This window comes from Neurospora crassa, linkage group I (assembly GCF_000182925.2).
Source record: "Neurospora crassa OR74A linkage group I, whole genome shotgun sequence".
NCBI lineage: Eukaryota > Fungi > Ascomycota > Sordariomycetes > Sordariales > Sordariaceae > Neurospora > Neurospora crassa.
The window spans coordinates 5,060,448-5,491,737 of NC_026501.1; the positions used below are offsets into that span (position 1 = coordinate 5,060,448).

At 49.5% G+C, this 431,290-nt stretch overlaps 116 protein-coding genes and 4 non-coding genes across 145 annotated transcripts; 68 read left to right on the forward strand and 52 right to left on the reverse strand.

Moving 5' to 3' along the window:
• Positions 1–5,983: 5,983 nt before the first annotated feature.
• NCU03250 (hypothetical protein) lies at positions 5,984–7,895 on the forward strand (the record flags this gene model as incomplete). Its single annotated transcript, XM_958672.3, has 1 exon — positions 5,984–7,895. One exon carries the CDS (start codon positions 5,984–5,986, stop codon positions 7,886–7,888), a length of 1,905 nt encoding a protein of 634 aa, XP_963765.3. The 3' UTR covers positions 7,889–7,895.
• A 6,567-nt stretch (positions 7,896–14,462) lies between these two features.
• Positions 14,463–17,608, forward strand: NCU03253 (hypothetical protein). The gene is made up of 4 exons (XM_959313.3): positions 14,463–15,129; positions 15,192–15,433; positions 15,499–16,269; positions 16,343–17,608. The coding sequence occupies exons 1-4, from the start codon at positions 15,063–15,065 to the stop codon at positions 16,946–16,948; spliced, it is 1,686 nt and encodes a 561-aa protein (XP_964406.3). The 5' UTR covers positions 14,463–15,062; the 3' UTR covers positions 16,949–17,608.
• A 5,040-nt stretch (positions 17,609–22,648) lies between these two features.
• NCU03254 (hypothetical protein) lies at positions 22,649–24,475 on the forward strand. Its single transcript, XM_959314.3, has one exon. The coding sequence runs from the start codon at positions 22,797–22,799 to the stop codon at positions 24,231–24,233; it is 1,437 nt and encodes a 478-aa protein (XP_964407.3). The 5' UTR covers positions 22,649–22,796; the 3' UTR covers positions 24,234–24,475.
• Positions 24,476–25,010: 535 nt separating this feature from the next.
• Positions 25,011–28,198, forward strand: NCU16391 (hypothetical protein). The gene is made up of 4 exons (XM_011395079.1): positions 25,011–25,482; positions 25,586–26,023; positions 26,081–26,847; positions 26,930–28,198. The coding sequence occupies exons 1-4, from the start codon at positions 25,330–25,332 to the stop codon at positions 28,026–28,028; spliced, it is 2,457 nt and encodes an 818-aa protein (XP_011393381.1). The 5' UTR covers positions 25,011–25,329; the 3' UTR covers positions 28,029–28,198.
• Positions 28,199–28,985: 787 nt separating this feature from the next.
• NCU03255 (3-phytase A) lies at positions 28,986–31,728 on the forward strand. The gene is made up of 6 exons (XM_959315.3): positions 28,986–29,911; positions 29,992–30,246; positions 30,309–30,370; positions 30,447–30,592; positions 30,663–30,751; positions 30,813–31,728. Exons 1-6 carry the CDS (start codon positions 29,315–29,317, stop codon positions 31,461–31,463), a joined length of 1,800 nt encoding a protein of 599 aa, XP_964408.2. The 5' UTR covers positions 28,986–29,314; the 3' UTR covers positions 31,464–31,728.
• A 5,143-nt stretch (positions 31,729–36,871) lies between these two features.
• On the forward strand, positions 36,872–39,889 carry NCU03257 (ammonium transporter MEP1). Its single transcript, XM_959317.2, has 4 exons — positions 36,872–37,586; positions 37,660–37,991; positions 38,083–39,021; positions 39,082–39,889. Exons 1-4 carry the CDS (start codon positions 37,520–37,522, stop codon positions 39,274–39,276), a joined length of 1,533 nt encoding a protein of 510 aa, XP_964410.1. The 5' UTR covers positions 36,872–37,519; the 3' UTR covers positions 39,277–39,889.
• Positions 39,890–42,100: 2,211 nt separating this feature from the next.
• NCU03258 (oxysterol-binding protein) lies at positions 42,101–45,400 on the reverse strand. The gene is made up of 8 exons (XM_959318.3): positions 44,558–45,400; positions 44,389–44,466; positions 44,217–44,322; positions 44,038–44,148; positions 43,685–43,963; positions 43,378–43,627; positions 43,012–43,325; positions 42,101–42,959 (listed from the first exon to the last, which is right to left on the reverse strand). The coding sequence occupies exons 1-8, from the start codon at positions 44,601–44,603 to the stop codon at positions 42,554–42,556; spliced, it is 1,590 nt and encodes a 529-aa protein (XP_964411.2). The 5' UTR covers positions 44,604–45,400; the 3' UTR covers positions 42,101–42,553.
• Positions 45,401–46,609: 1,209 nt separating this feature from the next.
• NCU03260 (hypothetical protein) lies at positions 46,610–52,091 on the forward strand. Its single transcript, XM_959320.3, has 2 exons — positions 46,610–51,383; positions 51,467–52,091. The coding sequence occupies exons 1-2, from the start codon at positions 47,948–47,950 to the stop codon at positions 51,529–51,531; spliced, it is 3,501 nt and encodes a 1,166-aa protein (XP_964413.3). The 5' UTR covers positions 46,610–47,947; the 3' UTR covers positions 51,532–52,091.
• On the reverse strand, positions 47,083–47,749 carry NCU16392 (hypothetical protein; the record flags this gene model as incomplete). Its single annotated transcript, XM_011395080.1, has 2 exons — positions 47,083–47,526; positions 47,699–47,749. The coding sequence occupies 2 exons, from the start codon at positions 47,747–47,749 to the stop codon at positions 47,083–47,085; spliced, it is 495 nt and encodes a 164-aa protein (XP_011393382.1).
• NCU03261 lies at positions 51,863–55,190 on the reverse strand. Of its 2 annotated transcripts, XM_011394821.1 has the most exons (2): positions 54,840–55,190; positions 51,863–54,724 (listed from the first exon to the last, which is right to left on the reverse strand). In XM_011394821.1, exon 2 carries the CDS (start codon positions 52,929–52,931, stop codon positions 52,305–52,307), a length of 627 nt encoding a protein of 208 aa, XP_011393123.1. In that variant the 5' UTR covers positions 52,932–54,724; positions 54,840–55,190; the 3' UTR covers positions 51,863–52,304. The 2 variants fall into 2 exon arrangements, with proteins under 2 accessions (XP_011393123.1, XP_011393124.1); XM_011394822.1 differs by having other exon boundaries at positions 51,863–55,190.
• A 1,037-nt stretch (positions 55,191–56,227) lies between these two features.
• On the forward strand, positions 56,228–61,932 carry NCU03263 (transmembrane protein). Its single transcript, XM_959323.3, has 4 exons — positions 56,228–57,000; positions 57,057–57,357; positions 57,422–60,087; positions 60,152–61,932. The coding sequence occupies exons 1-4, from the start codon at positions 56,809–56,811 to the stop codon at positions 61,472–61,474; spliced, it is 4,482 nt and encodes a 1,493-aa protein (XP_964416.2). The 5' UTR covers positions 56,228–56,808; the 3' UTR covers positions 61,475–61,932.
• Positions 61,933–62,642: 710 nt separating this feature from the next.
• NCU03264 lies at positions 62,643–65,682 on the forward strand. Of its 2 annotated transcripts, XM_011394823.1 has the most exons (2): positions 62,643–62,741; positions 62,796–65,682. In XM_011394823.1, exon 2 carries the CDS (start codon positions 63,012–63,014, stop codon positions 65,325–65,327), a length of 2,316 nt encoding a protein of 771 aa, XP_011393125.1. In that variant the 5' UTR covers positions 62,643–62,741; positions 62,796–63,011; the 3' UTR covers positions 65,328–65,682. The 2 variants fall into 2 exon arrangements, with proteins under 2 accessions (XP_011393125.1, XP_011393126.1); XM_011394824.1 differs by having other exon boundaries at positions 62,643–65,682.
• A 317-nt stretch (positions 65,683–65,999) lies between these two features.
• NCU03265 lies at positions 66,000–67,940 on the forward strand. Of its 2 annotated transcripts, none has more exons than XM_011394826.1 (2): positions 66,000–66,403; positions 66,488–67,940. In XM_011394826.1, exons 1-2 carry the CDS (start codon positions 66,331–66,333, stop codon positions 67,747–67,749), a joined length of 1,335 nt encoding a protein of 444 aa, XP_011393128.1. In that variant the 5' UTR covers positions 66,000–66,330; the 3' UTR covers positions 67,750–67,940. The 2 variants fall into 2 exon arrangements, with proteins under 2 accessions (XP_011393128.1, XP_011393127.1); XM_011394825.1 differs by having other exon boundaries at positions 66,000–66,398.
• Positions 67,941–68,562: 622 nt separating this feature from the next.
• NCU03266 (hypothetical protein) lies at positions 68,563–71,515 on the forward strand. The gene is made up of 3 exons (XM_959326.2): positions 68,563–69,175; positions 69,272–69,383; positions 69,451–71,515. Exons 1-3 carry the CDS (start codon positions 68,949–68,951, stop codon positions 71,125–71,127), a joined length of 2,016 nt encoding a protein of 671 aa, XP_964419.1. The 5' UTR covers positions 68,563–68,948; the 3' UTR covers positions 71,128–71,515.
• A 233-nt stretch (positions 71,516–71,748) lies between these two features.
• On the reverse strand, positions 71,749–74,699 carry NCU03267 (NAD+ kinase Utr1). Its single transcript, XM_959327.2, has 2 exons — positions 72,766–74,699; positions 71,749–72,697 (listed from the first exon to the last, which is right to left on the reverse strand). Exons 1-2 carry the CDS (start codon positions 74,357–74,359, stop codon positions 72,207–72,209), a joined length of 2,085 nt encoding a protein of 694 aa, XP_964420.2. The 5' UTR covers positions 74,360–74,699; the 3' UTR covers positions 71,749–72,206.
• A 308-nt stretch (positions 74,700–75,007) lies between these two features.
• NCU03268 (hypothetical protein) lies at positions 75,008–78,261 on the reverse strand. The gene is made up of 5 exons (XM_959328.2): positions 77,928–78,261; positions 77,699–77,856; positions 76,367–77,637; positions 75,215–76,294; positions 75,008–75,054 (listed from the first exon to the last, which is right to left on the reverse strand). Exons 1-3 carry the CDS (start codon positions 78,112–78,114, stop codon positions 77,227–77,229), a joined length of 756 nt encoding a protein of 251 aa, XP_964421.1. The 5' UTR covers positions 78,115–78,261; the 3' UTR covers positions 75,008–75,054; positions 75,215–76,294; positions 76,367–77,226.
• NCU03269 (serine/threonine-protein phosphatase 2A activator 2) lies at positions 78,218–80,149 on the forward strand. Its single transcript, XM_959329.3, has one exon. It carries the CDS (start codon positions 78,679–78,681, stop codon positions 80,026–80,028), a length of 1,350 nt encoding a protein of 449 aa, XP_964422.1. The 5' UTR covers positions 78,218–78,678; the 3' UTR covers positions 80,029–80,149.
• Positions 80,150–80,559: 410 nt separating this feature from the next.
• On the reverse strand, positions 80,560–82,100 carry NCU03270 (hypothetical protein). The gene has a single exon (XM_959330.2). It carries the CDS (start codon positions 82,084–82,086, stop codon positions 81,169–81,171), a length of 918 nt encoding a protein of 305 aa, XP_964423.2. The 5' UTR covers positions 82,087–82,100; the 3' UTR covers positions 80,560–81,168.
• Positions 82,101–82,239: 139 nt separating this feature from the next.
• NCU03271 (hypothetical protein) lies at positions 82,240–83,811 on the reverse strand (the record flags this gene model as incomplete). The annotated part of the gene is made up of 3 exons (XM_959331.2): positions 82,240–82,640; positions 82,755–83,171; positions 83,402–83,811. The coding sequence occupies 2 exons, from the start codon at positions 83,809–83,811 to the stop codon at positions 82,904–82,906; spliced, it is 678 nt and encodes a 225-aa protein (XP_964424.1). The 3' UTR covers positions 82,240–82,640; positions 82,755–82,903.
• A 2,115-nt stretch (positions 83,812–85,926) lies between these two features.
• NCU03273 (NF-X1 finger transcription factor) lies at positions 85,927–90,220 on the forward strand. The gene has a single exon (XM_959333.3). The coding sequence runs from the start codon at positions 86,328–86,330 to the stop codon at positions 90,051–90,053; it is 3,726 nt and encodes a 1,241-aa protein (XP_964426.3). The 5' UTR covers positions 85,927–86,327; the 3' UTR covers positions 90,054–90,220.
• A 908-nt stretch (positions 90,221–91,128) lies between these two features.
• On the reverse strand, positions 91,129–93,974 carry NCU03274. 2 transcript variants are annotated; one of them, XM_011394827.1, is made up of 4 exons: positions 93,820–93,974; positions 93,271–93,690; positions 92,544–92,666; positions 91,173–92,463 (listed from the first exon to the last, which is right to left on the reverse strand). In XM_011394827.1, exons 2-4 carry the CDS (start codon positions 93,289–93,291, stop codon positions 91,339–91,341), a joined length of 1,269 nt encoding a protein of 422 aa, XP_011393129.1. In that variant the 5' UTR covers positions 93,292–93,690; positions 93,820–93,974; the 3' UTR covers positions 91,173–91,338. The 2 variants fall into 2 exon arrangements, with proteins under 2 accessions (XP_011393130.1, XP_011393129.1); XM_011394828.1 differs by having other exon boundaries at positions 91,129–92,463; positions 93,271–93,974.
• A 763-nt stretch (positions 93,975–94,737) lies between these two features.
• On the forward strand, positions 94,738–95,678 carry NCU03275 (hypothetical protein; the record flags this gene model as incomplete). The annotated part of the gene is made up of 2 exons (XM_959335.2): positions 94,738–95,062; positions 95,166–95,678. The coding sequence occupies exon 2, from the start codon at positions 95,349–95,351 to the stop codon at positions 95,676–95,678; it is 330 nt and encodes a 109-aa protein (XP_964428.2). The 5' UTR covers positions 94,738–95,062; positions 95,166–95,348.
• Positions 95,679–96,947: 1,269 nt separating this feature from the next.
• Positions 96,948–99,242, forward strand: bem46 (bud emergence 46-like). 2 transcript variants are annotated; one of them, XM_011394830.1, is made up of 4 exons: positions 96,948–97,599; positions 97,785–97,828; positions 97,899–98,534; positions 98,659–99,242. In XM_011394830.1, exons 1-4 carry the CDS (start codon positions 97,483–97,485, stop codon positions 98,822–98,824), a joined length of 963 nt encoding a protein of 320 aa, XP_011393132.1. In that variant the 5' UTR covers positions 96,948–97,482; the 3' UTR covers positions 98,825–99,242. The 2 variants fall into 2 exon arrangements, with proteins under 2 accessions (XP_011393132.1, XP_011393131.1); XM_011394829.1 differs by having other exon boundaries at positions 97,350–97,676; positions 98,659–99,234.
• On the reverse strand, positions 99,179–101,075 carry pex10 (peroxin 10). The gene has a single exon (XM_959110.2). It carries the CDS (start codon positions 100,800–100,802, stop codon positions 99,513–99,515), a length of 1,290 nt encoding a protein of 429 aa, XP_964203.1. The 5' UTR covers positions 100,803–101,075; the 3' UTR covers positions 99,179–99,512.
• A 257-nt stretch (positions 101,076–101,332) lies between these two features.
• On the forward strand, positions 101,333–103,520 carry NCU03278 (protein-ER retention protein). Its single transcript, XM_959111.2, has 2 exons — positions 101,333–101,580; positions 101,659–103,520. The coding sequence occupies exons 1-2, from the start codon at positions 101,490–101,492 to the stop codon at positions 102,801–102,803; spliced, it is 1,236 nt and encodes a 411-aa protein (XP_964204.1). The 5' UTR covers positions 101,333–101,489; the 3' UTR covers positions 102,804–103,520.
• A 280-nt stretch (positions 103,521–103,800) lies between these two features.
• NCU03279 (hypothetical protein) lies at positions 103,801–106,685 on the forward strand. Its single transcript, XM_959112.2, has one exon. It carries the CDS (start codon positions 103,901–103,903, stop codon positions 106,172–106,174), a length of 2,274 nt encoding a protein of 757 aa, XP_964205.1. The 5' UTR covers positions 103,801–103,900; the 3' UTR covers positions 106,175–106,685.
• Positions 106,686–106,937: 252 nt separating this feature from the next.
• NCU03280 (NUDIX domain-containing protein) lies at positions 106,938–108,818 on the forward strand. The gene is made up of 3 exons (XM_959113.3): positions 106,938–107,370; positions 107,600–107,816; positions 107,901–108,818. Exons 1-3 carry the CDS (start codon positions 107,089–107,091, stop codon positions 108,683–108,685), a joined length of 1,284 nt encoding a protein of 427 aa, XP_964206.2. The 5' UTR covers positions 106,938–107,088; the 3' UTR covers positions 108,686–108,818.
• Positions 108,736–110,504, reverse strand: tcu-2 (transport of copper-2). Of its 2 annotated transcripts, none has more exons than XM_011394831.1 (3): positions 109,848–110,504; positions 109,423–109,510; positions 108,736–109,324 (listed from the first exon to the last, which is right to left on the reverse strand). In XM_011394831.1, the coding sequence occupies exons 1-3, from the start codon at positions 110,140–110,142 to the stop codon at positions 109,207–109,209; spliced, it is 501 nt and encodes a 166-aa protein (XP_011393133.1). In that variant the 5' UTR covers positions 110,143–110,504; the 3' UTR covers positions 108,736–109,206. The 2 variants fall into 2 exon arrangements, with proteins under 2 accessions (XP_011393133.1, XP_011393134.1); XM_011394832.1 differs by having other exon boundaries at positions 109,423–109,612.
• NCU15031 lies at positions 108,800–108,870 on the forward strand. Its single transcript has one exon. It is a non-coding gene; the product is annotated as a tRNA-Gly (tRNA).
• Positions 110,505–110,636: 132 nt separating the features above from the next.
• Positions 110,637–111,907, forward strand: NCU03282 (3-hydroxyanthranilate 3,4-dioxygenase). Its single transcript, XM_959115.3, has 4 exons — positions 110,637–110,792; positions 110,859–111,027; positions 111,093–111,168; positions 111,230–111,907. Exons 2-4 carry the CDS (start codon positions 110,996–110,998, stop codon positions 111,662–111,664), a joined length of 543 nt encoding a protein of 180 aa, XP_964208.1. The 5' UTR covers positions 110,637–110,792; positions 110,859–110,995; the 3' UTR covers positions 111,665–111,907.
• On the reverse strand, positions 111,436–113,065 carry NCU03283. 2 transcript variants are annotated; one of them, XM_011394834.1, is made up of 4 exons: positions 112,869–113,065; positions 112,575–112,711; positions 112,304–112,515; positions 111,436–112,248 (listed from the first exon to the last, which is right to left on the reverse strand). In XM_011394834.1, the coding sequence occupies exons 2-4, from the start codon at positions 112,658–112,660 to the stop codon at positions 111,821–111,823; spliced, it is 726 nt and encodes a 241-aa protein (XP_011393136.1). In that variant the 5' UTR covers positions 112,661–112,711; positions 112,869–113,065; the 3' UTR covers positions 111,436–111,820. The 2 variants fall into 2 exon arrangements, with proteins under 2 accessions (XP_011393136.1, XP_011393135.1); XM_011394833.1 differs by having other exon boundaries at positions 111,618–112,248; positions 112,575–112,892.
• Positions 113,066–113,330: 265 nt separating this feature from the next.
• On the forward strand, positions 113,331–115,266 carry NCU03284 (hypothetical protein). Its single transcript, XM_959117.3, has 3 exons — positions 113,331–114,028; positions 114,155–114,439; positions 114,501–115,266. The coding sequence occupies exons 1-3, from the start codon at positions 113,972–113,974 to the stop codon at positions 114,708–114,710; spliced, it is 552 nt and encodes a 183-aa protein (XP_964210.1). The 5' UTR covers positions 113,331–113,971; the 3' UTR covers positions 114,711–115,266.
• A 415-nt stretch (positions 115,267–115,681) lies between these two features.
• NCU03285 lies at positions 115,682–118,025 on the forward strand. Of its 3 annotated transcripts, none has more exons than XM_011394836.1 (5): positions 115,682–115,924; positions 116,044–116,134; positions 116,208–116,372; positions 116,442–117,588; positions 117,652–118,025. In XM_011394836.1, the coding sequence occupies exons 1-4, from the start codon at positions 115,821–115,823 to the stop codon at positions 117,582–117,584; spliced, it is 1,503 nt and encodes a 500-aa protein (XP_011393138.1). In that variant the 5' UTR covers positions 115,682–115,820; the 3' UTR covers positions 117,585–117,588; positions 117,652–118,025. The 3 variants fall into 3 exon arrangements, with proteins under 3 accessions (XP_011393138.1, XP_011393137.1, XP_011393139.1); XM_011394835.1 differs by having other exon boundaries at positions 115,749–115,924; positions 117,769–118,006; XM_011394837.1 differs by having other exon boundaries at positions 115,749–115,924; positions 116,442–116,879; positions 116,934–118,006.
• Positions 118,026–119,320: 1,295 nt separating this feature from the next.
• NCU03286 (hypothetical protein) lies at positions 119,321–119,969 on the forward strand (the record flags this gene model as incomplete). Its single annotated transcript, XM_959119.1, has 2 exons — positions 119,321–119,605; positions 119,856–119,969. 2 exons carry the CDS (start codon positions 119,321–119,323, stop codon positions 119,967–119,969), a joined length of 399 nt encoding a protein of 132 aa, XP_964212.1.
• A 1,077-nt stretch (positions 119,970–121,046) lies between these two features.
• Positions 121,047–122,451, reverse strand: NCU03287 (hypothetical protein; the record flags this gene model as incomplete). The annotated part of the gene is made up of 2 exons (XM_959120.3): positions 121,047–121,524; positions 121,611–122,451. 2 exons carry the CDS (start codon positions 122,449–122,451, stop codon positions 121,091–121,093), a joined length of 1,275 nt encoding a protein of 424 aa, XP_964213.1. The 3' UTR covers positions 121,047–121,090.
• A 347-nt stretch (positions 122,452–122,798) lies between these two features.
• Positions 122,799–124,879, forward strand: NCU03288 (hypothetical protein; the record flags this gene model as incomplete). The annotated part of the gene is made up of 2 exons (XM_959121.3): positions 122,799–124,185; positions 124,252–124,879. The coding sequence occupies exons 1-2, from the start codon at positions 123,086–123,088 to the stop codon at positions 124,877–124,879; spliced, it is 1,728 nt and encodes a 575-aa protein (XP_964214.3). The 5' UTR covers positions 122,799–123,085.
• Positions 124,880–125,458: 579 nt separating this feature from the next.
• Positions 125,459–128,916, forward strand: NCU16394 (hypothetical protein). Its single transcript, XM_011395081.1, has 2 exons — positions 125,459–126,983; positions 127,044–128,916. Exons 1-2 carry the CDS (start codon positions 125,498–125,500, stop codon positions 128,459–128,461), a joined length of 2,904 nt encoding a protein of 967 aa, XP_011393383.1. The 5' UTR covers positions 125,459–125,497; the 3' UTR covers positions 128,462–128,916.
• An 849-nt stretch (positions 128,917–129,765) lies between these two features.
• On the forward strand, positions 129,766–130,935 carry NCU03289 (hypothetical protein). The gene is made up of 3 exons (XM_959122.2): positions 129,766–130,008; positions 130,075–130,266; positions 130,465–130,935. Exons 1-3 carry the CDS (start codon positions 129,883–129,885, stop codon positions 130,708–130,710), a joined length of 564 nt encoding a protein of 187 aa, XP_964215.2. The 5' UTR covers positions 129,766–129,882; the 3' UTR covers positions 130,711–130,935.
• Positions 130,936–132,293: 1,358 nt separating this feature from the next.
• Positions 132,294–135,729, forward strand: NCU03290. Of its 2 annotated transcripts, none has more exons than XM_011394838.1 (6): positions 132,294–132,756; positions 132,825–133,001; positions 133,058–134,430; positions 134,502–134,704; positions 134,787–134,903; positions 135,260–135,729. In XM_011394838.1, the coding sequence occupies exons 1-6, from the start codon at positions 132,737–132,739 to the stop codon at positions 135,398–135,400; spliced, it is 2,031 nt and encodes a 676-aa protein (XP_011393140.1). In that variant the 5' UTR covers positions 132,294–132,736; the 3' UTR covers positions 135,401–135,729. The 2 variants fall into 2 exon arrangements, with proteins under 2 accessions (XP_011393140.1, XP_011393141.1); XM_011394839.1 differs by having other exon boundaries at positions 132,294–132,659; positions 132,796–133,001.
• Positions 135,730–136,305: 576 nt separating this feature from the next.
• NCU03291 (double-strand-break repair protein rad21) lies at positions 136,306–139,475 on the reverse strand. The gene is made up of 2 exons (XM_959124.2): positions 138,717–139,475; positions 136,306–138,664 (listed from the first exon to the last, which is right to left on the reverse strand). The coding sequence occupies exons 1-2, from the start codon at positions 138,978–138,980 to the stop codon at positions 136,952–136,954; spliced, it is 1,977 nt and encodes a 658-aa protein (XP_964217.1). The 5' UTR covers positions 138,981–139,475; the 3' UTR covers positions 136,306–136,951.
• A 1,333-nt stretch (positions 139,476–140,808) lies between these two features.
• On the forward strand, positions 140,809–144,652 carry pmr-1 (calcium-transporting ATPase type 2C member 1). The gene is made up of 4 exons (XM_959125.2): positions 140,809–141,389; positions 141,449–142,547; positions 142,600–143,880; positions 143,938–144,652. The coding sequence occupies exons 1-4, from the start codon at positions 141,234–141,236 to the stop codon at positions 144,477–144,479; spliced, it is 3,078 nt and encodes a 1,025-aa protein (XP_964218.1). The 5' UTR covers positions 140,809–141,233; the 3' UTR covers positions 144,480–144,652.
• Positions 144,653–145,277: 625 nt separating this feature from the next.
• On the forward strand, positions 145,278–148,310 carry NCU11246 (golgi transport complex subunit Cog4). Its single transcript, XM_001728316.2, has 2 exons — positions 145,278–146,887; positions 146,946–148,310. Exons 1-2 carry the CDS (start codon positions 145,421–145,423, stop codon positions 148,182–148,184), a joined length of 2,706 nt encoding a protein of 901 aa, XP_001728368.2. The 5' UTR covers positions 145,278–145,420; the 3' UTR covers positions 148,185–148,310.
• Positions 148,311–149,045: 735 nt separating this feature from the next.
• On the forward strand, positions 149,046–149,143 carry NCU15032. The gene has a single exon. It is a non-coding gene; the product is annotated as a tRNA-Ser (tRNA).
• A 1,577-nt stretch (positions 149,144–150,720) lies between these two features.
• NCU03293 (hypothetical protein) lies at positions 150,721–152,589 on the forward strand. The gene has a single exon (XM_959126.2). It carries the CDS (start codon positions 151,279–151,281, stop codon positions 151,798–151,800), a length of 522 nt encoding a protein of 173 aa, XP_964219.1. The 5' UTR covers positions 150,721–151,278; the 3' UTR covers positions 151,801–152,589.
• Positions 152,590–154,826: 2,237 nt separating this feature from the next.
• Positions 154,827–156,442, reverse strand: NCU03294 (hypothetical protein). The gene is made up of 2 exons (XM_959127.2): positions 155,417–156,442; positions 154,827–155,348 (listed from the first exon to the last, which is right to left on the reverse strand). The coding sequence occupies exons 1-2, from the start codon at positions 155,591–155,593 to the stop codon at positions 154,989–154,991; spliced, it is 537 nt and encodes a 178-aa protein (XP_964220.2). The 5' UTR covers positions 155,594–156,442; the 3' UTR covers positions 154,827–154,988.
• A 364-nt stretch (positions 156,443–156,806) lies between these two features.
• Positions 156,807–159,571, forward strand: NCU03295 (4-coumarate-CoA ligase 1). Its single transcript, XM_959128.2, has 5 exons — positions 156,807–157,709; positions 157,819–158,307; positions 158,397–158,816; positions 158,898–159,072; positions 159,149–159,571. The coding sequence occupies exons 1-5, from the start codon at positions 157,458–157,460 to the stop codon at positions 159,478–159,480; spliced, it is 1,668 nt and encodes a 555-aa protein (XP_964221.2). The 5' UTR covers positions 156,807–157,457; the 3' UTR covers positions 159,481–159,571.
• Positions 158,990–160,857, reverse strand: NCU03296 (F1 ATPase assembly protein 11). The gene is made up of 2 exons (XM_959129.2): positions 159,737–160,857; positions 158,990–159,584 (listed from the first exon to the last, which is right to left on the reverse strand). The coding sequence occupies exon 1, from the start codon at positions 160,809–160,811 to the stop codon at positions 159,786–159,788; it is 1,026 nt and encodes a 341-aa protein (XP_964222.1). The 5' UTR covers positions 160,812–160,857; the 3' UTR covers positions 158,990–159,584; positions 159,737–159,785.
• Positions 160,858–161,238: 381 nt separating this feature from the next.
• NCU03297 (cytochrome c peroxidase) lies at positions 161,239–163,885 on the reverse strand. Of its 3 annotated transcripts, none has more exons than XM_011394841.1 (3): positions 163,588–163,885; positions 162,888–163,377; positions 161,239–162,831 (listed from the first exon to the last, which is right to left on the reverse strand). In XM_011394841.1, exons 2-3 carry the CDS (start codon positions 163,375–163,377, stop codon positions 162,245–162,247), a joined length of 1,077 nt encoding a protein of 358 aa, XP_011393143.1. In that variant the 5' UTR covers positions 163,588–163,885; the 3' UTR covers positions 161,239–162,244. The 3 variants fall into 3 exon arrangements, with proteins under 3 accessions (XP_011393143.1, XP_011393142.1, XP_011393144.1); XM_011394840.1 differs by having other exon boundaries at positions 161,400–162,831; positions 162,888–163,507; XM_011394842.1 differs by having other exon boundaries at positions 161,455–162,831; positions 162,888–163,640.
• Positions 163,886–165,877: 1,992 nt separating this feature from the next.
• NCU10810 (mRNA splicing protein) lies at positions 165,878–169,143 on the reverse strand. Its single transcript, XM_001728315.2, has 5 exons — positions 168,730–169,143; positions 168,438–168,653; positions 168,274–168,377; positions 166,681–167,883; positions 165,878–166,578 (listed from the first exon to the last, which is right to left on the reverse strand). Exons 1-5 carry the CDS (start codon positions 168,799–168,801, stop codon positions 166,407–166,409), a joined length of 1,767 nt encoding a protein of 588 aa, XP_001728367.2. The 5' UTR covers positions 168,802–169,143; the 3' UTR covers positions 165,878–166,406.
• Positions 169,144–170,352: 1,209 nt separating this feature from the next.
• On the forward strand, positions 170,353–175,547 carry NCU03298 (hypothetical protein). Its single transcript, XM_959382.2, has 5 exons — positions 170,353–172,887; positions 172,938–173,473; positions 173,522–173,631; positions 173,683–173,792; positions 173,848–175,547. The coding sequence occupies exons 1-5, from the start codon at positions 170,945–170,947 to the stop codon at positions 175,247–175,249; spliced, it is 4,101 nt and encodes a 1,366-aa protein (XP_964475.2). The 5' UTR covers positions 170,353–170,944; the 3' UTR covers positions 175,250–175,547.
• A 2,612-nt stretch (positions 175,548–178,159) lies between these two features.
• On the forward strand, positions 178,160–179,341 carry NCU03299 (hypothetical protein; the record flags this gene model as incomplete). The annotated part of the gene is made up of 2 exons (XM_959383.3): positions 178,160–178,799; positions 178,848–179,341. The coding sequence occupies 2 exons, from the start codon at positions 178,160–178,162 to the stop codon at positions 179,339–179,341; spliced, it is 1,134 nt and encodes a 377-aa protein (XP_964476.3).
• Positions 179,342–184,860: 5,519 nt separating this feature from the next.
• nfh-1 (Neurospora fourteen-three-three homolog-1) lies at positions 184,861–187,212 on the forward strand. Of its 2 annotated transcripts, none has more exons than XM_011394844.1 (5): positions 184,861–185,486; positions 185,594–185,663; positions 185,728–185,948; positions 186,008–186,095; positions 186,170–187,212. In XM_011394844.1, exons 2-5 carry the CDS (start codon positions 185,643–185,645, stop codon positions 186,512–186,514), a joined length of 675 nt encoding a protein of 224 aa, XP_011393146.1. In that variant the 5' UTR covers positions 184,861–185,486; positions 185,594–185,642; the 3' UTR covers positions 186,515–187,212. The 2 variants fall into 2 exon arrangements, with proteins under 2 accessions (XP_011393146.1, XP_011393145.1); XM_011394843.1 differs by having other exon boundaries at positions 184,861–185,308; positions 185,479–185,663.
• A 567-nt stretch (positions 187,213–187,779) lies between these two features.
• On the reverse strand, positions 187,780–190,135 carry NCU10506 (triacylglycerol lipase FGL2). Its single transcript, XM_001728314.2, has one exon. The coding sequence runs from the start codon at positions 189,632–189,634 to the stop codon at positions 188,105–188,107; it is 1,530 nt and encodes a 509-aa protein (XP_001728366.2). The 5' UTR covers positions 189,635–190,135; the 3' UTR covers positions 187,780–188,104.
• Positions 190,136–190,246: 111 nt separating this feature from the next.
• On the reverse strand, positions 190,247–191,370 carry NCU10507 (hypothetical protein). Its single transcript, XM_001728313.2, has 2 exons — positions 190,791–191,370; positions 190,247–190,720 (listed from the first exon to the last, which is right to left on the reverse strand). The coding sequence occupies exons 1-2, from the start codon at positions 191,183–191,185 to the stop codon at positions 190,561–190,563; spliced, it is 555 nt and encodes a 184-aa protein (XP_001728365.2). The 5' UTR covers positions 191,186–191,370; the 3' UTR covers positions 190,247–190,560.
• Positions 191,371–193,083: 1,713 nt separating this feature from the next.
• NCU03302 (60S ribosomal protein L36) lies at positions 193,084–194,643 on the forward strand. The gene is made up of 3 exons (XM_959386.3): positions 193,084–193,266; positions 193,473–193,573; positions 193,865–194,643. The coding sequence occupies exons 1-3, from the start codon at positions 193,216–193,218 to the stop codon at positions 194,025–194,027; spliced, it is 315 nt and encodes a 104-aa protein (XP_964479.1). The 5' UTR covers positions 193,084–193,215; the 3' UTR covers positions 194,028–194,643.
• On the reverse strand, positions 194,232–196,777 carry NCU03303 (hypothetical protein). Its single transcript, XM_959387.3, has 2 exons — positions 196,069–196,777; positions 194,232–196,005 (listed from the first exon to the last, which is right to left on the reverse strand). The coding sequence occupies exons 1-2, from the start codon at positions 196,203–196,205 to the stop codon at positions 194,550–194,552; spliced, it is 1,593 nt and encodes a 530-aa protein (XP_964480.1). The 5' UTR covers positions 196,206–196,777; the 3' UTR covers positions 194,232–194,549.
• Positions 196,778–196,933: 156 nt separating this feature from the next.
• pcb-3 (proteosome catalytic beta-3) lies at positions 196,934–198,541 on the forward strand. Its single transcript, XM_959388.3, has 4 exons — positions 196,934–197,299; positions 197,392–197,410; positions 197,518–197,969; positions 198,089–198,541. The coding sequence occupies exons 1-4, from the start codon at positions 197,297–197,299 to the stop codon at positions 198,230–198,232; spliced, it is 618 nt and encodes a 205-aa protein (XP_964481.3). The 5' UTR covers positions 196,934–197,296; the 3' UTR covers positions 198,233–198,541.
• nca-1 (calcium P-type ATPase-1) lies at positions 198,400–202,027 on the reverse strand. The gene is made up of 3 exons (XM_959389.3): positions 201,566–202,027; positions 198,701–201,482; positions 198,400–198,637 (listed from the first exon to the last, which is right to left on the reverse strand). The coding sequence occupies exons 1-3, from the start codon at positions 201,681–201,683 to the stop codon at positions 198,544–198,546; spliced, it is 2,994 nt and encodes a 997-aa protein (XP_964482.3). The 5' UTR covers positions 201,684–202,027; the 3' UTR covers positions 198,400–198,543.
• Positions 202,028–204,666: 2,639 nt separating this feature from the next.
• Positions 204,667–206,986, forward strand: NCU03306 (hypothetical protein). The gene is made up of 2 exons (XM_959390.2): positions 204,667–205,089; positions 205,185–206,986. Exons 1-2 carry the CDS (start codon positions 204,910–204,912, stop codon positions 205,365–205,367), a joined length of 363 nt encoding a protein of 120 aa, XP_964483.1. The 5' UTR covers positions 204,667–204,909; the 3' UTR covers positions 205,368–206,986.
• NCU03307 (hypothetical protein) lies at positions 205,405–207,041 on the reverse strand. Its single transcript, XM_959391.2, has one exon. It carries the CDS (start codon positions 206,810–206,812, stop codon positions 205,628–205,630), a length of 1,185 nt encoding a protein of 394 aa, XP_964484.1. The 5' UTR covers positions 206,813–207,041; the 3' UTR covers positions 205,405–205,627.
• A 333-nt stretch (positions 207,042–207,374) lies between these two features.
• NCU03308 (hypothetical protein) lies at positions 207,375–209,451 on the forward strand. Its single transcript, XM_959392.2, has 2 exons — positions 207,375–207,622; positions 207,678–209,451. Exon 2 carries the CDS (start codon positions 207,742–207,744, stop codon positions 208,915–208,917), a length of 1,176 nt encoding a protein of 391 aa, XP_964485.1. The 5' UTR covers positions 207,375–207,622; positions 207,678–207,741; the 3' UTR covers positions 208,918–209,451.
• On the reverse strand, positions 209,371–210,639 carry NCU03309 (Nedd8-like protein). Its single transcript, XM_959393.3, has 4 exons — positions 210,411–210,639; positions 210,200–210,254; positions 209,893–209,975; positions 209,371–209,819 (listed from the first exon to the last, which is right to left on the reverse strand). The coding sequence occupies exons 1-4, from the start codon at positions 210,419–210,421 to the stop codon at positions 209,732–209,734; spliced, it is 237 nt and encodes a 78-aa protein (XP_964486.1). The 5' UTR covers positions 210,422–210,639; the 3' UTR covers positions 209,371–209,731.
• Positions 210,640–210,989: 350 nt separating this feature from the next.
• Positions 210,990–212,569, reverse strand: NCU03310 (prohibitin-2). Its single transcript, XM_959394.3, has 3 exons — positions 212,149–212,569; positions 211,725–212,080; positions 210,990–211,665 (listed from the first exon to the last, which is right to left on the reverse strand). Exons 1-3 carry the CDS (start codon positions 212,396–212,398, stop codon positions 211,339–211,341), a joined length of 933 nt encoding a protein of 310 aa, XP_964487.1. The 5' UTR covers positions 212,399–212,569; the 3' UTR covers positions 210,990–211,338.
• Positions 212,570–212,753: 184 nt separating this feature from the next.
• Positions 212,754–215,034, forward strand: NCU03311 (polyadenylation factor subunit CstF64). Its single transcript, XM_959395.3, has 4 exons — positions 212,754–213,339; positions 213,418–213,543; positions 213,614–213,735; positions 213,805–215,034. Exons 1-4 carry the CDS (start codon positions 213,288–213,290, stop codon positions 214,471–214,473), a joined length of 969 nt encoding a protein of 322 aa, XP_964488.2. The 5' UTR covers positions 212,754–213,287; the 3' UTR covers positions 214,474–215,034.
• On the reverse strand, positions 214,780–218,540 carry NCU03312 (CorA family metal ion transporter). The gene is made up of 3 exons (XM_959396.3): positions 217,439–218,540; positions 215,470–217,377; positions 214,780–215,374 (listed from the first exon to the last, which is right to left on the reverse strand). Exons 1-3 carry the CDS (start codon positions 217,720–217,722, stop codon positions 215,098–215,100), a joined length of 2,469 nt encoding a protein of 822 aa, XP_964489.1. The 5' UTR covers positions 217,723–218,540; the 3' UTR covers positions 214,780–215,097.
• Positions 218,541–219,991: 1,451 nt separating this feature from the next.
• NCU03313 (hypothetical protein) lies at positions 219,992–221,308 on the forward strand. The gene is made up of 3 exons (XM_959397.2): positions 219,992–220,254; positions 220,461–220,788; positions 220,981–221,308. Exons 1-3 carry the CDS (start codon positions 220,216–220,218, stop codon positions 221,121–221,123), a joined length of 510 nt encoding a protein of 169 aa, XP_964490.1. The 5' UTR covers positions 219,992–220,215; the 3' UTR covers positions 221,124–221,308.
• On the reverse strand, positions 221,021–223,635 carry mob-2a (mob2-like-a). 3 transcript variants are annotated; one of them, XM_011394846.1, is made up of 4 exons: positions 223,266–223,635; positions 222,255–222,607; positions 222,083–222,194; positions 221,021–222,010 (listed from the first exon to the last, which is right to left on the reverse strand). In XM_011394846.1, the coding sequence occupies exons 1-4, from the start codon at positions 223,286–223,288 to the stop codon at positions 221,476–221,478; spliced, it is 1,023 nt and encodes a 340-aa protein (XP_011393148.1). In that variant the 5' UTR covers positions 223,289–223,635; the 3' UTR covers positions 221,021–221,475. The 3 variants fall into 3 exon arrangements, with proteins under 3 accessions (XP_011393148.1, XP_011393149.1, XP_011393147.1); XM_011394847.1 differs by having other exon boundaries at positions 223,165–223,635; XM_011394845.1 differs by having other exon boundaries at positions 223,146–223,635.
• A 405-nt stretch (positions 223,636–224,040) lies between these two features.
• On the forward strand, positions 224,041–225,900 carry NCU03315 (hypothetical protein). The gene is made up of 2 exons (XM_959399.2): positions 224,041–224,577; positions 224,637–225,900. The coding sequence occupies exons 1-2, from the start codon at positions 224,302–224,304 to the stop codon at positions 225,582–225,584; spliced, it is 1,224 nt and encodes a 407-aa protein (XP_964492.1). The 5' UTR covers positions 224,041–224,301; the 3' UTR covers positions 225,585–225,900.
• Positions 225,762–227,737, reverse strand: NCU03316 (pH-response regulator protein palC). Its single transcript, XM_959400.2, has 2 exons — positions 226,377–227,737; positions 225,762–226,294 (listed from the first exon to the last, which is right to left on the reverse strand). Exons 1-2 carry the CDS (start codon positions 227,586–227,588, stop codon positions 226,034–226,036), a joined length of 1,473 nt encoding a protein of 490 aa, XP_964493.1. The 5' UTR covers positions 227,589–227,737; the 3' UTR covers positions 225,762–226,033.
• Positions 227,738–227,869: 132 nt separating this feature from the next.
• On the forward strand, positions 227,870–230,248 carry NCU03317 (glucosyltransferase). The gene is made up of 2 exons (XM_959401.2): positions 227,870–228,342; positions 228,423–230,248. The coding sequence occupies exons 1-2, from the start codon at positions 228,108–228,110 to the stop codon at positions 229,982–229,984; spliced, it is 1,797 nt and encodes a 598-aa protein (XP_964494.2). The 5' UTR covers positions 227,870–228,107; the 3' UTR covers positions 229,985–230,248.
• A 788-nt stretch (positions 230,249–231,036) lies between these two features.
• NCU03318 (hypothetical protein) lies at positions 231,037–233,949 on the forward strand. The gene is made up of 6 exons (XM_959402.2): positions 231,037–231,525; positions 231,598–232,335; positions 232,395–232,452; positions 232,527–232,669; positions 232,737–233,458; positions 233,525–233,949. The coding sequence occupies exons 2-6, from the start codon at positions 232,147–232,149 to the stop codon at positions 233,706–233,708; spliced, it is 1,296 nt and encodes a 431-aa protein (XP_964495.2). The 5' UTR covers positions 231,037–231,525; positions 231,598–232,146; the 3' UTR covers positions 233,709–233,949.
• A 2,375-nt stretch (positions 233,950–236,324) lies between these two features.
• On the forward strand, positions 236,325–238,254 carry NCU03319 (COPII-coated vesicle protein SurF4/Erv29). The gene is made up of 4 exons (XM_959403.2): positions 236,325–236,903; positions 236,981–237,093; positions 237,174–237,667; positions 237,740–238,254. The coding sequence occupies exons 1-4, from the start codon at positions 236,740–236,742 to the stop codon at positions 237,875–237,877; spliced, it is 909 nt and encodes a 302-aa protein (XP_964496.1). The 5' UTR covers positions 236,325–236,739; the 3' UTR covers positions 237,878–238,254.
• Positions 238,255–238,817: 563 nt separating this feature from the next.
• Positions 238,818–241,202, reverse strand: ada-4 (all development altered-4). Its single transcript, XM_959404.2, has 2 exons — positions 241,091–241,202; positions 238,818–240,979 (listed from the first exon to the last, which is right to left on the reverse strand). Exons 1-2 carry the CDS (start codon positions 241,155–241,157, stop codon positions 239,235–239,237), a joined length of 1,812 nt encoding a protein of 603 aa, XP_964497.1. The 5' UTR covers positions 241,158–241,202; the 3' UTR covers positions 238,818–239,234.
• Positions 241,203–242,343: 1,141 nt separating this feature from the next.
• Positions 242,344–245,231, forward strand: NCU03321 (eukaryotic ribosome biogenesis protein 1). Its single transcript, XM_959405.2, has 5 exons — positions 242,344–242,802; positions 242,873–243,112; positions 243,186–243,298; positions 243,359–244,571; positions 244,639–245,231. The coding sequence occupies exons 1-5, from the start codon at positions 242,408–242,410 to the stop codon at positions 245,015–245,017; spliced, it is 2,340 nt and encodes a 779-aa protein (XP_964498.1). The 5' UTR covers positions 242,344–242,407; the 3' UTR covers positions 245,018–245,231.
• Positions 245,232–246,068: 837 nt separating this feature from the next.
• Positions 246,069–247,397, reverse strand: NCU03322 (GDSL family lipase; the record flags this gene model as incomplete). The annotated part of the gene is made up of 2 exons (XM_959406.2): positions 246,069–247,275; positions 247,353–247,397. 2 exons carry the CDS (start codon positions 247,395–247,397, stop codon positions 246,109–246,111), a joined length of 1,212 nt encoding a protein of 403 aa, XP_964499.2. The 3' UTR covers positions 246,069–246,108.
• A 645-nt stretch (positions 247,398–248,042) lies between these two features.
• Positions 248,043–250,067, reverse strand: NCU03323. Of its 2 annotated transcripts, none has more exons than XM_011394849.1 (2): positions 249,684–250,067; positions 248,043–249,553 (listed from the first exon to the last, which is right to left on the reverse strand). In XM_011394849.1, exon 2 carries the CDS (start codon positions 249,293–249,295, stop codon positions 248,609–248,611), a length of 687 nt encoding a protein of 228 aa, XP_011393151.1. In that variant the 5' UTR covers positions 249,296–249,553; positions 249,684–250,067; the 3' UTR covers positions 248,043–248,608. The 2 variants fall into 2 exon arrangements, with proteins under 2 accessions (XP_011393151.1, XP_011393150.1); XM_011394848.1 differs by lacking the exon at positions 249,684–250,067 and adding an exon at positions 249,619–249,642.
• Positions 250,068–254,006: 3,939 nt separating this feature from the next.
• On the reverse strand, positions 254,007–257,042 carry NCU03325 (triacylglycerol lipase). The gene is made up of 3 exons (XM_959409.3): positions 256,358–257,042; positions 255,129–256,208; positions 254,007–255,061 (listed from the first exon to the last, which is right to left on the reverse strand). The coding sequence occupies exons 1-3, from the start codon at positions 256,430–256,432 to the stop codon at positions 254,285–254,287; spliced, it is 1,932 nt and encodes a 643-aa protein (XP_964502.3). The 5' UTR covers positions 256,433–257,042; the 3' UTR covers positions 254,007–254,284.
• A 19,916-nt stretch (positions 257,043–276,958) lies between these two features.
• Positions 276,959–279,018, forward strand: NCU09105 (hypothetical protein; the record flags this gene model as incomplete). The annotated part of the gene is made up of 5 exons (XM_011394934.1): positions 276,959–276,978; positions 277,551–277,600; positions 278,166–278,697; positions 278,764–278,782; positions 279,010–279,018. 5 exons carry the CDS (start codon positions 276,959–276,961, stop codon positions 279,016–279,018), a joined length of 630 nt encoding a protein of 209 aa, XP_011393236.1.
• Positions 279,019–280,017: 999 nt separating this feature from the next.
• crf10-1 (chromatin remodelling factor 10-1) lies at positions 280,018–283,897 on the reverse strand. Its single transcript, XM_953222.3, has 3 exons — positions 282,998–283,897; positions 282,016–282,927; positions 280,018–281,950 (listed from the first exon to the last, which is right to left on the reverse strand). Exons 1-3 carry the CDS (start codon positions 283,532–283,534, stop codon positions 280,364–280,366), a joined length of 3,036 nt encoding a protein of 1,011 aa, XP_958315.3. The 5' UTR covers positions 283,535–283,897; the 3' UTR covers positions 280,018–280,363.
• A 270-nt stretch (positions 283,898–284,167) lies between these two features.
• NCU09107 (hypothetical protein) lies at positions 284,168–285,307 on the forward strand. The gene is made up of 4 exons (XM_953223.2): positions 284,168–284,291; positions 284,372–284,589; positions 284,778–284,869; positions 285,013–285,307. Exons 2-4 carry the CDS (start codon positions 284,477–284,479, stop codon positions 285,162–285,164), a joined length of 357 nt encoding a protein of 118 aa, XP_958316.1. The 5' UTR covers positions 284,168–284,291; positions 284,372–284,476; the 3' UTR covers positions 285,165–285,307.
• A 677-nt stretch (positions 285,308–285,984) lies between these two features.
• On the reverse strand, positions 285,985–290,015 carry NCU09108. 2 transcript variants are annotated; one of them, XM_011394935.1, is made up of 6 exons: positions 289,622–290,015; positions 287,960–289,427; positions 287,787–287,867; positions 287,597–287,716; positions 287,484–287,537; positions 285,985–287,422 (listed from the first exon to the last, which is right to left on the reverse strand). In XM_011394935.1, the coding sequence occupies exons 2-6, from the start codon at positions 288,249–288,251 to the stop codon at positions 286,713–286,715; spliced, it is 1,257 nt and encodes a 418-aa protein (XP_011393237.1). In that variant the 5' UTR covers positions 288,252–289,427; positions 289,622–290,015; the 3' UTR covers positions 285,985–286,712. The 2 variants fall into 2 exon arrangements, with proteins under 2 accessions (XP_011393237.1, XP_011393238.1); XM_011394936.1 differs by having other exon boundaries at positions 287,960–290,015.
• A 1,415-nt stretch (positions 290,016–291,430) lies between these two features.
• On the forward strand, positions 291,431–292,801 carry NCU14023. The gene is made up of 2 exons (XR_897772.1): positions 291,431–291,726; positions 291,812–292,801. It is a non-coding gene; the product is annotated as a ncrg114 (non-coding RNA).
• Positions 292,802–293,521: 720 nt separating this feature from the next.
• NCU09109 (60S ribosomal protein L33) lies at positions 293,522–294,864 on the reverse strand. The gene is made up of 5 exons (XM_953225.3): positions 294,650–294,864; positions 294,499–294,508; positions 294,233–294,328; positions 294,076–294,176; positions 293,522–294,012 (listed from the first exon to the last, which is right to left on the reverse strand). Exons 1-5 carry the CDS (start codon positions 294,672–294,674, stop codon positions 293,915–293,917), a joined length of 330 nt encoding a protein of 109 aa, XP_958318.2. The 5' UTR covers positions 294,675–294,864; the 3' UTR covers positions 293,522–293,914.
• Positions 294,865–296,584: 1,720 nt separating this feature from the next.
• NCU09111 (glucose-6-phosphate 1-dehydrogenase) lies at positions 296,585–299,846 on the forward strand. The gene is made up of 7 exons (XM_953227.3): positions 296,585–296,934; positions 297,056–297,382; positions 297,608–297,680; positions 297,739–297,759; positions 297,817–298,161; positions 298,219–299,158; positions 299,214–299,846. Exons 2-7 carry the CDS (start codon positions 297,360–297,362, stop codon positions 299,330–299,332), a joined length of 1,521 nt encoding a protein of 506 aa, XP_958320.3. The 5' UTR covers positions 296,585–296,934; positions 297,056–297,359; the 3' UTR covers positions 299,333–299,846.
• A 602-nt stretch (positions 299,847–300,448) lies between these two features.
• NCU09112 (hypothetical protein) lies at positions 300,449–305,951 on the forward strand. Its single transcript, XM_953228.3, has 3 exons — positions 300,449–301,917; positions 301,971–303,193; positions 303,252–305,951. The coding sequence occupies exons 1-3, from the start codon at positions 301,234–301,236 to the stop codon at positions 305,167–305,169; spliced, it is 3,825 nt and encodes a 1,274-aa protein (XP_958321.3). The 5' UTR covers positions 300,449–301,233; the 3' UTR covers positions 305,170–305,951.
• On the reverse strand, positions 305,940–308,928 carry NCU16396. 2 transcript variants are annotated; one of them, XM_011395082.1, is made up of 3 exons: positions 308,042–308,867; positions 307,307–307,972; positions 305,940–307,175 (listed from the first exon to the last, which is right to left on the reverse strand). In XM_011395082.1, exons 1-3 carry the CDS (start codon positions 308,063–308,065, stop codon positions 306,366–306,368), a joined length of 1,500 nt encoding a protein of 499 aa, XP_011393384.1. In that variant the 5' UTR covers positions 308,066–308,867; the 3' UTR covers positions 305,940–306,365. The 2 variants fall into 2 exon arrangements, with proteins under 2 accessions (XP_011393384.1, XP_011393385.1); XM_011395083.1 differs by having other exon boundaries at positions 306,029–307,175; positions 308,068–308,928.
• Positions 308,929–309,198: 270 nt separating this feature from the next.
• Positions 309,199–311,645, reverse strand: NCU16397 (nuclear polyadenylated RNA-binding protein Nab2). Its single transcript, XM_011395084.1, has 2 exons — positions 310,839–311,645; positions 309,199–310,781 (listed from the first exon to the last, which is right to left on the reverse strand). Exons 1-2 carry the CDS (start codon positions 311,228–311,230, stop codon positions 309,605–309,607), a joined length of 1,569 nt encoding a protein of 522 aa, XP_011393386.1. The 5' UTR covers positions 311,231–311,645; the 3' UTR covers positions 309,199–309,604.
• A 2,710-nt stretch (positions 311,646–314,355) lies between these two features.
• NCU10852 lies at positions 314,356–317,641 on the forward strand. Of its 2 annotated transcripts, XM_011395011.1 has the most exons (4): positions 314,356–314,379; positions 314,506–315,521; positions 315,645–316,820; positions 316,976–317,641. In XM_011395011.1, the coding sequence occupies exons 2-4, from the start codon at positions 315,366–315,368 to the stop codon at positions 317,405–317,407; spliced, it is 1,764 nt and encodes a 587-aa protein (XP_011393313.1). In that variant the 5' UTR covers positions 314,356–314,379; positions 314,506–315,365; the 3' UTR covers positions 317,408–317,641. The 2 variants fall into 2 exon arrangements, with proteins under 2 accessions (XP_011393313.1, XP_011393314.1); XM_011395012.1 differs by lacking the exon at positions 314,356–314,379 and having other exon boundaries at positions 315,182–316,820; positions 316,976–317,602.
• A 1,446-nt stretch (positions 317,642–319,087) lies between these two features.
• On the forward strand, positions 319,088–322,306 carry NCU09115 (cytochrome P450 52A11). Its single transcript, XM_952937.3, has 5 exons — positions 319,088–319,460; positions 319,591–320,576; positions 320,635–321,145; positions 321,201–321,695; positions 321,760–322,306. Exons 2-5 carry the CDS (start codon positions 320,402–320,404, stop codon positions 322,187–322,189), a joined length of 1,611 nt encoding a protein of 536 aa, XP_958030.2. The 5' UTR covers positions 319,088–319,460; positions 319,591–320,401; the 3' UTR covers positions 322,190–322,306.
• Positions 322,193–326,553, reverse strand: NCU09116. 2 transcript variants are annotated; one of them, XM_011394938.1, is made up of 6 exons: positions 326,304–326,553; positions 325,578–326,216; positions 324,118–325,512; positions 324,014–324,047; positions 322,787–323,943; positions 322,193–322,699 (listed from the first exon to the last, which is right to left on the reverse strand). In XM_011394938.1, the coding sequence occupies exons 3-6, from the start codon at positions 324,349–324,351 to the stop codon at positions 322,442–322,444; spliced, it is 1,683 nt and encodes a 560-aa protein (XP_011393240.1). In that variant the 5' UTR covers positions 324,352–325,512; positions 325,578–326,216; positions 326,304–326,553; the 3' UTR covers positions 322,193–322,441. The 2 variants fall into 2 exon arrangements, with proteins under 2 accessions (XP_011393240.1, XP_011393239.1); XM_011394937.1 differs by having other exon boundaries at positions 325,578–326,209; positions 326,304–326,394.
• Positions 324,983–325,700, forward strand: NCU14024. The gene is made up of 2 exons (XR_897773.1): positions 324,983–325,110; positions 325,206–325,700. It is a non-coding gene; the product is annotated as a ncrg97 (non-coding RNA).
• An 880-nt stretch (positions 326,554–327,433) lies between the features above and the next one.
• Positions 327,434–329,596, forward strand: NCU09117 (extracellular cell wall glucanase Crf1). The gene is made up of 2 exons (XM_952939.3): positions 327,434–328,067; positions 328,154–329,596. The coding sequence occupies exons 1-2, from the start codon at positions 327,965–327,967 to the stop codon at positions 329,176–329,178; spliced, it is 1,128 nt and encodes a 375-aa protein (XP_958032.1). The 5' UTR covers positions 327,434–327,964; the 3' UTR covers positions 329,179–329,596.
• NCU09118 lies at positions 329,497–333,941 on the reverse strand. Of its 2 annotated transcripts, none has more exons than XM_011394939.1 (5): positions 333,253–333,941; positions 332,741–332,964; positions 331,019–332,680; positions 330,269–330,961; positions 329,497–330,210 (listed from the first exon to the last, which is right to left on the reverse strand). In XM_011394939.1, exons 2-5 carry the CDS (start codon positions 332,924–332,926, stop codon positions 330,070–330,072), a joined length of 2,682 nt encoding a protein of 893 aa, XP_011393241.1. In that variant the 5' UTR covers positions 332,927–332,964; positions 333,253–333,941; the 3' UTR covers positions 329,497–330,069. The 2 variants fall into 2 exon arrangements, with proteins under 2 accessions (XP_011393241.1, XP_011393242.1); XM_011394940.1 differs by having other exon boundaries at positions 333,157–333,941.
• Positions 333,942–341,736: 7,795 nt separating this feature from the next.
• On the forward strand, positions 341,737–344,074 carry NCU09119 (ATP synthase subunit gamma). The gene is made up of 5 exons (XM_953798.3): positions 341,737–341,961; positions 342,041–342,377; positions 342,781–343,361; positions 343,425–343,558; positions 343,644–344,074. The coding sequence occupies exons 2-5, from the start codon at positions 342,322–342,324 to the stop codon at positions 343,770–343,772; spliced, it is 900 nt and encodes a 299-aa protein (XP_958891.1). The 5' UTR covers positions 341,737–341,961; positions 342,041–342,321; the 3' UTR covers positions 343,773–344,074.
• Positions 344,075–344,678: 604 nt separating this feature from the next.
• Positions 344,679–349,947, reverse strand: NCU09120 (lysine-specific histone demethylase Aof2). Its single transcript, XM_953799.2, has 3 exons — positions 349,536–349,947; positions 348,828–349,372; positions 344,679–348,721 (listed from the first exon to the last, which is right to left on the reverse strand). Exons 2-3 carry the CDS (start codon positions 349,124–349,126, stop codon positions 344,896–344,898), a joined length of 4,125 nt encoding a protein of 1,374 aa, XP_958892.1. The 5' UTR covers positions 349,127–349,372; positions 349,536–349,947; the 3' UTR covers positions 344,679–344,895.
• Positions 349,928–352,815, reverse strand: NCU09121 (vacuolar sorting protein). The gene is made up of 4 exons (XM_953800.2): positions 352,527–352,815; positions 352,209–352,404; positions 350,526–352,133; positions 349,928–350,429 (listed from the first exon to the last, which is right to left on the reverse strand). Exons 1-4 carry the CDS (start codon positions 352,602–352,604, stop codon positions 350,311–350,313), a joined length of 2,001 nt encoding a protein of 666 aa, XP_958893.2. The 5' UTR covers positions 352,605–352,815; the 3' UTR covers positions 349,928–350,310.
• Positions 352,816–353,175: 360 nt separating this feature from the next.
• NCU09122 (ubiquitin conjugating enzyme) lies at positions 353,176–354,689 on the reverse strand. Its single transcript, XM_953801.3, has 3 exons — positions 354,150–354,689; positions 353,901–354,051; positions 353,176–353,842 (listed from the first exon to the last, which is right to left on the reverse strand). The coding sequence occupies exons 1-3, from the start codon at positions 354,195–354,197 to the stop codon at positions 353,574–353,576; spliced, it is 468 nt and encodes a 155-aa protein (XP_958894.2). The 5' UTR covers positions 354,198–354,689; the 3' UTR covers positions 353,176–353,573.
• Positions 354,690–356,055: 1,366 nt separating this feature from the next.
• On the forward strand, positions 356,056–358,908 carry camk-1 (calcium/calmodulin-dependent kinase-1). 3 transcript variants are annotated; one of them, XM_011394941.1, is made up of 7 exons: positions 356,056–356,396; positions 356,548–356,830; positions 357,025–357,076; positions 357,147–357,354; positions 357,415–357,571; positions 357,631–358,016; positions 358,096–358,908. In XM_011394941.1, the coding sequence occupies exons 2-7, from the start codon at positions 356,824–356,826 to the stop codon at positions 358,525–358,527; spliced, it is 1,242 nt and encodes a 413-aa protein (XP_011393243.1). In that variant the 5' UTR covers positions 356,056–356,396; positions 356,548–356,823; the 3' UTR covers positions 358,528–358,908. The 3 variants fall into 3 exon arrangements, with proteins under 3 accessions (XP_011393243.1, XP_011393245.1, XP_011393244.1); XM_011394943.1 differs by having other exon boundaries at positions 356,056–356,341; XM_011394942.1 differs by having other exon boundaries at positions 356,056–356,830.
• Positions 358,909–360,537: 1,629 nt separating this feature from the next.
• NCU09124 (hypothetical protein) lies at positions 360,538–361,815 on the reverse strand (the record flags this gene model as incomplete). The annotated part of the gene is made up of 2 exons (XM_953803.2): positions 360,538–360,926; positions 360,972–361,815. 2 exons carry the CDS (start codon positions 361,813–361,815, stop codon positions 360,538–360,540), a joined length of 1,233 nt encoding a protein of 410 aa, XP_958896.2.
• A 1,212-nt stretch (positions 361,816–363,027) lies between these two features.
• On the forward strand, positions 363,028–364,674 carry NCU09125 (hypothetical protein; the record flags this gene model as incomplete). The annotated part of the gene is made up of 4 exons (XM_953804.1): positions 363,028–363,032; positions 363,094–363,459; positions 363,829–364,451; positions 364,517–364,674. The coding sequence occupies 4 exons, from the start codon at positions 363,028–363,030 to the stop codon at positions 364,672–364,674; spliced, it is 1,152 nt and encodes a 383-aa protein (XP_958897.1).
• A 2,537-nt stretch (positions 364,675–367,211) lies between these two features.
• On the forward strand, positions 367,212–367,689 carry NCU16398 (hypothetical protein; the record flags this gene model as incomplete). Its single annotated transcript, XM_011395085.1, has 2 exons — positions 367,212–367,430; positions 367,492–367,689. The coding sequence occupies 2 exons, from the start codon at positions 367,212–367,214 to the stop codon at positions 367,687–367,689; spliced, it is 417 nt and encodes a 138-aa protein (XP_011393387.1).
• A 262-nt stretch (positions 367,690–367,951) lies between these two features.
• Positions 367,952–370,778, reverse strand: NCU09126 (hypothetical protein; the record flags this gene model as incomplete). The annotated part of the gene is made up of 7 exons (XM_953805.2): positions 370,570–370,778; positions 370,326–370,496; positions 369,911–370,261; positions 368,835–369,848; positions 368,581–368,672; positions 368,291–368,525; positions 367,952–368,119 (listed from the first exon to the last, which is right to left on the reverse strand). Exons 1-7 carry the CDS (start codon positions 370,717–370,719, stop codon positions 367,952–367,954), a joined length of 2,181 nt encoding a protein of 726 aa, XP_958898.2. The 5' UTR covers positions 370,720–370,778.
• Positions 370,779–371,033: 255 nt separating this feature from the next.
• Positions 371,034–373,959, reverse strand: NCU09127 (hypothetical protein). Its single transcript, XM_953806.2, has 2 exons — positions 373,679–373,959; positions 371,034–373,378 (listed from the first exon to the last, which is right to left on the reverse strand). Exon 2 carries the CDS (start codon positions 373,205–373,207, stop codon positions 371,936–371,938), a length of 1,272 nt encoding a protein of 423 aa, XP_958899.1. The 5' UTR covers positions 373,208–373,378; positions 373,679–373,959; the 3' UTR covers positions 371,034–371,935.
• Positions 373,960–374,944: 985 nt separating this feature from the next.
• NCU09128 (hypothetical protein) lies at positions 374,945–378,862 on the reverse strand. Its single transcript, XM_011394944.1, has 7 exons — positions 377,912–378,862; positions 377,521–377,686; positions 377,340–377,467; positions 377,072–377,275; positions 376,670–377,021; positions 375,678–376,617; positions 374,945–375,611 (listed from the first exon to the last, which is right to left on the reverse strand). Exons 1-7 carry the CDS (start codon positions 378,253–378,255, stop codon positions 375,490–375,492), a joined length of 2,256 nt encoding a protein of 751 aa, XP_011393246.1. The 5' UTR covers positions 378,256–378,862; the 3' UTR covers positions 374,945–375,489.
• A 199-nt stretch (positions 378,863–379,061) lies between these two features.
• Positions 379,062–380,324, forward strand: NCU09129 (hypothetical protein). The gene is made up of 3 exons (XM_953808.3): positions 379,062–379,274; positions 379,339–379,466; positions 379,588–380,324. The coding sequence occupies exons 1-3, from the start codon at positions 379,108–379,110 to the stop codon at positions 379,653–379,655; spliced, it is 363 nt and encodes a 120-aa protein (XP_958901.2). The 5' UTR covers positions 379,062–379,107; the 3' UTR covers positions 379,656–380,324.
• On the reverse strand, positions 379,779–382,883 carry NCU09130 (hypothetical protein). The gene is made up of 4 exons (XM_953809.2): positions 381,392–382,883; positions 381,262–381,331; positions 380,721–381,207; positions 379,779–380,663 (listed from the first exon to the last, which is right to left on the reverse strand). The coding sequence occupies exons 1-4, from the start codon at positions 382,512–382,514 to the stop codon at positions 380,262–380,264; spliced, it is 2,082 nt and encodes a 693-aa protein (XP_958902.2). The 5' UTR covers positions 382,515–382,883; the 3' UTR covers positions 379,779–380,261.
• Positions 382,884–383,116: 233 nt separating this feature from the next.
• NCU09131 (nucleolar protein 12) lies at positions 383,117–385,852 on the forward strand. Its single transcript, XM_953810.2, has 4 exons — positions 383,117–383,429; positions 383,493–383,556; positions 383,618–384,727; positions 384,797–385,852. The coding sequence occupies exons 1-4, from the start codon at positions 383,419–383,421 to the stop codon at positions 385,394–385,396; spliced, it is 1,785 nt and encodes a 594-aa protein (XP_958903.1). The 5' UTR covers positions 383,117–383,418; the 3' UTR covers positions 385,397–385,852.
• On the reverse strand, positions 385,677–388,971 carry tba-1 (tubulin alpha-1). Its single transcript, XM_953811.3, has 6 exons — positions 388,573–388,971; positions 388,132–388,190; positions 387,738–388,048; positions 387,556–387,679; positions 386,921–387,300; positions 385,677–386,849 (listed from the first exon to the last, which is right to left on the reverse strand). Exons 1-6 carry the CDS (start codon positions 388,582–388,584, stop codon positions 386,371–386,373), a joined length of 1,365 nt encoding a protein of 454 aa, XP_958904.2. The 5' UTR covers positions 388,585–388,971; the 3' UTR covers positions 385,677–386,370.
• A 250-nt stretch (positions 388,972–389,221) lies between these two features.
• On the reverse strand, positions 389,222–391,301 carry acw-7 (anchored cell wall protein-7). The gene is made up of 2 exons (XM_953812.3): positions 390,480–391,301; positions 389,222–390,419 (listed from the first exon to the last, which is right to left on the reverse strand). Exons 1-2 carry the CDS (start codon positions 390,706–390,708, stop codon positions 389,875–389,877), a joined length of 774 nt encoding a protein of 257 aa, XP_958905.1. The 5' UTR covers positions 390,709–391,301; the 3' UTR covers positions 389,222–389,874.
• Positions 391,302–393,029: 1,728 nt separating this feature from the next.
• NCU09134 (hypothetical protein) lies at positions 393,030–393,923 on the reverse strand. The gene has a single exon (XM_953813.2). The coding sequence runs from the start codon at positions 393,512–393,514 to the stop codon at positions 393,032–393,034; it is 483 nt and encodes a 160-aa protein (XP_958906.2). The 5' UTR covers positions 393,515–393,923; the 3' UTR covers positions 393,030–393,031.
• An 886-nt stretch (positions 393,924–394,809) lies between these two features.
• NCU09135 lies at positions 394,810–397,232 on the forward strand. Of its 2 annotated transcripts, none has more exons than XM_011394946.1 (2): positions 394,810–395,033; positions 395,147–397,232. In XM_011394946.1, exon 2 carries the CDS (start codon positions 395,277–395,279, stop codon positions 397,056–397,058), a length of 1,782 nt encoding a protein of 593 aa, XP_011393248.1. In that variant the 5' UTR covers positions 394,810–395,033; positions 395,147–395,276; the 3' UTR covers positions 397,059–397,232. The 2 variants fall into 2 exon arrangements, with proteins under 2 accessions (XP_011393248.1, XP_011393247.1); XM_011394945.1 differs by having other exon boundaries at positions 394,810–395,029.
• Positions 397,233–398,279: 1,047 nt separating this feature from the next.
• NCU09136 (hypothetical protein) lies at positions 398,280–400,619 on the forward strand. The gene has a single exon (XM_953815.3). The coding sequence runs from the start codon at positions 398,752–398,754 to the stop codon at positions 400,132–400,134; it is 1,383 nt and encodes a 460-aa protein (XP_958908.1). The 5' UTR covers positions 398,280–398,751; the 3' UTR covers positions 400,135–400,619.
• NCU09137 (hypothetical protein) lies at positions 400,539–403,198 on the reverse strand. The gene has a single exon (XM_953816.2). The coding sequence runs from the start codon at positions 403,022–403,024 to the stop codon at positions 401,183–401,185; it is 1,842 nt and encodes a 613-aa protein (XP_958909.2). The 5' UTR covers positions 403,025–403,198; the 3' UTR covers positions 400,539–401,182.
• Positions 403,199–403,565: 367 nt separating this feature from the next.
• NCU09138 (peroxisomal dehydratase) lies at positions 403,566–405,104 on the forward strand. The gene is made up of 2 exons (XM_953817.3): positions 403,566–404,108; positions 404,164–405,104. Exons 1-2 carry the CDS (start codon positions 403,940–403,942, stop codon positions 404,925–404,927), a joined length of 933 nt encoding a protein of 310 aa, XP_958910.1. The 5' UTR covers positions 403,566–403,939; the 3' UTR covers positions 404,928–405,104.
• Positions 405,105–405,332: 228 nt separating this feature from the next.
• NCU09139 (tubulin-specific chaperone) lies at positions 405,333–407,621 on the forward strand. Its single transcript, XM_953818.2, has 3 exons — positions 405,333–405,687; positions 405,749–406,163; positions 406,255–407,621. The coding sequence occupies exons 1-3, from the start codon at positions 405,513–405,515 to the stop codon at positions 407,489–407,491; spliced, it is 1,827 nt and encodes a 608-aa protein (XP_958911.2). The 5' UTR covers positions 405,333–405,512; the 3' UTR covers positions 407,492–407,621.
• A 342-nt stretch (positions 407,622–407,963) lies between these two features.
• On the forward strand, positions 407,964–409,892 carry NCU09140 (hypothetical protein; the record flags this gene model as incomplete). The annotated part of the gene is made up of 1 exon (XM_953819.2): positions 407,964–409,892. The coding sequence occupies one exon, from the start codon at positions 407,964–407,966 to the stop codon at positions 409,857–409,859; it is 1,896 nt and encodes a 631-aa protein (XP_958912.1). The 3' UTR covers positions 409,860–409,892.
• A 633-nt stretch (positions 409,893–410,525) lies between these two features.
• On the forward strand, positions 410,526–412,285 carry mig-9 (menadione-induced gene-9). Its single transcript, XM_953820.2, has 3 exons — positions 410,526–411,034; positions 411,104–411,672; positions 411,754–412,285. Exons 1-3 carry the CDS (start codon positions 410,983–410,985, stop codon positions 412,117–412,119), a joined length of 987 nt encoding a protein of 328 aa, XP_958913.1. The 5' UTR covers positions 410,526–410,982; the 3' UTR covers positions 412,120–412,285.
• A 599-nt stretch (positions 412,286–412,884) lies between these two features.
• On the reverse strand, positions 412,885–415,795 carry ro-6 (ropy-6). The gene is made up of 2 exons (XM_953821.2): positions 415,097–415,795; positions 412,885–415,031 (listed from the first exon to the last, which is right to left on the reverse strand). The coding sequence occupies exons 1-2, from the start codon at positions 415,214–415,216 to the stop codon at positions 413,058–413,060; spliced, it is 2,094 nt and encodes a 697-aa protein (XP_958914.1). The 5' UTR covers positions 415,217–415,795; the 3' UTR covers positions 412,885–413,057.
• Positions 415,796–416,374: 579 nt separating this feature from the next.
• On the forward strand, positions 416,375–417,766 carry NCU09143 (hypothetical protein). Its single transcript, XM_953822.3, has 3 exons — positions 416,375–416,593; positions 416,835–417,024; positions 417,176–417,766. The coding sequence occupies exons 1-3, from the start codon at positions 416,561–416,563 to the stop codon at positions 417,250–417,252; spliced, it is 300 nt and encodes a 99-aa protein (XP_958915.1). The 5' UTR covers positions 416,375–416,560; the 3' UTR covers positions 417,253–417,766.
• A 428-nt stretch (positions 417,767–418,194) lies between these two features.
• On the reverse strand, positions 418,195–420,778 carry NCU09144. Of its 2 annotated transcripts, none has more exons than XM_011394947.1 (2): positions 420,028–420,778; positions 418,195–419,775 (listed from the first exon to the last, which is right to left on the reverse strand). In XM_011394947.1, the coding sequence occupies exon 2, from the start codon at positions 419,679–419,681 to the stop codon at positions 418,758–418,760; it is 924 nt and encodes a 307-aa protein (XP_011393249.1). In that variant the 5' UTR covers positions 419,682–419,775; positions 420,028–420,778; the 3' UTR covers positions 418,195–418,757. The 2 variants fall into 2 exon arrangements, with proteins under 2 accessions (XP_011393249.1, XP_011393250.1); XM_011394948.1 differs by having other exon boundaries at positions 418,195–419,811.
• Positions 420,779–431,290: the final 10,512 nt, after the last annotated feature.

The window sequence follows — 431,290 nt, forward strand, 5'->3', positions numbered from 1 at the left end:
ACCACCATAAGGCCAGGTGCCGTCGCAAAGAAGCCAATGTCTGCAGAGCTCACACAGATAGATGGCGGTCGAGTGGCCAAGCCTGTGAGCCGACGATACCCAGACAAGGGACTCGTCCAACAGACAAAAACAGATTTCGGCAGCAAAATATGCAGCTAAAATCAAGCCGAACTGCTCCGCTGTCCAGTTCCAGAAGTGATTTGAGTGACGATGAAGGCGGAATCAAAATCCCGGAGTGAGCAGACAGGGTAAAGCAGTCACCCCGCAGGCAGGTTGATCGATCTAACGACAGTATGGAGACAATGTGTGCGGTGGCCGTGAGGTAAATTGGCCGGTGAAGGCGCTATGCTGTGGTATTCAACCTAGAAACGGCTTGGCCGCAGCACGGTGAAGAACAAACGGGGACCTCAGAGGGGAGGAGTCGCCGACTGAGTTTCGGGTGTTATCTCTACTGTGTCGGGCAGTAGGTAGCAAACAGTAGTAGATGGGAGGAAAGGTACTTGGGAGGAACTTTTTTGGCGCCTAGGTCGGCTTGTCTCACGGGCGTCGGCCAAGCTGAATGCCCAAACTTGTTGCAATGTCGTCCGGTGGAGAACCAAGAGTCGACGGCGGGGGTTTTCCAGGTTGAATGGACGCCTTTGCCTCGTAGTGGCAGTGAGGGATGAAATCGGTGAAGGTTTGTAGGAGATGAGGGGGGAGGAGAGATATTCACCGGTCGCGGGGAAGACACGAGTTGACCACGTTTTCTGGCGCTCGGCAGAACCAACCAGCTTCCCGGCACGACCTACGTATGGCACGGGATAGGCAAGATCGGTGGACAGCTTAGATGACGCTGGAGGCTGGGCTGGGGCCTATCTACAGTAAAATGAGAGAAAGTCGGTAATTGGGACGTGAAGGAAAGGGAAACCGGAGTCGAGCGGAAAAACGCCCTCCGTAGAAGGCAAGCCGGCGCCCATGATCCAGGTTGCGCAAGGCCGTTGGGTGTTGCAAAGAGTAAGGTTTATATGGGGTAAGGCACCATGGGCACCGACAGTCCAACGCTACCTCGAGGTAGCAACAAACCCAGGTAGACCAGCGTAGACCAGGGTCCTGGACTTGACGATGTGGCTCAGACACTTTGTTCCCCCATCCAGTCTAATCTCACCACTCACTCCAACAGAAGCCGGCCCATCCTCTAGCCTCCTGCACGTCTGTCGCACAAATCAGGATCGCCTCCCGGTTCCAGGACGACCATTTTCCCGAAGGCCGTCCCCGATGGCTGTAGCCGTTTGAGTCTCAGTCTTGCACACTTCTCCGAACACCAGATGCCCACAAGGGCTGGAGGCTGAGACGCTATATGAGATCCGCCATATGCCTCATCTTTGCAACGTCCATCTGACAGATGCAAAAGAAGCATGTGGTTTTGGTACCCAGTCGCGAAAGAGCCCCGAGATAACTTTTTTCGTAGACGATCAACGGGTGTGACATGGCACCCTGAGAAGCCAAGGGTGGTTGCTGGACACCTCAACACTAGCTTGATGCGGGAAGCAGGGCGTATTGCACAAGAATCTTTGGCACAGGAATGTTCCCTTCCAGGCTTTTCTAGCCAGGAGCCAGGGCATAGCGGACCCTGATTGAGGATTCAGTAACGTGTAGTCTTCAGAATGTTTTTGTGCATCCGAGCACGATGCAGGGCTATCGGCCATATATCCCAGGCGTTGTCAACGACGAGGATAAGATAATAGCGGATGAGATTGGAGGTGACATGGTAAACAATGCGTACCGGAACAGCTGACTGACCACTTGGAAATCGGTTTGCAATAGCATCCTCGATCTGTTATTCGTCACCACACAACGCGAGTCGCATCGCATCCCCTGCATAACCAGTCGTCGTCACCCAAATATCTGAGCACCGGCAGGCAATTCCGTATCGCCGTGATACAGAATGTCGTGCTTACTAGTATATAGGACAAGGTTGTCCAACGGGAGGCCGTGGGCATGGATAACCTGGGGAGCCACAAACCCGTCAATGCCGAGTCCTTTAATACACTCGCTCACATTACCATTTGTGGAAATTGTTGCCTTTGGAGTCATAGATGAGTTGCTGCTATCGTCGCCACTTCGTCGGTGGTGGGATACGGGCATACGGCGGCATACTGGCTCGTGAGTCGGCAATGGGATGAAAGTCGAAGCAGGCCAACATGCCACAGTCCCGTGCTGTTGCCACTTTGTCATCGAAGGAGACAGGTAAAAGTTATCGGATCACTGAATTCAGGGGTGTAGCCAGGTGGTATCATCGAGCCTCAGGCTGGCTTGACATATACGTCTGGCAGGAGATGAATCTGGTATCGATTATATACAGATGGCAGATGGTGTTTTTATGATGTTAATGAAATGCTTGGTACCTCTAGGAACCTTGATGGCTGAGCCCAGTAAGGCGGCCGTCCGGCCTTTGCTGAATTCCTATCCACGCGTTTGGTGGAGTCGAGATAGTCGACATCGATCCACTTTTTGCCGGCTCCCCAAACCCCTCCCTGAGCCTACGGGGCAACCGTGGACGGAGTGCATACTGTACAGTACCTCACTACATAGAGGTAGTTGCCTGCCCAGAGCACTGTCGGCTGCGGGGTGCATTGCGGGGAGAGAACAGGGGCCACCTCAGAGAATAGGGCAGGCAGTATCCGATGCCTTTTACTTACGTGGTAGGCCGGACGCCGGACCCCGACCCCCGACCCGACTACTCTGCTGTCCCAAAGACTGGGAGGGATTATTTCCTGTTCACTTCCTTCAAGCCGCCAGAACCGCCTCCAACAACAGGAGGAGTCCATCGAGCCCTTCGCACTGATTGATCAACACAAAAGTGGCGTGAATTGCGGTTGCAAGGTGAAAGTGTCTCTCCTCGTTGAACCAGCATATCGGGTTTCCTACCGAGTTCCTGCAGTCTTCTTGATTCGACATCAGACCCCCAACAACCTATGTATTTCCGATAACCGCAGCTTGCGGTCTCGCCAGGACGACATTCCCCTCGTACTTTCTCTGTTTATCTTGGCCCTTCTTTTAACAAGTATTCGCAATGATCTCTTTCATACGACCACATCGCAGTGTCCACGGTCAACATATCGTTCGTTGTCACGCTGTCAGGACAGTTGGAAGTCTGAACTATTTTTGGATCAAGCAACGAAGTCATCACACATACAACACACCGTTGGCAAATGAGTGCACGTGCAGTCCTATTCGCCAACGCATCTCATCCTGTTTTCGTCTCTTTCAAGGTCCGCTTGCTCGGCGCATTGGCTCGTTGTTCTCACCCCGATGCTTAGACTCGTTTCACCAGCCTCCGGCCTGTCTTGGTCGATCCTACCGTCAGACTGGTTTGGCCTTGAAGAAGAGTGAAAACTCGTATGTGGATATGTTCCAGTGGTGTTCGTTCTGTGGGGTCCATTGACTGTGTCTCGATAAGCTGTTGGCAGCTACACATCGGGCACCTCGATATGTGACAGGTCGGTTCTTACCATCAAGAGCATATGAAACGATATCACGGATCGAGTCTCGTGATACGCTCATAAGAGAGCATGCTGGACAATATCGGCCAGTTGCGATCGTAGTTTTCGTCGATGCCAGACACATCCAATGGGACGTAGCTTGAACGGTGCGGCGTAGATCATCGCAGCATTGACGCGGCGATAACCGTCTTTCAGAACCCATGGTAAAGATATTTCACACTACATGAAAACGAGGTTACACATCTCATACTCACAAAGCGACTGAGCCAAGTGTGGCCAGAGCAGCAATTTGAGACCGCTGCAATACCACCAAGCTCCCAAGCCCACGTGTTTGTCAGGGCGGACTAGAGCCTCCAGCTGAAAAGGCTTACATGTATGCGGAAAACCTACTGTTTGATCAAGTTGACTGTACGTAGATATCGGATTCAGCTACATTAGGACATTGTTCGTGAAAGTCTGGCCATAAATCTTTATCAAGACAACGCTCGACAGTAATTCGATCTTTTCCTGCAGCGTGGTCTGGTTACGAGTTTCAGAGATGTCGCTAACAGCTGGGAACATAAGCCTTTGTCCTTAGACAACACTCCCGTCGTTCATTCTTCCCCAGACCGGGGGCCTGGATTTCCCATGACGACACTGAACTACTCTTGTTCTTGGAGTGTTGTGTAGGGGATCTTGAAAGGTCATTCAACTGCTTTCAAGAATCAAACAGTGGCTACGACTGAGGGAATGTCCAATAGATAGCTCAGGAAGAAAACTTCTAACGCCTTTCACGCAGTATGGGGCATGTGCCGATTCCCAAGTCTGGTCTACTTTGATATGCTTTCGAATCAACCGGATCTCAGCGAGCCGTACGGCCTCTACGGCCTCAAGAACGAAACGGAGATATCATCAACTGATGTTATACTCATGAACCGCACTCGATCAGGATACCCCCCTCTTTCCTCGACTCAAGCAAAACTACTACTGGTCTCTAGAAGGATCCATCAGTCGCGAAGAGTTGAAGATGATGAAGACGCGACGTGGGGAGTGCCAATTACTGTATGTACGCTGAAATATGAGAGATATCATGATCTAAGCCTTGGGACATGAGCATCATCCCGCATCTAGGAAGAACCACAGCACGCGTACTAACACAGTCTGTTGCTCTCATTGAATGAGCTATGACACTGGCTCTTTGGATGGCTTCATGAAACGAACCTCAGATGAGGATAGAGGTCGAGTGTAGCAATCCCTGTGTGCCAAGCACCCATTTTGGTGTTTGTTGCTCGATTCGCCAAGTGCAATATTGCTTTGTTAGTTCAGTACGATTGCCCATTGCGCATCATCACTAGGTGAGTTGAAAGTATGTCCATGTCAACCGCCCATGGAAACGAATGGCCGCAAGGACATTGGTATCCGAAGGCCAGCTTGATCCGCGAGCAAGCTGTCAACATGAGGGCCAACAACACAATCAGCGACAACTGTTCTGCCATTTATCGCCATTCTGGGATACTCCTGCATGGTTTCCACTGTAGCAAACACTCGGTGAGAGTTCGGGCGGGTCGAGACCTTGCCACGATAGTCCACATCACGTACCGGCCATGCAGCAAGTGGGCTATTGACGGATATGAGCCTCGCCTCGATGCTGAGACTGACAGCAACCAAGGAGACTGGCCCTTTGGATAGACCGTGCTGAATTATTAACAAAGGAGGCATACTCTAATGTTGAAGTATTTACACCTTACGACTCCAGCGTCGTTGACAGTTCTCGGTCAATCGGGCCAGCTCAATACAACTCCGTCTCGACCTGCAGTGCCAAATCCCGGCCGCACCTTCCTCTGACGGCTAGATCCTAATCTGATGCCCACAACTGCAAGAGAAACAGGCAAGAGCTTTCTTTTCTTTTTCCAACCCAACGTCCTTTCTCTCACCTTTTCCCAATCCCGGGTGACGACGACGACGGGTGTTTGGCTTTTTCTTTTTTTTTTCTTCCGGGGGGGGGGAAAGGGCGAGACCTTGAGACGTCGAAATGGCTCTTTCCTGCTCGGGTGTCATCATCTCTTGATCTTGACATTCTGTTGGCCTGTGCTGTCATGTCAACTGAATTCCGAAGACATTGAAATATGGCTAACTAGTAGCTGAAATAAGTTCCCTTTTCCACCATCTTCGTGTCATCCTTGTATTCTTGCAGATTGGCGTTGGGTCACTTCTGCATCGATAACTGTTGCTGTCCATTGCGGTCACCTTAGCCACTTTTTCGCATCTCTTGCGTTGTCAGAGCCCAAAGTGGTCGCAATCAACTACCTGTATCTGGACATTCAACCCCAATTGTTGATGAGAAGGACATCGTGAGACAACTTCTCGTTGTCAGCAAAACCCTTACTGTTAGTATCTCCATCGGGTGCTTCATCCGCGTTTTGCTAACGCAAGTCTCTCGTGATAGTGTTCACGGCCACTATACCTCAAGCAGTTTATATTTCACCCTTCGGTACAACTTCTTCGAAAGTCAGCAAGACACGATGAAGCTCACTTCAGCCTCCATCCGTAACGTTATCCACCCGACAGCTGCTTTTATACCGAGCGTTCCAAAGTCCTCAAGCCCTCCTTCCACCGAACCAGAATCTCAGTCGTGGCTCCACTCCCAACTGAACCCCAAGAACCGAATCGACAGTCTCGAGTTACTGGAAAACCCCCTTTGGAGAATCGATGGGTGTACCGGCCAAGGAACTCAGTTTTGTGCACTGCCTCTGTTCTTAGGAAACCATATCCCGCCCCTTCGATTTGATGTGTTCCTCCCTCAGGAAGCGGGCAGCTGCCAACGGCTACGGGAGCTCCTCGACCTGGATGCTGCTTTCCACACCAAGGATACCGTCCGAGTACAGAGGCTCGGCATTTCGCGTCATATCCTGCGAACACTGCAAGCGTGGACTCAGTCAAGTCAACAGGGCGACAACAAGCATAGCTTTGCTGAGATGTATAGCAGAAACATGCCCTTTGGATCCAGAATCATCTTCGAGAATCTCGAATATGATATCCGTAACATCAAAATTACTATTGCTCAAACGTTCCACCTCGAGGGACAGCTCCTTGGACTTTCGAAGCTCGGGGCCCAGCTTGGTCTGCCTCAGGATGATCTTCCGGAGCCGATAGACATCTTCAAGCTCCACATCGTGCGCCAACTTACCGAGAGTGTGTGCCTTGTTTGCATAGAAGACGATGATAGTGATAATGGGATGGCCACGGCCACATACGACGCCGCCAACGGAACAAGGGCGAAGAAGAAGCAGCAGCTCTGGATCTTGAAGGCCTTGACCAGCGGCACCAAATACCTCTACACCGAACTGCGTAATCTGCTGCAGATGCCACCCCACCCCCATGTCATCTCACGTCCGGTACGTCTTGTGACCAAGCAGTGTCAATTTGGAGGCAAGAACGCAGTCGTCGGGTTCATTATACCCTATCATCCAGGTGGAGGCCTCAGAGACACCCTACCGCTCCTACGCATCCATGGGCAGCCTGCGCTCAAAGACCAACTTAGATGGGCGATTCAGCTGGCTCAGGGTCTGTTACACATCCTTAACAAAGGCCAGATGTACTATCCCGATCTCCGTCTTGACAACATCCTCCTTTCCGAGGCCGGAGACATAGTCATGGTAGACTTCGAGCAGCGCGGGCTGTGGTGCGAGTTTGGCGCGCCCGAGGTGAACGCCCTGGATTACGTACGCATCCTAGCCAGTGACAGCTTGCTCGAAGACAATGATCTGGGTCTCTGCATACCCGAGGACATCATTGCGAGATACGCCGCTCTGCTCATGCGGGAGTTGCCAGACTGGGAAGCCCTAGAAACCTGTGAGAACTACAGTCAACGGCCGGAAGGCCACACCAGCTTCAACATCGCATGGCTGTGCCTCTCAAAGGTGGAACAGGAGGCAGCGGTGGTATATATGTTGGGAAAACTACTCTGGTGCATCTTCGAAGGCCAGAGTGGCCCGGACAAGGCCGCTTTTTGGCAGTCCTATGCTCGCGAGCCTGATTTGCAGTTCCCAGCGATGAGACAAACCCCTGCTGGGCTGCGTGACTTGGTGGATCAGTGTACCAGGGGACGAAGGGGGATTCTGTCGAGCCTGATCACGCGGCGGGGCAGTAAATTGGTCTTGGTGCGCGAGAAAGACACTACTCAAGGGTCTTGTTTACTTGATGGTACTGTCACTGATGAGGAGGAAGAAGAAGAAGAAAAGATTCTTCAAGTCGCGAAGAACTGGTGGATCACAGAGGTCAAAGCTGCGGAAGACTTTTTGCAGATGCGACATGAGATGAAGGAGCGTGGTGAGTGGAACGAGAACTACTTTGACCGACCGAGTCTTGAGGAGGTTATCAACCGTCTTGAAGATTTTCAGAAACGGAATTTGCAATTTGTTGAGTAGTACGATACACTCGATCAAGGGGAAATCTGGTTTCTGATTTGCTTTCGCATTTGCACGACTTCACCAATTCCATTCGTGAGTATTTCATCCTTTCTGTGCTCTCATATACCTCTAGTTAGTTTCATTCTTTACTTCGGGACTCTATATCGAAAATCAAATATAAACGTTCACACTCTGTCATCCCTACGAAAATAAGTCGTTGTTTATGGTAAGCACTTCCTGTCAAGAGTCAAGGTTTAGTTATCAAAGTGTTCTCTCTGTCCGACTGGCTTGTGGCAGACAAACAGCTGTACGGCACTTCCTCCCTTTTATTAGTCAACCCCCCCCCCCCCCCCCCTCTCTCTTCTTTTTTTTTTTTTTTTTTTTTTTTTTTTCTTCTTCTTCCATCATCTGCTTTTGCTAGTACCCAAAAACCAAGTATCAGAAGTTTCCAACATTTGATAACATGATACATCCTTTCTCCATTCGATAGTAGGTCTCTTTGGCTTTGCTCTTTTTCTGCTTTACATTGATCGTGTTTTTTTTTCCTACACAACAGTGTCTTCCCCCAACTTTCCCCGTCGGCTTGCGTTTTGGGGTTTCCACTTCAGCCCAAGACCTTTATACCATAGGTATGCATTTGCATTCATTGTTGGTGGCGTTCAATGCGCCACTGACTCAACTTGGCTCGTTTAGTTGGGATTGTTTGGAAGAGCATTCAAATAATTGACACATTCACCAGAAGAAAAAAAAAAAAAAAAAAGAGAGAGAGAAAGAAGAAAAACTTGTAATTGTCAGATGCCAGCTGGAGTTGCGAGACAGAAGCTGTCTATATATGTGGAGAAACCAAAACGACAATTTCCAAACCATGGGAATGTTGTGGAAGAATTCTGAATTCCGGGCTCTTTTCGTGGTGTGTGGATGGGCGAAAGCGGGTTCGCTTGTGGAAAGATGTTCTTATTATAATTCTTTGCCACTGCTGAGTGAGTTAGGATTCATGTTGCTAGTGTCCCGGATATATCTTAATGCTAGGAGATTTTCACATTGAATCAGTGTAGTGTGATCGAAATCTTTGAGGAGTCCGTAACACTGCTGTTGCTACTCGTAGTAGAACTGAGAGGTTAAAAAACGGCAGGTGGAGAAAAGGGCCCAGAAACATGCCTGCATCAAGACAAAATGGTCTTTCACCAAATAAACGAGAAAGACCGACTAGACCAATCCAGTATGACTTCGTGGTAGTGTGCCTAGCTCTTCTTGGAGGTTTGGGAACTCTTAAAAGACTTCACGGGGTTTTTTAAGGCCCGTTCCCTTAGCCGGGCTTCTGGCCAGCGATTTTGGTCCGGTTCTCATGATGTCTTGCGATTTCCGATGCAGCACTTGCCTCCTGTGTCGAATAGCAAAGAAACCGAATCGGAGGGGCCTTCGTAGGTACTAGGTAGCTTTCCGAAAACATACAGAAAAAACTCCTGCTTTTGCAAGCCCCCTTATACTAAAACCCCCCGTTTTTCTTTTGGTTTTGACTGTCCGCCAATCCTCCAAATAGCTGAGGATACAGTCCGGTGCTACTCTCTTTTGCAGAAGCCCACCCTTTTGCAAGAATCTTGGCTGTCGGCTTCGTTTGCAAAAGCAAGAGGTTCTTACTGTATCAGCCTAGAGGTAATCTTCTGCCTGTTCTTTGAACTATTATCTCAACGGCACGCCACTACGCGGTACCTTGAAACTTTTTCTGGTTATAGAGGTAACCACTCGTGTGCCTACGCTAGCCGGTGCGCCCGCCCCACCTCCCTCTTTCCCCCGTTGAGCCCGTGCCCGCTTTCCATAGAAACTGCTGCAGTCGGACCCAGTCGGAGAGTACTAAGTCCGGACCATGACGGGTTCGGTGATAGCGTCATTGTATCATGCAGGAACACAGTTCGCTTACTAGGATCATGCATGCGTGCAGCACGAACACCTGCCATGTGCACTGTGTAGTGTGAGGTGTGCCCCTGAAGAGACGTGGTCAGAGCACTTGGTCGTGTGCTCAGGCATAGAGCGCACGAATAGCCAGATTGTGTTGATTAACTTGATACAAATTCAGCCAGAAACAGAGATGGTGTTTTCGGTGAATAATGAGGTGTGACCTGGAAGAGATCGATCATCAGGTGAACAACCTTCCATAGTCTGATTTCTTGAATAACTTGGAGTATGATAGGTGAATAAGCTGTTCCAGTGTTGTACACTACCGAGTAACGCTCAAGAATTGGTTCTCATTGACTTGCCATTCCCCGAATCATGGTCTTCGAAGTTGATTAATTGAGTAGCCATGTGGTAGCTTTTGGCATGTCAGTGGCGCACCGAGATTTTGCTGGCCTTTTTATTTCTTCTCAACATGCTCCTCGTGTTCTAGCCGTCCGCTCGGGCCTTTCTGTTACATCGAGTCCGCTGAAACGATACTAGTCTTAGCTTGCGGGTTGCAATCTCGTCAGTCAACGATTATCTTAGCCTAGCATTTATCCATGGCTACAAGCCTCGTGAGATGTGCGAAGGAGGGATCGAATACTATCTGGTATGTTTTAGTTAGTAAGTGTGTTTGAGCTATTTTTTTCTCACACCACGCCTCGCACTGCGGGCTGGATCAGTGATAAACCACCAAAACAGCTTTCCGTTGAAGGACGACAGCTGTAGATCTGGCCCAGACAAAGGGTTTCCACCATTCCGGCACCAGAAACTTCAAATCCGTCCATCATCCGCTACTAGTATCAGTTGTCCCATCGTTATGCTGTGTACCATCATCCGCTTTGGTCCAACAAAGCCACTTCACCGCTCTCTGAGGTCCTCCCTCCAATCCGTCCAAGCGAAACCTATACGAAGCTCTTTTCACAAGGGAAGAACCTCGAGGCGAGATGATGGATTTGAGCTGAGTTGGAAAAAAACCAACCACCAACAGTGTCCCGAAAACGGCTCCCAATTGTCCTTTTCGACATCATCAGGGTACATTTATGTTGTTGTTAGGGCTGCCCTGTCTTCAAAAATCCGGAATAGATGTTCTTCAAGGTAACGGCCTCGTCAGGCCCACCGGAAGGTCGCAATGGGAAGTGTTTGCCCTCTCGTATCCAGATTATTGGAGGGCCAAGCTGATTCGGGGACAACCCTCCAACAAGAATACACTCCCAGAGGGACCACCGTAGCCCAAGATATTCGAACTGTCAGAGGATAGGAAAGAGAGCTGCAAACGTCAAGGTCTTCCGAAACAGAGGAGAGGGTTCGGGGAGATAGGGGGAGAACGACAACTGAATCACATATACGTAATCAAACCCTAAGCCCATCAAGGAAAGTCGGACATGGTGCCGAAAGCCGTTGAAGAGCATCACCCCACCCAAGGTCCAATCCATGTGGCACGGCGCCCTGTTCTAGGCCAAAAACGGCTTCGTGATGGTTTGGAGATTTGTTGGGTTGGCGCCGGGACACCGGAACCAGAATTGCGCACTAACGTGTGCTGAGCGAGCATTGGCTCTTCCAAGACGCCGTTACCAACATGACAATATGAAGCCACGCTGCCACAGCGAGTGCACACTTGAGTACGAGATCTTAGGGAGGAGGGTGCAGTAGCGAAATTGGATGGTTGTGGCTTGGGACTTGAAGCTTGGCATTGGATGGAACTTGTGGTTCCAGAAGCTCGAATGGGGCAGTGGCGTTCTCGAGCCGCTTCAAATTTCGGAATCGTGACCATTCTTCTGGGGGAGTGCCACCCAAGGGAATACTGACCAACAAAGCCAGCAGAGCGAGGGAACAGATAAGATGCCAGCGGGAAGTGACCGCGCGATGGGCCACATGGTCGGGGTGTCCCAGCTAACCTAGAGGGAAGACTCTTTAAAAACTACAAAGCCGGGCAGTTGAAACCGAAAAGAGCAGAACAGAGCGGTTCCAAATCCCGGTGTTCGAGGTCTGTGGGTGTTCAGAGTGAAAGAACGAATATGCGGTACCGAAGAAAAGGGGGTACCTATGTAGAAGGGCAAGGAAAATTTAGTAGGGTTACATTACCTACCGCACTGGAAGCAGCAAAACTGTGTGATAGCCATGTTGGTAGGGTATCTCTCCCACTCAACATGTCATGATGGTGATGACAGTGCGCGGTGGATGAGACAGACGGCCAAACTCCAAACATTTAGGAATGTCGAGTCGTCGCAGATGGAGAGACCGGGAGCGGCAGTTGTCGAGATCCGTGTCGCTTAAGGACATCTAACATCAACACCGTGACTCCCGTCCGTGACTGGAGGTGATGGCGCAGTACGGACACCCACGGATATCGTACAATTGGGATTCATGTACGGGGAGTTTCAAATTCCGTGACGGGTTGCATGAGAACGTCGCGTCCGTGAAATGCAACATCTAAAGCTCGAGTGGCGGGCCGATTACGGTATCTTGCTGTTGTACTGATAAGGTTGATATGTCAGTATTTAGCAAAACTTTGTGGAAGCTGGGCGTTGTCGTTGCACTGCGTACACCGTCACAGCTGTGTGATGACCGAGCGGATCGGGCAATGCGTTTATTTGACAACCGATGAATGAGATCCTATGTGTTCATGTGTGACTGACAGAGGCTGCTTGGTCCAAGGAATGTGCCGCTGCCTTTCAAAGGCCGATACAAATCCCTTCCCAGGTAGTGTCGCTCTTGGATGGAAAATGTGAGACAGAAAGCCAGTGCGGGAAACTAAAGGCAATGCTCAGGAAATGTGGTGTTGTTGCTGGCGGATGGAAAAATGGACATGGCAGGAAAAGAAAAGTGCCCCTGTTGGCTGCTGTTTGGCCGAATCAAAACTAACCCCGCACCGTTTTGGGGATGAGGTCGTCGATCGACTGCACAGGCCACCTGCCGTCTACATGCTATGTAGTGTACTATGGTACTGCGTACCTTCCACCTTTATTAGCACACCACTAAACTAGGTAGTAGGGATAGACGATACTGTGTAGTCCCTAGCGTCAGTAGGGCATGCACCTCCGCGCACGATGGAAACCTCTAGAGGTAGCGTAAAGAAGCATGGGCTTCCAGTCCTGGTCAACAACAGTGGACTGAAATCCAATGCCATTGTTCCTCCAACAGCCAGCTTCCGATGCGAAAAGCACCGAACAAATGGAAGCCCAGCTATCTGGTAATTTCGGATCGCCACCTGAGCATAGGATGATTGAAGAGCCATGGGATGATGTTGGCTTGTCAGCCAGTCACTACTAGCGTACGTATATACTGCGTTCCCGGACGTTTTCGTCGAGTGTCAACACTTCCTTCCACCTCGGAAGTCCTCGATTGCAACTTCTCCCTCCCTAGCGTCCATGCCATGTTGTGGTGATAATGTTGTACAGTCCTGCTTCATTCTATATACCTACAGTCATGCCCCTGGCGTAGGGCAGTCGCAACCGGTATGGAGCACGGCGGGTAGGTATCTTTAGTGCAGAAAGGCAGCCGAGCAACGGAAGGATGTGCTGACTGTCAATTTCGCTTGCAGACCTCTTGACACCATCATGGTCATCCACGATCCCTTTTTAAAGCAGCTTGGGGTAGCCGTTACCTACGTTTGTTGCGCGACCCATCGCTTTTTCATGTCAACAAAACGCCTGTCCGGTCCCTCGTCCAAGGCTGCCAGGCGACAGCGGGTCTAGACTTACCCCATATACATGTGGGCCTCACGGAGCACGAACCGAGCTGTCTGCCAGCTGAGACACTGTCGGCCATCATCGTCATGAGCATCATCTGATGGCGTTTTTGGGAAAAGAGGAAAGAAGAGATTACCGGCGCTTCGGGAGACTAGAGGAAGCCATTCAGTGAGTCTTCTTCGCCTTTGAGATGATCTTCTTGTATACTTCCTGACTGGCTCGAATGAGATGTGACGGCACTGGCTTAGTGGTTTCATGACCAATGGATGGGCAATCTTCACAGTGTGAAAAATTGTCGTCCCAACTCGTCAATTCCCGTGGCTGCTCTGGTCACGCCCCTGAACCGTCCCTCCAACAAACCACACAGTCAGGAACATGGATGCGATATCGTCAACACTTGGCGTTCCTCAGGGCGCCCGTCGTTGCACCCCCGGCTGGTCCCCACTGTGACTAGACCCGGCCTCCTGGGGGCCTGGGCCTGGTCCCATCCATAGGAAACATTGCCTTCTTACGGGATCACAAACGAACCAAGGGACCCCGAATCAGATGGTCCCGAATGCGCTTGGACTGCCATCAGCCCTCGCTTTCCATGCTGATACTACCTCAGGCGGCGTGCAATCTGGGACATGTCCCCGCAGCACTTAGCACTCTTGGTAACAGTGGTCCTCAATGCTTCGCCATGGTTGGTTAAGATCGCCAAAGAAAAAGACTGGATGCAACCGCATGGTACAACACTGCACGCTGAATGGGCATGGCCGTACCAATTGGCTTAGTTCCCAAAGATGAAGGCCCCCCGTTTCCATGTTTTCCGCTCCACTCCGATTCTGGTCACAGAGCCCAGAAAGCTCTCTGTCTTGCCTTACTGAGCAGGGTGTGCGGGCTTGGTGGTGTTCTACAGAAGAGAGGACCACATACAACACTACCTCAGAAACCCCAATGAGGGCCGAAAGGCAAAACAGAAAAGAAAGGGCACACCATCTCGGCCCAGTTGCCTGTACATATGGGTGCCACCACCCGCTGCCATCCACATGGTGCTCGTTTTCCGGAAGTTCTTTTTTTGGTCCCTTTCTCCCCGTTCCCTCTTTGGCACATCATGAGTGCTTGATCGCTCATGCTGATACACTCCCTATCTTGCAGTCGAGTGATATCATCCTCTTTTCAGTGTATTGTATTTCCTTCTATACCCACCATACCCTGTGTCAAGTATTCGATTTAGCTTTGCGGGTAGACCACGTCCCCGAACACTCCTTTCTATCAACCTATCATTTGCCATTGTCTCCACCCTATTCCATCTGGGCCTAGGGTCTTGATTTGACGACTAATACTTCTTTCCTACGCCACGACGACGACGACGACTTTAACTTCGTGCGCCTTTTGTTAGCGATTGTCTGGGTCACGCGTCGACTATTGAGACCTCAAAGCCGACGCATCTGGTCAGTACCAGAGCGCGGCCTTTTCTTGGAGGGAGCTGAAGCACATCAGCGGGTAGCGGCCGATCCCCAGAGCCAGGAGGGTTCACAAGTCGTTCTACAGTAAAGTTCAAAGACGCAGCTTCGAAAGACTACACGATGGCCAACGCGACGAACCCTTGTCCTGCGCCCTTTCTGAGCGAGGCGCTTTTTAACGATGGGGGGTGTAAGTTACCGGAACCGAAACCTCGTCATCACGAGTGTTGCTGCTAACTAACATATGACCAGTTGTGGATGGAAGGCTATGTCAGGAGGTAGGCCAAGGGCTTAGGTGCTGCCTGCCTTGCCCCATGACCGATTGGGCCTATCCCGACGAATTCAATACCCTGGGAGAGGTGGCACAATGGGTTGCAGTTGCTGGCACCGCCTGTTGTGTCTTTCTTCTACTGTCCTGGATCATTCTACCCGTCGAAAAGACTCACAGACATTATCTTAGTCTGTGCTTGACCACGGCAGTTTTGTTTATGAATGTAAGTACTCGGCCGCTTATTCCCTGCTGCCAAGTGGGATTTCGAAGCGTTGACATACTTTACAGCTCGGTTTCGTGATACCTCTTGCCGCTCAGCCAGATGAATGCTACGATGCGATCACGCCCAATTCGATGCAAACCAACTCACCTTGCGCAGTATCTGGCGCATTCTTGATCTTTGGAGGTTGGGGAGGAGTGATGTGGGTGTTTTTGCGCTCCCTATCATTGCATCTGCAAATCTGTTGGCAGGTTGTTGTCGGACGCAACTTTATGTGGTTCTCCCAAGCTACCGGCTGGGGAATCCCCATTATCGGCATCATCATGGCCCTTGTTTTCAGTGGCGTTTCTTTCCGCTTTGGGTCGACGTGTCATATCAACCACGAGAATAGCTTGGCTGACCTTTGGGTCCCCTTGCTGATCTTTGCCGGACTCACCATCTTCATTCAGTTTGCGACGTTTGGTTATTGCATCAAGGTCTACCTTGCATCGCTTGCCGACAACAGCGCCTCCACTGAAAACTCGAACTTGCCTTCCTACACCAACAGCATCCGAACCATGACGCCCAAACAGGCATACAGACGTGTACGCCGAGTCATCCAGCTTCAATGGAGGGGGATTGCGATTGTTCTGATTATCGTTACCGACGTCGTCCTTTTCTCAGTCGTCTTTGTTTTCCAGGACAACACGGTGGAGGCCGTTAGGAGAGACCCGAGCACTGCCCTGGAATGGGTTGCCTGCCTTGCGATGATGGCTGGTGACAAGCACAAGTGCTTGGACAAGGCCGGTCCATTGGTGGTCGACATGCCCACTGTTGGCGCAGTTCTACTGCTTCTCTCGGTAAAGCTTCCAACCACCATGTTTTATTACCAAACAATTACATAACGTTCTAACCTGATAAACTATGTACCAGATAAACGGCTTGTGGCTTTTGCTCCTCCTCGGCCGATGGTCGATGGTGACGGGATGGCGCGACCTCCTAATGACGGTTCCTCAGCGGAACAAGCGAGAATTTGTCTCCGTCGACGCACGGATGGACGATCTCAAGAAAGACACACGTTCGTACGAGATGCTGTCCCGGGAAAACTCCGGGAAAAAAATGGACGACTCAGTAACACCCTCCGTAGTGACTCCGATTTCGCCCACGTACAGCGCGTACAACACGTACAGCATGAGGTCGCCCATCAATGGCAGCGGCGGCGACGGCGGCTACCGAAGCCCTTCGCTGTCCAGGAATAATGCTCCTGGTGAGGGCACAACTTCGCCGGGACCTCGCAACTACCACGACACCGCCAACCGCTCAGGTCGCCGAACCCCCGATTACTTCGGCAGCACAGCACGCTACCACGTGCCAACAAGGTCTTTTTCGAGCCCTCGCCCACCACGGTCACCGCCACCAACGGTAACATGGGACGCAAGAGATACATACGCTAGAGCTTCTCCGCTGCCGGATGAAAGCCCGTATGGGCAGGTACAAGGAGCGTATGGTCAACAACCTATGGGAATGAACAGGATATGAGATGAATGATGACAGGTGTATAATACGCAAAGTTGAGGGGAGGAAAAAAATTAATATTTCCATGAAATGAATTTTGACAACAGTAAAATAACTCCACCAATCCATACCCACACGCATGTTTACGTACCTTCTATCCCCAACCACGTGAGCCTTTCATCTCATCCCTATGGACATGCAAAATACATTGGTCCTCATATCAGCTCTCGATGGCCCACGAACCCTCGGATTTTGCCACGACGCCAAGGTCGTGCAAAGACGGCGAGGTAATCTTTCAGAGCTTACGTCCTGCATGCTTGCATGCAACAAAGTCCGGTAATGGACCAATGGCAAGCTCAGCTGTGTGGATGGAACTCCCGGTACGGGTGATATAACTTCGTCACCGTCTTGATGACAGCAGACGCAGCGCATTGATCTAGTTCGAGCTTTTTTCTCCTGTCGTACCAACGTCCTGTATTCCGAAGCTTACCAAATGCTGGTTGAGAAGCCAAGCGTGAATGTGACGATATATCGATGAAAGCATTGAAAGCTGGTCCCGGTAGTCAATGCTCACATTGAAACTCTCCATGGGCCAAGATAGATTTTCCCGGTAGAGCAAAATAAACTTCGGCGGAAGATGGGGAAGAACGAAGACGGAACGGGACGTGCGGAGTCCCCGGAAGTGGTTGGGTTAGCGGGTCATCGGCGGGCCGGACATCGGAAGGGATTCCGATAGAGGTATGGTTGGGATGTGTAAGGCGAGTTGACTTACACTACCTTTTAGTGTTCCCACACTCAATCGCCTATGCAGTCTTGGCAAGAGGTGTATGTACGTGCACACACACACACACCGCATTTGACAAATCTAGCCATTTAACATCGCTTTACACAACTCAACTCAATCGTTTAATATCGAAATCTGGCTAAAACTAGTATAAAAAATCGATATTTTAATGTTCTACGTCGTACAGTTGTCTATTTTAATATTTACATTGTCTTTTAAACTGTTATTAATATAGTACGCTACCCCAATACCCGCTAAAAGGTATTAATAATAATAATATTAGTAAATAACGAATATTCTAATAACGTTACTAAAATTACTAATATAAATATAAAGAGTATATAGAAATATAAATATATTCTATTAAATACTAGCAAAGCATTTTTACCGTCGCAAACTTCCTAAAATATTAGAAAGCTTCTTATATAAGTATTTAAGGTACAATATATACTATATTACTCCTTATACTTTATTAATTATAACTAATATTATAAAGGAAATTATAAACCTCCTTGTATTAAAACCCGATTTATACCTCGACGAAATCTATACCTTTTTAACCAATAAGTATAACGTATACGTTTCGACCGAGACCGTACGGCGGTACCTTCGATAAGAGAAGTAGAAGAAGAAGCGACTCTATATAAAAGCATTACAATAATCCCCTATACTAGTAATTGAATAGATATTAAAAATCTCTTTATTTATTATAAAGATATTTATATTTTATAACGAATTTAATATAGACCGAAGGGACGGTGCTTGTTGTACTAGCTAGGTACCCTACGGCGCTATTGTAATAATATTAAGCAAGTTCGTACGTAGTACGCGGTATTACCTCCTTTTAATTATTATAATAAATAGGCTACTTAATATATTAGTATTTAGAAGTATAATAGATTTAGCCGAGGTTTAGGACTAAATAGTAAAATACCTACTCCCTAAAATAAATCTATTTCCTAATTGCAATAGTATTTTAATAATAAATAATACTAATTAATACCCCTATACCGAATTCTAATACGCATATAACTAAAAGGGGGTTTTATTATAGTATTTACCGCCGTACTCTCCCGAATTCAACCCTATTAAGGTATATTTTAATAATTTTAAACGGTAGTTTAAGAGGGTATATTGTAACGAGGGCGGTAATAAAATATTAGACGACGATTTTGCTATATTTCTTAAGCAATTAGCGTAGGATATAGGGTATAGAGTACAATAAATCTATAGCTATTTTAAGAATGTAAAACTAATAATAAATCGATTTAATAATATTAATAAAGAGTATAGCGAACTATATACTAACGAGTTGGTCGAGTATAGAGAGATAGGTACTATATTTAGGTAGTAATAAAGAGTATGGACGGAAGAGATAGATTTATGTATGTTAAATTGAATTATATATTAAAAATGCTAGAAATGCTAGAAATACTAGAAGTACCAGAAGTACCAAAAATCGTATTTATCTATATAATAATACCAAAATACTAAAAACCTTCCTCTTTCGCTATAAATCAATTTGTAATATCGTTATCGCTCGCTAGGACCGCTAGTAATAGTACCCGCTATAGAAGCGAGAGCTCTAGTAACGCTATATTCGAATACAATATTAAATCGCAAGTTTAAAATATATATTAATTAATTAAATTACAATAATAGAGGTTAGAAAGTATACTTACTATAGTTTAATTATATTACTAATACCGTATACTCAATTTTAAGGAAGTTTTTAATACCGTCCTTAAATACCGTATAGAGGTCGTAATTAAACCCTAACTTTATAAATTACTTTACTAGCTACTTTTTAAGTATAAATATATTGGGTAGTACTTCCTTATTCTAGAATTCATTCTTCAAAGCAATTAAAACTCTATATACTAGTACTACTTTAATTAACGATTTAATATAGTAACGTTTATAGAATATTTTAAAGAACTTAGTAATAATCTCTTTAGCCAACCGACTAAGCGGGGCGGAGGGTAGTAATAACGAACGAAGACCGAAAATCGAAGGTACGGGCGGACGTAGTATAAATAATTCTCCGGCCTCTACTAGGGAATTTCTAATCTCCTCGCCCTTATCCTCCTTACTTACTATTAATAATAGTATAATTAATAATAGTACTAGTAGTTAAATAAATATTATAGTCGCTATAGAGATAGGAAGAGGATTAATATTAGTACGCTTAGTAATAAGAGTCTTATAGTCGGTCGGATACCTATAGAACACAGTAGTAAAATATTCTAACGGCGTATATAAATCGATAATTACCGTTTTACCTAATAGGAGGAGAGTACCTACTATATTATAATTATAGCTGCTAGCGATTGTTAAATTAGTGATAGAGCCGCCGGTAGTATAAAGTAGCTAGATTTAGGGATATTGAAAATAGGGAGGGAAGTGTTAGTATAGTAGCGGGTATAGTAGGTATAGGGGAGGAGGGTATAGCTAGTATAGACCTTTAAAATTGTCCTTCTTTAGTATAGCTTATAATAGACTATTTATAGTCTCTATATTAGTACTACTATTATTGCTATTAATATTATTAACGATATTAATATTAATTAGTAGACTATTACCTCCTCCCCTATATTTACTATTACTATCGCTAATATTAAAGGTAATTACTACCTTATTGCCTAATATATTTTATATTAGTTTAAATAGCGGGTTAGCTATTGTAGCCTTCCTTAATAATATAGTACGTACCTATTTACCTATATCTTTAACGTTAAAGTTATAATAAGTTATACTCCTATCTATAATGTAGTATATTTAATATTTAATAGCCTTATTATAATTCTTATACTTATAGCTAAAACCGTACGCCTATACCTATACTAGCTCCTAATATATAGTACTATATAACTTTACCCCTGTATATTCCTCTTGCTACCGGTCCTCTTCTAAATTCTTTTTAATTTTTACTAGTATAATATTTATTATAATGCGTTTAAACTTCTCAGTACCGGTTAAAGTCCGTAACCCTCGTAACGATAGCGTATCGACCGCTTGTAGAGTTAGAATAACAAAAGGATTAACTAAACTATAAGAGGGGGTAAGAATAAAGGGTATACTATTATAAAAAGATAGGGTAATAAGGATTTTATTAGTGGGCGGGTTGGTTAACCGAAATTTAAATAATATAGTAAAATAGTAATACTAATTAATATAGTAGAGGTATAACTTTATAACGGTCTTATACTTAATATTATTATACCTATTATAAAAATCCTTCTTAGGAATAATTTTATTATATATAATAACTTAGGCGTAGCGGTTATTATAGGTAGCGGTAATATATATAATATTATACAAAGAGACTAATTACTTTATCCTTATAACTATATTATTACTAATAATATTTTTTATATAACCTCGCTATATATATAGGATCTTACTAAGTAGTATCGTCCTAAACTGCCACTTATAGAACTTGCTATTGTTTTACTTAATTTCAACCTCTTTAAATAAACTATATTCTTCAATAGCGGGTAATTTAGTATAGCTAATAGTAATATATAAACCGACTATATTAAATTAGACCTATATCAAATTAAAATATTTAGGACGTAGTAATAGCAGTACTATAGCAACCGGCTTATAAATAATATAGGGCTAAGCTAGTAACGCCGAAGTAATTAGTTTGGTCGGGGAGGTTACTTCGCTATTATTATTGCCCGATAAATAAAATAAAGTATTAAAAGCCTACTTCTTAGGAGTAAAGCGGACGGGGAGCTATTATTTAACTTTATTATCGTTACTAGAATCTTCTTCGCTACTAGAAATCTCAATAGGTATTATAAGCTTAGGGGGGAACAACAGCAGTTCTAGGACTAGGATTAGGACTAGCTCTAACTCTAGTATAGTAACTTTCCCCTTCTTAATAGTAGTCTTTTTAATAGCGGTCTTCTTAACAGTAGTCTTAATAGGAGTAACCTTCTTCTTAGGTAGAGTAGTCTTAGGGATAACTTTAATAGATTATTCGATTTTACAATTCTTCTTTCTAGGGCGGGAGGAGGCGCGTTATAAAATTATTAAATTAGGATCTTCCTAATCTTAATCTTTATTGAAGTAGATTATTGGCGCGCCGCTTCGAATATAGGATTGCTTTATGCTGGCGGGTTTTGAATTAAGGATTGTTTTGGGAGGTATTGTTGCGATGGATTTGATTGGTTACTAGTGTTGTAATTATTTTGCACGATGAAATAGCTTTAGATTAATATAGAAATTGTTATCAAATAATGAATTTTGACGAAGTTGTACAATACAGAAGTGCGGTGTGTGTGTGTGTGTGTGCACGCACACACACCTCTTGCCAAGACTGCACAGGCGATTGAGTGTGGGAATGTATGTAGTGTACTTGATAATCGGAAAGCCCAAAAGTCCGAAGATGCCGTTGAGTGATGGATTCGGAAGACAGCAGTCAGATATACAACTACCAAGTCGGTCTTTCCCATCGTATGCATAGTTCCCAACGTGGAAGTTGGTCACGAGAGCCACCCGCCCCTTCAGTTGCGTCCGGATGAAGAGGAGTTCCATGATGCTTTCTACTATGCAGTACATGCCGCGAACTTGACGATCTCCCTTGGCAACTTCGACAAGGGGGGAAGGAGGGCATGAGTAGAGGAAGGAATGTCCGGTCACAGACGCCCTAAGCCGGGATTGGCTTGCTTCGTCTCCGGTTCATCCGGAATCCGGAGGTTTGGATGACTGCGACGCAGAGTGAATCTGAATCTGTTCAGCTCTTCGCGCGGGCTTTCAGTGGTGTCCGAATTTAGTGGATTAATGCCGGTTTGGTGCCGTTCGTTTGTTTGGGCCAATCAAGCGTGTTGATATTCACTTGGCAGTATTCATGAACAAGTTTTCCATACCTTGTCTTGTCAGCATCGCCCATAGTCGGACACTTTTGTCAGAAAAAGAAACCGGATGAAACTGTCCTTCGCAATATCAGTTGGATATACGATTTCTTTAACTATCGGCTTAGCCCTTCGTTTGGTTTACAGATAGGAAGCAAACATGGCCAGGGACCCAACGTTTGTCGGCTCAAATCCAAATCTGCAGCAGAGATAGCAAACTGGCCAGATGATGCCGAAACAACCCGAACCCGAACCCGGAAATGATGGCACCGGTATTGGGACCGATGGCTGGCACCGCGGTCGCCGCCTTATGCTTCCACTCTCCAACCACACCTCATCCACTTACACCGCTCTCACCAGTCCCATCTCTTGCGCCCGCCGGCGCCGACTTATATCACTTCCACCAAACACAAAAGCTGGTCGCATGATTCTCCTGATTTTAGCTCTGCTGCTGGGCTTCTTCCTCCACTACATGTGGAAAGCCGAAGCGGCCTTAAGCAAGCCGTGGAAACCTGACGACAGCTCCCTCGCCTTCAGCCAAAGACCACTCCCCCCACCATCCAACGAGGCCCTCCTGTCCTCGGCCGGATATAAGCTTCCATTACGAACCAAGGGGCGGGACATCGTGGACCAAAATGGCAAGCGCTTCAAGCTCTCGTCAGTCAACTGGTACGGCGCCAGCGACGAGCTTTTTATTCCGGGTGGGCTTGACGTGCAACACCGCGACGTCATCGCCAGCACGATCCGTTCGCTTGGCTTCAACAGCGTGCGCATGCCGTACAGCGACGAAATGGTCATTTCGAACCCGGAAGTCCCGCTGCGCCTGTTGGCGGCGAATCAGGACCTCGTGGGCAAGCGCGCCCTGGATGTGTTTGAAGCGACGGTAACCGCCTTGACGGACGCCGGGTTAGCCGTTATCGTCAACAACCACATCACCACGGCGACATGGTGCTGCGGCGCTGACCCGTGCGATGCTGGCTGGGCAAACGATTTCCTTCCTGGCTCGCTGTGCCGGGTACGACAGACGGAGGCGCAGTGGATTGACCACTGGGTGACGGTGATGAACCGCTTCGTCGACAATCCGCTGGTAATTGGGGCCGATTTGCGCAATGAGGTGCGCGGGCTTTGGGGCACCATGCCGTGGGAGAGATGGGCTGCGGCGGCAGAACGAGCAGGCAATGCCTTGTTGGGGATAAACTCGGACTGGCTGATCATTGTGGGTGGGACCGAGTCCGGTAACGACTTGACGGGCGTGAAACGTCGGCCGGTCGAGCTTGACGTAGCAAACAGACTGGTGTATTCGGCACATGTCTATTCATGGAGCGGTTGGGGAAGCATGGGAGGGCGGTATTCGAAGCGCACATATGCATCCTTCGTGAAGGCTATGCGTCAGAATTGGGGATACCTGGTGGAAGAAAATCTGGCGCCTGTTTGGATTGGAGAGTTTGGGGCACCCGACCGTCCTGGCATCGGTGATGCGAACTACTGGCAGAATCTCCTGAGATATCTCAAGGCGATTGACGCCGACTTTGGATACTGGGCCATCAACCCGCGCAAGCCAAAGGACAACGAGAAAGAGTCATACTCACTCGTCGAGGATGATTGGGTTACGCCGGTGCTGGATTATCGTATGAAGGACATGACGGAGCTTATGAGACAGTGAGTGGTGCTGATGTCTTTTGGCGTGACAGCATTTCTAGGATATAGCTTCTGCTCGGCCAGAACTAGTTGACGGGATTGTTGATATGCTTTGGGAGTATCTATCATGGCGTTAGGGGGGGAGCGTAAAAGATGCAATATAGCCGACCGGGAAAAGCGAATATATTTGCAGTTTCTCTTGGGCCATCTGACTTGTAACATTTCTGCCTCGTTCCGAAGGAGACTAGAGGTACTATTATATTTTCCTGGCTGTCACGAGAGCGCCGGAGGACAGGTCCCGGGTTGTCGGTGTCTGGGCCGTGAGATGCGGCGTAAGGCGGGAGCCTGGAGGATCGCAGGATTACCTACAGGCCAACCCCGCTTTGCCCACCTACACAGGTACCTATACAGCAAACCATACAGGGAGTGCCCGCTAGCATACGGCTCACTAAAACAGGCATGCAGGTTGCACCAGAGGTACGTCTTTGTGCCTTGTGTAGGAGCCTCCCGCTGTTAGCGCGCTTCGTACCCGAGTGTCCACTGATCGATCCCTGGGCTTTGCCAAATCACGTTTTCATTTTCCGTCCCGTCCCTCATTGCACCCGACATCTTCACCCACACCGGTGACGACAATCCGCACTCATTTAGCTCAGGCTCTTGCTTTTGGGAAGGTGCGCTGTGCGCTTAGCCAGGAAGGTATAAAGATTTGGAGTCTGCACAATCTAGCTGCGATTCCAGCTTCGGACATCCAGATTGCAGCAACGAAGCTCTTGGTAGATTTTCACCCCCCCCCCCCCCCCTTCTCCTGCATCGAACCTCAACGGCTTGATTACCCTTTTGAGTGGGCCTCCACTATCTATTGCCCGAGTGCTTTTTATTTTCCCTTGCAGGCCACGCGATGTCCACCTCAGTCCGTGCCGGCCTCTACAACTGAAGCCCTTACAACGTGGCTGCCATGTGCTTTCCTGCCAAATATCATCGCCCTCTCTCAAATTCTATTTTCATTCTCAAAGACGGCCATTTACCACGTCTCCCATCAATTTCTTCCTCATCTTCAACACGAACTGCTGATGCTTAATGGATCTGCCACACATCAGAAGCATCAGCTTTGATATTGGTTCATGATGGAGCCGTATACGCATATTGACACTCCACGGCCATATTTTAGCTCGGACATGAGCGAAGACGATAGCGAGGCCGACGACGCCTTTCGTTCTGGGATAGACTTCCTCAGCGTCAGTCGCTTTTGTCATGTCCAGACCGCAGAAAGCAGAGTAAGCTGTGAACAACCCTCCTGAGACTCTTGGGTAACGGCACAGGCGCCGGGACTTTCTTCGAGGTTTTGCCATCTCTGTGCTAATCTCAGACCTTGGACAGTTCGGTGCAGACGTCGGCCCAGAGATCAAAAGCTTTGTTTACGAACCATGGCATAGTTTCGATATAGATGACGAAGTCTCTGACGACAACACGGATGATGAATTATCTGATGAGATTGATAGTATCGAACTCAATGAACACGACTGGGCTATAGGGGTGACTCCTGATATGTTCGCTACCTGGGGGCCATTTGCAGCGGCACCACTTTCCCAGTCTGCGGCTACCATGCCTCCAACACTATTACCACAAGTACCGATAGGGCTGCAGGCGCCGGGAGTAGCTGATGATCTTATGCCCCAGTTACAATTGCTGCAACAGCAAACCCAGCTCCAGCAGCTTCAGCAACAGGAGGAAATGGGGTGGGAGCAGGGGCGGCAGAGGTTTCCACGAGCTCAGAGGTTGCGGTTGAATTTGACTGCTCTGTCACAAAAATACAACGTGCGTATATTGGCTGCTTGGTGATAGTTTGAATCTGCTCGCTGACAGGAGACGCAGCTTTATTTTGCATCTTATCAAAATAAGATACACGTGTTCATCCCCCGGAAGGGCCCGAACATTCTTCCCCGGCCCTGCTTGGTACTGAAACCTAAAAAACTGAAGACTGACTGGCCCGTCAGACCAGCTATCGATCAGTCGTTCGGCCACCAGATCAACCACCTTATGATCGGTGATTTGGGCCACCTGGAAGTTCTCTTTTTTGCCTTTGATGACGGCGATGTCGGAGCCTACTACACGCACACAATTGCCCACTACATTGTATCAGCGAGTCGACAAAGGGAAGCGAATGGCAGACCTCCTCCCCGCTCATTGATACCCAGAGAATTTTTTCATGAAAATGTGGGCGAGTCTGCTTGGGGAATTGCGATCCATCAAGAATCACGTCTACTGGCTGTCAGCTCCAACAGGGCTGAAGTCACGGTGTTTGCTTTTGCGCTCCACCAGCATCGACCTCATAAACCGAAAGATGATCTTACATCTTGTTTAGATCCATCTCCCCAGATCTGGCCCGGTCAGACAGCTCTTGGCCTGGAGAGAGACGTCCGGACTCGAACTAGGACGTGGAAGATTATCCTACCTCTCGATTCCCGTGGAAGCAACATTCCGAACATATCTTTCTGTGATGACGAGCAAGGTTGTGCGGAGTACGTGGTCGCTCAAGATATAAAGCAGCGGACATGGTTCCTTGACATATGGCGACTGGGATATCCTCCAGTTGAGATCATGCATGAAACGTCCAAGATGAACTACGTTACGCCGTCACAGTGAGTGTGCATTTACGTTCCCATGGTTCCTTGTTCTTGTCCTCGTCAGCTGAATTGTTTTGACTGACTTCAAGGATCTCAGTATCGGTTGGGGCGTCATGGTTTTGCCTGATAGATCTTTCAAGCAAACCGCATCCTTACACGAGTGCTTAGGTCTTCCGCCTTCGGAGTTTTCAGGTGGAACATTGCGTAGTGCGCAATTATGGCTGGACACAACCAATAGCCTTTCCCATGTGAGGGATCTGGCAAATCCTCTCTCATATCTCATTCCCGCGCCCCATAATTCTTCATTCATCGACCCGAAGAGAATCGCCGGGTTCCCTATTGAGGAAGACTTGGACGAAGAAAGCGGGGCGGAGGAAGAGACGGAGATTTTGGATGCGGCTAGGCCATGGACCAACGTTGATTTTGGGGTTACCGACCGGCGGTCCATAATCTTGAGCGGTGAACGTCCCAGGCCTCGTCAGGCTCCTCGGGCGTACCTGGATGATACCCACGAGGGCATCCATATGGCTCAGTTCATCGTACCGAGATTTGCGCATGTTCCAGACTCATCAAGCCTAAGACGCGAACGATATTCGCGCTGGCGCACCCCTGCGGTCCCGTTCAGTAAATGCGATTTCTTTTCGCGCTATGCGACGAAGAATATGTCCATACTCTTGACCTCTTCGACAGATGTCTGCTTGGTACACATGGATCCCCAGGGCACGCCTGTGCTTTGCAGGCAAGTTCTTCCGTATCACAACCACCTTAACCGGCATCAGTCACCATATGACCTCCACCGAGACTACTCGCAGCGAATCGGTATGCTCCTCCACGTACCAGAGCTCAGCCTCGTAGTCCTCGGATCACTCTGTGGCCGTGTTGCCTTGGTGCGTCTGACAAAGACGGCAAAGCTTTTTTACGGTGCACCAGTACGTCGTGGATTCCGCGTGGAAATGGTTTTGCCGCGTCGGTCAGAAGAGGACAAACGGATGCGCCCGTGGTGTACTCTCCATGGCATTGCCATTTCCCCTATGCCTGACCCAAAAGCGGACGGTATCTCGTTGCGCAAAGAGGGCGATGAAGGCCAAGAACCGGCGTTGAAGAAATGGAGGCTGGTACTACATTATCTGGACCATACGATTCTAACATATATCATTATGAAAACAAAGGACGACGAAGACCTACTCGTTGTCTGAAGAGAAGCGGGTGTAGAAACCTCCAAAACTGATAATAAGAGCGGTTGCGTATTGAAAGCGTCCATGAAGTTCAAGCCGGGGTGCAGGGGGTGGATATGCTTACACAAAATTATTGCATGTCACAAAGAGACAATATACTCTATGTATAGTCTAAAAGATATAGATGTTGTGAGCCTCTACAATCCAGCCCTAGCTTTGTTTGTTGGTCTAGTACAAAAAGCACTCGTTTTGACTGAAAGCGGGGAGGCTTTCGCGCTCTCAACGGATGGGTGCTATAGACTGGTATCTTGCATTTTCAGAGATCTTGAAGGAGACGGAGAGGGGGGATATAAAGAGGCTTCTTTAGCGTATCACGCCGTGGTCACTGTCCGTTGCTTCAAACGAAGAGTGTAATTGAAGCCAGTAGGACCTCACTGCTCTACCCTGTTCAACCCATCGCCAAAGAACTAGACTAACAAATAACTAACCGGTGTTGTATTCGAAGTTGCTCGCTGCAACTTCGCTTATTCCTAAAAACAACGTAGCGTACAGTTTCGACTGTTAATCTATTGGATTTCTTTCCACATCATGTATGAGATCATATCCGGGGAAAGCACCGTCAACTGGTTGTCCCAGCCTTTTTTTGAGGCTCATGCGAGGCTCTTGGTACAACCACCTTACAAACGTGGAAGCCAGTGTCCAACGGTAGGTACTATGAAGATGGCTGGCAATCCGGCGATTCGGCACTTTGCAGGACCGTGATCGACCAGGCCCGGTGCGGGGTTGGCGAATGTGTGATACGATTGGCTCGCGATCGTAGGGTATGTGACACTACTTCCCGTTTATAGTTAGCGCTTGGCAACCACCTGCCGGCAAGCTCAACCTTAATTCCACCTCTGCAGCTCTATCGGCTCGAATTTGTCCCCGATCGTCCCATTTCACTTCGACAGACCATCCTCCTCCACCGTCATCCCAATTGCCGTCGTATCGCCTATCATCGGGCCTCACCACCTTCCTTTTGTTTACTGCGATCCTCTAGTGTACCGCTAAGCGACTAGCTGAGGTAACATGGTCACGGTGCGACTATATGCCGTCCCCTCGTGGTCGGGTACTACGTAGCCGGTCAACTTCCTGTACACGTCACCACCGTTCATTCTCCGGGCATAGTTTCCGTCGAACAAGCCAGGATCTTGTTTCTAGCCGTGCCATTCAAAATGGCGACCCTCCTTCGCCGCGTAAGCCATGAAACAACAACCCTCGGTCGTCAGCAGTTCGAACCACCAAGGGGCGCATAGACAACCGTCAAGATGCGTTCGCCGATCAATCCTCAAGCGCCAGGCCACAATCCCGTTGGTCTAGCTGAGAAGGAAGAGCTGGTGTTACGCCCGCTTCTTGCTCATGACACGCAACCCAGTCCTGGGCAGCGTTTGAAGCGCAAACTGTCTATCCTCCTGGCTTCCTGCGCCGTCTCGCTCGCCGTCCTCTTCGCGTTCAACATACTGGCGTGCAACGGCACCCTGTTCGGTATCAAGCCGCGTCCATCTGAGCTCGCCAGCCCAACACCGCTCCAAGCCCGAGATGATCAGAGATCTTCGGGCGAGAAGGACTGCCCATGCAAGCCCACATCCACGGTACCCGATTACTTTAACACCAGCCCGGGCCCATGGATTGGAAAGACGGCCACGGGCAAAGCGCCTTTCATGGCCCAGACCAGAACCTTTGACCATGCTGCTACCTACGTACCTAATGCGCCGCTGCAGACACAGGTGCCGATTCAGGGCTGGCACCCGGGCAATCTGAGCATTTTCGGCATGATGGGATTTCTGACGCCTTACACGCCCTCGACAGGGTTCGGCGTGGACGAGTGGCCGCTACCTGATGGTGCCGAGATTATTTGGCTTCAGGTAGGCTCACTGAGAATCTAGACAGCAACGCGGCACTAGGGGTACCGCGATCAATGCTGACCATTTTTGTCGTGCTCTAGATGGTCTCTCGTCATGGCTCTCGCTATCCCACTGGAGGCTCAAACGTGGAGTCTTTCGGTGCCCGTCTTGCCAATGCGACTGGCAAGTTCAACGCTACGGGCGAACTCGAGTTCCTGAACAATTGGAAGTATCAGATGGGCACTGAGATTCTCGTCCCCAGAGGTCGCCAGGAACTGTTCGACTCTGGTGTCCTGCACGCTTACATGTATTCGTCGCTCTATGACCCGAACACCAAGATTATCGCTCGTACGACGGTATGCATCTGGTTGTCCGTAAAGACAAGTTATTTAGTTGGGTGCTAACTAGAGAAACATAGACCCAAGACCGCATGCTGAGATCTGCTGAGAACTTCTTGGCTGGTATGTTCGGCCTGGAATGGTAAGTTCTTTCCCCTCCAAGCCCCACCGCCATGTGATGTTGCGAACGGTTGGAGTTAGATATTGATTTTGTACAGGCCCAACAATGTCACCCTCGAAGTCATCATCGAAGGCTCCAATCTCAACAACTCCTTGGCAGGCTATATGAACTGTCCCAACGAAAGGGAAGACGGCCTTGGCTCTGCGGCCCGCGATATCTGGGTCGGCCACTACTTGCAGAATGGTACGCGGATTCTGGATGATAAATGGCCTGAGTAATATCAGTTGCACATGGCTAACTTCATCAACTTCAGCAACTGAGCGTTTCTCCAAGCTCGTTACGGGTTATAACTGGACGCTCGATGACACTTATGCCGCCCAGACCTTATGCGCCTACGACACAGTAAGTCAAGCGCCACCTCGCTCCTACCACTTGTTTCATATCAAACTCACATTTTCTGTAGGTCGCAAGCGGCTACAGCCGCTTCTGCTCCCTCTTCACCTATGAAGAATGGATCGGCTTCGGCTATTCCCACGACCTCCAATTCTACGGCAACAACGCCTTCGGCTCCGAGACCGGCCGCGCCATCGGCATCGGTTTTCAGCAGGAAGTCCTCGCCCGCCTCCAAAACCACACCATCCCCTACTCCGAGACCCAAGTCAACGTGACCCTCGACAACAATACCGTCACCTTCCCGCTCAACCAGTCTCTGTATCTCGATTTCTCGCATGACACCAACATTGTCTCCATCCTTGCGGCTTTTGGATTAACCCAGTTCGAAGAGGACCTTCCCGCCGATAAATACCCGGGCGAACACAACTTTACGGTATCGCACATGACGCCCTTTGGCGCGAGACTCGATATCGAGATTATCAAGACGCCAAAGCCGTTGAAGGCTGATCGGTCGGGCTATGAGGATGAGGGAGAGGAGACGAAGTATGTCCATTTTGTGCTGAATCAACGGACGGTCCCGTTGGGGTGGAGCCATCCGGAGTGTGATGCGGAAAGGGTGGACGGGTGGTGTGAGTTTGAGGCGTTTTTGAAGGTGCAGGAGAAGATGCCCGGGCTGGCGAGGTACGAGGAGGTGTGCTTTGCTGATGGTGGGAGTCCTTAGGGGAGTTTGTAAGGGGGGGTCTATGAGCAATTCGTAAAGGTATGCTTTTTTTTTTGGGAAGCACGCCTGTTTGGGATAGGTGGTGAACTTTCACGAGTATTGATTATGAACGGACAGGCTGGAGGAGAAATGCGTGACGTGAAACGAAGAAAAATCGAGATGAGGACATTTGTATCTGGCGAAAGAGCCAAAAGCTTACTAGATCTATCTGCTGCCGATTCGAAACTTTTGTTCGCCACAATATTCCGATGCCCAAGTTTGATGGCTTTATGTTCAAATCTTGACGAGCTTAGTTCTGATGGTCTCCGACAGCCATTTACCTCGATGCATTTGCGGAGCCATCTACATCATACGTTCTGTCTGCACCCAGAACGCGCCTCCCGGTAATATGGCCGTCCTTAAAAGTGAACATAGTTTCCGATGGTTGTTTTGTTATCTTCTTATCTTTTTTTGGTTGAAAATAAGAAGAGAAAACCATTGCTTCAATCATCATTTATCTTTGCTGACAATAACTTGTAAATAGCTTCTACATCGATAGGTGTAACACGTGCTGGTCTTTTTATTCTCCATCCGAATAGGGGTAAGACTGGAGCGTCAATTATTGGCATCGTAACTGATATGTTGGGAAGAGAGCCTAGACTCCGGTACATTACCGACCGTCTCTAACCAACATAGTCGTCATCAAATTGCGGTGGCATCTCGCTCCTTGTCTTTTCTTTGGAACTAAGGAGTAGCGTCACGGTCCATGGTCGTGCTAGACTAGGAGCTCACTAGGTGTAACTGTGGAGGCTTACGACACCTCGCTGTCTTGTGATGTTTTCGGTGTGTGTTCTCAGGATTCCGGTGGTATGTGCAACACACAACAAGGCATCACCGCCATTGTTCAACTACACTACTGATAACAAGTGGGCGCTTTCCCCGACTTCAGTTGGACCTTGCATGATGCCCTTTTGCACTTGGTGAGGCTCGTCAGTTTACATTATTTTGTGATTGAAGCTGGGCGGTCCCCATTTCGATGGTTTTGAACATGTCTGGTCCCTGTTCTGGTCCAGTTCTCGGAGGTAGTACTTCCACGAGGTACCTTTTTCCGCCCTTCCTTATGGGAGGTTTGGAGTCTACCTACACCACTACATGGTAGAATCGCATCTTCCATTGCCGGCATATGTGTACGTACCTTACCTTCTGGATTTCTCAGCTGCCCTTGCAGACAAGGCTGACGTCGACTTTCATCAATGAGGGTCCTTACATCAGAGAGGCATCGAAGTGGACTTTTCACTCCATGCTTCTTGGCAATTTGCTTTTTAGGCTGCCAAGATGACTGATGCAACTTTGACTCCCCAGTCCCGGCCGCGGACGCGGGTGCGGTACTGTACACTACTCCAAGTAGCTCGGCGGGCAAGATTGGCAGCCGATGGGGTCTCGGCAGTGGTTTTGACAGTCGTTAGTCAACGTCATCGGCGGCGTTGACAATAATTGGCATCATGTGCCGTGTTTCCTCTCTTGTGCATCACCGATGTATCTGTTTGACCGATGAAATTGGGTGTCCATTTCGACGTCTCTCCACCAAGATAAAAAATCAAAAAAAATCGGAGCGACTAGAGGTAGTCACTGCAGTCATTTCCCCTGGAAGTGCATCATGCACCTGAAAATCCATAACACCCCTAAAATGCCTACAGCTAGCCATCCGTAATAAGGAATTTACAGTATAGGCATTTGTATGATTACTTCCTATTTGCATACCAACTCGCCGGCCAAATTGGCACATATGCATCAATTGGCGCACTTTGATAGGGACCTGCAAGCTCGACCTTAACGTATACCACAGGGTAGCTGATAAGGGAATTGCTAGGTAGGTAGCAATGTTCCGATTCGACAATTGGCTGGACCTCCATTTGTTGACGCTAAAATGGGGATTTCGATCGGTCAAAAAGATGTCGAATACTCTCCCGGACACACAATGGCAATATGAAGACCGCCCCCCACCCTGGTGAAAAAAAAAAGAAATAGGTTTCGATGCCCCTGGACCTGTACCCCAGTTTCCTTTCAGTCACCACCAATCCAGGCGGCTTACAGCGGCCCGAATGCCGTGAGTCGAGACTCGGCCACACCTTTTTGTTGATGACTGGCCTCGGCTTTCCGCTCGTAAGTGCGTCCCAGACTTAAGCCTATCGCCGACGCAGTTTTCTTTCTCTTTTGGTTTTTTTTTTCCTTCTTTAACCCATAAAGAGTCTGTGGGGTTTTGCCTTCTCGAAGTGGGCTAAAGATGTGGACGACGAGTGGATAGGAGGGATCGCCGCCATGCCCGCCGTGGAGGAGGTCTCGTGCCGTGGGGACTGCAAACTGCAAAGAGGTGTAGCGGCTGCGGCTGCGGCTGGAGATGAGGGTATGTATCAGTGTCGCGGAAGATGGAGGTATCGAAAAAAGTGTCGAGGTTCGAGATCCAAGTCAAACTGAAACCATGCAACCGAAGCTGGTGAAATGAGCAGGCATCCGGCCATCGTGTAAAACCGGAAGAGGGAGGCGGGGCCTGCCGCGATGGCGGAGCCCGAAGGAGGCTGACCGTCGCCGAATCTGTCCGAACCTGGAAGCGTTGACAGAAACCTTTGTCCAACACTCGGGCTTCTCATTGGTCCCCAAGTCCTGATAACCTATCTCTTGGCGTACTTGGCTGCGGCCTGCAACCCCTGCGGTCTAGGAGCGCAGGGGCTGCCCGGTAATGGAGCTGTCGAGTTCTGGACCTAAGTACAGGGATGCAGAATGGGCGTGGCCACCCACGAGGGGGGTGGCCTGTGAAAACCTCCCAACGTCGTGCCTTCTTTTGTTCGCAAGTTCCGTCATCTGGGGTGCAGCACGCCGCTCGTTTCCACGGAAGAAAACCAAAATCGACGCCACAGAAACCCCAGGAACACACGACGGAAGCTGGGGGAAGTCGTATTATATCCCATTGTATCCAATTGGCGTTCAAGTGAACCCAAAGCTACCCCTGTTGTCTATATCGATGGATGTTCGGTTTGGCGGGGTGTCAACTTGTGCGCGTGGGGGAATGCGCCTGGTCGGAGTTTGCGTTCGGTACCAAGGCCACCCAATATTCTCTCTCCATCATGCCCACCGTGTCAGACGAGTAGACGTTGGGGTGTCGGTCGATACTAAACTCGGCTTCAGGTGCTACTTGGGATCATTTACGTGAGTTGGCTTTGTCTCGATTCGGCCGCGTGTGCTTTAACCCAGAGGCACCAGCATAGAGGGCTATGAGGAGGAGAATTGTCTCCAGATACGAACCTCTTGGAGGACATCGACGCCCTTTTCTATATAACTTTACCTATCTGGGTCCGCTAGAACTCAGGGGGATCTTGGTGATATCACCAATTATAGGAGACGCCAATAGTGCATGCACGGAATGTAACTGGAAGCAAGCGGAGCAAGCACACGTGTACGCGCAAGGTCCTACTGAAAGATCGTGAAGTCGGTTGACGAGTTCGGTGCAGCCGTGTCTAATGTCTTGTTTCTTGGCAGCCCGGAATTGGGAGGCCCTGGAATCGACAAGATAACGCCACATTGGAACTGGAGATGTGTGAAGATCACAGGAAAGCATATGGGCCACTGCTCTGCCTGATCTTCACTCCGTTGTCGGGCGAGAGCGTCCCATCACATCGACGGGCATTGGCTGTCTACTGTAGTTGACAGTGTCCCTGCATTCATCGGGCACTTTTGAATATACTGTGTATACATCAAGTATGTGGCTTGGGGGGGTTTCTAAGGTTGGGTGAATTGCAAAATAAGTACGTACAGTACCTCTCGAAACCCAATCCCCATACGACGGACCGCACGTAAATGGTGAGACAACGCAAGTCGGTCCACAAGTCAAAGAGTCACAAAAAAGGAGACGTTGAATTCACAGGCTCATTTTCCCCAATGTGCCGCCCCAGAATGGGTTCGGGACAGCGGACCTAGGTAACGGCAAAGCGTGGAGGGCGGAGGCGTGCTGGTAGCACAGCACCGCACATTCCCGGAGTCGGGCCCTTGTCCCCTCGTACTACATCTGCATTATCATTGGCTGAGTTGGGATGACAATCCCGTAAGCTTTTTGGAAGCAGGCTCTACCTGGCCAGGAACAAAGTTCTTTTATGATTTCAAACGAACTCCCGAGTTCCCTATCAGTGGATTGTGTATCAGATTGTCTGCAAATCACGGCCGAAAGATAAGGTAAAATCACAGGGCCACTCAATATTTTCAACCCTCGGAGCACATGTAGCGAGCTTGAAATGAATTTGTTGATCAGCTAAAACAAATTTGGGCGTTGACGGATATGCAAATGTACAGATCAAGCCATTGCAAGTGAATGCAAGGCAACGCGGTTCGGCTCTGACATGAAGAGATAAGGTAGTGTACAATGCAAGTCCGTTAAAGCACGCCACGGCTGTACACTATGCAATGTCCCAAAACTTACAGGCTGTACCCTCTCTGCCCGCCCACGCGTGCACGGAATACAAAACGACCCTGATGGTAATTGACATATTTGTTCAGGTAAGTGAATGTGGAACGCCTTGTGAATCAGCCAATCTTCTTTTCGCTCCATGCCTGAAGAGAGTTTAGCCACCTGGGAAGCTGGGCTGAAGCCCTCCACATGTTCAAAACCTTGTGTGCGCATTTGCCTGTATCCGTTCTTTGCCTCAAAATACCTTCCCGCCCGAAGTTAAAGTCGTTGGTACCTGTGTCATCTGATGGTTGCTTTTGAGTCTCTCCGGGCAGCTGGCCATGATTGTATAATTGAAGCCGGCATCCCCCATTTTTGTTCTCAATCCCCTTTCTGGCGTCCATAGGCATTGGCAACCTCAAGCAAAGACATCCTAGGTTCGCGAACGGCATCTCGCCACATTTTTTTGTCCCATCCATGCAAATGGAGTGGGAGTGGGAAGAGAAGAGCAGGGGATAACCCACACCAGAAATTGAGGGACAGCCGCGGATTGGTGAAGCCAGCCATGGCAGCCATTACGGCTTCCACTAGCTGTTTGGGGCGGCGTGGGCATTCCCATTTGTCTGGCATGGAACCCCCATCCCACGTACTGCGTATTACCGACAGGTCGATGGGAATCGGACCAGCGTATAAGTACGGCGCGAATTGGGACGAACTGGATGTTGAAGGCGCTCTCACGGACGGGTTAGTAGACGAGAGTATATAGATGGGCTGAGAGAGATGGACTTCATACATAGATGCGTATCAAGCTCACGCGACTCGGAGGAACCTCCTAGGTATTGATTCCAGGCACCGTCTGTCTGTAATGGTTTTCACGGGCCCAATTGAGGGAATCCTCCAAAAAAACATCGATCCTTGCTCCGTTCCTGATCGCGGTAGCAGAATAAGGTAACAGAGCTAAACAGACAAGAGGAGTGCTGAGTGTGCGCTAGGCGAGTCCGCCTTCGGCGTGCAGAGGCAGACTTCCTTGTGGGTGCCTGCCGTCGTTCCAAGGGCGCACTAACTTGGACAAGTTCCTGCGATCCGTACCCTGCGCGGGCTGCGTCAGATGGGACTCGATGGACCTTCGGGTCGCTCCTCCCCACTCTGCTGGTACATAGTATCGACATGCTGCGATGCTGCACCCGGATGGATCCCACTTCTTTGCCCACACGCCCATCGCTTTTTATCAACCTTCCACCTCTCGACTCTTATATAGACCATGCCTCGTCCCGCCCTCCTTCTTCGGCCATGACTCTCTGGCCCACCTAAATACCGGCTTTGCTCCTCAAGTCCTGTTCTCTCAGTAAAGGAGTCTGAGACTAAAGAAAAACAAAAATCTACTCTTCAACTTGCGACGGACTTCTTTCCACACACGGCCCGTCCCTTAATACCAATATCTACTACCGAAGCGCCGTGGTCCGAGTCTCCTATTACGCACAGTTTCCTATAGTAATACATCCCGGATTCACCGCCTACCGCCGTCATTTACCGTCCCGACTCCCGACTCCCGACTCCGACCCCGACTACGCGATCGTCGTCGTCTCCTCATCCCTTCCGCCCCCGTAGCCTCCGGCAGGCACTCCACCAGCCTGCCGCAGCCATGTCGTATTCATGGTTCGGGGCCCCTACCCCTTTCAATGGCACGACGCCCAACGGCGGTGATTCCGGTGAGTCCTTTCGGAAGCTCGACGACATCCACCCAATGCCTCCGACACTCACTGACAAGATCATCGCCAACAGCCTCCGAAAACCTCAACCAATGGTACCAGTCAGGCGACCAGGCTTTTATTCTAGTTGCATCATGCATGGTCCTCATCATGATTCCCGGCATCGCCTTCCTCTACTCCGGCCTTGCCCGTAGAAAGTCAGCTCTATCACTCATTTGGGTGTGCATGATGTCTTCCAGTGTTGTCATGTTTCAATGGTACTTCTGGGGCTACTCATTGGCGCTCAGCAGCACAGCGACCAACGGCTTTATTGGCAACCTGCGACACTTTGGTCTCATGAACACACTCGGTGCACCTTCTCCCGGCTCTAATCTCATTCCTGAGCTACTCTATGCTTTCTACCAGGTAAGATGACTATCGATTTTTGTCAGACACTTCAGCCAAGGGCCTGGTCTTCCCGACTCAGGGGTATGTTTATCTAACCCCGACGTGACAGATGCAATTCGTCGGCGTCACCGCAGCCCTTGTTGTTGGGGCCACCGCCGAACGCGGTCGCGTTGTCCCAGCAATGGTCTTCATCTTTATCTGGGCAACACTGGTCTACTGCCCTCTCTGTTGCTGGGCTTGGAACGTCAACGGTTGGGCCTTCAAGTACGGAGTGATGGATTATGCTGGTGGTGGTCCCGTCGAAATTGGATCCGGTGTCTCGGCTCTGGCTTATTCTTGGGTTCTCGGCCGACGTAACGAGAAGATGATGCTCAACTTTCGCCCACACAACATCTCCCTGATCACCATTGGTACGGTCTTCCTTTGGTTCGGCTGGCTCGGCTTCAACGGCGGATCTGCTTTTGGCGCCAACCTTCGCGCCGCCATGGCGTGCTGGAATTCGTGTCTCACAGCCATGTTCGCGGCCATGACCTGGACCCTTCTCGATTACCGTCTGGCCAAGAAGTGGTCGCTCGTCGGCTGGTGTTCCGGTACCATTTCGGGTCTCGTCGCCGCTACTCCTGCTTCCGGTTATATCCCTCCTTGGGCCAGCATCATTCTCGGAGTTGTTACTGGAATTGTTTGTAACTTCGGCACTAAGATCAAGTTCATGATTGGCATCGACGACGCTCTCGATATATTCGCTGAACACGCTCTTGGAGGCGTTGTGGGTCTGATCTTCAACGGTTTCTTTGCTGCCGATTACATCATTGGCTTGGATGGCGTCAACCAGGAAATCCCCGGCGGCTTCCTCAACCACAACTATAAGCAGTTGTACATTCAGATCGCCTATGTTTGCGCCACAATGGGATATTCTTTCGTCATGTCTGCTATCCTCGCCAAGGGCGTCGACATGATCCCAGGTCTACACCTCCGCGCTTCCGAAGAAGCCGAGCTCCTCGGCATGGATGATGACCAGCATGGCGAGTTTGCTTACGACTACGTTGAGGTACGTTTTTTTTCGGATCGTTCTTTATTCACCTCCATGGACTAACAATGTTTTCAACAGGTTCGCCGCGATTACCTGGCATGGACACCAGCAGAGAAAGAGCAGAGGCAAGACGGCGACATCATCGTCCCTCAGCACGGCATCGAAGGGCATCAGGAGCTGTTGAGCAGCTCTCGCCACGGACCCACCATGTCCGAACTCCCACACCATGAAGAGGAGGATCCGCGAGAGAAGAGGGGCTCGACCTCAGAATAATCTACAAAAGATGTCGACGTCGAATTATGCGACTACGCAACGAAATTATTTTCACAAGCGACTTTTGGGTTTCTGTTTTTGTTTTTGGGAATGCATAGAACTATGAGTTTACGGGGCCTTGGATGAGAGAATGTGGAAAACTGAGGAAGTCAAGCGCGGGATGGAAGGTTTCCCTGCCTGCGCGCGCGCCTGGGTAGATTTGGGCTTCCAACAATACCTCCTTTTTAGGCTTTTTCACCCCTATGTTTGTTTATTTCAACGGATGTTACCGTCACACGGTGTTTGATGGATACCGAGTTTATCCCCCGGATGATGAAACCCGGGCTGGCATATTGTTATTTTTTGTATAATACCCCATCTAACTGGCGATGTGAAAGCAGGCATGTTTCTGCCATATTCAGCGTTCAAAGTCCTTGGTCTTCAGATCTGCTCCGTTGTGCTTGTTTCCATGTCCCGTTGGTTGCCAGCCTAGATTGGGTGATGGCTTTGTACCACCTTTGTACATACCATGTTCGTTATCTGGTTTTCGATTTCCATATTTTATTTTTAATGGCCTCACTTGTTGATGCCCGCAATTTCCGAGCCACCGGTAACGGACCTATGAGCCCGACTCTCTTTTCCTGGTACTTGCAGTTTTGCGGCCCAACGAGTCATGCGCTGATCCAAATCAGAGAGAGAGAGAGAAAACAAAAAAAAAAAAAAAGAGGCGGTCAACAATCCGAGCCTGGTCAGATGGTGAACTGCCAGGTTTTGTCCTTTCCCAACTCCCAGGTCTAGGGATTCAATAATTTCAGTATGTGGGAGTGTTGTACTGGTCACTCACTAGAGTATTCGCATTTTCGCGCACTTGAGCTTACAAGTCAGGCATTGGAAGAAAACCGAAGCAAACCATATATCATGTGGTCCAAGGCTGTAACATGGACACATTAAGCAAAAATGGGCGTATTGACAATGTTAGCCAAATGGATCGTAGGTACACTACTTATGTATGCATGTTTTTTTGTGATACGTTACTAAATAGTTTATTGGAATAAGCAGCTCCCAAAAGTTTCTTTGCGAGCTTACATCCTCTCTGCGAACTGCATCAGGCTTTCGGTCAGACTTTTGTCCCCTTACTGTATGTATAAATCATCAAATCATCGACGAGATTGGAAGTGAGACTTCAACACCTATGTATTACTCTCCTCTTCAAGTTAAATCAAGCTCCAACTTGACCTCTACGGCCAAATCCGAACAAAGCAAAACATAACCTTGATAGTAAACGACTTATCAATTATTCACGCAACATGCAGTCTCGTCCATCACAGACCAGAGAGAGGCCCGGAACAAAGTGATGTTGTATCACGCTCACAAGCTTTATCTGGTGCTTGGTGAAACTCTGCTCAGTTCATGGATCCCTTTTTTTTTTTTTTTTTCCCCCATCTCCATCTTCGAAATCATAGTAAGTTTCAAGTTCGACACTAGCATATCAACCAATTTAGTACTGTCATGCCAGTGTGCTGATGATGTGTGCGCCCAAAGCTTACCGGTGTGATTTGAAGGTCCTTCTCGTCAAGGCTGGGTGTCTGGACCACCGACCGGCTGGGGGGCATATCCCAATTTGATAAGATACCCCAGATAGGATAGCTAGCCTCTTTGTCACATCCCCAGTTTCGCTTTCCAAATCCATCCACGTAATATGTATATACATAGGTACCTACCTACACTACTTTAACTCGCTCGGTTAACTCGGCTGATGGGTGAACCATGCTCCCGCGATCGATCTTCCAATAGAAACAGAAAAGGTCACGCTTAGTCACCACCACCTCGGCGACTTACACTACCTATGTACACTACACGCCTCCCCCCCGGCCACGACATCCCACGCCAGTTTGTGACTTGGGGTTTCCGATTACATTACACTACATACATACATACATACATAGGAAAGCTCAGTGCCAGGTTCACAGCGAGCCAGGGTGTTTGAAGGTTAGCCGATTAGGCAACGCTGCGCACAACGTGGTTTGATAAAGTAGGAATAAGTTGGAATAAGTTAGACTTTCCGCAGGTTGTCGTCTGTCTTGGTACACCTGCTGGGATGTAAACTTGTTAGCTCGGTTACGGTGAGCTCGACAAGAAACATGGGTAGGATTGACAACGAACTGACTATTTCTTGAGCCAGATTTAAGGTTCCTTGCCATCCCGAAAAAAAAACGACGCTAACAAGTGATATCCCAGCAGAGCCATGAGTTTTTGGAGTTTTTTTTTCTTTTTTTTTTCTTGGCGGGTATTGGCAAACTGAACAAAGTTGAGGTCTCGGACACTCCCAGGTCTGTTTCAAGGTTACAGCGTGGGAGAGGAGGGTGTGCTTGGTTGCGGCTGCGGTTACGATGTGGGGGACAAGGCTTTAGGAACAGCGAGCTGGGAAATGCTTGGCGGCTTGGTTGGAAAAAGGAAGAATGGCGTGCCAGGTTATGTCTAAGTATCCGACAATGGAAAATCAAGGTGGGGTGCTGCTCCGGGTGCTTTTCCCACACGATTCGGGGAGCCCGGCCGTCCGGCCTGCCGGGAGGTTAATGGCTAATAATAGTACTTCGAGTATACACTAACAAAACGATGTTGCAGTGTCGGTGTTTCCTCAGTCGGAGGTTTGTGCAGAGGAAAGAAGAGGATGACCGCCGGTTCGGGATCGGACAGACGGACGGTATGGCCGGGACGGGATCTGGACGGCGCCGGTAAAGTTAATCCCGCCGGACCGGGATTGGTGAGCCCTGGCATATCCAGTTGTAACGTTGTTCTCTCAAAGAATTGTCATTTTCACATTCATTTTAAGCCGGACGTAAGGATTCTGGTAGTGAAAAAGTCAAAGCCTGGTGGCTTCCGCGTTTCCCATCAATCATAAAACAAAAATTTAGGTGCCGATAGGTCTCCAGACTCGTTGGGCGGAACGTAGATTCAATCACCTCATAGTCACTTTTACAGCTGTTGTAAAATTTGTACACGATACTGAAGAGCAAGTGGCATTGATCTCTTCTTCCGCATCATGATTGGAAACGGGTAATTTCGGAACTGGGTAACCAAGTCGGTGTAATCCGTCGGTGTAATCCTCAGTGTCAGGGCAGAGGTAGGATTATACGGACCTACATATGACCTCATGGGTGACCCAGACACTTGCCATTTCGAAAAGGGGAAAAAGCAGATATGCAAATGATCAGAGGTATCTTAGATAGAATTACACGTTTGTCCCACAGCATGACCAGTTATATGTCGATTGGTATTCATGCGAACTGACAGACCTTTAGTTCTGTGCATCCACAAACTCGTCATGCGAATCGTCCGTGTCGACCTTCTTGATAGGAGGCAAATCTTTAGCCATGTCTTCGTGGAAATTGATCAGAGGTCCCTCTTTAGCGACGGCACCCGTAGCGACAAGTAGCTTTTGAATCTCCGTGGTGCTTTCATGGGAAGGTTCCAACGGCGGATGCACCTTTGGCGCCGTGTCTACCGGCTCTGACCCCGCAGCAGCTTCCTCGTGATCCAGCTTTTCGTGGTCTATCGTTGGGACGGGAGGATGGGCTTCTTTACTGGGACTCGCTACGGGAGTTCGAGGGGGGATGGTGTTCTTCTCAACGAACCGCTGACCTTTCAAAATGGGATAAATCGCCATGATCTGCTCAGCCTGCTTCTCTGGAGTATCCCCATCTCTGTGTTTTGTTAGCCTTCGCCAAAAGCAAGTTCGTGATATCGCTCACTGACATTGTTGCATTGATGATCCACTCGAGGTCCTCTTCGCCCTCTTCAGAGCCGCCAGGGCCTCCCCTGACCATCCGGAAAAGGCGCGGATGCCATTCTACGCCGTCATTGATTCGCTTGGCGGCCTCCTCGCGCTGTTGGTCTTCGATTTTGGTTTTCTCGATAGTGGCCAGTTCGTGATTTCGTTCCTTGACCGCCTTGGCTGTCGCAGCCCAAATCTTTTGTGATTCCCGTTCTTCTTGCTCTTCAATAGGGCGTGCAATCGGAGGGCTAGATTTTGCGTGCAAAGCGTTGAAGAACATCTCTTTGTGCCCAGTCTGTTTCTTCTGTTAGCTCGCTGCTGGCATGGGCTTTGTATGTATAACCTACCTTTACATCTCGCAAGTACATCTCTTCGCTCCATAGACCCGACAGCTCGTAGAGAATTTCGCCAGTACTTTCCCTCCGAATAGTTCCACCAATGGCGTTGTAGGTACCGCTGACCCAGCCCTTTGTCTTGAACTCGACATCGGCCACAAGGTCGAGTTCGGGGCATCGCACATAACTGTGGTCTCCCAGTTCATATTTCATCTTGCCGAACAATATTCCTCTTGCGTACATGTTGGGCTGAGTGAGAATGCTGAAGCGCACGCGATGAGTAAGTGAATCGGAACACGCCTGGGGTGGGTGTACTCACTATCGCTCTCCCCTCTGAGGATCCTTGCCTCGATTCAAAAGACTCAAGATTGCGATGCCCTCCATCATACTCGCGGCAGAGTTGCCCAAGAATTTGCTTCGAGGCTTGAGTGTGCCATCAACTCTGATGTTATGGCCAGGAACCATGTAGAAGTAGCTCGACTTGGGAGGATGGTGTGATGTTTGCTCAGAGATGTAATAGCCTCGCGTCTTGTCGGGGAAGTCCCAGTAGCAGGTGAAAATCTCGCCAAGGACGGGGTTCAGCGGCTTCTTGACACCCCTAGAGGGAAATATCAGCAAACATGGCCACAAGCTACGGCGCAGCTGCCGCTATGCTGGAAGTAGGTCTCTTACGGAGGGCGGATATGCCAGCCACTTAGGTAGAACTTAACTACCGCCACGAACCTCTGTACCGGGTCATCGATTTCGGGGATGGGTAGGAGCATCTCGGGATGGCACATGAAACTGTAGCAGTCGGTCAATAGGTATATTCCGTCCGCTGCCCATGGGAGCCAAGATTGACCAAACCCTACTTTGTTATCCGTTCCAACATGCTGCGAGGTTCGAGGATGAAGGTTGGCAAGACGACTCTGCTAAGATCGGCGCCGGGTCTGAGCTGCGAGATGATATGCGACAGGACTGGGGACAAGGTCAGCAACAGTTGACGGGGTGGGCGTCGCTTGCCAGGTTAGAGGTTCGACGGACCGTTTCCCTGGTCGGGCTCAACAACGAGTGTATCGTCCTCGGCGACATCCTGGTTGGCATCGCCAGAAGATTTGCTGCCTAGACGGGAAGACAAGCACATGTTAGCAACAGACAAAGGACGATTCGCGTCCGGGGGCGATGCGTTCAGCGCAGCATCTCAGCAACTCACTAGCAGTAGATGTAGCCCTGCGGCGACCAGTTACAAGGCCCATCATCTTGTTGAAGCTCTACTACGGGTTCGGTGCCGTGGCAGAGTGGAGGCGACAGAGAAGAGGCGCTTTTTGCGGCGGCAGAGGTATCACAGGCGGGTAGACCAAGGTATGTTGAGATCGTAGAGGTCGACGCTGGGTCCGTAGGTCGGAAGGGAGATGCGACTGACGTGCAAGTGCAAATGCAAATGCGGGTGCTCTTGTCCAGGAACTTTTTAGGCAGGGTGGTATCGGGTATGTATCAAAACCTTAGGGGTCGGGAATTCCCACTCACGTCCCCTTCTTCCCACGAGTTGCGGCGGGACTGTTGGGACCTAGGGAAATGAGATGCCTGCGTGGATCGATGACGGCCCGGGGCTGACGGATGTTGGGATTTGGGAAGCTCCAGGCGACGATGGGGGACACCGGCAGATGGCGGGATTCGTAGGGTTCCCCAAGCGCGAAGCCGGCTTGCTGAACGGGGCGGGGCAGCCTGACATGGAGGGCGGAGGACGATGGAGGGGACCTGAATAAATGACGTGGGTGACCCAACCCCAGCCCAGCCCAGCCCAGATCCTCTCTTCTCCAGGGACTGGCCATTCAGCGAATAGTACAGGGACTCTAGAGATATGCTTCACGACCACCAAACTTGATGGCAGCCCATCTTTCATGATAATGAGGACCACAATACTTCAGCCTGGCATCATTAACGACCCTCGGAGATCCAAGTCTGATAATACCATGCATGAGCAACAATCGCCTTACCTTCCACCGGTGTCGCTCTCCGGCAAAGGTATGGTGTAGCTTGTGTGCCTGTCACTAATTGGTCGTACGTGTGTCATATAGGCCACAACGCGATACTATTACTGACGATTTCATGTCCCTACTTCATCTTTACATAGTCACTGTCATGCATACGCGACCCATATTTGGCTGCAAATTGGAGTTCCAGTGATCAAAAAAAAATCCAATGACCACGATCGCAATGGCTTCACGATGCCCCCCAGCCTCGTGAGTTTCCTAATTGGTAAATAGGTGATATTGTGGCTTAGACATTCTTGGCGATCCCGTTCCTCATCGTCTTCCATTCATCACCTTGGCAACTGACAGCAGCCAGTATCATTCACCGTTGTTGGGGCTCTCTGAAAGCCGCTGGCAGCGACCTTTGCTGTGGAGTCGCTTTTCCTCAACCACACAAGGAAAGGCCGCCCGGTTTTGAAGACCCGGTGCATGGGGTCATGCTCAGGCTGAGTCGCGTTGCAGAATCGAGGTAAGTATTTCGGGCATTTGGACGCGTGCGTCAATGTGGCTCTGGCTCCTTGAATGCGGATATAGAAGGGCTTGAGCAAAGAGTATCAACGACGGGACAGGAGATAACATCCATCCACTTGCCTTGGGTACCTGTACAGAGACGCCGGCGGCCTTCAGTTTTTGTGATATGAATAGACTTTCCAGGTTCATTCGACCCAGGCTAGAAGACCATATGATGGCCGACACGTGCTAACATACCTCTGAGCGGGTATGGTACCACGCAATGGAAGCACCAGCACAAGAGGCCATATAAGTTGACTACCACACTTTTGGTCCGGCCCTCAGAAACTCTAGACGGACTGTCATTTTGACTTGAAGGGGGGATCACTTGTGAGCCATGGACGACGTTGCACGGATCATGTTGCTGGTTCTAGGTACGGCCGAAGAGGCTGGCGATTGGAAAAGATTGCTCCAGCCTTCAAAATCCCTTCCATACCTTATCCAAGAACAACTCCAAGTGGAAGAGGGCACTCGACGGAAATCTGCAACCTCGGCCGGCGCAGATGTGAAGGCCGGCTGCTTGGAAACACGAACCTGGGTCTGCCCCTGGAATAGCGAAACTGGCAGTGGCCCTCTAGGGCGGGTTGCTGCTGCCAGCGTGCCAAGCTCAGAATTCGTGACCCTTGAAGCGCAGAGTGGAGACCCATTGCTCCTCACGGGCACTGGAGACCTAAGGGAGTCTCGGAGTATCGATCCGCGACCATTCGCGACCCTTCGCGAACCCTGAAACACGAAAGAAAATCGACTATCGAGAATGCTGCACCTCGAGGCCCATTGCCTGTTGAGGAAGGTGATGCGTGACGCCATCAGGGGAGATGGGACGGATCCGTGCCTGAAAATACGAGTTTAGCTAAGGAGCAGCCCGGTCCTGCTAGCACGGCACTATGATAACCAACACCGGTGCAGATGCGAGGTTGCCCGGGCGATATCCATTTCAGGTTCAATTCCTCCATGAACGGCCATTTGTCTGCCCGAAACACCTATCCGCATGTTCGCTCGGTCCAATTCTGTTCGATCCCGTCTCCCGTCCCTTGCGTTGACTTGAGCTTTCTCTCAACTGTTCAATCCCCACAACAAACGGTTTCCGCGGCCATATCGGACTGGCTGTCTTGTGACACGTTGGCCTACAGAGACAGTGTTAACAGTCCCGTCGTTGGAACCTCTTTACAAGACGAGCTATCGTTACATTACGAGCTTACTTCGTACTTTGCAGCTGTTGGAGGTCAGTCATCCCGGGCCGGGCCCGCCGTCTCCCTCCATTATAATCCAGGCGCAGACCTGTCCACCGAACATCTGCAACCGGCAGCGCTCCAGCCAAGGCACTGCCGCAATCCAGGACTCCAGTTTGTCCTTGCTTGATCCACGAATGTGAGACGATCACAGCTCTCTTGTCGGTCCTCCAGTCTGCTGGCAAGCAGATTGCCCTGCTTGACTCCCGATTCCCCTGACTGATCTGCCCCCGCCTCTCCTGCCTGCTGCGGGCAGCAGCGCCAGGTTGCAGGGAGGTTGCAGCACTTAGCCTGTCCGGCGCCCGGCTCGCACCTGCTCCTGCTGTCATCTCAACGACCGCACCGGGCGTTACGACAACATCCTCGGGGCCACCGCAGTGGCTGTCTGCGTACCTACCTACCGTACCTACCTACATAGCTGGAATTCAGTTTTGAACACCACCTTTACGGCCACCAACAACAATACCCATCCACCCTCCCAGCATTTACCGTCCTGCCGGCATCTTGCTTACCTTCTACTTCCATTCAGTTACCCGGGTCTCCCCCGAACATCACCACTGCCTAGTACCTACCTCTACCTACCTTGCCGCACCCCGTCTCGGCAACCCGAACCCTCAGTTGTTCCTTCGCCATATCACGTTGTCGAGGTCCATGCCCGCCGGTTCCTTGGTCGTACTACGGCGTTGGGTGTGCATGACCACAAAGTTCCCATACTCGACCCTGAACGGGCTCGGTCCGCGCCTACTGTCGCTATAACGTCTATACTAAGGAAGCTCGGGGCCCCATGACGCGCATCGAACACACAGCTATACACGACAATCGATTCACAGAATGGAGAACGAACCGCCAATTATCTCGGTACAGGAGGATGGCCGGGGTACCAAAAGGGGCCGGATAATGGGGAAGCTCTTCGGCCGGGTGAAGGAAGACCGCGAACGCGACCGGAAGCCTTCTCACGATAACACGGGAGCGTCTGGAGATCTGAATGATTTCTTCCACGGCTCATCAGACAAGTTGCAAGTGGCCCATCCAGGGCCCCCCACGCTTGCAAAGCTCGACACAAAAACTGCCGGCAGTACACGATATCCCAACTCTCTGAATGTGCAGAGTCCCACCGACCCTCGACATGATTTGGCTATCCGGGCACGCTCATACAGCCCACGGATCCGCAAAAACAAAGGCCTGAGCGTAAAGTTTACCGACGCGTACCCCGAAGTTATTGGGCATGGCGGCGACGAGTGCGATGTGCCCACGGTCGAGATCTCGAAAAGGAAGCAAGTCAGGTCACCCATGCCTCCGACCACAACTGCGTCTGCTTGGTCCCTGGATGGGGGTGGGAGACCTACTGGGTCACCGGGTGCAGCACAAAAGAACGATCCATCCTTTACACCAGGACCATTGCGACGTGCACAAACTGGGTTTGCGAATATACCCGGTACTGGGGAACACGAGCTAGCAGAAAAAAACAGTCCCCAGCCGAGGCCAAGAGGCAGCCCAGCAACCAATCCAGACGAGAAGCGCCGTTCGTTCATCGAGCTGCATCAAGCTGAGATGCGGGAAGCAGAAGGACAGGCCTTTGCCAATGCAGTCCGCTCGGCAAGCATATCCTCGCAAGCTACTCGAACTTCCGAGCGGCCACCCCTTTCGGCCACCAATTCAACGAGTCGAGGACAGTATACCGAGTCTCCAAGAGATGTTGACCTTCCTCAACTGTACCAGCCATCACAATCGGACTCTCTTAGTCAGCCCACAATTCCAACTTCACCCCGGTCCAGGCTCGGGCCTTCTCCCATACCCGCCCAGGCTCCTCGCTCTCCTCAGACATACGCTGTTGACTCATCTCGGTCTTTGCAACTGCCACGGAATGGGGCTCTAGCGTCAGAGACACAACACTCGCCGCTGCATATGCAACCGCAGCTGAGCCCGCTACCGACATCCGGTCTGACACCTGGTTTGGAACAAAGTCCACCCACCAGCTTCATCAACCAGTTTGGATCGTTTAGATCGTCGGGACGATCCCTGGAGGGGGAGAATTTTTCACCAAATGCAGCGCAGCAACCACCTACCCCGGCATGGAACCATGACCAGAGTGCATTAGACGATGCCCTGAGTACTTTTGCTGCACGGAGTACCCATCTCTTCGAGCTATTTCGTCTACACTCCGAGAGTGTGCGACCCTTGCTATCATCAACACCCGAACAACTCGTAAGGGCAGCGTTGTGGTGGTTCCTCACCGGCCGAATGGCCCTGGAAAATGCTGTTCGCGAACGGCCGGCGGGTCTCGAAGCTGAGCAGAGAAATAGCTTGGCTAAGCAACAAGCTCATGCAGACCTTGCCAAAGCGTATTGGTTATCAGAAAAGATGGTTCCGGAGATATCTAACAGCACATCCGCCCTGGTAGATGCGGAGGTAGAAGAGGTGCGAAAGGTTCTTGCGTCCAACCTGCGAAAATTGGCCGGATCGATGCAGAGGAACGGTTTCATGCCACCCGAGGAAGCACTCCTGCCTCAAGCGATAGACAGGTCGATATGGATAGAATATCCTTCCTTGACTCAGGATATCATCTCCCTTCTTTGGGGGTCTTCGAGTTCAGCGCTCGCTTCAACGCAGCAGCACCAGCCTGGGATTGGGATGCTAGACGCACTTCCATTGGGTGACTCCGACAACTTCTTCTCCTTTGGGCGTTTCCGCATCGAGGCATTCTTAATGGAACAAGGGAGAGAATCGCAGAGACTTCACTTTCCATGTTTCTTATCCATATTGAGGCCACAGAAACAAGCGGATATCATGTTCGTCATCGCAAGCCAAAATGATTCTGTTCAGCTTAGAATATCGGGTGATAAAAGCCTGGGTCCCGTGTGGGAGGACGTACGATGGCGCCCAGAAACACTCACCCTCGATGTAAGATTACCCAGAGGGTTTGCTCTGGTCCTCCAATGCTCGCAAGGTAGCTTCAAAACGCTGCGAAGTATGTACGAGTTCAGCGCAAAGGTCCATGCGAGCCTTTACGCGAAGCCAGACGAGAAGTGCCTATTCAGATCAGCTCTTCGAGCTTTTCAGTACGTCGACAATGACCCACAGGCCAGACAGTTTCCGAGGGAAGCAACGCCTGGATGCGAGCTTGCCCTGTTTGAGCGCCTTAAGAAAGAAGGCGCGGCAACTGGGCCTCGAACGTATCATCGCGGATTTCGAATCGCGGTTGTCACAGGACCAAAGGTCAAGACACTAAGCGGCGTCAATCAAGTGTACACTCCGCAAACACTCATCCAGCTCGGCTCCTGTCGCAATGAGGCAAATGACCCTGCCCTTTCCCTAAAATTCGAGAATGGCCGTCTTAAGGGAAGCATGGTGTTGTCCTTCAAGGATGAACAAGAAAGGTCGCAAATGCACAGCCTCCTCATTGGGTCAGCACTACAAAAGGATGAAGAGGTCTTTTGTGAGGTGCCGCTGAAGGTCGTCTGGTTCTCGGAAAGATACGGCGATTCGGCACACAACGGTCTCAAGCAGATGGCTGGGTTGAGTTGGCAAAGAGTCAAGGTGATCAATGACGACAATGATGGTGACCGGCCACCATGCGTTCTTGCTGATAAGCTTCGTGCGGTGTACGACTTCCAGGACGGCACATTTACTGACAGGATCAACGTCGCGCCCGGCGAACTGCGTCTAAGACTGGACGTACGTAACCCAAGTTGCATTATGGTGTTCCGCCAGCCCCAGGCAGACGCAACTCTGGCAATTACGGATCCAAAGATTCCGCGTGAACTATCCGAAGGAATGGCCGAATGCCTGGAAGTCCTGCAACAATCTCCCACCATCAGAACCTACATGTTCCCTAGTGTCGGGGAACTCCATGCCTTTGAATCAGCTATCACCGGCTTCAAAATTCTCTTTGATGGGATTGCTAGCGCATTTGCGATTTCTCGTCGCCGTATGGTGGTTCCCATTCACAAGAAATGGGAGGCAGGGTCAACCCGGATCCAGATCGTGCAGCAAGACGGGGTTACGCAGATGTTAACTTTCTTCGAGAACTTCACCCATGGCCAGTGCATGGGATTCACTCTCAAAGGAACTGACATCTTTGAGGCGTTCAACAGAGGCGGCAAGGCCGGGCTCAAGATTGCTGATGCCAAGTTTCCCTTACCCAAAGTCTTGCCCCAGAATGTCACCGACGCACAGGCGGCTGCGGACACGGCATTCCTGTGTCTAGATCTACCTGAGCTCCCGGGAGAACATGATGACATTACCATATTGTTTGATAGTGAAGCGGGTAAGTTCAGACGCTGTCTTTCCCTACCCCCCTCTCAGAAGCACTTTCTTCTACTTATCACAGCGTGCTAACGTGATACACAGAACGTGACAAGCTCGGCTTGTGTCTCCCGGCACCTGTGAAGGGCTCTAGATTACCAAAGAAATAGGAGACGACGGGAGAGCTGGATAACGTTGGGAGACTGCGCGAAAGATCTGGATGATAAGCTTCAAGCTGTTCTCGATCGGAGTTTGAAGCATGAGATACCCTCTATCATATCTATTTACAGTAACAGCAGTCGTTAGCGTTGAGCATTATGACGGATCCGTAGAACAAAGCACTCGGAGCATGGATTTGGATGATCGGGTTGGGACGTTGATAATCGGTGCCAAAGTTCACTAAATTATGCGGTCATTGTTTTCAAAGCCCATAATAAGGGCTTGGTTGACAAAGTAAGGGATCAGAGCAGAGCACATAAACCCATTCACTCTGCAGACATGCCCGTGATGAGAAGGAGGGGGAAGGTTTGGAGAACCTTTATTAAACTGTTAATATACATATAACACAACCAGAAATGAGACTCGTGATGTATAGCCGAAGCCATAACTTGAACATTCCAGTAGTAATCGAGAACGCCCCGACTCCAAGACTAACTTGATGACCTTGGCCCGGCTCTGCAAATTGGGACAGACCGAGCCTTTCTTGTAATCGATATCCCCATATTCTCATTCATAAACCATGTCTTCATTCCACCTGTCCCCGCGCGAAATGTGCAGCCTGCCTCTTGACATTGACTTCCAGTCACTGAGCCAGGACCGACCTCTGTCTTCTCTTCTCGTTTCTCTGGTTCGTGGAAAAAAAAACTACAACACCCCCATGTCTGTTTCGCATCGCCGTCCGTCCTCCACCGTCAACTCTGTCCAGCATGAAACACCGCAACTCCTAATACCGTCTCCTAGTCGGTTCCGGGCTGGGCGAGCGCGTCGGGCTGCGGCTCCGCGGTCTCATCTTGAGCCACTTCTTGGTGCTGAGCTCGAGCTCCCTCTCCAGCTCCGGGCTGGGGTTCTTGCGGTGTATAAAGTTACAAAACCCTCCACGGACACAACCCTCGCCAGAGTTCAAACGGCAGCAGGCCTCGCGGAAATCCGTCACGGGGCTGAGTTCGCAATAAATCGGCCGAGCAGCGTACCAGCGAGAGTTCAGATCGTCGCACGCTTTTTGGGCTGAGTCCTCGTACTTGAACCGCGCGTACACGTTGCCGATCAGGTGGTCGTTGTTGTTGTCGCACACCACCAGCTCCTCCAGCTCGCCGTACTTGCACATCTCGCACCAGATGTCCTCGTAGAAGGCGTCGAAGTGGTTCTGCAGCTGCGACGCGTTCATCCGGTTCTTGGGGTCGAAGGCGGGGTTGTGGTACAGGTTCGGCATCAGGATCGTTTGCGAGTAGCTGGGTTTGACGTGTTTGCGGGAGCACCGGTCGCCGTGGCGGCAGGCGCCGATCTTGTAATAGAACGAGCAGTTGACTTTGTCTTGCTCAGTGCCGAAGATGGAGGCGAGAAAGTTGGCCATTTTGTTGACTTGTTTTTTTTCTTTCTTATCTCGCTGTGATGGCGAGGCTGCGTATGGGGGATTTGATGGGTTGTGTGATGGGTAGGCTAGGAGAACTCTCAATGCAATAGTCCGTTGTCAGAAGGAGGGAGATGGCGAAAAGTCGAGTCGGTTTGTTAAGTCTGCTCGGTTTGATGAATGTCGAGGGTATTCGTTCGTCGTTCGTGAGCAAGACCGTTGGGTTGCGTTTGCGAAAAAAAAGTTTTCGAAGAATATCGTTGATCGAATCGCAGTTTTCGAGAAATGCTGGATGGTCCCGGTCGCCTGGTTGCTACGACGTTGGTGAATTTGAGAATCGGCGTTGTCGCACATGAAATCAATCTGTCGTGGAAAACTGAACCCAGCCGCGTCGCCTCAGTCGCGTCTAGCTTTCGCCACATGGGTGTGGCTGACTAAAGCTTTTGACCAATAGTGTTGTTGCCTTTGGCTGCGAGGCTGACAAGTAAATGGGGGCTGGTTGTCGAACATACAACACATGGCATCGTCCAGAAGTTGCTACGGGTAATGTGGCCGTAAAAGTCGCATACTGCATATGTCATCCGCGAATTTCACTGTTTACGCTCTACAGTATTCATGGACAACTATATCGCAAAACATTTACTTTGACGTCGTTAGATTGCTGCGCAATCCCGTCATGCAGTAATGCCTAGGTAAAATCACCATGCATACTCGGATGTCATCCAACGTTTCTGCCCAATCAGCGGTTGCCCTCGAGAAACTCATCGGCGCCGGAATCATATAACAGACCCGGCGACCGGCAAGCTCGAGACACGACATCAGCTGTTGAAATCGGCGATACTTCCGCGGGACGGCCGGGCCGGTCGTCAGTCAAGTCACAGCGAACCGAAAGCCAGTAAACCCCGACGAAAATATATGGAGCCCAGCACTCAATCCGTTATCGTCGGGTGCGGGTAGGAGATTGTGGGTATGACACAAGATCCGGACACGAAACATTGTAACAACGACACACCTGTGCATTCGGTCAAGAACATACGTAGGTGTTAAGTCTCAAGTCTCAGTGGGAAATGAATTGCTTTCCCGTTTTTCGACCAGACGAGTAGCTCAATGACAGTCAGTCAAAAGGAGTTGCCATCTCCGGTTATCCTCGAGGCCTGATTGTTGATCCAGGGAGCGCAAATTGTACTGTTGAAATCTGAAAACTAAAGAGACGTGGCTCGGTTGCGGGCAACCACTGGTGAGCGTTTGTCCAACCTCACACGTGGAGTGATTGCGTTTCTGTGCATCACGGCTGAATCTTCTTGCGTGTTTTAACTTGGTAGATAGGTGAACGTGGCCTACCAGAGATGAGGGTGTCGTCCAATCCTCTTTTTTTTTTTGTGACGGTGTCCCGGTTTTGTCGTGTTGTAGTTGTTTGGACTTTGGCTACCGGACAGCCAACACCGATCTTGACGGTCCCAACGATGGCTGAATGGTCTTTGTGTGGCCAGACCCTTGGTTGCAGGCCAGTCTCAAAGTTTTCATATCAAGTCGGGTGATAGGCCCGGAGATAATTTGTCAATTGTCGCGTGAGGTTCGTTGTAGTGGTGGCCTTCGTTGGGTGAGATGATGTCGCTTTATCCTTGTTCACATGTTGGCAACCCAGAAAGGGGAATTCTTCGTCTATCTCGGGCACTTTCGAGACCCCTGCGTTGGGAGATTTGCGACAGGGATCTGTTTATTAGTGAACAGCCGATTTGTCGATGCGGTGGCCTCCTGAGGCGTAAAGGTCGTAGATGGCCGTGGATTATCGCACGCTGGAATTAAGAAATCAGAATCCAAACTGTGATGGAGTGCGGAGCGTGATCTGCTTGAAGAAGCAAATCGAGAGACTGGATAGCCTTGATTGTCGGCGGGTTCATGGTTGTATACTTGAAATTAACTTTGATGTAGATGCGATGACCGAATCAAGTCGGCGTCAGATTCGGGGCGTCAGGATTCGATAGAGGTGAGGTGTAATACCTAGAGATGATACTCTGTGGCCGGTAAGGGGTCTCGGAAACAGACATACGCATCTTGAGGACGATTTTACAGCAGCACACACTTTTGGTGGAAATAGACAAAGAATACTTGTCCGCATTATATCTCTGTCCTCTTCCTTTTGCCCGCCGAACTTTTATCTCTGACCTGTCAGCGCTTCGCTGTTCCCTGTGATCGCTTTGGCGATCCTGTTGACTCGGAGCAAGTCACGGCCTAAAGCATGCACATTTCAGCCGGCAAGTGCAAGCGCAGCGATAAGTGGACTGGGATCTGCGGGGCACGTAGGTAGGTAGGTCCCTTCATTACATACCTCTACTGACTGGAAGCTCTTGCCTGGGTTAGCACCGCTGTTAAGCTCCCATATTTTGGCCATTAATGCCGAGACCTCAATGTTATAACACTTTACCTAGCTGGCACAACTGCCGGTAAAATACCTCGTGGATATTGGTGATTCTAGAGGAGAAATGAGAGTATATAATATGGGCTAATTGCCACTTGGGCTGCCTCTAGGTTCTAGCTAGGTGCACGACAATGAAGCCACGCAAGCGAGACAAGCTGGGAGTCTTGGAGCGCATCTCCAAATTTTGAGTGTTGCACTCTTCCCCCCAGCCCCAACCCGCCGTCCAGGCCGCTTCCAAGGATCACACCTTAAGCTCAGACTTCGGTACCATTGCTTGTGGACCGCCATTCATTCGATGGGAGCGGAGCTCGACCTTCTGACGTACTGTGTCCCTACTAGCGTTCGATCCGTCGTTTCCCAATTGGCTGGGTGGCTGGCTACCACATCTCCATATCGATTCGAAGCAGTGTGAATTGCGAGGCAAAGCGTGAATGGAAGCTCTCCTTAGAAGGTCGTACTGTGGTTGCGAGCGAAAGTAAATGGAACCCCTTCGTCAACTACCGCGCACACACCACCATAGGGTACCTCTAAGTAGCTCGGCAAACGAAGCCCCTTCGTGGTTTTGTATAGGGCACTGCGGTATGGTCAACGATCGTCAGCGACCTGGCCCACGGGTTTTACTTGGCCATCTCACCACACGTAGGTAGCTGGGTAGGTACCTCTACTATGTAGTGTAGACAGAGCGCCCGGGATGTCCACGGGTGTCCCTGGAGGTTCTGGCTGGCAGGCATCTCCAGTTCCAGAACGCCAGGACGCGGCCAATAGGAGTGTTGGGAGGCTGCGTGGAGAGGCCGTGGAGAGCAACAATAGCAGCTTGCACCAGCACGAGCAGCAAGCTGAAAGAGGCTTGGACACCTCCACACTTGAGCTGCGTGGGACCCTTTTTAGCCATTTCCCAGCTGGGGGTTGCGCGGCTTCCATCCTCAAAAGCATTCAGTCTCGTCACTCCGTCCGCTAGTGTTTTTTTTTGTTGTTGTTGTTTTTATTCCCTCTCTTCATCTCCGGTCTCTCGTCTCCGTTCTGTTTTTCCCCCAAACATCCAGTTACTCACGGAAGCACAGGTCCAACTTCTGTGTACCTTTGCTGTAACACCTTCCAAGGAGACCGGTTCGGTTTCCTTGTTTCCTCCCCCCCACCCTCTCTTCTAACCTACACCTTTCTGCGATTTCTCCCGCTCTCTACACCCTATTATAGGTTCCATTATTTGAATATTACTTTGGCTGCCCTGCCACTGCACCTGCAGCCACTCGATTACTCTAGCGCCAATCGCCCTCGACCAGTGACGCCATCTGTTCTGAACGGCACGGTTCGTTGCGCCTTCCTGACCGGACCTCCAGCTTTATATCGACAACACTTCTTCGATAGCTCAGATATATCCTCGAGACAAACCGAATTTCGAGCGAATACGTTGACAGCGACGCTACAAGTCGGGCTGCTGACGTGGCTTCCTCGTCAGACACAATGGCAACGCAGCAATCAGCACAGGAGCTGAAGCAGCAGGGCGCAATTGAAGCTGCACAGGATCCCAACAGCAGTGTCACGGCCGAAAACGCCGAGAAGAAGATCGTTGACGAGAGCCAGCAGCTCGGCATCACTGCCTTCACCTTCGACCCTAACGCTAGCGCGGCGGAGAAGGCAGCACAAGCCAGAGAGGTACGTTCCCAGCCCTCAAGCAACATCACTGCTGCTCCGACCTGACACCGTTGTAGGCAATTCCAGATGGCCTTCGGCGACCGAAAGGATTAGCTATTGCTTCCGATCTCGATGATGGAACCAAGGCCGATATCGATCTCCCCCCACCCTCAAAGGCCGGCGCCCTAGATCTCCCAACCACTGCCGATGGAAATGTCATTGAGGATGGCCGCACCCCTGAACAAATCGAGGCCGATTTGATCAAGAAGGTCGGCTGGGCCCCAAGATTCGGCTGGCCCAAAGACCCCGAAGAAGAACAGGATCTGCTGGACCACGCAACATGGGTAGAATCTAACCTCTCCGAAAACTATTTTGGCGGTACGTACGAGCTTCAAGTGGTATCCTTTCAAAAATTCTAGCTTTCTAATGTATAATCTCACAGAATGGTACCATAACGTGGCCGTCATTGTTTTTGCCTGTCTCTCATCTTGGCTAGTAGCAGTGTTGGGAGGCGGCCTTGCCTGGGTCTTCATAATCATGGCTTGCTGCTCGACCTATTACAGAACCTCGATTCGCCGGGTGCGCCGAAACGTCCGAGACGATATCACGCGGGAGCTAGGCCTCAAGAAACTGGAAACTGATAATGAATCCGTCGAATGGATTAACTCATTCCTTGTCAAGTTCTGGCCCATCTACCAGCCCGTCCTCGCTCAGACCGTCATCAACTCTGTCGACCAGGTTCTCAGCATGTCTACCCCCGCTTTCCTCGACAGCTTGAAGTTGAAGACCTTCACTTTGGGCTCCAAACCACCTCGTATGGAGCACGTCAAGACCTATCCCAAAGCCGAAGATGAGGTTGTCATTATGGATTGGATGTTCAGCTTCACCCCCAATGATACCGCCGACATGACTGCACGCCAACTTCAGAACAAGGTTAACCCCAAGGTTGTCCTGGAGATCCGAGTTGGAAAAGCCATGATTAGCAAGGGTCTCGATGTTATCGTTGAGGACATGTCCTTTTCTGGTTTGATGCGCCTCAAAATCAAGTTCCAGATGGCGTTCCCTCACATTGAAAAGGTGGAGATGTGCTTCCTGGAGAGACCCAAAATCGATTACGTTTGCAAGCCTCTCGGAGGCGAGACCTTCGGTTTTGACATCAACTTCATCCCCGGCCTTGAGAGTTTCATTCAGGAGATGATTCACGCTACGTTGGCGCCAATGATGTATGCGCCCAATGTCTTCCCTATCGAGGTTGCGAAGATGCTCGCTGGCACACCCGTCGACAGAGCCATTGGTGTGGTTGCTATCACTTTGCATGGTGCGCAAGGCCTCAAGAACCCCGACAAGTTTTCCGGAACCCCCGATCCCTATGCTAGCCTTTCTCTCAGCAAGAGGCAGCCTCTTGCGCAAACCAAGGTCATCAAGGAGAACGACAATCCTCGCTGGAACGAAACGCATTATATCATTATCTCCTCTTTCAATGACTCCCTCGACATTGATGTTTTCGACTTCAATGAGATCAGAAAAGACAAGAAACTTGGTACCGCCTCCTTCCCTCTTGAGAATCTGGAAGAGATCAACGAATTTGAGAACGAGAGACTCGAGCTCAAGTACGATGGCAAGGCTCGTGGCGTTGTGTCCTGTGATATCCGTTTCTTCCCCGTGCTTGAGGAGACTAAGCTTTCGGATGGCACTGTGGAACCTCCCCCAGAGTCAAACACTGGTATTCTGAGCTTCACTGTTGAACAAGCCAAGGAACTGGACGCATCAAAGAGCATGGTTGGCCAGCTCAACCCCTACGGAATCCTTCTACTCAACGGCAAGGAGGTGCACAAGACGAAGACGATGAAGCGCACAAACCAACCTATCTGGCCTAACGGCTCCAAGGAGATTTTGATTACGGACCGCAAGAACGCCAAGCTTGGTGTTGCCCTGAAGGATGATCGCGATATTGCCGGAGATCAACTTCTGGGCACATACCAGATCAAGCTAGATGATATGCTCGAGCTCATGGCCAAGGGCCAGGACTGGTACAACCTCGCTGGTGCCAAGACTGGTCGGGTGAAGATGATGGCCCAGTGGAGGCCGGTTGCCATTTCTGGTGCTGCTGCAAGCACTGGAGGCTACTCCACGCCGGCCGGTGTCTTGCGCTTGCACTTCATCAATGCCAGATCCCTACGCAACGTGGAAGCGCTTGGCAAGTCTGATCCATATGTTCGAGTTCTGCTTTCTGGTATTGAACGTGGTCGCACTGTCACTCACAAGAATAATCTCAACCCCGACTTTGACGAAGTTCTCTACATTCCTGTTCATTCTGCGAAGGAGCGCCTCCAGCTTGACGTTATGGATGCCGAGAACATGGGCAGAGACAGGAGTCTAGGCCTTACCGAGATCTTCGCCGGTGAATACATGCACAAGGACCCCGAGACTGGTGAATGGCTGGTTCACGAGAAGAAGGAACTTCACCAAGATGGTCTACGCATGCACGGAAAGGGCGTTGCCAAGGGTGTTCTCTCCTACACGGTTGCCTTCTACCCTTGCCTCAACGTCGCTGACCCAGAGGATGATGAAAAGGACGAACAAAGCGACCAGTCCTCTGAGCCTAAGCAGTCCTTGGATGTTCCGAGATCCTCCGATGCTGGCCAGTTCTCCTCCACTCTGGAGAGAACCAACAGCATCAAGCCAGAGAACGGCGGAACTTCGAGGCCTATTACACCCAAGACGCCGGTCACTCCCACTTCTATCGCGCCCTCGAGGAAATCCAGGGATGAGAAGGAGCCGCCCAAGCTTCACCTCAACCCACAGGAACTGCTGCAGTATGAATCCGGTCTAGTTATTTTCAAGCTCATGGAGGCAGAACTCCCGAAGAGCCAGTGCCGCGTTGAGGTTTGCGTTGATGATTATGCTTTCCCGTCCTATGTCTCCTCGACTTCAAGGACGAAGACTCACACTTTTGATGAGATTGGCGATTGCTTTATTCGTGAGCTAGAATTCTCGAAGCTCACAATCAAGATCAACGAGCGTTCCGAAAAGCAGGAGGAAGGTGGCAAGGAGAACACGCTTGCTCGTCTGTCAGGAAACACCCTCGATACACTCAAACAATGTCTCGTAAGTCTCATTGCAAGTGGGTAAATGCAAATATTTCAGACCATGGCTAACAGTCACATCACAGAACAACCCAACCACCCTGAAACTCAAGAACGAGGATGGTAAGGTCTACTCGATCAAGGTTAGCCTGAAGTACGTTCCAGTCCGGATGCAGCTCGACCCCAGTGAGAGCATCAACAACATGGGCCATCTTCGTGTCGATGTCCTGGATGCCCAGAACCTTCCGTCCGCCGACTCCAACGGCAAGAGCGACCCTTATGTCAAGTTCGATTTCAACGGCCAGGAGGTGTTCAAGTCCAAGACCGTGAAGAAGACATTGAATCCCACCTGGAACGAATTCTTCGAAGTGCCGGTTCCAAGCCGTACCGCAGCTTCCTTCAAGGCTACTGTGTGGGATTGGGACTTTGCCGATAAGCCCGACTTCCTCGGTGCTGCGGACATCAACCTCGGTCAGCTCGAGCCCTTTAGAGCACAAGAAGTACGGCTTACTCTCGATGGCAAGTCGGGCGTGCTCCGCCTTCGCCTCCTTTTCCGCCCCGACTATGTCACCAGAACCAGACAAGGAACGTCAACACTGGTTGGTACATTTTCTGTTCCCGGGAAAATCGTTACAGGTGTCGCAGGCGTCCCTCTAAAGGGTGGCGCTGCGGTTGCTGGTGCCGTTGGGCACGGTGTTGGCAAGGGCGCGTCCTTTATCAAGCGTGGCTTCCGCAGTCACACCAAGAGGGATGATGATTCGGATAGCATGACCAGTAGTTCGGTCGAGCTTCCTACTATCGTCACTAATGCGCCAGAGGCTGCTTCGGGCCTGAAGCGATCGGCAGTTATTACCGAAGGTGATGGCTCATCGCCGAACGAGCTCCGTCATGCGCGGACAAGGAGTGTGGGTGCATCCTCTGTTCGTAGCGCCATGTTACCTGGAGCATCATCAGGAACGGCTTCTTTTACGGTTGTGTCTGCTTCTGGATATCCTCCTTCAACAGATGTGTACGTCACGATTACACAAATGAAGGATGGAAAGTCAAAGGCGGTTGGCAAGACCAAGCATCGCAAGTCTTCGAGCGGCACTGTCAAATTCGACGAAACCTTCAATATTCAATGCACGCCTGACTCGCAGTTCAAGATTGAGGCGAAGGAGCATCACACCTTTGGAAGCGATGATCACTTGGGGGAGAGCGTCTACTTTGTTGACGAATCAAACTCCGGACAGGAGAAGGCGCTGAAGGTTGGAAGCGGAACAGTGTACATCAAGAGCGGGTTCGCTCCGTCTGAGAGTGCCCAGGACGCATCTAGCGCACTTAGCCCCGACCAGAGCCCCAAGTCTTCTAGTATGAGGAGGAGCTTCCTGAGTAAGGGTGCTCGATCCCCTAGCCGCGATGGTCCTTGATCTGGTTTTGTACGTCTCTTGTGTCGTTTGGAAGGAGTTCACGTTAATTATACGGTGGCTTAGTTTGGCTAGGTCTGAAGGGATGATGGGGGATAATTAGGGCGTATCGAGTAACGTAGGATACTTTGGCCAGCAATGATACCTTTTTTGCAGCACAATCTGCCTTGACGATGTACAAGTGCTATCACCTCAGGATCAAGGACTTCTGACGGTCTCTGATAACCTACAATACAAAACACTACTGGTTTGTTAGCTTGGTTCTTGTTTTGGGGAAGAACAGGGGCAGGATAAAAGGCAACCTATTTGATAGTCCTTGTTGGCCTTGGAAAGAGAGTCACTCGCCTCCATTTGTAAAGTTTCAACAATGACCAGGGCTTTCAACATCGCAGAAGCATCTCTCGCTCCATCCTCTTCAAAAAGTAAAGTCAAAATACCAATTCACAACATCTATTCTCGAAAACTTTGGCCGCTTTACCCAAGTCTATTCATTTAAGCTCTAGCTTTTCTGTACCGAAGTACATAACAAAGGACCAGGTCGGGATTGTAATCAGCTTCGTTGAGGAAATCTGATTGCAGTCCGGCGGTACTTACAACGCTTCGTCTGAAGAGAGACCTTAGCGGCCAGCCGGGTCTGGGAGGAAGTACCGTTTGCCGCCAAATCACACGTGGGTTTTGTGACGCTAGTTCTTGCGGAAATTGCGTCTGGAGCATATAATGCAAACGGTAGGCGTATGGACAGGATGGAGGCAGGCAGGAATTGGGAAGTAAAACACAAAAAGCCAAAAGTGTCTTCCATCCCACATTTCTATTCTGTTTTTGGTTGTCTCGGTCCGGTTTATTGTCCTCGTCGACGTTTAATCAACGCTAAACAGACGAAATGTATAAGAAACCTAATGGAAATGCCAAGCGATGCCATGTCGCTGTTAGTGTTTAGTCCCGTCTTCTTCAGGGGGTGACAGGGTAGGTGACATGGTAGGTTACTTCCAACACAAGGGAAGTTGCCGTGGTTGGTGGTCGATCCACATGCTCCCGTCCCGCAGGAGGGGTCTCCCCTAAAAGGGTGCAGTTCCTTAGCGCCCCTTGCAGAAGTGGCTCCCAGGCATTACCGATCACCCACCCGACCCACAGGGGCACTCCGCTGTAACGTCCTGGACAGTTCCGAGTAGTAGCAAACGCCATTCCCAGCCAACATCGCAACCAGCAACCTCAAGACTCCCGTTCCAGCTGGATTGTGAAAGTGTTCAAGAAGAACTGGAGCTTCATCACAGTCCGGTAAACATGACCTCTTCATGACCTTGCCCTCTTCTAACGTTTGGATCAGAGCCTGGCACGTCGCGCCCTGTCTATCACCTCTGTTTTCGTCCGGATCGAGAAACGGCACCACCACTCACAGCATCGGCATCGAAGCCCTCGAGTATTCCCAGCGTCCCAGTGTTCCACGACATCGTGAAGCCGATCGGAATCGATATAAACGCCAATTGCCTGCACTGAACCACTCGCGGTTACCGCCGATATCAGACAACTTGTATTGCCTAGGATGGATCAGGCCGATATACCGGCGCTGCTCTCGCGCCTCGCTAGTGATGAGGATGCGGCGCGCAAGATGGCAGTGTTCAAACTCCAGTCGTCCATCAACGACCCGGCTTTCGCTGATGTCTTCATCGCCTCGGGCGGCCTCGTCGTTCTACGCCGCCTCATAATGACCACTGGCGGAAACACACTGGCATATTCGTTGCAAAGCTTGAGTCGACTGCTCGAAGTGGACATGGGCTGGGATATCTTTGAGGGCCCCAATGCGGGAGAGCTTGTCGAGCGTGTGGTCGAGCTTATTGTTACCAACCCGCTCGTCAATATCTTACGGGGCGCCATGTCCATCTTGGTTGGCCTTGTCAGCCATTCGCAATCGACAGCCCGCGGGGGCACGCCACGTACGCCAGGCACCTTCGGTTTCAGGGCGCTCAAGCCTGCGGTCGCGGTGTATCCGCAATTCTTCGAACTGGTCATCATGCAGTTGCAATCGGCAGACCACGCCCTCTGCGCCAATGCCTTGATGCTGATCAACGCGCTGATACGGGACGCGGTATCCAACGACAGTGGGCCTACCTTGCTCGTGTCAAGCGCAAAGGGGACAGTGCCTCCTGGTGAGGAGTGGTCCAAATTTATCAAGAAGCTTCAGGATCTGGGACTGATCAAGGCGGTGTACAATCTCATGCAAAGTTCGTCGTTGCAGGACCTCGCGCACTCGTTACTCGAATTTCAGACACTCACAAAGATCCTGCTTCAAAAATGGAGGGCGGTTCGGGTGGACTTGGAGCGGCCAGAGCACAGGAGAGCGCTGAAGGGTTTACATCTTGCGAGCGCACCGGACAGACGGCAGACTAACGGAGGCTTGACGACCTTGTCCCCCACAGGAAGACCATCAACGGCCGCGACAGTTGTGGCCAGTGAAGAGGGAGGAAAGGAAACCGGCGGTGAGCCTGCAGCAGGGAGGAAATCAAGCCGACGACATAACCCCGAGAAGTGGAGGAGATTAGGTTTCGAAACAGAATCACCCGCATCTGAGTTCGAAGTGGCCGGCTTCCTAGGCATGATGGACCTAACAGACTACGTGCGTAAAAACGAGGATGGCTTCCAGAAGCTGCTGCTCGAGCAGTCCAGCAGGCCACTCAACGAACGATGCCCCGTGGCGCGGGCTAGTTTGGCCGTGACGATGATATTGTATGAGCACTTCGAGATTGAGAAATGCGATCTGGACGATATCAGAAACGGCGGCTACTACCAGCTTATCGACGGAGGCGGCAAGGCCCATGACAAACTCTTCCGCCCACTGTTGCTTCAGTGGTCACGACTACACACCGCGGGACTACATGCCTTCTTCCGGATGTGGAAGGCGACTGGGGCGACTCGATATGATTTCGACAAGGTAGCAGAGCTCGTCCGGATCTTGATCGATCAAGTGGTTGGGCAAGCCAGCAGGAACAAGGACGTGCTGGAGGTTGAGGACGAACTGCATGAGTATGATTCCGGAAGGCTACGAGAGCTACAGATGGATCTGCTAGAGCTCTCATTCGAGGATCAATGGGGTTCCCATCTCTTCCAGGTTCGTGAAGAGCTTAAGCACGAAGCACTGCAGTTCGTCAAAGAGCAGCGTATTCGTTGTCTTTTGCAAGGTTCGTGGTTCTCCAAGCCTCAGCCTCATCGATCAGACCACTCTAGATCAGAAAGCCTCAAACCCGGACAAGAAAAGGGTAGCCGACTGTACCAGCCTTGGCGTTTCGCAAAGCTTTCGCACAACAGGCGATATCTTCATTACGCCGACTTTGCCGAACAGACAGCACACGATCCTGGTCTAGAAGCTTTGACGGAGAAGATCGATTTGCTCTCCACCAGCTCGGTGGTATCGAACGTCTCCAACGCGGATGATGCCGCAGCAGCAGGAGAGAACGGAAACCAGGCGTCGTCAAGCTTAACAAGTCTCACCAAGGACGCCAATTCCGCGTCGGCAACGGCTAAATCCACAACGAAGATCACCATCTACAGCCTTTCCGAGAATGTCTCACCAGAGCTGGCTAGCCTTGCCACCGCAGGCAAGACCAAGGAGCAGCCGATCCTGACGCTCCATCCCCTCAACCACAGTTTGGCATCGGAGTGGCTCGATGGTCTGCTTATGCTCCTCAACCAGGCGCCCATTACGGCCGAGACTAACAAGCTCGTCACGCTGGTGAGCGAGTATGGCCTCAAAATACGTCTGCTCAATGTTAGGGCTGAGGCGGTCGATAATGGACCGGTCCCGGGCGCTGGTCAGGTGCCCAGTCGGGAGGGGCTGGATGAGGATTATTACTATGAGATCTGAGCTGATGGCTGGACTTTGTCGACGGTCTCCGTTCCTCCACAGCCCCCCTTCATGTCTTTTCCAGATCTCGTCTTATCTGATGCTGGACTGGAGGGACGTCATTTCCATTCTCGTCCACAGGCATCTCCGTTGGAACTCAAACGCGCTCCGTTTTATTTCACCTTCTTTCTTCATGCTTATATTATCTTTGTTACTATACCCAAGATCCCGTTATCACATTATCTTGTGCTATCTACATTGTTCTATCTTGCTTCTCACTCCACGTGGAGCTTTCGGTTTGTTTGAAGGTTGATCGTATTGTACTATATCATAGAAATATTTGCTAAAAGTTAATTTTCTGGATCATAATGACTCCCTACGCCAGTACATTCCTGCAGATGGTGACCGTGGAAGATTTGTATGAGGCATGTACAGTTCGCTGTCAAAAGTCTAACCTAGATCGAAGGAGAAACATCAGCTGGAAGACGGGAACGGTGGGGCTTGCCCCTGATTTCCGTCAGCTCTAACAGGCATACGTGCCCCTGCACTGTACACAGAGGTACTGAATCCTGCGGCGGGAGCTTATGAGCGCGGATAGACCTGTTAGTGCAAAGCAACTGCTAACACCACCCACGCTGCGTGAGCTACGCCCGTACCTACCTGACAGCTAACTGGCCAGAAAAGCGAAGAGGTTGCTCTTTGATGCGGCTCATATGCACATGCCAGTCAATCCTTCAGTAGCGTCACCGTGACCTCAGCTCATCTCAACAACCTTGGATTGATCGTTTCAGGCTACCGGGACTGAAAGATGGGCCATCTTAGCTACATTCAAACATCGCTATATTCTGCTCTCTGAATCATTGCGACTTAGCCTCTGAATATCACTCACACCCCAGCGAGGTAATTTCGCCAGGAAGACGCCCTTAAGGGGCTTCATCGAGAGACCTGAGCACACTGAGAACAAATATCTGGGGGCACCCAGCCCCCCACCTAGGAGATATTACCTGTGTAGCGTCCCTTAACCATGGGCAGAGGTAACGGATTTTTCAAGAATCCTTATCCCGGATTCTATAATCGAGAGCAAGGAAGATGGTACTGTGAGTTTCTGAATCCCAGCCAAGTACGGCCGGTAGGTCAGGTTGACAGACATGTTTGCTCACAACTCGCGTTGCACATCATAGGCAGTTGTATGAATGGGCCGCAGTTGGCAGTTCGACTTCAAGTCAAGAAGGAAGGACCTAATCAGGGCAGGTTCTTCTACACATGTCGAGAGCCCCGGGACCTTGGAGCGGTTCCGGGCCAGTGTGGGTTTTTTCTTTGGGAGGAGGCAGCGCAGGAGCGGGAGAAGAAGGCGGAATCGAGGCCGGTACAGCATTCGGAGTACGTGCCGGACTTTGCAAATAGAGAGCTGATGCCGAGACTTCCTTGGTTTCCCCCTTACGGCGAAGGTTTGCATTTTGTCGACGAACCTTATTTCGGCTGCTACGAAGTGGAAGACTACGGCTGGGCTCCGGATTCTACGGTTGATGACGATTTGGACAGTGTGAAGGTGAAGAAAGAAGACATGGACGACAGTGCAAGCGGGTTATCGGCGATCAAGCCTTCTAAGAGGAAGCGTCCGGCGACGGCGGCGGCGGCGACGATGCGTGAAGAGAAGGAGTACGGCGACCTTGAGTCGGACGAGGAAAGGCAGCTGGTTCGAATTTTGGAATCAAATCCTCCCCATCCGAGTCAAGAACAGCAACGCAGGAGGACCAACGTCCCAGCGCCGGCCTTATCCCAAGCCCGAACAACGAGCAACACGACGACGGGGACGGCGATGCCACACCCCGCCACTCGCACCCCGAACCCACAGCGGACATACGATACCTCTGCCTCTATGCTGACCCCAACTTCACGAGGGAACACCACAACCTCAGCATCTGAAGCCGGTGCAACAAAACGCGTCAAGCTCTTCTCCGATACCAGAGGGCCATCACCACCACCATCATCAACAACAACAACAACAAAACTAACAACATCTACAAACCTGAGCCAAACCCAAGGCCGCTCTTACCAAACCACCCCCACAGGCGGCGGTATCGGTAGACCCACGACGACGACGACGACGGGGCCAGGGTCATGCGACGACTATGAAATCACCACCTCAATCCTCAGCCTCCTTTCGAGCGAAAAAGGAGTTTCAGACGCAACCCGCCAAGCCATCCGCGACAAGCTTAACACGTACGCACTGCGCATGCGCGGCGTCGAGCGGGGGCGCGACATGACGAGGGCAGCGCTCAAGGCTAAGGAAGCCAAGGAGGTGGAGCTGAAGGCGAGGATCGAGGAGCTTGAGAGGGAACGGAAAGTCGCTGCTGATAAAGTCAGGGCGCTGAGGGATGGGTTGGGGGAGTTGTTTGGTGATGTTGATGGTTGTGTTGATAGTGGTGAGGGTAGAGCCTAGGAGGGGGGTCAGATGGGAAATTGGGAGTAGGCGGCAGGTTGCAAATCCACAAAGGATGTGGATTGGTCCAGCTTGCCATGGCGGAGGTTTCTACTGGTGTTGGGACTTAGTTAGGGTTTGATCTTGGGGGAGATATGAACACGTATTGTAGGAGTCCGGGAAGTTATATATATAATTGTTCATTGTTTTCCTCTTTTGTTTGTTCTTTTTTTTTTTTTTTTTTTTTTTTTTTTTTTTTTTTTTTTTCTTTTTTTTTTTTGTACCTGGTTGAGATACCATCTACCAGGTACCGATTAGTTGAGGTTCTAGTTGGGACAAGTGACGGATGCTGAATGGGTTTGACAAAGAGCATCACTGCTCACTGGCTGCATTGGAGTACATGTATTGAGAGTCATGCCGGGTTTTGGGTTCGCGTTACTGCCAAGCAGCTACAAGGTGTTCAATGCACAATGAAAGTTCGAGTTTTGCACTTTAGGAACAACTTTGTCGTAAGGTCTGATGTAAAAGGGCAAGGACATGCTGAACGTGACAACGGACATTAGGAAAAGGCGCGTCGAATCAAAAAGGCCGCGTTAAAATGGTCCAGGATGGGGCAAATTTGATCTGACATGCACTTTACACTATAGCTAGCGCCAAAGTCCCCTTGCGTGAAGCGCGAAATCGGGGGGAAAAAATAAACGGCTTAGCGACTAAAGTGCGCTTCTGGTCGGGGGATAACCCTAACCCCTAGCTCACTTAATTTCCTCTTTCGGATGACTACACGACATGCCGCGTTGAAGACGCGGTGCGGTTCGTTAAAGATTCCCCATAACCGTTTCCCTCTACGTCAAGTACCTACTATTGCATGTCTTTAATCACCATCCTCCAACCCCCCTACGCACTGCCCTTACTCGCCTTCTTGCGCCTTTAGCTGCATTCTGCTTATCTTTGCAGTTTTACAACTTTCTCAAACTTTACTTTTCTGATTTATACCCTTTCTTGGGTACACGTCTTCTTGTCTTATACCCAGTAGGGGACTATTGTGTTACTTTTGACGTTGGTTCGTTGTTTTTGAGGAACATACCTATACCGACGCCATTGATCCCAACAGACACCATACGAAGTCACCGACGTGACGCAGACCGACGAACAGTTTCCCAGCAGGAGTATGCATTGATCGGTTCACCATATCCTGTTTTGGCCTGCACTCGCCAACCGAAATGGACACTCTCGCCCCAACACCCTCCACGCCCTCTCCTCAGCTTTCCTCCGCTGTACCTGGCCTCGCCCACGAGGTGGAACATGAAGAGCTCTCCCAGAGTACCAGTCAAAACCAAGTCTTCGAATCCCCATTGCTGAGAGAATCGCAAACTCCAGCACCACAGCTCTCGTCACAGCTGTCCGGAGAGGTGGAGAGACATCCAAAGGGGAAGAGAAAACGAACTACGTAAGTTTGGGTCCAACCGGCTTCGGGGCCGGCTGCCGAGCTCTTCCATCCCATCTTTGCGACAACACGCGGGACTAACCGGACTGCGATTCGCAGAGCAAAAGACAAAGCCATACTCGAGGCAGCCTACAATGCGAACCCCAAACCCGACAAGGCAGCGCGTCAAGACATCGTGAACCGCGTCTCCTTAAATGAAAAAGAAGTTCAGGTTAGCCATAACGTCACCACCAATAGGTTCACCGCGCGTAACAGAGCTAAGCTAACGCGCATGCCAGATTTGGTTCCAAAACCGCCGACAAAACGATCGCAGGAAATCACGTCCCTTGTCCCCTCAGGAGATAGCCGCGCTTCGATACGGCGGTATGCAAATACTGTCCTCAGACAACACCCTTCCTGTGTACACCTCCGAGCCGGAGAATACCTCGCCCATCCAGGTTGTTTCAAGTTTAGATCAGGAATACTCCTCGCCTCGGGAGGTTGCCTCGCCTAGCAAACTCGACGACCACGAGACCGAGCAGAACCACGAAGACACGCTCCACGAGGACACGCTCCCCCTACCAGAACCGCAAAGCCAACCTCAAGAGGAGCAACAAAGCTTGCCTCACCCTGTATACGCGACTCCTGCCCAAAAGCAAAGACACGCCGGTGACGACGACTCCCTCCTAATGTCTCAGCATTTGCCGAGCTCGGTTGGCTATCTGTCCAACCGATGGAACTACCCAGCCCACTCCCACGTTCTATCAACGCCTATCAGCTTTGACCGAGGAGACGATTCCTTCAACAACTTCCCTCCTTCATCATGTTCGTCTTCGACCTCTGCGCTCCGTCCGCGCCTGTCGACGGGTCTGGACGGCAAGGCAGAAGTCATCACCTCCCCGCCACAGAATCCTGCCAGCCTCCCGCCATCAGAGCTGCAATCATTTGACTCGGCATGCCGACCCAGCTACCAACGTGGCCCCAGTGAATCTCCAGTTACTTTACCACCCATCTCCACCATTACTAGTAGTCTTCCTTCATCTCAAAATGCTGCCCCATTGCTGCCTCGCCTTGCACGCGGAAGGTCTCGCGACGTTCATGCCTGGGAGTTCGCTTGTGACGCGGAAAACTGCGAAGACGCGCTGACGGTGCAAGCCAAGCACGAGAGTCGTGGCTCAGCAATCGCAGCCATCAGTCTGCTGCGGTCGACGACTTCCAGTACCGCTGGCGGCAGCCCATTGCAACTGAGCAGGAGCAACAAGCGTAACGCCAGCATTAGCCGGATGACTCCCCGAGCGGACAGTTCGACCAAGAAGCCCCGACTGACAAAAGGGCTGGATGCCACCGGAAGGCTAGAGACGCCCAACAATAACAACACTTGGGCGGGAAAGAGACAGTCTTTTACAGCAGACACGCCGGCGGATTTCAGTCACAACACCAAACCCAAGTCCTCATCCCTATTCATCTCCCCACAAGGCAACGAGTCCGACAAGGAGAACTGGAGCCCAGACGAGAACGGAAACCCTCGCTTTTCCTACCACCCACCTTCATCCGCCATTCGACCAACAAACCGGCGACTCCTCCCTTCCGGCCCCTTGTCATCGTCAATTCACGATAAGGCGACAAATCCCCGCCGAACACCGGCCCGCCATGCTCTAATAGAGTCCAGCCCATCGTTTTCATTATCCGGCAACCGTACCAACACCGGCCCTCTTGACGGCGGTGGCAGGGGGCAGCACTACCGCGGAGGAGATAAGCGTGGCGGAGGAGGTTCTGAGCTAAGGATTTACGAAGACTTTGTTGTTGCGACAACGGAACATAACACTCCCACCGCTTCCCGTCGTGCTCCTCCTTTCGAGGATGATGGCTCGGACGAGGTCGAGCGGTTTATGCGTGGCGAAATTAGTCCGAGTAAGAAGGGGGATGCGGATGCTGTTGCCGGACTGCTTTCATTGAGTCAGGGGAACTGGCGATGATTCTGGCCTATCTGGAGATCTGCCGAACTTCATTATATCTTCCAGTCGACGCTTCAATGCGGATTTGCTTCGGGCGGCCAAGCGAAGTTGCTATAGGCGGTCTTCTCTGGCTCCTTTGTTGCTATCTTACATGTCAAATTTGTGTTAACAACACCTTTTACATGTTCCCGGTTGCCCGGCGTTCAGATGCCATAACACAATAACAGGAATGGGAGTGGAGGACGCCGCTCTTTCGTTGTATTCATACGCACACCATATTTGTGCCGGCGCGTGTCTGTATATACTCCGTCCTGTATAAGAGTAAGCGGACGAGGAAGGGAAACCCCATGTGAATAATATTCTGTAAACCAATCAGATATACCAGATAAATGTTTGATAATGTGACCCCTGACGATGTACACTAGTGTAACGATGAGGATCGACAGAATGAACCAGATATTGAATATGCGCGCGCGCACATCATGCCTGACCGATCGCTTCCTGACGTATTGGCTTGCATGAGTAAAACGTAGAGGATTTTCGACGATACCAGGCGTGGCGCGCCGGAATGCGTACTTAGATTACATGATCTGGCTATTCAAGCACCAGAAATTCAGAGATCACTGGATCCATTCGTGGAGGTTCATTGGTCAGGGAATCTTGTTGTTCTGTCCACTCCTTTTATACAGTTGAAAAAGAAATGATCTAGAAAACTCCGTAGACGCCAATTGTATATCCAGTGCCTTCCAAAGATATCTAATCAAAGCACATGTACAGCTACCTGTTGGGCGCTGTGTACTGTGATTCAGCTCTAGAACTTCAACCCAATCCCTTAGTACGTGCGTTGATGAGCCTCTATTCTCTCCATGCCTTGTCTCTCCATGCCTTGTCTCTTTTCCTGCTTCATTATTCTTGTTGTCTTTCCTCAGTCAAAATATCTCGGTCCCCCAATGATGAGATATGGAAAAGGGGGGGGGGGAATAAAAAGATGAAGAAAAAATTCCGTCGCTTATGCCTTCTCGAAACACATTGCTTCTTTCCAAAGAAATCCAACGGTCCCTTCACTCTCTTTGGTATACAACAAAGAAAAATCATGTACTTCACATCCCCAAAAGACTCATCTGCCTCCTCAACGGACTCGCACTCACGCTCCCTTCCTCGCTCGCATAACATGCCGAATCAGTATCAATATCCCACCCTTCCTCCTCCTGTTCCCCACCCGCATCGCTTCCAGTCCCTCCCGAGGAAGCGTCAAAGGCCTTTTGCATCGCGCCGCGCGTGTTCCACCGCAATGTTCTAGAGACGCTGTCGAACCACTCGGCGTCGGTGCGGACGACGGTAGGGAAAGGGTATTGGGAGGCCGTAATGGTGACGCTGTCACCCTGGCGGAGCTCGACGCGGCCCTTGCCATCGAAGGCACAGTAGGCGGTTGCGCGGCTGTTGCGCGGGATGGTGACGCGGAGGAGCATGGTGTCCGAGAGGACCATGGGTCGGAAGGAGAGCGTGTGTGGGCAGATAGGCGTGAGAAGGATGGCGGGGATGTCGGGGTGGACGAGGGAGCCGCCGGCGGAGAGGGAGTATGCTGTTGAGCCTAGGTTAAGAAGAATCATGTTAGCGCCAGATCTGCTTTGCTTGTGCTCGTCATGTGGTTGGACTTACCAGTTGGAGTGGAAAAGATGCAACCGTCCGCCTGGACGACGGTCAACAGCTCGTTGTCACCGTACAGTTCGAGGTTGGACACATAAGGCGACGGTCCTCGGTCAATGACCAACTCGTTGAGAACTTCGAACTGCTCCCCCTCCTCCATTTCTTGTCCGAGGGGTCCATCCCGGTATACCGTGCATGTGAAGCGCATGCGCAGGTTGACGCGCATACCTTCGTCACCCATGATGCGATTTAGGTGATCCTTGTATCTCTCGAATTCGAAATTAGTGAGGAAGCCCAAGCTCCCCAAGCTGAATGATAATACTGGCGGAACAATACGCTGGAATAACCAAGATGTGAAGAGCACGGTGCCATCACCGCCCAAAGTGAGCACCAGATCGAACTTTTCGGGCTGGCTCCAGCAAAGGTCTGGTGACCAATATTTGAGCATGGTTTGGAAGCGTGGATTCTCGTCGGTAATGCTCGAAGCGTTGAAGCGTTTCGAGTTTCGAAGCTTGGCGTCAACGTAGACGTTTACTCCCAGATCAGAGCCATAACGGGGGGTTCGGAGAAGCCAGAGGGCTAGTTCACGGGTGAGGACAACCAGCTGGTTGTCGCGGGCCTTGGTGACAATCATAACATTCTTGACGGCTCGTCGAATGGGCCGTCGCTGAAGCTGCTTGGACACTTCTCGTACACCAGTGGCCGTCTGAACAAGACGGGAATGCGACATCCACTCATCGTTCTTGATCTCCTCCAGCACCTTGTCGATGTCGACCGCGTCGTCGAAGCGGTTGTGGTAGAAGCATGGTGACTGTAGCGAAGTGCTGCCGGAGAGAGCGATGCCGTTGAGAGCGTCGCACAGCTTCTGCGACGACGAAGTGGAGGGACGGTTGTCCCCGTCCTGAGGCATGTTGTGTGCGGACAGCATGCCGGAAAGAGAGAGAGGCTCAGGTCTGTTGTTGCGGGCCACCGATGCCAATGCTTTCATAATAGTCTGCCGGGGCACAGACTCAATCGACAGGGCGTTCTTCTTATGTCCGGGAACGTGGGGTGGTGGTTGCGAGTGAGCGAAGGTGGAGGCTGACGCTGAAGCGGGAGAGAGCGCGGTTCGCACCGGGTTGTAGTCCGTCTGCACGGGGGTATCTAGCGAGATAAAGGGAGAAGCGAATGCAGGTTTGGGAGTCTGTCTGGGTGTCACAGAGTCCAGGCCTTCATGTCGGAGATTGGGGGTTCCAGCTGCGGTATCTGCGTCGGAGATGGCGCAATCCAAAGTTGATGCGCGTCCTAGAGTTGCATATGAACTCTTTGGGCGGTCAGCATCATCGGAGAAGCGTGCCTGGGTAATAACCCCATCGGAGGCACACTGATCCAAGGATGCGAACGACGGGCGGGTGCGTGGGAGCGGAAGGAGGAGCGGGTGTGGGTAAGATGGTGGGTGAGGAGAGTCCGAGGAATGGTTCTGGGCGTTGGGATGAGAGGTCCCAGCACTCCCACTCCCAGGCGCAGGCGAGGTGGCCGAATCGCTCAGCGCGGGGTGGATCGCTGTGGGTGACAGGACTGGGGCCGGCAGCGGCATGTTGACAGGTTCTCTGCTAGAGAACAGCATTGTCTTGGGTGGATCGATCGATATCGGTGGGAGCTGTCTCTGGTACAGGTGCTACCGTAGTGGAAGATGCCGTTGTCTATTTTCGGCAGATCGTCCGCTTTGGTTTGCCGCAGCCCAAGTTTAGCCAGTTCTTTGTCCGGTAGCCAGGTACGAAATGCGCCGGCTCAGCTCACTGCTGGAAAAAAAGTCCGGTCGAGTTGGTGAGTGATTCGAGATCGCAAGTAGCCGGTGGAAGGCCGCACTGGGAAAACGCCCCCCTTCGATTGTAGGGTTGAGTATGGGGTAAAGTCACCGTTGGAGTGAGTAGTCCGTACAGTGTGTGATTAGTGCAAGGGCCGTTCCGATTGACTTATCGGATCGCACGGAACCAGGATAAAGGCAAAGGTCTGTGTGAGATGCGACCTGCTGCAACGCAATCTTATCGGTGCAACGGTGAATGTAACGCGGCGAAATCGGACGCTGGAACGAATTGCGACGTTCCCAAGATAGTTTAGCTGCAAATGTTCCAAGCGAGATGTCTGTGCCTGGACGCAAACACGAGCAAGTACAAAGTGTCTGGGAAACAGATCAGACAGCGGCGGCGGTTGTCTTGCGTTTCGAGATTCGCTGCAAGCTTGGCTTTGTAATCAATTCCAACGTGATGGCGCTGTCAATTTACACAATGGGCCAAACAAGGGTCATAGACAGAGGCAAATCTGGTAAGTTGTGAACGAGCAGTTAGCGGGTCCGTTGGTTTTCGGGGTATCCTGGTCGAGACTCGTCCAGACTCTCTTAACATCCCCAAGTTGTAGCCAACATGGCGCTTGATGTGAGAGAAAGGCCGGGACTGCAGAGAAGGTGAAAGGGCAAAAGTACCTGGGTTTGATATGCAGCTATGAATAGTGTTAGTTGGGTGCGAGTATGAGAACAGAAGTTCCAAGATTAATCGATAGTCTTGTGTCGTGGTAGTTCTTCGACGTGATTAGGACAGCAAGTGGACCGTCAAATGACTCGAACGTCTGGGAATCCAACGGAGAACTGTAAATAGAAGGAATATTAAAAGAAATGATAGAGATAGGACAGTGAGAACTACCAGAGTTCTGACAATGTAGAGAGAATGGAAGTCCTCGAATCAAGGGTATAGACAGCGAAAGTAGCAAATATGCACACGAATGAAGAGCAGACGGTGAAGGCAGTATAACTAACATCAGTCGTGCTTGTGATTTAATACCACGAGACATATCCCGGGAGAGAAGTGGGGTGCCGGTGATATAGGTAAGTACACTAGTAGTAGACGTTTCGGCGGGGGTCGCAATCTGTAAGATCAGGACGGAGCTGTTCGATGTATTCCGGATGCGGCACAGGGGTAAGTTGGATCTCCTAGGCTACCCCGGAATGTGTACACCAAACACTTATGTGTACACTATTACATATGTATAGCTGTTCCATTTCGGGACTCAAGTTTGGGGACGTTCTTGTGCGGTTTCCTTTGGGTTACAGCATTATACAAAGAGCTGCAATGGCGGGTATCGAAACGCGGAAGCAGGTGTGTCAAGATGGGCGTATCTGCAGGAGAATATGGATACAGCACGGTGTATGTACTAGCGCCTTCAGCTTCTCCAATCTCTTGGATGGTCCTAGTGCTTGTGATAGAGGCGTCCTCGGGGATTTCGCGCGTAACTCGAAGCTTCTCATCAGTCCTCCCACCCCTTTCCCCAATGTGATGCGAGGAGGGGTCCAGAGCATGGTAGACTGAAATTCGAGGTGTTAAGTTACGTCTCATGTATCCTGGTACTGCTGGGGTTTTGGAGGCGAACGTCCGGGGTACAGGCGCTAGCTCAGCCGCTCAGACAGCATCTCCCGGCACAGGTTGCCGAAGGACGCCGACAGTCCGTCTCCGGCCAGAGCGCAGGCAGGGCAGGGCACCAAAGCTCGATTCTGCATCAATCAATATACCTTTGCGGTATTCAGCATCTGCATCACAACACAAGCGCTTTCGTTTCGCTATTGTCACTGCACAAAACTTACACTGTACATCTTCAGGACAGCCCCATGTGGTGTTCCGTGAAGCTCTGTTTGACCCGCTCGAATCAGACAAAGGCCGTTGTGCATTGATGCCGTCCAAGCCGCGTAAAAAGATGGCGAACACAACCAATAGTCAAGGAGTCGGAATGGGACTAAGAATTGCGTGTTGCATAAGATCAAGCCTGACACATGGGGAGGCGAAGAATAGACGCTTTCGAAAAGCCCAACGCAGGGGCACCAAACCATCAGCTCGAGGCTCACAGCTACGTGGCTCCATCATCCGGATTAGATAACTCCCACAACCCCAGTGCCTTATTGAAAGCACTCATAATATCCGTTCTAATCTTGTCGATTGGTTCTTCAATCACACCTGGGACACCAAGACCGTAATGCCCCGTGACATCAGTGCCTGGGAAAGGCGACATGAAACAGGGGTCTGGCCCTGGCCTGGAATATTCAAACATACCCCCTATGTCGGACCCACCTCTTGTGCGTTTGAAGTGGCGATGTTTTGTCAAAGGAACCCGTGCATAATCCACGTAAAATCTCGCTCGAGATAGTTATCCACTCCGTTGCGCTGATTGATATCCAACGCGATCACAATCTCCACTTTGCCGAGTGATGTGTGATTGTGCCGAGAGGGTAGCGGTTATCTTTGCAATGTGTCTGGTTCGTATCCGTCCAGAACTGGCTTTTTGCCACGGATACAGGATTATCGAGTCGCATTGCAAGTTGCACTTGTCCCGTCAACCGGCGAAAAGGCCTATGAGTTCTCATTTCGGAAACATCATGAGCCGACTGTTCAACCCTTCGGCTTTTGAAACGCACGAGATACGGGCAGACAGTCCGGTCCGAATGCATCTTCACTTCCAGTGGAGGTCGGATGCTACTTTGGTCTCCAGCGTCGACCGAAGGAAATGGCGCATATCTGGGCTGGACGCGTCATCGTCAAGCACCATATCGATGCCATCCTGCTTTGAGGCAGTCTGACAGCATATCTTCTGGGCATTTTCGTAAACGCCATCCCATTCCTTGACGGTGAAGTCACCTTCGCTTTCTGAAAGAAGCAGTTCATCGTGCGAGGTAAAAGCAAGGACATGTAGCGAGGTTGCCTCTCTGATATCCTGGGGGGAGGGATCAGCCACGATCTTCTTCGAACCGTCGTCGGATACCACCGCCACCACTGTGGATGTAGCGGTTGCCTTCATTGGCACAGCAGCCGATAGAAGAGCGAGAACGGCAGTCTGGAACAAGGCCGGTATGATGGGGAGGTTCTGTTGCCAGGATTAGTTATAGCCTACCAACAGAGGGAGGAGAGGGTTCGAATTCTCTTACCAAACTGGCCTGGACCAGTTTTGTGTTGACGTAAGCATTTTCAGGCGTGCTCTCAACTTGAAGAACGATTTGGATGACAGAACGGGGAAAGTTCTTGACAAGGATGATTTGAGAAAGAGAAGACTGCAAAATAAATTCCAGATGGCGCTCTCGTGTTCCTATATAGAAAAGTAAAGTAAGTGAGATGCAGTCCTTTGCCTGGGTGGTGGTGCCATTATGATGTTCTCACCTCCTACCCCGGCAGAGGGTCGTACGATTACATCAACGTGAGCCTCATAAGCATGTTCGTCCCGACGCTGAGCCTCAATGGGTCCATTGACAGAGGCCGTGACCGTGTACCCAGCATATGAGTATCTGGCCGATCCATCCGCCCGGGGAAGGGCGTTGAGAGACGCTTCAGGTGTCACGGTGGCCATGATGTGAGTAGTGTTTGGGTCGGTGTGAGGGTAGGTGGGGCTTAGGATTTGGTTGACGGACGGTGGTTGAAATCAAGTGGTGAGCGAGCTTGTTTCTGAGGCCGCGCGAGTGAAGATTTGAAGGCGGGATGTTGAAGGCGGGTCGTTCCTCCACGACGGGATCTGCAGCCCGGGCGCTAGCTTTTGAGGTGGCCCCACTCCGTTCTTTCCCAGCGGCGGGCCCTGCCAAGCTTTCAGAAATGGAAGCTGCAGCCCAGCCAAAGAACGCCATTACGCTTTCTGCCGTCAGCACTTTGCCTGCCCCACGATGGCTCTACGGCGGGGTAGACTAGAATGCTCACAGCATCCAGGGGATTGCCCGTCACTACCTTGGGGTGGGTAGGTAGGTAGGTAAACTTCCCTTCCAACATCCACACTCGGACCCTTCCACCTACATCACGGAACCACTCTCTCCAGCTTCTTCCATCAGTCATCTTATCTAAAGTAACGAGTACGGTCAACTGCAACACCGACCACGGAGAAGCCTACCTTCACACTGTTCAGAACATCCAGCTTTCATCCATCATGGACTCATCAGTGACAACAGGAAGGTCAGGCATAGGCACCGGCCAAGGATCGCCAGCAGCCTCAGGACAACCCATCTCCAAAGCCGGCCAGGCCATCCCGAATCTACGAGACCGTATCCCCAAGCTAGAGCCCAGGCGACGGAAGCAGGAACCATCGAACCCGACTCCGGTTCCAGAAACCCCCGCCCTACCTCCGCGCCCCGACCCATCCACTCTGGTGTTCCAGACGCCCGTCCGGCGGATCCTTCTCCTGAAAGACCACGAGCTCTTCTTGGCCTCTCCCTCTTTCAATCTCATCCTCTCTTTCGTCTTCTCCCTCTCCGAATCCGTAGCCGACACGCCCATCTCGGCTATCAAGGACTCTGACCTAAGCGAGCCCGTGAAGGCCATCCTTCGCATCCTTGACGAGACCGAAGCGTTGTGCAAAGAGTCGCCACCAGACGACCAAGGCGGCTCCCGCTTCGGCAACAAGACCTTCCGTCTCTTTCTCGACAAGGTCAAGCAGCGCGGACATCAATGGCACGCCGCCTTTTTGGGAGGCAAACTTCCCGACGCTGCCGTCACTGAGGCCTCAGCCTACCTCAACCAGTCCTTCGGCAACCGCACGCGCATCGACTACGGCTCGGGTCACGAGCTCAACTTCATCATGTGGCTTCTGTGCCTGTACCAGCTCTCGGTCCTCGAACAATCAGACTTCAAAGCCGTCGTGCTCCGCGTCTTCGCCCGCTACCTAGAAGTTATGCGCCTGATTCAGATGACGTACTATCTCGAGCCGGCAGGCTCGCACGGCGTGTGGGGGCTGGACGACTACCAGTTCTTGCCCTTTCTGTTTGGCGCCAGCCAGCTGTTGCATCACCACTTTATTACGCCACGGGCGATTCATCAGGAGCTGACGCTGGAGGAGTTCGGGCATGACTTTTTGTACCTGGGCCAGGTGGCGTTTGTCAATAGCACTAAGACGGTGAAAGGTTTAAGGTGGCATAGTCCGATGCTGGACGATATCAGTAGCGCCAAGAATTGGGAGAAAATTGAGGGCGGGATGAGGAGGATGTTTGTGTCGGAGGTGCTGAAGAAGTTACCGGTTATGCAGCATTTCTTGTTCGGATCGCTAATTCCTGCGGCGGAGGGTATGAGCGAACAAGATCCCAATGCCTTGGGTAGCGAGGAGAATGAAGAGGAGGGCGGCGAGGTGGAAGTGTACGATGATAGTGATGGCAAGAGGCATGTTCATCAGCCGACTGGCTGGGGCGATTGTTGCGGTATCAAGGTGCCGAGTAGTCTGGCGGCGGCGGAGGAAATGCGGAAGAGGGGACAGGTGGAGAGTTTGAGAAGAATACCTTTTGACTGAGATCGATGTCATATCTTAGTGTAATGTTTATCATATTCGTGTTATATTTGCTCGACGTCACTCCATACATCAAGAGTAATAATCAAGCCGCAAAAACTACAATGGTCATACTAACATGCTCACGAACGATCCTATATCGCTAAAGGTCTGACGCCGGTATGATAGGTTATCAAAGCCAGACAAAGTTCACTTTAGGGTCTGACACTTCCGCGTAACTGCGCCGTCACAGGTTGTCATTAGGTTGGACCGGGTATTCGATTTCCTCGACGATGAATCAGGTAGCAGAATTGTGGAGAAATGAGTATGTTATCTTGAGTAAACAGAGGCTGAGGGGATAGCAAGAGTGAATGGGCGAAGTACTGTACGACATCATATTCCTTTCAAATGCGCTGTGCCTACGATGTAAGCTCGTCCGTATCTTTGGCATGTTCACCACCGTACCCGTATAAGATTGCTATTTGTCAACCTGTCGAGCGTGGATGAGCAAGGAGGGTACGCTAGGGAAGCCACAAGGAAGCAAAAAGCACATTCCACAACAAATCACAATCCATTTTGATAATGATATGAAGAAGGCTAGGCGAATCCTTTAGAGCGCTTATGACTAACTTATTCAAGCCGTAGGGAAATCCGATGGTAACATACAGTCCAACTCCATTCCAAGGCCCCAACCAGTAGTCGCTAAACGAAACGAGCGAAAGAAAAAGAAGGCCGCAAAAAAAAACAACGACAGATTGACCTCAGTCATGATGATGGCTGAAAACGAAACCCACACCACATTCATCGCAAAGTGCTTTGCTTTACCCAACGCACAAGAACGGCTGCTGCCATAGGCGTCCGTCCTTCGACTGTCGGACACCCATGCAGAGAGGGTATCGAAGGAAATAATTCCATCCCCACCAAACGCCGCCAATATTTCCCAATGGTTGAAAGAGTTCGATGCCGATATGCTTGGTAAAAAAAAAGGATAAAAGACTGGAAAAAAGCCGCCGCCCAGTATGCAAACAAGAAAAACCTCGTCCTCGTACCCAGATCGGGAACACCGGGCGCATCTGCCTGTCTGGGTGTCGCTACTGTGACGGACGTCGTTTCTTGGTACTGTACCGGACCAAGAGAAACACACCACTAACAGGTCCGAAAGGTTTAATCCTCCCAAATAGTCTCCAAATCGAGATCCTGTCTCCTCTCCGCACCGCAGACACTCCACCGCTTCCGCTTGTCTCTGGACACAAACCCTAAAGTCCTGCCTCGCGACAAAGCATCCGCATTCGCTTTGCTTTTGATATCACCGCCACCTTCCGCCGCCTCCGCTTCGGCCTTCAGCTGCGCGATTCTCTCGGCTTCTAGAGCGGCCTCCTCGGCATCTGGGGTGTCTGGGATGGTTTCAAGACTGGAAATACTGGGGCTCCTGGATCTCATGGAAGTAGGTGTTGAAGGCATGGAGGTTGTGTAATAGTTGCTGGAAAATGAGTCGTAAGCTCGGTAGGATGGCGACGATGCGATTGAAGTAGGAGTTGATGGTACGGATGACAACGATGCGGTGCTGGCATGATGAACAAGCCGTAAAGGTGAAGAAGGTCGTCGTAGTCGGGCCGTTGAAGTTACTGTAGATGTTGACCCAAGGGTTAGGTTTGGCGAGCTGTTTCTCTCGGAAAGCTGCCTTTCAAGGTCATGGACCGAGACACGAGTTGGCGAGGAAGGGAAAACTTCGTCGACTGGTTTGCGCAAAGGACGGACCCGGCTCGGCGACTGAGCAGGGCTTTGTGGCCGGATATGTGGTGAAAAGAGAAGATGACCGGACCCGTTTACGCCGGGCATAGACTGAGTGCGCGCCATGGGTGGTGCTAGGTTTACTGCAGACCTCGACCTCACATGAAGCGTAGACAGCGGGGAGGAGGCGCGAGGGCGATATGGAAGCGTGGGAGTCGACCAAGATGGCGAGGTGGGGGATGCTGGAGAGGGGTCGGTTGATCGGCGAAGGGTGGGCGGCTTGCGCAAGTAGTCAAACTCGGGTGCGTTGACCCTCATACTGGGAAGAGGAGAGGGGCGGAACTCCTCCATTCGCTCGGTCTCTGGGACAGGTTCCATGGTGATGGGCGTGGCAGTCGATGCTTTCTTTAAACCCGACCTGTTGTTACCTTGACACAGAAACCATGGACTGGCGCAGAAAGGGATGGAATACGGAAGACGCGAGCGAAATACAACAGGTATTTCTGTGATTCCTAAACCCGGGAGGCTGTCGCAACACACTGCACTGGGCGCAGCAAACAAGATATCCTTGTCCTTTCCTCCGAGACAACAATGCTTGGGAATCGGGTCAGGGTCAGGTCGGATTCGAGGGTGTGGTTTTCTTTCTTGGCCTGGACTGAGGTACCAGGCGGACTAGGTGACCTGGATCTGGTCTCGGTCTGTCACTGGGATGGGGATGGGACATCCAGTCTCCAGTCTCCAGTATCCGGCGATGTATCCGGTACCCGTCGATGGAAAGCCCTGGCGGTAGGTGCCGTGCCCGCGACAATGCCTGCGAGCGAGCTTTTGAGACGGTGAATCCACGCCTGCGTCGCACACAGGACGGGGGGATGATTCTGTTGACGTGATGGTAAGAAACCGAGTTCCTGTGCTCAGTGAGAAAAAGAAAATGGAAACCTTTTAGAAAAAAAAAAAAAAGGCGGTGGGCGGAGGTGGTTTATTTGCTGCGGCACGGTAACCCGCAACGACCTGGAACCTACCTCTTCTACCTAAGTATTCAAGGGACAGGCACCTGCAGCTGCGACTGGCAGAGCGGATGGCAAATGGAGACGGCAGGATGAGAACCTGAAAAAGGACAGGGCCGATTCCTGCAGCTGAGAGACCGGGAGAGCTGGGACGGTTCTGGAAGCTAGCCCGCAAAGTGGGCAAATCCAATGGCCAGGGCAATGCACTGCAAGTGACAAGACTGGACTTTAATGCTGGTCGATGCGTCGAGCGCAGTGCGCTCAGTGGGCAAGGAAACGATGGCCACTGGGGTAAACCCGTGAATGTGAATGGCCGGGCAGCTTCCACTTCCTTGGTTAAGATGAACCTGAAAGTTTGAATCGTGAAGAATGGCGCAGCGATGCCCGTGCTTGTACGGAAGCAAATCGATGGCATGAACGAGCCACAAAAGCCTAGAGGCAGCCTGGTATTGTAGCTGAGTGAGTGATGGAACTAGGTACACCATTTGTCTGATCTGACAGTCTGACAATGCCGGTACGTACACTAGCAGGAGGAGAAGTCCCCAGGCCGGCGAACCAGAGTGGAGGGGTGGAGGAGGCGGGGTCTTTTACCCGGTAGCGACACGTCAAATACACCAATCAAATGGCCTGGCACTGGCCCATGATGGCTCAGTGGAGCGCACCATCCTCCCATCAAAGCAAAACCCATGAACATCCGGGACAGTCGCACACCACCTTCCAATTCCTCCTCTGCCGCCGCCGTCGCTCTTGCGCGCCCTCGTAGTCCAAAAGCCGGAAGCCGCAACTGGACCAACTGAAAGCCGTCAATGTGAAAACCCTGGAGGACGGAGATCCCGATTGACGCTCCCTTGGGCCTAGCGCCGGTACCGGTACGGCGTAAGCGAACCAAGCCTGCCACGCACCGGCCTAAGTGTCCCGAGGTGTTAGCGCGCTGTCGATAGAATGACTGGCAGCATGATTTCTCCGTAGGGGTCTGTTGACCCCTAGCAGGACCCAGTTGAAAACGCTCGACCTTGTTCGCACATTCCATTCGGCCTCCCGAAACCGCAGCTCTCGGGGTTTGGCTTTTCATTTGGGGGTGACGGATCTTCAACTCTCACGGTCGTCGGTTGGAGCCGTTTTCCGGTTCAAAGGACCATCGCCTCTCAATCAGGCTTGATCATCACTTTGAGAGACGGGTCTAACGGGTCAGGCGGCTTTCACGTTGAACGCAGCACTTGACCCCAGAAGGATGCCAATAACAGCCTGAAATGCAGACCCATATCGGCTACCCCAATCAACCTTGAGTCCGCAGTACGTACTTACTTTAATAGTAGAGAGAGGAGACACGGCTGAAAAGGCTCATATGCACATTACCTTTGAAATCCTTTACTGACTTTTGTTGATAGGAGGACACGCCGGTATCCCGAAAGTTGTGGGGCGACATGATATGTATCAGACAGCACTTTTTGTACACCTTTCACCAACACCCCTTTTGGATGGCAAGTTCGATATCACATTCCAGGTGCAATCAATCAGGTCCGACGGTGCGTAGGGTGGTCCGCACGGCATTGTTCAATGTCTTCGAGCTGGGGCATTTTATCAATTTACAATTACGCAGCCACCGCTGGTGTGTTTGCTTATAGTCGTCGGTCTAACCAGTTGATGTGGAAACCACTCAACCGTCGAGGCAAGGGGAGAAAACGTGCGTCTACTTGTCCCATCAACCAATCCATCACCATTATGGATTATCGGCTTGTGACGAGTCCCTACAATATGCACGTGCAAAACCCGTACATCCACTCAATACCTGTCTTCCCCATCACGCTTTACAGGCAAGCACATTGTCCCCTGAAGATCCAGCGGTGAAAGCATAGTAACACATGCTGGGAATATGGAGGGACAGATGACCATGGCACCTGGCACCAGTCAAATGGACTGAATCATGCGCGCCACTACTTGTGTTGACAAACCAGTAACTTGGAGCCATTCAGCTGAGGCCTTTGCCTCCCCAAACCTCCAAATCCGATAGCCTCGATGCATAATTGGTCCCCACTGTGTCGCTGTGCTTACTTTTTACACTGCTGGGAAGGAGGAGAAAAAAAAGGGGGGGAGGGGGGAATACCTAGCGTGTTACTTGCAGCCTACACGAAACTAGGATTTCTTGCTGTATGACTGCTATTCTTCTGTAAAGACCTGCTTTTTGCCACCGCTCTACACCAACGGTAAATTTCACAAGATCTAAACACCCCCCCGGCCCGGGCGCCGGGCAGAGGTGTACTATGTAGTGTACTGCAGTACGCAGTACATCGTCTGAATCGCCGTCCAATTATATGACTGGCAAGAACCGGAAAGCCATGCACGACGGATGATGATGAACCTGCCATTATGCCAGGGCAGCGATGACCGCGCATGGAGTGCGGCACTTGTCAGTGGTTCAGATTAGTTTACTTTGTGCCTAGAGGTATGCCTCCGTGATGAAAGTATCTCGTTGGCCGGTGATCACACATGTTAAAAACAGAGAACGGGGATTCTCCTGATTGGTGCATATAGGCCCACACGCCCTCCGATTCCCCGCCCGAGTGGATGTCCGTTCCGAGGGGGACAATGCTACGGGGCCGGGCCGAGATGCGGGTGTCGAACCCGGGGCCCACTCCGGATGCTGAACTTGAATGCCCGCGAGTACGGAGCTCAGTACATATTCAATGCTGCAATCCCCGTCCAGAGGCAAGGGTGGGGAGCGAGAAGAAAGGTAAGACTGCGCATTCCCAGATGCTTCATGATAAATGATTGCGCTATGTCAATGGCAGAAATTTTGTTGACAGGCGGTTGCATGTCGATTTCGGCCATTTACATCTACTCCGTAGAAATCCAATACCGTGTACAGTCGACCCGCCTGACTGTATCCTAGCGTTGAGCAAGTTGCAAGGCGAAAATTGATGAGGCAGTTCTGCCTGGTTTAGACTGTACACGAACATAAAAGTGGAAGGCGGATGATTCTGGTATGATTAATCGTGACTCACAGTGGCGACAGGAGCTCCTCCCTGCTTGGCCTGCTTGGGTCGTGGAAGAACTGAATTTGACATCTCCCGCAGCCCTCTTTTAGTGGGACCGGGCAGCAACGACAGGCGGAGAATGCCCGGAAACGCCACCAACTTACCCTCCTGGAGCCATTTCAGTCCCCGTTTAGTAATCTTACCGTACCCGTCCACGCCTTCTCTTCAAAACTTCACAGGCTTCACTCCAGTCCAGGCTCACCAAGTGGAGGTTCTTACCCCGGCTGCGGCTTGCTTAAAAAGCGCGACATTGCTCTCCCAAAATCGTGCCTACTGAAGTATTTTTCTCACTTCGGAACCCGTTCGCTGTTTGCACTTTTGCAAGTTCATCTTGAGCTTGTACTTTGGGTGCACTTGGGCCCAGGGTTCTTTTTTTCTTTCTCTTTTTTTTCTTTTTTCCACTATCTGAAGACGCTGTATTTCAAAAAGCGCATTCAACGATACGATACGGATATCTGAGCCAGCTCATCGCCACCTAGCAAACAGTCGCAACGAGTCTTCCAACATCGAAGTGGCGTCAAATATTCATGGACTGACGAATCCAAACATCACCATGGCGGACGTTCAACCTGCTACCCATGAAGGCGGTTCTGACAGGGGAGGCAGAGGAGGCAGAGGAGGCAGAGGCAGAGGCAGAGGACGTGGAGGCAGGCCACGGAGAGGTCATCATGGTTCCGAGCGACCAAACCCCGGTGGCGATGCCAGTCAACCAGTGCAATCCGCCGAATCCTCAAGGAACCTCTTAGAAACGGCGAACGCAAACGTTCCCCCACCATTGGTGCTTACGCCGGATGCGCCCTCAGGACATTCAAGGGAAGAAGGAGAAGGACGAAGGAGGCGAGGAGGTGGAGGAGGTGGACCTCGGCGCGGGAGAGGAGTCTCATCTGCTCAACGCTCGATCGTGGTATCCCATCGAGGACGGGCACCCCCTCCAGGGACAGCGGCGGCTCCGTCCACTGCTGAAGAGCACGACACTGCATCAGGCGCCGGATTAAGCGCGGATGCTCCCGCTTTTGTCCCCGGCCAACCACTTGCAGTCCCAACCCAACAACCTAGAGCTGCCGCCGCGAAACGTCAAAAGGAGCATCGTCCTGCGCCATCCAATACCTCCAAGTCTTCGGCGCCTGACTTGACCACCCGAATCCACGAGGATATTGCTTCCGGACTTTACGAATGCGTAATTTGCACCAATGAGCTAACGCGCAACACTCGAATTTGGTCATGCTCCGTCTGCTGGACTGTTACTCACCTTTCGTGCGTCAAGAAATGGCATGCCAACCAAGAGAAAAATGCGGAGCAGCAGGAGCAAAGTGCTGACCAGCCATTGTCTTGGAGGTGTCCAGGCTGCAACTCGCAACTTGTCGAGAAGCCCGGACCGGATCGCTGTTGGTGCAAAAAGGAGATCGATCCGAAACCTATTCCCGGACTGCCTCCTCATACCTGTGGACAAACATGCTCTAAGCCTCGGGCTACTTGCCCCCATCCGTGTTCATCGATGTGTCATGCGGGACCCTGTCCGCCATGTACATTGATGGGGCCGTCTCAGACTTGCTATTGCGGCAAGCATACCTCGACGAGACGGTGCACTGAAACCGAGTATGGCAAAGGTTATAGCTGCGATGCGGTTTGCGGCGATCTACTTCCATGTGGCGAGCACTTCTGCTCCCAGACCTGTCACCCTGGGCTGTGCGGAGCTTGCGAGATTCCTCTCTTGTCGACATGCTACTGCGGAAAAGAGCAGAAGGAAATAGCATGCGATCAACGCGATGAGATCATGGATTCCTTCAATCACGGACAGCTACAGGATGTCTCAGCGACAGCTGATTCGGACTCCTGGTTTGAAGGATCATTCCGGTGCAGCAACATCTGTGGCAGAACTTATGACTGTGGACATCACACGTGCCAGAAGCCTTGCCATCCACAAGATGAAGATTCGACACACTGCCCGTTCTCTCCCGATGTGGTCACTCACTGCCCATGCGGAAAAACTCCATTAACGTCGTTGCCAGTACCTCCGCGTCAATCATGTGAGGACGCGATACCTCACTGCGATAAACCTTGCCAGAAGGTTCTTCCTTGCGGCCATTTGTGTGAGAAGAAATGCCACACTGGCCCCTGTGGGATGTGTTCGAAGGTCGTCGAGATCTCGTGCCGTTGCGGCAGGACAGAAACCCAGTCAGCCTGTCACCAGGGCACGATCGAACATCCAATGTGCTTCAGGGTTTGCAGGGTTCAACTCAACTGCGGCAGGCATGAGTGCGGCGAGCGTTGTTGTCCGGGCGAGAAGAAGGCCGCAGAACGACGCAAGAAGAAGAATCGGGGTCCGAATGAGAATTATGAAGCGGAACACATCTGTCTTCAGGTTTGTGGCCGCACACTAAAATGTGGTCAACACACATGTCAGCAACTCTGCCACAAGGGTCAATGCCCGTCATGTGTGGAAGCTGTTTTCGACGAGATCAGCTGCAGTTGCGGGCGCACTGTCCTCTACCCTCCTCAGCCCTGCGGAACGAGGCCGCCCGAGTGTCGATTCCCGTGTAGACGGCGCCAGCCATGTGGCCACCCTACTGTTCCTCATTCCTGTCATCCAGATGACACTCCTTGTCCGAAGTGTCCATCATTGATGGACAAGCTTTGCATCTGTGGAAAGGAGATCATGAAGAATCGGCCGTGCTGGAACAACGAAGTTCACTGTGGACTGCCTTGTGGAAAGAAGCTTAAGTGCGGATCACATGTGTGCAAGAAGACATGCCACAAGCCAGGCGATTGCGAAGATGCCGGCATTCCTGGCTCCCACTGCACCCAGGCTTGCGGCAAAGTACGCAAGTCTTGCGATCACACTTGCGCAGAGCAGTGTCACGCTCCGTATCCTTGCAAGGAGGACAAGCCTTGCCAGTCCAAGACCTTCATCACCTGTCCATGCCAGAATCGCAAGCAGGAAGTCCGTTGCATGGCCACGATGCTGAGCCCGTCGTCGGCGCGGGAGTCTTCGCTAAAATGTGACGACGAATGTCTCCGACTGCAGCGGAACCGCAAGCTAGCCAATGCCCTCAAGATCGACGACACCCACACGGACGACCACATCCCTTACTCCGACAAGACCCTCAAGATGTTCAAGGAGAACGTCAACTGGTCCCAGACTCAGGAGCGGGAGTTCCGCGTCTTCGCCTCCTCGCCCGACGAGAAGCGTCTCAGATTTAAGCCCATGCCCTCCTCCCAACGCGCCTTCCTGCACAGTCTAGCCGAGGACTTCGGCCTCGACTCCGAGAGTCAAGACCCCGAGCCTCATCGGCACGTCTGCATATTCAAGACCCCGCGGTTCGTTGCTGCGCCCTCTAAGACACTTGCGCAGTGCGCCCGTATTGCCAAGCCCACCGCCAGTCTCCTCAGGCCCGCGGCAGCTGCCCCGGTCGTCGCTCCCCCCAAGCAGGAATCCTTCAACGCACTGCTCCTCAAGGAGCCCCGGTTCGGCCTCACCATCGAGGAATTAGACCAGGCCCTCGCCGCAGATATCAGGAGCGTGGCCAAATCCGGCTTGACAGCCGTCGGTTTCACCACCAACTTCCTCCCCACGGAGGAAATCCTGATCAAAGCCGTGCCTGCTTCTACAGCAGCGGCCATCGCCAACTCCCCTATCGCGCCAACGCCGCAAGCCATCGAGTCCGCTCTCATGACGCTCAAGTCCGCCGTGACCAAAACAGTGTCTCTTTCCAAGTTGGCCACCGGCGGTGTGGTGCTCTGCCACGCTGATGACTCGTTGAATGTGGTCCGGAGAGAAGCCGAAAGTGCAAAAGGAGGCGCGGGTGGCTGGAATGCGGTTGCTAGTCGCGGGTCTTGGAGACGGCTTGGAGGCGGTTCCAAGACATCGACAGCCGAGCCCGAGAAGGCGGCAGCTCCGCTGACGAGGTCATTTGTTACGCTCAGAAAGATTATGGAGAAGAAGCCTGTGGTGGAGGCGAAGAAGAGGCCGGAGGTTGTAGAGGAGGATTGGGAGGCTGCTGCAGAGAAGGAGGAGGAACAGGAACAGGAGAAGGAGAAGAGCGGTACATCAGGATCTGATTCTGAAGGAGAAGCGGAAGGACAGTCCAAGATTGCCAGTGTAGATGGCGATGTCCAGGAAGGGAATGGGGTGACATCGGATACAGAACGGAGTGTTGACACTGCTGTGCATGAAGAAAAGGAACCCGAGCAGTCTTTGGTGGATGGAGGAAGTTCGTCTGCCTCCGGAGAACAGGCTGAGACCGAAACTGGAACGGCGACGGCTACGATGATTGCTTAGAATTTATACAGTAGAGCCGCGCTTGTACCGTGTAGGATTATATGAATTATGTAGTGAAGGGTTGTTTAATGAAGGATCATTTAGCGAAGGACACGCTTAAATAAAATCTTGACCAATGTTGATAACAGGCTTGATCTTGCTTTCGAACTTCTCTGTCAGATGTTACTTGTATATGGCTCTTTTTTCTTCTGCCCTAGTAAGCTATCCTTGCCCGAACCCGTCACAAAATAATCCAATATCGAAAAGCCATGTGCAAAAGCGAAAGGAAGGGACATCTTCTATCAGCGAATACCAGTACAAGAAACATTCACTTTGTCCTCAAGCAAAGCGCCAAAATGATATGCTACAGGTAAATGGGCAGGAAGAAGATATGAAACATAAATCTGTATCCGACCAAGCCAAAATTCTCGCGCAAGGATGGTCGTTGGCACACTGATGATGATGAATGAACCTAGACATAGGTAATCCACCGTTCGACAAGGGGACAGACACAGTAGAGGTATATTTAACACGCTGAGTAACGCCAAGATCTGGTGATGGCTTCATCATCGTCATCCGTTTCTTGCTTTCTTTTTTTTTTTTTTTTTTTTTTTTTTTCTCTCTTAGCATACATACATGTATACCAAACCAAAAACTTCGCAATCAACTGAGCTATCTCACACCACCATCAAAAAACCAAGTGCCAAAAAAAAAATTGGAGACAAGGGTATCTAGGAATCGGACGGCTGACGTCTTGCCTAGAGGTAGGTGGAAGGGAGTAGAAGAGCCCTAGGTATTTTGCGTAGCCCGAAGACGCCACCTTACAGTTGACTAGGAGGTACTCCTGTCCTGGCGTGTGGTAGCGCAACCCTCTGCCCGGGGAGCTGGGCTGAAAGTGTAATGAGACGGGAGCTCAGCGCACCACACCGCTTGACCACAATGCCCAATTGTCCAGTTTGATGGAATACTTGGTGAGTTGGGGTCATTTATGAACCACCTCCACGCATCGAGGGGGATCGTTTGGTGTTGAATATTGTACCTACCGCCGGCCGAGGGGGGTAATGAGGAACATGAGCTCCAAGCGAGATGCATCTGTTGGTTGTTCCAGTATTTGCCACTTTTCGAAATGTAAATAGAATACGAAAGTAGTAACACATGATTTGGGTATGGTACATAATTCCAATACAAGAATGGACAGGTGTGCCCCCTCAAACGCCGTGACACACCATCTTCGTTCCTTCCTTTTCGTTACATTGTTGTCCGTATTTGTATTTCTCGCGCTTTTTTTCCCACCCCGAGCATCTACTTAAACACAGAACAATACAATTTCCCCCCTATCGTTCCTCCTCATCCTCAACGACCGCCACAGCTCCTTCTCTTCCGCCAGCTTGCTCACACTAGTTCCCGACGCGCTGCGCTCGCGGTGATAGCGCTTCAGTGCCTTGTTGAGGCTTACACCCTTATCGCTCTCGGGGCCCTTGTTGACGAAGCTCAGAAAACGCTCGGCGCGAGGCTGGAAGATGACGACCTGGTTATCCTTGTCCTTGTCGACGGCGCCGTCCTTGGAACCGGGCGTGTACTCAATCATCTTTTGCTCCTTGGGTACTTCGAGCGACTTGCTGTGGCTATGCTTGTGCTTCTTGGATGACGGCGACGCAGACGATGACTTCTTCTCCTTCCCTTCCTTGGTGTCCTTCGATTCCTTCGTCTTCGAGGACTTGCTCTTCTTGAGCTTCGAACCAGCAATCATGGCCATCAGACTGTTTCCAAGACTCTCTGATTTGTGGTGCTTCGAGTGCTTGGACTTCTTGAGTGGGCTAGCCGGTGTCTCCGCGGACTCTGGCGAGGGAGGGAAGACATCGGGTCTGCTCATCATGCGGCTGATTCCCCCAGTCAATCCGGAATGCAAAACAGGGGGCGCGTCGGTCATCGGATGGTCTGTCTCGATGTGGAGTTCCCTCTTCCTCTTCTTATCCTTCTTAACCTCCTTCTCTCCATCTTTGGACTTCTTCTTTGGCGCCGGGGTTTCGTGGTGAACAACAGCGTTCTCTGTGCTCTCTTTGGTCTTGGACTCGTAGCGTACCATTTCGTTGCTCTCCGTCTGCCCAGGCTGCTCTTCCGCAACGGAAACGCGCGAGGTGGTTGGTGTAGGGTTGACCATGTAGTCAAAAACGTTGACAGGAGCCTCAGTTGCTGAAGGAGGAGTGGGTGCCTGAGCAGCCGCATTGCCGTTGTTGTCGTGCTGGCGCCATGTATCAAAGTCCTCCGCAACCTCCTCGACATACGCGGGTTGCGCCATGGCTTGGACGTTATTCTGATTCCTGTTCTGGTTCGGATTCTGGTTCTGATTCTGGTTCTGATTTTGTGGGCCTTTTCCTTTCTTGGGTCGATACAAAGCACCCTGATATTTTTGCTCTTCCGTCATACAACTCTTCAAGAACAGTCAGCGGGGATCAAGTCCAAAACGTCAACCGTTAGGCATCGCGCGGCTTGAGCTAAATGGGATCCTACCGTATGGGAGCGATATTCAGTACCCGGGAAGTGGGTCATACAATCAATGCAGGTGAAGTTTGCACCCCAGCAGCGTTGGCGATGCGGGTCGAGCTTCTTTTTGGTCACGACGTCGCCGCAAACCTGTGATAACCCAAGAAGTGAGTGGTTAGATAACAATACGTGTAACCGGGAAATGAAGTTCGAGAGAGAAAGCAAGAAGATATGAGCTAAGTTTGAGTCAAGGCAGGCCAAACAGGTAGCCGACAGAAAATGTGAGGGGGTGAGAGAGAGCCAAGGACGGGTAGGGAAACCAGCCGGATCAGCTCTAGATAGCGAGGGGCGTGCGGAAAGGTGAAGAGGGGTGGTTGTTAGTGGTGCACAGGGACCCCCTTTCGTTGGTGGTTACCCGGGGAGATGGTGGGCGGGAATGTGTGTGATGTCAGTTTAGATTGCCCTTCTCGGCCAGCAAGGGGATGAGAAGGGGCGAGATGTCTGACAGGGAGAAGAGAGTTGGGGCATTGGGGGTGTACTATGTACTTTGTGTGAAACCTGGAGGCAGGTCAAGGATTCATGGAGGGGTGATAGACCGAGAACCATAAGTAGGTGGTATAACCACCATTATATGGGATGTTCCGAATGATGAAGGGGGGAAGCGTGCCATGGACAGATGTCATACAAATGCATCTGCGCTCATCGACAAGGACACATGATTACCACGCTAGGATTGTGATGGTTTGCGACTTACTTCACAAGAAAAGGACACCATGATTGCAGTCTGGTGTGTTGTCTCTAACGGTGAAACAGAGTCTAATTCCAATTGGCGAAGAGTAAGCAGAGGTTAGGACGACTTGCTCAGGTCAACGAGTCACAGTGTGGTCCGGCGTCGAATTGCTCTATTGCGGGCGGCTGAGTAGGATGATCCACCAGGAGTTGGTCTGACGGCTGATTGAGTGCTCAAGCGAACCTAGCGATGCGTCTTTGGTGTTGATTGTCGACGAAAAGATGTTGGGACGCAGAGTCTCAACAGGCCGATTGCGACTTCACGCAACTTTGACTATGCTTTCTGGTGCAGATCTTGCCAGAAACGAGCAGCATTCAGATGGGGGCGCAAGTGAGCTGTAAGACTGCAGGAGGCTGAGTGCGTCTTTAGCAGAAGGCAAACGGGCTGAGAAGGCAACAGTTAATGTGAGTGGACTGGAGGGTGGCTCGGTGCGCCGAATCAGACGAACAGGCCCAAAGCTGAGATGAAGCACTGAATCTGACAGACGGAACGGACCTCTAGGGCAGGACTAACACTTTTGAGAATCCCGCCAATGCCGACAGGTGTACGAGTGGTGGCCTTTGCGTCTGACAATTTTTAGTTGGGATTCTGCGCTTGCGTGGCTGGTGTTGCGACTTGTCGGAATTTTTGTGAGCCGATAAGAACTGGATGAAAAAAAAAAAAAGTTTCCCGAATGCCCCAGATGGTGGTGAGGATTGGCTGCAGTTTAGTCCAGGCGTTGATGCGTTTTAGCGCGAGCGGGTCCGTTGCTGCAGGAATTTAGGCCCCACCCGCGAATCCACAGTGTACCTAGCCCACCTGTCCCGCCCGGGCCCGTCTTTAGCTCGTGGCTCCCCTTCCACTTTCACCTTGTTGGCGTTACTAATCCCCTGCCGATTCGCGTTCCAAACTGAGACCCAAATGCCAACTCAACCTGAATACTTCAAGGCCATTCACCTCACCGTCAAGCCTTGCGCGTTCCTTTACAGACCGGACATTATATTGACCTGTCAGTGCTTCTGTAAAACGAAAGCCTGACGGAAGGCCTGACCTGGGGGCCCATATCACTTAGCCACAACATACCTCTAGTCGAAAGACTTTCCGAATCATGCCGGCCGCATTGGGCTACCAAGGGAGCCAGCTCACAAGGGCCAGACAGCCGCTGAGCGGAGGCGTAGAGGCTGTGGCGCCTACCAGCATCTCGACACACAATACACGGATGAGGCGTGCTACTGGTTGAAGCACCCCAAGCGCGTTTCAATTCATACAAAAAAAGAAAGTCAAAGCGGCCTTCTTGACTACAGCAACGCCTGGGGTAGGGGGAAAACCAAATGTAACCTAACCCCATCGGCCAAGACGAGTGATCAGACTGATATTGTGAAACAGGTTTCTTCATCTTGAACTGATGGAACTACCCAAGACGAAAGACCGAAAACACCTATGTCAAGGCTTACAATGACCCTCTTGGACCAGAAGCATGCGACGTGATCGTAGGCATGATCTCTTCTGTGTGGTCAGGCTCAGAGCCGGAGGGGTCCCGAGACTTGAAGAGAGCCGCTCACCTGACACGCCAAGAAACTGCGCAGTGTAAGTACATGGTACTAACTACCTACATAATTACGGGATATATCATCTGCCACAGTAACGGAGAGTTCGAAAGTGCGAACACGGTCGCTGACCGCACACGCCTCCCCTCTGAAATCAACTGAAACGCAGATGGGTATAGTCACGCCGAACCACAACATGATTGACGTCGGCCTTGTTCCGAAGGAATGTGGTAAGTATTTCTGGTGTGATAGAGAACCCGCCCTGCATACAGTTGGTCCTTCAGGTAGAAGTATGTTACCATCTTCCCGTCTAAGCTGACTCCGCCGATTCAGGGGCATGAACCTGGTTGATCAGGGGTGCATCTATGTTCTGCATACCAACATCCAAGTATTGACGAGTTCAACAGCCGTTCGTCTCATGCGTATATCATGGGTGGCTCCTTTCTAGAGTTGTACCTACGCCATTAGGTTTTCATCTGGACAGAGAGGTCTGCGGATTGAAGTTGCAGTCCATGCATGGTGTGTCATTTAGTGGATATGAGTGAAGAAGGAGAGAAAAAATCGACATCACCAACTTATGGGGTATTTACAGTGTTGAAAGACGCTGCCGCTTTAGGCCCAGCTCAAGAAATGTCGGACGGCACTTATCCTGCTCATGCATCATGGTGTCAATTTGGCGTCTGTTGGTCCACGATGCGTTCTGTCCAAGGGCTTCCATGTGTCCCATCTGTGTTGCGCATGGCAACCCGCCGCTTGGACTGTGTCATCTTTCAACTGTTTCAAGGCCACTATTTGGGACATTCCATCCGGCTGGTTCTTGCCGCAGCCGATACTTGGTTGTTATAGTCAGAGAGTCCCAAACTCAGGTAGTGGGTTAAGGGGTAAGCCTCTGCTTAGACGAACAGGGAATCAAACGTGGCCGTACGGGGACGAGATGGCTTATTTCTTTTCTCTCTATTTGCGCAATGTGTTTTCCCTGACATTGGTCAGAATGAGCATTGAGGGACATACATATATGTTAGTGCTAGTAGTCCAAAGGGGAAGCTGGTCATCGAGAATGACATTCCAACAGCTATCTTGGGTCGACGTGGTGGAGCTTGGCAATACAGATCCGCATAAGCGCCAGGTAGTCTACATAGTGTAGTATGTCCGAGTGGTACCTGGGAGCCTGCTTTAGCACGTCGCCATCTGACGAGGTCCTTGTCGGCGATCCTTGTCGGCGATCCTTCTCTTGCTGAATTTCTGTGGTGAAATAAGGTGAATAGGATTTAGACTCCAACAACATTGGATATACACTACAAGGGAAGGATGGTCTGAAAATATCGTCAGTCTCTATGAACTGCCGGGGCATACAGAAGTACGGCACAGGTTGTCTCATTGGCCTTCGTGAAAAGTTGTGATGATACTCCCGGAAGCTTATCCCAACTCGACCGTCGGTTACGCTGCGAGAAAGGAACTAGCCTGATCTAGTATGGCTCGAGGTTTTTCACCACGGGACTCGCGCACCTTCTTCGCCGACATTGACAGCGGGGCGCCACTGATGGAGTACACTATGTGGGCTGTAGGCACTCACTCATAAGCAGCACGTCAACATAAAGCTTGAACCCTGCAGCGTAATTACAGTAAAGCCCGCCTTGAAGTCCCTAGCCTGTGGACAGGAATTGTGAAGTCTCGACTCAATGGCGATGAGTAGAGGAAGTTGGTGGTGATAGAAGTTAGTCAACAAAGCAGACACCATGGACAAGGAGTCTTTATCCGAGTTCAGATTGACATTTTGAGTCTTTTTGTAGTGTATACTTCGATACGGTCTTTGGCGCCCTGCCGCCGCAGGTCCCGTCTCCCTGGGACACTAGTTCTAGGAGCTTGGACTCCCCTTTGTTGACTCCATCACTCTCATCCACATCTCCATTCCGTACGGGGAGAGGGGGGGGGGGGGGGGGGGGGGGGGGGGGGGGGTGCAGCTTCTGGTCAATGAACAGATCAACACACCCGGGCGTTCAAGGCAGCTCTTACAATATAAGTCCAGTCAAATAACTGTATAAGGTAGCTATAGGAAACCTTACAGAATGTAACCAAAACGTTCGAAAGACTTCTACTGTCAACTACGAGGTTCGGAAACGTCGAAAAGCTACAACGTTGGAAAAAATGACTATCTATTGATCATGAACAATCCAAATCCCGTTCGCAAAATAATGAACGGTTCAATTGACCGGAAGTTGCACCCCCCTCCTTTCCGAACTGTCATTTTCCCTGTCGGCGTCGTGGCGTCCATAATATCCCCTGTAGGCAAGCATCGAGGGTTGGCGACCATCCTGGAGCTTCCCACTTCCACGAGTTCTTTTGGCTTGGGTCTCTTTTAGCCGTCCGTACCTTGCAGACCGCGTCAAGCCAAAGAGGCCCCCGAGCTGAGCTTCCCTGCAGACTTGTTTCCCTACCGCCATTTGCTCCAGGTTGCCCTGTCTCGCCTGTTTGGAGCCCCGTCACGCCGTCACTCCGTCACTCCGTTGGACGTGGTACCTCACGTCAATCAATCAATCTGCGCAGACTTGCAGCCCGGAAGCCAACAGAGCCAAAGAAGTCCACTCAGAGCCGGCACCCGATCGGTCAGGCGTCCACCCACGGCCCTCAACCCTCGCTCGCCTCGGCAAGCATGTCATCTCCATCTGTCACGCCTCCGGCTCCCGATGGCAATTCTTTCCTGGTGCAGATAGTGTCTCTGCTGAGCAGCGCCGCAAGCCACTTGCGCCTGCCGGTGATAGCCTCTACTGTATGAGCCGGCATTCCTGTTTCTCCCGCCCTGTGCCTGAATGGCTGTTGAGCCGTCCGCGTCGACTGGCCAAGGGGGCAAGTCCAATGCTTTCTCCCTCCCCGTCTCTATCAAGTGACCTCTACCGGGGAGACGTCGTGCTAATCTTCGTGTTCATGCGCTGACCTTGGCTTTTGCCCATCTAGGGAGTCGCCGCCATCCTCACTGGGCTGCTCTACTTCAAGCAAAAGTATGTGGTCCCCAATCTGACATCTCCATCCCAATTGCGTCACCTGTATTAATGCGCTACCTTATTACAGAGCCCTAATCTATCCCTCTCACATGCCCCCCGGCTCTCGAACGGACATACCTCGACCCAGCTTCTACCGCATCAAAGATTACGAAGAACTTATCATCCCGACCAAAGATGGCGAGAAGCTGTCTGCCTTTTACATTCGGGGCCCCAAGGGCGGGTCCAACTCTAAAGTGACCGTGATCATGTTCCACGGAAACGCTGGTAATATTGGCCACCGTCTACCCATCGCACGCATGTTGCTCCAAGCTGCGGGCTGCAACATCTTTATGCTCGAATACCGTGGCTACGGAATCTCCACCGGCCACCCTGACGAATCTGGGCTCAACATTGACGCCCAAACCGCCCTCGACTATCTCCGCGATCGTGCCGAGACGCGGGACCACAAGTATATCGTCTACGGCCAGAGTCTTGGTGGGGCAGTTAGTGTTAAGCTCGTGTCCAAGAACCAAGGCAGGGGCGACATTGCCGGTTTGATTCTGGAAAATACCTTTCTCAGCATGCGCAAGCTGATACCCAGCATCATTCCTCCTGCTCGGTACCTTGCATCCCTATGCCATCAGGTCTGGGCTACCGACACCTTGATCGGCAATGTCAAGGTACCTACTTTGTTTTTGAGTGGACTCCAGGACGAGATTGTGCCGTAAGTTTTTGTCCTGGCCTTTCTCATTGTGCCTCCACAATATGGTACTCTGAGCCACGGTCTGTGGTTGTGGCCGGTTGGGTTGCATGAGAGCTGTCCGCTAATTCCATCACCCGCATCTTAGACCCACTCATATGAAGCAGCTTTATCATCTCTCCAACGCTCCGATAAAGATCTGGAAGCCTCTTCCCAACGGCGACCATAACTCGAGTGTCCTCGAAGAAGGCTACTTTGAAGCCATCGCAGAATTCATCCAAAGGGTTTCCTCAGGAGACCCCGAAAAGAAATAGCTCGATTCGACAACGAAATCCGCGCCGTCGCTCTCTCCTCATTCCATACGGTAAATGGGTCTTTCTGTTGAAGGGGAGGCATATGATGTGCCCACGATCTTGATGACGCGAAAGCGTCCACGATTACGAGCTGTTGGGGGACAGCGAAGCACAAGTACGACAACCACGACCTTGGTGGCTTGATGCTTGAAGATGGGTCGGAACTTGAGGCTTTCATTGAGGTGTCATATTTTCTCTTTCGCACCTCGTGTATGTATTTCATGACCCTTTGGACCTATGTCGAGGTTGCTCGGGTCTTGATTAAGACCCAAACGGGACGAGACTCGATATTAATCAAGCAAGAGAAGTTTTTGTAGAGTAAATACCAAATATTAATATCGGACAAGGAATAATTCAATTTCATACTTGAACATATGTGCATTAGCTTGTCAAAAGTTCCTGACCTTTTGAGAATATGTCGGATCATTCAATCATTAGGCTATGTACGAAAACAGGCTCTCTCTCCTGGCAATATGCTTGCTGCATATACAATTATCCCTAAACCGCAGTTGTTGACTGTTCGCTCCTTGTCATGTGCAAATACTACCCAAAATCTGTTCTCGAGAGGACGTTGTAAGACTCCTGCTTTTTGTCATATCTCCCGTATATTAAGTATTTTGTCCCCCCCGACCGCCAGAAAAGGACTGCTCTAAGCAACCCTCAATGGCAGAATATGCTGTACCATCGTCTCACGTCTGCACAACGGACACTCAGGCTTCTCGCGCACCCAGTCTCCAATACACGACCAGCAGAAGACATGTCCGCACTGGGTCGCCGCCGGGTCCTTCAGCTCTTCCAAGCAAAGCGTGCACATCCTCTGCTGTCTCCCCTTGATCCAGCCCATGACCTCCTCATTCGCCGCCAAGTCGTAGTTCGCCCTCCCGCCCTTGGGCACAGGGGTGTGCGTCGTCCGTCCAATCTCCGCCAAACTACGCTGGTTACCCGACTTGCCCGTCTCCACCAGCAACTCGTTATTGCTGCTATAGGCATTCTCATCTAACGACACATCCAGTGTGCCCGCAGCGCCCGGCCCAAAGGCGCGCTCCCGAATGCTCGCCTCGGTACTGGCCTCCTCGGCACTAAGCGGCGAAGTTGACGACAGCTGCGCCGTCACATGCAGGTATCCCCGGACGAGCATCTGCACCACCAGCAGCACGCCGAGCACTTCATAGCCCGCGCGACCGCCTTGACCCTCCTCGATGCGCCGCGTGAACACATAACGCAGCCCGAAGAGGCGCTTGGAGAAAGAGTAGTAAGCACCCGAAAAGTAGAATACGGCCAGCGTCAAGGCGTGCAGGTGCGCGCCGCTGGTGATGGAAGTCAGGTGTGTGAGCAGGTAGCGCTTCACGCGGTACTCAAGCGTTGACACTGTGGAGAAACCACCGCCCTTGTTGTTGGAGGTAGATGGGGTGGCGCCCTTGGTGTCGCCGCGGCCCTGGCGGGCAAGCACGGTGAGACGGTCCTGGAGGCGCTTGCGGAGCGCGGCGCGGATGGAGGGCAGCAGGCGGCTGAAAAGGTAGGGGACAAGAACGCTACTAACGATGTAGCCGGCTCGTCGCTGGAGCGAGGGCAGACGGGGGCCACCGGCTTCGCTGCTGGGCTCGACGGGGCTTTGGGTGTCTGGTATCCTGCCGTTGCCGCCCGTACTCGGCTCTTCGACTTGGACTAGGTCGCAGTACTCCTCGCCTAAGGTGCGGTTGCCGAGGAGGGTGGTGAGGCATAGGTAGAGCAGGTCGGCAGCCGTACGGGTTTCGGTGGCCCAGGAGTGGGCGGAGCGGGCACCGCGAACGCGCCGGTGAAGGTCGGTCAGCTGGTTAGTGAGGACGCCCTGGAAATAGGCATCTTTTTGATGCGCGCGGATAATGTCGGGGGCTGCAGCGAATGGATATGGCGAGCTCGTGAGCGGCGGAGGAGGCTTCTTGGTGGCCGTCAATGACATGGTAATTGATGTCGTCGTTTGGGTCGGGTCGGGTGGGCTCGAAGTCGGGGGGGTCAAAAGCTGTGTTTACACGGTCGACGTATTCAGGGGGAACTCTCGAACCCTAGGAGAGCTCGTATGCCTACAGTCGAATCGTCGAAGCTGTGGCAGTGGATGATTAAGTCTTTTCGATCTGAAATTATCCGAGTTGTTGTTTGATGTTTCGAGATCGACAGGCGGCAGTTGAAGCTGAGATGAAAGTGGTAGTCGGGAACGGATGGACCTCGGTCCTTGGGGTTAATGGGGGCAGCACGCCCGGCGCCGCCCCAGGCGTGGTTCCTCCTCACAAGGAGCGAGCTGAGGAATTGGCAGGGGGGTGCCCAGAACGTCGTAGCCCAGGCTTTAGCGGCAGGGATGATGCAGCGGGTTGTCACAGGACGGGGCCGCGACCAGGGGTTGCACTGACGTCGGGTCTTCTCCCTAAGCCAAAAAGAGTGCACGCGACAGGGGCTTGGCAACTCCGGTGTCTTTGCGACAGCTACCACAATACAGATGAAATTAAAATTTCCATCTTGACACTTGACAAACTCCAAACGCGTTACTGCTGGGAATTTGATCCCAAGCCTATCAACTCTTCTTTGCGTCCAACTGTTACTTCTCCCTCTCCGCATTCCATGACGGACAGCAAATTGACCGCTGCCTGGCGCAATGGACGGTGATCCCGTGGTTGAGCCGGAGCTCGACTCCTTCAGCTTGACCTTTCCCCTTCCCTACCGGGTTGCCTTCATCGTGATCATAGGTATGTATATACAAGTTTCCTACCGTATGTTTGCTCTCTGGATACACGGTTGTAAACTGACTATCTCTGGTTGATTAGCTGTTTGGGGCTGGGGCCTCAACCTTCACTTCCTCCATAATCGCAAGATCGACGTCCCCTCCTTAATCCGGTACCCAGGAAGATCGAGCCCAACCCAGCTCCCTCACCACCACTCGACATACCGTCTTGCGACTCTTCTTTCGCTAAGCTCCGCTGTTTCGATTCTCACATTTTGGTCGTTTACCAGGCGCGATCCAAAACGCGTTATCGACTATGACTGGATTCCCATGACCAACTTGGCAGTGACCGCAGCCCTCTTCGTGCTACCCCTGCGAAGACTGTCTGTTTCGCACTCCGGTCGACGTCGACTACTCGCAACTCTGCGCCGCGTCAGTGTGGGAGGTTTGGCTGAGGCCAAGGATGGAAAGTTTGGGGATATCTTGCTGGCTGATGTTCTCACCAGCTACGCCAAGGTCCTTGGGGACCTGTTCATATGTCTCTGCATGTTCTTCACGCGGAATGGGTCTGCTACTGACCGACCCGATCGCAGCTGCGGCGGCACCTATCTCGTACCACTTCTCCTGACGATACCAAGCGCTATTCGGCTGCGCCAGTGTCTTATCGAATATCTGCGCGTGCGAAATTCCCCTTTCAAGGAGTCCACGGGCTGGGGTGGACAACATCTCGCCAACGCGGCCAAGTACTCGACCGCGTTTCCTGTTATCATTCTAAACGCCATGTTGCGTAACGCAAACACCAGCGGTACCCCAACTACGAGCCTGTACCGTGCATGGATTGTTGCGTGTCTGCTCAACTCACTCTACAGCTTTTACTGGGACGTTGCCAAGGATTGGGATCTCACCCTCTTTGCTGGGGCACAGGAACGCAATTCTCCCGATCATCCGTTTGGTCTGCGGCGCCGCTTGCTGATCCATAAGCCCGTGGTGTACTACTTCGTCATCGCGCTGGATCTGGCACTACGGTGCACATGGATGATCAAGCTGCACCCCCATCTCAATACCATTAGCGACTTCGAGAGTTCGATCTTTTTGATCGAGTTTTGTGAAGTGTTCCGGCGGTGGGTGTGGATCTTCTTCCGGGTTGAGACCGAATGGATCCGGAACACTTCAACCGGGCTCGGCGTTGACGACATTTTGATGAGCAACTTCAATACTAGGAACGAGGACGAGGAGTACGTGGACTAAGTCTCACTTGCCATACCTCTGCGGCACTAACCATCAGAACCTGGATGTCCGCGTGTTGCCGCCACGGACATTTGCTTTGTTTTGGATGGAAAACGGAATGCTGGAAAATCCGAGTATCATACGCCGTCACACGGTTGGTTTACAACATCGGCGTTCGGGTCGTTTTTTGGTTCACCCACCCCAGTGATATAGATGTACTCTCCAAAGAAAGCTCACACAAATCTACGACTAATAGTGATTCGGATCCTCGAACACGTTGCTTTTTTCTTCGGTGTTCCAATCCTACCCTTGTCCCCATCGGGGTTGCTTCCGAGGCTACACAACTCTTCAAACACCCGTTGGTACCGGACCTATCACGGCAATCCCGCCCCTCAAGAGGCTGCCCGAAATGCTTACATAGTGTGTCTGTACGACAGCCCAGCATCTGGAGGAGACGTTTCCCAATAGGATGGACGGCGCGTAATTCCAGCGTATCACTTGTAATCCATTCCAATTGTCACAAGACACAGGATAACGAATACCGCAAAAAGTCCTCGTGTGGTCGTGACACCATATGATTCAGTCCTCCTTCTATCCGACATCTGGAAACCTTGAAGTGGTATTGCGGAGCAAAGGCCCCGTTGTCCTCTAGACAAAAGCTGCCGTCTTCCTCAAGCCATTAGATTTTGTTGAGGAGTGGCTTTTGATTCATTTCTGACGTTTCCCTTTAAATCCCTAACATGTGCTCTCTCGCCTTTGTCCCTGTCCGTTATACCTTTTCAACAAAGGAAAAGCCAACCTCATGATGGTGACACGGTAAGTATAAAGTTGAAAGAAAGCTCGCTTACTTCCCATGAAAATCTTCACTCAAAAGGGACGAAATCCTTTGTCTGCTGGGACCAAACCCTCTTATCCCGGAAGAACGCGGGAGAGATATCAAAGTCGTGGAGTTGTGGAAATGCTTATAATTCAACACTCGAGGTCTCGCACGTCGATTTGCTCGTGCATGATAACCACAGGCTGGGAAGGCCCTACTTTTGAGGAAAAGGTTGCTGTTTCAGGTTGGCGGAGTCGTATGTATTCCAGAAGAAAAGAAGCGGTCAGTAGATACCAAAAAGATGGACGAGACGACGACAACCCCCCAACGACCCTCCTGTCGGGCCGATACTCCACGTCCATCTTCTGCTGATGAGGCCAACATCACGTCGTCATCACCCACAGGGTCTCGTTTCAAACCCCCGAAGCCGAAAGATGTAGCAGTCTACGAGAAAAAACCCCTGCCGCCCATTCCGCCAAAGCGGAGGCCAGCAGCCTCTATATCAAGCCAGCAGGACCCGAACAGCGTAAAGATCGTTTACACGTTGGCGAATATCCCAGGAGCTGGTCCTCCTGAAAAGATCAACAATCGTCAAAACTTGGGGGACATTGACTGGGAAAAGGAGGAGGCCGAGATAAACTTCATCATCGCTAAGCAGTTGACCCCCAGGGGCGGAACACCAATATCAACGTCAGCGTATCCGGCACCGCGAACACCCAAGCCTTTACATATCCCTCCAGCAGACTCAGAACGCACTCTGAAGTCGAGTTTGTCGCAAGAAATCATTTCACCGCAACCGCGATCACCGGTATCGAATATCCTCCAGCTCGGCAGTTTCGGACCCAACAAGTCGCATCCAGACTCTCCACCGCTATCACCTATTGGGCAGATTTATAATCTAAAGGTTAAACAGCTCTCGGGGCCGGCTTCTCTTCCCGGACGAGAAGATTGTTTCAGCAACAGCGAGAACAACGCCACGGAAAAACATACGACAGGTTACATATCTCCCGTCAGTAGCCGCAGTAGTTTCTACAGCCAATATCGAGACAGCACTGTATCCGAGGCGGGTTCAGCAAGCCTAGCCGGAAGCAGCCCCCCTCGCAGGTACGACAGCCCCGTATTGACAGAATACTTCCCCAGGGGGAAACCACATGCAACTATCAAGAATCGACTGATGGTAAGAAAAGCACCATCGCCTATCCCACGACCTTTACAGCCACGTAAGATCAGAGGCAGTCTCAAAGGAAGAAGGAACAAGACAGCAAGAACCATGTCGCCAGATCCCCCAACAGACAGTGATCACAGCGGTGTCAGCATTACTGAAGCCCGTGAGCTCTACCATGAGACAACCGCTCCAATTGCTCGTGACACAGCAGCTGGAGGAGGAGAATCTTGGGCATATCCGAATGCCTTGAGTCATCCCCCCCACCCAGGAAGCAGCGTCGGGATCCCATCATCTCAAACTGCCGGAGGCCCGGGTCATGCCCGCTTTCTCGGCGAGGACGGCACGCCACAGACAACTGGTGATAGTCAAAGGGAAAGTCGGCAGCCACCACCACCCGTGCGACCGCCGAGGCAGGACGAGCTTCCACTGGCCCTGCCTCGGTGGGACTCGGCGGCTGATACATTGGTGACTTCAGATCTGGGTCGTACGGAGGAAGGAGAACCAGAACCCCGATCCAGTTCGCAATTCTCGCGGGTATCTCATCAATCTCCCGCAGGCTCTTCTTCACCATCACCCTTCTTGGCAACATCTCAAAACGCCGCCCTCAAGACGCGGCCCCGAAACAGGGCGCAAACCATCAGCGTGAGCAGCTTTGACCACCACAACGAACTGCGCAGGCAATGGGATTCGGGCTCGCCGCAGCTGGAGATAGGCACTCCGCTTCCGCTTGCATTGGAAGACAACTTGGCTTCGATTACCAAATTCGCGAAGCACGGCAGTCATCACATCCGTAACCACAGCGACGGCAATTACAGCCCCGGTGGCGGCGATGGTGAGAATCACACATCTCTATTTCGACGCTCTTTGGTTTCCAAGGTGTTTAGACGCGTCTCGGGATCAACACCAGGAGGAGGAGGGGGAGGAGCATCACCCTCACTTCCGACACCTACGTCCACACCCGCCACCATATCGACAGCCATGGCCACCGAACGGAGCCCCATAAAATATCAAACAGCCGCAGAGAGATACCACGATCAGAGTTGCAAGACTATTGCCGCCGTCGGCGCAACATCATCAGTCCATCGGCCACGCACAGCGGATAGCCGCGACGCTGCGGGGCCATCGTCCTTCTCTTTTCCGACCGCCTCCTCCACCTCATCTGCCGTCGGGTTTTTGCTTCCTCAGACTCTGAAGAAGAGCGCGTTGGCGCAGAAGACGAATGAGCTGTTTGTCGGCGGGCGGTTGGCGCGGAAAACCAAGCCGGGAAGAAAGAGGGAGGATTTGAAGAATAGCATTAGGGTGCTGGGCGATGGGGCCAGGGTGGAAGCGCCGGTTGAGTTCGTTACGGGGATGGATTTGTTGTCGCTGTCGGAGAAGCCGGCGCGGCAAGAGGGACAGGGTTGGTTATGAAGTGATCTTGTGTGTGAAGGGTGCAGTAAGGCTGACTTTGGAATATGCAAAAGTCAAAGGGTGGTTGGATCCCAAGTGATAGGTGACGCGTGGAAATCGAACATTTAGGGGCCCTCTCCTGTTGAGTAATATATGGCGTTGTTTTGCACACATGAGCTAACTTGAGCGTCGCGGAATCTGTGATGATGCTTAACCCTAAGATAACGGAATCCCTCTGCTTGGTGGTGCAATACGATCGGTCTCTCGTGTTTCTGTCCACAGGGTGTTTGCATTGTGATGTTGTTGTCAAGGAAGTTCGGCTGCGAGTTTGATATACTAGGGCACCGGGAAGCCCTGGCATAGGTACCTAGGCTGGCGCTTCAAGCATGACACAGGGCGAGGCCGTCGGGACAAGGAATGATAAATCGCTGTTGCAATGTGAAACTGTCATTTCAGCACACTGGAGTATGTAGTGGAACTGACTGACGCGCGTGATGGGAGCTATACTCTACAAATAGAAGTGAAGAATACCAGTTCGCAGTCAATTTGAGAATCGTCCGAGTATTGGAGATGGAGAGACAGAATTGGCAAGTGCCCCTGCACTGAGGAAATAGGTAACCTCAACCTCATTGACGTCAGTAGATCTCCCCAAAGAGACCCCCACTAAATTACTCCGGCTTCCATCGGTACCGCTCCTCCTTCCCCGCTATTTCTCCGCACAACATCCCCAAAGGTAGGTACCTCTAGTGTACTTATACGTAGACTGTGTCATAGAGGTACCGTACAGTAACTTGAGGTTGTTCTGCTAGTTCCAGTCACAGTTCCGCCTACCCTCTTCTTTTGCGCCCAACCTCCGTCCAAACAGCCGCGGTTCTTGAGTCCCGTCCTATCTCTCGTATCTACCTATTTCTTTACGGCACATCCTGGTTGATACCATGAGCGCTTCGAACGAAGTGGGCGCACACACCACCGGCGACTTCCCTCAAGACCGCGAAGAGTTCCAGACCATTGCTCAGAGTATTCAGGGTGTACAGGATCCCGAGATCGTATTTCCGACGTCAACAAGAACGGGTGAACTGCCAACGGAGGGACGGGAGGAGAGTAATAAAGAAGACGGGGAAAGCGCAAAGGATCAGGAGGAAGAGAAGGCTATCGACAGCGAGGCGTCCCATTATTGGGATGCTTCGACCATGAAACCGCTTAGTCCAGCCTCGGCGGTTAGTACTTATACCTCACTTTTCTTGACTCCGTGCCGGTTGCTTGCTCCCGTGGAAGACCGCTTGGCTCCGGCGCCGTGTGTCCGGTTTCGCACTCCGGCTCCGGCCCGGGCTTGCGTGGTGCCCTGATGTCGAAATTGGGTTAGCCCTTTGCATGACTTCCGAGTTTAAATAGATCATCATTTTCTATGAAAACGTTCAAGTCACTTATCACAATTCTACCTTGCAGGCTGCCATTGCCCGATTAAGAGCCTTCAAGCCCCCTCCCTTTCCGCTATGGGACCGCCTACCAATCAGTCGCCGCGCCGCGGTGTTGTTGCTCCTTTTCGCAGACAAGCGCGGTGATCTCCGTGTCGTCATCACCATGCGCGCCGCGAGCATGCGCAGCTTCTCTGGGCATGCCGCGCTACCCGGCGGGAAGGCAGATAGTGTAGAGGAAACACCATGTATGAAGTCCCGCTATCACGTTCACATAAACTACCAGTAACGAGACCACGGAAAGACCACTAATTTTGGACTGTTTCATACAGATCAAATCGCCCGCCGCGAAGCCTGGGAAGAAATCGGTCTTCCCATGGACGACAGCAAGCTCCCCTCGCCCTTCCGCATCGAACACCTCTGCTATCTGCCCATGAACCTCGCGCGCACCGAGCTAGTCGTCCGTCCCTGTGTTGCCTTTTTGCACGCCGATGACAAGGTCGCGCCAGCGGCAGACGAATCCCTGATTCCGCGCCTCAATGCCAAGGAAGTCGCCGCCGTCTTCTCCGCGCCCTTCCACAACTTTTTGCGAGCCCATGATGAAGTTCCGAAAAGCGACGAGGACGGCTCGCAAGAAAAGCCGCCGCCAGGCAAGTGGTACGAGGGCAGCTGGACGAACTGGCACGAGGAGCGGTGGCGGTTGCACTTCTTCTACGTGCCCGTCAACAACCAGCAGGTAGCCAAGCCGGGGTCACGGAAGCAGCTAAAGGCCGCCGAAGAAAAGTCGTCAAACCAAAGCGCAATCATCAACCCGGAAGACGACGAGGACTTGCCGCCACCGACAGCAGCGCTCGCCCGTGGGGACGAGGAGGAAAGCGAGCGATACAAGGTTTGGGGGATGACGGCAAGGATATTGGTGGACGCGGCGACGGTGGCATATGGGGAGGAGCCCGAGTTCGAGCATAACAGCCATTTTGGAGACGAGAGGATGATCATGGGGTTGGATAAGTTGGGCATGTTGGGGGAGAAGACGAAGAAGGAGAGTGTGTTTACGCAGGAGGATCTAAAGAAGGCGAGTGAGGCGGCGAAGAAGGCTAGCGAGGCGTCAAAGATGTAGATAGAGGAGGACCTGGAGGTAATGTAGTTCAATGTGGGTGAACAGGGTGTTGGAGGTCTTGTTGTTGATCTATAGGCACAAGTTATGCATAAAATTTAATATCAACACCACAAAGCGCCAGTGGTTTAGTGGTAAAATCCATCGTTGCCATCGATGGGCCCCGCGTTCGATTCGCGGCTGGCGCAACCCTTATTTTTTTGGTTTTTTTTTTCTTCTCCTTTTTTTCCCCCTTCATCGGTGTAAAGCCATGCACATCCATTCGTCAGTTATTATAATATATAATACGGTAAAGAAAACTGTCAACTAGACCCTATTTTATGGGGATATACATACATACCCCATACGTCCCATCGTATCAACCGCCGATTACATGTCGAAACACTCTGATGGCACTTTTCGGACCCTTCTGGCCGCTCTTCTCACCAGCCGTTATGCAAAGTGGCCATAACACCTCGCCCTCAAGCTATATGCTTTCCTCCTGACGTTTGAGAATTGCGCACTCATGAGCACGTCAATGACACCTAATGGCAAGCAGTTTCCTTGGTAGCAGTAGTACGGGACCCAAAAACGAAGTATCCCAACGCAGCTCCCAAAGAGCAAGCCAGCATGACCCAGCCATTGTACGTCATGAAGATGAGCCTTTTGTGTGTGTGTGTGTGTATGGTCAGAAATAGAAAACATTCAAGCTTGGAAACAGAATTGGAAAGCAAACGGTGGAAGGGGGGGAAATCTCTTACATGATCATGAACGCATAAAAGTTCTGGATCCCATACAAGACCGACTTGATGGCGTGGGCCCGCTTGGTGACTGCAGCCACATTTTGCCCTAGTAACCACGGCATGGTAGTCTCAGCAAGACGTTCTTCATCTTCAAGTTGTTGTTCAACGTCATCATCATCATCATCATCGCGATACTGTTCTCGAGGGTCTCCAAGACAGATAAGTGGTCATCTTAGCAAAACGATACGACACCAAACGCATGGTAGATGTAGTAGGCATTCGGTGTTTGTGTGTCTAATGCCACGTAACGTTGTGACATTTTGAGATGCAATGAGATGATATGGCAAGCCAAGGCAAAAATAGCAATATCGGATTAAAGAGAAGCAAAATGGTTTTCAAAGGGCCCGAGACACAAAAAGGGGAAGTGAGGATGAACAACTTACGAGGCGTAGTCTCCACCCTCTTATTAGTCCATGCCTCATACTGTCTAATGCCCTCGCGAAGTGCCTCGTATCCGGCCGCCAACGCGACGATGGCGAGAAGGGAGACTACGAGACTGAAGGTCGAGTGGATGTGCCATTGGCGGAAGACGATGCAGAGGTTCTCCGTATTCCAGGTGAAGAGCATGTTCATGCTACACCTCGGCGCTCCTTCGCCCATCCCAGGATGACCCGAGTGCATGTCGCCGTGGCCGGAGTGGTCCATGTGGGTGCTGTGGTCGTGGCCGGAGTGATCCATGGTTCGTTTTGCTGCTCCTTAAGGATGTTTGTTGCTTCGACTATAGGAGAGAAAAGAAGGGAGTTGAGTGAGATGGCGGAGTTGTTGATCGGGGATCTCGACTTATAAGGTAGAGGTGGCTGTGAGTGAGCGCCTCGTGTCCCATCAGATGAAAGAGGAACTGAAGTGTCCCGTTGGTGGAACCTCGAGGTCGGAGCTGGAGTTTCGCACGTTGTGTTCAATTCACGGCCAGAGAAGACATGAAGCACCTGAGAATACGCCTACAACGCCCTGCAGCTGGTACGAATCTCGCGAGATCGCTATCAAGCTAGTTTGAGCAAGATAAACAGGGGTCTGGCATCCGAACAACAACACTCCCTGAGGGGGAAACAGACTTGTCTAGGGTTCGTTTGGCAGGCCGTGGTATCCCCTCCGTCTGACAGCAGGCATCATCTGGCGGGGCATCAAACAGACAAGTGGGGTAGTACTACTACTGTTGGGATACTGTACCTGCCGGAATTTAGTTCGTGGTTTCCAGCGCTCCATGTTGTTCGAAACTTCCATTACCTAGTGCGTAGTAGACATTTCTGGATTTGTACTTCTATGTATGGTCTTGTACAAGCCCATTTTACAGTCAACACTGAAAGTTCGAGTACAGTTAACTGCAGTGGGTATGCGTTTTTCCCGGCCCCTGCCTATATCGTTAGAGTGCCGGGATGAGCTGACAAAGCAATCAGCTGTTCGCAGTTTGAATCATCCCATCGTCAGCGTCATAACTTGAGGATCTTGGAGGTTGATTTTGGGAGCAAAGAACGGTAAAAGAAAGAAGAAGACCGAGTCATAGTTCCCACAAACACAAATCAGGTCTTAAACAATGCTTTCCTCACCAGTAAACCTGCCGAAATGGTATGCATCACCATCAGCCACATGTAACCCCTCAGCGTATCAGCTTGCGCTCACAGCTTACACAGGCTCGAAGAAAACTCTCACCTTCTGAAGCCGCCCATCAACAACTACTGCGTTTACAATGATGATTTCACCGTCATGGTAAGTAGCAACTCGACTGCAGGTAATGCGGATTCCAGTCGTGACTAAAACCCCCCCACAGATCGTTGGTGGCCCCAACGCCCGCACGGATTACCACATCAACCAAACCCCCGAGTGGTTCTACCAGTACAAGGGCGCCATGATGCTCAAGGTGGTCGACGACGGAAACTTCAGAGATATAATCATCCGCGAGGGCGAGATGTTCCTCCTGCCAGGCAACACCCCGCACAACCCGGTGCGGTTCGCCGACACGGTCGGTATCGTGCTGGAACAGAAGCGTCCCGCCGACACCATCGACCGCATGAGGTGGTACTGCCAGAACTGCAAGGAGATTGTGCACGAGGCGAGCTTCCACTGCACCGATTTGGGAACGCAGATCAAGGCGGCCGTGGAAGCCTTTAAGGGTAATGAGCAGCTGAGGACTTGTAAGAAGTGTGGTGTGCTGGCAGATTGGAGCCCCAAGCCTGGATCGATCCAGGATCCGAACGTGCAGTGAATGGAAGGGTCTGCATCATGGCTTGGGGATTCTGCGCGATGGAAATGATGGCCTTATCAAATGTCCACCCTGCGAGCGTATGTAAAATAGAATCTATGTACATCGAACCACACTAGGTTATATGAGGGTGGGCTATCATCCATGTTCGTTTGGTGTTTACGTCTCAGCATACTCGTACGCGCGGGTAGACTCCTCGACCGCGATCTCGATCTTGGCCTCCTCAATTTCCTTGCCATCCACACGGATACCGGCGCGCATGACATCGCCGGGGACAACTGGGCCAACACCCTTGGGAGTGCCAGTCAGGACGATGTCACCGGCCTCGAGCGTCATAACCTTGGAGATATCGCTAAGGATGCGGGGAATCTGGAAGAGCATCAAGTTGGTGGAGTCGTTCTGACGGACCTCATCGTTGACCTTGAGATAGAGCTCGATATTGTGAGGGTCCTGAATACGGGACTTCTCAATGAGCTTGCTCATGGGCAGGAATGTGTCGAATCCCTTGGCAATGTCCCAGGGGAGGCCCTTCTTCTTGGCCTCATTCTGGACATTGCGTGCCGTCATGTCGATGCTGAGAGCATAGCCTAAAAAAGAGAGATGAGTATTTTGACTATGGATACTGGAGTATGGGAAACTCACTATCAATGGCATCCAGAGCTCCCTGCAAGTCCGAAGCGTCATGGTCTCTGACACGCTTGCCGAGGATCAGAGCAAGCTCAACCTCGTAGTGCATATCAACACCACGGGGCCGGATGACGGGTCCTTCTCCGGGAAGGATAATGGACGAAGGAGGCTTGAGGAAGAAGAAAGGCTGCTTGGGCTTTGCGCTGTTCAGCTCCGTGATGTGGTCCCTATTGAAAATGAGTCAACTATGTTCAGATGCGTTTATGGCGTACTTATGCACACATACGCATAGTTGCGGCCAATGCAGACAACCTTGGAGGCCTTCTTGAGCGAGGCCATGGTGGTCAATCCTCTCCTGAATGTGAGACTCATGTTGCGACCGGTTTTTGGCTGGTTAGAGGTGTATAGAGCTTATGAGACTTTCTAGACTTTGCTTATCAGCTTCAGGCTTTGGGGGGGTTCCATTGCGTGCTGAACTCCACGCAGGCAGTTTGCGGCCATCTTGACTGTGACGCTGGAAAAGATGTCCCGTACAAAACCGATCAACCTCCTTCTTGCCCTGCTATTGGCTGGGACTCACCTCCTTGCTCTAAATGCTGACAGCTAAGGGCCTCTCTAGATTAAAGCTCTGCGTAACGCCGAGAGGGTTTAGGACACGTACGACGGGTTTATCGAGACAAGCACGACGACCGCTGATACGAAAGCTTAGTGCGCTGAATACTAGCTCTTGCTACTTACAATACCAGCCAAGGAATCGTCTTGGCAGCAATAGCCTGAGGATACCTAGTGGAGGCCGGGGATCGGCCGGCTCACACAAGGGTCTCGGCCCCGAGCACGGAGGACATGCATCGTTCAAATGTATCTCCCTAGTTGTTTATCATACGCTTTCCTAAACCATTATCCTTCGTGAAACTGTAAGGGCGGGAAGTGGGGAGCGCTACTGAAAGTGTGGGGAAGCCCGCTCGAATCGGTGGTTTACCGGCCATACCAGGGATGTCTAGAACGCCCACGCGACTACCCCAAGCCGCATCCTGCCTCTACCTGGCTGGCTAGCACCGCGTTGGGATGTCTCCAGCAAAGGAAGAGACGTCCTTCCCCGTCGGGCATCCCTTTATGAAAAGACCTCCCAGTTGCAAACCGACAGTCCGTTCCTCCACTGCTTCTTTCTCCTCACCGGACACTCATTTCAAGGTCGTACCCTATAACATACGCGCGCTCGCACCCCGCCACCACACACCATCTGCGCTCGCTGGATTCTTTCCATCCATTCGGTCAGACGGTCTGCAAACAGGCTGGTGACAAAGCGGAATCGAACAATCTGGGCGTGGGTTACCAGTATGACGTGAACTTGAAAGCGGCTTTCGTATTGCAACACTCCCGCTCATCTGCGACCATCTTGGGTCACCCGGCCGCTTCCTCTTCGTCTCCTTCCTGGATCTCCCGATTTCTGCCGCCTTTACCTGCAACAAAAGAAAAGACACCTTCTGCACACCGTCCACTTGTTCCAGATTCATACATACCTACATTCTCGACCCTGATCCATTCGTCTCGAGGGCGACTAAAACTCCCAGGTGTCCTTATTTCGGAGTCACATCCTGTTCTACAACTCTAAACACGTATTCATTGGATGGTCGCACATCGACCCGCATTCGTTAATTGAGTTCAAGAAGTGCACACGAGACAATGGAGAGCATCCAACTTGCCCAGATGTTGGCCGATCTTAGCGATCTAAATGCGGCTGTATGTCTTCTTTCCCGTCCCCACAGAACTTGACGAACAACTTCCCCCCTATCGGCGTCGCGCGCATGGCACTGCTGTTGGGATCCGCTCATGTTGGATTATTACTCTCTGACACTCTCGCCACAGCAAGAATCACAGGCCGCACTTGCGGTCGTCAACGCAAACAAGAGCGCCAGCCAGCCCGCTCCGGAGCTGTCCCATCATCTGAAGCCATCAACCGAACAGCCTCCCATCCACCCTAATCAACATCAACTCCATCACCAACGTGTCGCTTCCGCAACCTCCCTACTCTCTAGGACGGCCTCGCCCGCCAGGTATGACAAATACGGACGTCCTCTTACGACTCCCCCCATGACCCGTACGCACTCGAACCATGGGTCCATTCCCGGCACTCCGCGAAAAGAATCTGAGGTCAGGTTTCATGTCCGATGTATAGTTCCATCGGAGGACTGGGTTACTAACAGCTTCACAGCCCGAAGATGACGTTGACCGAGCGCATTCCCTGATGGCATTATACGAGATTCGTACAAAGTTGAAGCAGCAAGACACCACAAGCATCGATAAACTCAGAGACAAGATAACCGCATTGCAATCCCGCTACCAAACGGAGAAGAAGGATGGCGCAGATGCCAAAATAAGTCGTTTCATCTATCCCAAGGCCCAATCGCCGCCACCCTCGTGAACACACCGTGTAGCAAAGTTCCATTCCGCAAACTTACCTTTTTTCTTCTTCATTTCTTTTATTTCTTTTTTCTCCAAAAGTTCAAGATCGTTGCATTTCTCATGACCCATATACAGTCACGATGGCAATCCAGGAGAACAAGCTCAGATGGTTTTGCTTGGGTATGGCTTTGGTTTTTCTCGTCTTTTCAGCCTGCTGATAGATTCACTCATTGTGGTATGTGAACGTGCCTCTCCCCATGAATCCGTCTTTGGCGTTTGGGCAGGATGAATTATTACGACGGCTCGGATGGCAAACGACAATGTCTATTCCGCAAAATCTAATCGGCGTTCTGAAAAGCACAGGGGAATGTCGGTCCTTTGTGGAGGGTATATGAACATACACTGAGCACTGAATTATGATTTGCTTACGCCTTGACATCCACTCATTCTTGCAAAAACCTGCCACACCCTGCCGTCACTACTGCAATGTCTCTGTGAGTATCTCCTATGTTATGCAGGGAAAGTTCAACATGGCCTGGACGAATTGCTTAAATTCTACCCACATAAATCTGTGATCTCGTTGTCCCTCTGGTCTTGTGCCATCGATATCCAACAGCTGTTGATATCATAGTGAAATGTGAACATGGACAGTCTTTTTGGAACGAATGATTGTCCACGGTTACCGAGTGTAATATCGCCCTTCTTGACTACCAATTTCTAGGACAATTCCAGTCGTATGTTATCATACTAGTCGCAACCTGTTTCCATCCAGATCGTATAATTTAGTTTCCAGAAGGACGATATGCGTGATTGGCTTGCGGTTTCTAGAATATGTAATGCAGCCCCAACCGTCCGTCCATCCACTTCAACCCCCGACCCCCGGCCCTGGAGCGGGCCCTTGCAAGTGGACTTCCGACACCGCGCGTGTATTCGGCTCCACAGTAAGTTAGTGGGGGATCCACCACAAAACGTCGCGCCCGACGATATCATCTTCTGTTAAACTGTCGCTCGCAGTCTGGCGCAACCAATTCAACGTCCACATCCTTTTTCTCCTCCGCCGTTTCGACGTTGATCGACTCCCCATCTCACCCACATATTGCAGCAGTAATCTCGAAACATACTGCTCATAATGGCGACCGGAGTGGACGCCAAGCTCTTGAAGAGCACCAAATTTCCTCCCGAATTCAATCAGAAAGTGGACATGCAAAAGGTCAACATTCAGGTCATGAAGAAGTAAGTGCACCCAGTCACTGTTAAGTTGACAAGCTCGCATCGCTGTGATACACTGGGGACTTGATTGCCAGGGGAGGATGACTACAAGGCAATTGCTAACACGTCGCGTCTTTGATTAGATGGATTGCCAGCAAGGTCACCGAGATTCTAGCCAACGAGGATGATGTTGTTATCGAGCTGGTTTTCAACCTTCTTGAGAGTGGCCGCTATGTAAGTCGCCGACCATCCTTGAAACTACCCCGTTCCTTGTCGCAACACGATACTGACGACACGGTGATGGCAGCCCGACATCAAGTCCATGCAGATCCAACTCACAGGCTTTCTCGACAAAGATACCCCGACATTCTGCAGGGACCTGTGGAAGCTTCTACTTAGTGCGCAGACTAGTCCTCAAGGTGTGCCAAAGGAGCTTCTGGAGGCCAAGAAGATGGAATTAATTCAGGAGAAGGTACGCACCTCCAGTCCCTTTTCGATCTGGCGACCTGTAGTGAGCGTTGGTTGACAGTGCTTCCGACAGCTCGAAGCGGACAAAGCCGCAGAAGAGGCACGACAGAAACGTCGAGAATTCGAAGGTCGACCTGAAAGGGGCCGCGGCGGCCGAGGAGGCGGTATGGGTGGTGGCCGCGGCGACTCCTGGCGTGGAGGACGGCGTGACGACCGCGACCCCCGAGGGAACATAGGCCGAGGTGGCGGTGGGCGATCTCGCTCACCACCGCGTTTCCGTGATCAAAGGGACCGTGGCCCACCAAGAGGAGGACTCAGAGATTCATATGTTCCCCGAGGAAGTCCGACATTCAGACGTGGCGGAGGACGACGGGACGACAGGAGACGGCGATCTCGAACTAGGTCGCCGTCTGTGCGGTCGAGGTCCCGCTCTCGTTCGCGGACACCCAGCGTTGACGGAAGCCGGCGATCTGTTACTCGATCCCCTAGCCCTCCTCCAAGACGGGGACGGGTAAGATCACGTACTCGTTCTCGCTCTCCGATCCCCCACAGGGGACCGCATAAGCGCGTCAGGTCACCATCGCCACGGCGCGGACCCAGATACCGGGGGCGCTCCCGATCTCGGACTGGCTCGGTTTCATCCGATCGTGGCTCTCGCTCCCCCAAGCGCCGCCGTTACTCCACTTCCCCTAGTCGGAGCCGTAGCCACACCCGGAGCCGCAGCCCAAGTCGGAGCCGGAGCATCACCCGAAGCCTCAGTAGAAGCCTGACTCGGAGTCTTAGTCGCAGTCGAACCCAGAGCCGGAGTCGGAGCCGAAGCCTGTCGAGGGCTCGAAGCAAGCGCTACAGTCGGTCCGTATCGTCTACTGGGTCTTCTCGTCTTTCCCGATCGCGAAGCCGCACCCCGGTTAGGCGAACGCGTCGTAGTAGCCGCAGCATTTCTCCCGATCACCGTTCTTCTAGACGTCGATCACGCAGCAGAAGTGGAAGCCGCAGTATTAGCCCTCGCCGCTCACGGAGCCCTCACAGACGCTCTCGTAGAAGGGATGACCGAGACAGCAGCGTAGATGCTACGCCCAGACCCGGCAGCAGAAGCCGCAGGGCCTCTTCTGTGGCTGCAAAATCTTCTGCGCATGACAGATTGGCTGATGATTCAGGCGCTCAAGACAGAATCCGCTCTCCCCGAGACACTAGAGCAGCTGCCGAAGCTACCTAACGAGGTACGTCAGACCACCTAAATGAGGCTCTAAGCTTGGGGTGGCTGGCACTGACCGGCGCTCCAGAATCTCAAAGCCTCTTGCGAACAGCGCCAGAAAGAGCCAAAAGGAAAAAATATCAAGCAGATGAGGTCCTCTAGAAGCGCAGAAGGGAATCATGAAGGCTAACCAGTCGTTTTGAAGATATGAACACAGCTGCTGAGCACCGCTGTTTTGTCGGCGCAAGCACAAGCGCACTATCATTAGAGCCTTCCGCGTCCTTTTTAACCTTGGTGGATTGGTCAGCCGAGGTGTTGTGAGGTCCTTCCTTTAGAATCCCCTCGTTGATGTCTCCAAGTGTCTGAAATCATATACTCCAGTCTTCAGGTCCGCATGTAGACTAAATACCTTGTATGGCATGAGCACCGATATCACACACACATACAGATGCAAAGTATTTTCATGATGTTCATCAGCAGTGAGTTTGGTCTAGTCAAATTGTTTTGGTGTTCGAAGTCATCCGAGTGAATGCTACGAAGCATCTCTACAATACACAGATCCTACAGGTGAACTGCGTCAACTCCAGAGTCTCTGCCCTCAACGTGCCGACGATAATTTGAGAGCGATTGCCCATCTAAGTTAGGCCCTACATACACGATATAGTTTCAAGCGAACTTGTTATAACTAGGCCTAGTACCACAAATGAGCCTTTACTTCAAGGCAATTCCACAGGATCTGGAGCAAACGCCACACTTGATAGTTCCTGCGGTTCCCCCTCATTGATAGCAGTTACCACTCGGACATTGCTATTGCTCTTTTCCCAGGCACAGTTACAAATCATATGGCCGCCGCCGTGGTGATGTTGTGGTAGTTGTGATTGTTGTCGCTGTTGTGCCATGATTCCCATCTGGTAATCATTATGGCGATGATGATAGCACTGGTAATTATGGTGGTGTGTATGTTGATTATAGATGAGCGTGTTGCTAGTGGCAGCAGCCAAAGGCCCAGGTAGCTCCGACCGTGGTGTTGACGTTGATGTCAGGGACGACGATTTTGTGTGACCATGGCCATCGCCGTAGAGCAATCCCACTCCGACTGTGTCAAATACCATCATCGTTGATGACAACGACTTGTGTAGGGCATTTGGCCTGGTGTGTGCATTGGCAGAGACAGTTTGACTTGCCGAGGCTGGAAGCTCTGGGAACCCCACCCCCATATCCCATAGAGTCGTGCTCGAGGCATTGGTAGGCGGTCGAGGAACATTTGACAACGACATAGGAGAGGGACCCAGTGTGGGCGGGAGCGAAGTTGCTTTGGATCCTGGCGTGCCCGAATATGGCGGTGGTAGTACTAAGTAGTTCCCGCCGGATCCGGACCTGGGGTTGTTAGGATATGTTTGTTGCTGTGGCTGCCGTTGTTCTGTTATTCGATTGCACTTTTCGCTTCCGCCTCCGCCTATAATCTCCGCCAGAAGACCCATATTATCCCATGCGGTCGTTTCGGAACGCCGGCCGCTACTGCCGTGATAATTTGAGTTTGACTGTCCATCTTGTTGTGCTAGTCCTGGCCCTGGCCCTTTGGCAATAGTAGGAGCGATGAGCAACAACTGCCTTATAAAATTCAACTCGGCAACCACAGCACCATGCTCTTTCGCCACAAGCGGTTGTTCATGGTTGACCAAGTTGCGAGCGTCGGCGATTAGCCATCCCCAGCGGTTTCTAAAAGAGATTTGTATCTGGCCGCCGTCATGGTCATGATGCCCCCGCACTTCAGCAAGAGACCCAGAAGACTCAGGCCGCCCGGAAGTCGTCAATCTCTCCAGCAATTGACATACTCGGGCTATTTTCCCTCTCGCGCTCTCGATGATGTTGATGGTACGCTGAAAGATGGCCGGTTTTGTCTTCAGAAGAGGCAGGTTTTCGTTACACAGCTTGATCAAGTCCTCGAGGTCGACAACACAGGTTCGCGCCAGCTCGAGACAGGGACGGACTGCGGTTACGGTGGAGGTGTGGTCGAGGGGGATATTGAAGAGGAGAGCTTTGTGAGAGGATGTGATGCCGGGGGGTATTTCCATTGCTTCCATGCTGGTGTGGAGAGAAAATCACCTAACCTTTAGGCTGGCGGAAAGTGGTGAGAGTGACGCCGAGGGCTGATTTGAGATTGCCTAGGTACCTCTGGCAAGCAACAAGGAAAGAGGTTCGGCGCAGCAAGTTGATTAGGATTGGACACTGGAAATAAAGCGAGAGTCAAATTAAACAGGCTCGGACCTTGGACTAACTGTGTTGTATGAGGAAATGAGAACGATACAGCGGGGAAACCTGGAAGAACGGTCGCCCAGGTTGGCCCAAGACAACTTCAGCTGCGAGTCCAAGCTCAAAGCTGGGTGGTTCAGAACCCGTCTTTGACTATCGACCTGAGATGGTGGTAGCCAGACTGGTGACAATGAAAGCCAATGAGCTCCTTTAACGTACTGATTGGCCCATTCTGAGGGTGTTGACCTGAGAACCTGATCTAACCTGGCTAGGAATTCCTAGTCGAGAGCAGCTGAGAAGGATAGTAACACAGGGGGTGACACATAGGTAATAAAGGCATTCGTGGAAGCGTCTACGTAGACAGCTACCAAACTCTTTGATAAGCCTCAGTTTGAGGAGGCGAATAGTTATAAGAATAGACCGAACATGTTGCGATCAGTACATTCCACCTTGGGTATACATTTAGGACGCTTTCAAGTGTCTCTATTCTACCTTCAAGCCTATTTTCGAGGCAGTTCTTGAATGGCTGAATCTCTGGATGATTTTAGCCGGTATGTATTGTGATCCTTATCACAGGTTCATAAGGTCTTTCCTAGTCAAAGCGAGCCGTGCTGGACTGTCCATGTTCGGTTTATTTTTACGACGACTTCAAAAGGGGGTGGACGGGCATCCTCAAGGTGTTCTTGGTATTAAATGAGAAAGTTGTGTGACGATGTGACAAAGTCTGGAACCTATTATAAACGCCACAACCGGCGTCTAATGGCTGCCTTCCTCCAACTTGGGGGTCTCACACTCAAACCAATGCAAGGCCCCTGCAAGTCTGCGGCCACGCAGTGTTTACTACCTATGTACATGGGAAAGGGGTACAGTGTCGATGACAGCTAGTTCACACATGTGAGAGCCTCGCCCGTTACATGCGATGAGGAGGATCGCAGTAATTTAGCCGAAATAAGATAGAGGAGTATAGGTATGATCGTCCCTTATTGACTTGGAGAATGCCCGACCCTCCAATCTGATGGTAAAAGTCAATGGAAAAAGGGACTCTGGAAGCGGTCGGCAAGTTGACGAGCAGATGTTGCTGTACAGGTTGGCTAACGATAGAACCCCATTTGCCTGCTTGAAAACTGCCAGTTTCTCGCTATCCGAGCAGATGTATTACGCACCCAGTGAAATGTCCCTTATCCTCGTATGTGTACTCGGTGCCTTTCCAAGTTCCCACAACCTAAGCCGAACTGCCTCCCGTCCTTGAACGCGTAACAAGCTCACTCAGTCCGCTACCCAACCACAGGCGGAACAACCAACGTCCCACTTGTCTGCGCACTTCCACCCAGCCGCCTTCCATCCTTATCCGTACGCTTCACCAGACCAGCGGCGCACACTATCCCTTCCCGATAGCTGCGAACTGTGCCGGCCACTTGCTCGTGCCCAGCAACGTGCAACATACACCAGTCACTCGGCTGTGAAAACAGCAGGTACCCAAACTTGGCGCAGTCGACAATGACCTCCCGCAAATGGCTTTCCTGCTGAAACCGGGCTGTGTCCGAGTCCTCGACAAAGTACCTCAGGAAGCTATTCAGCGCTTGCGCCATGGCAGCAGCTTGGGGCGCGAGCGCCGCATCTGTAGGAGTCAAGGCTGTCCGCTGGCTGCGTTGAGGGTGCAACAAGAAGGCGGAGAGCACACGCCACCAGTGAAGGGCTAGGGTCGAAGCTATTCGGATTTCTGTTACCAAGATGGTTTCGAAAAAGCGGATTGTGGGCGGTGATAATGCTGGAAGCACATGGGGGAACACGAACCTTGAGAATGCACCTGTCTTCTGACTCCGTGCTCTTCATCCATGGGAATAGACTGCAGAAACGCCGCAACGGGCGGGGGAAGCATGGACAGCGGGCTCCGGGCGCTGGGATCAATGCTCGTGAAGATGACCGTGGATAAGACGTGCTGGAGAGCTATCTGCCTTGTGTTCGGATCCAAGGCAAATGAGACGATTGATTCGGCTGAGGGGCCTTCAGTACTAGCCTGGCCCAAGCCTAGTTGGGAGAGGGCTGCAGCAAGGCTTTGGCGATTTATACGTGTAGCGTCCAAGGGGTGGAAGTGATAGTGGTTCTCGACGTGTTGCTGAATGAGGTGGTGTCGGTCGCGAAGCTCGGCGGCGAGCTCCTGATCGGAGAGGGAATCGAGGAGAAAGTTCTTCAGTTGGGGCATGACGTTGTCGTCCTGCTTTTGCATCCCTGACCCAGCCTGTGCATAGGAAGCATCTTTGGATGGTGTCATAGCAACTTCGGTAACATCACCATGACCCCTGTGTCTTTGCCTTCTCCTTGAGAAGAAGCAAAAGGCGGCGGCGATACCGAGAATAATACCGATGATGAGGCAGCCGATAGCTATGCCGGCCGCTGCACCAGAGGCCACTCCATCTCGTCCTTCAGCCGGTGCTGGAGTAGTTTGGCATTGAGAATCACCATCGGGGCTGTTTCCACTGACAGCGGGACTGCAGGTTGGCGAAAAGCTAGTGTTGGATTCGGCCTCTAATACTACTACCGGTGCCGGTGTCAATGTCGATAGGAATGTGAGCGCCTGGCTTCTGTCCGTGAGAGTTGTTGTAACAATCACCGCAGTAACTAAAGGCTGTGCCATAGTGAAAGATGAAGAGGACAATGCCTAGAAGAACTCCGAGGAGTGACTGATTCTTTGCAACTGGTATGACCGGTCGGAGGATGGATTCCTTCAATAAGATAGGAAATCATCAGAAAGAAACACCTGCCCAGGACCTCGTCGACGCAGGAGAGAATCCACACACTGTGTGATATACGTGCATAGTATTGTCCACTGCATTTCAGCTGGACAGCCACAAAGCTGACTGATAATATTCGTGCCACATCTTCCCCATGTTCAAGAATGGAACCATGGCAATAGGTAGAGCAGACCCATCGTGAACGGTCAGTCGCATCTATTCATCCAGCGATTGGCGGCTTTGTCTCTGTCGGATACGTGCATGACAATCCCTGGGCAACCACTCTCAACAGCCGGTCATGATGTCGGGACGAATCTAGACCACTTTTTGGCTCCCAACCTTTCATTTTCCGTTGTCTTCAAGGAGACATACAGGGTTAAGCTCCTGCTGGTTCCGTTGCGTCTGGAGCTTTGCCTCCGTGATGCATATACCCTCGGACTTTTGTGTCTCCTCGCATATCAGGTCGTGAACTACGTGCTAGCTCAGGTCGTCTTCCACTCACTTTGAGTTCAAGAGCCTAACGTTAACCCAAGTTCAATGCAAAAGGCACATTTACCTCAAAAATCAGTCTTCAGTACAGCTTGTCTTGACATATACCAAGCAGTCCACCATACCGATCTCAACATGTACCCAAATAGCCCGAATATTGTTGTCTCCGTCGACCTGGGCACAACATATACGGGCGTGGCATGGATGACCCCCAAGACCCCCATCCAAGTGATCAGTGACTGGCCCGGCAGCGGTGACCGAGGCGAACGCAAGGTGCCGACGACGCTGGTCTACAACGCCAACGGCACTCTCTCGTCATGGGGTTTCATGTGTGCCGACGACGAGCTTGAAGCTGGAGTTCCTGGTGGCGCGAAACTACGCCGGGAATTCTTCAAGATCTTCATGGACGCGGATACGCTAGCAGACGCGCAGCAGCAAGGCCTCACCAGCGCACCGCAAAGTGTCTACGAAGCGCAACAGTTCGTGACCGACTTTCTCCAGCAGGTCTATGTCCACGTCAGGGAGTCCATCGAGACGCAGATTGGACGACGTGGGGTAGGGAACGGCTGGACAGACCTGGCAGTCGAGTTCCTGTTTAGCGTTCCCACCACCTGGACGAGTCAAAGTATCGTCAACTCATTTAAGAAGGTGATCAGAGAGGCAGGGTTTGGGGTTGAAGGCCCGAAGCACTCTGCCCAGGTCGACCTGACCGAAGCCGAGGCGGCGGCTGTGGCCACGCTCAAAACGAGTGCCGTTAGCTTCAGCATGGGGAGTGTTTTTCTCACTGTCGATGCTGGTGGCGGAACAACGGATTTGGCTTTGATGCAGGTTACCTCCTTGAATATGGCAGTCCCGCAGATGGCTTCCTTGCATGCCGTCAACGGTGTAGGGATAGGAGCTACACTGATCGACCGGTTGTTTATGCGCTTGGTACAACGGAGGCTGGAAGCCTGTTCGGATGCTGCGGCTCATATACCTCCTGATTTGCCCTTGCGCCTGGCGAGAAGCCACCAGTTTCGGACAGTGAAGCACAAGTTTGGCGAAAGGGCATACATGCAAGAGCTGTTCAGGATTCCAATCGAAGGGTTGGCTTATAACTTTAGCCACGCCGGGCTGGGGATTGAGAACGGGAGGATGGTTTTCACGCTGTGAGTATCGCTTGTCGGGCAAAGCCGTCTAGTGATTCCAAGGATGACCGGCTAACCTCAGCACAGTCAAGAAATGCAATCATTGTTTGACCCGCAAATTGAGGGCATCGTGAATCGAATCATGGGCGAGCTAGAATGGCTCAGAACCATGGGACACTTGCACCGGGTGCAATACATGGTCCTTTCGGGCGGACTGGGCAGCTCAGCTTACGTCCGTGACCAGCTCCAGCAGCGGTTCCTCGTCCACCAACATCCCAATGCGAGCGACCAAGTGGCAGTCATCCCATGCAATGACCCTCAGTTGGTGGTGGTGAGAGGCCTTCTCCTTGACCGGCAACAGAGATGGGAATCGGGAGGAGCCACCTCGGTGTTGTCAACCCGCATTGCTCGAGCAAGTTACGGCGTAATTGTCCAACAGATTTATGTGCCCGCCATGCATTACAACGAAGACGTCCGCCCCGACCCATTTGAGCCGGGCAAGAGATGGGCTTTGAACCAAATCCAGTGGCTCATCAAAAAGGGTGACCAAGTAAACCCCAACGCGTTCTTGGTGAAATCCTTTCAGATCCGGCTTGCCGAGACGGAGACGACCAGGGCATGGAATTCTCAAATCGTCGTCTCCCACAATGCTCCGTCACAGTTACCCAGTAGCATGAAGCAAGGTTGGTATCCGGCACCCACCACGGTCATGTAGTTAATCCCTGGCTGACAGTCGTTGCAGATGGGGCGCATAAGCTCTGCGAGGTGAAAAGCAATCTGAATGGAGTCCAGCAAGACCAGCTTGTCAGAGTCAACAAGAGAGGAACTTGCTGGTCCCGCGGGGTCACTTTCTACATCTGTCAATTTGATGTCAGAGTGATTGTAGCGCCGGCTGATTTGAGGTTCGAACTGTGGTTTGGTGGCCAGAAGTTCTCGGGTAACCACGAACCTATATCTGTCGATTGGGATCAAGAAGGGTCCAAGGTGAAAGGGATGTGATTGAGATGACAAATTTTGTGGTGAATCACGGGGGTGGACGTGGTTGTTTTGTTTGCACAAGAGTGGTTGCTGTGCCAAGATGGAGAGTTGGATACAAAAAAAAACACTGCAGCTTCGTCGCGACTCGTGCAGGTGGTGCCGGTAGTGGTGGTGGTATGCACGACCTCTAGAGAGTCCATAACTTGTCGCCGCGTATCCTGTATGCGAGTCTGTTAGTGGCTGTTAGCGTATACCTCAGTATTTACTCTTCATCTGCCTTTTCGAGATGGATCTCGCCTGCCACCAATGCCACCACCAAACATGAACCTGACCACCTCAACTTCTTCGATAGATCATGATGTTGCCAAGTAATCTTTACAGCACATATCGCCAATACAAGCACGACACTGATGTCGTGGCCTCATGGCTAGCCCAGACCGGAAAGACACTGGGCTGCACCGCCGAACTCATCGCTTCCAACTCGGCCTCTCCCGCAAATCCCAACCTCAAAAGCGGTCGCCTCAAGGGCAAAGCCCGAAAATCGGCAAAGCTTCATGCTGCTGCAGAAGCACACTGGCAGGCCAAAGGCCTCTCGGAGAGGCAGAAATATGTGCTTGCGCTCAAGAACTTTGTGCCGCTCGCCGAATTCATCGGTACCAAGTTGAGTGAGGCAAGGGTCGTTGAGATTCCGGCCGTTGTTCCGGCTGCTATTGAGCGCGCCATCACGGTACGCAAAGGTTTTGCCCGGCTCCTCCAGGAGCATGGCCGCGCCCTGGAGCTTGATTCCAACGAAAACCACTCCTACTTCGTCTCAGTCTTAGAGAAGGTTCGACATATCCTCGAGCCTTTGTTCAAAGACTCTTGGGTCAGGAGGGCTCTCCCCAAGCTACCCAAGACAACAACTAGCACCAACCCATTTGATCTTCTCGAATTTTATGATGCTCCCGATTTTGACCTCGCAGGAGACTCTATAGGAAACTCGAGGGAAGCGGCCAAGGGCAAGGAAACCGTCGATGAGGGCGTCATTGTTGATTATGAAGCTGAAGACTCTGCGTCCTCTCTCGTCGCCTTTGCTACCCTCTTCCGCGATGTCCGCGCTCTCCGGATGCAGGTCAGAAGTCTATGGGCTGCCTATGCCGAGGGCGAGCTGTCTTTGCCTTCCGTGGCCGTTGCTACAAACACAGCCATCAATATTGCCCGATTTATGGAGGAAGATGCTGCTGATAGCGTCCGTTTAAACAGAGACAAAAAGACCCCTAAGGACTGGGCAGTGTTTTACTGTCAAATGGCTACCAGTAGTCAGGGTATTGATATTACCGAGCGCACTCCAGGCTGTGACATAAATCTCAGAGCCTTTCCCATGCTGGACGAGTCCATGACCATTGCCTTCATTCTTCTCGAAGCATGGATTAACCAGGCAAGGACGTCAAGCGAGGTGGTGACTTATAACGGCAAGTTTGGCTGGTATGATCAGACGATCGACTATGATTCGGCACCGACGGACGTCAAATGGCAGCAAGATAAAGCTGCTTTTTTGGAGGTCGCGCCCCAATTCGATCTCATGGGAAGGTTTAATACCACTCCGCCAGATGCCCTCCCGGAAGGATTGTATGCCGATATGCCCGTTGAGGACGAACTCTTGCGCGGGCTTCGCCTTCTCCTTACCAGAAAAGAGAAGGTTCTACCCTTCTGGCTCGCGTTTGCTACTACCATTCATCTTGATGTACGTCGCATCCTGGGACGGCAGTCTGAGAAGCCGTTTTGGGCCATGATGCGGTACAATATGGCTATCGATGACAGTATAACCCAAAATTTGGAGTATTACGAGAACTTGACCATCAGTACGAACTGCCTTTTCAGTCCCCAGAACTTACAGAGCCCTTGCTAACTGTGTACGGCAGAGGGCTGGGAGCAAATACACGGTGACAGACAACTTATCAAACTCCAAAACGAGGCGCGCTGGTTCACTGAAAACCCGCTCTACAAAGTTATCGAGTCCACAGGACTCCTAACCTCCCGTGACAACAAAGAACACACCTTTCTCAAGATGCATCCGCTTTTCTGCGGTCTCTGGATTCACTACATCCGCACAACCTACCACCTCCTTGCAACCCAATTCGAGCGTTGTTGGGGCGGGATCCTCTACACTGGCCATCTCTACAATGCCTTATGTAACGAGGACCTGATCGACGACGCTGCGAAATGGGACGACATGGATCTCTTCTATCGTTTGCAAGGTGGTAAAGACAAGTTTTTCGTTGGCGCGGCACCCACAGAGCGGGACAGCTACCACAAACAGCTTTGCATGATGATGGGCTTCTCAGCAACAAGCTTTATCGCAAGCACCAGAAACAAGACACGGAAGCTCGTGCCCACTAAAGCAGGCCCGCGCTCTCTTGTGGCTCAAGGTAAGGTATCCTCCATGTTCCATAATCAATACAGGCCAAGCATGGAAGGAATTAAGCTTTCGGTGGATGATATGCAAGCGATCCTCAACAAGAAAAGCCAGAATCCACAGAAAACACCTCAGGCCACGCCATCGCAACTCATCCACCAACTGGCCCTTGACATTGAAGCCGAAATCCCTGAGACTTCAGTCGATTATCTTGCAATGCACAGACAGTGCTGGGACTTTTTGCGCAGTCTCGAAAGCGCCGTGGACCCGTACTTTCGCCGGGTCGCCGGGCCGGGTTGGATAGAGAGGGAGCATCAGCTTCCCTTCGTGGTGGGCTACATATTCTCTACGGTGCTCGACCCCGTGGGAGGAGAAAGCAAGATGACAGAGTTTCTGGTCCTTGCCTCCAAAGTGTACAAAGAGGTGGTTGCACCCTATCGTAAGGACGTGACTTTTCACCTCGAAACTATTCAGGACTACGACAAAATGCTTTCTCACCCCGAAGACAGATTTCTGGGACCTATGCTGAATGAGTTATCTCTTGAAGAACCAGAAGATGAGGAATGGGTCGATTCGGAATTTGAAGAGTGGATGGAAGAGGATAGAGAAATAGACGCCATGTGCCGAAAGTTCGACCCGTTATGGGACGAACCGGAAGATCGAAGCGGGGCTGACTTCCGACCCAACGATCCCCCTCTTGACCCCCGTCTCCGAGAGGGATTCGGCCCGGGGGAATCGTTCAGAGATTCATACGCCGAGCCTGGCGAGCCTGTTACGATGAGCCTGGAAGCCATGCAGCGGTGGATGAGAGTTTCGAGGGCATTGGAACGGAAGCCCAGTGCGGTCTCGCAAAAAGATGCAGAGTGGTTGCGACTTGTCCTGAGGAGCCCTGAATTCCAGAACACGAGGCAAAGAGCTGATTGAGAACGTCACGCATGAGTCCAGCAAGATGCCGGCAGGCTTTAAATTAGACCACGGCGAGCCAGCTTGTTTCATAATGAGAACATGGCAATATCTGAACTGCTCTCACAGTTGATCATGAATTGGGCTACAGCACCCGAACCAGCACCTGTTGAGTGGTTCGTATCAGGACAGCATCAGGAGGTCAAACATGCCTATATTCTACATACTCTAAATTGGGAGACTACTCGGGTCGTCGGAGCGTCTTTGGATACGTCAACTCATCGTTCATACTTAACATGAATCTTTCCGCAAGGGAAAGCCCAGGCAAGGTCGGGGATAGTGGGAAATACACGCATTACATGGGAGAACGTAGCAAATGTAAGTATGTGAAGAAAACAAGGGTCGGAACCATGTACATTGAGGTTATATATGCACTTGCTTCATGGTCTGTAGTAGTCAATCCAACAATCCGGTTCTTTTTTTTTTTTTCTTCCTTTTTTTTTTTTTTTTTCTCCTGGTATGTGTCCAACATCTGATACTAAGGTAATGATCAAGTTTGCGCGCGAACGCGACGAAGGCTTTTACCATTTGGAGTCCACGGAGCTGCAAAGCTTTACCAATGTCCGAGAGGCCCACGTGGTCTGTCTGGATGGTTTAGAATACTTGAATGGAGCGGAGGAGACCGGTTTACCTTGTAGCATGGAAAAGGTTTCGCTGGTTGATGAGCAAACTGGCAAGATGGAGACATCCTTTTAGATTAATGCCAGATGGGACTAGATACAGGCTGTGAACTTTAGAAGGGAGGGAGCGCGCACCAATCCTGACACTGATGCGCCGTTGGTAGCGTGGCTTCCACCAGGGTGGTTTTGAGGGACGGGAGGAGTGGGATGATTACTGCGGAAATTGGTGAGGGTTTGAGAATCCGCACCACACTCTCGGGCAACGCTGTCCTGCCTGCGAACCGCAAGAACTTCAACTACATCGTTGCTTTTGTCCAACAGCGCGGGCTCGATGGAGTCGATTTCGATGAGAACCAAGACCTTTTTGCCTCAACTCTCAACCACATTGAAATCCTTTATATTAGGTTCCAATCATAATGTTAAGACAGGAGGAACAGCTGGAGATGCGGGGACTGAGTTCTTGGATTGAAGCAGTCGTTGTTCAGGGGCTGATGGTCAATGTAAACAAAAAGAGTACAATAGTACTTCCTTAAGGCTTCCAGGTTGTGTTCCGCTTGCGCCAGTGCGCCTGCTGCCAAGCCTGCATTTCATCACCTACCTGCATGAGCTAAAGAGCTATCCACCTTATCCATTATCGCAGCGTCTCGAACGCGCTGCAACACCTTCCGAACCGCGCAACACCAACGGCATTGCCCCAAAAACATCATCAGACTTCACACATAACAAGCGACCCGTAACCGGATTGGAGTTGGTGTACTTGCAATGATGGATAACTCGGGTCCCAAAATGGGCGCGGCAGACGGCGCAGCTGGTATCCCATACTACGAAAAGCAGCGACAGCATCTAAAAGAGCTGCTGAACAAGAAGAAGCTTTTGGAAAAACGTCTGGTAGGACTGCCGTCGGTCACAGCCACGAGCGTCGGACTCGCCCGCTGATCAAGAACAAAACAACAGCTTGCGCAAGAAGAATCCATCTACCAAAAAGAAACCGAGTATCTCGAAAACACGCCAGCGGGCAACATCATTACGGGCTTCGACAACTACACCAAAGGCACCGCCAACGTCGCAGCACAGCGCAGGAAGACGGGATTGACAGACGCGAACCGTGTCTTCTCCAGGAGTTCGATATCGTATAATCCGGCGGCTGTGCGTCGTTCTGTATTCTCTTCCCTCCTCCTATACCCTTCCACCCAGACAGACGGTTTCCCGTCCACTATCACCGTCCTCTTCCTCTCGTTCGCATCCTGCCGTATTGCAATCCACTCTTCACACTTTGAACACTTCTGATGAGGGTGGTCATCACGAGAGAACTCTGCCTTGCTAACTAGTTTGGAAAATCCACAGCAACAAGATTCACAAACACCAGCCTCTTCGGCCCCGGCTTCCCACGCGCCGACGCCGGTGTCTACATCGTTCAATAACAAGGACGGCGCATCGAGTGCGCCCACGCCCACTTCGGCCACGGCCGGTAAGGCGAACTCCAAGAAGAAAAAAGCGGCGACGTCAGGTGGTGCGGGCGTTGAAGATAGCGAGACGGATTCGAGAGAGACAAAGAAGGCGAGGACGAACTTTGGGGCTGTTCGCAAGTAAATCTGTTGTGATTGGGTTTCTGAGCGTGAGGGTTTCTCGATCCTGCATAGGAGGCAGTATTGGATGGTACATGGCGTTTTTTGGTTGCTTGGATGGATTGAATGGATTAAGCAGAGCGCGGCGTTTGGGGACGGGCATTGATATCAATTTTATTCGGTATTCGAGATAAGCCATCAAGACAGCGAGTTCATGATCTGTTGGTAGCTGATGATCTGTCAAATCTACTTTTTTTTTTTTTTAAAGGAAGCGAGCTTAAAAACGGGAGCTGGAGTTTGGACAGCATCGCATATGGTACTGTAGCATCCCTCAATCTGCAGATTCTGTCTCCCAAGCCTAGAGTAGATGCGTTGTCCACGAACCCTCGCAATCTCACTATTACGTCCCGGTAGAGTAGGTTTCCAGGGAAAGCTAGTGAGATCTTCTGACCAAGTTGAGATGATGACATTTGATATGGCAACATTGCACACTTGATGTCGAGATCGTGAGGTCTTCCATGCGAGCTGAGTGCAAGTGCCAGAAGTTGAGTCGCCTGCCAACTGCCAGTATGTGAGTTGTTAGTCCTGACGGGACGGCGGGCTGCGGCGGGCTTGGGTGGGGTGGCGCCCACTCTGCTCTCTTATTGGTTAGACTGAGACGGCCCACAGAAAATTGCAGTCCATGAAAATTTGCAGGTGCGCACAGACCGGGTGCGGCACCTCCCAGGAGGGTATAAAGGATGGTCCTCCCTCCCTCCTTTCCATTTTTCTTTTTCTTTTTTTTTCTTCATGTCGACAATACTTCAGTAAGCCCCCCCCTACCTTGAGATTTGGGGAGATGCACTCTTTAACGCATGACACTAACCACACCGCACTTTACAGGAGAATCATTTCTATAGTATTTGTCCTCTTTTGTGTTCCCTAAAGGAGCCACAGATCCCACCGCGGTTGATGATCAATATCCTCGGCGCCCAACAGTGAGGTCCTTATTTACTCTCGCTCTGCCTGCAAAGGTGGCGGTCGCTTCACGGCGATTGTATAGAGAGTGGCGATGATCTGTACCCCGATTTCCAGAGGTCTGCCTTCGGGCGCTTTGGCGGGGTGGGTGTCGATGGAAGTCTGACGCGCTTCCATCAAACTTTTTTTCATTGCGACTTTTGGGCTTCGGCTCTGGGCGTGAAGAAGAATTTACCTATGCATTTGAACATGGCGTCAAGACGCGCTTGTTGTTCCTTCGTTGCTTCGCGTCTATCTGCAATTGAGTTTCTTCCTGCATCCTTGGTTGCTAGAACCCACTGGCTGCCCCTGCTGCTCAATTTGGGAAGTGGTCTGCGCTGCGTCGCGTTGATCTCAATGGTCTCGTTCACTTGTGTACTTGGGGGCTTCCTGGACGTCAAGCGGTCGTGTTTCGTCGAGCGCGCCGGAACTCTACTTCCTTCTGCCAACCACGGCCCACGAAAGGGCCTTGGAAACACATTGACAAGCTTCCGGTCGGTGAAGTTCCCGATGAGAATCAGTGCAGTATGAATAAATGCACAACATGTGTATTACGTACATGACGAGCGAGGTAAACTAAGCGCTGTCAATTACACCATGGTGGGGTGGGGTCACAACTTCCCCTCGATGCCTTGGCAGCGACGGAGGCTACCCCTCACGGCGGAAACAACCCGCTTGCAACCCTCACGGCGCCTTGTCTCTGTAGAAGCTACATCGGTGTATGCCTTATAAAGTAGCAGATGCCTAGACTTGAACGAGGGGATGTGGTCGTTATTACTTCTTCACCCTTTTTGGAACTTGGTGCTTTCTTGCATCCTTCTCATATCAGCCTTTCCTGGCGCGGATGCCTCTGATATATCAATAGCAGTATCAAACATGACTCTTACAGCAACCAAGTTCACGCCCGAGGTACTGCTGACAGCGCCACGCCGTTCACCAGCTATTCCCAACGCCAAGGGCACCAAGGCGCTCTTTACAGTAAGTTGGGTTGAGTACAAGATGGATTCGCGTAACGCATAACAAAAATGTGGATGGACTACATGTGAATCTGAGAAATGGTGGGTGGGGGTTGTGTGTAAGTCCTGTCGCTGACCAGAGCCTTGACGACACAAAGGTGACCACGTACTCGTTCGAAACACACAGGAAGACTTCCCAGATCAGACTTCTGGATGTTGAGTCTGGCCAGTCAACACTCCTTGTCGATGACTTGAGCGCTAGCGAACCGACATGGATTGGCGACGACGAGTTCCTCTATCTCAAGAGTGGTGAGAAGGGCAACACCACCGTCTTGGTGGACAAGATCGCGCGCCCAGGATCTCAGTAGGAGAACCCTTCGATAATGAATAAGCTCACAATTTGCTAAACATAGCATCTAGAGCATACGAGGTCACCACGATCAAGGCCCGGATCTCGAACATCAAGATCAAAGAGCTCACAAACGGCACCGTCGCTTTTGTGTGCTCCGCTTCCGCTACCCCTGATGGACAGCTCTCCAATCCCGCCACGGCGAAGAAGCCGTATTCAAGCGCCAAGGTCTATACCAGTCTCTTTGTCCGCCATTGGGACGAGTGGCTAGGAGAGGACAAGAACTCACTGTGGTATACTGCGTTGGAGAAGAAGAACGGTCGCTTTACGCTGACGGGCCACGGTCTTGTCAACGCCCTGGCAGGGTCGAAGCTTGAATCGCCAGTACCGCCCTTTGGAGGCACTGGTGACTTTGATATCAGCCCCACGGGATTGGTATTTGTTGCAAAGGACCCCGAGCTCAACCCTGCCCTCTACACCAAGACCGACCTGTACTATGTTCCCCTCAAGACCTTCACCGAGGAGCAGCCACCTTCGCCCCAGATTGTCGAGACACCTGGCCTGGAAGGCTACACCAACAGTCCGGTCTTTTCACACTGTGGACGCAAGGTGGCGTTCACCCGGATGCGCAGCAAGCAATATGAATCCGACAAGCCTCGTCTGATGCTTTTACCTGATATTGGCGACCTGAGCAAGACTGAAGAATTCTTCGCAACGGATGACGGCGAAGGAGCGTGGGACTATCGCCCCGAAACTATTCTCTGGAGCGCCGATGACAAGTCGCTCTATGTGACAGCCGAGAAGAACGCCCGTGTCCACCTATGGGAGGTCCCTTCCAACCCAGCTGATGCCAGGGACACTCCCTCGGTAATCATGACCGCAGACGGCAGCGTCAACGATATTAGACTCCTCGCTGAGGCCGATTCCTCGTCAAAGCTCCTGGTGACTAGTACCTCTCTCGTTGATAATAGCTGCTACAGCATCGTCGATCCATCCGCCAACACCACCGATATCCTCTCGTCGAACTCTAAGCAAGGGAAGACGTTCGGTCTGTCCAGGTCGAGCATTGGCGACATCACATTCAAGGGGGCTGGTGATTACGACGTTCATGCGCTCGTGGTCCGCCCCTCGAATTTCGATGAAAAGAAAAAGTACCCCCTTTGTTTCTTGATCCACGGCGGCCCCCAGGGTGCCTGGCAAGACGGATGGAGCAACCGCTGGAACCCGGCCGTCTTTGCGGAGCAAGGCTACGTCGTGGTGAGCCCGAACCCGACAGGCAGTACGGGTTATGGCATGGCTCTCCAAAACGGAATCAAGGGCCAGTGGGGTGGCAGGCCGTATGAGGATCTGGTCAAAGCGTTTGAGCATATTGAGGAGAACATGCCGTACGTAGATACGGACAGGGCGGTCGCATTGGGTGCTAGTTATGGTGGTTATATGATCAGTGAGCTACTCCGGGGATGTCCAAATGCGATGAAGGACCGTGGATAGGTACTAATGTCTCGATGCAAACAGATTGGATCCAAGGCCATCCTCTCGGACGCAAGTTCAAGGCACTCGTCTGTCACGACGGTGTCTTCAGCACCCTGAATCAGTGGAGTACCGAGGAGCTTTTCTTCCCCATCCACGACTTCGAGGGAACCATTTACGATAACCGCGCCGGATACGAGAAGTGGGATCCCGCTCAGCATGTGAACGAGTGGGCCACGCCGCAATTGGTGAGTTCAACTCTTCAACAGACATCATCATTTTTTTGGTTTGCCTGGCAGTCACGCTAACCACACATGCCTTCCAAAATAGATCATCCACAGTGAACTCGATTATCGTCTCCCCATAACCGAAGGCCTCGCGCCCTTCAACGTTCTCCAGTCCAAGGGAATTCCCAGCAAATTAGTCATGTTTCCCGATGAGAACCACGTAAGCAACATCTTCTATAAACAGATCTTCAATCGGAACTTCCGTGTAGTGGCAGTCTAGTGGCAGCCACTGCCATGATTTAATGGCAAGATCTAGATCCTTCAAAATCCCAGCAGCGGCCACCAGTCCTCCTCCTCCTCCTCCTCCTCCTCCTCCTCCTCCTCCTCCTCCTCCTCCTCCTTACGCGCTCAAGAAGTCTGGAGTTATGAAGCAAGTGAAGCAAGCGCTTTGCCTTCGCTTACCCCCAAGTACTTTCCCTCACCTCCCACAGCCCATTTCTCAATCTCAACGGGACAACAGACTCAGCGAACGAAATCGTGAATGCTAACCAACGGCGACCGAAAACCATCAAAAAGTGGGTTCTGAAGCCAGAGAATAGTCTTGTCTGGCATGAGCAAGTCCTAGCATGGATTAACAAGTACTCGGGCGTGGAGAAGGAGACGCAGGAAGTGAGAGAGATGGCCGTTGTGGAGGATAAGAGGCAGAAGCCAATGTAGGAAACGGCTTTGTTGTTTTGGAGAGCATGATCATGTCCATAGGTATACGAACTTATGAGGTTGGCTGGGTGGTGGTGGGTGGTAATTGTGATTTTGATTCCTTGGTTGACTGGCGAGACGTTTGGCAACAATAATGGAAGAGTACCTCGGATGTTGGAAAATAACTCTACCTGTTAACGATGGATAAGTGGATATGCACTCTCAGAAGCTCGGAAATGTTTGGCTTTGCGGCTTTTTTCGAGATTGGATGCCGTTGTTAGCTCGAAGAAGGTGTTGCATATTCTTTTTTCTATCCTCTCTTCTCTAGCTTGAGCGTAGTGTGCTTCGTGCTTCGGCGACTCATTGCGAATGTCGCCGTTCTTGTTCTTTCCTTGCTATTTACCTTGATCAACGAAGCACCATAGTCAGTTCTCTTTTTTAGGTATCCTTTCTTAGTTTTCTTCTTTTCTTTTTTAGCACCTGAGTGTACCGGTTGGTGGAAAAAAAAAAAAAGGTAGTTCTACACCTCAGGAAACACCGAGGGTGCCGCTTGTCGGTAAGACGAAGTGGTCTCGTATTAACTATATCTTTGGGCAGGGAACGACATGAGAAGAGGGAAGAAAGCAATGCTGTAGTCTGATGCCCTTGACGGAAGCAAATGGACGGCCCGGATCACAAGGACGATGCGATATTCACCAGAGGCTTCTCGTTATTTCAAATTTCACATATTAGGGCTTTTGTCCTCGTTTCCTAGCTACGTCTCAGGTGTCCGTTTCGGTCAATCCTGAAACCTTTTAATTTGACTGTGGCAATTCATAGCCTACGACTGGGTAGTAGTCGTCTGCTTCGATAATATGGAAACTTTCCATGATGCCAGTGGGTGCAGTCACAACACAAACACAGCGTAAGACGGGCCTTCAATCCCAAAGCGTTTTTGGCCTTAAATGATTTCATTCAATGTTCCCTTCTGCTTTTCATACAACGCAATGAAACTACCTGTATCGTACCATCCATCATTCGTTCCTGCTTTATCCATCTGAACTGTACGCTCTCGCTCCCTCCAACTTTTCCGGACACATAACCAAAACAGCAAGGGAACCCAGCAAAACACAACTAAAAGAGTATCATTTCAGACCGATGAAGATAAAGCAATCACGATGGAATGTTTCCAGTGTGAAAAAAAAAAAAAAAAAAAAAAAAAAAAAAAAAAATCCAGAAGCGCCACAAACGCCACTTAGTCGCTGTTGAAGACAGCGACCACACAAGAGAGATATAGAATGCCGGACGAAGAGAGACAATCAACACGATGAACCAAAAAGTATAAAGGAAAGACATCATCAAGAGACAAAAAGTGAAATACAGAATAGCCGCCCCGCTTCTTCCTCTCTGTTCTCGTACTCTCATCCTCCTCTTCCTCTCCCCCCTCCATGACTGACCAACTAGACTTGACAAAGTGATATCGTAACCACCACATCAAGAGAAATGATGATTTCTTTTTGTACAGGGTATGTGCCTCAAAAATTGGTCATAATCCTTTGACAAAACCGACACCAACTCTACAAAGTTCGGGATTTAAGCCGAGGCCTCAATTGGCTGGGCAGCGGTCTCGATCGAAGGCTGGGGCTCGTCGGGGTTGATAGGCTGTTGTTGCTGGGACTGTTGAGCCATCTCACCACCAGCCTCGCGCTCAGCCCAGTCACCCCAAAGACCGCGCTTGCCGCGGATACGGATGTGACCGCCAAGCGCGCCCTCTTTCTGCTCGACCTTGATGGCGTCCTTGGTCGCAAGCACCAGGCACTCAAAAAACATCTTGGTGGCATCAGCCTTGGTCGTCCTGCCCTCGGGCAAAAGATCCTGGAACACAACAGCGGTCTTCTTGCGCTTATCGGCGTTGTTAGCGGCCTCAGCGCCGAAGAGATCGCGGAGAATGTGGACCGCGTGCTTGGTTCCGATCGAAACCGGACCGCTGTCGGCGGGATGCACAATGGGGGCAATGGTCTCGTCAAAATTGGGGACCGGGCTGTTGGCATTCCTTGAGCCAGGTCGCTCCTGGTCCTCATCATGGAAGACAGCGCCATCGTCGTTTGCAGCTAGTTCAATCTCCGTGCCTTCAGCCGTCTCACTCTGGTTGCCGTTGATACTCTCCGCACGGCCGACAACCGTAGATTCGTCATCGGGAAGCTCGAGGCGGGGCGACTTGCGCGTGCCGTCCTCGTCATCCACCTCCATGTCAGCAATCGCACTATCACGCTTCCTCTTCAGATCAAAGGGGCGGAAAGTGCTAAGAGACAACATGTCCGAGAGTTCATCAGCCCAGCTATCACTCCGGTTCTCAAGCAGGACACTGCTGACAAACGCTCCGTTCTTTTGCAAGTCGAGCAAAGCCATCAGGTAGGGATCTTGGGTACCAAAAGACTGCGGCTTGAGGATGTTGTCGCGCTTCGACTGCTGCTCCTTGATCTGGGCATTCGAGAGCATGGTCTGCTCATCAGGCTGAAGAAGCTTTCTCTTCTTCGATCTCTGGGGTGCAATTATCGTGCTTGCAGTTGGGTCCTCGCCGGGTTCGTACATATCTGAGTTGTTGTGGCGGCTGTATTCCATCTCAACCTCCTTGGCGAACTCGTCATCGATGTCCGACAAGGGAGACTCGGAGATGCGAGTACGAGCCATATCCGGAGCGCCTGGGGTCGAAAGGCCTTCGGGAATTTCGGAGTGGTCCGCGACGTTGAACTGGAGGTCGTCATCGCCCATTTGAATATCTCCCTCATCATCGGCGATCCGGACGCCATCGCCGTAGTCCAAATCAAGTCCTAGTGACGGCTCGCGGGTCCCGCGCTGCTTCCCGGGCCCAGCACTCAACTCGCTAAAAATGTCGTCCTCAACAGCTCTAGCATTAGGTGCGTCTCTGCCCATTTCGATCGTCGTGTCCATAAACTTGCTTGGCCTCTCGTCAATATCCATACCGAAGTCCAGTTCCAAGCCGAGGTCGTCGTTGTTGGCGAGAGCAAGCTCTTCCTCGTCGATCATGGTGTTGTTCAGAAACTGGCTGTTGTTGAAGTCTTCCTGGAGGTTAATATCCCGCTGACTAGCACGGACTTGCACCTTGCGAGCCATGATAGGAGCGCCAGTAACCTCTTCGATCTGTGACGCCAAATAGTCGGCGCTCGGGGGTGGCAGTAGATCAAGGTTATCGTATGGCGTGATCTGATCGGGAAGCATGAGAGATTCACTATTTTGAACATGTAGGTTAGTGGGAATATCGTGGTTTCCGGTGGATCGGAAAGCCTGTGACGAGTTAGCAGGCGAGCGGAACCCAAGCAAGATAAACTAGGCATACCATCTTGATCTTCATCAAGGCTTCATTACAGTCATCGAGGAGGTACCTCGCCTTGCGACTATAAATGCGAACGACACCGAGAAGCAGCTGACCGCTCAGCCGAAGAGCCAGCGGTGCATCGTTAGGGGCAATGATGGCATCGACACTGTCTTGGAGGTTGTGCTGCAAAATCTGCACTTTGGAGACTTTGCGCTCTTGGTTGGCCGAGAGCCAGGCTTTCGCCAATGGCCCGGTGGCACTGAGGAGGGTGCCCGACCAAAACATGGTGACGAAAGTTTGCTGTTAGGTGTAGCAATGGAACAGCAAGTATACGAGACAAATTGGCAACGAGGTCGGTATTGATAAGCGACCGAGCTATGGCGCAGCAGTGCGTCGTCGGTTGCTGCTCGTGGTTTTTCGCGATACCCAGATAGGCGGTGGTGTGGTGGTGTTGATGATAGGTGTGGCGGTGGTGAAGTGGGTAGTGTGGACACGGCAAGCGAGAGCGCGTCGTTCCGTCAGGAACCAAAGCTCAGCGAAGCAGCAGGGAATGGCGCGTTAAAACTACAAACTGCAAGCGGAGGGCCGTGGGTGCTACTCGTACACATGTGCAGCGGCAGCAAAGAGAAAGCGCATTCGGGTCAATTGTCGAAGAATCGCACAGCAACGGTCTTAGGCACCGAACGCGAAGGACGCGATTGTGATGCGACGACCAGCAGGGTTGGATGGCGATGATGAAGCTAGTGTTGTTGTCGGGCTGAATAATGTAAGAGAAGAAGAGGGGATCTGTCACAAGAGCGGCAGCGACCTAAGCTCAAGGTTCTGACGGACGGGCCATGTTTGGACGACCTGACCTGGTTGAGACCGGGGTTCTGGGCAGTGCACTTGCGGGCGAGCGACGGAGTGGATGCACAACAAAATTCCGACGCCGCTATCAAATTTGAGAGGCTGGGCTGGCTGAGTGGTGTCCAAGGAAACCGTTTCACCAGCCACGTTTGGAAACGGTCGGTTTTGAAGTGGCTTGATAAGACCTGAATCTCACTCACTGTTCGACTTCCGGAACAGGGCAACTTACTAGTACTGCAGTGTAATACTAATGTTAGGAACCACCAAGGAGCCAAGGTATGCACGCCATCGACGTCAAAACATCTCTCCAACCGCCCACTTAAGTCGACCCATTTTATTGGTCAGGCTTTGACTTTTAATCTTTCTAACCTACTGAAGGTATTCAGTTCTGGAAGATGATTGTAGTTCGTGGTGAAACGGTGTGCCTGAATGGGGTCCACGTACCTCTAAGTAGTCCCCTAGAGGCAGTTGTGGCTAAAACTGGGGAAAGGCATACTGCATAATACACTGCAGGGGATCCAGCTTCGGTATGGTACACCCCGGCCAGGTATTCGTCACCTCAACTACACTACTGCGCACCAGCTCACCATGCCTGACTTAGGTGAAAGGGGGATTCGTTGTCTGCCGATCGTTCGGCTTTCGAAAATGCCCAAATTTGAGGATCAACCGTGGAGCAGCGAGGGACGGTGGGAGTACCAGCTGCGACAAGCGGCTTACATCATGAAAATATCGCCAGCTGTCATATATTGGAAGTATAGGCAAATGTAGTGTACTTGATGTAAAAGCATACCCGGGTACTAGTATGCAGCAAGGAAAGGGACGAGGTTCGATGAGAGTGCATGCTGCCTCTATGGCAAGCATGCATGTCTGCCCGGTGCACCGGCGGGCTCGATATCCATCCAGCAGATAGTATCTCATCCAAAAAGGTACCTATCTTGAGGAGGAACCCCCTCTTGCACGCAAGTGGAACAAAGAGGCGCAAGCTGCTAGTACCGCTACTACAGACGGGAACTCCTTTATAAAGGCTTCCAGATCCCAATCTTGTTGTTTAATGTTGCCCCTTTCCAGCCGCGCGGGCTTCTCCGCAAACAGTTTAGCAAGCAGGAGGAAAGGTCAAAGCGCCGCTGTCGTGGGGTACCGAGACATTTGGATGACCACTTCGAACCGGCAGTGTTCGCCCACTCTTCCACGTCTCCCTAGTGCAGTGCGTCCAGGGCGGTGCCAGAGAGTACGTACCCGCCACCTCATCGGCTTTGGTCTAGATAATTGGAAAGTCTGGATCCTCGATCGAGCTCCATCCAGCAAAAGGGAACCCCATACGTGCCGATTAGTGTACAAGCCCGGAGGCATACTTGCAATCAATATAATACCAGCTAGTCCATCCCGTACCTCGTTTCCAAAATCTTTCGGTCTCCAACTCTCCAGGGCCCCGCCATGATCGTCTTTTCTGTTCGCCTGTATTAGTTGTAAACCGCCCTTTCCCCTTCGCCCACCCCTTCGGACGCTCCTTATTCCTCGACCTTGACCACCGTTTGCGAGTGGGTGCTGCCGCTGCAGCCGTGCATGACGTTCGGCTTGGATTTCGTATCCCTTTCGGGCCCCTTTGCGCCCGGGCCTTGTTGACTTCCGCATTTCACGTCTTCTCTTCCGCCTTTCTCATAGCTCTCACGGGCGACAACCGTCTCCGCCATCATGGACCGACTCAGCGCGTGGAAGGACAATGACGATGTTCTTCCCTTCTACCAAAAATCCCCCGGCCAGGGCACCTTTGCGACCCCCGAGGAAATCGAGCAGTCGCGGTCCGGCTGTAACACACCGCGACACCGCATTACCTCTGCTGAATCAAGAGTAGGCTGCAAGCCCCACGCCATCGTGAAAGCCCGGGACGCTGACAGACGAGCAAACAGGGCGTGGCTGACGACTTCTCCTACATGACCCCCGCCGAAGCCGCCACCCACCTCGACACCTCTCTGACCCATGGCTTGACTCCCGCCGAAGCTCTCTCGAGACTACACGATTACGGGCCGAACGAGATCCCACACGATCCTCCTGAGCCCCTTTGGCTGCGATTCGTCAAGCAGTTCCAAGAGCCGCTGATCCTCCTTCTCCTCGCCTCTGCCGGTGCGTCTATACTTGTTGGAAACGTCGACGATGCCGTCAGCATTTCGGTTGCGGTTACCATCGTTGTGAGCGTGGGCTTTATTCAGGAATATCGTTCCGAAAAGTCCATCGAGGCACTCAACCATTTGGTTCCTAACCATGCGCACCTGGTACGAAAACATACGGGGGCCAAACCGGTTGATGGTGATGATTCGTCCGATATTGGCGATGTTGCTGGCTCGGTTACACCACCCGAGGATGTTCTGGATGCGAAATCGTCCAAGGTCATGGCTGCGCAACTGGTGCCTGGAGATCTGGTTTTGTTTACTACCGGTGATCGCATACCTGCCGATGTCCGAGTTACCAAGGCAACAGATTTGACAGTCGATGCTTCCAACCTTACTGGAGAAAATGAGCCTGTCAGAATTGTTGCCGAAGCCCGAACTCGTCATGGAGCCACCGGTCCTGCCGCCGACAAAGATAACTCGACCAACGTTGTATACATGGGCACACTGGTGAAGTCTGGATATGGGCAAGGGGTTGTCTTTGCTACTGGAGGAAACACACACTTTGGTACCATTGCGACTAGCGTATCTGGAACTGAAAGCCCTCGCTCGCCTCTGCAACTGTCTATGGACGATCTCGGCTCTCAGCTCAGCAAGATGTCTTTTGTCATTATCGGGCTAATTTCCCTCGTTGGCTGGCTGCAAGGGAAGAAGCTACTCGAAATATTCACCATCTCCATTTCTTTAGCGGTCGCGGCCATTCCCGAGGGCCTACCCATCATTGTCACTGTTACTTTGGCTTTGGGAGTGCACCGCATGGCAAAGCATAACGCCATTGTGCGCAAGATGCCCAAGGTTGAGACTCTAGGATCTGTCAATGTTGTGTGCTCAGACAAGACCGGTATGCCTCAAAAAGACTTCACAAAAGACGACTCGAAACTAACTGTGACTAGGAACCTTGACCACAAACCACATGACTACTGTCAAGATGTGGTTTTTCGGTACCGACGACGCTTTGGACGTGGATTCCGATGATGAAGCTACCGAGACCAAACCCGACCCCGCCATGCTTAGAATCCTCCGTATTGGTAATATCGCCAACAATGCCCGTCTTGCCATGCAGTATACCGAAAATGGTGCTGGGGCCCGCGCCGTTCTCTCCTCTACTCAAGGAAAGAATGCCCCTTCCACGTATACTCGCTGGGTCGGCCAGCCTACAGACATTGCCATGCTCGACTTGCTTGATCGCTTTAAGGAACACGATGTTCGCGATTCCATTGGACCGCGCGTGAGCGAGACCCCCTTTAGCTCCGAACGCAAGTGGATGGGTGTTACTATCGGCTCGGAAGGTGGTAAATCGGACAAGGAATTTGCCTATATAAAGGGTTCTATCGACAAGGTTCTTGATGCCTGCGATACCTATCTTTCCAAGGATGGCCGGGAGTTTGTTATGGATACCAACAGACGTCAGGAAGCGATCGACGCCGCCGAGAAGATGGCCTCGCGAGGTCTACGTGTTTTGGCCTTTGCCAGCGGTCCTGTCACCAAACCCGCCAAGAACAAGTCGCCTGCCACGAACACTGTCGAAGAACAGTACAGAGGCCTCACCTTTGCTGGTTTGGTTGGCATGAGCGACCCGCCCCGTCCCGGCGTTTCGAGGTCTATTAGGAAGTTGATGCGTGGCTCTGTTAAGGTGATCATGATCACGGGTGATGCTGAGACTACGGCCGTTGCGATTGGAAAACAGCTTGGTATGAGTGTTACTACACCGGCTGTAGGCACATCAGGCGTCAGATCTGTTCTGCGTGGAGACGAGATCGATGCCATGACAGATGAAGAGCTGGCTGCGGCCATGGATCATACCACCATCTTCGCTCGCACGAACCCCGATCACAAGCTCAAGATTGTCAAGGCTCTTCAGTCCCGTGGCGATATTGTTGCCATGACGGGTGACGGAGTCAACGATGCTCCTGCTCTCAAGAAGGCTGATATCGGCATTGCCATGGGCAAGCATGGAACCGATGTTGCCAAGGAGGCAGCCGACATGATCCTGACCGACGACGACTTTTCCACAATTCTTCACGCCATCGAAGAGGGCAAGGCCATCTTCAACAACATCCAGAACTTCTTGACGTTCCAGCTAAGTACAAGTGCTGCCGGGTTATCTCTCGTGCTTCTCTGCACTTGCTTGGGCTACAAGTCACCTCTCAATGCCATGCAAATTCTTTGGATTAGTAAGACTCCCCCTCCATCTTGCATTCTATCGATCTCTGCTAACTGCCTCTTTCCAGACATCATCATGGACGGCCCTCCTGCACAGTCTCTTGGTGTCGAGTCTGTCGATAAGGACGTCATGAACCGTCCTCCTCGTCGTAGAGGCGATGCAGTTCTCACAAACCCTCTCATTGCCCGTGTTCTTACCCAGGCTTTCATCATTATGGTCGGTACAATGCTCGTTTACAAGCACGAAATGCTCGGGGACGGACAGGTTACCCGTCGCGACACTACCATGACCTTCACCTGCTTCGTCCTCTTCGATATGTTTAACGCCCTGGCCTGCCGCTCGGAGTCTAAGTCCATCCTCCGCGGCGAAATTGGTCTGTTCTCGAATACGCTTTTCAACTGGGCCGTCTCGCTCAGCTTGGCAGGGCAGTTGCTTGTTATTTACTTTCCCTGGCTGCAGGAGGTGTTCCAGACCGAGGCGCTCGGACTCCTTGATTTGGTGTACCTGGTGTTGCTATGTAGCACGGTTTTCTTTGCTGATGAGCTGAGAAAATGGTGGAAGTACGGGGCAAGGAGGCATATGGGTGTTAACTATAGCCAGGCTGTATAGTAAGGCCGGTCGGTGTAAGAAGGAAGGGCAGGATATCCTAGACTAGATGGAGGTGGCATGATAGAGGTGGCCACGAACCAACACTGTTATGATGAACTCATACATACACTACAATATGGAGTTATAACCAGTAATATACCGTCGGCCTCAAAATGGTCAGATTTGGATACGTATGGTGCTTGTTCATAAAATTCCTGCTTATATATGAAGTGTCTTGTAGGCTCTCCCACTTCAAGGGCATCATCAAGTCCGGGTGGCCGGTGTTTGGGTTACGGCAGTATGTAGCTGGGGACCACAAGCAAACGCACAACTTGAGGTCTCCCTCATGCTTTGTGAGTCTATATGATTGTTTATGAGTAGTGGTGGGAAAAAGGTGTGTACAATGAGGAGTATAGTTAGTAAATCGGTTTATAGTGGCCTGGTAGGGGCTGATGCTAGGTAGGTGGGAAATCGAGCTCTTTTCCTAAGACCTACTTACCGCCTGCTTCATCGTACATTTTATATATATCTCCACCAGGATACAAATGGGCACATTAGCTTTGAAGACATAATTGAAAACCTGATACTCTCCATAGAAGTTTCATACGTACCTAGTTCAAGCGATGCCCGTGAACAACTTGTTTCGAGCTGTAAGGTACCTAGGTAGGTACGTGTTAGTGTAGGTAGAGGTATGTAGAGGTAGAGTGGAGGTAGTGTCCATACCCCAGTAGGTACCCCTGCGGTGGGGCTTAATCACCGCCTGTCGTTTCTAGTGGCCCCGGACCCCCAGACTGCAGTGACATCTGTCCCTCCCGCTCTACCTACCTACCTAGAGGTACCTAGTCTTAAACGTCCTTCACCACATCTATAGCTTCGAAACATCGAAGCCCAAACGTACACGACCACGCAGGGCATCTAGTGCAAAGCAGCGATGCGTTGCCAGCGTCAATACGGCAATACCGATGTCTGCCCTCTCCAATGGCGTCGATACCACTGCTTCGTCGTCGAAGATGCCCTCCACAGCTCCAACAAGTACAGCAGCTAAAGGCGCCCTCAGCAATAATATCACCACCACCAACCCCTCGTCGTCGAATCCCTCTTTAAACAGCGCGAATGCTGCGACCAAATCCCACGATAGGACAACAGCACCGCTCTCCCTTCGATTGCCACTAAGGAGCATCACCAACCCCCAAAATGGCAGCAACAACAATCCGACCACAGCAGCAGCAGCAGCAGCAGACCCGGTCCTCGCGGCCTTGCGCACCGCCTCGTCCTCGTCCGACATCCGCGCCGCGCTCGCCGCCCTGCACGTCCGTGAATCGTCCCTGACGAGCCGCTTATCCTCCGTCCTCGCCTCGCACCAGGACCTCGCCCGCTCGCTCTCTCGCCTTGACAATTTGCGCGCCGGCCTCGGCTCCCAGGTCATCGCCGCCCGCAGCGTCAGCAACAACATGCTGGCCGGCGCCGCCGACACGGCCAGCCACCTGTCCAGCCGCGTGCGCCAGCTCGACCTCGAGAAGCAGCGCGTCGAGGATACCCTGCGCGTGGTCGAGCTGGTGGCTGAGTTGAAAGCATGCGTAGCCGGAGTGGTCGGCAGCATGGGCGCACCGCAGGACTGGGAGGCTGCTGCGGGGTATATTGCAAGGGCCGCGAGGGTCCCGGAGGAGATTGTGAGATCAGGATTCGCGGCTGCGGTGGTGCCGACTGTTGAGGTGCCTGACGCCCCTTGGGTGACGTTGGAGAACGCAAGGGAGAGCTTGTGCGTGTTGTTCTTGAGGGAGTTTTGGAAGGCGGCGAAAGAGGATGATCCGGCCAAGATTACGCGGTTCTTCAAGTTGTTTCCGTTGATTGGGCGGGGTGATGTCGGGTTGGATGCGTATGGGCAGTATGTCTGCCAGGGCGTGGCGAATAGGGCGAGGGCGATTTTGAAGGATGGTGTTGGGGCGGTGGGAGGAGCGGCTAATGCCAATGCCCCGCCGACGCTTCGGCCGAAGAAGGACGGTATCTTCTATGCCAATGCATTGAACCTGCTGTTTGGACATATTACACAGATCGTCGATGGCCATGGCGGGCTGGTGGAGAGGCACTATGGCGGGGGCAAGATGATCAAGGTTATTGAGCGGTTGCAGGGCGAGGCAGATGTGCAGGGCGGCATCATCGTGGACTCTTGGAGTGATGAACGCGGTGTTGACCGAGCATTGACGGATGTGAAGAGTTATCCATTCTCGTTCCTTGTGCAAAGCTTCCTACCCCAGAACCGTGGGTTTGGAGCTCCACCACGCCTGAACTCGCCTGCTCCCGGCACCGATGGTCGCAACAGCGAAGATGAGGGTGTCAACATGAGGGAGGTAGATGCTCTACTCAGCGAGATTGCCATCATGTTGAGCAGGTGGTCTGCCTACTCCCATCTCCTTGCTCAGAAGTGCACGGTAAGTCTTTCCACATGCTCTTCGCTGAGAACCCGAGCTAATTTCGATGCCTTTCCAGGAGCCTGGAGTTTCAGAAGATGCACCACTAACCATGCCCGAGGTGCTCACCAAATCCAATCTGAACCGAAAGGTTTCAGGCAAGCTTGTCATGCCCTATAATGTTCTAACCACTTTCTTCTTCCGGCGATCTGTCGAGAAAGCGTTCCAGTTGGACGAGTGGCCAACTGGATTGTCCTTGAGGATGAGCAAACCTATCGACAGCAGTCCACCATTCATCATCTCGGCAGTTGAAGATGTCATGTACATCGCGAACACCGTGATCATCAGATCTATCTCTACGTCTCAAAGAGGCGTTATCGATTCTGTCCTCCCTACAATATCGAGCTTATTGGGCTCGGACTTTGTTGGTATGATTCAGCGCAAGATGCGCGACGAGTGCTACCCCAAGCCTGTGATTCAAGGCGGGTTTCCACCAGAAGACAAAATCATCCAGTTCATCGTACTCATCAACAGTCTCGACATGGCCGAGGAATATCTCTCCCGCATCATCACCGGTATCCTGACTCCGGGAGAACAATCAGTCAACGGCGGCAACGGAGCTTCCTCGCAGCCCAACTCCCTCAAGAACTCGTTCCCATTCAAGAACGACCTCAAAGAAGTGACAACCCGCCTGAACAACCTCCACCACTCATTCACAGCAAAGGCCACAGAGCTGCTCAGTGAAGGAATCAAAGTTCTTTTTAGCCAAGTCGTTCGACCACGTCTGCGGCCTATTCTCTCCGACACCTTCCGCGACGCCGACTACACCATGACGGAGGAAGAGCTCCTCGACCTGTGCGCTGCGAACGACGAAAACGAGGACGACGTGCTCGAGCAGGTGACGCGCCGCTTCGAGGAGGGCTGGGACGCCCTCATGAAGCCCATTGCGCGCCTCATGACGTCCAAGACTTTCAGTACCGTCCTGGACCACACGGCGCAGCACCTGGCGCGCTGGCTGGAGAAGCGCGTGTGGAGCTACGCGGGTTCTCAGACTAGGGGAGCGAGCCCGTATGGCGCCATTAGGATGGAGAGAGATTTCAGTGGGATTATTGGCACCATCAGCAAGGGCAACTATGCGGTGCGCGAGGTGTTTGGGAGGACGTTGCAGATATTAATGGTGGCGAATATGGAGGATGAAGAGTGGGAGGAGCTGATTGTTACAGATGGGGCCGGGGGGGAGGATGGGGAGGATGGTATGTTGTGGGTCCTTAGTGAAGATGAAAGGAGGAAGGCGAGGACGATTGTTAGGGTGGCATAGGTTCTTGTGATGTTCCAAAAGCATTCCCTCCACAGCACAGCGCCTGTTTTCGTTTTTTTCATTTTTCTTGCTGTTATCAACCATATATAATATATTTTGGGCGTTTCTTGTTCCGTTCGACTGCCAATGGAGAAAACAGCACGCTTGCGGTAAAGGTTGCTCGGGTCTTTCGTCGTCGATTGCACAGCTCCGACTTGGAAACAGCCGGACCAAAGGGCCACGCAACTACCCCCTCGTCTACATACCCTGGCTTCAACGAGTCCCCGCTGCCTCTTTACCGCGTCTTGGGTACCGAGGGCCGTTGATGTCTTTTCTCAGTTGTATGGACATCATGTACAGTCCAAGACCGGCTGGTTTGTTAGCTCAAGACACCTCAACCCGCTTCCCCAGGACTTTTACATATCTGACTAAATTCTCTTCGTTCTATGAGGGGGAAAACAACGGGGGAGACAGCCACTTTGATCAAATCTCTCGAGGTTGTATTTTTGAAAGTTTGCATTTTCGATAATCGGTGACTATGTAATAGGTTTGAGGGAAGAAGAAGGAATCGTGAGACACACGGAAGACTCGGAAGGGGCCGAGAGGATGATGAGTTGTGGTGGTTCTTTTTGGTCTTTGAAAGTGACCGGCTTTCACGTCATTCCATCCCTGAATATGGAAGTCAGCTTACCCGCTAGAGCTTTTCTATTATTCATTTGAGATTTTGTTTTGTTCTTGGACGATTGAAGGCGCATAGAATATGGTAAGGTATATTCTGAATGCCTTGCGCTTGAAGGTGTGAAAGTTTTAAGAAACCACTGCGCAAGACACTGGACTATATACATATGGCAGAACGCACATTATGGTATCTAACTTTCCATTGGCGCGATGACCGAGTGGCCTAAGGTGTTTGACTCGAACTACTCATTCGAACCTATCAAATCTCTTCGGAGGCGCAGGTTCAAATCCTGCTCGCGTCGTTCGTTTTTTCTTTTTTTTGCATCTTCTGTATCCCTCCTGCAACTTCTCCTTTTAACGCCAGGGAAACTGTCCGTTTTTATCTCTCTTTGATATTGATTTTCTTTTTTGCGTTGCTTTGCTTTGCTTTGCTTTTCCATCCACTGACTCCATGAGCATAACCCTTTTGCGGAGCTGGGTCTTCGGAGATTTCAAGGTAGGTACCACAAGCGCTCTTGCACAATGTTCATCTAATCGTCCGACGCAGTGATACAGCAACGTTAGAAACAGGAAGGTACAGGTCAGGGATCGGAACACCGAATCCTCCTTCCAATTTTCTGGAATGTCTTGAAAATCGCGTCTCGCCGCTCCTAACAGAGAGGGCCATTCTCCCTTGCCGTCTATGCTATGCCATCGATGGTGTCCCCAGATCTATGCCAGACGCACGTCATTTCCTGTGACACCCAGACGAACTGCAAGTCAGTCTATCGCCAGCTTCAAGAAAGGTGGAACACCACTAAGCAGCCTGTCTGGATTACCGGTAGCCCTCGGCGATATCAGTCTATGAGAACGGCTGCTGAGGGCCTGAGATAGACCGCCCACGACCAAACGCATATAAAGGAAATCCTTGTCCCCTTGTCCGCGGCTTGTCATGTAGTCTAGGGTGTCATTTAACAAAATCTGGGCGTCGCCCTCCGCATTGAGTTTGATCCTGCTGCGAATGCGTGGAAGACAGGAGAAGTCAGGAGGACAACAGCACGGCAGCAAGCATGCGGGGTGGCATCCGACGTGGCACGTATTCAATGGTGAAGGATGCCTTCTCTCATTCCATGTCTTTTGCTTGACGGTGACACTCTCGCAGGGCTGGCGTCCGCAACGGTAACCAACATGCTTCCAATTTTCTGTTGAGTCCTCTGAGCCGGATGCAACCTCACCGCATCCGGGGACCCAGAATAAAAACCTTTTTTTAAAAGGTAAGCAAAGGACTGTAGGCTCGCTTGGGAGTCTGGGCTGCTGAATGCAATGCAAGAGAGCCTGGCGAGAGCCTGGCTGGTGCATGCCAAGTAGATGGTACGGCCACCATAGTCAGCAAGAAATATCCGGCATTCATTTTGCTAAATTGCGATGGTCAGGGAAGAGGCCGGATCGCCAGCAGTGGAAGGAACTGGATCGAAGGTGTCACTGTATTGGATGGTGGACACGGGCCACTTCAAGATGGTGGGTGGATGGTGTGCTGGATGCGGTGGGCTGTGGTGCGGGTGTCTGAGTTGCCGGTCCATGTCTGTTCCTTGCATATTTTCAGGTACCAACCAATCAGACCGCACCGGCTTCGCATGTTGCAGGGTACCTACCTGATAGGGGTTCCTGTTCCCGCCTTTTTGCGATTCTCGCTGGTCAAGCGGCTTGCGCGTTCGCTCGGCCTTTCTTCCAACATCGTCCCGCCTTCTTCATCGTCCAGCTTCGACGCCCAACAAGGGACAAGGGTGATGGCAATTCCCGGGGCAACAGGACAGGATCCCTGCCATCTCTTTCTGATGGTTTGCCTTTGAACCAAATTTTATCGCGGTCCCCCAGTCCCGCGGCGGGTCCAGGCTTGTCACTCAGCCCAGGCTTCTTCGACAATCGACTGACAGGCTTCTGAGTGCCAGGCATAGCGTGACAGCGGAGCGAGCACACATCCAGCTGAGTGCCGCATGGCAAGTTGGCACTGGGGTCGGCGCCGAAAAAGTCTTTTTTAAACCAGCCGCAGGGGCTGGCCAATCGAATCACCTGAAGAAGTGGTGGAAGGAAGCCAATTTAGCTCATCGATTTTGCGTCCAAGCCACCCGTTGGAAAAGCTGCCCTCCAAGGGACCATCGGTTAGGTTGATTTAAAAGGGCCTGTTTCCACATCCTTCCCCAGTTAATGCCGCTCTCTCGATCTTCCTGCTTTCTTTCCCCTTCAACCACCGCTATCCCAGCACCCATCACACTCCTTTGCTTGTCGCTCCGGCTTCAGCCCCACGCTCCTTCAAAGCACATCACACTTACCAGCGAGTGAAAATCCCGAGGATTTACCCTCTCCACGTCCTTCGACACCTCCAACGCCGGCTTCGTCAAAACAGCTCAGCCCTACAACACGCACAGCGACAGCACCTTCACAAACAAACATTTTCACAATGCAGTTCAAGAGCATCCTCACCGTCTTGGCTACTGGCCTCTCTCTGGTTGCCGCTCAGGCCGACGCCGCCGACAGCACCATGACCTCCACGGCCACTATGACTTTGACTGTCACCATCACCTCCTGCAACCCCACCGTCTCCAACTGCCCCGGCAACGCTCCGGCTACCAGCACTAGCACCAGCACCAGCACCATGGAGACTTCCAGCGTCGTCCTCACCACCTCATCGGTGGCTCCGGTCGAGACTACCTCTTCTAGCTCGATTGTCGTCATTCCTAGCACCAGCTCTTCGTCTACACTATCCTGGTCCTTCCCTCAGGTCAACTCGACCACTCTCGCTGGTCCTACCGCCAGCCAGCCTCTCACCTCGGCTTTCATCACCCAGACCCAGAGCGCCGTTGTCACTGCCAGCCAGCCCGCTGGTCCTTCTTCCCCCGTTACCGCTGGTGCTGCCGGCCTTGCCGCCCAGTCTGTACTTTTGATGTCCGTCATCGCCTTGGGCGCCGCTCTCTTGGCTTAAGTGTCGTGATTTCGCTCTGTGGCTGGGTCATGTACATACGAGCCATCTGTTGCATACTTGATCATCATCACCACAACCACCATCATCTGCGTACCATTTATTGGAGCGTATTAACGACCGCATCCGAGTTTCTTTCTTTTCTGGTCCTACTTTTGATTTTCGATTCTGAATACTCACGGATGATACCCGTATCTTTCAATTCTCAAACAATGGGGGATGTTATGTGGCTTGGGGCTCTTTGATGGGGAATTAACCTCTTTGTTTGATACCACGAACCGGGCAAACTGATACAAGAAAAAGAAAAGAAATACCTTTCTGTAGTTTCCTTTATCCTCAGACACGTATTTGTTCATTGGGGCTACTGGTTGGCATATTCTTAGAAAGGTTTTAGAAAAAGGGAACTCGGCACCAAGGGCTTGTTGGTTTCGAGGAATCTATTAAGCCAACGGCATCGTGGGTGGGCAAAACATGGTATCTATAGAAAAGAGATTTTATGTCGCATACGATATGTGCCGCCGAAAATGGAATAGGATATTCAAGTCACGAACTGAATGATTCTTACGTGTGGCCATGTTCCTCTCAACTGACGTAACTAGTCTCAGCCTCTTGTTTCATGTTTAGTTCAGCCTTATTATCGTGGAGCAAATACCGATGGACGATTGAATAGGCTTTTGAGACCTTGTCTCAATACAGTCCGCCTATGCCATCATAAAGTCAGTTCGCTCGGGTACACTACTAGTGATAATCTCACTGACGTGGTGTAGAAAGAAGGCTGATCTCCGCCCACAAGATGGACACTAACGTCGTCGATCGTTGTTTCGTGTACCATAGTGTACACCACAGTCTTTACCCCTGCAGTTGCAAACCCCTCCCTCTTTCCATGCTAAAACCCTACCTACGTATTGCACAACCAGTTGAGCGCCAGATATACAGGCCTGTACTGCGACAGCTAACTGCGTGTAGTTGCAACAGTGACGGCCAGATATTTGCATTACCAGGGGTCAAGTTCTAGTGGGAGTGAACACTTATACCCCTGTATCGGGGTTCATTGAATAACCTAGTCTACTTTCCACTCTGGTCCGTCGACGATCCTCTACATAGTGGCCTAAACGCCTACTTCGAGTCAATGCGCTGGATGTTTCTGCAAACACTCTCCTTAGTGCAATATATTTTCGCTGCCAGAATTTCAAGTTCCATTAACACAAGAGTAAAGACTGTATGTTCGATCAGCCTCAGTGCGAAAATTACCTAGGTACCTACATACACGAACGCAGATTCCAATCCACAGTGGCAACTGAAGCCATCGCAAACCCAACAGCAACACCCCCAACAGTTATCGCCGGTATAGTGTTGTTTTGTCTAGGGTAAGGACATGTAATGAGGAAACATGATGGACTCTTTGGCGGCTCTCAAACTTCCTGATAGTGCACTCTATCTATCTCCTCCTCTGGATCCCTCCCGTCTTAGCAGTTTCCCTTGGCACAGTTCGCGCATAGGCTCTGAGTTCCTGGAACTACCGCCCTGCACCCGTGTGTCGCGTGGTGATCACAGGGCTTATCGGCCATAATGGAATCGATGATCCTTTGTAATCTATCTCCACCGTTAGCATCAGTCATTGCTACCTATCTCTCCTGCCATGACCTGCGTACCTCTTCTCAGTATTTTTTCCTGTGTTTTCCTTGGTGATTGGCTGACTTCGGGCAAAGCATGCATTTACTGTTTTCGAACTGTCGAACAGTGGAGAAGGAAAAGCTGTGAGAAACGGGAGCGAGTGACTGAAGAGAGCGAGTGTGTGGTAGAGACAAGTCAATATCGATGAGAAAGGTTACCAGGACCTTCCTTATACCGACCTAATTACATCCCTACGAACAAGAAGGGAAGGGGGGTTTTTGAAACTTCTTATATTTTCTCCTTACCATCGATATCATCTACATTACTTACTCCCCGTCTTTGACTCGGGTACGAGTAGGTACACCTATGACCTTGTCCAACATGGGTGGTATGTAGCAACAAAGGGTACCGGCGATGTGGTTCGCTGACATACGCTACCTGTTGTACCACGTTTCTTTGACTCTTGTTTCCTGTTCCTGTTGTTGCATGCTCGCTCGCAGGAACCGCATGTCTTATGATCAGTGGGAATGGAAGGTGTGACGGGTAAACAAATCTAGACTTCCGATTCGGTGACCCAGGATGAACCAAGGTGACGCAGGGTAGTGTTAGAATAAATGGCTTTGACGTGCAGTCAAGGGGAATACTACGACTGCAATAGTTGAAATAGGCGGTAGATAGGCTCGGTAGTCTATAACACCGCCGACATTCAGGTGAGTGTTACTCCAAAATTATAAATTTGAATGCCTCCGTTTCTCTTCTGGATTGGACCCAGAGCACATACATAGTTAAGTGTGCTCTGCTGAATGATGGGATGTTACACTAATCCATTCAACAAGGTTTAAAAGCGGTGTAGAAACTGTAGATATGGCCATTGACCAATAATTTTATCCTTACCTTGTCTTCCCGACCCCCCATGGCCATATGCCTTCCCGGGGTTTTGGCGCTATACACCATCTTTTCACCGAACTTCAATCAATGAGTTATTATAGATGTCACTTTGATTTGGTCATATTCTGAGTATCTACTCACCGACACGAGCGACATGTCGACACGGGGCTGCTGCGAGGTCGTATTCCGATTTCACACCTCCCGTCTATTTGAATGACTGATTCAAGTTTCGGCACAACAGGTCGTTCCTTCCAAACATAGTCAACTTTAGTCGTCTTCCTAAGTACCTACCTTATCTGTCACCTATTCCACCCACTACTCGAAACTTTACTTGACTTCATCTCTCGCCATGAACTTTTGCTTCCCCAAGTACTGTTGTCAACTAGGTCTTATAGTATCCGCTAAGCTCATGAAGCACACCACCATATAAGCTATCAGAAAACGAAGTCACAACGATCGGTTAAATGGTCTTTTAGGGTTATCCTCAGCACACGGTCGTCGGTTACCGGTGAGATTGGAGAATGGTATGAGCCCAACATCGTATTATTTATTGGTTCTATCCCCGGAACGTCACCCGCTGGGTAGTCGGTATCTCTCTTTTCGGAGACCATGCATGGTTCTTTCTCCATTTCATCCATCCACGTAATCTCTACGCCCTAAATTGTCATCTTAATCGTTAACCACCCAATTTAAGGCTGGCTAGTCCCCTGAAAGTTAACGCTGGTACTCTTCTGGCCGGCAGCCGCCTTGTCAAGCTCAATGTTCTTGTTAAGCTTTTTGGTTTCCTCAGCGATCTTGGCCGAGTTGTCCTTGCCTCCCTTGGCCTGCTCGATCTGCATGGCGAGAGTGAAGAGCTTAAGCTTGAGGACCTTGTTCTTGATCTTGCCGACCTGGAGCGCCGCGCCGGCCGTGGTCTTGGTGCCGCCGGCGGCCTTGATAGCCTCATTGAAGCCGCCAGCCTTGGTCTCGGCGTCTTCGGCTGTCTGGCGCGCGGCTTTGATAATGGCGAGGTCGGCGGCGGAAACTGAGGCCAGGTTGTTTTCGTCGACCTGTTTGTGAAAACTGTTAGCTGCGTGTTGTGGGAGGGAAAAAAAACAAGACATGAGGAATGACTTGCGGGAAACTTGGCTTGGACTTCGGCCAGGGCGTTACCGCCAACGCCGCTGGAGACTTGGAACTGGGAGTAGCTTTGAGCAGAAAGAGCTCGCTTGCTTAAGCCCCGAGTGTCAACATCGCAGGGCGCAGCGAGGGCGGAGGTAAGGAGACTGAAGACAAAGGCGAACTTGAATTGCATCTTGACTGGTGAAAAAAAAAGTGTGGAGCGTAAAGGTGGTATAGATACGAAAAGGGAATGGAACGTAGAGAATGAAAATATAACTAAAAGACAGCCCAGCTGTAAGTCGAAAAGAATGTTATCTTGAGTGAAGAGCTTTGATATAGAATGGAATGGGAATGAAGGAAACAAATCGGTCTCTCTCTTGCAGGATGGTCTGGCATCTTAAAGAACGTGTTGATGACCGCCTTGGTTGAAACACGTTCATCCGCTTAAAGCACTACCCGGCCATTATCATCTAGGTACCTTTGAATCCCAGTTTCAACTGAAAGCCTCCTCGATTTTGGCATATGCCTGCCTCTCAAACCATTTTCCGCGGAATGGCACTCATGGTTCGTAGTCGTCACATATGTCATGGTAAACCTCGCAAAGAGCCTCTCCAAGGGAGGATGTCAGGGGAGGGTTAAGGTGAAGGATCTTAAGATCCGGTGCGTTTTGCTGGGTGCTTGTTTCATTCGCAGTCAGCGGTCTTCCTATGATCCCAACTACACTTTACTGGCCTGTTGATATTGGTACTGAGCGGGCGGTTAGAGTTGCTGTCTGGGTGACTTTGGACATGGTTGCCCAGTTGTGAAAGCCGACGATTTCCCCTTGACGATGCCAAGCAATGTCTCGACAATGTCGCACCTTTTTTAGACTCCCTCTGATGCACCTGCGCGAACGACTGCCTCATACCCCTGCGTCATAGGGGTGTTGTTGACCCCTTCGGTTGCGTTCCAGATTGCCTTAACTTGTAGGGTAGGATTGAACTGCGCCAGCTTGAACATACATCTAAACAGTGAAGGGTAGAACCAAAGCCGATTGAAATCCGTGATGGCGCTTCCTGGTCATTGGATTTTCTCATGGGATTGTTTGTAAGTAATCCCTTGGTCCCTCGTAGTTGACGGCGGTTGCCCAAACGTTGATCGATCTGACCGAGAAACACGAACAAAGCAGGTTCCAGTCCATGACACCTGTTTTACTCGCGATCATCCCAGAAAGAGCATGATGAATTTCAGACAGACAGCTTTTCTATCGCATGGTTTATGATCATAGCGAAGCACATAGATGAAGTGTAAGAGGGTAGTGATGGTGTAAGCGAGGAAAATGACAAAGTAATTAGGAGGAAGGATTGAGCCATGGGCCAAAATCGTTACGGAACGCGCTCTGATAAAAGAGAAACCCTGATCAGTTGCCGGGCTGGTTCAGTAATTGCATTTCGAACTACATATCGAACATATAAACCATGTAAACGGAGGAGCGTTGTGATGTAGAGAAAGAAAGAAATTAGGAAAGAAAGAAGCTTTGGGTGGAAATGCATTTCCGCCCATGCTGTCCGACGAGCCTCGGCACGCCCTCCATATCCAACCCCAACTTTACCCCAACTTCTCGGGATCGCTAAATCCATCCAATGACCTCTTTCTGCCAGAAGTCCGCTGATATCCGATTCGGTACCATGGCATCTTGTTTGGAGCAACCAAATGCTCTACGAAAGAGGAGAAACATTTCAAAAATGTCAGATAGCCAGTCCGTCGATATCCTACATACCTCTTTGGTCAGTCGACTGCAGCTTGGTTTCGCTATTGGTTCCCAAGCCCGGCCCGGTCACCCATCTATCTGAGTGAACCCAGTGGCAAGATCCGAATTCATTGTGCCTTTAAGATAGATCCATCTCTTCCTTTCTTGGGGAAATATCGATTGAGGTCCTTCCGTCTTATCTGAACCTTTGGACACCAAGCAAACAGCCACTTACACTCTTCTCCCTTTATTTGTAATAATTAAAGTGAGAACCTCATCTCGTCGTGTCGCCCCTCACTACCCACCAAGTCCTAGCTAGCCGATCACGATGCCTTTCAATTCACCCTTCAAGGATTTGGATATTCCCACCAACATTGATGTTTGGTCTCTCGTTTTTGACCAGCAGAATGTTCCGTTCCCGACCTCCAAGAGGGTGATGACATGCGCCGAAAACACCACGCTTTCGCACACATGGGACCATATAAAAGCGGCGTCTGTCGACTTTGGCAAAGGCATGAAGGATATTTGGCGTTGGAGGAAGGGTGAAGTTCTCGCCTTGTATACGCCAAATAGCATTGATGTAAGCCGTTGCCAATACACTCTTTTTTCTCTCTCACCTCTAAGAAGAAGAAGAAGAAAAAAAAAGAGAAGAAAAAAAGGCTTGCTAACATCAGCTCGCAACCGCCAAGACCCCAATCGTCACTCTCGGCGCCATCTGGGCCGGCGCTGTCGTCTCGCCGGCCAACCCGCTCTACACCGTCGAAGAGCTCACCTTCCAGCTCAAAGACTCGGGCGCCAAAGCTATCGTCACGCAAGCTCCCTTCCTCAAGACGGCCGTCGAAGCGGCGAAGAAGGCCGGCATCCCCAACGACCGCATCGTTCTGGTCGGCCAGCACAGCGACCCTTCGGGAACGTTCAAGCATTTCCGCAGTATCAGATGCGTTGACTTCCCCACCCGCTTCAGGAAGACCAAAATCAACCCGGAGAAGGACCTCGTGTTTTTGGTCTACAGCTCCGGCACGACGGGCTTGCCTAAGGGCGTGTGCTTGACGCATCTGAACGTTGTGTCCAACATCTTGCAGATGGCCGATGTTGATGGGCGGTATTGGTCTGCGACTGGCGGGCTGAATGGTGAAGGTGATAAGTTCTTGGGCGTGCTGCCGTTTTTCCACATCTATGTGAGTTCTCTCTCTCTCTCTCTCTCCGTCGAGTCTTGATCCCAAAAACCAAAATTGGATCTAATCCGATGCAACAACCACTATTACAGGGTCTCACCTGCGCCCTGTTCATGTGTCTTTACCTTGGCTGGGAGATGTTCGTCGTCGAGCGCTTTGACCTGGAAAAGGCCCTACAAACGATCCAAGACCAGCGCATCACCGCCTTCTACGTGTCTCCTCCGATCGTGCTGGCCTTCGGCAAGAGCCCGCTGGTGGACAAGTACGATCTCAGCACCCTCAAAGTCATGCACTCGGGCGCCGCGCCGCTGACGAGCGAGCTCACCGAGGCCGTGTGGCAGCGTCTCAAGATCCCGGTCAAGCAAGGCTACGGGTTGAGCGAGTCCAGTCCCGTGGTGACGTGCCAGACTGTGGATGAGTGGGCCAAGTTTATGGGTTCTTGCGGCAAGATGATGCCGAATATGGAGGCGAAGCTGGTGGACGAGGAGGGCAGGGAGGTTGCCGATGGTGAGGTATGTACTTTTTGTCCTGATGTACATTTGACTGATAAGATGACGTGAGATTAACCTGGTATAACTGACAATGTTGGATAGGTTGGCGAGCTGTGGATCAAGGGACCTAATGTGTTCAAGGGTTACTATAAGAGTCCAGAGCGCACAAAGGAGGCCTTTTCAGAAGATGGCTACTTCAAGACCGGAGACATGTTCCACATCGATAAGTACGGCAACATGTACTGCGTGGATCGTCTCAAAGAGTTGATCAAGTTCAGTAAGTTGTTCCTTTTTCTCACCCGGTACGTGACCGAACAGACGTGGACTGATCACTGATTTTATCTTTCTTCCAGAGGGCTTCCCCGTCCCACCAGCCGAACTCGAAGGTCTCATCCTAGGCCACAGTGATGTAACGGATGTCTGCGTTATTGGTGTCGATGACCGCAGCCAGGCTACCGAAGTGCCTCGGGCGTACGTCGTCCTTAGACCAGGCATCGAAGCCAGCGATAGCAAGGCGCAGGAGATCATGGAATATGTCGCTAAGCAAGTCGCTCCCCATAAGAAGCTCCGCGGAGGTGTTCGGTTTGTTGCAGAGGTACCCAAGTCGCCTAGTGGAAAGATTCTTCGGAGGATGCTGAGAGACAAGGTGAAGCAAGAGGAGCGTGCTGCGGGATCAAAGCTCTGAAAAAGGTGTAATTGGGAGATGTTTGTTGAGAAGAACGATTTTTGAGTACTGTACGTTTGTAGAATCTGCCCTGTTCTGGCTTCCGGTTGATGTAATGTCGATGCCTACGTGAAAGATATGTCAGTAGGTAGGTTTTTGTATACTATATTGCTAACCCAGAGGCGGGTATCTGAAGCCTTCTATTCATACCAGGACGGGGACGCCCTTAGTATGCGCTCACCAACAATATCATACACAATGTTACCTGAACACTTACAACGAACGGCCTGTTGCCCATTTACCGCATCATCCCATCCAACCATCATCTAACCCATCCTCTCCGCCTCCTCCATAAGCTTCTCCACGCTAAACCTCTGGTCACCACTTGCGAACCAATCCAACAGATTCCTGCGCTCGTTCGCCCTCTGCTGGCCCTGCTCGCCACCAGTACCATCCCAACCGCCGTAGAACCTCTGGAGGCACATGAGCAACCACTGCGCATCCTCGGGCTTGACGCCTCTATCCTCCATGACCTGGCCCTGCATCAGCACGACGCCCTTGTCGACGCTAAAGTCCATGTAGTGCGTGACCGTCGTGTGCGGCTGCGCAAACTCGCCGCGGTTCTTGTACTCGGCCAGCTGCGTGAACAGCACCGTCGACGTCGCCGTCGCCGCGTCCCAGGTCCATTGCAGGAAGTGGATCTCCGCGCCCTGTTCCGGGTGCGGCACAGGAAGCACGAACTGAGGGCGCGAGCGCGCCAACGTGTCCATGGCTGAATAGGTCTCTGACGGGATGACGGCGCACAGAGAGTGAGGGTTGGTGGCGTAGCGCAGACGCCAGATGGCGGAGAGTTCCTTGATGGGTAAGTCGCGGGCCTTGGTCATATCGAGGATCTCGGATAGCGGTTTGATGCCGGAGCCGGAGCCGGAGCCGGAGCCTGAAGATACTGGTTTCTTCGGCGTTTCTGGCGTGGCATTGGAAGAAGGTTTGGCGGCTTCGGTTGTGGTTGTTGTGGTAGCATCCAACTCAGCGGCATCAGCAGCAGTGGGGGTAGCTGGAGCGGGAGCACCCGGTAGTTTAGTTGCAGCGTCGGTTTCCTTGCGCAGGCGCTCAATCTTGTCCTTGTATGCCTGTTTAAGAGCGTCGATATCAGGCAGGCCCTCCTCTTTGGCCTTGTTCTCCAACTTTTGGCGGTACTTCTCGATGACACTGCGCGGTTGCTGCGTCGTGGCGAGGAAGCGCACATCGTGAACTTGAGCCCATCGTCGTTGGTTGGAGGCGCGCAGCGTACGGACGTGAGAGCAAGGGTGTGCGAGATGCCGAAGCATGCCCGCAGTGCGAAGGGAGGCCATGGCAGTGGTTGATTCGCAGCAACTGACAAGCTCTAGAGGAGTCTTGGTTCCAAGGTTCAGTTATTATAAGAAGAAAAGTTCACTTGAGGTGATAAGCATGAAAAGTTGACGTCAAGTTAAAGCCGAAGATTCTAGTATGTTACCCTAACCCTTGGATTTAGCTGCACTTTTCAGTGAAGCTGAGAGAATCACCACATAGGGCCATCACTCGCGATCAACTCAATCACGGCGCCATGCTCGGGCAATTTGCTGCTGCTGAGATGTTTAATTGACTGGGGCCATGAGAGAAGTCAAATGGATACGACAGCTTTCCCAAACCTAACCTCCTTAGATAACTCGCCCCCTTCATTCCCTCACTTGAATGTACATATGTAGGCCGTATGCAGTTTCTCCCAGGGCTCCAATTGTGCAGTGCACCTTCATTAGGGATAGTTGAGTTGACGCGCCTCGTGGAATCAGAAATCCAGATGGGCCGTGATGTAGAGCGGTGCATAATGCTGTGCTTCACTAACTATCAAACCCCACAAGATTTTTAAAACCTCTCCCCACGCGTAGATCAAGGTATGCATACATACACTACATCATGGGGTTCCGGTAGGGCTGCGAGTCAGGATTGCCAGGGTCTAAGTGGAAGATGGAGAATGCGGGGGAAGCTAATATGATTGCTGGGAATTGGACGGACCTCGTGTACGGGTTGTCGCTCGCCCAGGTCACCCATTCGTCACCATGGCCCACGATTTGCCTCCCCCCGCTTCCTGTAGAGCCCAGGACCACAACGGGATGGTTTCGCTACCGATGAACCATCGACGGGACGATGGCGACTGGATCTGACTTATCCGTCCCCAGGGATCCAACCGATCGAGTCAACCTTGACTTTCAGCCCCTCCTCCCCCTCTCCTCTCCGACCGTATCGAAGGACACGTTGACCTCTGAACTCAAGGTTGACTTCAAAAAAAACACCCCAGTCGCTATTTGCGGCGCACCTCGACATGATTCTACTCCTCATCTCATTGAACAATTCACTCACAAATGCCGGATGAACGAAACGAGATCGCAAAAGAAAAAGGTATCGATACTAAGACACAAAATCTTGTCCTCGCTAACATCTAAAACACAAAACGCGCCTGTAAGTAACTCTAAAACCCCTGAGGAAAAGGAGGCGAGTATGCCGAGATATGATATACACGAGGAGGTAGCTCGAAAGTCTATGCCCTTCCTCATCTAAACCTTCAATACCTTTTTCCAGAATCCTCTTTCTGCTGCAGGCTTATCATAATTGTTTCCCTTCCATCAAACATCATGGCACGATCGTGATTGTATCGCTGACCCAATAATTCTTTCCAAGAGCCCCCCAAGACCAAGTCATGGTATGACTCGATTGCGCGTCTTCCTCTAGTCCGTCATGCTTGTGGCTAGGTCGTGGAAGAATTGACCTAAGCATTGACGGTCTTGAAGACCCAGCGCTCGGAGTTCTCGGCGAAAGGAACACCGAGCTCAAAGAGCTTGACAATGACATTGGAGAAGTCCTTGAAGAAGAGCTCGTTGTCGGCGGCGTACTTCTCCACCCACTGCTTGAACTTCTTGTCCTGGATGAGGGCCATATCGGCGGGGAGCATCATGAGGGACTTGGTCTTCTTGTCCTCATACTGCTTAGGGCCGTTCCACTTCTTCCACTGCCACTTCTCGTCGAGGAGCAGCTTGTAGTAATCGTTGGTCAAAACGGTAGGGGAGAAAGTCCAGGGACCGTCAAAGCCGGAGCGGTCAGCGTGGCAGCGGCCGAGAGCGTGAGCACCGGAAAGAGCAACGATCTCCTGATCGTTGAAGCCCATGCGGTAGAAGATGTTGCGGAGATGGTCCTGGGCCTGGGAGGCATCAGGAAGACGGCCATCGGGAGTGCAACCAGCAGCATCACGGTCCTGGCGACCGGGGCGGTAGGGGATCTGGGGGCCAAGCATCTCCTGGATGGCGCAAACACCGCCGAGGATCCAGAGATCGGAGTAGGTGATCCAAGGGAACTTGGCTGTTTGGGACGTCAGTATGTTGAAATACCACGATTTAAGGATGGTAGCAGCTTACCCTTGACAGGCTCGAGGAAGTCACGAGCAGCCTTCAGGCCGGCGTTGGCACCATGGTCAGACTCAGGAGCGAAGCGCATGGTGGCACCGTTGGAGCCACCAGTGCCGGTCTCCTTGTCATAGGTGCCGCTGGCGTGCCATGCGAGACGGACGAGGACTGGGCCGTAGCTGCCGTCGTCGTAGTCATCCTTCTCCTCGAGGCGAGAGGCAATCTCGTTGTACACGGCCTGGTAGTCGTCGAACTTGGGAGCGAAAACCTTGGGGGTAGCGGAAGCGCCGTCCTGGTTGAGATACCACAGACCGCCGGCACCGAGAGCACCGGCACCGATAGCCCAAGCCCAAATGTTGGAGCCACCGGACTTGGCGGGCTCAGAAGAGTAAAGACGACGACCACCCTGGCGGAAAGCAGCGCGGGGCGCGGCAGTGAGCGCAGGACGAGTCGAGGTGCGCAGAGCGCGGAGAGTGCGGGTGGCAGTGCGGGAGGCGGCCATCTATGCGGAGGGAGACCTAGTTAGCATCATCATTGCTCTCGATATTTATCATGGCGAGTCGCATCATGTTGTTGAAGGCGAGAAGAGATCGCGCATCACTTGGCGTCACCGAAGCTCGACAGAGTCCGAACTAGAATTGACGAGCAGACGGCTGAGAACGGGAACCAGGAGACAAACGTCTTGTGGAGGATAAATCACTTTGATGCGTACCTTCAAGTTGTTGATTCTCAAGAGTAGCAAGGACGATGAAGAGGAGGAAATAGGGAGAAGGATGAGAGCAGAGCAGCAGCGACTGACAACAACGAGGGGAAGAAAAAGAGGGAAAGGAAGGAAGCAAGGACGATATACACAGAGCACTAGTCTACATCTATCAAATCGGAGGATCAGGCAGGCGGGATCATGGTGCAATTGTATCCTTCGTCCTCTAGCTCGGCTGTTGCCCCGGAAAGACGAGGCCCGGGGCCACCCCGGTGGGGTTGTGGTCTCGACATGCCGCACGAGTTCCAGCGCAGCAAAACGACTGTGGAATCATATCGAAAAAAAATCAATCGCGTGCGCGTTGAGTGGCCAGTTCGCCCATGTCTCTTCCGGGGACCCCGTTCAGGCCGTTCCATCCCGTCTAGGCGCGGCTGTAGGCCATTTCTAAGCTACACCACTGTGGTTGCCATAGAATCCTAGGGGGGATTTGAGTCCCGTAGTGCCCCATTGGACCCCGGGAGGGAAACCCGCCGCAGACCCAACAATGCCGGCTATATCCCGGGGTTTGTCACCAGGTCTGAGCACACTCGAGACAACCAGAGGCGCAACTGCTGACTAACTGAAGACACCTAGTGACATCGCAACGAAACAATTGTCAATGGCGTTTTAGAAGAACGTGCTCAAAAGCCAAGAGACATTACGGAGCTATATCGGCGTCCGACACCGGTCTCTACAGTCACAGCTTACGTATGACTCTAGTCAACACAGATGGCAACCCTGTGACAGAATTTTGCCTTCGGACGAACGACGGTACCGTAGTGTAGTTGCGATGACTCTGACAGCAATGATTTATCAACTGGATACTGTGGTACAGATACCGTTAGTACCATGGCCAAAAATGGCGGACATTTTGCACCTGGCACATGTCGAAATCCAGCCGCGACCCCGGGCTGCCTCATAATCGGCTCCTCTTCCGGTTCGGTTGTCCTACACTAAAACAAAACCCGGGCCCTCCACAACCTCGCAGTCTCATTGTCCGCTGTAAAATGGGGTATCGGGGGCGCGATCAGTGCTTCTAGAAAAGCAAATCAGTACACTACAGTACGGTGATTACCTCTGCTTGTACAAGCACCATATATGCAACCTCATTACCTATGAATGCAATGAATTCTCGTGCCCAGGTTGTTTTGGAAGCTGTCCAGCCGGTCCGCAATACAAACATACAGCTAACAGTGGCCTGACAGAGAGTGTTCTGACCCCCATGTCACTCCTTATCAAAGCTGTCACTGGCTGTCAGACTCCCTTATCGACTGCGTGGTAAAGAGCGGAGTCTCTTCCCCCTCCCCCCACCTCAAATTGCAAAACTACCACGTACAAAATAGTGCAGGTCAAATGGCCTGGCGGGATTGCATAAACAGGGATATCACGATAGCGCGGAGATGTTTGGGTAACGATTCTCGAGTCCCGCCATGTTTTGACAACGGCTCGCACGGATACACGTGGCAAACCAATTTGGTGTTGTCAAGTCTCCAATTCTCCAGATCGTCTGAATCACCGCACATTGTCCGAGCATTCCCGAACCCAGATGCTTACCTAGTGCAGAAAGAAGTGAACCTGAAGCAGGGGCATGCGGCGAGGGTCCTCATGTCTGAGAATGCCGAACACGCGGTGGAGCGTGGAGGTTACTAGTGTAGTGTATATCGTCCAGTCACCAGTGGCTTGCGCAGGTTCGCAAGATCTTTTGTTTGTGAGCCTGCAAAAGCGATTTTACCTAACCCCTTGTGAAGCAGGCAGGTCCTTTTGTAGTGTAGTCATATCCGATGCCGTCTAAATTCAACGTCAAGCGATGATAACTTGTACAAGATGGTTGGTCTTTGAATGAGACTCCATATATGTCTTATACGCTACAGATACTTTACCCATCGCTGATCCTCCGCGATTTGTTCTTACTTTTGCTGCTGTTCTTGCGTCGATACCCGTTTGCCCATGGAATTGCAGTGTCACTGGAGGCTCGAACCGTGAACTCACAGGCACGGAGTGGCGGGTGGCGGCGAGTTCCTGTGGACTCCCCTGCCGATTACGGAACCTTCTCAGCCCCTCGTCCACAGCTTCGGACAGCGCTTCCCTTGTCCGTTGTGCAATAATTGTAGTGTGGTAGCCTTGTGATCCTCAACCTACCTCTTGACCACACTACACTACTTTCGGATCATCAGACGTTTGCCACTAGCCTGTATTATGCCTGTTTGACACATGGCCGAGCAGACATAGCCTTTGTTCTGTGCACGAAATGGCCGCCGATTGTCATGTACAACGATGATCAGATTACTACGGTCCTCTATCTAACGCAAGATCCATTTTGTTCGCTATTATTATAGAAATACAAACAACCTCCCCCGTTGTTTTATGTTCTTTTCCTGGGGTCCTGATCTCCCATTGTTTGTTCACGTTTTGTTACCGGCCGCAAATTTCTTGAAATCCCATACGATTATTGCTTTCACGATGCCAGATTGCCAACCTGGAACGGGTCAATATACGATGCCGGTTTGCTAGACTGGAAGAGGTCGACAAAAGATGCCAGCTTGCCTTCACTGGAACGTGTCGATAGGCTGAACGTTCGGAAATTAGTCAACCTTGCTGGGACCTAGATCGGCCTCTTCTGCTTCGCATTGGTTTTTGGGCAAGTCTAAAAAGTCAAAGGCTACATGACGCATACGGGGAAGGAAGGGGGGATGCCGATTACTCTTTTCGTTCAGTTTATCGATATCCGTAGTTCAGCGGAGATGCCGTGGGCGGCAGACCTAGCCATAATATCAAGGAGTAGCGCCGTGTGCTTAATTAAAGCTAGCCGGTCCTTGAGCGTTCGGATCGGGGTCCATATGGAGCTGGTAAAAGCTGTAAAATCTGGCCTCGGCCTTCTGGCGAGTGGGTTCGTCGAGTTCGCCCATAACACCGTTCTCCTTACCACCGAGCTTGGCTTTAGTAATGACCGAGATCGACTGAGGTCTAAGATTCAAAGTTAGCATAATTCCACTGGTGTCAAGCAGAGTTTTGGGGGGGGATGGGGGGGGGGGGGGGGGGGGGGGGGGGGGGGAAATCAGGACGTACCCATACAGTTCCCGGTCGAGGGCCAGAAATTCTTTCATGGCCTTCTTACCGCCACGGTCCTGCAAATAGTTCAGGTACACCTGACACAACTCTTGCTTGACAGCTGGGGACAGGCGACTTTTGCTGCGTATCATTTGAATGATGTCCTTGATCCTCGCACCATGCTGTTCCTCAAGCTCAGCATTGGTGGGCTGGCCCAGCTCAAACTCCAGCCACTTTTGCCAGAAGTGGCGGCTGTCCGAATACCACTGGACGTTCTTGGAGAAACAAGCGCGAGCTTCCTCGCTCGATCCCTTGACCTTCCACAAAAGATAAGCCCACTCGGTAACTAAAGCGGCCTTGGTAAAGATGTCCACTGTCGGGGAGTCAATCTGCGCCTTGTATATATCAATGGCGGCGTCCAGACCACTCTGGCGGCGCTGCAGGTTGGCCCACGAGACAATGGCCTCGACGCAATCGGGTAGCTTGTTAAGGATGGCCGCGTGGATGTCGCGGGCAACATCGATACGTCCGGACATCTCCTCGAAGTAGGCATACTGGAGCCGAATTCCCGGCCGACTAACCGGGACATACAGAGTCGTTGCGCGGAGGTAGATGTTGCGTACTTCCTCCTCCTTGCCTTCTTGTGCCGACATCCACCGAGCGTAGCGGAACCAAAACTCGTCGTAAAGAGCACAGGTGACCAAGCACCTCTCGTATAAGAAAACAATTCTGCCGAAATTGCCCTCAGATTCCTCGAAATCGAGATACTTGCGCCAGTTGGCCAGCTGCGCATGCTCAAGCTCCGTAATGTGGAAATAAGGTCGTTTGATCTCTGATTCAAAGGTCCAGCGCTTTGTGGTCTCGGCCTGTGTCTGCTGGAAAACCGTGTATAGCTGCGCATCGATCTTGGCCCGGATGTCACGCTCGATCTCGGGCTCACTCTTTTGGATCCCGTAGGGGGCATTCTCGGCTTCGACTTCCGCCCGGTAGCGGGCCAACGCATCGGCAGAAACTAACTCCAAAAGTGGACGTGTCTGAGCGAGGGTCCTGAGCCGCTCGAAGTAGCGCGCATATTGGTGCATCGGAATCCGAATGACCCGGTTCAGTATCGCGACGATCTTATCTTGTGCCTCTTGTCTCTCTTCGTACTCGAGGTACTTGTCCCAGAAGGGGTGGGCGAGGAAGTCTAGGCCGACATGGGTAGCGCCGCGCTCGAAAAGCCTAAAGAAATGTCAATAAGTGCTACATGACTGAGGATGGGAGTGAGGGGCGGGAAGGGAAGGGAAGTACAAGAGGGGAAACTCGGTGTAAACGAAGCATCCATCCAAGGTGACCAAACTGTATCTCAGTGGCATACGCGAGCGGGGAACGGGTAATGAGGCAAGACGCGAACGAAGAATATCTGCCATGAAGAGCAGAGCCTGGTATGAATTGTGAGAGAACTGTTCCAGCATAGAATGGCTGCCTTGTGGTTGCTCTCACCGTGTTCGTACGGTCACGAATTCGTACTTGTCCCTCTCGAGTCGGCAAAGAGCCGCGCACGGCTTTGCAGTTTGCTGCGGGTAAGGTGGTCTTGAGGGGGGTGGGGACGGAAAGGATTTGAAAACTTACTCTCTCACGAGATGGGGTGTATGAGTAGTTTCCATCTTAAAGGAGCAATACTCTGTCCACAGGTCGACCGAATTGGTGATGCTAGCGCATCCTCGCTCATACACCTAGACATACCCATTAGAACCAGACCCATCAGCGAGAAGAGGGGCGGCTTGGGTTCGTACCATTTCGGCCGACTCGGGACCCGAGATGTTAAATTCGAGATCCGCATACTTTTTCCAGTAGCCAAACAGCAAGGGAAACTTGAGGAGGAATCGATCGTATGTGGCGCGGAGGGTAGCCAGAGCCTGCGGGCTCGAGTTCCTGTTGAGACCGCCTTCAAGCCCTTCGCAGGCGCGTACCAGTTTCTCCCAGTTCTCGAAGTTGTCGGTATCGGCATCCTGGATACGATTGAGATGGGCTCTGGTTAGCGAGTGAATATGATGCCCACAGCAGCGCCTATCTGCACCGACTTACCACCTCGGCGTTAAGCCTCTTGATTTCGGCGTTCTCTTCATCAGAGCCACCATAGTTGCTGAAGTCGCCCATTGTGGTCGATGATGCACGGCTGACGAGCGAGGCTGCTTCGTATGTTCCCGGATGTAAAACTTGCTGTTGGCTGAGGGTTTACGACTATACTGGATATCGGTTGCGTTGCAGGTGGTGCAATTGCAATGGCGTATGAGTTTGTGACGATGGAGATGACGAGTGTTCGGGTTCCCTTCTGTGATAGAATACTAGTACAGTCCTGTGCATCCAAAAACTGGTTGCGAAATAGTGATGTTGACCGACGGTGAGCAAAAAAACGTGGAGACAACTGAAGAGACAGGGAAGTGGACATGGAAGGCAGGAGCGGCGCGCGGGTCGACCTCCAAAGGAAGGCAAACCTCAAGCGGCGGCAGGGCCATGCGACTGACGGAAAGCTGAGTGAGCTTGGCTGGGCGAGCTGGCAGGCTGGCAGGCCAGTAAAGCTGTCTACACCGCCCGCAACCCTGTCGGCCCGCAAGGCACTGACCCACTCGAAATGCAGCGAGCCTCCACCGTGGCCTCTGTTCAGCCAATCATACCTACCTGTGACCTATGCGGAACGATGGGGAGCTGGGCGCGATAAGATAAGATTGTGAGACAGCCGACCGAAGAATAAAATCGACAAAGTTTTGCAAACGTCTAAATTTCTTCTTCTTTTCCTTTTTTCTATATGGCTAGTGATGATGACAAAACATAAAATTATGATAGGAAGAGGATGAATTCTCCCACAGAGGAGAGCATGATCTCACCATACGTTAATCTGAAGCCATCAACTGCACAAGCTTTCTTTGGGCCTTGCATGCTACTGTTTTTTGTTATCTTCTCGTACTCCTCGTTTTAAGGTTGCTTATTCACCTCCAGCATCTTGCTAGCTGGCAACCACATCTTCTTTCCGTGTATCAGAGTGGTTTGTGGCCGCATTTTGTGAATCTACAACTCTCCGAGACCTTCAGAGAATTCCCAACTGTCTTCAAGAACCACATGAAGTCGTCACTTGCTGCAAACTCAAAACTTGCTATGTACAGGACATCTGTCAGCAAGCGTACTCATTGGGAAGAGTTGAACACGTTGATGGTATCCGAGTATACCTGATGTCGTTGAGACGCATTGTATTTGACCTCGACCTTCAGGTTCGCAATAGTATAAGTTCTGTTGTCTTTCCATGCTCCCCTCCGTCAGTATGCATTGCCAAAACTAAAGTCGGGGGCAAGGGTGCTTCTCCGCTCCTCGTAACATTGGGCCTTTACGCCTGTGGGTGTATGCGTCTGATTGTTCGAAAGCATTCAACGATGAAGGCGCGCACCACAAACTCCCGTGCCTTGAGGTTCTTAGAGGTAGCTTCCTTGGTTGGGCCCCGCTCCAGGTATGTAGCAGGTACCTCTATGTAGTGAGGTGATTGCGGCTCCTTGCCTGCGGCAGGGCTGACAGCCTGACGGGCCAGGGCATCGAGGTAACGTAGTGGGAAGTGGAAGCTTTTTCGGCCCAGCAGTAGCGGAAAGTGGAGGCAGCTGAAAAGCAATGCTCGGGGGGGCAAGGGGTGCCCCCAAGACCGACACCTTGCCGCCGTCATCTGGCTGCTCTCCATCGTGTAGTTCATCCCGGAAGTCCCATCTGAGCGGCGGCGGTACCTTTCCACATCCGTTCTTGAAGACCAATCTTGCTGTCGTGCATACTTACGTCGATATCTAAGTTTCAAACCTCATCCAATACCTCTATCGCCTCTGTTTGTACGCCTCGGCATTCAGTAACACTGGCGGTTTCAAGTCGATAGCCACTCGCCTATACTATATCCTACCCACGAAAGCTATCGTCCTGCGACAACCTATCGCCAAAGCTGCTTGAGCTTTTCAGGCCGCACGTCTTGCCGGTATCTCATGCTGCTCCATTACTTGCTCTCAACATAGCAAGGTCGCTTGGGCCTACCGTTTTGCTTTCCGCTTACTCGCTCGAGCCTGATTAGAGTCGTCGACGTTGACCTCTACTATTCGAGAACAGGCCCCAGGAGCGCCGTACCAACTCAAACCTTTGCTGCCAGGTAGCCTCCACCCCGGAAGCGTCCACGAACCCACGAAACCCATTTTGTGAAGGGTCTCGACATGGGAGCTCTAGCATACGCCAAACCTCCGCCATAATCAATTTGTATTCGAAGCAACTGCTACCGAAAATGGACTACAACAGTTCTACATCGTCTGCTCTTTGGGCGGGCCAATCACCGTCTCTCGACAAGTCGAGCCAAATCCTCATCCGCGAATACCCTCACCGCGCGATCGCAATTGCCTCGGAATCCCACGCTCTCATTCTTCGACATAGTCAGAGCACAAGCCAAGCCATTGCCAATGGCTCTCTCGCCTCCGTTGCCTCCGCTCGCCCACGATCCGGCAGTTTCGACAACATGCCTTCCAAGTGTATGGTGGAATTCACACCGCGGACGGACAAGCTATTACTCGACTACCGTCCCTTGACATCACGGCCTATCTATGGGACACTGGGAATGATCTCAATCGGGCCGGACGTGTTCATCTGTGTCATCACCCAAGCCTCAAGGGTCGCTACTCTTCGTCCAGGAGAGACGGTGGAAAAGATAGAGAGTGTGCAGTTCTTCTGTCTGAACTCAGCAGCTTACGATGATGTTTTCATGCTAGACGTTCACGACGAATTGGATGCTGCCTCAGTATACGGCCAACCGCTGGGCCGGAGGGACCCAATGGAGCATCCATGTGTCGAGTTGCAGAAGCTTCTCAGTAACGGGACATTCTACTACAGCACAGACTTCGACATTACCAACCGTATGCAGGACAGACCAGCCGATGCCGTAACGTTTGATATCGACAATTTCGACGAGTCGTTTCTGTGGAACTCATACATGATCCGTCCGCTTGTGGAATTCCGCTCCAAGCTGCAGGAACAGGAACGAGATGCGTTGGATGCCTCGCGGATCCTGACGTCCGCGATTCGAGGCTTTTGTAGAACATGGGCCATCCCTCAGGCCTCAGCTCCTTTGAGGGCTGCCAAGACCGGTCTTCCTTCATACTTGACCATCATCTCGCGTCTGTCCTGTAAAAGGGCAGGCACAAGATTTAACTCACGGGGCATTGATGACGATGGAAATGTTGCAAATTTTGTGGAAACTGAGACGACGTACTGGAGCCCTTCAGGCGTTGTGTTCTCATATGCTCAAGTACGCGGCTCGGTTCCAGTCTTTTGGGAACAGCAAGCCGGGCTGCTCCCAAACCAGCAGAAGATTACCATCACACGATCACCGGACGGAACGCAACCGGCATTCAACAAACACTTCTCTGATCTGGAACAGGCATATGGTGCTGTCCATGTGATAAACCTACTCAGCGTGTCGAAGCCAGGAGAGTACGAACTGACGTCGTTGTACCGTACCGGTATTCGGAACTGCCCCCTCAGCCGGCCAGAGGAGGGACAGTCACGCGATCATGCTCTCCTTAGAGCGACCGAGTACGACTTCCATGCTGAGACAAAGGGACCCCAAGGCTATGAGGCAGCAAATGAGATCAGGCGTTATCTGGAGGGCTCAGCCGACGGCTTCGCATATTACCTGGCCCACGAGGCGGATGACGGCGAAGAGAGGGCGGGCTCCGATGAACGTACATCTTCGCCTGGCCAATGCCGCTATGTGGTTGTGCTACAACAAGAAGGTGTTTTCAGAACAAACTGTCTGGATTGTCTCGACAGAACGAACCTTATTCAGACGATAGTATCACAAATGGCGGTAGAGACTTTCTTAGGCCATCAAGGCGAGGGTGCTGCGTCGGACTTTTGGTCACGCCATGCCAATCTGTGGGCTGATAACGGTGATGCTCTGTCCCGTATATATGCCGGCACCGGTGCTTTGAAGAGTTCCTTCACTCGGTCAGGCAAAATGTCTCTTGCCGGAGCTATCGCCGACGTCCGCAAGTCGGCTACCCGACTATATGTGAATAACTTCACGGACAAACAACGACAGATGACCATTGATACACTTCTTGGCAGAATGATTGGTCAGGGGCCAGTTCATCTATATGACCCTATCAGTGATTATGTGTCTATGGAACTACAGCGGCGAAGCAACGAGTTCTCTACAAATGAAAAGATTCGGATGTAAGTTGGACCTATGTCGATTTGGTGTCGCACGATGCTGATGTAGACAGTTTAATCGGAACTTTCAACCTGAACGGCAAGACCGACGGTATCGACGAAGACTTGTCGTCTTGGCTTTGTCCCTCCGAACTGGGCAATGCTCAACCCGAAATTGTTGCGATCGGGTTCCAAGAAATCGTCGAACTTAATCCGCAGCAGATTATGAACAGTGATCCAACCAGAAAGCAGTTGTGGGAACGTGCGATAAAGGCTACTCTGGATCGACACTACAACAGAGCTGATGATGAGAAATACGTGTTGTTGAGAAGTGGCCAGCTCGTGGGTGCCGCATTGTGCATCTTCGTTAAGGCCTCTGCTCTCCAAAACATCAAAAATGTCGAAGGCAGTGTCAAAAAGACAGGGCTCTCGGGCATGGCCGGAAACAAAGGAGCTGTTGCGATCAGGCTTGATTATGCAAACACACCGATATGCTTCGTGACAGCCCATCTTGCTGCTGGTTTTACCAACTACGAGGAGCGCAATAGAGATTATACCACCATCAATCACGGCCTCCGATTCCAAAGAAATAGAGGGATTGACGATCATGGTAAGCTGACCACCCACGCAAACTGGCGGGCATGACTGATACCTGTAGAATCTGTCATATGGTTTGGGGACTTCAACTATCGCATTGGACTGAACCTCGAAACCGCCAAGGACCTGGTCAGGAAAGGAGCTCTTGAGGAACTATATGCGAACGACCAGGTGGGTCACCCAATCGCTGCGCCTTTGAGAAGTTAAGCTGACCTCTTGCAGTTAAACCTACAAATGGTGGCCGGGCTTGCGTTCCACTACTATTCTGAGGCACGTATTACGTTTAACCCCACGTATAAATATGACATTGGTACCGACACCTTTGATACATCGTAAGTCCAACTGTTTGAGATTCGCAACGACCATGGCTTCTAAGAATCTACACAGGGAGAAAGCTCGTATACCGGCGTGGACGGACCGCATATTAAGGAAAGGTCACAACCTCCGCCAGTTGTGTTACAACTCAGCGCCATTACGATTTTCAGACCACCGGCCAGTATATGCCGTCTTCGAATGCACCGTCAACATTGTGAACGAGAGAATTCGCAACAAGATCAGTCGTGAGATATATGAACGCAGGAAAGCAGATATTGGCGGCGACATGGCCAACTTGGCTGGGGATCAGTCCGACGACGAGGATTTAATTGGATACGATGCTATCGAGCCTGGCCTCCCTCCAGCGAGCTCCGATCGACAGAAATGGTGGTTAGACAATGGCAAGATGCCCCGATCAGCCATCCAACCACCAAAACCCGAGAGCCCCGCCTTCCAGACTATTCTCAATCCCAAAAGGCCAGCCAACCCTTACATGCCCACTGATGAACCTGACTGGGTCAATATTCCGAGATCTGAGTCAAGACTTTCCTCCTTCTCGAGTCTGTCAACATCACCGTTTGAACATGTCAACCATTCGATGCTGCTCTCTACTTCGGCGTCAAATTCGGCACCGAGAAGACCTCTCCCTCCTCCATTTGATCCATCGAACCTTCCCGCAAAGGTTGGGCGGTTGCAACTCAACGAAGATGGGAAGAACGGCAAGTCCGATACTCCTCCACCACCCCCTCCTCCACGAAGGCAGACCGGTATGGGTGCTCTAGGATCCACATCGGGACCTGGCATGACCACTTCACCAGTGACTAGGAAGCTTGCCAATACGGCAGGGACAGCAGGAGCAGGACCAACACAAGCAACAGCCACACCACCACTCCCGGTGCGCTCGATGTCTGTATCGTCTGAACACACCATTAAGCAGAAAGCTGCGCCACCGGTAGCCAAGAAACCTGCCCACTTGGCAGCACTATCATCCCCTGAGTCCAACACTTCGGCACCTGTGCCTATCGAGGACATGATGACACTCAGTAAATGGAAGCCTCTCCAGCCAGAGTGTTCTCCGAACCCGCCTCTCTCGGGATTACGAGGATCCTTAGCCAACGGAAGTTCCACGTCTCTATCTTCACACAAAGATAGAACTGGGGATAGCAGCGTGCCGCTGCAGCCGTCTCGGGGCGTCAATACAAGCACGGGAGTTGCGCCTCAGGCACGGTACACGCCGCCTGGAGGTGTAGGTCTCGTCGGGATGGCCGATCTTCGGCAAAAGACCCAGGTTCCAGGACGGAAGCCTGTGCCTATGTCTACGCTTGCGCCAGGGCCAGCACTTGTTCAGAAGGCGACGAAGCCTGAGGCGCCGCAGCCGCCTCCGCCTAGGAAATCACATACTGTTAATCTTCTGGACGATGATGACAGTAATGGCATTCAGATGGGAGGGTGGCAGGCACTGAAACCTTCATGAAGGAAGGGCTGCACGGGTCCACAGGACTTGAACCGAGGTTACAGGTTTTTGAATTAGGATTATGTTAGTAGTTTTGAACAGCTTTTGGCTATAGACAAGGAAGCATGAGGCGCGCATACATTATATACGTCAAACACTTCCTATTGCTAGGCTTTGTCTCTTCGGATGAGGCTGGAAAAACAATCGGACATGAAGTGTATGCTGAGATGGAATCATAACAGCCTCCTGAGTGCGCTTAGAGGGACATGGGGGCAAGGTAAGCCAACTTTTGCAGCGGGATCGGGTCGATCAGGACATGTAATCCGATGTCCTCTCAAGGGCTTAGATGGACATATCCTCACTTCCGCTGGCGTCCTTCAATGCACATACGATGATGCTGTTATCAATTGTCGTTAGATGAGTTGGCGAGGGCAATCAAGATAATCGATGGAGCCGATGGGGTGGCTGTACACTGCAGCATGTGTAAAACGCTTCGGAGGATACCTACGCGGGTGGTCAGGTGAGTGGGCGTGGTGATGGCTGATGACCGACCGGGGTCGAAGACTTCAATGCTCTGCTTCAACAAGGGGGTGCCAAGACAAAGCCACACAGTACCGGCAAATATGCCGCGATGATCACGACGAAAACACCGTGAGATCCAGGCAGAGTCGCCAGATTGACAGTGTGATGATGTTTGTGTGAACACTGTATTTGTGCCAGCACTGCAAGGACGCACGAGTGAACGTTAGCGAAGGGTACACTGACATGTACGTCATAGCACATGCCATGTTCCTGTGTCTTGCATCGCTCTTCCAGGGCTTCTGCCATTCGATGGGCGGAGTGGACGAGTGACCGACCAGAGTGAGTGAGTGACCACCGAGCGCCTGCCTTTTTTTTTTTTTTTTTTTTTTTTTTTTTTCTTCCTGTTTTAGTGTACATAATGTCTTGGTTGTCAACAGCACTCGCCCGCCCAAGCACACACACCGTCTTTACACGATGACCCTCTTAGTGCCTTGCCCCTATCCCGGATGATCCCACCCTTTGTGTGGAAAAATAGGAAGAGACGGCGGCTGCTATGAAAAAGGATACAAATAAGCGACAGTCCATCATCCAACCTTGGTACCCGCCCAAGCCCGAAACCAACCTGGAAAAGCGTCTGAAAGCCGAAGTGGCAGAGCCTGTCGAGGAATGCCAAACCGAGACTAAAAACTAACGACCCAACCACTTAGACAGTAGATTAAACTCCTCTTTCAAATCCCGGACATTTTAGGTCCAAAGGCAGGGGGCCTGGGAGGGTTCATCCGAGTCAGGTTATCCGGTCGTGTCAAGTCACAAATCGCGGTTCCTTTCTCCGTCCAATCGGAATTCCCTTTTGGTGCCTTCCCAGTCAACGTACCTCTACTTTCCTTTCCAACCTTGTCGGCCTCCCGCCTTCTGGCACTTTTCAAACTTCAACGAGGCTCGATCTTTTGCAACTCCTACCGGGTCGCACCGAGACGCGGTTCCGCTTTTCACTCAGACCCTCACTCATCCCGCCATTCTATACACTACTTGCTTGCGTCGAATGACGGGAATATCGAGTCGATTCCACCCATCATTCCAATTTCCGTAGGTGCAGGGCAGTGCATCGCAGCATAACCTAACGCAGCGCCAGCGGTTGCAGGGTCGTGTGCGATCTCAACCCCATCTTTGCATCTTCCCAGTTCCAGTCATATCAGTTCTCCCCCCAGCGGGCGGGCTCCAGCTTGCTAGTAGAGGTCCGGCAGCCAGGCACCCTCTCAGCTGCTCCCCATCCATTAGATCGTGACCCAACAGACCCCATCTCTCATCAAACCGGAAGGGGGCATTCCACACCGCCGTCACGGGCCACGGTCGACCAAGGACGACCAAGAACGAGAAAGCGGGCTCCTCTAGCTCCGCAAAACCAATCCCAACTTGAAGACTGACTGGCGACTCCCTCGAGCGATTTACCATGATGATAGCGACTTTCAGCTGATCACCTTGTTCGCCCTGTCCGCTTTCGCTCTCGTTCAAGTCACCAATGCCCTAGAGCCCCATTCTTCATACCTTCTTTTTGCCGACTCCGACGTCCCAAAAAGTCGGGGATACACCCACGTTTGAATCTTGAAGACCTCAAATTCTCTTATTGCGCACAAGATGGCAGCTACCAGGAAGTAAACGTCGTCTGCCTCTCTATCTTTCGTCCGGCCAACCTGGAACCCGAGCATTTGGGTCATGCCGAGGGAGGGAAACAACCGATTCTTCACTCTCTATTCGCTTTGGCCTGTTTGATCAACGTCGCAGCACCTTAGCCACGATTGCCCACTTGAGCCGTTGTCGAATTGACGATACAATCTGTGAGCTTTGTACTGGCGATTCAGATTGCTGCTTGCGTCACAAGCAGTCGCAACTCCCTCACCATCATCGTCCGGTTTTGACGACATAAACGCAAGCACCGCGGAGTGGCCGTACAGGTTTATACATTGCATATCACGGCACGAGTGCAGATCAACGACATCGAGGGGCAGAGAGATTGGGTGGGTTTGTTTGTTTGCTCTCATCACAAGCATAATCTTCCATCATCATCATATCGACCTGGACGACTTTCCCTGCCGACAGTCACATCAAACTGTGCATCTACTGTTATTGCGCCATATCCATCAATCTCTGAATCCCGCCTATACCGAATCTGCCACGTACTTATTCGTCGATCCAGTCGAGCCCTCTTGCGACCTCATCTATCATACGATCAAGCACCATACGACTGCCCCAAAGAACTGCATCACAGTTCATTTGCGAGATCTGGTGTTTATTCGGACCAACCCTAACCCACTCTCTTCCCGGTTGGCAGATCATACATCCCTGATCTTGAATGCCCATCTCCCTATCGGTAACCGACCATCGCAGATCGACCAACGACGAAAAGCGACAATGAACCACTCTTACAGAGCCGTGTCCTCACCGGGAAGGCTTTCGATGCCCAGCCCCGCTGCTCCCCTCGCCCTTTCAGATTTCATTCTCCAAAGACCACTCTCGCCATATTCCTTTGCTTACGATGGACAAGCGGCTGCAAGCCCAGACGCTACCTTGGCCGAAGGCGACCACCAATCGTCGCAACCCCAGCTACTAGGCGAAACAAGCAGAACGAGGTCAGCAGCAACAGTACCGATGGCCAAGCTAGGAGGTGATAGTCCGGCCAAGCATCCGGGACTTTCAACCGTCTCGATCGGTGCCCCAAGTCCAAGTCAGGAAGCTGTACGGAAGGAAGAAGGAACATCGGAATCTCTGTCAACAACGACACCCTTGGAGTCTCCACCGCCCGTAACGGCTCAGAACTGGTTGGCGACACGTCAACAAATTATACCCGGGCGAAATGTCAAAAAGGCTGACTGGATCCGGGGATGGAGCGAGTCTGTCGTTAACCTTGGGAATACGACATATTGTTGCTGCTCAGAAAGCTTCACGGCCAGGGGCCGCGGATGGAAGGGCAAAGGGGGTGATCTCACGAGCGGGGTGCGAGCCATTCTGCCGGTTACTAGATCCTCCTCTGGCGGCCTTGACACCGCAGTGAGTATGTGTCGCAATTGTCATCGCCCAGCTTCGCCGACCCCCGCAACAGGGGATTTCGGCCCGCTCAATGTCGACGAGCCAGAAGAGAAGGTCGGACGGAGCACGCGAACAGAGTTTACTCGGAGACTTGGTGGACTTCTTCGCCGGGTCATGCCCAGTCGAAGTGACAGCGACCGCCAAGTATCACAGAAGCATTTGGACCGAAATCTCACCGCCAGGTCGACGCCCGTGAGCGGCGCCTACGGTAACAGACAGCAGAAGGCCACGGCATCCCCAGTCAAACCGTCGCGTCTGTCCGGTTTCAGTGCTATAATATCGAAGGAAGCCCCTGATAATCAGCCGAAGGTGACAAAGAATTCGTGGTCAACAACTCCAAGACAGCCAGCCGTGTTGAATGGCACTCGCGGAGGCCATAACCAGCTGCAGTCAGAATCAGACGACGAGTCGAGCGATTCTGATGACCCCCGGGCAAAGATCGGATTGAAAGTCAGCTATGCACGTCTGCAGCGGGCAGCGAAACTGTTGGAGCGCAACAAGTCATGACGGATATATCATGACGGATTGGAGGGATAAACATCGGCCGGGTCTGATGTCAGATGCAGCGGGCCCGGTGGCGGTGTTTATTTGAATCAGGAAGGAGTTTCGGCCCGAGGAACAATGCAGCATAGCTTCATCCACACATCTACCGGGCGAGAGCGAACTAGAAGCGGTGAAATATAGACATCACACAGCATACATGGGGTTAATACGGCGCAAATTGGGGTAATGCTCTTTTCTGGGGTGTTTGTTGGTCCATCAAGCTAAGGTGGATGTGTTTTGTGTGCTAAAGAAGTGGAAGGTAGCATCAGGAGGTCGGCATTTTGGAGAGGGGTGGAATGCGTGAATGAATTCATAGGTGGCCGATAAAGGAGCTTGGGATATATAACGGCGTATGCACACTTGGGATGAACATTCCACAAGTGTCGTCGCTTAATTTGTCTTTTGAGTATTGGTAAGGAAGAAGGGAAATAGTTTAGTTGTTCGGCTGGCTGGTTCGGGCTGGTTTTGATACCCCTGTTCATTCAAATGCATACATATGGCATATATGGGAAAGGGAATGTTGCATTGTGTTAGCATGTCAGATGGAAGAAGGACAATGTACTGTACTGACTAACTGCACTACACAGACCTTGTATTAACATCACGGTTGCATGGATATAATTATGTTTACGCTTTTAGCTTGCCCCCGAAAACGCTTGGCTCATGGTTTGGGACGCTTATATCTGTGTACAGAGCGTGCTGGTCTGTGATGATGTCTAACATGGATTATCTCAAGTGAAGTATGTACGGATTGCTGAGCAGCTATGATGATAATCAAAGAAGTAGCAAGAAAACACCGCTCTAGGAACGTGAAAGAGCAAGACAATTTGACACTTCTGGAAATGCTCCTTCTCTTCTGCGATTCTCCGTGTTTGCTGTCAAAGTAGAGGACTCGTAACAGGTTACAGCGAGATGACTGAGCAGAGATTGAAGGACTATGACTGGTGTGTGTATAATATGAGTACGAGAGTGTAAGTAGACAGTGGACGTTGAATTAACTGGAATGCAGACTCGTTCCTTTTTTTTTTCCTTTTTTTCCCTTTTTTTTAATTTTTTTTTATTTTTTTTTAATTTTTTTTTATTTTTTTTTATTTTTTTTTTATTTTTTTTTTATTTTTTTTTTATTAGAGAACCTTATCAAGAAGCCTAAGTCAAGGTGAGAGTATTGGCAAAGAGGTTATAGCTAGGTGCTAATCCACTCAGATATGTTCTTTCTCCCTCTCTTAAATGTCCACTTGTCAGGTCTGAAAATGCCTTCTTCCCTTGATCGACTAAAGGAAAGAAGTGCAACTGTCAAGGATGTGAAAGGATTTATATCATCAGAAATACTACCTTTGTTGACAATGCGTGTCAGAGATTGCGAATCCAGTCAGTATTGATGCAATGACTACCTAGGTACCTTGAAACCCAATCGTGAACACACTCGCGAAGTTTAAATAAAAGAGGACTGACTTGTTATATGTTATAGGGGATTAAAGTCTGATAAACCTACCTTTAACTCCCTTTGGGGATATTCAACTATACTGTATAGATCAAGCTGACTGACCGTATAGCAAGTCATAAGAAAGAATGTGATTTTATACCTGACGAGTAGTTTACCTAGCTATCTCCTGCCTTTTTCCTCTTCTGTCCTGTCCTGTCCTGTCCTTCCACCAACGATCGATCATCTCACAATTGCACAAACAGAAGTTAGGAGTCAAGTGAGTGAAACTATGCACTGACAGCGTCGTCAGTCGCTGATTCAAGTCCAAAATCAGTTGAAGAGCTTTCGACAAGGTGAAACGAATTACCACATGACCAAAGAAAACTTGACTATTAACTACCACGAGCCTCCAAGCTGGTACATATGAACCAGAACAAGATTAGTTGACTACCGCCGTTCAACTTATCTAGCCCAGGCGACATGTAGACCAAGACCAGAAGGAAGAGACAATGAGCGACGAGTGAGCTGTGCTGAGTCTCCATGTAAATACCTGGTAGAAGATTCCTGATCTATGTATGATAGACACGAAAACCCAAGTGAGCTTCTTTATCCGTCGCGCAATACCGATGTTTGACCATCCCGCTAAAAGTGCGAGAACTCACATCGTTCATGCGTTACCTTCTCATGGATGTGAAAAGGCTATGTACAACGTCGACATTGACCATAGAGATCCTATCACTATATTCCATATCTGCCTCATCTGTATGTAAGTGCGGGTTGGGACAGATATCAGCGTATCGTTCTTTCCATGACCGGACCGTCTTAGGGACAGGAAAGATGTGCAGCAACCAGCTCACATCTCACATCTTGAACTTCGGCCCGTGAGCTTGGGATTGACTGAACTGCGGAAGAGCCTTGGGTAGTGTCACGAGGACGGCTGCAATCGATGGGCGGGCTCTATCTCAAAGTGAGTGACTGCAGATAAACGCCCTGCGTTCAAGAAAACCTCAGTAGACGAATCGAAGGGCGGAACCCGATTGAAAACTACCGACTTCGTCTTTTTAATTCTGACGACGTTCTCCGTTGTATCCGTTCGTCGACGTCCCTGAGCCATGATAGCACATGGCGATAAAGTCGAATGTATAATCCGCAGTCACAGAATCATGATATTGTACTACAACTGAAACAACGACACGACGCATACCTAGACTCATTAAAAGAACAGGATGGGGCCATCCGAGGTTCGCTTTTCGTCATGAATTGTATTACACCTCACGTTGGATAGAAGTAGTTTTCCTTTGGACTGACTTGAGCGTATCGTGACATGGCTGCCTGTGCCTTATGTCACCATCACCACAACCTCGCGCTAGATTCAGCTCCCTAAGAGCTTTGGTTGTCGCTCGCAATCTCATAGTTGGAGTCGCGTGACGACCTAAAACAGGGGCGGGGGTTAAACATGGTTCCCAGTCTGTCCAACGAATTAACAGCCAAGCCGTGGCAGTTGGCGTAGTGTATGTAGAGCCATGGAGGGGTTTATAGGCCATCAGCAAGAAGATGGTCTCTTAAGGGGGGCAGGTGGGTGGGTGTACAATACAGGACTGTTGTGTTGTTAGTTTGGTTCTTCTGACGGGGCCAGAACAAGGGTAGAATAAGGCTAATCTAGAGACCTCATTGGCCTTAGGAAGATACCTAATAACTCGTCCCCATTTGTAGAGGTTCGACAACAATCAGGATTCTCAACGCTACAGAAGTATCTTTCAGCCCCCTCCAAAGCTTCCGGATTTAACTTACAGCATCTACATAGTATTCGCGAGACTCTCGGCAGCCTTCGCAAGTTTAGTAGGCTTTGGCTCTTCTGTACCAAACTAACAAAACAAACCAGGGCTGGATTACTTGCTGCCAAGTAGTATGGTAGGGATCATTAGGGGTTGTTTAGGGGTCCCTGATGATCTTGTAAGGGACAAGGCCAGGGTGATGAGCGAGGGAGATCCGAACTGGGTACCAACTACTCGACCACAGAGGATGTAGATCCGGTCTAATAGATTGGTCCCTGACCAACATAAAAGATAACGACGAAGTTACCATCAGACGTTCGGTCTCGCCAAACACAACATCCAAGGATGTCTGCTGCGAAGGGGGGTTGTAACCCAGGGCTGTGTTGTGTACACTGGCTGTGACTAGATAACTGGGTGTATTGCATGATCTCGAGATTTGTCCATGCCAGAGCTTGTGAAGTATATACACCAACAGGACTGCCTCATATATCTCCATAGCCGTGGGGGGAAGGAGGAGGGGGAAGCAGCAAATGGAGCGGGCAGGAAGCAGAGCTTTGAGATCGAGATGTCCAGTAGCGAAGAGTAGGTGCACTATGTACCAACCTCAAGGTATACGTAGCGGGGCGCAACGGGAGCGGGAGGTTAGCGTTTGGTGAGCAACCCGCCCGGAGAAGGCTCGCAGTCTTCTAGCCGTTTCCATGTTCCCTCCTTTTGCACCCAGTTTCTGCCCAGGAAATGATCGCTGGCCAAACAAAGTTGGAAACGGCCAGAGGACACTGGCTAGGTGCCGCGAAGACCCCACTCTGTCGCTCGCTTCCGAACAATGATACGTACATGCCCGATGGAAACGACTGGGACTTGTAGATAGCCTCACAGCCAGAATTGTTGGCCTATTGTTGCGACAGGTCCACTAGAAGAAGCGTATTCTGGCAACGACTTTGGACTCATATCATCATTCCTTTTCCTGCCAGGTGAGACGAAGACGATAACATGAAAGCTTGAGAAGGAAGAGGATGAGCAGCCGGAGCGAGAAGATCGATTGCCGCCGATGAGACAGGCGCATGAGAGCAAGCGCACAGGCCAAAGGGTACTTGATAGGGGGTTACTTATTGGTTGAGGTAAATTGGAAAATTGGCTTGCATTCTAGCATTGGCACGAGACAACGTGTGCCATGCGGTGACAAAGAGGCAGCGAATTGGGAACTCCCTGGTGGTGCTAGTTCCGGGAAGATGAGGGAGGGGCTGCCGATGGCGGGGCTCTGAGTCAAGGTTGCAAAAACTCCAAACAGAGCACGCCGTCCTTATCCCGATATCCTGCTGGGCCGCTATCCGGATGTGTGCAAGACATATGTAGCAAGATGCAACTGCTGCACATGGAAACGCCGGGCTTGACTAGCGAAGACGTCGACGATGCCGTCGACCGCAATTCTCTGGTCGTGTCAGCCTGGCCAACATGGGGAATAGGGATAAATGGCCAAGACAACCAACCCATGGTGACAGGAATCCGCCGCGGTGGATGGCAAGTGGACTCTCAAGACATTCCTGCCAATGTAGTGTATACAGTAGGTAATATTGGAAATGTGACCTTTTGAGCCGCCGCCTGGCTCCCGGTGGACAACACACCAATGGTCAAGAAGGATAAATGAGGCTTCAGAGAACTTCACCTCGGGGTGGGGGCGACATTCCAGAGCGTGATATCATGGACTCCTAGTATGCAAAGAGGTTGCACACACAAACAGCTCGCGAGCCCACCGAGGTACCTACAAGCTGAGGCCCATCTGTAAACGTGAGAAAGGGTGAAAGGGTAGCACATAACTCCAGCTTGTGGGTTGTTGTGTAGTCGAAAACGAAGCATGCCACGCCATGGATCGGGGTCATGGATGGTGTGCCGTGCGGACGGGACTGAGAGAAAGTGGCAGCGGAGGGCAGTTGAACAATCACCTCTCACGACGGATCCAATCCCCTCAACGTCGGCCACGGCCACCATCATGATCACTCGCAACACCACTGCGCTGCAAAGAGGGCAAGTGTGAGCCTGATGAGACGATGCGGCCTGGTTCCCTGGTTTGGTTGCCAAATTTGGGAGCCACGGGAGCCTTTTGGTTTGGGCCCAACCCCAACTCACCTCCCCCCTCCGACCTCCGAGAACGTGGCTGGACTCGGGGAAGACGAGAGAACAAGGCGGACCTGTGGATGTCGGAGTGCGTGAGTGAGTGATCCCAAGATGCCCCGTGCGGTACTTAGGGTGGGCACACGCAAATGTCAAGCAATCGCGTGGAGGCCACTCTGATTCTCGTCCCAATTGCCCATCCACCTGTTAGCGAGAGACTCCAGGCCCCTTGCCCGTTTGGCCTGGTCACCGCCAGAGCTGCTCGGGCGGCTAGGTCTCTTGCTAGCAGCCAATCGTCGTTTGATTCCACCTTGGCCGAAAAAAAAAGCAGGCCCCCCCCAGCACGGCTGGCTCGCACTAGACTGAGCGGGGATCGGGGGAATCTCAGGCCTTCTCCCTAAAGCCAAAGTCCCTTTGCCTTCAACCCAGCGACACTCCTTCGAACCTGCCTGCCTCCCAATCTTATCACGTCACAGCCAGCAAAGCAAAACCACCGTAGTCTTCCGGTTAACCTATTTTTTTTCTCCCTCTCTTTCCGCTTTCTCCTCTTCCATTCCCAATTTGCAACAGTAGCGATCTTTTCCGCGCCCTATACCCAACCCAATCAACACCATGGCCAACGAAGTAAGTCAGCTCCAGCCGCACGCCGTCAACGCCGGCCTTCGGGCGCAGACGGCCTATTCCCCCATTTCTCGACACCGCCTTCCCCTTGGCGCCGGCCATGGCCAGCAGGATCGCTATGCTTCCGGCAAGGTGCAACACATATGCTAACGTTTGCCTTGTTCTTGGTGTAGCGCGAGAGGTGTGTGTGATTCCGCTGCCTGCTGCCCGCTGTTCGCGCGGGCTTCGGCATCGGTGTATCTGACCCCACTGGCGGCCTGCGTACTGACGACACGGTGAAATCAACAGCAAGACTTTCCTCGCCCGCCTCTGCGAGCAGGCTGAGCGTTACGATGAGATGGTCACCTTCATGAAGGAGGTTGCCAAGCTCGGTGGTGAGCTCACCGTTGACGAGCGCAACCTCCTCTTCCGTTGCCTACAAGAACGTCGTCGGCACCCGCCGCGCCAGCTGGCGCATCATCTCCTCCATTGAGCAGAAGGAGGAGTCCAAGGGCTCCGACAAGCACGTCGCCATCATCAAGGAGTACAGGCAAAAGATTGAGACTGAGCTTGAGACCGTCTGCAAGGATGTCCTCGAGGTCCTCGACGAGGCCCTCATTCCCCACGCCGCCACTGGCGAGTCCAAGGTCTTCTACCACAAGATGTATGTATTTCAGGCCAAACCCCTGGCCTTGGCGATAGCTGACCGGTATCCAAAAACAGGAAGGGTGACTACCACCGTTATCTTGCCGAGTTTGCTTCCGGCGAGAAGCGCAAGAACGCTGCGACTGCGGCTCACGAGGCTTACAAGGTACGAGCTTCTGAAAATTCGCGCGATTTGCTACCAATGCGCTTTTGCTAACTGGGGGTTTCACTGCCATGCAGAACGCCACCGATGTTGCTCAGACTGAGCTCACTCCCACCCACCCTATCCGCCTGGGTCTCGCCCTCAACTTCTCCGTTTTCTACTACGAGATTCTTAACTCCCCTGACCGCGCCTGCCACCTCGCTAAGCAGGCTTTCGATGATGCCATTGCCGAGCTCGACTCGCTGTCCGAGGAGTCTTACCGCGACAGCACCCTTATCATGCAGCTCCTCAGGGATAACCTCACTCTCTGGACCTCGTCCGACAATGGCGAGCCTGAGGCCGCCGCTGAGGCCCCCAAGGCCGAGGAGAAGGCTGAAGAGAAGGCTGAGGCTGCTGAGGAGAAGGCTCCCGAGGAGCAGTAAGCGCATCTTTCCAGACCGTGGTTTCTTTCGCCATGACGGGTGCATGCCCTCGCTGGTCGCCTGAGGTGTACCGGAGTGGCACCGGAAACGCCCGTCCTTTGCGCAACTGGTCTCGTGTTGCTTCTTGACTATGATAGCTAGGATTTTTGTAAACTTGAGCTGGGCTTTGTTCTCTCTGGACTTGACCGGCTGGCGGATGGAGCGTGAAATATGCGGCACATTGGCCATTGGCAGGACGGGGGCTTCGATAAAGGAAGTTGGTTGATGTCGGGGGCCACTGAAATGCAGGGCATGATAGTCGTTTCCTATTCTCTTATTATTATCCTTTCCCTGTTGTCTTTGTCGCCACGCACCTCTCCCTTCCACCTGTTTTTTCTCGGATGGGAAGAGGGTAAGAGAAGGAAGCAAGAAGGTCTCTGTTTAACAACTTCCCCCCCCCCCCCCCCCTTCCCAACAAAAAGCCAAAGGAACTATACCATTCCACTTGGCGAGGAAAACAAATGACACTCCAATCAGAGATATATCCCTGTCCCTTATGAGGACGTTCACGTACCATGATTATTTTGCGGTGCTTCTAAATGCCCTTACACTACCTGCCCTTACTGGAAAAGTTTGTTTTCTAAACTTAATGTAGACTCAGGAGGATCAGGCCTTGATATCTTTATACCATCGGTGCGGAAAAGAACATAATCATCCTTACACTCTCCGGGACATGAAGAAGATGGTGTGCCCTGTAGAGTGTCACGTCTAATAGCGTAATGGATCAAGACAGACACAGTATATCTAATAACCGGATATTTTGCATAGCGCGTCAAGGGAGTAATAAGGGAAAACGGACCCCCAGATTCTTCCAGTAACCGCACAAGGATCCAGTCAAATTTCCAATTCATGGACCACAAGGATCTTGCTGGATGATGGCCGTCCCACGATAACCGTCCTCGATAAGAATTCCAGGTGACGGCCTCCTTCCCGAACCCAGCTCCCGGGAAGATATGCAATTCAAGCGGTTCTTTCCATGATCATCTATTGGCGCAAACGATGTCTTTTTTTTTTTTTTTCTTTTTCTTTTTTTTTTTCCCAGTATATCTTGACCAAGGCAGCGATGATGAGCATGCTCTTGCTTTTTCAATTAGTTTTGTGATCCTCATCAATATTCTGTCCAAAAAGCGACAGTCCTGCGGATCATTTTACAGGACCCCCTGGCGTCCATACTATGGGTGCCTAGATAAGTTCACACATAGGCCATCATCCAACTGGGATCTTAGATCATATTATCCCGTTCACTCGTTGAGATATTGTGTTCAGACCAAAAAAAAACTTCTGCTACCTAACGCTTAATGTATGCCATCAACTCATTCAAGTGCCTTTGTCATGATAATGCAATACCCTACAGGAGTCCTAACACGTTTGTGTTTCTTTCGAGGAGTTTCCCAAAGCCCAGTTAACGCCCAAACACTAGCTCACAACGTTCCGTAGCCCTAGAAACAAATATGTGTGTCATTCATATTTTGTGATGCGCGCCTTCCGAAACAAAAAATAGAAACAAGAAAGGAAAAAAAGGCAGGCGATGATATGTACCTACTGCAATTTTCACAGCTCGCCGTCACCAAACACAAAAGAGTCTTTCGTCTGCGTCAAGTTATACTTCTCCCTTCCCCAATCCGCCGGGTCACCGCCGGGGACGCACAAACCCAGTCTCCAAAAGTAATCTCGGTGTGCGAAGAAGAGCTCCCAGAGCTTGAGTCTGGTGGGGAACAGCCTCGTTGTCTTGGACGTGGGGGCTGTTGCAGTTGACTCGCCGCCCATACCAACACCGTCATTCCCAGCACCAGCATCGCTACCGTCGTCGCCGTCATCATCATCATCAACAGCAACAGAATCCCGATGTTTAAAATAGGGATCAGTCCCCTTGGCCGCCGCCAGCGCTAGCAAGTCAGTCACCTCCAGCAAACTACCATCAAACCATCCGCCGCCATCCGAGTTCTCAGCCCCAGCCATACACTCCGGATCGTTATCGCCCCGACACAACCGCAGGTCCTCGGGAGCAGGCGGCAGGTTCAGCTTGGAAATATACACTTCGCCTGCGTGCGAGCGGTATCCCCATTCTGTCAAGGGCAAGAGCGGGACAGGATCGTTGACGTGGGTTACGCGGCGGTAGGCTCTGGTTTCGTGCGCGTCATTGTCCTCTTCAATATCAAGACCAAAGGCCTTATCCAGATAATCCACTAAGGCTTGGTTACCGATGCGCGGTTCGCCAAAGGTCGTCACCTGGACGTCTTGCCAGCCTAGCGAAAGCCGAAACTCCAACGCGGCGAGAGCGGCGACGGCCCCGCCGAGGCTGTGTCCGACCAGGTGGACGGGGTAGTCGGGGTGTTTGGCGCGGGCGGCTTTGAGGGCGGGAAGGACGTAGTCGCGCGCGTTACGCCAGGAGGCAAGGAAGCCCATGTGGACTGTGCAGTTGGTGCATTTTCCATCGTTGTTATAGCTTCTTCCTTTTCCCACATTCCTATTCCTACCCGCAATGTTATCCTCCTCTTCCTCCCTCTCCTCCTCATCATCATCATCCGGGGCAGGATAAGGCACGTACTCCTGCGGCACCGTGCTCAGATCAACAATCGTGTTAGTGATGCTATACGTCCCGCGAAACGCCACAATAATGGCCGGCTCGCTGATGACCACGGTCCCGCCCCCGTTCCGCCCGCCCCTCTTCCTCTCGCCGTGGTCGACCGCAATGTATCCGCAGCTATCGCTGAGCAGCAGGCCCGTGTTCCAGGTCCGCTCGAGCTGCATCGAAGGGAAATCTTTGCAACGGGATACGCACGAGAAGGGCTTGGAAACGCCGGTCGTGCCGACGCAATAGGTGATGTCCACTAGGCGAGCCATGCGCTCGAGGGAGGCGAATAATGGAACAGAGACGCCGCCGCCTTGTTGATGGAGCGGACGTGGGATGTCGTGAGCGTAAGGTCCTCCATCAGTCTCTCGGGCATAGTCGTGGAGTGTAGTTAAGGGGTGTTGTTGAATTGGGTCTCTTGGGACGGCTAACGGGGTTGCGAAGACTCTCTCAACGAAGTGAGATGTGAACGGAAGGAGGAAGAGACCGAGCTGGTGTATTAGATGCATTCTTGTAGATGAGCAGTTGCATGTTCTGAATGATTGTAAAGCTGTCGGCCCTTTCCAATTAAGACTCACTGATATCGGAAGGCTGGCATAGGATAAGCACCAAGAAAGGAAGATCGAGAGGCCGGCTTTTCATTAGAAGAACTTCTCTTGCACAAGATGTCGGCCAAACATGGTCTCCGGGCGGCGAGAACGTACCGCGTGACCAACACTGGACCAGTGACTGATGAGCGAATCGAGGAAAATGACCAGGACGTACGTAGATGATCGATAGGGCGGGGGTTCAACTGTTGTTTTCCTTGGATCAAGTTTCTAGGATATAAAAGTTCAATGGTCAGGGCTCCAACAAGAAAGCGGACTCGCGATGTAGAATTGTGAGAGATTCTCAAATACGTTGCAGCACGACGGGAAGTTCTATAAACGAAGTGGAGGTGATGATTGATTTGGGTAGAGCAAGCAGAACGGAAGAGGAATACAAAGCGGAAGTGGTGACGTCGAACTGACTTGTTCCAGGCTCCCAAGCTTCAGGGACGCCCCTACACTGCGGTTTCAGAGGTCAGATGAACGGGACGGGAGTTGCATGCCTGCCCGTTGTGGAGGGGGAGCATAGGTAAACAGGGGGTCGAGAGGGGGGTAAGCGAGTGCCACCGCTGCAACACCCCGCAAGACCTCGGAACTTTTAACAACTTTAACTCGACTTTACACCTCTTCCTGTCATGTCATGCAAGGGGAACCTGGAACCACTCCCTCCCTTACTGACGACCACCACCACCTTGGACCCGGTTTGATATTCATGTGCTTTCATTCCTCATTGACTATCGTTACCCGTATCCCATTCATTGCTCACCGATTACCGCCTGTACTTTATCCCATTCTTCATAGGCACCTGTGATTGCCCTTGTCTCCGAATCCGTTTCTCTCCCCGGGATCTAATTTCCTCCTGGGGGTGCGATGGGGTCGAGAGCAGTGAAATTTCTGAGGATGGCAAAATCTAGAGAAAAGCATTGCGACCCTTCTCCGAACGCGGTAGTGTTACTTGTATCGACGCAGCTGAGCCTGGGGGTGAACTGGTCCACGGCCATGAAGCCCCTACTTTCTTTGTCAGAGTCGGATCTGATAGTGATGATAAGTACCACAAGTGTTCCGATGGAAAACTTACGACTCTGCTGTATTGGGGCATGCCAGCTCGATGATAGAGAGCATGCTCGTCTTTTGGACCCACTGGAATTGCACGGTTGGGTTTTCGCAAGCATATCTGGGGGCCAAGCCCTCTGGTCCTGCGTTTGGCTGGGTTCCATTGTAGTAACAAGACGTTTCGATCTTTGTCTCGTTGTCTGCGTACTGAAAATCGACGACAATTGGATGGGTATTGTTATTCTTTGGTGTCCAGACCTGGAGCGACGTGATCTTGTAGGATTCTGGGAACGGGCATTGGTCATCGTGTGAGGAGAGAGACTTGAGTTTATTCCTAAATGAGGGCATCGAGGGCATCGAGGGCAGAGAAGCCACAAGAGGAATAAGAGCCACGAGGGCATGCAGGTTCATCATAAGCATGTTGGCGGTGTGAAGTTGAATATTCGAGTAATCCTGCTGTGTAATGGGATGTTTACGTCGTGTGGATGGATGCAGAGGTGGTTTATATCTGCTTGCAGTCGTGTAGATGGGCAGACACGGAAGGAGCAATGTCAGAAACTAAAATAGTTCGGGAATGAATGAATGAGCTCATGCCTCTACAAAGGCAGGAAGAGCAAATCCATCGCTGTTTTGCCCTGCCCCGTTACTCAGGCATACGCAGTATGGAACGGTATGGAACGGTGCAGGGAACGGAATGCTGTGAGGTAGATCGTCTTCACACCGGTACACCTACCTGAAGATCCAATCCACACAGCATTCGGCAATGAGGATACCTGTAAGGTCACACACACCGGTGACAGTCAAAGAGCACTTACGGCGTACTCAGAAGTGGCTATCCGATCTGCAAATCTGGCAGGACATAAAGTACTGAGGTGGGCAATGATTGGAAGTATCCGGCGCAGATCTGGCTGCCGTGATCCGGACAAGACGGATCAAGTCTCAATACGTGTACATGCCCGCACATCAGCTTCAGTCAAGCTAGTTGATACACAGCATGCCGAGATATTCGGTATTATGCTCGGTTGAGATCGGTCTTCCGTTTCTCTCCTTTGCACGGCCTCGGAAAATCTTGGCAGATTCTTAGTCTGGCGTGTTTGAAGTATGCGTATGCCACGATATCCCCGGGACATCAAGGGAGTTCGAGCTCGTCAAGCATGTTGCCTACTGACCCTGCCAACGGGAGTTCATCGGCTAAAACGCTTCTCGACAGCACTGAAAGTACCATGCTTGGCGCAAGACCTCAGTATTCGAAATTCGTCATGGTGGAAGTCCAAGAAATACCGAGAACGAAGGAATGCCGCGAGAAGAACATAGTTTCGGCTATTGGTGCTCCCAAACCGTTGGCGGCGCCATAGCCTACCCGTCCTACGAGTCTACGACTGCTCCATCTATCACAACTGGCGGGCTTGCGTGCGTTATCCAGCATCTACTCCACAACCCGAGAGTTGGTCCGGGGTGACAGAGCATCTGCGTTACCGCTTCAATACGACCCGTCCTTGCGATCTATGTATGGTGCGCACTGCGCACACCATGCAGTGAACACAAGGTCAGAACCGCCCATGGGAAACTGAGCTCGGGTAGCTAACCCGAACCGTTTTCGGACTTCATAAACATGCTCTTTGAAAGAGCCTTTTCCAGTTGGCCGTGGACCCAAACAACCTCCGGGCGTGAATGATAGAAGAATACGGACCGCACAAACACTGTCCCAACGAGGCTGGGCGGCTCCGGATAATATTTCTGGCACGAAGCTCTCCATATTTTGAGTTCGGAACACTGTCCGACGATATCTCGTATACATCCGTCGTGCCGACATCGTGACACCGAAAGTGAAACTTGCGAAGGGGTTTTGAGTCCGGGCAGGTGTTTGCCTTTGCCGAGTGTAATGGTCTTGGGGTGGTACCTCGGAAATGACAAAAAGAACTAGTATTCCTAGTTCTGTCTGTCTCGAAATAACAAGATGGCGAGGCAACGGTCTTCGTCTTCTTTGTATGAACAAGCTGGCTGTCGAAGAGTCCTCTCGACATGGGACAGGGCAGTGCAGAGGGATAGGGCGAGTGTCACGCTGGAGGTTACAAAGATTACCCTTGCGGTTGAGGAGTAGTTATTGATGCATTGTGGTGTTGATACTGAGTCGTAACCAGGAAGAGATCGATGGTGTCACTGAGAGAAGGGTAAGAGTTGAAAGTTGAGTAGCGCTGTGTTGGCACGGAAGAATGGTGTTTTCGCTTCGACTTACATAAGCCACATGCGACAATTGCACCAGCCACAAAACGCGACCATTTCCCCCCGCATACCAGCCACACCCACAGAACATTTCCCACTTTTCGGGCGGGTACTTCAAAAATCAGTCGCGAACTTTTATTCTCCCAAGTCCCTTCGACGTTCAGCCGACGATTTCGAGCATCCGACAACCACCCTTTTCGGAATCACCTCTCCAACCAACCATCAAAATGGCTGCTGAATCCAAGACCGGCCTCGCCGTTGGCCTCAAGAAGGGTCACGTACGTCTCACCTCGTGGAGGATCTCTGCGTTGCCTTCCTGAAAACAAAAAGGGAAATCAGGGCTATCGCAGACGATGGACACTGCATTTACCCTCTTGTTTTCAACAACCCCAAACACCACCTCATTACGCCGAACGATTGTTCGAGAAACGAAGAAAGGAACCGTGATTGCTAACCGGGACTCTACTCCTTTACCCAAATACAGAAGACCACTGCTCGTGTCTCCAAGCCCCGTGTTTCCCGCACCAAGGGTCACCTGAGCAAGCGCACTGCTTTCGTTCGCAGCATCGTCCAGGAGGTTGCTGGGTACGTTTTACCAATTTCAACTTTGTCAATTCGAATCATTCGCGCCAAGCAGCAGTTATCTCGACAACCTCGATCAAGCATACCTACAACAGTTCGACTGATGGAAGATGATGGTTCGTTGGGTGGATTCTGGACATACAAATGTGTACCTGTTTCTGCAAGACATCGCAACCATCATTGGAAGTATTGGACCGTACGCTTGATCGGGTTTGAGGAGGGACCTGCTGGGGCGCAAATGTGCAGATATCCGCTTGAACGAACTCACACTAACCTTGGGCTTCTACACTACAGCCTTGCTCCCTACGAGCGCCGCGTCATTGAGTTGCTCCGCAACTCCAAGGACAAGCGTGCCCGTAAGCTCGCCAAGAAGAGGCTCGGTACCTTCGGCCGTGCTAAGGCGAAGGTTGAGGACCTCCAGCGTGTCATCGCTGAGGCTCGCCGTGCCGGTCACTAAATTGGTTAATCCCAATCGATGGACTGCTTGGAGAGTGTGATTAAAAATACCAAAAAGGATTTCTGCCTCTTGTCTTTTCTCTGGCATTGTTCGGCGTGACGTTGGTTCGTTATGTTATGGATCCTATCTAAGCGCGCTTTCCCCCTATGGAATGGCTACGAAATAGCTGGTCTCGGGGAATAGAAACGAAATGACAACAGCTTGAATGGCAAGATGCTTGATCACGAACAAACTACTTCCCATTTTCGGACTGTGTGACTTCACATTTGTCAACGTTAACCCTGCTGGGTGCCATGATTGTAGGATATTGGATGCCCACTGCACTTTGTCAGGGTTTTGCTGCCAAATTCGACGGTGCATAGAGAAGCTCTGGCATATTATCTAGTGTACCATCCAATCATTTTCTTGTACATTTACCTCTCAGCCAACGCCCAACGATACCGATGATGGCCACCAAAAAGTTTCTATGAATTGGAAGCATACAATGAAGGTGTCATCCAACTCAAGGTTGTCGGGAGCTGCTCATTTCCTACCAGGCAGCTTGAACAATTTTCCCAACTTCTTCTTGACAGCATCGGAATCCAGACCATGATCACCCTTTCGCTTCACCTCTTGGCCGCTCGATGACGACTGTCCAGCTTGGACATCCTTCTCCTCTTCACCCTCCTCCTGTGAGACATCTGGTACCACTACCTCCTGCGCTCGGCTAGCCACACTGCCCTTCAAAAAAGGCGCCTCGCGCGCCTCCTGCGACGCCGCATCATCCCATACAAGATTCAACAGTGCCCTACCCCGAAGCTTATAGTCCGCCACTAGCCTCTTGTTACCATCTTGAACCGCAACGACTGGATGCGTGCCGGGGAGGATGAGGCGGAAAGGCTGGTCAGGATGGGTCATGACTCCCTTGACGGCCTGGTATAGGAAAGCGCCTGTGTGCTCCGGGGCAACTGTCCACTGCGCCGATGTCTGGTCCGGGAAACGGATCTTGATATCAACCCGCGTGACCTTGGCGAGCCGAGCTGCTTCCTCGGCCGCATCAGCCGCAAGTTCGGCATCGGACTTGAGCCGTTGGTTTTGCGCCCGTTGCAGTAGCTGTTGTTGCCGTAGCTGAGCATGGGCGATGGTGGGCTCGTACACAGATTCGTCTACTTGAATTTGGGCAGCGATGGGAGTGGTAGAGGACGGGGCATTGAAGACGCCCGTAGGCACGAGGGGGTCGCTGGGTTCGCTGATAGTGGTCGTGGTCTCTGTAGGAGGAATGGCAGAAGGAGCGACTACCTCATCGACGATGTCCATCGGATCGGTCCTCGGGACTGGCTCCGGGGCAGGGGCGACCGGGGCCGCGGCGTTGGTTCCCTCTACGGAGCCCGTCTGTAGTTCTGGCTCTGCTAACGTACTCTCCTTGATGGGCTTCGGCCCAGCAGCTAGAGTAAGATCTTCTGTAGGTTCCTGTATCGCCGGCGCTGACCCAGTCACTGGAGCTGAAGGCTCGTCTGCCTGTGTCTTCGGTTGATCTGATTCCACTTCTTTGAGATATTGGCCGATATCCTGCATCGCCTCATACAGGGTCTTCTCGGTTTCGCGGAAGGAAACCCGCAGAACGATGCTGCCAGAATTAATGCCACAATGGGACAGCGTCTTCTGTAGATCCTCCATCGAAGTGTACTCCCTGCCCATGATGCTCACCACTGGCGCCTCGAAGTATAACTGACCGCTGGTTCCCTGAGGGCCAGTACTGCTCTTAGGCGTGCCTCTGCCGGTCAGGTTTAACCCTTTCTCCGCAACCTCGAACTGCCGCATGACCTGCCACAGCGTCATGTCACTGGATAGCTTCTTCGTGTACCGCTGACCGTTGACATCGAGGGCTATCGACACAACTGCTGCGCTCTTAGACTTTTGCACAAGTTCGAGCTTGGCGCCAGACACGAGACCTGACGTCCGGAAGGGACCAGACAGGTCGATCAGCTTCTGTTTGTGCCTATATGCAAGTGTCAGTTCAACACGTTTTGGCAACCAGGGATCATGGGGCGTTCGTTCTCACTTAAGTTGGTACTTGTCACTGTTGAGGTTGAACTTTTGACAAGCTTCCCCCAGAACATCGACCATGTAGGTTCCGGGCGTGACTTTGATTTTCGTCCTTCTCAAGTCCGTAGAGAGCACTTCAACGTGCGCCGACATACTGGCGGTTTGACTATGATTGTGGGGGATAGTGAGAGAAGACGTGAACGTTGTTGCTTCTAGCGTTGAGCTGGCGCAACAAATTTGGTATGAAGGTCGGTCTCGCTGTGAAGTTTTATCGTTCAAGTGGTACGAGAAGGCTGAGACTTTGTTTTGTATTGACGCTGTCCTTGTGAAGCTGAGACGATGGAGTCCTTACAAGGAGTGGTTACGTAGTATAGTTGCTTGTGGATGTTATGTTTGGCGGCTGTTCTTCAGGCAACCCCGCGTAGCGTAATTGACAAATATCAGTCCACAGCAAGGAGGGGTTATAGAAGTAAGAGTTCGGGTTGAGACGAAATTGGATGAAGGAAAGCCTGATATGTGCTTTATCAGATGGTAATAAGAGCACTGAAAGTATCGATGGAAGTGATATGAGGCGGCGAGTGAGTGTCGTGTCTTCGGGTCACCGTCGTTTCGTGGAGTACACAAGATGTATAGTGAGCTTTCCGAGAGCTTCCACGGCCGACGGGCATCTTGTAAGATCAGGAGGGGCAATTACGCAGTACGTTTGATGGCAACACCGGGCATCCACCCAGCAACGGGGAAGGGGAGAAACAGCCGAATGGGTAGCTCCTGCCACCTAAGGTACAGACTGCTACAAACCAAATCCTAGCATCGCATGCCCCGTGCAGTGGCAGCCACATACCGTGGTAGAGTACCTTGGAGGTTACCTGTACTTGGCCATACAGAGGCACCTAGCACCCAGCAGAACCTGCCCTGCCAGGCACCCTTGTTAGTGGACACCACCTCCATCTAGTCCTCCGCCCAGCCAGCCGCGCCAGCTGCGTGTTGCCTTGCCCGGGCCTGTCCGTCTCGTCAACTGGAGCTTCCCTTGCCCGTTCGAAGGTGAGCTTGACAACGGAAACGGCAAGCTTTCTAACTACTCTCACCAAACATCACCATCACATCGCGAATACCCCTCACGGCGAAGACGAACAGTCCATCCTACTTGGACCACACTGCAGCAAACGTACCAGCCCCATCGCCGAACATCACTTCGTCATCCGAGCAAGCAACTATCACCACTTGCATCACATCCCAGGCACAAGATGGTAAGCCTGCCTGACCACTACGACACTTCAACTAAACCTATCTGCGAGGCAGACCAACAAGATTTGAAGCTAACAATGATGCCATCAAACAGTCGTCCCCCTTCTCGATAAGTACGATATTCCGATACCCGATCCTGTCTATCTTGACCCCTCCACCTTGAAAGGCATATCATCATCGCGCACCTTAACTAACCGCCGCTCTTCCTCACTCTCCACAGACGGCGGCGCTGCTGTCGCCATGGTCGGAAAAGACTGTGTAGCTATCGCGTGCGACCTGCGCCTCGGCCTTCAGGCGTTGACAGTCTCCAACAACTTTCCCAAGATCTTCCAGTACGGCGACGTCTTCCTTGGACTTACCGGTCTGGCGACGGACGTGTCGACCGTATCGGACCTGTTTCGGTACAAGGTGAACATGTACCGACTTCGGGAGGAGCGCAACATTGCACCCCGGACGTTCGCCAACCTCGTGTCCAGCAGCCTGTACGAGCGCCGCTTTGGGCCCTATTTTGTCAGTCCCGTTGTTGCTGGCCTGGATCCCAAGACGGGCGAGCCGTTCATCTGCGGCTTTGACAGCATTGGATGCATCGATTTCGCGAAGGACTTCATTGTGAGCGGAACGGCGACGGAGCAGTTGTTTGGCATGTGCGAGAACTTGTGGGAGCCGAATTTGGTATGTAATCTTTGCGAACCCCAACCCGACCTTCCATTAAAACCACTCGTTTTGGCTGTTTTTGTGTGTTGGGTTGTCATAGTGAGAGCGTGGTACTGACGATGACAATTACCTACCAGGGACCCGAGGACCTCTTCGAGACCATATCACAGGCTCTTCTTAACGCCGTCGACAGAGATGCCTTGTCAGGCTGGGGCGCCCATGTTTACATTATCGAGAAGGACAAGGTCACCAAAAGGCTATTGAAGGGACGACAGGATTAAACAGGACGTTTGGGCATAATGATGATGATGAATCTGGGCCAAGAGTATTCAAGTCGCATACGCGCTAGTGGATTATCGGTACCCTTGGGCTCTATAGAACAAATACATTTGCAACATGACAAACTGGCAAGCGGATAGGCCAGCTGTGCTTGTCAAAACGGGTAGAACTGATGTCAAGACGACAATGCCGTCACAGATTATGCATGGTGTAATCCGCTATGTATATGTTCTATCTATATAGACAAGAGGAGTTGTTTACGTCTAGATCTAAAACTATCAGACCAGGTCAAGTCTAACTACCACCAAAAAACCTAGAGATCCTTCTTCTTATCTGAGGACGTCGAGCTGGGGGTGCTCTGTACAAAGTACTTGCGTTCCACGGCCTTGAGAAGTTCGTCAAGAAGCCTAGACAAAGTATTAGCGTACTGTTCAAAAAGTATCACATGGAAGACGGATCTAGGGACTTACACAACTGGTGCACTGATGACGATCACGGCTTTCCACTCTGCCCAGTTCATGGGGAGAATCGAAAAGAGGGTCTGAAGGATGGGAGTGTAGAGAAGGGCGAAGTGCAAGGCCATGGACAGACCGATAGCATAGACGAGCATCATGTTCTTCCAAACAGGGAGCGTCAAGAGAGACTCGCTGGAAGAGAGGGCGTTCATGGCATTGAACATCTCAATGACGACCAAGATGGAGAGCGAGACGGTCGAACCGGCCTTGGCCATGTCGTTCGAGAACATGGCGCAGCCAATCTCAGGGAACTCGGTAGAGCAGCGATGGAAGTGAGATAGCTGGTAGAAGCTGATCTGAGGACCCTCCGAGTAGAACATGAACCACCAAGCGTAACCGGCGACCGTGGCGAGACCGACATAGGTACCAATGACCAGATAACGGAAGAAGAGCCATCCGCCGATGAGAGCCTCGTCACGCTTTCTGGGGTTGCGACGCATGATATCGTGGTCAGGGGGGTTGAAGGACAAGGCGGTAGCGGGGAGACCGTCGGTGACCAAGTTCACCCATAGAAGCTGAACCGGGATGAGAGCCTCAGGCATACCGAGAGCGGCCGTCAAAAAGATAGAGACGACCTCACCGATGTTCGAAGAGATGAGGTAGCGGATGAACTGCTGGGTGTTGTTGTAGATGGCGCGGCCTTCCTCGATGGCGACTTCGATAGTGGCAAAGTTATCATCAGCAAGCACCATGTCAGCAGCGAGCTTCGACACGTCGGTACCGGAACCCATAGCAACACCAATATCAGCCTTCTTCAGAGCAGGAGCATCGTTGACACCGTCGCCAGTCATAGCAACGACCTCACCGAGAGACTGGAGGAGATCAACCAGCTTAGACTTGTGAGTAGGCTCCACGCGAGAGAACAGAGAAGCAGTCTTGGCGGCCTCGAGCTGTTCACTAGGGGTAAGGTTATCGAATTCGCGACCAGTGTAGCTCTTGCCAGTTAAATCCTCGTTAGATCCAAAGACACCGATCTGACGGCAGATGCTCTCAGCGGTGTTGCGGTTATCACCGGTAATCACGACAACGCGAATACCTGCATCCTTGCACTTCTTGATAGAAGCAGCAACTTCAGGACGCGGAGGGTCAAGCATGCCGACGAGACCGATGAGAGTAAGGTTCTGTTCGAGAGAGGCATATTCGGCGGTAGACTTGGCGGTGTGAAGAAGAGGGTTACCAGCAACGTTGTCCAGACTAGCCAGTGCGATCACACGCAGACCGCGGTTGCCATACTCAACAACCTCCTTCATGAGGAGTTCGGACATGTTACTGTCCAAAGGTACCTTCTTGCCATCGGGACCGAGGAGAGCGTGAGTACAGCGTTCGATGAGCGATTCAGGGGCTCCCTTAACGAGAAGCTTCTGCTGTCCATCACGCTCAACCAAGACAGACATGCTCTTGCGGTCACGCGAAAACTCGTAGGTGGCAAGACGCTGATACTGCTTCTCGTACCAGGAGCTAGCGTAGTGAACGCGATCCTTGGGAGGACAATCAGAGGGGGCGCAGGGGCCGATCTTCTCGGTCAAAACGCGGAGGGCGCCTTCGGTAGCTTCGCCCACGTTCGAGAAAGTGCCGGTAGAGGGATGGTAGTCAAGGCGGGCATCGTTGCAGAGAGCGGCAACTTCGGTCAACTGAAGAATGGTAGCGGAGTTTTGAGCAAGGTCGGTAACCTTCTTGCCCTGCGACATGATAGCACCCTTGGGTTCAAAGGTAGTTCCCTCAACATCCAGCTCCTCCAGATCAGTACCATCTTGGTTGAAATGGACGATTTTGTTAACGCTCATTTGGTTGGTGGTCAAAGTGCCGGTCTTGTCAGAGCAAATGACGCTGCAACTGCCCAGGGTCTCAACAGACGGAAGACTTCTCACCACGGCGTTCTTAGCTGCCATCTTGCGAGTTCCAAGGGCAAGGCAGGTGGTGATGACGACCGCAAGACCCTCGGGGATGGCCGCAACGCCAAGGGAAACGGCGATCTTGAGGTAGTAAATGGCACCCTTGGTCCAGTTTCCATGGCTAGGGTCGGCGAAATTAGGGATGTTGATGAGCCAGACGAGAACGCAGATGACAGTGATAACCTTGGCGAGCTGGTCTCCGAAGTCATTGAGCTTTTGCTTCAAGGGGGTAGGCTCGGAGATCTGGGCGGTGATGCTCTCGTGAATGTCGCCGATAGCTGTATTGGAGCCAGTCAAGACAACGACGGCTTTGGCGTGACCAGTGACAACAGTTGTGCCCGAAAACAGCATATTGACCTGGTCCTGCAAGACAGCCTTGTCGTCGCTAACAACGGCCTGGAAGTCTTTCCCGACGCTCTCGCTTTCTCCGGTCAAGATGGCCTGGTCCACAGCAAAGCTGTTACTCTCAATCGAGATCAATCTGCAGTCAGCAGGGACGCGAGCACCAACAGCAATGTCAACGACATCGCCTGGCACAAGATCCTCGGCCTTGATACGAGTAATCTGCCCATTGCGCACCACGTTGGCCTCGTTGGCCGAATACTCTTGCAAAGCAGCAATCGCCTTCTCGGCACTGCTTTCCTGGGACACTCCGACAACAGCGTTGAGAACTAGGATCGTTATGATGACGGCGGGGTCGACGAAGGCGCTCCAGCCGCCCTCGTCTTCGAAGAGCGCGAGTACGAACGAGATGGCGGCAGAGCCCAGAAGGATGAGGACCAGCTGGTCTTTGAATTGTTCCAAGATAAGCTCCCAGATGGGTGTCGGAGGTTCCTCTGGAATGGCTGAGGCAGGCAGAACGGTTAGCAAAGGCCATTGATAGAATAACGAAGCTGAATTCAAAGAATCCTGTAGAGAAAGCGCATACCATTTCTACCGTACTTAGCCCTGGACTGAGCTACTTGCTCGTCACTTAGACCGGTGGTAGGGTCGACACCAAAGGTGCTGAGGACCTCATCGACGGGCTTTGCAAACGCCGCCTCCATATTCACAAATGTTGTTGGAAGTTGCGAAAAGCAAAGCGTAACGGCGCTTTATGGCGGAAAGCGAAAAGTGAAGGCTCCAGAGAGCTTCAACGCAAGATTGGAAAGTCCCTAGTAGCAGTCTTGGAGCTAAAGTTCACGGTCTTCAAGAACAAGGCCTTCAATAGGAAACGGTAAAAAAACACGCTTCCAAAAGTATCATGGAATCAGAGCAAGAGAAGAAGATTCTAGCTAGCCTCGACGAAGAGGTTGCCTTTTGGTGATCGGGATCTAAAATGATGGTCTGGAATTATTCAGCCTTGATATGGGGTACCATTGACCGGGGTACATGTTTGTGCTGCGACGTGTCCAGTTCTACAAAAGTCGCCTCTCTTCTGCACGACACGTTTCTCACTCGACTGTGGTTCAACCGCCCGGAATGCCCCTGCGGCGGCTCAGATGCTGTACAACGGCGTAGGTAGCTGGGAGGGGTAGGTCACTCCCAGGTCCAGTCCCCCACTGGCCACTGGTGCTGTTCGCTGTCCACACCAGAGACGAAACAGGGGCACTGACAGGGCAAGTCCGATCCTCCCCCAGCGAAATGGATCCAGCACCTTCCTCCTCCGGGCCCGGGCCCCGCTCTCAGGTGGATCCTGGTGGACCAACCTCCAGCCGGAGCCTCCCTAATCGAAATCGCCAAGCGATGCGGAACTGCCCCACATTCCTTCTCCCGTTGCTCCCAGCCTCAACCAGCCCAGCCCAGCAAGTGGCACCGACCGCCCTGCATCTCAATGCCGTCACAGGATCTCAAGATCATAATTACCGGGGAACAAGACGAGAGTTTCGACAATCGACCGGTAATTGCTTAAAGACGGGCCAACGTCAGAGATATTGGCGGTGGGCAGTGTTGACAGTTGACGGTGTCCAAGGTGAACTTGGCTCCGCGCTAGCCGAGACATTGACTCTGAAGACAAGACAAGAGTTACAGCTCTTTGTTCACCATGCTCTCTTTGTCATCGTTTGGACTTTGGAGATGCAGCTGAGAGCAGGGCGCCCATACCTCCAGCAACGAAGGTATGGGGTGAAGAGGAGCGAGAGGTTCGGGGTGGGTACTTTGGGTTTTGTTTAACCCTCTACCTCTAGTTCAAACTGTCATTATCATGCCTCTTTCCTTCCATATCTGGAAATACAATTGGTGCCACAAATAAACGCCCCGCACCCTCAAAACCCCGCATTTGAGCCCGATTTCCCAACTTCCCTTTTTCAACACCAATAATTCAAATGGCCGTCATTCCATCGTCCCCCATCAAAAAAGCAAAATTTAAGCATTCAACTCCTCGTCGGAGGAACCGGATTGTAGCGAGGTATTCCAATGGGCTCTCGCTTCGAGCCATCGCTGTGCATGAAGGAGTGACGCCCGAGCACGTGAAAGGCGTAGTGAAGCGCTTCCGACTCCAAGATTGGGGGGTCTCAAGACCAGGCCGTGGACGACCACCGAAGATAAATGAGAGAGATAGGAGAGCGATTCTGCGAGAAGTTGCCAAAGATCCTTTTATTCAGTTCGAAAGTTTGAGGAAAATCGCAGCCCCCCATGTCGGGAAGACCTGTCTTTCCAACTACCTGAAGAAAGAGGGTATCAAACACCACCTCGCTGTCACTCGCCTATATCTTTCCGCTGATATAGCTAGTATTCGATATGCTTGGGCCCTTGAGCACGAGGATAAAGATATATCCTTTTAGAGGACTATAGTCTTCTCAAATAAGTTTACTATAGAGAAAGGAAGAGGTAGAAAAAGGCTTTGGGTTTTCCGCCCTAAGAGTAAACAATACACCTCTTTTATCTCTCCTTTTCTCTTCCAAATATTAATACTTTTCGTTCTTTTTAGACTCTTTAACTATAGATACCCCTTATATCCAAGCCAAGCACAAGAACAGCCGTCTATCCCAAATGTTTTGGGGTGCAATTCGGTATAGGGTAAAGAGTAAGTTGGTAGTTTGCCCCGGAGACCCCGACGCTAAAAGGAATAGAGTAACTGCCCGAGTTTATAAGGAAATTCTTGAGGAAGAGCTTCCTAAGCTAATGGAACCGGGGCTTATCTTTATGCAAGACAATACTCCTATTCACAAGTCAAAGTTGGTAATAGAATAGTTCGAGGAGATGAGGTTTGAGCTTCTAACATAGCCACCTTATTCACCTAACCTCAACCCTATCGAAAATCTATAGAGTTTACTAAAGGAAGGGATAGTAAAGGGGTTCCCAGATTTATCAACCATATCTCGGAATGATAAGACATTGGATTTGCTCATTGATACAGCAACGAAGGTTTGGTTAGACTTGGAAATAGAGGTAGTAGATAAGCTGATAGATTCGGTACCAAACCGGGTGCAGGCGGTTATAGCTGCCAAAGGGTGGTACACTAAATATTGAATTAGACCCTTTTATTCCTTATCATCTTAAGTACCTGATAACCAAGTTTTGGCCATTTTTACTAAGATTTGTGGTTGTGGTGTACTTAGGAAGAAAGGTGGTAGTGGCCAGGGAAATGCATGGATTTTGAACGGGGCGTTTTTTTATGGCGGCCACTGTACGTTTCGATGGTCAAGTTTGACTACAGGGGCGAGAACGACATCAGTTTAATCGCGAAGAACAACTGCCTAACAAGAAACAGTGCGGTACTTGAGCACATGAAGATCATCACCAATATCGGATGATATGTGTACATTATATGTATGTAGACGACGCCTGCGGCTTTTCATTAGGGCCCTTCCGATCTGGTTGTGTTTGACAGCCCACTGAGCCGTTGGAAGAAGAGGCTTAAGTTTGGCGAATGTGATACGATACCCAGATCGACTGGCGAGTGCCTCGTAACAAAATTACTGGAGAATTTTGCAAACGGACATTATGAAGGCTGTGTAAACGATTATGGTTGACAAACAGGTTGCGGTCTAAATGTTGAATGAGCATAATCTCCGAAAAGAGAGTGAAATAGTCGGTTTCGTCCCCGATGAGATTCGTGAAATTTACCCCGCCAACCCCACCTCCCATACGAAGCTCGCCAAAGTCAACAAACCGCCAAAGCGAACGACAAGGCAATAACAAGCAAAGCATGGAACCTGAACCAAGCAGGTAGTGGAACGGCAAGATCGCAACCATTTTATGTACAGACTTTACGGAAATAATTTCCGAACGATAACCCTGCAAATCTCCTGCTAAGACACTACAACCACGCCTCCATCAAACAAAAACACCATGGCCCCCCCTTCAGCTCTCAACATCGCGACCCAATCGGTCAACCGCCTCGTCAGGGAGGAATCCTACTACCACAAAGAGCAGACCTCCCAAGAGGCCCGCATCAAGAAGCTCCAAGACGAAATCGCCGCCAACAGCCCTGACCTGGACAGCAACGCTCCCTACGTTCTCAAGCAGGAGGTGCGTCCCCCCCAAAAGACCATGCATGAAACATGCAACAAAACCTAGGAGCTGGACACAGTGAACCCTAACCCTTCGTTGCTCATGGTCATTAGCAAACGGCACTTGAAGAGACCAAGGCAGTGTTTGGTCCCCTCATCGATAGGATTGCTGGGGCGGTTCAGAAGCTTGAGGAGCAGATTGCCATTTCCGAGAGTGAGGGCTCGGCTTCTGAGGAGGATCTGAAGAAGGCTAAAGAGGCGTTGGAGAATGGCAAGAAGGTGACGGAGACCGTTTAAGAGGTGAGGGGTCCAGATGAAGAAATGATAGAGGAATGGTGCAAATTTACCAAGTATCGAGATACGGTGAAAACTGCGGAGTGATTGGGCTTTGGACGTCTTTGAAGAGGTAACCACAGGGATTTCGACATAAACCACAGGTACACTCAAGCTGGATTTTGGGCCCATGATATTAACAAGAGAGCTTAGCCGGATTTAACGTACATAGCTACACCATTCATTCCACTGCTCGATAACACCATTCCCTATACTTCATATCCTTACGTGGTGTCCATGGTGTCCTCATCTGCATTAGGACCGTCAACCGTGATCCGCGGTCGCGGCGGGGTCTGGTCCGGCAGAGGCGAAAGAGGACTATCCGGCTCCTCGACTTCCTCCTCATCTTCCTTGACCTCAGTCATCTCCACATCGGTTCCCTGTGTCGCTTCGTTGCCATCACCTCTGGTAATAGAACCTTCGCGGCTCGCTTCCTGGCTTGTCGTTTGCGAGTAACCTCCCGAGACGTCATGAGGCGGCTTGAGGAATGACTGGTTCTCATCACCCGGGGCAGGAGTATCGCGCGCCGGTGTTCTGGCGCCATGTGTCGAGACGGGATGGGGTGTGCCAGCGGCGTCACCGCTCTCCACTCCGCTCTTCGTTGGTAGTCCGCTGTCCGGCCTCGGGGTTGCATTGCCGCTAGAAATCCCGGGCCGAGGGGTCTGTCCGGCGTCCGCCTCGGTGTCGCCGGCACCGCCTTCGTCATCGCCCATGCCTTCGCGGCGCTCCACCTCCTCCTTCTCATCACGGATCAACCGCCTCAACCGCATGCTCTCATCCATAATTTTGGCAAACTGGTCGCGCCGCTCATGCCACGTAATGCCGTAGGTCTCGCTCTCCGTCTTTAACTCGGCAATTTCCTCCTCCAGTTTCCTCAGGTTCGCCGCCTGCTCTGCCCTGGTACGCAAAGCAGGGTTGTTGGTGATCTTATCAGCCAGCTCATCGAACTTCTTGCGCTCCTCAAGCGTGGCACGGGCCTGCTCTAGTTGAACACGTAGCTGGACAGTGTTGTTGCGCACCGCCTGTGCCGTGTTAAGAATGCGCTCACGCTCGGCAACATATCGTTCGCGCTCACGCTCGTTGGCAGTCAGAAGGAACTGAAGCCGCGCGATGCTGCTATCAAAGGCGGCAAAATCCAGAATGATGTCCTCCTTGAGCTGAGCGAGGTCTGATGTGGCCGAATCGCCGGTCACGGTGGGCGTTTGGACTTCCTGCTCGGTAGTTCCAGCAGTCGCGCCATTGCCCTCCGGAGGCGGGGTGGGTGCTTGACGAGCTCTCGAGAGAGTTAAGGAGTGAAGAGTACTAAGACGCTTAGTCACGCGCTTGAAGGGCTTCTCTTCCACGTTGAGAAGTCGTGACTTGTGGAGCTCATTCTCCTCCTTGTCGTCAAGTAGACCCCAGGAAGCCATCCTGTGGTTGTGATGTTGGTATCGAGATGCTCAGCGTCAATGTTTGATTGTTTTGACGGACGTAAATATGATTGAAAAGGAGTCCAATGATACGAGAGAAGTGAAAATAAAAAGAAGACAACAGAGTGTAGAAGGTGAAGTCTTCGATTGCGCCGGATAACTTCGTGCAGTCTTGTTAATTTCGTTCTTTATCGATTGTATGAAGGTGAAAGGAATCAAGAGGCTGATGATGTATGGGTGGAAGACTGATGGTTACACCAATCGTACGGACTGCTGGAAACTGAAGCATGGACCTCTTGGCGGAGAAGGGAGTATTTTCGTTGGTGGATGCACTGCAAGCAGGTGGGGCCCACATAATAACCGTCAAGGTTCCGCTTACCTGTTCAGGAGGATCGAACAGACTACTCTCAGCTGAACGCCAGGTGTATCTCGCATGTACCCCGCGGACGTTACAGGTTGCAGCTCTGCTTCGCGCCACTGATACGTGTACTTCGGAGTACTTCGGCCAACAGCTGAGACCTACAAATACATTGCCATGGACACCTCTCTAACAGCCAGTCGGTCAACCTCGAACCTCAACCTTCACTCCAGATTCGTCTCGCTTGCTTGTACACCGATAACCTGACGGTTGGCTTTGAATACCATAATCACTTAGCCGCTGCGAAGACATCCTGAAGGACCTTCTTGATTCAATCACAATCAGAATTCTACGACCGAACACATCATCGTTCTACATCTGTCGTCATCCAGCCACACCTCGTCAACCATCAAAGAGAAGAAGGCTGCGGCACGCTGGGTTAACACGCCCTTGTACTTCGCCCAACAACCATTGTCCTCGATATATTTCGATACTAACTACCTCTAGACAAATCCCAAAGTTGTACTAGTTACTCGAGCAAAACAGCCAGGAGCCCCATAATACTGTCACCATGCCTGGGCCACGCTCACTTCTCGACATGGCTCTCAAGCTCGCCATCGACAATGCTCAGGATATCACCTGCCTGGACGACGTGCCACCAAGAATCGCCAGCCAAATCCTCAAAGCCGTCAGAACGCCAGAGCACCTCCGCACAATTGAAATTCATAGCGGCGACGAAATCTACGAGCTGACCGCCGAATCCTGGCGTCGTTTCATCGAACGCAAGTACGGACTTCTCCATAACAAGCACCGCTGGGAACCAAGCAACCCCAAATCATGGCATAAGGTGTATGAGAAGTACGGCAAACTCCAGAAGGAGTCAGACGAACTCGCCACAGAGGCTCTCAGAGCAAAAATGGCCGCCGTCAACGATCAGAAATCATCGCGCACAACCACCATCGTATCCGCCCAGGTTGCTCGCAAGCTGCCAGCCCCCAAGGCCCGTACTTTCGGACCCGGCTTCCGTGGGTTCAGCACCTCCTCAGATCCGCCCATGAAAAGAGCGACGTTCCTGCAAAAGGCCACTAGGGAAGCGAAACTGGATGCTCACCGCCGCAAGCTCGCCAAGCCCTCCGTCATGCTCATGGCTAGGAAGACGGAACTCACCCGGGCTCCTGACAGGTTGATCGAAGAGAAGCGTATTCAGAACCAGTTCGACATCGATTCCGCCCCGATCATCGAGGGCCCTCGCATCAGACCCGCAACAAGCTCGCGACAACAGAAAGACCGAGAAGCTCGCCTTCTGCAGATCAAGAACGGAGGAAAAAGCGGCAGCTCCGGCCATGCTCCTAACGTGTTGAGCTTCGACGATGATGATAACGACCACCATTACGACAACAGCCGCCACAACGACAAAGGTGCCTCAGGCGACGACATGGATGATCTATTCGGCGACTTGGATGACGAAGACGCTCGCAGCCCCCCTCCGAAGTCGAAACGTGGTCTTCTTTCCGCCAGTCCTGGTGCCAACTCCCAACCACGAGCCGCTGCTGCCAGTGCCAGGCCCACCACTACCAGTCGGCCGCCTCCAACTTCGACAACAAATGCTGGCCGTTCTTCAAATACCGGACGTTCCCAACCTGCGACATCATCATCTTCCGGTAGGCGCCCCGAAAGCTTGCCTGGGGCTAAGCGCAAGCAAGTCGACATTTTCATGAAGCCTGCCAAGAAAGTTCGTCGTGTTTGAGGGGAGGATCTCAAAGGATAGGGTTGTAGTCGGGACCTGGGGATCCTCGTGTGGTCCTGCAGGAAGACTTGAGAAGGACTGTGATGACTGGGAGTTGAGGAGCTTCGTGTGGTCCTAGAGGTGGAGTTGAACGAACAGGGTTATGATTGGGAATAAAGGATCTATGGGAGTTATGGAGTTGAATTTGCTTATTGGAACTGAGATGGGAAATTACCTGCTTACACCGAAAGATAAGGGACGGGCATATAATGTGAAGGAAGTTTCTGATGTCATATCTAGGGATCTACATATATGGCGTTTTCAGCGGTTTGAGATCTTTATAGGAACAGGGGCGTTGTTTTCGGGCGTTATGACGATGGAGCGCAATGACTTAGGACAAGTTCAGGGTAGGAAATGGACCAAAAGCGAGGTACTTGCTCTTCCGCCCGACAATAAACACGTTTCGGTGGACTCATATCCTCTGACCCAATCTGAACAAATGCTGTATTGCCTGATTACCTGCCTTGAAATTCCGCTGATGAGAAGAAATCTTTTCCTTTCTTGGGTCGTCCAACCTTTCCAACGACAAGTGTTAACCTTTGATCCATGGAGTGTACAAATCCCATCCTTTTCATCCGCCAAGGGCGCCCTATCCTCAACCTTCCGGAATTTGGTCGTCTAAGTAGTCCCTCAAACACCAGAACGTCCACTTGTGTTTGTCGAAGCACCAACATATAGCACCCAGTCTATAGGTTTTTCCTTGGGAAACGTCGTTATCTCATTAATTTATGCGTGTTTTGTTTCTCTTCCAGCAAGCCGGAGCTTTCTCAAAAGCCTACCACCTTCCACCTCTAAGAGCCAAAACGAGATGGAGAGTCGCACCGCCTTCGAGTTGGTAATCGGTTGCCGTCTTGTCGTCGACCCTGTTTTGTTGCGCTATCATGTTAGACACCAACGCCTAGAGTATGGATCTAATGTAGCTAGGTCAGAACTTACATTTGCTTTCCGCCAAAGATCAAACGTTGCTGTACGGGAGGGATACCCTCCTTTTCCTCGACCTTCTCCTTGATGTGGGCAACCTGTGTGTATTGCCTGAATCAGTCGGACGTTCGAATGAGCTCGTAACCATCATAATCATCGAGAGCGCAAATCGTAGAGGCATCGTGGAGGTGACAATCGATCGATCGATCCGGTTTTTTTTTGTTGTTTTCTTTTTTCTTCCTGTTTCCACGGCTAAGCCGGTCGCGGATTCTACCCGCGCGGGCGCGAATCCCGACCTCTTTGACAGAAGGGAGGGCCGTACCTTGGTATCGGGCTCAATGTCGAGCTCAATTTCCTTGCCTGTAAGAGTCCGGACCCTGTGCGAACAAAGTAAAAGGCATGGTTAGCTGTGGTACTGGCTTGGCCTGGGGATAGCGTCCAAAATGCATAGGGAGCATAGATAGCAAGCTGTGCAGCCGCAATATGCATACTGCGACTATCGGACGAGGAAGGGCGAAAGTTCGAAAGCTCACTTGATCTGCATCTTGGATAGTTTGCGACTGGTTTGATGGGAAAGAGTTCGCTTCGCTGGGGCGATGGATGAGTGAGGTTGAATGATCGAGTTGGGACGGGGTCTTGTTGTCTCTGTATGCGCGTGGATGCGAAGCTTCTGTTGACTCAAGAAGCTGACTGCATCGGGATGGTTGATTTTGGTAATGGAGCGGTTCAAGGAGTTGAGTTGGTCATCGGGGAAAACGGTCACTGTTGACGGGCTGGGGAGGGGTGGTGGGGCAGGCACTACCGGCGCGGTTAGCGTCGTGGCGGTAGGACGAGACTGCCTGAGGTCGCACTACTATGTAGGTGGCACCGCTGTGGACGGGGCTGCCCTGGCTTTTGTTGTTTGGATACCCCTTCGGGTTGCCGGGGCAGCTTCGGTAGCTTTGACACTACAGGTGCTCCGAGGTAAAGCGGCCTTGTTAACCGGCTCACATCAGGGAGAGGAATCCATGGCCGTAGCTGACTGAGATATTGGAGTCTTTTTGTGAGCTGAAGCTACCTACGGTAGAAATGGTCATACCTAGAGGTATTCACTTTTTGTCCGAGGGGAACGCCGTTGAACCAAATATGTTTCGAGCTGCAACTCAGGTGATTTTGTATCAACATCTTTCATTGATCCACCACGAGGCGTCCTTCGCGCTAGGTTGAATAACCGCTTTGGATCACTAATAGAGAGGATGCCTCGCACCTAAACAGGGCCATTTGCAGACGAGCTTTTCGATGGATATCTTTTTTGCGAAAGCTTCCTTTTCTGAAGATCATCGCTAAATCCGGCCTTTCCGATAAGTTCATTAAAGTCTGTTGTACACTTGGGGTTTCCGTCACATCCATAAGATACATATACAGCGGAGATTTTTATCCGTCATCTCATGCTCCTCCTCTCTAACTTCCAAAGGCCTCGGCTTAGTTGTCTTTGGACCTCCGATCTTCGAAAACGTTGAGGCCCAAGCCCTCAGAATCAAGGAGCAGCCTGTTCTTGCCGCCGGCCTCCTGGATGATGTTCGCAATTGCACGCGCATTCTCCAGCTTCTTCAATTCCACATACGACTTGCTCTTCTTGATGGCCTCACCGATGAGCTCCGCAGAACGGGCCTCACCCTGAGCCTTGACCACCATAGCCTGCTTCTCTTGACGCGCCTTGTCAACAATAAAAGCTGCGCGCTGCGCTTCTTGCTGTGCGACCTGCTTGGCCTCTACTGCCGCAGTGAATTCGGGGGAGAATGCGAGGTGCTGGGGTATGGTTAGCCAGAGATATCTACGACGCAAAAGAACGGGTGGAGGAATCGTACTGTAAGCGACACATCGTCCAGGAGGATGTTGAACCGGGCCGCACGCTTTGCCAGGTTCTCACGCACAAGCTTGGCAACCATCTCTCTTTGGGTGATCAATTGACTGGCGTTGAATTGCGCGACAACGCTCTTGAGAACCTCGTTGACGATTGAAGGAAGGACCCGCTCGTCGTAATCGGTACCGAGGGTACGGTAAATCTGAGGCAAGGCCGTGACTTCGGGTCTTGAAAGGACACGGCAGGTGATGTTGACCATTTGCAAATCCTTGGTACCGGTCAAGGAGGACACGTTTCTGGGCTTCGCGCGGACATCGTAGGTAATAGGGGTCTCGAACCAGGGGATCATGAGATGGGTTCCTATTCAACTTGTCAGAAAAACGATTAAGGCTAGCGAGATAGAGACCAAGCGGCGAAAGCAGACGAACCTTCGCCATAGATCTCCTTGCTAACACCATTAACTCTCCTGTACTTGATCGCTCTGTGACCACCATCAACGTTGAACAGGGAGTTTGAAAGGACCCAAGCACCACCACCAAGAAGGGCGAAACCGGTCAAGGCAGGGCCCAAACCGCGGGGAGGGATGGGGGGCCTGCCACCTGGGAAACCGCCGCCGCCGCGAGACCGGGCAGTCTGCTGAATCTTGTTCAGGAGATCCTGATATGGGTTGTTCGACATGCTGGGCTGCTGTGAAGTAATGGGCGGCCCAAAGATGATTTGGAGTAGGAGCCCTGGGTTGGTTGACGGATGTGGTGGGGAAATGGGGATTGAAGTCGTCACGATAGCTTGCCCGAGCTTTTCCAGCGTCGGAGCTAAGACCACCCACAGGCAGAACCACAAGCGAGGCGCATCACTAAAGTCCACTTGCCATCTGCCTACCACCCTACTGGCGCAACTGGGCTTCTAGGTACCGCCTGTCTCACTTTGGTCAAGCACAGACCATACGCTCACGTGGGTCGCTATAGCTTGTCGCGACGGGAGCAGGACCTTGATGGATCGTAGCTCGGAGACAAGTAGAGGTATCCACCCCCGCGACGTACATAGCCCCTGCATTCCATCGTCGAAGCGACACAGCGACAGAGAGTCCAATTTTTGACGTGTGCAAATCCAGAACTACAAACTTCCATTTGCAGCCACCAAAAGGTTGACTCCATTCCCAGAACTTCTCCCCGTTGTCAGAGTATTCCCACCTCGACCAAACCCCCATCTTACAAATCGACGGTATCTGGCAGCAGGCTTGGGCTTTGAAATTGAAGAGAAAAGGCTAAAGAGGACCCAATTGCCACCAGGTAGTCTAACTACGACTGTGTTAACTTCCATCTCATCCATTTGCCAAAGTTCGCTGTTCCTGCGCGGTCCCTATTGTTCCCATCGATTCATACCAATTCCTGGTTGCCCATCCCACCTGTCCAACATTTGGTTCGCTTGGTGATTCCCATTCGATCAGCCCACACAGCTCGCAGTCAAACTCACGCAGGATTGTGCCTCTCCACCCTCAGCAGCGCTACTGCTAGACACTTTGCGCTTCGTACAACATATTTGCTCGACAGTGAACGCGCGCATCGCCATGTCGACACGCCAACCTTCACGTGTGGTCTTCGTGGGAAACATCCCTTATGGTACGCAGACAACCCGCTTCTGTCCAGGTCAGACGACGACCATCTATAAAAGCCCACCCACTGACAGGGACAATGCAGGCCTTACCGAAGAGCAGATAACCGAAATCTTTAGCGGCGCTGGACGGGTCCTCAACTTCCGCCTTGTCTATGACCGTGAAACTGGAAGGCCAAAGGGTTTTGGGTTCGCAGAATTTCCCGACTACGGTGCGTATCCATCTCTGAATCAAGTATCCCTCTCCCGCGCACACGCTAATCAGCTTTCGCCGATCTCCAGATTCCGCTGCATCGGCTGTACGAAACCTGAACGACCACGAGATTATGGGTCGCAAGCTGCGTGTCGATTTCAGCAACGAGACTGTCAGCGACGAAGACGGTGGCAGAGATCGTGATGGCGGGGTATGGCACAAACCAACTCAACTCACCTCACTTTCACACCCAATCCACTGACCATGACGGCCTACCTAGTCGAATCAGAACGCCTCCGGTAGCTACAACGCTCAACCTCCCAATGGGGGAGGCTACAACACCGCTCCCCCCGTCAGCGCCGCCCCTCCTGCTCTCGGACCCTTGCCCCAGGGCAAAGACCTTCCCCCCGATGTTACCTGCACCGACGCGATCTCCCGCACCCTCAACACCCTTCCCCCGGCTCAACTTCTCGACATCCTCCAGCAGATGAAGACGCTGGCGACGAACGATCCTGCTAGGGCCACGGAACTTCTCAACCAAGCGCCCCAGCTGAGCTACGCGATATTTCAAGCGCTCCTTATCATGGGCCTGGTCTCGCCGGACGCTATCAACTCAGTTCTCGACAACCCGGCCGCTGCTGCTGCTCCTCCTATGGGTACTCCCGTTGTCCCCAACCCTATGGGCGGTGCTCCGTACGGAGCTTATCCCGGCGCCATAGCCACCCCCCCTGTTGCCCCTGGTCCTGTTGGAGGCTACGCAGCACCACCTGTCGCCGCGGCTCCTATTCCAGCTCCGACTGCTGCTGCTGCTGCCCCAGGGCAGGATGCAGAGGCGCTGATGCGTGCCGTTATGGAGTTGCCGCAGGAGACGATTGACAAGCTGCAGGAAGCGGAGAGGCAGCAGATTTTGGCGCTTCGCGCTCAGTTTTCTGCTCAGGGCCTACGCTAATATGACAGACGGATGATTCAACCAGTCAACTTTCCGTGAACATGGGCAAAAAATATGTATTGGGGCCTCATGTTCCTGTTTTTCTGTCGTTATGCATTCTTTTCTAGGCTGGTCAGGCGTTATGGTGGTGGCGGTCGGTTTCACACTCTAAATGGGAGCATTGCAAAGGTTCAATAGAAAAGGGTAAATATCGGTGAATTTAACAGCCACAGTCTGGAAGCTTAAACCGCTGAACAAAGTCAAAGTTTCGTAACGATGTATACTGACATAGCTTTGATCAGGTAGACGACACACATCATCAAAGGGATGAAGACAGAGTTGTGGACTACATGACTTTGCTTTCCGCTTTATTCTTTTAGAAGCATCTGTCTATCCAATCGCGAAAATGACAGATATTCAATCTCACTCCACAAAACGCCATCACCACCCCACAACGCCTGTATTTCGTTCTGTTTCTTTTGCCCATCCTTATTAACCAAAACGCTGTCATGTAGACATGTGCTCTCTCAGTACATGAGAGGATCTTGACCTTTTCGTCCAAAACATAGTCGTTGAACCCGTATGGTACATCATAAGCCCTCCTCACTTGCCTCCACTCACTCGCTTGCGTGCCTGTCTGTATCTTTACACAATCTTATACACACGCTTCGCAATCAGATAACAGCCAAACCCAAAAAGTAGCAGTCCCGCTGTGATGGCCGTGAACCACTTGAGGTCGCCCTCGTTCCCCTGCCCAGGGACCCAGACGTTCATGCCCCAAAGACCGGTAACGATGTTCATGGGGAGTACAATGGTACCCAAGACGGTGAGTCTCCCGAGCACGTCAGCCGTCTGCTCCTGTCGCTCGTTCATGCGTATGTTGATTTGCGCTAGGTAGTTGGCATGAGATCGTGCTAGGATTCTAAGTTGAATGATATGTTAGGATTCTGGGTTTGAAATTTGCTAGAAAGTAGTAACTAGTGGAGAAGCAATTGGATTGCTAGAGAGACAACTTACTTCTCATAGTGACTCAAGTTCGAAGTCATGGTCACAATATGATCCTGAATGTCACCCAAGTACAGACCGATCTCCGACCGAGGCGCCACCTCCCAATGCTCGTTGCAACGCTTTGCGAAGCTCTTGATGACGTCGGCCTTGTTACCGAGCAGTCTGTAAAGCGACATCACCTTTTTGCGGCAGTCGCCCACGCGTCTGAGCATGTCGCGTCCAGATTCGGCCGATGTTGCGTCGCCGGCCTCAGACTTTTCTTTGAGATTATCCGTTGGGAAATTCGGATCGTCTTCTGAGTGCAGTAGCAAAATGGCTTCGTCGATATCGTCGACTTCATCCTCGATGTTGTGAATCAGCGGACCAAAAACATCGGTAATGTCGTCGATAATGGCGTACGATATCCAATCCGATGAGAGAATGAGATAGTCACGCAGCTGACGAATTCGTCGACGCACGTTGGCCGGGTGCGGTGTTTGCGAAAAGTGGAAGCTTAGAACGCCCTCGCGGAACACGACCACGTACATGTTGACGGGCTCCAGAAAATTCTCGCTTGCTGAATCTTGGTCGAATGAACGATAATTGACGAAGTAATAGTGCCGGAAAAGTTCAACTTTTTCGCGAGCTTCCTGCATCATGATATCTTCAGCTGTGAGTGGGTGGATACCAAATGCCTTGGAGATAACCTTCATCTCTTGCTCGGTCGGGCTATAGATATCCAGCCACCACACTGGTCGGTCTCCATATTTTGGTGGCTTGCTTGTCTTTTCCGTCGGTGGCGACTTGGAACGTTCCGGAGATTTGGTATCTGTTGGCGTATGCTCTCCTGAGGTACGTTTCGAGTCCGTGACTGTCGTTCCAGCGTTCGAGCCACGATCTCTCCGAGCGTCGAAGTAACCTTGGGTAGTGGTAGTAAGCGATGGCTGCCGGCTTGGAATCCTTGGGTCACCGTTCTGGCCGCCTAGAACTTCATCTAGACCGACATGACGCTGATCCTCTTCGTCATCTTCGTCATCAGAGGAATCTGAAAGGAGTGGTGGATCGGGGATGAAGAGCTGTCTAAAGGAGCCTCCTGGCGGGACCAGTTCTGAAATGGTCTGGCTGTGAATAGTACTCTGGAATTCTTCATTGAAGTATGTGAAGCGATAAGGAGCATCTTCCTGAGCCCGGTACCAGCCACGGTGGACTGGTCTTAGTCGTCCGTTGATCAACTGAGGTTCTGTGATCTTTTTTGCATGGCGCTCCTCACTTCTGCCTTCCTTCTCATACCTGCTCCATTCCTCCAAGATAGCAAGATCCGGCCATTTGCCGCGCCGTCTTCTCTTCATGCGATACGCAGTGGGATCACGAGTGCGAAGATCCTCGTCAGCGATTTCAGAGAGGCCATCCTGGGGAAAGCACACGTCCTCCTCAGCCTGTAATGCGATTGTGTGTCGTCGTTCCAGAGATCCTACCAAGTCGCTCTCTTCATTTAGAGTTCGCCTGCCAGGGGAATTCGGCATGGAGTTGACATCATCCCGCATCATGATATCGCCGAAGCTCATGCTTAGATCGCGATCGGTTGCGCCCATGGGAGGAGTTCCAGGCACTGATGGAGGATAGTTGACATTATAGCCTTCTGTGCCGGTTGCGCCAAGTGATGTGGCCCGTCTCCTTTTGCTGCTGTCCCTGCTTGATTCAAGACGACTGGCGACTGAATCCCTTCGCGCGGTGTCGTTTGAACCATAACCTGCAAAGCCTTCGCTTCTCTGGAATACGGAACTAGAGAGAAGGGGTGCTCCTTCGTGCTCGTCTTCGCTGTTGTTGCTGCTGGCCACCACTGTTTTAAGCCTGCTCGCGACCTGTGGTGTTGTCAAATGCGAACTTTGCGATACTAACATCGATGGCCGTCTAGGTCGTAGGAATGGTTGTTGTTCTCTGTAATCATGATATGTGTAAGCTCCTGCTAAACCCCCGCTTGAAGATGCCATAAACTCACCTATGATCCAAAAGCGCCTCGCTATCAATGCTTGTATTGCTGAAGTTGTTTCCGGGCTGCGAATAAAAACCGTTTCTGGCTTCCGCAAGCGCCTTATCATTCATTCTCTCCTGGGCCATATCCTCGGAGGTGACGCCGAAAGAAGTTCTTCTATTCTTCTTCTTCTTCTTGCCCGCTCTATGGTTCTTTCTTCTTCGAGATGGTTGGTTTTGAGGAGGTTGGCCTGCGGATGGCCCCGAGTTCGACGCCGAGGCATCGTGCCGTGGGGGGGTATTTAGATCCATGACATTGGTCAGCGATTCGCAACTTGGTAGGTGGAGTTGTACGTCCTGGATCTCGTCTTCGATGAACCTGTAGATGACTAGGTGGGTGGCTGGTGGATGATTGTTGGTTGGACTGGATGATTGGGTCCCCTCTGTCCAGTGAAGCTAACAAGACGGACAACCACGTTCCTAATCAATGAGTGGGACAGGCGATTTTAGCTCCGCGCAGGCTGAAATAACATTCAGGTAAAAACTGTGGTATGGGTTTGAAAGAATGCCAGTTTGTGCCCGGCGGAAAAAGTGTGGTGACCTTGAGACGAAAGAGATGACGTGAGAGAGCCAGAGCCAGCAGGCAGGCGAGCGCGGGCGCTATGGCAACTCGGTTGGGATGCAGCAGGCAGACGGCCTAGCTTGGAAATGTATGGCAGCCGGAGCAACAGATGTTTACTGGTAGATCCACGTCAAACAAGAAGAAGAGAAAAATTTAAAAAAGGCTGTGGCACCTCTTGAATCTTGAATCAGGGTAACCAGTGTCTTATCGAAGGCAGTGCGACTTGGTGTGATGATCAAAGAAGCCTTACAATCGCACGTTGATGTCGACGTCGAGACCTCTCGCACGACGTACCAGTGCTGCTTTGAATGTTGTATGAATGAAATTATGTAATAGAGTACCTCTAGGAAGTACCCACCTTGCCTGTATCAGCAACAGCAGATGTGTGGACGCGGCTCTGCGTGAGAAACAGATACGACAGCAGACGAGGACGAAAGTTCTTGAAACATCGGGTTTCGACGGAATTGAAACAGTCAATTGTCGGGAGGTAAGTATGGCCGGGCTTCTGTCCTGGTGTCTTCCTTTCCACTTTCTACTGACCGTGACAGGAAAAAAAAAACTACAACTTCCAATCCGGCCCGGTGATGTCAACCCAAGCAGGGATCCACTGTATCACTGCTGGTCAGGGCAGCGCTGTGTAGCCACAACGCCCAATTCCCAAGATAGTAGCCCAGGTAACGATGGTCAAGTATATGTGGAACGAGGCACGCAGTAAACTGCACCTGTAAGCTTTTCACAGGGTAATTCGCTGTTAGTCATGTGTCGGGTAGGTCAACCGCTAGCGTACGGCTGTACACTACTAGGTGGTGACCCACAGACACACAACTTCCACTTCTCCGTTGTGGAGGGTGAAGAACCCTCAAAAAAAGCTTGATCATGGCATCGGGTTCTTTGCGATCCATGGTTTTTCAACTGTGTCCTCACGGACGGGGCGCCTGCCGCCCAACGGTCTGTCAATAATCAGGAAGAATCTATCCTAACTGACTTAGAGCCCATCTCTTCACGCTGAGTTACCGGCTTGTTCGATGTACACTAACAAGTAAGTACTCTACCAGTGGATAAGGCTACCTACTGCGTATAGGTGGGTGTGAGTGCGGATGCGCCTCCAGGTCACCACAACCTTGTGGATTCACGACCCTTGAGAATCCATTGCCGAGGTATCTACCACAGTATGTATACAGGCCGGTACCGTTGAGAAGCTGTTACACCGACAATCCGTGGAGTTCAAACAACGAACATAACATTTCGCCAAGAATCCATGGATCGCAGTTATAACTATATTATCTACTATCCGTGTGTCTGGATTTATGGTCATAAGCAACACATTTCGCGCCATTTCCGTTGCCGCCATCGTCTTGACTTCATGGAGTCGAAAAGCCTTTGCTTGACCGCCGAAAGTACGACATCGGAATCGGAGTGAAATACAAATTCAATGACATCATATGCTGTAGTTCACGCACCGATACCTACGCCCGCGAATAGAATGTCTTCCCTACAAACTCGACTTGTTTCTGGTTGCGCGGTCGGATGAAGACACCGCAAGGCTTGGGGTCTATCAAGTGTTACTGTGTACACCGCGGAATTATCGATTTAGTGTATATCGTATTGCTCGGATGCGAGGTTGGATGAAAATCACCTCAATTGCGGTACGTAACCTATCAAGGCTCCAGCACCGACTAACATCCAGCTTTACCAGCTATGACATTGATTTGCAGCTTTCGCCCTGCTTGGTCACCCCAGCTAGAGAATCCTACAAGAAACAAATATATCGGTAATATGAAGGACCATCCCGACTATTCACGCTCAGCAGGACCTACATGTAGATGGAAATGGGGTGATGTTCTTTAAGTCATACCAAAGTCTAACGCGAATACGTCCATCACCGGTAGGGTCGATATAGGTATGCTCATCTTACCTCTTTTAATATGACAGACTGGTGCCATATCCCCGCTCCCCTGACAAAGTGGATGCGAGGCACGGGTAACCCCTCCTTCAGCTACCTGCGGAGAAGAGGAGGAATCGGCGTGGGGTAGAGGTTGAATAAGGTCAAGACTAGGTATTGTATAGCTCTGGGTGGTCTTATAGTAACTTCGGCTTCCCTTTCTCGAACTAATAGAAGGAACATTTGATATTCAATACTCGAATCAGTTTGTCCTCGTTACCAAGTATTCAGACCTGTCACAATGTCCTTCCCAAAGCTTATCCCGGCCTTCACGGCTCAGGTATGTATACACTCCTCTTCTAGTTGCTTCGTTGTAGATGATTCAATGGGTGTTCTTCGGGTTGTACTATTCAGGATACCTGTCGACATCGCTCAACCTCGGAACAAAAATAGCATCATGCTCCCTAGAGGATGTCTCCCACTCCTTGGCCGATTACACTATTCCAGTTCCGATACATATCTAACCACTCCATCTCTTACTTCCAGATCGTGATTGAACCCCCCGCCAACATCGGCACCACTGCTCGCGGCGGCACTATGCTCTTCGTTCCCTTTGTGCCCAACAGCGGGTCTGTCAAGTCGGAAGCCTCGTACCCGATCCAACTGGACGCCGAGTTCGTGCACGGCGCCGACTACGTGCGGATGGACCCGAACGGCGAGAACGTGCGGCTGGAAATCCACAGCGTCGGCAAGGACAAGACGACGGGTGCGTTGTTCCGGTTCAATTACACAGGCACTGTCTCGCTGGCGGGTGCCGCGGGCAAGGTGTTCCGTGGCGAGCCGGACATGGCGACGACGGGGTTTGGTGATGCTTGTGAGTGTGACCTTTTTTTTTTTTTTTTTTTTTTTTTTCTTTCCCTTGCGATGTATTTGTTTCGGGTCTGAATTACGATGTGGATGTTGGATGGTTTGGGTGAAGGACGGGAAAAACGGTTTGATTTGTCACTCTTCGAGAGAGAATGCTGGAGCTTCTTGGTTTGCTGACGAGAGATGAAATGGCTTATAGTTACCCACCACGTCTTCGAGACCGGCAATGAGAAGCTCTATCCGCTGCAAAACAAGGTCTTCGTTGGATCTGGCAGGTTCATTATTGAGCCCGGTAAGCCGATTGTTGTCGAGTACAAGATTAGCGAGGTGACTGCCTCCTAAGGAGTGTGGTACAATGTAATGAAACATGAGTGATGGCTATCATGCTAGCCTCCTCAAACAAAGTGCTATGATGATGTTTTATGCGCGATCTTATGGAAGTGTAAAGTGAAGGATAGAAACTCATATGTTATGCATGGTTGAAGTATGATACCAGGCATCAAAATCCACCCTCCTTTCTTCATGACTCAGATTCAGTGGTCTGAAGGTATCTTTGCTGTTCGCTATTTATAATTACGAGCCATATGACATCTCATTCACACCTATGTATACCAAATTTTTGGACATGTATAATAGCCGAGTAGCAGTTCATCTCGAAGCAGACAACCGAGCCGGCAAAACCAGCTAGTCACAACTAGCTCGAGGGTGGGCCGCCCGCCTTCTGGATAAGAAGATGCCCAACCGAGATATTGGCGATTTCATATGCCTTGCAGCCCTGGGGGAAAGTGCCCAAAGCAGCCCAAAGATCGATAAGCGGCTGCATCGGCTCCAAATCTGTCTTCTTCAACAGGCCGAGCGTGGTGGCCGTCAAGATGAAATGGCTGAAGCAGCTGTTCATGGACTTTTCCAGGTTGAGGCAGAACATGTCGTCAAAGTGTGACCAGTACAGGTGCGCGTAGACGCGGAACATTTGCCGGAAGATGGTCTGACACGTCTCCATGAAATTCTGCGGGAAGCCGCTTCGCTTGCCGATCCAGTCCGGGCCCGACTCGGGCAAGGGGGTGCAGAAGGCCGGGTTGTCAGCGAAGGAGACGCCCGCAGGATCGGTGGGGAACAGGTTGCTGTCGTCAATCTTGCCGCTGATGTAGCGCTGAACGAGGCTGAGGTATTCGTATGCTGGGATTTCCACGGGCTGAAGCCGCGAGTTCAACCAGGTGAAGGAGTGGGAGCTGTGTTGGATGGTTAGTTTACAAAGGAGTCATTGGATGACTAGGACGCAGCTGAGTTGCTAGAAAACTTACGCTCCCGCAGACATCTTGGGACATTTTCGAGAGTTGCAGATCGAGCTGCCATCCTCTTCCCGGTCATGGACGAGTTTAATGAAGGTAATGAGCATCCGCCAGTGGTCCACGACTATAACACGAAGTTAGCAGAGCTACGAATTTCCTGATGACGTTCGACAACCGTACGTACCTTGATGTGCTATCCACTCTCCCATTTCCACCGTCTTAGGCTTAGCACTAAGGGTAAGGAAATTGCCCTTGACGATATGTTTGCCATAGTTGCAGTTTAGCCATTGCGGCTTCACTTGGGGGAGATGATATGAAGCAAGGACCTCCTCCGCTGAGGGGATCGAACCATTATTGGGATCCATGCCGATACTTTCAGCGAGAGAAAGCGAGTTCTGGATGGGTGGCAGTTTCACTGAAAGAGTTGGAGATGTATAACCAGGAGATGTCTCGAGTGAGTGTATGGAAGGCAAAGAGTTCTGAGGGTTTTGCTGAGTCGGACTGGTTGGGCTTTTGTGTCCTCTAAACCGAGCGTTTCTAGAATGATACTGTTAGTTCCCAATTCCGTTGCTTGGTAGAAGAGTGCATTTGTAAATAGTGAGTCAACAATCCGCCGTCACTGATACAAGGCGGATTATTCTCATAGCCGCAGACATATCTGTCAGCTAAGCTGAGTATCCAACCTCCAATTTGCGGGATAGCATGATATCTGGTTAATATGGTAAAGATTCGTATCGTGGAAGGGAGAGTGAAGGCTCAACCGTTGTATGACCTCCTCTTCAAATTCACCATATAGTGAACATCAAAGTCACCCGCTCAATGGTTGTTGGTTATTTGTTCAGAGAACTTGAAAGTCGTGTTGGGCCGTGACGGGCTTGGCATAAAAGGGGTAACGTTGCCCATATACATTGTAAGTGATGTGATAGTCTCATATAGAGAAGCTCACTTCGACCTTCGGCACAAAGCACTTGCGGGTGTTGATGAGCAAGGAGGGAGACGATCCTAAGGTAACCAGGAGGACCTGACATGGGAAATGGATGGGGGGAACAAGGTAGAGAAGCAAAGGGGTTCGTACCTTTAGGCAGTATACGTACAGAGATGCTTGAAGATGTAGAGACGGCGTGGTAGGCAGCTCCGGAGATGCAGGGCTCCAGGTAGATTTGGGAACAAAGATGAAGATATCGAAACCACTCACATTCCAGAAAAGAGGTTGGACATGGTCTCAAATAGCGGACGAGGAGATGTACGGCATCAGCAATTAAGGGACGGGAAGAGGCGAGCAGGAGACAGGCGTGACAGGGCACCTAGACTAGAGTCTTACTAGGGGACGGGACTAGGGAGAGCTAGGGCGGCCAGGAGACTGCTTCTAAGGAGGACCGCACCCCACCGCCATCCACGATGATAGGTGCTAAGGGACCGTCTGACTGGGCAGCCGCTCCGAGAGGGGACCTTTAAGGTGAACAGCTTGGGTTGGGAACGTCCTCCTGAGTGGTAGTAACGTCCATTGGAGTTTTCGGAGAGACTCGCTGCTCCCAACTTGTTTCTGAATGCCTGCTAGACTTGCCCCTTCTCACACGTCAACCATCAACTCCATCTCGCAAATGCAACAGGACGGAGCAAGCCGCCACAAATAGGAGGCTCCATGGTGTGAGGGTCTAGAGGGGTCGAAGGGGCATCCTGTCAGGTTGCTAGGGGCATCCGCTGGATTCATGAAGGGGGATTGGATCAATGCTACGGTATATGATTGGGAGAGAGCAACCTCCAAGGGATTGATCCCCGCTATTTCTGGCGCCACAGGAGACCTTCAAGGTTCGCGCCCTCACCCCGCCTTATCGTTATCGCAGCCTCAGCCCGGCCCACTCATCAGTGACGCTTAACCTCAAGCCACACTTGGGGTATTGACTGGACGCTACTTACGGTCCGAGTCAGGTCCTGCTCGCTGCATTCACTGAAGGCCATTGGACCACTCACTGCGACCCGCTAGTAGGAAGGAGGTGTGCGACTGTGGACTCCCGTCGACGCGACCTTCAAGCTTCCCCAAACTTGTAAGCCGCATCGCGTAAAACTATCAACTATCATCCAACTTCAACCAAAACCGATCATCATTTGAACATCAACCTTTCTTGCGCATCACCGCCGGCACATAAGAATATTCCTCGAGCTCGAAGCGCACCCATAACACAACCAAATCGGCCAATTCTCACGCAGCATCAACCCAGCCGTCACTCAGAATGTCCGATTCAGAGGATCATATCGACAACGTCCCAGACGATGCTGGTGACGATTTGTTTGGAGACGAAGACGTTAACGACGACCAGCCGCTATCGGAGATTGGCGAGGACAAGCTCAGTGACCGTGACTTGAACTCGGACAGAGAAGACGACGTCGCCGACAGACATCATGACGAAGCTGACGGTATGGAGGATGAGGAACCGGAATTCCGCAGCAAGACCGTTGCAGACACACCGCTTTACCGCCATCGCATCCCCAAGTCCGAAGACGGCAGTGTATGTGCAGTCACTTCGAGATCACATGTGTGACAACAGAGTTGCTAACGGGATCGCAGCTTTACTCCTTCAAAGTCCCCGACTTCATCAAACTGAACCCGCTCGAGTACAACTCCGACACTTGGGAGCCGAGCAAATGGGATCTCCGAAACGCGCGGGCCGAAACACCAATTCCTAGTGTCATGCGCCGCCGTGACCCGAAGACCGGCAAGATGCAGAGCAATACCAACATTTACCGCTGGAGTGATGGATCCGTTACGATGGCGGTTGGCGACGAGCATTACGAGATTCAATCCAAGCCCCTGGCGCCTCCGCCTAACAAGCCGTACCAGGAAGTCCAAGACGCGCACTATTATGCCGCTGCGGCCCACTTGACAACGAACTCGCTTGTAATCATCGGACATTTTACGGAACAGTACATGCTGAGGCCGAACAAGAACATCCAGGATCACGCTCTTGAACGTCTCAAGGCGGAGTTAGCAACCGCCAAGAAGGAACGCGGCCCCGACATGATTATTCTCGCCAAGGAGGACCCAGAGCTGCAGAAGAAGCAGGCAGAGATGGCTGAGAGGGAACGTGCTAAGGCGCAGCGTCGTCGCGAGACCGCTGCCGCCCGCGTGGATGGCGCTGGAGGACGATTCAAGGGCGGTGCACTCTCAATCGGTGATCTGGAAGGCGGAAGACGCGGCCGCAAGCGTGGTGTGCCTGGTGGCGGTAAGAAGAAGAACCGTCGGCCCGAATATGACTCAGATGACGAGCTTCCCGGCGGCGTGCGCAACACCGACAAATACGACCTGGATGACGGCTTCCTTGTCGACAGTGACGAGGAAAGCGAGGAAGTGGTTGATGATGAGGAGGAAGAGGAGCTTCTTGATGACGATGACGAGGAGGAGGAGGAGGCTCCCCGCCGCAAGCGTCAGAGGACGGCGGAGGCAGATGATGAGGACGGTGCTGGCACCACCTCGCATCGCCGTAGACGGGCCATCGTTGACGATGACGACGAGTAGTTAATGAGAACTTCTTGCTTTTAGAGTTTGGGTTCTGAGCATGTTTTATTAGGCGTATTTGGTCATCAGGAAAGTAAAACATTGGGCGTTTTGGTTGGCATATTAGCTGGGGACAATAAGTAGGTCCCTGAGTGTGCAGGCGGGCGAGAACATGGGTATACAGTATGCTTGCATGTCCACATCTCAGCATTAGCTACCGATGTACATATTCTCCATGCCTCGACAGCGCTGGATGAATTTACAAGTATGATCGGAAAAAACTACATGTAGTAATTAAGTAGCTGAGATTATATTGTTCTCGCATGGTGTCTCCAGATTGCGTCTTCGAATGCCACGCTCAGCTTGCGCATCAAGTAGGTATCATTGTATTTGCATTCCTGTGAACCAAAACAAGTGTCCGCCGGACTTATTCCTCCTCATGAAAGCCATCGCTAGATGAACATGCTGCATTAAAAGTAGTTGGGAGTGCCTGTCCTAAAATGTCCCTGCGTACCTGGGAATGCCCCTATTGTGGCGCCTATCATCGTATCGTCCTCGTCCGAGCTAGGATAAAGAGCAGCATCGTCTGACCTCTCTGGCGGTGCGCGCATAGCCTCCAGTGTTGGGGGATCTAGTTGTGGCGGCTGAAAGGGCTTGAGAGTGTGAATCTCTCTACCCATAGGCATCTGTTGGAGTAATGGCCCCGATGGAGGGACGACCTGGGTCATTATCTGCGACAAGAGACCACATTGTTAGTCCATACGACAAGTCAAACGTGGGACATTTGAGGAACAGCCTGAAATGTAATCTCACCGTGTCATTTTGCTTTGACCATTTCTCCCACAGCATTTCATATACTCTTGACTCCTCAAGTCGTCCAGCATCTGCTCCCCAGTCTAGCCCTCTTTCCACCTTTTTGTCCTCCCTCTTTTCTGTCCACTTCTCTTTCAACCTGCCCAAACCTCCGCTCCTCTTACTGCCCCCTTCCGAGGGGTTCCTCTCAACTCCTAGCTCCTGAAGTCCCGCATTCAACCAAGCAATCGCCGTCCCAGTTTGCCCACCCAGCTCCGAGTCAATGCCAAAGAACCGACACGCCTTCGCTCTACTTGTGCGCCGCAAGTTATCTAGATACTTTAGAAAGCTCTCGGTTACCTTGGCTCCGCCCTCCGCTCGCGCCAGCCCCGCACACAGCGAGTACGCCTGCGCAGCGTGTTCGCTAGCCGCCAGACACAGCCTTGCAAACAGATGAGCCCTGACCTTGGGGATATCTGGCGCCTTGTACATCCACTCGGTATCGTTCTTGTTCCGATCTTGCGCCACCACAGCCGGGTACGGATCGTCCTTGAGCACAGCCAGGAGGGTGGCCTCAGCCATGGCGAGCGAGCACTGCGCTCGCAACGCCGCGGGCGAGATGTCGGCACAGGGCGGAGCCATCCCGTAGCCGCTACTTAGCCCTTCGGCCCGGAGCGCGAGGTAGTCGTAGATGGAAGCCGCATCGAGCAGGTTCTTGGTCGCGGCGCTGACGGCCACTTGACGCTGCTGGGTGCCGACGGGCGCCGTGGAAAGCACGTAGAGCGGATGCAGCGCGGTGCGGGCCTGCAGTGTGTGCGCGTTGGCGAGGCAGGAGAGCACAAAGAAGACTTCGTATTCGAGCGAGTGCACTTTGACGCGGGCGGGGTCTTTGCCGGGGACGGCGACGGCGGCGTTGTCAGATAAGGTGGGCCGCCATTCGATTATGGGTGCGGTCTTGAGGATCACGGCGATCTCCTCGCCGTTGATCGCTTGTTGGCTGAGGCCGGCATCGACGGCAAAGAGATAAGGTAGGTAGGCTATGAGGCTGGAGACGACGGTCGGGAGCTTTGCGACTTGGTGTTCGCGGGGAGTGCGCTTGAAGGCCTTGAGGTCTTCGCGAACAACGCCGCGGCGGGTGCTAGCATTGAGGGGCAGCGAGGGATGGGACTCGCAGCTGAAACAAGACGTAAAGGAAAATGACGAGGTTGTGGGCAACACGAATGGGTAAGGCATGGCGACTCTAGTCACAGTTGGATTGTTATATCAGCAAATGGTCAGTCTTCTCAATTCATTGCCGTGTTCCAAACTTCCATGGTGTACGTGTGGTTGTGACGAAGCCCCCCAGTTGTTGGCTGGCCAGGAAGGTTCTCAATAGGTATCGGATGGGACCCGTTGGAGAAAGCCAGCTGCGTCACTTGTCGGCCCGCTGATTGACGAGGGGTTAGTCTAGGTTCTAACCGACATCCCCCGCCGCTTGACTATACTTAGGTACCTATCCTAGAAGCCAGCTGCTGACAGCCCGAGAAAGGTAGCTCCCAGTTGTGAGCTTGGACTACACAGCCCGTGTACCTAGGTTTCCCCATATCGGTCCCACCCAAGAACCTTGTCGGCCGCCGCGACGCCAGATTGCTTGAAACGTTGAATGACATTTGCGAATCCAGCGCCCACAATTTCCCCAAGCATCTCCTTACGGACACCTTCAATGCCGCCCTCCTTTCGACACAGTTCTGTTCGGTCTCGATTCCGGTAACCATGCCCGGGCCCTCTCCTCATAAGCCCAGACGGAAAGCGAAGCGGGCTGGCGGCAATGGCCCAAGCAACCTTCCTGTCATTATGGAGCGCGAAGCTCTCGTCCGCATCCCTTCCTTTCCCCTGGCCGCCTTCCTCTGGCCTGCCAGGAGTTCTGTATCGCAATGGGAGTTATTACCGTTGATACTCATGGCAGTTGGTCTGTTCCGCTGGGCTGCAGGTCTTTGGGGCTATTCTGGTACGTGAACAGCCAGCCCCGTCTGGCGAGGCCGTGATTAGGTGTATACACTGAAAGGCTAACAAATTCCGAAAACACAGGCTTTGAAAAACCACCTCTGTTTGGCGACTACGAGGCCCAGCGCCATTGGATGGAAGTCACAACACATCTTCCCATTTCGCAATGGTACTTTCACGATCTTGAGTGGTGGGGTCTCGACTATCCTCCTCTTACTGCATATCACAGCTGGATTTGTGGCAAGATTGGGTCCTTAATCGACCCGGCGTGGTTTGCGCTCTACGACTCGAGGGGCTCCCATGATCCGACGCTCAAGATATTCATGAGGGCCACTGTGCTGGTATCCGAATATTTAATCTATATCCCCGCCGCTGTCATCTTCGTGCGGCGCTTCAGTAGGCTCAGCGGCGTTCCTGCCTGGACCTCCTCCGTTGCTCTTGTGGCGATCCTGATGCAGCCGGCCACCATCCTTATCGATCACGTCCATTTCCAGTATAATACAGTCATGTTGGGCTTTGTGCTTGCTAGCATGTCAAGCATGCTTGCCGGACGCAACTTTTGGGCCTGTTTTTTCTTTGTTATGGCGCTGGGTTTTAAGCAGATGGCTCTCTACTATGCCTTTTCGGTTTTCGCATATCTCTTGGGAGTCTGCGTGTTCGACCATACCAACATCCCCAGATTCAATATCCCGAAATTCATTGGGATTGCTCTGGCCACCGTGGTGTCTTTCGCAATCCTGCTCCTCCCGATCGTTGCTGGCACTTTGTCCGAGGCCAGCCGCGGGATCACTGCCCATCCTGGCGGTGCTCATCCCCCTCTCCCGTTGTTTGCGGATCTGGCAAAGCACTTGAACACCGAGGCCTTCTACTACCCGGTCATCGAGCAGCTCGTCCAAATGATCCATCGCGTATTTCCCTTTGCCCGAGGTCTCTTCGAGGACAAGGTCGCGAACTTTTGGTGCGCCATGAACGTGGTGATCAAGCTCAAACAGTATCCGGCTGAGCTGCTGCAGAAGGGTGCGTTAGTTGCGACACTGGCAGCAATCGTTCCGCCAAACCTCATCTTGTTCCTGCGACCCAACAAGCATCCAGGTCTCTTGCCCCTTGCCTTTGCTACAACCGCCTGGGGTTTCTTCTTGTTTAGTTACCAAGTCCATGAGAAGAGTGTCCTTCTTCCCCTGATGCCTATGACCTTATTGCTTGCAGGGAGACAAGGATTGGGCAAGGATACTCGTGCCTGGGTAGGATTTGCCAATATCTTGGGCTGTTGGACCATGTACCCGTTGCTGCAACGAGTCGACCTCCGAGTCCCGTATACCGTCTTGACTCTTCTTTGGGCTTACCTTCTCGGTCTGCCCCCGACGTCGCTGAATGCGTACTTCCAGGACGGCTCAAGCATCTGGAGTCAATGGGCCACCGCATTCATCCATGGCTTCTTTTACCTGACGATGGCGTTCTGGCATGTGCTGGACATGTTCGTTGTGGCCCCGAAGGACAAGCCAGATCTTTGGGTGGTTGCCAACGTTGGCGTTGGTGCTGCTGGGTTTTCGCTGTGCTATCTTTGGTGTCTCGGGAGCCTTGTCATCGAGAGTGAGATTCTACCCCCGTCTTGGACCGGCAAGGAAGCAAAAACAAAAAGTGAATAGAATAGGCAGGGGGGTAAATCCGTCACGGAAATTCGGCCGCCTCACACTCTACGCCATGGACTGTATAAGCCGTTCCTATGGGTCAGCCTATCTGCTATGACATATACACCGTGATATATTGTTCGAATTGAATCTTCTCATCATTCGGTCATTGATCGACATTTAAATTTACCTTGAGAAGTCTGGAACCAAAGGCCATGAGTTCGTTCTCTTCATGCAACCAGTAGGATTTGCACGGCGCGCACGAATACACTCCATGCTGTGTTATATGAATTGTGTACAAGGCGTGCATGTCTGGGGGAGGAGGCCCATTCTACCACCCCAGCCCGATTCTTGAACTCAAGCAGGCCGACAGACACTGCCATGTGTACGTGCCTCCAGGCGCACACTTGTGGCGAGTTTGAGGATCAGTGCTGCAGCGGGAAGGACGAAGTAGTATACACGGCAGCAGCGGGGAGTGTCACAAGCATGCCAGAAGACTGACACGACTGGTCACTGATCATGGTGCGCCAGCCGCCATGTTAGCTTCGTCCATTTCACACTGGTGTCGTGGGGGCCACGTTGGGCCGGATGCGGGAACGTCAGCAGCGTTTCTCCGGGTGGCTTCTGTGGAGGCTTGTCGAGCCGGGATTGGATTCTTTTTCGGGATGTTGGAACTTGCAATCGATATTCTCAGCCAGACTCCCTGACGCAATAACCAAGAAGGCCATCGGGAGAAGGACCGTTTTTTCATCAGGAGCAGACAGGCCGGCCTGGCATGTTCGCGATTCATTGAAGAAGTCGGGCTGACAGAGTGTCGCTTGCCGCGGAACAGATCAGAGAGAAACTTCCGGCATCGTGTCGGTGCAGGGTATTCCCCGATGAGAGATGTAAGGCTGAAGCTCGTTTACATAGTAGACACCCCCCGCCCCCAGGAATAGCCATGCTAGACAAATCTGACAGATGCCCAGGTTGAGGAAGTCCAGGGTTTCCGCTTCACTTTCAGCCCTCTAGGGAGTGGTCAATTTCCCCCACATCCTTTGAATATTCAGCCCAGACACGGTGTCGACACCCAATCAGGAACAGGATGCGCGAAGGTTAGACTTACCCCATGGGTGAGATGCAAGATAAGCCAACCCTCCACATTGGACGACACTTGTCTGTCGTTGGTGTTGTTATGCAGAGCTAGGTCGAGTTTGTTGTCACAACATCTCTCTCATTCGCCCTCTTGTAACCTTTCGTGCAGTCATGTCCGTACGGAAGCTTCGTGGCGTAAATTCCCACCTTCTGTCGTCGCTCTACAATTCTACCCTCAAAGCCTTTCAACCTTCCGTCGTGTATACTGTGAATGGATGTTAACGACCCAAAAGACAGGCTGGACGCTGTGGGCGGCATGGACGGTCTGGAGGACAGACTCGGTGGCAACAGTGAAGTATCGTGTTGAACGTCCCCATGACCAGGAAAGATCCGACGAGGCCTCGTGGGACGGGTTGTTCCTGTCTGGCCTTCCCTCGGAGGCGTTCCCAGATTTTGACTCAATCCTTTGACCTTGGTCGATAATGGTGCGTCTAGCTTGGCCACTCGTCCATGTCCTTTGTCTCTACATTCTCGGATACCGGTCTCACGAACGGCAGACAGTTTCCTTTGTAGGACCACCCTCCACAAGCACGCAATACTGGTTTTACGTTCTTTGTAACGAAGGTTGTGCTTCATAAGACTTGGGACATGCCCGTTCTAAGATCTATCATGTTGATGATTGAGCTGCTGCCAGACAGTGGTCAGTAAAGTAAATACTCGGTATCAGCTATCAATCACTCGTTTAGTCACCCCTCCCCGGACATCACAGTTCGCTCGACTGACCATCTCGCCCTCGGTATATTGATACCGGAATCCTGTGCGCTGCATCTCCCCGCTCGATTCCCACGGCCCAGCCCACCCAAGTCAATAGCAGAAGTTGCACTGTATCCGTTGCAAGCTTGTTCCTACCGGTTTGTGGCTGTGGACACACCCCATTCAAGAGGCTGCCCTATCTCGCTTTCTTTATCTGAGGGTCTGTACCATCCCCCCATACTTTAGAACTTCTTCTTCTTTCCCCTTCCGCCCTCCTTCATACGAAATACTCTCATCGGGAAACCCTATCGCCAGGAAGGACTTGCCTGGCGGAGATCAACAACAACAACGACATGTACGGATCACGTCTCTTCGTCGGGGTGGCCACTGCCGCCCTCTCGATAACTGCAGCGGCACAGACTTTAAGTACCCCGAGTACGTTTGTGAGCAACCGAGCGTCGTCTACTAGCTCCTCGACATCCATTTCCGCAACACCCACGAGGGCAGCGGGTCCAAACGTCATTGTTATTGAGGTGGGAAAAGTAAGTCATGATTGACGAGCGTCAAAGATCCAAGCAGCAGTGACTTACCATATTTATAGCATGGGCATATCTTCGAGCCACACGAAGTGACTGATGCCAAGAAAGGCGATGTCATTCGTACGTTACCCTTCGTGAAATCCGACTTAAGAAGTGTGCGATTTGATCAACCGACTAACGCGAAAGCTGGGTAGGCTTCAATTTTTATCCCACGGGTCACTCTGTTGCACGAGCTGAATTCGAATTTCCATGTTTCCCTTGGGAACTCTACCACCCTAATGAGGCCGGGATGTGGTCCAGCGGCGAGAATTATACTGACCCGGAGAGCTTCGATAAAGTAAGTGATAGATTTCCAAGCAGTATGACAATTACTTGATCATGACATTGACAAAGTCACAAAATAGCCCCTTGAATGGCAGTTCACACTTGACACTGAAGAGCCCATGTTTTTCTACTGCTCCGCTCGTACTTCCTGTTCAACCCATAAAATGATCGGTGTCATCAACCCTAACGCTACGCACTCATGGGATGCTCAACGGAAGTACGCAGAACAAGTGACATACGATCTAAAGCCGGGAGAGACATGGAAGGCTGAAGATCCAAACTATGGAAAAGAAGATGGAAGCAAAAAGTCGGGCCTTAGTGCCGGGGCCATCGCGGGAATCGCTATCGGCGCGGCCGCCGTGGTAGCCATTGCCGCTGCCTTAGTCTTTTTCTGCGGTCGAAGGGGAGGGTTTCAAAAGGCCTATCGCAAGAGCGCCATTCATCCGCCGGCACCCGGTACCGATGCCGCTGGTGCTCCGACCATGGTAGAGGCACAGTACCACAACCAACACAATCCAGCCAGCCCTGTCCAGACACCGGCAGGCCTGAAGAGTCCCGGCCAAGCCAGCTTCACGACCTTTTCGACTTATCCACACATGGACCCCAGTGACCCGTATCGAAGCATGACGGCGAGCCCTCAGCAGCCTCCATACCCATATGGAACTCCCCCACCACAGCAAAACCCTGGCTCCCCGGGATCTGTTTATGGTTACAATACTTATAACGGACACGCAATGTCCGCGCCTGGGAGCGCGCCTGTACCCGGGCCCAACTCGCCTCTCATGATTGGAGAACTGAGCTCGTAAGTTTTATGTTTCCACAGATGAGAATTGAAAGGTAATTAACCAAGATTCATTCATGCTTCAAGGGTTCCTCACTCGCGTGATGTTAATTATCAAGCTCCGGTTGAGCTTCCAAGCGGAGACGGCACCTCAGTCAGGCCTCCGTCGACGATGCCGGGATCGCCTCCTCCGCAATATGAGAGCGGGAGCAACGAAGGTGCCAAACAGGGTTGGACAGTTGGTGAGGAGAATCAGTTTCAGAAGCGATGAGTGGTAATCTGAATTTGCGGCTGTCAACCGGCAGTTGCTTAACGAATGAAGGACTATAAATGGCACAGAGAGAATTAATGGGAGCGACAATAGGCAAACCTATGCCATGTGTCACTCAAACTCAAATTACGTGATGGTAGCGTTCTGAAAACAAATCCGGCTGCTATTGAGTGGAAATCTGTCAATGTTTTAGATTGCCTAGTTTCTGGTATCCCAAGCTGAATCAAGGACACTTGCTCGATATTGTCGTTTTAATTACTATCAGAGCCTTCGCGACCATACATCACGGCAATTGAGTTTCCTCCTCGAGACTTACATCCTCACATACCTACGTACAGATGACTTACCCAACTTCCAAACCCAAGTCAACGCCTCACTTAATTCAAGTCAAAACCGTACGGTACCCCTCCGACCCTGCGCACACCACCATCTAGACCAACAAAGGTTTAGCCACACCAAACTCAGAAACGGTTCACCAAATTCAGGGAATCGGTCCGTCAGGGAATCTACCACACAAAGAAATGGGCCCTGTCCCGTCCTCATGCTTGTCCCGTTTGTTCCCCATCCCTTTGTTTCCTCACGTTCCATGGGGCCTAGTAACGGAGAACCGGTCAGTAGGAGGCAAACTTCTGAACAGGTTTTCTTCTGCAGGCCCCAGGGCTATAGGGAGAGAGAGAGAGTCTAGGGGGCGTGAGTATGTCTTTGTTCGATTTCCATGCTTCCCGCTTCTTCTTTTGACCCGCTCCCTTGTGGTTAGCCAGCTGATAGGCCTTTTGGCCGAGGAGTTTGAGGAGAGTTTAAGCTTAATTGAGACAATTCAAAAAACAACATTTCTTGCCCTTCTTGACACGCTTAAGGGTGAATGTGGTAAGGTAGGTATCGTTGATGAGAGATGCTACGCGCACTCCAAGGTTTGCTTACGCGCACCCCAAGTTGGAGAAGTATACTCGATGACTTTCAGCCACAACGGTCGGATTGATATGAAATGTGGCGATAAGCACGCACGTGGTCTTAGTATCTAGCATTACCTTTCTCCTATTTTCTTCTTCTTCTTCTCCTTCTTTCTTTCTTTCTTTCTTTCTTTTTTTTTCTTTTTTTTTTTCCTTCCGCGCCTATTTTCCCTTGAACTGACCGTTGAATCTCGTAATCACATTCATGGCGCTGGTCCTTGCAACCAAAATCACACACAGCCACGTTACGACCTTCAAAAACGCTAGACAACTTTAATTGACAGGACTCAACCTACTAGACTAGTTTATTTGATACCAGTTCTAAAACACATGATGAAGGTGTGACTGAAACAAGTCCGTACAGATCTGGTGCTTGGGGTGCGTGCAGGTTTTTCCTGGAGTATGAGTGGGTGTCTTTTCCTGATAAGTGTGGTTGTCTGAGTAGTGATAGACTCTGGTTCGGCAGGGGATAGGGATTCGAGAATACGCGACTGGCGATGCTAGAGGGTTTACCTTTTGAATGTTGATGGGTTGTAAGTCTGTCAGAACTTCGCTGCAAGTGATTTAGCTTGAGCGCTTCAGAACACCGAAGGCCATCGAAGTGAAGGTCTGGCTTAAAGTCTTTCAAATCTTCAAGATGTCTTCGTCTATAAGTACCATGAACTGAGCCCGATAAAGGGAGTAGATATTCCAATGAAATGGTAAATCAACGTGAGAAGGAATCCAGCGGGACCTCTCGCCATCGCCGTAATTAGTCCTCAAGTCCTGGACCCCCAACTCGATGCCGACGTCGCCGTCATGCCGGATTGCGGCAATGGGACAAATTAAGGTTGTGCCTTTGGAGTCGAGCATGCTTCCCATGCGGTGGACACGACAAGACAAACTACCGAGTCCCGTTCCTCACCGAACCGGGCCTAGCGGACGCATGTGTGGATCGGAGAACTACCTTGCCGGCCCGTAATGGAAGCTGAGAAGGCATTGACCCCTGCACTTGTCTGTTATACTCGACCTTGTCAGCATCGTCGCTCGGCTGTGAAAAAAGAGCCTGAAGAGCTTCCTGATTCGTAGTGTAGTCTGATCGGGCTGTTGCATTGAGGAGGACCCTTGCGCAGTTTTGACTTTTTTGCAGCGGGGTTGCGGTAGCATGTTTACTGAATGTCGAGATCGAGGTGAATAGGAGTTAGGAGAAGTGTCAGACACGACGATGAGGCTCCCTTTTTTTCGATCTTGAAGCTATTCCTCGTCTCCAAAAGGGGGAAATTCGGATCAGATCGCACTATCCAAACAGTCGAGATTCGAGAAAGCTAAACCCAGTCGCAGCGTGGGGTCTTTGGCGATCCATCGCTTCCGAGGCTCCATTCTTCCCGTGCCAAAAACAACGGTTGGTTCGTGCGCTCGCTCGCAACAGGCCAGTCCAGCTGGGTGACCTTGGATGCTCGGGCACTCCAGCAGGCAGGGCAATTCGAAACACCGGAAGGTTGACCCGTCGGCCAAGAGTATGGGACCCACAGTTGCCCGCTGTGTGTATTTCCGTTTGAGGATACTTTATTTGAAGGCGTGGCTTCTACTGCAGTGTATGTACTTTGTAACATAGGCTCCCATCACCTTGGCAGCTTCTCGATGAGGCACTTGCAGGAAATCACGGAAAGACATTTGGTTAAGGACACAGTTGTATGTTAATAACCTAGGTACCTGACTGACCTCACCACCGGAGCACTTCCATCTTCAAATCCACCTTGCCTTCAATTGCATCTTCCACCTCTTCAGCTGTCAGTCGGACCTTGACCCTTCACCACCAGGTCTCAATCCGAAAGCTGCTGCGCCTGAATCGAAACGAGGGCCCATCTTCCACTCTCAACCTGAACTTGTACAAGCTCGGTCCCGCATTTATTATTGCTCTCTGGAGTCACCCTGAGCTGGAACCCTCCGTCATCACTCCCATTTCTCGGCGCTCATCCCTCCACAAAACAACATCAACCTGGTTTCGCGATCCAGGAGCAACACCTGTGCTTGACAACGTCTCGATTTCCGACGCCATACTCAGTTGATCAACCAGACCAGACGCGATCGCACCTCACGCAATGGCGCAAATGCGGGGACCCGGCAGCTATGGCATTGGTGCCTCGAGCCCTTTCGGAGGACCCGTCAACGAAGACTCGACCGAGTCCAGCCCTCTCGACGCAATTCGGAAGCAGACGAGCAAGATTGAGGACGTCCTGGATTCTTTTAGCGAGCCCATCAAGCCGTATGTCAGCCCTGGTCGAGGGATGTCTTCTACTGCACGTTAGGGTGTTGCTGCTGACCGAACGGTGGTGTATACAGATACCTCCCCGCCATTGGCCGCTTCTTGATTGTCGTAACCTTCATCGAGGATGCGCTCAGAATCATGACCCAGTGGAACGACCAGCTGCTGTATCTTCACGACTACCGCCATAGTACGTGCCCTTCGAGGGTCCATTAGTCTGCACCTTGCGCACAGCTAGCCAAGCATTTACTAACCATGGATATCCTACAGTTCCCAATGGCGTCACGCACCTCTTCCTTCTCGTCAACGTTATTGCTATGGCCTCCTGCTCCACCCTCGTCATCATCCGCAAGTACTCTGAGTATGCCGTCGGCGGTCTCATCGGCGTTGTCATCACCCAGGCGCTCGGTTACGGACTCATCTTCGACCTCAACTTCTTCCTCCGCAATCTCTCTGTTATGGGCGGTCTGCTTATGGTGCTCTCGGATTCATGGGTGCGCAAGACCAAGGCCTTTGCCGGTCTCCCCACGCTTGAGGAGAAGGACCGCAAGATGTACTTCCAGCTTGCTGGCCGTGTCCTCCTCATCTTCCTCTTCATTGGCTTCGTCTTCAGCGGAGAGTGGACCATCTGGCGTATCATTGTCTCACTCGTAGGCCTTGTTGCTTGCGTTATGGTTGTTGTCGGCTTCAAGACCAAGTTCAGCTCTACTCTTTTGGTTGTCATTCTGAGCATTTTCAACCTTCTGGTGAACAACTTCTGGACTGTAAGTGATTTCTCTTCTAACGGAGACAGCTCTGTTTTAAATCGAACCGCTGCTAACTGTGTGCCATTCTAGCTTCACGAGCATCATCCTCACAAGGACTTCGCCAAGTATGACTTCTTCCAGATTCTCTCCATCGTCGGAGGTCTCTTGCTCCTCACCAACACTGGCCCGGGCCAGTTCAGCATTGACGAGAAGAAGAAGGTTTACTAAGGGGTCCGAAAGACGAGGTGAAGGGGAGAAGGATTTGCGTAGGGGTACATGAGAATCCCTTGCTGATTCGAGCTCGGCAATCAGAGCCAAGCAAGGGTGTTGTCTACATGGGTTTGGAAGCGAAACGAGCAAATGGAGACATGATGGGTATGGCCCGCCACGCCGGTCAATGCTATGTGGAGGGTGATTTGAATCTCATTTGGGAGTTGAAAATACGTCACGGGTACCTAGGAGAAAGTCAGGAATGGGTTATGTGATGTGGTATAATTTTGATCATTAGCGGCGTATAATCCTTTTGGCTGTCTCTATCTGTATGACGGTGCTCATAGTGGAAATCTTGAAAACAAGGCGTTTGTTGCAATGCTCGAAATAGTCCTAAGATGAAAAGAAATGTTCTTCGTAGTTGTTGAGATTTTCCATCGAATCGATAGTGGACCGAGATTTCGCTTCAGATCTCACTCAAATCAGGACTACGTTTCTTCGATACGATCATATACGATACTTTCGAGGATAGTACAATTCGCCTAGGTTAGTTCCATTCGTGTTACTCGCGTGGCCATACAGACCGAACACGTCGGATTCGCTACACTTCTGAATTGGCCTTCACGTAACACGCAATTCGACTTCCAGTAGTCTTTCCAAAATTGCGAGGCACTTCATGGATTCATGGATCAATGCATCCCTGAAAGAATCGAGTTCAAATAGTTCAAGCTTGCCCCAAGACATCTTGCTGTTATGTCATAGCCTTTCATCGCAAGTGACAGGTACTGTACGCAACAATTTGATTCATACAAACCCGCCTGTCCGGCCAATCTCAGTGGAAAACGTGCAAAAAGTGTGTCTAAGTATTATCATGATATATATTATACATATATTTAAAATTTCTCGTTATTTGGGAAAAAAAAAAAAAAAAAGAAAAAAAAAAAAAAAGAAAAAAAAAGCTAAGCTCATGGCGATAGTTGCTAATAGCTAGGTAATAATGGCCACTAGATACTACATTGTATCATACCAAAACCGTTCGAACCAACAGATTCACGTTAGTGAACAATCAGAAATTTTCATTGTTAGAAGCCAGGCTCACCTTTCTTCCCAATCGCAACCCAACGTGACGACAAAAAAAAGGGGGGGTCATTTATACCATCCCCATGTCCATACACCCAAATAATACCTAGTAGTAAACCAGGAAACCTCAGAACTCCACGCTTGGAACGTAACATAACTGTCATGCCATACCAAAGCAACAGAGAACAATGAAGCTTCCGCTTATGTGGGCGTTCAACTCCGTACCCTCCCTCCTAAGCCCTTAACAACGCCCAGAAGGTGAAAAACAAAATATTGCAGAAAAACGGAAAAAAGATCAGGAAATCAACAACCTGTCCATCGCACTCTTCGCAGATGCAATGATCCTCATACCTGGTGACCTCGTCTTCTCTCCGTCCACCTTTCCTTCCATCTTCTCATCCGCCTCGCCCGCCGCCGCCAGCGTCGTAGTTATCCCCGTCGACGCAATCGGCGACGTCGACCTCTCTCTAGCATTCCCGACATCCAGACCCCCGGAAATCGGTGGAATCACCCCCTCCAACTCCCCACTCGCCACCAATGCCTCCAACCTCTCCTGTCGTCTCCTCGACCTCTCCTCCAACCTCGCAAAGATATCTTTGAGTCCGATATGCTCTACCTTCTCGCACGGCTCTTCTTGAAGGCCATTGCCCTTACTCTTGTCCCGGCTACCAATCATACAACCACCATCATCATCACCCAAGCTAATCACCGGCCTCTGACTCGCTGTCCCTGCCGCCCCGCCCTGTCCGTACACATCCAGCTTGAGCATGGCGCGGGCTATCAGGCGCCAGGTTGCGGGGGGCAGCGGCTGGGCGAGAAGGGCGACCATGTCCTCGCATCGCTTCCAGGAAGTTGCAATGGGACCCCAGAGTCCGCCGTAGCCTTCCAAATCGAAGAAGATGTGGCGGCCTGAAGAGGTGGCAGACTGAGTCTCCTTTTCGACGAGGTCGAGGAGGAGGGTATAGGACGAGGAGAGGGAGGGGAGTATGGCGGCGAGGAGGACCATGTTTTGGATGGCCGAGTCAGGGGGTTCGTTCTCATCGGAGTTGTTGTTGTTGCTTTTGTTGTCGGTCTTGGTGTCAGTGTCGGTGTCGGTGTCGGTGTCGGTGTTGGAGGCAGAGGAGGAACTGCCACCGAGAGGGGGGTCGCCGCAGATGCTGCAGAGGATGGTCTCGTGCGCTGTCTTGGTGACGGTACGGACGGTGTAGAGCGCTTGGGTGATGTTGTCAGTAGGCACGATGCGGAGAGACTCCATGGCCTCGCGGAGATTGTCTGAGCAGGCACATTGGGCGGGGGGTTGGCCACCGACGGCGCGGTCGTTGGTGTTGGTGCTGTCGCTGGGACTGGTGGTGGAGGAGCCGCCGGGGGTCAGATGGGGGACGGTTGATTCGGATACCTCTGATCGTGAGGGCGGGCGGGAGCCGTGGTGATTCTGAGATGTGTTTGGGTATATCCCCTCTAGTTGTTCTCGCTTCGGGAAGGGCGAGGAGTATTGCTGTATTGAAGAGGAGCAAGCTGATGTGGACGTTTGTACATCAATGCCGTCAAAGTTGACATCGAGGTATCCCCCAAGTACCGGCTGCCATTGTGCGTTGACGGCAGCCGTGGAATCCATCCAGGCTTGGTTAGCATGTCCTGTCTCTTCCTTGGGCATGGCCTCTATTTGCCCGGGTGCCGGTCCCGGTTGGGGGATGTCATAATCCAAGGACAAGGGGAAGCCATACGATCCGAACTGGAAATTTGGGTCGAATATGTCACTGAAATTTATGTCTGTATTGGTGACGTCGAGAAAGCACATATCCAGGTCCAGGTTGAGGGTCCCATCAAAGGGCATGGAAACAGGATAGGTCAAGGCCGCCGTCTCGCTGGGGGGAACATCATCAGTCTTTGCCTCCTTTCGCGATGCCTCGGCCACGTCGACGTAAGGACGTTTCCTTGGCCGACCCATGGGTTTCTGGGCCGAGTAGTTACAGTGAACGCCTTCGCGCTTACACCGCGCACAGCCATCTTGTTCCTTTGTGCAAGCAAGTTTCCGTGTCCCTGCATTTGTTAATTTAGATACATTAGTGCGGTTGGGCAGTCATGGTTGCTGACTAGAGGGTAGAGGTAGATGAATATATGGATCGAAACGGGGAGCGGGACGAAACATACGGCACTCGTCACAGGCACGGCGTTTCACCGGCTCTTTCTCCTTAGTGACTTCGCTGTTTGAGATCATGGCTGTTTTCCGCAACCGGCCTTTCCTTTATTTTGCTTTTTTTTTCTCCCCTTCTTTTCCGCGGGCGTAGATGTGTGGTGGATAAAAAGGGTTGAGTGGTAAGGTAAACGTCTAAGGCTCTCCGCAAGCCCCGCTTAGAAGACACAGAAATCGCCCCGGTGGTACTCCAAGACACTATCTATGTAGACGCTAGTGTGGTGTACACAGTAGATGGGCAAACAGCATGGATATGTACGTTGTAACAAGGGACCTAGGATGATAGGATCGACTCGTTTTCAGAGGAGGGCAAAGAAAGCAGATTTCAGACAAGATGCTCCAGGCCCGCAATGTTAACGAGCCAACGCAAGCAATCAAAGATCACCTGGTCGCGCCAGACCTGATGCCATATTAATAAGCCGCAATTGACACAGATAATGCAGAGACTGACTTTTGTTGCCGCGTTGCCTCAAATGGCACTGGTAGTGTATCAGTCAAACACCCAGGCCTTTGGACATATATGTGGCTCACTGGCCAAAGGCATGAATGATGTCCTTTTGCTAGTTATGGGATGACTATAGCGTGGGTTTTATGGCAGTAGTGTAGTGTGAAGGTGTCGAGTAACCCTAGCCCATCAAGGTTCCCTAGCAGGCGTCGTGCTACACTACATATTGTCAACTGCCATGCTTGGAAAGCGCAAAAAGACGGCGATGGTGACAAAAACCGTAGTGTAAGAGGCAATGGGGTAAAATTCGAACAAAAGTCTGTAATTACAAGCGATCCATGGAGACTCAATCTGATCACGCCGGGTATTTGATTGATGCTGGTTTGCCAGTTTTGACTGCCAATACCCACAGAACGGGCAGGACGAACTACAGAAGTGGAATCGTGCGTGGTTGAAGCCAGGTGTAGGGGTGCAGAGGGATGCTGCATCGAGGTTGGAGTTCGGTATTCATCTCATCCATGATATACAAGTAACAAATAAGGCTAAAAATTTGAAGTCGGTATCAGAGGGACGGAGACACGGAGTGCATGCTCCTGGCTTCATTTGTCTTTTGACACGCTAAACCGATAGGGTAATATGTTATGGTTCTTTAGCTGCCAGAAATGCCAAGGGCGGTGAGACCAACTCGTCCCCGCCATGAGCTGTAGAACCGGCAGAAAAAAAAGTCCCAGGCCAATTCGTATGCTAGGAATTTTCGACGCCTATCGCTGCGACGCTATCTGGGTGTTTTACCAGCAGAAAACACGCCAAAAATCAACACACATTCACAATGGGGCCAAAAGCCACCGAGAAGAAGCGAAAGGTCCAGGACGCCGAGCCTGAGTCCGACGACGAGATTGCACCCGATTTTGACGGCGCCCTGTCGCAGAGCGAAGACGAGTTCGATTCTGACTTCGACGACAATGAGCACGAACAGGACGGCGAGCAGGAAAGCGGAAGTGAGGCCAGCGACGACGAAGATGAGGAGGGCTCCCTACTAAGCGACGACATTCCCTCCGATGCTGAGGGCGACAAGGCAATGGGCAAACTTGTTCTCGAGGACGAAGAAGAGGAACTCGAGATTGAGATACCCGGAGTCGACCCCAAGCGGCCGGAGAAGGATGATGGAGACAAGAACTATCGGATCGAAAAGGACGCGAACGGCAACGAGCGCTACGTCTACGAGTATGTTGTTGTTCTGCAAATGGATCAAATATCGTTCCATGCCAGCATAGTTAACTCGAGAATGCAACAGTGAGATCGACCCCGTCTACGATTCGGACGATTCCGATGCCCAAGAAGCGCCAAACACCATCGGCAACATCCCCATGAGCTTCTACGACAGCTATCCCCATATCGGCTATGATATCAACGGCAAGAAGATTATGCGCCCGGCCACTGGCGACGCTCTTGATGCTCTCCTCGACAGCATCGAAGTGCCCAAGGGCTGGACTGGCCTTACGGATATTCACACCGGCAACCCTCTCAACCTCAAGTATGCACCCAACCCATCCTCCTTTGTCTTGCTCGGTTTCTTCGGGTCACGCTTACTGACTGCCATACCGTAGTGATGATGAATTGGAGCTTGTTCGCCGTGTCCAGATGGGTATGATTCCCAACGAGCTGGAAAACCCCTACCCTGAAACCGTGGAATACTTTACTGGTATTGAGGAGAAAATGCGTAAGTCAAAATCTATCTACACTTATCGTTGTTGAAATGGTGCAACTAACAAGTCAATAGCCCTGAGCGCTGCCCCTGAGCCCAAGCGTCGCTTCCTCCCCTCCAAGAACGAGGCCAAGAAGATTATGAAGCTTGTTCGCGCCATTAGGGAAGGCAGGATCCTGCCCTACAAGCCCCCTGAGGAGCGCGAGAAGGAGGAGGAAGAGGAGGAGCAGTACTTTGATATCTGGCAGGATGAGGTGCCACAAGAAGTCAACCCCTTGCACATCCCGGCACCCAAGCTGCCTCCTCCTGGTTTCGACATGAGTTACAACCCGCCCGCAGAATACCTACCGACCAAGGAGGAGAGAGAGGAGTGGGAGAAGCTCGACCCCGAGGAGCGCGAGAAGGAGTATCTCCCTCAGAAATACGACTCTTTGCGGAAAGTTCCCGGTTATGGCGAGATCGTCAAGGAGAGATTCGAGAGGTGCATGGACCTTTACCTTGCTCCTCGTGTGCGGAAGAACAGGCTCAACATCGATCCCAACTCGCTCCTGCCCAAGCTTCCTTCGCCTTCTGAGCTCAAGCCTTTCCCTACAGTTGCCCAAACAGTTTTCCGCGGCCATGACGGCCGTGTAAGAAGCGTTGCCATCGACCCTACTGGTGTTGCTGTCGCTAGCGGTGGCGACGACGGTACGGTACGTGTGTGGGAGCTGTTGACGGGTCGCCAAGTCTGGTCCGTCAAGCTCAGCAGTGAGGAGGCTGTCAACACCGTTAGGTGGAGGCCCGCGAAGGACTCTTTCATTCTCTCCGCTGCTGTGGGTGAGGATGTCTACCTCATGGTTCCTACACACGCCAGCGTTACTCCTGCTTTGGACCAGGCTAGCAGAGATATCCTGTCGGCTGGCTTCGGTTATGCTACAAACGGTCAGCAACACGGCGCTGCTCCCGGCAAGGAGCCTCCTGCCAAGTGGGCCCGCCCCGGTGCTAAGCTCGAGGATGAGGGTGTCTTGATCAGGATCACAGTCAGGTCGACCGTGAAGGTCATCAACTGGCACAGGAAAGGAGACCATTTTGCGACAGTATCGCCTTCCGGACAGAGGAGCTCCGTAGCCATCCATACGCTCTCCAAGCACCTCACCCAGATTCCCTTCCGCAAGCTTTCTGGCTTGGCTCAGACAGCGTCTTTCCATCCCCTCCGTCCTCTCTTCTTCGTCGCCACTCAACGAACAATTCGCTGCTACGACTTGCAGAAGCTCGAGCTGGTCAAGGTTGTCCAGCCTGGCGCGAAGTGGTACGTATCCCCATGGCTAGCCGGATAATGTGACTGGAATTGATTTGCTAACTCTGTTGACTTGTAGGATTTCTTCGTTCGATATCCACCCCGGCGGTGACAACTTGATTGTTGGCAGTTACGACAAGCGTCTCTTGTGGCACGATCTGGATCTTTCCATTCGTCCGTACAAGACGATGAGGTTCCACAGCGAGGCGGTTCGTCAGGTCAAGTACCACAGGGGCGGCCTGCCGCTCTTCGCTGATGCCAGTGACGACGGCACTCTCCAAATCTTCCACGGCAAGGTCCCGAACGATCAGCTGGAGAACCCCACCATTGTGCCTGTCAAGGTGCTCAAGGGACACAAGGTCGTCAACAAGCTTGGTGTCCTGGATATGGACTGGCACCCGCGTGAGCCGTGGTGTGTGTCTGCCGGTGCTGACGGCACCATCCGTCTCTGGATGTAAAAGAACAGCGTTTAATGGGACGAGACAAAAGATGAACAAAACACAAGGAAGGAAAACGGAAGCGAGAGGACAGGTTAATCAGTCTGCTTGTCTTGATTGGCGTGCTCGGATGTGCTATTATTATGATTAGAAAGATACACAGGCCAGTTGGAGTATATACAAGTCGACTGCATGTATGTTCGGCGGAGTTCTCGGAATGCTAAGGAAATATACCACATTTTCGTCTTTACGCTACTTTGCTATTGGGCAGCAGGGGGTTGATCTAGGCCGATGAGGTCTCGCCATGGCTGTTAGGCAACGGGATTATTTGTCTGCCCTACGACCCCTGTCTATTCAATCTTGGTCTCATGTCCGAGATGATGCCTTTCTAAAACCGCAGAGAGTCGAGCAGGTGTGCTACACAAATGCCGAATCCTGCTTGCGTAGTAGTTCGCCGGAAAGGCCCGGGAAATGGATTAAACTCCACGCCCGAGCTGCCTTGATGTTTGTCTCTGCCGTTGTTATGTAACCACACGTTCGTTCCCAACCGTGTTTTGTTTGTTCTGACTTCATTAATTGTTTCCTTATCGGCTTGAACTCGCGCCACGAAAACCTGCTATTCTCATTCATCGTGCATCAGAGTGTCGCAGAGATAGGGGTACTGTAGTGCCCGAGAGCCCAGATCTCCCCATACGTCGATCAGCCCTATAAAGACAAATCTTTCCACTTGTTTCCTCTTCCTTACCCCTTTCTTTCCCCCTTTCGATTCGAGGCTTTTTTTTTTTTTTTTTTTTTTTTTTTTTTTCTGAACTCTGGTCACTTCTCGAGGTGCTTTGGACCATCCAAAAGGCACACAACATCGGCACCGTTCACACTCAACTTTGACGACGACACTCCAACAAAAAGAAAGGAAAATTGACACCACGGCGGGAAGAAGCCTGATATACATCAAGGACACCCATTGCACACAAATGAACTCTATACGCTGGTCTAGACCAGATGCTCCAGTCCAAGCGACCGGTGCAATGATGACGAAAGCATGAACATGTTCTGATCACCAATGAACCTTTCTCTCCAACTACTGCCTACCGACCCACCACTCGCCAACAAGTCTACAAATACCTATCCACCCCATCAGCAAACCTCTCAAAAATCTCCAAATCCACCGCCTCTGCCATTACCCGATACCCCTCCGGATTCAAATGCAAATGATCCCCACTGTCCCACCTCTCATCCAGCATCGTCTTATTCCCCCGATCCCTCACAGCCCTATCAAAGTCCACCACCGCATCAAACCTTCCACTCCTCCGAATCCACTCATTGACCCTTTGTCTCGTCTTCTCCCTCTCCGGTTCACCATACGCCTGTCCCGGCCCGCTCATAGGCGTAATGGTTGCCCCGAACGCCGCGATCCCGTGGGAGTGTAGGCGAGTGATCATCTGCTCGTAGGCAGAGATCAGTCGGTCGCCGACGGATTGTTGGGAGACCTGATCGAGGGGTGCGGTACCGATGTCATTTACCCCCTCCAAGATGAGCGCGTAGCGAACCCCGGAACCAGGGCGGGCGAGAACGTCGCGCTCGATGCGGCCGAGGGCATTGGGGCCGAGACCGTCGGCTAGGACGCGGTTCCCGCCGGCGGCTTGATTGATGACGGAGATCGATGACAGCGAACGACGACCGGCTTTTTGAAGGCGAGCGAGAAGCTGGTCCGGCCAGCGGTTGTTGGCGTTGGTGGTGGATCCGCGGCCGTCGGTGATGGAGTCGCCCACAAGGTAGAGGGCGGAGGCACGCTCGGGCTGGTAGGCCTCGATGGAGGAGAGGAAATACCAGTGGTCGGTGCTTGCTACTCCAGCGGTGGAGGACAAGTTGGCAGCAGAAACGAGGTTGCCCGGCGCAAGCCAGCTGGTCGTGCGGCTGCCGGGGTGTCCAGTGATGGACTGGCCGGCCTGGCCGGAGGCGAGGTAGAGCGTGACGGTCAGGACGGATTGGGCCTTGACTTGAAACTTGATGGGGTCCGAGACGACCACGGCGCCGTTGGGAACGAGAAAGTCTGGTTGGCCTCCTGAGAAGGTGACGGTCTTGATGGTCCCAGGCTTGATAGCGCCGGAGCCGGCCCCCGCCCCTGCTCTAGATGCGGGCAGGGCGACGGTGACTGCGGTGATCGGCAGCTCAGAGCCGCCGAAGGCGTTGCTGAAGCTCAGCCGGATGGTCGAGGCATCTTGAGTGATGTAGACTGTCTGGCGCAGGGTGGCGTTTTTGAAGACCGTGTCCCCGCCGTTCTGAGAGTTTATGTTAGTGTACGGGTTGTCGGCTTCCTTATTGGTAAGTCAAAATACTGAATCCGGACACTACTTACATATGGAGCTGGAGGAAGGTTCTCAGACTCAACAAGCTGCGGCATGGAGCCCCAGATATCGATCCATTGATTTGAGCTCTTCGCAGAAACCGACAAAGATGGGCACAAGAGCAACAATCCAGTGATTAGGATATTCTTCAGGCCGAAGCCTGTGAACGATGAACTGAACATGGCGGCGAGGACGGATCTTGAACGGTGCTATTGTTCCAGAAATCACAAAGCACAACTTCGTCAGGGGATCGGCCTACGCTTTCCATATTGACTGTCATCCACTCAGGGCGACGGATAGGTTATATACCGATATGAATCCATGCAGGAACATGTCGATGTGTAACTATCTATGGTAAGTAACAGAGTCCATTCTGGGGGTCTGGGATGGGATATCCAAAGGTGGCACGGTGAGAAATTAGGCTAAATGGTACATCCCCAGTTCAACCATCGCTAGGCGATGGTTAGCCAGCCATATTGTCTCGTTGACTGGAAGGAAAACACAGAAAGATTTCGGAGCATGGACTTGGTTTTCTCCAAACGCTCTAGTGGAACGTGGAGAACGGCATTCGAAATTCTCCGTTCGGCAATCTCTATCCCCGCATCGGCTGCTATATTTCCTGTTCTCTTGTTCCTTCAACCTTGCTGTACTTGGACCCCGCACGAACATGTTCCAAGATAGCGAAGTCGCTTTGCATCTATATCGACGTCACGTTCGGTCAAGTGGTATCTATTTCTCCGTCGTCCCGGTAATCGACCTCGGTCCAGGTTGGTTCACAGGAACATCATGATCATATTACTATCGTGGCCGTCCTAGACTCTATGCAATGAAAGCAACCATTTTTCCAAATTTCCAATCATCTCCGTTCGTCAACCAACATACAGTCATTGATATTTCCATCTCTATTCTGCCATGAGGTGTAAGCCGTTGTCCAATTTTGAGCCCAACGTCCCATCCTTCTGCTTGCGATAACAAAATGCTACTCGACTACGCTTTCCCGCGATGTTACCTGAGCATGAACGCGAACAAAGTCCAAACAAAGGGGAAAATCATTGATAGGGAACAGATCGGTGGAGGTAACACAAAGCTGGGTAATTGAGAGGGTAGTGAAAAAAAAAAACATGGGCAAGACTGTCCCCCATTCGGAAAGCAACAGGACAATGGAAGGATGAAGATTGTCCAGGGAAAGTGCAGACGAAGGACAGAACTTTACCAACATCACATACATGACGCCGATGTGAGCCAGAGCACAGAAGCAATGCGCTTTTCAAGCAGAAAGAGGCATAGGGTCCTCAAATAAGTCGAGGGTCGAGACTCGAGGGAGATGTCTGCCATCTGGCTCCCCGCACCATCCGCCCGAGCCCGCAATCAGGCTCGCCTGCTCCGGGGACGAGGGAACATACGCCCAGTCAGATCCGACGCTGCTTGAAATGCTTTGCTTGGACTTGGGAGGCTTTGTGGTCGGAGAGTTTTCCGAGACCACAGGTCTGGCAAGCCGACCAACGAAGCCGGCGCCCTCAATCCAGCTGGGTATGTTGCCAACGTAGGGCTGGGCCGTTACCTCACTGTATTTTCCTAGGACCGATGCAGTGAGAGAAGGGCCTTTGGGAAGGGACTGGCTAGTTGTCAGAGGTGGAGCCGTAGCTACGGTTTCCTGGCGATCCATGACCTCGTCGGCAAAGAAGGTCTGGTCCGAGCTTGCCGTCTCTGTTGAGCATCCGTGAGATCTAGCGCGATAGGGCATCTCACGAGCGCCAATGACGAGGTCACATTGTGCAATCTCGGACGCCGAGTCGCCGCTGTAACTGGAGGAGGATATGCTGGCAACTTGGGCTGATGATTCGTTGTCGTCGTTGTATTCAGGTGATCTGTCCTTGGTGTGGCGGCTTGTATACAGTTTGATCGACGTCCAGTCATCGCTTGCAGCGGACTGGGAGCCCAACGAAGAGCGCATTGTGCTGGTGTTGCGTCGAGAAGGTGTTGACGAGGTGATGCTCGATGGGAGCAGTGGTTGGAACGGGGCGTTATTTCCGTTCGGTAAACGGTGTTGTATGTGAGGCTGGTGTACAGTTGTATGGCCATGAAGGACGTATGGAGCTGGATGATGGGGTAGTGATCCTGGATAGACGACGATGCGTGCAACAATGTGGGAGTGCTCAAGCGTTTGGAGGGTTTATAAGAACAGTGATCTGTCTTGGTTGGAAACCCGGGTCTACAACAGTCAGCAACGAAACTCTGCCGGGCAACTGCCATCCGTAGTAAATTGGGGGGGCTAACTGAACGAGAAAGTAAAGTGTCCAGGCTGCGAGAGTTTGAAGGGAACGGGGAAAGTTTAACCATGCCTTGTCAACAAGCGGGGCAGTCCAAGAGCATCGATAACAGGTAACAGGTACGGTTTCGAAGGTTGGGAGCGTAGATGTCGTCGGCAACGAAGTGAGCCTATCGCTGAAGTAAAGAAAAGATCAAGACGGAACGACTATATGATGTCAAAAAGTAATGGCGGGGGATGAAGAGGAGGTATGGGGTCTTTATGGACTTTGATAAGGGGAGTAGAGAGGCGCACCTATATAGGTACCTCGAGGCAGGGGAGGCAGTGGAGGCAGGGGTACCTTCCATTCTGTGTGACTAACCTTGTGTTTATTGCTACGTCCAGGTCCAGCACCCCGACCCGAGCAGCTTGCGTAAACAGGAACAAGACTCGAGATGAGCGTTCGGCGCGCTCGCAAACGTACTCTAGTCAGCGGGAAGTGAAGAAGGGGAAGAGGGAAGAAAAAAGAGAGAAGGGGGGATGATCGAATAAGGAGATCGGGAAGGACGGGCAATATCTGCAGTGCATCAAGCGTGTTATTTGCAATAGAAGGTGTTTGCCGGAAAGTGTGGTCGCCAGGGTCTTTGGAGCGAAACCATTTCCTGTGAGTTTCCCGGGGATGTCTGGACAATGTCATCAGAAGAGTGCCCAAGTACCGGTTTGTGAGGTATGGACGCACTCGCCGTACCTCTCAAGCTGTTATTGCTGCCACCACATGAGTACCACACCTACCGCACTGTTGATTCAGCTGTTGAAGATAAACTGCGCTGCTATGGTGACTTAGCTCAGCTTGGCTTTGCAAACTTGCATCTTCGTGGCTTTGTCAAATGTTCAGTTGATAGTCCTTGACATGCTTCGACATACGTTGGTCGATCGAATGTGACGCTTTGTAGATCAATAGGACTTTGCGTGGTCAAGTCATAGCGAATTGACTTTCAACGAGGAGACTGCCGAAGATCTGGACGTCATTATCTGAAAAAATTGAAGATAGCTATTATATGCGTATCGGCCCTTGTGAAAGAAAGCGTTGGACATTGAAAATTGCATTTTGAGTGGGTGAGAATGTAATTGTCAAGCATAACGTTGCCCGGGGCGGAAACGGCGTTGCGGGGAGAGGTAGGTGATAGAAGTGTGTGTGTGGGACTGGGAGTTTAGGAGGGGGACGATCAAGAGAATGGCCTCCCAGTTAGCTCATTCATCGTAACATCTTTTCACCAATGGATTTGGTTCCAGTCTCCTAAACAGTCAAGCTAATGTAATCATCGCGAAAAGAAAAAGAAACCATTGGCCTCGGCGAACATTCGCTGAACTGAACCCAGATTTCGGATAGTTGAGATGAATATGAGTATAGCAGCCGTTTACAATCAACTAATCACCCTTCCTTGTCAGGTAGGCTACTACACCACGGTATTGCCATCTTGGACCTGATGAACCGGGGACGATCTTCGGGCACAGGTACAATGTCGCAACGACAACAGTTGCTTTTGGCAAACCCAACCCCCCTTCCCCCGCGGGCGCCCCAGACAGTCTCGACAGTTATGAAGCTTCAACTGAAAGCAGGCCGGAAGTGGTAAGCCAAGAACTTTCCACGCCATCCTGGATCGCCTGCAGAGACCTTAGCTGCCAGGACTTACCAGGGACCCTCGCGCAGCATCCACATGCCATCACTTGTGGTAATGGTGGTGTAGTATCCTGTCGGCTGTGTTGACAACAAAGCTTTTGTGATTTGATACAGTCCGTCATAACCTAACACCCTTGCCGTTAAATTCCCTGAGGAGTAGGGGTACCATTCAGCAGGCATGAGGGAGACTAACGCTACAGAATGTTCAACCGGCAGGAGAAACCCAGAAAGTGTACCTAGCTGATGTTTCACTCTCGGGCACAATCGAAATACAAATCCACATGGGAATCAGAAGAATTTTCACAAAAGGCTTCCATGATTCGTTCGCTCCTGATCCTGATGTTTATCAGGCTGAATTGGGGACAGCCGGTTGGCTCAATGTTGTCAGGATGTGTCGATATCTCGAGGAGCGTGAAAACCACAAAACCAAAATATGCAAGTATACATATAAAATAAACAAAAGACACTTGCGCACTGCAAGCTACCGCTGACTCTTCCCACTTGAGCAGTTGGTATTATCCGCAGCCTGGTGAAAAGAGGTTCTCACGACCAAATTTGAACCCTTTCATAGTTGATTCATACCTCTATGTTTTTGGAGATCAGGTCAAGGACAGAAGAAAGGTTCAGACATTGAAATGTCGGCTTCATCCGAACGTCGTTGGTGCTTGAACCCGGAGGGTGTTAACTCCAGCTGCTTGACTCCACCAACTCCACAAGTTTGAGCTTAGGGTGCATCGCTCTGCAGGCTACTGGTGTTGTACCCCCCTGCTAGACGCTGTGCCCTTGCTATAGCGTACATCAAACAGCATCTGGCGCCCGCAATGGGTCATTTCACTTCCAGGTGCCGGCCCGGCAGGTTCCTTGTATGTACAAGAAATAAAAGTTTGCAGGTTGTTCAATGTCTGGAGAATACCGGCAACTTCATCGCGAGAAGACCGACTAAATCAGCCTTGGCTATGGTTGTTCAAAGTCTTCCATATCGATTTTTGTCGAAAAACTTGCCGATCCTGGAGGTGGCAGCTGAAAAGTGGATGCATCCAGGTACGGTTCTTTTGGTACAAGGATATCCTTGCGGAGGATCTGCCACGGTTTGTCATGAGTTTACTTTACTAAACACGACGGAGCTTAGGAAGTGAAAAATAAAAATGATATGAATATAGGTACTTTTGTGTGATATCTCTCGGCTAACTGGTATGGGGGTCCAGTACACAGCGACTTTGTCTTCGTATCGACTGAGATTCAAGAAGTGAGGTGGAACCTTTCCCAAGTTCTTAACGTTGAGGTTAACAACAAACACCGTTCGTTCCCCAGTCCAACCACGGCAGGCTCGTCGATCTCGGGCAAGCTCGCTTTGGCTCCTGCCATCGCTAGCTGGATAAATATGAACATTGTGGCAAGTTGGGCTAGTAGAAACGAACTTACCGAACCAGTACCCCAGTGAGGTATTCAACGTCCCGCGAGGCTCCGCACCCAATCAACCCCGTCTTCCATTTCCACTCAGTACATACGGAGAAGAGAAAGCGCAAACTTCGACCATGCATATGCAGGCACCGTGATTCCGTGATCACATGAGTGAAGAAATTTATCTCTTCACTCGATTCAAGTCACGTGTATTCGTCTTTCTCTTCGTCTCGATAGGACATCCCCGCGCTACCTTGTCCAGTCGAGGAGGTAGTGTATGTCCGGCAATGGACCTGGCGTAAGTGGTAGGTTGCCATCTGGCTCGGGAGCTGGGGAAGGATAGAACTAACCTGAACGAATATGCCGAGGTGGTGTTAAGTTACCTTTCTCACGAAGATAGTCCTTCGTATATACAGGGGTCATACCGTAACCCGTTCGACAATCAGAAATCAGTCTTTGTAATGGGATCCATCACGATCACTGCATCTATCAACGGATACTTGCGTTGACAAAGTCGATATCCCCGCTGTCTCCGCTGTCTTCTCTTTTCGGACTGGCTCCCGTGCCTGGGATCAAGTCAAGTGAATCCTGATCCTTGTCAGAATTCATCCGATAAAAAGAGAACGACATTAAATAGTTAAGACGAGCCTTCTGATGCTTTGCAATGGGCATGGCCGATCATTTCTGTGTAAGGAATTTCTTTTTCTCCCCCTTCCTTCGGTTTAGTGCAGGTACATACGTACAGCTCAATGGAGAATCATGAACCCCGCTCCTCTTCCCCCTTGACAATGCAACAACAGCCTGGCTCCCCTTTCAGACTCTCTGGGTCAAGCCTTTCAAGCACTCACTCATCCATTCTTTTTGGATTCGCCCATTGACAGAAAAGGCAGGTATCAATCAGAAAGTCCCACACTAGACGATGTATTAGCAGAGGAGTTACTTAGTGCCCATTCAAAATGCCAGCCTGCCACATTCAGCTATCCCATCACCCAACAAAATGGTGGTGCGCGCCCTTCAGCGCTTCAACTTCTTTACAAGCTTCCACCCGCTGAAAGCAAGGTGAACAAATGGCCAGGAGGCACAAGCACTCAACAAGGCTTTCTTGCTCGGGAGCTCGCCGGTCATGTCGCCAAGTCCGCCAAGACCTTTTCGGCCTCAGGTGTCGGGTTTTGAAACAGCATATCTGTGAGAGTTAGCAAAAGGGCCGAGCTTGTTTGTAGGAAATAACGGCTTGGACTGCGTGCCGGTCAATTTGAGGAAGAGCGGAAGAGCGGTGGGAGTGACAGTGTTCAAGGTCGGCCGAGGCTGATGTACTTCACGATTTTTATTTTTGTTATTATTTTTTTACTTTTTATTGGGAACAGTTGCCGGCTGCTGGGCACATGGCACTATAGTTGAGGCTATGCCATACTGGTATAGATCGGACACGGAATTTCCTGGCACTTGCTGGGTTTTTGCATTTATTGAGTCTGGTATTTACAGGGCACATTACTTTATGTAGTAAACTTGAAGTATCAGACCCGGAAGGGCCACACACACAAGTCCTGACTCAGCTTTCAAGTTGTCTTCCCACCAACACAAACGAAAACAGCGACACATATTGCACTGCACTACTAGTTAACACCAGTAGTCTTTGCTCTGCCCGTACCCGACCTCCTCTCCCTCTCCCTCTCCCACCGCTCCCGATCGCTTCCATTCGGCGACGGTGCCGACTGCGCCGACATCATCGGGCCCCTGCTACTAGCCTTGCGCCTCAGCCCGCCAGCCTTGAGCCTACGCGCCTGCTGATACGCGCGATCAAGTTCCGTCTCCACGGCGCAGCGGATCTTAAGCGCCGCCACGGCCGGCCACACGCTGCGCTCGCCACGAAGGATCCAGTACTTGAGCGTTTCTTTCGTGGGTGTCTCAAGCAGCCGGATAAAGTCGCCGGCCGTCACCTCGGGCACGAGTGTCACGCTCGCTCCTGGGACGCGCTCATCCACAAGGAAACGACGAATGCCGGCAGGGAGCAGGCGGAGGGCGTCGAGCTGGCTGAGCCGGTGGCGGATTTCGAGGCCCATCATGCGGACAAGGAAGGCGGTTGCCGACATCGTCTTGTTGCGGGTCTCGAAGAGGGAAGGACCGTGCATGTCGCTTTGCAGGAAGGGGATCAAATAGGGCCGCGCCTGGCTGACGATGAAATGGTTGACGTTGAAGAGTTCGGCGATGCGCTGGAGGGGCGATTCGCGCTCCGAGTATGAGGCGTGTGTCCAGTGGCGGAAGTCAACTGTGTTGGCGGGCTTCCAGGGGACGATGTTGCCCTGAGAGTCCTTGCAGAGAATCTTGGTTTCTCGGTCACCGTAAAGCGAGGAGGATGAGGCGTTGGATGCTAGCGCCGCTGTCCAGATTAGCTGTAAGGATTTGTGTCAGTAACTGGACCGCCGATAATTTCTTCCTTGAAGGGCAATGCCGACATACCACATTGGGAGCTGTGAGATAGTTCAGGAGGGTTGGAACACCCCCCTGTCCAGCCGTGGCGACCGTGATGTTCAGTACTCTCTTGCTACGGTTATACGCTTCCTCAAACGTGAGGTCGCCCAAGTTAGACCTGATGCAGTGCTCCAACACCTTGACATCCAGGAAGTAGCCTTTTTTCCAGAACCTAGTCAGTCTACGTACTAGAGTCGACCAGGGATTAGTCCACCATGAATTCCTCTTATCCTTCCCTTCACCGTTGGCGGGAGTGCCAAGCTTGCTCGAAAAGGCAGAGAGGTCAATGGCTTCACCACTCAAGACATGCAGCAGTTCCTCCTCCGTATGAACAGCTACAAGGGCAGCGATCAAAGCTCCAGTTGCCGTCCCGGTGATAATTCGCGGGAGCAAGCCACGCAGGAACAGTGCCTTGGCGACACCGAGATGACAGAGACCAAAGATAGCGCCGCCTTGAAAAACGAGGGTGCTCCGTCCAAATGCTTGTCTGGTATCGTGGATAAAATCGAGCTTCATTTGTGTCGACATGTAACCCATCGTGTTGCTGCCACTTCCACCACCTGCCGTACTGTTTCCGCTGTCTTTGCCGTCATCAGAACTCGCCAGTCCGGGACTCACAGGCCTTGCTCCTTTGAAACCGGGTGTGAGACTGTTGTTGGGATAGTTCGTTCCGGTCCTCCTAACTGTCGGTAACATGCCAATCTCCTCGATCACTTCTGCAACCGCAGTGATATATTCCTCGATCAGAATCTTGGTTCCCGCAAAGCTCTTGTTGTATAGCTTAGGTGCCGTGATATTACCAAGGTTTCGAACGAGACCGCTGCGCAAAAGGTTGACAAGCGCATTGACATCGCCGTTATCGCGCGCAACCTCAATGCTCTCCAACCGCTCGTTGATCAATTTGTAGTCATAATGCCGGCTGATTGGGCTATTACGCCACAAATCGAGGCCGAGGAGTGTGTCGAGCCGGATGGCAGCTTCCTCCCACTCGTCGAACTCGGAAGCATTGCGGAGGACGTCGAGCCAGACCTCAACCGGGTTGCGGCGCCGGTACCATTCACGGAATTTCTAGGCGGACGGGATTAGCCTGGGTCATGTCTACATGCGTTGACATCATCAGCCCTTTGGGTGAACAAGTCTTGGGACATAATGTCGAGTCAAGACAAGGGAACTGAGGTCGAAGGTCTGTAGGACGTAACGAGATACAAAGCACTCACACCTGCCCAGAAGAGTACAATGTCTAGAAATATCCTCCAGAATGATATGAATATTGTGGGTATTAGTGACCCCATTGTAGAGAGATCAATAACAAAAAAAGAAAGAAAAAAATAAGAACAACGAAAAAAAGAAAAAAACACTGCCGTAGTGTTCAGGACAAGCAGTGATGCGTGACGAGTGGCATGAACGGCTGTGTCAAGAACATATCCTGATCTCGCTCATTTATAGTTGTCGGTGGCAGATGAAGCGATAGGAGAAAACGACAACATGCGCAACTTGAGTCAGTTGCGGCGAAAGAGGTTGAACGAGCGTGGAAGAAGAATGATGTGGCGGCAGCGGGTATGCCTACGTAGGTAGGTACGGTTAGGTACGTCGTTGTTGTTCGGTAGATAAAAACGAGCGAGTGTCGTGTCTCGGTGTGTGTGTGTGTGTGTCTTAGAGGTCAATCAGCTGACAACGGGACGTTGGATGTTTTCCTCGCCTGTCGCCTGCGGTCAAAAATTGAATGGCACGAAACGAAGTAAACGAAAGGCTCGGATGAAGATGTCCGGGATGTGTTGCGGGAAAAAAAAAAAGGAAAAAGAAGCTTAAAACCAGACTGGGTCAGGTCCGTGTCATTCCATGTTTTGGGTCGGGTTTGGTGTTCTTCACAGGCGCGTCGAACGGTGGGAGAAGATGCAAACGGAAGTCTGGCCGGAAGTTAAGGGGGTGGGTGCCGTGTGGACTGGGTGGACACTGGACTGTGTGCCCGACGTCAGCTGCTGGATCCCCCTCAGGCAGGGGGACGGTGAATGGGGGCATTAGAAAATATGGGTCCGATCACGTGCCAAGTCGCTTTTGGTACCTTCTTTGCACAGATAGATCGATAAGCCCGCAAACTGCCGTAAATAGCCGCTATTTTAATAAATTACACTTACGCATTAGCCAAGTTCTTCCAATGCATTTTATACAACGCAATAACATATAATTTTCATATATTACAATAAAAGAACTAACTATAATACAATACTATATTAAGGAATATTATATAAATAAGAAGAACAAGCACATATATACTAGTAAGTAGGTAAGCAATTAATTATTTAATTAACGGTAGAGGGAATAAACCCCCTTATACTATTATTAATAAACCTAATATCTTCTATAATATAAAGTAATAAAGCTAAACTAAATTAATTCTAATAAAGTAACCTAAACTATTATAATCTATAAAAAACTATAGTACTTATCGAATACAAAAACTCTATTTACAAATATAAACTTATATATATCCGAAAAGAGAATATCGCCTATCGGTATAATAAGTATTAGTATATATAATATATATAAGAGGAAACTAGACAGAAACCTACTAGACGGTAGAAATTCATTAATATTAATATCTATATCTATAAACTTAATTATATTTACACTTTCTATTCTTCCTAAACTAAAAGGAATAATTAACTACCTATATTATAATTCACTTTAATTTTATAGGGCGAATAATAGAAGGGGTAGTATTTTATACTAATTAGTATAAGTTTAGTATATATACCTAAGTAAGTCGAAAATAAGAAATCCAATTTACCTTTTGGAGGGAAGGGGGTTCCGGTTCTTTTCCGCCAAAATCTCGGTTTAACGACTCTACTATATCCTTAGCGATATTCAACAATTTATTACTATAGTCCTATTAAAAAGTTAAATATAAATTCTATATATATATAGTAGAATGTACTACACTTAACTTACTAATTGTTTATTAATATCTATAAGGTCTAAAATTATAGATTAGTCCGGAAGAGGAATTATAATAATTAATATTCTAATACGATCTATTAAACCGTTAAGTAAAATAGGCGAGCCTAAAGGCGAGATTATAGGAAGTCTATTAGGCTCTAGGCTCTAATTTACTATATTATTCCAATTAATAGTGGCGTCCGGTACGGTAGGTATAAGGTTATTATCCTATATTAAATTAATATATATTTAGGATATATTAAAGAGAAGATATTTAATTTACCCTTTTATTTAGAAGAGAAGTAGGAGTACGTAATAGTAAAGGGGGTATAACGGGTAGTAAATTGTTTAATACAATAGGGGCGAGGTTATTATCTTATACTAAATTAGTATATATTCAAAATATATCGAAGAGAAGATATTTAACTTACTCCTTTATTCGAAAGAGAAATAGGAGTACGTAATAGCAAAGGGGGTATAATAGGTAGTAAATTATTTAGTATATATTTTTACTATAGCGGAATACTTTTAAAAGGATTTACTTTAACCCGTTTAATTTAAATAATAGTACTATCTTCGGCTTTCTTAAAATATACCTCCTATTCCTTCCCATCCTCATCTATCTCTTTCTTAAATATTTTAAATAATCTATCCCCTACGCAAATAATTAATACAAAATTACAAAGGGCGGCCATTATTTCTCTTTCAATTAAATAGAAGTTGGGCTAAATATATAATTAATATATATTAGTATATAGTCTATCTATATTTTTTAACGGGTATATCTACTAATTAAGAAGGTTATTTATATTTAATCGTTATAAAGTAGGGGTAGGGCCGACGAATATTTATAAGTTCCAATTAAATTCTAAGTATATAAGTAAGGGGACTCCTTCTACAATATACCCTAATTTACTATTACCGCGAGGGTATCGTCTATTAGACTATATATTATTAATATATATAGCGTATATAAATAGAACTTATATAACAATATACTAGATAGTAGAAATAGTCGCTATATTTATCTATAAACGTATTATTAGTAACTTTAAATAATTGTATTAAATAATTTATTAAATTAAAACCTATTTAGGTATACTTACAATATTCGTCTATAAGCTTCAGTAATAGCGTTAAATAATTTTGCTTTATCTTTCGGGATATTTAAAAAGTAGGAGAACTGCTACCGTCGAAATAGGATATATTAGATAAGCGCACTAAATATAGAATAAAGTAAATTTTATATATATATATTAAATATAAGGTTAATTAATTACCTTCTCGCAACCTTTATCTTTATACACAATAGGTTACCTACAATAGAATCAATATTAACATTGGAAGAATATTTTAAATTAAGATATTTAATATATAATTATAAAATTATAAAGATATAACTATATTATAAACTATTTATAATATCTACCTTACAATTAACAATTTAAATTAATATACCTAAGTAGGGTTATAGAAAGAAAAGAATTATAATTTACATTCCAATATTATACTTTAATAAAATAATTATACGATTAAACAACATCCAGCTATAGAAATACCTATATTCTAAATTAGGGTTGTTTATATCGAAGGTTATTTTGGCTAGGATCTTAGCTTTATCCAGCCCACTTACCTATACTAATTCTAAATCTATAGCAACTACTTTAATATATTTAAATCAATATATACACAATATATTCAATTATTTTCAATAACTATTAGAATTGCACTTACTACAATACTATAATTCTATATTATTAAACTACGAAGTGTAAAATAGTAAAAGTAAGTATTAATAATATAAAGCAAAGGTAATAACGTAAGGCGAAGGAAAAATATATTTAAAGGTTATATTAAACCTCGCTCAAGCCACTTTTATATTAAATATAATATAAAAATAAAATAGTAATACTTTATATATAGTTATTAACAAATATAAAACGTAATAGTAAAAGGACTAATATATAAATTTTATATATTAAATTAACCGGAATTTAGTACCTTAGTAGAATAGAGGGGAAGGGGAAGGAGAAAAATAAATTTATTTTTATACGAAAGGGAGTATAATATTCTAAGCCATTTACTATCCAACTTCGTCTAAACTTTCAAATCACCTACTTATCGTCCTATCCAATCGGTTCAATTTCACCTTATTAACATCAAACTACATACATCATTTTAACTAATAATAATCCGTCTATTTAGAGCCTCGGAGTATTATTATTTATATATACGCTTCGTTATAATATTAAATTCGATTTATACTTTAATACTCTCTTATCTTAGGAATATAATATTTATATATAAATACACATATCTAGGGCATATCTTAATTTAACTACTATTCTTTATAATTAATATTATTTAATAATAATATTAAATAACCGCACGCTATAAATTACCCTTAATTAAATTTGAATTAATATAACTTTAAAGTATTCCTTAGACTAAGTGTAATAGTCCTTACCGAGGAGAATCCGGGCGAATAGGGATATTTTTATAGTACATATATTCAATATAAAGTTTAGTATTACATTCTAATATATACTTATACCTATATAAGCCCGATCCCCTACAATAATACTAAATAGGTACCTCCTAATAAGTCTTATATTAAATTATTTAAATTTTCTAACTTATAATTAACATTTAAATTTCAAGGGCAGCGAGCAGAGAGGGAGGCTAGTATCCCTACTCGAAACCGTTAATATCCGATATATATTACATATAAAATACATATTAATTTAATTTAAAATATTAATTAAGTTAATTAATAACCCTAGTTTCAATAATTACTATATTAAACAACGCGCACCCCCCCAACCCAGCCGTTCAAATCTCTACAGTAAACAACCTCGTATAAATATACTTATAAAGTGAATAAATATATATAATTACTAACTTTATAATTTAATTACTTTATTAATAAGGATATAACTTATATATGTAGTTATATAACTTCTAGCTAGTGGAATATATATTTAATACCTATATTACTAATTATATATAGGATATATATTAATAAATATTATATAGCTTCGCAAATATTTTCGTAATAGTTACGCTAGGGTAAGTAAGCTTACTTATTCTTAATTTACTAAATAATTAGTTTATACTCACTTAAATATAATAATTCTCAACCGTCTCCGTATATAAGTTGAATTGTACGCCTTCGAACGTAGCGTTAGGGAAATATAAATTTATATATCTAATTTAGGAGTAAGGTTTAAATATTAAAAGTACTATAATATATTAAAATACTAGGTATTATTTCGTAGTTAGAGGTACGCCCAATTCTTAATCGAACCTAAGTAAGTACTAGAATAACTATATATACAATTTATATATAATAAAAAAACTATTAATACTCTATAATCGTATTAATAATAACTCTAAGCTCTAATTCTATATAGAGTGGCTGGAGGAGATCGTATAAATATATACCTACTACGTAATAATTATTTTTAATATATAATTAACTAAATTTAATACTATATAGCTATAAATCCCTAGAATTTATAATCGCTTAAGGAATTAAATTCTACTATATATATAATACTCTATTTACTATATCCCAAACATATATTAACAATATTAAACCTTACCTAAAGAATTATTAACCGATAGTACTATTCTACTATTCCCTATTATTAAGAAGGAGATAATAGTATTAGATAGACCTAGAACGGCGCCCCCTACGGTAAAAAACGCCTATTTTACAAGTATATTAATAATTAGGTTAATTAAAATATTAGGAGGCGGATTTAACTAAGTTCCAAGAGTTAACTCTAATTCGAATAAATCCTATTTACTCTTCCTTCCCCTATTATCTATAGAAGTAATATTAATAATTATAATATAGGCCCTTTATTTATCTACCTCTAAGAAAAAGCGTACTAACGCTTAAGGCTCATTATATATAAGTAATATATAAGAGTATATTAGTATATATTAGGCAGCTTTCTCTATAACGGACAATATAAGAATTATTAGGTATTCTAAAATAAATTCGTAGATTAGCTTTAATTTATAAAATATATATAATAATTTACTAATTATAATTATTAAATATATATATATAGGATATATAGAATTATTAACCCCAACTCTATTATTTTAGTTTATTTTATAGCGCTTCAAACTCCTCTATCCCTAAGAAATTCAACCTACTCTCTAGATTATAAAATTTCCCAAACAATAATAGGAACGAATCTATATTAAAACGCCGGGAAAAACTACTTACTAGATTAGAGCCTAATACCTCTAAATTATCACACACTATTACTACTTCCGCTTGCCGAATTTACGAACTTAAACCTAATATAGTACCTTCTTTATATATATAAACTATATATAAAGGTATCTATTCTCTTAGTATATTTAGGTCTGCTATAATATACCCCCATTTCCGATACTTCCAATCCTAATACTTATCCTATATATTTGCCTAGCACTCTTAGTACTACTCTAATACAAGTTTTTAATTCTTATAATATAAATTATACTAATTCTCGCTAGACTTATTAGAACGAAAATTATTCTTAAGTAGGTACTTATCGCTAGCAATTACAAAATTAAATAATATCCGATTAACTACAATCCTAAGCCTTATTTCGCAAAAGTCCCTAAATAAATTATAATTAAATATAATATTAGGGTATTCTATAGAATAATTATAATTAGCCCGGATAATAATATTAAGAGAACCTTTAGCCTCTTTATTTAAATCTTCGTAATTTAAAATAATAATTAGGTAATTATATATTCCTAATATATTAATCTCAAATATAGGTATAGAACTACAATTTAGATTATAATTTAAATTCGGAAAAAGAGTAGCTTTCTTTTTACTTAGCGCTAATTTATAACTGGAAGGTACGGATTCTATATCTTTAATCTTTATTACGCGGGAGTTAGGCTATATATTTAGAGGAGTTCTATTATTTTTAATAGTATTATCTTACCCGCTATCTTCGTTATTAGTAATTATAATAAGGTTAATTATAATACTCTCTACTTTTATAGATAGCTATAAAATACCGGATATATATCGTATATATAGTAAAGCGGCAGCCCTATCTTTATTGCTTAGTTTAATTTGTAGAAAAGGATAAATACCGGTATAGCCGGTCCTTTTAATTTTAAAAATCTGCTTCGGTTTAGTAAGCGGGCTAGGGTTTTCCGTATTTACTTAACTTCGGGAAGTCCGGACCTCGTTATTAATAGTATTCCAATAATTTACAATAATATTAGTATCTTCTATATTTATTATCGGCCGTAGGGTACTAAATATATATCCTTTATATATTGTAGTAATATTTAATTATATATTAGGGATATTCTTTATATTAATTAGGGATACTTCGTATATTAGTCGCTATTTATTATTAATTTATCTGCTAATCTACTTCCCTAATACGAACCTAATCCTTTAATTAATTAAATATCGGCTTTAATAAGATTAACCTTTATCGCCGGTATTAATTTTTAAAACCTCCTTTTCCTTTCCCTTCCTAAATAATTAATTTAAGGTTAATTAACCCTTATTACCCAAATCGGAGAATTTAATTACCTCCCTCTCCTTACCCTTCCTAAATAGTCGGCTCGGGGTTAACTAACCCTCATCGCCCGAATCGGAAAGCTCAACTATCTCCTTCTTCTTTCTTTTATTAAATAATAATTAAGTATTTAATATATATCGACTATATATTAGTATTATAATTGAAGACCTATTAATATTAGTATAAACCTTATAAATATTAAGAATTAGAGAAGACGGATATAATAAACCGAAGACGCTATCCTCCTTAGTATTCTGAAGGTTTAATAAAATACTAAAGTATTTAAACCTAGCTAGTATACTATTAGATATATATAGAGTATATATAACTATCGGATTTATATCGAGAATAGGCACTCTATTTATATTAATAACTAGTATATTATTACTAAATATATTATAGATATTAATAGTCCTCGAGGAAAATAAATTTTTAGGGTTGTACTAAGGCCTTTTTTATTAAGTATAATTCTAATATTACTTCTAATTCTTAAACTCCTTAAACTTAAAATTCTCCTTTAATCTTTATTTCCAAAAAGAGGGCGACGTATATATATTACCTATATAAATTTACCCAACTCCAAACCCTCGGAATTTTAGGAATATATATTGATAAAGCCTAAGTATATAAAAAAGTAATTTAATATATTTTAGCGAAAGTTAGAAAAGAGTATCCTTACCCTAATACAATATAAAATAGAATTAAATTTCTACTAATAGTATTATTCTCCTTAAAATAGGAAAACTCTACTATATTAATATTTAATAAAATCCAATTCCAATACAACTTTTTAACCTTCGATTCTACTTTATAGAAACCCGAGATTATTTAAGGGCAATCCCGCTTATTCTTAAACTAGGATACTAACTCCGAATATACTATATATATATAATTAATCCGAATTTAGTACTCTAATTTATTTAATATATCCTATATAATATAGATTTCGTATATTATATTATTCAACTTAAAGTACTTCTTACAAAAGTTCCTATTAATATACACTTTATAAAAGATAAGAATATATTGTAAGTGCTCCTGCCAATCGAAATTACAAATATTAGTAAATTCTTCTTAAAGGTATTAACCGAGGCCTACTTATATTAGTATTAATACTATTAAGAGAAAAATATAAATAATTTGAATATACCTATAATTTATTTAAAATCTATATTAGTAAAAATATATTAGATTATACGTAGGGTTATATAAATATAATACTACTCTATTACTCGGCCGGTAACTTCTATAAATATATTAAATACTATCTTAAATAGTAATTTATACCCTTAAGTAGAATTTATCGTAGTAAATACGTATATATAAAATTCAATACCTAAGTATAAATATATTAATACCTTTATATATATTAAATATATATAGGTAAATTAATTTACTTATATTCCTTATCCTCTATCTACCTAATAATAAAAAAGAGGTTAATTAATCCCTTTACTATTTTAAAAAATAAATTAATCTTTAAAAAGCTTTAATCGTAGAAGCGATCAACCTATTCCTATAAGCAGCAAACGATTATAAAATCATTTAGGTCATTAGCTATTATTATAGGCACCCGGACGACTTTATAAATAAACTATTCCTCCTTCTTCCTAGAATAGAAGTCCATCCTATACTCCCACTCTATACCTAAAATCTAATTAATACTTTATCGAACTAAGGGGGTTGACTAGTATAAGTAGGATATATATATAATTAGGTACTTACTAACGAAATAATAACTAAATAGATATTATAATATTCGTTCGTATTAAATAAATATCTTAATTTTATCTTATATTTAGAACCAAGATCGTAATCCTACTTACTAATTAATTAACCTCTACTTGGCAACGAGCTTCTAGAAGTTTAGGTACATAATAAAGCGCTTTAGGAAGGGATTATAATTAGCATATAATTAATATATAAAAATACAATACAAGGCATCTTACTAAGAGTTAGCGTATTTACATTCTGAAATTCCTAAATAATACCTTAGATATTATCCGCTATATCTTCTATAATTCTAAATAAAAGAAGAAGGTAGTATAAATACTACCCTTACTTAATAATAAGGAAGAAAGGGTACCGACTAATATTTTACAGGATATATATATTATATTTTACCTTATAAATAAAGTATTAATATTTAGGCGATATCGAAGTATTATATAGGCCCCCTAATAATAGAAGTATAAATATATATTTTACTTATAAATATATATATAAATAAATCCGAATTTACTATATAGTTTATAATTCTATTTAATATAATCGACCCACCGATATATTGCCGGTGTAGGTATCGTACCTCTTTCGTAAATTAATTATAAATAATAAATATTTAATCCTTAAAAATCAAGGTTAATATTAGCTGTATAATACTATTCTATATCTATAGACTATTTCAGGTAGCCTATATATTAAAGATACTACTAAGGTTAATATATAGTATATATATATACGGATTATTAATATACTTATTGGGTGCTTATAATGGGAAAAGACTTACAACTATTTTTTATAGTAAGTCTCTTATTGTTCCAAATTAAAATATCTACTACAGCTAAGATTAGGGCGGCTATTCTATCTTTCTATAAATGTAACGTAGTATATTTCTATTGTAGTATATAAATACTTTTATAAATTATTTATATAAACCTACAACGAGACAGGCTATAAATATAAGAGAAACCGTCCGATATTAGCTATCCTTAGGCGGTTAAAAGACCGGTTTTAGGTCGTTAGTGCCGGATTAGGGTTTACGTATATATTTACACTATTATAATTATTACTTGCTTTCCAAGCCTTATTATACTACCCGTTGTTATTATAGTTGAAGTTAGTATATAGATAATATATATTAGATTAGGATAGTTCGATAATATAGATATAACTTACAATAGAAATTTTAATATAGTTTACGTAATTTAATAGTACGCTTTACTATTAGTTTTCCCGAAACTAAAGGCAATTACGCTTTGGATCTTCTTTATTACTATTTCGGCGTTTACTTTACTTATAGTGCCGTTGCGAAATCTATTCTAGTTTTATAGGATATATTAACTAATATAATATACGAAATTTAGAATACCCTACTTAAACGTTTATAGATATACCGGGAGTATTTAATAGTCCCTAACCTTGGTAATTATAATATAGTAGGCACTATTATTACTAATAATAAATTTACTATTAATAATTTATAACTAGAATACTATTAATATATACTATATATATATATAATACTTATTAGATATATATATTATATACCGACTAAAAACCTATATCTACTAACTATTCCCCTATATAAAATAGTAGGTTATTAGCATCGTCGTCCGAATTATCTATAAAAGTAATATCAGTAGGCGTATTACCAATATTAGAATTAGCAATTATATATTTAGAAGAGGAAGGGGAGGAATAAAATAATAAAGGAGTAGCTTATATAGGGAGTAAATCAAGCGTATATAAAGTCCTACGACCGTAAGATCGCTTCGGATTTATAATTAGGGAATTAGTAATTTTATAGGATAGAATAAACAATATAAGGGCATATAGAAGGGAGGAAAGTTAAAAGTAAAAAATATTATATAGAATAAATTTAAAAGTAGAAAGAAAAGGTATTGGATTTCTATTATATAGTAAGAGAAGTACCCTTCAGTAGAGTAGGCCGTTATTAGGTAGAAAAGAAGGAAAAAAGCAAATATATATACTATAAATTTACCTATTTATAGGATACGCTAGCTAATTTCAAATTAGTATTTAAATAATATAAATATATTTATATACTAAACATATATTACCATATATCTTCAATATAGTCGGCCGTTATTAGGTAGAAAGGAAGAAAAAAAACAAACGCATGTACTATAAATTCACCCGTTTATAGGATACGCTAGCTAATCTCGAATCGGTATTTGAATAGTACAAATATATTTATATATTAAATATATATTACTATATATCCGATTGGAAGTTAACCGAAGTACGTAAATATTTTAGGGAATAACCCTAATTGGGGCTAAGAACTTTCAAACAGGGTTGGACAAGGCGTATATAACGCCTATATATAAATAAGCTTCGAAAAGAATATATTAATTTATTATTCTAATAATTTATTTAATAATATAATTAAGAGAAATAAAATATAAGAGGAGTATTAAATATTAGGAATTCTTATATCCTTTCTTTATATTATCGCTTCGTTATTTAATTCAAATTATTTACCGCAATCGTACTTTTCTTAAACCTCATACTCTAAAGAATCCCACCATTGTATTATATAACAAACATATACAAACGCTACTAATTGCAAATACTACTATAGTAATAACTTATCCTTACAATAATACCCTTCGGCACTTCCACTCCGCTAATTAACGTCGAAATAAATATAACCGAGGTTGTAACCGCTATAACTAAGGAAGGGGTGCCTACGCAATTTACAATACCTAATATTAATACCCTATCCCCCCCGGGAATAAATAGTATTAATTCCTTTATAAATTTTAAAACCAATATATTCCCTACCCCCTCATCCAACCTTAAATTAACTAATATTACCTATAATACTAAGCGCGCTATTAAATTCCTTAAAATCCGGATATAAGAGAACGTTAAAGTAAGGCTTAAGGACGAAAAGGAGAAAGCTATCGAAGCTATTAAAATTAAAACAAAGAAAGCTATCGAAAATATTAAAACTGAAATAAAGAAAGCTCTTAAAAATATTAAGGTCGAAATAAAGAAAGCCCTTAAAAACGAAATTAAGGGTATTATTTAGAGAGTTTTAAATACCTTTATAATAAGAGGGGGGGGTAGGACGAGCAACTAAGGAATAGCTTTAAAAAAGTAAAAGTTCGCCGGTAACGAAGTTTGGAATTTAATTTAAATTATAAATAAAATACTGGAGCGTACGAAGGAAAGAGAAATATATTAATTAATATATATTACTTCCGGATAGCATTAGATAATTACTATACTTTTAAATAAATTAACGGAAGTTGGATTATAGTAGTTTAAACTATAATCCCCGACGATATTTATAATAGTATTTAAGAGAAGGTATTGAGGTTAGATACTTAATATATATTTATATAGTATATATATATATAAGTAGGATAGGTCGATATATATATAATTAAAGTAGATATAAAGTAGGAATATTAGATACTTATATATAAAATATATATAAAATTCGAAAGAAGAATATAAAAAACCGAATATAAATAATAAAGGGTATATTTATATTACTATTATTCTTTATATATAGCCTATACTACTTAATCGACATAATTTACCTAAATATAGGTATATAACCCCTCATCCCTACTTACGTATTCGGGTCTTTCTATTCCGGAGTTTTATATCCTTAATTCCCCTAATTCCTTATAGGTTGGATTTGATAATTTTAGACATAGAAGTAGTAACAAAGGTTTACATCTGGTGGCGTTTTTAAACGAGATAATAGAGGCAAAGAAGAGCCTATCTATTGTAATTTCTACATTTAAACAAACAAAGTATCTCCAAATATAAATACAGCTATATTTAAATTCGTTATTGTAATATAACCAGGTAAATTATTCACTTAAATTCTATAAATTAACTAACGCGCTAGCCATTTATTACTATAGCTATATATCTAATTTATATATATTACTTTAAAATAGTACAAATACTATTAGAACAGCAAGCCGGAATTAAAAATATTTTAAAAAATAGTATAAAACTATTCCCGTAGTTTTACTACCTAGTACTACAAATCCTACGAATAAATATAATACAAGCGCCGTAACCCGACAATTTTTAATATATATAATAAATAAATTAATAAGTAGAATATATATTAGGCCGGTATTATAAATCGAAATGGAAGAAGTGAGCGTTTAATGTATATTTATAATTATTATTCTAATTTAGGCAATGCTTAAATATCGCGAAAATATAGTCCGAAGAAAAGAATATATGTAATAGAACTAACTTATTAATTATAATTATAAGGAAATTTCCCTAATAAATACTATAAATTAATAGTCTCAAACGAATTACACTACTTACCGTACGGTTCATTATCCTACAAATTATAATACTCGTATCTTTAATAGATATATTTATAGGGATGCTTCTACTAAGACTACCCTTACACTACATCCTATACGTATATAATTAATTAATTATTCTATAACAATTCTACTAGCCAATTAGCTATAAAGCCGTATACAAACTAAGTTAGGGCTAGGCCTAAATTAATAGTAACTCTTTTTAAAAATAATCTATTAAATAAATAATTAACTAAAGTTAAAAGAATATTGGGGAAGGGAGTAAATAATATAAATAGAACATATATAGAATATATACCAATTCCCTTATTATATATTACATTTCGCATATATCCAAACAGCCAATTAATTTATAATAATTCTACTAGCCGGTTAATTATACTACCGCGTCCAAACTAAGCGAAACCTAAACTAATAACAACTCTTATTAAAAGTAATTTATTAAAGGGTATTTATTAAACTATATATATAATGGGTCTACTAGAGTATTATACAATAAGCAATTGTATATAGTTAAAATACTATATTTAATAAAGAGAGTAAAAGAGAAGACTATATTAGAAGAGTATAATTGAAAGAAGGTTTTATAGTTAAGCGTACGGGTTACGCAAATATATAAATCCGACTAATTAAAAGGTTCGTATCCTTATTAATACAGCCTATCCCATTTTAATAGACTTAGTAAAGCCGAATTTTAATCCAAGGCGCTAGCCCCATAGACTTAATAATACAAATAATCGACTAAGGTCGAATAAGCCCGGTAAAATACATTTTATAAGAAGGGAATTAATAGTATAAACCCAATATATATAGAATATATATAATTACCCCTATTATTCCGTATTTAAACTAAATTAAATTTAAACTAATAATATTTATTTTCCAATACAATCTATCAAAGGGCATCCATTAAACTATATAAATAATCGACTAAGGTTAAATAAGCGTAGTTAAATATATTTTATAAGAAGGGAGCTAATAATATAAATATAGTATATATAGAGTATATATAAGTTCCCCCCTTACTTATTATATCTCGCGCGTATCTAAATAGTCCATAGCTAATTAATATATAAGAATTCCGCTAGCCAGTCAATTACAAAGCTACGTCCAAATATATTAACGAACCGCTTAATAATTAAATAGTAATAGTAATAAGAACCTAGCAGCGGTCTTATACTAAAACATTACATCCTTATACGTACGGTCCGGAGTGAAAGTAATAGGTACGATATAGTAAAGCTATTACCTAAAGAGGTTAATATATAAACTTAATTAATTAATTTAAATATAAGAAACAAACACTTAAATATTCTATATATTACCCTACATCGACTACGTTACTATATATACTACCCGTAAGTAGGGATTAATATATTAAACCTATTATCTAATACGGTTATTAACTTTTTACTTCCATATAATACCCTACTACTACTAGCTATTTATAAACTATTATATTAATAAAATATATATATAGTATAATCCTCCTTATATATTACTATATAATTCCTATATATTATCTTCCTACCCCCCTCCGCTACCCCCCTCTACTTTAACTCCTTAATTTCCTACCCTACTCTCCTTTATTATTACTATATATTTACAACTTATATATAAGACTTATATATTTACTTTTACCTTATTCTCTTAAAACTTCTTTATTCTATTGTACTATTATAGTATAATAGTTATTACCTATATTATACAATACTACAACTTAGGAAGCCTTTCCAAAAAGGTATTTAGTATATTATAATAATTCTTTTAAAGTATATTACTTTATTAACTAATTTAAATAAAAAAATACACTAACCGTATTCCTAATCTATCGGAGTATAATTGGCACTTTAGTATATACTTCTATATAGGATCGTATATCTATATTTAAAAAACGACCTAAAGGTAATTATTATAATTGTTATACTTATATACCCTTAACTTTAGGACCGATTCTAGCTCCGAGTACGTATGAACCCGAGTAAAATAAATTTATACGGATTTCGATGGGACTATAGGTAATATACTTCTTTATATATATTAAACTTATTATTGAGGTGTATACTAATAAGTAATATACAGGTACGAAATTGAAGTTACTTATAGCGTTGTGTATAATATATATTATAAAACGTTATTTAATATATATATTTCATACTTATATTGTACTACAACTACGACGAACTACTACTAATTATAATATTATTTTAATTATACCGCTATATACGAGAAGCCTACAAATCGATTGGTTAGTCTATACTTTATACCTTTCTTATATAAATTCTCTTTAATACTAATTACTTAGTAACCTTATACAAAAATATAATAACGATTTCAAAACTAAGTATTTTACTACCTAATAAAACTACAATTATAAATTACGAATAGGAATATAGATTTAAAGTATTTAAATACTTTATAATTAACTAAAAGTAGCGTAACGCAAAGTATCGCCATAATATTAGGTATTTTACTATTATATATATATATAGTATATATAAAACTAATGTTAATATTCTCTAAGGGTTATACTACTAATTATTATAGCTTATATATAAGCTTATAATAACTATATATAAATTATATTATACTAATTAATACAATTTACCTTAATGTTAACTTTATATAGTTCGTCTAATCCTAAATTTATTAGAAAATATAGTAATAAATTTAGGCGTTTCGAAAATAAAGAAATAAACAACGAGGAAATAGAAAGTAAGAGGCGTTTTAAAGAGATAATTATATTAGTAAATTTTCTTCGTAGAGGTATTAATCTACGTTAAAGCCTAATATATTTATACCTAAATATTAAAGAATACTAATAGTTTCCAAAATTTAAATAAAGACTCGGATTAAGAGAGTAATATAGATGCAGATGAAGGAGACTTAGTACGTTTTTTTTCAACCCAATATATAAGTTGTATATAATATTTATTAATAGTATATAGGAGCTAGGTTTAAAGCCGGACTAAAAGAGTAATACAAAGGTAGATAAAGGAGATTTAGTACGTTTTTTTTAACCTAATATATAAATCGTATATAATACCTATTAATAATATATAGGAATTAAGTTTAGAGCTGGACTAAGAGAGTAATATAGAGGTAAATGAAGGAGACTTAGTACGTTCCTTTCAATCTAATATATAAAACATATATAACACTTACTAATAATAAGTATATAGGAGCTAAATCGAGAGCCGAACCAAAATACTCTTTTAAATAATAAGGATAATAATAGTAGGATCGAAGAAAATAGGGATAATAATACACTCTATATATTTATAATATAATTTCTAAACTAACTATAGGTAGTAAGTCCTCTACAATATTATATTATAATACAACTAATACTTTACTATAACCGCCTCAATTAACCAACCAAATAAATAGAAATACTACTAATATAGAATATAAGAATAAGGTAAAAAAGAAAGAAAATAGTAGAAGGTCTTTAAATTTAAAGAGTAGAAGAGTATTTATTAAATTAATTATAATATTAGTAATACTTGTAATAATAAGACCAAAGCGTATATACCGACGGACGGCTACTAAAAGGGATTATATAAAAGATATATATATAGATAAAGAATAATAATATTTAGAATTAATCTAAGAAAAAGATGTACGTTCAATCGTTGAATTATTGAAATATATAATAAATATATATAGAATTATTAAGATATATAACAAATATATATATAAATTGAATATACTAACTATTTCTCTTACTAAGAAACTTTACTAGAAAGAGAGAAAGCAGATTAATAGTACAGTTTACCTATAACCCCCCCCCGTCCACCTTCGTTAAACCAGCCTTTATCTTTAAATATACGAATAAGACCGACTCCTCCTCGTATAAATATACGTAAATTATCTACTCTACTCATTTTATTATCTTATACTAATCTTTATAGGTTTCTACGGAATTTCCTAATCTAACTAGTATAAGAGAGGCTCTCCTACAATTAACTTACTAGAAAGAATCTAATTGCTAATAAACTAAATAGCAAATAATAATTAATATTAATACGAAGTGTTATAAATTATATTAATAATCTAAATCGATCTACAAATTCAAAATAAATCCTTAGGGTAAACTATATAATTCTTATACTATATACAATAAGAATTCAAGGAATCGTCGTATATTAGAACGAAATAAATAGTAAATTAGAGGATATATAGTATAATTAGACGTATAGCTAAACGAGACTAATAAGTAAGTAAGTCCTATTACTCTATATTCTATATATCTAATATATATACTAACGTCAATTCTTATAGAAGGACAATAATACTATAGATCCCTATTTATAAAAGATATTAGTTTCCTTATACTAAAATACTTTATTATCTAATTCTAGTAATTAACCTACCTAACTACTAAATTCAACCGGCGCTAGGAAGCGTTTAAATCAATTCGCGAACCTAATTAAATAAAGACCTAAGAGACTAAAAAGCATATAAAAATACTAGAGAAATTGGGAGTCCGGACTAATATTTATATATTTATCCTTATATATCTCCTTAAACTAATATATATTTATATATATATATATTTTACTAAATTATCCTAATGTACGTATATCTATAGATATATATTTTCTTAAACCAATCTATATATATCGATATATATACTCCTACCCCCATCTATATATATACTCCTACCCCCATCTATATATATACTCCTACCCCCATCTATATATATATTCTTACCCCTATCTATATATATGCTCCTACCCCCATCTATATATATATACTATAGACTAGGTATTTATTTAATAGACCGTACTAAACCGTTTAAAAATTAGCGTATACATCCGAACTCTCAAATTTACCTACTATACTAATACCCTACACACGCGCCTCCTTTATCTTACTACTATTATTATATTAATTTCAATATTTCTCCTTCTTCTTTTTCTTTTTCTTCCCCCCTTACTACTACTATATTATATCGCCGTATTACTTTACTATCAACTACCTATCTACGCTTACAATATTTATTAACCTTTATTAATAATTGTAAGCAAACTATTTTAATATTATTTATACCCTAAAACAAATTAGAATTATCCTTACCTTATATATAATATATATATAATACTTTATTTTACTAATAATACTATTAGAAGGAGCAACGTAGCTATGCCTACGGTCGAAAAGGCGCTATATAGTATAACTACACCTACCCTAGCGAAGCGTTATAAGCCCGCGACCCCTTATAACCGGAGCCGCCCCCCCTCGCAAGCAATACTCTTACATTACGAATATAAGGAGGAACGTCGCCGCCGTAAAGCCGTCCGTAAATACGAATTCCGAACTAGTAAAGCGGCTTTAATTAAAGTTAAGAATAATTTATTTACCGTAGCCGTAAGTTTCTTATTAGTAATACTATAATAACTATTTTCAATTTACTAACTATATATTTAATATAAGAATAAGGCTAATACCCTTACGCCTCCTACCGCGGACGGCGACTACTAGTACTATATCGAATTCGGTTTAAATTATACCTATATCGCCCCTAATATTATATACTAATTATATAAGGTTATAAACTATTATTAATATATTCGGGTACTATTATACTTAACTAAAACGTATAACGCCTAAGATTTATTACCGTACACGAACTATATCAAACGCTATAGAAAATAACGTACTACGAAAGTAGTTACTAAAGGCTTACTTATTTTAGTAAAGGAAAGCTATATTACTCCTTCAATATAAATTCTCTTATTTCTATCGGTAACAATAGTAAATAAGATCTTAATTATATATAAACTATATATAAGACTAATATTACCGCCTTTCTTAAAACCGGTGTAGTGCCCGCTTCCGCCCCTATCTTCTACCGCTTCGAAGCCGAAAATAAGAAGTTTAAGGAGCGTATCTCTCAATTTAATAATATAACGGCCAAGGTCGCTACTATTATTAATAAACTTAGGGATATTATTAAGTCGGATTCCAATAAAAAGTAAGTTTATATATATTAACTATATATCTAAATATATACTATAGAATATAAATAAAGGCTTTAGTAACATATAGTTATATATATTATTAAATTAGGTTATATAAAAAATAATTCTAGGATAAAATTTAAAATAGATTTAGGTATAGCAAATACATCAATAGTAGACTTTAATATAATAAACCTACCTTTACTTTTAATAAACGCAAAATATATAATCTACTTTTCTAAATTATATATATACCTATATATATATATATTTATATTCTTACAATTACTATTCGCAATAGTTCTTATCTTCAATTTACTTTAATAAGACTATCGTTAATCGTTATATACTATTACTCTATCTATCAACTAATTACTAACTTTATTATTCTCTATTATCATTACTTATAAAGCACATCTTTATATAATAGTAAAGGGTAATAAATATATAATAATTAGGTATATATCCGAATTCTCAATAGAAAATTTAATTATAAGTAAATAGTATATCCGTATATATATTATATATACGAAGATTTATAAAACAATATAATTATATATAAATTAGTAATTTTTATTCAAATTCAATTTTATCTTATTAGAAAATATAGGATTAAGGATTATTCGTAGTATAAATACTATAAATCCTATTTATAATATGAAAGTAAGGTAGATAATAAAAGTATTATAATTTATAATTCGAAAATAAAAATAAATAACTATTCTACTTAATTCTATAAATTTCCATATTATAAAATATATAAAATTAGGATATAATATAGCTATAAATTTATTACTCCTACTTAGGATAAAGGTAAAGTAAATTGTTAATTTATTTACTAAACTCTATTTACGAATTACCCCTCCTTTTTCTACCTATCTTCTTTTACGTTTAAATTAATTTTTTCCTTATTAACTTTTCCTATTTTATATATATAAATTTCTATTATACTTAAATATCGTAACCTTATATTATAAAGTAAAGAGTAAGTAATTAATAATTAGTATTAAAATAATTATACTATTTATATCAACATCCTTCCTCTTATAAATACTCTATACGCCCGCATTCTTTTACCTTACTTATAACCTAACCTCAATTTGCGTATAGAATGAAATATACGAATTGCCTTATAAGTATAACCAACTATAAATAAAACAACGAATTAGCTATAGGGTTTATTATTAAAGGACGTTTATAAATAATTACGTTTTACCCTTATAAGTAAAATATATATTAATAGAATATTATAATAATATATACGGACGTATTTTATACTAATAATTTATACCCTATATATGAATATTTCTATAGTCCGGTAGAGAACCTTAATCTAAGCTATATTCCGCCTACGAGGGCTGAAGGTAAAGTTTATTCTTTTATACCTTTATTTATATTAAATATATATTAATACGTATTAAGCTATAAGGGTAACTTAAAGGAGGAAGATACCCTTAATACCCTGAATCTAATATACTATATTATTTCTAAAATTAATAGTACTATTTATCCTATTATCATCGGCTCCAACTAGTAATATAAATTTACTATTACAAATAATACAATCTTCTAACCTACAATATACTTTATACTAATTAGTAATAATATATATTCAATTATCTTTTCTACTAATATTTCTAAAGATACGCTAATACTTTCGTAATATATATCCCGTAATTGTAGCTAAAGTTACTAGAACCTACATTACTAATATAAAGATATTCGCTAGCCGTAAGTATATACCTTCCCTTATATATTTTAATATATATTTCTTATATATTACTTTTACTAATTATAATTCTTCAATACGTTAATTCAATATATTCTAATTTAATAATAGTATTATAATAATTTTTACTACCCTCCTACTAATATTTAAATTTTAAATAGAATTATTCTAAAGTTAAAAGAGTTTACTAAGCTCGACGGGCAATTCAAAAGTATTTATAATCAATTTTTCATTTACAAAGTAAATTCCTTACTATAGCTACCTATCCCTACTATAGCCCCTTTATATTTATATACTATTACTAATAATTTATACCTCTACCTATAAATATACGAAGGAAAGGGATTAATTTAATATAAGCCTCCTCCTATTCGACGTAGCAACCTACTACTTATAACCTATATTAATTATAAATAGCCTAATAATTAGGGGGTAAAGTATTACTAATTTAAAGATATATAAAAGGTATATACTAATTTTCTTATTTAGCTACCTACTATTAGATAGTACTATCCTAAAATAATTATAAATTACCCTAATTTATATATATAATAAATATATATACTAATTTATTATAGAATTACCCTTAGGTTATCGATAGTAATAAGGATAAGAATAATAGCGAAGAGAATAAGAATAAAAGTAATAAGAATAATAATAAGGAGGATAATAATAAGAATAAGGACTCCAAAGAGTCCTCCTCTATAAATTGCCCTAGTTTATATATATAATAAATATATATATTAATTTATTATAGAATTACTCTTAAATTATAGATATTATTAAAGATAAGAACGATAGTAAGGAGGATAATAAGGAGGAGGATAATAAGGAAGAGGAGGATAAGGAGGAGGAGGATAAGGAAGAGGAGGATAAAGAGGAGGAAGATAAGGAGGAGGAGAATAAGGAGGAGGAGGATAAGGAGGAGGAGGATAAAGAGGAGGAGGATAAAGAGGAGGAGGATAAGGAGGAAGAAAATAAGGAGGAGGATAAGGAGGAAGAAGAAAATAAGGAGGAGGATAAGGAGGAGGAGGAAAATAAGGAGGATACCGCCGCTACCCCTAAATTGTTCGCTACTACCGCCCCTAAACCATCCGCCGCCGCCGCCCTTAAGCCATCCGCCGCCGCCACCCCTAAACCGTCTACTACTATTACCCTTAAACTATCCGCCGCTACCCTTAAACCGCCTACCGCCATACCTAAACTATCCGCTACTACTACCCTTAAATTGCCTACCACCGCCCTTAAACCGCTTATTGCTACCCCTAAACCGCCCGCTACTACCCTCAAACCCCCTAATACCCTAGGGTTTATTACTCCAACCCTAATATACTATATTACTAATACTATACGCAATATAACCCTCCCGCTTAGGACTCCGACTAATACTTCCGTAAGTATAGGTCCGGAGATTATTACTATTCTATAGCGCCTAAGAAACCGAATAAATATTTCCTTTCTATTAATAGTAAATAATATATAGAATATATATTAATAATATCTATATCTAAATTAACCTAAACACTTATACCCTATAGACTACTAAATCTAATATTAAACGCCCTACTCCCTTTAATAATATTAACCCATTGCCTATTAAAAAATAAAACCTATATATAGGATATATAATATTTATATAATAATTATACAATAATTATTAAAATATTAATATTAAATTTAATTGTAGAATAATCTTAATAAAAGTTTATACTATGGAAGAAGGAATAAAATTGTAATGAATTATACTCTTAGACGCACCGAATTTCCTAATTTTAGCTTAGTAGTACCGTAGTTGGTGGTATGAATTTAAATCATTATATATTGTGCATATCATGCACAGCTGGTATTATATCACATAACTATTATATACAAATGTGACAGATGCATATTTGTAATTTACGTTTATACACATGATAATTACGAAGATACAGTCGGTACTTTCGGCTTAAGGAAAGTGGAGTATGCACGGACCAGTCTAATGCCCCTAATCACCATGCCCCTCAGGCAGGGCCTCCCCACTCAGGTCAGTTAATGCAGGCTTTCCGTGTGGCATGTGAAAGCGAAAGGGATCAAATTTTCGAGCAAGCCCTACCGTCGCATCGCTGAGATCCCATTCGCTCCCCCACATTTGGGACCAACAGGGCCCGACGGCCCTTGCTGTCGTTGGGAATATCGTTCACGACGGGGATTTTGGAGCATGGGAAATGAGATCCATGGATATTAAAATATTGATGAAGATGAGATGTCCAGTTGTTGCTGTTCACGGAAATTATTGGCACGATGAGGTGCGGAATGACTGAGAAAAGCACAACTAGGCTTGATTCGCGATGGGGGTGTTGAGATTTAGTGTACACTACACTAGGCACCTCACTGACCCTTGGCGCTATAGTGCACAATGGCCTCGGCAGTGACACGTGTGACGGGGGTGACGGATATCGTCATCGCATGACATCCACGGATTTAGACTAAACCTCGAACGACAAGGGGGCCATCAGAGTCTTGCGTTCGACATTACTTCTCCACGAGACATGTGAAAGCGAGCCAAAGACTAAGCATTGTATGACGAGGTATTACCACCCTTAGTCACCACAGAAAAGTTGTACCCACTTCCGCAAGATTTAAATAGGCCCAATATAACTCCCATTCATCATCTTGACGCTACTACGATATGGGATCACCAAAAGTTGTGGTCTGGCCCGTTGAACCTGTTCTCCTTAACTGTGAAGCAAAGAGAAAAGGCTAAAGCAAGAACAGGTTGCCTCTATACAAACCATGAAGGCGATGCTAAATCATCTAAAACATGCTAGACCAAGTACACAGCAGCGCACGACTTCTATAGCGCCTGATGCTATGCATATGAACACTGGGTATCATCTATGCCCGATATCCTCCATATCGTCAACACTTTGTATCTTGAACAAAGCACGTTCCCCAATACTCAAAACTTCGTGATCTTGCTCAAACTCCCCGAGATCTAGTCGGATGGAGGAGTTGCGATCGAGCCGCCATTCATGATAGCAGCGCGGACTTGGGCCTCCATCTCAGATTGGGACATCTCCACCGTGGACCAGCCGACCACCTTGTTGGCGAGCTCCAGCTTCTTCTGGCAGGCCTTGTAAACCAGCTCTTCGACGGTATCCTTGCTGATGAGCCGGACAATCTCCACAGGGCGCGTCTGGCCGAGACGATGAGCGCGGTTCTCGGCCTGTATATCGTCCTGCGGGTTATCGGACTGGTCGAAGATGATGACTTTGTTGGCTGCAGTCAGATTGATTCCTGTGCCGCCCGAACCTGTCGTGAGCAAAAAGACGGGGATGGTCGCGTCGGCGTTAAAATCGTTGATGAGTTCCTGACGTTCACTGACATCCGTGTTTCCTTGCAAGGAGAGATATTCGATCTTCTCCGACGCAAGGCATTCTCCCAAGATCTCAATGACTTTGGCGAATCGTGTGAACACCAAAGCGCGGTCACCGTTCTTCTGATACTGCTTAATCAGCTTTAAAAGGGCCTGGACCTTGGCACTCTCCATCCATGACCCATCCGGAAGATCGAATTGTCTGATGCACTTGTAGTCTCTGCACCAAAGATGCAGTTCGAAGTCCGAAAGGGCCTTGAGCTCATTGATCAGATGTTCGATCTTCGGCTGCCGGAGCTCCGATTGGTCGACCTTTTTCATCAAAATATTGGCCATCTTTTCCACCGTCGAATCATTGAAATAACGCCGGAACAACTGCGGGTGGATTGCGGACTTCCGGAGCTGGATCCAGACATTGTTGTTGTCGTTGTCACGACCGACACTGCTGGCGCCTGTGGCGTCGGTCTTCCGAAATCGGCGTTCGTAGTCTTTATATATTGCTGCCTGTACGTCGTCCATTTCACAGTAGACGACTTTGGCTGTTTTGGGAGGCATGTCCTTGAGGACCTGCTCCTTGCGACGTTGTAAGATGAAGGGCTCCAGGATTGTGCGCGCCCGCGCCACTCGTTCACTGTGAAGCAATGCGCCTTGCGAGACTGCCGTCAAAGAAAACTTCTGATTGAAGAGTGCTTCGAGATCATCGAAATGGTCCCGAAAGAGCTCCGGCTCGACGAACTGAAGCAATGAAATCATTTCCATGAGATTGTTCTGGACGGGCGTGCCAGACAGAATGAGCCGCCACGTTGCTGTGATCTTGAGCAGATCCTTATAGAGCTTTGTCTTTGGATTTTTCATTTTGTGACCCTCGTCGAAAACCGCTACCATCGGCTTCAGCCGTCTCAGATTCGAGATGTCGTCCTGGCGCGACACCTGGGAGTAAGATGTCAAGACGACGTGGTGGCTGGCGGGATCATCCAAGATGTTGTCCGCAATCTCATCGCGGACAGATTGCGATCCCTGGTACAAGGTGACATTCAAGCCCGGGGCAAACCTCTTGAACTCGGCGGCCCAATTCGCGAGCGTGGACGGAGGGACGAAAATGATGTTTGGCCATGGTTGGTTGCTATCGTCATCCTGGCTATGTTTGTCATGTTCCTCGACAATTGCTGAGATCAAGCTGATGACCTGGCAAGTCTTGCCCAGACCCTAGAATAGTGGACAGTCAGCAACCTCATGGGGAGGCAAATGTCAGAGACGAGTAAGCTACATACCATATCGTCAGCTAGAATGCTGGCATATTGGTTTTCATATAAGAGATACAACCAGTTAAGCCCATACAGCTGGAAAGGCTTCATCGTGCAGCCGCTCATAAGCTTCGGCTGGCTTAAAGGAAGGTCGACCAGCGTAGTCGTACCGTCAATGCTGAGAGGCGTAATGGTTCCATCCTTGTTCTTCACTGTTCGAGGCTGACCGGTTTGGTCGACCTTCCACCTCGAGGTGGCGTCCTTGATCGCAGCTGCTTGCGACTCGCAGACAGCAATGACATGGTCAATGCCATCCAACGCCTTGGTGTACTCCTTAATAGAGCCCACGATATCTTCGCCAACCGGTGCCCTAGTCGACTTCTTGCGCTTGACCTTCGTAGCCTTTGCCGCCATCGTCACTCTCTCAGCATCAGCCACACTGTCGAAAGGCTGATAAGAGAGCATATGCTTTGCAACATCTTCTTTGACGTTGGCAATGGCCATCAATTGTATCGGATCGCAGGTATTGAGGTACTTGAGGACACGCTCTTCGAAGGCATCTTCTTCCGGATCCCGTTGCGAAAGTTCGGGCTGCGGTTCAGGCGAGCGAACCGACTTCTTCTGGACGTAGTCATCGTCATCTTCGTCGTCGCTAACGAGCGTGATGATTTTTGTCTGTTTCAGTTTGGGAACGGGCTTCTCGATCGGTTTCGCTGGCGAGCTGGCTGGCGACGGGCTGCGTCGCCGACGGCCCTGAATTAGGCGACGGCGAGCCGGCGCGGGCGGTGCTGGGGCAGGCTTTAATGGAGAGTCTTTCGGACGTATAGATTGCAAGGATTCTGGCGAAGAAGATCGGAGCGTGACCCAGTCCTCTTGAAGGACGTAGGGCTTCGACGGGCTCGTAATCGGACTCCCGACATCATTGAACAACTTTGGTTTCTGTCAAATATGCCAAGTGTTAGTATGACGCTGGATGTGATGTCTATCATGAATTGTGCAGGTCAAGTACCTTTGATGGTTTGAGGTACACTGCAGGCGCAGCCTTTGCAGACGTGGGGTTGGGCTTTTTGAAAGCAGATGGCTGAATGTCGCCGCGCGCGGGCCCTTCATCGTCTGAAGAATCACCCGCATAGAGAGGCTTGTCAAATTCATCGTCATCGATCATTATATAGTCTCTCTTTGCCCCTGCTTTTGCGGGGAGTGGTTGTGCGGCAGGAGCCTTGAAAGAGGTACCTCTTGGGGCCATCGCGCTCGCGAATCGACCTCCGATATTCGACGATTGTTGACGGAAAGGTGACGATGCAGGTACTTCGACGACCGTGGGGGAAGACGGGATGGCGGCTTCTCGTGGCTTCACTGTCGGTTGCGAGGCGATCTGGGTAGGCTGAGTAAAGTAGGGCGATTGGGAAACAATACTGAGCTCATCCTCGTCGTCTTCGTCTATAAAATCAAGATCGGGCTTGGTCCGCCGTTGAGGGACTGGGCTATCCACAACAACGCTTGATGAGCGCAAAGAGTCGTCCTCTGGCAAGGACGAGAAGGCCATTGTTGATTGTCCAGAGCAGAATCAGCCAAATCAAAGAATACAAAGTAGTCTTCCAAGGAGGTGGTGGTGAAGGTGAAATGGTTGCTGTGGAGGTAAATATCGAAAAAGTAGGTGGAAGGTACCGGTCGTTTGTCGGACGCGGTCAAAGGCGCAAAGCTGAAATTTTAGCGGCGCATAGAGCCAAAGCAAAACCCGATAAAGACGAACAAGAGAAACGTTCGCTGAAAGAAAGAATTTCAGTTGACCCAAAAATCCAGGTCCAAAGTACCCTGTTTCCTTGACGCTTTGCCCTTGGGAAACCTGTGATGTAAAAAGACGGGATGACAACCGAGAGGAGTTGTGCTGGAGTTTGTTGTCGGTCCGTCCTAGAACAGAAAACTGGCTGGGTACACGGCATCCAGTCGTGCAACCGGCTCCAGATTGCCGTCCAGCAATCAGCGATGGGATCAGCCCTACATCTTTCTCATCTGGAGCCCCACACCGCCGCCATTCAGCCGCGACGCGCATTTGCTCGTTGCGAGAAATAATGTGGGACAACGCGACCGGCCGCCTTCACGTCTCCACGTGCTAGCTCTCAACTGGTCAGGCACAGCAACGAACCACTCAAATACCGATGAGGACAGGGGAGGCCCACCCAGCCAACCAGCGACCTACGCAATTGCCCAAAGTCGAGCTTGTCCTCATCTTGCCATCGAGGACTTCACCTAGAGAACTACCTTTGATTTTACTCAACATCTCACTGCTACCATTTACTTGAGTAAGCTACTATATCTTGATGTGTTCCTTTTGCTTGCCAGTCTAGGTTCATCTTAAGAGACTTACCAACACAGCAAACAGCTTCAGCTCATTCATTCAATTCATCCCGTGAAACCGATATAAGACTACAAACATCACGACCAACCTACACCAAACAGAAAAACTGGACCCAAAACCATCAACAAGATGGCCACCCGCAGAATTATATCCCAAGAGAAGACTCTCCTCGAGAAGGATGACCGTATCGGTTCCAGCCCAGCGGCAAGCGAGAAGTCCAACATCACGCCAGCCGTCCCTGCGTACGCTTCACCCCAACCCCCGTGCTCATTCTCATCCATCACACATCACCGGTTACTCTTCCTTCCATTCTCATCACTATCATACACCTGCTTATCCCGCCCATATCCTGCCTGATGATCCCACTTTCACACAATACATATATGTATCCAAGATATGATCACCAAGCTAACCCCCAACCCCTCCACAGTTCCGTAATTATCAAACTTCTAGCCTTTACCTTCGCAATGATCGTCATCCCCATTTCTTCTTACTTCCTCACAGTAGACCGTTTGTTTAAAGGTACGCCCAGTTCCCCCCTTGTGCTCCTGTCCCTGCTCCCCAATTCCCTGTCCCCCAGATGCCACATGGTTCTTCGTTCCTTCGTGCGCATCGCACGAACCGGACTCAATCAGCAAACTAACATTCACTGATCGAACCACCAGGAAACTCAACATACGCCGGCGCCACAGCAGCTATTATGGCCAACGTGGTATTAATTGGGTATATCATTGTTGCCATGGCGGAGGATCAGTCGGACCAGGAGAATGAGAAGAAAGGAGGTGGTGGGAAAGGAGAAGGGAAGAAGGATCTGTGATTTTCACCGAGATGTGACATGAGTGTTGTGACATTGCCTGCCCTCATGAACGGAAAGGGTTGTGGGGAAAAAAAAAAAGTATTCATCTGTGTATCCAAACATCTTCTTTCGTTCGAAACAACGAGTGAAATGTTCTTCGCGTGATCAAGTGCATCGGAGCATGTCGGATTCGTATAACAAGCCTAACTTCCTATCTGAGAGCGGAAAGATGGGTGCGTAGGAAAACCACAATCACAATATATAGTAGAACGATCCTTAAAGATGCAACAATCCAGCTGACAAAAATCCCTTGCACTTTCTGGGTGTTTGCACTTAGGGAAGCTAGTACACTACACAGATCAAAAAGCGCCCTCCAGCGCAGTCATTGAAGGGTGACTAAAAGTGGGTCATATGAGCCCTAGTAACTGGGCATAAGTGTTCTCTTCACCAAAACAAGACTCTTGTAGGTGCAAATCCAGAGTCTGCACTTTGTACACTACTGCTTCTACCAACACACTGATTGAGAGCCCGAAGGAGGTTTGTACACTCGATTCTTCCAATGTCCTACCTTTTCCTACTTACCTACCTATCTCTTCGAGGGCGCTGGACAGTGGAGACATAGAAAATCACTATCTTGCATACGATTTCTAGGAGGCATGAATGTGTTGCAGTATGCTTCCAGATTATGCCTGATATCCAGGGAACCTAAAACCCAGTGCTCCAAGTCAAAACGGTACATGCGGTAGTTTGCAGGGTTTGTATTAGGAATCAAGTTTAGTTGGCACATAGTTCGCACTCTGAAGGGGTTCTTGCACTTGGGGGTGGTTGCACTTCTAGGGATCTTTACTGTATTTAACAACTTCACAGTGATGGGCAATGATCAAGCCATTTGTCCAATCAAACAAGGGTTAATCTATTCGCTTATACCTGGCCCACGTATATACTCCATCTCCCGAGGATATCGTCGCAGAGACAGTAAAGAGCAGGTGCAGATCTCCTGCAAGGGTGTGCCTGAATGACGAGTCTTCCATCCGCTCTCCAGATCAATGCGTTTTCCCTTCACCCTCATTCGGGTGATTTCTAGCCGCTGTAATCCTGTTTCACGTCGAACACAAAAGAGATCCTTTGACTCATCCCTCATCACACACATTGCGCCCATCATCCCTAACAATACCTTGTTCCTTGCGTAGTTATAGCTTTCCATCTCGATTGCAATCCATTCCCACATTATCATTACAACATTATCTGAATCCTTCATGGAACACCGGCGTTTCATGACCACTTCATGTCCGAAGATAACTTCCCGCAAACCTCAGTCTTAAAACAAGAAATTCTGTCATAATGATACCTCCATTACACCTATCAATGATTGGGAATGTTCGGCCGACTGCCTCCGAACGCTCATCAGACGTTCCCTGGATGGCATGTAGGCGAAGGCGTGGGTATCCATCGTAAAAGAAAGCGAGCCAAAAAGTGGCAAGGCCCGACAAGCAAGTCTTCATCAATATCATATCATAGTCGAATAAACGACAAAATCGTTATCCGAACATCCAGTCTCAGTAGACCAGCCTACCTCTTCAGCTTGCGCGAAAACCAACTCTTGCGCTTCTCCGGGACGCCCGGCCTTTCTGGTTGAATGGTATCGTTCGTCGACTTTTTCTGTAGTGTCCGGGTGTCTTTCTGGGGCGGAGCAGGCGCTGTGACTGGTGCAACGCTGGGGCTTCCCTGACCGAAGTTGTTGAGGTTGTTGTTGGCGAAGCCAGACGTACCGTTCGCTTGGTAGTTGTTTACTCCACCGCTGTTCATGCCCGTGGCAGGTTTCCCGTTGTAGCCAACTGTGAAAGCTGATGGTGAATATTCGGTGTTCTGGCTGAATCCTATTCCATAATCATTTGCTGGTTCCGACGGTCGCTTGGAAACTGGCCCCGCTTGAGCTCGTTCAATCGAACTGTTGTCACTACTTGTCGGATCAGTCTGATACCCCAATGGATCACTTCCAGATGCCGAGGCAACGGTCTCGTACGAGCGATGGTTACTCGGGATCGGGTAGTCGTTCGCGCTCGGCGATTGATACGGCGAAGAGAATTGCGGGTTAGGCATGATCCTGGGATCCCGACGTCTGCCTTGACTCTGAGGCGGGGAGGAATACCCGCTGTTGTATCCTGACTGGTAATCGTAGTAAGTGTCTCGTGGTGCTTGCCTCAGGTCATGTTGGCTGCCGTCCTGACGGTTCGGATACATTGCCGAAGCTGGTCGGCTGTTGTAGTAACCGGGGCCATCTAATTCGGTTAGCATTCCCGTCTTCCATGTCTTAATGAGGGTGTGTAAAGTTGGTCGTACTTGTGCCATAATAACTGTTTCGTCTGCCGTTATTGCCCCAGGTTGACTCCGAGTCTATAAACGAAGTTAGTTTCAGGTTGAATCGCAACAACCCGTGAAAAGCTGGTACATACCTGAGCGGTAAATGGACCTACGATTGCTGTAAGCTCCATCAATGGCGGCCTCGAAGCTCCGAATGGTATCTAGAGGGCGCTCCCAACGACTGCGGGTGGGATTTGAGCGATCGGGGTCGGCTACACGAGAAGTCAGCATCGAGCCTAAGTGATGAAACTTGTCTCTCAGCGCGTCCACAAGAGAACTTACCGATTGGATTTCCAAAGACATCCTTGTGCTGCACATTCCGCAAAGAAGCGAGCGATGACTTAACGTGCGCGGCCACCTCGGCTGGTAAAGGTCAATATGAAGTTCACCGCACGCAGGACACAATAAAGGTGGCGAATCATGCATATTGATGCATGACACATGGTTGGACTTACATGGCTCTGCCTCGTTCATGGCCAAGGTAGGGTCGGCTTTAGTATGTAACCGTTTGGCGTCCTTCTCGGCACTGGTTTCGTGCAAGTCAAGCTTTTGCTCCTTGGCGTCGTGAGACTTGTCCGATCGGAAGCTGAAGGCTCTCGACTTGCGTTGGGAACTCGGTGGGCGGCCCTTTGTCTGAGTGGTAGGAGCGACGGGCGCTTGTGACTGCTGGTACTGTTGTCCCTGCAGTTGTGCCTGCTGGACTTGGTGCGAATTTGAGTTCGGGGGGTATCTGTTGGAAGTCGCCATCTTGGCTGACCGGGAAACGCGAGGGTTTTGATCTGTATTCTAGGCAAAGCCCGGGGGTGCAACGAGAGCGGTGGGGGGAGGGTCCGTGATGAGCCTGGGGTATCGAGACCCTGTCGATGGTGCAGATGGAGACAAGACCGTGATGGTTTCTGATCGCGCGCAGGTTCGGACGGATCAGATGCCTGCTTATCGCAAGGGTCTTTTTTTAAGAAACAGATGCTTTTCGGCAACAATAGCCGGGCCAAGAGCTGTAGGTATCCAAAGTGGTATTCGCGCGGGCAAATATGGGAGAAGCAACGACAAAATGTTCAGATAGCGTCCAAAGAGCGGTTGATGTGGACTAGAGAGTGGGCCGGCGTGGGTATTTACCCCTAGTGGTTGCCCTGAGTGTTTTGTCTTGGGTTGGCGGGCTGCGTTCCGCGATCTTATTGTCGCAGACTCTAGAAAATCAGGGAAAGTGTGTCCTTGCACCCCGGGTGGCTGGGGTGAAAGCGGATGTCGTTCGTGGTTCGCTGGAAAATCGGACAAATCGTCGGCCACGACGCAGAAGGTACCAGCAAAGCAAGCCCGCTAACCAAGACTCAGCGCTTGCGTTTCTTTTATGGGTTTTCTGCGACGGTCGGCTCCGCTGTAAGTGCGTCGGTGGCGCGCGGCGTGTCAGATGCCAAACCTTTTAACTGTCAAAATGCTAAAGCGACGGCAATCGCCAATGCCCAAATGTCCAGATAATATCGTAAGTGTTCTGGCTTCAGCTCCCTGGTTTGATTAGCCGATTTAGTGTCTGAAGGCGCGGCGATCCAAGACGATCCGTAGGGACTTCTCTCCACTCCGAGACGCAGAGAAACAACCGACAGGCTCAGTTGTGGGGGAGCGACGGACAAGCCTGGGACTGGGGGTTCAGGTTTTTGGTGAGGTGGTGTTCGGAACAGCAGGGCTGCGACGTTCGATGGTGGAGTTTCTCGCTGACGTCAAGACCAAATGATCCACAGCTGAACAGGCTATTGACGTTGATTGGCAGCAATGATTAACAAGAAATCTACCCCAGCTACTAACTCTGCGGCTGTAGTCTCAAAAATTTGTTTCGTCTGATACTGTTTTAAAATCCGATCTGATGCCTGGGGCGTGCCGATATCATTTGTTGGTGCGAGAATTCTTCTTATAGGGGTTGATGAAGAACTGACGTCGACCAGATGTGAAGTTGGTGTTAGCGGAAGGGATTCCCCCAGAGCTTGATAGTTATCGAAGGAGCGGGAGCGGCAGATAATAAGGCGAATTGACCTCGCTCGACGCATGAGGAAGTAAAGAAATCGGGTCTCGCACAAGGGAGGGGGGAGGGGCGCTGCTTAATACGACAACAAGGGGTGACTAACCCTCTTTCAGCGATCCCGGTCGGCGCGGGTCCCATGCAGCAGAAAAGTTGCGTGGACCGGACCAGGGAAAAGTTCGATACTTGCCAATGGGAATGTGAAAACGCCGGAGAACCCGCAGCATCGACAAAGATGAATGCCAGTTAAAGGAAACCGAACAAGCCAGAAACGAAAGACAATATGGGAATGCTTGATCGGGGTTTATTGTTCAGAAAACGCAGATACAAACCGCTGCATCCAAAAGTTTCTGAAGTTAGGGAAGAAGTGGGTCGAAGATCGCGAGGGTTTCACGGCTGGATGAATGATACGACCCCGGATGTGATGAGGAGATGGACAGGGAGCGACAAGGGCCGACAAGGAGGCCGCGTGGTGTGCGAGGTGCTTCGTGGAGCCACCATTGATTCGCAAGTGGAACTCGAACTTATACCAACTCGTCGGATTCCCGTCGCGCCGCTCGACGCCAATGGAATGAAGCACAACGGGATACAGTCTTTTTTTTTTTTAATGCATTCGGTGTTTCCTACCTGGAGGTCGGGTACATGCTGGCAACTAAGTCTTTGACACTCGACAAGCGATAACGGCAAGCACAGAGCCGGCAAAAGGCACCAATCTCAACTCGGATGTTCATCGCAGCCCACGATAATATCTGGAACTGACACACGCGACAGTTGCACAGGCCTGGCTGCTACCCATTACAGCGCGATGATTTGTCTGGATCTCGATAGTATTGTATTTAGTGACTTCGCGTTGCGCGAGTAATACTTGAAACCTCGAGACCCGAATCGGCAGTTTGCCCGCAACTGGTCCCCGCTACTTGCTGCGCCCACTGATGAACACGAGATGGCGAAAGATGCCGCGTCACCTCTAGATGATCCATCGGAGCTTGTTGGCTCACATCCTTAACCATCAAGTTTTTTTTCTACTAAGCACACAGCCCACGACCACACGCTTCTCCACACATGTTATACATACGTCTTTGAATTTTGAGTGTATGGCAGGATAACAACCGATCCCGAACCGTGTCCCATTAGACATCTGCTGTTTCGTTGATGACCACCATCCCAACATCTACCCTTTGGATTGCCCAGTTACAGCTGTACATAGTATGCTCACCATGTTGCCCGCAATTTGTGCATCTCGATTTGGTGAGAGTTCTATTACATGCGTCTCAGCTGTACCTGATTTAGGAACCAGACGTACCCACAGAATGTCGCTACCCACGCCTTGGTGAATACGAGCTTATTGACCTGCAGCGTAGTAGATCAGAATGCCGGTATCAAAAGGCACCACTACTCCCGGAGAACTCCTCCTGGTCAGACACAGAAAGATAGGCGTTGTGGTCATTGAGGTAATTGATAAAATCACCGTGACGATTGTGTCCATCAAGTCTGGTTCCTATCATACTTCCCATCGCGCAATTTTGCATACTGGAGAATGTCCTTGTTTTGCACTGCCCCAATCTTCGAAACAACGCCTCAAGTTTCGAACTGGTTTGTCCCTTGTCCCACGCAAGCCATGATCACCACTCGCCTTTACGTTGTACGATGAGCCCGTTGTGGATGATTTATTAGCTTATCAACTGAAGCCGCGACGCGTCACGCCAACAACCTACCCTGAGTTTAGTTGCAAATCCATGGTCTCGGTAGTCTCATTTTACTCAGCCACCTACGATGGCCCTTGCGTTTCTGTTTCTACGGGTTCAGATCAGTGCGACATCGATCATGATCAATCCCACCATATTTACCCCACGCACCCACCATTCGTGATGTCAAAACCATTCAAGCCCACCGTGACAGCTGAGCGTCTGTTGTCATGACGGACTACTAGATTTCGGTCTTGTCCTGTCGCCGGTTTTTGTACATCTCAAGCATCCTGCGAGTCTGTACTGTATTACAACCACTCGTCACAATCTCGAGAGAACCATGGAACTTGGTTAAGCATATACTTTGTTTTATCTCCAATCCCCATACATTTAGCAGGACAAGCATCGAACTAGCATCGTTCAAAAAGACAGACCACAGTTGGGTCCCAACCGGCCGGCTCCTGCCCCCGGCCGTTCGAAGCTCTCACCCCACTTTCTCTGAATTGGATTGGTCAGCTCTCATTGGGCCAGTCGGCAACAGCGACTTTGGACGAGGAGACTTTAGCGCGTTCACGATAATCGATAAGGCTGACTAAGTAGTTTATTTTTAGGTTGCGGGAGGCACAGGTAGGTATTCGCTGGATAAGGGGTGATTGTTTACTTTCTTATCTGGCGAATATCTATCGTCTTTAAGGTGACGTTCAAATAGTCCCTTTTCTCTGTTTGATTGTTGCGATACCCGATACTATACTTAGCTGAGATTGGGGTTCTTACATCTCTTTCTTACAAACCGAAAACATAAAAAGAACATATCCTCCAAGCTTCCTTGGGTCATTTATCTGACGCCGACAACGGGCATGGTAGCTTAGTGTATAATTCGGGGTTATCATCTCCACCTGGGCTATGGCATTTGGTATTGGTACGGCACATGTGTTGACCCTAATAAACCTGTTCTGAACATATCCCTTCGTGGTTTCGTTCTCGCCAAAAGCTATAATCCATTCCTACAGTTAAATTGCGATCCCAAGCGCCCGAACGGAAACGAGAGTGAGTGGTAATGGAAGTAAGCGCAGCGGGTATTGAAACATGGCGCGGCTCAAAGATCCACTGTCTTGACGGATGATCCCTAAAAGGAACCCTACCCAGGCCCAAGTATCCAATCTCCGTTCCCCGCTGTCCGATTTGACAGTTTAACGCTTTAACCAAGTCGAAGCAACGTGAATATCACAAGTGCTGCTTCCGAAGACAACACATCTCAGACTGAAACACGCATCCGGTCTTTCCGAATCGCATCGGCCAATCATGGACTACACCTCGCCGGCCGAACCGAATGCACGTCACAAATAGGTCATCGCCAACACGGATATATTGGTCGGGACAGGTATCGATGCAGCCGCTCCGTAGGTCTATGGAAGTAAATTGGCTGTTGTTCGTTGGGCTGGCCCAGCATCGTTCCTACACCCTCCCCCGCGTGACTGAAAGGGTCGTTGCCTTCAACGGCCGAGCTGGTACCATCGTATGTCATTCCCCGGGCCATTTCCATGCTCGCCAGGCGCGCGCCCCCCTCCCCATGCGGCTTGTTTACAATTTATCTTAGGGTATCTTTTGAAGAGTCATGACGTTCGTGTGGACATGTGCCATGCCAAATGTTGAATCTCGTGGTCCCGTCTCGAGAACAGGGCGCTTGTAAGCCGGCGTGACCTGTGTATCTTGTCAACTCCTTTGTTCAAATCGTTCGATGATTTGATAATGTGGTCCCGAGTGCTGGATCCGACTTCGATGAATTAGATCGGGGAATACGGCGAGTTGCCTGTGGCCATACAATATCATACCCAAAATCTCTCCCGGGATAATAGAGATCAACCAGGCCAATAGTCAATGCATCTGACATCTGCTGCACCCTTCCCTGAAATCTTAACCGTCTGTCTTCACTCAGGCTTGTCAAGCTCGGCTCTTGTCTGAGAAGGCGGATAGTAATGTTGCCTGATCCATGTTCACGAAGCCATGTCCAACACATTCCTGACCTGTGGGACATCTCGAATTCGAAAGGCCTGGCCGAACAAGGGACCGAGTCGATGTCCAAAGACAAACGGTAAAGCCACCGTCTAGAGTCTTTGAGGTCAAGACCTAAAAGATCACCGTTAGTATGACATATCTCCTCTGGACTGGGAGTGTTGGCCTTGCTGATGTATGGGCATGCGGTTGCCGATCTGAAATGAGATACTTCATTTCGAAACCGACTGGCACGGACACACAAACATGGAGTTGAACCAAGAGCCATCAAGGTTCTCACGAAACGGGGTATGATGTCGTGGGCCGCACACTTGTCATAAATCCTAGGAAGAGCGTTAACCAAAGCTACAGCATTCAAGGATCGGTCAATGGTCTTGGGTAGCAAAGCGTGGCTATTGTGATTGAGAGGACCTGTTGAATTTTAGCCCAGGCTGGCTTTGATTGATTTGTGACATAGGAAGACTCTCGTCTCCTCCCCATTGCGCCGTTTCATGAACCACTCCCGTTGATGAAGCATTCGTCTCCCACCCAGCACTTAACTGCGGGATTCTCAATCGCAATTGTTTGGCATGTCTTTTTTTTGGTAATGCCTTTGATTTTGAATGCTAGAAGCAAGGCCCGTTTGCCGACCCCTGCTAATCCCTGATGCACCGAAATCATAAACCACCTTTACCACTCAACTCCGGCCTGACTCATCCCCTTTAGATAGACGAGGGGTAGAGCATGATGCGGACGGAGGCACCGAAGGACCTGGAGGGGAGGGGAGCGGCGAACTTGGCGCGGACAACGCCGGAGTTGCCTGTAAAGTCCAAGGTCAATATTCAACATTCTACCCACAATCTCGGGGAATGGGGATATTTACCGTGAGGCCTGGTGACCTTGCCCCAGATCACGCGGATCTTGGTGCCACGAACCTCCTTCTGGCCGCGGTAGACATAGGCGACGCGCTTGCCGAGGTAGAAGCTGTATCCCCAGTCAATATCCATCACCGTGTGGTTCGAAATAAGTTTACCACATACTTGGCAGCAGCAGTGTCATCAACACCCTCGATCTTGATCAAGCTGGTCTTAGGGTGGGTGGTGTGACGGCCACGCTGATAGCTCAGGTGGCGACCCCTAATGCGATTCCTCTCGTCAGTCCTTGCTCGGCACGTCGTATTCTCTGGTCTCGTTTCCGAAATGACCTGGTTCCTAGCAACTGTCGTCTTCGGGGGTATCGTTTCGTGGCGGCGCAACAATCGCAGACTCGTTCGCATCGTCGATTCATTCCGAGGGTGACTACTCACTTGACATATACTGCAAAAAACGGGGTCAGCAATGTACAAACTTGCAAGAGGCACATAAAACCATATACACGGGTTTCGCGACGCCGATAATCTCAAGGCGACGACGACAACACCGGCAATGTTCTTTGCGCAAGTGGTTTGGGAGTCTCACATCTGTGGCCGGCTTCGGTAGGCATCTTGACTGGCGATATGTTCCGCTTGATCAAAATTTCCCTGCCACGATAAAAGGGAACTCAGCAAGGAGTCTTGTATGAAGACAATTGCTGATCCGGAGTCCTGCGTTGGGCGACGTGGTTGTGGCTCTGCACTTCGACGGCTCCTGGTAATTCGAAAATTGCCTGGTGGGAATTTGGTAGGGTTTGTGGTACTTTGGACGGTTCGGAGTTTCTCACCTTCCGAAAAATGTGCGCCGCGCGAATGAGAGCCCAGGAGCGCGTCATCCCAGCAGGGTAAGATGTGGCTGAGGTCCGTGCCAAGCCACATTATCGGACCCCTGAGGTAGACCTTCACTTGTGCATGTTTCGATAACGCATGGACACCCATCGGTCCTTATCTGTAATGTTATCTTAGTAGCTCCTCCGCAATCCATGATGCAATCGATGGTTTTTTGGTCTTTTGGTTTGCCCCTCTTTGTCATCGTGGGCTCCCAAGACCTGACCTCGCAAGCTCCCGAACCTCAATTGACTGTGTCCCCCACAACCATACTCGACTTCAGCCCCCAAGACCTCGAGATCAGATCAGGAATGCTGCCGGAATCAGTCTGCAATACAAAAACAGTAGTACAGTGATCATCAATTATCCGATGGCCTCCGTCTTTGTTACCAATACAGGTAGAGTTTTCGCTTTCTCTTGATGCCGGTGAGAGCAGGCTTCGCCTGCCTGCAAGATATATGTATATAGTAAGCTCAAACAAATGGTGTTTTCGCAGCTTAGTAAACCGGAGCGTGTACACTCCACTCGGCGTGTGCCATTGTTTAAACCCGAAGCTGCAGATGACTTTCTGCTCTGACACGGCGCCTTTCAAGAGCGCGCGTGGCGTAAGACCGGTGGTTGGCCTCTTGGAAGTCAAAGCAAATTATCCTGTAATTTGGCAATTTTCGTCTCGGCGAACCGCAACCTACCTAAGTGCTGGCAGATCTCTCTTCTTCACACCGGTAAAGAGAACCTATCATTGAAGTTGCCTCGCCCATGCTTCTCGGGCAGACTTTGGATGGTTTGTTGGACGTACCTGTTCTAGTTGACCCGGCGGCATTTCTGTCTCTAGGACGGAAAAATCAAGTTGGCTTCTCCAACGATGCCATCTAACTGTGAACGGATATCGGAACAATAATCTGCAGGAGCAAAGCGAAAAATCTAGCCCATGCAACATAATAATCCGGTGGATGCGGTATATTTACCCCCGACCGACCCTGAAGAACTGGAACGGCATGGGTTGTCCAAAGTCGGTATACAGGATCACGGTTGACAAATACACTTGGTTGAGCTAGTATGGAGCCATCCGTACCTCTACGGTCCCAAACACGGATTCAATTCACCTTTCCGCATCCCCCCACTATTCCCAACAGAAGCACAACTTGAAGGGATCCATACATGCACTTTGAACTGCTTGGAGCTCCAAACACAACAGGCACTCGTCTAGTTAACATGAACTGCACTTTAAGACTCGAAACCGTTCACTCGCTGTATCCAGACTTTGAGGTCTGAATCCATCACCTACCGAGGACCATATTAGCTCAGGTAGCTTATTATGACCGTACCCACTCGTTCTACAGCGCATACTGTCAAAAATTGTCCAGGGGCAACCCTGTTACGGCGCAAGATCGGAGTGTAGTGTAAGCTGTCACTGTCTGGACTTCTTTCTACACTACCGGCGGGAGTCATCTGGTCGAAGTCGAGGAACCATTTGACGGCACGCGCTTCGGATCCATACCCTGGCTTTCGGTTCCATTGCTCGAGGCTACGGAGACGACGGCTTCCATCACCAGGGTTCCAATGATGTTAAGACATCTATCAGCCGGAGATCGGTGGAACCATGACATCTATAAGGCAAGTACGGGACGGGACCGATGTCCAGCTTCGCGAGACCAACACCCAACATCTCATGTCTCGAACCCAGCCAAACCGACAATCAGCCAACCTCCACAGCTCCCGTCCTGGAACACGGAGTGGATGTAAGCATGCAGGGTATCACTGAATCTGACAGGGGGGAAGCCAATCTGGCAGCCCTTTTGTTTGATGCGATCAATTCGGAGGAGGAATATGGCGTCTATCATGCATTAGGTAACATGAACGGGAGACAAGTTCCGTCCGGAAAGGCCGGCGGGGTTGGGGGTTGTTCAAAAGAAGCAAAAGCTCTCTTGTTAGAGCAGTTATCAGATGGGGTCTAAGCTTTGGAGGCGGCATGGCACCGTTCACTCGGTCGTTCCCTTTCATGAGGTAGGTACCTCTAAGTGGTGCCAGGGTATGCACTCACCTCTAGCGCGCGGTGCGGGGCCGTGAGTAAGCTTGCCCCTCGTGGGCCATGGCCCATCAACTGGACTGACTGCGGCAACATCAGCTTCAGTTTGAGGGTTGCAGGCAGTCTGCGCATCATTCGCTCCCAGGTGCCCTGGACCGGCCAGGTTCTAGGTTGAGGGAGGTTCACCCAAATGCCCGCACGCCGTAGAATTCCCATTCACTTTTAACCCCGAAACCTTGACCAAGCCTGCCCACTCTGTGCCAATACTTTCTTCAACCCCCATCAGCCAAAAACGCAATCCTCTTCTTCCACTTTTCTCGTCGTCCTCACAGTCTCCTTCTCCCTCGCTCAACCACCAACGCGACGAACTTGGAATATCGATTCACACTAGACGACCGCTACAATGGCATCTGATCACCATGGAGCGTGAGTGCCCCTCACCCCGCCAGTATCAGACATTGCGTGGTGGAGCTCAACAGCTTTTGGGGTTCGTTCGCATGACTCTGTGCGGATCAACCTTTTGGGCATGTTCGCCCGCCTGCGATTTCTATCTAAATGAGCCCCGCGAAGAGCTCTTATCAGGAGGACCTTTTGCTCTATGTTTGGTGGTTGGTGATTTGGAAGTGCTTGCTAACAAAAATGGCGTTGCAGTGCGGTAGAGCTCAAGGACAACACCGTCATCGTTGTCCTTGGCGCCTCTGGCGATCTCGCTAAGAAGAAGACCGTGAGTTCCTGCTTACCATTGGGCTACTTCATATGGCAATCGGCTGACGTGCAACTAGTATCCCGCGCTCTTCGGACTGGTGTGTATGCCCTCTTCTCGGTCGCCTCCGATTGAGGAGCTAATGTTATTGCTGTAGTACCGCAACCAATTTTTGCCCAAGGACATCCGGATTGTGGGCTATGCCAGAACTAAAATGGACCACGACGAGTACATCCGCCGCATCAAGTCGTACATCAAGACTCCCACGAAGGAGAGCGAGCAGCAGCTTGAGGAGTTCTGCTCCATCTGCACATACGTTTCCGGCCAGTACGATCGCGACGACTCCTTCCTGCAGCTCAACAAGCATTTGGAGGAACTGGAGCAAGGAAGGAAAGAGAACAACCGACTCTTCTACATGGCTCTGCCTCCCAGCGTTTTCACCATTGTTTCACAGCATCTCAAGAAGTGTTGCTACCCCTCCAGGGGCGTTGCCCGTGTTATTGTAAGTCACTAATCGTATCCGTTGTTACTCAGCCCTTGTCTAACACTGCAACAATAGGTCGAGAAACCCTTTGGCAAGGACTTGGCAAGCTCTCGAGAACTGCAGAAGTCTCTTGAGCCCGACTGGAAGGAAGAGGAGATCTTCCGTATCGACCATTATCTAGGCAAGGAGATGGTGAAGAACATTCTCATTCTGCGTTTCGGCAACTCCTTCCTTGGCGCTACCTGGAACAGGCATCACATCGACAACGTCCAAATTACATTCAAGGAACCCTTCGGCACCGAGGGCCGTGGTGGCTACTTCGACGAGTTCGGCATCATCCGCGATGTGATGCAGAACCATCTGTTGCAGGTCCTTACGTTGCTTGCCATGGAACGCCCCATCTCTTTCTCCGCTGAAGATATCCGTGATGAGAAGGTGCGGGTCCTCCGCGCCATTCCGGCAATCGAGCCCAAGAATGTCATCATTGGACAGTACGGCAAGTCGCTTGACGGAAGCAAGCCTGCTTACAAGGAAGACGATACGGTCCCCAAGGATTCCCGCTGCCCCACTTTCTGTGCGCTAGTTGCGTACATCAAGAACGAGCGTTGGGATGGTGTACCTTTCATCATGAAGGCAGGCAAGGCCTTGAACGAGCAGAAGACCGAGATCCGCGTGCAGTTCAAGGACGTCACATCGGGCATTTTCAAGGACATTCCTCGCAACGAACTCGTTATGCGCATTCAGCCCAACGAAAGTGTCTACATCAAGATGAACTCTAAGCTTCCCGGCCTGAGCATGCAGACTGTTGTCACCGAGCTTGACCTCACCTACAGGAGACGCTTCTCCGACCTCAAGATCCCCGAAGCTTACGAGTCCCTTATTCTCGACTGCTTGAAGGGTGACCATTCCAACTTTGTCCGTGACGATGAGCTCGATGCCAGCTGGAGAATCTTTACCCCTTTGCTCCACTATCTCGATGATAATAAGGAAATCATCCCGATGGAGTATCCTTATGGTATGTGATCACCAAGATGTTCTATGGAATGATACTCAGTACTAACATCGTCTAGGTTCTCGCGGCCCGGCTGTTTTGGATGACTTTACGGCTTCGTACGGGTACAAATTCAGCGATGCTGCGGGCTACCAGTGGCCCACAACCTCCGCCATGGGGTCGGGCATGAAGTTGTAGATTCGCAACGTTCTCACTATCCTCCCGTCGCTCCGGATGATGGATATGCTTTAGTACACGCGGTGTAATCTGCGTCATGGGTTGACAAAGGAAGGAGCTGTATCACGTCATGAGCAGACACGTTGGGACTAAATCTTGCTTCCATCTCCCCTGGGGTTTTTGTGCGTTTTCTTGTTATGTGATGCTAGGAAAAGCATCAAAGGTAGATTCATGAGATTCAAAAGAGGCATGTATGGGTTTATAGGTAACAGCGGGCATGGCTGTTGTTATGTCCTTCACGATCCGGAAAGAATAATTTCATGATGAGGTTTCTTTCGTATGGGTGTTGGGGATACAGGTGGTGACTTGGCACTCTGGTGCCTGGGGAAGGTCAAAGACGTCGTAGTATATCTTGATCATACTGGGCCAAATCTGAGCAGCCAACTGGTTAGAGAAAGCTTTATACCTTAACAGCAAGTTCTTTCAGACTGAGCGTTGCGCACAGTGCACTTTACGGTAATCATTGCTCTCCACCCTAAGTACGAGTGCAGTGTCAGTCCTACCTACATGTACGATGCCATAAGCTGATGTATTGAATTGCCAGCCAGGTAAAGCCTGGGCTCTTGTACCGTGTAACGCCACAGGCGGATACGACATGTACCAGTCTGAAGCGTAATTACATGCCGCCATATTCACTGTACAATACAGAGAGTACATCGCAGCATACATCGTAAGGTAACTATGTTTCTTGGCAGAGGCACAACAAGTCTTTTCCAGTTATACCTCGAAGTATGAGCTAAAATATCGAGTATATGTAATTTAACATAGAAACTACATAAAAAATAGTAAACTACGAGTATCCAAACAACTGAGCGTCTGCATGCGAAGTTGGTTACAACAAATTTTCGAAACTTTGATGGGCGCGGTCAGCCTGTGGGCTGTCTTCTCTTTTGTTGGTTGAAAGATCCACAGCGGTACGTACCTACCTTGGCACTTGGTAGGTACCTAATTGCTGGCTGGCTGCGCATTGGGTACTCCACCGGGCGAGAAGTGACGCCAGCCTCACTGGAGAAGGGCATTTCACCTACCACCATGAGGTGGATGGCCTGGGTCTTCCTCCTGGGGGCGCCCACCCGTCGCGGACTGCCCGACAGGGAGGACATTTGTCACTGGTAACCTGCCTCGCCTGCCAAACAGCCCGAGGCGGCACATCCACGACGAACCTTTCAAAGGCACCAGAGAAGTGATCCACGCGCACGCGCATTTCGACTTCCACTTGATCACCTGTCGCTTTTTCCTTGACCTCCGTTTCTAGCGTAAAATTCGACTTCTTTGACCGACTGGGGCAGGCGTCCCGTTTCAGACTCTCACCTACCGCCTTCTTCACTCTACGAACCAGCGCGTGTTGTGTTTTCGATCGACTTCCACTTTTGCGCACCTCCACTGCCGGGCAAATCTGAAACCCGCTGGCGACTCTTACTTTGACATCAACCACGATCCGAACACAGCGCCCTACTTTCGCCCACCAATGCAACTTTTTCAATCCGCTCGCCACACGAAGTGATGGGAAACTGTGCTGTCTGCGCCAATCTCAACGTTTGAGCTGCCGTTTGATGCGCGCTCCCCGGGGTCTCCTTGACGAAGAAATTCCCCAGTTGATATTCTTACCATTCGCCTTCTTTCGCCTTCGCTACAACTTCGAAATCATCAACACTTACATGGGAACGACTGTCACACGATCGACGATTACCCTGACATTCCACGAAAAGCTTCCGAGTTCCTGTTGTATTTGCCGAAGCTGTTTCGTTATCGACCGATTTCCGTCTTTACGTCCACAGTTCTAGGGATTATTTCACCAACGCACGACATTGGGGACGCTCCTTGGGCGAGGGTTGTTCGCGCGGCAGTAGGGCACGCGCAGGATGGAAAACGGACATATGAACGGAGTGCGCACCCATCACGACAGAAACTCGTGGACGAACGGCGTCAATGGAGGCGTGGCCAAGCGGGAGGGCTCGCCAGATAAGGGCAAAGCTCACGCAAACATGTCGGGCTCCTCAGTCATGATGAACGGCGGAGGTGCCTCCTTCATGGATGTGGACAGCCAACCGCCAGGCGGCACTAAATTCAATGATCTGCCTGACGAGATCCAACACATCACGGCGGATATCATGCCTCTAAGCCTACTCCTTACCAGATTGTCGCAGTGGACTCACACGAAGTTGCAAGACGAGATCGCATATCTTGCGTCCAAACCACTGCCACAAGGCGTCCTGAATGGCACAACCAATCACCAATCCGCGGACAATCACGACACATCGCAGGAAAGCCTCGAAAAGAAGGTTCACTTACTCAACTTCCTTCAGGATATGCATTCAAAATGGGTCAAGACCCTTGTTATCACCGAATGGAGCAGAAAGGCAGCTCAGGTTGGAGCCCTGATTGACATCAGGGTACATTTGTTGACCAAACAGGCCCACTACCAGGAACTCTTCTGGGAGTTGATCAGGATGAAGCAGGATCTCCACTGGGCGAAAGTGCCGGGCCCAGATTTGAAGACGGCCCTGGAAGTCCTGACAACTGGTCAAGCGTCCTGGATGCCCGAGGTAAGTTGATGGCCCAGATCATGCTCTGTAGTTTGATGTTCTGACAACGTTAGTTGGGATACATCGAGCCCCCTCCTATAACGTGGGAGGAGAAAGAGGCGTTTATCGACAACATCAATACCATGCTCAGCGTACGACTCACCTTCGACGAACACGAAAAGCTACCGGCCGCTTTTCGGGACTACAACATCGCGAACGGAAGGGTCACGTTCAAAGTGAAGGGAGAGTTTGAAGTCGACCTGACGATCGGAGATGAGGACTTTGAGCAGCAATTTTGGTTCATCGACTTCCGTTTTCTTTTCACCCCTGCTCCGGCAGAGCTGTCGCATGGTGTGCGCACATTCCTCGAGAACAAAGTCAATACAATCCTAGGCGATCAGGGCTTGGCTGGGTGCTATAATTATCTTCATGAATTTGTGTTAACTCAGAAGATTATTGAGTTCCGTCGCCAGGCAACGGAACTCGCCATGGGCAGGTGGGTTGATACCCTGAAGGTCGAGAAACTCAACCGTGCCATGTCTATACAGTACTGGCTCAAGCCTCCGCATGGTCTGGAGGGTCCTTCTTCGCAAACTGCCAAGAGCTGGATTTTGCTAGGGGTATGGAGCGGAAAGGGCGTTGAAGGAGACCTTGATTCGAAGCCTTCAAGTTACATCAGCCTACGTTGGTTTCGCGACAACAAGGAAGTCAAAGATTTCGACATACCGCTAAATGTTGAGACTATTTCTGCGGAAAAGCTTCTGACGGCGGTTATTGCAAGTCACGTCGAATACATACTCAGATCCATATCTAGCAAGCTCCTCAGCAAACCTCGGTTTGCACAGAAGCATGCAAGACTTGACTTGGAGATTTCAAAGGAGGAGCCGCAGAATTCTTCTTTGGCCGTACAATTATTCGACAATGACAAGGCTGTCATCAAGATCGAACCATTGACGGGCTTCTTTACAATGTTCCCGCGGTCCCCGGTCTTCTTGAAGGGACAAATGAAGCTGAATACCAGTTCCAATGTGGCGGAAGAAGGCGCAAACCTTATGGAACAACTAAGATTTGACCATGCAGTCAAAGATCTCAACAGCCGTGTAAGGAGTATAGGCTGGTTTGTTTGCCGTCCGCCAATTACTCAGGAAGAGACGAAGACTATCGTCTACTCGGATGCTTCAGGATCTCGGGAAGCTTTCAAGGCAGTTTGGCTCCGGAAGGCAAACTGGATGACACGACAATGGTTTGTCATGATAAGCATGAGTCTCGGTGGTGACCAGTGGTGGCTAGTCGACCTGTGAGTCTAACCCTCGTCAGATAAGCTCAATGATTGATGATGGACTAACCCTGAATAGTTCACCACCAAAACCTAACTTCCCTGCCGGCCGCCTGAGGCTGTTCACCAAAATGCCCATGACCTCCAACCAACTAACGTTGTCCGACACCTTCTTCCGAAATCTGTCCGTCTACGCTGCTGGCATGATTTCACACATCACCGATCTTCGCAAGCTACACACTCTCAAAAAATCACACACCGCACTCGAGCTGCCGAACCACAGCCTACCGCCCCAGGTAAGGCTGCCTACGATTTATGTGCGGCTGTCGGAAATGCTTCAACAACGTCCTGGATCCAGTAGCCGTACCTTGACATGGGCAAAGGACTTCGTACCTATCATCTTCAAGGGAGTCCGGAGTCACACAGGTGACCAAGAGGGCCCAGCAGATGCCACGGCGGTCCGGCGTGATACGCCAGCTAGCATCCGAGCAGAAGCTAGATTAACCGTGATTGACAGGAACAAGTTTAAGTCTCTCCGCGGAAATGTAGACCACGATGTGGTGTACAACCATCGTACAGGCCAGTTCTCGCTTAAGTTGCGGGCGGATATGGGTACCCCCGTAGTCGATTTACTCGCCGATCGCGTACAGGCCCTGGAACGCTTGATGGAGTTCGTTGAAGCCATAAGGCTGGCTGGTAGCAACGCCATTCCTCAGAGTGTTGCGCTCCGCGAGGTTGTTTTTACCTACAGCAATGACCCAGCAGAACCTGTTGTTGGTCCCCCACAAGGTCCTCGTGCATGGAACGTACACCTAGACCTTCCTAAAGATGCCAAGGTTGTCCTTACTCTCGAGAAAGGAAACCCTCATATCCGCGCGTTAGATATGTTGCAAGATATGGCACAGTCCACCAAGACCGAGCTCCTCCCGTCTTACCTACCGTTTTCTCTGCCGCTGTACAGAGTGTTGGACAGAATTGAGGACGAGTGGGAAAGCATTGCGGCGAAGAACGCAGGCAATGTGGCGATCGTGGTCAAAGCCGCGGAGTGGGTAACGGTTAGGTTCACACTCCCTGCTCCGACTACTCGGCGACTGCTGTGTCTTGATATCAAGACTATGGGTCGCAAAGGTAGATTGTTGTGGCACGTCAAGCGCACTGATGAAAAGGGGCACGAACGACCTCTTAACGCTCCGCAGGACGAATTTGACACACTCTTACAGCGGTCGGTATGGCACGCCCATGGCGACGGAAGGAAGACCTTCGGTACCAGCGCCGCTGCTGACCCAAAGGTTGGCATTGAAACACTGTTATGGTCTATCAGCGAATCGGTGAAATCGCTGGTCGGTACACTTCCCCCACCGCCCGGCACCAGCCCGCATCCAGGAGGTGGAACTCAGGATCTTCAACAAGGACCTCAGAAAACACCCCAGGAGATGGTAGCTGCACAGGCTGCACAGGCTGCACAGGCTGCACAGGCTGCACAGGGAATGCCCCCGCAACGACCGAAGCAGCAACCACCTACGCCATCCCAACCACAACAGCAGCATCGGAACGTAAATCAACCGCAAGCTCAAGCTCAGCCTCAGCTCCATACCCAGGTCCAACTCCAGCAAGCTCAGGTTGCCCAGCTCCAAGCTCAGCGCCAGGCACAAGCCCGCGCCAACAACAGCAGTAATAACAACAACACATTCGTCAACCGCGCACATCCCGGCCAGCCACCACAACAGCGGCAGTCAGGCCCTCAAACCCAGGCACAGCAGCAGCAACAGCGATATCAGATCCAACAACAGGCACAAGCGATGCAGCGAATGCAACAACAGCAACAGCAGCAGGCCGCTCAACAACACGCCCAACAGCAAGGTCAGGGCCCACAAGGCCAGAGATCCGTTCACGGCCAAGCAGGTCCTCAGGGTGTGCCGCAGGGACAGCCGGGTCACGGTGGTGGTGCTAATGGCGGGATGGGCGGGAAGAATGCCCCTGTAGTAGTCATTGACTAGATGTAGGGAAACCTTATAAAAGCCATTCAGCGGTCAAGCGAACAACAAAAAGGAAATCCGGATGGTGACAGTGGATGTACATAAGTCGTAGTTGTATCAGTTGTTATGGAGCATTCATGGAGCGAAGACACGTTGAATCCAAAAATAATAAAAATAAAACAACGAAAAAAATACACAAGGAAGGAAAACAGAAAAGGAAAACGAAGTTTAAGTGAACCCGTATCGACTGATCCTTTCGTTTAAATACGCATCTGGGGTGAAGGGGGGCGAGGGGGGAAAAGGAAAAACGGAGGGAATTGAGACCTTATAGGAAAAATGTCCCTTCTATATACATACTTGCTCTGAGCGATGGGAGGTGACAATGGTTGGAGAAGGGGAGAGAGAGAGAGAGACTGAGAAGGAGGTCTAGAGAAAGAAAGCAAGTATGACGCGTTTGGTGGAAGAGCGTTAGCCAGCCAGCATGAAACCCATACACATCATCCAGTTTTTGGTGGTGATTTCACTCATAAAAAAACACAATGGAGCTGATCGTACATACATAAATACTACGATCAGAGTTACGTCGAGGTGGGCTAGTTTTAAACTGAACTAAAGGTCAATTACGGAACAAGCGATTGTTGGAGGTGTAGCATCGCCTGGGTAATCAACTTCAACAGAAAAGTCCGAAATAAACACGGCTCGTAGAGGAAATCGAAAGAGAACAGAAAAGTTTACAAGTGGTTATCGGTAACTTTCGCGAGTCTGCACATTTCTTGCTGGGATTGATCCTCGGGAAATGTTCACCAATGTTCTTTCTATATATAAGCTTTGTGAGCGACCACCAAGTTTCAAGTAGAATGAGGTGACCACCGAAAACCAACGGGCAAATAGGATATATAACCTTCACAGGTTCTTTGGGTAACTAATACAGAATGTTTGACCGTTTACTGAAAAAAATTCAATGAACAGCATGAGAGCTAAGAACGGGTATGGAACCAAGAAACTGGTCCTTTTTCATTGCACACAAACCTTTTCTAGCCCCAGTCTCAGGTCTATCCCCATTCCTCACAGGTAAGTAGAGTAGGTAGGCGACCTAGCTTAACCCCATTACACTATCTGGACCATACACTGAATATTCCGATTCTTTTCACAAATTTTTTCATGTACTTCTATTGCGTTGCCGGTGCGGTCATGTCCTCACTACTACAGCAGTAGACCTAATCGTCCCTTCCCTCTTCATGCCATTCTGGAAGGGGCGGGTGCCCAAACTTCAACGGGAACGCTCGCTTGTCCCCCTTCTCCGCCTGTCTCCAAGAATCTGACATCGGCCTAACAAACCGCTGCAGACCCGTCTTCCCGACCGTCTCCCCGGCATAATTGCCCCAGAACCCACCCGATATCTGGAAAGCAATGTCCGCAGCACCGCGCAGCGCGCTGTTGATCCCGGGCGTCTGATACGACCCGCCGACTACGGCGAGGTTGCCTTTGAAGGCCCGCAGAAGCTCGTGGTGCGCGTTCACCATGCGCTCGCGGTGGCCGACCGTGTGTTGGGGGATGCAGTTGTGGCAGAGCTTGGTGATGGCCACGGCGCCGGCGGCGTCCGACTCGGAGATCATCAGGTGCCGCTCCACCGCGGCCTTGGCCATAGCGATGCACTTGTTCTCATCGTACATGTAGGAGGGCTCGGTGTCCCAGTAGTGGCCGCCCATCATGACGGTGAACTTGGTGCCGGGAACGGTGTCGCCGCCGTAGTTGCGGCCGCGGTGCTCGCGATCCGAGTCGAAGAGCACGCCGAGGACACCCTCCTCGTTGTGGGGCGTGGTTGAGGGGATAAGATAGCCGATACCATTGAATGGTGCGTTGAGGTTTGGGGTTGGATACCAGATGTTGACAACTCGAATAGTGACGGCGGTCGAGCGGGCTAGGGAGGGAAGCTTGTTGACGGTGAGCCCGGCTAGTGTCTTTGCGTAGATCGTTGACACAACCTTGTCGTATAGGGCGTTTTGAACAGTTTTGGTGGATTTTATCTGGCGTCAAGAGTTAGTAGATTGTATGGCATAATACTGGCTTATGATCAGCCTGATCGAAGCAGCAGAAACTTTTCCCCCCTCCCCCAAGACAGAGAAGGGAAAGAAAAATAAAAAAAGAGAAGACGTACCGCTATCCTTTCGGATGGATGAAGAGAGATAGATTGCACAGGATCGTTGAGTTTGAAAGTGACCCCCAACTGCTTCAAGACCCGTATGAGCGCGTCCGTCAGGGTGCTAAAGCCCTTCTTGAACCAGATATATTCCGAGTTCTCTCCCTTGGCCATCAAATTGCGTAACATTTCGTTGGCGTGGGAGTGGAGCCTGAACATCCTTTCCCTCAATTCTTCGTCCTCCCTTGGATACCAGATTTTACCCTTTTCGGGGCTCGGTAAAGTCGTCTTGGAGAACAGGCCGCTCTGCATACTGAGATTCCATAGATCGCCGCCCCATACGCCGTGCATCAAAGCGCCGAGGGTGTTGTCAATCAGCTCACGATTTCCCGTAGCGCGCCCGAAGAACTCGCCGACAGATAGATCTTCTCCGTCTTTGAGCGTCAATTTGCGCCCGCCCCTGAAAAAGTACTTCATAGCGGCCGGAACTGCACCCTTGAAAATGGGCTCGTCTAAGAGTGTTTTCACCGTTTTGAGGATCGAATCAGCCGAATCGAGGGGTCGATTCTGGTCAAAGATGGGCTGCGGCATGGCAACTAGATGATCGGGGTAATAGATATAGTTGCCCAAAGGCTCGTCTTTGCTCCTAACTTGGAGTTCGTTTTCCAGCTCGAGTGCGCTCACCTATTGACAGACAAAAATCAAAGCAGATTAGCCAGGACAATCCAGCCCAGGGAGCTACCGAGTACATACCGGCGTCCAGCAGAGGCTGTACATACTAACTTCCAGAAGACCAGATCATCGTACTTGGGCTTGTCGTTCATCGTCTTGAGCATGCGGCCACCGCGCTGGAATAGGACCTTGCCCTTTTCGCCTGACGGGGTTATGACCTCGACTTCCTCCGTATCAATCCATCCGCCGAGCCTATTGGACGCCTCATAGACGGTGATGCGTGCATGGGGGTTGTAGATGCGAGTGAAGAAGGCGGTGGCCAAGCCGGTCAGACCACCTCCCAGAATCGCGATATCCCTCGGGGTCTCTGGTTTTGGTGGCGTTACCGACGTCAAGTAGGATCGAGTCTTGCCGGTGGAGGAGAGAGCGTAGGAGGTTGCATTGCGCCTCTTTTTGGTGATTACGGGGGAGCCCAAAGCACAAGTGCTTGCGAGCCGTGAAGTCGATAGGCTTGCTGGTTGCGCCCACTTGCTGCTGACGCACCGTCGCGTGTTGCGCGCCAGACTGCGCTGACTGGTGTTGTACATCATGAGAAATTTAAGGACTTCGTGATCCGCATGCCGCGCCCTTCGATGGCGCGCCGTGTTGGCTTCGGGTTAGATATGTAGGAGGCTGTTGTCGCCGACAAGCGTTGATGATGTCGCCGGGCCGAAGAGTTGAAATTAGGTTTTTGTTAACGGGAAGAACAAGGGGCCACCATGCATGTGAAGCACAGCATGCAAGGGACCTTGTACTGCTATCCGATCTTGGTGGACTAATCTGCGTATGTGTTTGTCCGCCCAAGTTCGTGGAACGCACAACTGAATACCCAGCCGTGAAGAGATTTTGACAAGCAGTTTGGAGAAGGAAAAAAAAAAAAAAGAAAAAAAAGAAAAAAAAAGGTAGAAAAAGATATTGTTGGAGAATGAACCGATGGTGCGGGGTGGACAGGTCCAGTTTCAAAAATCTACAAGAATTGGCTTTCGGCAAGGCTACCCCTCTTCGGCACGCTAATGTGCTTCGAGTGGCCTGACAGGTCGAGCCACGGCAGACCAAGCCGGGGTTGAGCCGTTCCCGCCGGTCATGGTGATGCCACAAACCACCGTTCCAACTGCCGGGCAAGCCGGTCGTGGCCGGGTCATCACAGGATATCGCACGTAAAATCGACAGACTCACCCCAGCAGGAAGTGCTGTAGTAAATCAAAGTATAATGTTTGTAGCTATTGGCTCAAAATTTTGCAAATGCCGCTACGCTACGGGGACCAATTCCTTTGCTCCCTTCCAGTGCCATAGGTATACCCTCCTCCAATATAGAACACCCTACTCAGTATAGAAAACATGTAGACGAAGTTGACGCCTTCCTTGGATTCCAATTGTATGCTAACCCCTTCCTGCCGGAACGCCGCATGGACAGCAATCATGAATAAATCTAAGCATCCAGTCTTTGACCCACACATCCCAGTGATATAATACAGGACCAAAACACCTTCCTGAATCCCAGCCAAGTCCTTCTGGTCCATTTCCCTGCCTGCACAAGTGCCACATATCTCCTAAAAGGCACATGCCTTGAACAATCCCACCTTTTCCCTTGCTTTACCCCCTCACTCACACGACAACCTCGGGCATGTTGGCGTCCGCTTGTTGATCCTCAGACCCAGGCAAGACCACGTCTTCGGGGGCGTTCTCATCCACAAATTTCCTTTCACTGACGTGCTGTTGCTCGCCTCCTTCGCCGGCTACCCAGACCTTATCTTGGAATGTACCGCGTTGACCCTCTTCATGAGAGAATGGGCAGAATCGATTGGTGCACGGGTGGAATTTGCAAGGCGTCTTGACGTGGGTGAACTTGCATCCGGGCACCTTGCATTCGCCGCCGTTTCGGCAGGGAGGCATGCTGGGGTGCTTGAATGGGCAGTGAGGATTGGTACAGTTGGGGAAGAACTTGCAGTCCATTTCCCTCTGATGCGCCGCCTTGATCGCCGGCGATGGGTGGCGGCCGACACACTTATGATTCTTGCAAGCCGCTCCGAAGCTGCAGACATCCTTCACGTCGATTGTGATATTAGGCGGCGCCGCGGGAGACTGGTGGGCAAACTTGCAATCGCGGTTAGAACAGCGAAGGTTGAACTTGCAGACCGTCTCTTCGGGATTCGGGGGCTCGCGCTTTGCTTGCACCATGTCGACATCTTCACCGGCCTGCTGACCTTGTTGAGCAGCGTCGCCTTGACTAGCATCCGAGCTCTGTGGGTGTTGGTGGCCGCCAGCTTGAAAGCCTCCACCACGGCGGAAGTTTGGCCGGCTCGTGCGTTCATATAGCGGGCGTCCGTGACCGCGACCATGTCCATGGGGACCGTGACCATTGGGAGCAACACCACTTTGTTGCATCATCATCTGCATCTGTTGCAACATGTGCCTTTGTTGTTCCATGATCGCCATAATGTCCGGCTGGCCAAATCCGCCCATACCATTCATGCCGTTCATCGGGTTCATCGGGCCCATACCACCAGGGCCGGCAGGGCCGCCCATGTTCGCCAATCCTTGCGCGATGCTGGCAACACGTGTGTTCGTCGTACGTGGCTGTCTTCCGACGCCCATTCTCGGGCCTGTAGGAGGGCCTCGCGCTATCCTCTCGTTTCCTGACTGGCCGCGAACGCGATGCAGAGCGGCGTTGGGGTCGTGGGTCCTGTCCATGGCACGGTTGATCTGGCCCATGATACGCTTTTCCCGTCCACCGCGCATGCCGTTGCCGCTTCCGTTTCGCATAGCCTTGGGTCCAGTGGGACTTTGAAATGTTAGCAGGGTACCGGGTCTAGAGAGGGTTGATGAAGAAGTGACATACGCGTTGAGCTCATTGCCAGAACCGTCTGTTGTGACGTCCATGTTAAAGTCGCCCATTGAATTGTCTTGTGCCGTATCCATCACGCCCTGCTCGTCGGCTACGGGCTCAGGTGCGGAGCTGAACTGTGGAATGAGTGCATTTTGTTGCTCAAACAGCCACTGAGCGAAGTGCAATGCGGTCGGGTCGTCAGGTCCCAGACTGAGAAGGTCGCCAGAAATCTCGGCGGCGACTTCGTCCTGTGTTTTGCCGTTGGCCAGCATAAGGACGAGGTATTCGGCCATGGGGGCCGCTTCGGTGGTGTTGCCAGCCCATCCCACTTCCACGATTTTCTCCTGGATGGCGTTATTAAGGGCATCCGCTAGAGGGGTGCCAGTGGTGAGTTCGGTGGCCATGGTTCACGATCGGCGGGGTGGCGTTATTGGGACGATGGTGAACGAAGGCGCGAGGTCGGGAGTGAAAGGGTCGTCTTGGGTTTGAACGTTCACGACGGAGAGCCGATGACTATGAAAGCTGACGAATTCGTGTCGAGATGGCGGCGGCGAAATCGATCAGCGCAAGGCCGCAGGCGGTGCAGACCTTACTTAGTCTTGCTCGGTCAAGAACGCGAACGTTGAAAGCGACCGTCGGTCCGGGCTCGTGTAGCGGTTCTGTGCAAAGGAAACCAACGCTGTCAAAATTATCGTGGATTGCGCGCGGATGATAATGATACGAACGCTGTCGGGTCGTAAGATGTAGGTTGAGAGATCGTGTAGGTTGATTTGAAGATAAAGCTTTCAAAATTGGAGCTTGAAGCCTGGTTCCAAGCCGAGCAGAACTGAACGTGTGTTCGAGACTTGCTCTGACAGCTGTGGCTGGTGTATGCTCAGTAAGGTAGCGCTTGTGGCTTGTCAGTGGCTAGAATGACCATAGTGCGGGTGATATCCGCTGATTGGTTCAGTCCTCTTCACTTCCATTCAAGGGACGGAACACCTTTGTCAAAGAAGGAACTGGGTAAATCCAGTCCGGTCCACTTGGTTCCGTCACTGTTGACTCGCTTTTGTCAGCAACAGTCTTTTCAATTCCGGAAAACGGCTGAACCGGCCATTGCTATTAAACTACACATAACACATATGATACCTGCTGTGTTCGGATTTAATACAGCGGCTACCAGTGTACTAGTTCCAGCGAAGGACCTCAACATTGACAGCTATCGGCCTATACTGCTTAATAATACCGATACGCTTAGCTGTATCAGTGTACAAGAAAAGTTTGATTCTCAGCATTTGTCTAGTTTCTTACCATTATCACTCGATTTCAAGGGCTTCTTGCTGGTATGGGTGTAAATTTCGCATACAGACTGCATAACAAAGCCGTTGTTTATGAAGTCATTGACCGGTTTCGGACAATTTGATTGATTTCTATTTCGCCTTGCATGTCCGAACCCCGAACGCGCACCATCAACGTTATTCTAGAGCACTGCACAATCCACATACGACCTAGCTTACAAAGCCTTGGCAGGGCAGCGGGGAAGAACGTTTTCCGTGGGTGTACATAGCACAACGGTGCTGGATTAGACTATCCCACCTTCCACTTCCGCACCATGTTTGCCCGAGGACGACATCTGTAGATCTACAGCGTGTGCCGTGTATACCGCTTCTGCCATGCCGACATCATGAAGGAACAAATTCCACGTTTGACTGGGCACCAAAGATTGACGATACGAACTCGAGCCTCGAGCTACCTTTGCTCCGACCCCTCATGGATTCAACTTTTGACGCCGTCTACCGCCAGATCAGTTGAAGCCTAGGCAGTCACCCAGTTCACAGCACTGATAGCCGTTCGTCCGTGGTCTGCTCTCTCTCGGTGGACCATTGACGGGATATCGATGTTGTGGTGTTATGTTAGGTCAAGACGCATAGGCCTTGTTGCGCTGAAGCGTGGTAAACTACAAAAAGCACACCGGAACCGACGTGTTACGAACGGATCGGGATGCCCTTTGAGTTCCACTCGGTCCGTGGTCGAAACCGCTTGGAAGGATTCGGGCAGCTGAGCAGCAACCGGTGTCTTCTCTGTTACCTCTTCTTCGAATACAGCAAGCGCGTTTACCCTTTCAGGTCCCAGATCAGCAGGAGGAAAAGAAAAGGATCGCATCGTGGCTTATCACAGACGAGCAGTGCTACAGATCAAGTATGGCAGCTGAGTGGCGCCCGACAACAAGATCCTCCTAACTGCGGTGCAACCACTAAGAATTATTTATAAACCACCCCTCCCTCCTCGTTGGACAAGACATCGTCGTTCCAGACGCATGCCCCTTGCGGCTTTGCTAACATGTAAACATTACTAGAGAAGGACAGTAGCGAACCAACGACCCGGGCTGACCTCAAGATCTGTCACTACGAGGCAGAGTATGCCGGACTGCCAGAACACCGCCTTCGCCCTACATTGAGGCTCGAGTTGCCAGAAGCAGGACACGCAGGGGAGGTGTGAACATTCAGACATCAACTACAATCGTGTCACTCTTTTCGGAAGCACGGCCGCCCAAAGCCTTTTCCATGTACGATCTAAGAAACAAATAAAAATCTTTCGCCCCTCTTTAACTCCGTTCCGGGGCGCAGTTCATCGTGGCATGGCATCACAAGATTTCCATTCAGCTCACAGCCAAGCGAAGAGCACAGGGAGAGAGCATATGCATGAGTAGTGTTGTAACGCATGGCTTACCGACCAGAAAAAAGCTGTAGTGTAACTTACCGTACTTGGGGCCCACCGTCCGCGAACCTCAACCCATAGAGTGTAGGTAGTCCTCCGCACAGGAGTGACTTTATCGGTATACACTACATACATTACCGGCTACGTACCTCAGAGACCTGTGATGTAGGTACTGCCACCACTCCACCACCACCACTGGCGCCGAACACATTTGCACTAAAACATACCAAAATATTGTTCGATCTTTTTCTTCTTCGCACACTTCGCCATCGACCAAAAAGACGTTTCCATGTCTCCCATAAAGCTGTTATTCCAAAACTTAGGTCCACTAAGCTTAAATCCCTCTGACGTAACGTTTCGCACTTGTACACCTCTGCCGACATTGGCCCTGTTAGCGTGGTGATTTGCAAGTGTGTAAGGAACTCTGGTTTTCGTACAAAAGATGGCTGGTTTGACCACGTTTGAACCCCTGAAATACTGTAGGGTGGCGATTTTGCGCTAACAAAGTAGATGCTGGCAGAGTTGTACACAGTACACCTCCACTGTATTGCAACGAACAGCACTGCAGCTGCTATTTGAAAGAGGCGAACCAAGCACATTACATCATTACCTACGTCCCCCAAAGCGATTGCACCTACAACCAACAAGATAATGTTGGGACATCATCACCTTTACCCATACTTCCGACGCATGACGCGGCAAAAAATCAGAAACACCAAGAAGTCGAACATCCAAAGCGACAAACAAAGAACCTTCTATGGGTCAATGGTCTAATTGAACAACAGAGTTTCATGAACGGCGCAAATACGCTGAGTGCCATGGGCTGGATGCCCGGGGGTTGGGTACTTAGTAGTCAGTATGTACGAGCTTCCTGTGCCTACGTACTGCTTACTGCGTACGGAAGTCACACCCCTTTCATCTTTGGAGTTGAATTTTTCTTGGGTGGCCCGATTGGTATCTCACAAGCCTTCTTTTCCAACAGCTTTTTCGTTGTCTACTGTCTTTCGACTCTTTTCGACTTGATCTATGGAGGTTTTCTAGGGCTTAGCATACCCTGTTGTACTGCCCTGTCTACCTAACCTGACCCTGAGCGGCGGCTGTGATCTGTGATCCACCACCGAGTCTCGTCTGGCCATCCAACCTAACTGATCTATTTGACAGTCGCTTATTCGTTGCGTCGCATCTTTCTCGCGTGTTGCTTTTTCAGCATACCATGTTGGTAGTTAGTCACTGCAGATACTTACCTGCCAACTATTTAGTTTTGCCAACGAACCCTGCAAATCAACAACAGGAAGCCCAGGGAAGTCAGGCTGAGGTAACACTTGTAACTGCATGTAGAGGGACGGCGTATGCAGGTTTTCCGACAGAAAAGGCAAGACAATACAAGACAGGACAAGACAGCAATATGATGGAGGATGGTCGGATGGTCATCCATGATCCGTCCGTCTCTACTACCTGCTGTGTTGCAACACAACAACAAGGGGCAGGCCACCAGGGTAGATACCCCTGTCCGATTGGTCACCGGCCCTTCTTACGTTTAAAGGTTCAACCGCTTTTCGGATGATCACTCTCTCATCCAATATAAAAAACCAAGCCACTCCTTCTAAGCCCTCACATTTCTGTTTACCAAGTTCTAGCCCTTGTATAACGTTCTTAAAAGAGAACCTCTTCCCTTGTTCTCAGGGCCTTGTCCTCCATTTCATCAACCTCGTACCTTTGGTTCAAGTCGTTCACGCCCGATATCTGCGTCACCTCGTATATCATAACGAACTGCCCCCGTTCAGTAGCTGGGATTGATAATCTCAACGAGATTTCACAACACTCCGAATTGATTGTCAAGAAATGGTCTTTGTGCCCTCGCTGAGGCTGCTTGCAGTCTCACTCGTTGCCCTCCTCGAGCCAGTATCCGCGATATGGCCGGCACCGCAGAGCTTCACCAAGGGCAACTCAAGTCTGTACTTGCATCCGAAGATCAACGTTACCTATAATGGAGAACCTGTAAGGCGCCCGACTTCCTCCTCCTCTTCCTCCTCTTTCTTTCTCTCTTCATCCAACAACGTGGGCGGATCTGCTGGTCCGGGCTATGAGGGCCTGTTCACTAAAACACCAGCGCAACAACAGCTCGTCTACAAAGAAGACTATTTCGCCTCAAGCCTGAGCAGCAAAGAGATCGTCCATGCCGGCGTCTCGCGCGCACTGGGCTCCATCTTCTCCAGGAACATCGTCCCCTGGATGCTCCAGCCCCGCGGAAAGCTGTCTGAATTCGAGCCCGACCTCTACAAGGGTCAGAACTGGATCAAGTCGCTCGAGATCGATCAGACGGCCAAAGATGCCAAAACCGCCTTCAAACCCGCACTGGCCGGCGAGGTCAGCGAAGCGTACAGCCTCACCCTTAGCGTCGAGGGCGACGTCAAGCTGACGGCTGACTCTTATATCGGCGTGCTGCACGGCCTCGAGACGTTCACGCAGCTCTTCTACCAGCACTCGACCGGCACATCGTGGTACACGCCGTACGCGCCCGTTGAGATCAAGGACGAGCCCAAGTACCCGCACCGCGGCATCCTGCTCGACGTTGCGCGCACATTCATGCCCGTAAAGAACATCCTCCGGACCATTGATGGTATGGCCACCAGCAAGCTCAACCGGCTGCACGTGCACGTCACCGATTCGCAATCATGGCCGCTTCAGATCATCTCCATGCCTGAGGTGGCCGAGAAGGGCGCCTACCATTCGAGCCAGACGTACTCGCCCGCCGACATCGACCTCATTCAGAAGTACGGTGCCCTCCGGGGCGTGCAGGTGTACTTTGAGATCGACATGCCGGGCCACATCGGGTCCTTGTCGCTCTCGCACCCGGACCTTATTGTCGCATATGACCAGTGGCCGTATCAGTGGTACTGCGTCGAGCCTCCTTGCGGCGCCTTCAAGCTCAACGACACCAAGGTCGACGACTTTCTCGGAAAGCTGTGGGACGATCTGCTGCCCCGCGTTGCGCCGTACTCGGCCTACTTCCACACTGGCGGGGACGAGCTGAACAGGAACGACTCAATGTTGGACGATGGCATCAAGTCGAATGATACTGAGGTGCTGCGCCCGCTGCTCCAGAGGTTCGTCGATAAGCAGCACGAGCGCATCAGGAAGGAGGGCCTGACGCCCCTCACTTGGGAGGAGATTCCGATCGAGTGGAATGTCAATCTTGGCAAGGATGTCGTGGTGCAGACGTGGCTTGGTCAGTCTTCGGTCAAGAACTTGACCAGCAGAGGCCACAAGGTGATTGATAGCAATTACAACTTTTGGGTAAGTTGACCCTCATCTCGATGTTTGTTTGGAGCCTGAAAGACAAGAATTAAAACGCAAGGGACGCGGGGGGGGGGGGGGGGGGCCACAGCAATGAAATCTGAACCGCAAGTGGAAAAGCAAAGAAAAGAAGCTGACAAGTAACCAAAATTTAGTACCTCGACTGCGGCCGCGGCCAATGGCTCAACTTTGACAACGCCGACTACGCCGCCTTTTCGCCCTTCCTCGACTGGTGCAGCCCCTACAAGAGCTGGCGCCACGTCTATTCGTACGACCCAGCCGCCAACCTGACCGAGGAAGAGGCCAAGCTCATCCTCGGCGGCGAGGTGGCCGTATGGGCCGAGTCCATTGACCCCATTGCCCTCGACACCATCATCTGGCCGCGGGCCAGTGCTGCTGGCGAGGTTCTCTGGTCCGGACGCATCGACCCGGCCACTGGCCAGAACCGGACGCAGCTCGATGCGGCGCCGAGGCTGTCGGAGCTCAGGGAGCGCTTGGTCGCCAGGGGCGTGCAGTCGTCGTCCGTGTACATGACGTGGTGTACGCAGGATCCGACGGGCAAGTCGTGCGAGTATCCGCGGGTTTGAGAACGGAACGGAGGGTCGCGTGGTGACTCGACCGTGCCGTTGCTGGATACGGATGATACAATCGAATTGGGTTGCGGCGTTCTTTGGTTTAATGACGCAGTAAGGGACTAGGAGGGCCTTGCGCTGCTTGTGTTTTGTTCTTGCGGCTGTGAACATAGCTTAGTCGTAATCAACATCGGAACGTTTCGAAAATTGCTCTACATATCATGGCTTTTCTGTGACACTTGTCCAGCAGGTTTTACTACAGCCCGACCACTGCGTAAGTATTCCTAGCAGAGAGATAAGGGTCGAATACCTTGCTGTGTCTGAGGTGTTTCAAAATGCCATCCAGGGCAGTCTTGTTCTCGCTGGTCGTATTTGTCTTTGGCTCACGGCCGATGACAGAAAACCGAGATCTTCTTGCTGATCGACCATGCCCAGGATGCTCCCAGCTTTATCTGTCACTAGCGAGTGCTGTTCACCAGGGTCGGGATGATCCCGAAGCGGCTAACCTATGTGACCAAAACGAGAAAGCTATGGTTGACGAAAGAGCCGGGGATCGCAGTGTCAACTTCCAAAGAAGCGATCATCTGAAGTTCTGGATCTGGAGGTTTGCGGGATGTAACAGCTAAGCAATCATCCATCTGTGACAATGGTTTCTGGTTTTTTGTCCGCCTACCCATCGTGTGATGTGTCGATAATGGCGAATGGTGGTGTCATGGGGGTGAAAGATAAAAGACCTAAGCCAGACAGATGACCTGGAGGCACGAGTAGGGCAATCACTGCAGTGAGCCATCTCGGCCGTGGCGGTTCGTTGAAGGAGCACCGAATATCGAAGGAGACCTCGATATGATGGCTGGAACTTCGCCGAGCTATTTCTTTGCACTCTCCATACGAAGACTCTTTTGTTGTGCTATCCAGTTAGCTGTTCTTGTGCCAAAGAGTGCAGGTTCGATGGAGAAGCAAACAAACCATAATCGCCAAGTGTGTGAAGCAGAAGGAAGTATCGAGTGACCTGGTGTGTCTCAGAAGTGAGGTGTAGCGGGTTCGGCCGCCCGCCAATCCGCTTTCGTTGTGGAGTGGAGCAGCAAATCACGTTCTGGGCGGTGCCTCGTGGGGCTTCTTTCCTCGTGGAGAAGTGAGGACGGTACCTAAAATGTACCTTATTTACTTTGCACATAGGTTTCTATCATGTAGTGCACTTCAAGCTTACCCGTACACTGGACCTCCCATTCATTTTTTCGTTTGAGAAACATTCGCGGAATCATGGGACGCCATCAATCTCGTAGAAGAAAGACAAAAGTGCCGCAAACACGCACTCCCTTGGGGTTCGGGTGGTACGATGTCGTGCAGACCGGTATCTATAGTAGCACTAGAGATGTACTGCCAGATGGGCAGTACACTCAAGAGGCCATTGTAGGGTTTCTCCAGGGCGTGTCCAATGACCTGGAAGCTTGGGCTCGGGAATGCCGTATTGGCCATTGATTGGTACATTTCTTGTCGACAAAAAGCATCCAAAAAGTATTGACAACTATTCTGAGATTCACATCTATGTAGACCATACGTAGGTAAGGATTCTGGAAATCGAACCTGGAATAACTGGGGACTATACTAGGAATTAGCCCGTTTTACCCCGAAGTACCCAATACGGACGACATTTCTGGAAACCATTTCTAAAAGCCATTTCCAGGCCATCGGACACGCCGTTGGGTGAAAAAAAAATCAAAGTTCTTACCTCTAAGGGTTGAACGATGCTGATGCAGAGGCCGCTGCCGTGATGGGGCTCGCACCTTCATGCTCCTTGGCGGTGGAACCTTCGACACGTTAGTCGGCACTGTGCAATGGTCCGACGGGTAGATAGACACGCCGAACGTATAACCGCAAATCGGTGTTTGATGCCGGGCATGGTGTTGGACGTCAAGATGGATGACTGTGATGGGAGAGAGACCCGCGGAATCCGCTCGGCACAGCGGCTATCATTCGGCGCCGGATCTACAAACTTTCCATTGTGTCCGAACGACAGAAAACAGCACTAAGGAGAAAGAGTCTGTCGTCCGCGATGCTACACAGTTATGTAAGTTGTACCTTCCTACCCTGTGCGGCAGTCGCACATTTCGCGTGTTGTACGTGAAATACCAAGTGCGGCTCAACCATTGCGCCGTTTCCTATTAGTTCGTCCGGCCTGATCACTTCCCCTCTTTCAGATCTTTCTCGGCGACAAGAAAGCCTCCCCGCTGCCTGCCGTCCCCAGTCAAAGTTTAGAAAACTGAAGGCGCAATTGGACGGATCGATGTCCATCACTGCGTGGGACCGTGCGGGCTGGCCAACTGATCAACCTTCCCGTCATTCTTTCTTGTTCGACAGCTCCTGTTAATGACTTGCCAGCATGGCTATGAGGAGATTCTACCAGGGTGACGGAGGCGGACTTAGGGATCATTCCGTCCAGTACGCTTTCGTCCACAATACGCAGAAATTTGTCTCAGACTCAACGGGAACATCACGTTGGCGGGTTTGGATAATATCCGAACCTGGGGTACTACTCGTCGGCCCGCCACTAGTCAGACGGCCAGTTTTGCTTTGTAGACCTGACGAGTAGACAGGTCCTGTGTTTCAAAGACTTGCATCCTCTCGTGTCTCGTATTCACTATTGTTGTCCCGTTCAACCCCCGCCTGCTACCTTTGTACCTGGACCTACGTATAGTGTCCGGCTAGGGTGGTGGGCTTCCGCATGGCTGCGGAGAATTTATCCCCACCTACGACAGAGATCACTACATTCCGATGCCCCTCCTCTTTTATTCGTACTCTTCTCTTTCTATATTATCTGTCCTACTCCCCAGATAACATGGGGGAAACACATGATCTTGTCCATTTTTACTCATCCTTTGGCAATATACTCTCCACCTTCCTATCATACCTTTGACTTCACCTCACTGAAGCTGTGAGCCAAGTCTTCCCAGAACTTCCAAGGCCGAGGGAGGCTTTGGAGCTTGCTCTCATACCCTTATCACCGTCACAATGGGCCTCGTCGAAGATGTTGCTGGGAACCTCTCCTTGAAGAATACCCCGATTATATTTGGAGGGGTGCTCCTCGGCTTGATAGTCTTCAGATACTTGCAGGTAGTATGGCAGAATCTCAGAATCGCCAGAATGGGTTTGCGGCCTCCCAAGATCCGCGACAGTGGACTTTTTGGTGAGCTACCCCTCTGGCATCCTCCAACAAAGATCAGACCATACTAACCATTCTAAAGGCATCAAGTTCATCAAGACCAATGTTAAGATGGCAGCTGAGCACAAAAACCTCCAGTTTTGGCAACAGATGTTCAGAAGCATTGGTGGGTACACTGGCGAGGTTAGGCTTGTTGGTCATCGAATCATCTTTACCTCGGAGCCGGAAAACATGAAGGCCATTCTAGCCACCCAGTTTGAAGACTACGGCAAGGGCGAAGGTTTCCATCAGGAGTGGAAGGATTTCTTGGGTGACAGCATCTTCACGACCGATGGCGATCTTTGGCATGCCAGCCGTCAACTAATCCGCCCCCAATTCATCAAGAACCGTGTTAGTGACTTGCAATGTTTTGAGAATCATATGCAAATGCTTTTCCGCACAATCGCCAATGGAGGAGCCCTAAATGGTGAGGATCAGATGGTCGATATGGAAGCTGGTAATGGAAAGCCGGTCGATATCAGCGATCTCTTCTTTCGTTACACGTTGGATGCCGCCACCGATTTCCTCCTTGGCAAAGATATCAAGTCGTTGAGGTTTGTCCTACCCAATGCCTCTTTCCCTATATGTTAGAATGCTGACAGAAAACAGCACCCCTGTACAACCTTTTGCCGACGCGTTCCAGGAGGTACAACGAGTACAGATCGTCATCGCCAGAGCCGGACCTCTCAACCGTTTTGTGCCGAAAAAGACCTTTTGGGAAGGATTGAAAGTCATCGACGAGACTATCAACTTCTACATTGATCGCGCCCTTCGACTTGATGAGGAGGAGCTCGCGAGCAAGTCCAAGGGAGACGAGGGCTACACTTTTCTCCATGCCCTTGCTGGTTTCACCAAAAACCGCCAAGTGTTGCACGACCAGCTGATGGCCGTTCTCCTTGCCGGACGTGATACAACAGCTTGCACCCTCTCATGGGCAATTTACGAGCTCGCCCGCCATCCCGAAGCTGTGGCGAAGCTACGCGCCGAGATCCTCTCCGTTGTCGGACCTGACCGCGCTCCCACATATGACGATCTCAAGAGCATGAAGTACCTTCAGAATGTCATGAACGAGACTCTGCGGCTGTACCCCGTAGTTCCTTTCAAGCAAGTTCCCGAAACCTCTTTCTCAACAAGATCATTGTTTCCTAACTTTTTTCATTGTGTACAGTGTACGGATGGCCCTCAAGGACACTACTCTCCCCCGTGGCGGTGGTCCTGATGGCTCTCAGCCAATCGTTATTCTCAAGGATACACCCGTCGGTTATAGCCCTCTTGCCATGCAGCGCCGACCCGATCTGTACCCTCCCGTCAGCGAGAAATTCCCAGATGTTGAGATGTTCTCTCCAGACCGCTGGTTCCACTGGCAGCCTAAGCCGTGGCAGTATATCCCGTTCAACGGAGGCCCGCGTATCTGCATCGGCCAGCAATTCGCCCTTACCGAGATGGGATATGTGCTGACGCGACTGTTCCAGCGATACGACCGGGTGGTGAGCTACATGGATGAAATTGATGGAGGCAAGCCGAGGATGAAGACTGATATTGTCTTGATGCCTGGCGATGGAGTCAAGGTCGCGTTCTTTGAGGCGAAGCGGGAATGACTTGTTTGAACCAGTAGCATTGTATATACCTAACCTACCTACGACGTAAGACTTTGGCATCCCCGGTTTAGGCGGTTCATGTCTCTGCTCATAATACCACTGGTACTTCTCATTGAGTGCAACGTTTCGCTATTCCATCTATGTTGGCTACCAGTTCCTGTAAACTTGCTGTATATCAATGCCGTACCCATATCCAAAAGGAACGCTCTGCACCCAAAATCATGTTCCATCAATAGCCAACAATGACATTGATCACAACTTGAAGCTCTCTCTGATGGCCTCTCCAAACCTTCTAATTGCCTCTGTCATGTTCTCGGCCGTTGCTGCCGCAAACGTCGCGCGGAAGAAAAGCTCGTTCGGCTCTGTATCTTGTTCAGCGCGGAACCAAGATCCTCGAGCGACCAAAACGCCCCTGGCGATGCAAGAGTTGAAGATCTCCTCTTCAACTTCCAAAATGCCTTTTCCAGCCTGAATACCGGGGTGCTGGGAGTGGTCGATCTTGAGCCAGTACTACAGAACGTCATGTCAGTATCATCCATGCTGATATCCAAGTTTACCACCATAGGTAGGGGTCGAAAACCAAGCCAGAAAACTTACAAACATGCCAGCAACAGGCACAGTCCAGCTCACCACCTCCTTGGGCAAGAACTTCTCAGCCGCCGTCACCATGGTATCCCTCCGCTTGGTATACTCCTGCCTCAGATTCATCAACCACTTGAAGTACCCCTCATGTCCCCATTGCTCGTCCAGCAGCTTGTACAGGATCACCTGCGAGATGCCGTTGGCGCCTTGGTTGCACACCTCGGCGTGCCGGAGGTACTGCTCGATGATATTCTCCGAGGCCGTCACCCATCCGACACGCGATCCCGGAACGACCACCTTGGAGAAGGAATCCATGCGCAGGACGCGGCCGTCGACATCCAGGGACAAGAGGGAGGGGATGAGTGAGGACATGAAGGATTCCACTGTCTCCTCCTCCGATTCCGTCTCCTTGGACTCCTCCAACGGCATCTGAAGATAATAATACGGCTCGTCCTCAATCACAAACAAATCGTGCTTCCTCGCCACCTCATACACCTGCTTCCTCCTCTCCAACCCCTGCGTGGTGCCCGTGGGATTCTGTCCGCTCGGCACCGTGTACAGCACATGCGGCTTCCTCCTGCCCTCTCTCTCTTCCGGATTCCAGTTCGACAAAAGCTCATCCATCGCTTCCGGCAATAACCCCTGCCCATCCATCTTGACACCCACCACCTTTAGGTCCAACGGCCCCGCCGTCTCCAGAGCCGTGGAGAACGAATACTCCTCCGTCAAAAGACTGTCACGCCTCCCCGGCCCGTCACAGAGCATGCGAAGAGTCTGCTCCAGAGCACCCGTGCTGCCTATCGTCAGGCAGGACCGCCAGTCACTGTAAGGCGGGTTGTGGACCAATTCAGTGTGCTCAGTGACGAACCTCAACAGCTGGGCGGAGCCGGAGGCTTGTGCGTAGTTGAGCGCAACGGCCAGGTCGTAGGTGCCCTGGATGGAAGGGTCGGTGGCGTCGTACTTGCCGATGCGGACTTCGGCCCCGGACTGGGACGTGGCGGCTTCGGAGAAGTCAGGCGGTGTGGGTACCTTGAGGGTGATGGATTCGATGGGGAAGTACTCGGCGCAGGGAAGGCCGCCGCCGAGGGAGATGATGTTGGGGTTTTTGAGGTGGCGGGCGGCTTGTTTAAGGGCACAGGGGTGGCGGGAAAGGGATTCGGCGGAGAGGTGATCTAAGGGCTTGTGTAAGAATTTTAAAGTGACTTGACCAGATGTACTGGGCTTAAGAGGGGGGAAACTTACGGTTCATAGACTTGGATTTGGGTTTTCCTACTTGCTACGGTGGATGAGAATAAGATGAGATAGGAGCAGGGTTGGGGGTAGGGTCCATTAACTCAAAGACATACCGGACCCTTAAACATGTCGCTATCCGCGTACGAAGCGGTCGGTGCAATGAGTCTGCCAGCTTTGGCACGCCTCTCGAGGATGTCGCTGATGGTGACTGCATTCTCCCGGCCGGGGCCTGATGCAGGTGGGATCTCAGAAGGGTCGGCGTCCGTTAGCTTGGCTGCGGGACCAAGCGTTTCCAAGGCACTGACGTTGGAGACGGCGCCGGAGCCGTTGATGAGTGCTTCCCCCATTGTGGCCGGGTGTAGTGTTGATGAATTTCGGGGAACGGATGGGTTGAACTCCGCAATGTCGGCCGGGATCCGTGTACTTGCTCCGCAGAGTTTATGTATTGATGTTCAGTGTAGTATACAATTCAAAATGTGAGGGGGCTGATAGTTAAATACTCCGGTTTCATATGAATGTGCCAGATGGAGTCACAGAAAAGATGACTCGATCTTTGAAGTGGATTAAAAATATTTGAAGATAACCATGAGCCGATGGCGGGGAGGATGACATCTCCGCTGTTAGCCGCTGTTACCCAAAGGCAAACAGGGGCTTGAAGTGGAGTGGCTCTTAGAAACTTTGAGGGGCCTATCGAAGTTGCGATCCCGGCGGGATCGCAAAGAATGTCGACATCAAGTGACCTCGAAGCATTCAAGTTGAGGAATGAACTTCGGTGGCTGTACGTAACAGAAAATCGACTCGACCCTGTGTGCACATGCGGTGTGGCCAACTCGTAGTAGGTACACGTGTATGTACATGCCGCTATTAGGTACCGCCCAGACTCGTCGCCCGTACATAGACTACCTCTTATCTTATAAGTGCAGCTTAAGTCTGTTGTCAACCGTACAGTCCACCAGTATCTGTATCACCACACCGACACCAGATATCTCAATACCACAGCATGTTGATAATAGAGACCTTTTCGACATGCTTTCATCTTCCTACTCTTGTATCAAACGCTACAGCAGAGAAATGCTCCCCTTTTGGGACTGCAGTCATATGCTTGTGTGAGAGCCCTTGCGAGACAACACGAGCCCACCGCACCTCCGTGCGAATATTTTGTTGCGAAGCTTCGACCATGCTAAGTTGCGATTGGTAATAGTTTCTTCAACCAGAAAAAAAAAGGGCTCGATGGCAGGACGTAACCTGAAGTTGTTGCAGGATGACAAGCTGGGGATGTAATATCTTTGGCTTCGTCCGGATTCAAAGGTTATTTGGAAGAGAACTTCCGCGTCGACTCGGGATGTAAGGATAGTCCTTCTTGGATTTTCGGAGGCCATCCACGCGCAAAATTCAGCGCTTCGGTATAATTTGTGGTTGACAGAAAAGAGATTTTCCGGTTGGGTGTCAAGGTCATTTGTAACCGCCCAGGCATCTGGTGACATCTGGCTCTTTAGGCAAGCTGAAATCTGAAAAGAGGAAGAGATCAGAATACGGGGAACATTGATCCATGGGAATGCCATGATGAGCGTACGCGAATGCTTGAGCCGATGGCAGTATCGGAATTCTCTCTCATGCGATAGCGAGTCGTTAGCTTCCTTGCAACCACTTGTTATAAAGCTTTGATCGATACGATGAATTTTCGAATATGCCCCTTTCGATACCAGTTCAGGGAGGTGCCGGAGCAAGCTGCTACATGGAGCTGGAGATCCAATTTTGTCGATACCTCTATGTCCCGGGGCCGTGATATAGCGGTATACTTCCCACAACGATTCGTTCGGCCACGAAAGGGTGAGTGACCATCCGTCTTCGATTGTCGATCATCATGTTGACATACTGTTTGTAGACCACCTAAATAGTCCCGGGGAAACAGATCGGAAGGGCGTCCTCGTATCTCCTTCAGACGGGTTGATGCTGTGGTCATGTCTGGTGTACGGCTGCGGTGTGTCGCCATAACCAAACCAAATACGTTGAACTGCATGATATACACATTGCGGTAGTCCATTTCATCAAGCCCGCTTGACTGCAACTTTTTTGCCTCGTGGAGGCCGTGTTAGTCGTCTTAGAAGCACTCAGTGCTGCTCGGATGAGCAAGCGACGCGGCTTCAAGGGTTACGCCTTTGGCCAGCAATAAAGAAAGAGGACATTCTGATCACGTCAACTTGACTTTTTACTGGAAAATACAGCCGTCAGAATCGAAGTTCAGACAGGGACGAGAGAAAATATCGAGCAAATGATCAAGAAGGGGCCATGTATTTACCATTCGCATGTTGATGAAAGACAGCAGAGTAAAGACGAGAAACCAAGTCCTCGGAAGGCCCTGGTCGGCATTTTAAAGACTGGAGTAAAGATGTGACTAGCGAAGAATGAGACTAGAGCATCTGTGATTCGAAGAGTCGAAAGAAAGATAAACAGAGTTCAACAAATCGAGTGCGGGGCACAACTGAAGACCGCGCTCTGGTCAATTTGATCATGGCTAAGAAGGAACCACCTCAATGCATGCAGGTACCTACCTCATTTAAGGAGTGCTTGACATTGTTCAGGGGAAATGTAAGCAGTGTCTTCATCACTTGCGATGACTTGCCCCCTTTTTTGCACTTTCCCCATCACGACGGTAGTCAACAATGCGGTGTCGAGGCAACGTGGGACTCCGTCCGAAGTGGAGCGCAACGGGAGTAACCCGCCCAGCGGAAGACCAGACAACCTACGGAAAAGTGGAGCATTAACGGCGAAGCGGCGCCGAGGATTCTGAGCCACAATGGAGCCAGAAGGGAACCACCGAATATGTACTTTTCACGCGGGATTGGAGTTGGCGGGCCCGTCACACTTCAGCAAAACCCACTCCCAACCACCCGATTCACTGATCAATGATGGCAGCGGTGGCAGTGTGGAATACCTACCTATCCAATCTCAGTGCAACAGCACAAGCAGCAGCGTTTGCCTGTACCTCCCTAAACACCCCCCATCTTCTTCTCCCCCTTCCAAAAAGAAGAAAGTAAAAAAAAGAGAAAAAAAAAAAAGAAGGGAATTCTAAATTCTGACATACGCAAAAATCAACAGCAAACATTCCTATATTGTTTCATGAAGGAGGTTCGACCACGCGACACGTGACTAAACTTGTGCAAACAGCCAGAATGTTGTTGTCTGATTGCGCTGTCAGGTCAAAAGTCCCAGCGGTCCCTTGAAAAAAAACAGGCTCCGTCGCTTCAAGCCCAGGCACTCAAAGAGAGCGGATGGTGGGGAGTCCACGATGCCGATTCTGGCAGGTTGGTGACTTGTGAGAGGCTGGGACAAGACCTAGGCCGTCTCGTTCAGCCAGTCTGACCAGGCCTCCTCCCACTCACAAGGATCGATGTGATCGGAGAGTGTGATTTTAGAATTCTGGATTCCCGGCCCTCTTTTTCTTTTCCCACCACGCGCGTTTACGCATTGTAGTTGCATTCGATGATACCCTGCTTTGATCCCATCGAAAGTCCGGGAACAGGGCAAGCGAGTGTCATGCAAGATCCCGCGACCCTTCTTTTCCTGTTTATACACATAACGAAACTACTGCCACTTCTGGGACCGTTGACCATCAACACTCGTTGAACTGTCGTCCCGTCTGTTGTCATACACCAACAAGTCTGTCAATTTGTACTCAGACTTGCTGTCGTTACCCATCAATCCCGAAAATTGTTCGGACTTGTGACCGCTGCTTCGGCTTTGAGTTCTCCACCATCTCATCACCGCTCACACAAGTCCGTCCTACCAACTCTCCCCGCGATCGAGAACACCGACGAAACTTCGAAGACCAGAACAAAAAAAGAAAAAATAGAAGAAAAAAACCCCAAACATTGGTTGCCTCTTCAACCCAAAGCTCTCAAATAATTCTTTCTAGTTCCCCCGTGTCACCACAAGACCTGGGATCGCGAAACAATAACCATGGTGTCCCTAAGTTGGCGAACGGCGGTGACAACAGCGACAGCTGCTTTCGCAAGTGTAGCTTCCGCACAAACATGGACAGCATGTAACCCAACACAGCGAAGTATGTTTCTCTCAAGCCATTTTTTTCATCTCAGACTCACATAGCCTAAAAGAAAGACATGCCTAACGCTAACCGTCCCCCCCTAGCCGATTGTTCTCCAAACACCGCCCTCGGCATGGCCATCGATGTCGACTTCACCCAGGGCGCTGTCAACTCCTTTAACCCCTACGGCGGCACCCCCTCCTACTCAAGAAACGACGGAGTCTCCTTCACCGTCGCCAAATCCGGCGACTCCCCGCAGCTAACCTCCATCTTTTACATAATGTTCGGGCGGGTCGAAATTACGATGAAGGCGGCCCCCGGCGCCGGCATCGTCTCTTCCGTGGTCCTCCAATCCGATGACCTTGACGAGATCGACTTTGAGTGGCTGGGCGCCGACAACACATACGTGCAAACCAACTTCTTTTTCCAAGGAAAAACCGCCAGCTACGACCGGGGACAGTTCAACCCGGCGCCCAACAGCCAGGGTCAGTTCATCAAGTACACGATCGACTGGACTTCGGAGAAAATCTCGTGGTACGTGGGCGGCACTCTTGTGCGGGTCCTGACCGTCAATGATGCGGGGGGCGAGTACCCGCAGAGTCCCATGCAGGTGAAGTTCGGCGCCTGGTCCGGGGGCGACAGCGCCAACTCACCGGGGACCATCCAGTGGGCCCACGGCCCGACGGATTATAGCCAGGGGCCCTTCAGTATGACGGTCAAGAGCGTCATGGTCAGCGATTACTCGACGGGCAAGTCGTACCGGTACGGCGACACGAGCGGCACGTGGCAGAGCATCATTGCCGAGGGCGGAAAGGTGAACGGGAACTTGGGTAAAGCCGGCACGGTTACGGTGACGGCTAGCGCGGTGGCGGCGACGAATACGGGGTCGGCGGGCGGCTCGGTGCCCGTGGGCGGCATCGGGTCGGCCAGTGGGGGTTCGTCGGGTTCTAATGGCGGTAGCGGCAGCAGCACCCATGGATCGATTCCTGAGGGCTGGGTTATGAAACCAGATGGGAAGATAGTGCCTGTTGGCGCGGCGAGCGCAATGGCGAGGCCGCCGCAGGGCTTGCTGGTTGCTACGTCGCTTGTGACGGTGGCTCTTGCTGCCTTTGTTGGGTGTTTGGCTTAAGAGTAATTATTGAGTGGCATGACAACATACAGTCTGCGTTGCTCGATAACTCTGGGTCTTCTTCTCCCTCGGATGTCGGAGGTGTAGGAGTCAGCAGCACGATGCATTTGCAGGCGTCAAGATGAATTTGGTTTTGGGCATTTTACCTCATACGGCGTTACTTAGAGGATTCGGGCTTGATGGAGATCTGATATGTATCGGCGACGTCAGTATTAAATGTATATGAATGATGGGGGGAATGATGATGTATCTATATGGTATGGGTAATCTTGTACTTGCAGCACGATAGACACCTCACACACGCAAGTTTGACAATTTCACGAGCATTCAAACGGTAGATTCCTTTTGCTTGGGCACGTACGCAAACACTTTCTGGCATCTTTGTCTCATCTTGTATCTGCACATACCATCATCTCCCTACCTCTAGTGATTTCTATCCTCGCCAACAGGCGTGCGCGTGATAACTAACGATGACGGTCGTCGGTCTTTGTCACTGTTAACGATGGTTCATTTTTGGTTTCAGAAGACACCGGCCTCCATAACTCCATCTTCCGAGAGCAAACTATGCGCAATGCGGTTGGAAACCCCATATAACCCATCAAAGGGCAAGCAAATTGCCTCCCTGGTTTCTACAACCATTGAGAGATAGTGTACAACCTTCCTTCGCTTGCTCTTGTAATTCTGGCATCTGCGTCCAGCAAGCTTTCTAACGAAATTTACGAGATCCCAAGTGAAAATAGTATGACGATCACCAAAAGGGTCTATCAAGGCTATTCCGTGTTTGATTGAGCGAAAGGCGCAAAATAACAACGTGAACATTCATGTTGTTGTCTATAGGAACGGTTTCTTTGGATGACTTTTCAGAATTCGAACGACGATGCTTGGCCAACCTCAGAACTCCCACGTCGAGTCGTTTCCGACAGACTCGATAGCCCACTTGAACTTTTCGCGCAACGTCTTGGAGAAGAACTTCTCGATAGGCACATTAAACTTGGCCGAGAAGACGACGGTAAGACGGGGATCAATGTAGTTCTGTGGTAGAAAGTTAGCATCCTACTATGCATGTTGATGGGAAGCCCATCCAACTTACAATTTTGGAAGTGCCAAGAGCAACCTCTTTGTTTCCTTCACGATCCGCGGACTGGAGCTCCAGGTTCTTGATACGTTGATCAAGCTTCTCAAGAGCTGCCTCCAGCTTCTCGACAGAAGGACCCTTGCCTTCAGCCTCGACCTTCTTGGTCTTGTTCTCCTTCTTGAACTTGGCTTCTAGCTCGGATGCCGCCTTGAGTCGCTCCTTGAGCTCGCTGGCAGGCAGAGGCTTCTCGCCATCAGCTATCCGCTTCTCATTGTCCTTTTCGAACTTCTTGTTGATCTTGGCCTTCTGGTCCTCAACGAGGAACTCCTGATGAGACTTGACCCACTCCTCTGTCAAGTCCTCATCAAGCTCAAAGTAGGCAGCACCCTTCTTCTTCTTGAGCTTGGGATCAAGGTCGAGCATCATCATCTTTGTCCGCCATTTCTGGTATCGCAAACCCTTGATCTGCTCGACAAGTTTCTTCATTTGCTGCTCATGGCTAGCACCGACAGTACGCTTATGGTTGCAAAGAATAGCAACTTGGCGGTTGCAGTCATTGTAGAGCTTGACCTTTTCATGTACCGTGGCATTCGTCACCTTGAGCTCCTGCAGCAGCTTGGACATGGTGTACGATGCGTTGTAAGTACGGAAAACCTTTGCCGTGAGCCCAGGCATGTAGCTCGACAAGTGCTTGTTGAGTTGGGTTGTCTGCACAGCGCGTTAGCAAACCTCCAAATATTGTAAAGTGGGTAAGATTAAACCTACCGTCAGTCTGTCAAAGATGTCATCTCCGTCCTCCTTGGGAGGCTTCTTGAACATTTTGAGGTTCTTGAAGACCTGGCGATCGACCGTGAACTCGTTGTAGAAACGAATACTGTCCTTGCCCAAGAAGTCGAAAATGACAGTGTTGGGTTCCCTGAGGGTGACGTGCTCGTACTTGAGAGAGCAGCAACCGACAGTCTCGGCCTCGTTCTCGGTATCCTTTTCGTTACCGGCTCTGAGAGCGAACTTGTCAATGAGGTACATGGCCGTTGCGCGTTGCCTGTCAGCCATGACCTCGCTCTTGAGGTCCTTGGTATAATCGGCACGGATGCGATCAATGTATTTCTTGAGCTCACGGGCCTTTTCGAACTTCTTGAAATCGGCCTTGCCCTTCACAGTACTGTTTGCTGCCAACATCACATACTTGTAGTGTCCGTTGATGTTCTCTTGCCACATCGCGAGCCAAGTTGCCTTGTTGTCATGTTGAACGGCCTTCCACTTGTGGCCAGCTGGCGGCTCTGGGACCTTGGCCTCTTTGCCGATGTTGATGGTAATTTGCTCTGGCAAAACACGCTTCTTGATACACCCGGTCTTGGGGTGATCACCGCGACCACGGAAAAGTCCTGGAATTTCCACTCTGGGGTTACCAACCTTTTCTTTTCGCCCATCCCACTTGCAATATAGATAGGGGGCGTCCCTCTTGTCCCTTTCGGCTTTCTCGGCCTTCTTCTCTGCTGACGACCGGGCATTCTTAGCCTTCGTTTGAGCATCTTTGTAAGCCCACAACTGGGAGAAGTCGAGTTTTTCGAATTCCTTGATGTCAACCTTTTTGCCATTCTTGTCCTTGGCGCCACCTGTCCGATCTAGGATCTCCTTGAAGTCCCTGAAGAAGTTCTTCTGGAAAGTTGGGTTCTCAACATTCACCGTCGAGTTAAGCATGAAGCCGAAAAAGGTCGCAGCTTCCTCGGCCTCGATATCGAGTTCGACCGGCGTTCCATCGTAGAGCAGTTTGACGTCCTTGGGCAAACGCTGGTAATCCTCGGGGAAGATGACGCCGTTGTGCTCCAAGGTGGTCCACTTGATACTGTCATCTTCCTTCTTTGCCGACTCCTCCCACCACTTATACTCCTCTTCCTCATCGTCCTCATCGGTGATGTCCTTCGATTCCTCCTTGACGGACTTCTTGACAGCGGCAACCTTGCCCTTCGGGGCGGCCTTCGTGGCAGCCTTTGCAGCCGGCTTTGCAGCAGGCTTTGCAGCAGGCTTCGCGGCAGGTGCCTTCTTCGCCCGCTTAGCGATGGGCACATCCGAGTCAGACTCTTCCTTCTTCACACCATTCGTCTTCTTCGCAGCTGTGCCGTTGACCTGTCGCTTGGTGGGTTTCGCAAGGGGTTCGTCATCGGAGGATTCATCCTTGACGGCCTTCTTAGCAGCAGGCTTCTTGGCCTTGGTACCAGCACGAATACTCTTGGCTTCCTTGGCGGCTTCCTTCTCGATATTGGCCTTCTTCGCGGCGATCTTTCCGAGAGGTTCGTCGTCATCAGAATCTACGTCCATATCCGTATTCTTGGCGGAGGGAGGCAATCTCGCGCCATTTTTTTTCGCAATCGGCTCGTCGTCGCTATCGGAGTCTGGTTGCTTATGTTGTGTTTTTGAACGTTTCGCCTGTCCTGGTCAGCCACAGACCAAGCAAGGATACCAAGCTGCAAAGACTGGGAAACTTACCAAGGGTGCTTCGTCATCACTGGAGTCATCCTTATAGTTGATGGACTGATCAATGGATGTCCGCGATTTGCGCTTAGCCTGACCGCTTACTGAGGAGTCGACGTCCATCCTGTCCTGGTCGACGGGGCCATTACGGATGGAGACACCAACGGGAGCCATGTGAACCTTGGAATCAGCAGCGTCCATGGCACGATCATCGGCCTTGGAGATGGTCGGCGCCGAGGCTATAGTTGAAGAGAAAAGATTAGTCTCATGGGCGTGGTACAATGACAGATTGCATTTAGACGAGGCCATGGAAGGCATGACACGTTGACTCAGATCGGCTGGCAAACAGTGTGACGGGGCAGAGGATAGAGTGAAATAAGCGAGGGCTGATGGATGAAAGTGTGTGACTGATCACAGAAGCATTGACGTACCGTGGCCGTTGACCTTGGCGAGCGGCTTGTCGTCTTCAGAGCCCGAAGACATGGTTGCTAAAGCGTGTTGCGGTGTCGGCACTAGTAGGTACGTACGAATGTGTAAGGGCGCAAAATCCGACCCGTAGAGGTAGCGGCCGCTAAACAGTGGCGAAGGGTTGCTAGCAAGATGTCTGCAGGGCAACCGAGTCGAAAATGTTGTCGTCGGTCGTCGCTAGGAAGGGAGACGTGGAGAGAAAGAAATTCGCCGCTGGAGGTGACCGCTTACACCTTTGACCGTGGACAGAGTCTTGGTGCAAGTCACTTGGTGACCAAGGCTGGAAAGCGAGGGTCTCGGGAACTCGTCAAGGTCTTGGGTGCGCGAAAAATCGAGATGGCCGGTCGAGGGAACGAGTGTGTGAAAAAAAAAAGAGAGAGGATGTGGAGAGCCTGGAGGGTGGAGAGAACCAGAATGGCGCAAGGTGAGGGAGAAGAAGTGAAGGGAAAAAAGCGAAGGCGGAGGGCAGCATGAACGAATTCGGGAAGAGCAAGGGCAGTCGGGAGGCTGTTAAAGATAAATCCTGGGGCTCCACCCTGCAACTCTTTCTGGGCGGTCGTTGCCAGGACCGCCAGGCTGTGGAAGTATCGATGGGTGCTGTGGGTGGGTGGGTGTGTGGGTGTGTGGTGAGTGAGAACTGAGTCTCCAGTCGGGACTCCAGCCAACGGAAGGGAAGGTTTCGATGCGTCGTCGCGGTCGCAGGGGGATGTTCGCCAGGTCCAGTCTGTACCGCAATTCTCCCTGGTTCGCCTGGGTCGGTGCACCTCACCTGCCCCAAAATCCCTGAGGTGGTCGACTTTGAGAGGCCGGTACCTTTTTAGCGCGTCCCCGCTCTCGGTACCTTGAGTCTGAGCGTTCAGTTTCTAGCGTAGCGTACGCCCGTCAGTGTCGTGAGTGCGGTACGTAGAATCTATGGAATGGAAGTTCTCTGTTGCGTGTGGCAAAGACGGGCGCTCCAACAACAGTACGCTAGGCACCACTGGGATCGTGAGCACCCAGCCTCACAATGATTGCTCCAGAAAGCTGAAGGCATACTGACACACCTTGTTCATTCAAACAGAAAAACACCGCGTCGTCTGATCTTCACCCTAGTGAAGCTTCCGTGTGCTTGCTTAATCTGTGGGTGACTTAGGTTCAAGTTATTTACCGTCAAGGACACTGAGACGTGGACGCTTTTGATACAACCGTTTGCAAGGCACTTCCTCGTTCAAGTGAGCACCAAATTCACAACCGGATCGATGCTAAGTAGTTATCTCAGCGCTCAGACCCACCTTGAGCTCCCGGGCGTGCACGGACCTGTAACGAATACCACAATCTCAGCATTTTATTGATAAATTGAATTTTCTTTCCAAACCGGGCAATATTTTGGCCCTCCGCTCAAGGAGGTCTGAGTACACAACTCGATTAGAATCGCGTAGAGGTTGACCAACCCCCCAGAATATCAACCTCAACACTATAACTTCACAACAACACGTCGCATCACGAGGGTTTCTAGTTAATTCGGATCGCAAAAATCACAGCTTTCCAACGGTATCAATTTCATTATCATTACCATAGAGGAAGACTCCCAACACAAGGATGCGCAATCCATTCGCAATCTTCCAGCCCACATACAACATCGTCGTAATCGCTCTTAAGTATAACCATATTACTAACGTACTTCTTTAGCAACTAAACTATTAGGAATTAAAGAATTATTTGCTCTCTCTTCTACTCCATCTAATATTTAAGTCCCGGATTATATATAAGTAGAGCAAGACGTCGATAATAGAGTAAACTACAATAATACACTTATAGAGGATAATAATTATAATATTATTAAAGAGATATTCGACCTTTAGGCTCGCCTCCAATTAAGGTATAGTAAATGCGTAATAAAAGTAGCGATAAAAGGATAAGTTATTAAACTAAAGTCGTTTAATATTAAGGTATTTATAGTAGAGTAGTTTAAAGTTAGGCGTAGAAGTATAGATTTTATTAGTTTTTTCGACGAAAATAACAATATAAAGGAAGCTTTTAATAATAGTAGTCTTATTATTTAGTATACCGTTAATATACCCGATGGTCTAAATTACCCTACTTTTATACTATATAAAGAGATATAGGCCCTATTTACTGAGTTATTCTTCGGATAGTTTGAGGTTGAAAATATTTATTAAAGTAATGAATTAACTACTATTTTTCAATTAAGTAATTTATTTTAGTTAGAGAATACTCTGAAAGAGACTTAGCTAACCCTTAGAGCTATTGCTCCTAATATAGTTACTATAATTTTATAGTTTATAGTTAATTAGTTTAGAATAATAGATATTATTAAAATAACTAATATCGACGAGGAATATTATAACCGTATTATTCTTATTATAGCTATATTAATATTTAGCTATACTAAGAAGAAGAGCACTTTTCTTCGCTATATTCTTAATCTTTATCTTCTTTTAACTAGAATATTTAGGAGGGCTATTTAAACGTTATCCAGAATAGGTATTGTATTATTATATATAATACTCAACAAACTATTTAACGTAATAATATAGTAAGTAAAGTATAATTTTAAGCGAGTAGTATATAATCTTAATAGCGTTATTATATACAATAACTTTAATTATAAAAATATTATTCGGGAATTAGTAAGAAGAAAGTAAAATTAAATAGTTAACTTAACTACAGCTAGTTTAATCTCATACCCTGAATTATACGGCCCCCTTCAATAATTATTATTCAATAGAATTAAGAAATTTATATAGAAGATAGTAGTAAACTATATACTCTTAAGGCGTAAAAGTACTAATATTACTACCCATTGGCTTATAAATTTCGCCCTTAAGTCTTTGTTTCTCTACGCTACTAATAATATTATTACTAAGAAAAAGTTGCCAGCGTTTCCTATTATTAAATAGGTAAAGTATTCGGAATTACTAAATTTCTAAGTTGGTGTAATCTACAAAGACGAAGGAAAATTTGAGGGTGTTTACTGTATTTACGAAGAGCTATAGAATAATTACCTTATATTCAATAAATTTAAGCTAGTCTATTGTTTGATCCTTATCTATAGCGACTAAAAGACAACGTTTTTTATTAGACGTATTTAACATTACGAAATCGAAGCTAGTAAGTAGTAGGAGTAAAAGAAATGGATGCTTCTTATACTTGCTTTATTCTACATCGAGATTAATTTTATTGAAATACTATTCCAATACTTTTGGGACGGGGGAAAGGATGTAGTTTTTTCTATTGCAACAATTTCTTTAAATATTTTCTTTTTCTAGCATTTAAAGAATATTAAGAAGGAAAAGATCAAGTACTACTAAGCAATACCCCTTATTATATATAGGTTTTAAACTAAAGTCTTTATATTTCTTATTTTTGAATTTATTGAATATAGAAATCTCAATAATCTAATTATTAACGGTGTAAAATTAATAATAGGAATATTAATTGAGGAGGAAGGAGCGATTAATAATAATAATAACAATAATAATAATAATAGTAATAATAGGCAATAGACTACCTCTATACAATAAATACTTAATTGTATTTAGGATATAGTCTTTTTTATACAGGGCTGGACTAGGGAATATCTTAATATTAATATTTATATTGATGAGAGTGTTAATGCCGATGTTAATATTAATATCGGCGGGGATGGATCTATACTACTAATAGGACTTACTTCAGCCTTAAAAATCGATATTGAATTTCGAAGCTGTTGTAAATTAATGTAAATAGTATTAATCCTTTTATCAATTTACAAAGCAATCCGAGTAGGCGATTATAGCTTTCTTCGGGATATTATTCCTATTCTCCTTATAATTTTTTACAGGGGAAAATTATAGAATTATAGCCTAGAAATGCTCTACTTTATATAGCTTCTCTATAAAGATATTTTAAACAACGCCCTTCGGAATACTATTCTTAAAAGTGGTTTAGTTCGCTTTATTACCGCTAGTAGTAAATACAAACCTATTAATTTAATACTAGAATATTAGAATAGAGTATATACTATTAATATTAAGAATAATAAGAATTCTACTTATAATATCGAGGCTATTCTTATATATTTAGCTCTTAATTCCAATATTCTTACTATTATTTATAAAGGAGCCGAAAAATTATAGGGATATATTACGAAGGGTACTTATACTATTAATAATCTATTTACTAATATTATTTCTTATATACTCAAATTGTATAAGGATAGTATAATAAAGAGGAAGATAATACCTAATTTTAAAGCTTTTAATACACTAAATATTTATTTTCTTAGGTAGTAAAATTTAATAGAGAAGTTAGTTGATTGGAATAAGGTTATTCTATTTCCAATCGATATAGTTAACTAGAGGTATATACTAGGATTAGCTAAGTATACTATTTAAAATAGTATTATTAATTATAGTAAAAAGGGTAGACAGTTATTTAAAGAGGGTATAGAAGACTTATAGGATTTTACTCTTAATAATAATATTAAAGATATTTATACTAAAGATAAGTAGTAGGTTAGACCTTAGAGTTTGTATATAGTATTAGTAAAAGACTAAATAAAAAGTAAGAAATTAGTAAAAAGAAAGGAGTTTAGCTCGACTTATTCCGCGTACCCTAATCGAATACCTTATAGTATACCCTTTTACAGAATAACCATTAACAGCACCGAAAGATAGTACGTCTTACGGCGGTCTTACGTCTCCTATTCCCTAGATCGGCCACATACGCAATTAATACTAAAATTTAAAGATTAGAAGAATTTAAGAGAGGTTAGTAATATAATAATTAAGTGTTTAAAGAAGAAATAAGGTACAAACAGGGAGTTAAATGCGCGAACTCTCTAGACTTACACTAGTAGTAGTTACGGGCGTCCCCTTAACCGCTATACTACAGGCGTCCCTATAGTACCCCCGGTGGGGCTGGTGATAGTATAGTAGTTGGAAGTAGACTATATTGGTTGATTGGAGCATTTTGAGAGTATTTGCAAGGTATAGGAGGATTATTAGATGTAATAATAGCTATCTCTCGTTGAAAGGGTTAAATTTAGTAATATTTTAGCTAGTGTTGTACCCCTAAGTTTGAAACTAGGCTACTAAGCATCCTCCCGTCTTAGCGTCTTAGTATGCGGCTCAAATTTTTGATGCGTGATTTGGAATTAATAATAATAAATATTAATATATAGATATTTATATTACATTTATCTTTTATAAGCTGGTAATCCTTAAATTAGGGTCCTAAATTGCCTCTTCTTTCCCTTTCCTCTTATTACTAGTAATCCTTAAACTGACCGGACTACTATTAGGGATGCAATTATTTGTATGTCATACCTATATAATACAGCCGTCTAAGTAGCAAATTATATTAAAATATCAATAAAGGGGGTATACAGTCTTTCTAAGCTTAATTAATTACAACGAAGAGTCGCTAGCAATAATCTAACAAATTTATTAAACTAGCAATCTATATCTTCCTAGCCTTTTTATAGTATTAATAAATTTACTATCTCAACTAGCCCCACTTTACGTACAATCCCTATATCGATTTGAACCTCAATTTTATTATCTCCTTAACATTCTTAATATTCTTCCTTACGCTTTAGAGGAGTATATAGAAGAGCTTTAATTTAAATTTGAGGGATAATTATAATAGAAGTAATAATAGTAGTACGATTTAATATATTAGCTAAGAAAGAACTAGTAAAATTAGGATAAATAGGTAATATAATTATAGTTGGAGAATTAGTAAGATTAGGATAAATAAGCAATATAGCTAGAGAATTACAGGGGTTATTAGTAATTGTAGAAGTACATAACCGAAGTTGGATTTATTGTAGCGGTAGCCGAAGGTAATCTTTTTCCTAATTTTTATAAATTTTAACTACTAAGGATAGATAGAATTCAATAAGAGCTTCGATATACTCTTCTTTATACTCCTATCCTCTTATAGCTAAGAGCTTCTCTTTTAGCCTATTAGTATTATTAAAAGGAAGCACCTTATTTCGATAAGTATTTAAATTATTGGCAAAAAGACGTCCTACTATATATTATAGCCGGATTAGTATTAGTATTTCTAGTACAATTTCGAATATTCGATTCGCTTTAGGGACAAGTTCTTATACTTTTTCCTTACACTAGCCATTAATATACGATACTACCTTATCTACTAATAACCCAATTATCGGCTTATTAAATACTTTATTCCAGTTACACTCTAGCATTACCAGAATTCTCCCGAATAACGGCGTACAACCGCTTCTATTACAATATTTATTAGTAGGGATAGGCCTTTTATATTTAAAATCTTTATTGTATAGTTTTTAAAAATAATCGAAAATAGCCTTCCGAAAATAAGGTACGTTAAGAAATTTTATAAAAAGTGGGTCCTGTTTTTGATGCTTAGTACGAGCCTTATCGTCAAGTTTCGACTATTTAATTTTATAAGAGAATTCGTATAATAAATGAAAATCGCTAACATTTAGCGATAGTTTATTATTAGGCTCTACCTCTTCTTCTTCTTTATCATTATCGCTGTCGGCGATATTTTCTTCATCTACTAATACAATAATATTCATCAACCTGCTAGATACTCTCAAAATATATAATTAACAGAAACATTATTATTATTATTATTATTATTACTACCTTTATACTCACCTTCTAAGTTACTTCTCGTCTAAACTAAGGTAATCAAATGCCCAATACAGAACAAAGAAATATACTTTTCCTTACAAATTATTATCCCGCTTCTTTCACATTACTCTTCTAAAATACTATTAAAGGTCGGCGATATTAGGAGTAGGAGGCATACCAAACTAAACTACTCGAATAATATTAGGAAGATCTATACCTATACTTAGAGAGACAGTAGCTAGATATATACGATAGTCGGTTAATTTAATAGCAAAATCCTAATATATAATATTTTTATCCATTAGACAGACTAAAGAGTCGTATAATTTAATAACTTTGCAGCCTATTTCCTTACTAAAACTACAGCTTTTATATAGATAGTTAATAAGGGTATTCCTTATTATAACTAAATTATTACAATTATTAATATAAATAATAGTTTTTAGGATATCCCGTTTAATTAACAGTATAAACCCTTCAACGAGAAAGATAAAACGACGGAAATCTCTAAGGCAGTTCCGAAGAAGAGGCTAAATAATAATAGAGATTTCTAGTCTATCTACGGAAATTCTAATAATTTCGAGGTTTCTAGCATCAAAACCAGCCTTTTTAATAATAAAGTCTTAATAGATTCTAACTAACATAATTGTACAGCCAAACCACGGAATGTTCTTAGGCAATAATAGCCGTAAGGTATATAGATATTGAAACTCCTATCGAAATTCGCGCTATTTTGATACGCAATATAACTCATCAATAGCAAAAAGACCGATCCGTTTATAGAATTCTAGGGACCGCAATATAGCCTTAAATTTTACACTTATCGCAAGCTCTAGGCTCAGTAAAACATGGGTATAATCGCCGCATTGAATCTAGTCCTAAATATCCCGGTTCTATATACGAATTAGTAGGATTCCAGTATAAAAGGGGGGCAAAAAGCTTACTCTTAGAATTACGTCTTTATCTACCCATACTAGCTTTAAATCTAGCACCTTAGTAGCAATATCATTACGTTAACTTTCCCTAAGCTTAGTAAACAGTACGATTTATATCGTAATTTTATTATACAAAGCTAAAAATACATATAGGACAATACTTTTTCCGTAGCCCATTACCACAACTAATATCGTATCCTTTTATTCGCATACTAGCCGCACTACCACTTAAACCTAGCCTTCTCGAGGCTCTCTATTATTACTAATAATATTTTTCATAACTCTTAGTACGCATTAGGGATTAATAGGGGCATTAACATCGGAATCTATAGCATTGAATGTAGTACTAATAGAATAAAAATTCGAAGAAAAAAAATAATACATCGCAAAGATAAGCGAATTGTACTCGGAGGATAAGACAATTGTAATAATCATACCTACAAAATTTCAAAAAGTTGAGATAAAATATAGTATTGTAGTAAATAGCTAGTCGGCCAACTGACATGTGTCAACACCTAATTTTTTTACGTTTATACAAAAACTTGGCACTTTTATTGGACGCATTAAAAAACTAATTATACTATTAGATTCGTCTCGTCGAGTAGATTCTCCCTATACCCATTAAAGTTCCAGAACTTCCTTTTTTATTTTATTATCATAGAGTCTTACTGGGAAGTTAGTGATTTTATCCCAGCCTCTACAATTCCTATCTGATTGGGAACTCAAACCTCTTTTTTAGGCGTTCTCAATCAATACCGTTAAATATACTAAAAGAATAGATGCACGGACCACAAGTCTGAAAGATTAGAAAGATTCAATTTGAATTTCCGGGCGCGCAGCGCCCTTTCCATTGTACGCGCAGCGCACGGGCCGCAAGCCCCCTTCCCGGCCGCAGGCCGCCCATGCCCAAAAAAGAGGTCTGATTCTGAGATAAGCTAAGTAGGCAGGTTTCAGTGAGGTGGATGGCACGGTGCCCAACAGGAACGGAACAAAAAGAGCTTTTCAAGACAGCCTTCAATTCCACAAGTGAGTTGTACCGCTTGTTCATCTGCAAGTGAGTAGACTGATGCCGCGGTGCAGGATCGCAGGTGCGGGCCAGACCGGGTGCCCCACCCACATGGTAGCTCTGGCAGCTGTCATGGCTGGCAAGAAAGTTTGGCAGAACTCGGCAGCAAGATGGCCTTCCACCTGTGTACATCCGGGCCATAGGTACACTAGATAGGTAAGTGAGGTGCTGCGTGGGGAGCACACCGCAGCTGGCAGGCAGCCAGTAACTAACCAAGCCAATGGCCGGGCAGCAGTCCTCAGCCATTGCCAGGCTCTAGCCGGGAAAAAGGCGAAGGCGCCCGACTGGGGACTGGACAGCGGCACGATGGCGAGCCACACCTCACGAAGAAAGCACGGCCGGAAAGTGAGCAGAGAGCGGAAAGTGTGGAACCGACCTCAGCAAACCTCTCACGCCAATTGCGTCCTATTCCTATTGATCACTCCCCCACGATCAATTGCCGCCTGAATATCAAGTGGTCAACCCCGGGCCACTCCTCTCCAGCAGGTCTCTCCCTCGTCAAATATCCATCTCAACATGCTGTCCAGAGCTGCCCGCCCGGCCCTGAGAGCTGGAGCCGCCGTCTCGTCCCGGTAGGTGCTCTCCCAAGAAAAAAAAAATACCATGTCCTTCTTCCGTAAGAGTGCTCCGTCCGTCTCCGTCCAACATCTCGCCATCTCGCCTCCGTCTGTTCGTCAACCACCGTGCACCAACCGACTACAGCTTCTCGGGGTCTTCGTCTGGCTCTCAGCTCTCTGTGCGACTTGGAAACGAATGCGATTGCGCCGCCAGGTCCCCGATACATGACGTCCGATATATGGAGGGGCAGCACAAGCAAGCAAGCAGGGAACGGGTCGGGTGGGGAGAGAGAGAGAGAAGAGGAGTTGGACACACACACACCCATACGCACACGAGAACGAGAACGGACACGCGATAGCCCCGACACATCGAACCTTGAGACAGAACATGCAGACTGATTGAAGGTCATGACAACAGAGCGGCTGCTCCCGGCGCGGCCACCTTCGCGACTCTCCGTGAAATCGAGACCCGCCTCAAGTCGATTCGCAACATCGAGAAGATCACCAACACCATGAAGATTGTTGCCTCGACCAAGCTCAACCGCGCCCAGCGTGCCATGACCGAGTCCCGCGGCTACGGTGCCACCAGCAACGAGGTCTTCACCTCGGCCGAGACTAAGCCTCTCGAGGCTGAGGGCAAGAAGAAGCTCGTCGTCGTCTGCTCCTCCGACAAGGGTCTCTGCGGTGGTGTCCACTCCGGTCTTGCGCGCTTCATCCGTCGCCGCGCCGCCACCGAGCCTGAGTTCGACATCGTCATCATCGGCGAGAAGGCCAAGGCCCAGCTCTCCCGTACCAACGCCAAGGACATCGTCCTCAACTTCTCCGGTGTTGGCAAGGACATCCCCACCTTCGTCGAGGCCTCTGCCATCGCCGACCAGATCACCCAGCTCAAGGGCGACTACTCTTCCGTTGAGATTGTCTACAACAAGTTCATCAACGCCACCAGCTACGAGCCCACCGTCATTGAGGCATTTTCTGAGGATGCCATCCTCGCTTCCCGTACGTCCTGTCGGCCACCGTGATGCCCGTCGAGGTTCAGTCAGCTGACTAAGTTATATCCAGCCAACTTTTCCGCTTTTGAGGTTGATGAAGAGGTCCTTGGCAACCTCCGCGAGTACGCCCTCGCCAACTCCCTCTACTGGGCTCTCTGCGAGGGTCACGCCTGCGAGATTTCTGCCCGTCGCAACGCCATGGACGTGAGTTCTCCTCCCGTCCCATGCCACCTCTTTGAAGTCGACAGCGGACAGGCTGCTGACGTGAATTCTCTTACCCCTTATCCAGAACGCTTCCAAGAACGCCGGCGAGATGATCAGCAAGTACCAGATTCTCTTCAACCGTACTCGCCAGGCCGTCATTACCGGCGAGTTGGTCGAAATTATCACTGGTGCCACCGCTTCGGCCGATATGTAAACAGCAGCCTAAACAACCGCAGTCTATTAATAGAAGACGAAGATGTATTGAGGGAAAAGGAGAGGGGACCTGAGTAAAAGAAAAGGGTCCAAAGCCGAAATCCATCATCCCTGTCTGCACTCTCAGTTGACATTCAACCATGCCGTTCGAAAGTGTACGAGTATGCGTGGTGTGTGGTATGTCTAGTCCTGGTCCAAAAAGCTGCGTGCCAAATGCCTTCCTTTGTACCAATCAAATGAGCTAGCCTTTCCTTTATTGTACCAACGCCTTCAGTCCATAAATTGTACCACTTCTTTCACACACCTGCCCACTCCGTCGTCAGTAAGCCTTGAAGACATAGCCGCTGTAGTTTCAGTCCACTCAACAAATCTCAGCTGGGATGAGCGCTTGTCAGATGCATGACAATGTCGCTCAGTACAAATTCGTCGGTAAATTCTCAGTAAGCAACCTGACCACGCCGCCGGCCAACTTTCATTCGAAATAAAAGCCGCAGACGGGTGATAAGGGGTGGGGCTTCCATCTCGATGGGTTCGTATATTTGTGAGGAGTTGCTTGTGTTTCCAATATCATCCTGTCTTATCCCGCCTCCATTCCGCGCCGCCGTCGCTTGTTTGGGGCGCTTGATGGGACTGAATGTGTGAAGAGCATGGGAGATGGGATGGAAGTTTCTAATCCTTTTCCGATGTTCAACGGTTAAAAGGACTGGCTGCTTCATTTGCTGTGGAGTTTTGTACATACTCACTTCCCCGCCTGGTTTTAGTATAGGCGACGTTTGCATCTATGCCCTTGGGACAATAATAAAGAGTGGAACAAAGAGTGGCTGTGTGTGTGTGTGTGAAAGTGGAGGTGAAAATAAAGATATGAAGAACGTACTCCCTCTTTGATCTATTCTAGCGCCTAGGCTTGGTTCAAGTTATCACCACACCAACGACTCCCCATCTCCTTCTTTCATGCGTTGCCAAATGCCTGATAAGGTCACCTTTAAAAATAAAGAGAACCAACAGATACACAGCACCGGTCGATCGTCTTGCGTATTCCTTCCCCCCCAATCCATTTTTCCAGTTTCACCTCCCTTGACTTCTTGACCCGCTCACTCACTCACTTACTTGATAACGTCTTAACCTCACCCAGTCATCGCAACATCAACATCACTCCCCCCATCCTCCGCATAACTCCCCACCTTCTCACCCGCCCACCTTGCCCTCCTCCCATTCCTCCCATTACTGCCACTAGAAACGCTAGCAGCAGCAGCAACCCCTTCCTCACTCTTAACAACCAGCGCACTCAATGGCACATACGGATTCTCCCTCTCGTAAATCTCCTTCAACTCCGTCGCTTTGCGATCCCACTCCTGTGCTTTCTCAGTCCATTCCTTCATCGCCACCGCATATGCACGCTTGCTTTCCTCTGCCAGTTCCTCAAACGGTCTCTTTTCTTCCGGTGAAGCATCCTTCCACATCTTGGCACTCATCATCCTGACCTCGTTACCGCTTGCTTTGCCCTTCCCCGGTCTGCGACCGGCTTCGCACCGCTTGCGTGCGTCGTCGTAGTGCGCTTTGCTGAAGAAGATGTAACCTGATACGACGGGTTTGGAGGGTTTCTGGGGGCGCAAGCCAATTTGCGAGGTGATGGAGTCCCAGAGGGAGATGTCGTAGGCTTCGAGGCGGGCTTGTTCGGGGTTACGGGTGGAGGACATGGTGCCGTAGCTGTTCGTGACGGTAGTAGTGGTGAATTCGGATGATAGAGCAGCGGCTTTGCGCTTGAGGGACAGGGAGGATGATTCCTTGGGGGTGATGAGTAGTGTGGGTATCTCGATGGGGCCGAGCATCGTCTCGAGGACCTCGGAGGCGGCGCGGAGACCGGAGAGGTAGGCGCCGTGGACTGTGGCTGGGTGAGTGCCGCATGTATGCTCGCCCGCGAAAAAGAGGTTGCCGACGGGCTTGGCCATGGTGTCGTAGTCATCCGCTTTCATGTCGGGACCCGCGGAGGAGTAGCTTCCGCGCGCGAACTTGTCCGATGCCCACCTGGTTACGATGGCCTCGATCGGCTGTTGGACCTTTGACCCATAGACGCGGCGGAGGACATCGGTTGCTTCTTTGACGAGATCGTCGTTGCAGGTTTGTTCGGTGTCGTAGCCGGCGTCGCCAGCCATAAGAGCTAGCAGGACTGGTAAGCCGCTGGTTTGGGTTACATTAAACCACTGGAAGAAACGACCTCTTTGTGAGGCGTAATCCTTCTGATCCAGGCTGTGCCGGTTAGATGGGTTTCTTAGGACACCAAAGATGTCGCGATCCTCATCCCAGAATGCCTCCTTGTACACGAGGATGACTTTGTTGAGAACACCAAAGCCTATACGTTCGATGGCACTGGACTTCCATTCCGGCAGCGGTGGTTCAAACTTGATATTACCATGCTTGAGCACGCCCAGAGGTATCGTGTTGACCACGAAGTCAGCTTCCACCTTGAATCCATCTTCGCACTCGATTACTGCTGGCCCTGCCGTGCTTTCTGTGGTATATGTGATTTTGTTGACGGGTGACCTTCGTCGAACGTCGAGCGGCGTGGGTAGGAGCATAAGGCCCTTCGGAACACTCTGATAGCCGCCGATGACCATGGTGTGGCTTCCTTCCCATTCGTTACCGGCATCAATGTCCCATCCCTGGAGACTTAATTTGTTGTAGTTGATAGCATTGCTATACTCCAGGTTGGCGACGTGCCAGTTCAGGAGTCGGTAGTCTTGTGCAGTCAAGTCCACAATATCTCTGTACTGAGCGAACATGTTGTCGACAACGCTCCCGAGGTTGGCACCAGGCTCTTTGGCCGGTGTCTCGAGGTCGAGGTCGGCATCTTCTGAGACACCCTGCTTCAAGGCCCACCCCAAAAGTTTCGCCTTGTATGCTGCTTTAAGTGCGCCTGGCGTGCCAGGCTCGGTGTGAACGCGACCTGTAGCACGGTCCGACGAGATCGGCACAAGATTCACTTGTGGTGCTATGCTCTGCTCCGACACAGGCGGCGCATGCGGCTGAGCGGCAGTTGATTCTTCTACCTGCCTTATAGTTTTGTAGGCCTCTGCGGAGCTATCCTTGCCCTCGTCAATCAATTCCCTGTTACCCTCAATCAGCTTCGAGGTGGGCTGCTTGAACTTGTATTCGCTGACCCGATCAAGGCAGTCATTGTACAGATTCTCGACCAGCTGATCTCGGTGTAAATCTACGGGCTTGCCGTTCGAGTCGTATAGAGTGGTGTCTGGTCGCAACGGCCTGTATGGAATTCCGAGCTGTGCCCTGAGCAGGATATTGATGGGATTGCCGCGTTCAAATCCCGTGATAATCATACCTCCCATCTCTGCGGTAAATCGCTTCCCGTGGAAATTATCCGGGGTTCGTGCAGGTTTAGACGCAAAAGGGCGAGAGTAAACCCTGCCGCCTATCCGGTTCCGGCCTTCGATTACAATCACTCGCGGAGGCTCTTCACCCATGTCTCTGAACTTCTTTGCATATTGCGCAAATAGTCCCTCAAGCTGTCTCGCGCAGCCCAATCCAGCCATACCTGCCCCTAGAACAGCGACCGTTCTTCGCTTAAGGGTTGTAGCCGGTGGGTCTTTGGAAGTATGCCTCTTTGAATGGCGATAATCTACGCACCCAAAGTTGATATACCCCCGACGAACAAGCCAATCGAAACATAGGCTAGCGGCATCAAACCAGCGAGTGTCTTTGGCACACCCAACAGCTTCCTCTCGAGTAACAGCTATTTGGGGATTCCTTACCCATAACCTTAGAATACCGTTCCTGATATTCAGGTACGTTGTTACTTGGGCGTGGCTGATATGGTCTCTAAGCATGAGATATTCCTCCTGGTGCAAAGCATATGGGTTGAGTCTCGAAGCCTCCGCGGCCGTAATACATTGCATAGCATAATCCGGTAGCGGAAGATCGGGAGGTATGGTGACTTTGGGCCGGACGTTGTATCGCCGCCTCGGGGTGTCCGTGGACACCGTATTTGTCCCTGCGTTTTGAGGCAAGAATCCTTGTACTGGTGTTGGCTGGGCTGGGACTTCGTGTACTGGCGTCGCGTAGATCGAAGCTTCTTGTGCTGTTTTTTCTTGTGCTGGAGCATCTAGCGTCGAAAGACTTTGTGCTGCAGGGTTTCCTGCCGGTGCTTCATGGGTTAGAGACTCGTAAGCCGGAGGTTCATCCATGACTATATCCAGTGGTGGTGCTTCTCGGTCCGGTGTATCTTGAGGTGGTGCTTCCAGCATCGAGACATCTTGCATTGGTGCTTCTTGCACCACAGCATCCGTCCCTGGAGCTTCTTCCATCAATACATCAAGGGTTCCGGCATCTTGAGGCAGCGAAGCTTGCCTTGCTGATTCCAGCACTACCTCCTCCGGCGACTCTTGCTTGATCTTCCGCTCGTTCATCGGTGACTTTGGGCCCTGAGGTGGAGCTGCACTTTCAATTGCTGCCAAAGGTGGCTCGTCAATCACTGGCAAAGGCAAAAGGCGAGCTACCCGTTCCGGTTGAGCTGTTGGCTCTTCTTGTAGCTCAGTTTGTGGTTGTTCATCCGGTTGAGGAGGTTCCTCCACAGTGGGTTTCGGTTGCTGCTCTTCCACAGGCGGCTCCGGAGAGGGAGATACTGGCGGAGAAGGCTGTGGCTCAGATAACTCTTGTCTTGTTGGAGGCTCCTTCAGTCTATCCGCATCCACAGGAGTCGTGGCCTTGCTCGTCACGGATGGCGCATGGGATGATGAGTTCGAATGCTGGTCTGATAAGCTACTTGCGGATTGAGGGATGGGGTTTTCCTGCTCCACCGCGATATCATCTTGAGGTGATATGATTGGTGACGACTCTGGAGGCTCCGACAAGGGCGATGAAAACTGGCTCGAAGCGTCTCCATCTAGGACACTTGGTCCTTCTGGGGCTCGCGATAGTGATGGCAACTGTGAGGAGCTACATGGAAGTCAGCGATGAGGGATAGCAAAGAAATCCAGGACAAGTGGGAGTTGAACATGGGTTGCCATGGAGTTGATGAGGAAAAACAAACATGGTAACATACTCGTCTGTCGGCAGTGGGCTTTCTGGAAAGGGCGACTCCTCTGAATCCATCACATCCATGTCCCCAGTCCAGACCACAATTTCCGGTGCAATATCTTCTGAACTCGTCGACGAGCTAGTATCTGCGGAGTGGCCGCCCACGGGCGTCCTTGCTCTCTTCATAGGCGGGTGCCTGGCGGAGTTCGAAGGCTTGGATCGGTTTGAGCGTGATAAGTTGACTTCCTTGACGTCTTTAGTCTGACCCTTTGCGATACCGCTATTACTAGTCTGCCCTGGACGAGTCCGCGAACTGCTGCCCATAGCTTTGAAAGAGCGGCAGTTGGGTGACTAGAAAAGAACCGCTGGACTGGAATATGGGGTTGATAGATCGGCACCGTCGTCTTCGCTCACGTCGAAGTGGACCTGCTTCCATATATACAGGCCACACCGGATTCAGCGGAGGGCAAAGGATAAGATGGAGCCGGTTCGGGTGATGATGATGATAGTGTGAAACCCAGCCATTCGACTGGACTGCCTGTTGCTATGATGCAAGAAATGCTCCGGCTTCTGAGTCTTCTGGTCAGCCCAAGTTGAATATTGAAGTAAGGCCTGAGGACCTTGTACAGTGAAGGATGTGTGATAGTATGGAGGAAAGTGGTTATGGCTGGACCATGTATGGTATTGTGTGCAAATGGGTGAAGGAAATGGACGTCGAAAATGGTATATGTACCTCGCAATATCATATCGCAGCCCATGGAGCAATGTTGAAGTTTCGTCTCATAGACGTCGTACGATTGGTACGTCGCCGTCTCGGTTTGAAATGTCGTCGATTGCTGAGGGGAAATACTTGGTGGTATTGGCTACGACGCCCTTGGCAGCTGGTGCATCGATCTTTCTCAGTTCCTCAATCGTCGCAGATTGACTAAAGAAAATATATAAATTGTAGACTTTGCTGTAGTTGTTGTTGTTGCTTCAGCTTTCGAGGTTGTTGTCTGGCTGCCGTTGTCTCCAGTCTGTGTGCTGATACAGTCGCACTGACGGATCTGCTGCCCGAGACCTGGAACGGAACCCACTCCCACTGGTAACAGCGCCCTTAAAAAGTGCGGAAGGTCGGTAAGGTTTAGCGCATGCTCAGAATTTCAGTGACAAGAAATTAACGCTGGTCGTTTTACTTAATTGATGCAAAAGCGTTCTTTTCAGCCATTGCGCGTTATTACGAGTAATTAAGGTCCGTGTTCCAATCACGTGAGGCGCAGAGAGAGGATAACAACTAAACCCTGTGAACCTATGGCAGAGGGCTCATGTTCTCTTCCAAGCCAGTATGCCTTCTGGTTCGCAGCAAATATCGTCAATGACTCCCTTCACTCCATCACGTATTATGAGCACAGCCTAGACTTCCCCAACTGTGGTCATGGTATGCTTCTGTATTCCGTGTCTGTTGTGGATGTTCCCCCCAACCAGAATCAAGTATCAATCAACCCTCCGTTCGTACCCATCAAGCAATATCAACTATCCGACTCCTGTTGCAGGCTCTCGGTACCAAATGTCCCATTCTCGATCGCGGCCTCCATCATCTTGTTTCCGCTAATAATGGACGTCGCGCAGATGACAATTTTTCTCCGACCTATTGTTCGTGACACCCCAGTTAGTGATCGATTGGCTTCTTGTGCTTCTGCGGCCAGCTTGAGCACACCGAGGGAGATATAGAATAGCGACATACCTTCTTCTTTCTTCGCAATGAACCGAAGAGCCGCGATCTCACTAAAGCTAATACCGCCGACGAACACGACAAACACTGTCTTCTGGCCGTCGTTACCGGACAACAGCGCCCGAGCCTTGACAGCCTTGTCCTCGCCCTTTTGCACCTCATCAAATGTCGGACCTCGGGCATGCTTGACAGCATCGTCGAACCCACGCCATCCCTGTGCGCCTCCTGCAGCTGGTCCGGCTGTGTTGGTGGAAGCTGCTCCTTTTGTGATTGAGAGCAAATACTGCTTCTGAAGGATGCACTGAACAAGGCGTATTGAAAGAGGCGCATAGCCGCTGTAGACGTAGGCAATATCGTTGGGATCCTGTTCGTTGACCTCGTCGACAATGAGTCGCAGTTGCTTCCGCAAATATGTGTAATTGGTCTTCGTTCCCGTTGCCCCAACAGATCCAGTCATGGGGATCATGGATGCCAGAGGGGACGACCTCGAGAGGAACATCTGAAGCTTCTCTAGGTTATGGAGTGTGAGTATGTGTTGATAGCCATATCCTTGCAGTATAAGGCGCCGAAAGTGATCGAATTCCTTGGTCTTGATTCCGCCCGAGATACATGAATACACGCATAGTAATCGCAATACTTGCGGCAGTGGGACGTCGCGTGCTATTAGTTCCTCGATCGCTTCAAACTGGGATGATGGATCTGCTCCGGCTGCGAGATTCTGCTGAACCTCTAGCATTTTGCTGAAATGTTCCGTGCGAGTATGCTTCATAATCTCCTCCGCCAAGCCGGTATGAATCTTGAGGCTCTTCTGTTCGGCCTGGTATCCCGGAAGTTTCGAGACAAAATCTTTGAGCTCCGCTGTTGTCTTGGAGCTATGTCTACTCTCATAGTCACTCTTTAAGCGACGAGCAATCTTGTTCAAAAGACTTCCGACAATTGCAAAATTTGCATCGCGCAATTGCTCAAACAACTTGTCGGAGGAATCAAGTTGGACTTTGCGCTTGCGCGAGGGCCCGTTGCTCACGACGGCAGCGGCGGCAGTTGTTGAGCCTTGTGGTTCCGGCTGTGCGCCGATGATCGTCGAGTCCACATCGGCCTGGTTATTTTGGACACCGAATACCTCGTCAATCAAGCCCTCGTAGGTCAGCTGTGTCAGAAGGGGTGTGACAAAGTCAACTTCGCGGTCAATGATGATAACACTTTCGTTGGTGGTGCTGGGCGACAGGCCGATCTTGTCCCCTTCGGCTGCTTCTTCGCCAGCGAGAATTTCATGTCGCATACGAGACAATAATTCAGCGACTCTCTTAGCGTTTTCCCCTTTGCCAACGATCCTGGGAAAGAGGCCATGCTTTTGTTGAATACCCATCAAGGCCTTGGAAAGCAGAAAGACTGGTGTAGGGTCCTTCGCGAGGTACAGGTCTCTGAACGAGTCGTCTAGCTCGAGGGACAAGACATCGGTGTCAAGCGGGAAGAAGTATAGTGGTAGCTCGGCGACATTGGTATCGCCCAAGACACCGGCCTCCTCCAGTACCTTGTCTGAAACCAGCGTTCGACGGGGTACCCAAAAAACGTGGAACTCGTGGGGAGACTGGCTCTCTTGCTGTAGACGTTTTATTTGATCTGAAAACCTGTCAGCACCTTCAGGGACCTACGGGCTGTTTCTCTTGTCCGTGGGAATATGGTTGGCGTTCGTACCTGCTATCGCGTGAGCATGATGGGCCAGTTCGCCCCGGGCAATGAAGACCACATTGCGCTGACTCGAGTCGGTGTTGTTGTTCTCAAGAAAGAAGAAGTTATCGGCACCATAGTCGCGCAAAGTTGACGCTCCGACAAAGGCGTTAAGTGGACCAGCCAAGCTCTTCTCAATTACAATGTTCTTCTTTCCGCGGACCTGCACAGGATCTCACAAGCTGCCGTCAGTTCAGCACTTGCACCAAGCGTTGCGAAGGTCGTTCCGTCTGGCCGCTGTTGCCTGGCTTGGGTGGTTTTGGGGGGCATTACGGCTGTACATACTGATTCCAAGAGATACAAGATGTCCTTGCGGCCCTTTTCTCTGATCTGCTCGATGTCGAACTCCGCATGGGGAGCCATGGTGGTCGAGTTCTCCTCATGCGGCTGTTGGTGTTGTGGTGTGGATCCTAGGATGGCTGGCGGTTAATGACGACGGAGGGTGAAGCTCGAGCTCCCGGCCTGTCTGGTCGGCTGGTCCGCCCTGCTGGCTGGGGTTCATGTTGTGCTTCACTGCACCGCCTAGGCGCAAACCCCAAAGCGCAGGGAGGCAGGGTACCTTATCTCAGGGCAGTGGGCTGAAGTGGGTCGATCAGTCAGGCTGGAATGTCGTTCATCCTCAGTACATATAACACTCTCCCGTACCCATACTTGTACCCCTCTAATGTTAGGAGACAGAATGAAATCTTGGATCATCAGCAATGCTGAGGTGATACGTGGAATCATCTTCTCGATTACCCAGCATTGGTGCCCTCAATATTCAAGGCTGGGTGTGTTCGAAAGGCTCGGACAGACCTACCTAATGGGCGGTGCTGGCAACTGATAAGATTTATCGTCTTCTTATCGGGATAATATTCAATCTTACGTCATCTGGACTGATTGTTTCCCATGTCTGATCTCCCAAGTGAAGAACAACAACAACCATAGGTTCATCGCATAGAAAATCAATCAATGTCTTTCGCTGCCGAGTAGCTATGCTGAGTATTTGGTGAAATTTAAGGTCCCGGTGCTGAGTATAACTAATCACCAATCTTGCGAAAAACTGCATATCAAACAGGCTCGCTGTTCCAGTGCCGAGTCGAGCAATTCCAAATGCTCATCAACTTCAACTCACCTTCCCATAACCCTTTATGCGCCAGTATTAAATCCGAGCCAACTTGCAAGTATGTGAACTCCTCATAATGCAAACAATACGAACTACACCCCATCCGGTGTGGATGACTAGACCATCCAGATTGGACGCTGGAAGCGCTGTGTACCGAAAAAGCAACGCCGTCCCAATTCCCAGCGCCATTTTCGCAAGATGTTCTGTCGCCGACCCCCGTTCTTCCTCTAGACGGTGTTGTCGTGGTAGTAGAACTCGATATCCTTGGGACGCTGCTTGTTGGCGCGAACAAATTCCTCATCGCCGGGAGGTCGTTCGTTCTTGGTGTTCCCGGTCAACATGCTTTGTAGGCTCATGCACACACTTTCCACGCTTTGCACGGGGCTCCAACCCTGTTGACCAAGTAGGTCGAGACAGATGATTCCGTTGGAATAGATGTGCGGGTGGATCGGAATCGGCCGGTCGGCTTGCTTGACGAATACCACTTCGGGAGGCTCTAGAAGTTCATTAGCTGCTGCTCCGACCGCAGTCAATCACGTATCAATCATGCCTACCGATGGGGTATGACTGGCCGAATCGGAACTTTAGTCGATATGTATCGTTAAGGTAAAGCGGGTTGTTGTCGAGGACTCGTATATCCAGAAGCCACTCTTCCAAGTTGTCCGCGGAGACGAGCTCAATACCAGGTGGGAGGCCATTTTGGATCTGATGGACAGGACGTAATCGCGTCAGTCGTTGCAATCAATCTCCGAATTCAGTCCAACCTATATGGGGTGTGAGGGCTGTCCGGAAATCCAACTAACCTTATTCAATTCCTTCCCCAACCTCTTCGCAGCAAATTGTACCGGCATAATTGCTGAGTGACTACGGGACAGTGTTGCAGCAGCGACAGTCTCCGATGGCGAATGGGAGAGCCTTACAAGACAACAGTGAAAGGCGGACTAATAATCTTCAGCAGGTGATGTAGCTGAAGTTGGTGGGGTTATGTTTGACCAATCCCAATCCTGGAGAAGCAGCAGAGTTATTGAATGACGAGTCTGAAAGGATTCCTGGATGATAGCCTGAGCTTGCGGTCCCTGTCCGAGTGAGTTCGAGCTGAAGTTTTGTTGATGCCAGACTGCTAAATTCAAATGAGGTGGTGAATTGCGCAGCGCTTGCTCCGAGTTGCAGGGAATTGTCGGTAGGGCTGAGGCTGGGAGGGGTCGCGACAATCAGTTCAAGAGGGACGGAAATCAACGTCCACGAGTGGTAAGACCAGGAGCGACGCAAGAGAAAGGAAGAGAAACCGCATTTCACGCTTGAAAGATGATAATTCCACGCGCGGGGGACTACTCGTCGATTGGTCAACACAGCTGCAGGGCTGTAGCTTCCGTTTGAGGTCGAAAACCCAAACGCGATTTTGGAACAGCCTCCAGTCTTCTCGGTGACCTTTCCAACACTTTCACTTCGCCCGATAGGTCGTCTTCCGGCTATTTGGAATCTGATAGGAAAGATCGCCAGCGCTCGGGCCATGGAGGTACCATTCAATGTTACACGTGAAAGATGCCTATCGAAGGCCATAGGGAATCTCGATATCTGGCAGTTAGGTACACTAGAACATGGGAACGGCCAAAAAGGGAATGCATAGTTTTGCCCCGTTTGACTTTATCTCCGTTCTCTGCAAAGCATCAGTCTAGTAAAGCCTGCGATTGAGGTCGTCCAGATCCAAATACCTACTAGAATCAAACAAATGAAGCCGAGCCACGACACAGCGAGAACAATATCCAACTTCACTGTAGTTAGTTCGCAATAGTGACTACTCACCCAATGGCCGATAATTTTCAGATTTAGCATAGAGGTAGTGCGGTGAGCAGGCACTGAAGGTTTCATCATAAAGGCTAGTGTTGATGACGAAGTCTACCCGCCGAAGACGTTGACGATGTGGAGGGAGTTATAGAATCGATGAAAGATGCACCTGGACTTTGCGGGCAGAAAAGTGGATCGCCAATCTGATATAGTGATTGCGCCTGGAAGAATTTCACAATCGCAAAAGACAGGCTGTGAAGGACTCGACACTGATGATTATTGATCTATTCAGCCTCTAGTCATCTCAAATGAGCCTTATCATAGTCCAGTATGCACGAGTCAGATGCTATGATTTACGCGCACTTCCTCGGTGAACATCACAATTCATAGGTAGGTAGGATCTGGTTTTGGAAGTGCGCCTAGCCGGTATGGTAGTGGGATGAGTCGAGGTGCTCAAAGTTCGATGCTGCCCGTTTAGGTACCTCTACCATGCAATGCTCACGCAGGGCTGCATTTCAGCACCATTTGCCCAAGGCTCAAACGAGGGCCCAAAGACCCGACATGACCCTTCCTTGTCGCGTAAAGCTCCCACTGCCCTGACCCCTCCCCAATCACAGGCCCGCCCAGACCAGCCCGATGGTGCCCCAGTGCCCCTCTTTGCGCACCCTACGCAGTGGACTGCTACTTGAGGTTGTTTGGGACATGGCGGTTCGTGGGCTGAGCACTCCACGGCCTCCTTCACAGCCCCTTGTTGCATGGACTCTCAGTTCGAATGTTGTTGTAGCGGTAGCTCAACCTGCCACTCTAAGAACCGAAAGCTCCCAGAAATAGGTATCCATACGCAGTAGAATCACCAACAACTGGCTGCCTATATTTCACGTAGGAGGATGCCAAGAGTTGGGCCCAAAACACCCTCGAGGCGCCCGTCAAGGTGACCCGCCCCGTCTGCTGCCGTGGAGCGGATGGATGTGGGTAGCGTGGAAGTGGAATACTGTAAGGGACAATGACGGGAGGCCAGTGGCAGTGACAGTGGAAATAGACAAGCAAGCGGAGGCATCCCGTCCCTTCATCCCACGGGGTTTGGGTTTGATCTCTCTTCTCTCATTACCTCTCCCCGGCCTTCACAAGTTTCCATTGTGAACGTCATTTCACAGATTTCCCCCTTCATCCTTATTTCTGAAAACGAGGGACATTCCAATAACCCCATACGGTCAGTCGCACTTGCACAGGGCTTACACCCCGTCACCGTTTCCGTTGCAGGCCAAGTACGTACTCCCACCTATTGTGGAGTTGGTGGGACCTGCCCTCGGCCTGCATTACACTCAGCGGAGACCCCCCAGGTCCCCTATCGTCCTACCTGACATGTGTACATCTGGAGCGAGAGCTTGAACTCTGACAGCCGCCTTTCTTGTCCAGCCCAATCTACTGCTGCCAAGCATCCTCTCGTCTTGCTCTGCCACTCCTTCGCAGCCCATTCCCGAATCTCAGCTCCTCAGCCCCTCGTCCTGGTCAATCGCAAGCCAGCCTACAAGTTTCGTCCAAGTTCACAGCTCGACCGGTTCGGTTATCAGTGTCGATAGCCTCCTGCCACTTGCACATTCGAGAGCGGAAGGAAGAGAACCAAGCAGCTCTTCCCCCTCCCACAATCCGTCTACCGCGCCTTCTTGCTTCGTTTCTCCAGACATTGACACCATGAGCTGTAAGTTCCCTCTACTTCCGCGCGGTCTCGTCAGTCTTGGTCTGTTCTTTTCAGGTCTCCTCTCAAGTCTTCTCCCCTCGGATAGACGAAGAAGAACTGGCCCCCATCGTACACCCCTATACCTCTTCCTTTCCAACTATATGCCATCTGGTTGTAGAGCGAACCTCAGCTAACAATGGATCCCTCATCCACAGTCGCCAACATGCTTAATCGCCTTCACGGGCAGCCCGAAAGCTACGACAAGAAGTACGCCTCCGAGTCCCGTTCTCGACTGTTTGCTTGCCCCGCCTATGGCACTAACAACACCCTATATTAGGTCCAAGTACTCCTTTGGTCGAACGCTAGGTGCTGGTACCTATGGTATCGTCAGGGAGGCCAGCGGCCCTACCGGCAGGGTTGCTGTCAAGATTATATTGAAGAAAAATGTCAAGGGCAACGAACAGATGGTTCTTGACGAGCTAGAGATGCTTCAGCGCCTCAAGCACCCTCACATTGTGAAGTTTGTCGACTGGTTCGAGTCTAGGGTGTGTAGGATTGCTACGGGCTTAGGGTGGCTACGCCGAGACTAACTTCGCTTCCTCTAGGACAAATACTATATCGTTACTCAGCTTGCGACGGGAGGCGAGCTCTTCGACAGGATCTGCGAGCAAGGAAAATTCACAGAAAAAGATGCTTCCCAGACCATCAAGCAAGTCTTGGGTGCCGTCAACTACCTCCACGAGAACAACGTCGTCCATCGGGGTTAGTGGCGTCCTTACTTGTCCATTTCCTAGACACCCGATCTAACCCTCACTTCGCAGATCTCAAACCTGAGAACCTCCTATACCTTACCCGGGATGCCGATTCGGATCTAGTTCTGGCTGACTTTGGTATCGCCAAAATGCTGGATAATAAGGACGAAGTTCTCACCACTATGGCCGGCTCGTTCGGTTATGCGGCGCCCGAAGTTATGCTCAAGCAGGGTCACGGCAAGCCTGTCGACATGTGGTCAATGGGTGTCATAACGTATACCCTCCTCTGCGGCTACTCGCCATTCCGCTCCGAAAACCTTCAGGACCTCATCGACGAATGCAGCAGCGGCAGCGTTGTCTTCCATGAACGCTACTGGAAGGACGTTAGCAACGACGCCAAGGACTTCATTCTGAGGCTTTTGCAGCCCAAGCCAGAAAACCGGTGGACAAGCCAGGTAAGACTCAGTCATGTTATGTTGTGCTGATCTGACGTTCTCAAATACGGCTACTAACACGCTTGCCCCGATCAATTAGCAAGCTCTGGCTCACCCCTGGCTGCGCGGCGATTCCGCAACCAACCACAACTTGCTGCCTGAGATCAAAGCGTACCTTACCAAGGCCCGCCTCAGACGCGGCATCGAGATGGTCAAGCTTGCGAACCGCATCGAGGCGCTCAAGATGCAGGAGGACGACCCGGAGAACACCGATATGCCTGGCGACGCCACACTTGCCGCCGACCAGGCCCAGTCCCGCCACCGTGCTCTATCTTTGGCGAGCACCAAGGGCGGATCCTCAGATGCCGAGAACGCCACCGCGCCCGCCGAAAAGCGGACACTCTCCAAGACTATCAAGACGGCCATCTTCCGCGAGGTCGTTTTGGCCAAGGTTCGCGAGATGAAAGAGGCGGAGGAGGCCAACAAGCTAAAGGAAGAAGCGGAGACGAAGGCGAAGAGTTTCCAAGCCTAGAGGAGCTCGTGTAACAATACAGGCATATGAGGGTGGGTTCTTGCTGATGTTGTCGTTGATGTTGTTTTATACCAAAGCATGCACATCTCTGGATGCATGCGGATATGGAGTGAGTGTACGGGGGCACATTGCGCGTTTTAGATTGGGGTTCTGCGAAGCCAGCCCTGGTACAATACTGGGCTCTATGTTTGATATTGGGCTCCAGCGCTTTCATTTCTCAGGATATCCGGTAGGAAGCGGAAGTCACGACTCTTGTGTTCTTGGGGACCAATTTTACTCGACGAGAATTCCTGCAGCGGTTCGCCAGCGTTAAATATAATATTAGCAAATCTTTCTCGTGAATGTCCTACGTCCAATTGTTGCTGTTTGCCTACGTTGTCAGGGTTACTTAGCTCCTTCGCAGAGGCACTTGGTAGGTTATACGAATATAGTCATGTCAGTAAACCCGTGCTGAGCAGGTCGGGGTACATATCAGAACCATCTTCGATCACACGATGAAATTTCGCCAGCACCTGCCAGACCCTTAGGTGTCCATCCGGTCTTTGACCTCTCAACCCATCTGTTCGTCTGTCATCGCATGCAAAAACCGCTACCCATCTGGTCCACATTCACACTGCAAGTTCCTTCCTCTTCGTTCTTCATCTTCAATATCTCTTTACTCTCGTCGGATCCCTTGGTACACCAGCCCCCAATCTACATACTTTGACACCACATATGGCTTCGTGAAGACTTGGTCAAAGTTCGAGCTACGTTAATTGGATCACGACAAACGTTAGTTGATCCCTTCTCTACAGTCTCTCTGCTCCTTTTTTGCAGCACGAAGATATGCCTTTGAGATACTCGGACAGGTACCTCAGCGGTATGTGAAGGAAATATTATATCTACTAGTACATGTAAGTAAAAACATGACGGATTCTAACCCGACCTGTAGTTACTCTAGGTAAATAGCAAGATGTCAGAAGCGGTTGGTATGGGGTTGGTATGGGGTTGGTAGCTGAGCTATATGGGGTTGAGTAGCCAGAGTATGAGCCTCTAGGTATTAGGTATGCAATAAAATATAAGCCCATTGCATAGTTAGGTAGCTACTGTCGCTAATCCCACGCCTCTTGCCGTTAAAATTCATTTTCGCCTAACTCCAGTCGTAAGGAGCGCCACTGAAGTAAAATTGAAGTGAGGGATCATTTGGTGGAAGTGGTGTAAAGCTAGGTTCTGACTCTTCGTCACTCTTTTTTTTTGTTTTTTGTTTTCTCCCGCCCTTGACTTGAAGTTATTTTCAGACGCAACTTGTGTATGCGATGCGTGCGCGTTTTGAATGTTTTCTATAACTTGTTCACGACACTGGTATTTGAAGGCTAATATGTGCTACATGCTTTGTGTATGATAACGTCATGTCAATGATTGGAATGCCAAGGTGATAGCAACGATCAATTGATCTTGATATTTTGATCCCTAAATGTGCAAAAGCACAAAGGGATAGTGTATATATGTCAAGCCAAAAAATTGCAACAAGTGCATTCCCTCCCCCACATCGTCACCTCGCCCGTTTATATCCTTTCCCAACCAAGCCAAGTCCCATTGCCCGCCCAATGATTAGAAAAAGAATGGATAAACACTGATAGATACAGAGAATATGAAATTCCAAAACGATGAGTGAACTCCTTCGCCATGTGTGTTAATTTGACTCCGCCGATCCCCCAGATATAATGACAAAGATGATGATGAAATGTAATCCCGGTCTAACTTTCTTTGCAATCAAATTGCACAAATTTGGTACAACATAGAACAAGGTGACTTGTGTCTAAGTAAGTGGGATGATCGCCAGTTTGTGGGGGGATTTCTGATCCCCGTAATGATCCCTGGTGATGATGAGATGTTGGATGAATTGAGGAAATAATGTTCATTTAAACTGTCATGCATGAAGTCTTTTCGTGCCCTGGCCATTTTGATGATGTGTGAGACGATGAAATGGACTTTGAATGAAATGCCGGACGGCGATCATCAAATTTCATTTTAGGCGGGGGTTAGCTCCGCCAAGACAGTTTCGCAGAGCTCCTCGTACCGTTGGGTATCGAATCGCTTGCGTTGCCAACCATCCCTGCGCAGCCGCTCAATGCGAGCCTGCCTGTCGAGAGCGCGAAGCTCCTCTTTTCCAACTCCATTCACCCCTGTGGGCGATTTGGGGGGCTCTGTCGCCATGGCTTCGAGCTGGTGGTCTAGATTGGCCGAATGCCTCTCAAGCTGTTCGCGGAGCTCATGCAGCTGATCGCGGAAACGATCGATGGATTTTGTGATGTTGAGAGTGTCATCATCTTCCTCGCAGTTCTCGAACTGTTGACTGTCCATATTGATCGGGAGGGGAAGCTCGACATCCTGGTACTGCGACGCTGGTCCTTTGGGAACTTCATGACGTGTGATTGTAGCCGGGAAAAAGCCAATATCCATACCCAAAGTCGGTGAATCGGGGCGGACCATTGGCTCAGAGAGACCAAAGGCAAATTCCTCATGGGGAACGGAGAATGATACCTTCTTGACGCGCTTCATGGGGTTGGCCGACTCTGTTGTGTTGTTTGCCAGATCTTCCTGAGAGAAAACGGAACTCGTTGGTGATGACATGCGGGTTTCTGGGGTCCATGACCGCGAATCGATGGATGAGCTGATGGAGCTGGTGGGAGAGTGGCAGCTAGATCCAGAAGATGAGAAGGTGCCAGAACTGCGCCATGCTTGCTTGAGAACGGAGTTCTCAGCAGCACCAATGAGTGAAGCAGCTTGTTCAAAATGTGTGCGAGCCTGCTGGAGGAGGGTAGTGCGGAACATGGAGGCCGTGGGTAGAGGTCGGGCGCAAATTTCCATACAGGTAGCCGCGTAGAAGTGGAGGTAGATCAAGTAAAGCGGCTCGACGCGCACATCTTCCTTGTCCTTGATTTTGTCTAGAAGTTCAATACAGCGCGCCGAACATGCCCTGTACCTCTTGCCGATGTGTAGTTTCTTAATCTCGACGATTGCTCGCTTCCATTCGCTGCGGTTTTGTGGTAGTGCAGGGGTGGCTGGAAGAGCTGGAGACGCAGGAGCCGGTGTGGAAGAAGAGGCAGAGGGGCGGGCGGGTACAGGGAGTGACTGTCGCTTGGGTGCGCTTTGCTTTGCGAAAGCAAATGTAGGGTCTGTGTTAGTCCTGAATGTTCGTTCCGAAGTATGTCGGCGATGTTGTTGGGGTTGTGGTTGTTGCTGTTGTGTTGGCGCGAGACTTGTCCGCTTGCTCGACCCAAGCATAAGAGGAATTAATCCAGCCATTTTGTGCGTTGCCGACAGGCTTTTGGTCACTTAAGACACTATTCCTTCCAAATGACAGCCGAGTGTCGTCGATAATTGTCCTCCGATGCGGAAAAACTTGCAGATAACGGAACCTTCAAGATTTCACTCAATCCAATCTCCGATGGCGGCGGAACAAGTGTTGATAAAGACAAGAGCTTGACTGCGGGGGGCAAGGAAGATGCCTGAGATAATGCGGAGGGACAATGGAGGATCCGTAGTCTTATCTGTGGGAAAGCACAGCCAATTCCTGTGGCAAGCCGGGAGAGGCCTGTTGAGTCCCGTTCGGTAACAGTGGGAGAGATGGTCGGTGCTTGTTTGGTTGTTTGGCCCTTATCACTGCACGTTGATATGCTGCTGAGACCGATGGAGAGTTCGAAATCGACGTGTCGTTCACCAAGAATCCCGAGCAACTGCTATGTAAGTCGAGCAAAAATGCGAGGCGATGGTTTTTTTTTTGTGTTCGACGATGACCAATGAGTTGTAGTCTTGTTGTTTGCAAGTTGGTGATAGCTCTAATTTCGACGGTAAGGTGTCTGTTGATTGGGCAACCGCTTGCTCTGTGGTTGCTGTGGGGGTTGAAAACGAATGGACGGCACACGGTCTGTCGAAAGGAGGAGACAAGAGGGTGATGCCAGGACGAGATGTCTGATTTTTGAGACTGAAGAGCAACGAGAAAGGTGACGGAGGTGGGATGAAAGACGGAATGGATGGGACCCCAGGGACGGTATATTGGTTTTGGGAAAGGTTATGGAAGCATGGGAGCGTAACCTGGGCCGGGCTCACATCGGTTGCACTGGTGGTGGGGCGTGCCCGGGCCGGGTGACGAGAGATTTTCTGGTGGTTTACCAGGGGTCCCATTTGGGAAGTTGGGTGGGGACGCAGTGAGACGCTATCCCTTGATCGCGCTGGCGGCATTCTTACGCGACACTAGTCGACGACCAGGGCGTACCGTCCCTCTGGCATGGGCTTCCGCCCAGGTTGCTTTTGTTTTCTTTCCACTGCCGCTCACATTTGGGTTGCTGGCTTGTCGAACTGCAGCTGCTGCAGCTCGCCAAACAATGCGCGTGGTTTTCGGCGTGTTTGTGTTCCTGCCACTTTATTATCACTTCCCGTCACTGACACCCGGCAGCACCCATTGAGGTGGAAAGAGGATCCACACCTTGGGCCCAAAGTGGATGCTCTCGCTCGAACATGAGGTGTGGAACCTGGCCCGTCAGGGTTCCCAAGGTAGGAGCTACACTAGCTAGCGTTGAACAGGCAAGTGCGTGCGTGGATGGGGGCTCCGGGCGATGCCCGGGGCCCTGGAGCCCCTCAGGCCCCCGTGGTAGGTACTGGCGTCCTGCACGGAACAATCACGGAACCGTCCAAAATAGCAGCCCGAAAAATCATATGCGAAGCACCCCAGAAGTTCGCCTGGACGCCCAGGACACCGAGCGGCGCGGGCGGTCATTTGGGTGATTTTGGGGACCCCAGAATTTCGATGAGAGACACGCATCTGGGCTCTCCAACGGTGGAACCAGAGACACCACACAGTATCGGCAGCGGCGCACAAGATTGGAGATTTGATCTAGAAGTGGAAGCTGGAAAACACGAGGACGGCGGACGGAGGAGCAGGTCGGGTCCGTGCGTGTTAACTGATCACCGCATCTCCATCTCTCACCCACACACTCACCCTCCCGGCTCACTGCACACGCAAAGCACACAAGCACAAGCACAGCAGCAGGGCACATGCACGCTGCAGGTCCGAGGCTATGTATCATGATTCGAGGCCACTGAGCGGCGCTGCGAGCAGTAGACATGATGGCGGAGACGGATATCTCGGTGGAGGTTGGACGGACGGGGGTTGCACTTTTTACCCCTGAGCATCCCGCGCATCTTGCACCTGTGGTGCAGCTTCAGGCCCCCAGCTAGTCACCAACACGGAATAGCGTCGAGATTCGCGATGCTTTTTTGGCTAGCACCACTCCACCGCTTGGGAAGCTGACCTTGCAGCCGGCAGCCGGGCTCAGGGACCCGACGCAAACGATTCGTCCTCTTGTGTGCCCTTGATCCTCTTTCGGCCACTATCGACGCTGTCCCCTGGCTCGAGTACAGAGAAGCATCGAGCTTCGTGAGACAAGGTCAGAAGTCAAAAGGATGGATGATGGCCGAAAGCCGGGAACCAGAGTTAGGTTCCCGTACCTTGCGAGATGATCTTGTGCTGTCCTGGCCAGATGCCCGTGTTCTACGGCTGACGGCTGTGTCGAGTATCGGGAGACCATCACGGTTACACCAGACATTCTTCAACAGCGTCACCAGTGGACATGCCTCTGGCAGTCGTGTATCGGTGATTTCGCTCATGTATCGACATTTGTTCTCCTCTCCGGACCCTCTTCAACTTTTGTTTGGCCTGGTTTGCTCACCTAAACCTCCCTCTAGCGCCCAAGGAATCCACAGTCCCAAGAGGGTTAGGGCAAAGAGTTCAATTGTCAGAGCGATCATGGATCCATTGTGCGGTGTACTAGTTCCACTCGGCCCGCACTGCGATTCAGTATGTACTCCGGTCGGGTCGTCGTTATCTGAAACTCCGGAAGAAAACCCACGGTCCCATGCCCTCTCCGCTTCAATGTTACCTGGTGAGCTTGAAAACCAGAAATTGCTAGAAGACGGGATAGACAACCCAAACTGTTCGATAATCTAGGCATCATCAGATTTGGTCGCGATTGGTGCACAGAAGCAGACGCAATGGCGGCTTCATCGATATTGAAGGGGTCGCTCTATCAGACGCGATATATGAACAACAGCCAGCCACCTACCGGCAAATGTGGTTCTCAAGGTCTTCAGAACACAAATGGATGAGACCTGACTCAGGAGCAAGGTGTGAGGCCACCTCGTTGTGGCCGAGCTGTGTTATAGATGTCAATCATCCTATTTATCTTGACTCAACTTCAGCCGGCATATGTGACCATACGCATACGCTCAACCAGCTATCACCATTTCCCCTCATGAGCACATCGATGGTGTCTCATGCCAAAGCTTCGATTTGTAGGTTGAACACGAAGTCCGGAGCGACACTGGATCGTCCCTGACAAAATTGTTGAAACCTTTACCAAATGGTCCTAAGAATAAACCAAACACGTTACAGTCAGTACATCAGACCTTGGGTATACACTTACTACGCATCCAAGCGTCTTCATCACACCTTTGAGCTTAACTTCTAGGCTACTCCTTAACAAAAATATCCCTAAGGGACTTTTTCCAGTGTGTTTATGCTGAAGTCATCGTGATCTTTATCACGGCTCTCAACAGCCTTTCTTGACCACAACGAGTGGCATTGGACTGTTTCACTTGCTCCGTTGGCTGATCGCCCCCCAAGGTTACGGCTAGAGGTTTCATCAATTTTGTTATAGACAAACCTAGATTTCCATCTCTCCACAGTCTTAAATAAAGTCTGGACTAGAGAACAATGATTGGATTATGTTGAAAGACACGCGGCGTGTTATCAAAACTATCTCCCTTGATTTTCAGAAGATGAGGCTTCTATCTGAAAGTAACAGGTCGAGGTACCTTGAAGAAGAAGAAGAAGAAAGGGTTTAGAGATCTGGCACCTGTTTTGGACGTGCCTTAAGTGTTGTCGATTGTCAAGTGCTGGAGGCGTACGGGGAAGTGCACGAGCAGCTGACCGTCAGTAATAACTGAAAATTACCGCGTATCAAAATAGCATAATGGGATACTGGCTGAAATGATGAATCACCAAAATCAAGACACCAGCTCTTCAGGAGCAAGAATGATGAAGTATCATGCCAGGCAAAACGGACAAAAGAGGACGGTGTACGGGCTTTTCCTCCTAGCATTGTTGATGATGCTTAAGATGCCGAGCTGGGCATTGAACGGGTAAATACAACTCCGGGATTATTGCTGTTTTCGGCTCACAGGAACCAAGCAGATCCTATAACAACTTCCATTGGCCGGATCCTCGGTCATACTATTTGCTAACTTTGACTGTTGCATTAGGTATTAACGCTTGGCCATCCAGAAATTGAGACTGTTGGGAAGAAGAAAGAGAATCCTTCCTCACAGCCTTCTATGCATTACAACTGACAAACGCCACAAGATCATCTTACCCGTTTTCATCCCGCTTCTCGACCATGACCATCAAACGTCCTCGACAGACGAATCACACTCTCCTCGACAAACCCTTATGCTACAATGTGTTACCGTCTGTTCGTAACCTTAATTTCACATTTCGTCTGCATCCCCGTCGAGTAGTCCAGCCTAGGCTGTGGTGGCTTTTGTTTGTTGTTTGTCTTGGTCGGTTCTTCTTACTGCACGCTGTTCCGCATATTGCCAGTTTACTACATCACTGAACACACAAAGATATCACCATAGCTCGAATTGTTGTTCGCTCGGTCTTCTCCGTTCAATTTTCCTCTCACGCGAGGTTTCAGAGGTACTACTATCAAACTATAGATGGATTGGCTACAACTGGCATGTCACACCCGACGTTTGCGCCCCGAGCAAACCAGAGGTGGTTACACTGTCTTCGTTGTCTTGTCCTGGATACCTCTAGGGACAAGACATCACTGCCATGGGTTCGGGCGAAAACGAGGCAATTGACGCACCGATGCCGTCGAAACGGTCTCCTCATCAAACACGCCCAAGGCGGTGGCTGCGGCTCAGACGTAGCAACAGCCCGAGGGAGAGAAGCCACACTCAAGGACTATCTACGTGTTTTCACCTACGCCACCAGGTGGAACTGTCCCCTAGTCTAACTGTCGGCGTCACCATGACGCTGATGAACGTCGTCTTCGACCAGCTGATCGGGAGCTTTAACGGCGACACCGGGACTCAGGCGACCTTCAACCACTTACTCAACCGTTATCCCCCGCTTCCAGGCTCAACTACGTCAACAAGTTCTGTTTCCGGCGGATTGGCATCCGCATCTCGGCCGCCATCCGGCTGCACTACCTGCGCTCGCTCTTTGCGCAGATGTGCTCGACTCGATGCTGTCCGGGGCTGCCGCGAGCACCATCACATCTCGACCGCCAACACTGCAGATCAGTGTCTCGGAGAAGATGGACACGTTTTTTGGAGTACACGGCTATGACCATAGGCGCTGCCAGGGTGGCTTTTACGTACAGCTGGTCCTTGGCGTTGGTCACGTCTTCGATGCCCTTTAACGTGCTGGTCATCGCTATCTTGCTGCCGTTCATTTTCAAGGAAGGGCATCAAAGAAAAGTTAAAAAATGAGAGAAAAAAAAAAAAAAAGAAAAAAAAAAAAAAAAAAAAAAAAAAAAACTGAGGGAGGGCTGGATTCATGGCTTCCATTCGTATAGTGACATTTCGCTGTGTTGAGGCTCGAGTTGCTGAAAGTATCCCAATGTTTCGAGTCCATCATGGGCCAGAAGACGTCCTTCTCCGACAAAGATGGCAACTCGGTCGACCAACTGAACGCTCGCCTCCAAAGCAACATAAAATCCCCCATGGAGCTATTGGAACTGAACCTGATAGTGGTCGCCATCGGCGTCTTCATGCTCCTCGGCGCCTTCATGCTCCTCGGCGCTTTGATCAACTCTTTCCTTCATCTACGACTGGAAGCTCGCGCTCGTGGCCTTGTGCATGACCGTCCAATTCAACATGTTCGCGGGCTCCTACCGCGTGCGCTACGAGCTGCAGTTCAACGCCATGAACGAAACTGTGTTTCGCGAGTCCTCAAAGACCGGCGCCGAGTCCATCAGCGCTTTTATGACTGTCACGGCGCTGGTTATGGCGGAGAACATCCGCTCCCGTTACGAATCCTTGCTCCAATACAACGTCGTGTTATATCTCTGTTTAAGGAGACTGCAATATTTGGTGATTGAGACTTGTTATTGATTGTTGCAAGATGGTGCAGTGAGTATCTTTACATGAGACCCAGAGTATGGTTTGTGAAGCTTAGAGGTAAGCATAAACGCCAATCTGTCTCCAAATTCTTCCACACTCTCGCACCTAATAACTTTCTATAACCTGTACGTTCCTCAAAACACCACTTCATCGTGCTCCCACTCCTGGTTTCTTGATGAACCAAATCTCACCTCCGCTTGTGATGTTGGTGTTGGAGCTCAATGTCAATGCCAAGCTTGACGTTTGGCACATCTTACCATCCTCCACCTGCTTTGCCTTGCTGCGTCCATTGTCCCTGTCCGGAAGCTTCATAGCCTGACACAATCCTTGGGCGTTCGTTGGCCCTCTTTACAGCAGTTCCAGGCTTCCCTTCGTGGCGATTGTTCTCCATTCCCCCAACTTGATCCATATACTGCAACATCTGGAGGGCAGGGCAACAGAGGCTTTCCAAGATACCATTTTGCCTTAGGTCAGATTGAGACCATTCTGCTCTTTCTCCTGTCTTCAAAGACTTGTTCTTCGCCAGGAGCTTTTCAAGGTTGATCGACGACACAGATGCTTCGTACCAACGTTGTTTTTCCCCCTTGCTTACTCTTCTATGAGTTTGAGGCTCCCACGAGTGCGCTTCTCCTGTGGAAGTTGGCATTCCGGGAGGGGCGTATTTGACCTCTAGTTGTTCAACCTCGGTGATGTCAAGAGCACTCCCTTCATTCTGGCTCAGATGGCGCCATTTGGAAAGTATGCGGACAGATGTGATTGCTGTCTTGAAGTGCGAATCGACATTGAAGCTCAAATTGATGCTGCCCTTGTCGTCTGGCTTGCGTTCCCTGGAAGCTAAGTTAGTGAGTTGTCAAGTTTGTGACGGATGAACTAATGACTTACAGGATTTTCAGTGACTCTAGTAGCGCTTTGGCAAACTTCCCATGTCGACATTCCAGCAACGGCGAATGAACGGTCCGCGTGATGCGCAAATCCTAGTTGCGTAACACTGCGTTGACATAAATCAACCTCTGGGAACATCCAGGCTCAGTCAGCCCTCGAATCGTGTATGAGAAGGAGTCGCTGCCACAGTCCGTAATCTCCACAAGAAACTGGTCAGGAGTTTTGCCAGTCAACCGACAGGAAAAGGAATACACTGTCCAGCACCTTGAGGGAGCTTTTAGCCACATGCGCTTGGATGTTCTCTCGTCCTTGGTATTGATCAACCCCTCCAAATCTGAGCCGTGTGTGCTCAGAATCTTCGTGAAGCAGATATTGCCGGCAACTAGAGACTCCTGACCTGCGGTTCCAGGCTTGATTTGATGCAGTGTCAACATCAGATCCCTCCTCTTCCACCCGTTACTCCTGGTGTTCCTGCCGTTGAAAGCGGTAGCATTTGTTGCGAGCTCGGGGATGAGTATACGCCCAAAGTCTGCCGAAACGGTGACTTCCCCCCTCAGATATGGGCCGTTTTCAAGAAATCTAGGCACAGCTTGAAGGACTTGTTGAATACTCTTCTGCTTCTTTTCTTGGTCAAAGCTCAGAGATTCACCCTTGATGGTACTTCTCTCTATGTCTGCTTTAGATGATTCAACTTTGTCTGATAACTTGGTGCCTTGTGTCGGGATAAGGGCGGGCATATCCCAAGAGATAGTTGGTACCAGAACCGCTAAGCCAGGTGTGGCAGGTCTCGACGCAAGGGTATCCTGTGTCGGTACTGAATTTAAGCCTTCGGGAATATCATTCAGCCAGTCATTGACGTTCAGCCTTTGGTCAATCGCATTTTCGTTGAGAATAGGGTCAGCTAGTCCATCAACGGAGGCGGTAGATATGTCAATCAAGGCCATTTCTGACTTAGTTTTGAGAACAGGTCGCGGCACCAACAGATCATCCTTCGTCCGCTCTCTGGTCAAAATCTCAGGGCCGAATAGAGACGAGTGTGCACGTAGTACGGAGTTGTATGGACAAAGTCGAATAGAACTTCCAACGTGGTACATGCGAGCATACTCTTGGGGTAAATCTGGAAATAAGATCGGATCCAGAAGAGTTGTAGACGGGAGCTTGGGGTTGATGTTGGCGAGATATCGGATGTCAAACTTGGAGTCGTTGAGCACCGGGTCTTTGTAGCCTTCGGTGTAGAGAAGAAATTGGACATCAGGTACGGGGGCGGTCTATGGAAACGTTAATGTTGGAAACATAGTGGATGGACTGATTGAGTATCAGAAGGACTTACTATAGACTCCAGCAGGATATCCAGTTTCTCCTTGGCCTTCTTGATTGCGTCTTGGCTTTCTGCACCAAGGTAGACAACCTTTCCCAGATCGTACGAAATCTCAACCCCGGTATCTTGCTGAAGCTGGAGTCGGTCATCTTCGTTGAAGACGCGTTGAATTGTGAGAGACGGGTCCTCTCCCTCGAGCTTGGTCCAGGTCCCAAGGCTAGGGAACCGGTTACTGAACTGTGGAGGAAAGGTATTGCGCGTTGCGATATCCTCGGAGTCATTGATGCTAGGGTTACGGGCATCGCCATCGCTGGATTCGGAAAGGCCATCTGGGTACTCGATCATCTCGTCCTTGAACCCGTGCTATGGGAAAAGAATTTAGCCCGACGTCACTTCGTGCCTCCTGGGGACTTGGAAATTGGCCTACCTTGAGCGTGAAGTTGTACTGAATGATGTTGTCCTCGCCACGTTCATAGGCGTCTTGTTCGACCTCTGTCACAAGCTCTTGCCAAATCTTTCGTATCTCGGTTTCCTTGCTGGCTGGAGAGATTGTCTTGATCCATCTGTACTTGGACTCCCAACTGAAATCAGCATCTTGCTAGAAATCAAGAATCTCAATGTCAGCTTGGTGAAGTTTGGGGTACATCTGGGTTTGGGAAGTAGTAACTCACGACTTTCTCGTCTCTCAGTTTGGCAATCAGATGGTCAACTGCGCGGTCCGTGAACTTCCACGCGGAACACAAGTAGTATTGCTTCAGCTCATTAGGTACCGGCTTGCTGGGGCTACCATTTCTGAATGGAGTGGGAGAAGGTGCAGCCATGATGTTTATGGCTGGCTTGACGGTCACCTGGAGTTTGAAGACTGGAGAGAAGTCAGACGTGGAAGTAATTGGCCTCGTGCTCGATAGTGAAAGTGTGTTCGCGGTTGAGAAATGTTGGGATTCCCGCTTCATGAGGGGTGGGTGATAGATCAATGATTTGGTATGGCGGGGTAAGAGGTGCAGAAGTTATAACAAACGGACAGAAATTAAAAGAGCATTGGATGGAAGGTGGGAGAAAGATTGTCGAGTGGACAAGACTTGTGTGCTATGGCAAGAACGATACAGCTTTTGAGGGCAGATACCATGGGCGTGACGGGAAAATCAGAGGTATTCGACAACAACATTTCGACCTATTATTGAATCCATGGGTGATTCGAACCTTCCAGCGAAGGAATCAGACAATTTGAAAACGCTTGCGATTCATGACTTCCATTTTAGCGGTAGACATCAACAAGCAGATGGGGGGGAAAAGGTATCGCATTCGGGCCAAAGGTAGGCACCCACCTCAGCTTCCAGGATCAAACTGGCCCCTTCCGGTGTATCATTGATTCATGTACCTACTCACAAGGATGGCTCCAAAGGTTGAAACGAAGACCAAGAGAAACCAGGCAGGCAGATTCAATGCGCTCATCCTGGGGGAGAAAATGACCTCAAGTAGGTAGCAAGAAAACAGAACAAAAAGTAAAGAAGTAGATGACGGGTTTCCACACCTCCCTTGTAATGATACAATCTTTCCTTAAGTGCCAGGACATGCGCCATTCCATCGGCCCCAAAAGAGATCCTGCTGAGTTCCCAAGCTCCTTAAAACTCCGTAATCCCAATAATTATGATGTTTGAAAAGGGAGGTAGAAAGTAGACGGAAGACATGTAGTGTCGACAACCGGGATAGAAACAGTATCCAGAACAAAAATCTTTCCATGACTGCCTTTCTCATCTGATATCTTGAGGGCGTGTTAATATTGTAAGTACCACAACGGGACACCTGTGTCACTCTCATGGATTAAGACCACTGGGGGCTCCCAGGTGTACTGTGACCATAAGGAGCAAGGGAATGATTGCTCGCCTGGTGCCCAGCTTGATAGCAAGCAACAAGACAGCTTCAAAGGCTGATTTCAGCCATGGGATTAGGGGACGTCAATTGACCGTCGTCTTCAGGGAAGCTCAAGCTTTGCGTGTGAAAACACAGAAGCCGACCGCGCTGTAGACTACCCTGTGGCTACTGAGCCCACTCAATTTTCTCCTTGACACTGAGTGCCCACTTCAGCTTATCCAACACCTCCTTGGTTTCCTGAAGTGCCCTTTCCTGTTCAAGTTCCCTTTGTCTTGCCTTGGCTTTGATGTCCTTTAACGACTCGTCCTGCGCAATCTTGTACCGTTCAAACTGCGCAGCTATGTCCTCCTTCTGTTTCCTCAACTCGCGTATGTTTCCATCCTGTTGGTCACATAAGTCGCGTAGCGTATTTATCCGGTCGTCATCCCGCCTCCTCTCTTCTAGGAGACTGGCGATCTCAGTTCGCATCTTGGCCACTGTTCGCTTGACTTCCTCCCCTTGTTCCTTCCAATGGCTGCTGATGGCGTTATAGCGGCCCTCCATAAGAGCTGCGAGGTTGGTTGCTTCGTCGACTTGCTTCTTGGCATCGGCCTTCACACGTTCCATCTCATCCTTCCACGTCCGCTCACGCTCGCCTGCGTCCATAGCCCGCTTCCGCTCCAGGTCGACAGTCTCCTGTAGGCTCGCTACCTGTCGTTCCTTACGCGCCAGGAGTGTCTTTGTTACGTTGGCCTCTAGTAACCGGCTTTCATAATCTGCGACCATGCGCTCGAGTTTGTCTTCCAACAGTTTCGCTGCGTTTTTCGACTCTTCGGCCCGTAACCTTTCAATTTGAATGTCGCGCTTCAGCGTCTCGTTGTCGGACACCAGTTTGTTGATGACGCGCCCTGTTTTGCCTAACCCGGCTTTCCCGATTGTCGAGTCCCATCCCCCGGCAAGGTTGGCCTCAGTGGCGCTTATTGTTTCCTGCATGCTGGATCCCCCGTTGTCTGACATGGGACTCTGTGGTGGTGCTGTCGCGTTCAGGCTGCTGTCTCGACTTGGGAGCTCGAAGCTTGATTTTGTGCCGAGCCTCCTTGGTACATCCAAACTAGATACCGACTTTTCTGATAGATTGTTAAACGACGGACTGGGTCTCAGCTTTACAGTCGGTGCAGGCGTCTTGCTCTCTCCTTTCTGCAGCTTCAATTGGTCTTGGGAGGCGGAACCCATGCTAACAGAGCTGTTCACTGAGCTGGAAAGAGTCGAGTTTTGTGAAGTTGTATTGGAAGTAGGAACCGTATCGGTACTCGAGTCCTCTGATATCCTGTCGTCGAAGCTGGAGACGGCGCGTATCGTGGAATTCATTCGCGAAAGAGCTCCCGTGGATGATCGGGGTGACGCTGGTGCGGAAAGTAGTGATTTGCCGTTGGCTCCATTGACAGACGACCGGGACATAACGGCGTTGATTGTACCTTCGGAAGCGTGCGCAAGGGTCGAACAAGGCGATCCGGCAGCCCGGTCAATCACCGAGCGTGCAAACGAAAGTCTTTGTATAGGTTGAATCGACTGTATTTGGGACGGAAATTACGCGGCTTCTATCGTGACGGCGGGTTCGACAGGAATAGTCTTGGTCAATGTCAATGTTAGCCTCAAATTGCTTGAAACCTGTTGAGTCGATGACGGAAAAAGGATCAACAGAGACAACGCAATGGAGAACCTCACGCACTGCAGACAGGTTCTAGGAGAAGGTAAAGCACTGTAGCAGATAACTTCAGTTGGACATGCACTCCCGTCCCCGCGGGTGCGGCTAAGGTAGCACTGTCTTATTCTTCCCGTGCATTGTGGTGAGGTACCTCTGCATGTATGAATGTGCTCATTCGGGTACGAATATCCCGACCGGGTATCAGCTAGAAAAGAGGGACATACATACATACCAGCCTCGTCTTGATGAAACGGAGAAGGCGAGTTTGTTGTTGGAAGAACGGATGTGGAAGACGCTTGACAAGACGATTGCGTGCGCATTTCTTGTTCGGATGTGGATGTCAGGTACAAGCAGAGAGGCTAGGTAGCGGTTGGCACTTGGACCCGTTGACAGCCAGGCACGCCAGGTTCGCCAGGGGGGATGCCCAGTCAGTGGCCGCCAGTGCTCGAGGTTGGTGGAAACGTGCGGTGGATCCATCATGCGGACCTGACGGCGCACATGGGGAGGCGGGTCGACAGCCCAGGGCACTTTTCGGCGTTGTGCCCTGAAATGCAGGAGTGACACAACGGGCCGGGGGTGGTTGCTGCTAATGCATGGACTGCTTCTGCAGGGCCGTTTGTCCGACTTGGACGGGAAGTTTTGCTTCGATGTGGCCACCTCAAAATACCAGTTCGATACGATCAGACCTATTCCCCAGATTCATAGACTGCTCCCGTTTACTTGAGCCTGCGTTGAATTGAACGCCGATATCTCAAGGCGTTGCGAATCAGACGTCCAGCTATCCTAATGGTCAACTGAGATTGCAGGTTGTGCCTTCAAGGGTGAACGTCAAACGAGGAAAATTGGTTCCACTGCAGCTTCCGGGTTTACTGCAATGCAGAGAGGGTATGTAGTAAGATGAGTGAACAGGACCCGCTGATCAGAGCCACCAACAGACAGCAGGGATAGAATGTTTGAATGAGGTTGAATGCTTTCTCCAGTGACTGCTTTCTGTGTTGAACAGTTAGGCGATGAACACACAAACAGGTGGATTTGGTGGGATGGCACCGCCTAGCCCCCATTGTTACGGCACCTGGGCCGCAAGGGCGTCATAATAAAGGCGGGGATATCCCGGTCCATCATCCTGTCTCCCCGGACTGGTATGTATCAACACATACACTCCGGGTCTAAAGCCAACAAGTTCGCAGTACGCTATAATGATTTTGTATAGCGGGTTGTTTAATGGACAATTTCTTTCAAACTCTGTGAACCTACACTAGTGAAATGAGCCGTCATCAATTGCTCTGGTGATATACGCGTACTTCAAACTGAGGTCAGTTCTGGAACATCGATTCAACCATAGTATTGCACGAAGGGAGTTACGCCTGCCGTACCTGCCTTGACTCGGCCATTAGTGACGGGAACTGCCGCCTCATCACACCATCGTTTGATCAGAACCTCAGTATATATGTAAATAATATAACATGATATGATTCTCACCGAATCTCTGATCGGGCCCGATTTCGACTGCTGTTCGTTCCGATCGGGCCCGAGGGAAAGCTGGCCCGTGACCCGTGACGTAGTTGCTTTCGGTCTACGGAAGTAATGCCGACATACTTGACAATTCGTTTACTTCACATATCTCGCGAATTAGGGTCACATACGTTAACCCCCTTCTCGTCACCTCATCCAACATCATCCTCGCGTTCCGGGTGCCAACGAATGATCTACCGCCGCAGGAACAGCGACAATGCCTGGACGGATCTATCTACTCTAAATGGTATCACTGTTCTCAAGGACATATTTAGCCCACCGTTTGTAGAGTTCTTCTTGCTCCTTCTTTTGATAACAGCAGTAGCCACCTCTTGTATAGCCGCTGCTCGTGGACCTTGTAACCTGATGCACAAGCAGCGATATCATACTCACTTTCCCCCACCGAGGTTTCTATGGCCATTAACTAGCATCGCGAGCAATATCAGTGCCATACAGGATGTTCTGAAGGCAATAAATACCGCCCGTCTTAATAATCACACATTATGTGACACAGATATCAGGTTCATGCAGTCATTGCCTGAGTACCATTGCCAGTAGGGGCGCCGTCGGCGGCAGCATGAGTCTCGGCGAATCCGGGCCGCCACCTGTGAAGGTATTTCTCTGCCAGAGGGCGCGCGTCCTCGTCTAAAAAAAAACCAAGCATGTTAGCAAGCAAATCAATCAATATTCGTTGAGAAAGGCAAAACTTACATTCAACCCAAATCTCATACACCGTGTCCAGAGCTAGCTCCCTCGCTGGTGGCTTCATCATCACCAGATAAAGCAGACTGGTCATAGCGAGCTGCACCGTAGTCGGATCGCTACAAAGACCCTTGAGGCGACCGAGAAGCTCTTTGCTGAGTTGGGGGATCTCCGACAGGAACCGGGTGAGAACCTTGTCTTGAGCCGTGATATAACTGAGGAAGCCGTCCATGAGACGCAACGCGCACCGCTCGTAATTCAGCGGTCCATCGAGTTTATTAAGAATTGTTAGTCGGTCGTTGTACCACTCCTCGCAACACCATGCCACGGCAACCTCGATACGGCGCCGCCAGTCTTCGAGAACGTAGTTGAAAAGCATTTCGCGAATGAGGTTGCCCAGGCTCATCTGTGGGCGACCAAGAGCGCTACTGGTAGCGTCAGCCTCGCTCTTGACACCGTCCCCTAGGCCTATGGTGCTGCGGGTTGCAAGGCGCGTTATCAGTGTAAGCCATGAGTCGCGGTCATGGGAGTTGGCGGCCAATCGGTTGAGGCCGGCCTTGGGCTTGCGAACAAGGGGGTCCTCGAGACCTGAGAGAGGCCCAAATATGCGCATAGCAGTGATCTGGCTGACCTTGACAGCAGTATCCGGATTGAGAACAGGCGGAGGCGGGAGCCTGAACGGGCCGAGAGCTAACGCAGAATCAGGCTTGGCGTTCTGCTCAGGTGATTCCTCCGGAGGCGCGTTATCGAGCTTGTTCAGTATTTGTTCAGTATCCTCCGCAGCGTAGAAGTCGGGTTCGTAGGCGTCGTCATCTTCCTCAACCCCCAAGGCAACCGTCTCGGCATTAACCGAAGCTTGTTGCGCCGTCGCTGTTCCTATGACCGGTACCGGGACTGGTGCTGCGGCAGGTGCTGCAGCATACAAAGCAATCAATCGGTCACGAACTCCCTATGGCAGTATTAGCATAGTTACCCCTATCAAGAAACTGCCGGAGCCTTACATTGATGGCCATATCCAGCTGCCCTTGGTCTAGTGACGCCAGCGTCCTGACATTAATTCTAGCAGTTAACGAGGTAGGTACTACAGTCACATCGAAGCCCTGCAAGCCTGTATTGTTAGTGAGACTGAACACTTCAGCCAGAGTATGTGGCCCTGGTGCAAGTGGTTGAATGCGAAGTGGAGGCTGCGGTGCGACTCCTTCAGTCTTCTGCCTCTTCACATCACCATAACCTGCAGCAGCCTGCTCAGGAAGAGCCCGCTTGCGGTTCGCCTCATCAAAAATGTCCAAACGAGAACGCTGAAGTCTCTCGTATTGTTGATTGAGGCGTGGCGCTATCGGATTATGAGAATCCCTTGCCCTAGTTAGCAAGAGAAGCATAAGCGGTAACTGGACATTTCTTACCTCACAAACAGATGCTTCAAGAGCATCTGGGTTGTCTTCGTCATTGACTTGACGAGAACTTTGTTCTTGGGGGTCATGGGAGAGTTGGCCAGTTTCAGAGGGTTGAAGTTGAGGACGGCATTTGTAATACGGCTGGAGGTGGCAGGACGAGTGCGGATGAGAATGGACAAAGTGTTGAGAGTGGCATCTACAATCAGAGCATCACTGTACACGACAAGGGCACCAGCGGTTAGCTAGTTATAGACGTGGAAAAGCAGCCCTTACGTACCTGCTGTTGTCCTGGAGACCACCGAGCATTCTGTCAAGGAGGCCAATGGCTTCCGCCTCGAGAAGCCGGGGGTCTAGGAACTTGTGATTAGGAGGAATCATAGCCAGGTTGACATCCAGGCCAGAATGCTGACATTAGCTGTTAGTAAATTACCCAAAAAGGCGAGGAAGACTATATCAACCTTCGGTTCTGTGCCGTTTGATGCCGTCTGAGCAAGGATTACTCGTTGAACAAACTTGATACAGCATAGCTTGACCGGCGTGGGAGTATTCTCCCATATTGACAATATCTTCGACTTTATCGCTGACATGGTCTCCCAAGCAGGGGGGTGGTAGGTGTTGAGAATACTATGCGTCAAGATGGTTAGTACCCAGGGGGACATGAAAAAATGTGTTGAACCGTCCCGGACAAAGCCATGCCAGTGCCCGGAGGACATGTGTGTCTGATGGAGTGCAGGAAAAGGAGACAAGTGGGAACCATAACACGGGATAGCATGGACATCAGACACACAATATACGAGACCACACAGCGCAGAAGGCAAGGCCATCGACCCTAGTAGGTGCATTACTTACATCCATCTCACAATAACTGGATACGCACTCGCCGCCGCCATGATACCAGCCTTGAGTACTAGAGGGTCCTGATCAGGAGCTTCCACCAGTGACCGTAGCGCATCTACTATCGCCAGAGTCAAGTTCTCCTTGTCTTGCGTCCTCAAAGCTGGACAAGCGAGCGCTTCTGCGATGAAATCGGCGGCCCATCTGCGCAGCTCCACGGGAGCAGACGGGGCCGTGAGGGGCAGAATACCCTGGATGATCTGTTTGAAAAAGCCAGGGTTTTCGAGAGCCATTTTGCGGGCAGCGTTAAGCTGTTGTATTTGCTCGCTCATCGGGGGCGTCTTTACAGGGGAAGACATGGTGATCAATGGGCAAATATATACACCGCGCTACCCGGGTGTAGCGAGGGGAGTGTAATATATGGACAGAGATCGTTGCTGGTGTGATCGCAACCTCAGGACGTAGCAACGAAGTAGGTGCAAGTATGTGATTGTGATGTAGGTCAAAAGAGTCTACGAAGGGGCTGCTTGCTGGATGGGTGCGCAGGTGCGAAACGCAATAGATCAAGCCCAGGCGACACAGCTTCTCTAGCTGTGCCCGTTGTCGTCGACCAAAGACTTAATCCAGACACAGCCTTTCAACCCTGCTGATTGCTGATTCCAATGGGCTTAGGACAATATCACTCATCCCCCGCAACGTGGGAACCGCTGCGTATTGTCTCGTTCTTGTCTTGTGCTGAGTCGGCGTTCGTCGAGAATTGCAATCGTTGCAGGTGTCCTAGCCGGTGTCGCTCAACGATTACCAGAAGCAGTTGGAATTGGTGATCAGTTCGAGAGCCGTCGTCGAATTTCTTGAGCGATAATCGGTGTCGCGAATTTCCAAGGCGAGCCTCTTCGTGTTGGTTCCGGTTGTGTGGTAGTTGTGTGGTGAATGGTGAATGGTGCAGTGGCAGTTTATATTGTATCCATGTAGATTTGACCAATGGAGCTTCCTAGAAACCTTCCTGACGCGCCGTCATGGTCTTGAACTGACAGGGGCAGGGTGTTGGCGCACGGATCAAATTTGGTTCATTAGTAGGTACATCAAGCCCATGCAGTAACAATGCCTGCCGCGGCTTCGGTTGCCTGCCGCTTGCTACGGGCAGCTTCACCTCTGGCGGGCTGTCTGGCGGCACAGCACTCCTTGATGAGTGTTGATAAGCTTTGGTTCTAATGCACCGTAGATGGAAGCACACCCCACGGCAACATCCGACCCACCCATCTTTTTCCTGGATCCGTCTGCTGCAGTACAGTGTCTCGAAGACGACATCATCCGGTGTTAGAGCTGCTCACCATTGCTTTGCTTCGGAAATCGGTCAATTTCATAGCAACATGTCCGGGTGAGTCACGGTTCTAGAGTGCCAATTTTCTGCCAACAACAGCACTAATCGCAAAGTTGAACAGCCGTCCCAACTCCGGTTACTATGAGCGCAACCACCGCCAGTCGGCGGCGCTGATTCGCGCGCGTCGCCCGTACCTCTTCAAGAACGTTGTTCTCGGTACCAGCATTACCGCGTTTACTCTCGCCGTCTGTACGTTGCCTCACCTTTTGTACACCCCTACCTGAACGACAACAGCATGCGATCTATACCTACCACTTCCGTCCTGCCTACCGAGTAAATAACGAGCTGACGAATCGTCCCTCCTTTCTAGACGCCTACACCCTGACCGTTGTCGGCCAGGACGAGTTCGAGGATGTCAAGGTTCCTGAGAAGAAATAGGCAGATGTAATATGAGCTCTGTGGTGTTGGTTGCTATAGATCGGTACGGGCATCCACCAAGGCAGCCCCGGCCGTGTACATTATGATGGCGTTCAGGGAATGGGGCGGGGCGGAACACAGCTCTTTGGATGGTTAAGGGAGTTAGAGACTCTCGCGCAAGAGTTCACCCTCCAGCCGTGTTGTATTTGTGATTTGGGTGTATCCAAATGGGTACCTTCTTCGTTAAAAGGTATATATATACATATCCCGACCATAGCTCATATGTAAAAGCAGGCAAGGAGTGAGTAGCCCCAAAAACCCAACGCTCAGTAAAACAACTTGCCCAGCTACCCTGCAATGGCATATACGCATTGGCTGACTTGATTAGCCAACTGATATCCCACCCGTACTCCGAACTATGAACCTGCCGAACATGCCACTGTGAAATAAATCATCTATAACTCCATCAACTCCTATCCACCGTCGCTCAATGCCGTAACAAGTACAAAGCGGAGTAAAACACCATTCATGCCCGACTTAGGTGTTTGGAATGCCCTGAAGAAAATAAACAAATCTGTCTGCTTGCAATGCTTTTGGTCCGACTTTTTGGTAGTGCTCCTAAGCGTGTCATGAAGCCTGGGGAACACCCTCCCGCTTCATCTGCTCTGGCCCAAGTTTGGCGCTTTTCACTGGCTCGTGAGCACCCGAAGCATGCCCCTTGTGCAGATGAACTGGGGGCCCATCCCCGTTGACTGCCACGAACCCATTTGTGGTATAGGGCGCCATAGGTTGTTGTGTGTGGTGTCGTGGTCCAGAGGGAGGCTCTGCAAAAGGCGCCTCATGATGTAATTGTTGCCGCTGCATCTGATGGGCTGGGTGATTCGGGTTTGCCCAAGGTGTTTGTTCGATAAACTGTTCACCGGCGGGGCCAAGGGGGGTTCGCCCAAACGGAAGTCCGGCGGACGCATATTCTGGGTGGAAAGCGGGGGGATAGTTCGGTATAGGCCGGGGGGCAGGCTCGCGAGATCGCTACAGCCGCGGTTAATATGAATAGGCAGTATGCATCGAGATACCTTGAACACTCACAGCTATAGCTTCGAGATCGTTTTCCACCTGATCCTCGGATGCGCCGTGTATTGGAGGCGCAGCAGGAAATCCAACGTGTTTGGCAAATCCCGACAGGATCGACACTTCCTTGTTGTAGGCAACAGCGTTACGAATACTCTGTGATTTGGCGGCGGGGTAATGGATTCCATAGTCGGGTATAGCGTTGGCAAACCGTCTGCGCTCTTGTTGTATATCGTACCATTCCTGACCAAGCTCTTCGAGCACCTTCTCGCGTGACTCGCGCACGGCTTGGTGGTATTGCGACAGGATCTGTGCTCGTTCTGCCACCGCACGCCTTTGAAGCATCGCCATTCTGAATTGTAGCTCGAGTGTGCTAGTCTTGATCCTCTCCTCTCTTCGAGCATTCAGACACTGTAGCATCGCAAGATATTCGGGATGGGTGGGGTTTTCGCAGGTAAGCATTGCTTCTTCCTGATTGAGTTGCTCTAGACGTTCCTGATATAGGCTGTGAAGCTGTTAGCTTTAGTCCGGATGTGAACAGGATGACTGGCAGACTCACCGCTCCCGGAAACTGCTGAATTGTTTCTCAATTGCTGCAAGCTCTTCCCAGGCAGACTTCTTACGCTCAACTGTAGTGATCCGTCAGTATGTGCAGAGAGAATGGGACGGAAGAACATGGTTTCACATACGCTCTTCTTCGTTCCTGTGGGCTGCTTCAGCCTCCTCGTCGACATCGTCGATTTGGTCCTCTTCAGCTTGCACTGCGGAGTCTTCGACGGCAACAACGTCTCCTTCAGCAGCAGCGTCGGCATTTGTCTCTTCAACCTCATCACCATCTGGTTCGTCAGGGGTTGGGCTCTTCCTTTTCTTCGCGACACCGCGTTTCCCTTTTTTGATTCGGCTGTCTGTCGCGTCTTCTTCGAGCGCATCCGTGGGCTCCGTTTCATCTTTCGTTACGCTATCGGCGCCAGCCGTGATGGTCGGCTCATTAATATTATCTTCCTCGGCAGACTGGTTGCCGCTTTCGGGGTTCGTCGAAATGACCTCAATGTCGACGACAGGCACGTCATCGGCTGAGAGCTTTTCGGGAAAGGTATTTGACTCAGTCCGCCTTTTGAACGGTTGGCTGAGATCTTGTTGCTCGGTGACTGAGGAGCGTTTCCGCTTTAGGATATCATGTCGGGGTGATAGTGTGAGGATCTTTTCAGGCGAGGCGGAAACTATTTGTACTTTCTTCGCCAGCACGGGAGATCGCGCAGGTGGTAGTTTGGCAGCAAATTCAGGCTCTTCGTCACTCAGGTCTTCCGAGGCCTCTTCGTCACCCACTTCTGCTTCTTCTGAGGGAGTGTTTCGCCCGCTGGCAGTGTTTTCCGGTTCGTAATCAGATTTGATTTGCTGCTGAAGCTTGCTAGGGCTGCGCTCGAACGTCCGATCGCGGCGGTCGGTGAATTGTCGAGTGCCAGGCTCACCCGCGGTGTCTACGATGTCGCGCGATACTCGATCTTTCGGTGGTGTGTCGTAGAGCCTCTCTGTCTCTGCCTCGGAGTCATTAATATCCACGTCCGACAGCTTGCTCTCGTCGTCAGTCTCAGCGCCAAGGTCCGAGTCGACGCCATCGCGATTGTCAGTTCGGACCGATGTCTCGCGATGTTGAGAGTGGTTACTGTTCATGTCCAAATCCATGTCGTCAGGATCTCCATGCTTGTCTTCCACGTCACTAAGTGGGCTTGACACATCGCTAGGGCTGTGTTGGAGCAGAGGCGGAGGGGGGCTCGAGAGAGCCAAGGACAGCGCGGTGTCACCGGTAGCCATCGCGGATCATAGAATCCGACGAGATTGAAACTAAGCAACGACGCGCCAATGTTGGGTTGAGCAGCTGAGCAGTGGAAAGTTGGACGGCCACGTAGAATTTAGTCGTGGACGGCGGACTGGACGTCCGAACTGTACGGGCAGCTCAAGAGCAGCACCTGAAGTTGTGGCGCCACGATCAGGGTAAAGTGTGTTTATGCCGGAAGGTTAAAATGTGTGCTCGCACACAATGAAATGTCTCGGAGATATGGCTTTGTTGTCGGTACGAGGGCGCGATTGTCAAGAGATAACGTGCGGTCTGGGTAGGTAAAGTAGTAGGAAGACAGATCGGGAGAGTGAGGAGCGGGCAGTAGGTATCTGGTTGACGACCTAGACTGGGAGCTGGACAAGCGCCCACAGCACCGCACCAGCACGCAACACAAATGGGCAACCGGCAGGTTTCTGGGGGGCTCCATTGCCTGCCCGCTTGCCTGCCGCCGCCGCCCGTCTCCAACAGCCCAGCGCACCACACAAAGGCGATGGCAGGCGGTGAGTCTTGGCAGCTTTGATAACAACTGATAAGCGAGTTTTTTTTTTTAATGGGAGGATGCAAGATGTTCCACGGTCCTCGACTCGTCCTTACGATGCGCAGTGGGGAAGGTAGAAACGACGACCCTTTGAAACCCTGGACCATTGAACCTGCCTGCATAGAAACTGGTCTTGCCTTGTACAACATCCTGCTAGAAATCAGAAGTGGAAGCTTTGCAATTCGATTTTGACAGCATTTACAGCCAATCACATCTTTCGCCTCGTCGTCGAACTTCAGTTGTTTTTCCGTGCTCTTAGAACTAAGTCAATCACAAGTGCTTGATTGGCGAATCGTGCCACTTTCCCATCCATTGCGCTTACACACGACGGAAAACTCACAATGGGTAAAACGTGCGAACAGCCCTACGCTACAGTCAACGCCATTCTTCCAGTATTCTGACACCACTATTATAGTAAAGGACTCGTTGCGCCGGTGAAGAAGGTTGATCCTAGCTTGGATGCTTTGTTTGCTACCAGTGTAAGTCATCTCGCTCTGACCAGACAGGCAATTGGAAGTTTACATGGCTAATCTTGTGTAGGTTGGTCCAGCGAAGCCCCGCCCAGCTGCAAAATACTCCGAGCCCCTACCGACAAAGTCCAAGAAGGCGCCAGTACCTTCCAAGAAAGAGGAAGACGTTCAGGACGAGGGCGATGACGAGGAACTGAGCGAGCTTGACGAAGAATACGATTCCGAGGTCGGCATTGGAGAGGATGACGAAGACGACGAGGCTGAAGACAACAGTGACAGCGAAGACGAAGCCGTCGCGACCCTCGAAGTTGTTGTAGAACAAGGAAAGGTCCCGGAAGAAGATGGACCGAAACGGAAGCGGAAGCAACCCGACCAGCACGACAATCTCGAACACAAATACCTGTCCAAGTTGGCGGAGGACGATGAAGAGCCGGCTGGCAAGCGTCTCAAGGCCGACGAGCAATCCGGAGAAAAGAAGGATACCGCCAAGGCCGAGAAGAAGGACGACGACGACAGCGAGTCTGCGGATGAGGTCCCCGTTCACGAATCGCTAGCGCCCGATGCTGCCCAGAACGAGATTGAGAAGGCCAACCGCACCGTCTTCCTCAGCAATGTCGCCGTCGAGGCCGTCACCTCTCGTTCGGCCAAAAAGGCCTTGATGAAGCATATGGCTTCAGTGTTGGACAAGGAGGCGAAACCTGCGCAAAAGGTTGAGTCGATACGGTTCCGCTCGACTGCCTTCGCTACCGCTGCCATTCCCAAGCGTGCCGCTTATATCAAGAAGTCCGTGATGGAGGCCACTACGAAGTCGACAAACGCCTATGTTGTCTACAGTACCCCTGCGGCCGCTCGTCTTGCCTGCTCGAAACTCAACGGCACAATCGTGTTGGATCGCCACATCCGTGTCGACAGCGTTGCCCATCCTGCCCCGGTAGACCACAAGCGCTGCGTCTTCGTCGGTAACCTTGGTTTTGTGGATGACGAGACAGTACTGCAAGTGAAGGTAGACGAAGACGGTAAGGAGGTGACCGAGAAGAAGAAGCGGACAAAGCAGCCTATGGACGTTGAGGAAGGTCTCTGGCGGGTATTCGGTAAAGAGGGCGGCAAAGTTGAGAGCGTTCGTGTGGTCCGCGACCCTGTCACCCGTGTCGGCAAGGGCTTCGCCTACGTTCAGTTCTGCGTGAGTTATCACTTCTCTCTGTCTCTTACTTGCCCGTTATCAACTAACAACTCTGTTCCCCCTCCGTAGGATGAAAACGCCGTCGAGTCAGCCATCCTCCTCAACGGCAAGAAATTCCCGCCCATGCTCCCCCGCGAGCTACGCGTCAGCCGCTGCAAGGCCCCTCACAAGACCCTGCGTGCCATCGAAGCCAAGAAGCTCAAGGCGCAGGGTGCCGTTCCGGAAACTATGAAGAAAGGCAACAACGGGAAGAAGGGTCCTGGCTCCAAGAAATCCGACTACGCCCCCAAGATCTCCGCCGAAGCCAAGACCATCGCCGGCCGCGCTGAGAAGCTCCTCGGCAAGTTCACTGCCAGACAGGTCATCGGCTCCGACAAGAAGAAGACTTTCAACAAGCAGGACAGATACCAGGCCAACCAAAGGAGGAATCACGCCTCGGGCGCCAACACGGAGGCGACCGGTCCCAGAGTCCCGGGCGCCTACAAGTCCCCCGAGAGTTTCATTCTCGAGGGTAAGCGTGCTAGTGCGGCAGACGGAAAACCTAAGGATCTCAAGTTCAAGGGCGCCAAGAAGAACAAGGCGCCGAATGCGGGTGGTGGTAAGAAGAAGACTGGTCGTGCTGCTGCGAGGGCTTCGAAGTGGAAGGTTCAAGGGAAGGGGAAGAAATAAGTGCTAGGCCATTTGCCTGATGTTTAGGGTTGTTTGCTGGTATAGAGCCAACGGGCAGCAGCCGGCGTGGTGCGGGTGCGCGCGTTTCATCCGGCGCGGCCCGTGGATTTTCAAGCTTCAAGAAAAGGGGCAGAATTCGAAAGTGAACAGAAGCCTTCGATTCATGACGCGCGCATGTATGGATAGGATAGGATAGGCTGTAATGCAGTCATCGCATATGAAGGTATCTCAACGGACTGTCCCCAACCGCGTGATACTTCGCAATGACGGGAATGTGGAGGAAGAGCCTTGGCGCCCAGAACTAGGTACATATGTAGTTGTCTGAAATTGCAGTATAACCGTGGAACGACTGTTAAGCCTGGCTCCGTGGTTCTTGCGACAGGGAATCGCAAACAATACAAAAATTAACAACACGGCCACATTGAAAGAAAATAAAAAAGAAACAACGTGTAAAGCCTTCAAGTGCACCATACCAACTTTCTACATGATGTCTCGTGGAATTGTGGGTGAGCTGTGTAGGGTAAATAGGCAAGTCCCGCGCTATTGAATATTCCAGGGCAAGAGTTTATCATTCTGTTCTTCACTTTCTCGGCCCCAGGTATTACTCCAGCCCTGCAACCTCTTTTGAGTAGCGCAGCTCTAATTTCCTTTTATGCCAGTGAACAAAGTAGCTTCGTGTTGTTGGTCTACAATCAAGTCAAGATTAAAGGGGTGGGTATGTATATGTGCTTTCGAAGGGGGGAATTACATAAAGTCGTCATGTTCTCGTCTAGTCCTTCCTAACTCCGCGCTCCTTTCGTGTGAGACTATGGGATCAAGGTGCTGGTTGTCAAGGGCCTGCCTGGGCTGCCGCTCATTTTCAGCTTGGATATGCACAGGAGGACACCCGTGACACCCAGCTCCCAGAATCAACCGACCCAGCCGCCCTGGATCCAACAATGGCTCCTCTGCATGACCATAGTGAACGCAACCGCTTAGTACTCAGCATCGACATCGACATCGTTGTAGTCGCCAGCGACCTCCTCGTAATCCTTCTCGAGCGAAGCAAGATCCTCACGGGCCTCGCTGAACTCGCCTTCCTCCATACCCTCACCGACGTACCAGTGGACGAAGGCGCGCTTGCTGTACATAAGGTCGAACTTGTGGTCAAGACGCGACCAAGCCTCGGCAATGGCGGTGGTGTTGGACAACATGGAGACGGAGCGGTCGACGGAAGCAAGACCACCATCAGCGGGCGAGGCAGTGGGGACGGACATGGGCTTCTGGTGGTTGATGCCGATCTTGAAACCAGTGGGGCACCACTCAACGAGGTTGAAGGAGGACTTGGCTTTGAGCGCAGCAACCGCAGCGGAAGTGTCACGAGGAACAACATCGCCACGGTACAGAAGAGCGACAGCCATGTACTTGCCGTTACGGGGGTCGCAGACGACCATCTGGTTGTTGGGCTCGAAGCCTATTCACAAAATATGTCAGTGTCTGGGATCGCAATGCTACGGCTGATCAAAACGCTCAAGTTCCACTTACACTGGAGGGTAAGCTCAGAGGTCTTGAAGCTCTCATGAGCACTCTTGGTAGCCGAAATAACAGGAGCGTAAGAGATAAGAGGATAGTGGACACGAGGGAAAGGAACCAAGTTGGTCTGGAACTCGTTGAGATCGACGTTAAGAGCACCATCGAAACGGAGGGACGAGGTGATGGAAGAAACGACCTGGGCAATCAGGCGGTTCAAGTGCTCGTAGCTGGGACGAGGAATATCGAGGTTTCTTCGGCAAATGTCATACACAGCCTCGTTGTCGACAAGGAAGGTAACGTCACTGTGTTCGAGGGTGCTGTGGGTAGCGAGGACGGCGTTGTAGGGCTCAACGACGGCCGTGGCGACACGAGGGGCAGGGTAAACGGAGAACCTGACCGAGGATACTGTGAGCAAAAGTGATCTCCCGAAAGCGCTGGGGCAAATCGGTCTTGTTCCAAACGCGGCTGAGTCTCCCAACAGGTTCTCTTTTTTCCGCCTGGATGGCCGAACATTAAGAGAGTTCAGGCACCATCTTCGAAAGACCCAACAAGGCTTGAAAGTCAAGATCCCAACGTTTTGAACAAGACCAAGTCATCCGTAAAGATGGCCTATTGGCACCATTGGGGGAAGAGAGGAAAGGACTAACTCTAGCTTGCACTTCTTGGCGTAGTCCTGGGCGAGGCGCTCGAGGACGAGAGCACCGAAACCGGAACCGGTACCACCACCGAAGGAGTGGAAGACGAGGAAACCCTGAAGAGAGTGGCAGTTGTCTGTCCATACCCGGTTAGAAACATATTACCCGCCCTAGACGTACAGAAGATAACCTACCGGTGATCTTGCGGATGCGATCAAGGACGTTCTCGGCCATCTCCTTGCCGACAGTATAGTGACCACGGGCGTAGTTGTTGGCAGCATCCTCCTTGCCGCTGATCAAGAGCTCAGGGTGGAAAAGCTGACGGTAAGGGCCGGTGCGGATCTCGTCGATCGGGGAAGGGTCAAGATCGACGAAGAGGGATCGAGGAACATATTTGCCGTTGCTGGACTCAGTGAAGAAGGTATCATAGGAACCGCCCTCACCGGCAACGGTAGAGTCGGGGTCCTTACGACCATCTTGAGTAAGACCGTGCTCAAGGAGATAGCTAGAAGAGCAGATGTGTTAGAGAAGGTCACGCCAAAAAAAAAAAAAGAAAAAAAAAAGCATAGCGGTGTGTTGAGCACTTACAGCTCCCAGGCGCTGTTACCAAGCTGGGTACCGGCCTGGCCCAAGTGAATGTGAACAACCTGTATGAAGCTGTATCAGCTACTTGTGCTTGCGGTAACGTAGTTCCATGATGCGCTATATGGGCGTGTGAGGTGGTATATCAGGATATCGACGTGGGACCTGGGTGTTGGACAGCGAGCGTGGGATTCTGGATGTCGTGATCCAGTCTATGTATATTGAAGCGACAATCCGTATTGTCGAGCTTAATATTACTGAATTGCTGTGTTTATCGGCGCGTGTCGTTGTCGCGAGCGTTTCCAGCTCCAGAGGGGCGTGTCGTTGATTTCGTTGCTTGGGTACCATGGGATTGCTGTCCAACGGCGGCGGAATAGGGGTCGTGTCCCAGGGCCAAGCTGTCTGTGCTAAGGATTGCGAGGTGTGGGCAACGGGCGCATGTCTTACCTCGCCTCTCATCTTTGCTTCGGGATGTGAATTATCTGGTGATGTCTAAAGGAAAAGCGGAGTCAAGAGCGCGCAGCGCGGGCAGCAAGGAAATAGAGAAATAAAACAGAAAACGGAGAGAGAAGAGGTCGGGTACTAGAGCGAGGTCTGTAGTGTACGGGGCTGGCGATTTCGTTGGCTGGCTGATGGGATTTCGAGGTTGGCGGCTAGTCCTTGTCAACAGTGGAGGGCTCGTGGAGGGTTTTGGCGGGCCAGACTCCAGACGAACAAGAGGTTCAGTTGATGGCAGCTGTGTTGTCTGCGGGAACTGTTCCTTCCTGATGGGTCCATTGAGAAGAGGGTACAGCTGGCGTCGTACTGACGACTTCACAATTCAGCAATTCCACGAGCAGCTGAGCGGTCACTGCGACTTTCGAGTCTCTTTTTCTTTGCCCCGCATCTTTCTACATGTGGCACTCTCTCAAGTCTCACCGCTTGGCTTGGCATCTTCAAGCTTTGGTGGTCTGTGCTTACATACTTGGAGATCACCCGTGCAGCGTGCTTTTGAGGAAGTTTAGTCGGGAGGAGGATGCACAACATGGAATGAATGCAAGGAACCACGCACCATTTTGACCCTCTGTATGAGAGGACTTCTTTCATAAACCTAAATGGAGATGCCGGGTCTTGGTACATTGCGCTAGCCTACCGTGGTTGTGGATATGATTTAAGCAGTCGGCTTGTTGCTCTCAAGGTTCAAACATGCACTCCGTTGTATCTTGGGATTTCCCACGCGAGACTGATCGCCGGCGATTCAATGTTTGATTTTGCGAAACGTCCCTGGCGAGAAGTATCACATCCTCAGTCGATATGTGATCACTGGTTAAAGTCATGCACCGTTCATTGGCGATATCAGCATACAAAGAATGGCTAACAACGTATAGAGAGCACCATTACTGATACGCCAATGAAGGGTGACACGCCCGAATACAACTCATCCAATCGAAATTCAACATACGCGCATATCACGCTGAACAAATCCAAGCCAACGAAGAGACTAGGAGCATACGTCGTTGTCCCGGTTTCTTTTGTAGGAAGCAGATTCCGCTCGATTAATGACCTTAAGGTCTCGGTGATCATTTACAAGAACGTCCGGGATATCTTCAAGTACAATCCATACTTTTCTTTTTCCTCCCCGGGTCTGGAATTATGCCCTTCTTCAACCAAACAGCTGGTATTCATGGTAATACCGAGCGTATGCAAAATCCAACAAGACAAAAACAACCCCCTTTCCAACGTTGGGTGTCAGAGCCCAAGCGTCCTCTCTTAGAGAGCGAAGAGGGCCATGGCGACACCGCCGAAGAGAGCACCGGTGCTGGCGCCAAAGGCAGCAGCACCGCCAGTGGCAACAGCGCCAGTGGAAGAAGCAGAAGCGGTAGCGACGACGTCAGAAGAGGTGGCAGAAGCCTCGACGGAAGCAGAGGAGCTGCCGACGACGGTGCTGAAGGAGGAAACGGCGCCGGAGGCGGAGGAGTCGCCGGCAGAGCCGGAGGCGGCACCAGTAGCGGCGTTGGCGGTGGTCTGGGCGGCATCGGCGGCATCGGAGGCCTTGGTGGTAGTGATGGCAGCCTTGGTAGTGGCAGGAGCGGCGACGGTCAGAGGCTTAGCGGTGCCAGCGGCAGCGGTAGTGGGAACAGTGACGGTGGTGGCATCACCAGAGTCGGCAAGGCCGCCAATGATGTGGAAAGGGAATGAGTACTGGAAGACCTTCTCATTGGACTCCAAGGTGATCTGAATACCGTAGGTGTTGGCCTTGCCTAGGTGAGCGTCGACCATCCACTTGTAAGAACCCTTGCTGCTGTCAACGCCCGCTGAGAGATCTCGATTAGTACTCTTCCTCTGGTTTCGTGGTCAAGACCATGGCTACTCACAGGCAACAGTTCCAACCTTGTCCAACGTCTGAGGGGTGGTGCCTCCAAGGACATCGATACGGACGGTACCCTGGAATTTCGGGTCGGACGAAGGCGCCCATTTGATCTCACAGGGCAGACCAGCAAGCACCTTCTCACCGGCATATGGGTTGGAGATGACATCGAAGCCATCGGTCTGGGCAAAGACGGCGGTCGCAATAGCGAGGACGGCGGCGACGGAGAAACGCATTTTGAATAGTAATATCGAGCTGGTGGCTTGGTTGGTGGATGTGATGACTTTTGCCGGGACTTGGTCACTAATTGTTTCAATGACAGAAATGTGAAAAGGACCGGAAGGCGATAGAAGCAGTGAAGAGCAAGACTGATCAAATGAGTGACTGTTGTATATGTTTCGTAAACGAATGGCGACGGCGACGATGACCACGAGCTGAGGCAGAAACACAAACGTGGAATGAAGAGACGAAGCCGAAAAGAATGGAAGGACGAAGGGAGAGCGAAGGTGAGAGGGGAAAGGCGGAAATATGGGAAAATACTGAAAAGGGACAAGTGAAGGTTTTCCTCAGTGCAACGCTGCACTAACGACATACAAAATGAACAAGCTTACAGGCGCTGTACATTATGCCAATGAAACCCTTCACACGCCCCTTTGCCACTTTTTGATTCCCAGGCTTCCTCTGCAGCCACGGAAATTCAGGAATCTGGATATCCATGGGGTCCCTTCATTTCGGCCAGGCAGTCCGGGGTCCCAAGAAATCCGTTGGGAAAGGGATCCAAGTGGACGGGCTGAGCGGGTAACCTTACAAGCGCTCCAGTTTCACCATTTCACGCTGTGGGGTTGACACTTTTCCGGCGTGGGAAAAGCATCATTTTGGTAATTTAGACGAGATACGTCCGTTGTCCTTGAAGATACTCGGCATGACATTGGAACGGACATGACGCGAGATGCTGTGCGCTTGGGATCTCTGTGTAGCCTACCGACTGCCCGTTCCAGGGTCGATCTGTATCCCAGAGGGATGGGTGGAAGATGTGCACATGATCCCAGCGGAGAATGTCTAAGAGGCAACCCACAAGCCAAACAAACGAAGGCCAGGCAACTGTAGAGTTGCCTTCGCCGGCAATAAAGTGGCTAGAGTCGTCTCAATCGCATCACCAGGCTATACAAGCATTCGAGCGCCGAAAATTGATGGTCGCGTCAAATCTTGGACAACAGGCAGTCTTGTCCAGAAGTCCCCTTTCATAATGAGGTAGGCAGTTGCGAGCCTGGCGAGTTGCGAGTGCGAGTCAGCAGAACCTTCAAATTTAGTGTAGTGTAAAAAAGGGGAGATGAGCCGGGACCCGATTGGTCACTGTCAGGGGCAGACCAATCAAACGCGTAGAAGCCTGAGTATATGCAAGGGTTGCAAGCAACCTAACTCCTGCAGAGTGGAACCTGCTAACCGCACCTCTCGCTCAGGGTATCTGAGTTTCCACTCGTTAGACCTATCGCAAGTTCTCAACCCAGCAACCGTTTTTCTCAACCTGGCGTTTCTTTCCTTCCTTGATTCCACTTGGCGGCCAAGACGGCACGTCTTATCCTTAGGTTTGCCCACAAGCCGGAGCATGATTTCATATTGGATTCCATCCATGACCGAGGCACGTATTCATGGAATGCTATGGCGTGACTCCTCAGAGAATACTCAGCAAAGTTGGAAGTACCGAAGTATCACAATCCTTCGGGCATGCGATCCATATCATCATCGGCATCAGAGCTATGACGCAGCATGAAGGAAGTGGCCTCATCCGTTCCTAACTCTCGATCTCCCAACTCAGGCGCCTCACCAAGCGCTCTACCCCATCCCCATGCAGGGCACTTCGAAGTCATTGTTTTCGAGATCCAGTCCGTTGGAATCTCGCACGACCTTCCAAGCCGTCTAACCGCTGACAAACAGCTTCCACTTAGTATGGAACCTTGTCCAAGCATCCCTTGCTGGTAACAGTCGAATTCTGCAGACATTCAAAATTCCAGCGACTCATACGATTTCTCTTCTTCATCGCCAAGGCCGTGTCACCAAAAGTCGAGACCATGATTTAATTGTCTTTGGCAAACGCCCCCAATCAAACCTGCGATTCCCCGATGTCGTCCCACATGTCACCATGCAGCCCTACAGTCCAGGTACGGCGATACCAACAACGGCAACAAGCGTGGAAAAAAACATTGAATGTAAATAGTCGCAGTAACACCTATTTCAAGGTTTTACCTACCCCTCAACAATATCACCTCGAGGGTGACCCCTCGGTCGATGAGGCTGTTGACGTATTAGACCCGATGCATATACCAGATGCATTCTTGTTTTCAAATCACCTCCATCCCACACTTGTTAAGCAAAGAACACCCTGATTTTGAGCCGTCTTTCGACTCTCACTCTCCTTTCCGATAGTGAAACCGACCATTGAAATCCATGTGGTGAAGACGAGCGTCCGGAACCAGATCTGCGTTCTTGATGCCCCTCACATGGCATTTGCCCTTCTACAGTCTAACCCTCCCAAATGTAGTTGCCACCAATGTTAAGGAGTCAGATCAAGCTATTGAACTCGACATCGAGGCTATTAATCTGCGCATACCCTTCACGCTTGGTCGTGCCGATGATTGTGATGCCCTTGCTGGGGAGGTTGGCGGCGCCAAACGTCGTGTGCCAATGGAGCGCGACGGCTTCGCAGTCGATGGCATCGATGCTGTCGAGGACGACCGGGAAGGGCGGGTTCGCGTTTTGCGCCGACATAAAGATCTCCTTGGTTGCAAAGGTCGGCTCCCTGAGAGGCGTGAAGATGAAGGTGTTGATGCTGTCAGATCGGTCGACAAAGTTCGAGGCGCAGTACTTGGCGCATACATCGTCCGTGTAGTTGGCGATCAACTGGACGTAGATGTCCACGATGTCTTTGGCTTCGGCCCTGGTCAGGCAAGCACTCTCTTGACGGGGAGCAATGGCCGAGGCGAGTGAGGGCATTGATAACGCCGAGCTGGCAAAGGCGGCATTGACAAGAACTGAAAAGTGCATTTCTTTGTTTAAGGGTCTTGAAATGTTTGTATTGTTGTGGGTGCAAGGTTGGCGATGCTGAGCTTCGATGGTCGACACGATCACTTCCTTCACGACACCTCCTCATCTCTTTATATTCCTCAAAATCTTTTCGTGGTTAGATGCTTGCAGTTCTCGAACTCTTGGTTAGGGCAAGGCATGAAGTGAGATTGGCACAGACAGCCGGGCTATTGTGTGGTTGTCGTGCCAGCTTGCGAACTCTATATTGCTCTGCATCTATCCTGGCGACCGCTAGCCTTGGGTTGATGAGCATCTTGCGGACGTCCGATATTAAGGCTGTCACCTCCTTACTGGAGTGATTGTCTCGTCAATACCGATCGTGTCTAGACGTTTGGATATCTGGTGACCATTACATGGCGTACACTGTTATAAGCATCGATATCAGCTTGGGTACACCATACCTTGTCTATAACATAGCCGAAATAATTTTGGATCTAAGAAGCTCCCCTATGTAAATGTGCAATCGTTCCTGCATGATAGATGATATCCGGTCCTCAAAGTAACAGTCCCCGCCTAGGGATCGAGCAAAGGCGCGACTGGACTTCCCGCTGCTTATTTGCGTTATTGAGACTTCACACGGAATTCTCACAAGACCTCACAGATCCGCCGAACCAACGCGGTGATCACGAAGCTTGGCGACGACGGAAGTTCTCCCCTTTTTCTCCGGACGACATTCTGGATACCGTTATTGCATCCAGTGAATCTATAATGCTTTGGGAAATCGAAGTCAGCAGGTTTCGTCATTGTCTGGTCTTCCATCTTTGTGTTTCAATATGTCGAGCAACATCTATAGTGCATCTGCGCCTGAAGATTAGAATAAGTTGCTCCTCTACCTATCTCGATCTTTTGTTTCGCTCTCCCTGGCAATTTTGAGAGAACCTCACGAGATTCGTGACGAGCACTCTTCGCATTTGTTCGAAGTGGGGCCCCATCGGCCTTGGAAGTAAACGCATCATCACCGGCTTAAGAGATCAGCAAGTATATCTTCAGCCCTAAATGAGGAGCTTAACAAGATTTCAGTTGATTGGTTTTTTTTTATCATATTTGTCCAAGAAACGCAATTGGCCACACCTTCATTGATTTTAGTAGGTATACCATTCTGTGCTGGGTTGACTTTATGGTTTGAGATGTTACGTCATTGCGTGTTATTGCCTTCACAAATGTGGACGGAAAGCCGAACCTCATTTCAGTACTTTCTGGGGCATGCGGTGTAGCTCAGGAGTTCGGTTTTAGCCCTTCCATTTGATTTGATTTGAGCTCTTTCCATTCCATCGAAGATCCTTAGTAACGAAACCAGCTTGTTGAATCCATTGGTTATTTTCTTATTTCCCCCCCTCCCCACACCCCAAAACTTTGGTCGACTCTTCTGTCCTCTATCTAGCCACGAGAGTAACCTCAACCGCATCCATCTCAAACAATTTCAGTTATACGACTTGAAAAGTTTCCAGAAGCTCAAGTCGGACGAACAAACATTCCGTATGTAAGACATCATGAACTGAGTAGACGTGTTTCGATGAAAAAAACGTAGCCACATCATCGCATCCATGCGCGCTCGAAATTTTCATATGCACCTCTCTGACGAGTTCATCCCAGTTGTACAACGTCACGCAAGTTCACTAAGGAGTAGGTGAGACCAGGCAAGCGGAGAACCGCTTTTCTTCTGAGACCGTTTGATACTTGCAGCCAGCTCTTCTTGGGAAGAAAAACGAAAAAGGGGATTTCCATGTCCAGCTACCTCGAGACGAGAGCATATGCTTTACCGCATAAAGCTGCTACCGTACCCATATTACCATCATCAAGCGGGCGGAACCGCCGGATCGACGCGATCAAGACAGTCAAGATGAAGAATCTCACCATTCGCAACCTGACCATCACGCCGCTCGAGCTGAAGGAAGTAGAGCGCTATGAGGACTCTACCAAGGCTCGTAAGCCGAACGGGTTGGCGAAAATTACGGCGCGTATCACCGGCAAATCCTCTAAATCATCTCTCGCATCACCAACCGCTGCTGCAACAACGGATCTCGACGGGACGGCCCAGGAGCCAGGGACAGCCGGCAAGCAAGACATAACAGACGTCCACATCCAACCCTTCTCCGAACATCAAACCTCCATCCCACTACCCGATGCCTCAAAAGGCGAATCCCTCCGCCTCACCTTCTCTGAGCCCAACAAGCCATACACCTACTCCGTCTCCATCCCCGGCCCCTCACCGCGGAGCATCGTCATGAAAGCCAACCTGCCTCCGGGCTTGCAAGACCAACAACAAGTTCCTCCGCCCGATCGCGAGTTCACCCTCATCTATATGCCCCACCACTCCTTCCTTGCCATCTTCAGCAGCACTCATCTCAACCGGTGGATGGCCGAGCTCGACCCATCCTACCCCTTATCCGCCCTCAGCATCCCAGGGACGCACAACAGTCCGACTTGCTACGTCGCTTTGCCCTCTGTGCGATGCCAGGCCGTTCCCATCCGCGAGCAGCTCGACAACGGAGTGCGCTTCTTGGACGTGCGTGTATCCTGTCCATCTCCCTCCTCGCGCTCCCCATCGCCTATCAAGACCGCTTCTCCCAGGCTCGATACACCCGACTCTTTACCAGGCGCCTTCCCCATCTCGCCCACGTCAACTCGGACAGAGACACCGACAGACATCAACTCGCCCGCGCCCCAACCTGAGCTCTCGCCGCAGGCTCCGGAACCGACATGCAAAGACAAAGAAAAAGCCAAAGCGCCCAACCTCAGCCTAGTCCACTCCGCTTTCCCCGTCGCTTTATCTGGAACCAGGTACTTCCACGACTTGCTGTCGGAGTGCTACGCTTTCCTGGACGCCAACCCTTCCGAGACGGTGTTGATGTCGATCAAGCGCGAAGGGACGGGGCGCGGGACGGACCAGCACTTATCTACTTACCTGGCTGCTCACTATCTGACGCCGGATAGGTGGTATTCTAAACCTGAGATCCCGACGCTGGAGCAGGCGCGGGGGCGCATCGTGTTGGTGAGGCGGTTTCACTTGGATCCGAGTCTGCAAGCTGAGGGGATGGGAATTGATGGGTCGGTGTGGCCGGATAACTGCGCGGATGGGATGTGTGGAAGCGGAAGGATTCGGATCCAGGATTATTATGAGGTTGGGCAGACGCAGCACATCAAGAAGAAAATTGGGTTTGCAAAGGAGGGGTTGATGAGGGCGGCACAGCAGGTATATGGGCCGTCTGGGATACCGGATTCGGAAGCCGCTGGAGGTCCGATGCCTCTATTTATCAACTTTCTGAGTGGCAGCAACTTCTTCAATGCGAGTTGCTGGCCCGAGAAGATCGCTGCCAAGATCAACCCACACATGATAGAGTATCTGTGTATGGATCACGGAGCTCCTCAGAAGCAACCGAGTGAGCTTACCGTCGGCGATGCTGGGACAGGTATCGTAGTAACGGATTGGGTTGGGAACAATGGTGATTGGGATCTAATACGCTGCATCGTCGGCTGGAACGCAAGGTTGCAGTTGACGCGATAAATAAAGTAACGTACAGCGGCAGTCTCGAGACGTTTTCATCACAAAGCAAAAGGCGTAACCAGCAACAGACTAGAATCAGATCGAAGTAATAAAAGCGTCAATTCAAATGTCGCTACCCAAACACCCAAGCGCCACCAACCCCAATGCTAACCGCTTGAAGAGATGCCTAAAACTGAGAAATGTTAGCGTCCGCCAACAAATCGGTACGCCGAACGAAGCAAGTTTCTGAATGTATTATTTTCAGTCTGGTGAAACAGTTAGCGATATGTCATTATGAACGAGTATATGACCAAAAAACATACCTCATTAAATCAGATTTTGTTTAGTGTTCATTCCAACCCGAAGGAGGGTCAAACAGTGTGAATATCGTCTCATCACATAATAAAAGAGAAAACAGGAATGCACGAGAGTTATTACCTGCGGATCGGTATGTTAGTCCATAGATCCAAAGACGCTCTGATGTGTTGACAAGAGATGGTGCAAGGGCACGAAATCAGCTGACGAATTCTCAACAAGAATTTCTCCCTGAGCCTCGCCCACAGGATGTACAGTCCTGCTTTGATGGACGAGGGCAGAGAGGCTTCATTTATGTCCGCCCGTTCGTTCAAATCTTCGTCATAGTGCCAGAATGGAGTAAGCGATCCTTGAGCATACCTGAAAAGTCGCGAGTTAGCAAGATGTCAGAACAAAATCATGAAACAAGCAACAGATAGTTATGAATCCAATCAGACAAGGCTGAAACTAGTAAAGTATTCCACATGATGTATTAAGCTTGAGGAATTCCCTATTTTGTACGTTGATCATCAAGGAGGAGGGGGTGCGATGAGAAAGAAAAGGTGGAACAAACCTTTTGATCTGAGAAAAAAATGACACCATGAAGAGTAACCAAAGAGGTCGCCATGAGCCATTCTAGAGTTACGAGCACTGAAGAAAGTTAGCGTCATGTTCGTGATCAAGCGATTACCAACAAGCCTTGCTGCCAATCTTGCTCTCAGGGTAATTCTAGAGTAAATTGGAGTCCCCATGGGCTAGGTAAGAATTGGATTGTTCGTGTAAGGTCATCACAGGAGCAAATGGCTGCGCAGCAGGCAGTGAGGGGTAATAGAAAGTTGCAATGCTTACCTCGCTGTGGAAGGAAGTCTGAAGCATCGGTGCCGGCGACGCAATACCGATGTCGCGCAGGCGACCGACGCTCCAGACTTCCTGGTTGGGAGGAAGAAAGGAAGTCGAAGCTTGGAGCTGGGGAGAAATTTTTGGTTTAAAACCGCAAGCCAATCTGTGTGGGGCGGCTGCCAAGATGGGCCGGGTTGGGGACGAGGGAAAGGGTCAACCCCACCTGGATTTGCACCAGGTTTCGGCTCCGCCGCAGCACTGCCAGCTGCCCGCTCACCCATGCATCAATCGAAGCATTGAGTCTTCTCGCTCAACTCGTTTAGTTGCATGTTAGTCGTTCAGCTGCCTCATCTGTGCACGAGAGGTAAACAGTCCGCGGCCGGCGGTGGCGAGTCCTTATCGATAAGGCATCCCATTCATTGACATCCCCCCGTCCCGACCACACCCGTCTCAATCGTCATCACCTCCCTCCTCCCAGAACATCGAAACATCGACATAATCATCATCGGATTTTTCGTCATCTTGAAGACTTGAAGTGAGAGAACAAAAACCTCACTCAATCTTGATACAACCACGCAAAATGTCCCCCGCCGTGGGAGGCATGTGGGCTACCGCCGCCCTGCGTGTTCTCGGCAAGAATCTGGCTCGCACGTCCAAGATGCTTCGCTCGAAGCTCGCCGCCGCCGCGACACGTTCATCGAATCCAGTTCAACAACTCCAGCCAATTGCCGTACGTAGTGGTGTCAATAGCAGCCGCCAACCCATTCATCCCAGCGCATGGCTTCGCCAGCAGAAGAGCGGCCGAAGTGGTGCAAAGTGGCACTCAACCTACACCAGCATTAATGCCACTGTCCGTCGCTACATCAGCAATACCGCCGGGAGACAATCCTCTTCTTCCGGTGGTCAATCTCGCTTTGACCGGTCCAAGCTCCCGGTCTCAAACATCTCCCGGGCCGTAGCTGCGTCGCCCGGCCGGGCTCCTTTCGCCTCCACCCTCCGACCGAATCTCACCGGAGGCGCCCTCCCCCGTACTGCAGGCGGCTACTCCTTCTCCGGGGCCGGCCGTGCCGGTGGCAAGCGGTACTTCAGCCACACACCCGCCGCCCCGGCTCAACTAGTCCAGAACGTGAGCCAAGCCGTCCGCGCCTTCTGGCTTTCTGGTCAGAGGGCTCACTTCGACGGATACTCGGCCGACGGCCGGAAGCTGTACCGGGCCGTTGGCGTGGACGAGGAGAAGGCACGTAATAAGCTCGCCGTTGCGCCGCACGCTCCGGGCTCGTTCATCGACTTCCACATCAGCCCCTCCATTACGGCCCTCAGCCCCTTGGGCGCCATGATTCCCTCTTCCCAGAGCGTCAAGGCCGAGATTCAGACCGCTGGCGCCACCCTTCTTGCCGACAATTTTCTCGATGTCCTCTCAGTGGACTTCGCCCGCACGCTGAAGGATCTCGCAGCCGTCATGGCAGATTTGAAGGCCCTCGCTCGGCTGGGTGACTTGCCCATCTCTCTGGAGCGGGCCGACCTGCTGAGGGTCCGGTTCCCGGGCGTAGATGCCGAAACGGTTGAGCGGCTGTGCGATGATGTTGGTGTTCAGCGCGGAATCATCAGAGAGGATCCTGATTTCGACGCGGACGCCGGTGTCCAGGTCGCGCTACGGTTTCCGTACGCCCCTGACAACGGCTGCTCCAAGGCACTCACGTCACCAAACGTGACCGTGCGGACGAGGGTCACATCAGCGAGTTCGGAACTCGATGAGGCGTTCGCGGAGGAGATCGAGGAGAATCCTTGGTTGTTGGAATCGGAACACTCTGCTGTTTCGGAAGAGTCGGAAGGTTACGAGAGCATGTCGCCGTCTCTGAAGAGTGCTTCTAGTGAGCACTGCACGGACGATCGATATGAAGGGTTAGAGGGGATTTATAAGTTTCTGGAGGAATGTGATCGTGCGAGGGCGATGAGGTTTTAAGGGTTTTTCCTTGCCTGTCGAGCGGTGATTGGTGGAGGATCTCTTTTGTAATGATATCAGGTTATCGGTGGGCTGATGGTTGATTCTCATCAGCAGCCTACGATAAGTGGGAGCAAGGGATATGAATACGGGCCGGTCTGTTTTTTTTTTCTTGGATGTTTTTGGTACATATGGCGTGTTATTAGGATACCTCACTCTCTTTGTCATTTACAATCATCAATGTTTCTTTGCTCCCCCACGCTACGGGAAATCCACTACCTACTTCCATGTACTCATCATATGGCGGGCCCCGTTTGAACGGCTGTCATGGATTCCATTTTATTCCCATTCAACAACCCAACATGATTTTTCCTGCAGCATTTGATATGTGTTGCCTATGGCACACTTTCTCCGTCCAGCAACCACTTCCTTGTCTCGCCACTGATATATGAGCGACGATATTAACTTGGGTATCTATTCCGACAAATGACTATATGGCATTCAATGATGAGGCACTAAATCTTGGAACATGAAAAGGAAAGGCACAAGAAGCTCTAGTATTCTTGCCAAACCGGCCTTCCGAAGGTTTCAAATGCGATTACGCCACGCCACACACCAGTCCGCCGTGTATTGTGCCCATCTCGCCCCCCTCTTTGCTTTCTTGCCGTCCATCTAGAAATATGCCTTTGTTTTAACCACCGCTGCGCCAAATGACAAGATAAAAGCAAATATGCAAATAATAACCTCCGCTCGCCACTATAAATGCTACCATGCGCTTTAGAGCCATGCAACAGTCGTAGAAAAGGACAACCACTCGTATTTTTCCTCTGGGTGTGACCCGTCTACGAGGACCGGTCTGATTCCCGCCTTAGCCATGTATATGGAATTGCGGGCAAAGTTGGCGAGAGGGAGAAAAGGTAAGTCTCCTGTCCTCAGACGTGGCAATCATCTTTCTCCCGTCAGAGTTATATGAAGCAGCCTCTGGACCTCAAGTCTTCGCCCGTCGTCAATGGTCCATTTTGGACTTTGCTGGTCTTCTCCCGCTCGTCACTGTTCTGCAACTTTCCAGTTACTTGTGCTTCCTGAACTTAGCCGCCAAGCTCCCCGACTGATTTGGCTTGTGCTTCCAGTTCGTCCCGCCCTGCTGATCCCGATGGCCGTACTTATTCTTCTTGAACTCTTTCTCCCTCTTCTTACCGAAACTCGACCCCGACTCCGCCGTCGCCGACGACTTCTTGAGCGAAGCAACCTCCTCCGCAACCCGCTTGTTGTGACCCTTCTTGAGCACCTGCTTCGACAGACTGTCCTCACCGTCCGACCGGTTCTTCTTGTTGGCGCCACCCTTGCCCAACTTGTGGGAAGTAGAAGAGAGATCGGCAGGACCAATACCACCGGACATCATCATGTCGTTGTGACCTGTGTTGCGACCAGTCTTCCTCCACTTCGGACGCTTGCTCCTGGGCCTGTTGTCATCGTAGACAAGATCATCATAGCCGAGCGGGTTATAGAGCATTTCTTCGGCTTTGATGATGAAGAGCTCCTTCCTGATTTCCGGGGGCACGTTCGGGTAGGGTTTATATGACTTGTCGATGGAGGCAGGACTCATGGCGGCACCGGCGCATGTGGGGGGCTCTGCTGAGGTCTTGTACTTTTTCGCCTTGGGCTGCTGCTCGCTGGTACCTTCCTCCTGGTTGACTTCATCCCGCTTGTGCTTCTTGGACTTCTTCTCCTTCGGAATTTCTTGACCGTCCGCCTTGTCGCTGCTCGATTTCTGCTTCTTCTCGCCCTTTTGGTCAACTGACTTCTTGGGCGTCAGAGAGCCGTTGGTGGTTGTTGGCACCGCATCCTCTTTGGCTTTTTGGGTTGACGACTTGGACTCCTTCGATGAAGCTATGGGTTCGACGTTGATGGTGATTTTGAACTTTTCCGCTTTCAGACTAGGTTGTTCTGTGACAAGATCGGGCTGAGTTTGTGAAGGGGGAATCACAGCTGATGAGGATGTCGTCTTCTGCTTGGTCAGCTTGGTCGCAGTTTTGACCAAACTGTCACAATCGGACAAATCGGGCGTCGTGATGTTTGTGGAAAGTGAGTCAACCGTCCTAGTGTCTGACTTGACAGTCTCGTCGGAGCTGCTGGTGACACTGGGGGCCTTGCTGCAGTCATCATCAGGACGGTCGCCTATACTGAAACTGTTCTGAACAAGGGCCGGGGGTTTGGCGGACGATGGCTCTGGTGAGACTTTGGGTGACGTCTTTCGTAGAGGCTTAGAGGCAGACGCGCTGGGTCTTGAGTTGTTCAAAGCATGAGCATTGCTGAAGGTGCCCATGGTGTTCTCTAAGAAAGCGCCGGCTTTTTGCAATCGCCTCCTAGATTCCGCCCACTGTGATCTCCTTTGGGTATAACGTTTGACAGCACCTTTGGCAAATGGGCGGGTTTGGTACAATCTCCTGAGCTCAGCGTCTGCTCTGGCACGGCTGGCCAAATACCGCCTCTCGGCTTGCGCAAGGTAGTCTTCCTTCGAAAGAGGCGTGTGGGTTTTTATTTCGGTGGTGGTGGTGGTGATGGTAGTTGTGATGCTAGGGCTTGGGCCCGTTGAGGGCGCAGCTGATGGCAAGACGAAGGGGTTTCTGGGAGTTCTGGCAGGTGCGGTCTTTGCAGTTGTTGCTGTTGCCGTTTTAAAGAGAAAGCGGCTCGTTTCGGTGGTGGTCGAAGCGCTCTGCACACCGGAGGTCCGTTTTTCTGACCCCTTTGGCCGCATACCGTTTGCCTTGCTCTTATTGCCAGCCATGTTTCTCATTATGAGGCCGACCTTGTCGTTTGCTGGTGCTGTGACTAGACCCAGATTCCGAAGGGCAAAGTGATGCGGTCGGGGAGTGGGTGGTGACTTTGAAATGAATGACGAGAGAATCATTCACTGCGTACGAGTGGCTGGTAGGTGAACAATAATGGCGCAAACGATTCCCAAAAGAAATATTGAAAGGGTATCACGCGCCCGGAAACTAGCTGGAGATGACGAAGGCAATGATGCTATTCAATGAAGGGAACCCTGGATGAGGGCTCACGACCCCTTCACTTGGAGAGGCGGTGGTCTGGAAATTTTTGGTGTTATTGCTTATCTTATCAAGGTTTGTGTCCCCTGTTTTTGGGGGACATCCACTTCTTGCTCTGCGGCATCAAAACCCGGCGTGGACAGCAACGCTAGCCTGCGAGACCTGAACAGACAAGAAACATTTAAAACCTCTTTTAGGGCCGGCTGCCAATCGTCTCCATACAGTTGGGGTCTTGGTGAGCTTCAGTCGACAACATTTTACGTAGACACGACATCGCCTCCTTGGATATGACTTCACCGGCCAAGAGTTCAATGAGCTCTTTGCACGTTTTTTTTCGGTCAGGGACAGAACCACCGAGTGCCGCAAAAGGGCGTCGAGCGGGCGCCTAACACACACAGTCCATATTGCGGTCTAAGATGGGAAACCTAGAAGCCGTCGCGAATGCGGACATGGGCACAGCCCCACACAGTGAACCTCTCTATGTAGTTAGGGGTAGCTCAGGCCTGCCGAGGTACTATCGGCCTGCCTTATCCCCCGCATCACTCATCCCTCCACCGGCATCGCAATCGAACCCGGGTTTCCGTCCAGTGCCACCTCCGCAACCAGGGGATTCTCTTGTCCGAAAAGCGACAGGGAGACTGTTGATACATAAAAGCCCGTGACAGTCTGTGAATCTGTGTTTTGTAATTCAAATCTCGGGCGAACCTCTGTCCCACGATTCGCATTCTTTTGTCTCTCCTTGCCACACAAAACGAGCAATTTCAACGATCTTCGCAATGCCCGGCCCCGGAGTTGGTTTCGAATACCCGCCCAAGAGTGTCTCTTGGTGCAAGAGGGATCTTTTGCTCTTTGCCCAGTCCATCGGATGCAAGGCTGAGGAGCTTCACTTCCTCTACGAGCTTCATCCCAACTTCGTTCCTTTTCCCACCTATCCTCTGGCTTTGTGTAGGTATTTCATATGCTCACTAGGCTTTCCAATGTATAACTGACGGCTTTGCAGCCTTCAAGCTCGACTCCTCAGATGTAGTTGACTTTTACGCCGCCCAGAAGTCCATTGCCATCCCCGGCGTGCCTGTCTTCGATCCCGCTCGTGTCGTTGACGGACAGCGCCGGATCGAATTCTTCAAGCAGCTTCCCACCTCCTCTGAGGGCAAAAGGTTTGAGTCGCGGACCAAGGTTGTCGGCGTCTACGACAAGGGTCGCCCGGGCTCTGTCGTCGAGACCCAGACCGATATCGTAGATGCTACCAACAACGAAGTTTACTCGCGCATCCACACCTCTTCCTTCTATGTCAACCAGGGCAACTGGGGCGGCCCTAAGGGTCCCGCCACCCAGAACTTCCCCCCTCCCAAAGACAAGAAGCCTGATGCTGTGTTTGAGAACCAGACGACGCCCGAGACTCCTCTTTTGTACCGTCTGAACGGCGATTACAACCCCCTCCATGCGGATCCCGAGCCCGGCAAGAAGATGGGCTTCGGAGGCGTCATCATTCACGGTCTGTACTCGTGGAATTGGGCTTGCCACGGCCTGCTCCAACACCTTGGCGGTAGCGACCCCGCCAACATCAAGGAGTACCAGGCCCGCTTCGCCAGCCCTATCCGTGGTGGTGATAAGCTTGTTGCGTCGGCCTGGAAGACTGGTGAGATCAAGGACGGCTGGGAGGAGATACGTTTCCAGGTCCAGATCGAGGGTGGTAAAGTCGTGCTCAGCAATGGACGCGCCCTGATGAAGTGCGTCGGACCTGCTCCTCATAGCAAGTTGTAAGAGAGACTGTGGTCATTGTTGTATATATATATATATATATATAAGCATGAGCAAGCGGCTGCTGTTTGTATGATTGGAAATGGCAGAGAGATTTCGTGATACCATAACGATGCCAGCAGTAACAAAGAATGGGCGGATTTCTAAAACTATCGCTAGCGTCAGCGACATCTTTACTTAATCGTTTTGGCGTCAATGTTTGCATTTGTCAGGAGGTTCCGTGATGCGGTGTTATGGTGTTGCGGTGCCCGCTGATGTTGTCCAGTTCTTGGCACCAAAATTCGTAGGTCTTAGGGCGGCTTGCACCTGGGATAGTTAGGTGCATTCAAACAGTGGTTTGCTGCCTCAAATGGGACGCTCTACCAGTCCTCCACAGTGACACTGCCTTCCATTTCAAAGTATTGTATAGCACGCTCAACTGAACGAACAGAAATCGTCAAGGTAGCAACCAAAATTACATCCTCTTCGACAATCAACATTCGTCTAGCGGTACAGCTCAAAGTGTATCAAGCGGTGGAGGAAAAAAAACTTGAACAAAATCAGACAATCGCTTTTTGTGACCGTTGGTCTTTCAAACATTGTCAAAAGATGTCTTCCGTTACCCCTCACATCGGCCAAAGAAGGTCCTACGACGGCGCTCTGTGCACCGTCCGGTTTATTGGTGAGGTCGAGGGCACCACCGGCTCATGGCTTGGAGTTGAATGGGATGATCCGACACGCGGCAAACACGCCGGCCAGCACAAGGGCATCCGATATTTTACATGTAAGATTCACCCATCCTACCGTGTAAACGCAGATTGTACGGCCATTTAACGCTATCTCAGGCAAATCCAAGTCAGCGACAGCAGCGTCTTTCATCCGTCCAACTAGACCGGCAGATGCACCCCAGACCTTTCTCTCTGCCCTCCAGCTCAAGTATGCATCTGACGTGCCTTCCGAGAATGGGCCCATGCTGCCTGAGAAGCAAATCGTTGTCGGTGGCAAGGTTGCCGAGGAGGTCGGCTTTGACAAGATTCGCCGCAAGCAGGCCCAGTTGAGCGAACTGAAGATTGTCATCCTTGACGGGTCATGCATCACCTCTGCATATTCACATAACACAGACCGGGAAGATCATCAGACCATCCGCCAGACTTGTCCCAAGGTCGTCGAGCTGGATATCAGCCGTAACTTGTTCACCGACTTCGGTACTGTGGTGGACATCTGCTCCGAGTTGGATTCTTTGCACAGTTTAAGAGCCAAGTATGTCCTTTTTCTTTTTGTGAACTTCTTCGAGGCCAAGTCCGCCTGCTACGAACCATTCGAAGATGTGACGAAGACTGACACTGAACAGCGGAAATCGTTTCCAAAACGTCATCGAAGACGACAAGCTCAATGGACCGCATAAAGCCTTCAAGGGCGTCAAGGAGCTTGAACTCGGCGAAACCCTCTTGAGTTGGTCTGAAATATGTCATGTTGCCTCCAAGTTGCCTTCCTTGACTCTTCTCGAAATCGGCACAAACCAGCTGTCTAGTCTCGCACCAATCCCGCCAGCAGTATCCTTCACATCAACACTGGTGTCTCTGAACCTGGAGTTCAACGAGTTTACATCACTGGAAGACATTACTGCTCTTACGAGTATAAGTACCCTTCGAAATCTGCATCTGAAGGGTAACTCGATATCCACCATCATGTCCTCCCCTTCTAAAGAGGTACCGGTTTTTGGCAAGAGCCTTCAATATCTCGATATGTCGTACAACAAGGTCAGCGATTGGTCATTCGTTGATGCTCTTCTCGACGTGTTCCCCGGATTGACTTCTTTGCGATTCTCCCACAATCCAATTTACGAGAATCCGGGACTCGAGGATGGGGCTGTTTTGGAAACAGACAGCTCGAAGAAGGGCACCGCCGCCAGTGATGAGGCATTCATGCTGATGGTCGCGCGCCTCCCGTCTATCAGGACGCTCAACTTCAGCAATATCACTGCCGCGGACCGTACCAACGCTGAGATGTACTACCTTTCCCGCATAGCTCGACAGTTGTCAACCACCGCGGAGGCAGAAGAAGCCCAAGTGCTGGCACGCCATCGACGCTGGGCTGAGCTATGTGACCTCTACGGCGAGCCAGTAGTATCCCGTCAACAGGACATCAACCCGAATTACCTTGAAGCAAGGCTGATTACTGTTCACTTTTACCTAGCCGAGCCGGCGTCCAGTGAGTCAGGCGTCAATACGTCAACGGAAGAGAGGATTGTGCAGATACCCAAATCTTTTGACATTTATGCAGTCAAGGGAATTGCGGGGAGAATGTTTGGTTTGCCGCCTCTGAAGCTACGACTGGTGTGGGAGACTGGTGAATGGGACCCAGTTGGTGGGTTCGACGATCACGATGGTGACAGTAGTGAAGACGAGGAAATAGAGGCAGAGAGAGAGCGCAGACAGGATGATGCCGCCTCTCTCGCAGGCACATCTATAGCCGGAAAGAAAGGTGGAAGATTTGTGAGGCGCGAAGTTGAGCTGAAGGATGGTCCTCGCCAATTTGGTTACTGCGTGGATGGCCTTGAGGCTAAACTCAGGGTCGAACTGCGGTGAAGATAACGCGCAAGCAATGCCCTTGTGTTAGACAATCGGCAATTGTGTAATCCCAGTCACCAACCGATCATGTTCGACACACCACAGCGATCCAAATACGATTGTCAGAAGGCTTATTCCGGTCCTTCCAGCCCATCTCTCTCGTATGTTTGAAGAGTCGTCTGTCTGTTTGTTCACTCAAAGCTTTAGCGCTTGACAAGTTCTCTGAGGATTGTCGGGTATAATAGCTGCAGCAAACCTGTGTTGACAAAGTAATAGGCAACATGTCACGGCATGCCAGACATGACCCTATAAAGCTGGATCTTTTGCCCTCAGTTCGAGCTAACGTCTATAGCCAGAACAAGCCAATTCGAACAAAGTCTTATTGCTCCTCCTGCGGCCATACGCACAGCCCGAGTGATTCAGGATCTCTTTACCTCCCATTAGCTGTCTCGCCAGATACCAAGACGTCAGTCAACCTCACTCACTCACCATGGTACCGCAACCTCAGTTCTTCGTTGCCCGACCTGACACTGAGGTTTTGCGTAATGACACCGGAGCAATCCATAGAAAACAAGGTCCGATGGTCCCCTTGATTGCTGTGGACGAGCTTCCCGACTGGATTGACATTGGCCTACCTCGAGAGCTGACGGTCGAGCAGACCACAGGGCTCTATAACCTCGGTATTGTCCCGCACAACGAAGGCACATACAGGGTACGGATCATCGAGCCTAATTCCCATGAGGAATTTGGGTGGAGAGACTCGTCCAAAGCTACATTGGTCTCAAAGGGTGCCTGCGCTCCTGGACAGCGGACCATGGCTCATCCTGGGCACTCAGAGCGAGTTCCGTATAACACACCAGCAGGTCCCACCGGAAGTGATTCCAGTACAATCCATTCCTCTTCTTTTCAGGAAAAATCTCCGCATATTCCTCACCCTAGCATGGCACCGACAAGCACAAACCCGCCCAGGATGACCCGCGCCGAAGATGAGGCAATGCATACAATGCGATGGGCCGATCTGGTCGAAAGGAGCATCGCCCGAGAAACCGAAGCACAGGATGCCAGCCGTCATTCTGCCCTACTCGCACCACCTCCTTCTCCCCAGTTCGCATCTCATAGTCATCCGACTGTCCACCGAGACGACATGTCCCCTATCGGCACTACAAGCACTGCGAATCATAGGGCAAGCGTCCCCCACAACACAATGGCTACACCACCCAAGCCCGCCGCTGCCAACACCGATGTTGCAACACCTGCTGCCAGCCCCCCTACGCTAGTTCCCAATCCTGCTGGTCCTGGTGTCAACAGCTCTAACACTACACCCGCTGCCGCTTCTTCTGCTTCAGTTGCCCAGGAATACTGCCGCCACTGGTGTCAACACGGCACCTGCAAATGGGGCACCTTCTGCCGTCACAGGCACGCCATGCCCACCACGCTTGAAGGTCTTCTCGAGGTTGGCCTCTGTGAGATTCCTGCGTGGTGGATTGCTGCTACTGGTATCGGGATGTCTAGCAAGGCAAAGCAGACTGTTGTTGCTGCTGTTGCTGCCGGTGTTGGTGGTGGAGGTGGTGGTGCTAGTGGTGGTGGTACTAGTGGTGGTGGTTCTGTTCCTCCTCCACCCGTCCCTTGCACTCCCATGGCCCATAACCCCCATCACATGCTCCCAAATTTGTCTGGAATGACACTACCAACAACAGCAAAAAAGCTAAGCAACAGAAAACTCAAAGCCCAACAGCGGGAATTCAACCAACGCCTCCGCCTCCTCAGTTCCATGTTGATTCCCCCCGGATATGGTAGTCCTCACCACCCGCTTCGTCATCCGGCTGATGCGTTGTTGGTGCATGGATATGGACATGGTGGTGTCTCTGGCCAACAGCAGCAGCAGCAGCAGCAGTCCCAACAGCGATTTGAGCGTAAGGGAGAAAAGACGCCACTGGATAGAACCCGCAAGAATGTCAAGGTAACGTTTAACGAGGATGGGACGGTGAGTCTTGTGACTGCTGATGACGGGGGTCAGAAGGGGGTTGCTGCTGCTGATCGGGGACGTGCTGATTCTGGAGGGGAAACGGTTGGGGGTGGTTTTAAGCCTGCCGTTGTCGATGCCGGTGCCGGGGCTTCATCGGGGGCGATGTTAAATGCTGCGACGGGGAAGCCCGTTGCAGGCGATGGTGGAGCGGGTGATGAAACGGATGAGAGAAAGGAGAAGGAGGGGCTCAATGAGAAAAAGCCGGTCAAGGGCCTTGCGGCGTCTATGCATGCTCCGAAGCAGGATCAGGGGCAGGTGGTGGTCACGATTCCGGGTAACATGAAGGCGACTTGTGAGGATGAGAATGAGGGCGGGAGTATGGTACAGTTGCCGGATGTTCCGCGGCTGGTCGAGATCTAGAGGCTGTGAGATTTTGGATGAGGATGTAAGCAGATATTGATGGAGGCCTATGGATTAGAAATATGTACTCGTTGTAATAGAGTGTGCGTTGCGTATATGGGCGATATGTGCCTGCGGAGGACTATGAGACACTGGAGGTCACTGACATGAACATGAACAGCAAGTTCTTGAAGAGTGAACCCAATAGCATTTGGTACTCGTGATCAACCGATCAACTCTACAACATAGACCACCAGAGACTGGCCTACAGTTTCCATTTTCTCCTAGTCCAGCCTTATTACCAACCATCCCGACATCCGAGAAGGTGCAAAACAAAGCATCAGATTGGGGCCCCGTCAGCTTACATATCAGCCATCACCCTTATATCCGACTCCATTGCCGACCAGTGAACAATTGGACAGCGAGACACTGTCGTTGGTACCGCAAACTCTCATTCAACTGTATTTTACCTCCAGGATGTATGGCCAATCGGTTTCTGAGAAGACACGCACGTCGACGCCTGAGCTTCCCTAGCCAACTAAGTAAGGGAAACCACCTAATTGGCCAGTAAAATACAACGTGGGATTAAAACCCAGTTCAACGAGGAAAAGCGATGACACTGAATAACGGGAAGCCGCGGGCCCCGGTTACAAGCCACTCGGATTTTACACCGCGCTCCGGAGATAAGCAACGAACGACGTCTCGAATCTCGATGTTCTTCCGCGGTCTAGATCTCCATTTCCAAAAACAGCAAGGTTCCTTGTGTAAAGTCCGGGTGGCGGGACGCGGCGAGCCGAACCACCCGCCGCGAAGGGAGCCCGCGGGGTTCAGACGTCATGGATCTCCCGGCCGCGGGGTCAGATAATTCGGGGGACTGTGATTCTGAGGCGATGTGATGGAGAACGGGCGGGGTCTGAATTGGGATCGGTACCATAGAAGATATTCCGAGAATGAAGCGACAGGTTTATTGAAGACCCTTGAAGTCTGACTAAGATATCGTATGGGGGGGTAATGTATAAGAACTGAAGCTGCCACCCTCATCTGAAGCCAAGAAGATCACACGTTCACTACTACGGTCACAACATAACCTTGTACATTAAGCAAAATTCTTATAATTCATTTTCAGCCAACATAACCCGGCAACATGCCTCAACTCGTCGGAAAAGAAGTCGGGCCAACAGGCTTCGGCCTCATGGGTGAGTCTTCGTCTCCCTCTCCCTCTCCCTCACACATCGTCCAACTCCCCAAACTAAGAAACCACACAGGCTTCACCTGGCGCCCCAACCCCGTTCCCCAGGAGCAAGCCTTCGCTACCATGCGCGCCGCCCTCTCGCACGGCCTCAACTTCTGGAACGGCGGCGAATTCTACGGGCAACCCCCGTACAACTCGCCCATCCTTCTCGAGCGCTACTTTTCCCTCTACCCAGAAGACGCCGACAAAGTCGTCCTCTCCATCAAAGGCTGTGGCGGCGTCGACGGGATGCACCCCGACGGATCCGCGACCGAAGTCCGCCGATCTTTGGATACCGTAATCCAGCAGTTGAACGGACGCAAAAAGTTGGATATCTTTGAGGCTGCCAGACGTGATCCGAAGGTGGACATGGAGGAGACGTTTGGGGTTATGCAGGAGTATATCGACAAGGGATTGTTGGGGGGAATCAGTTTGAGTGAGGTCAGCGCGGAGACAATTCACAAGGCGGTCAAGATTACGAAGGTGGTGTGTGTGGAGGTCGAGCTGAGTTTGTTTGCAACGGAGGTCTTGGACAATGGGGTGGCGGCGGCTTGTAAGGAGTATGGCATTCCGTTGATTGCTTATAGTCCTTTGGGAAGAGGGGTAAGTTTTCCTTTCCTTTATACTTTCATGTCTTCACTTGATTTGGGGGCAATGCCAGCTAACTACCTACGGCAACAACAGATCCTAACCGGCCAGATCAAATCGCGTGACGATCTTTCAACGTTCCCAATGTTGCTTCACTTCCCCCGCTTCTCCGAGGAGAACTTCGACATCAACATCCAGCTTGTCCGCCAGGTTGAGGAGATGGCCAAGAAGAAGGGTTGCACGCCCGCGCAGTTAGCCATTTCTTGGACAAGGTGCCTGTCGCGCCGGCCGGGCATGCCAGAGATCATCCCCATCCCCGGCGCTACGACGGTGGAGCGGGTCAACGAGAACGCTGTGTTCGTGGAGCTGACGGATCAGGAGATGGACGAGATTGATGCGACGCTGGCAAAGTTCGACGTCAAGGGTGCGAGGTACCCTGACTGGATTCCTACCGATACGTAAGAGGGGGCGGATGCTAAGCTACCTCTATGTTTGTGGACAAATGTCTCAGGATAAGGAGAGAGAACGAAGAAACACCATGAAGTGATGAGCAAAACAGTCACAGCGTAGATGGAGATCTTAGGTGTTGCGAATAGTTAAAATCATAATCTGTTGCATCTATCTTGCCAATATGGTCGTGCTATCGCAAATGCTCCAAATCTGTTGAACTTGTTCATGTTAGCAGGTCAATCCTTCAAACACTCTGGTGTCTATGAATAGTAGTTTGGTGACATGGCGGGTCAGGGAAATAGTAATGTGTTGATAGTCCACACTGAGCCTCGGTTGCCCGAGGGAACTTGAGAATTGCAGAATTCTTGGAAGAATCATTCATCATAATGCCGGGGAGGGAAATCCAGACGGGAGAATGAGTAACTTACAATGAGAATAAAAGGAAAAAAGAAAGAAAAAGAAAAAGAATCAACAAGCCAAACGCTAGCAAAGGCGAAGAAAGGCCGGATTGGCTACTAATGAACTGCCGACACGGAATGTGGCACGAGCTGGTGGTCCCAGACGGTGCTGCCTTGGAAAAAAGAAATCGCTGGAGGAGAACGAGGTGAAGATTCTGTCATCTCTTCGATGTGCGTGCCTTTTTGTTGCGCCATGTATGGGAGAACCTGGCCTAGTTACGTAAGCACACTGTGCTCCGACTGTCAGCAAAGGGTTAGGGTTATAAACCTATTGTTGACATTCAGGGGTGAAGAGCCAAACAGCTGAGCCAGCAAATTTCAGGAGACGCTCTGTTCACAGAAGGTTCATTCCGTCACCAAGCACTTTTAAGGCTGTACTCGAAGCAATCAAAAAGACAGTCACTGCACCCAACTTGGTGATCAACGGAGCATGCCATTCGAATGTCTTCCACCCGCACACTAATAAATCAGGCGTCTGACATCTCCTCCATCCTACTTCTCCTGCGCTTCTTTCAGTGAAATCATATGCTCGGCCTTTTGCACCAGCTTCTTCACACTCTGCCATTCCTCATTCTTCAAATCCTCCTTTCCACCCAGATCCGGACCAACTTCGAACATGGTGACCGTGCCGTCGATACCGCCAGTGGCCAATCGCTTGCCCTCAGTACGCTCCCACTTGACCTTGTTCAAGCTCTTGCTCAGCATTGGTCGTCCATCTTTGCGTGGGCTAGGAGAAATGCGTGCAACGGGCTCCTCAGTCTCCACGGTGATATCCCACAGCTCAAGCCAGCCTGCGCCGTCAACCAAGCTGAACACACCAGGCTTTACTGGTGACCAAGCCACATCATAAACGACATCCTCGCGCACAAAGTCTATCAGTGGTTGGACGCCGTTATGCTCTTGACCGGGTACGTTGATACCGCCACCCGTTGTCACAACCGTAGACGTTGCCGCAGGAGCGCGCGCCTTCCAGAGTTTGACGCTCCAATCCAAGCTAGCAGACAGTACGAGATCCCCCAAGTCGACAACACCCCGTGCGGGATGGAAGTCAACTGCCATAACGGGAGCAGCATGGCCCCTATAACTGACGCGAGCATCTACACCAGCCTTGGCACCGGCGCGATCGTATCGATGGCACGGGTAGATGGACCCCTCTTCCGTACCAACCAGGAAGAAAGTCGGGTCGGCCTGCGGGAACGCCATACACGTGGGACTCATGTCTTCAGTCCTGGATGGATGGGGGGCAATAAGTGTAAGATTCTCTTGAGGCTGGGCGAGCATGTCGATACTCCAGCCGCACATGTGGCCATCTGTTGAGCATGATATGATGTTGTTGGCGTTCTGCGTGCCAATGATATCGATACAGTAAACAGGATGTGTGTGTCCGGAACCTGTCAGGGGCGTCTTTTGTACGGGAGCTGACCTAGCGCGCGTGTCCCAGAGCAGAACTTGTCCGCTGTAGGCTCCGCCAATAATCAGGTTAGGGTGAAAAGGAGAAAACTTGGCCGTTAAGATGTCGGATTGCGCATGGAACACAAACTCGGGCCTATCGTGCAAATGCATATTCCAGACCTGCACGATTCCATCTGGGTCATGGGGTGCCGAGGGGTTCTTGGTGTATGATGCCAGGAGTAGTTCACTGAACTTGGGCGAGAAGTCAATGGAGCTGATCATGCGCTTCTTGGACCACCGCTCGTCATAGAACTGGGCCAATTCCTTCACCTTCCGCCGACCCTTCCCGCCCGTGTTCCCGTTCTGTTCGTCTTCTTCATCGACATCGTTTACGCCGAGGGTATAGTCCGTCAAAATATCGTATTCCTGGTCGAGTGCCTTTTCGATAACCTTGGTTGACTTATCGATAAAGTCCATAAAGTCGTCGGATTGCGTAACGGCGTTCAGCTCTTCGTCGGTGAGATTCCTCGTGGGAAAGTTGGCCGCGGCAGATGGCTTGTACACTCCATCTATGACGAGTTCCTTGGCCGCTTTCAGCTCCTGCTCGATCTCCTTTCTTATGTTCTCGCGTAACTCTTCTTCGCGATCCCGTAACCTCCTGCTAACCCTAGTCTTAGTGGGCGATGCAGGCGGTTCGTCGATTTCCGAGTCCGAATATCTACGGGGCTTTGGCTGGGGCACCCAATCGTCCGTAGTTTGTACTCCTTTGCTGTACGTAAACACTTCCTTTACTGGCGACGGTGGGCATTCGTAAACAGTCGTGAGAGTCGTGGAAAGGACCTGCGTGGTCTGATTTGAAGAAGCGAGTATGGGGCCGAGAGCTGGCGTAGCATATTCCGAGGGCGAGATACTAGTTTCCCCGGCGCTTATTACGCTGTTGGGTCGACTTCCATGGAGGCGGGGAGAATTTGCGCCGGTTGAGACTGATACGGGTCTGCTTTCGCCAACCAGGCTTTGGATCAGAGTTTCGATCTCACGACGGCTTTCTGCCCTACCGGGCGTTGGGCTGACTATCTGGACAAAAACAGATCAGCTTTAAAAGCGAAAGAGCAGATACCAAGCAAGGACCATCCACTCACATCGCTTGCGCTTCCTATGCTCAAGCGGGCATTAACCTGAGTAGCACGGAGCTCTCGCTGGCGCTTCAGCTCGGCGAGCTTCGCCTTCTTGGCGAGGATCTCATCCCGACGTTGCTGCATCTTTGCAAATCCTACTATTCAGTCCCTGAACAGACTGGTCCCTGAAGTGCCAACTTCTGCTGCCGGCGCAAGCCCTTGAGGGGGCGCAACGCGGGTATCCAGCACCTGGCAAAATGCGGTCGACTATTTGAAGGGATGCGACCCGTGCGAGGTAGAGCGAGCTTTGATAGCTTCGTGGGAGGTTGAGGCGGATGTCGCGTTGTCTGATGTGCAGGTGGAGTGGAACAACGGAAAGTGAAGAGGGGCAAAGCTGCTGAGTTGCGACGTGGTGTTATGGCAATGATAAGGCAAGGCAGCTAAGTAATCTGTAGTCAAAAAAAAAGAGGTTTCAAATCTAAAAGCGGTGCTGTGTTCCAGACTCTCACGTCCAAGCGCGACGTCCTTTCGTTCCTCTTCGCGGTTGATTGCCGCAAGGAAGGAAAGGGAGGTTGACCAAACAAAAGACAATGGATGGATGTTTCCGTTTGGGGGACTGGCCTCCCGCGCAACGGGATTCAGCACACCCACCTGAGCACCTCCTCCAGCTGCCCGCTGCAGTGGGCATCCTCTCTTCCACTCACTCCCGCCATTCGAGGGTCCAACCTAACTTTGCTTCTGCCAACCGGGGCCCGCCTGCTGCACTGACACCGGGGGGGGGGGGGTGTTCACCCAGCCTCAATGCACGTGATCGCCACTGCTCCTCGCCGTCGGGCTGCCGTCCCAGGCTCTCCGGCCGTTAGTCGGCAGGCAGAGAGGTCAAGAAGGGCATGTCGTTGATAATGGTAAGGAAGGTACAGGTAGGTACCTCTAGTCCTGGCAGTGAGTGCCCGCCCCCCCGGGCTGAATGCCGCACGTGTGGTGAGCCGCGCTGGCGTCCGTCCCATATCGCTACGGTCCAGTGGGTGTTCCCGCTAGCGGGTAATGCTGTCAGGGCCAGTCAACCGCTGTGCAGGGAAGCCCGCGTTGGCCGCCAACCCGCCGGAGCAGAGGCGTTCTTGCCGTAAAAACCGGTAAAGAAACAGCTTTTCGCCGGGCAGCCAGTCGGCTGTTACTAAGATACAATGGTACTGTGGGTAAGGAAGAACGGTGGACGGTCACGGCTGCGAAAATTCCCGAAGCTCCAAAACTTCATTTCGCATCCTGAGCACCGACGTAAACGTCCTACCTTGGAACTTTCCACCCCCTCAACGCTAAACGCTCGCAACTTTTCCCTCGTTCGACCCGACGACGCACCACCCAGGACCCGATTGACCTCCTCAATTGCCGTCCGCCGCACCCCGACCGTCTTCGAGTCCACCTTTTAATTCCCCTTTCCTCCGAACCCCCGAGCGCACCCGGCCTCGCCAAACACCAACTCGTCCAAAAATGTCGTCAAACGCTTCCAAGGCTGGATCCAACGTGAGTTGCACCATCGTTGCCGCCGCCGCCGCCGCCGCCGCCGCCTCCACCAGCACCACAACTACCGTAGTCATGCACTACCCGTCGACTCTGTGACGAGAGGAGTGGGGGGAAGGGACATCTTGTGCGCCTACTGGCTGCCCTTCTCAAAGACACTACGCGGTCACCGTCGCGCATTTCTCGAAAGCTATAGTTGGGAAATCAGAAAATGTTCGGAAGCTAAAAATGGGATATCCCGCAGGTCCTCCGGTACTCGGCCCTCGCCGCCGGTATCTTCTACGGCTTCACCCACCAGAGGTCCATCAGCGCCGCTGAGAAGGCCGCTGCTGCCCAGCGCGAGTACGAGCACAAGCAGGAGCTAATAAACAAGGCCAAGGAGGCCTACGCCAAGTCCAAGCAGCCCGTTTCCGCCGTCTCTACTCCTAGTGGACGTGAGTTCATGCCCGATTTTTTTAACGTGATCTGCAGTCCTCCTCCCCCGGATCCGGCGGCCCGCATTATTTACTCGTAACCAAAGCCGGGGGAGGGTGTTCTAGGGGAAGAATGGACTTGCTAACCAGGTGCCTGACTCTGCCCCCAAAGAAACAGTCAACCAGGATCCCATGAGCCCCAACTTCGACATCGAAGCCTACTTCAGCGCGCTTCTTGCGAAGGCCTAGATGGGGAAGCCGAGATGAAGTTGTGCACGCAGGACGCATGGAACGAGTTCAAGATAGACGCGCTTCGCATCGCAGGGAGGCAATTATCAATGGGTTTATTGGGTTTGAACGTCAAAGAAAGGAGCAGGGAAATGGGAACTGCCGAACGAGGGTTGTTTAGGAAAAAAATAGAGGAGGGCGTTTACTGATCACCAACTCTCTCGTCCTCCGCCGGTCTGAGGAGGGATGCCAACTGCTGCCTTGGGAAAACGGGAAACGGCCAAGAACGACGACAAACACTGGACACACAAGACAACCGCTTCATCAACGATATCCATGAACCCATTCCCTTCCCCCACCAATTTTCACCCCGCAGAATACATGTGGATCGCGTATTGCCTTGTACACAAGACAAAGGGATCCCGTGTGAGATTTCACCTGCTGCTGTTTCAAAGGCATCTAATGATGTTTAAGCATGGTGTGTATTATTTGCCCAACCTACCACATACATCTAAAAACAAAGATAATTCACTCCAAGACATAGTGACGGTATAAATGTTCTTTTCTTTTCGTTCCTTTCTATCAGACAGACAGACAGACAGACCTGTTTATTTGGTCAGCCTGTACTTAGTGTACATTACTACTGCAATTAGAGGGCGGACAACAGGCTAAGAGAAATGTATCAGGGTGGTAATGGCCAAGAGACGACATTCTCGTCCTTTCTGGCTTTCTTAGTCAAGTGCCTTAGTGGGATTGTCCACGAGCAAGACGGATTGATGTGTTTATGGCGGTGACCCCATGGCCACCCCCTTTCCCCCCCCTCTCCCCTTTTTCTTTGTTTTGTCCCCCTCCCCCCCTGCTCTTCATGGCTGCTCTCATAACGGTTCTATGGCACCCTCCTCTCTTAACTAGTATTAGTACTGTTCACTTTGCTCTTCATATGTTCAAGAGCGCACCCGTCTTCTCCTTCTCAAGTTACGGGACTGACTGGAAAAAGGGGAAGCCATCATTTACATATTCGTATTCTACCTACCTGGACTATCCTGCCAAAAATCCTGACGGATATCCCACTGCCGTCTTTTCGACAGCCGAGGCTTGAAAGACATTCAAAGCAACCTCTTCTTGAGTGCTTCTCAGTCTCATATTCAGGGTAAACAAACTGCAATGCAAATTCTCCACAATTGTCCATGTTGGTGTTGCTGACAAGTATACGATGTTAAATCTGACATGCCACCCAACTCACTACGACCTCCAACCAAGTTTGTCACCCCGCAATCCATTTTCCGGGGTTTTGAAGACTCCTGATATTGCACCACCAATCGTATAATAGGGTGAAAGGAGTAAACAAACACCAAAACCAAAGACCCACTTGACGCCATGCTAGCAAGACAAACCAACAATAAAAAGCCAAAGCGACAGACGCCGAGTATTTCCACCTCGTTACCAGACTGAATAGACTCAAATTACGTAGTACCCCCTCACAGATGAAGTTACACCCTTGCCGGTTGCAAGTTGTGACTGGGCAATCAGGCACCGGGTCGCGCAACTCGCTGAGAAAAGTTGGTTGCAGTAGCCAGACGAAGCTCTGAGGTCGTGCGCCTGGCTGGCTCCGCTGTTGTATCATACTGAAAGTGCCTTGTCCGTAGCTGAGGGTTGCCGAAAAGAGGCCCGAAATGTGTCCCCATCCGTGACTGTAGGACATCTCGATAAATAGTCGGAACCTCATGCCATCGACCTTCACGAGCAGCGGCAAGAATACGGGGCGCAGAAAGCTCGCTATTTGTGGTATCGGAGTGGCGTGGTAGTTGACCAGTTTCGATAGCAATTTTCAGCCACTCCTCGTCCGATGGTGCAGCAAGAACGTTATTCGAGACGATGCTTTGGTGCCCTGAGAATGCCTGAGGTACGGTCAGCGCTGAGTCAATGCCGCCCTCGTCACTCATGGCCTCGCCCCCGTCCTCGTTCATGATTTCGTCTTCGTCTTCGTTCACAGCCTCCGGCGCAGCTGCCCTACAGAGCTCAGAGCTAGACTCAGGCTCAATCCCGACCCTGTCCCGAGGATAGGTCAAGTCAGGGAATCCGTCGGCCGTAGTGTCCCGGATGGTAACCCCCTGCTCCTCTTCGTACTTTTCCTTGGCCCATCTTGTGCCCTCCCACTTTGTCAGATTGGCGATTTCCCATTCGGTCAAACGGAGGGCATCGAAGGCGCGGAAGAGCCGACGGTGCCATGTCCAGCGGCTTAGGCGAATGCGGTGAATAGGGTGGTTGTAATCCAGGCCGGGATACTTCGCTTCTTGGGTGTCGATATGACCGTAATACGAGTGTACTTCTTGTCGAACCTCATAAATCAGATGCCTCTGGAGAAAGACGGAAAAGTTCGGGGGATCCGATGGTCGGGCCTTTGGGAACATGTACCCATAGACAAGTTCCTCGATCGGGGGCTGTTTCATCTTGGGCTGACGTCGAAGAACCTTTCTGACACTGCCGCGTAACGTATTCGTGCGTTGTGCGTGATTATGGGAGTTGATGCTTGAGTTACTGATGCTGCCGCGGTTTAGTAAACTTGAGTTTGATGTGGTACTGGTGGTGAGATGTCAGTAAGGTAGTTGAGGGAGGAAGACAAAGCGGACTGGAGTCTGAGGGAAGAAGTTGGTAAGTGACAGTAGGGAAGGCGGATATGGTGTGACGGGCCGGAGAAGGCAGGGGTGAAGATTAGGGAGGCTCTGAGGACGTAGGATGGAATGTGGTTGCTAAGCTGAACTGCCACATGTTGCTTGATGTAAGTAACGTACGTACATTGGCTGATGACACTGGGCAGGTGCTGGCAGGGTCTCTCGGCTTGTGACTTCTGTCCGACTTCCCAAGTGAATGCCGAGGTTCTCCGGATGAACAGGATCGCTGTTGTTGCGAAACGGTCATATGGGGAGGAAAAGTGCAATAGGAAAGGAAGGGAGCATCAAGTGAACTGGTATGAGAGGGAGTACAGGGCAAATATTAATAACAGTCGAGGGCCGGCACCCAAAGAAAGAAGACCGGAATGGCGACCCCGGATCCATGCCGTGTCTAGATTCATAATGAACAATACAATATGGGCGACCGGCGAATGCGGCCTCGAAGGAGTGAGGTGGTGGAAGGGAGAAAGTGGGAGTGGCCCAAGAAAAAGGCCTAGTCTTGTGCTTGCCCATCAGTCGAGAAACCCGAGAGAAAGAAAAGGTGTGATGGGATGTCTACACCCTAAGAGGTACATAGAGATTCCAGCCCTTGGCCCAAAGAATCACCAAAAGGAAAGCCACACGGGACAAAGGGGACAGGCGTCAATCTTTATGTTTCCACGGCATTCATGAAAGTCTGGTCGGGCAGAAGCTCTTTGTTATTATACGATGCCGCCAACCGTCAGCATATTGGACCGAAAGGTACCTGCCTCTGGAGGAATACTTTGTCGAAGCGACGAAATCGAGGGTCTTGCCGTGGGTGACTGTGGATCTCTGTGTATCATCCGATAATAGTGTAGTGTATACTGTGATGGCCAGCGGTCGGGAGTTGCATTCAGGGATTTGCATAATGAATGAATGGCAAGGGGCAGTTGGCTGGAGAAGAAAAAAAGTGGAGACCCGCCCTACGCCCTCTCTGTTCGACTAGCGTACAATGGCGCACGACGGACTACCTGTTCCCACACTCAAACGCCTGTGCAGTCTTGGCGGACGTGTGCGTGTACACACACACACAACTTTTTGGCAAAACGGACCATCGACAAAATTTCATTTGCTTATATCTCTACCAAACGAGGAGATGAAAGAGAACCGACTTGAGATTTAGAATTAGAGTACTTAAAATTATCAAGAGAAAAGTTTTTTCTATAGGATAATTGAATTCCTTCATCTTCGTCTTTCGTTTCAGTAGTCCATTTTGCCAAAAAGTTGTGTGTGTGTGTACACGCACACGTCCGCCAAGACTGCACAGGCGTTTGAGTGTGGGAATGATCAACTGTTTGGACAAACACGATCGTGAAGTTGGTCTCGGGTTTACAAACCTCAACCCACACAGTCACTGGCATCAAAACCTCATGGAAACCGCCAGCACTCACAACGTCAAGCATAACTTGCACAGAGATGGGGGAAAACATCAGATCCCACGCTGTCAATCTAACCACTATATCTCCTATCCATCACACTGCCTGTACATGCCCTGGCCATCCATGATGTTCAGACTGGAAGAAAATAAATGATGGATGCGGCACGATGGCTTTCAACTGAATCCTTGACGAGTGCCGGATATTCCACGGAAGCAACGCGGCAACAGCAACGGCAGACTGACCGTGACCCGAACTACTCCTTCAGTCAGCCCCAGGCTGCCACGATACCGAAGCAATTGGCTGGTTTGCCGGTCAGCGGTTGACTTGGTGGTTGGCTTCCGACCTTGAGGGAATCTTATCCGCATCCTAACAACTCATCGTCTCATCGTCGTCAACTGTCCTATCGATCTCTTCTTTGGACGCCGGACGCGCCGGACAATTTCCAGCAACGAAAGAAGGCGTAGGGAACGAGCGCCCTATGACTATCACTAGTGTTCGGGGCGGACGGAGCCGCCCCTTCCGTAGCCCGCGCAAGGCTGGATCCTGGGTTGTAGCCCGTATAGAGCTGGATTCTAGGTTGTAGCCCGTGTAAAGTTAGATTCTAGGTTATAGCCCGTATAGAGCTGGATTTCTAAGTTATAGCCCGTACACCTACACTCCACACACAAACGAATATAGCCAAAATAATCCAACCCACTTTCAAATCCTTCCCTTTCACAACACAACAACTACAACCACTACCCCCCCTAATCCTTATAGATCCTGTACGCCCTTACTAATTCGTATCTACCTTATACGTACCTATTACTAATATAATAAATATTTTCTAAATATATATATATATTTTTTAGTATATTAATATACCTTTCGGATAGTTCTTACCTTACTTTTATAATACTCTCTAAACCTACTAAACCTATTAAGCTTAAAATTCGTAATATAAAGAATAAAGATTAATTAGCGCTTATTATACCGATTGGCCCGGAATCGGAAATATTTAAAGAACCCTATACAAACCCTATATAGACCCCTACCGTTATTAAATAGGAAATTATTATTACGGAAGAGATTGTTACTACTCTTACTATAACTACCCCTAACCCCGCCCCGCCCGTACTAAAATCGGCTAATAATTATATAGAGGTATTTAAAGATTATAAACTATATAATACTAAAATTACCGGTACGGATATTATTAAATATATTTATAAATAATAGGAGGGGAAGAGAGTGCCGGCCAATATTAGTAAATTATTGGATATACTTGTAAATAATTACTTTCTACCCTTTTAAATACTTTTATATCTATAAGGCTAACCTTTCTACTCCGTAGGTTCTATACAACTTAACCTTTAAAAGTTCAGCTACTAATACTTAGGGTACCGAATTTATATATATATGTAATTTACATATTAAAGCGTAGCTTATTATAATTATAGGCGATTATACCCTATACGGTACGTACGGGTTATATAGTATCTTCGATAAATATTGTATAATTAAGGGTATTATTTCGAAAGTTTATAATAATTGCTATATTAATAGCGGAGGTATGTAATACCCCTTTTATATTAAATATATATTGTCTATTATATTCCGTAAATATATAAAGGGTTCTATAAAAGATAATAAAGTATTAGAAAGCCCGGCTGCGGCTAAGAAAGTATATATAAATACTACTACCTAGGTCTATCCTGCCTTTACTATATAAATAGGTATAATTCTATAAATATCCCTTACTTATATATTTATATAATTAAAATTAATATTTCCTTATACAATTACCTTTAATATAATAATATATTCGCTCCTATATAAATATTATATAGGATCCTAACCGCCCCCGCCGCTCTAGCCGCTACCCTCCCTCCTATCCTAAGCGTAATAAATAGTATTTAACTTAATATTATAGCGGATTAATTTTCTACTACAGTTACTACGTATAAAATTATAGTAAATACGAAAAGGGCTTTAAAAAGATCTTAGGGTATATAATTAGGTTGTAGAAGGCGTATAGAGTTTTTATAGAAGGTATATAGAGTTTTCAGTTTATAATTAGGGATAATCGGGGTATTTACCCTTATATAGTAAATTTATTCAATTATATTTACTTCCCTACTCTATATATCTACCTATAAATATAATATAACGTATAAATAATCGATTAAGAATATAATAATATATATATAAGTAATAATAAAAAAGGATATAAAGCTGGGTATAAAGTAAGAATAAATATAAAATATAGATATAAGGTATAAGTATAAAGTAAAATTAATATAGAGTATAAAGAAATAATAAGAAAAGATAGGAAAGAGTATATAAAGACCCTTAAACCAATACTTCTAGCTATACTATATTGCATAGAAGTTTATCCTCCTTAGTTTATACCTTATATAAAAGTATAGAAACGTTTTATACTACTGTAACCCTATTTATAGCTACGTAAAATTACCTATAATTAAAGATATGATTCCGTAAATTAATACCTACATACTTAAAAAACTAACCTTAACTCTTATTAATAATTATAAAGAAGTAAAATTGTACTGGAAACTATATACGCTTAAGCCTATACGCTTATTTATTATTTCTAATTACTAATATAATACGAAGAATTATCTGTAGCTCGCCTGTAAAGGATCCTCCTAGAATCCTTCCCTCAATTACCTATTTGCCTATTCTAATTACTACTAATCTAATACTATTATATATACTACTTTTAAAGTATAAATTATATAAGAGTAGGATGGGTATACTTTTCTTTAATATAAATTTATTGGGCGGGAATTTCGTAAACTCTTAAATTTATAAATATTCTAGCGTAAATTGTAAATTCTATATCTTATTTAATAGTATATTTATAATATTTATAGAATTATACTAAACACTCTCGCCTTCTATATAGAATAGGATTTCTATATTTATCTCCCGGATAGATATATTATAGGCACAAAGAATAACCCTATTAATAAAGACTATATTATCTATAAAAGTAGTAGAAAGAAGGGAAGTAGGATAAATCCAGGATAGAAAATCTTCCTTTATAGTAGTAACGAATGTAGCTAGAAATAGTTGAACTTAACTAGATTTATAGTAAGTAGGTTTGTAAAATAAATTTTATAGTTACTATACGAATATACAGGTCTATTCGGTAGCTCCCTAAATATATATATTCTCTATAAAGCGTAAAATTTTAATATAATTCTAAATAGGCGAGTACTTAAAATATATAAATATAATTTCTACCCGCTTACTTTTCTTCTTTATAAGTAAAATTTAAGCGAAATCCCTACTAAAAATTATTAGAATACTATTGAACCGAACCCCCTTATAGCCTAGTAAATCCTATAAAGTACAATCTATAATTTCGATATACCTTTAGTTTTATATAGGAACTTCGTCCTAAATAATTAAGGAAGTATATTCTAGTAGTTTATATAAATTGGTATTCTTCTTAATACTATATACTTACGGAGTAGAAATATTTAAAGGAATTTTAAACTAGGAGTATATAGTCCACCCGCCTTCTAATAAGAGTATTACAATACTAGAAGATACTATATACAATACTACTTTATTCCAGGTACGAAAGTACATATATAGTCTACAATAGAGAAATATCTTTCTAGTGCCTCCCGGTCCTTATATAAAAAAGAGAGCCTCTTTAAGGTTATTTTCTATAACTATAATAATCTTATTAAAGATTATAGCCTACTTAGTATTAAATTTAAATTATATATTGTTTAAAAGTTGTTACTACTTATCCGGATTATATTATAATTCCTACTATAAAAGCGGGTTTCCGTCTATCCGCTCCTATATAAATACTAATTCCAGGAGATATATATTAGAAAGAGATTTCTTTAGTTAAGTAAGGTATTGGCCGATAAGGTATAAATTGTAATTAATATATAGATCCTATAAATTAAGAGGTACGCTTACTATTCCGGCTACTCTATAAGGTAAATTATTATAAAATAAATATATAAACTTATCCCAAATACCTTTTAAATCCGCTATAAAATTACTATTCGTTAAATATATTACGAATAAATACTATAATTACTGCCTAATTTACTAAACTCTAGCCTCTTCGAACAATACTTCCTACCGGGAATTATTATTTAAAAGCCTTCACTTTAAGTAAGCTTCTTTAAATATATTATATATTATACTATTTATAGTACGTAAATCCTAAAAAGAGGTAGGCCTAAATATATTTATTAAAAGTAAATATAAGAAATATTATTTACTAACTATAGGAGGAACGTAATAAAGCCGCCTAATAGCCGAACCTTTTTATTATAGTTACTAAGTTCTTATACTCTTTTTCTAAATATATTTAGAAGGGAAATTTATATATAGAATATCCCTATTTAAACTATTAGAATACTTTATATTATATTTAAAAAAGCCTTTTAGTATAGTCCAAACAGTCCGCTCAATCCGTATAACTACCTTATTAGGGGGTAAATTAGTAATTATAATAATAGAAGGATTATTCTTAAGATATATAATTAGAAGTATAATTAGAAGATACTCTTTATAAATACTCTATTTTATAGTCTAAATAAATATTTTTATTAAATTTACGTATTATATAGATATATACCATTTAAATTCATCCGGCTCTATAATCTCCATAGTAATCCTGTCCGTACCCTTATAAATATATTTATAAATATACTTAATAGTATTTATAGTAGAATAAACTTCTATATTAATATAATATCTATACTTTAGGACTAAATACAGATTATACAGTATAACCGCCCTATTATCTAGCAATATATTGTTCCCATTTACCTTTTTTATAATATAAATACCGTTATTATAGTACTTATAAGAAGGGTAGCCAATATTTTTAATAATAGTTATTTCCTTTATATAAGGCTTGGGATACCGTTTTCTACACTTTAGCGCAGCCTTTTTATCTTTCTCGTCTATAATTATATATAGAGCTTTCGGATTATTTATATTGCAAAGACTATATATTAAGAAAGTACCTAATAAACCTTTTAGTTAGCCGTTCGGGTCCTCTTCTAGGGTCGGAAACTCTACTTATATAGCCCGGTCTATAACTTCCGGCTACAAATAAGCCCGTTAGGAATTAGAGTTTAAAAAGACTAAGATATACTAGTATGGAAAGCTGTTACGGCACGTAGACTGGGCAAGTGGCTGGCACTGCTGATCTGACGAATGTAATAAATAATTAACTATAGGGAGTAAAAGGGAAGAAGAGGAAGTGCACCTCTGGCTGCACGACTAAATACAGGGATGAAGTGGGTCCCACGAAGGGATGCAACCAATCAGACAACACGGGTAAATGCAATAAGGATGCACCCAACCAGAAGGTACAGATAGGAGTACGGGCTACGGGAGTGGTCTTAGCAACTAGTCTAGTTCAACTATAATATTACCCCCCCCTCGGAAAGAAGACTTAGACTTAGAGTCGAAGGATAACTACTAGAAATCTATTAATCTACGTAACTATTAAGGTACTCGCAGAGCCTTAACCCAATTCTATATCCTTGGGACTAATTAATCCAAATTGCAACCCTATCTAGCCAATCCATCGCCGTAATATATACGCTCCAGCTTACGCTCGAAGTCTTTTAACGAATAAGAAGTGCGAGAATTGTAATTTAAAACGGAATTATTATCGTTATTGTACAAAGCCGCGACTGTATTAAGTTGGGTACGAGAAGTTAAAACTTAGGGAGCCGTAGCCGTAGTGCTAGGAGCGGAAGGTAGAGCCTTATTGGGAGCCTTATAAGAAGCTATATAGGAAGCTATATGATTAAATTCAATTAAATTCAGCGTAGCTTGAATGATATTGACATCTATAGCATCTTTATCCTTATAATTACCGCTATATTTATTAGAAAAATGAATAAATCCGAGTACCTCCTTTAATTTATTAATGTAATTTACGTACGTAGTTGGCTAGGGACGAATCTATAATGCTTACTTACGAATCTCTTTATTAAGGGCCTAATAGAGGAGGGAGATCTTTACGGGCTTGGACTAAGTATTAGCTTGAGCCTTGTAGAGTAAACATTCAAACTTCGTAATAAATATACTAAACGGATCCTCGTACTATTGAATAGTATATAAGGCGGCTTTAGTTTACTAAACTTTATTAAGATTATTGTAAATATGGGCTAATTAGTTAAGGAGCGCTTAGGGGTTGAAGACGCTATTATTGGAGGATTGAATTAATTGCGGTATAACTAAAGCTTGGATCTTTCTATCGAAACGGGAGTAAATGTAAAAGAATTGTACTTTAATATTACTAATAGCCTTATTATCGAGCCTAAGCTTTGTACGGATTATAGGCAGCTATATTTTAAAAGAGAAGTTAACTCTAGTAAATTTATCGGTATTAGGCAACTTTACCTTGGGGGTGGGCGCCTTGCCAACGGTCTTAACTAATAAAGAGAGCTTCTTATTTAAAACGTTTATATTGGAAAGTATACTTTAAATAGTCTTTTTAATGCGCTGGATTGCGATGTTGTAGTTTTCTAGAATTTGCTCGGGTATCGGCGCTAAGGCTTATTGTTAACCTTAGTCCGCTATTGTAAAGAGGTATTAAGGGCAATAGGTTGAGAAGGTATAATTGTATAAGCGGGCGCGCTTTGGCTATAATCGACCAAATACAATAGTGGTAGTTATTGAAGTAAAGAAGAGAAAAAATGGGTACTTTTAAGGGGGGGCAGGTTGAGCTGCCTTTTAAAAGTGGTAAAGCGAAAGAAGTGAATATTAAATATAATTTAATAAAATTAGAGAAGTAAATAGCTGGTTGAGACAATACTAATTAACTGGTATTAATAATGTAAATCGTAGTTTAATAAGGTTGGAAAAAAGAAAATCCGGGTTCTAGACCTCTCCGCTAGCATAGCGAATCTTGGGGTTACGTATAATCTTCTACTTTTAATTGTAAACCTTCTAGCGCGCTAATAACGTAACCATTACGTAGCTTCCCTACGCGTATCGTATTAGAGCGTTAGGGCACACAACCCTACTAGTAAGGCAGTAGGCGCCCCACTCAATTGCGTACAGAAATCGGGTTCCGTCGGTCGGATAAATATTAATACAATACAGCCTTACTCTCAGCGGCACTAATCGAAGAAAGAGAGAGAAATTACAATCGCTAATTGGTTAATAGCAATAAAGCTCGCGCGCTAAGCTAATTAAAGAAGGGATAGTTAATTAAGTGTTACGGTACGTAGACTAGGTAAGTGGCTGGCACTACTAATCTAACGAATATAATAAATAATTAACTATAGGGAGTAAAAGGGAAGAAGAGGAAGTACACCTCTAGCTGCACGACTAAATACAGGGATGAAGTGGGTCCTACGAAGGGATGCAACCAATCAAACAACACGGATAAATACGATAAGGATGCACCCAACTAGAAGGCACAGATAGGAGCACGGGCCACGGGAGTGGTCTTGGCAACCAGTCTGGCTCAACTATGACAAAAGCCTTATTTCTAGAACTCTAGAATCTATATAACGCTAATACACTTACTAAAAAGACCTTCCTTAATCTTTTTAATTAATATATTCGCTTTAAAATTAAATATATAATTAATAATATCCAGCTAATTACTAGTACTAAGACTATTCAATTCCTATTTAACTTCTAATTAATATAGATTTACAATTATAATAATAAAGAATGTAGGCTTTCCTAATTTATAGATTATAATTATAGAATTCTAATAGTATTTTATATTATAACGGGTACTATTAGTGTAGTTTACGGGTAGTATAACTCTCTATTTAATATTCGAAATAGTATTACCCTCCCCTTATTAAATATCCGTATTATTAATCTAATTTACTAAATTCTAGTATAGCTCCGTACGGATTTCTATTTAGTAGTGCCTAAACTAATTTAATTTATTCTAATTATTTATAATAAATCCATCTATTAACTATTATTAGAAAAGCCGTCTAAATAGGAATAAAATATCTACCTAACTATTATGTAGGAATAAGTAATATTTATACTATTTATTCTACTTAATACGAAGGTCCTTATAAATAATAGTATTTACCTTCATTAAGGAGCGATAAAACCCGTAATCCCCGTACAGCAATATTAACGGATATACTAGAAGAAAGTAAGTAGGATAGGTAATTAGGATATAATTAAATATTTAAAAACCCTTACAATTTAGAATAGTAAATTTTGCGGAACTAAATATACCGTCCTTATATATTCTATCCTACTTATTAAGTATATCCGGAAGGATTCTAATAACTTTGTTCGCAGTAGGAAGGTTTTCGCGCCTCCAATTAACACCTTCTTATACGACTAACTATAAGTATATTTAAAGATCGAACTCAATATAAGCATTTTTAGATTAGTAAGCCTCCAAGCGCTCCTTTATATTATTATAAATATTTATGAACGGGTTATAATAATATAGAAAGGATATAAAATCCTTTATAAACTTAAAATCTATATTTAAAAAAGCTTAAAAGCGCTACTTAATTTAAATTTACGTAGGATTCGACATTTACAGGTCGTAAATATATAATTAAATATATTTAGGTAGTTTACCCGGTTTTAACTATAAAGGACCTTACAAATAGTATAAGGTACCCTATATTTAAAAATCCTAGAGCCTACTACCACCTCTATACGCCTTTTCCGTACAATTTATAGATATAAAAGTAAAGGTACTATTATAATATTATAGCTTTTCCTAAAACTTCCGGGCCCATTAGTTATTCCCTTTTAGTAGTATATATAAGAAGGCCGGCAATAGTTTCCAACGAAGTAGATTAATATTACCCTATATATAATAACTATTAAATTTAGGATTATTTGCAAAAGTGCCCTATAATAGAGGTTAGTAGAGTATTTTAATTAAAAAGGGGGTATATAAATAGCAAACTATTTATTTAATTAATATTTTGTACTACAAAACTCGTATATAATATTTATTAGACTTAGATTTGCGTACGGGGTAGTTTAAATACCGTTGAGTAGGATCTAAATATTTGGTTCTCCGGGCTATAAACCCTATATATTTATAAAAACTAGATTAGATAGTCCTTATATGTTAGGAGGCTAAGAGCTCGTATATAGAAGTACCTTAGCGGCTGCTACTCCCCTTCGTTAATTAATGCGTAGGATTACTAATAATAACGCCTATATCGGGTCGGGCTTGTGGGAAGGATAATCCGGCACTGCGTTGAGGCGCTAAATTAGTATAAAGCTCTATAACGCTTATTAGTAGATAAATAGAGTTTGTATAGGTATAAAAGAAGCTTAATAGAGTGTAATTTATTGTAATTAGTAATTATTAATATATTTTTAAATTAACCCCTAATTTACTATCCCCTACGCGTAGCTACGACTGTAATTACCTTAGCCTACCTTTCGCCTATATTCCTAATAAATTAATAGCTTTTTCTCCGGGAATTAAATTAATATTATTAAAATATATATACGTAATAGCCGGTTTATTTTTTATACCGCCGAAGCTATTCTTTATTCCTTTCGTACTACTACCCTTATAGTTACTATAATTAAAATAATTTAATTTCCTCCGCCTTTATTATAATAACGTTAACCTACTGTAAAGTCCGTCGAAGAAGATAGTAATAAAGACTACCCCCCTATACTGTCCCGGGCTCTCTATTTGTACCCTTAAACTTCGGAAGTTAATAAATTCGCATATAAATAATAATTATTCGAATTTCGGTTTATTGTAATTAAATTCCTCCTTAATTACCTCCTTTTATATATATCCTAATAGGAATAATTCGCTTTCGTAGGCCTCGCCGAATAAAATTTAGTAGGAAACTACTCTCCTATCCCTACTAGGTTTTATTATTAGGACTACCTCTTTTATAATTAAATTTATATTTCTACTATAACTTCCTTTATTACCCTTTTATTGGTAGCCGTTGCTATAGCTACCCCTTTACTAACTATAGCTATACTAGCCTATATTAAATACTA

Bases quoted from the DNA above. Each gene is read 5' to 3' on its own strand.
- NCU03263 (XM_959323.3), top strand. From the start codon at position 56,809: ATGGCAACGCAGCAATCAGCACAGGAGCTGAAGCAGCAGGGCGCAATT. The intron at 57,358-57,421 runs GTACGTACGAGC...ATAATCTCACAG, and splicing joins CTCCGAAAACTATTTTGGCG to AATGGTACCATAACGTGGCC. The intron at 60,088-60,151 runs GTAAGTCTCATT...GTCACATCACAG, and splicing joins ATACACTCAAACAATGTCTC to AACAACCCAACCACCCTGAA.
- NCU09135 (XM_011394946.1), top strand. From the start codon at position 395,277: ATGTCCAGCTACCTCGAGACGAGAGCATATGCTTTACCGCATAAAGCT.
- NCU09143 (XM_953822.3), top strand. From the start codon at position 416,561: ATGTCGTCAAACGCTTCCAAGGCTGGATCCAAC. The intron at 416,594-416,834 runs GTGAGTTGCACC...GATATCCCGCAG, and splicing joins CTTCCAAGGCTGGATCCAAC to GTCCTCCGGTACTCGGCCCT. The intron at 417,025-417,175 runs GTGAGTTCATGC...CTGCCCCCAAAG, and splicing joins CGTCTCTACTCCTAGTGGAC to AAACAGTCAACCAGGATCCC.
- NCU03274 (XM_011394828.1), bottom strand. From the start codon at position 93,291: ATGGTGTCCTTTTCTTGTGAA. The intron at 92,667-93,270 runs GTAAGTCGCAAA...GGGTTATCACAG, and splicing joins TGGTGTCCTTTTCTTGTGAA to GTTTGCGGCGACGTCGTGAC. The intron at 92,464-92,543 runs GTAGGATCCCAT...CTGTTCTTGAAG, and splicing joins CTGAATATCGCTCCCATACG to AGTTGTATGACGGAAGAGCA.
- NCU03296 (XM_959129.2), bottom strand. From the start codon at position 160,811: ATGGCCTCCCTTCGCACTGCGGGCATGCTTCGGCATCTCGCACACCCT.
- NCU03315 (XM_959399.2), top strand. From the start codon at position 224,302: ATGTCCGATTCAGAGGATCATATCGACAACGTCCCAGACGATGCTGGT. The intron at 224,578-224,636 runs GTATGTGCAGTC...ACGGGATCGCAG, and splicing joins CCAAGTCCGAAGACGGCAGT to CTTTACTCCTTCAAAGTCCC.
- NCU09144 (XM_011394947.1), bottom strand. From the start codon at position 419,681: ATGAAACAGCCCCCGATCGAGGAACTTGTCTATGGGTACATGTTCCCA.
- NCU03284 (XM_959117.3), top strand. From the start codon at position 113,972: ATGGAGAGCATCCAACTTGCCCAGATGTTGGCCGATCTTAGCGATCTA. The intron at 114,029-114,154 runs GTATGTCTTCTT...CTCTCGCCACAG, and splicing joins TTAGCGATCTAAATGCGGCT to CAAGAATCACAGGCCGCACT. The intron at 114,440-114,500 runs GTCAGGTTTCAT...ACAGCTTCACAG, and splicing joins CTCCGCGAAAAGAATCTGAG to CCCGAAGATGACGTTGACCG.
- NCU03293 (XM_959126.2), top strand. From the start codon at position 151,279: ATGCAGTTCAAGAGCATCCTCACCGTCTTGGCTACTGGCCTCTCTCTG.
- NCU09138 (XM_953817.3), top strand. From the start codon at position 403,940: ATGCCCGGCCCCGGAGTTGGTTTCGAATACCCGCCCAAGAGTGTCTCT. The intron at 404,109-404,163 runs GTAGGTATTTCA...ACGGCTTTGCAG, and splicing joins CACCTATCCTCTGGCTTTGT to CCTTCAAGCTCGACTCCTCA.
- NCU03318 (XM_959402.2), top strand. From the start codon at position 232,147: ATGTACGGATCACGTCTCTTCGTCGGGGTGGCCACTGCCGCCCTCTCG. The intron at 232,336-232,394 runs GTAAGTCATGAT...CCATATTTATAG, and splicing joins TTGTTATTGAGGTGGGAAAA to CATGGGCATATCTTCGAGCC. The intron at 232,670-232,736 runs GTAAGTGATAGA...GTCACAAAATAG, and splicing joins ACCCGGAGAGCTTCGATAAA to CCCCTTGAATGGCAGTTCAC.
- NCU10507 (XM_001728313.2), bottom strand. From the start codon at position 191,185: ATGCTTATGATGAACCTGCATGCCCTCGTGGCTCTTATTCCTCTTGTG. The intron at 190,721-190,790 runs GTAAGTTTTCCA...CAAAGAAAGTAG, and splicing joins TGCCCCAATACAGCAGAGTC to GGGCTTCATGGCCGTGGACC.
- NCU09118 (XM_011394940.1), bottom strand. From the start codon at position 333,208: ATGTCTTCGGGCTCTGAAGACGACAAGCCGCTCGCCAAGGTCAACGGC. The intron at 332,965-333,156 runs GTACGTCAATGC...CTTCAACTATAG, and splicing joins CGCCAAGGTCAACGGCCACG to CCTCGGCGCCGACCATCTCC. The intron at 330,962-331,018 runs GTAGGTTTAATC...CGCGCTGTGCAG, and splicing joins ACATCTTTGACAGACTGACG to ACAACCCAACTCAACAAGCA.
- mob-2a (XM_011394846.1), bottom strand. From the start codon at position 223,288: ATGTCCAACCTCTTTTCTGGAAT. The intron at 222,608-223,265 runs GTGAGTGGTTTC...GTATCATTCTAG, and splicing joins TCCAACCTCTTTTCTGGAAT to AAACGCTCGGTTTAGAGGAC. The intron at 222,195-222,254 runs GTACGTACGGTT...TTCGTGTTATAG, and splicing joins AGAGTGGATAGCACATCAAG to TCGTGGACCACTGGCGGATG.
- NCU03264 (XM_011394824.1), top strand. From the start codon at position 63,012: ATGGATCAGGCCGATATACCGGCGCTGCTCTCGCGCCTCGCTAGTGAT.
- NCU11246 (XM_001728316.2), top strand. From the start codon at position 145,421: ATGTCTGCCCTCTCCAATGGCGTCGATACCACTGCTTCGTCGTCGAAG. The intron at 146,888-146,945 runs GTAAGTCTTTCC...ATGCCTTTCCAG, and splicing joins TCCTTGCTCAGAAGTGCACG to GAGCCTGGAGTTTCAGAAGA.
- pcb-3 (XM_959388.3), top strand. The intron at 197,970-198,088 runs GTATGTAATCTT...ATTACCTACCAG, and splicing joins ACTTGTGGGAGCCGAATTTG to GGACCCGAGGACCTCTTCGA.
- NCU03307 (XM_959391.2), bottom strand. From the start codon at position 206,812: ATGGCTTCCTGGGGTCTACTTGACGACAAGGAGGAGAATGAGCTCCAC.
- NCU03282 (XM_959115.3), top strand. From the start codon at position 110,996: ATGCTTTCCTCACCAGTAAACCTGCCGAAATG. The intron at 111,028-111,092 runs GTATGCATCACC...CAGCTTACACAG, and splicing joins CCAGTAAACCTGCCGAAATG to GCTCGAAGAAAACTCTCACC. The intron at 111,169-111,229 runs GTAAGTAGCAAC...ACCCCCCCACAG, and splicing joins ATGATGATTTCACCGTCATG to ATCGTTGGTGGCCCCAACGC.
- NCU10506 (XM_001728314.2), bottom strand. From the start codon at position 189,634: ATGCATCTAATACACCAGCTCGGTCTCTTCCTCCTTCCGTTCACATCT.
- NCU03265 (XM_011394826.1), top strand. From the start codon at position 66,331: ATGGGCAGAGGTAACGGATTTTTCAAGAATCCTTATCCCGGATTCTAT. The intron at 66,404-66,487 runs GTGAGTTTCTGA...TGCACATCATAG, and splicing joins AGAGCAAGGAAGATGGTACT to GCAGTTGTATGAATGGGCCG.
- NCU16397 (XM_011395084.1), bottom strand. From the start codon at position 311,230: ATGGCCACCGAACTCACCACTGGCACCCCTCTAGCGGATGCCCTTAAT. The intron at 310,782-310,838 runs GTATGTCACTTC...AACATTTCAAAG, and splicing joins TCTGGCAATGAGCTCAACGC to TCCCACTGGACCCAAGGCTA.
- NCU03257 (XM_959317.2), top strand. From the start codon at position 37,520: ATGTCGTATTCATGGTTCGGGGCCCCTACCCCTTTCAATGGCACGACG. The intron at 37,587-37,659 runs GTGAGTCCTTTC...CATCGCCAACAG, and splicing joins GCCCAACGGCGGTGATTCCG to CCTCCGAAAACCTCAACCAA. The intron at 37,992-38,082 runs GTAAGATGACTA...CCGACGTGACAG, and splicing joins TACTCTATGCTTTCTACCAG to ATGCAATTCGTCGGCGTCAC.
- NCU09117 (XM_952939.3), top strand. From the start codon at position 327,965: ATGGTGTCCCTAAGTTGGCGAACGGCGGTGACAACAGCGACAGCTGCT. The intron at 328,068-328,153 runs GTATGTTTCTCT...GTCCCCCCCTAG, and splicing joins ATGTAACCCAACACAGCGAA to CCGATTGTTCTCCAAACACC.
- NCU03290 (XM_011394839.1), top strand. From the start codon at position 132,444: ATGTGGTCGTTATTACTTCTTCACCCTTTTTGGAACTTGGTGCTTTCT. The intron at 134,431-134,501 runs GTGAGCTACTCC...CGATGCAAACAG, and splicing joins TTATGGTGGTTATATGATCA to ATTGGATCCAAGGCCATCCT. The intron at 134,705-134,786 runs GTGAGTTCAACT...CTTCCAAAATAG, and splicing joins AGTGGGCCACGCCGCAATTG to ATCATCCACAGTGAACTCGA.
- NCU03309 (XM_959393.3), bottom strand. The intron at 209,976-210,199 runs GTACGGCCCTCC...CAATACACACAG, and splicing joins ACATTGAGCCCGATACCAAG to GTTGCCCACATCAAGGAGAA. The intron at 209,820-209,892 runs GTAAGTTCTGAC...GCAACAAAACAG, and splicing joins ATCTTTGGCGGAAAGCAAAT to GGTCGACGACAAGACGGCAA.
- NCU03297 (XM_011394841.1), bottom strand. From the start codon at position 163,377: ATGGCCGCCTCCCGCACTGCCACCCGCACTCTCCGCGCTCTGCGCACC. The intron at 162,832-162,887 runs GTAAGCTGCTAC...CGTCCCAAACAG, and splicing joins CTTCCTCGAGCCTGTCAAGG to CCAAGTTCCCTTGGATCACC.
- NCU03306 (XM_959390.2), top strand. From the start codon at position 204,910: ATGGCCCCCCCTTCAGCTCTCAACATCGCGACCCAATCGGTCAACCGC. The intron at 205,090-205,184 runs GTGCGTCCCCCC...CATGGTCATTAG, and splicing joins CCTACGTTCTCAAGCAGGAG to CAAACGGCACTTGAAGAGAC.
- NCU03316 (XM_959400.2), bottom strand. From the start codon at position 227,588: ATGCCTTACCCATTCGTGTTGCCCACAACCTCGTCATTTTCCTTTACG. The intron at 226,295-226,376 runs GTGAGATTACAT...CTCTTGTCGCAG, and splicing joins GGTCAAAGCAAAATGACACG to ATAATGACCCAGGTCGTCCC.
- NCU03303 (XM_959387.3), bottom strand. From the start codon at position 196,205: ATGTCGGCGCACGTTGAAGTGCTCTCTACGGACTTGAGAAGGACGAAA. The intron at 196,006-196,068 runs GTGAGAACGAAC...ACTTGCATATAG, and splicing joins AGTGACAAGTACCAACTTAA to GCACAAACAGAAGCTGATCG.
- NCU09136 (XM_953815.3), top strand. From the start codon at position 398,752: ATGTCCCCCGCCGTGGGAGGCATGTGGGCTACCGCCGCCCTGCGTGTT.
- NCU03311 (XM_959395.3), top strand. From the start codon at position 213,288: ATGTCGACACGCCAACCTTCACGTGTGGTCTTCGTGGGAAACATCCCT. The intron at 213,340-213,417 runs GTACGCAGACAA...GGGACAATGCAG, and splicing joins CGTGGGAAACATCCCTTATG to GCCTTACCGAAGAGCAGATA. The intron at 213,736-213,804 runs GTATGGCACAAA...CGGCCTACCTAG, and splicing joins GCAGAGATCGTGATGGCGGG to TCGAATCAGAACGCCTCCGG.
- mig-9 (XM_953820.2), top strand. From the start codon at position 410,983: ATGCCTCAACTCGTCGGAAAAGAAGTCGGGCCAACAGGCTTCGGCCTC. The intron at 411,035-411,103 runs GTGAGTCTTCGT...GAAACCACACAG, and splicing joins AACAGGCTTCGGCCTCATGG to GCTTCACCTGGCGCCCCAAC. The intron at 411,673-411,753 runs GTAAGTTTTCCT...CGGCAACAACAG, and splicing joins ATAGTCCTTTGGGAAGAGGG to ATCCTAACCGGCCAGATCAA.
- NCU10852 (XM_011395012.1), top strand. From the start codon at position 315,366: ATGGTCTTTGTGCCCTCGCTGAGGCTGCTTGCAGTCTCACTCGTTGCC. The intron at 316,821-316,975 runs GTAAGTTGACCC...ACCAAAATTTAG, and splicing joins ATAGCAATTACAACTTTTGG to TACCTCGACTGCGGCCGCGG.
- NCU09112 (XM_953228.3), top strand. From the start codon at position 301,234: ATGGAAAACGGACATATGAACGGAGTGCGCACCCATCACGACAGAAAC. The intron at 301,918-301,970 runs GTAAGTTGATGG...TGACAACGTTAG, and splicing joins AAGCGTCCTGGATGCCCGAG to TTGGGATACATCGAGCCCCC. The intron at 303,194-303,251 runs GTGAGTCTAACC...AACCCTGAATAG, and splicing joins CAGTGGTGGCTAGTCGACCT to TTCACCACCAAAACCTAACT.
- NCU09127 (XM_953806.2), bottom strand. From the start codon at position 373,207: ATGTCCCGGTCGTCTGTCAATGGAGCCAACGGCAAATCACTACTTTCC.
- NCU03283 (XM_011394834.1), bottom strand. From the start codon at position 112,660: ATGAGTCTCACATTCAGGAGAGGATTGACCACCATGGCCTCGCTCAAG. The intron at 112,516-112,574 runs GTATGTGTGCAT...CATTTTCAATAG, and splicing joins TGCATTGGCCGCAACTATGC to GGACCACATCACGGAGCTGA. The intron at 112,249-112,303 runs GTGAGTTTCCCA...TCTCTTTTTTAG, and splicing joins AGCTCTGGATGCCATTGATA to GCTATGCTCTCAGCATCGAC.
- NCU03298 (XM_959382.2), top strand. From the start codon at position 170,945: ATGGACTACAACAGTTCTACATCGTCTGCTCTTTGGGCGGGCCAATCA. The intron at 173,474-173,521 runs GTAAGCTGACCA...TGATACCTGTAG, and splicing joins TAGAGGGATTGACGATCATG to AATCTGTCATATGGTTTGGG. The intron at 173,793-173,847 runs GTAAGTCCAACT...GAATCTACACAG, and splicing joins ACCGACACCTTTGATACATC to GGAGAAAGCTCGTATACCGG.
- NCU03289 (XM_959122.2), top strand. From the start codon at position 129,883: ATGATGGATAACTCGGGTCCCAAAATGGGCGCGGCAGACGGCGCAGCT. The intron at 130,009-130,074 runs GTAGGACTGCCG...ACAAAACAACAG, and splicing joins AGCTTTTGGAAAAACGTCTG to CTTGCGCAAGAAGAATCCAT. The intron at 130,267-130,464 runs GTGCGTCGTTCT...GAAAATCCACAG, and splicing joins TATCGTATAATCCGGCGGCT to CAACAAGATTCACAAACACC.
- NCU03302 (XM_959386.3), top strand. From the start codon at position 193,216: ATGGCTGCTGAATCCAAGACCGGCCTCGCCGTTGGCCTCAAGAAGGGT. The intron at 193,267-193,472 runs GTACGTCTCACC...ACCCAAATACAG, and splicing joins TTGGCCTCAAGAAGGGTCAC to AAGACCACTGCTCGTGTCTC. The intron at 193,574-193,864 runs GTACGTTTTACC...TCTACACTACAG, and splicing joins ATCGTCCAGGAGGTTGCTGG to CCTTGCTCCCTACGAGCGCC.
- NCU03313 (XM_959397.2), top strand. From the start codon at position 220,216: ATGTCCTTCCCAAAGCTTATCCCGGCCTTCACGGCTCAG. The intron at 220,255-220,460 runs GTATGTATACAC...TCTTACTTCCAG, and splicing joins TCCCGGCCTTCACGGCTCAG to ATCGTGATTGAACCCCCCGC. The intron at 220,789-220,980 runs GTGAGTGTGACC...AATGGCTTATAG, and splicing joins GACGGGGTTTGGTGATGCTT to TTACCCACCACGTCTTCGAG.
- NCU03267 (XM_959327.2), bottom strand. From the start codon at position 74,359: ATGCTGTTCTCTAGCAGAGAACCTGTCAACATGCCGCTGCCGGCCCCA. The intron at 72,698-72,765 runs GTAAGTCCAACC...TTCTTAACCTAG, and splicing joins CATCTTTTCCACTCCAACTG to GCTCAACAGCATACTCCCTC.
- NCU03254 (XM_959314.3), top strand. From the start codon at position 22,797: ATGATGCCGAAACAACCCGAACCCGAACCCGGAAATGATGGCACCGGT.
- NCU09116 (XM_011394938.1), bottom strand. From the start codon at position 324,351: ATGGGGGAAGCACTCATCAACGGCTCCGGCGCCGTCTCCAACGTCAGT. The intron at 324,048-324,117 runs GTATGTCTTTGA...CATCCACCGTAG, and splicing joins GCGACATGTTTAAGGGTCCG to CAAGTAGGAAAACCCAAATC. The intron at 322,700-322,786 runs GTAAGTTTTCTG...GACGTTCTGTAG, and splicing joins TGCCTGTTGCTGGCATGTTT to TACTGGCTCAAGATCGACCA.
- ada-4 (XM_959404.2), bottom strand. From the start codon at position 241,157: ATGATCTCAAACAGCGAAGTCACTAAGGAGAAAGAGCCGGTGAAACGC. The intron at 240,980-241,090 runs GTATGTTTCGTC...TAACAAATGCAG, and splicing joins CCGTGCCTGTGACGAGTGCC to GGACACGGAAACTTGCTTGC.
- NCU03270 (XM_959330.2), bottom strand. From the start codon at position 82,086: ATGGAGGAGTTCCGCCCCTCTCCTCTTCCCAGTATGAGGGTCAACGCA.
- NCU03295 (XM_959128.2), top strand. From the start codon at position 157,458: ATGCCTTTCAATTCACCCTTCAAGGATTTGGATATTCCCACCAACATT. The intron at 157,710-157,818 runs GTAAGCCGTTGC...GCAACCGCCAAG, and splicing joins ATACGCCAAATAGCATTGAT to ACCCCAATCGTCACTCTCGG. The intron at 158,817-158,897 runs GTATGTACTTTT...AATGTTGGATAG, and splicing joins GGGAGGTTGCCGATGGTGAG to GTTGGCGAGCTGTGGATCAA.
- NCU03258 (XM_959318.3), bottom strand. From the start codon at position 44,603: ATGATGGGCCTTGTAACTGGTCGCCGCAGGGCTACATCTACTGCTA. The intron at 44,149-44,216 runs GTAGGGTTTGGT...CGACTGCTACAG, and splicing joins ATGTTGGAACGGATAACAAA to TTTCATGTGCCATCCCGAGA. The intron at 42,960-43,011 runs GTCAGTGAGCGA...AACAAAACACAG, and splicing joins TGGATCATCAATGCAACAAT to AGATGGGGATACTCCAGAGA.
- NCU09121 (XM_953800.2), bottom strand. From the start codon at position 352,604: ATGGCTCCCCATGCGGAGTTCGACATCGAGCAGATCAGAGAAAAGGGC. The intron at 352,134-352,208 runs GTACGAACGCCA...ACAGGTTTTCAG, and splicing joins TCATGCTCACGCGATAGCAG to ATCAAATAAAACGTCTACAG. The intron at 350,430-350,525 runs GTATGTCGCTAT...CACGAACAATAG, and splicing joins CATTGCGAAGAAAGAAGAAG to GTCGGAGAAAAATTGTCATC.
- NCU09115 (XM_952937.3), top strand. From the start codon at position 320,402: ATGGGCCTCGTCGAAGATGTTGCTGGGAACCTCTCCTTGAAGAATACC. The intron at 320,577-320,634 runs GTGAGCTACCCC...ACCATTCTAAAG, and splicing joins CCGCGACAGTGGACTTTTTG to GCATCAAGTTCATCAAGACC. The intron at 321,696-321,759 runs GCAAGTTCCCGA...CATTGTGTACAG, and splicing joins TACCCCGTAGTTCCTTTCAA to TGTACGGATGGCCCTCAAGG.
- NCU03279 (XM_959112.2), top strand. From the start codon at position 103,901: ATGGACGAGACGACGACAACCCCCCAACGACCCTCCTGTCGGGCCGAT.
- pmr-1 (XM_959125.2), top strand. From the start codon at position 141,234: ATGGACCGACTCAGCGCGTGGAAGGACAATGACGATGTTCTTCCCTTC. The intron at 141,390-141,448 runs GTAGGCTGCAAG...ACGAGCAAACAG, and splicing joins TTACCTCTGCTGAATCAAGA to GGCGTGGCTGACGACTTCTC. The intron at 142,548-142,599 runs GTATGCCTCAAA...AACTGTGACTAG, and splicing joins TGTGTGCTCAGACAAGACCG to GAACCTTGACCACAAACCAC.
- NCU09108 (XM_011394935.1), bottom strand. From the start codon at position 288,251: ATGGCGACTTCCAACAGATACCCCCCGAACTCAAATTCGCACCAAGTC. The intron at 287,868-287,959 runs GTAAGTCCAACC...GACCTTTACCAG, and splicing joins CATGAACGAGGCAGAGCCAT to CCGAGGTGGCCGCGCACGTT. The intron at 287,538-287,596 runs GTATGTACCAGC...CTTCGTTTATAG, and splicing joins TAGGTCCATTTACCGCTCAG to ACTCGGAGTCAACCTGGGGC.
- NCU03278 (XM_959111.2), top strand. From the start codon at position 101,490: ATGGACGGTGATCCCGTGGTTGAGCCGGAGCTCGACTCCTTCAGCTTG. The intron at 101,581-101,658 runs GTATGTATATAC...CTGGTTGATTAG, and splicing joins TGCCTTCATCGTGATCATAG to CTGTTTGGGGCTGGGGCCTC.
- NCU09131 (XM_953810.2), top strand. The intron at 383,557-383,617 runs GTAAGTCATCTC...AATCTTGTGTAG, and splicing joins ATGCTTTGTTTGCTACCAGT to GTTGGTCCAGCGAAGCCCCG. The intron at 384,728-384,796 runs GTGAGTTATCAC...CCCCCTCCGTAG, and splicing joins TCGCCTACGTTCAGTTCTGC to GATGAAAACGCCGTCGAGTC.
- NCU16394 (XM_011395081.1), top strand. From the start codon at position 125,498: ATGATGTTGCCAAGTAATCTTTACAGCACATATCGCCAATACAAGCAC. The intron at 126,984-127,043 runs GTACGAACTGCC...TGTGTACGGCAG, and splicing joins TTACGAGAACTTGACCATCA to AGGGCTGGGAGCAAATACAC.
- NCU03255 (XM_959315.3), top strand. From the start codon at position 29,315: ATGCGTTCGCCGATCAATCCTCAAGCGCCAGGCCACAATCCCGTTGGT. The intron at 29,912-29,991 runs GTAGGCTCACTG...GTCGTGCTCTAG, and splicing joins CCGAGATTATTTGGCTTCAG to ATGGTCTCTCGTCATGGCTC. The intron at 30,247-30,308 runs GTATGCATCTGG...AGAGAAACATAG, and splicing joins AGATTATCGCTCGTACGACG to ACCCAAGACCGCATGCTGAG.
- NCU03323 (XM_011394849.1), bottom strand. From the start codon at position 249,295: ATGCGCTCTTCGTTGGGCTCCCAGTCCGCTGCAAGCGATGACTGGACG.
- NCU09111 (XM_953227.3), top strand. From the start codon at position 297,360: ATGGCATCTGATCACCATGGAGC. The intron at 297,681-297,738 runs GTGAGTTCCTGC...ACGTGCAACTAG, and splicing joins ATCTCGCTAAGAAGAAGACC to TATCCCGCGCTCTTCGGACT. The intron at 298,162-298,218 runs GTAAGTCACTAA...CTGCAACAATAG, and splicing joins GGGGCGTTGCCCGTGTTATT to GTCGAGAAACCCTTTGGCAA.
- NCU03273 (XM_959333.3), top strand. From the start codon at position 86,328: ATGGCGGACGTTCAACCTGCTACCCATGAAGGCGGTTCTGACAGGGGA.
- pex10 (XM_959110.2), bottom strand. From the start codon at position 100,802: ATGTCATTGACGGCCACCAAGAAGCCTCCTCCGCCGCTCACGAGCTCG.
- NCU03319 (XM_959403.2), top strand. From the start codon at position 236,740: ATGGCGCAAATGCGGGGACCCGGCAGCTATGGCATTGGTGCCTCGAGC. The intron at 236,904-236,980 runs GTATGTCAGCCC...TGGTGTATACAG, and splicing joins TTTAGCGAGCCCATCAAGCC to ATACCTCCCCGCCATTGGCC. The intron at 237,668-237,739 runs GTAAGTGATTTC...GTGCCATTCTAG, and splicing joins TGGTGAACAACTTCTGGACT to CTTCACGAGCATCATCCTCA.
- NCU03269 (XM_959329.3), top strand. From the start codon at position 78,679: ATGGACTCATCAGTGACAACAGGAAGGTCAGGCATAGGCACCGGCCAA.
- NCU03261 (XM_011394821.1), bottom strand. From the start codon at position 52,931: ATGGCCAACTTTCTCGCCTCCATCTTCGGCACTGAGCAAGACAAAGTC.
- NCU16396 (XM_011395083.1), bottom strand. From the start codon at position 308,550: ATGATGTACAACACCAGTCAGCGCAGTCTGGCGCGCAACACGCGACGG. The intron at 307,973-308,067 runs GTATGTACAGCC...GTCTGTCAATAG, and splicing joins ATCTGGTCTTCTGGAAGTTA to GTGAGCGCACTCGAGCTGGA. The intron at 307,176-307,306 runs GTACGTCTTCTC...TCTTGACGCCAG, and splicing joins ATCCATCCGAAAGGATAGCG to ATAAAATCCACCAAAACTGT.
- NCU10810 (XM_001728315.2), bottom strand. From the start codon at position 168,801: ATGGGCGACTTCAGCAACTATGGTGGCTCTGATGAAGAGAACGCCGAA. The intron at 168,654-168,729 runs GTAAGTCGGTGC...AATCGTATCCAG, and splicing joins AGAGGCTTAACGCCGAGGTG to GATGCCGATACCGACAACTT. The intron at 167,884-168,273 runs GTAAGTTTTCAA...ACATTTCTTTAG, and splicing joins ACACCCCATCTCGTGAGAGA to GCTTTTCGAGCGCGGCGCTA.
- NCU09109 (XM_953225.3), bottom strand. From the start codon at position 294,674: ATGCCTACCGAAGCCGGCCACAGAT. The intron at 294,177-294,232 runs GTATGTGGTAAA...CTGGGGATACAG, and splicing joins GATGACACTGCTGCTGCCAA to CTTCTACCTCGGCAAGCGCG. The intron at 294,013-294,075 runs GTAAATATCCCC...TGGACTTTACAG, and splicing joins CAAGGTCACCAGGCCTCACG to GCAACTCCGGCGTTGTCCGC.
- NCU09119 (XM_953798.3), top strand. From the start codon at position 342,322: ATGCTGTCCAGAGCTGCCCGCCCGGCCCTGAGAGCTGGAGCCGCCGTC. The intron at 343,362-343,424 runs GTACGTCCTGTC...AGTTATATCCAG, and splicing joins GGATGCCATCCTCGCTTCCC to CCAACTTTTCCGCTTTTGAG. The intron at 343,559-343,643 runs GTGAGTTCTCCT...CCCCTTATCCAG, and splicing joins CCCGTCGCAACGCCATGGAC to AACGCTTCCAAGAACGCCGG.
- NCU16391 (XM_011395079.1), top strand. From the start codon at position 25,330: ATGATGGAGCCGTATACGCATATTGACACTCCACGGCCATATTTTAGC. The intron at 25,483-25,585 runs GTAAGCTGTGAA...GACCTTGGACAG, and splicing joins TCCAGACCGCAGAAAGCAGA to TTCGGTGCAGACGTCGGCCC. The intron at 26,024-26,080 runs GTGCGTATATTG...CAGGAGACGCAG, and splicing joins CTCTGTCACAAAAATACAAC to CTTTATTTTGCATCTTATCA.
- NCU03291 (XM_959124.2), bottom strand. From the start codon at position 138,980: ATGTTTTGGTCGGGCACCCTCCTCAGTGCCACCGGGCCATTGGCGAAA. The intron at 138,665-138,716 runs GTATGCCTAGTT...AACTCGTCACAG, and splicing joins CCTTGATGAAGATCAAGATG to GCTTTCCGATCCACCGGAAA.
- NCU03321 (XM_959405.2), top strand. From the start codon at position 242,408: ATGGGGCCAAAAGCCACCGAGAAGAAGCGAAAGGTCCAGGACGCCGAG. The intron at 243,113-243,185 runs GTATGCACCCAA...GCCATACCGTAG, and splicing joins GGCAACCCTCTCAACCTCAA to TGATGATGAATTGGAGCTTG. The intron at 243,299-243,358 runs GTAAGTCAAAAT...ACAAGTCAATAG, and splicing joins TGGTATTGAGGAGAAAATGC to CCCTGAGCGCTGCCCCTGAG.
- NCU03268 (XM_959328.2), bottom strand. From the start codon at position 78,114: ATGGCCACCGTGACACCTGAAGCGTCTCTCAACGCCCTTCCCCGGGCG. The intron at 77,857-77,927 runs GTGAGAACATCA...TTTTCTATATAG, and splicing joins ACCCTCTGCCGGGGTAGGAG to GAACACGAGAGCGCCATCTG. The intron at 77,638-77,698 runs GTAAGAGAATTC...TCCTGGCAACAG, and splicing joins AACTGGTCCAGGCCAGTTTG to AACCTCCCCATCATACCGGC.
- tba-1 (XM_953811.3), bottom strand. The intron at 388,049-388,131 runs GTAAGTGCTCAA...CTGCTCTTCTAG, and splicing joins GGTAACAGCGCCTGGGAGCT to CTATCTCCTTGAGCACGGTC. The intron at 387,680-387,737 runs GTAGGTTATCTT...GGGTATGGACAG, and splicing joins TCGCATCCGCAAGATCACCG to ACAACTGCCACTCTCTTCAG.
- tcu-2 (XM_011394832.1), bottom strand. From the start codon at position 110,142: ATGGATCACTCCGGCCACGACCACAGCACCCACATGGACCACTCCGGC. The intron at 109,613-109,847 runs GTAAGTTGTTCA...TCTGTCTTGGAG, and splicing joins GAGGGTGGAGACTACGCCTC to ACCCTCGAGAACAGTATCGC. The intron at 109,325-109,422 runs GTAAGAGATTTC...CACACACAAAAG, and splicing joins TTTTATGCGTTCATGATCAT to GCTCATCTTCATGACGTACA.
- NCU03253 (XM_959313.3), top strand. From the start codon at position 15,063: ATGGCCAACGCGACGAACCCTTGTCCTGCGCCCTTTCTGAGCGAGGCG. The intron at 15,130-15,191 runs GTAAGTTACCGG...ACATATGACCAG, and splicing joins GCTTTTTAACGATGGGGGGT to TTGTGGATGGAAGGCTATGT. The intron at 15,434-15,498 runs GTAAGTACTCGG...CATACTTTACAG, and splicing joins CGGCAGTTTTGTTTATGAAT to CTCGGTTTCGTGATACCTCT.
- nca-1 (XM_959389.3), bottom strand. From the start codon at position 201,683: ATGGAGGCGGCGTTTGCAAAGCCCGTCGATGAGGTCCTCAGCACCTTT. The intron at 201,483-201,565 runs GTATGCGCTTTC...TGCCTGCCTCAG, and splicing joins GGCTAAGTACGGTAGAAATG to CCATTCCAGAGGAACCTCCG. The intron at 198,638-198,700 runs GTAAGTCCCTAG...TACTTTGTCTAG, and splicing joins GTCATCAGTGCACCAGTTGT to GCTTCTTGACGAACTTCTCA.
- NCU03308 (XM_959392.2), top strand. From the start codon at position 207,742: ATGCCTGGGCCACGCTCACTTCTCGACATGGCTCTCAAGCTCGCCATC.
- ro-6 (XM_953821.2), bottom strand. From the start codon at position 415,216: ATGCAGCAACGTCGGGATGAGATCCTCGCCAAGAAGGCGAAGCTCGCC. The intron at 415,032-415,096 runs GTGAGTGGATGG...GTTTTTGTCCAG, and splicing joins GCATAGGAAGCGCAAGCGAT to ATAGTCAGCCCAACGCCCGG.
- NCU03325 (XM_959409.3), bottom strand. From the start codon at position 256,432: ATGGGGTCACTAATACCCACAATATTCATATCATTCTGGAGGATATTT. The intron at 256,209-256,357 runs GTGAGTGCTTTG...CCGTCCGCCTAG, and splicing joins TTGTACTCTTCTGGGCAGGT to AAATTCCGTGAATGGTACCG. The intron at 255,062-255,128 runs GTATGTCGGCAT...AAATCCTTACAG, and splicing joins ATCTCACAGCTCCCAATGTG to CTAATCTGGACAGCGGCGCT.
- NCU03312 (XM_959396.3), bottom strand. From the start codon at position 217,722: ATGGATCTAAATACCCCCCCACGGCACGATGCCTCGGCGTCGAACTCG. The intron at 217,378-217,438 runs GTGAGTTTATGG...TCATGATTACAG, and splicing joins GAGGCGCTTTTGGATCATAG to AGAACAACAACCATTCCTAC. The intron at 215,375-215,469 runs GTAAGTTGTCTC...CATTCAACTTAG, and splicing joins AACTTGAGTCACTATGAGAA to AATCCTAGCACGATCTCATG.
- nfh-1 (XM_011394844.1), top strand. From the start codon at position 185,643: ATGGTCACCTTCATGAAGGAG. The intron at 185,664-185,727 runs GTTGCCAAGCTC...GTTGCCTACAAG, and splicing joins TGGTCACCTTCATGAAGGAG to AACGTCGTCGGCACCCGCCG. The intron at 186,096-186,169 runs GTACGAGCTTCT...ACTGCCATGCAG, and splicing joins CGGCTCACGAGGCTTACAAG to AACGCCACCGATGTTGCTCA.
- NCU03260 (XM_959320.3), top strand. From the start codon at position 47,948: ATGGAGAACGAACCGCCAATTATCTCGGTACAGGAGGATGGCCGGGGT. The intron at 51,384-51,466 runs GTAAGTTCAGAC...CGTGATACACAG, and splicing joins ATTGTTTGATAGTGAAGCGG to AACGTGACAAGCTCGGCTTG.
- NCU03285 (XM_011394836.1), top strand. From the start codon at position 115,821: ATGGCGACCGGAGTGGACGCCAAGCTCTTGAAGAGCACCAAATTTCCT. The intron at 115,925-116,043 runs GTAAGTGCACCC...GTCTTTGATTAG, and splicing joins AACATTCAGGTCATGAAGAA to ATGGATTGCCAGCAAGGTCA. The intron at 116,373-116,441 runs GTACGCACCTCC...TGCTTCCGACAG, and splicing joins TGGAATTAATTCAGGAGAAG to CTCGAAGCGGACAAAGCCGC.
- NCU03310 (XM_959394.3), bottom strand. From the start codon at position 212,398: ATGTCGAACAACCCATATCAGGATCTCCTGAACAAGATTCAGCAGACT. The intron at 212,081-212,148 runs GTTCGTCTGCTT...CAAGTTGAATAG, and splicing joins CAAGGAGATCTATGGCGAAG to GAACCCATCTCATGATCCCC. The intron at 211,666-211,724 runs GTACGATTCCTC...ACCATACCCCAG, and splicing joins TGGACGATGTGTCGCTTACA to CACCTCGCATTCTCCCCCGA.
- NCU09134 (XM_953813.2), bottom strand. From the start codon at position 393,514: ATGCACTTTTCAGTTCTTGTCAATGCCGCCTTTGCCAGCTCGGCGTTA.
- NCU09128 (XM_011394944.1), bottom strand. From the start codon at position 378,255: ATGTCTTCCCCTGTAAAGACGCCCCCGATGAGCGAGCAAATACAACAG. The intron at 377,468-377,520 runs GTTGATATAGTC...AGCTAATGTCAG, and splicing joins CAAACGGCACAGAACCGAAG to CATTCTGGCCTGGATGTCAA. The intron at 377,022-377,071 runs GTAAGAAATGTC...AACTAGGGCAAG, and splicing joins TTGAAGCATCTGTTTGTGAG to GGATTCTCATAATCCGATAG.
- NCU03294 (XM_959127.2), bottom strand. From the start codon at position 155,593: ATGCAATTCAAGTTCGCCTTTGTCTTCAGTCTCCTTACCTCCGCCCTC. The intron at 155,349-155,416 runs GCAAGTCATTCC...TTTCACAAACAG, and splicing joins AAGTCCAAGCCAAGTTTCCC to GTCGACGAAAACAACCTGGC.
- crf10-1 (XM_953222.3), bottom strand. From the start codon at position 283,534: ATGGCCTTCTCGTCCTTGCCAGAGGACGACTCTTTGCGCTCATCAAGC. The intron at 282,928-282,997 runs GTACTTGACCTG...CATATTTGACAG, and splicing joins TGTACCTCAAACCATCAAAG to AAACCAAAGTTGTTCAATGA. The intron at 281,951-282,015 runs GTATGTAGCTTA...CCACTATTCTAG, and splicing joins GCATTCTAGCTGACGATATG to GGTCTGGGCAAGACTTGCCA.
- NCU09120 (XM_953799.2), bottom strand. From the start codon at position 349,126: ATGGGCAGCAGTTCGCGGACTCGTCCAGGGCAGACTAGTAATAGCGGT. The intron at 348,722-348,827 runs GTATGTTACCAT...ACTTCCATGTAG, and splicing joins AGCCCACTGCCGACAGACGA to CTCCTCACAGTTGCCATCAC.
- NCU09137 (XM_953816.2), bottom strand. From the start codon at position 403,024: ATGATTCTCTCGTCATTCATTTCAAAGTCACCACCCACTCCCCGACCG.
- NCU03317 (XM_959401.2), top strand. From the start codon at position 228,108: ATGCCCGGGCCCTCTCCTCATAAGCCCAGACGGAAAGCGAAGCGGGCT. The intron at 228,343-228,422 runs GTACGTGAACAG...CCGAAAACACAG, and splicing joins AGGTCTTTGGGGCTATTCTG to GCTTTGAAAAACCACCTCTG.
- NCU03266 (XM_959326.2), top strand. From the start codon at position 68,949: ATGGACACTCTCGCCCCAACACCCTCCACGCCCTCTCCTCAGCTTTCC. The intron at 69,176-69,271 runs GTAAGTTTGGGT...TGCGATTCGCAG, and splicing joins GGGAAGAGAAAACGAACTAC to AGCAAAAGACAAAGCCATAC. The intron at 69,384-69,450 runs GTTAGCCATAAC...CGCGCATGCCAG, and splicing joins TAAATGAAAAAGAAGTTCAG to ATTTGGTTCCAAAACCGCCG.
- NCU09129 (XM_953808.3), top strand. From the start codon at position 379,108: ATGCACCGTAGATGGAAGCACACCCCACGGCAACATCCGACCCACCCA. The intron at 379,275-379,338 runs GTGAGTCACGGT...AAAGTTGAACAG, and splicing joins TTTCATAGCAACATGTCCGG to CCGTCCCAACTCCGGTTACT. The intron at 379,467-379,587 runs GTACGTTGCCTC...CCTCCTTTCTAG, and splicing joins CGCGTTTACTCTCGCCGTCT to ACGCCTACACCCTGACCGTT.
- NCU09130 (XM_953809.2), bottom strand. From the start codon at position 382,514: ATGGCTACCGGTGACACCGCGCTGTCCTTGGCTCTCTCGAGCCCCCCT. The intron at 381,332-381,391 runs GTATGTGAAACC...GGATCACTACAG, and splicing joins CCACAGGAACGAAGAAGAGC to TTGAGCGTAAGAAGTCTGCC. The intron at 380,664-380,720 runs GTGAGTGTTCAA...CCGCGGCTGTAG, and splicing joins ACGATCTCGAAGCTATAGCT to CGATCTCGCGAGCCTGCCCC.
- acw-7 (XM_953812.3), bottom strand. From the start codon at position 390,708: ATGCGTTTCTCCGTCGCCGCCGTCCTCGCTATTGCGACCGCCGTCTTT. The intron at 390,420-390,479 runs GTGAGTAGCCAT...GAGATCTCTCAG, and splicing joins CAAGGTTGGAACTGTTGCCT to CGGGCGTTGACAGCAGCAAG.
- NCU09107 (XM_953223.2), top strand. From the start codon at position 284,477: ATGGCCACCCGCAGAATTATATCCCAAGAGAAGACTCTCCTCGAGAAG. The intron at 284,590-284,777 runs GTACGCTTCACC...ACCCCTCCACAG, and splicing joins ATCACGCCAGCCGTCCCTGC to TTCCGTAATTATCAAACTTC. The intron at 284,870-285,012 runs GTACGCCCAGTT...TCGAACCACCAG, and splicing joins AGTAGACCGTTTGTTTAAAG to GAAACTCAACATACGCCGGC.
- bem46 (XM_011394830.1), top strand. From the start codon at position 97,483: ATGTCATCTCCATCTGTCACGCCTCCGGCTCCCGATGGCAATTCTTTC. The intron at 97,829-97,898 runs GTATGTGGTCCC...ACCTTATTACAG, and splicing joins CTGCTCTACTTCAAGCAAAA to AGCCCTAATCTATCCCTCTC. The intron at 98,535-98,658 runs GTAAGTTTTTGT...CCCGCATCTTAG, and splicing joins CTCCAGGACGAGATTGTGCC to ACCCACTCATATGAAGCAGC.
- NCU09139 (XM_953818.2), top strand. From the start codon at position 405,513: ATGTCTTCCGTTACCCCTCACATCGGCCAAAGAAGGTCCTACGACGGC. The intron at 405,688-405,748 runs GTAAGATTCACC...ACGCTATCTCAG, and splicing joins GGGCATCCGATATTTTACAT to GCAAATCCAAGTCAGCGACA. The intron at 406,164-406,254 runs GTATGTCCTTTT...GACACTGAACAG, and splicing joins TTGCACAGTTTAAGAGCCAA to CGGAAATCGTTTCCAAAACG.
- NCU03280 (XM_959113.3), top strand. From the start codon at position 107,089: ATGAGCGCTTCGAACGAAGTGGGCGCACACACCACCGGCGACTTCCCT. The intron at 107,371-107,599 runs GTTAGTACTTAT...TCTACCTTGCAG, and splicing joins CGCTTAGTCCAGCCTCGGCG to GCTGCCATTGCCCGATTAAG. The intron at 107,817-107,900 runs GTATGAAGTCCC...TGTTTCATACAG, and splicing joins TAGTGTAGAGGAAACACCAT to ATCAAATCGCCCGCCGCGAA.
- camk-1 (XM_011394942.1), top strand. The intron at 357,355-357,414 runs GTGTGTAGGATT...CGCTTCCTCTAG, and splicing joins TCGACTGGTTCGAGTCTAGG to GACAAATACTATATCGTTAC. The intron at 357,572-357,630 runs GTTAGTGGCGTC...CTCACTTCGCAG, and splicing joins GAACAACGTCGTCCATCGGG to ATCTCAAACCTGAGAACCTC.
- NCU09122 (XM_953801.3), bottom strand. From the start codon at position 354,197: ATGCCGGTACAATTTGCTGCGAAGAGGTTGGGGAAGGAATTGAATAAG. The intron at 354,052-354,149 runs GTTAGTTGGATT...CCTGTCCATCAG, and splicing joins TGGGGAAGGAATTGAATAAG to ATCCAAAATGGCCTCCCACC. The intron at 353,843-353,900 runs GTAGGCATGATT...ATGAACTTCTAG, and splicing joins CGGCCAGTCATACCCCATCG to AGCCTCCCGAAGTGGTATTC.